Here is a 575,327-nt window from a genome sequence, read left to right on the forward strand (position 1 = left end):
AGACCTCGTGCGACCTCCAGAATCCAAAGCTTTGCCTCAGGGCACTCGACAGAGAGAGATGTTAGGGTCTCTTCACCACCAGCTATGCCACCACCACCAGCTTGGGATTTAGAAGTTTGGCCTCAATCTTCAAGAAAGCGGATGAACTTATAAAAATGACTGAAGAGGAAGGATCCGGATGGAGAAAGGGACACCAAGGCGTCCAAATGGGGTGGCCTTGGCTCCCTGGAACTTCATGAAAGGAAGAAGGAAGGCTGAACTTCAATCTTACTTAGGGGGATTCTTGGCTCAAGGTAAAAAAGCACCAATCTGGTCGGCAGAACAAGCTTCCATAGCCTCCTGAAAAGGTTCAGGGTCATATCACCTCACTTCATTTGGTTCACGCTGTGATGGTACGCTTTGCATTTCTTTGCAACCCACATTGAATAATAGTTTGGTGGGGGTTAATGTGGCCGCATATGGCACGTAAAGGGATTTCCAATCAATCCCCAGAGATTCTGCAATAGAATGTCAATAAAAGTATAAGTCTATGGCAAGACACCCCCAAGTCGTGGCCATTTCTGACCCTTTTCCATGAGCATCACCCCGCTGCACTGCGGGATGTGCCGGTGTACGTTCATTCCAGCCGAATCGCTCGTGCTCCGCCTGGAATTTGGAAGAGGGAGACGGAGACCGACAAAGGGTATTGGATGGGGACAGGTGCTCAGTCCGGCTGAGTGCTCAGCAGAAAGGACAGCACTCGGTGTATGGACCTGGGTAAGACGCGAGACTGCTGCCGCCGTCCCTCAAATCCTCGTAGCCTCTGAAGCCAAAAAGTTAGAGGAGGAACAGGGAGTGTGATGGCTGTAGTTGGGGTGAAGCTCTTCTTCCTCCTCCCTTCTTCTTCTGTGCCTGCTGCTCTGGTCCACCAAGGCTGGGTCGGGAAGGAGACAAATGCCGGCCCGCTCTCCCGCCATCGCGGCGATCCCCTTTCACGCCTTGGCCCCACCCGTGCACTGGGGTGGACCGGAAATCCAACGACACTGACTTCTTGGAGTATAAATATCGATGCCCGTGCGGCAGGCGGGAAGCCCTACCCTGTGATGTCAGCGCCCGATTTCTTTCGGAACAGCTCCACGTTAACTAGTATTCCGCACAGGGGCGCAGCCTGCCAGCAAATATTTACGTATAGATGTAGAGGCGCAGACTACAGTGAATGACAGAAAATCTGATTTTTGATTCCTCTGAAAGATTTCCCGTGGCCAACTAAATTATTTACAATCTACGAAATGAGTAAAACTAATCCTACTATGACCAGATCCGGCTATCCAGCATCTCATTATACGTGAGCTAGAAGCAGTAAGGTAGTCATAGCTTGGGTATTACTGTTACTGTGGAATTTGTCAAGCGCTTACTATGTGTCCGGGGCTGTTCTAAGTGCTGGGGTACACACGGGTTAATCGGGTTGAACACCGTCCCTTGTTCCGCATGGGGCTCCCATTCTAAGAAGGGCGAACGGGTATTGAATCCCCATTTTACAGTTGGGGAAACTGAGGCCCAGAGAAGTGCAGTGACTCACCCAAGGTCGCACAGCAAATAATTGGCAGAGTCGGGATTAAACCTCAAGCCCTGTTTCTCTCAAGCCCTGGTTCTTTCCACTAGGCCACTCTGCTTCTCACGTTCTACGGGAAACCCAGGCTGGAAGCATCGTTCAAGGCTGGGAATGCGTTGGCCTCACTGACTCTGGTCATGTAGTTTCGCTGCAGCCACTGGGAACTCTTGTAGCTGGTCTCGGAGGAGTGGATGGTGTCAGCGAGGAGGGGCTGGGAAGAGAAACCACGAGCCCACCTGGCTCCATGGGGCTCTGGAGGGTGCTGGGGGCTCCGGGAAGGAACATCAAGAAGGGCAAGCGTTGAGTAAGCGCTCAATAAATATCATGGATAAAAATGAAATTAACCATCACCAAAACCCAACCATCTGAAGGAATTGAAAATGTTTTACCCTGCTTAAATGAGAGGGGAAACATGGGAGGACTTGAAAAAGTCAATCACCAGGAGATGCAGGAGACTTCCGGAAAGATTCCCGAAACAAAGGCACATCTGCTTTCTGACGGACAGCCCTCGCTGCTTTCTGCCATTCCTTCTAATGGAAGCTCCGGCCCGGGTGGCTCGGCTTCCGGCTACCCGGCCCAGACGAGCCCAGGGCTCGATTCCCGCCTGGGTCCTCGAAAGGGTTTTGTTTTCGGCTTTTTTTTTTTTTTTTGGTTTCTTGTGAAATATAAAAAGACAAGTTTTGAGGGCTAGCCGAGTAGCCCCACTTCCAAACCGCCCACGTAGGCTTGCGTAAACCCTGCGGTGGGCGAGGAGGACCGGAAGGCCGTTTCCAACCGAGACCACCGAGCTTCGGGGTTCGCCTCCAGGCAAGGAGTGTGATTGTCCCGGGTCGCTGAGAACCCACGCGCCATCGTCCCCCCACCCCACGGTCCCGAAGGGGAGAGGTGACGTCCATAAGTCCGCCTCAGTGCAGAGAAGAATTCCGGTCCAGCCCGTTCACAAGTTAGTGTCGTCCTCCTCCCTGAAGTCTCCCACCAAGAGCGAATGTTTGTCGGGTTCGCTGAGGACGATGCTGCTCAGCGACCGCTTATCCGAGAGCAGCGAGTTGATGGAGGCGCGGCTGTAATTGACAATCCGGTCCAGCACGCCCAGGTTGGGGGCGTCTCTCGAGGCGTCGTCGATCCCGACGTGAACGCTGATTTCCGAGGGGCTCTTCTGTCCCAGTTGGCGGTGGGCTCGCAGTTCGTAGTTTTCATACGTTGGTTTCCTGTAACTGGAGGCAATCGACGACGCGGTTTAGTTGGAGAGAGTGAAATGCGGGCGAAACGGATCAGGGCAACAGATTTGTGTTTCGTCAGAGGGAAGACGTTAATAAAAATTGTAAATTAAATGCCTCGTGGAGTAGCCACAAAATTTCACCCCCCACCCGCTGCCTCTCCCCTTGAATTAAAAATATAGAAGTCCTTTCTCAGTGCTTTTGGAGAAAGGTGGAGAACCTAAAAGATAATAAAAATAACAATAACAATAAAACTACTGGTATTTGTTAAGCACTTACTATGTTCCAAGCACTATACTAAGCACTGAAGGAGACACAAGATCATCAGATTAGACATAGTTCCTGTCCCATGTGGGGCTCACAATCTTAGAAGGAAGGAGAATAGGTACTGAATCATTATTTTTCAGATAAGGATACCGAGGCACACGGTAAATGACTCGCCCAAAGTCACGCAGCAGGGAATCGGTGACGTTGGGATTAGAATCTAGGTGTTCCGACTCCCAGGCCCGTGCTCTTTCCGCTACTCCCCGCTGCTTTAAATTTCAGGGCTTTCTACCATTCCAAGCCAACTATACCTCCAGTAAAATCTGTTCGTCGAGTAAACTGCTAAAACTTTGAGGTTCCTAGACAACAAAGTGGCCAGCGGCCAAGTTCAAACCGGGCAAAAATCAGTCTCATTTCCGAAGATTAAGCCCCTAAATGCATACTAATGATTTAGATGGGCTCAGCTCCCTGGCTTTGGCAATCACAGAGTCTGCTGCAATGCTCCCGGGCCGAAATCTGTTTCTGGCCACAGTGACTGGGATTTTGGACTAGGGGATTATATTCTCCGGCGAGGCGTCAAATTGGCTGATATGGGGTGGGGAGGGGAGTGCGGACGTGGGTGAGAGGTGGGGTTTGCCTGATTAATGGTTGCTGCCAGACAGTACGGGCAGTCCTGTGCCTCTCCCTTCACTCTCCCTGGACTCTAAGAACTACTATGCCACACCCCAGGGAGACGGTGGTGGAGATAGGGTTGGCACCTGACCCGGTTTTGCCAGGATAATTCACTTTCGGGGGGGGGCAGACCAGAAAAATATGTAGAACTTCCTGGAATTTTCAGGGGTCCATTTTTTCTTTGTCAGCTCCCTTAGGCACATTTATCGGGGAGAACCACAGCCAAGTGGGTGATAACCTTGGGGGGTGGCCCTGGGTGGGAGCTGGCAACTGGTGGTAGAATTCAGAGACACTAAAGGAGGAGAAGCAGCCTGGCCAAACGGATAGAGCTCAGGCCTGGGAGTCAGAAGGCCCAGGGTTCGAACCCGGGCCCCGCCACTTGTCTGCTGTGGGACCTTGGGCAAGTCGCTTCATTTACCTGGGCTTCAGTTACCTCATCTGTAAAATGGGGATGAAGACTATGAGCCCCACGTGGGACACAGTCCTACCTAATTTGCTTGTATCCACCCCAATGCTTAGTTTGGTGCCTGACACTTAGTAAGTGCTTAACAAATATCACAACTATTATTATTAATAAAATAATCTGTGATGGGAGAGGTGGTTGGTAGTAGAATCCTTACTCCCCATAGTCCCTGTTCTCCAGTGTCCCCGCTGGGAGGAATTTGTTTCAGCTGTGGAAGAGGAGCCTGAGAGACTATTTTTAGAAGAAATGACTCTGGCATTTTGTGTCAGTGGTAGAAGCGGGGGTGGGTGGGGACTGAGATGGAAGCCTGAAGCGCTATTCCAGTCCGGTGGGTGAGCTGATGGCAAGTTCCAGGGCGGGTTCTGGTTCCCTTTGGCTGGGAACTTTGCCCACAGTGACATGGGGCTCCCTCCGTCTGTGGGTTTGGTGCCAAGAGCTGGTTCTGTCTGGTCTCGCCTGTCTCGCCGCCAACCCCTCGCCCACATCCTGCCTCCGGCCCGGAGCACCCTCCCCCCTCAAATCCAACAGAGAGTTACTTTCCCCCACCACCCTTTCAAAGCCCTACCGAGGGCACATCTCCTCAGGAAGCCTCCCCTAAGACGCCCGCCTTTCTTCTTTTCCCACTCCTTTTTGCACACCCCCTGACTTGCTCCCTTTGTCCGTCCCCCAGCTTACGCTCAGAGGAGTTACGTAATGTACATATCTGTAACTCATTTATCTGTACTGATGTCCATCTTCCCCATCTAGACTGTAAGCTCACTGTGGGCGGGAAATGAGTCTGTTTATTGTTGTATTGTACTCTCCCAAGCACTTGGTACAGTGCTCTGCACACAGTAAACACCCAATAAATACAACTGAATGAATGAGCCAAAGGAATTTTCTTTTAAAAACACGTTTTCCATCCAGGAAGAAAGAAAACACCCCTCTCGCAAACACCCGGGATATCTCTCCATCCTCATCCTCCTCCGCCAAAAACCACACGCTTTTCTTCCTGGGTCCCCTGGGCATACAAAGACCCTCACCCGCTGCCAGGTATTTCCTCAGAAGCTCATTGTGGGCAGGAATGCGTCTGTCTGTTAATAATAATAATAATAATGTTGGTATTTGTTAAGCGCTTACTATGTGCCGAGCACTGTTCTAAGCGCTGGGGTAGACACAGGGAAATCAGGTTGTCCCACGTGGGGCTCACAGTCTTAATCCCCATTTTACAGATGAGGTAACTGAGGCACCGAGAAGTTAAGTGACTTGCCCAAAGTCACACAGCTGACAAGTGGCCGAGCCGGGATTCAAACCCATGACCTCTGACTCCAAAGCCCGTGCTCTTTCCACTGAGCCATGCTGCTTCTCTGTTATTATATTGTACTTTCCAAGTGCTTGGTACAGTGCTGTACACACAGTAAGAGCTCAATAAATACGACTGAATGAATTGGCCAGCCCAAAGAGGCGCAGTCAGGCTGGAGGAGAACACCCTGAGATTTGCTGAGTTCTTTCAAGATCTCCTTGGTTTTAGATGACTAGCCAGACCTAATAATAATAACAATAATAATAATAATAATTGTGGTGTTTGTTGAGTGCTTACTATGCACCAGGCACTGTACTAACTACTGAGTGGGTACAAGTAAATCGGGTTGGACAAAGTCCCTGTCCCATGTGGGGTCAGTCTCAGTCACGATTTTCCAGATGAGATAACTGAGGTACAGAGAAGTGACTTGCCCAAGGTCACACAGCAGATAAGTGACAGAGCCGGGATCGGAACCCATGACCTTCTGACTCCCAGAACCGAGAGACTAAGGGAAGACCGGGAGGAGCGGGGAGGAAAGAAGGCTGGGGCAGGATTGTCTCTGAGGCTCAAAATCAGATTCCTACCCTGTCCTCCGCCTCTCAGAAGCCCCCCGACTCCCACTGCTCACATCCTACCTGTCATTTCCCACAAAGCTCCATGATCTCCCCAGCCCAGTGGATACCCCGCTAATAGGGATGGTGGGGTTAAGGTTCTCCTGGGTCAGAGACTGAATACGCACACGTGGGGGGCGGCGGGGAGAAACCTCGTTCACTTACAGTTTAAGCAGCAGGGACGAGAGCACAACGGAAACGGAAGAAGCGGCCATGGCGGCTGACCCCATCCAGGGCTGCAAAACCAAGCCGACTGGCATAAAGACACCTAGGAAACAAACCATCCTCGATGACTACGAGTCAAGCAACATCGGCACCATCGCAGACAGCACGGAAAAGCTTGGCGTTCTCTTTCACTCAACGTGGCCTCGTAAAGAGAATAGCCTCAATCCATCAGTAGCATCGACTGAGCGCTTACTGCGTGCAGATCACTGTACTAAGGGCTTGGGAGGGTACAACAGGGCAGAGTCGGTAGACAGTTGGTAGCCTGTTGACCTGGTTCCTTGCACACGTTTTTCCACCCTAGCCGGGAACCTTAGATGGGACTAAGAGTGAGAAAGTAACACAGACGATAGCATGTGGAGATAGAGGGGAGGAAAGGAGAGGAAAAAGAAGAAAGAGAAAGCATGAGAGGGCAGGTGGGTGTGAAAATGGGTTTGTGCCTGTGTGGGTGGGTGATGGGGCGACTGAGTGTATCTCACCTTGGGCAGGTCTACCGTATCAAGAATGAAGGACACGGCCCCATTCTTGAGGGTCTTTAGTCCTTCCTCTCGACTTTCACGGTGGATTTAGGCCTCTCAGTATCTACCACCCACACGACCGAACCCGAGAACCCCGGGATTCACTCATACCCCGAAGAGTCACGTACCGGCAGCTATCGGGACCCCGACCAGATTGTAAATCAGGGCAAAGATGAAATTGATTCGGATCCTTCTGACCGTCTTCCTTGACAGGTCGATGCTTGCCACGACGTCCAGAAGGTCATTCTGCAGGGGGAAGAGTTCACAGGACATCAGTGAGGGGAATGTGACTGGGGGGTGGTGGGGGGAACTGACTCAATTTAATTCAATCGTATTTATTGAGTGCTTACTGTGTGCAGAGCACTGTACTAAGCGCTTGGAAAGAATACTATAGCAATAAGGAGACACTGTCCCTGCCCACAACTGGCCCACAGTCTAGTGGGAACTGATAACATCTCAGCGATTGCCTGAAGCAGGCGGGGACAGGCAAGGGTCACCCCCCCCAATTAAAGCCTCCCTCCCAATATATGCCAGACCATCACTCTCCCCACCTTCAAAACCTTATTGATTCACACGCTACTGGGTATGTGCATATGGAAAATTCAGGATTGAATCTCTGAGGCCTCTTGAAATTAAAGGCTCAGGTTTGGCCCCCCAATTTGGGCTCTGGGATTTTTATCAGGTGGGGGAAAATGGGGTACACTGCGGCCTTAGCTCGACTCCCTGCCTCCAGGAGGCCAAACTAGTCAACCCTGAAGCCAGCCCGCGAGTCTATCATTTAGAGACTCCCTGGAAGCCAGTCGGGTAGAAGGGAATGTCAGGTAGAATGTCAGCTCATTGTGGGTAGGGAATGTGTCTGTTATATTGTTATTCTGTACTCTCCCAAGCACTTAGTAAAGTGCTCCGTACACAGTAAGCACGTAGCTTAGTGGACAGATCATAGGCCTGGGAGTCAGACGGTCCAATCCCGGCTCCTTCACTTGTCGGCTTTGTGGACTTGGGTACTTCACTTCTCTGTGCCTCAGTTCCCTCATCTGGGAAATGAGGATTAAGACTGCGAGCCCCTTGTGGGGCAGGGACTGTGTCCAACCCCATTTGCTTGTTTCCACCCCAGTGCTAATACAGTGCCCGGCACATAGTAAGTGCTTAACAAATACCACCATTATTATCATTACTACTGTTAATAATAAATAATGAATACAATTGACTGACTGCCTGAAAGAAGAGATGTTGACCTGGAGCCCTTGATAGCTCTTGGGCCGCCGCCGCTGGCCTGTGGGGGGGGGGGGGGGTGCCCTTCCCCCGAAACCCACAGGATCCAACCCGGGACTCACCCTGATTAAGACCACGTCGGCAGCTTCGATGGCCACGTCCGTGCCGGTGCCAATGGCGATCCCGACGTTGGCCATCGCCAGAGCTGGGGAATCATTGATTCCGTCTCCCACCATGGCTACTTGTTTCCCCTCCTCCTGCAGCTGCTTCACCTTGGCCACCTTGTGGGATGGAAGGACTTCGGCAAACACTTTGGTTATGCCAACCTGCCCGGGGTGGAGCGAAAGACAAAATGGTCACACAAGCTCTCCCGGAGGCAACCCTCCCAAAATAGACTTTGAAACATCTAATCCCACACTCCAAAGACCCCGCCTGCCAGCTCCGTTCATATGCATCGGGCTTCCTTGAAGCAGCGTGGCCTAGTGGATGGAGAACAGGCCTGGGAGTCAGAGGTTGTGGGTTCTAATCCCGGCTCTGCCACTTGTCTGCTGTGTGCCCTCGGGCAAGTCACTTCACATCTCTGGGCCTCAGTGACCTCTTCTGTAAAATGGTGATTGAGGTTGTGAGCTTCCCCATGGGACAGGGACTGCGGACAACTTGATTTACTTGTAGCCACCCCAGTGCTTAGTACAGTGCCTGGAACATAGTAAGTACTTAATAAATACCACAATTATTATTATTCCTCCCTACCCCGGGTCCCCACTGAAGGCTGGGCTTGATGACCTATTTTCCGATACTCTGGGCATAGGACAACAGGGGCAGGGGAGAGCAATCCAGCCCTTCCCCATCTCAGCAAGACAAAAGGCCATACATCTAAATAATGGGCGAGAAGCAGTGTGGCCTAGTGGAAAGAAAACGGGCCCGGGGGGTCAGAGGACCTAGGTTCTAATCCCGGTTCCACCACCATTATTGCTGGGTGATTTTGGGCAAGACACTTGGCTTCCCTGGGCCTCAGTTACCTCCTGTGTAAAACGGGTGTTCCGTGGGCCCCACGTGGGACATGGACTGTATCCAACCAGATAAGGTTTGTATAAAAATGATAATACTTATGGTATTTATTAAGCGCTTACTATGTGTGAGGCACTATACTAAACCCTGGGGCGGATACAAGCAAATCGGGTTGGATACGGTCCCTGTCCCATGTGACACTCACAGTCTCAATCCCCATTTTACAAATGAGGTAACAGAGGCCCAGAGAAGTGAAATGACTTCCCTAAATTCACACAGCAGGCCGACTTGTTCATTCCAAGCGCTTAGTACAGTGCCCTGCACATAGTAAGCGCTCAATAAATACTATTGAATGAATGAATGAAAGTGGCGAAGCCAAGATTAGAATCCTTGACCTTCTGCTACTCCAGCGCTTAGGACAGCGCCTAGCATACAGAAGGTGCTTAACAAATACCTTTAAGGGAAAAAATAATAATGGATCCAACCTCCCACCCGTAAAAACCCCAGGCACAAAGGAAGAGGGGGCTTACCTGGGAAGCTATAGATCGGGCTGTCTTGCTGTTGTCGCCAGTCATCAGAACCACTTCTAAGCCCATGGATTTGAGCGTGTGGACGGCCAGCTCCGCTTCGGGTTTCACCGTGTCAGCAATGGCTATCAGCCCACACAAGGTGCCTGAAACGAGGGTCAGAGAAGAGCGCGCTTGGGACATTTGGTGCTTCTGAGGTCTCAAGTTAGTAGCGCCGCTGTGGGACGAAGAGCACGTACCCTCAATAAATAGCGTCCCCCCTCCACACGATTGAACCCTCCCTTCATTTCTCACTCTCGGGGTTTATTGAGCACCCAGTGGGGGCACAGTATCGTATGCAGCCGTTGCAAATAGGGAAGGGAAGGACAAGAGTCTGGCCCGGTCCTCGAGGAATTGGTAGTCTAGAGGATTACCATCCTGGGGGGCAGAAAGACCTGGGTCCTAATCCCAGCTCTGCCACATGTCTGCTGGGTGACCTCGGGCCAGTCGCCTCACCTCTCTGGGCGTCACTTCCCTCATCTCTAAAATGGGGATTAGGACCGTGAGCCCTCTGTGGGACAGGGACTGGGGTCCAACCTGATTACCTTGTATCTACCCCAGCGCTTAGAACAGTACTTGGACCATAGTAAATGCTGAGCAAGTACCACCGTCTAGTGGACGAAGAAAAGACCTCGGAGGGTGGGGTGAAAGGGTAAGCTCACAGGACAGGAAATGGCGAAGGATGAAGATGAAAAAAATCGGGTAAAGAATCACTCCTCCTCCTGCCTACGGAAAGGTGCCGAGCAGCTGCTTTCAGGGCAATATAAATAGCTCTTTATCAAAAGCTCCATATAAAGAACTTTCTACATTGGGAAAAAGGGCTGATGGAGCTATGCGGGTTAAACAGTGTGGGGCTTTAAAGAACTGGGGGGTCAGGACCGGGTCTAATTACCATTCATTCTTTCAATCGTATTTATTGAGCACTTACTGTGTGCAAAGCACTGTCCTAAGCGCTTGGGAGAGTGCAATACAGCAACACAGACACATTCCCCCACAGCACTTACGTACATATCCGTAAGTTTCTTTTTTTGTATTGATGGCTCCCCAGCCCCTGCCACACTCTAGTCTGTAAGCCCAGTGTGGGCATGGAATGTGATTGTTTATTGCTGTATTGTACTCTCCCAAGTGCTTAGTACAGTGCTCTGCACACAGTAAGTGCTCAATAAACATGATTGAATGAATGAGCTCTGTGCATTCTCTCCGGTGCTTAGTGTGGAGCTCGGCACATAGTAAACGCGTAACAAATACTATTCCTACTAATGAGTCCTAGACTGAAGGGATCTATAAGAAGATACTGATTCCATCTCACTGAGAATTTATAGAATGTTTATATGGGACTCCGAGACCTAACCGAAGATGATTTACAGAGCTTCATTTCACCGACATCCCTCCCGGCCAAAAGGTTTCCCCTATCGAGGCCCGGGTTCTAGAAGGAGATGAGGGGCGGATTCAATCCAACTGTATCACTTGAACCTTTTGATCGAGGACTATTTGGGCTTCGCAAGACCAATCTCTTCCGTTGCTCTGCCAAGACGAGGTGATCTGACGTTGCTCCTCGTGCATCCGAGAGGCCAAACGCTCAGAATATCGTCTAAAGACGAGGGCCGGGGATGCCAGCTCTCCGGGTGCCCTGCCCGAGCCAACGGCCGAGGGCCAACTTACCATCGATTGCCACCAGGATCGCCGTCCGCCCTTTCCTCTCGTGCTCAATCATCGCGCTGTCCACCTCGTTCTTGACCACGAGGCCATTCCTGTTCATCCACTCTCGGTTCCCAATGAGGACCGTGAACTTCTGAGGATGCAGGGAAGCTAGGAGACAATAACGATAATGATTATTATTATTGTTATGGTATTTATGAAGCGCTTACTATGTGCGAGGCACTGTATTAAGTCCTGGGGTGGATACAAGCAAATTGAGTTGGACACAGCCCCTGTCCCATGTGGGGCTCACAGTCTCAATCCCCCTTTTACAGATGAGAAAACTGAGGCCCAGAGAAGGGAAGTAACTTGCCCAAGGTCACAAAGCAGACAAGTGGCAGAGTCAGGATGAGAACCCATGACCTTCTGACTCCCAGGCCCATGCTCTAGCCACTACGTGGTTTTGGCACGGTGGATGTGGTTTGAACAGCCTACTTTTGCTCACGTTTAAGCAACAAACCCATTATGGTTTGCATTCAGTTATGAGGATGATGATAACGGCTCTTGGTAAGCACTTACCATGTGCCAAGCACTGTATTAAATACTGAGGTAGATACAAGATAATTAGGCTGGACACGGTCCTTGCCTCTCTTGGAGCTCACAGTCTAAGGGGAAGGAGAACAGGTTCTGAATCCCGATTCCATAGATGAGAACGCTAATGCCCAAAGAAGGGAAGAGTCTTGCCCAAGATCACAGAGGAGGCTAGAAGCAGAGGCACAATTAGAACTCAGCTCCTCTGATTCCCAGGCACATGCTCTTTCCACTAATAACTGTGGTATTTTTTAAGTGCTTTCTATGCGCCAAGCACTGTAAGAATCACTGGGGAAGATACAGGATAATCAGGTCCCACACGGGGCTCACGGTCAAAGTACGAGAGAGACCAGGAATTGAATCCCCATTTTGCAGATGAGGGAACTGAGGTTCAGAGAAGTGCAGTGACTTGCTCCAGGTCACACAGCAGGTCAGTGGCAGGGCCAGGATTGGAACCCAAGTCCTGACTCCCAGGACTCTTTCTACTAGTCCAGGCTGCTTCAGAATTATTGCTTTGGAATGGCCATTTGACAGAAAAACTAGCCTAATGTCAAATGCTGGGAGACAATAATGGGGAGGAGGAGAATGAGGTTAGTAGGGAGGCTCAACAAGCAGAGACAGTCAGATAAAGGCAGTTCCCCTTCCTCAATTACTCCTGGAGGTTCCCTCCGAGGCCCTACAGTTGTCTGGGAAATGATCTCTAGCGTCTTGTCGTAGTATTAATGAATGACAGAGTCGCTGGAACTTGTCTGAGGTTCTGAAGGAAGCCAGGCCTGGGATCTCTGGTTTTCTTCCCCAGACAGCCCCACAGCACTCACGTACATTTCTGAAATTTATCTATTTATATTCATGTTTATCACCCCCTCTACATTGTGAGCTCGCTGTGGGCAGGAAACGTGTCTACCAACTTTGCTACGTTGTTCTCTGCCACGCGCTTAGCATGGTGCTCCGTAAACCATAAGCGCTCAATAAATAAGCGCTCGATTGATTGATTGAGAGCCACATCCTAGGCCCCGCCCCACTGGCCCCCAAGCTGTCTGCTCTGAGGGAAGCTGAAAAGATGGAGGCCCCGACTAAGCCTTCCTTTCCTCTTCTCCCTCCTTCTGTCCGTTTTGCTAATTTATTTTTTATATGAATTTCTGTCTCCCCCTCTAGACTGTAAGCTCACTGTGAGCAAGGAATATGTCTCATATTGTACTCTCCCAAATGCTTAGTACAGTACTTTGCATACAGTTAAGCGTTCAATAAATACGACTGAAAGGATGAACGAATGAGTGTACTCTCCCAAAAGCTCAGTACGGTTCTCTGACACGGTAAGGACTTAATAAACACGACTGACTGACCACCCGAAGCCGCAAAAATCGATTTTTGCTCCCGGCCTCAACTCTGAAGATGGAAAAGTCTGCCGCCTGCCCGACCCTCACAGATGGTACCGAAAAACACGATGAGGACATACAGAGCGGCGGGGCGTCAATGATCAAGGAGGACGGGGACGGCTGCTCCGGGCTGGCATCGATCTGCACGAGGGATGCGTTCTTTAAGTTCTTCTCCTCGATCTTCCAGTTGCTCTTGGTCAGCAGGGCTTCGATGTTGGAAACTTTACAACTTATGCCGCAGCCTGGAACCACCTGAAAATCTGTGCAGGTGCCCAGGGTCTCGGTCCCCAACTCCTGATAAGTTACCAAAAAACAAACCAACACTGAATGTCTCCCTGCGGCATGAGGAACGTAGATATTCGCCTCGCCGCGGACACTTTCAAACTTGATTACCAACCACGTGTCTGTCACGGTTGCACTTCGGCCGGGATGAATGAGGTAAGAGTCAAATGCCTCGATTGAGGCTGAACCATTAGTCAGAAGGAGATAAGGGAAGAGATTCCACAGCTTCTGACTCAGACACGGACTCTGGTACCCCCGGGAAATTCCAGAGACTCAATGCAGGCCTCCTCCCTGTTACACGGAGGACAACCACCAGCTAATTCGTCATAATAAATTCACCCGGGATCAGCACGGATAAGATCGTTACGGGCAGGGAATGCGTCTGTTTAGTGTTCTATTGCACTCTTCCAAGCGCTTAGTACACTGCGCCGCACACAGTAAGCACTCAATAAACACGACAATGAAAACAGAAAAACACTTTTTTCGTTAATGGTATTTGTTAAGTGCTTACTGTATGCCAGGTACTTCCTAAGCGCGGGGGTAGATCCAGAGTAATCATGTTGGACACAGTCCTTGTTCCACATGGGACTCACACTTTTAATCCCCACTTTACGGATGAGGTAACCGAGGCCCAGAGATGTGAAGTGACTTGCCCAAAGTCACAAAGCTGATAAGTGGTGGGGCCAGGATTAGAACCCAAGTCCTTATGACGCCCAGGACTCTGATTAGAGCGGTCCCTGGAACGTGGTGGCCACCCAATTCTGATCTGGCAAGGATATGGGGCGACCCCTTCCATCTCCTCCCTCGGGCCTCTGCTTCCCCTCATGAATATAATCTGAGTCACGAATAGTGGGAAGACGAGAATACATAGAAAAATCTAGAAACGACAACTACTAGAGTCCTCTAGACTGTAAGCTTGTTTTGGGCAGGGGATGTCCGATTACTGTCCTCTCCCAAGCGTTTAGTACAGTGCTCGGCACCCAGTAAGTGCTCAATAAATACGACTGAACGAATATTAGAAAGGTGAGAACGCTTGGTCTTAAAAAAACCGTCAGAAGAGTCGGCATTGCTTCCATCAGCTTATGCAAATTGTAGGCCTAAACAACTCGAGTGGGTGCGATCTGCCCATTTCACAATCCAGGCTGGTCCCTGGGCAGAGCCCAAACTGGCCCATGGGTTGTTAACGAGTAATAATCATAATAATTATGGTATTTGTTAAGCACTTACTATGTTCCAGGCACTGTTCTAAGCGTTGGGGTAGATAGAAGGTAATCAGGTTGTCCCACGTGGGGCTCCCAGTCTTAAACCCCATTGTACAGAGGAGATCACTGAGGCCCAGAGAAGTGGAATGACTGTCCCAAGGTCACCCAGCAGACGAGTGGCGGGGCCGGGATTAGAACCCACGACTTCTGACTGCCAAGCCCGGGCTCTTGGCACGCTAAACAGGCGACGGTTGTACCTGCTTGCAGTACTTGGTTACCGCAGCCCCGAGAGGGTGTTCGCTGTTGCTTTCTGCCGTTCCCACTATGGCCAGGATCTTGTTGCGGGACATCCTGTTACTTTCCACTAAAACCTTCACGTGATTCACAACGGGGGTCCCGTGGGTTATGGTGCCGGTTTTATCAAACACCACCACTTTGACCTGTAAGAGAGCGAAAAGAATAAAACGCACAAATTTGCGGCGGGCTTTTTCGGTAGTGTCTCCCCGCGTGAGACTGTGAGGTCGTGGTGGGCAGGGAATGCGCCTGTTTATTGTTGTACTGTCCTCTCCCAAGCGCCGAGGACAGTGCTCTGCACACAGTAAGTGCTCAAATACAACTAAATGGCAGAACTAGATAAGATTTCCGCATTCTGTGGAACAAATCGCTGCTGCTGTGGCTGGTTTCGGGGAGGGGAGGAAACGGGACGAAAGGCGAAGTCGGGAGACGGAGTAGCGCTCGGGAACAGGCTCGGGAAGAAGAGAACTGCGCGGTGAAAGGCGTGGCCTGGTGGACGGGGCTGGGGATCTGAAGGTCATGGGTTCCAATCCCGGCTCCACCGCTAGTCTGAAGTGTAACCTTGGGCAAGTCACTTCACTTCTCTATGCTTCAGTGACCTCATCTGTAAAATGGGGATTAAGAGTGGGAGCCCCACGTGGGACAGGGACTGTGTCCAACCCGATTTGCTTGTATTCCCCCTCACGGCGCTTAGTACAGTGCCTGGAACAGAGTAAGCGCTTAACCAATACCACAGTTATTAGTCTTACCTTATGGGCCATCTCCAGGGGCTCTCCACCTTTGATCAGGATGCCGTTCTGAGCCCCTACCCCGGTGCCTACCATCACAGCCGTCGGGGTGGCTAAGCCCAGGGAACAAGGGCAGGCAATACACAAGACTGTGATAGATGCTTGGAAGGCAAACCGGATGATCACCTCGGTCCGGGAGATGCTTGTGTTGTAGCCCTTTGGAAGACAGAGGGGCACAGGGTTGGTAAATTCATTCAATCGTATTTACTGAGCGCTTACTGTGTGCAAAGCAATGTACTAAACGCTTGGGAGAGTCCAAAATAACAATATAACAGACACATTCCCTGTCTACAATGAGCTCACCATTTAGATGGGGAGAAGACATTAATAATCATAAATTATATTTATGTGGAAAGTGGAAAGAGCCCGGGCCGAGCCTATGCCTGGGGGTCAGAGGATGTGGGTTCTAATCCTGGCTCTGACACACATCTGCTGTGTGACCTTGGGCAAGGTGCTTCACTTCCCTGGGCCTCAGTAACCTTATCTGGAAAATGGGGATTAAGACTGTGAGTCCCACATGGGACAGGGACTGTGTCCAAGCCGATTAGCATGTATCCACCCCAGACCTTGGAAGCGCTTAACAAATACCACAGTGATTACTATTATTCATCCTTGAACGACGCAATGAGCCCCCAAATCTCCCCGCGCCCCAGATTACTCCCTGGCGGTGTCAGATATTTTATGAGGAGCATTCGCCGCATCCGACCCCAGCAGCGGGTGTCCAGAGTGGGTACTCAGCACATAGTCTGCTGGTCTGGAGGAGTAAATGGGCAGCCCAGAGAGCCTCACTTACTAGTAAGGAGTCGCCTGAGATCCCGGGAGGCTTGGGCTCAATTGTTTCACAAAAACGGAGCCAGTTTTAGAGCCCCAATTGGACCGGAACCTCCAATTTCACTATAGGGTGAGGATTATGGGCTGCTGTTTCTGGTTAGGAAAATCTGAGACTGATTATATGCATTCCGTCCCCCGCTAGAGGAATCGAGATCTGCCATCAATATATGTGAGGAAGAGGAGGGGTGTTTTAGTGAGCTGGGGTGGGATCTGTGGGCAAAAAAACGGATAAGAAAGCTGCTCAAACCGAGGGTTCATAGATGGCAAGGGCCCATCTTCTTGAGATGCCGAGCCGATGAGCCCAAGGAAGGATTTGGGCCTGTTCGGAAACGGTGACTGCCTCATCTGTAGAGAAGACTTGAGTGGATTTTCCCCAAATCCCATTAGTCTCAGCAAGGTGAACGGAGTGTTGCTGCTGGCTAAGTGAGAGGAAGAGGGGCTTAAGTGGATAAAGCCCGGGCCTGGGAGTCAGAAGGACTCGAGTTCTAATCCTAGCTCCACCATGTCTCCTGTGTGATCTTGGACAAGTCAATTCACTTCTCTGGGCCTCAGTTACCTCATCTGTAAAATGAGGATTAACAGTGGGAGCCCCATGTGGGAGAGGGACTGTGTCCAACCTGATTAACTTGTATCTACCCCAGTGCTTAGAACGGTGCTTGGCACATATTAAGCACTTAATGAGCATCATTATTATTATTATTATAATAGTTCAGCAAGCCGGGGCACTCACATGTGGGAAAGAGGGCTTTTAAGGAAATTCTGGAAGATCTTTGAGGGTAGGAAACATGTTTACCAAATCTATTGGATTATACTCTCCCAAGCACTTAATGAAATGGTCTGCACATACTAAGCGCTCAATAAATACCACCGCTTGATCGAAATCTCTTCAACAACTCTGCCACCTGAGGAAAAACCCATTTAAAAAAATCCACTTCTCAAAATACCAACATAACCAGGGAATCTTCCGAGTTCCTGGGGGCGGTAACCAGGCTCTGGGGCTGCTTGGAGCAGAAGTCTTCTTATTCATTTTAATCTCACAAAAGTCCATCTCCTGGGCTTAACATATAGCTGGTGTGATGTACAGTTGGACTATAATTTGGGGGTCACATAAGTGGCCCAGCTTGGGAGACTTTCTCTGAAGGGAGTTTGGCTCCCTGACTAGCAAGAGACTCGTTACGTACTTAACCTCTTTTTTCCACCCAAACTTGTAGGACTCGGGACTGTCATAAGACCAGGTATTTACAGGGCAGGAAGGGGCTTCGAGAGATCCATCTGTCTGCCGACCGAAAAACCGACGACACCGGAAACGTCCCTAACGTTGAAAAGTACGGGCCCTGTTTTAGGAAGAAGAGAAGACTTGTGCCCAAAATACTGTCAATGCTTGGCAAGTCACTTACGGGGAAGTAGTTTTCCACGATTTCAAAATTCACAAATCCAATCACAATCCAGACCAGGAGGGTAATGATGGAAATGGTGACGATGAAAGGAACAAAGTAGCCGCTGAGTTTGTCTGCAAACTGCTGGATGGGAGCCTGTAATGGAGAAAGGGAAGAGATGACACCTTCCCTTTGAGTCTGTCTTTCTCCTGAGGAAGGAGATGATGCCAATCCCTGCAGGGGTAAGGACAAGCAGTAGAGGAAGGACCCAGTGTCATCTCCCTCCGTAGGCTTTCCCAAAACTGTCCCTAACTTTTGGGGGGGGGCTGTATGCCCACGGAGATTTTACCAGGGGTAGTACAGAAGAACACAGTCTAGTGGAAAGAGCATGGGAGCCTTGAGTTCTAGTGCCAGCTTTGCCGCTGACCGGCTGGGTGACCTTGGGCAAGCCACTCTGGCCTCAGCTTCCTCATCCAGAAAATAATAATGTTGGCATTTGTTAAGCTATTGATGCCTATTTGTTTTATTCTGTTGCCTGTCTCCCACTTCTAGACTGTGACCTGTTGTTGGGTAGGGATTGTCTCTATCTGTTGCCGAACTGTACTTTACAAGAGCTTAGTACAGTGCTCAATAAATAAGATTGAATGGATGAATGAATGAAGCACTTACTATGTGCCAGGCACTGTGCTAAGCGCTGGGGTGGATATGAGCAAATCGGATTTGGCACAGAAAATGGGGATTTGAGAAGCCTGATGGGGCAGGGATTGGGTCTGATGTGATTACCTTGCGTCAACCCCATTGCTTAGCACAAGTACTTGTGCTTATGAAATGCCCTAAATATTCTTATCACGGCAGAGTTGCTCTACGTCTCAAGCCATCTCTCGCAGGTGACAGAGGGGTAGGCAACTCTGCCCGCTCTGCCCAACTCGGGAAGATGTCCCCTGCACCATCTAGCGACCCTGGGCCCAGAATCGAAACCAGACAGGGTCAGAGGGAAGCTCTGCAGTCCTACGCTTAATATGGCAGAGAATGAATCTCTCGATTCCCTTACCCCCTCCTACCTCACCTCGCTGCTCTCCCACTACAATCCAGCTCACACACTTGGCTCCTCTAATGCGCACCTTCTCACTGTGCCTCCGTCTTGCCACTGATCCCTCAGCCACGTCCTGCCTCTGGCCTTCCCTTCGTCTTCACACCTGACAACGATCGCTCTCCCCACCTTCGAAAGCCTTCTCCTCCAAGAGAAGGAGAAACTCCATTTTATATTCAAGTTTCTTCTCCTCCAAGAGGCCTTCCCTGACTAAGCCCTCATTTCCTCTTTTCCCAACCCCTTCTGCATCGCCCTTATTCGCTCCCTTTATTCACCCCCACCATACTTATGTACAAGTCCGTATTTTATTTACCAATGCCGGTCTTTCCCTCTAGACTGTAAGCTCATCGTGGGCACGGAACGTGTCGCCCGACTCTTTTATTCTGTACTCTCCCAAGTGCTCAGGACAGCGCTCTGCACACAGTAAGCGCTCAATAAATACAGTTGGTTGATGGATTGAGAATGGCAAAGGGACATCACCGATCAAGAATAAGTACCCACTCTTCTGAAACCTGCAATCCAGTGGAATAGGAGAGCGTAGACGTTCTCAGTTCTGAGCAGATGTCTTTCGCCTTGCTCGAGGGTGCGGGGGAGTGGAGTTTACCTTTGATGTCTGAGCCTCCTCCACGAGTTTGACGATTTGGGAGAGGGTAGTGTCTGCTCCGACGTGGGTGGCCCGGATGAGCAAAGACCCATTCTGGTTGATGGACCCGGCAATCACCGTGCTGCCGGGCTTCTTGGTCACCGGCATGGCTTCCCCTGGAAAAACAGTGGGACGCAGCTTAGCGGGGGGGCTGGGGATCTCCAAGAGGCCTTCCCAGACTAAGCCCCACTTTCCCTCATCTCCCACTCCCTTCTGCATCACCCTGACTTGCTCCCTTCGCTCTTCCCCCCTCCCAACCCCAAAGCACTTATATTCATATCTGTCATTTCATTTATTTGTATTGATGTCTGCCCACCTCTAGACTGTATGCTTGTTGTGGGCAGGGAATGTCACTGTTTATTGTTGTATTGTACTTTCCTAAGCGCTTAGTAAGCGCACACAGTAAGCGGCTCAATAAATACGAGTGAATGAATAAAGGAATGACGCTGGGTCTCTTTCTGGGGGGGGCATGGGTATCACACAAAGGCAGAATGCCAAGCTGGGACTTCCAAGCCCCGACGGAATAACGAAGATAGAGCCCCAAGACTGAAATAATCCCAAAGAATGTCTAGTTCAGAGAGACTCCATAATAATAATAATGATGATATTTGTTAAGCGCTATGTGCCGACCACTGTACTCAGCGCTGGGGTGGAGACAAGCAAATTGGGTTGGACACAATCCCCGTCCCACGTGGGGCTCTCAGTCTCAATCCCCATTTTACAGACGAGGTAACTGAGGCACGGAGAAGTGAGCTGCCTAAGGTCACACGGCAGACAAGTGGCGGAGCCAGGATTTAAACCCATGACCTTCTGACTCCCAGGCTCGTGCTCTACCTACTACACCACGCTGCTTCCCATGGTGGCCACAATCACTTGTCTACCTAGTACTAGGAGTCATAGTATTTACTGAGCGCTTACTGTGTGCGGTGCACTGTACTAAGCGCTGGGAAAGAGTACCCAGTGGGACACGGACCCTTTACCTAGGTGCCTGCTACCCCACTGGAGAAGCAGCTCTAGTGGATAGAGCACGGGCCTGGTGGTCAGAAGGACCTGGGTTCTAATCCCAGTTCCTCCACTTGTCTGTTGTATGACCTTGGGCCAGTCACTTCACTCCTCTGCACCTCAGTTTCTGCATCTGTAAAAAAAGGGGTGAACCCTATGTGGGACAGGGACTGTGTCCAACCCGATTATCTTGCACCTGACCCGACCACTGTTCTATGCAGAGTGCCTAGGACATCGTAAGCACTTAAATACCACCATTATTATTATTCTTCTGAGAGTCCCACACCTCACTCGATGACCCACGGTCAACAGAGTCGCAGGTAGAGTGGGTGGCAGCGGACGCCCATCACATCAGATGCCGACATGGCGATTCCAGGGAATTCCTTTTTTTCCCAGTTCACCCATCATCCCGCAGCTTCAGACAAATGGGAATGGGAATCTTCCCGCTACTTCACTCCAGGACACCCTTATTTTTCATTCATTCATTCAATCATATTTACTGAGCGTTTACTGCGTGGAAAGCACTGTACTAAGCGCTTGGGAGATTACAGTGCAACAAAAGAGACATCCCCGGCCCACAACGAGCTCACAGTCAAGAGGGGGAGACAGACATTAATAGACGTAAATAAATACCTGTGATGAGGGACTCGTCGACCATCGAATGGCCTTCGATAACCCGCCCGTCCACGGGAAATTTGCCTCCTGGGACGACTCGGACAATGTCCCCGCGCTGCACGAGTTCCACATCCACCTGTTCTTCACTGGAGAATGGGTAGAACGGAAAGCGTTACTGACGTACATCCGCTCGGCCATTTCTCCTTCCTTGCCCCGCCCCCCCCCCCGGGGTAAAGCGTCCCAAACCGCAGCTAAGAGAGGAGCAAAGCCAGCGTCACCTATTAGGGACAATATTTACGAGAGGCTTCCTTAAGCCCCCCCCCAAAAAAAACAAATGGATTTTGGAGCAAATTAAGCCACAGCGGTCTTTGGAAGGCCAATTGACTCGACATGGATTAGCATATTTTGGATCAGGAGGACTAATTCTCTGGAGAAGACACTAATGCTTGGAAAAGTCCAGGGAAAACGTGGAAGAGGCAGACCAGCAGCTAGATGGATAGAGACCATAACAACGCTAACAGAAGAACCGTTAGAAAGGTTGTGGATTATGGCAGGGAAAAGGACGTTCTGGAGAAACTATATCCGTGGAGTTGCTATGAATCAGAAGCGACTCAATGGCACTTAATAATAATCCTTAATTCACCTCCAGTTTGTCTAAATACAATGTCATGAAGCTAAAGGAAAAAAACTGGAACCTTAGATGGGAGAATTACATCAAATACCTCAGGAGGACATTTTCTGAGTCCAGGGTTACAATAGTTGCTTCGGTAGCTTGGAGTGATATCAATTTTGCCAAAGCCTCTGACGTTTTACCCTTAAAAACACAGCAAATGAACACACTGCTTAATGCCAAGACTGAGAGCGGAAAAAAATATTCCCCAATTTGAGAGAGAGAAAAGAAGTTTCACCTGCCAAATTCCTCCCTGTAATAAACTGTCTCTTCCAAGACAGCTTGAGGAATGAAAATACAGAACCCTCTGGGAACTTTTGCTAAAGATTTGAGTTCTACAACAGTGAAGGTGAACAATGGGAAATGGAAATTCCTCAACTGCCTTTTTTTAAAAAAAAATTAAAAAATAAAGAAGCTTCCTTCAATCTGAAGAAAATTCAACATTTCTTGCATTCTACAAACCTCCCATGTCATTTCCCAGCAAAGATGTGGTAACACTGGTGACAGAAGATTTCAGTCACCTTAGCGACCCTGATTAAAACCCCATCACCCCACACACACGCAAAAAAAATTGCCCCCAGTCTCTGTGTGGAAAAGTGCCAGAGCATGGGCCTGGGAATCAGGTCATGGGTTCAAATCCTGGCTTCTCCACTTCTCTCCTGCGTGATCTTGGACAAGTCACTTCACTTCTCGGTGCCTCAGTTATCTCATCTATAAAATGGGGATGGAGACTGGAAGCCCCGCACTGGACAGGGACTGTGCCCAACCCGATTTACTTGTATCCACCCCGGCGCTCAGTACAGCACCTGGCACATAGCAAACGCTTAACAAAGACCACAGTTATTATCATTCCAAGCCGACAGTCCCTGGAGCAGCTGAATCTGCAGGATGTCCTTACCTTGGCCACATGTTCCAGCCATCGGCCGAGGGCAATGAACACGAAGAGCATGGGGGGAGTGTCGAAGAAGGTAACGGGGTTCACCTTGGCTCTCTCGGCCATGGCCACGAGGAGGATGACGAAAGAGTAGACGAAAGCGATGGTGGTGGCTAGCACGATCAGCACGTCCATGTTGGCCGTCTTATGCTTCAGCGCTTTGTACGCTTGGATGTAGAAGTACCAGCCGCCGAAAAACTGCCAAGGGCAAAAGAACCGCTGCCGTTTTCTATCGGAACATTTTCATTCATTCAATCGCATTTATTGAGCGCTTACTGTGTGCAGTGCACTGTACTGAGCGCTTGGCAGGGGACGGTGTAACAAACCGACCCAATCCCTGCCCACAATAAGCTTACAATCTAGAGGGGGACTCAAATCGGGGGTTCATGACATGAAGCCAATCCCTTCTTTCGCTGGCACCCGTACTTTTATTGTTCTTCCCAACACCTGGGTATCCGCCACTTGTCTGCTGTGTGACCCTGGGCAAGTCACTTCACTGGGCCTCAGTTACCACATCTGCAAAATGGGAATCGAGGCTGTGAGCCCCACGAAGGGCAGGGAGTGTGTCCACCCTGGTTTTCTTGTATCCACCCCAGCGCTTCGTACAGCACTTGGCACCTAGTAAGAGCTCAACGAATACCATAATTATTCTTATCATGACTATTGCTGTTACCATTCCTCTAGACTGTAAGCTCGTTGAGGGCAGGGACTGTCCGTTTACTGTTCTCTCCCCAACGCTTAGTACGTTGCTCTGCACACAGTAAGCACTCAATAAATACAACTGACTGACTCTCCCTACCGGTTCCACCTCTTGGCCCCGGTCAGCTGGAGGAGACAGAGGTGGAAGAGAACACTGACGTCACCTCTCCTCTCGGGTTTTACCTGAACCCTAGGGCTGAGCATGAGTAGGCCACAGTTGCGGCCATCGCCACCCCTGGGGAAAACGGAACCAGGTCGCTTGGGTAGCCATGGTAGCCGCGGCTGTGGCCAGCAGATCCTCACGGGCTCCCAGGTCAGGGAGAGAAGAACACCTCGCATCCAGCTTTGCTGGAGGAGGGCCAATCGACCGATCAATCAACGGTATTTATTGAGCGCTTACTGTGTGCAGGTAAGAGGCAGAGCGGGATTAGAACCCAAGTCTCCCAATTTGCAGGCCGGGGCTCTTTTTCGCTCGGCCCGCCGCTTCCCAGTGGTTGTTGCGGTAAATAGAATTACTAACCACCTGTCACTGACCTGGACAGGAATGCACAATAAAAGGGACAGCAAATTCATGAGGGACAATCCCGGCAGGATCTGGCGCTCCAGAAACATGGAAGACTGGTAGTCGGCCATTTCTTCCTGGGTCAGGTTACGATGTTGGTGATGATAGTCAGCAAGGTGATGATCCATGGCCATCATATAAATCATCAGCCCCATCACAGGAACACAGAAAAACAGGCTCACAAGGAAGGATCTCCTCCACCTTACGTCAGAGAAAGAAACAGGAACAGGGAAAATTTGGTGTGTGGAACGCTGATCCTTACTCAAACCCCGTACGATCCATAGGGACAAAGACTGCGGAAGCAAACCCACCCAGGGAAAAATATAGGATAACATTAAATTCACAAGGGAGAGGATTCAAGCAGTGCTAAATGCGGAATTTTTTTTAAAAAAAGTAACAGGACAGAGCACTTACTGTCTTATTTCTCGTTTGTGGTCCAGGTGGCTAGCTGATCGATCCTTCTTGACTAAACAAGCTTCAAAGCCCAGGTTCTGTGGAAGTCAGGGGAAAAAAAAAGGTAAGGTTGCATAAAACACATGCTTTTAAAGGAAAGTCTTATCCCGGGCATTGTCCTGCAACATATGACGCTTTTCTTTCATCTCAGAAATTGATATTTCCTCCTATACACTTTGAGGAGAAATCCCATTGACAGGAAGGCCTAACCACAAGGACAAATCTTGAACTTTCCTCGGAAAAGATTCAATTTCAAACTAGGACAGTCAATAAAGGTAAAAATGTCTCCAACGCTGGCTCTTTTGCCCATCATAATCAGGTCCTGGCCATTTTTTAGGCCTTCAATGTTCCTCTAGACTGAAAACTCTTCAGAGAAGCAGCGAGGCTCTGAGAAGCAGCGTGGCTCAGTGGAAAGAACACGGGCTTGCGAATCAAAGGTCAAGGGTTCGAATCCCGGCTCTGTCACTTGTCAGCTGTGTGACTGTGGGCAAGTCACTTCACTTCTCTGTGCCTCAGTTCCCTCATCTGTAAAATGGGGATGAAGACTGTGAGCCTCACGTGGGACATCCTGATTACCCTGGATCTACCCCAGCGCTTAGAACAGTGCTCTGTACATAGTAAGCGCTTGACAAATACCAACATTATTATTAAAACTTGCTGCAGGCAGGGAACATCTCTACCAACTCTTGTTATATCATACTCTCCCAAATGCTTAGTACGGTGCTCCACACATAATTACTAGCATTTGTTAAGCGCTGACTATGTGCCACGCACTGTTCTAAGCACTGGAGTAGAATCAAGGTAATCAGAGTGTCCCACGTGGGACTCACAGTCTTCATCCCCACTTTCCAGATGAGACAACTGAGGCCCAGAGAGTGAAGTGGATTGCCCACGGTCACACAGCAGATAAGTGGCGGAGCCGGGATCAGAACCCACGTCCTCTGACTTCCAAGCCCGGGCTCTTTCCGCTACACCGCGCTGCTTCAGGGGAGATCCCTGGGGTGGACGCGAAGGACGACGGCAGCAGCAGAAACAAGAAAAACGAGGCGTCACGACTCACCTCTATCGTCCGGATGATGTCTCGAGGACCCACGATTTCTGGATCGTACTTGACGTGGGCTTTGTTGGTGGCTAGGGCCACGGAGCTGTAGAGGATTCCGCGGGTTTTCATCAGCGTGGACTCTATCTTGTGTACACACGAGGCACAAGTCATTCCTCTCACCTGGGAAAGAGAAGCGTTCCTTTGAGATCAGGGCCACCCATTCCTCTTTTTTCAGTCCTCTTGCCAAGAAGGTCAGTTATTTCACTGTGAAAGTCAACTCTGAAAAACCCACAGCCCAGGACTGACTTTGGTCCCGACGGTGTCTTGGGACCAGCAGATGGCGCCGTTCCTTCATTTCATTCAATCCTATTTATTGAGCGCCTACTGTGTGCAGAGCACTGTACTAAGCGCCTGGGAAAGCATAATGCAGCAATAAAGAGGGACAATCCCTGCCCACGACGAGCTCACAGTCTGGGGTGGGAGAGAGCAATACAAACACATTAATATTAATAAAAATTAAATATGTACATAAGTGTTGTGGGGCGGGGGGGGGGGGAGAACAAAGAGAGCAAGTCAGGGTGGCACAGAAGGGAGTGGGAGATGAGGAAAAGTAGGGCTTAGGGAGGGCCTCTTGGAGGAGGTGTGCCTTCAGTAAGACTTTTTTGGGGGGTAAACAAGTCATTTAATCATTTAATCCTGCTCTCCCTCCTGCTCACACTCTGAGCCCCCCATGGGCCAGGGACTGTGTCCAGTCTGATCAATCCATCACTGGCATTTATGGAGCACTTACTATATGCTGAGCGTTTGGGAGAGTACAACAGAATTGTGTTTGCCCCTGGAGCAAGTCGCTTCACTTCTCGGTTCAGTGGGAATTGAGACTGTGAGCCCCTTGTGGGACAAGGACAGTGTCCAACCTGATTACCTTGTAGCTACCCCAGCGCTTAAAACAGTGCTTGGCATATAGTAAGTGCTTAATAAATACCATAATCAGAAGACATATTTTAAGCCCACAGCAAGCTCATTCAATCGAAGGTATTGAGTGCTTACTTTGTGCAGAGCACTAAGTGCTTGGGAGAGGGCAATACAACATTCCCCGTCCACAACGAGCTTACAGCTTGAGGGATTGTCGGGGGAACGGGACAGGGACGGAGACAGGCATAAATATATATAAATTACTGATATGTACCCTAAGTGCTGAGAGGCCGAGAGGGGGGAATTAATGAAGGGAGCAAGTCAGGGTGATGCAGAAGGGAGTGGGAGAGGAGGAAAGGAAGGCTTAGCCAGGGAAGGCCTCTTGGAGGAGATGGGCTTATAAAAAGGCTTTGAAGGGGAGGGAAGAGTGACTGTCTGTTGGATATGAGGAGGGAGGGCAGTCCAGGCCAGAGGCAGGACGTGGGTGAGAGGTCGGTGACAAGGTGGTCAAGATTGAGACATAGTGAGAAAGTTGGCATTGGAAGAGTCAAGTGTTTGGGCTGGATTGTAGTAGGAGAGTAGTGAGGTGAGGTAGGAGGGAGAAAGGTGCTTACAGTCTAGAAGGGGATTAACTTGTACCTATCCCAGCATTTCCAACAGTGTTTGACACAGAGTAAGCACTTAAGAGAATACCATAATAACATAAAGTGCAGAGTACTGTACTAAGCGCTTGGGAAAGTACAATAGAATTAGCAGACATGTTCCAAGCCCAGAACAAGTTTACAGTTTCGGGGGGATTAACTTGTATCTACCTCAGCGTTTAGGACAGTATTTGACACTTGGTAAGCGCTTAACAGAATGCCATAATAATGTAATGTGCAGAGCGCTGTACTAAGCACTTAGGAGAATATACTACAACAGAATTAGGAGACGTGTTCCAAGCCCATAACATGCTTACAGTCTAGAGGGTGATTAATATGTATCTATCCCAGCATTTGACCCACAGTAAGCACTTAACAAAATACCATAATGATTAATCTGCAATTTCTGAGCAACCTCGTTTCCGTAACCCCAGTGGAGACACGACTCCTGCTCAACCTACACCTTCCTGTCAGTCCTTGGTCCTTAATCGCCATCCGCAGCAACCAGAAGCAGTGTGGCCTAGTGGATAGAGCTCGGGCCTGGGAGTCAGAAGGACCCGGGTTCTAATCCCAGCTCCGCCACTGTGCCGTGTGACCTTGGGTAAGTCACTTCTCTATGCCTCGGTTACCTCAACTGTAACACGGAGATTAGGACTGTCCCATGTAGGACAGGGACTGCATCCAACCTGATTAATTTGTATCTATCCCAGTGCTCAGTACGGTGCCTGGCACAGAGAAGGCGCTTTGCAAATACCATAAACAAACAAACCTCAGCCTTCAACACTCAACCTATGTGTGAGGAGAGCAAAACGCTTTCTCAGTGGCATCAGCCCACTATGGGTCGTTGTTTAAAATAAAATTTGCACGGTCGAATTAGGAGAACTGAAGCAGTGAGGCCTGGTGACAAGAGCACGGACTGAGAGACAGAGGACCTCGGTTTTAATCCCGGCTCCACCACTTGTCAGCTGTGTGACTTTGGGCAAGACACTTCAATTCTCTGCGCCTAAGTGACCTCATCTACAAAAGTGGAATTAAGACCGTGAGCCTCGTGTAGGAAAGGGACTGTGTCCAACCCGATTATCTTGTATCCACCCCAGTGCTTAGTACTACAGGGCTGGCACATAGTAAGCGCTTAAATACCACTTAAAAAAAAAAGTTCAGCCAATCAATCATACTCAAAAAAAAGGGCGTCGATCCTATTTTAAAGACACCAGAAAAAGACTGGCTATAATTCCCTCGGAAACACACTCCAAAGGAATTTTCTAAATGTAGCTTACACTCCCTTCCTCTTTTGTCCTAACCTTTACCACCCTGTTATTACCTGCCAGTTTGAAGACGTTCTTCCCCAAATTGAGTAATCCCACCTCAGATTTCTCCCTTAGGTTACTCCAACTTCTACTTACCATAAGTTCCAGAATGCCGTCCCCTTCTCCGGCGTTTTCCATGACCGTGGCTCCAAATCCCAGCTCTCGGATGAATTCTGCTATGACTGGAGGCTGCACGACAGCAGGGTTGTATCTCACTTCGGCTTTCCCCGCCATCAGGGCCACAAGAACCGAATAAATTCCTAGGAACGGACAGCAGGGATCGGGATAAAGAAAGCTAACAGTCAGTCAATCACGGTCAATCAATCAACGGTACTTATTGAGGGCTTCCTGTGGGCAGTGCACTCTACTAAGCGCTTGGGAGAGAATGATACAATGGGGTTAGCAGAGACGCTCCGTGCCCATGAGAAGCTTACGGTCTACTTGTCCGCTGTGTGACCTTGGGCAAGTCACTTCGCTCCTCTGGGCCTCTGTTTCCTCATCTGTAAAATGGGGATTGAAACTGTGAGCCCCACGTGGGACAGGGACTTGCTTGTATCCACCCCCGCACTTAGTACAGTGCCTAGCACATAGTAAGTGCTTACCAAATACCATAATTAGAAGGGGAGACAGGCATTAAAAGAAATTTCAGATGTCTGTAAGCCCGTCATTGGGCAGGGACTGTCTCTATCTGTTGCCAATTTGTACATTCCAAGCGCTCAGTCCAGTGCTCTGCACATAGTAAGCACTCAATAAATACTATTGAATGAAAGAGCTGAGGGGTAGTTATTAAGTGCTTAAAAGGGTACAGATCCGAGGGTTTAGGTGCAGAAGAGAGAGCAAGTACCGGCAAAAGAGGATTTAGTCAAAGAAGACCTCTTGGAGGTGTCATTTTAATAAGGCATTGAAGGTGGGGAGAGTGGTGGTCTGGAGAATGAAAAGGGGGGAGCAGGTTCCAGTTCAGAGGTAGGGTGTTCACATTAAGAGAACTGAAAGCACTCCCAACCTAGAAATCCAAGAGCTTGGTTTGGTTTCACCGATGCCACCACACGTATCCATTCATTTACTCAATGGTATTGAGTGTCAGCACCTACTGTGTGCAAAGCTCTCTATCAGGTTCTTGAAAGGGTATGTTGAAAATTAATCAATCAATGGCTTTCTTTTTTTTTAATATGTGCTCTTCGGAAAAATAGCGCCCCTCCTCCAAGGTGATTCCCCAATTAGAGGATAATGCCACCTCCGTATCAAACAAAAACTCCTCACCATTGGCTTTAGAGCACACCACCACCTTGCTTCCTCCTGCCTCACCTAGCTTCTCTCCTTCTACAGCCCAGCCCGCACACTTTGCTCCTCTGGTGCTAACCTTCTCACTGTGTCTCCATCACGTCTGTCTCACCACCGACCCCTCGCCCATGTCTTGCCTCTGGCCTGGAACACCTTCCCTAATCAAATCCGACAGACAATGACTCTCTCCCGCTTCAAAGCTTTATTGAAGACCTATCTCCTCCAAGAAGCCTTCCCAGACCAAGCCCTACTTTTCCTCATCTCCCACTCCCTTCTGCTTCGCTCTTCCCTCTCATCCCCACAGCATGTATTTATATATCTGTAATTAATTTATCTGCTTTTTTTAACATTTGTCTCCCCCCTAGACTCCGAGCTCGTTGTGGGCTGAATGTGTATTTTGTTATATTGTACTCTCTCGAGAGCCTAGTACAGTGCTTTGAACATAGTAAACACTCAATACATACGATTGATTGAATAAATGAATGAGTTGATTCTAGAGCCGCTCTACCTGCACTCCCTTATCCCCACCAGTCAGACTTCTGCTCTCCCCCCTTATTCAAGGCCCATCTCCTCCAAGAAGCCTTCCCAGACTAAGCTCTCCTTTCCACTTCTCCCACTTCCTTCTGCATCACCCCGACTTGCTCCTTTTATTCATCACTGCTCCCAACCCTACAGGACTTATGTACATATCTGTCATTTACTTCTTCCTATTAATGCCCGTCTCCCCCTCTAGACGGTACGCTCGTTGTGGACAGGGAATGTGTCTTATTGTGCTTTTGTCCTCTCTCAAGTGCTCAGTACAGTGCTTTGCACATAGTAAGTGCTCAATAAGTACAACTGAATGAATGAATGCTGCGGCGGTGGATGCTGCGGAGGAGTGCAGTCCTCTGGCAAGTGGAGATCGATTTAAAGCTCGAGTGATCACAGCCTAGTGCCCGTCTAGAGCCACGGCTCAGTAGATAGTTGCCTTGGGAGCCACCGCGGTCTTGTTCTCTGATAATTAGCAAGCAACTTTCTGGGACTCCTGCTGGGCTTCTATACCTTGCGGAGTACCACAGTAACTCTTCAAACAATCAGTTCCCCTGCTTGAAGTGACAGAACTAGAACTCAGATCATTCAATCATTTATTCAATCGTATTTACTGAGTGCTTACTGTGTGCAAAGCACGGTACTAAGAGCTTGGGAGAGTACACTCTATTAACAGACACATTTCCTGACCATAGCGAGCTCACAGTCTAGAGGGGCAGACAGACATTAATGTGAATAAATTAATAAATAAATTAGAGATATATACAGATATATTCATATGTGCTGGGGGACGGGAGGGAGGATGAATAAAGGAGCAGGTAAGAGCTGCACAGAAGGGAGCAGGAGAAGAGGAGAGGGGCCTTCGTCAATCGATCAGTGATAGAGGAGCAGCGTGGCTCAGTGGAAAGAGCACGGGCTTTGGAGTCAGAGGTCATGAGTTCGAATCCCAGCTCTGCCACTTGTCAGCTGTGTGACTGTGGGCAAGTCACTTAACTTCTCTGTGCCTCAGTTACCTCATCTGTAAAATGGGGATTAAGAGTGTGAGCCCCACGTGGGACATCCTGATTCCCCTGTATCTACCCCAGCGCTTAGAACAGTGCTCGGCACATTGTAAGCGCTTAACAAATACCAACATTATTATTATTATTTATTGAATGCTTACTGTGTGCAGAGGATTGTACTAAGCACGGGAGAGTTGGAGACCCAGATCTCCAGCTTCCTTGTTCTATTTTTCTCCCTGTCACAGGTCTCACAGACTGTGAACCCCTGGAGAGGCAGGGTCTGTGTCTAACTCCTACCACTTTCCCGGTGCTTAGCTTCTGCTCTGCACACAATATGCCCTTCATAAATATTATTACAACTACTACCCTTACGAAATACATCTTCCATGTTTCCTGCCTAATTATTAAGTCCAAGAGGGCTAAAGGAACGTAATCAAAACAGAGGCAATAGCAACTTTGGCGAGAAATAGTCGAGACCTCCTTAATAATTATGGTATTCGTTAAGCACATACTATATATCAGGTACTGTACTAAGCGCTGGGGTAGATACAGGCGAATCGGGTTGAACACTGTCCCTGTCCCATTTGAGGCACACCGTCTCAATCCCCATTTTATAGATGAGGTAACTGAGGGACAGAGAAGTATGACTTGCCCGAGGTCACATAGCAGACAAGCGGTGGAGTCGGTATTAGAACTCATGATCTTAGTAGTAACGAACGGATGGGTCAATAGAGCGGGGTTGAGGGAGAGGAGGAGAGAAACAAAAGGTTTAGTTTTACATTTTTAAACTAATATGGAAAAGGTCTGCATGTCCTAACTTTTCTACCAAGGGTTTATGCTGGTGGCAGGGTCGGTTACCCTGCTAGTACAAACTGAGCAGAGAATGCAGAAAGATAAGACAGAATGCAGAAAAGACTTCTGGAAAGGGGGTAGGGAGAGCGAGAAGAGGGGTGAAGGACTAGCAAATCCCAGAAACCCAAGAGGTTGAGTTTGCTTTCATTCGGGGATCTTAATTTTCAAGCGAGAAGCAGTGTGCCCTAGTGGATAGAGCCCAGGCCTGGGAGTCCGAAGGACCTCGTTTCTAATCCCGGCTCCGCTACTTGTCTGCTGTGGGACCTTGCACAAGTGACTTCACTCCTAGGTGCCTCAGTTCCCTCATCTGTAAAATGGGGATTAAGACCGTGAGCTCCATGTGGGACAGGGACTGTATCCAACGTGACTAGCTTGTATCTGCCCCAGCACTTAGTACAGTGCCTGGCATATAGTAAGTGTTTAATACCATAAAAAGGTGCTTCACTCGGGATTTCACACCCTCTAACGAGGTCTTCTCTGGAGGAGGAGGACAATGAAGCAGTTCACTGAGGCTGAGACAATATACGCTTATGAACAAGGCTCTGCCGGAAACCAGGGGCTGACAAGTTGCCCTCCACGAAAACATTAAGAAATAAACCCCTAATACTGCCAGATAGGAAAATTACTCAGGCAGCAGGAAAAAGTCAACTCAAGGGGATTACCAATTAAAAATAAAATCATCCAAATGGAACAGAGAACAAAAAGATTCCACAAAGCCTTTTCTGTGGCCCAGAAATAAAACACTGCTATATGGGATTCGCCCCCACAACTACATGAGAGGATAAGATCCAGACTGTCCAGGTGATTCCTTTTCAGGACACGCCTACCAGACACTGCACTCAAGCCAGCCCCAGGGGTCCTGAAATCGGTCCCACTCTACTATTCTATTAAAACACTTTTCTAAAGCAGAAATGCCCAAGGTAGTTAGGCTGAAAAATAATCTTTCCAACGCCTACATTTTCACATTATTAAACCTCATTAAAATACTGCTCCCATGGCCAAAATGATGAAGACGTAGGAGAGTGTAATGAGATTTGAGACACTATTCAATCTGATACGGACTCACTGTGCAGAGTCATCAGAGACTGGCAGATTAGGGTGAAAACCCCCAATTCATGCTCATCTTTTTTTGTTTCTCATGGTATTTGTTAAGCACTAGGTGCCAGGTACTGTACTACACGCTGAGGTAGATGCGAGCTAATCAGGTTGGACACAGTCCATGTCCCACATGGGGCTCACAGTAATAATTCCCATTTTACAGATGAGATAACTGGGATATCTGACAAATGAGGTAAGGTCACGCAGCAGACAAGCGGTGGAGTCATCTTGCTTTAAAAAAGCCAGATGAAGCTCTCCATCTGAAAACGAATAAACATCGACTGAACATTAATGTTACCAGGTTCTGGAGAGAATAAACGGGATCGCTTATGCTGCCGTTGTGCCTTCCCAGACGGTTTAATCAAAATTACTCGGGCCTGTTTCTAAAACACGATTAAAGGAGAGAGGGGAAATTTGCTAGAGGGAAACAGAGACAGCTTCAGGGAATGCTGACAGAATGGACAACTGGATGGTGTAGTCAGATCTTGACCGAACTTGCCTTGGACCCAGTGGGGCAAACTGGTTAAGGTTTAAGGGTTGCCCCTCCCTCTGGGAAGCATGCTGGGAAGCAGTATGGCCTTGTAGAAAGAGCATGGACCTGGCTTCTAATCCTGGGTCTGCCATTTGCTTGCTGTGTAACCTTGGATAAGTCACTCAGTTCCCTCGACAGTTAAATGGAGATTTAACACCTGTTCTCGTTCCTTCTTGGACTGTGAACCCCCATGTGGGACAGGGACACGGTCCGGCTTGATTTTCCCATATCCGCCCAAGTACTTAGAACACTGATTGACACATAATATGGGCTTAATACAATAATAACAATGCTGATGATGATTACTGGGGAGCCGGGCATTTTAGGGGCACACAGCTTCAGGTCTGACCAGTATTTCTCTTTTCCCAGCAGCACTTCCGCTTGGGCAAAAGCACATTATAGGGGAGTGGGGTGGGTTGGGGGACAAGGAAGGGGGAGGAAGAGATGGAGATGCCTGGATTTGGGGGTCAGGGGAGAGAAGAGGTCAATGGCAATGCTCCTCTGGGGTCAGAGGAGGCCAAGTGACCTCTTGGCCAGCCACTGGGTCCAGATCAGTTACCCTCTCACCCAACTCTCCCTTCAGGCTCCAGTTCAATTTATAGCCGAGCCCTGGGAGACCAGGAACCACTCCAGAAAGGTCAAACGGTCCTAAAGGATCGCAAGACACCCAGCAGGTTTGGGCTCGGCCTCTCTCACCTTCTTCTCTTCTCAGGTTTCTCTCAATGTTGGCGACGCAGGAAGCACAGGTCATGCCGGTGACCTGGATGTAACACTTGGATGGTGTCGTCCCCTCCTCCTTCTCCCGGACTGGAGTTGTCGTTTTGGAGAAGGGCTCGGGGCTCGAGGGTAGAAGAGGAAGGTCCAGGGAAGGCTGGGTGATGACCACCACAGGCTCCATCATTTCTGGAAGAAGAAAGAAAGAGAGTATTGGTGCGGTCCTGGGGGTGGATGGATTTTACTGAAGGATCGGGCCCTTCGATCAATCGATCAATTGGATTTACTGAGCACTTCCTGTCTATTTTGTTTTAGAGGAGCAGCATGGCGTAGAGAATAGAGCACGGGCCTGGGAATCGGAAAGTCATGGGTTCTAATCCTGCCTTCACCACTTGTCTGCTGTGGGGCCTTGGGCAAATCACTTTCTTTTCAGTTACCTCACCTGCAAAATGGGGATTAAGGCTGTGAGCCCCACATGGGCCAGGGACTGTGTCCAACACTATTTGCTCGTATCCACCCCAGGGCTTACTTCAGAGTCTGGCATATAGAAAGCACTTAAATGTCATAATTATCATCATTATTATTATTTCATAGTACCTGTTCAGCACTTAACCTGTGCCAGGTTTGTACTAAGCACCAAGGTAGAAATGAGAAAATCAGGTAGGACATGATCCATGTCCCGCATGGAGCTCACAGCTTTACTCCCTATTGTACAGAGGACATCAGGCCCAGACGTCTTGTACCTAGTGGGATTGTAATTACCTGGTTTTAAAACCAACAGGAATCAGCTGAATGACAGAAAGTTTCCTCATCTTTAAAACCCTCCTAAAATCTTATCTCTTCCAGGAAGCCTTCCCTGACTAACCTCTAAACTCCCCACCATATTCTCCCTTCAATCTATCAATCTAATTGCATTTATTGAACCCTAACTGTGTGCAGAGTACTGTTTTGAGCACTGGTTTTACAGAAAATAGGGATCAGTTGAGTGAGGGAATTTTGCCATCTTTAAAGCCCTTTTAAAATCTTATCTTCTTCAGGAAGCCTTCCCTGACTAACCTCTCAACAGCCCGCTCTATCCTCCCTTCTATCAGTCAATCAAAACGTATTTATTGAGCGCCTGTGTGCAGAGCATTGTACTAAACGCTTGGGAGAATACACAATAACAGGGTTGGTAGACCCAAAACGATCCATTTAGACATAAATAGCCTTGGCTAGCAGGCTGGAATCAGTCCACAACCTGAATCCTATTGAAATGCCCAGGGCAAGGAAGTCATTTGGGATGATGGAGTCTTTTATCACACCTAGCGATTCTTCTTCCCAGTGCATATTTGGGACCTGTGCTAGAAGAATCCACGATGAGGCTTAATAATAATAATGATAGAGGCATTTGTTAAAGCACTTACTATGTGCAAGGCACTGTACTGGGGTGGATATATGCAAACTAGGTTGGATACAGTCTCTGTCCCACATGGGACTCCCCGTCTCACTCCCCATTTTATAGGTGAGGTAACTGAGAAGAAAGTGACTTGCCCAAGGTCACAGAGCAGACAAGTGGCAGACGCTGGATTAGAAGCCATGACCTTCTGACTCCCAGGCCCGTGCTCTATCCACTCCACCAAGCTGCTGCTGCTTGCAGCAGTCCAATGCTGAGACCCTCGCTGGGGACCTGTGCTGAACCCAGTCAGTACTTCCCAGGGCCGGGGTGAGGGCAGGAGTGGTGGGGTTCCCTTCCTTGGGCTACGAGGACCCAATTAGAAAGCCAAAAACTTGCTCCAAAGGCAGGGGCAAGCAACAGAGGGATGGATGGAAAAGGAAAGCAGTTTGATCCAGTGGAAAGAACCCGGGCCTTAGAATCAAAGGACCTGGGTTCTAACCCTGGCTCCATCATATGTCTGCTTTGGGACCTTGGGCAAGTTCTCGGTGCCTCAGTTTCCTCATCTATAAAATGGGGATTAAGATTCTGAACCCCATGTGAATCAGGGACTGTGTCCAACCTGATTAGCTTCTATCTCCCCCAGAGCTTGACACATAGTAAACATTGAACCATTTTAAGTTTCTGTCAAATTTCCACTCTCTTTGTGAATCAGGGACTGTGTCCAACCTGATTAGCTTTTATCTCCCCCAGAGCTTTACACACAGTAAACACTGAACCATTTTTAGTTTCTGCCAAATTTCTACTCTCTCTTTCCTTCTTGACAGGGCTAACTCCATGTCATGAGCTTGGAGATTTCCTACTCTAGTGAGGAGATGGGGAGCACGCGAGCGCTTAGAGCAATTTCTGGCACATAGTAAGCACTTAACAAATACCATCATTATTATTAATATAGTTATGGGAGCAGGTTTTTTTTTTAAATGGTATTTGTTAAGCACTTATTATGTCAAACACTCTTCTAACTGCTTGGGAAGGTACAAGTTGAGTCAGACACAGTTCCTGTGCTGCATGGGACTCGCAATCTAAGTAGGAAGGAGGACAGCTATACCCATCTTACAGTTGAAGAAACTGAGGCACAGAGAAGTGAAGTGACTTACCCAAGGTCACACAGCAAAGAATTGGCAGCAGCAGGATTAGAACCCAGATTCTTCTGACTTCCAGGCCTGTGTTCTATCCACTAGGCCATGCTGCTCCTCAGTATTCATGTATAATCCCTCTCCTGGCCACCAAATCAACAAGGACCGCTTAGAGGAAGTCATCTTGGCAAATCCTTGGCCATCCATATGACTCTTTCCCTCTTAAAAGCCTTATTGAAGGCCATCTCCCCCAAGAAGCCTTCCCTGACTAAGCCCTCCTTTCCTCTTCTCCCACTCCCTTCTGCGTCACCTTGACTTGCACCCTTTATTTATTCCGCCTCCGGGCCCCACGGCACTGATGTGTATATCCGTAATTTTATTTATTTCTCCTAATGTCTGTCTCCCCCTCTAGGCTGTAAATTCATGTGGGCAGGGAACGTGACTTGTTTAGTACAGTGCTCTGCACACGGTAAGCGCTCATATACTCATATGACTGACCTACTAGTATGAACTACCTTCTTTCTAGGGCCTAAATCACTTCACCCGTGTGGTTGGAAAATCTACCCCATTAGACCTTTCAGGCCTAGACCACTAGACCAGAATTCTCCAGGATAACGGATGGTACATTTGCAGTATGCTAACCAAGCTGGTGTCCAACTGGGCTGAAAGGTTTAAAGCCATAACAGTTTTCTAGCCCAAGTGCATCTGTTTCATTCAGTCATTTAAACCTAACCTTACATGTCACTTCCCCTTTGGAGGAACCACTCTAGATTAACTAAACATCTCAAAAGCAAAAGAGTTTGTACAGGCAAATCTCTAGGCTGTAAAGATCGTCTCTAGACTGTAAGCACGTCGTGGGCCAGGGACTGTGTCTACCAACTCTATTATATTGTACTCTCTCAGGCGCTTAATACTGTGCTCTGTACACAGTGGCATTTAATAAATAATAATTTTGGTGTCTGTTAAGTGCTTACTATGTGCCACGCACTGTTCCTAGCACTGGGAGAGATATAAGGTCATCAGTTTGTCCCACGTGGGGCTCACAGTCTTCATCCCCATCTTCCGGATGAGGTCACTGAGGCACAGAGAAGTGAAGGGGCTTGCACAAGGTCATGGAGCGGACAAGTGGGGGAGCAGAGATTAGAACCCACACCCTCTGACTCCCAACCCCGTGTTCGGGATGCTAAACCACGGGATTTCTCAAATACCACTCTGAATGATTGATCTCAAGCCTTCCCTTGGATTAACAATACTCCAATTTCATGACTTCAAATCCCATGGGTAAACTGGAGCTAATATTCTCTGGCCAGTGTTCCCACCCTTCTATCTCTTTGAAACCATCCATTTAGACCCTACCCCCTTCTGCAAACTACCTCCGCATGACCCCTAAATGCCACCCCATAAAACAGGGATCCTTGCAATCAGGCATAAGCAAGAGCCACATAAGAAAGATGGAAGTAAGACCTTCTAATAGCCACGTAGGTGAGTCAAGTGGTTATTTTCTTTAATTATCTCTATCACTGGCTGTAAAATGCTTTACCCACACCCATTTGAGCTGCGAAGGGATAGAGAGTTTTCTACCCTTGGGCAAAGAAGTAATTAAGGAGCTCCCAAACCCAAGTCTACCGTGCTGAGTTTTGAAGTGGGAGAGATGATAATCATCAATGTAATGGAAGGGCAATGTATGGATATTAAGACAGCAGAGAGAATAAAGAAGGGGAATGTATGGATATTTAGAAAGCAGAGAGAAATAAAGAAAAAACAAAATAAACAAAAAGTTACATGATTATAGACAGCTCCAATCTTCTTCCTGTGGTCGTTACTAGACCAAGCTTCTTTACTATGCTAATAATTCTTTCTCTTTTCTCTTTTCAAAAAATGGGTAGTTGTCGCTTGCTTACTATGTACCATGCACTATATTAAGCACTAACAATTCTCTTTTCTTTTTGTAAAAAATGGTATTTGTCACTTGCTTACTATGTGCCAGGCACTGTAATAAGCACTGGGGTAGATTCAAGCTAATCAGGTTGAACAGTTCCTGTTCCAGATGGGGCTCACAATCTGAACTGTGAGCCTCACGTGGGACAACCTGATTACCCTGTATCTACCCCAGCACTTAGAACAGTGCTCTGCACATAGTAAGCGCTTAACAAATACCAACATTATTATTAATCCCCATTTCACAGATGAGGTTACTGAAGCCCAGAGAAGGGAAGTGACTTTCCCAAGGTTACGCAGCAGGTAGTTATAGACAGCTCAACCTGAAGCCCTGACAACCAGGCCCAGGCTCTTTCCACTAGGCCAAACTGCCTTCTTCTGTCAGTTCTAATTGCATTTCCCCAGAGAAAATCTACCCCCAGGGCTCAAGTGGCTCTAAAATAGGACGAAGAGAGCAAACATGGAATTGTTCAGACCACCCAGTTCCCCCCGCCCAGGACACAAGGGTACCCACCAAACTTAGAAGGAAATACTTGGTCATGCTGACCGTGGTAGACATGGGAATTGTACCCTCGGGAAGCTGTAGAGGCAGAAAATGTCTAGGAGAATTTGTATAAATTCACAATAGAGCAGTCTATAATTGGTTTACTAGAGGGAAAATTACAAATGTGGAGGGGAAGGTTAGGGATTTGTCAAAACAATAATAATTATGGTACTGGTTAAGTGCTTACTATGTGCCAGACACTCTACTAAGTGCTGGGGTGGATACCAGCACATCGGGTTGACACAGTCCTTGTCCCACATAGGGTTCACAGCCTTCATCCCCATTTTACAGATGAGGTATCCGAGGCACAGAGAAGTGATGTGACTTGCCCGAGGACACACAGTGGACAAGTGGCAAAGGAGGAATAGAATCTGTGACCTTCTGACTCAAGTGCCCGTGCTCTATCCACTTCGCCATGCTGCTTCTCTAACAAGGAAGGCATCCAATACAGGGTCCCTTTAAGCATCTACTCTTATAGCCCAAACCTGAGGCTGCGAGAGAGGAGTAGGAGGAGGGAGAGTACTAGGGTCTAATCCAATAATGCCATTTCTTGTGTTTTTGTGACAGAATACAACACTCAAATCAGCTGGCCTGATCAGCCCTACCCAGAGGAAAAAGGTACCTGGCGGTGGATTGCCGTTGACCTGCTGTGATTCCTTTTTTATTCATATGTTCAATCGTATTTATTGAGTGCTAACTGTGCTTTTTTCTATGTCAGTGCTGAATGAGGGAGAAAGGGGGTCATCGCCATCCCCCGACTCTCTCCCTTGTAGGAATCGTGGAGACGGATCACGATGGTCGCGTCTGGGCAGCCCAAGTGAAGGACAGAATTAGATGGTCGCTTTCCTTCTGAGAGAGAACCCAACCCAGTGATGGAGATGGCAACATGGAATGTGGGGCCGGGATTACCTGGCAGGCCGGTCTATATGAGCCAATAGGTTTCTTCAGCCGGCTGGACAAATCCCAACCATTGTTTGCAAACGACTTTATGCCCTTGGGAAGCTGTGCAACTTTTCATTTGCATTAAAAGCGAGGCATTGCATCAGGTATTTTGGGAGTCTCAACTTCTAGTCAGGTTCCGCCGGGTCTGAAGTCTTTTTGTTCAGTCCCAATCAAAATAATTAGAGTTTCAGTCCGTTCGCAGGGGAAAAATGATCTTTGAATAAGGTTGCAGTGTGCGCTCATAGGTCACAGGCTGAGATTTAGTTCCAGGGAAGGAAAATAATAATATTATCATCAATAATAATAATGATGATACTTAGGCACCTCCTACGTATTATGTGCGGGGTAGATTACAAGATAATCACATCCCACATGGGGTTCACAGTCTAAATAAGAGGGAGAATAGTCATCAAATCTCCACTGTGCAACTGAGGGACTTGAGACACAGAGAAGTGAAGTGACTTGCTGGCAGCCAGGCCTATGGAGCAGAACTGAGAGGACAAGAGTGACTCCATTTTAGTGAGTCCAGGACTTCCTTCCATTTTATGATCCCCTCCAGTTTGTGAAATTGTCGACCCCCAGACAAGAAAGATAACCACAACATTCTTTTGACTCCCATGTCAAGCATCCGTGATCACTTCATGTCATTAACCCCTGACTGCAGCTGCAAACTGTCAACTGCACATCTGCTTATCTCCGGGAAATAGGAACTGAAACCAGGAACTGATGGCGAACTCCCCCATTCCTCCCTTCCTCACTAATTGGCTGCATGCTTCAATAAAGGCAATGTTCTGAAGGAGGCTCGGGGCTACACGCCACTCGTATCCCACTGGGATGAACGGACGTGTAGCCACTTTCCTCCTTTCTGTGCTATCCTGATTCCTGTCTCTGAGTCTTTCTATCTATATCACCACCTGGGGTAATCGAACCCTATGATCGGAATTGCCGATCTTCACTCTGACACTTTCAGGTTATTTTTCGAGGACACGCAAATCCAAGTAAAGTCACCTGAAGGAATCTGAACGACAGAAGAGAAAACTACCTGACAGGGAAGCATCAAATCCCATGTCCTCTATTACTTCTCGCAAAGTCTCTGGAGACGTAAGCACGGGATCGAATTCCACAACCCCGTTGTGATCGGCCAGCGAGATACGTATGGACCTCACGCCGGGCTTCTTCGATACGACCCCTTCGATCGACTGCACGCAAGAATTGCACGTCATGCCGCCAATGTAGATCACGGTTTCTTGAGTCAGCGGTTGACCGGTGCTGTTCAAAGCACCCTGGTCGTGGGAAGGGCTAGATGGAGTGTTGAGGTCGGAGGTGTTTTCGCGGGCAAGGCTGACTCTGAACTGCCCCGGGGAGACGGCTTCTATAGCTTTTCTCAGCGCGCCTGGGGCGATCAGATTGGGATTGTACTTCACCACGGCGCACTTGTTCTCCAGGGAGACTACGGCGCTGTGCACTGAGGGGAGAGCGGAGAGGCTGCCTTCGATATTCAACACGCACGACTTGCAGTGCATGCCCTCTACGACGAAGGTGGAGGAGTCGCTTGAGTACGAGGTGGTTTTCTGGGGGCTGCCGCTCCCCGAGGGTTTGACCTGTGTGTTCTTCAGGCGCTCCACGTCGATAGCGCCCAGTTGGAGGTATTTGGGGTGTTTTCGGATGGAGGCTGGAAAACCTGCTGCTTCGATCTGCTTTGTGATCTCCTCTGCCGTAATCAGATGTGGCTGGTACACCACTGTGGCTTCTTGGCTGTCCAGGGAGACTAGTGGACCGGGTTAAAAAAAAAAAGGCATATTATTACGTGGGTTTTTTGGGTCTGGTATTCGAAAATAAATCGTCAGCCGTAACGATGCCCATGAGCAACAGATTTTGCACATCCTGCTTTTCCCCTGTTATCTCTCCTTGCCACCCACTCTTAGAACATCCTTGAGTGCTCAAAAAACAGGACAGGAATAGGAAGAGGCGGCCCTGTTTATCCATCGTATTTATTGAGTGCGTGCTATGCGCAGAGTGCTTGGGAGAGTACAATATGACAAAACTAGCAGATGTGTTCTCTGCCCATAACAAGCTTACAGTCTAGAGGGGGAGGCAGACGTTATTATGAATAAGTAATTTGCAATATATCATTTAAGATATCGCCTGCTCTTATAGTTCCCGGAGCCTTCTAAAAGTCCCAAATCTATTCCCCATCTATCTCTGGCACCTCCTCCCCTGAAATGGGGTTCCAGGCTATCTGAACCTTGTTCTCAGTAATTCATTCCGGAGGTCACTGTGCAAACCAACGGCATACCCCACACCCACTGGGGCCACCCTCACTATCTGATACGACCCAGAGAAAACCAATAAAGAAATGGTTAAGAGACAAACGGCCCATCTGGGGACCCTCAAGGAAGCTTTTTCTTCGGTTAGGAACCGGGGACAAATTAAACGCAGTTTACCATCCGGAGAAAGTTAACATCGATAGAAGGACGCTGAGTGAATAATCAGTTCCTATTTTCCCACAGTATTTCTGCTTATCCCTGACCTGCAACAATCCCCAAGGCTGTTCTACATGCAGGAACATCACAGCAGGCATCTGGCCTTTAATCCGGTCCACAAACGTTTTCTAATCAGCCACATGGCCAGTGGGCTCTTAAGCAGTTAAAAACAAGCTCACAAAAAATCCCAAGGCGATTTCTTATTTACTGAGTCCTTACTATGGGCAGAGCACTATGCTAAGCGTTAGGAAGAGTATAATACAATTAGCGGACACGTTCCCTGCCCATAAGGAGCATCTGAAGGACAACTAACGTAACTGGAGTCAGTATCACAGTTGTCTGAAAGGTGATTTTCCCAGCTAAGTAAGAATGTACTGGAAGGTGCTACCTGTTTCTGTAAAAAGCTTGGGGAAGAGAGGAGGTCGAGATGTCTGCTGACTATGACGAGATTTTGGAGATATCTGTGGACCCCAAAGTGTCCATGTGGACTGTAAATTCATTGTGGGTGGGGAACGTGTCCGTTTATCTTTGCAATGTACTCTCCCAAGCGCTTAGTACAGTGCTCTGTCCACAGTAAGCGCTCAATAAATACAATCCAATGAGTCCCTCGCAGCCCCGGACAGTAGAGATCGTCGGCAGACGATATCTGGCCTTGGGAGAGGCGAAACCGTTACCTTTAATCCGCTGAACACCGTGCAATTTGCCAATTTTTCCTTCAATGGTGCTGGTGCACGAGTGGCAGGTCATCCCCTCCACCTTGATCTTCAGCATGATTTCGCCCACCTGGGGCGAGTTGGAGTCCTCTGCCTTTCTTTCCGGCGTCCCGACGTCTAAACTGACACCCGGAAGTGACCGGGTAATCTGATGGGCACTCGTGACCGAAGGGATCAGCGTCACCACCGCCGTCCTCTGCTGGGGGGAGATTTTTGCGTCCGTCACGCCCCTGGTCTCGAGCAGCGAGCGATGGAGTTGTTCCCACGGTGGAGCCGCCGGGGCGGTGACAGTCAGAAACACGGTGTCCGTGACGACGGGGACGGGGTTGGGGTCAGGGAGGGAAGCGTCGAATCCCATGTCGTCGATGGCTTCTCTTAGGGATTCCGGGCTCTGTAACTTGGGGTCGTAGATGATGGTGGCGCTTTTCCCCTCCAAGGAAACCTTCCGGGAGAAAAATGTAAAAGTCAGTTCAGTAATAGTATTAATTATGGTATTTAGAGAAGCGGTGCGGCTTAGGGGAAAGAACACAGGCTTGGGAGTCAGAAGACGTGGGTTCTAATCCCAGCTCCACCACTTATCAGCTGTGTTACTTCAGGCAAGTCGCTTCACTTCTCTGGGCCTCAGTGACCTCATCTGTAAAATGGGGATGAAGACTGTGAGCCCCAAGAGGGACAACATTATTACCTTGTATCTTATCCAGAGTTTGGCACATAGTAAGCACTTAACAAATGCCATCAACAGTATTATTATTATTACTATTTGTTCAGCGCTCAGGCACTGTATTAAACGCTGGGTTGGATACAAGCAAATTGAGTTGGATACGGTTCCTGTCCCACATGAGGCTCACAGTCTCAATCCCCATTTTCCAGATGAGGTAAGTGAAGCCCAGAGGAGTGAAATGACTTGCCCACTTGTCACACAGCAGACAAGTGGCGGAGCTGGGATTAGAACCCCTGACCTGCTGACTCCCAGGCCCGTGCTCTATCCACTACGCCATGAGGCTTCTTTAGGGTCCCAAAGCCAAGGATAAAAAAGGATATTAAATCACGACTTCTTTGACGAGACGTGGAGAATCCTGGAAAGAAATTTATTTCCCCCCGCATATTGGGAGCTCAGCCTGAAAAACTACAGTGAGGAATGAATGAAAGAATGTCTGCAGTGACACCAAAAAGAAGGAGGGAGGACAGGGTTTGGGTGGCAAGATGAGGAGTTCTAACTCTGAATGGGATGGGGTAGGCTGTAAAACATAAACAGGCGTTACACTTAATCTTAAAAATCAGAAACTTCAATTAAGTTACCTTTATTGGCAGGGCCAAGTGTGGAAAAGCCTTGCCAAAGTCAACATATTAGATATGTGGCCAGAAAAGCAAGTTTCCTGCCTAGGTAGGAATGGCACTGGTCAGATTACTTAGTTGCATATTTGGTATTCTTATTTCCTATATCTGAACTATTCCTAGGATAACAAGCCATTATCTCAAATGCTTCTCTTTTCTCCCCGCACTAGAAAAATGTCCTCTTATCTCCCAGTGGAGAGTCTGTAAAAAGATAGAAAGGAATAAGAAAATCAATAATTGTGGTATTTGTTTAGCGCTGGGATAGATAGGAGATAATCAGGTACCACAAAGGCTCACAGGTTAACTACTTTTTTCATGGTATTTATTAAGCACTTACTATGTGACAGGCAATGTACTAAGCACTGGGGAAGAAATAAAAGCTAATCGGGCTGGAAACAGTCCATGTCCCATATGAGGCTCACGGTCTTAATCTCCATTTTACAGATTAGGTAATTGAGGTCCAGGAAAGTTAAGTGATTGCCCAAGGCCAAACAACAACCCCAGTCCTTCTGACTCCCAGACCCGCGCTCTGTCGCTGCTTCTCGATCAATCCCCTTCGGCCTCATTTCCAGGTTCTCCTCTTTCACACTGGCTGTGAAGTTCACTGGTGAAGTTTCTCCTGGATACCTCTGTGATTTCCGAGTCGATCGGAGAGCCTCGGTTGGCCCCGATCTGGCAGGGGTCCTTCCTAAAGCAGTCAGATATCCTCTGTGCTTCAACCTCATCACCTGTGAAGCCAGCAGTCTGCCCACTAAGGAGAATGGCTTTTGAACGGCCCTGAAATTCAGAAGGTAAGCTGAATTCCCTCTCCCTTCCCTCCAACTCCCTCCCCTAATCGAGAGTCAAACGTACAGTCCTGCAGCAGACTGTGAGGGAAGGGAAAAAGCCCGTGTTCAACACCCACCTGTGCATTCTTTCCCAACTCTTACCACTGTGCTCTACCCACAAAGGGCTTCAAAAATATTATTTCTACTCCTACCTTATCTGGATTCCCCAGGCTGTGCCCGGCCTAGAATTCGTGTTCCACTTATTATAATTTTAGATCCTTTGCTCCACTATCTCCTTTGGCCACATGTAATCTTTTATTTCCAAATTATAAACATTGGAGAAATACGTGGGAAACTACCCAGGACTCAATCTCCTTCCGCCCAAAGGAAAATATTCCCTCTGTAGGGAGTTCCGTTTGTGTTCTCAGTCAAATTGCGTCTTTGGCTTACCTTGGCTTCCTCTTGCCCGTAGGGAGGGAAGGGAAGGGATTATACAGCGTGTGAATTGTTCTGCCTGCTGCTGGTGGATCTTCCTTATTGAGGAGTTAACTACGTTGTGGGCAATAAGCTCATCTGTTTCTCTACCAAGATATTGGATGGCCTACTAATTAAAGAGAAGCCCATATAAAATACTCATGGGAGACCATTTTTATCAAAAGTGGACATATTATACTTACCCTATGCGGTAGGGTAGATAGGAAGTAGACACAGAGGTTGGGGGCCACTAATCTCTGAGACAGTTTGCTGACATAAAACAGAAGGGTTTCAACTCCTTCTTTCTAACTCCATGACAGAAGAGTAAGGGATTTGGTAGAATTTCAACCAAGTCGGTTTTCTTTTGCTGTGTGTGATTGCTTTTTTTTAAATAGTAGTTGCTACGTGTTTATTATGTGTTAAACATAGAATCTATCGCTGGGATAGATACAAGTCAATTAGGTTGGACAGCTTAGTACAGGGCTCAGTAAATACGACTGATAAAATACAATTGATGGACATGAGACTATGAGACATGGGGCTCATAGTCTAAGTAAGAGGGAGAACTGGAGATCTGAGGCACAGAGAAATTAAGGGACTTGCCCAAGGTCACACAGCAAAGATCGGCCAAGCCAGGATTATAACCCAGTTCCTATGACTACCAGGCCTGTGGTCTTTCCACTAGACCATGCTGCTTCAAGAAAGCTTGCATAAAATATCTCTACAGTTTACCTACACATATCCAGCCTCTACGTATACAGTCGAGAAGCAGCCTGGCCTCGGAAAAAGACACCGGCTTGGGAGGTGGAGGTCCTGGATTCTAATTCCGCTTCTGACACGAGCCTGCTGAGGGGCCTTGGACAAATCACTTACCTTCACTGTGCCCCAGTTTCCTCATCTGTAAAATGGGGATTCGATACCTGTTCTTCCTCCCGATAATGATAGTAATAATGATGGCATTTACTAAGCGCTTGGTATGTGTCAAGCACTGTTCTAAGTCCTGAAGTAGATACAAGCTAATCAGGTTGGACACAGTCCCTATCCCACTTAAGGCTCAGAGTCTCAATCCACATTTTACAGATGAGGTAACTGAGGCACAGAGAAGTTAAGTGACTTGCCCAAGGACACACAGCAAACAAGTGGCGGAGCTGGAATTAGAACTCATCCTTTTGACTCATAGGCCCGGGTTCTATCCACCAGGCCCTGCTGCTTCTCTTAATTAGACTGTGAGCCCCCTGCCCTCCCCATTTATATCAAACAGTGACTCTCCCCACTTCAAAGTCTTATTGAAGGCACATCTCCTCCAAGAGGCCTTCCCTGACTAGGCCCCCCTTTCCTCTTCTCCCACTCCCTTCTGTATCACCTTGACCTGCTCCCTTTTATTAATACCCGCTCCCAGCCCCACAGCACTCACATCCATATCGATAATTTATTTCTTTCTATGAATGTCTGTGCCCGACTTTAGATTATAAACTTGTGTGGGCTGGGAAAGTGTCTGTTGAACTGCACTCTCCCGAGTGCTCTGCACAGAGTAAGTGCTCAACAAATATGATTGACTGAGGGACATGAATACCTTCTATCTACCCCAGCACCTAATACAGTGCTTGGCACACAGTATGCAATCTACAAATACCACTTTATCATCATCGTAGTTATCATTACAGCCTGGGTCATCTCTTCAGATAGAAGTGATTATTTCTGCTGTGAGGTTGTCCTTCCTCATTTTCCTCTCTTCTCTGGTCCTCTCTCTGCCCGCAGCCACCCCCTAAATTGCTTACACCAGGATTCACCTGCCCCTTGCCTTCATCGGAGTTGGGTCCCAGACCAAAAGATTCATAAATTGATCTTTCAAGTCTGTAGAGTTTGCCCTTTGAGCTGAATTGACATTTCCTTTTTCTAGAATGGCTGGGTTCCCCACCCTCTAACTGACAAAGCTATTAGATAAAAGTTTCTGTTTCCCAGAATTTACTCACTTCTATGTGTTCAAGGAAAACTCTAGCAGAATGCCGCGATTAGGAGACTGATTAAACTAGATGAGTTCGAACCCACTTCCACTGCAATAAATGCAATCGGGTGAACCCTAAATCACCCCTCCGATAAGACACATATATCCTAAATCATTTACGACGCCCAAGACTTTTCATAACATGGGAAGTCACCCACTACATTCCGTTCTACTTTCGTTAATGTGTTCATCAAAGCGACTCGGTGACAGTCCGATCTAGTCAAGCTTTAGGGTTCAAAAGAAAATGCTGCAAATTGAAGGACAAGTGAGCATTCTCAACAGACATTCATCCTCTGACAAGTCTTGACCTGTGCTGTTACTGGAAGAGCCACATTCCAGTCTGAGGAGATGCAAGACTCTGACTACGACAAAGGCACAACTGTGTCGTGAAGCCCGAAAAAACAAATTTCTCCTTAAATAAGAGGAGAAATTTTCTGTGGGCTTCTTGCTCTGGCTCAGACCTTTATGTCGGGATAGGCTATAATAATATCTTGTGAACGCCCGTCCTTAATAACAATAATAATGATAATTATGGTATTTGTTAAGCATTTACTATGTGCCAGGCACTGTACTAAGCGCCGAGGCACTGTATTTAACTTGATAGGTGGGTGGCCGGAAGAATCAGTCCCACAGAACTTCAAATACGATGATGATGACGATCTCTCCCAGTATATAACCAAGGATGAGCCTCTAAACTAGTCACGAACATTTGGGGTGCAAAGAAATTGATCGTCATGCCAGTGGGTTGCCCTGTCTCTGCCAGTCATGGTCCTGCAGCGCAGAGTGTACAAGAAGAGAGTACAGGGCAGGGTGTAGCACATTATGAAGTGGATGCAAGAATTTTATGTCAGTCCATCGCATTTAGTGAGGGCTTACTGCGTGCAGAGCACTGGACTAAGCACTGGGGAGAATACCGATACAACACTATAACAGACATGTTCCCTGCCCACAACGAGCTTAGAGTCTAGAATCCTTATGGGGTCAAAGCGACCCTGGCATTGTGACGAAGCCGTGCTCAAGTGCCCCAGACCTGGCCTGCCTCGGTTGCCAGTGTATCTGCCTTGGAGAAGCTGGGCTCATGGTTACCTACCCTACAGTGTTGGTTTTTTTTAGGACCCCCGGTGGGATTGTGAACTGTGAGAGACGTCTCAGGGGTATTCTTTGGCTAGGAACTTTCACACCTAATGGCCCAGCTTAGTACAGTGCTCTGCCACACTGATTGATAGCCCCTCACAAGCATCCACCCTACCACGTTTTTGCCTGTTTTGTTTTGTTGTCTGTCTCCCCCTTTTAGACTGTGAGCCCCTTGTTGGGTAGGGATTGTCTCTGTTGCCGAATTGTACATTCCAAGCGCTTAGTACAGTGCTCTGCACACAGTAAGCGCTCAATGAACGTGATTGAATGAACGAATGAATGTTTTAGGTTATAGAGGCTATAGAGAAGAAAGCTGTGCAAACCCTGGGGGGCGGGGGGCCATGAGAGAAGAATCACCCCAAATTATTTAGCTCGGGGCTGGGGGCCGGGGCGGGCCGGGGAGGCAGTGTGGCCTAATGGGAAAAGCACGGGCTTGGGAGTCAGATGTCGTGGGTTCTAATCCCGGCTCCTCCACTTGTCTGCTCTGTGACCTCGGGCAAGTCATTTCACTTCTCTGGGCCTCAGTTCCCTCATCTGTAAAATGGGGGTGAAGAGTGTGAGCCTCATGTGGGACGGGGACTGTGTTCAACCTGAATACCTTGTATTTAACCCAGCGCTTAGAACAGTGCGTGGCACACAATAAGTGCTTAACAAGCACCGTAATTATTCTTAGTGGAAAGAGCCCGGGCTTGGGAATCAAAGGTTGTGGGTTCTAATTCCAGCTCTGCCACTTGTCAGCTGTGTGACTTTGGGCAAGTCACTTCACTTCTCTGTGCCTCGGTTCCCTCAACTGCAAAATGGGGATGAAGACTGTGAGCCCCATGTGGGACAACATGAGAACCTTGTATCTCCCCCAGCGCTTAGAACAGTGCTTGGCACATAGTAAGTGTTTAACAAATACCATTATTATTATTATTCTATCTCAATTGGCAACTTGGGGCAATGGCTTGAGTCCTCATGTCCATTTTGTTTTGGAGTTGTCCCTCCATGATCCTCTCCTCCTACCCATTCCCCCTCAAACACACGAATCCCCAGCCTCACTCTCTGTCTTCCTTCACGTCCACTAGTACCAAGGGGCCATGGGAAGCTCCCAGACAGGGGCAGAGACCACCGATGTGGCAAGCTATAATCCTCCAGGGAGCTTCAGTGGGGGTCTGGCAGGCAACCTTTCCATTTTTTTCCCCCATGGTATTTGTTAAGGGCTTACCATGTGCCAGGCACTGTACTAAGCGCTGGAGTGGATACAAGCAAATTGGGTTGGCCACAGTCCCTGTCCCTCATAGACCTCACGGTCTTAAGCTTCTCTATTTCACTGGGTTCTCTCGGTCACCACAGCACCCGCCCAGCTAGACCTTTTGCTCACACCCTGAAATGCCGACAATGACTCTCCCCGCTTTCAAAGGCTTTTTGAAAGCCCATCTCCTCCAAGAAGCCTTCCCCAACTAAGCCCTCCTTTCCTCTTCTCCCACTCCCTTCTGTGTCGCCTTGACTTGTTCCCTTTATTCATCCTCTATCCCAGCCCCACAGCACTTATGTCTGTATCTGTAATTTTATTTATATTAATGTCTGCCTCCCCTCTCTAGACTGTTAGCTCATTGTGGGCAGGGAGTGCATATGTTACAGTGTACTTTCCCCAATGCTTACTACAGTGCTGTGCACACAGTAAGCGCTTAATAAATATGATTGACTGACTAGATGATAAAGAAGCCTGTGCCTGCTTTGGAGGCTACTTGTAACCGCCCCTATGTCACCAGTGTTTCAGGCAGATTCAAGGGGATGGCAAGACCCTGAGCCAACGGTTGATGATGAGAAACCATTAAAAAAACAGAACTCCAAATTTTGGTGACGGAGCATAAGACATTAGCTTTTCATGTCATTTACCTCAAATTGGATTTGCTGTTCAATGGACAAAGGAAAAAAAAATCAAGCCCTTTTGATTTCTAAAAGGCCAAACCAATTCCTGAGAAAGGACAACACATTATCGTCCCATTTTATCTTTTCCCCGGGCAGAACACCACTGGTGTAATTAAATTGAACTCCTCATTCATCACTTTAAGCGCTATAGATATGGTTTCCCGATATCCACTTTGAGGCTTGGCTCAATCAACATCAAAGGTTTATTCACTTACAAAATAATTCCCTGTAATCACAGGCCCCGTGATTAAAAATCTACTTCAATTTTGGAAGTGAAAAGGAAAATAATTGCATTTAATTCCATGTGTTCCAGCATAAAGGTTATCTTGACTATCAGCTGTCTCCGAAAATGCATGGTTAAAGCCCATAAGCAGTCTTTGCCTTATCACTCTATTTAGTTGCTCTATTAGCCAAACTGAACACAAGGCGACATAGAATTTCACTCGGTAGAGTTTTCTTTTATCAAGAACTGTATCATATGTGAACTTTTCTCTCTACCTGCTTAACCTTTCAAAACCCACACTGTAAATCTGGCTTTATAATGACCATATAATAGTATCTCCCTTGTCTTTGGCAGTTTCTGAAACTATAATCTTACCATGACCAACCCGAAAACAGATTTAAAACAGTGATCTCTATGTTTTTGCAAACTGTAAATGCATATTTTTATTTGTTCCCCAAGGGCCTACTACAGGATTCTGCATTTCGTAGATGCTGAAGCCGAATCCTTGTGACAAGGATTGTCACACAATCCTGTGTGACCTTGGGGAAGTCACTTAACTTCTCTCTGCCTCAGTTGCCTCATTTGTAATATGGGGATTCGATAACTGTTCTCGCTCTTACTTAGACGGCGAGCCCCATGTAGGGCAGAGACCGTGTCCGACTTGATAACCTTGTATCTGCCCCAACATTCTGTACAATCTTTGGCCCATGACGATGCTTAACAAGTACCATGACTTTGATATTTAGGGATTGTGTATATCAACTCCATTGTACTCTCCCAATCATTTATTACAGCCATCTGGGTCTAAATGAGCACTTTCAAAGTACCACTGATGGATTGATTTGAGAGTAACCTGGGTTTGTCTGTCTATCACACCAAAAAGACAAGGTCAACATCTAAACATCTTTGGAAAAAAAGGTAGCTAGCTTATCCAAATGTCTGCGAGAATCTGAATAACAATATGCATTACTTGTGTGGTGCATCATGAAGTCCTTTAAATTATTTTTTATATGGGTGGTTTTGGAACGAACCACCTCGTTGATATACTTCCCGAGAATCATTTCTGATGGTTTTATTTCAAAGCTTAGAACGTCCTATAAATTGTTTAACCGTCCCATATTTTGAAGGATCTGTTGTTGGGCAGGGATTGTCTCTATTTGTTGCCCAATTGTACATTCCAAGCGCTTAGTACAGTGCTCTGCACATAGTAAGCGCTCAATAAATACGATTGAATGAATGAATTACATCAGGGTCCTGAGCACCCATCTTGACATAAAAAAAAAAGAATTTTCCATCACCAGTGATTCACTTGGCTGGGGAATCTGACTTGCTATGGCATATTTTTGCTGTCCATGTCGAAGCCTAGTCTTCTGAAAGGAAAAAAAAATCCTTGGGCCCTGGTCTCTAAGAAGAGAAAACATTTTTACTGTACTACTGCCAAGAGCAGGTCCACAACTGTATAATTTGTGTAATCCTGTTCCATTTCCTGGCATCTAACACCAAATGTGTTCGATCAAACGAGGATTTAATTAGTTTCATTTGATTTAAAAAAAAAAAAATCAAGGCCAGGTGTTAGCCTTAATATTCATTACTCTCTTTAAGAAAAATAACAACCAGCCAACCTTTCGAGAAGGTGGGTGGCAACAGAGAAACTGCCCAAACCCTGGAGAACTGTTTCTTACAAACCAAATTACATTCATTCAGTAGCATTTATTGAGTGCTTACTATGTGCAGAACACTGTACTAAGCACTTGAAATGTACAATTTGGCAACAGATAGACACAATCCCTGCCCAATGATGGGCTCACAGTCTAATGTCTGGACGCACGGAGCTAATTGGCTAAAGGAAATAACACATCCCCGGGAAGCTGAAATAGAATTAATTTCATTCCATGTCATCTGTAAAAATATACAACCCCCCAACTTCTGTGACTTGTCCCCTCCTCTTGTGGCCTGACAAAGGGCAGTAGGATTTTGGGGGGACAAAGAGGGGCAGGTAGAGCTGTACTGTACTACTAATAATTAATAATAATAATAATGGTATTTTTTAAGCACTATGTACCAGGCACTCCAGCACTTAGAACAGTGCTTGGCACATAGTAAGCGCTTAACTAATACCATCATTATTATTATTCTAAGTGCTAGGGTGAATACTACAGCACGGCCTAGTGGCAAGAACATAGGCTTTGGAATCAGAGGATGTGGGTTCTAATCCCAGCTCCGCCACTTACTCATTTACTCATTCAATAGTATTTATTGAGCACTTACTATGTGCAAAGCACTGTACTAAGCACTTGGAACGTACAATTAGGCAACAGATAGATACAATCCCTGCCCAATGACGGGCTCACAGTCTAAACACTTATCTGCTGTGGGACCTTGGGCTGGTCACTTAACTTTTCTATGAGTCACAGTCCCATATCTGAAAAATAAGGATTAAGACTGTGAACCCCTTGTGGGACTCTAACATCATTGTGGGCAGGGAATGTGTCTGCTTATTCCATTGCACTCTCTTAAGTGCTTAGTACAGTGCTCTGCACACAGTAAGCGCTCAATAAATATCATCAACTGACTGACACGGACTGTGACTCTGATTTTCTTGTTTCTATCCAGTGCTTAGAACAGTGACTGGCACACAATAAGCCCTTAACTAATACTTGTTTTGTTGTCTGTCTCCCCCTTTTAGACTGTGAGCCTGTTGTTGGGTAGGAATTGTCTCTATCTGTTGCCGAGCTGTACTTTCCAAGCGCTTAGGACAGTGCTCTGCACACAGTAAGTGCTCAATGAATACGACTGAATGAATGCATAACACCAAAAAAGATAAATAAATTTTAAAAAAAGACCAGGCTACAACTGACTGGATTGTGCTACTGCTATGTGGGAGATGCTTCCTTCCCCAGCGCTATCGGGTCAGCGACTGGCTTGGCTCTGTCTTAGACGCAGCGACGTGCACAAACACCATGAAGCATTACCCAAGGCCTCCATCTTTGCACAAGAGCAGAAACCACCAGATCCTCTTTCCGTAAAGTGTGTCTCACTGCTATGTCGACGGTACGTCAACGGAGAGGCACCGTGGCATAGTGGACAGAGCCCAGGCCTGGGAGTCAGGGGGTCACGGGTTCTATTCCCGATTCCGCCGTTTGTCCGCTGTGAGACCCTGGGCAAGTCACCTCACTTCTCCGGGCCTCATCTGGAAAATGGGGATGGAGACTGTGAGCCCCACGTGGGACAGGGAATGCATCCAACCCGATTTGCTTGTATCCCCTCCCCTGTGCTTAGTGCAGCGCGTGGCACACAGTAAGCGCTGCACAAATACCACAATTATTACCAGTCACATCCGAGGGTTTTGGAGATTAAAAAGTGCTCCGCACAGATTAAGTGCTCAATAAATACCATGGATTGATTCAACCAGGGGTGACGAAACTGCTCTGGCGAACCAACGTGGCCCCTTCACCTGCTGGGAAAAATCTGGGGGACGTAAGGTTCGCGCCTGGTTTTTTTCACGGAGGTGGCTGCCGTTTGCAGTTACCTAAGGTCTGCCGGTGGCAGAGGCCCGGCCGAAGGCTGAGGAAGGGAGAGCTGTGGTACCTGCTCCGGCTCCCTCTCATTCTTTGCTGCCACTCTAAATCACTCCCCGACTCCCAGGTACCTGCTTGCTGTTCTCGTTAAAAAGGAATTTCAACCAGAATATAGACGGCACCACCATCCCTCCTGTCTCACAAGCCCTAACCTTAGCTCAATCCTTGACTCAGCTCTCTGCCACCATATTCAATCTGACACTAAATCCTGTCTATTCAACCTTCACAATCTTGCTAGGATCTGCCTTTTCCTCTCCATCCAGACTGTTACCACGTTCATCCAAGCACTTATCCTGCCTTGATTATTGTATCATCCTCCTTGCTGACACTGCTGACCTTGTCTCTCCCCACTCCTGTCCGCACTTCACTCTGCTGCATGGATCGTTTTTCTACAACAACGTTCAGCCCAAGTTTCCCCACTCCTCGAGAACCGCCAGTGGTTGTCCATCCACCTCCGTATCAAACAGAAACTTCTCACCATTGGCTTTAAAGCAGTCAATCACCATGGCCCCTCCTATCTCACCTCGCTACTCTCCTACTACAACCCAGCCCGCACACTTCACTCCTCTAATGCCAACCTACTCACTGTACCTCCATCTCGCCTTTCTCGCTGCCAATCTCTCGCCCACGTCCTGCCACTGGCCTGAAACACCCTCCCCCTTCATATCCGACAGATTATTTCTCTCCCCACCTTCAAAGCCTATTGAAGGCACATCTTCTCCAAGAGGCCTTCCCTGACTAAGCTCCCATTTTCCTCTTCAACTCCTTTCTGCGTTGCCCTTGAACTTGGATTTTCCTCCCTTTTCTCACCCCTCCCTCAGCCCCACAGCACTTATGTACATATCCCTTCCTCCCCTCCCTTCCTCCTCTCTCGCCCCGCTCCGGTCTATTCTTCACTCCGCTGCCCGGCTCATCTTCCCGCAGAAACGATCTGGGCATGTCACTCCCCTTCTTAAACAACTCCAGTGGTTGCCTATCGACCTCCGCTCCAAACAAAAACTCCTCACTCTAGGCTTCAAGGCTCTCCATCACCTTGCCCCTTCCTACCTCTCCTCCCTTCTCTCTTTCTACCGCCCACCCCGCACCCTCCGCTCCTCCGCTGCCCACCTCCTCACCATCCCTTGGTCTCACCTATCCCGCCGTCGACCCCCGGGTCACGTCCTCCCGCGGTCCTGGAACGCCCTCCCTCCTCACCTCCGCCAAACTGATTCTCTTTCCCTCTTCAAAACCCTACTTAAAAATCACCTCCTCCAAAAGGCGTTCCCAGACTGAGCTCCTCTTCCCCCTCTACTCCCTCTGCCATCCCCCCTTTACCTCTCCGCAGCTAAAGCCTCATTTTCCCCTTTTCCCTCTGCTCCTCCACCTCTCCCTTCCCATCCCCACAGCACTGTACTCGTCCGCTCAACTGTATATATTTTCGTTACCCTATTTATTTTGTTAATGAATTGTACAGCGCCTTGATTCTATTTAGTTGCCATCGGTTTTTACGAGATGTTCTTCCCCTTGACGCTGTTTATTGCCATTGTTCTCGTCTGTCCGTCTCCCCCGATTAGACTGTAAGCCCGTCAAACGGCAGGGACTGTCTCTATCTGTTGCCGACTTGTTCATCCCAAACGCTTAGTACAGTGCTCTGCACATAGTAAGCGCTCAATAAATACTATTGAATGAATGAATGAATATCCGTAATTTATGTCTCTAGACTGTAAACTCATTGTAGGCAGGGAACGTGCCTACCAACACTGTTATATTGTCCTCTCCCAAGCGCTATTTTAGTACAGTGCTCTGCACATGAGCTCTCAATAAATAAGATTGATTGATGATCATATTTTGCTTCAGCTGCAGCTCTTGGCCATATTTTGTCGGTTTGCAGCTCTTTGGTTCTGGTGGCTCGGCCACCTCTACAGTCAATCGTATTTATTGAGCGCTTACTGTGTGCAAAGCACTGTATTAAGTGCTTGGAAGAGTACAATTTAACAATAAACAGACATATTCCCTGCCCACAATGAGCTCACTGTCTAGAGGGGGAGACACCATTAATATGCATAAATACATAAATAAATTACAGATTATATATAAGTGCCACAGGGCTGGGAGAGGGGAATGAAGGAAGGGAGCAAATCAGGGAGACACAGAAGAGTTAGGGCAACGAGGCTAGATTATACCAATGCCGCGACGATCCTGTGAAATAGGAAATGTCACCCCTTTACCAACTGGGAAAACCAAGCTCAGACAATTGGCTCAAGGTCCCACAAAGTCGGTGCCAAAGTCAATGAGAGATTCTGGGAGTCCAGACTGAATCCTGGGCTTAATCACGAAGCCACAATCCTTTGAACTCTCTTCCAAACAAGTAAAAACGGGGGGGGGGGCTTAAGTAGAGCCAAACACCCACCGTGAATCCTCCTAGCTTTGATATCTGCTTTAGGGGCTGCAACCTTTTCAATTACAAAACAGCCCGGGAGGAGGAGGAGGAAAAGAGACTGATTAACTTCAATTAAACATGGAACCTGTTTGTTTCAATAAATGGAGCCTTTGGAGTCAGGGGAGAAATTCCTTCCGACTGAAAAAAATGATGATCCATATGGCCACAAAGGGAAACGTCGCCAAGGACACAAATTTTCTTAATGGCGCTCAGTTCTTCACGGATGTGCTGGTGACAAACACATGATTCAGGGGTGCTCAAACGATTCCTTCCTGTCGGAGACGCGACCCTGGGGACACTGTGAGGAAGGGCCAAAATCAGCCCCGACATCTGGTCCACAGCATGGTGTGGTGGACAGAGCAAGGGCTTGGAGTCAGAAGGTCATGGGTTCTAATCCCAGCTCTGCCATTTGTCTGCTGTGTGACCCGGAGCCAGTCACTTCACTTCTCTGGGCCTCAGTTACCTCATCTGTAAAATGGGGAGTGAAACTTTGAGCCCCATGTGGGACAGCAGCTGTTGTCCAACTGATTTACTGGATTCTACCTTGGCGATTAGTACAGTGCCTGGCACATAGTAAGCGTTTAATATCACAGTTATTATTATTAAGCGGAGAGAAAAGGCCGGCTGGAATAGTCAGGCACCCAGGTGTCAGCTCGTCATAAGATCAATTGAGTTCATTTGCTCTCTAATAATAATAATAACAATAATAATGGTGGCATTTGTTAAGTGCTTACTATGTGCCAGGCACTGTACTAAGCACTGGGGTAGATACAAGCTAACTACACAGGGCTCACAGTCTTAATCCCCATTTTCCAGATGGAGGAACTGAGGTCCAGAGAAGTGAAGTGACCTGCTCAAGGTCACACGGCAGTCATGTGGTGGAGCTGGGATTAGAACCCAGGTCCTTCTGACTGCCAGGCCTGTGCTCCATCTGCTAAACCACACTGCTTCTCTAATCCCCAAGCTGATCCCAAACCAGGACGTCTGAAGGAAAACAAAAGCCCTGCTGCTCCCGGGCCCGACCGCTCGGAGCAGTGTGGCTCAGTGGAAAGAGCATGGGCTGGGGAGTCAGAGATCATGGGTTCAAATCCAGGCTCCGCCGCTCGTCAGCTCTGTGACTTTGGGCAAGTCACTTAACTTCTCCGTGCCTCAGTTTCCTCATCTGCAAAAATGGGGATTAAGACTGTGAACCCCACGTGGGACAACCTGAGACCCTGTATCTCCCCCCAGCGCTTAGAACAGTGCTTGGCACACAGTAAGCGCTTAACAAATGCCATCATTATTATTTAGAGAACTTGGCTCTGTGAAGACGACTCGTGAGGGGGTACCACGCCCGGGGAGGGCCCCTCGGCACAATAAGGAAGGGCGTCTGCTTCCATCTTTATGGGCTACTTGGTGTTGTGCTTTGAAATTACAGACGTCATTAGCAGCGCCGCCCGCCACCTCGCTGAAGGAAGACGGAACGAAGCACCTGCTTTATGGCCAAGGAAGTCACGCCGCTGAGGATGAGGGCACGGGCCTGGGAGTCAGAAGGACCTGGGTTCTAATCCCCGCTCTGCCACTTATTTGCTGTGACTTCGGGCAAGTCACTTCACTTCTCTGTGCCTCCATTCCCTCATCTGTAAAATGGGAATTAAAATGGGAATTAATGCGGGACAAGGACTGTGTCCAACCTGATTAGCTTGTATCTACCCCAGCGTTTTCTAAAGTGTCTGCACATAGTAAGCATTAAATAGCATAGGAAAAGGAGACCTCAGATGCCGTGACAAGTCGGCAAACGCCTTAGGATTCGATTCCAGAGTCTATAGTGATAATAATTGTATTTGTTGAGTGCTTACTATGTACCAGGCACTACACACTATGCACTGGGGTGGATATAAGCAAATCTGCCCCTGTCCCACATGGAGCTCGCAGGCTCAATCCCCATTTTCCAGCTAAGGTAACTAGAGTGAAATGACTTGCCCAAAGGCACTCAGTGGGAGAGAGGTGGAGCCGGGATTAGAACCTACGACCTTCTGACCCAGGCCCGCGCTCTATCCACTACGCCATGCTGCTTTTCTAGTTTGTGACTTCCCGCCCTCGTCATTAGGCCTACAGAGGGATGCCCTCCCCTCCGATATTATCTCATCAGCCCCCGTCACCTGTCTCCTGGGGACCCTGTGCTCACTGTTGACCTGCCTGTACAAAAAGGAAAAAAAAAGAAGCTCGGTGGACAAAAGGATCCAGTTTGGAGAGACATCTCCACCTGCGAGCTTAGAGAGAAGGGACCTGAGGTGCTCTCAAGAAGCCTCCCTGGCTGGCACATGCCTGCAACTGATTTCTTCCCTGGTCCCACTCCACCCGCTACTTGGGGAAAAACCGGCTCCTCACTTGTGTCCAGTGTCCATTCAACCAGTTCCTACCTCTCATTTTTTCCTAGGCACACACCTGCTGTTCAATTCAGCAACCTGGGAGAAAAGCAGCCCTCTGCAGAGAGAACTAACCCTCACATGTCTTGGCTGGGTGACGGAGTATTCCCCTGGAGGAAGGAGGAGGTGTGGGAAATTAGGGCCCTCTGGGAAATTTCAAGTCAATCTCAGGGATTTCTGCTGGAAGAGATGATTCTTGAGCAGGAAACGACCCCAAGGAGACAATTTCTAGAACTGACTTTGAATTTAGGAAGTTTGAAAAAAAATAAAATAGAAAAGCAACAGCACGGCCTAATGGAAAGAGCCCCGGTCTGGGAGTCGGAAGGACACGGGTTCTAATCCCGTCTGCGATGTGACCTTGGGCAAGTCACTTCACTTGGCCTCAGTTAACTCATCTGTAAAATGGAGATTGAGACTGTTTGGGACAGGAACTGTATCCAACCCGATTTGTTGGTATCCACCTCAGTGCCTAGAACAGTGCCTGGCACATGGTAAGCGCTTAACAAATACCATTATCTAATTTATTTTCTATTCCCAGCTCTGCCACTTGTCTGCTACGTGATCTTGGGTAAGTCACTTCACTTCCCTGGGCCTTAGTTACCTCATCTGTTAAATGGAGACTGAGACTGTGAACCCCCTGTGGGACAGGGATCGTGTCCAACCTGATTCATTATATCCACCTAGCGCTTAGAACAGTGCTTGACAAATAGTAAGCACTTAACAAATACCATTATTATTATTATTATTATTATTATTATTACAGGGCAACACAGATCCCCTTCAGCTTAGCTCACCTCTGCCTGAGAGCAACCAAATGCAGCCTCTGAATCAGCCCCACTTCTGATCTCTTGGAGAGAAACCGCCACCCTTCCCGATGCTCTCCTGAAAGTTTAACCTTCCAGCAGCACTTCCTTCCCTCTTATGGGTGCGCTACTATCTAAGAAAGACAAGTTCCCCTCTCTGTTCATTACTGTTTCGTTGGCCACTGGTCTTATTCTGGGACAACAAACGGTCTGAGGAGCAGGTGCAGTTCTGGTCGACTGCCCCAGCAAGGGAAGGCTGTAAAATGGAAGGTTCAACTGAGGGGGGAAGAAATCCGCCCCCATTAACACCTGAGCTCTTCTTTTACAAGAGGACACCCTAATAAATAATAATAACGGCATTTACACTTTTGCAGGGTGGCCTAATGGAAAGAGCAAAGGCCTGGGAATCAGAGGACCTGGATTCTCATCTGCCACTTGCCTGCCGCCTGGCACCGGGCAAGTCACTTCACTTTTGTGCCTCATCTGTAAAATGGGGAGTAAATCCTCCTCCCTCAGTTTAGACTGGGAGCCTCATTTGGGACAGGGACTGGTCCAATTTGATATCTTACTGCCTTCTACCTTCACTGTGAGTTCACTGTAGAAGGCACCGCCCTCTTTCTTGTCTCACAAGCCCGTAACCTTAAATCCTCTCCCTCATTCAACCCACATATTCAATCCTAAATCCTGGTGGTCCCACTTTCACAACATCGCTAGAATCTGCCTTTTCCTCTCCAACCAAACTGCTGCCTCGTCAGTACAATCACTCCTCCTATCTCTCCTGGATCATTGCACCAGCCTCCTTGTTGACCTCCCAGCCTCTTGTTTCTCCCCATTCCAGTTCATATTTACTCTGCTGCCCGGATCATTTTTCTACAGAAAATGTCCAAGACAAGTCACCCCGCTCCTCAAAAAACTCCAGTGGTTGCCCATCCACCTCTGTATCCAACAAAAGCTCCGCACCACTGTCTTTAAGACACTCTATCGCCTTGCTCCCTCCTACCTCACCTTGCTACTCTCTTTCTACAACCCAGCCCACACACTTTGCTCCTTCAGTGCCAAACTTCTTCACTTGCCTTGATCTTGCCTATTTCGCCACCGACCTCTAGCCCACATCCTGCCTCTGGCCTGGAACACCCTCCCTCTTCAAATCCAATAGACAATAACTCTCCCCACCTTCAAAGCCTTAATGAAGGGCCATCTCCTCCAAGAAGCCCTCCCAGATTAAGCCCCCCCTTTCCTCTTCTCCCACTCCCTTCTGCGTCACCCTGACTTGCTTCCCTTATTCTTCCCCCATCCCAGCCCCACAGCACTTATGTACATATCTGTCATTTCTTTATTCGTATTGTTGCCTGTCTCTCCCTTTCTAGACTGTAAGCTTCTTGTGGGCAGGGAATGTGTCTGTTTATTGTCGCATTGTACTTTCCCAAGTGTTTAGTACAGTGGTCGACACAGGGTAAGCCCTCAATAAATACAACTGAATTAACGAGTGAATGACAGGGACGGCGTCCACCCTGATAATCCCAGTGTTTGGCCCATAGTAAGTACTGTAAACTCCCTCTGGACTGTAAGGTCATTTTGGGCAGAAACTTGTCTAATAATTCTGTTGTATTGTACTCTCCCACGAGCTTCGTACAGTATTCTGCGTCTAGTCGGCGCTCAATAGATACCATTACTATTATATAACCCAGAGCTTAGTATAGAGTCAGTCAAACGTATTTATGCAGAACACTGTACTAAGCTCTTGGGACACTACGACGTAACAACACAACAGTACACAGAGCCTGGCACACGGTGAGATCTTCAAATGAAAAGAAAAACAATAACAGCTACAACAACAATTTAAAAAAAAAACCCACTTCCACTCCAAATGCTGTAAAACCAAAGGTCCTCCTTCCCCAGTCACCAAGCAAGGTTCGCATGCGACAGTTTCTAATAATGATAATAACTGTGAAATTTGTTAAGCGCTTACTGTTTGCCAGGCACTGTGGATACGAGCAAATCAGGTTGGGCACAGTCCCCCATCTGAAAGGGGCTCACAGTCTCAATCCCCATTTTCCAGATGAGGTAACTGAGGCCCAGAGAAATGACTTGCCCAAGGTAGCCCAGCAGACAGGTGGTGGAGCCGGGATTAGAACCCACCACCTTCTGACTCCCAGGCCCGTGCTCTACCCAGTACACCACTCTGCTTCTCGGGTCCCCCTGGGTCCTCGGTCACCTGAATCGGGGCTCTCCGGCATCGGAGGCGGCTACTTACTTGGATGCAGTGCACCCCGTTGGCTTGGCCGACCCGCTGCTCGATGGCTTGAACGCAGGAACCGCAGGTCATCCCCTGCACGGCCACGGTGATCTTCCTCACGTCCATCCCTGTGCTCGTTCCGCTCCCGTCTTCAGGTTCCTGCGAGGATGCCATAAGAGAAGTTAAATCAGTGTCGTAAACACGAACAGAGCCGGTTCCCGGACGGCCCGAAAACGTCCGATCTTTCCTCAGGATGACCGCTCGACCGTAAGCTCGCGGTGGGCGGGGAATGCGTCTGTTCATTGTTCTACTGTACTCTCCCGAGCGCTTGATACAGCGCCCCGCACACAGTAAGTGCTCAGTAAATACGACTGACTGATCGCCCAGGAAAGCCATGAGGATTCTTTCTTAGTTCCCCCACCGTGAATCACTACTCCCTCCTGGTGAGTCGGCAAATGACTGTGCCCAAATAGCAGGGGTAGCAAGTAATAATAGCATTTATTTAGTGCTTACTGTATGCAGAGCCCTGCACTGAGCACTGTAGAGAAGCAGCGTGGCTTAGTGGCTAGCGCATGGGCTTGGGACTCAGAGGTCATGGGTTCTAATCCCGGCTCTGCCACTTGTCAGCTCTGTGACTCTGGGCAAGTCACTTCACTTCTTGTGCCTCAGAGACCTCATTTGTAAAATGGGGATTAAGATTGTGAGCCCCATCTGGGACAAGCTGATAACCTTGTATCTCCCCCAGCGCTTAGAACAGTGTTTGGCACATAGTTAGTGCTTTAAAAATACCATCATCATTATTATTATTATATTGCAGAGCGATGGGAAAGAGTACACAGGCGGGAATGAGATGCGGACCCTGTCTCTCGAAGGACTCGAAGTCTGCACTAAAGACGAGCTCACGAACAAGTCCCGACAATGTCAGAATGAATTCATTCAATAGTATTTATTGAGCGCTTACTATGTGCAGAGCACTGTATTAAGCGCTTGGAATGTACAATTCGGCAACAGATAGTGACAATCCCTGCCCAATAACGGACTCACAGTCTAATGAATACAGCAAGAAATAAAAATCACCAAAAGTTATCTCCTCGGTTTGCTTAGTCTCGAAAAATTTTCAATCCTCAGTGGGGAAAAAATTGTTTGTGTGCCCACCTCGTCACCCGCCCTTCACACGGTTATTCTAAGGAGTCAAACTGTCCCTCTTGGAATCTCTTCCATCCAACCACCCGATCGCTAAAATCACCCAGTAAAATGAGCCGGGATACAGACCTGGGTATATCTATCGTAGTGGAAGGAAAAGAAACCTCAAATTGACCAAGGAAGAAGCAGGTTCCTACAGATCCCTTGTTTACAAACCATTGTGCAACCACCAAGGCCCATTGGAATCGGGCCTGAGAAATGATTCAGGAAAAATAATAGGCTTCTCTTTTTTTTCCCCCTGCTATGTTTGGAGGCAACTCTTAGAGGGACCCTACCTTACTCATGCTGGCATCTCTTTTTTTTTATTATGTGATTCTTAACCTGGAGGGTACTAATTAAAGCAGATTTTTCACACTTATAAGAGAAATTACGTTGGGAGGAAAGGGTTAGCTGGATGCAAAATTATGCAAGTTCTTGGCAAAGAGTTCAGTAATGAGCTTGAAATAAAGGATGAGGCGAATTTAGAAGCTAAACAAAGAAGGTCAAACAGTAACTTGGGAAAAATTCTCTTATATGTTATTTTCTAAGACAACATCCATGTGGTATATATACACACAATGTCAAGGCAAGGAGCATGCTCGAGTCCAGTAGCTCAAGAATATCGTTGTAGAACTAGGAATAGAAGTGGCGTTCTTTATTCAGCTAGGTGCTCGGAAAAGTACAAAAGATGCACAAAAACCGCCAACCCCTCACCTACGTGATGCCTCTGACCTGGAACACCCTCCCTCCTCAAATCCGCCAGACAATTACTCTCCTTCCCCGCAGAGCCTTATTGAAGGCACATCTCCTCCAGGAGGCCTTCCCCGACTAAGCCCCTCCGTTCCTCTTCTCCCACTCCCTTCTGCGTCACCCCGCCGTGCTCCCTTTATTCAGTCCTCCCGCCCCCAGCCCCACACCACTTTAATCCATATCTGTAATTCTTCATTTATTTATATTAACGCCTGTCTCCCCCTCTGACTATAAGCTCGTTGTGGGCAAGGAATGTGTCTGCTTGTTGCATAGTACTCTCCCAAGTGCTTAGTGCAGTGGTCTGCGCACAGTAAGCGCCCAAGAAATACAACTGAATGAATGAAAATGCGATCCTGCCCACGAGGAGCTCCCGCTCTAATGCAGGAGACACGGCCGAAAATATTTGAAAACAAATACAAACAAAACAAACAAACAGGCAAGTGGCAGGCCAATCTATGGGTTACTCGATTAGGGGTGGTGGAATTTAAGAGGGGAATTTCAGTTCAGCTTTGAACTTGGGGAGAACTGTGGCTGAACTTTCGGGTTTGAGGGAGAGGAAGTTTCAGGCCCAGGTAGTGCCTGGTATTTATTGCAGGGCACTGTACTAAAAACACTTGGGAGAGTACAACAGCGAACAAGCACATTTCCTGCCTACATCGAGCACAGCATGAGGGAAGGGGCGGAGGGAGGCGAGTCGGGAAACAGGTGATCTCGGGAGGAATGAAGAGATTGATTCGGTGAGTCGGGGGTGGAGGGAGTGGAGATGCTAGATGGGAAGAAGTGGTGGAGTGCCTTAAAGCTAATTATATGGAGTTGGTTTGATAAAGAGGGAAATGGAAAGTTACTGGAGGTTTCTAAGGAGGGATGGCGTGCTCAGTGATGCTTCAAGATGATCCCCGTTCTACCACTTGTCTGCTGTGTGTCCTTGGGCAAGGCACTTCTCTGTTCCTCAGTTACCTCATCTGCAAAATGGGGATTAAGACTGTGCATCCCCTGCAGGACAGGGACTGTGTCCAACCCCAATTGCTGGTACCCACCCCAGCCCTTAGCATTATCATCATTATGGTATCTGTTTAAGGGCTTATTATGTGCCGGGCACTGTTTGTTCTAAGCACTGAGATAGATACAAATTAATCAGGTTGGACATAGTCCTACTCCCACGTGGGGCTCACAGTCTTAATTTCTCTTTTACAGATGAGGTCACTGAGGTACAGGGGAGTGAAGTGACTTGTCCAAGGTCACCAAGCAGACTAGTGGTAGAGATGGAATTAGAACCCATGACCTGCCGACTCCAGGCTTCTGCTCTACCCACTATGCTATGCTGCATCATATCAAAGTGAGTATCAAAGTGCTGAAGGGGTACAGAGCCAAGTGCATAGGAAAGACAGAGGGGAGGGAGGGCAGTACTCTCCCAAGCACTTAGTACAGTGCTCTGCACATGGTAAGTGCTCAATAAATACAGCTGAAAGAATGAAGAGGAAATGAGAGCTTAATCTGGGATGCTTCTCTTGGAGGATGTGATTTCAGGATGGTTTTGAAGTTGGGGAGAGCGGTGGATTGATAGATGTGAAAGGGGAGGAAATTAGAGCCGAGAGAGGATGTGGGTAAAAAGTCGGTGGTGAGATAGACTAGATCGAGGAATGAAAAGATTAGGGTGGCGTTAGAGAAGCAGAGTGTATGCGTTAGGCTGCAGTAGGTGATCAAAGAGGAAATGGCTGATTGAGTGACTTAAAACCTCACCGGTAAGGTCTGGGGACTCTTCAAGAGAAGAATCACAATGAGGCTAACGACGTAGGCTACTATTTAAGAACCAGAAGGGTTAGGGCCATCTGTGGGAATGAAAGTAATGTTCTCTCTCCCCGAACCTAAGAGAGATAATGTAGCCACTCTGTTTCCATTACACGGCTTCTGAACAGTAACATTCACCGGGGCTTGAAATCTGCAGCTCAAATAAAGATGACCATCTCCTGACTGACCAACCGGTAAACGCTAGCTGTCCCCGTAAAATCCCGGAATAGATATCAAATGAGCGTATCCCTCCACAGTCTCTGCATTCGAGTTTCGAGACTAGAAGATCCAGCCTTTGCTCTCTGCCGTTGGCAGGCCAGTTTTCCAGTTCCCAAGCAATGCTTTCCTACCGAAAGGAACCACACTTGGGTTTCAGAACTATCTTAGCAACAGAGAAGGATCACTTGACTCTTGTGCTTCCTACCCGATTCCGACGCTAGTGTCTCAAAAACGATTGCAGAAGTGGAACACGAGACACAGCATGGCCAACAACTGGTTGCTCAACATTGCCTCTGCCTCCTGACGGAAGAAAAACCAAAGGGGATACTTACAAAGGGTCAACTAACTTTAAGCAATGAGCTTTGTGGCGATCTAGAAGAGGTTTTTCTTCCACCCCCCACCTCGGTACCATCAGTGATTTTCCCATTAAAAGCAACGGGGAGGGAGGACAGTCTAGGGATGGGTGGAAATAAAAGCCAACAACTCTGGGAACAGTGAAATTAAAACCAAAATGAAACGTCTGACTAGCTAGTCATTGAACGAGCAAGCACTGAGTGAGCCCGTAGTAGCACTCCTGTTTTGTTCAAGAGATCGAAATTTTTCACCTGTTTAAACACCAAACTGGTTGATCTATGCAACTGGTCATCTTCTGTAAAATAGTAATAATAATAATAATGGTATTTGTTAGGCTCTTACTTTGTGCCAAGCAAATTTCTAAGCGATGGAGTAGATAGAAGATAATCAGGTTGGACACGGTCCCTGTCCCACCTGGGGCTTACAGTCTTAATCCTCATTTTACAGATGATTTAACTGAGGTGCTAACTAGAGGACTAATTCTCTGGAGAAAAGACTAATGCTAGGAAAAGTCCAGGGAAAACTTCAGAGAGGCAGATCGGAAGCTAGAGGGACAGAAATCGTACAATGATAAGGGAAGACCGTTAGCAAGGTTACGGATTATGGCAGAAGATAGGACGGTCTGGAGAAAATATATAGAGTCGCGATGAATCGGAAATGACATGGCAGCGCTTGATAATAATAACTGAAGCAGAGAGTAGTGAAGTGACTTGCCCGAGGTCACACAGCAGAACCCAAGTGCTCTAACTCCTAAGCCCGTGCTCTAGCCGCTAGATCATGCTGCTTCCCATAGGTACCTGTTAACTCCTTACTATGGGTCAAGCACTGTTCTAAGCACTGGGACAGATACAAGTTAATCAGACACAATCCCTGCCCCATATGGGGCTCACAGTCTAAAACGGAGGGAGGGAACAGAGTGAATCCCCATTTTACAGATTAGGGAACTGAGGCTCAGTGGTTATTCATAGGAAGAGCAAATGGGACCAAGATTGGAGCGATACACAAGGCGCTTGTTTGACTCACTTGCATTTTAAAATCACCACTAAGTGCAAAATGGTAAAGAAAACAAAACCAGACAGTTCTCCTTAATCTCACTTTCTCCCCTTAGCCCTCTGTTCCATCATCTGTTCTCACTGGATGGGAACAATTGTTTTCTGTAGTTAGCATTAGGGCAGAGTCTCGAGTTTACTGCGCAGAAGGAGGAAATGGTAAACCACTTCCATATTTTTACCAATAAAACCCTCTGGACCCACTACCAGAACGACTGCAGGTGGAAAGTGGGGCGTTCTGGGAGAGAGGTGTCTGTTGTGTCGCTATGGGTCACAACTCCAGGGCATGAGACAAGACAAGTTAGCATTATTATGCAAACAGAGGAAGGGATTTCAGGTGGCACACCTGGGCCAGGTGAATGATTTCCATGAAAATTCCTCTTTTCATGCCGATAACCCTAAAAACCAAAATAAGAGATCGGGGGAAGGGCTTTTGGCATGGTAACAAAGGTGAAGAGGAGGCAGTGTGACCTAATGGAAAGAGCAAAGGGCTGGAGGATCAGGAGATGGGTTCTGATCCAGGCTCTGCCACTCCTCTGCTGGGGGATCTTGGGCAAGCCACTTAACCTCTCTGAGCCTGGCTTTCCTCTGCATAATGGGGCGAGAAACCTGCCTACCTTCTTTCTTAATCAGTATTTAAGTGCTTACTATATATCAGCATGGCTCTAAGCGCAGGTTGGACACGATCCCTGTCCCCCACGGGGCTCACAGTCTTAATCCCTATTGTACACATGCGGTAGCTGAGGCACAGAGAAATTATGTGACTTCTCCAAGTGGCGGAGGCAGGATTAGAACCCAGGTCCTTCTGACTCTGCTCTATCACTGTGTGCACAGCGCTGAACTAAGGAGAGTGCAATACAACAGAGGGGATAGATATGTTCCCTGCCCACCCTGAGAGTCTTAGTTCATGAACCCCAGCTGAGAAGGGGCTGTTTCTATTCCACTTCTCGCGCATCCATCCCAGGGCATAACACCATAGTAAGCACATAAATGCCATAAAAATAAAGGGAAGGAAAATGTTTGAAAGGGGAAGGGGCAGAGCCGAAGTTCCTGGTCTAACTCGCTATCTTAATTCTATTCGCCCACATTTGCAGGACACTTCTGCTGAGCGGCACCGTGGAAAAGAAGAAGTTAGGGCGTTCACTCTCTGTGGGTTTGCAGACCGTCCTCCAAAAGTCAGACCAACTTTGGAAAGGAGCCTGAAACGGCACTCGCAAAGTACACTGAGAAGCAACTGTCATCGCTTAACCGAGGTAATACGATAAAAAAACCACTCTGCACTTTAATTTGCTGAATATGATTAAGAGCAAGTGAGCTGTTGGTAAGCAAAGGAACAAGTTAGTTAACTAGGTGGAATGAACGGACCACCTGTTTTGTTTGCCCAGAAAACAACAATGGCATTTGTTAAGCTTTTACTATGTGCCAAGCACTGTTCTAAGCCCGAAGGAAGATACAAGAGAATCAGATCAAACACGGTCCCTGTCACAAAAAGAACTCAAAAATCTAAGTATTCATTCATTCAACAGTATTTATTGAGCGCTTACTATGTGCAGAGCACTGTACTAAGCGCTTGGAATGAACAAGTCGGCAACAGATAGAGACAGTCCCTGCCGTTTGACGGGCTTACGGTCTAATCGGTGGAGGCGGACAGACAAGAACAATGGCAATAAATAGAGTCAAGGGGAAGAACATCTCGTAAAAACAATGGCAACTAAATAGAATAGAAAGGAGGGGGGACCAGGGATTGAATCTTCATTTTACAGGTGAGGGAACTGAGGCACAAAAAAGTGAAGAGACTTGCCCTAGGTCACACGGCTGACAAGTGATGATGCTGATGATGGCATTTGTTAAGCGCTTACTATGTGCCAAGCACTGTTCTAAGCGCTGGGGCGATACAAGGTGATCAGGTCGAACCACGTGGGGCTCACAGTCTTCATTCCCATTCTACAGATGAGGGAACTGAGGCACAGAGAAGTGAAGTGACTTGCCCAAAGTCACACAGCTGACAAGCGGCAGAGCCTGGATTAGAACTCATGACCTCTGACTCCCTAGGATTAGAACCCAGGTCCTTCTGACTCCCAGACCTGTGCTCTAAGCCACGCTGCTTCTCAAATGTTCTCAAAGGAACTTCATTAGGGTACAGATACAAATGTCAAGTTTGGACTTGCAGGCTTGTTATGAGCAAGAGCATGTCTGCTAATTCTGCTGTATTGTACTCTCCCAAGAGTTTAGTACAGTGCTCTGCACATAACAAGCGCTCAGTAAATACCACTGATTGACTGCATCCACACAGGTTATATCCAAAACTTCTGTTGGTTAAGGGGCACTTAAAAAAAAAAAAAAAGGTATTTGTTGAGTGCTTACTTCAGTTCCCTGCACTGTACTAAATGCTGAGATAGATCCAACTAATGAGGTTGGACACAGTCCATAGCGTGGCTCAGTGGAAAGAGCCTGGGCTTCGGAGTCAGAGTCCATGGGTTCGAATCCCGGCTCTGCCACTTGTCAGCTGTGTGACTGTGGGCAGGTCACTTCACTTCTCTGTGCCTCAGTTACCTCATCTGTAAAATGGGGATTAACTGTGAGCCTCACGTGGGACAACCTGATTCCCCTGTATCTACCCCAGCGCTTAGAACAGTGCTCGGCACATAGTGAGCGCTTAACAAATACCAACATTATTACAACCTGATTCCCCTGTATCTACCCCAGTGCTTAGAACAGTTCTCTGCACATAGTAAGCGCTTAAATACCAACATTATTATTACATTGAGCTCCCAATATTAATCCCCATTTTATGATGAAGTGGCACAGAGAAGTGACTTGTCCAAGGTCCCTCTACACTGTAAGTTCATCATGGGCAGGGAATGTGTCTGTAATATTGTTATATTACCCAGTCCCAAGTGCTTAGCATAGTGCTCTGTACAGAGTAAGCACTCACTAAATATGAATGAGACTGACATAGCAGACAAATGGCAGAGCCAGGATTAGAACCCAGGTCTTTCTGATTCCCTGGCCCGTGCTCTCTTCACAAGGCCACACTACGTTTCCTTCAGCTAAAGGGCCTGGTCTGTCTTTCCCTTGTTTCAGAGAACAGAAAAGCGGGTTAAGAAAGAGTTTTAACATGTAAAGCTTTGCCTTTTTGGGGTTGCGACTGTTTCTCCAGGCAGGGGAGGGCAAACAAACGCCTCAGAGGCCCTTCAGCAGAATCCAACTGATCCACTCTGGTCAGAAAAATAATAATTCTGGTATTTGTGAAGCGGTATGTGCCAGGCACTGTGCTAAGTGCTGGGGTGGATACAAGCAAATCGGGTCCCTGTCCCACAGAGTGCTCACAGTCTCAATCCCCATTTTACAGATGAGGGAACTGAGGCCCAGAGAAGTCGTCAGCTGCTTCCCTGGATCGTAACTTTATCTAGACTGTACGGTCCTTGTGAGCAGGGAACATGTCTAACAACTCTGTTTTGTTGTACTGTCAAGCGATTGAAGCGGTGTGGCCTAGTGCATAGGACACGGGCCTGAGACTCAGGACCCGGGTTCTAATCCCGGCTCAGCCACTTGTCTGCTTTGTGACCTTGGGCAGGCCACTTCACTTCTCTGTGCCTCAGTTACCTCATTTGTAGAGTGGGGACTAAGACTGTGAGCCCCATGTGGGACACGGACTGTGTCCAACCTGATAACTTTGTATCACACAGTGCCCGTCACATACTGAAAGCCCATCGATTAGACTGTAAACCCGTTAAAGGGCAGAGACCGTCTCTATCTGTTACCGATTTGTACATTCCAAGCGCTTAGTACAGTGCTCTGCACAGAGTAAGCGCTCAATAAATACTATTGAATGAATAGTAAATGCTTCAGAAATACCACTAAAAAAAAATCAAATGAAAACAGTACTCTACACCGAGTAAGGACTCAGTTATTATTACTGTTTACAATATAACAATAACTGTGGTATTTGTTAATCACTTACTATGTGCCAGGCACTGTATTAAGCACTAGGGTGAATACAAGCAAATCGGGTTGGACAAAGTCCCTGTCCCATGAGGGGCTCACAGTCTCAATCCCCATTTTACAGATGAGGTAACTGAGGCCCGGAGAACTGAAATGACTTGCCCAGGGCCACAGAGCAGACAAGTGGTAGAGCTGGAATTGGAACCCATGACCTGTTGCGGGCAGGGAATGTCCCATCGTACTCTCCCAAGTGCTTAGTGTAGTGTTCTGCACAGTAGTGTAGTGTCGTGTAGTGTTCTGCACAGTAAGCGTTCAATAAATCCGATGGAATCGAATGACCTTCTGACACCCATTCTCCTGTTACCAGTGGTCCAGGGGGCACCTGGTCACACGACAAGCCAGCTGCAGAATAATCGCAGCACTGCACCCGCCCTGAATCGGGGTCAGTCCAGGGTGGATCATCTGGTCGACTTTGGGGCCTCAACCAAAGGGGAGGGATGAAGACTGTTTACACCAGCGGGAGAGGAATTTCCTCTGTGGAGAGATTATCTCATTTCCCTGCATGCTGTCGGAAAAAGAAAGGATGAACGCTTGGTTGGGCTGGAGATAACGGCGGGGTGGGGAGGATGGGGAAATGGGGAAGCATTTGGGAGTTTGGATTTTTCTAGCTGTAAAAAGGCAGGAGCCTTTGCTGTAAAGGGGTGCGCCCACCAAATTATGCTGGGATGGGGTCCCGGGCATACGAGAAGCAGCGTGGCTTAGTGGAAAGAGCACAACCTTGGGAGTCAGAGGTCGTGGGTCCTAATCCCGGCTCTGCCACTCAGCTGCGTAACTTTGGGCAAATCACTTCACTTCTCCAGGCCTCAGTTACCTCATCTGTAAAATGGGGATTGATTCTGTGAGCCTTACGTGGAACAACCTGATGACCTTGTATCTCCTCCAGCGCCTAGAACAGTGCTTGGCACACAGTAAGCGCTTAACAAATACCATCATTATTATTCTTATTATTATTCACTTCTCTGGGCCTCAGTTCCCTCATCGGTAAAATGGGCATTAAGAATGGGAGCCCTATGTGGGACAGGGATTGTGTTAACCCGATTATCTCGTATCTACCCCAGCACTTAGAACAGTGCACAGCACTGAGCAAGCACTTAACAAATACCATAATTCTTAATTATTACTATCATCATCATGTGGGTCCAGCAAGGGCTTTAGGAAAAGAGGATCGTCTATCTTGTCACCGACCTCTCGCCCACATCCTACCTCTGGCCTGGAACACCCTCCCTCCTCATATCAGATAATTGCTCTCCCCAACTTCAAAACCTTATTGAAGGTCCACCTCACCTCCTCCAGAAAGCCCTCCCTGACTAAGCCCTCCTCTCCTCTTCTCCCCCTCGCTTCTGTGCCTCTCTTACTTGCTCCTTCATTCATCCTCCAGCCCATCCCCGCAGCCCATATGTTTACATCTGTAATTTATTTATCCATTTCTTTATATTAATGTCTGTCTTCCCCTCTACTGAGAGCTTGTTGCAGGCATGAATGTGTCCATTTGTTGTTATACTGTACTCTTTCAAGTGCTTACTACAATGCCTTGTACGTGGTAAGCATTCGAAAAATATGATTAAATGGATCTGCCGAAAGCTGTGGTCTTGGTCTGTGGTCCCCTAGACTGTAAGCTTGTCGTGGGGAGAGAATGTGTCTGTTTATTATTGTATTGTACTCTCCCAAGTGCTCAGTACAGTGTTTCGCACACGGTAAGCGCTCAATAAATATGAGTGAATAAATAACGTTTCCTGGCAGGATGGTACTGTTACCCCTAAAGGATCAGTGGTACCATCTCCCTCTATCTACACCTCAGCGTGCATTCTTCCAGGCGGTAATGCCCCTGTGCCACACTCCAGAGGAGCTCTGACCCGGGTCCATTTCCAAACCTGGAAATAATAATGATGATGGTATTTGTTAAGTGCTTAGTATGCGCCAGGCACTGTAATAATAATAATTATGGTATTTGTTAAGCACTACGTGTCAAGCACTGTTCTAAACACTGCGTGGTAATCAGGTTGACCCACGTGGGGCTCAGGCTTAATCCCCCACTTACAGATGAGGTGACTGAGGCATGAAAAGTGAAATGACTTGCCCAAGGTCACACCGCAGACAAGAGGTGGAGTCAGGATTGGAACCAACTTCCTCGGATTCCCAGTCCTGTGCTTTATCCACTATGCCACGCTGCTTCTCTAATGGTGTCGGGAAGAACTGTGGGCTGTTTTTTTTTAATTATGGTATTTGCTTACTATGTGCCAGGCACTGTTCTAGGCACTGGGGTAGCTACAGGGTAACTAGGTTGGACATAGTCCCTGTCCCACACGGGGCTCACAGTCTTAATCCCCATTTTACAGATGAGGGAACTGAGGCACAGCGGCAAATGCGATCCGAGTCGGCAGGCACAGCCAGGTTTCCCAGGAGAAAGGACTTAGAAAAGCTCTCCAGATGGAGCCCCGGACTGGAGGAAGCCCCTTTTCATTCATTCGTTCGTATTTATTGAGCGCTATGTGCAGAGCGCTGTACTAAGCGCTTGGGAGAGGACAATACAACAATAAACAGACACATTCCCTGCCCACACGAGCTTACCTTTCTGCTCCCATTGGCAAAAAAAATAAATAAAAATGGAATCTTCATCCTGGACCCTTAGGGGAATGTCCAGAGCTTCTCATCTACTTGAGAAAACAAATCTTTTCTGGGCAGAGGAGAATTCTCATTCCAAATTCCAGGATCTCCTCAATCTGGAGGCTTTCCTCACAGAGGGCTCCGACAAACTATGGCGATTTAGAAAGCAGCGTGGCTTAGTGGATAGGGCCCGGGCCTGGGAGTCAGAAGGACTTGGGTTCTAATCGTGGCTCTGCCACATTCAATTCAATCATATTTACTGAACGCTTACTGTGTCCATAGCAGTGTGCTAAGCACTTGGAAGAATATAAGAGAACAAACACACACACACATTCTTGCCCACAGTGAGCTCAGAATCTAGTGGGGACAGAGACATCAATATAAATAGATAAAGAAATAAATAACAGATATATACATATGTGCTGTGGGGATGGGAGGGAGGATGAAGGAGCAAGTAAGAGCGGTGCGGAAAGGAGTGGGAGGAGAGGAGAGGAGGGCTGAGTCAGGGAAGGCTTCTTGGAGGTGCCTTCAATTAAGTTTTAAAGTGGGGGAGAGTCATTGTGTGTCTGATATGAGGAGGAAGGGCGTTCCAGGCCAGAGGAAGGATGTGGGCGAGAGGTCAACAGTGAGACAGAAGAGATCGAAGTACATTTTTGCCATATGTCTGCTGTTTGACCTTGGGCAAGTCACTTTACTTCTGTGGGCTCCAGTCACCTCAACCGTAAAATGGGGATAAGAGTGTGAGCCCCATGCGGGATAGGCAGTGTCTCCAATCTTATTAACTTATATCATCCCCAGTGTTTAGAAAAGTGCTTAGCACATAGTAAGCGCTTAAAGAGTACCATACTTATTTAAGAGGATTCCTTTCCGCCTCTTTCGCCAATGCACGGCTTCGGGAAAAAAGGGGATCATTTCACTAATATCGTCCAGTTTGCCGTTGGTCCGTTTGCCGTTTGAAGTCTTGGTGAAAGGGGAGTATTGGCAACTCATCGTGAGAAGTTGGAGGTGAAAATCTGCATCTCCTCATCCACGTTCAAGGAGTGAAGGCTAAGGATGCCTTGTCCTCAATTCCCCCCTGCCTCCTTCTTACTCCCCCCAGTTTGCTTTGGTATTCAAGAACAAAGAAAGAAAATCACTTCACTCATTTCCTTTATAAAGGTGTTACAAGGTTTACCCTCAAACCTGGTTAAAATATGAAATCCCTATTGAAGACAGCTGGATTTTCCAAACTGGCTCTTTTGAGGATCGAAGAATTTCGGTTCTTGCCAACGATGTGTTGGGGAAAACCATCCCCCTCCCCTCACCAATCACTCCTGTATTTTTTTTTCAGATTCGCTCAGGGTTGCGGTTGGAAACTGTAGACTGTAACAGTTCTTGCCATCACCCTGGAGATGAACATTTTCTTCCATGATTTCCCTCTCAATCGCAACCATCCAAAGGTGTCGAACACAAGATAGCTTGAGAGATCCGTTTCACCCACTTCAGTTTATAAACCAATCTGTTTCCCTTGAAGGAAATTTCGGGGCTGTAATAATCTAGGTGGCCAAGGACTTTGAATTATTGATATTTCTACAATTACGACTAAGCGTGGTTACCATAGATTAAGAGTCAGCACTCCTCTTTAACACATTTTTGCGGGAGAGGGCTGGAAAAAATTGCAAAGGAAAACCTACTGTGACTTAAAGACGTTTCTGTCTTCAAACTCCTTGGCTCTAATTTCCAAGGAGACGATTGATGACATAAAATATATAATTGAAGAATTAATGCCCTTCAACGCAATCGCAAGAGGGGTTCAGTACATTCTCTCTGATTAGTCCAAGAGTTACTATCTGGGCTGGACAGACCAATAAAGATAAGAGTAGCTCTGTGGCTTTCTTTGTAGGCAAAAAGGAAATGATATACAGAGAACTTGGGTGTAAATTGCCTGAGGGGCCAAAAGGGAAATGTTGTGTTTGTCTAAGTTTTGGAACCCAAACTGACATGCAGGGAGGGAGGGCGGAAAGGGAGCAGTGCAGTGGAAATGTTTGGAGAGTACTTGACTGAATGAAGGCATACAACTGCAGTTACCAAAACCCGATATTTATTTTTGGAGGAGACAGAGACCTTTTTTCCCCTCCATCTCAATCCTCCTTTGTAGAAAGAGAGTTTCTATCAAATACGAACCAGCTCTGTGGGTTTCTTGAATTGCTCGCATTTCTAGGGCAGAAATACGATTTAGCTCCTTGAATGCCCAAATCCCTGGACGGTGATTGCACACTAGAAGTTGTGAGGCATTTGAATATGTTTTCAGGGAAAAGAGATTGTCTTCCCACCGTCAATTATGATGGTATCCTAGTAGAAATTTGCTACCCAAGGGGCTAGCAACAATCTTGTCCTATAGTAAGACAGTGAGTAATAGGGGTTCCAAAAAAGTTTGCTCTCCTTATGATGAAGATGATCAGATTTCGGGGAGCAGCTTGGCCTAGTGAAAAGAGCACGAGCCTAGGAGTAAAAGGATTCAAATTCAAATTCCACCTCGACTACCTGCTTGCTGCGTGACTTTGGGTAAGTCACTTCTCTGTGCCTCAGTTTCCTCATCTGTAAATGGGGATTCTCCCTTTTACATAGATAAGGACTGCCACATGGGTCAGGCCTGATTACCATATCTACCACAACGCTCGGCACAAAGTGTTTAACAAATGCCACAATTATTATCATTTATTATTAGCGCCAGACAGAGGGGCCACAGAATCATGGCAGGAAGAGAGGGAGTCGGTGATTGAGAGGGAGAATGGGATCAAAAGCAGACAATATCCCATTAAGTAGCGTTAACAGTAAGCGTTTAAGGGACACCATAATTATTATTATTAGACGGGAAAGAGAAAGTCAGAGAGGTGGACTGGGAAAGGAGATAGAATTGGATGTAGGGCGGGCCCACAAAAATTGGGGTGCTCTGAAAGGTGAAAGGGAGGAGGGAGAGAGGGGGGAGGGAGTGAGAAGAAGGAAAAGAAGACAGAGGTGAAGATAGGCAGAGAGGAAGGGGAGAGCTGATAGTAATAATAATAATAATAATGACAACTATGGCATTGGTTAAGCACTATTCTAAGCACTGGAGTGAATACAAGCAAATCAGGTTGGTCACAGTCCCTGTCCCACATTGGGCTCACAGTCTCAATCCCCATTTGACAGAAGAGGTAACTGAGGTACGGAGAAGTGAAGTGACTTGCCCAACAGCAACACAGCAGACAAGTGACGCAGCCGGAATTAGAACTCATGAGCTTCTGAGTCCCAGGCCCGTGCTCTATCCACTATACCATGCTATGATCCATCACTAATCCCTGTCAGCAGGAGCCGCAGCCCTGAGGTGGGAATTGTACTCCTGTCCCAACTCAGGCAGTCATGGGAATTCCCACTGAAGCCACAACAATAATAATAATAAAAAATTACGGTGTTAAGTGCTGTGTCAAAAACAATACCAAATATTGCGGTAGACCCAAGATAATCAGGGTAGACACTGTCCCCATCCCATGTGGGTTTCACAATCTAAGGGGTAGAATGAGAACAGATATTTAATCTCCGCCTCTCCCTCTTTAACATAAGAGGAGACTGAGGCATATGGGCTCCTAGTCTAATTAGGAGGGAGAACGGGTATCGTATCCCCATTTGGCAAATGTGAAAACTGAAGCCCAGAGAAATTGCTCTGTGGTCGCAGAGCAAGCGGAACCAGGATTAGAACCCAACTCCTCTCGCATCCAGGCCTGTGCTGTTTGGTTTTCAGCCCTCCTGCCCTTTCCTGAAGATATCTCAACCTGGTCAATTTCTCCCCCGTTTAGCAGCAGGCTCACCTGACAATGAAATTCTAGGGGAATCCTGTACTGTGTGCTGAGTGGGAAAGAAAAATGAAAGGGGGCTGGAGGGAAGGAGAAAGACCCTCAAGGTCTGTGCTGAAATTTGGGGCTTCTCAATAATAGAGGTGGTTTCTCCCCAGACACAGGTGATGCCTCTGCAATCTGCCAAGAGGATGTGAGAGTCAGTCCATTGTATTTATTGGGTGCTTACTATGCGCAGAGCACTGTAAGAGTTTGGGAGAGTACAATATAACAGTAAACAGACACCTTCCCTGTCCACAGCGAGTTTACAGTCTAGAGGGGGAGACGGACATTAACAGAAAGAAGTAAATTACAGATATGTACAAACATGCTCTGGGGCTGGGAGGGGAGATGAATAGAAGGAGCAAGTCAGGATGATGCAGAAAGGAGTGGGAGAAGGGGAAAGGAGGGCTTAGTCAGGGAAGGCCTCTTGGAGGAGATGTGCTTTCAACATGCCTTTGAAGGTGGGGAGAGGAACTGTCTGTCGGCTTTGATGGGGGAGAGCGATACCACTGATCCACCACTTGTCAAACAACAGTGCTTGACACACAGTTAAGCACCCAACAAATACCATAATCATCTACTCGAGCAAGGAATAGGGCACAACAGCTTGCATCGTTTGAGGAAGTTATTAATACAGTTTTCCATAGCTCACATACTGATCTGTTTCATCCATTAGATGGAAAATTACCCCATGCAGACCTTTCATGGAAACCCAACATTCTGTGAAAAAAAAGCCAATTTAGGTCCAAAGGACTAAGCCTGTGTTTGTTACTAAACATTTCGCAGGGCCCACACTGAATGCTTTCATGGCAATAAAGCTGATTAGCACACTAAAACCATTCATTTTCTCACCGGTTCATGCAGTTACACAATGAAGTATTTATTGCACCTGTTCTGCCTAGTGATTCCAATGTCAATCTTTTATTTTTTTAAATGGTACTTTAATGTTAAGCACTTACTATGCGCCAGTCACTGTCCTAAGTGCTGAGGTATTCATTCATTCAATTCATTCAATAGTATTTATTGAGCGCTTACTATGTGCAGAGCACTGTACTAAGCGCTTGGGATGAACAGGTCGGCAACAGATAGAGACAGTCCCTGCCGTTTGACGGGCTTACAGTCTAATCGGGGGAGACGGACAGACAAGAACAATGGCACTAAACAGCGTCAAGGGGAAGAACATCTCGTAAAAACAATGGCAACTAAATAGAATCAAGGCGATGTACAATTCATTAACAAAATAAATAGGGTAACGAAAATATATACAGTTGAGCGGACGAGTACAGTGCTGTGGGGATGGGAAGGGAGAGGTGGAGGAGCAGAGGGAAAAGGGGAAAATGAGGCTTTAGCTGCGGAGAGGTAAAGGGGGGATGGCAGAGGGAGTAGAGGGGGAAGAGGTAGATTCCAGCTAATCAGATTCTCCCCCTCTAGATTGTGATCTTGTGTGGGAAGGAAATGTGTCTACCAATTCTATTGCACTGTACTCTCCCAAGTGCTTAGTACAGTGTTCTGCACACATTAAGTGCTCATTAAATGCTCAGTGCTGGGCTGGATACAAGATAACTGAGTTGGTCACAGTCCCCGTCCCACACGGGGCTCACAGTCTTCATCCACATTTCACAGATGAAGTGACTGAGGCACAGAGAAGTGAAGTGACTTGCCCAAAGTCAGAAGGTAGACAAGTGGCAGAGCCAGGATTAGAAACCAGGTCCTCCTGACTCCCTAGGCCGTGCTGCTTCTCTGACCAGAGGGAGGTGGACAAGGACAACACTGTACACCTTTAGACTGTATTCTCATTGAGGGCAGGGAATGTGTCTGTTATATTCTTATAATGTATTCTATGCGCTTAGCACAGTGCTCTGCACACAGTAAGTGCTCAGTAAATACGATTGACTGATTGCGAGATGTCAGTGAAGTGAGCGCCCACCTTCCCTTACACCCCCGAAAAGGGATTCCGTGGGTGCTGCAAAAAAATATTATTAGTTGTTAAGCACTTAAGGGAAGCAGCATGGCATATGGATAGAGCACAGGCCGGGGTCTCAGAGGGTCATGGGTTCTAATCCCAGCTCTGACACTTGTCTACTGTGTGATCTTGGGCAAGTCATTTCACTTCTCTGGGCCTCACTCACCTCATCTGTAAAATGGGGATTGAGAGTGTGAGCCCCATGTGGGACAGGGACTGTGTCCAACCTAATTTGCTTGTATCTACCCCAGCGCTTAGGAGAGTGCCTGGCACATAGTTAGCGCTTAAATACTATAACTATCATTATTACTTGATGGGAGAAAGAGAGAGAGAAGAGAGAGATGGAAAGAGACGGAAAGACAGAGATGGAAAGAGAGGGAGAAAGGGAGATGGAGAGCGACAGAGAGATGGAGAGCGACAGAGAGATGAAGAGCGACAGAGAGATGAAGAGCGACAGAGAGATGGAGAGCGACAGAGAGATGGAGAGCGACAGAGAGATGGAGAGAGAGACAGGGAAAGAACGAGAGACAGAGAGAGGGAGAGGGAGAGAGAGGAGAGAGAGAAAGGGAAAGAAGAAGAGATGAAAGAGAGAGAGATAGAAAGATAGAAGGAGAATGTGTGTATGTACGTGTGTGTATATGGCTGAAAGTATTGCAAAAGAATGCAAAACAGTATTTTGAGGAAATCTGAATCGCTCCCCATTTCAAACTGTATGCTGTTGCTAGTTACCACTTGAAACAGTGGAATTGAGTCCATTAATGTGGTGCTGAAGGAGCTGGAAAAACCCATCAACTCATTTCAAAGAGCCAATGGTTCAGCTGAATCCTCCTGATGCTAACTCATCGCTAAAATGGAATTTGAGTTCAAAGTAGAAAGTACACTTTCACGATCACCCGATTATTGCTGATTCTAAGAAATTGGTGTTCAGAACCTCCAAGGGGTGACTTTGCCTGGTTGTGTTCGGCGGCAGTTTGGAGTGCGTCCAGATTTAGAGAAAGGAAATGTTGGACTAGAACTCTAAGGGAGGATAGGAGTCGGAGGTCATGGGTTCTAATCCCCACTCCATCACCTGTCAGCTGCATGATTTTGGGCAAGCCACTTAACTTCTCTGTGCCTCAGTTACCTCATCTGTAGAATGGGGATGAAGACTGTGAGCCCCACGCAGGACAACCTGATTACCTGGTATCCATCCCAACACTTAGAACAGTGCTTGGCACAAAGTACCAATTACCATCATTATTATACTGGACTCTCCCAAGCGCTCTGTACAGTGCTCTGCACACAATAAGTGCTCATTAAATATGACTGAATTAATGACCTCCTTATAGCTTAGGGCTTTCTAAGGCATTGGAACTTTTTCTTAGGCAAGGAGCTTAGAGCCCTCTAGATTGTAAACTCCTTGGGGGCAGGCACTGTATCTATCAATTTTATTGTATCCATCCACGCCTCAGTCCAGTGTTCTTCCCCCAATAAGCACTGAAATACTAAATAGGGAAACAGCGTTGCCTAGTGTAACGAGCTCAGGCCTGGGAGTCAGAGGGCCTGGTTTCTAATCCTGACCCTGCCACTTATGTGCTGTGTGACCTTGGGCAAGTCACCTCTCAGTGCCTCAGTTTTTTCAACTGTAAGATAGGGATTCACGTCCTGTTCTCTCTCCTACTTCAACTGGGAACCCCATGTGGGACAGGGGCCGTGCCCAAACCTATTAACTTGTCTCTGCCCCGGCGCTTAGCACAAGGCTGGACACATAGTAAGCGCATAACAAATACCATAAATAAAATAATCGTCAAATACCATTGACTGACAGGAGACAGGCTTTAATTACAGAAAATTAGCATGCTATGGAACGCATTTCGCCTGTCTTCAAAAAAAGGAAAACACTGGGGTGCTTTTATCGGTCTATTGGTCATGAGAAAGATGCAGGTCTCCGGTGATTAAGCAAACCTCCAAATTCCTTCAACAGTATTTATTGAGCGCTTACTATGTGCAGAGCACTGTACTAAGCGCTTGAAATGTAATGGTTCTCAATTTTATGGTGGTACTTTGGTCCTTCTAATCTGGAAATAGCAATGATACAGCCAAGCCCAGAGAGGCCAGGATTCTGACTGGATTTGCCCTCCTTGCATCTGAACCTATCTCCACAGACATAACAGGAGACCAGAGAGGGAGGGAATGGATTAAGAGAGATAAAGGAGGAGGAGAATGAAGGCACTCATCAGACTGGGGAAGGAAAGCAAAAAGAAAAAAAATAAAGAAGATTGGGTAGATGTGTTTAGAGAGGACTGTTCATGGAAAATGGAAAAGGGAATAGATTAGGATTTAAAAACGCACGGTTTTGTGTGTTTTTGTTTTTATGGTATTGGTTAAGCGCTTACTATGTGCCCGGCACTGTAAAGAGCACTGGGGTAGATACAAGCTGATCAGGTTGGACACAGTCCCTGTCCCACACGGGGCTCACAATCCTCATCCTATGCTTGAATACAGCTATAGCTACACACATTTTTGGATGGACACACAAACACACTTCCCTGATTAACCCTCATCCTCCTTGTCACGTCATCTTATTAGTCACCTTAGTACTCATGCGTAACACCTGCCTATCTATGGCAGTTTTTGCTCTTTAGTCTAGGCACGTAATCTTTTCCCTTCAGAATGGTTGGCGATTTGGGTCTGAACGTCCTCAGACGAAAAACTCCTCGCGGGTAGGGACTCCATCTTTACTTCAACTGGAACCTCTTGAGGTCTCACCCTGTCAAGTGTTCTACCCGTAGCTGTAGGAACTGATAAATGCTATCGATAACGTTCACGTTAAAGGGTCGACTTAACCCAAAAAGGTTTCTGGGCCACTCTGAAAAGCTAGGATAAAATGGGGAGGCAGAACGTGATTACAGACCCTCAAAAATCTAGTTGTTTTAAATCAGGTTAGAGGATGGATATGCACTCAGAAGAAGGGAAAAAGGTCAGGCCACAGATTCTGGGGGCTCTAGACTCACTTTCCTGGAGAGCACGGAGCAATCCTTTCTATGAGCACACGCCCTTTGTTATCAATCATTTATTTCTCTCTTGATGATCTTGAAGGCTAGCCTTATCAGGACAGAGAAGAGGATAAAGTCCAAAGATTTCCAAGGATAAAAACATGACAGAGCGGATCTTCCTTTGTTACACTATGATGGCTGTATCAGAGGAAATGCGGGGAGGAGGGATTCCGATTAAAAAGAACAAAAAACAAAAAGAAGGTGGGAAGGGGGGGAACGAAGAAGAAAAGAAATCACAACCATTGTGCATCTCCCCAGTCCACACTGCTTAGCTATTTATCTCACAGATTTTCCCCCTTCGCCAAATGCCCAAAGTGGGAATATCTAAGTATATTCCCAAATGACAACCCAAAGAGCCGATCAGCAGCGGTCAAAGTCTCACTGCCCTTCCTGGGAAAGGGTTATCCCAAAGTGTTTATCTCCCTGCTCTTTGGAGGGAATGGATTTCCGGGACCGACCTCACTGTCTGAATTGGTACAGCTGTGTTATTTCCTAGACTGATTCTGAAAGTTAACAACCCGCTTGCCTCATCCATCTCAGTTCCAGTTCCCCTTTTCACAACCTCTGAGGTACATTCTGGCCCCTGCTCCGGCCCTTGGTTCGAAACCCGCCAGCCACAGATGACCACCCCCCCGGACATTCTTCACCTTAGCAATTCCCCCCACCAAAGGCGGCTGTAATAATAATAATAATGGACTAAGCGCTGAGGTGGATACAAACAAATCGGGTCGGACACAGTCCCTGTCCCACACGGGGCTCACAGTCTCAATCCCCATTTTACAGATGAGGCAACTATGGCCCAGAGAAGTGAAGTCATTTGCCCGAGGTCACACAGCAGATGTGGCGGAGTTGGAATTAGAACCCACGGCCTTCTGCCTCCCAGGCCCGTGCTCTACGCCATGCTGCTTCAGTAAATTAAAACCTGATCAACCTAGAGGGAGAACTCAGCTCCCAACTTCATTTTTATTAATAGCAAAATCCCCGCTTTGAATCGGATTATAAATTTCATTAAGGCTCAGGGAAGTTGCCTGAAATTACCCAACTGGGAAAGCCACTATTTAGCCACTGTCCAGATCAAATCAGAGGGAAAAGGATTCACCTCATTTTAAGCTGGTAGACTGGAGCTTGGTTTGCAAACACCAATTACTGATTACTTCAGAATCTCACTACATTGTGCCTGTTTGCTTAGGTGTAGCTTGACAGCTTCTCCAAAGGATCTTGGGTTTCGCGATAGATCGCTATCGACTCTCGAGTATGTCTTTGGGGGAAAGCAGACTAACCCCGTCTTGAAGTCACCTTTGGTGAGAATGGAAGGAAAAGTCCTAAAAGTAGTGTGCTCTACAATGAGCACAACCTGGAAGGTTGTTCTGGGCAGGGAATGTGTCTTTTTATTCTTGTATTTTCCCAAGCACTTAGTACAGTGTTTTGCACACAGTAAGTGCTCAGTAAGTATGACTGAATGAACAGAGGTGCAAATAGTCTCCATGTGGGTTACAATGACAAATTTTTCCAATTTCCACCCTCAAATCACCCTCATTCTGTTAAAGATAAAAAATGTGAAGCTGGTTAAGCCAAGAAGCTGGCGGATGGGGTGCGGGGAGGATCAGTCAATCAATGGTATTTATTGAATGCTTACTATGTGCAGATCCACTGTACTAAGCACTTAGGAGAGCCCAGTACAACAAAATTAGCAGACACATTCCCTGCCCAAAATGAGGGGAGTGAAAAATGATGCATCAAAGACAGACCCCAGCAATTTGTAACAGGATTAACTGCAATTTCAGAGCTATGGGCAGAGAATGTGTCTGTTAACTGTTACAATGCATTAATTCAATTCATTCACTTGTATTTATTGAGCATTTACTCTGTGCAGAGCGCCGTACTAAGCGCTTCGGAGAGTACGACAGAACAGTATAACAGAAACATTCCCCGCCCACAACGAGCTTACATTCTGTGGCCCAATGAACATGGGACGGGCTGCGCCTCTCATTCATTCCATCGTATTTCATTTATTCAGTCAGAGTTATTGAGGGCTTACTGGGTGCAGAGCACTGTGCTTAGCGCTCGGGAGAGTACGACAGAATATAACAGACGCATTCCCTGCCCACAACGAGCTTACAGTCTGTGACCTTGTAAACACGGAAAGAGGTGAGTCTCATCTGCCGAGGTTCTTGATGAGACCAACCCGACAAACCCTAGAACTTGGCTGTTCAACTGCCTCCCGGTTACATTTCTAATTCCAAGAGGTCTCCCGCTCAACCCTCTGAGCTCACTGTGGGCAGGAATGTGTCTGTTGCTATATCGTACTCTCTCGAGCACTTAGTACCGTGCTCTGCACACAGTAAGTCCTCAAAAAATACGACTGAATGACTGAAAGAGGTCCATGACTCAATGAGGGGCCACTTGAAAATAAGACTTGAATGCCGTTTCTTTTCTCATTCTCAGCGGAGTATACAAAGAGAAGCTGGAGTCCTTGTGATAACCAACACTTTCTTTTCTTTTGGAGCCTCACGCCAAGCAAAGGCAAGAATTTGTTTCTAACGCGTGATTTCCAACTGCAGGTACGAAGAGGGGGAAAATACCTCTGAGATCAGAATTTGACCCCTGGCATTTAGATAGCAGGGCTTTAATGATATAAAATAGATAGCAGGGCTTTAATAAGACAAGTCACCACATCAGCTGAGGCGGGGCTCATTTCCAAATACCTTTCCCTCACCTCCGCCCCAAACCCTCTATCAGATCCTGATGAGTTGATGCTTTTAAACGATCTTATCCTTGCAGTGGGTGAAGCAATGAGAATTACACCGACAGCCAAGCCCTATTTGTAATGTCAAGTAATTTCTCATCGTGGTCAAACGTCGACATCATCCCAAGGCTAAAGAGAGCTAATTAATCCTGGTGTATTACCTCGCTGGAACTAGTTCGGAAAAGCGCATTTTACTTCAAGAAAATCTGAGGCAAACTCGATTATCCCTGCGAGAGAAGCAGTCGCTAGTCATGCTTAAGAAATCAAACCAGAATACCGTGGTTTGAAGTTAGAGCTACCCCATGGAAAAAGGGATGTGGTATGAAGAGAACGCAATTCCCTGGATCATCCACTCACCAGCGTGGGAATCGTCTGACGATTTACAAATAAAAACGATAGCAATCAGTGATACTGAGCGCTTCCTGGGGTCAGAACACTGTACTAAGCGCTTGGAGCAGGACAACACAATAGAGAAGCAGTGTGGTCTAGGAGAGAGAGCACGGGCATGGGAGTAAGAGGACCGGATTTCTAATCCCAGCTCCGGCACTGGGCTGCGTGTGGCCTCAGATGGGTTACTTCACTTCTCTGAGCCTCAGTTTCCACAGGTGGACAATGGGGATTAAATCTTCCTCCCTCCTGGGCTGTGAGCCCCATATCGGCCTGGCCTAGTGGATACAGCACGGGCCTGGGAGTCAGGAGGTCATGGGTTCTAATCCCTCGTCTGCTGTGTGAGTTTAGGCAAATCACTTAAATTCTCTGTGCCTCAGTTCCCTCATCTGCAAAACTGGGATTAAGACTGAGCCCCGTGTGGGACAGGGACTGCGTCCAACCCGATTACCTTGTATCTACCCCGGCGCTTAGAACAGTGCCCGGCACGTAGTAAGCGCTTTAAATACCATAATTATATGGGTCAGGGACTAATGTCCAATTTACTTAACTTGCATCTCCTCCAGCACTTAGGACAGTGCTAGACACCTACTAAGCACTTAATAAATGCACCACCCAAAAATACAATAGTTGGTAGACATCATCCCTGCCCGGCGAGGAGTTTCCAGTTTACGTGATGCAGCTGTGGTTCCTGCAGTAGGTAATTTCATCAGCGACATCGTCATCCCAAGTACGGCATTTACTACTGAGCAATTCTGTGAGTATTCCCAAAAGCCGGGATACAGGTTAGGCCCCAGAAATCGGGCAACAAAACCCCCTCGGAGCCTTGGCTGCTTTGTGGCCCCCTGACTAAATGCCCTCGGGACACTGGAGGTCAAGCCTATCACCACCCTGAGCATTTGATGGGATGTTGAGCCTCCCCGGCTTTGGAATTGGCCGTTCCTTTCTGTCAACTGGGGGGGAGGGTGGGGGGAAAAGAGGGTTCCTCATATTTTTTTCCGGTCTCTCGTTCTCTGGAAAGAGCTCATCGGTGGTTCGGGGGAAGTTGTCCAGGGGTAATTACAACTGGTGCTTCTTTTATAATCAAATCACCCACCTGCTAAAAACAACTGCGGCCGCGCTGAAGAATGCGGGATGGCTTATTTGTCTTCATTAATAAACAGCCCTTTAAGATTCTTAATAATAATAATAATAATAGCTCCCTTCTTTCACCCCTCCCTCAGCCCCACAGCACTTGCCTACATATCCATAATTTACTTATATTGTCTGCCCCCGCTGTCTAGACTGTGAGCTCATTGTGGGCAGGGACTGTGTCAACCAACGCTCTTAAAGTGTCCTCTCCCAAACGCTTAGTAAAGTGCTCTGCACATGGTAAGTGCTCGGTAAATACCACTGATTTATTACTGGACTGAAAAAAATAATAAAAAAATAATGTGAGAAGGGCTTTCACAGAGTCTTTCCTGGTGAAGAGAGTAGACTGTGAGCCTGTCAAAGGGCAGGGACTGTCTCTGTTACCGATTTGTCCATTCCAAGCGCTCAGTACAGTGCTCTGCACATAGTAAGCGCTCAATAAAAACTATTGAATGAATGAAAGAAAAGCTCAAGGTCACAGGAATAACAAATAGCTCAGGTTTGCAGGCCAACCACGCTGGGAACAAGCGGTTCTCCTTTCTTTCGAGGGACGCTGTATTGGGCAAGCCAACAGACTGGAAGACATCCTGGCTCAGTGGAAAGACCTAGGGCCCGCGAGTCAGAGGACCTGGGTTTTAATCTCACCCAATCCGTGTCCCATCTGGGGCTCACAGTCTTAATCAGCGTGGCTCAGTGGAAAGAGCCCGAGCTTGGGAGTCAGCGGTCACGGGTTCGAATCTTGGCTCCACCACTTGTCAGCTGTGTGACCGTGGGCAAGTCACTTCACTTCTCTGGGCCTCAGTTCCCTCATCTGTCAAATGGGGATTAACTGTGAGCCTCACGTGGGACAACTCGATTATCCTGTATCTACCCCAGCGCTTAGAACAGTGCTCTGCACATAGTGAGCGCTGAACAAATACCAGCATTATTATTATTAATCTCCATTTTAACCGATGAGCTGACTGAGGCCCAGAGAAGTGAAGCGACTTACCCAAGGTCACCCGGCAGGCAAGTGGCGGGGCTGGGATTCGAACTCGGGGCCTCACCCCCCAGGCCCAGGCTCTTTCCATGCGGCCACACCGCTTCCCCGCCAGCAAGCCGGCTCTGGATGCAGTTATCGCGGTTTCTCAGGGGCCAGAAATAGCTCCATTTCGGTTCGTCTCAACCGCAAAAAGATTACAACCGTGGAGCACCACTCCCTCTTGACCAAAGACGGCAGATCCGATGGTTAGGAGATGGAATTAGGAGTTACCCGCACACCTTCTAGCCTCATCCTTCCGTGTCCGTTTACCTTCGGCAAATATTCACCTCTCATAACCCCCTTCCGCCGTTTGCAGATTCATTCGTATTTATGGGTGCTGACCGTGTGCGGAGCATTGTACTAAGCGCTTGGGAGAGTACACTCCAGTAGAAGCAGCGTGGCTCAGTGGAAAGAGCCCGGGCTTGGGAGCCAGAGGTCATGGGAAGAAGCAGGAATAGTAGGAAAAGGAGGGCAGGGGGATCAAGAAAATAGAGAAGCAGCACGGCATAATAATAATGATGGTATTTGCTAATAATAATAATAATGTTGGTATTTGTTAAGCGCTTACTATGTGCAGAGCACTGTTCTAAGCGCTGGGGGTAATCAGGTTGTCCCATGTGAGGCTCACAGTTAATCCCCATTTTACAGATGAGGTCACTGAGGCACAGAGAAGTGAACTGACTTGCTCACAGCCACACAGCTGACAAGTGGCGGAGCCGGAATTCGAACCCACGACCCTTGACTCCCAAGCTCGAGTTCTTTCCCCTGAGCCACGCTGCTGCTCTGCTGCTGCTGAGCTACTTCTCTGAGCGTAAGTTAAGCGCTTACTACGTGCAAAGCGCTGTTATGACAACCTCACAACCCTGTATCTACCTCAGCGCTTAGAACAGTGCTCTGCACGTCATAAGCGCTTAACAAATACCGACATTATTATTATTGTCACCGACCATCTCAAGGTCAAATGCTATCCCGTGACCTCCTGAGCCAGCGGGCGCAACTGGGAAGTGAGGGTGGGATAATGCTCCGACAAAACTGCCGGACAAAAAGCCGGGAATCCAGAAGGTGCCCCTCGCCCCCTTGCCAATCAAATTAGCTACGGGGGGAGGGGGAGGGCAGAGAGTGGATAAACTGAGGCTGGAAGCTGGAACGGCCTAGGAATAAAGGTGATAAATACCTGACCGTCTGGGCAGAGGATCGAGACTTGCGGCGGCCGGCCTCAGGTCGCCTCCGTCCAGAGCGTGAGAAGGCCGCTCTGCCTGCAGCGAGGAGCGAGGAGGGATGGGGGAGCGACCCGTCCTGCTCAACGCCAGGGGGATGTAACGTTTAAGTGGATTTAAGGCCTAAGCGCATTCCTCCCGAGCGGGACGTGATCACGGTGGGAGGCAGCCGCCTCACCGAGCGCGAGTAGCACGTGAGTGGATTTAACGTTTAATTCGAATCCTCCCACTCGGGAGCTAACTACCTCACAGAGTGTGAGTAGCACAAAAGTGAATTTAAAGTCTAAGTGGACACCTCCCGAGTGGGACGTGAACAGGGTGGGAGCTCGGATTTAAGGCCTAAGTGGATTCCTCCCGAGTGGGACGTGAACAAGGTGGGAGCTAATTACCTCACCCGAGTGTGAGTAGCACATAAGTGGATTTAACACCTAAGCGGACACCACCCGAGTGGGACGTGAACACGGTGGGAGCTTGGATTTAAGGCCTAAGTGGATCCTCCCGAGTGGGACGTGAACATGGTGGGAGCTAACTACCTCACCCGAGTGTGAGCAGCACATAAGTGGATTTAACACCTAAGCGGACATCTCCCGAGTGGGACGTGAACACGGTGGGAGCTTGGATTTAAGGCCTGAGTGGACACCTCCCGAGTGGGACGTGAACACGGTGGGAGCTTGGATTTAAGGCCTAAGTGGACTCCTCCCGAGTGGGACGTGAACATGGTGGGAGCTAACCACCTCCCCGAGTGAGAGTAGCACAAAAGTGGATTTAAGGCCTAAGCGGACACCTCCCGAGTGGGACGTGAACACGGTGGGAGTTTGGATTTAAGGCCCAAGCGGATTCCTCCCGCGTGGGGAGGGCACCGCGTGCGAGCAAACCGTAAATCGATTCCACCTGGGTGGGCCTGGGTGTTCTGCCAGGCACGAGGAACACGCAAGCATATTCCTCCCGTCAGGGAAGCGCTAATATCACCACACAAGTATATTCCTCCCGTTAGGGAAACTGCAACTCCACCCATACTCCCATTCCTCCCCAAAGGGAGTTCAATACGTTGCGTCACAATAATCAAATAATTCAATTCCCTTCACGGAATAAATTTTATAGAAACTCGGGCTTTCCGTCCCCGGTCTCTCTCTCACCGGGCCCATTCCGAACGAACCCCTCCCCGGCGACGGGTGACACCACCCCAGCGCTTAGTACAGTGCCTGGCGCATAGTAAGGGCTCAAACAAAAAACGCGACGACTATTATCTGGACTTAATTTTAGTGTCTCTCCCACCACACCCCAGTATAACCTCATTGAGGGCGGAAATTTACATCCACCAACTCTACCGCAACGTACTCGCCCAACCGCTTCCGTTCACTGCTCCGCTCACAGTAGGAGCCCAATAAATACCGCTGATTGATCCGCTCAATCGGTGATTGATCCGCTCGATCGCATCGACCCCCTACCGGATTAGATCCGTAATTCAACCCTTTGAGCGGGGCCCTCGGGGATCGGGGAGGGGGATGCGAGCCCTGGCAAGACCACCCTGGAAAACGACAACGTGCATTCACTTCGATCCTATGTACTGAGCGCTTCCTCCGTGCGGAGCACTGGGCTAAGCGCTTGGAAAGGACAATACGGCCATAAGTGCCCACAGTGGGCTCACAGTCTAGATAAGCAGCGTGGCTCAGTGGCAAGGCACAGGCTTTGGAGTCAGAGGTCATGGGTTCGAATCCCGGCTCTGCCCCGTCAGCTGCGTGACTGCGGGCGAGTCACTTCACTTCTCTGGGCCTCAGTGACCTCATCTGGAAAATGGGGATTAAGACTGTGAAGCCCCACGTGGGACAACCTGATTCCCCTGTGTCTCCCCCGGCGCTTAGAACAGTGCTCGGCACATAGGAAGCGCTTAACAAATACCGACATTATCATTATTATTATTATAACGGCACAGGGATGGCCTGAAGGAGGTGGGGACAGGCGAGGGTCACCCCTCCCCAATTAAAGCCACCCCCTCCCCACTATCCGCCAGGCCGTCACCCTCCCCACCTCCGAAACCTTATTAAGGTCACGTCTCCTCCAGGAAGCCCTCCCCGATTACGCCCTCCTCCCCCTCGACTCCCTCTCCCTTCTCCGTCACCCCCCGGACTTGGATCTGCACCCTCTCGACCGTCAGCTCGTTGTGTCTGTGTATTGGTATACTGCGCTCTCCCCAGCGCTTAGGACAGCGCTCTGCACGCAGTAAGCGCTCAATAAATACGACCCAACGAATGAATACGTTTTGAGTCCCTGGTAGTCACCCTCACATTTAAGGATCTATCTGAAATTGATTTAATCAATTGACGACTACAATTTCTTCCCTTGCAGAGGGTCTGTCTCCCCCGCTCTAGTCTGTCACCTCCTCCCGGGCGGGAAACGTCATTCGCTCGTTATGTACTGAGCGCTTACTGTGTGCAAAGCACTGTACTAAGCGCTTGGGAGACTACAGTATAAGAGACAGGCACATTGCTGCCCACAGCGAGCTCACAGCCTTGAGGGGGAGGGAAGGTGTCCAACTCGCTTAGAGCGCACGTTCCCAAGTGCTTAACGCAGTGCTCCGCACCCAGTAGGCGCTCACTTGGACCAGTGCTTGGCCCAGAGTAAGCGCTTAACAAATACCATCGTTACGATTATCGATAAATAAAATCGAATGACTGAATTTACCTCACCCCCTATAGACGGCAAACTGGGCAGGGATCAGGTTTAGCGGCTGTGATGACGTTTACCGGCTGTTACAATGCACTCAGGACAGCGCTAAGCGCTTAGTACAGTGTCTTGCACGTAGGAAGCGCTCAACAGATACGACTGGGTCAGTGAACTCCCCCAAGCAGTCAGTACAGTGCCCGGCACCCAGAAAGAGCTCACTAAATGCCACCGATAGATCCGATAAGTCCTATCTACCCCAGGCCCGGGGGGTGGTCAGAAGGTCGTGGGTTCTAATCCCGACTCCGCCGCCTGTCTGCCGTGTGACTTTAGGCAAGTCACTTCACTTCTCTGTCCCTCAGGGGAGCCCCATGCGCTCAGAACAGTGCCCGGCGCTTAGAAAAGTGCTTTGCACATAGTAATAATAATAATAATGTTGGTATTTGTTAAGCGCTTACTATGTGCCGAGCACTGTTCTAAGCGCTGGGGTAGACATAGGGGAATCAGGTTGTCCCACATGGGGCTCACAGTCTTAATCCCCATTTTACAGATGAGGGAACTGAGGCACAGAGAAGTGAAGTGACTTGCCCACAGTCACACAGCCGACAAGTGGCAGAGCTGGGATTCGAACTCATGAGCCCTGACTCCAAAGCCCGTGCTCTTTCCACTGAGCCACGCTGCTTCTCCAAATAGCATCACTATTACGCGGGAGAGGGACCGATTGGGTTGTCTTCCCCCTCGCCACCGGCGCTTAGTACAGTGCCTGGCACATAGTAAGCACTTCCCAAATACCACAATCATTATTACCACCTCCTAAGTAAATGGAGATTGAGACTGTGAGCCCCACGCGGGGCAGAGGACTGTGTCCAACCCGATTAGCTTGTGTCCCCTTGCAGCGCTTAGTACAGTGCCTGCCCCATAGTAAGCGCTTCTCAAACCCCAGGATTATCAGGATTATGATTTCCTCACCTATAAATGGGGATGAAGAGCGGGAGCCCCACACGGGGCAGGGGACTGCCACCAACCCGAGTAGCTTGTGTCTCCTTGCAGCGCTTAGTACAGTGCCTGCCCCAGAGTAAGCGCTCCTCAAACCCCAGAATTATTATGATTACGATCCCATCTCATCTGTAAGTGAGGATGAGGATGGGGAGCCCCACATGGGGCAGGTGTCCAACCCGAGTAGCTTGTGTCTCCTCGCAGCGCTTAGTACAGTGCCTGCCCCATAGTAAGCGCTTCTCAACCCCCAGAATTATTATGATTGTGATCCCATCTCATCTGCAAATGAGGATGAAGAGAGGGAGCCCCACCCGGGGCAGGGGACGGCGGCCAACCCGAGTGTAGCTAGTGTCCCCTTGCGGCGCTTAGTACACTGCCTGCCCTATAGTCAGCGCTTCCCGAACCCCAGAATTATGACTGTGATCATCTCATCTGCAAATGAGGCCGAGGAGCGGGAGCCCCACATGGGGCAGGTGTCCAACCCGAGTAGCTTGGGTCCCCTCGCAGCGCTCAGTACAGTGCCTGCCCCCTAGTAAGCGCTTGGGTCCCCTCGCAGCGCTCAGTACAGTGCCTGCCCCCTAGTAAGCGCCTCTCAACCCCCAGAATTCTGATGATCATCTCCGCTGCAAATGAGGATGAGGCTGGGGAGCCCCACACGGGGCAGGGGACCCTGTCCAACCCGATCGGCTAGTGTCCCCTTGCAGCGCTCAGTACACTGCCTGCTCCATCGTAAGCGCCTCTCAACCCCCAGAATTCTGATGATCATCTCCGCTGCAAATGAGGATGAGGCTGGGGAGCCCCACACGGGGCAGGGGCAGGGGCAAGCTTGGGTCCCCTTGCAGCGCTCAGTACAGTCCCTGCTCCGTAGTAAGCGCTTCTCAACCGCCCCCCCCCCCCAGACTGATCATGCCTCTGGGGAGGGGAAGGGGGAGGGGGAGGGGGACTCACCCGGGCCCGGAGCGGCTCCCGACAGGGACGACAGTCGCGACAGGTCCCGACAGCGGCGCTGTCGGCGACAGGGAGGGCGGCGCGCGGCCGCCACGGGCCCTAAGACGGCGGCGGCGGCGGCGGCGGCGGCGCGCCCCAGGCCCCGCCCCCTTCGCCCCGCCCCCCACTTCCGGGAGGGCCCCCGGACCGGAAGTGGCTCGCGCTCGGGCGCGCGGGGGGAGGGGGGGAGCGCGCGCGCGCGCGCGGCGGTCACGTGAGAGGGGAGGCGACGACCCCCGCCACGTGACCCTCCCCCCCCAGCCGCGGCCTCCGTCGCCCCCTAGCGCTCCGACCGGGGAACCACACCCAGCGGCCTCCGGCCTCCCATCCGTCCCTCCTCCAGTCACGATGATGATGTTGGTATTAGTTACTTAGTTAATTAATTGATGTTGGTATTTGTTAAGCGCTTCCTCTGTGCAGGGCGCTGTTCTAAGCGCTGGGGGGAGGGACAGGGGCATCAGGTTGTCCCTCGTGAGGCTCCCAGTCTTCATCCCCATTAGACAGATGAGGGAACTGAGGCCCAGAGAAGTTAGTAATGTTGGTATCTGTTAAGCGCTTCCTAGGTGCAGAGCACTGTTCTAAGCGCTGGGGGAGAGACGGGGGCATCAGGTTGTCCCACGGGAGGCTCCCAGTCTTCATCCCCGTTGGACAGATGAGGGAACTGAGGCACAGAGAAGTTAATAATGTTGGTATCTGTTAAGCCCTTCCTAGGTGCAGAGCACTGTTCTAAGCACTGGGGTAGACACAGGGTCATCAGGTTGTCCCACGCGAGGCTCCCAGTCTTCAGCCCCATTTGACAGATGAGAGAACTGAGGCCCAGAGAAGTAAAGTGACTCACCCACAGTCACACAGCAGACTGGGATTCGAACCCATGACCTCCGACTCCCAAGCCCAGGCTCTTGCCACTGAGCCACGCTTCCTATGTGCAGAGCGCTGTTCTAAGCGCTGGGGGGGATACAGGGTCATCAGGTGGTCCCACGTGGGGCTCACGGTCTTCATCCCCATTTGACAGATGAGGGAACTGAGCCCCAGAGAAGTGACTTGCCCACGGTCACACGGCTGACCAGCAGCGGCGGACTGCATCCTATTGACTGAGCGATTCCTGCGTGCACAGCACTGTGCTAAGTGCTCGGCACTGGGCAGCACAGAGAGCCAACCCCGGCCCGACAGCAGGCTCGCCCTCTAAAAGCAGGGGGAGACAGACAAGCAAAACCAAGCAAGTCGACAGACGGGGGTCAATATCATCACAATAAACAGAACACTCATTTAAAAAAAGTTGGTATTTGTTAAGTGCTTACTATAATAATAATGTTGGCATTTGTTAAGCGCTTACTATGTGCAGAGCACTGTTCTAAGCGATGGGGTAATCAGGTTGCCCCATGTGAGCCTCACAAGCTTAATCCCCATTTTCCAGATGAGCTGAGGCACAGAGAAGTGAAGCGACTTGCCCACAATCACACAGCTGACGAGTGGCGGAGCCGGAATTTGAACCCATGACCTCTGACTCCCACGCCCGTCCTCTTTCCACTGAGCCACGTCGCTTCTCTGTGCAAACGGAAGATCCTTCGGACACCCAGGCCCGACCTCTATTCACTAGGCCACATTGTTTCTCAAAACGTACGGATCATTCAAGTTTAGTGAGTGCTTACTGTGCGCTGAGCACTGTACTAAACGCCTGGGACAGTCCAGGACACGAAGACGACCGAGATGGTAGACACGTTCCCTGCCCACAGCGAACGTCTTGAGTGGCCTTGCTGTGGGTGTTAGCGAGCAAAGGGTCTCTAATAATAAAATACAATGTTGGTTTTTAAGTGCTTACTATTTTACCAAGCATTGTTCTAAACACCGGGGTAGATACGAGGTCATCAAGCTGTCCCACATAGGGCTCCCAGCCTTCATCCCCATTTTACAGATGAGGGAACTGAGGCTCAGAGAAGCGACTTGCCCGAAGTCACCCAGCTGACAAGCGGCGGAACTGGGATTAGAACCCATGACCTCTGGCTCCCAAGCTCGGCGTGGGAGTGGATAGAGGATGGGCTTTTAGGTCATTGGTTCTAATCCCGGCTCCACCACTTATAATAATGATATTGATGGTATTTGTTAAGCTTGTGCTATGTGCCAAGCACTGTTCTAAGCACTGGGGTAGATAGAAGGGCATCAGTTGTCCCACTTTGGGCTCCCAGTCTTAACCCCCATTTTACAGATAACTGAGGCACAGAGAGGTGACTTGCCCCAAGTCACGCAGCTGACGAGTGGCAGAGCCGGGATTAGAACCCATGACCTGACTCCCAAGCCCGGGTGATTTCCACTGAGCCGCATCACTTATCTGCTGTGTGACCCTGTGACCCACAGCACTAAACGCCGTAGTGCCTTGAGCAGTGTAGGCACTCAAAGAGAACCAGGGAATGATTTCTTTGATTCCCCTCGCCCACAATTAAAAGGGAAAATGTTTAGGGTTTTCGCGGTCCCCGGAGCTTTACCGAGCGTGGTGAGGATCGTGCGAAAATTTCCTTATCTCACTTTGGACTCCGAGGGCGACCACCGAAAGTTCTTTAGGAAATCCGAACACGTCGCTGCCGACTTCGGAATACTTTTCTCAGGGTCGAGTAAAGAGGAATTCAATGAAAGGTTTCCAGTGTACTTTATTACATCAGGAGCGCCATCCCAACCAAGGGCGACTAGGGGCCTTCGCTTGGCCTAAGCGTTCAAAACAGTTCCCAACTGTGTCGGCGGTCGTGAGGAGGAATCCTTTATCCTTTACTGATTTCTCCATTCTTTGGGGGTGACTCTGCCAACAGGGGACAGATTCCATTCGATTCCAATCTGCGTTACCGTCTGTAAAAATAAAAACGCCGTCCGTTAAAGAAGAACGTGAACAGGTCCACCTTGCTTCCCTAAAGGGAGCCCACGTGAGCTCGTTTCCCCCTGGCCTTTTGTGGGAACGTCTGGGGCGGAGGCTTCTGGAAAATGGAGATGAAGTCTGTGAGCCCCACGTGGGACAACCTGATGACCTTGTATCCCCTGCGAGCGCTTAGAACAGTGCTCGGCACATAGTGAGCGCTTAAATACGAACATTATTATTATTTGGAAACCCGCAACAAGAGGTCCTGGGGTCTTTCAGCCTGGTGACTAAAGACCAACCCCTGCCCAGTGGTGCTCTGGACTCACACTGCCATAGACCCCACTTTCGGTACAGTATAATCCCGGTGAGTCGGCCGTCCCTCGGCCAGGCTCCTTAATTTAATTGTGGTATTTGTCAGGCGCTCATTATGTGCCAGGCACTGTACTAAGCGCCGGGGTGGAGACGAGCCAACTGGGTCCCCGACCCACGTGGGGCTCACGGTCTCAATCCCCGTCTTACAGTCGAGGAAACGGAGGCCCGCGGGAGCCAAGTGACTTGGCCGAGGTCACGCGGGAGACGCGTGGCGGGGCCGGGATTAGAACCCGGGTCTTTCGGATTCCCGGGCCCATGATCCGTCCACCAGGCCCACGCTGCTTCTCCACTTGACCGGACTGAAGTCCTTCCATTTTTCCAGAACGCCTTGCTTCCCATTCCACTTTCGAGTTGGTTCCATTTCTCCCCCACCCTTTCGGTTCTGAAGTCACTGCTTAATTATTATTCCCTGCCTTGTTTAATTATGAAAAACGGTAACGGCTCCAAGTAAGAATCTCTTCTGGGTTCCGGTGTTTTAGGGCAGCCCGCTTCGCAGAGGGAACGAGGGTCCTCCAAACAGAAACGGTTATTCATCAGTAACTCTACTCTTTTTAAAGTACCGAAGTCGAGAAGCAGCCCGGCCCAGTGGACAGAGCCCGGGCCTGGGGGTCAGAAAGAGCTGAGTTCTAATCCCGCCTCTGACACTTGTCTGCTGTGGATGTCGGGCATGTCGCTTCACTTTTCTGTGCCTCAGTGACCTCATCTGTGAAATGGGGATTAAGACCGCGAGCCCCACGTGGCACAGGGACTGCGCCCAACCCGATTCGAACAGTGCTTAGTACAGTGCCTAGCACATAGTGAACACTTAATACCACAATTATTATTCTTATTATTAATAAATAAGGTTCTATTTCTCTATTTTACATTCCTAAAAATCTGGCTTTTCGGTACTAAGAAAGTCCAGCTAAGGTTACACTCCCCTGCTGGTTGTTATGGCTTTAGAGTGGAGACCGACAGCATTATCCCACAGAGGGTTACGTAAAAATGACGATAATTTACAATGAATTAAGAGGGGCTATTTTCCATTCCCAGTTGCCCTCAGCAATCACTTCCAACTGCAGATTTCTTGGGACATCCGACCCGGCCGAATGAAAAACCAAGCGGTACGCGGGATTTCAATCTGGCTTATCAACACAGCCGATGTTGCAAAGGGGGAACTGTATTCCATTCAGTTCTTCCCGAATGCGGGCTTTCGGATTTGGAATGAGGGAATGCTGACGGGACTAGGGAACGAGCAGGATAGAATGCAATGCCATGCAGAAGAAAAGGTTGGGACATATACATGGACCCGCCTAGAATCACCTGACTTGTTTTACTCTTAAAACAAAAAAATCCCACTGGATCTGGCCAAGTAGACCCTTCCCACCCGATAAAATAAAGAGGCCCGGCAAGTGGAGAGATGTGAAAATCGTCCAGCCTTAAGGGGAAGTGGCGTAGGCCGACCGACACGACGTTACTTACATATCCCCACGCGGAAGCACAGAATATCGCTCCTCCAAGCAAGATAACAGTACCATATTTATCGTGAAAATCTGGTTCCCGTTTCCGGTGGATCTGCCTCGCGGCCGTTTGCTGAATGCTGCGAGCTAAACAAACAAAAAATTCCCCAGAGAAAACAAAAAAACACCAAGTCTCTGGTGAACTCTGACATACGCCGAGGAATGGTGACAAAATGCACATTAAATTTAGACTCCGCTTGCGTCCCGACATTCACGTAAGAGGCACCGAAGTTCGGTTCATTTTTAAAAATCTATCGCAATCTCATCTGTTGTGGCTTTAAATTACATTAAATCACTTAAATTAAAGTAGGGTGGGATGAATTTCTAGTCCCTTAACTGAAGTTCCAAAGGAATTATCTTTTTCTTTTCCACCTAGGGCAGAATTCACAAGAGCTAAAGGAAAACCGAAAAATTTATTCCCTCCCATATCTTCCTGTTTTGTCTTCATTTGGAGATTTTTCTTCCACAGGCAAAAAAACCTTTCACAAGTGCTATCCTTATCGGAGGCCCGGCTCCCTGACTAATAGCCTTCCCTGACTAATCCCTCCTTTCCTCTTCTCCCACTCCCTTCTGCGTCCCCCCGACTTGTTCCCTTTATTCATCCTCCCTCCCAGCCCCACAGCACTTATGTACATATCTATAATTTACCTGTAATTTATTTATTTATTCATATTAATGTCTGTCTCCCTTCTGGTCTAGAAACTCATTGTGGGCAGGGGTTCAGATTATTTTTATATTGACCAAAAAAACTCTGCAAATCCACTACCAGAACGATGGCAGACGGTGGTGGGACGTTCTGGGAGAGACGTGTCCGTGGCGTCGCTACGGGTCGGAGACGACTAAGACGAGACTCTCCCCAGCATTCGGTACAGTGCTCTGCACACAGTAAGTGCTCGATAAAATATGATCGAGTGAGTCCTAGTCCTCTTTGGGGCACGGTCTTAGTCCGGGGAGATTTCACCTAGGGAATTACTGTGTTATTCGTGAGAACAACGATTAAAAATCCAGGTGTTCGAAGGTGATCAAGACGCTGTTTTATAATGCTGGTATTCGTTAAGCGCTTACCATGTGCCAGAACACTGTCGTAAGCGCTGGGGGAGATAAAGGGTCATCAGGTTGTCCCACTTGAGGATCACAGTCTTCATCCCCATTTTACAGAGGAGGTAACGGAGGCACAGAGAACTGACTTGCCCGAGGTCACACATCAGATAAGTGGTGGAGTCGGGATTAGAACCCACATCTTTTGGCCTCCCGGGCCCGCGCTCTATCCATTAGGCCACGGATAATAGTAATAATAATAATTACGGTATTTGTTAAGCGCCTACTATGTGCCAAGCACTCCGGGTGCAGAGTTTTCCGCCTCCAGCTTCTCCGGCTCCTTCTTGTCCAGTTCCTCCGCCCACATCACAATTGCCACGAGAGAAAGCAACGTGGCCCTCAGTGCTGCTGACCCGAGAGGGGGAGACCACCGGGAAGCAGCGCGGCCTAGAGGACGGAGCCGGGGCCTGGGAGTCGGAAGGACCTGGGTTCTAATCCCGGCTCCGTCCCTTGTCTGCTGTGACACCTCCAGCAGGTCACCTGGCTTCTCTGGGCCTCAGTTTCCTCATCTGTAAAAACGGGATTGAGATCATGAGCCTCACGTGGGGCAGGGACTGTATCCAATCTGCTTTTCCCGGGTCCACCCCGGCGTTTAAGTCCAGTGCCCGGCACGCAGTAAGCGCCCGACAAATGCCACGATGATTAAGGCTTGATTTTGGGTTACCCCTTTAAACGCAGTGGGCGGGAACCCCACTCTGAGGGGGGAGAAGGGAGGGCTCCTTTGGAAAATTACTGCTAAGGATACGGGAAGGCTGGTGTTCGTGACCAGATCGCAAGCTCCTTGATAATAATAATAATGTTGGTATTTGTTAAGCGCTTACTATGTGCAGAGCGCTGTTCTAAGCGCTGGGGTAGACACCGGGGAATCAGGTTGTCCCATGTGAGGCTCACAGTTAATCCCCATTTTACAGATGAGGGAACTGAGGCACAGAGAAGTGAAGTGAGACCCCGCCCACTGACTCTTCCGTACCCTCTCAAGCGCTTAGTGCCCTCCGTAAAAATACCGCCGAGGATAATTTTCCAGAATTCCTGCTTTCCCCCCATTTCTGCGAAGCAGGGGAGGGCGGTAAACCACGGAGGATTTAGACTGCAAGCCCCGCCGGGGCGGGGAGCACGTACGGCTACCGACCCTTGTCATTCGTATTTATTGAACGCTTACTGTGTGCAGAGCACTGGACTAAACGCTTGGAAGGAACAATTCGGCAACAGATAGAGACGATCCCTGCTCAACAACGGGCTCACGGTCTAAACGGGGGAGACAGACGACGAAACGAAACAAGCAGACGGGCAGCAATGCCATCAGGATTAATAGAATCATAGATACATCATGAATAAAATAGAGCAATAAATATACAAGTGCTGTGGGGAGGGGAAGCTGAGGGAAAGGGAGGGCTCGGTCTGGGAAGGCCTCCCGGAGGAGGTGGGCTCTCAGCAGGGCTTTAAAGAGGGGAAGAGAGTTATCGTGATTGGGAAAACATGATGTTATTAAAAAAAAATCAAGTTACAGGATTTCGACTCTCATTACCCCATCCAACCCAGTGTCCCGGGCCCAGTCTGCATCACAGAGAGTTGAAGAATGGCCGTGGAAATGACCCCCCGACCCCTGAACCGACAGGCCCCAAAGGGGAGACCAGTGGCCATACGGGGTTGGGAGGCCGAGGGGCCGGTGATCCGCACTGCTCCGGCCCCCGTCCTCCCGGAGCCGGGATCGAGGTCATTAAGGGCAGGGAAGGTTGGGCCCGGACAGTTTATAAACCAGGCCCGGTGGCAAGGCGGGAGTCAGAAGGTCCGGATTCGAATCCCGGCCCTGACCCCTGCCCACTGAGTGACCGTGGGCGAGTCCCTTGACTTCTCCGTGCCTCGGTTTCCTCATCCGTATAAAATCCCTCTTCTCCCTCCCTCTGGGAGTCCCGTATGGGGCGGGGACCGTATCTGACTCGATTCTATTTAACCCTGTCGCTTGGCACATAGTAAGCGTTGAGCTAACAGCAGGGGCCTCGATTATAATTATAATGAACATTATTATTGTGATTATTATTAGGGCTGTCCGGTGGCCCCCACGGCAGCCCTTCCTCACGTAAACCCACGACGGGGACAGAAGAAGCAGCGTGGCTTAGCGGAGAGAGCAACGGGTCTGGGAGTCAGAGGATTTGGGTTCTAATCCCGACTCCGCCACTTGTCTGCTGTGTGACCTTGGGCGAGTCACTTCTCTGTGGCTCAGTTCCCTCCTCTGGAAAGTGGGGATGAAGACTGTGAGCCCCACGTGAGACAACCTGATGACCTTACATCTCCCCCAGGGCTTAGAATTGTGCTTGGCACATAGTACGCGCTTAACAGATACCATCATCATCATTATTATTATTATAGTATTTCCCCCTCCAGACTGCAAGGTCACTGTGGGCAGGAAACGTGTCTACCATCTCTGTCCTATCGTGCTCTCCCAAGCGCTTAGTACAGTGCTCTGCCCGCAGCAGGCACTCAATAAATACCATTGTTGGATGGAGGATCATTCATTCGTTCATTCAGTCGTATTTGAGCGCTTACTGTGGGCAGAGCACTGTACTAAGCGCTTGGAATGGACAATTCGGCCGGATGACCTTGAGTGAGGGGTGGGCGGGCGGGAGAGAAACACTCTGCGAGCCTGGGAGCCCCGTGAGGGACAGGGACCGTGCCCAACCTGATGAACTTGCATCACGATAATAACCGCGGTATTCGTTAAGCGCTTACTACGTGTCAGGCACCGTACTTGGGACTGGGGTGGATACAAGCAAATGAGGTTGGACCCAGTCCCTGCCCCACGTGGGGCTCACAGTCTCAACTCTCATTTTACAGAGGAGGCCACTGAGGCACCGAGAATAATAATTTACTCACAATGCTGAAGCGCTTACTATGTGCCAGGCACAAGTAAAACGGTCACGTAGCAGACAAGGGGCAAATCCGGGATTAGAATCCATGACCTTCTGCCTTCCGGGACCGCGCTCTCGCCAGAAGCCGTGCTGCTTCTCTTGCATCTACCCCAGCCCTTAGAACAGGGCTTGGCACATAGCACTTAACAAGCCCCATTATTATTACTTCCTATCTTTGAAACGGACAGAGATATATTATATATATAATATATATTTATAATACATGTAATAATTATATATATATATAAAGCAGATAAAGTGCTTAATATAGTGCCGTGCACAGATTAAGCGCTCAGTAAGGTTGAATGAATGAAGGAGGGGCCCCCAGTGACCTCGGGCAAGTCTTTTCCCTTCCCCGTGTCTGTTTCCTCATCTGCAAAATGGGGTTTCGACACCCGTTCTCCCACCTAGACCGTGAGCCCCAGATGGGACCTGATGACCTTCTATCCCCACCCCGAAAAGGGAAGCAGGATGGCCTAGTGGCTAGAGCCTGGGACCCAGAGGGTCATGGGTTCTAAACCGGCCCCTGCCACCTGTCTGCTGGGTGACCTTGGACAGGTCACTTGCACTTCTCCGGGCCTCAGCCCTGTACAGAACGGGGATGAAGACTGTGAACCCCAAGGGGGCCAGGGACTGTGTCCAACCTCATTACCTTCTATTAATCATAATAATAACGTGGGTACTTCTTAAGCGCTTACCATGTGCGCCAAGCACTGTTCTAAGCGCTGGGGGACACACAAGGTCATCAGGTTGTCCCCCGGGGGGCTCACAGTCTTCATCCCCCATTTTACAGACGAGGGCGCTGAGGCCCAGTGAAGTGAGGTGCCCAAGGTCACACAGCTGACAAGCGGCGGGAGCCGGGATTAGAACCCATGACCTTCTCACTCATTCATTCCGTCCTATTTACTGAGCGTTTACTAGGTGCAGAGCACTGGACTAAGCGCTTGGGGTGGACAATTGGGCAACAGATAGAGACCATACCTGTCCAACGACGGGCTCCCAACCCCAGCGCTTAGAACAGTGCCGGGCACATAGTAGGCCCTTAATAGGGGCTATTATTATTATTTTTGTTACTATTAAAACAAGGCTGGGCACACAGTAAGCCCTTAATAAGTGCCATTATCATCATTTTTGTTACTATTAATACAGTGCTGGGCACATAAGCCCTTAATAGGTGCCATTATTATATTATTATTTTTGTTACTAATAATACAGTGATGGGCACATAATTAGCCCTTAAGTGCCATTATTACTATTAATACAGTGCTGGGCCCACAACAAGCCCTTAACAGGAACCATTATGATTATTTTTGTTACCATTAATACAGTGTTTGGCACACAATAAGCCCTTAATAGGTGCCCTTATTATTATATTATTATTTTCATTATGAATGCAGTGCTGGGCACATAGTAAGCCCTAAATAGGCGCTCTTATTATTATATTATTATTTTCATTGCTATTAATACAGTACTGGGCACATAGTAAGCCCTAAATAGGCGCTCTTATTATTATATTATTATTTTCATTGCTATTAATACAGTGCTGGGCACATAGTAAGCCCTTAATAGGTGCCATTATTACTATAGCATCATTTTTGTTAGTATAAATACAGTGCTGGGCACATAGCCCTAAATATGTGCCATTATTAGTAAATTATCATTTTTGTTAGTATTAATACAGTGTTGGGCACACAGTAAGCCCTAAATAGGTGCCATTATTACTAAATTATCATTTTTGTTAGTATTAATACAGTGCTGGGCACACAGTAAGCCCTTAATAGGTGCCATTATTACTATATTATCCTTTTTGCTAGCATTAATACAGTGCTGGGCACACAGTAAGCCCTTAATAGGTGCCATTATTACTAAATTATCATTTTTGCTAGTATTAATACAGTGCCGGGCACACAGTAAGCCCTTAATAGGTGCCATTAATACTAAATTATCATTTTTGCTAGCATTAATACAGTGCTGGGCACACAGTAAGCCCTTAATAGGTGCCATTATTACTATATTATCATTTTTGCTAGTATTAATACAGTGCTGGGCACACAGTAAGCCCTTAATAGGTGCCATTATTACTAAATTATCATTTTTGCTAGCATTAATACAGTGCTGGGCACACAGTAAGCCCTTAATAGGTGCCATTATTACTATATTATCATTTTTGCTAGCATTAATACAGTGCTGGGCACACAGTAAACCCTTAATAGGTGCCATTATTACTATATTATCATTTTTGTTAGCATTAATACAGTGCTGGGCACACAGTAAGCCCTTAATAGGTGCCATTATTACTATATTATCATTTTTGTTAGCATTAATACAGTGCTGGGCACACAGTAAGCCCTTAATAGGTGCCATTATTACTATATTATCATTTTTGTTAGTATTAATACAGTGCCGGGCACACAGTAAGCCCTTAATAGGTGCCATTATTACTATATTATCATTTTTGCTAGCATTAATACAGTGCTGGGCACACAGTAAGCCCTTAATAGGTGCCATTATTACTATATTATCCTTTTTGCTAGCATTAATACAGTGCTGGGCACACAGTAAGCCCTTAATAGGTGCCATTATTACTAAATTATCATTTTTGTTAGCATTAATACAGTGCTGGGCACACAGTAAGCCCTTAATAGGTGCCATTATTACTATATTATCCTTTTTGCTAGCATTAATACAGTGCTGGGCACACACAGTAAGCCCTTTACAGGAACCATTATTATTATTTTTACTATTAATAGGGTGTTGGGCAGACAGTAAGGCCTGAATAAGTGCCATTATTATGATTTTGGTTACTACGAAGACAGGGCTGGGCACACAGGAGCCCATCAGCAGTATTATTTCTGTTATTCTAAGGTGGGAAGCGGAAGCTGCCAAGGAGCCAGTCCTGGGAGGCGAAGAGGAGCAGGGGAAATGGGGAAAAAGTGGTTCATCCTTCCTCTGCCCCAGCAGGCCAAGTTCCCCAGGCCTCACTTACCCGTCAGGCGGCTCAGAGCTCCCCTGGCCACGGCAAACATGGCAGCGAGGACGGAGACGGCCGGCTTTCGATGGCGCGGGGCCTGTCTCCCTTACCCTTGCCAGGGGCCCTGAAAAACAAAATGGCGGGGCCGAGGAGGGAGGCGCCTTGCCCGGCCCCGACAGGAAACCAGATCTCGCGAGAGCCGAGGCGTTCTCGGGGGGAGTGGGGTTTCCACGGAGGGCGGAGGGAGCACACTGCCCATGCGCCGAAGGAAAAGCCATCTCGCGAGATGCGTCACGCCCTCCGGGAGAGGGCGGGGGCCGCACGGGCCGCTGGGAAATGTAGTACGTGGGGTCCCGCGGAGGGCGCACATTGCCCATGCGCGGAGGGAAAAGCAGTCTCGCGAGATGCGTGACGTCCTCCGGGAGAGGGCGGGGGGCCGCATGGGCCGCTGGGAAATGTAGTACGAGGAGGCCCACGGCGGGCGGAGGGGCACACTGCCCATGCGCGAAGGAGAGAACAGTCTCGCGAGATGCGTGACGTCCTCCGGGAGAGGGCGGGGGGGTCGCACGGGCCGCTGGGAAATGTAGTTCGGGGAGTCCCGGGTGGGTAGAAGAGCGCTTAGTAGAGGGGCGAACCCTTGGGAGGTGGGCTCGGGGCGTTTTGGGGGTGCAGGGGCGGCAGCATGTTCGGTTTCAGGGGTCTAAGTTGGTTTTAGAGGGTGGAAGGAAGGACTGGCAAGGCCGCGCGTTCGGTTGATTAGAGGGCTGGAAGAAGGCGCTGCCGAAGTGTCAGGATGGCCGAGTGGTCTAAGGCGCCAGACTCAAGGCGGCGAGAGTCCCTTCCCCTTGCGGGTCTTCTGGTCTCCGCATGGAGGCGTGGGTTCGAATCCCACTTCTGACACAACTTTTTAAAAAAATTTTAATCGTCCATAATTTAATTTTTTAATTTAACCTCCTTCCTGAAAGATAAATGTTTATGACTCCGTTTCCCCCCCGACTCAAAAAAGAAAAAAGAAGGCATTTGTTAAGCGCTTACTAGGGGCCAGCCACTGTACCACTTTGTATTCCCCCCCCAGCGCTTAGAACAGTCCTTTGCACAAAGTAAGCGCTTAACAAATACCATCATCATCAATAGTATTATTATTACTAAGCGCTGGGGTGGATCCAAGCAAACAGGGTTGGACTCAGTCCCTGTCCCACGTGTCTCCATCCCCATTTTGTCTGCTGTGTGCCCTTGGGCAAGTCACTTAACTTCCCTGGGGCTCAGTTACCTCATCTGTAAAATGGGGCTGGAGACTGTGAGCCCCACTGTGAGTCCGACCCGATGTGTTTGTATCCACCCCAGCGCTTAGTACAGGACTGTGTCCCACCCCATTTGCTCAATTACAGTGCCTGGCACATCGTCAGTGCTTAACAAATGCCATAATTATTATTATTTGACAAATAACAGAGGCACAAATAATAATAATTGTGGTATTAAGTCCTATGTGCCCAGCACCGTTCTAGATCCTGGGTGATCAGATCGTCCGACTTGGGGCACAAAAGTCTCAAAGCCCATTTTACAGAGGAGGTCACTGAGGCCCAGAGAAGTGAAGTGACTTGCCCAAGGTCACCCAGCAGACAAGTGGCAGAGTTAGGATTAGAACACATGACCTTGTGACTCCCAGGCCTGTGATCTACCCCTAGGCCACGCCGCTTCTCCCAATAGACACTCTTCATGCATTCAATCGTATTTATTGAGCGCTCACTGTGTGCAGAGCACTGTCCTAAGCGCTTGGAATGCGCTACACTGCATATTCCGGTTTTAAATGCAGTAAGATGATATTCGTGAATGCTTTCTTTTGAGGGTGGCACAGGAAGGGAGGGATGGCGGTTTTTCTCTAACGCACAGTTATTCTGCAACGCGTCGTGGTGATGTCAAAACCATACATCTCCCTAACAAGGACGGGTGAAAATTTCCAGCTTTTGCAGGGAAGACCTTTTGATTTCTTTGTACATTTCTTGATCAACTGCATATCTGTAACATCGTGATCTCAACACGTTAATGTTGAGAGTAAGTACTGATAATTCATTCAACCGTATTTATGGAGCGCTTACTGTGTGCAGAGCACTGTACTAAGCGCTTGGAAAGTAAAATTCGGCAACAGATAGAGACCATCCCCGCCCAACAACGGGCTCACAGTCTAATAATAATAATGGTTCTTGTTAAGCACTCACTATGTGCCAAGCACGGTTCGAAGCACAGGAGTAGTACGGATTAATCAGGTTGGGCACAGTTCCTGCCCCCCGCCGAACTCACGCTCTTAATCCCCATTTTTTACAGATGAGGAAACTGAGGCAGAGAGATGTGAAGTGACCTGCCCAAGGTCACACAGGAGACATGTGGCAGAGCAGGAATTAGAACCCATGACCTTCTGACTCCCAGACCCGTGCTCTATCTCCTACGCCATGCTGCTTCCAGTGAGTAACTGTAATAATAATTATGGTACTTGTTAAGCACTTACTATGTGCCAAGCACTGTTCTAAGCACAGGGGTAGATAATAATAATAATACCGGTATTGGTTAGCGCTTCCTATGTGCTAAGCGCTGGAGCAGAGACAAGGTAATCAGTTTGTCCCACGTGAGGCTCACAGTCTTAATCCCCATTTTACAGATGAGGTCACTGAGGCCCAGAGAAGTGAAGTGACTTGCCCCAAGTCACCCAGCTGACAAGTGGCAGAGTCAGGATTAGAACCCACCACCTCTGACTCCCAAGACTGTGTTCTTGCCACTAAACCACGCTGCTTCTCTGCAAGTAGTTCAAGTTACTTAGAGACAAATTAACCTGGTTGGACACAGTCCCTGTCCCCCACGGGGCTCACGCTCTTATCCCCATTTTCCAGATGAGGTCACTGAGGCAGAGAGAAGTGAAGTGACTTGCCCCAAGTCACCCAGCTGACAGGTGGCAGAGCCAGGATTAGAACCCACCACCTCTGACTCCCACGCCCGGGCTCTTGCCACTAAACCACGCTGCTTCTCTGAAAGTAGTACAAGTTACTTAGATACAAATTAACCAGGTTGGACGCAGTCCCTGTCCCCCACGGGGCTCACACCCTTATCCCCATTTTCCAGATGAGGTCACTGAGGCCCAGAGAAGTGAAGTGACTTGCCCAAGGCCACACAGCGGGCATGTTGTAGAGTTGGAACCCAGGTCCTTCTGACTCCCAGGCCCGTGCTCTAGCCACTAAGCCGGGAGCCCTCTGTGGGACAGGAACCGTGTCCAACCCAATTAGTGTCTACCCAGCGTTGAGTACAGTGCCAGGCACATAGTAAGCGCTTCCTAAATAACACAGTTATTATGGCAGATGGATGTTGGATGGAGAGCACATTTCCCAACCTCTATGTTTGGCGTCTGCAACTATCATCCACAGGGATGCGGCGAGCAGACCCAAGAACTTGCTCAATTTAAGCTGCTCTGCAAAGAACATACCAATTTCACAGGAGGCTCTCCATAGTGTTTTTGCAATCCCATTAAAATACGAATTATTTTTCCATTCCTTTGAGCCATTTTTAAGGTTGCAGAGCGTCTAGGAGGGCGACTTCGGTTAACGCCCGAACGTTGCCGGTCCCACTCGGTTGAAAAAGCCTTCCTGGAAGAGATTTTGGAAACGATATGTAAGTGCATTCGATGTGACAGGCACCGTACTAAGTGCTGGAGTCTTGGCGATGCCCTTCCTGCCCTGTGATCTTAAGTAATAATAATAATGTTGGTACTTGTTAAGCGCTTACTATGTGCAGAGCACTGTTCTATGCGCTGGGAGAGATAATAATAATAATACTGTTGGTATTTGTTAAGTGCTTACTATGTGCAGAGCACTGTTCTAAGCGCTGGGAGAGATACAGGCTAATCAGGTTGTCCCACGTGAGGCTCACAGTTAATCCCCATTTTACAGATGAGGGAACTGAGGCACAGAGAAGTCAAGTGACTCGCCCACAGTCACACAGCTGACAGGTGGCAGAGTCGGGATTCGCACCCATGACCTCTGGCTCCTACGCCCAGGCTCTTTCCACTGAGCCCCGCCGCTTCTCTAAGTGGCTACCCGCCCTCTTTATTTATTTGGAATGGTCAAATCTTACGCTGGAAATTCCCTCTAATTCCCTACCAACAGATCCCTTGATGCTAGAGAAACAGCATGGCTCAGTGGAAAGAGCCCAGCCTTGGAAGTCCGAGGTCATGGGTTCGAATTGCGGCTCTGCCCCCTGTCAGCTGTGTGACTGTGGGCAAGTCACTTCACTTCTCAGGGCCTCAGTTCCCTCATCTGTAAAAGGGGGATGAAGACTGTGAGCCTCATGTGGGACAACCTGATTACTCTGTATCTACCCCGGCGCTTAGAACAGTGCTCTGCACATAGTAAGCGCTTAACAAATACTAACAGTATTATTATTATGCTACCCATCCTAGCTAGCTGTTTTTTTGCTGTTGGCTTTTTTAAAATGTATTTTAGTAAGTACTTACTATGTCCCAGGCACTGTACTAAGCACTGGGGTAGAGACGAGTTCATCAGGAAGCAGCATGGCTTAGTGGACAGAGCGTGGGCCTGGGAGTCAGAAGGATCTGGGTTCTAATTCCAGTCCCTGTCCCAACTCATGTGTGTTTATATCTATGATTCTATTTATTTATATTGATACTATTCATTCCTTCATCCAATCGTATTTATTGAGCGCTTACTGTGTGCAGAGCACTGTCCTAAGCGCTTGGAAGGTACAATTCGGCAACAGATAGAGACCAACCCTGCCCAGTGAGAAGCAGCAGCGTGGCTCAGTGTGGAAAGAGCTTGGAGTCAGAGGTCGTGGGTTCAAATCCCCACTCTGGCGCTTGTCAGCTGGGTGACTTGGGGCAAGTCACTTCCCTTCTCTGTGCCTCGGTGACCTCATCTGTAAAATGGGGATTAAGCGGAGACTCTCTTGAAGAAAAGCAACGGCCATACCGTCTCCTATTCATTTATTCAATAGTATTTATTTATTTATTATTTAGTATTTATTCAATAGTATTTATTGAGCGCTTACTATGTGCAGAGCAAGTGAAGTGACTTGCCCACAGTCACACAGCTGACAAGTGGCAGCTTGATAATAATAAATGATAATAATAGCAATAATAGAATCAAGGTGATGTACATCTCATTAACAAAATAAATAGGGTAATGAAAATATATACAGTGGAGCAGATATATACAGTCTCCTATATCCCGACTCTGCCACTTGTCAGCTGTGTGACTGTGGGCAAGTCCCTTCACTTCTCTGGGCCTCAGTTCCCTCATCTGTCAAATGGGGATGAAGATTGGGAGCCTCACGTGGGACCACCTGATGACCCCGTATCTCCCCCAGCTCTTAGAACAGTGCTCTGCACATAGTAAGCGCTTAACAAATATTAACCTTATTATTCTTCTTCACTTCTCTGTGCCTCAGTTCCCTCATCTGTAAAATGGGAATGAAGCCTGTGAGCCTCACATGGGACAACCTGATGCCCCCGTCTCTCCCCCAGCGCTTAGAACAGTGCTCTGCACATAGGAAGCGCTCAACAAATACCAACATTATTATTCTTCTTCACTTCTCTGGGCCTCAGTTCCCTCATCTGTCAAATGGGGATGAAGATTGGGAGCCTCACGTGGGACCACCTGATGACCCCGTATCTCCCCCAGCGCTTAGAACAGTGCTCTGCACATAGTAAGCGCTTAACAAATATTAACCTTATTATTCTTCTTCACTTCTCTGTGCCTCAGTTCCCTCATCTGTAAAATGGGAATGAAGCCTGTGAGCCTCACATGGGACAACCTGATGCCCCCGTCTCTCCCCCAGCGCTTAGAACAGTGCTCTGCACATAGGAAGCGCTCAACAAATACCAACATTATTATTCTTCTTCACTTCTCTGGGCCTCAGTTCCCTCATCTGTCAAATGGGGATGAAGATTGGGAGCCTCACGTGGGACCACCTGATGACCCCGTATCTCCCCCAGCGCTTAGAACAGTGCTCTGCACATAGTAAGCGCTTAACAAATATTAACCTTATTATTCTTCTTCACTTCTCTGTGCCTCAGTTCCCTCATCTGTAAAATGGGAATGAAGCCTGTGAGCCTCACATGGGACAACCTGATGCCCCCGTCTCTCCCCCAGCGCTTAGAACAGTGCTCTGCACATAGGAAGCGCTCAACAAATACCAACATTATTATTCTTCTTCACTTCTCTGGGCCTCAGTTCCCTCATCTGTCAAATGGGGATGAAGATTGGGAGCCTCACGTGGGACCACCTGATGACCCCGTATCTCCCCCAGCGCTTAGAACAGTGCTCTGCACATAGTAAGCGCTTAACAAATATTAACCTTATTATTCTTCTTCACTTCTCTGGGCCTCAGTTCCCTCATCTGTCAAATGGGGATGAAGACTGGGAGCCTCACGTGGGACCACCTGATGACCCCGTATCTCCCCCAGCGCTTAGAACAGTGCTCTGCACATAGTAAGCGCTTAACAAATATTAACCTTATTATTCTTCTTCACTTCTCTGTGCCTCAGTTCCCTCATCTGTAAAATGGGAATGAAGCCTGTGAGCCTCACATGGGACAACCTGATGCCCCCGTCTCTCCCCCAGCGCTTAGAACAGTGCTCTGCACATAGGAAGCGCTCAACAAATACCAACATTATTATTCTTCTTCACTTCTCTGGGCCTCAGTTCCCTCACCTGTAAAATGGGGATGAAGACTGTGCGCCTCACATGGGACCACCTGATGACCCCAGATCTCCCCCAGCGCTTAGAACAGTGCTCTGCACATAGGAAGCACTTAACAAATACCAACATTATTATTATTATTTTCAGGGTATGATTTCTGTGTATTGTGTTGTTAATAGGGGTGGGGAAAACCAGCAGGCCACGTGCCCACACTGCGAAGAGCGCGAGGGCGGGGGGGGGGGCGGAGGCGCCCGCCGTCCAAACTGACCAATGAGGAGGCACCAGCTCGCCCTCCCCTGATTGGCCACCGGGAGGCCGGGGGCGACCAATGGGAAGCCGCGGGCCGTCGGGGCGGGGTCGGCGAGGGCCAATGAGCGACGGGGGCGGGGCTCGCGCCGCGTCCTCGCGCCCCGCCCTCGCGCCCCGTCCTCGCGCCCCGCCCTCCACTTCCGGCCCGGGCGAAAGTTGGGTTCTGAGGAGAAGGGGGGGGAGGGGCGGCCAAGATGGCGGCGGTGAGGGGCCTCTTGGGGGGCTTGGTGGCTCTTCTCCTGTTGCTGCTGGGGGCCGCGCCCTCCGAGGCCCAGCGCAAGAAGGAGGTGAGGAAGAGGGGCCGGGGGGCGGGGGGGAAGAGTCCGAGGTCGTGGGTTCGAATCCCGCCCCCGCCACGTTATCTGCTGGGTCGCACTGTGGGCAAGTCGCTTCTCTGCCTCAGTGACCTCATCTGGAAAATGGGGAGGAAGACGGTAGGCCCCCTGGGGGACAGTCTGGTAACCCTGTGTCTACCTCAGCGCTTAGAGCAGTGCTCGGCACATAGTAAGCGCCTAGCCGATACCGTCGTTATTATTATTAGTAAGTGCTGGGGCGGACACAAGTTAAGTAGGCTGTATACAGCCCCTGCCCTACATTCATTCATTCAATAACAATAATGTTGGTATCTGTTAAGCGCCTCCTAGGTGCAGAGCGCTGTTCTAAGCGCTGGGGGAGATCCAGGGGCATCAGGTTGCCCTACGTGAGGCTCCCAGTCTTCATCCCCATTTTACAGATGAGGGAACTGAGGCCCAGAGAAGTGAAGAAGAATAATGTTGGGATTTGTTAAGCGCTTCCTAGGTGCAGAGCACTGTTTTAAGCGCTGGGGGAGACACAGGGTCATCAGGTGGTCCCACGTGAGGCTCCCAGTCTTCATCCCCATTTTACAGATGAGGGAACTGAGGCCCAGAGAAGTGAAGAAGAATAATAATGTTGGGATTTGTTGAGCGCTTCCTATGTGCAGAGCACTGTTCTAAGCGCTGGGGGAGAGACGGGGGCATCAGGTTGTCCCATGTGAGGCTCACAGGCTTCATTCCCATTTTACAGATGAGGGAACTGAGGCACAGAGAAGTGAAGAAGAATAATAAGGTTAATATTTGTTAAGCGCTTACTATGTGCAGAGCACTGTTCTAAGCGCTGGGGGAGATACGGGGTCATCAGGTGGTCCCACGTGAGGCTCCCAGTCTTCATCCCCATTTTACAGAGGAGGAAACTGAGGCCCAGAGAAATGAAGAATAATAATGTTGGGATTTGTTAAGCGCTTCCTAGGTGCAGAGCACTGTTCTAAGCGCAGGGAGAGATCCGGGGTCATCAGGTTGTCCCACATGAGGCTCACGGTCTTCATCCCCATTTTACAGATGAGGTCACTGAGGCCCAGAGAAGTGAAATGACTTGCCCACAGTCACACTGCTGACAGGCGGCAGAGGCGGAATTCGAACCCATGACCTCTGACTCCCACGCCCAGGCTCTTTCCACTGAGCCCCGCTGCTTCTCTAATAATAATAATAATGATGTTGGTATTTGTTAAGCGCTTACTATGTGCAGAACACTGTTCTAAGCGCTGGGGGAGATACGGGGTCATCAGTTGTCCCACGTGAGGCTCACAATCTTCATCCCCATTTTCCAGGTGAGGGAACTGAGGCCCAGAGAAGGGAAGGGACTTGCCCACAGTCACACAGCTGACAGGTGGCAGAGCCGGGATTCGAACCCATGACCTCTGACTCCCAAACCCGGGCTCTTTCCACTGAGCCACGCTGCTTAGTATTTATTGAGTGCTTACTATGTGCAGAGCACTGTACTAAGCGCTTGGAATGGACAAATCAGTAACAGAGACAGTCCCTGCCCTTGGAGGGGTTTACAGTCTAATGGGGGGAGACGGACAGACAAGAACAATAGCAATAAATGGGGCTCACAGTCTTAATCCCCATTTTGCAGGTGAAGCAACTGAGACACAGATAAGTTATCCAAGGTCAAACAGCAGGCCAGTGCCAGAATCAGGATTAGAACCCGGGTCCTTTAACTCCCAGACCTGTTCCATGCTGCTTTTTGGACATACCTTTGAGCCTGGTGCCCCCACATTCCCTGGAGTTGGGGTGAGGGCCAGGAGCAGAAAAATCCTTTAGGGACGGCAGCCAAAGTTCTCTTGCAAGCTACAGTTGAAGAAAGTGGTTTTAATACTTGGGATTCAGTGCATTCGTAGAGGGAACGATCTGTCTGAAGGCCAGGGATCGTTTCTACCAACTGTTATTTGGTTACACTGTACTTTGCCAAGCGTTCAGTACAGTGTTCTGCCCCACATAAGCATTCTTATTTAAGCATTATAAGCAAATAAGCATTATAAGATCGATTGAGTAAAAGATCCAAGACAGGGAGAAGCTAATTTTCTAGAGAAAGAATCCTTCTGCTTTCAAAATGAGTTCTCTCCTGTTCAACATTCTCAGTGGCCCGATAAACTCAGAGATGGGAATAATAATAATAATGTTGGTATTTGTTAAGCGCTTACTATGTGCAGAGCCCTGTTCTAAGCGCTGGGGTAGATCCAGGGTCATCAGGTTGTCCCCTGTGAGGCTCACAGTCTTCATCCCCATTTTACAGATGAGGTCACTGAGGCCCAGAGAATAATAATAATTATGGCATTTGTTAAGCGCTTAATTATGTGCCAGGCACTGTACTAAGCGCCGGGGTGGATACAAGCAGATCGGGTTGGATGCAGTCCCTGTCCCACGTGGGGCTCACAGTTTCAATCCCCATTTTCCAGATGAGGTCACTGAGGCCCAAAGAAGCCAAGTGACTTGCCCACAGTCACACAGCTGACAAGTGGTGGAGCCGGAATTCGAGCCCATGACCTCTGACTCCCAAGCCCAGTCTCTTTCCCCTGAGCCACGCTGCTTCTCTATTCATGCTATTCATTCAGTCGTATTTACTGAGCGCTTACTGTGTGCAGAGCACTCTACTAAGCGCTTGGATTGTGCAGTTCGCCTACAGATGGGGACAGTCGCTCCCCAACAACGGACTCAGGGCTTTCTGTGTTCCAGGCACTATTCTAAGCACCGGGATAGATAGAGAGTCATCAGGTTGGACACAATCCGTATCCCGCACGGGGCTCTCGGTGTTATTCCCTATTTAACGGTGAGTTCAGAGAGGCCAGAGAGGTGAAATGACTTGCTCAAGGGCACACAGCAGATAAGTGGCGGAGCTGGAATTAGAACCCAGCTCCTTCCGAGGCCCAAGCCCGGCGTCAGACACTGGTTTTCTGTTTCTTTTTGTGGGCATTTAGTGGAAGGAATCCGATGGGAAGCAGTTGTGAGCGGAGGTGCTTTTCTAGAGTGAGGTATTTTCTTATCACCTACGCTCCCTGAATTTAACACCAGCCGGTGACTTCTCGTCCATCCCGTGAGTCTCAGATTCACTTTCAGGCTCCGGTGCTCGTCGGTTATTTGTCGGTTCCAGGTTGAGAGCTCTCTGGACTTCCCCTTGATTGATACTTTGTGGTTAGAGGAGTGAAACAAGCTAGCCCACAAGGAAAGGACATTCAATCTACCTCTTTTAACCGTTACTAAATATACATCCTGAAAAAGGCTACCGGCTTACCTGATGTGAAAATGCTCGGGTGTGGATCACTTTCATCTGAGCAGACGGTTTGAGAGTCACATTAGGCCGAGAAGCCGTGCGGACTAGGGGAACGGGCACGGGCCTGGGAGTCAGAGGACCTGGGTTCTAAACTCTGTTCTGCCACTTGCCAGCGGTGTAAATCTTGAATTCTCCTTGTCTCTGTTTCCTCATCTGTAAAATGGGGCTTTAATACCTGTTCTCCCTCTTACTTAAACGGAGAGTCCCAAGTGGGACAGGGCCAGCGACTGATTAAATCTCTATTTACCCCCCCCCCCCCCATTTAATACAGTGTTGGCCTTTAGTAATAATAATTGGGGTATTTGTTAAGTGTTTTCTATGTGCCAGGCATTGAACTGAGTGCTGGGGTGGATACAAGCAAATCAGGGTGGACACGGTCCCTGTCCCTTATGGGGCTCCCAGGCTTAATCCTCATTTTACAGATGAGGTAACTGAGGCCCAGAGAACTGAAGTGAGTTGCCCAAGGTCACACGGCAGACAGGCGGCAGAGCCGGGGTTTAGAACCCAGGCCCTTATGACTCCCAGGCCCATGCTCTGTCCACTGTGCCACACCGCTTCCCAAGCCCTTAATAAATACGACCATTATTATTATTAGACTAGAAAAAGTTGTGTAAGGAAATTAGAGATGATTTTGCTAATTGTTAAGCACTTATTATGTCGGTGAAGCGTATTTATTGAGTGCTTACTGTGTGCAGAACACTGCACTGAGCACTTGGGAGAATACAATATAATAATAATCATGATGGTATTTGTTAAGCACTTACTATGTGCCAAGCGCCGAGGGAGATACAGGTAATCAGGTGGTCCCACGTGGGGCTCACATTCTTAATCCCCGTTTTCCAGATGAGGTAACTGAGGCACAGAGAAGTGAAGTGATTTGCCCAAGGTCACATAGCTGACAAGTGGCAGAGCCGGGATTAGAACCCGTGACCTCTGACCCCCAAGCCCAGGCTCTTTCCACTAAGCCCCGCCGCTTCTCAAGCAGCCTCTGCAACCTCTGCATTTTAGCCAGTCTGAGGGGTTTTTAGAGTCGGGGGTTGGGGGAAATGTGGACTGTTCGGTCTCTAGTTGAGCAGACAGAAGAATATATTGGAAATAATGGTCAGTTTAAGCAGAGACATTCTTGGAGCACCGGGAATCCTCTGGACCCAGAGCGATTAAAACCTTGGAAGAGGCCAGTAGGACAAGTTGGGGAATCTTTAGCTTTGGAAAACCCTTAAGCAGAGTGGCTATAATAATACTAATATAATAAGAATAGTAATGTTGGTATTTGTTAAGCGCTTACTATGTGCACTGTCCTAAGCTCCAGGCAAGTCACTTCACTTCTCTGGGCCTCAGTTGGGTCACTTCACTTCTCTGGGCCTCAGTTACTTCATCTGTAAAGTGGGGATTTAAGACTGCAAGCCCCAGGTGGGACAGCTCCAACCTGATTAGCATGAATCTATCTCAGTGCTTAGAAAGTGCCTGACTATGTACTAAACGCTTAACAAATACCGTCGTTATTTTTAGCACAGTACAAAGCACTTTGGAAAGTACAATTCAGTAGAGTCGGTAGTTAGGAGCCCCAACCTCCAGGAGCTTTACAGTCTACAAGGGGGGAATTCTCGTCTGCCACGTAGGCATATTTCCATCGATGCGAGCCGAGGCCGTGTGATCAGGACGAGAATGTTTTCTAACTCGTCGTCCAGAAAGTCTATCTCCAGCCCCAACAGTTCCTTCTTTGAAGTATAGGAGTGTTTCGGGAAGTTCTTGCCTTTCTATTTCCCTTCCCTCTTGTGTTCTTTGCCACTTAGAAAAGCCACCTTCCTCTAAGCAGTCCATCCTTCAAAAATTAAATTTAAATTAATCAAAAAATTTAAAAAATCTGGTTGTAACTCTTTGTTCGTGGGCAGTCGTGCCAGTAAAGACTGTAGCTGTTTGGGAAGAGGAACCAAACACATTCTTCTACCCGTAACGGGTCAGTATTTGTTGAGCACTTGGCCCTCACCTGATACTACTTGTGGTCAGTCTTTGCCCGTAAAGCAGAATCTAGGGAAGGGCAGTGTTCGCAGACGTATCCAGTAACAAGTTTCCTTGAATAGGTTCTCAGTGAGAGACGAGTTTCCTTTTCAAACTCACTGGCAGAACCAGATCCGAGTAAGACGTTATTTATGAATTCATGTCCGGTGTCCTTTAGAAGACAGGTCACCCCACGTAACCAGTCTGTCACCCAAACCCGCCGGTCTCACCTCCATAACATCGCCGAGATCCGCCCTTTCCTCTCCCTTTAAACCGCTACCACGTTAGTACCATCTCTCATCCTATGCCAACTGGATGACTTCGTCAGCCTCCTTTCTGATCTCCCGACCTCCTGCCTTTTCCCACTTCAGTCTATACTTCGCTGCCCGGATTATCTCTGCAGAAACCCTCTGGGCTTGTCATCCCCCTCCTCAGAAATCTCCCGTTGTTGCCCATCAACCTTCACATGAAGCAGAAACTCCTCACTCCCGGCTTCATAGCTCTCCATCCCCTAATCCCCTTCTACCTCACGTCCCTTCTCTCCTTCTACCGCCCACCCAGTACACTCCGCTCCTCTGCCGCTCACCTCCTCACTGGGCCTCGTTCTCGCCCGTCCCGCCGTCGACCCCTGGCCACGTCCTCCCGATTTGCTGGAATGCCCTCCCTCCTCAAACTAGCTCTCTTCCCCCTTCAAAGTCCTACTGAGAGCTCACCTCCTCCAGGAGACCTTCCCAGACTGAGCCCCCTCCTTTTTCCTCTGCTCCTCCTCCCCATTGCCCCGTCTCCCTCTCCTCTGCCCCTTTCCTGCCCCACAGCACTTGTGTATACATGTACATATTTATTATTCTATTCATTTTATTACTGATGCGTATATATATGTGTATATACATATATATGTGTATATATAATTCTGTTTATACTGATGCAATTGATGTCTGTCTATTTCTTTTGTTGTCTGTGACTGAGACACAGTCCATTGTTGGGTAGAGATTGTCTCTATCTGTTGCCAAATGTACTTTCCAAGCGTTTAGTAAAGGGCTCTGTACACAGTAAACGCTCAGTAAATACAGTTGAATGAACTAGAAAGATTGTTCTACACCTTGCAACTTCCAGGATGTCCCGGGGGCGGGAGGGGATTGCGGGAAGGTGGCCGGCCAACCCAGAAGAGGCCGGGGTCGTGGCTGTTAGCCACCGGGCAGTAGGGGCTGGGGGAGTGGAGGAAAGGAGGGGGCATCCACCACATCACCGCCGTGGCCGTGAGCACAGGTCAGGCCGACTTCCAGGAGATGAAACCGGTGCCAAAAATCCACGACTGGCAAGGGACTACTGTTAGTATCCTGAAGGAATAGGTCTGAATCCTGGGGAATTTTTCCCTCAGATAAGAGTGGAAAAGGCCCAGCTAGGAACCCCCTGGGGTCTGGCCAAATTTGAGCTCATAATAATAATAATGGTGGTGTTTAAGTGCTTCCTGGGTGCCAGGCACTGTACTAAGTGCCGGGGTAGATACAAGCAAATCGATTTGGACACAGTCCCTGTCCCACGTGGGGCTCACAGTCTCAATCCCCATTTTACAGATGAGCTAACTGAGGCCCAGAGAAGTAAAGTGACAGTCCCAGTCTTTCCTTCCTGAAAGAACACTTGAGCTGTCCCATAATGTTTTGTTGAGTTGTACTTTCCCAAGCACTTAGGACAGGGCTCTGGACACAGTGAGCGCTCAATAAATACAATGGAATGAATAATGTTCCCAGAACTCCGTCTGACATCTCGTTTTGGTTCCGTGAAGTTGCAAGCTGGTATTGGTACGAAAAAGGATCTCTTTGGGTTTTACAGATGGTGTTGTCTGAAAAAGTTAGCCAGCTCATGGAATGGACCAACAAAAGGGCTGTAATTCGAATGAACGGAGACAAATTTCGCCGCCTCGTTAAGGCCCCGCCGAGGAACTACTCCGTCATCGTGATGTTCACGGCTCTTCAGCCTCACAGACAATGTGTCGTGTGCAAGTAAGGATATTTCACTCTTTTTGAGAAATCAAGCTTACCCTGTCACTTCCTGCAGAATCACTTTTCTGCCTTGAGCTCACGGTGTCTTGACCCTTTCAGCCACAACATTCTCTTATGAGCGTGGATCAAAGAATAATAATTATGGTTTTCGTTAGGCGCGTACTCTGTGCCAGGCACTGTTCTGAGTGATGGGGTGGGTACAGGCAAATCGGGTTGGACCCAGTCCCTGCCCCACGTGGGGCTCACAGTCTCAATCCCCCTTTTACAGACGAGGGAACTGAGGCACACAGAAGTGAAGTGACATGCCCGAGGTCACGCCGCAGACAAGTGGCGGAGCTGGTTTTAGAACCCTGATCTTCTGATTCCCAGGGCCGTGCGCTATCCGCTACGCCGTGCTGCTTCTGAAGACCCGCCTGCAATTTTTTTAATATATAAGCATAATAGCAAAGTCCATTATCAATGCATCGAGCTGTCTCTCCCTTAAGCATATGTTGTGTGCCCTTCAAAATGACTCCCCTGTCCTTGAATGTCGTAAGTGAACTTGTGTCTCCCAGAGTTATTTTTCTGCTTGGGTTTTCACAGAATTGCGTTTCTGTTTTCCCAGACAGGCAGATGAGGAGTACCAGATTTTAGCCCACTCCTGGAGATTTTCCAGCGCGTTTACCAACAAGATCTTTTTCGCCATGGTGGATTTCGACGAAGGGTCGGATGTATTTCAGCTGGTAAGATCCTTTCTTCCTGAGAAGACATACCCGAGGGGAGGGAGCTAGCACTCAAGAAAACCATATTCCACTTGGATCTGTGACATTTGGGCATTTGATATTCACCCCACCGTCAACCCCACAGACCTTATGTACGTATCTCTAAATGATCTATTACGACTTAATAATTTATATCAACATCTGTCCCCCTGCCCTGGACTGTAACCTCAGTCAAACGTGTTTATTGAGTGCTTACTGCGTGCCGGGCAGCCGTACTAAGCGCTGGGGAGAGTCCGACGTAATATAACAGACACGTTCCTTGCAAGCTTAGAGTCTTGAGGGGGAGACGGACATTAATATAAATAAATTGGGGATACGTATGTAGATGCTGTGGGGCTGACACGGGTGAATAAAGGAAGCAAATCCAATTGCAGGGATGATGGAGAAGGGACTGGGAGAGGAGGAATTGAGTGGGAAAAGAGGAACAGGCTCTGCCTAAGACTAATCGGTTCTCCGCGTTCTGCAGTACTGTGTGAGACGCAGCCCGGATGCGGAGTAGAGGGGAGAAAGAGTTGGGGCAGGACAGGGAGTACGCCTGCCAACTCTGTAGTATTCCACTCTCCTAAATACTTAGTTCGGTGCTCTGCACTTAGTAAATGCTCAATAAATATCATTGATGATAACGATGAGGGTTTATAGGGAAGCAGCACGGCCTTGCAAAAAGAACCCGGGCCTGGGAGTCAGAAGGACTGGGTTCTAATCCCGGCTCTGCCACTTATCCGCCGTATGACCTCGGGCAGGTCACTCGGCTGTGCCTCGATGACCTGATCTGAAAAATGGGGATTAAGCCTGTGAGCCCCACGTGGGTCAGGGACTGTGTCCAACTCGATTGGCTCGTATCCACCCCAGCGCTTAGTCCAGTGCCTGGCACATAATAAGCGCTTAACCGAAAGAAAAGAAAAAAAAAAAAAGGTGATTCAAATGAAAAAAAGATCTCGATTCAGAGGCAGCATTATGAGTCAAAACTGGGTGAGGTCCAGTACAGTACGCAATTCAGTGAGGAAGGAAAAATGAACCTCACTCAGGAGGTTGGTAGAACTATCAATTGATCAACGGTATTTATTGAGCACTTACTGTGTGCGGAGCATTGTACTAAGCGTCTTGGAGAGGACAATATAATAGAGTAATGACAATTATGGTGTTTGTTAAGCATGTACTGTGTCCTAAGTGCTAGGGTGGATTCAAGTTAGTAGGTTGGACACAGTCCCAGGCCCACGTAGGGCTCACACTCCTAATCCCCATTTTACAGTTGAGGTAACTGAGGCACAGAGAAGTGAAGTGACCTGCTTAGGGTCACACAGTACACGTGTGGTGGAGCCGGAATTAGAACCCATGACCTCCTGACTCCCAGGCCCGTGCTCTATCCACTAGGCCACGTTGCTTCAGGTCGACACTATCCCTCCCCATAAGGAGTGGACAGTCCTAGCTTGTGCGAGCTCGGAGGAGCATAGAGAACAACACCGTGAAAAAACCAAGTAGTGGAACAATTTATAAAAACTAGCATGACACGGTGCTTGGGCGCATTATTAATTATTATTGTGGCACTTGTTAAGCGCTTACTTTGTGCCAAGCACTGTTCTTAAGAGCTAGGATAGTTACACGTTAATTGGGTTGGACACAGTCCCTGTCCCACATGGTGCTCATGCTCTTAATCCCCATTTTAGAGATGAGGTAACTGAGGCCCAGAGAAGCCAAACGAGTTGCCCAAGGTCCCACAGCAGAAACGTGGCGGAGCTGGAATTAAAACCCAGGTCCTTTAGACTCCCAAGCCTGTGCTCTCTCCATTAAGTCACGCTGCCTCTACTTTTTTACTCGATTACCAGGTTGGGACTGTTTAGAAAACTTGGAGAGCCCCCAAGTTTAACCTCTACATTAAGCACATGCTCTGCCTAGGAATAATCGGTTCTCCGCCTTCCGTGGTACCGTGTGAGAAGCAGCAGGGCCGATGGCTAGAGCCCGGGCCTGGGAGTCAGAAGATCATGGATTCTAATCCCACCTCCGCCACTTGTCTGCTGGGTGACGTTGGGCAAGTCACCTCACTTCTCTGGGCCTCAGTTACCTCGTCTGTAAAATGGGAATCGAGACTGAACGTCACGTGGGACAGGGACTGCGTCCAACCCGATGTGCTTGTATCCACTATCTGCCCCAGCACTTAGTACAGTGCCTTGCACGTAATTATCGTTATTATTATTACCCTGTGTTGGGGAAGATTCGGAGTCTAGTGAGAACCCCGGGTCCAACGTCAGAGCGACGCGAGCCTTTGGAAGAACAATTCCTAATTCCACTATTGAATTCTATCCAAAGCTCATAGTGAAAGCATCGCTTTATGGCAGAAGCGAATCGGTTTAAAAGCTTCATTTCAGGTGAAAGAATTAGTTTTGAGGTCACTGTGCTTTAGCTGCCAAAGATCTCAATTCCACCCAAATGAAAATAAGCAACTTGCTCATAGCTCACGGCACAGCCACATCCTGCTCGTTTTTCTACCTCTGAAGACTCCCGCAAAGGCTTTTGCCTAGGGGAAGAGGAGTGAAACGAACATAGGATCTTCGTGCCGTCCCCTGAAAGCCAGTTTGGGCTTTATCAGACATCAAAGGAAGTGGTTCCCGGAGCTCATCGAGAACCATTTTCCTCTTTCTTCAGAGTTCAAGTGTGAGATTATCCTCGTTGATCACATTTTATTTTTTTTGACCAGTACCCTTCACTGGGCTGAAAATACCGTAGCATGTAGAGCTGGTTTTTCTGCCACCCAGCACACTCTTGGGGTGGGGAGATTGGGGGAGATGATTCCAGATGAAGGGGCTGATGTGGGGAGCGGGGGACATACACCCCCCCCCCCCCAAAAGGAAGGGTCTCAACCACTCTCGTTACCACCTAAAAATCCTTACAGCTCCAAGGTATTCTTTTTTTTTTTTCCCCACCTCCAAAAGATTTGAGCAGCAAGATGCTTACAGGAAAAGATAGAGGAGGCTTGAGAAATGTTTTGTGCTTGAGCTCTCCCACTGCCAAGCACTTGGAGGAAATAAGCCCTGCATTTTTCCCAGGTTCTAGGTCACATTCTATATTATCATGCTGTCTTCTGGGCCTATTTAAGTATATTAATAGCGTTAGGGAGCCGGTTTTTAATTAGACAGCTCCGTAGGTACCCGCTCCATGGAGGCCTTGACACTCTAATAATTATAGTATTTACTCAGCGCTTACTCTATGCTAGGCACTGTACTAAGTGCTGGGGTGGAAACAGGCAAATTACTCAAAGGGCGATGCAATTTACCTCACCTCCCTCCTATAGGATGGAGGAAGGGAAGCATGTTCATTCATTCATTCAGTTTTATTTATTGATTTATTTATTGTATTTATTGAGGACTTATTGGGTGCAGAGCACTGTACTAAGCACTGGGAAGAGTACTGGGGAAGCAGCATGGCTCAGTGGAAAGAGCCCGGGCTTGGGAGTCAGAGGTCATGGGATCTAATCCCGGCTCCACCACTTGTCAGCTGTGTGACTTGGGGCAAGTCACTTAACTTCTCTGTGCCTCAGTTCCCTCATATGTAAAATGGGGATGAAGACTATGAGCTCCACGTGGGACAACCTGATCACCTTGTATCCCCCCAGTGCTTATAATAGTGCTTGGCAAATAGTAAGCGCTTAATAAATACCATCATTATTATTATTATTATTATTATTACAATATAACAGTAAACAGACACATTCCCTGCTCACAACGAGCTTACAGTCTAGAGCATAACTAACTAGCACACGTCCCGTCCCACCCTCAGACTGTAATCAGGTTGTCCCATGAGGGGCTCGCGGTCTTCATCCCCATTTTACAGATGAGGTCACTGAGGCCCAGAGAAGTGAAGTGAATTGCCCCCAGTCACCCAGCAGACAGGTGGCGGAGCCGGAATTCGAACCCATGACCTCTGACTCCCAAGCCCGGGGTATTTCTGCTAAGCCACGCTGCTTCTCTTACTTATGTATATTAATGTCTGTGTCCCCCTATAGACTGCGAGCTCATGGTAGACAGGGTGTCTACGAAGTCTGTTGTATTTTCCCTTCCCAGGCACTTAATACAGTATTGTGCACACAGTAAGCACCCATTAAGTACCGCTGACTGATGGATGTTTTTCTTGTAGCCTGGGAGAAAAGAACTATTCAAGCTCCCTTTATTCATCCCCTCTCCCGGCCCCGTAACACTTACGTATATATCTGTAATTTATTTCTTTATATCAATGTCCATCTCCCCCTCTAGACTGAGGGAATGTGTCTGTTATATCGTGATATTGTCCTGTCCCAAGCACCTAGTACAGTGCTCTGCACATAGTAAGCACTCGATAAACCACCGAGTGACGTTCAACCTGATGTTTTCAGCAACTAAACAATGCGAGCGTCATTTTGAATACTCTTCCCCGATGCTTTCTGCGTCGTGCTAAGACTGTCTTTTTATGTTTTCTACATTGCAGCTAAACATGAATTCAGCCCCGACGTTCATCAACTTCCCAGCTAAAGGGAAACCCAAGCGAGGGGACACCTACGAGCTGCAGGTGCGGGGCTTTGCCGCGGAGCAGCTGGCCCGCTGGATAGCCGACCGGACGGACGTCAACGTGAGTCGCTCACTCTCGTGACGGTGATCCCGATATCTCGCCTCCGACCCCTCGCTCACATCCTGTCTCTTGCCTGGGACGCCCTCCCTCCTCATATCTGACAGGCAATCACACTCTCCCCCCGGCCCCGGCACTTCAAAGCCGTATCGAAGGCCCATCTCCTCCAAGAGGCCTTCCCTGATTAAGCCCTCCTTTCCTCTTCTCCCTCTCCCTTCTGCGTCGCCCTGACTCGCTCCCTTTATTCATCCCCCGCTCCCAGCGCCGCAGCATTTATGAACATACCTGTGATTTATTGACTTGCATTAATGTCTGTCTCCCCCTCCCCCTTAAGATTAAGACTCCGGAACGGGTTGCTAGGGAAAAATCCAAAGATGTTGATTCCGGCTCCGTCTTGCGGTCTGAAAGGCGGGGAAAGGTCAGCCGCACGCACCAGAAAAGAAACGAGGTCGAAAATGGAGCAAAACCAATCATTTAGTAACAACGGAAGGGGCAGAATTTTGTGGCCCGAGAGGCACAGCTGTGCTTGGTTCCAACCAACAGAACCACCCCGACGTTCGAAGGAGAGAGAGGGTTTTCGGTTCTAGTGGGGGAGATCTTCTCTGGTGATGGAGTGCGGGGAAGGAGAGGGTCATCTTGCTCCTCTGCCGCTCCGATAGTTTTGGAAGTCGGCTTTTGGCTCCTGAAGAAAGCGAGACGAAAGCATGAGGGGGTTGTTTCGTAGTGAGAATGATTTCAGTCAACCAGTGGAATCTATTGAGCTCTTACCATGTGCAGAGCACTGCACTAAGCCCTTGGGAGAGTGCAATATAACAATAAACCGACTCATTCCCTGCCCACAGCGAGCTTACAGTGTAGAGAATTACTCCCGGTATTCATGGTTTTGTTTTGTAATGATGTTTTTAACGCCTGCTGTTCAGCTAGAATCATTTATATCGTATATTTTATTTTATATTGTGTTTTATATCTTTTGTTCACTCAGATCAGAGTAATTAGGCCTCCAAATTACGCCGGTCCCCTCATGTTGGGAATCCTTTTGATTGTCATCGGCGGGCTCGTGTATCTTCGGAGAAGCAATCTGGATTTTCTCGCTAACAAAAATGGATGGGCCTTTTTAGCCTTGGTAAGTGATTATTTCTTTTTTTGTTAATTGGGTGCTGCTTTGAACATCAGCTATTACGGTATGCCCTCAGGCATCTTTAAATTTGTGGAAAAAACCATCATACCACAGGGTATTGATAGTTTGTTTTCTCTCCTTAAATTTGTGTGGTACAGTAAATTCTCACTCAGGTCTTCTGGGGTCGTGGATGTGACAGCGAGCGCTTAGTACAGTGCTCTGCACACAATAAATGCTCAATAAATACGATTGAATGAGATACAGTGGCTTTGTGACACTAAAGTTTGACCATTCAGTCCTTGACTCCAAACAGGGTGATTGATCTCTCTGCAGCATAGTCGATGGCTTTGTGAATATCAATGTCCCACCAATAATAATAGCGATAATTTGTGGCATTTGATAAGCGCTTCCAATGTGCCAGGAAGGCCTATGTGCTGGCGCTGGGGTAGATGATCAGGTCAGACCCAGTCCCTGTCCCTATCTTAATCCCCATTTTACAGATGAGGTAACTGAGGCACAGAGAAGTGAAGCGACTTGCCCGAGGTCACCCAGCAGACAAGAGGCGAAGCTGGAAGTAGAACTCAGGTCCCGTGACTCCCAACCCCATGCTCTTTCCACTAGGACTGCTCCCCACTGGCTTGTAACCGGGCGCCTCGCAGACTGCCTTTACATCGCCTCAAATTCCAGAGCCCAAACGGGATATTCCACTGCTGGGGTGGAATTTGGATCCCAGTTGGGCCTTTGGAGTGGACTCTTAGCTCCGATTGATCCAACACGCCCTGCAGGTCCAGGAAATAGAGAGAGAGAGAGTTCTGGAAGCCAACAGCCATGCTTTTGGGAGATCTCACTGATTGAACCCAAGGCCTACGTTGTCAGAAATATTGGCTGTCTTTCCTGGAACGTTTGAACCTCAAAAACCCAACCTGCCTCTTTTCCATGAAGAAGGTGATATATAATAATTTTGGTATTTGTTAAGTGCTTACTATGTGCTGAGCACTGTTCTGAGCACTAGAGTAGATACAAGGTCATCAGGTTGTCCCATGTGAGGTTCATAGTTAATCTCCATTTTACAGATGAGGGAACTGAGGCACCGAGAAGTTAAGTGATTTGCCCAAGGTCACGCAGCTGACAAGTGGCAAAGCTGGGATTAGAACCCACGACCTCTGACTCCTAAGCCCGGGCTCTTTCCACTGAGCCATGCTGCTTCTCACATGCTAAGAGCACCTACTTGGTGGCGTTTTACTACATTTTGTGTACATTTAATGTATGTAATCTATAATTGCTACATTGATTCTACAGTGACAGTGAGCTAACAGAACACTCATTTTCTTTAGGACCTCGTTCTGGGGAAAAATAAGAATTCCTCTCCCCCAATCCATCTCAAAGATCTAAAGGACGTTTTTATCATGCAGACATTTTGTTTGAAGCCATAAGTATTTCACTTGGACTTTGTATCTTCTTCCTAGTGCTTTGTGTTCGTAATGACATCCGGCCAAATGTGGAATCATATAAGAGGACCTCCGTATGCTCATAAGAATCCCCATACAGGACAAGTGGTAAGGAAAGACAGGGTGTCTGGTGAGCATCGCTCGCCCCCAAATGATCCGCCAGCGGTTTCGGTGTTCCTCTCGCCCAGTCACGAATAGAAATCGTTCATCCTCCCGCCGCTTCCCATCAGAGAAAGAATTGCCACCCGATGCCCCTAGGTTGCTGTATCTGGAACTTTTAGGGCTTTTCCATGCAACTCAAGCCACAGAGGGTTAAATGGTTCCCCCCTGCCCACAGTCTAACATCTTGAGGGCTCCCTTGTGAAAATGAAATTCTCCCCAAATATGTAAGAATTTAAATGTGTGTTCTTTGAAAGTGTTGTTTTTTTTTAAATATCAACAGTGTGACAAATACTGATGAACAATGGGCTTTCAATTGTAGCTCCTGGGGTTTTTCTAAATAGCATTTACCTCTTATAGTTCACTCTTTAATGGCTTTGTAGCTTCTCAGACATCTATTTCCTTGGTTAGTCCTTCCAATATTGCGCCCCCCCCCCCCCCCCCCCAAATATTGATTCTGTTATGACTCTCAAGTTGAATATGTGCTTAAAGGTCCCTTTCCCTTTAAAAACAATTTAACTTTTGGTCATTTTGTTTTTCAGAATTATATCCATGGAAGCAGCCAAGCCCAGTTTGTAGTTGAGACGCACATTGTTCTGCTGTTCAGTATCCTTCCTAGAGCGAACCGACATTATCCTTTCACCCACCCCCCCCCCATTCCTATTGCTCCCAGCTGATATACTTTAACATTTCAGGGCCACCACTCTGTGTTGAACTGGAATCTCGTCCTCCACAGCCCCCCCCCCCCCATTAGGAGACAAAGTTTGCAGGGTGATTTTTGGGGTTGTGCGTCGGCTTGACACTCCAGTGGTTGAATGTTGTTTAGCTTACTCTGGTTATTATTGTCCTTACTTGGGAAATGGTGCTTCTGATGATTTTAAAGTTCCCATTTATGGCGGGGTGGGGGAAAAAAAGATGCTTGGTCCAAAAGCTTTGCTTCATTAAGAACCTAGCTAGGTGTGGGGAATGTCATTTTTGTGGTTTTGAAGGTAACCTTGCTCTCTTTGTTTGAGAGACTCCAGATATTTTTTTTATGGTATTTGTTAAGCGCCAGGCACCGTACTAAGTACTAGGGTAGATACAAGCTAATCAGGTTGGAACCAATCTATGTCCCACATGAGCAAACAGACTTAATCCTCACTTTACAGTTGAGGTAACTGAGGCACAGAGATAGTAAGTGACTTGGCCAAGGTTACATAGTAGACAGAGTCGAGATTAGGACCCTGTTCCTTCTGACTCCCAGGCACAAGAATTTACAGTGAGGAGGAAGAATTGTTTAAATCAGTTGATAGTATCTGAGCACCCACTGTGAACAAAGCATTACACCCGGGGCTTGGGAGGGCTTTGCTCGTGGTCCCTGGCCTCCAGTTGCTTCCTGCCCGGTGGAGACGTAGCAGAGTATGGCCAGCTGGGCTGGCGCTGGCTGATGGGCAGGGTCCCTGCAATAATAATAATGATAATTGTATTTGTTAAGTGCTTACTGTGTGCTGGGCACTGTACTCAGCGCTGGGGTGGATGCAAGCAAGTCCCTGTCCCTACTCTCAATCCCCATTTTACAGGTGAGGGAACTGAGGCACAGAAAGTTGAAGTGACTTGCCCGCGGTCCCCCAGCAGACAGGCGGTGGATCCGGGATTAAAACTCATGACCTCCTGACTCCCAGGCCCGGGCTCTATCTACTGTGCCGTGTTGCTTCTCATTTGCTTCTCTGCAAATGTGTGCTCTGGAATCAACTCTCCCTGGGAAGCAAAGAGCAGATGGGTTTTGTTTTCCCAAAAACCAGCCCCCAAGACATTACCGTACTATCTGGGAATTGATAATTTACCCTAGAAAACAGAGATATGACCCCACAGAATCATCAAGTGCTTAAGAACAAGTGCTCCGTTCAGCTGCTCAAATACAATTGAATGAATGAATCTGGCATCCTTCCTCCAGAGATACTTTATTGTCTTTCCCCCCGGTACCCAAAATATTTCTTCTGGCCCCTTTTTGATTTCCCAATTTCAGCTCCAGTGGTAATAGTAATAATTGCGGTATTTAAGCATTTCCTATGTGCCAGGCACTGTGCTAAGTACCTGGGTGGAGTGGATGCAAGCAAATCAGGTCGGGCCCAGTCCCTCCACCATTTTATCCATTTCCTCTGGGTGATAGGCCCAGAGGAGGGAAGTGACTTGTGCAAGGTCACCCAGCAGACAAGTGGCGGAGCTGGGATTAGAACTCATGACCTTTTGACTCCCAGGCCCAGACTTTATCAACTTCACCATGCTGCTTCTGCCAGGTCTCTACCCAACAGCTGGTTTGGGCGTCTTGGTGGTGTCCGTTCCCTTTGCATGCCCCAGCCGGCTAAGGCGGTAGAAGACCATCTTTGTTCTAGGATTCTAGTCTGCGACGCTGTTCCGACATTTGAAGGCCCATCTCCTCCAAGAGGCCTTCCGACGCTAAACCCCACTTTTCCACATCTCTCACTCCCTTCTGGGTCACCTGACTTGCTTCCTTTGCTCTTCCTCCCTCCTGTCCTCATGGCATTCATGTCTATATCTGTCATTTTATTTATATGGATGTTTGTCTCCCGCCCCCACCCCATAATGATGGTATTTGCTTACTATGTGCCAGTCACCGTTCTAAACTCTGGGATAGATACAAGAAAATCGGGTTGGGCAAAGTCCCTGTCCCACATAGGGTTTACAGTCTTAATCCCCATTTTGTAGATGAGGGAACCGAGGCCCAGAGACGCAAAGAGACTTTCGCAAGGTCACACAGCAGACTCGTGGCAGAGCCGGAATTAGAACCCATGACCTGACTCCCAGGCCCGTGCTCTCTACTAGGCCGTGCTGCTTCTCTAGGCTGTAAGCTCATTGTGGGCAGGGAATGTCACAGTTTATTGTTGCATTGTACTTTCCCGAGTGCTTCGAACAGTGCTCTGCACACAGTAAGTGCTCAATAAATCTGATTGAATGAATCAATGAATGCCGATTCTAGCCTGTAAAAGACCCAACAGTGCAAGCTTATCGATCCCGAGTTCATTTTCTTGGAGTGCCACCTGGGATGCCGAGGGCTATTTCCCGCTAACTCTATCTATTCAATCTCTTTTAATTGGGACAGAATTAAAACTGAAAGCCTGGCTAGTAAAAAGCCGATAATGCTTGAGTCTCTTCAAACTAGTTTTTAGTTCGGAAGAAGACCAATATTATTTTTATACCTTCATGTTTAATATTTCAGGAACAGAGGCCATTCCCAGGGAAACAGCGTGGCCTAGCGGATTGAGCCCGGGCCGGGGAATCAGAAGAAGCTGGGCTCTAATTCCGGCTCCGCCACTTGTCTGCTGTGTGACCTGGGGCAAGTCACTTCACTTCTCTGCGCCTCACTTACCTCATCTCCAAAATGGGGATTAAGCCTGCAAGTCCCATTTGGGACAGGGACTGTGTCCAACCTGATCATCTTATATCTACCCCAGATCTTAGTACAGTGCCTGGCACATAGTAAGCGCTTAAATACCATTAGAAAAAATAGCTAAGCGGAGTTTGCATTTGCATTTTGTTTTTCATCTCTTCTCCCATTTCTGTGACCCTCGCCATCAGTCTTTCTTGCCTTCTGTCCATGTTCCTTATTCTCTATTCTCCTTTTCTCCCTCCCTCTATTTCTTCTCCTTCACCTCTCTAAAGTCCCACCGTTCGTCGCCACCACCGGGGAGCCTCTACCCCTCTCCTTTCTGTGCATACCTCCTGCAGGGCCCGAATTCTCCAACTTTTGCCTTCCTTCCCGGCGTGCCAGTCTCAGGTAGCACGTCAGGCTAGGCCAAGTGGGACACACCCGGGTTAGTAGCGGGCAGGGTCTTTCTTAAGTACCTGCTGTGGGCAAAATCCCTGGGTGAGAACCGGGGACAGTGACCCAGTTTGAAAATTTGACACAGTTCCCGACTCCCTAGGGTCTCACAGTCTGAGTCACCGGGGATGGTCACCGGGGTGGTGGTGGTCAATGATCTATATTTGTGTTTCCCTCCAAATTCGCAGCCCCACGATGATGTCGTCGGTGTTTGACCCACACTTCTATCCAAACTGAAAACGTTCTTTGAATACAGTCCCCCATCATTACTGACTGACAAATCATCAGTCAATCGGTGGTATTTACTGAGTGCCGGTGGTGCACAGAGTACTGTATTAAGCTCTTAGCGTAAGACCAAAGAGTTGGTAGAGTGCCCACAGTGAGGAAAGGGAGATGTTAAGACCGTGGTGTTGCCCTTGGAAAAGAATTAGGTCCAGTTTTTCCAGTGTGACTGTCATGAAGCTACTAAGTGCTGGGTTGTGGGCCGAACTGCACTCATCTGAAATATTAATTCATTCAGTTGTATTTATTGAGCGCTTACTCTCTGCAGAGCACTGTACTAAGTGCTTGGGAGAGTACAATACAACAATAAACAGACACGTTCCCTGCCCCCAGCAACCTTACAGTCTGGGGCGGGCCGGGAGGAGACAGGCATTAATACAAATAAATTACAGATATGTATTTAAGTGCTATGGGGCTGGGAAGGGGGGAAGAACAAAAGGAGCAAATCAGGGAAGGGAGTAGGAGAAGAGGAAAGGAGGGCTTAGTCTGGAAAGGCCGCTTGGAAGAGGTTTGCCTTCAATGTGGCTTTGAAGGGGCAGAGTGATCGTCACTGGATAGGATTCCTGATGTCAGAAGGTTCGTGTTTCCCTTGTAGTGGCCTGAAAAATTAAGCGCTTAAGGATTCACCACTCCCCTGAGCCCTTATGTACATTTCGGCACTTAGAACGGTGCTTGGCACATAGTAAGTAAGACCAAAGAGTTGGTAGAGTGCCCACAGTGAGGAAAGGGAGATGTTAAGACCGTTGGTGTTGCCCTTGGAAAAGAATTAGGTCCAGTTTTTCCAAGTACCATAATTATTATTATCTCTTCATATTCGGTTACTTCAGGGTAGCTGTAATTTATTTTTCTGCCCGTCTCCCCCACTAGTTTATAAGCTCCTTGAGGGCTAGAATCATGTCTACTAATTCTTTTGTCCTCTCCCAAGTGCTCAGTGCAGCGCTCTGTGCCAAGTAGGCCTTTAATAAATACCATGGATTGATTCAAAATAATTCAGTCCTTTTTTCCGCAGACACCCCTGCCCCACAACACACCTCTCCCTCCCTCATTCCTTGGTGGCCAGTTTTTTCGCTTTAGGTAGATTACCGTAATCTTGGCTGTCAGTGACTCTTAAGCTGTTTCCTCTCAGCCATGTGTTCATCTTATGGCCAGGCAGAATTGCTGCATTGACAAAAGAAGCATCATCTTGACCAAATCTCAAATTGGCCTCTGCTCACACAGTACGGACTTTGGCTTCAGGGTGGTAAATATTCCTGGTGATTATACCAGTAGTAATGGGTGAGCACTGCCAAGCAAGATAATCAAGTTGGACACAGTCCCTGGCCCACCCGGAGCTCACGATCATAATCCCCATTTTACAGAGCAGGTAAAAGACCCGGCGAGGTCGTGACTTGCGCAAAGTCACACAGCAGGCAAGTGGCGGAGTCAGGATTAGAATCCGGGTCTTTCTGACTCCCACGCCCGGGATCCATCCTCTAGGCCACGCTGCTGCTGTGGATGCTCTGACTTGTATTTTTATAGGAACTCCTTCTGGCTTTTACATTTTACAGGACTACTGTGTGGCTTCATTAAAACAAAACAGGGTTAACTCCTTCCGTAAACTCTTCCAACAAAAATGTCACTTATTTCCTTGGTGGCCTAATTACACTCTCTGCTGTTGGTTAATTTTATAAAAGTGTTTTAAAATTCTTGCCCTGCTTCCAGCCAGCATGTGACTTCCTCCCCTGCCTCAATTAGTACCCTTTTGTTCTCTACCGTACCCACCTCCGTATCCAAATTCTGATTTGGAATTTGAAAATATCAAGGCCTCCCCCGCCCCCCAAGATTCTTTTGCCTTCTTTGTTTTCCCTTGGTGGAGTACTTGTATTCCAGCTATGCCCTCCCTCCCCACCTCAGGTGCATCACAGCTCTCCCCACATTCAAAGTCTCCTTAAAATTCCTTCCAACAAACTTTTACTGATTAATTTCCCACCACCTTTAGGGACATCATCCTTTCAGCCAACTCTAGCACTGATGAACTTATTCACACACCTTAGCACTCGGACGTATGTTTCTACTTAGTTTATTCTGTCCGTTCTAGGTGTTAATATTTTACATTTGTCTCCCTCGTCAGGGTGATATCTTGGGATGTGTAGCCTTCAAGCACTGGATTTTTCCCCTACCTTCAGCCCAACATATCCATAATATTTTAATGTCTGTCTTCAAGCACTGGATTTTTACCCTACCTTCAGCCCAACATATCCATAGTATTTTAATGTCTGTCTTCCTCTCTAGATGGTAAGCTCGTTGTGGGCCGGGAATGTACCTGCCAACTCGTGCTCTACCAAGCATTTAGTACAGTGTTCAGTACATAGTGAGCCCTCAATAAATACCACAGATGAGATTAGAGAAGCAGTGTGGCTCAGTGGAAAGAGCACGGGCTTGGGAGTCAGAGGTCATGAGTTCGAATCTCTGCTCTGCCACTTGTCAGCTGTGTGACTGTGGGCAAGTCACTTGACTTCTCTGTGCCTCAGTTCCCTCATCTGTAAAATGGGGATTAACTGTGAGCCTCACGTGGGACAACCTGATTACCCTGTATCTCTCCCAGCGCTTAGAACAGTGCTCGGCACATAGTAAGCGCTTAGCAAATACCAACATTATTATTGTTCTTCTGTACTCCTAAAGCATCGAGTACAGTGCGCTAAATGGGTGCTCAGGAAATTCTCCTCTGATGGTGCCACAGTGGATCCATCTGTCTAAATAATTATACTCTGTATTTTATCTCCCTCCAGCGTTTGAGTTTACAGTTCACTCTATAGACCATTCTCTTTATAATAGTCATCCTTATAACATCTTTGTTGTTGGAAAGGAGGAATTTCTATTAGAATCTCAATTCTAAAGTGGAACCCTTGGATGTTCGAGTGGCAGAATCGAGGTTGAAGTTGAAATGGCCACATTTGGGGAGGGGGAAAGTCTCAGCTGAAGGAGGAAATGGTGAACTGTTTTAGGAATCTGCTTGCAGTGGGCTGCATGTTCCCAGTTGCCCTTCTTTGGGGCCTGAGTTACAGAGGATATTTTTAGAGCATGAAGGAAGTAAGCAGAAAGATAAGGGCAAATCGGGTCAAGGTATAATGGACATTTAATTTCCTAATCTTAATTTTCACTTTTACCGTAAAAGCGAATAAGAACTTGCCTAGCTGTGAAGGAAAGATTGCTGATAACTCTATTCTTACTGTATTGAGAAGCAGCATGGCTTAGTGAAAAGAGCACAGGTTTGGGAGTTAGAGGATGTGAGTTTTAATCCCGGCTCCTCTGCTCGTCTGTTGTGTGGCCTTGGGCAAGCCACTTAACTTCTCTGTGCCTCAGCTACCTTATCCGTGAAATGGGTATTAAGATTGTGAGCCCCACGTGAGACAAACAGATTACCTTGTATCTACCCCAGTGCTTAGAACAGTGCTTGGCACGTAGTAAGCGCTTCACCAATATCATAATTGTCATCATCGTTGTTATTATTACTAGCCAGAGACTTCCTTGGGGAAGACTAGATTGGCCCAGTTCATAGGAACTGCTTGATTATCTGTGTTTATCTGCAAAGTTTGCTGATGGTGTTAAAGGTGTAAATATTCCCTCGTTCCGAATCTCTCCTTAACCAACTTTCAAAGATGTCGGTGTTACTTTAGGGATGATATTTCTGCACGAAGCGGCTACATCTGCTATGGACATAGGAAAACGAAAGAGTAAGCCGAGTAACCTTGCGTTTCTCAGAATTAAATGACTTGCCTTGGATTGACGCTATATTTTTGTCAGTTGAATTTAGCCTTGGCTCATATATGGTATTCAGGAAGAGCTTTAATCTTTTCATAATAGTCAAAGGGCAAAGAAATGAAGTTATTTGGACGTCATAGAACTTGGTTTGTGTCTGAGTTGTTGATCCACAGGTCATTTCGCTGTAAACTTCAAGAATTCAGAGCCTACTAATTTGGAAACTGCAATGATTTGAAGTGGAATTTAGTTGTACAGTACTGTAAAGGGTTCCTAGTGTAACTATTGTAAAAAAAACAACCAGAGAAAATGGCCACTGCAGCAAAGGAGGCATGAATAAGAAAGGTCCCTAATTATAATAATAATAATGATTGTGGTCTTTAAACGCTCTGTGCCCAGCCTCTTACTAAGCGCTGGGATAGATGAAAGGTTATGGTGTCCGTCCCCTGTCCCACATGGGCTCGTAGTTGAAAAGGGTAGAAGAACAAGTTATTGACTTGTTCTGAAATCTCTATAAGTAGTTTTTTTAATTTTTTTTTTTTTAAAAAAACAGCCGGTACGATGTCAGTGGCCCAAGTACTTAGTAGGCATATTAAACACTGCCCGGGATTTCAAAAACCTTGTGATTTTCTCCATAGTACCACATCTGATTTTGCCTTTTGTTTCAATTATTTATTCATGTATATTAATGCCTGCCCCCCCCCCCCCCCAGCAAACTGTGAGCTCACTGGGGGCAGGGAAACTGTTTATTGTTATATACAGTATATATTGTTATATTGTACAGTAAGAGTGCTCAATAAATACGACCGAATGAATGAACTAACTTTTTGTTTCTTTACAGTAATGGGCGTGGTTGGTATCGGGCTCGTAGTCATATTCTTCAGTTGGTTGCTCTCTGTCTTCAGATCTAAGTACCACGGCTATCCATACAGGTACGACTTGTGCTTATTAATCCTTAGCTCCAAACCCCGGGGACCACAACAGTTACTCTGGTCCTAGTGCGTTGTTTGTTTTTCTCTGATTATTCCACGTTTCGGGAACCAGATTCCTTCTGCGGTGACTCATTGCTTACGTAAGCTTTTCGATTAACGGGATCCAGGAAATCTGATCGCTTTCCTTCATGCAAAAATTAATCGTAATTAGTAGTAGTTTTTGAGTGAGTAGCATTTGGGACTTTCCCCTCTGTAAGGAACTCTCTCTAGGGAACGGATAAACAGTAGAGGAGAGTGATTTATAATTTCTGGATTTGGTGAATAGGCATTCTTTTTTACCCAAAGCATTGTAGACTTAGCCCACCTGTAACATGGGTGCGTTCTTGTGAAATAATAATGATGATGATAACTATGGTATTTGTTAAGCTCTTACTTTGTGCCAGTCCCTGTACTTAGCACTAGGGTAGATATAAGATAGTCGGGTTGGACACGGTCTCTCTCCCATTGTCTTAATTTCCGTTTTACAGATGAGGTAACTAAGTCATAGAGAAATCAAGTGATTTGTCCAGTGTCTTCCAGAAGACAAGTGGCGGAGCCGGGATTAAAACCAGGCTCTATCACGAGGCTACGCTGCTTCTCCGTTAATGGCCTCTGTTAATGAGATATTAGACCTGTCAGGATAAAATGTTTTCGTCTCCTGCCATCCTGTTGAGCCCGTGTTACATCGATGGGCTCGCTGTGTGTCCGGCACCGCAACGCATGGTTCCGCTGTCTTCCGTTCCCACATTGCCCTGCAACCCGGCGGTCGGGAGTCGTCGGAAAAATGTTCCCTGATTGTGCCCGGTGGATTCCAGTTTAAAATGTGTAGTGAATGCCCCGTCCTCCGGAAGAGTTGTTGGAGAGGCGTAAAACCATAGAAATGCAGGAACCTCCATCAGCTGTTATTATTGAGGATGGAAGATCCGGCTTTATTTTCCAGTGCCGACCCACCCATTCATTGTATGGCACCCATTCAAGATGGTATTGAAAGTGCTTTCTACGTGCCAGGCGTTGTTCTGAGGCTGCGGCAGATACAAACTAATCAGGCTGGACACAGCGCCTGCCCCCTATGGGGCTCACAGCCTTAATCCCCATTTTACAGTCGAAGGAACTGAGGTAGAGAGGAGCTGAGCGACTTGCCCAAGGTCACACAGCAGACAAGTGGCGGAGCGGGGATTAGACCCCGGGTCCTCCTGACTCCCAAGTCTGTGCTCACAAGCTGCTCGCCCGCCTGGTTTCTTGGAACCAGGAATGCCTGGCTTCCTGCAGAACATCGAGCATCATTAAATGGAGCCATTTTCTCCAACTTTCTATTGTTTTCCCACCTCATGGTCATTTCTCCACGGCACATCTGAAATTTATTTATGTTAAAATCTGCAGCCTGCTGTAGACCGTAAGCTCATTGTGAGTAGGGAATGTGTCTACCAACTCTGTTGTACTGCACTCTTCCAAGCTCTGAGTACAATAAATAGAATCGATTGGTTTGCTTTTAAGGGTTGAAGGGACATTCTGAAGTCTTGAAATTAGTGTCCCTCCCACCCTTGTGGTTCCTAACTTCTCTCATTCTCCGTCTTCCCGTTTCGGTAGCGTACCCTCGGCTGAGGCTTCCTCCCCTAAAGCAGACTGACTTAGAGTTACCCCCTCCACCTGCGCTGCCTCGACGATGACCTCAGCTTTCGCTATTGAATTCTGGAGTTTTAAATCGATTCCCACAAGCTCTCGAGCCCTCTTCGATTTGCTCGCGAGCATTAGTAACCTCCCACAGGACCCACAGAGGCTAATGTGGATATGTCTGTGTGTTTCAGCTTTCTAATGAGTTAAACCAGATTCCAGAGGCGCCCAGACCCTGAAGCACAGCATCTTGGAAAATGTGTGTGTGTTTTGGAACAGAAGAGCTCCGACTTGTGTGGTTCAACCTACCCCTCTCACAGAGGATAGCGACAGTTAAGCATTGAACCAAAGAAGATGCGTATGGCCATATTGTCAACCAGCAACCCGCTGTCCACTCTGAATCCGTGGAGTATTAAGATGCATCCCTCCGCTTCCATTTTCCATCTCCTCCCCCTCCTCGCAAGCGACACAGAATGTTCAACTTGGTGAAAATCTGAATAGAAATGGATCGCTGATATCCTTAGAATACGTCTTTAAAGCTAATTAGGAGATGCTTAAACTTTCTCCTGTTCACCCTTGGGTCCCCTGATGCAATATTTTTTCCACTCCAGGATGAGAGGCTCTCGTGCTGAATCCTCTTTCCCCACCCCTGGAAACTGCAGGGATTTTTGCTAGATTTCCAGTCAGCTTCCCCATCCTTTCAAGGTTGTCGATGTCCTTAAACATCTCCGCTTCAGACGGAAAAAAACAGATGGACAGTGGGCAATCTTGCAGGCAGCTCAGGTTCTGAAAGCACACTTTTGATATTTAGAGACCAAGGTTCTCTACTGATCTTTCTTCTTAAGCTCTTGGACAAAAAAACTACAGTGCCATTCTACTCTGTAGCTAGAATCATAAAGTCTTCCCAAGGCATAGAACTGTGTTTTTCTTAAGTGGGTTTGACTGGCCACATATGTATTTAGAAAGCTTCCCGATAAATTCCTTTTCTCCCCGTTCTTTTTTGTTGGAAGGTTGCTTCTTCACAGTTTGGGAATATAATGGAGGGTTGCTTTCCTCCTGACCGGCCCTCAGGAGGAGGCGTGAGAGGGCTTGAGTTGGCTGGAGTCCCCCAGCTGGAAATATTCCCGTCTCAAACCTCTGTAGCCCAGGAGAAGCTGAAGCAGTCAGGACCAACTTAGTTGCTCCTGGTTGGGTCTTGGTGGGCTTAAACACACATGCAGAAACAAGTTGGATCCCAAAATGTGTGGTTCATTTAAGTTATTGCTTAGCAGCTCTCTTTGCTCACTTAGGGAGCAAGGGTAGAAAACCCTAGGGTTTTTGCTCTGTCCTCACTTTTTTTTTTTCCGGCCGTGGAAATGCCACAAATGAGAGCCGACTCAGTTATGCTAAAAGAAAGCAATGTCCAAATATACTTTTTTTTTCTTTTGGCCTTTCTGCTCTCCCTTGAGGATTTGATTTCCGTAATATGGAAGTTTAACTTTCTCCGTGGTCGGGGAAAGTCACCCACAAATGCAGGTAGTTTATACGAGGGAGAAGGAACCTGTTTTCCTATTCAAAAAGGTAAAAAAAAAATCCAAAAAACCCTCGATTTTGTAGAAAAAGCAGTGACCACAGTGCCTCCTCTTTCACCGCGTCTTGCCTTCTGCCGCCTACTGTCTTTAACCTCCACCTAATGGAGAGTTGTCCTGAATCGAATCTTGGGGAAGGAGATGGGTGTGGCGGCCCCAGGTTGGAACGTCGACCGATTTTTCTCTTCGCCATCAGTAAGGGTGCCTCCTTCTCGTCGCCGTTTGCTCCCGTCTCAGCTTCCGGGCAGGATTCCCAAAGGCGAATCGTGTAAGACGCCTGCCGGCCTGGGCGAAACCGACGCCTCTGCATCCGTTCGGCTGGGGATGTTTTGCCGTAAAGAATAAGACGGCGAGAACTTTCTCTCTTGTTTCGGCTTCTTCATCTCGAAGTCTTCTTTCATACGGAGGAGGGGCAGCCTTTAAGCTGAACAGTCTGTGAAAAATAGATCCTGCCACCTGGAAAACAGCGTGTTATTTTTATGCAACTTTTGAAGTGAAGTGCCTTAACTAGACTAATGTACTTTTCCATCCGTGATTTGATTGTCACCTGTTGAGGGTTTTTTTTTTTAAATAATCAATACTGTTCCGAGTGACCAACTCTAGCGGTAGAGAGAATTGATTTCTGGACAACTTTTCAATAAACTGTTTTTCAGTCTGAATCATAAGCTTAATGTGGTTGGTTGTTTTTTTTTAATGGTCTAAAGTGAGAACACGGCAGTGAGAAATTCAGCCTTAAGGTTGTGGAATTTTCCAGGTTTGAAATTTGAAATTCTAATCAGTAACTTGCTCGTCATTTAACTGCGGTGAACATATTGGTTTACAAGCTACCGTTTCCTAGTCAAGTCGTACCCAAAAAACAGCTGGGAAATCAGTTCTCCGTCTTCTCCCCTCCGTTCCATCCCAATTACTTTTCCAACATAATGTGATTACTTTAATATATCCTAGAAATGTAAGCCAGTGTGGCATCAGTGAAAAAAAAAAGGCTTGGGCCAGGGAGTCAGAGTACCTGGGTTCTAACCCTGGCTCCACCACTTGCCCGCTGTGTGACCTTGTACAAGTCACAACTTCTCTGTGCTTCAGTTTCATCCACTGTAAAATGGGGATTCGATGCCTGTTCTCCCTTCTACTTAAACTGTGAACCTCACGTAGGACAAGGGAGTGTGTCCGACCTAAGCGACTCGTATCTACCCCAGAGCTTGAGGCGTAGAAAGCACTTAACAAATAATACAATCACTGTTATTACTATGACATTATTATTATTATTATCCCCATAGAACAGTTCCAGTCTTGAAAGTCATGGTGATGGTGGTTTTAATAATAATCGTAATAACTGTGGTATTTAAGCGCTCCTTATGCCATGCTCTGTACTAACCGCTGGGATAGGTACGAGATCATCAGGTCGGACAAAGGTCCACGGTGAAGTGAGAGGGGAGAAAAGGAATTCCCATTTTACAGGGGAGGAAACTGAGGCATATACAAGCAACTGGATAGGTCGGGTCACAGCAGCAAGGGGCAGAGGTGGGATTTAGTTGGAGGTGACCACGTGGGCTTATTGTTATAATGTACTCTCCCAAGTGCTTAGTACAGTGCACAGAGTAAGCGCTCAATAAAATATGATTGAATGGATGAACTGATCTGGGAGGAACACTGTGGGTCCGCAAGATGCATAATGAATTGGTTCTCGTTCCCTTCCTTGCTCCACACCGCTCTTAGTCCCTTCCTTTACCTCCCTTCCTGATTTTCTGGGCAATGATGAGACAAAGGAGAGGTAACGGTTGAGAATAAAGACAAGGGGGGGGCAGAATGGAGACAAGCTTCAGGAAGAAGAGATGGGGGAGAAATGTGACCAGGATTGATTGAATTAACGATCCCCACTCTCAACACAACTGGGAATAATTATATTTGTTAAGCGCTCACTATGTGTAAAGCACTCTTCTAAGCACTGGGGAAGATTCACGACGATCAGGTCGGACTGGATCTCTGTCCCGCACGGGGCTCACGATGTAGGAGGGGAAACAGGTTAGTGAATCCCCATTTTAGAGATGAGGGGAGTGAGGCCCTGAGAAGTGAAGTGACTTGCCCGAGGTCCACAGCAGGCACGTGGCGGAGCTGGGATTAGAACCCGGGTCTTCTGACTCCCCAGGCCCGTGATCGCAGGACAGAACTTGGACCGGACATCGATTAGACTGTGAGCCCATCAGTGGGCAGGGACTGTCTATCTGTTGCTGAGTTGTCCATTCCGAGCGCTTAGTACAGTGCTCTGCACAGAGTAAGCGCTCAACAAATACTATTGAATGAGTGAATCGGGGAGCGGGAGAGAGTGAGAAGAACTCGGGATAAGCGCGGACTGTCGACAGTTTGTCCACAGAGACATTTCCCACGTCGGCGGGAGCGGAACTCCGGTATTCCCAGGAGGCCGCGGCGTCTGGCGATCTCACCCCAGGCAGACGGAGCTGAAGTTCCGGGACTGTCCCGACCAGGTGAACCCTTGACCTAGATTCTGGCGGTGAATATTGATATTGATGAATCTGTTGAGAATTTTGCGACCAGGCATTGAAATGTGTTGATGAGCAACTCTTTGATGTTTGAATTTTTTGACAATCTGTTCCCTAGCAAATGGGGTCTATTCTATAGCCTCGTTTCTCAAACTGTGCATCGGGAAGCAGCGTGGCCTAACGGATAGTGCACGGGCCTGGGATTCAGAAGGACCTGGTTTCTAATCCAGCTTCTCTACTTGCCTGCGGTGTGACCTTGGGCAAGTCACTTCACTTCTCTCTGCCTCAGTTACCTCATCTGTAAAGTGGGGATTGAGACTGTGAGCCCCGTGTGGCTTGATGAACTTGTATCTACCCTAGCGTTTAGAACAGTGCTTGGCACATAGTAAATGCTTAACAAGTACCATTATTATTGTTATTCTCTGTACTTCAGTTTCCTCATCTGTAAAATGGGAATTAAGATCGTGATCCCCACTGTGGGACAGGGTCCGCATTCAACCCGAATTGCTTGTATCCACCCCAGGGCTTAGTACAGTGCCTGGCACATAGTAAGCGCTTCTAGACTGCGAGCCCATTGTTGGGTAGGGATTGTCTCTATCTGTTGCCAAATTTCACCTTCCAAGTGCTTAGTACAGTGTTCTGCACACAGTAAGCGCTCGATAAATACGATTGAATGAATGAACGAAATATCACCATTATTATTATTACTATTTTTAACACTCCCGGAGGGGAGCCCGAAGCACCCCTTAAGGGCAGCGGCAAAAAACAGGAACGGGGTTAACTCGGCCTCCACCTTCTGGGTCCATCCCCTCCTCACCGCCCCCTCAGCCTAAAAATCTGCTGCAATGCCAAGAAGGCAACAAATGAACACCTTTTTTAGGGTGGGCAAAGTGGAGCTTGCGGGTAGAAAAGTTGGAAAACCAGGCCTCAAAGAAAGGCGATGTACAAAGTGATTGCGGACGCAAAGAAGCAATGTGGCCTAGTGGATAGAGCCCGGGTCTGGGAGCCCGAAGGCTCTGGGTCCTAATCCCGGCTCTGCCACTTGTCTGCTGGGTGACCTTGGGCAAGTCACTTTGCTTCTCTGTCCCTCAGTTACCTCATCTGTAAAAATGGGATTAAGACTGTAGAGTCCCATATGGGACAGGGACTGCAACCGATCTGATTACCTTATATCTACTCCAGTGATTAGAACAGTGTTTGGCACCTAGTAAACACTTAACAAATGCTAATGTTATTATTGTTATTATATTGGTTTACAGAAAAGTCCAGCAAGAGGAAGAAGATACAGATTTTCCCCGGAGAGCTTCACTGTGAGAAGGTAATGTGAAATACGTTAAAACAACCTAAAAGCAAATCTGATGATCGTCAAATTAATCTGCATTTCCATCCCCTGCTTGGCTTCTGTTTCAACGTGAGTGAAATACCGATTTCAGGTTTTGGTCAACTGCCCACGAAATCTGGCACCGCCATGTGTAGCAGAACTTTATTACGGTTGGATATGGTTTTTATAAAGGCATCGTTGAAAAGAGAAAACGTTCAAGGAATCTGGGAATTGCTTCTCAGTTAATCTGTTTAGAGCCGAGGAGGGGAGGTTGGAATGTCGACTTAGCCTTTCTTCAAACCCGTGTTCTTGCTTTTTCGCTTTTAATAATCCCGGGTAGAGTTTCCAAACGCACCAGAGTAGCAGGCCCAGAAATTCCCACCTAATTCCCTTTGGCTGGGAGGAGCCTGTCTGGACTCCAGGCTTCTATTGTCCTCTGCCAAGCGCTCAGTGCAGGGTTCTGCACACGGTCAGGGCTCAACAGATACGACTGATTTGTAAGGATAAGCAGCTTGGCATAGTAGATAGAGCCCGGCCCTGGGAGTCAGAAGGTCATGGGTTCTAATCCTAGCTCCGCCACTTGTCTGCTGTGTGACCTTGAGCAATTTGCTTCACTTCTCTGTGCCTCAGTTATCTCATCTGTAAAATGGGGATTGAGACTGTGAGCCCCACATGGGACAAGGGACTCTGTCCAACCTGATTTGCTTGTATCCACCCCAGTGCTTAGTACGGTGAACCAGCGTGGCTTAGTGGAAAGAGCGCGGCTTGGGAGTCAGAGGTCACGGGTTCTAATCCCGGCTCCGCCGCTAGTCAGCTGTGTGACCTTGGGCAAGTCACTTAACTTCTCTGTGCCTCAGTTACCTCATCTGTCAAATGGGGATTAAAAAACTGTGAGCCCCACGTGGGACAACCTGATCACCTTGTATCCCCCAGTGCTTAGAACAGTGCTTTGCACATAGTAAGCGCTTAACAAATACCACAATTTATTTTATTTTACAGTGCCTGGCACATAGTAAGCACTTAACAAATATCATTATTATTATTATCATAAAGGGGTTAAGTTTATGATCCACCTCACAAAAATGTGTTCTTCCTCTGTCCCACAAAGATCCCAGTGTTTAGGTGAATCTGGACTTTCTCCATTTAGGAACCCATTTTACTAGCCTGCCTATCTACTCCCTCTGGTTATGATTAAAAAAAAAAATAGATCACATAGTAGAGAGAAGAGTTAAACGCTCAGCTGCTTAATCCACCTAGTAAAGCCCCAAGGGGGAATCTCTCCTTGTTTACCATTCTAGCTGAATTTGTCGCCCCACGTTCAGGATTTTGGAAAGACTTGCTACTTCTTCTCTCGGAGAACCTCGGCCCGAAACAGGCACCCAGAGGAATTTAGAAAGCCGTTTACGCCTGCAGATTAAAGAATATCAAGACAGGCCAGGCAGAGCCTCAGAAGGGATAGAGAGCGAGAAGGGGAGGAACGAAATGGACCCGTGACCTGAGAAAGATGGATGGTGCTGAAACCCTATCCTCCCACCCTCTCTCAGGTTGCCAGGTAGGTTTCAGAAATATCAGAGCGACCGTTGGCAATCCGGCCCCCGAGGCAAGAGTAAGTACATATTGAATAAACCAAGTGATTTTCTTGATGGATTTGGGCAACTTGCCACCTTCCCTAGAGGGGCACAACTGGTAATCTGAGACGAGTGTTCTAAAGTCCCCGCCTGAATAGATGACTGATCCTTCGTGTTCTGAACGCTCAGTCTATATTATCTCCGCCTATTTTAACCGCCAGTGAAAGAAGAAAAAAATGCCTACCGGCCAGCTCGTGGAAAAGGTCTACCAACTCCGTTGTATTGTACTCACACGCTTAGTACAGTGTTCTGAGCAAAGTAGGCGCTCAATAAATACCACTGGTTGGTTGGTTGGTTGGAATGTGACTGAGAGTATTTTAAGTACTGGGGCGTTCTAGGTCCAGATTTAGGGCAGTGGCATTAAGCACATCAGTTTAACATCACCGGACCCCATTTGTACAGAGGAAGTAATGCTGACTTTCAGGTTGGTAATTAAATGGCCTCTGACAGGGAGGAATGAAAACGATGGGTTTGAAAGTTTTAAAATGTAAAAAAGTAATATAATTGTGGGGGTATTAAGCGTGTACTGTGCACCGTACTCAGCACTGGGGTAGATAAGAGATAAGGAGGTCGATAACAGTCAGATAACAATCCCTATCCGAGAAGGGGTGCACCGTCTAATTTGGATGGAGAACCGATAATCTCATTTAACAAAGACTTGCCCAAGGTCACAAAGAAGGCAAGAAATATGAAGAAAAGTGCCCTTTTTTAATTGAATGTTATTACTTCCATGCACTTCTTCACTGCTTTGCCCATTCCTCTCATGAAGGAATACTGGGAGGCAGATTACTTACCCCGACTCTGCCCCTTTGTCTGCTGTGTGACCTTGGGCAAGTCACTGCACTCCTCCGGGCCTCCATTCCCTCATCTGTAAAATGGGGATTGAGACCGTGAGCCCCAAGTGGGACAGGAATGGTGTCCAACTCGATTTACTTATATCCACCCCAGTGCTTAGTACAGTGCCCGGCACTTAGTAAGTGCTTAACGAATCCCACCATTATTAATGTTGTTGTTATTGTTAAAGCGAGGCACTCTGGGCCCAGTACAATAAGGTATTATGCCCCCCAAAGAAAAAGATCCAGAAGAAAAAACAGCCCAGTATGACCGTAAACCTCCCCGATTTGGAATTCAGCACCTTTCAAAGTCATGCTGTGCCCACGTAATGTGTTTAAATGGGGGAAAGCCACATTATTGACTGGAATGTAGGTCAAGTGGGCTGGAAAAGTCAGCACATCTTATTCTGTTGATCACAAACCCATAGTAGAGAAGGAGCATGGCCTAATGGAAAGAGCAGTCAAGGACCTGGGTTCCAAACCCAGCTTTACTTCTGGATCTCAGTTACCTCATCTGTTAAATGGGGCTTAAGAGTGTGAGCCCCATTTGAGACATGTATGTTGTCCAACCCGATTAGCTTTCATCTACTCCAGCACTTAGTACCGTGCCTGGCACATACTAAGTGCTTAACAGAGGCCATTTTTTTTTTTAAAAAAAAGGGTGATAGTGCAAAGGAAATGAACAGTGGCCTGATTAGAAAGTGCAGACAACCAGGCAGGTAAAAGGGATGGACACGTTAATGAGAGTTATCCATCTAAATTTCAGACCAATGATGTTTTAGTTAAAGTGAATAGGAGAAGGGGGCTGGTCTTGAGTTCTTTGTTTTACAAGGGAGTGAATGTGAGGTAGTCAGAAAATCTCAATTTTCTGGAGATGAAAATTTGCATTAACCAATGAAGCAAAATAGGATTCCTCATCTTCCCTCCCAAACCCTATCCTCCCCCTCATTTTGCCATCACTGTCGACGGCACCACCATCTTTCCTGCCGCACAAGCCCATAACCTTGGCGTTATCCTAGACTCCTCTCTCTCATTCAACCCTCATATTCAATCTATCACAAAATTCTCTTGGCGAACCCTTCACAACCTCGCTAAAATCCGTGCTTTCCTCTCCATCCAAAATGCTAACCGCAATCCAAGCACCCACTTAAACTCTCCCACCTTTGTTACTGTATCAGCCTCCTTGCTGGTCTCCCAGCCTCCGTCTCTCTCCGCTCCATACTTCTCTCTGCTATCCTCCTCATTTTTCTACAAAAACATTCAGTCCGCATTCCCCCACTCCTCAAGGGCTTCCAGTGGTTGCCCGTCCACCTCCGCATCCAACAGAAACTCCTCACCGTCGGCTTAAAAGCCGTCCCTCACCTCGCCCCAGCCTACCTCACCCGGCTGCTCTCCTGCCCCAACCCAGCCCGCACAATTTGCTCCTCTAATGCCCACCTTCTCACCGTAGCTCGATCTCTTCTCTCTCGCCGCTGACCCCTTGCCTCCGCCCTGCCTCTGGCCCGGAACGCCCTTTCTCTTCATAGCCGACACACACGGTTCCTCTCCCCACCTTCAAAGCCCCGTTGGAGGCCCGTCTCCTCCGAGAGGCCTTCCCTGACTAAACCCCCTTCTCCTCTTCTCCCACTCCCTTCGATATCACCCTGACTTGCTCCCTTTCTTCTTCTCCCCTCCCAGTCCCCACCTAGCTGTAATTTATTTATATCAATGTCTGTCTCCCCCTCTGTGGGTTCACTGAGGGCAGGGAATGTGTCTAACCCCTCTGTTATGTTGTTGTACTCTTCTGAGTGCTTGAGTACAGAGCTCTGCACCCAGGTAAGCCCTCGGTGAATACGACTGACTGAAATGTTCTCCCCAGTTTGAGCACAGTTCAGCTGGTACTAATTTGTGCTGTAGTTTGATCAAACGGGCACACTTATGGTGAAATTCAGGCTCATCCAACAGGTTTTTCCAGAACGTCGAGGACGATGATGCTGTAGTCTCTCTTCACCTTTGTTCAGATTCTAATTAAAAACGTTCCCCGATTGGTCTCTCGTTGTTATATACGTGGTTGTGGTGGAATTCTCTTAAATTATAGACATCCAACCATTTTGGGTGTTCATCGAATCGTGATTCATCATGCTTTTTCTGAGGTAAGAATTTAAACGGTAGCAGTTACTCTTCGGCCTTTCTTTCCTTCCCCAGCCAAATATGGCATATAGCCCATGGTGCTAAGCAACTACTTTTTTTCTCCCTCCCCTACCCCCAAGAACAGTAGATGAGTGTAAAATGTTAAGAGGATTTCATATTTTAGACATTTAAGTTCTCAATCCATTTTGTTTTTCATCCCATCATTAATTGGCTTCTAAGAAGGAAACATTATGTCTGGCTTGGGGTGCTGAGCTGAGCCAGCTTTGCCTGCTAATGTACCTTGTCTGCTTCTCCTGGTGTTTTATAAAAGGAGAGGAAGGCTTTCTTAAATATACCTTTCCTGTTTAAAAACCTGGAGAAAAGACATTTAAAGAGCCATGTTACCCTTCCTCCGTCTCTGAGGCGGTCAGGGGACTGGTCGAATACTTTTTTTTCTTTAAAAAATAAATCATTAAAGTATTTAAATCTACGTCTTACTGGGCAAGCTGCAGGTAGTTTACCTTGTCTTCTATCATTACCCCGTCACCTGATCCGAGAATTACACTCCAGGGGCCAAGGGCCCCGTGAGACTGCTTCCCTTGACTCACCGTGTTATTTGTCTGGAGAAGAATGTAAATGGGGTATCCTGAGCGTTGGGGCTCTGACAACAATCCAAGGGAAGGAGGTGGATGTATTTTATTACTCGTCATGGAAGACATTAATACCGTGGAGCAGCGGGCTTAAGATGATGGTAATAATAATAATAATGTTGGTATTTGTTAAGCGCTTAATATGTGCAGAGCACTGTTCTAAACGCTGGGGTAGATACAGGGTAATCGGGTTGTCCCACGTGAGGCTCACAGTCTTCATCCCCATTTTACAGATGAGGTAACTGAGGCACAGAGAAGTGAAGTGACTTGCCCACAGCCACACAGCTGACAAGTGGCAGAGCCGGGATTCGAACCCATGACCTCTGACTCCCAAGCCCGGGCTCTTTCCACTGAGCCACACTGCTTCTCAGCATGGTGGTGAGAATTGGGAAATTCTGGTGGTGTTATTGGGGAATCCCAAAATGCACGTGACGGTGATCTTTTACTCTTTTATGGTATCTGTCAAGTGCTTGCTATGTGGAGACTCTGTACTGAGCGCTGGAGGAGATAACAGGCTAATCAAGTTGGACACAATCCATATCCCACATGGGGCTCACAGTCTTCATCCCCATTTTACAGATGAGGTCACTCCATAGGCAAATACAGACTCTAAGCCGGGTGTGGGCAGGGATTCTCTCTCTTTATTGCTGAATTGTACTTTGCAGGTGTTTAGTACAAGGCTCTGCACACAGGAAGCGCTCAATAAATACGACCGAATGAATGAACGAGGCCCAGAGGAGCAAAGGGACCTGCCTAAGGTCACACAGCAGATAAATGGCAGAATCAGGATTAGAACCCAAGCCCTTGGGATCTCGTCAGTTAAAAACGGATTCAACCACCGGGAGTTTGTAAGTAAAAGACGGTAGACGACAGAGGTTCTGGGGTCAACGTCCAGAGCCTTTGCAATGTCATTTGGTAGTATTAAGCACTTACCCTGTGCAGAGCACTGTACTAAATCTTATGGGAGTACAGTGGAGCGAGTAGACACAGTCCTATCCTCAAGGATCTTACAGTTTAGCAGGTAGAGACACTAATATAAATTACAGGCAAAATGAAGAAGGAAAAGGGGATACGTACTTAAGTTAACGCTTAGGAGTGCTCTGTACCTAAGTGGTCAATACAAATCATTGATTTGATTGATTAGGAGGATATATAAATAGAGGCTATGGGAGGTGGAGTACATAAATGGTCAGGTGGTGTAGAAGGAGGATCTAATCTAGAGAGATGAGAAATTAATAAGCTCATCGAGGGTAGTGATTGTGTCTGTTAAATTCATTCAATAGTATTTATTGAGCGCTTACTCTGTGCAGAGCACTGTACTAAGCGCCTGGAATGTACAAATCGGCAACAGATAGAGACAGTCCCTGCCCATTGACGGGCTTACAGTCTAATGAATTGCCAAATTTTACTCTTCCGAGCGCCTTAGTACAGTGCTCTGCACACAGGCAGCGCTCAGTAAATACGATCGACTGTCTGACTAATTGAGGAAGGCCGCCCGGGGGAGATGTGATTTCAGGAGGGCTTTGAAGATGGGGAATGCTGTGGATCTGTTGGATTTAAAGAGGGAGTTCCAGGGAGGGGAAAGGATGTGGCCAAGAGATTGGCGGCGGGAGAGACAAGAGAAATCGGCAGTGGATCGAGAGGAGCAAAGAGTGCGAGCCGGGGTGCGGTGGGAGAAAAGGGAGGGTAAGGAAGGAGAGAGAATGGAGTGCCTTGAAGCCAATGGTTAGGAGTTTCTGCTTGACATGGAGAGGAAGTGGTAACAGTTGGAGGCTTATGAGGTATGGAAAGGTGGGTCAGATGATGTTTTCAAAAAATAATCCTCTGCAGCAGAACGAAGCATGGGGTGGTGAGAGGAACGGGCTGAGACCAGGAAGATCAGTGAGGGATGTGGTAAGTTTGGACGTGAGCCTTAAAACCAGAGGGACCAGAGGCCTCGATCGTGTGGTGGATGTTTGGATGGAGGGATGGGTGGATTCTGAAAATATGGAGGAAAAAACTACAGGACACATGGCCAACTTCATCAAAAGGGGAGAAGAGTGAACGCTATAAGGCTCCGATCTCCTTTAGGCGATCACTTGGGGCTGAAAATGAAATCAAGACCGTGGTTCTCTCAGGCTCTAAAAACACGACCATGGTCACTGGTTGTCCTCAGTTCTCAAAGAGTGGATTTTCCAATTTGATCTTTTCCCTCACGTGTGGCTAACAGTATGGCCAGGAGCGGCATTTCTGGAAATAATAGATAATAATATGTAGAAATTCTCAAAGAACTATTATGGGAGCTCAAAGCCCACCATGAACATTTCTGACTATACGGTAGGGAAAGTTGTGAAAGGCAGAAAGTCAACAAAGGAGGAAAAAAATTCACAGTTAGGGAGATAAAAATTGAGGATAAAATTTGGGCCTCAGGGCAGGGGAGATGGATGAACTATTGAATGGTTGAAAAGGTGGAAAAAAGATTATATGAAGTGAGTAGAAACCCACGTCCAGCTCTTCGTCTGAGTTGGTTATAACGGGATTCAAAATGACGATTGGTTTTCTCAAAGGTCTAAGGTGCCCAATAGCAGCTTTAACTGTGACCGCGATAAAGGCTTGGGTTTCTAAGGTCCTTGTTTAGTACAGTGCCAGGCACATAGTAAGTGATTAGCAAATACTATAAAAAAAGAAAATCTTTGATGGCAGGTAGCCGGCCCTGTGTAGTTTGTTTTTTCTTTCTTTCCCATGCTGTCACTTGGGTCAGACTGAAAAAATAAGCCAGTCAGAGGCTAGATGCCTAACCACTAATTGAGGGTTTGTGTCACATTTTATTTCCCAAATTTCCTGCTTTACTACCATCTCCGAGAATAAAACTAATCCAAAAATTGCAGTGGAGTTGAAGGAGAAAAATAAGAAATGGTATACTAGCCCTTCATTAATGCCCACTTACAAACGTCTTTTGCATCCTGTGAGCCAGTAACAACTCTCACTTAGCGGCCAGGTACCTAAGCTTTTGCAGCGAACAAAAGCAGAAAGGGCATCGGGCAAACTTCTGCACCTAAAAGCACGAAGTTCCCATTTTCTTCATCTCTACGACCTAGAACTTCCTCATTTGGTCACTCTTAATGTTCACGTCCAAATTTTAGCTGGCTTAGAATGAGTCTTTCAGATGCCATGAGGAAGAGATTCACATTTGAAAGAGGCCAAATCTCTGATTTGGCCCACGGCTGGGCCCAAGGGTGTGCCGGGAGTTGGGAGCGAGGTGAAAGAAAGTAGGGAGATGAGTGGGAGAGAGGGGAGGGGATTCAGGTCAGGGTTAGGGTGTCGAAAGGCGGTTATGACGTAGTGCTCGGGGCTGGGAGTCAGAAGGTCGTGGGTTCTAATCCTGGCTCTGCCACTTGTCTGCTGTGGGGCCCTGGGTGAGCCACTTCACTTCTCCTTGCCTCAGTTCCCTCACCTGTAAAATGGAGATTAAGACTGTGAGCCCTCTGCAGGACGGGGGCTATGTCCAACCCCCTTTGCTTGTCTCCACCCCAGCGCTTAGTACAGTGCCTGGCACAGAGTAGGCACCTACCAAATACCGTAATAATAGTAATAATAATAATTATTCTATCACTATCCCCACCCCCTTCACTGTCCCTCCTTGGAGTGGAGAAGGATGGCCACTCACAAACTGATGCCACCCTGTATCTGGGGAGCAGTGGGGTCTTTAGGGAATCAATCAGTTGTATTTATTAAGCGCTTACTGTGTGCAGAGGACTGTACTAAGCGCTTGGGAAAGTACAGTACAGCAATAAAGAGTGATAATCCCTGCCCCAAATGAGCTCCCAGTCTAGAGAGGGGGGAGAGAGAGAGACACCAATACAAGTAAACAGACATCAATATAAATAAATAAAATTACAGAAATATATATTCAATCGTATTTATTGAGCGCTTACTGTGTGCAGAGCACTGTACTAAGCACTTGGAAAGTACAATAAAGCAATAAAGAGAGCCATTCCCTGCCCACAACAGGCTGACAGTCTAGAGGCGGGAGACTGACAATACAATAGGCATCAAGATAAATAAATAGAATTACAGATATATACATAAGTGCTGTGGGGCAGGGAGGAGAGGGGGAGAGCAAAGGAAGCACGTCAGGGTGACAAAGAAGGGAGTGGGAGAGGAGGAAGAATGGAGCTTTAGTCTGGGAAGGCCTCTTGGAGGAGATGTGCGTTCACTAAGGCTTTGAAGAGGGGAAAATCAGCGCTTAGAACAGTCCTTGGCACATAGTAAGCACTTAACAAATACACCAGGAAAAATGGGGCTTAGGGAAGGCCTTCTGGAGGAGATGTGCCTTCAGTAAGCCCTTGAAGGGGGGGAAATCAGTGCTTAGAACAGCGCTTGGTACATAGTAAGTGCTTAACAAATACCATAGGATAAGTGGGGCTTAGGGAAAACCTCTTGGAGATGTGCCTTCAGTAAGGCTTTGAAGGGGGCGGGGGGGAGAATAAGCGCTTAGAACAGTGCTCGGCACATAGTAAGCACTTATCAAATACCATAGGAAAAATGGGGCTTAGTCAGGGAAGGCCTCTTGGAGGAGATGTGCCTTCGGTAAGCCTTTGAAGTGGGGGGGGGGGTGGAGTCAGTGCTTAGAACACATAGTAAGCGCTTAAATACTATAAGATAAGTGGGGCTTAGTCAGAGAAGGCCTCTTGCAGGAGATGGGCCTTTAGTAAGGCTCTGAAGGGGAGGAATCAGTGCTTAGAACAGTGCTTGGCACATAATGAGTGCTTAAAAATACCAGGGGAAAAGTGGGGCTTAGTCAAGGAAGGTCTCTTGGAGGAGATGGGCCTTTGGTAAACCTTTGTAGGCGGGGGGAATCGGTGTTTAGAACAGTGCTTGGCACATAGTAAGCCCTTAAATACTATAGGAAAAGTGGGGCTGTCAGGGAAGGCCTCTTGGAGGAGATGTGCCTTTAGTAAGGCTCTGAAGTGGAGGAATTAGTGCTTAGAACAGTGCTTGGCACATAGTAGGTGCTTAAAAATACCATGGGAAAAGCGGGGCTTAGTCAGGGAAGACCTCTTGGAGGAGATGGGCCTTCAGTAAGGCTTTGAAGGGGGGGAGGAAATCAGTGCTTAGAACAGTGCTTGACACACAGCAAGCCCCTAAATACTATGAGAAGCAGCGTGGCTCAGTGGAAAGAGCCCGGGCTTGGGAGTCGGAGGTCGTGAGTTTGAATCCCGGCTCTGCCACTTGTCAGCTGTGTGACTGTGGGCAAGTCACTTCACTTCTCTGTGCCTCAGTTCCCTCATCTGGAAAATAGGGATGAAGACCGTGAGCCTCACGTGGGACAACCTGATTACCTTGTGTCCCCCCCCCCACCCAAAGCGCTTAGAACAGTGCTCTGCACATAGTAAGCACTTAACAAATGTTATTATTATAATATTATTATTATTATTATTATAGGAAAAGTGGGGCTTAGTCAGGGAAGACCTCTTGAAGGAGATGTGTGTTCAGTAAGGCTTTGAAGGGGAGGAATCGGTGCTTAGCACAGTGCTTGGCACATAGTAAGCCCTTAAATAATATAGGAAAAGTGGGGCTTAGTCAGGGAAGACCTCTTGGAAGAGATGGGCCTTTAGTAAGGCTTTGAAGTGGAGGAATCAGTGCTTAGAACAGTGCTTGGCACATAGTGAGTGCTTAAAAATACCAGGGGAAAAGTGGGACTTGGGGAAAACCTCTTGGAGGAGATGGGCCTTCAGTAAGGCTTTGAAGGGTGGGAGGGGAGGAAATCAGTGCTTAGAACAGTGCTTGGAACATAGCAAGTGCCTAAATATTATAGGAAAAGTGGGGCTTAGTCAGGGAAGACCTCTTGGAGGAGATGTGTGTTCAGTAAGGCTTTGAAGGGGAGGAATCGGTGCTTAGCACAGTGCTTGGCACATAGTAAGCCCTTAAATACTATAGGAAAAGTGGGGCTTAGTCAGGGAAGACCTCTTGGAAGAGATGGGCCTTTAGTAAGGCTTTGAAGTGGAGGAATCAGTGCTTAGAACAGTGCTTGGCACATAGTGAGTGCTTAAAAATACCAGGGGAAAAGTGGGACTTGGGGAAAACCTCTTGGAGGAGATGGGCCTTCAGTAAGGCTTTGAAGGGTGGGAGGGGAGGAAATCAGTGCTTAGAACAGTGCTTGGAACATAGCAAGTGCCTAAATATTAGAGGAAAAGTGGGGCTTAGTCAGGGAAGACCTCTTGGAGGAGATGTGTGTTCAGTAAGGCTTTGAAGGGGAGGAATCGGTGCTTAGCACAGTGCTTGGCACATAGTAAGCCCTTAAATACTATAGGAAAAGTGGGGCTTAGTCAGGGAAGACCTCTTGGAAGAGATGGGCCTTTAGTAAGGCTTTGAAGTGGAGGAATCAGTGCTTAGAACAGTGCTTGGCACATAGTGAGTGCTTAAAAATACCAGGGGAAAAGTGGGACTTGGGGAAAACCTCTTGGAGGAGATGGGCCTTCAGTAAGGCTTTGAAGGGTGGGAGGGGAGGAAATCAGTGCTTAGAACAGTGCTTGGAACATAGCAAGTGCCTAAATATTATAGGAAAAGTGGGGCTTAGTCAGGGAAGACCTCTTGGAGGAGATGTGTGTGCAATAAGGCTTTGAAGGGGAGGAATCAGTGCTTAGCACAGTGCTTGGCACATAGCAAGTGCCTAAATATTAGAGGAAAAGTGGGGCTTAGTCAGGGAAGACCTCTTGGAGGAGATGTGTGTTCACTAAGGCTTTGAAGGGGAAGGATCAGTGCTTAGAACAGTGCTTGGCACATAGCAAGTGCCTAAATATTAGAGGAAAAGTGGGTCTTAGTCAGGGAAGACCTCTTGGAGGAAATGTGTGGGCAGTAAGGCTTTGAAGGGGAGGAATCGGTGCTTAGCACAGTGCTTGGCACATAGCAAGGGCCTAAATATTATTATAATAATATTATAATAGGAAAAGTGGGGCTTAGTCAGGGAAGACCTCTTGGAGGAGATGTGTGTTCACTAAGGCTTTGAAAGGGAAGAATCAGTGCTTAGCACAGTGCTTGGTACGTAGTGAGTGCTTAAATACTACAGAGAAGCAGCGTGGCTCAGTGGAAAGAGCACGGGCTTTGGAGTCAGAGGTCATGGGTTCGAATCCCGGCTCGGCCACTTGCCAGCTGTGTGACTTTGGGCAAGTCACTTCACTTCTCGGTGCCTCAGTTCCCTCATCTGTAAAATGGGGATGCAGACTGTGAGCCCCACGTGGGACAACCTGATTCCCCTGTGTCTACCCCAGCGCTTAGAACAGTGCTCGGCACATAGGAAGCGCTTAACAAATACCAACATTATTATTACAGGAAAAGTGGGTCTTAGGGAAGACCTCTTGGAAGGGCTGGGGGGGGGGGGAAGTCAGTGCTCAGGCCAGTGCCGGGCACACAGCAGGCGCTCGAGAGGTACCCTCGGAATCGACTCGCCGAAGGGCCGGGCCCTGGCGTCACGGGGCTGACGTCAGCCGACGTCACGACGCCGCCCGGGCCAATCAGGGGCCGAGCGGGGCGCGCCCCCACCCCCCCTCCCCCCGCGCGCCGGGGCGGGGCGCGCGCCGCGTGACGTCACCCGCCCTAGCAACAGGCCCCCAGGAAGGTGAATCCCGGCGGCCAATGGGCGTCGGCGCCGGGCCGGGCGGCGGCCAATGGGCGTCGGCGCCGGGCCGGGCGGCGGCCAATGGGCGTCCGCGGGGGCCGAAGAGGGAGGACGCGCCAATTCCCCGGCCGGAGCGGCGGCGGCCCGACAAAATGGCGGCGGCGGCGGCGGCGGCGCTGCCGCTTTGTTTGCGCGGCTCCCGCGGCGGCGGCGGCGGCGGCGGCGGCCTGTGAGCGCGGGGGGCGGGACCGGCCGGCGGCGAAGGAGGCCCTTCTCCTCAGCTCGGCGGCGCCGACGGCGAGGCGGAGACATGACCGCGGAGCCCATGAGGTGAGGCGCGCCGCCGCCGCCACCGCCGCCGCGCTGCTGCCGGAGCTTGGGGATGGCGCGGCCCGCATGGGCGGCCCCCGTTTTCCCTCAGCGCCCCCTCCATTTGGGCGCGGCCCGGGCCCGCTTCCCGCGGGCCGCGTTGGGGCCTCACCTGTCCTCCCTCCCTCCCTCCCTCCCTCTTCCTCCTCGCTGACATTTTCTTTTCCCTTTCCCAGAGGCCTCCGGGGCAGAATGGCCTCCTCCCCTCGGCCCCGCCGCCCCCCCCAGGACCGGCCGGAGAGCAGAGCCCTAACGGCTCCCCCGCGCCGCCGCCCTCCACCTGCCGGGCGCTGCCCTAAGCGCCGGGCGCCGCTCCCGTCCCCGTCCCCGTCCCCGTCCCCGTCCCCGCGCTGCTGGGGAAGCCACTCCCGGCGCTGGGGCCGCCCGGGCCTAGCCAGGGAGCGCCTCCCTCGTGCGGTTGGGGGGGGGGGGGGCTGCGCTAAACGCTCGGCCCGGGACACCCGTCCTCATCATTATAGTGTTGGGCAAGACCTTACTCTGTGCCCAACGCTGTTGTAAGCGCCGGGCCCCGTTTTAAGGCCGGGTTCACCCGGGCCGAGCGATTGAGCGCCTCCCTCGTGCGGGGGGGGCGGCGCTGAGCACTCGCCAAAGGACACCAGTACTCATAATAACGATGGTATTTGGTAAGCGCTTACTGTGTGCCCAACGCTGTGCTAAGCGCTGGGCACCGCGCTAATAATAATGATGTTGGTGTTGGAAAGCACTTACTATATGGCAAGCACTGTGCCAAGCGCCGGGCCTAGCCAGGGGGGCTGCGCTGAGCACTCGCCACAGGACACCGATGATCATCATTTTGGTATTTGGTAAGCGCTTATTTGGTGCCAGGCACTATTCCAAGCGCTGGGCACTGTTCTAATAATAATGATGTTGGTGTTTGTAAAGCGCTTACTAAGTGCCAAGCACCGTTCCCAGCGCTGGGTCCACCCGGGCCTAGCGATTGAGCCCCTCCGTGCGAGGGACTGCGCTGAGCACTCGGCCCGAGACACCGATAATAATAATAATGAGGGTATTTGGTAAGCGCTTACTGTGTGCCAGACGCTGTTCTAATAATAACAATTATGTTGGTGTTTGTAAAGCACTTACTATGTGCCAAGCATTGTTCCAAGCGCCAGGCCGAGCCAGGGAGCATCTCCCTCGTGCAGGGGGCTGCGCTGAGCACTCGCCACAGGACACCGATAATAATAATAATAATGGTATCCGTAAAGCACTTATTCTGTGCCAAGCACTGTTCCAAACGCTGGGTCCCCCCCCGGCCCTAGCGGTTGAGCGCGACCCTCGTGCGGGGGACGGCGCTGAGCACTCGCCACAGGACACCGATGATAATCATTTTGGCATTTGGTAAGCGCTTACTTGGTGCCAGGCACTATTCTAAGCGCTGGGCACTGTTCTAATAATAATGGTGTTGGTGTTTGTAAAGCACTTACTTTGTGCCGAGCACCGTTCCCGGCGCTGGGTCCACCCGGGCCTAGCCGTGGAGGGCCTCCCTCGTGCGGGGGGCTGCGCTGAGCACTCGGCCCGGGACACCGATAATAATAATTATAGTGTTTGGTAAGACCTTACTATGTGCCCAGCACTGTTCTAAACACTGGGCACTGTTCTAAGTCTGGGTCCACCCGGGCCTACCGATGGAGCGCAACCCTCGTGCGGGGCACTGCGCTGAGCACTCGCCGAAGGACACCGATAATAATAATGATGGTATTTGGTAAGCGCTTACCTTGTGCCAGGCACTGTTCTAAGCACTGGGCACTCTTCTAATAATAATAATAATGTTGGTACGTTTAAAGTGCCTACTATATGCCAAGCACTGTTCCAAGCGCCGGGTCCACCCAGGCCTAGCAATTGAGCGCAACCCTCGTGCGGGGGACTGCGCTGAACACTCGCCAAAGGACACCAGTAATAATAATTATGGTATTTGGTAAGCACTTTGTGCCAGGCACTGTTCTAAGCGCTGGGCACTGTTCTAATGATAATAATAATAATGAAAATGTTGGTATCTGTTAAGCCTTTATGTGCCAAGCACTGTTCTAAGCGCTGGGTCCACCCGGGCCTAGCGATTGAGCGCGTCCCTCGTGCGGGGGACTGCGCTTAGGGCTCGGCAGAGGACACCAGTCATACTAATGATGGTATTTGGTAAGCGCTTACTCTGTGCCAGGCACTGTTTTATGCGCTGGGCACTGCTCTAAGCGCTGGGTCCACCCAGGTCTAGCCATTGAGCGCCTCCTTGGTGCGGGGCACCGTGCTGAGCACTCGGCCAAGGACACCAATAATAATAATGATGGTATCTGTGAGGCGCTTACCGTGTGCCAGCCAAGCAACAGAGACACGTTCCCTGCCCACGACGGGCTTACGGTCGCATTGGGAAAAAGGGCACCCGGCCGAGTTGCTTCGGACTGAGGGGTTTTGCGCGGGATCGAGGGGTTGGAGGTCGCTGTGGGTAGGGAGTGCATTGGACCTTGTGGGGTCCTCTCCCAAGCGCTCGGGGCAGTGCTTTGCACACAGGAAGCGCCCAATAAACACGATCGGTAATAACGAAACCCAACGTGGAGACGAATGGGATTTTCGAGGGTTGGGCCAAGGCCTCGGTCGTAGTTTCTCGGCTTGGACACGATGGGCGGACCTAGGGCCTAGGGAAGGGTGGAAACCTTGGGCTGCGGTGGTCAGGTGGTATCAAAGGCGGAGGAAGATGGCAGTTGGTGAAGGATGGGGTGGTTTTTTGTTTGTTTTTTGCCATCAGCCCTGCAGGGTCGGGGAAGGTTTTGGTGGTCCCATAATCTGCCGCTGCGATGTCAAAAACGACGATACGTCTCATTCGGTGCTCTGAAAGCCCCGAGGTGGGCAGTTGAAAGGTGTTACTGTACTCTCCCAAGCAGTTGGTACAGTGCCGGGCACACAGTGAGCACTTAGTAATAATAATGACATTTAAGTGCTAACTATGTGCCCAGCGGTGTTCCAAGCCCTGGGGTAGATACAGGGTTATCAGGTTGTCCTTCGTGGGGCTCACAGTCTTCATCCCCGCTTTACAGATGAGGTCACTGAGGGCATATAGAAGTGAAGGGCCTTGCCCAAAGTCACACAGCTGACAAGGGGTGGATCCGGGATTAGAACCCGTGACCGGTGACTCCCAAGCCCGTGCCCTTGCCACTAAGCCACGCTGCTTCTAGTAAATGTGATTAATTGACGTAGTGGCTTCTGCGTGTGGCAGAGGATTATTGAAAAGCGGCGGGGCCCGGTGGAAAGAGCGTGGACCTGGTGGTAGTCCCAGACCTGCCGCTTGCCCGGTGGGCGACCTTGGGTGTGTCATCTCGCCGCTCTGCGGCCCGGTTTTCCTGACGGTAAAATTGGGGGTTCGGTACCCGTGGACCCGGATGGGACTCGGTCTTGTATCTCCCCCGATGCTTAGAACAGCGTTCGGCACACTTCGGTAAGGGCTTCACCAAGACCGACTGTTTATTTAGCAAGCAAGTCACCACAAGGTGAGTGGTTCCCAGGCCCTCTGTCCGGTGGCCTCCTGGCTTTGCCGCCAGATCCCGCTGGTCTGTCCAGCACGTCTTCCCGATCCTCCCGCTCGACCCAAACAGCTGCCACCTTGGCGTGCAAGCTCTGGCCCCGGGAATCAGACTCCATGCCGGTATCCCTCCCTTCCATCTTTCCAACTGGTGCCGCACGGACCGTCATCCTCAAGTTTACTCCACCTTCATCGCTCCAGTCCTCAGCACCTTCCAGGGGTTTGTCGGGTCCCCTTGGGTTTAATTTATATTAACGTCTGTTTCCCCCACCGTAAACCCGTTAGGGGCCGGGAAATGCACCTGTTGTTTGTATCGTCCTCTCCCAAGCGCTTAGTACAGTGCGCTGCACACAGTGAGTGCTCAGTAAATGCGACAGTGAATGAATGAAACAAACCTCCCAACTGGCCTCAACGCTGTCCCAGCTGGCCTCACCTTAGCTTTCTTTTGGCTTTACCCACCGTTCCCCAACTTGCTCTCTTGTTCCTTGCTCTTGACTCTCCCATCTCAGGGTCCTCGCTCACTGTTTCCTTGGCCCGGAGCTCCCTCCCACCTCACATCGGACAGATCACGGCTCCCCCCCGCGCTCAGCTCCCACTCAAAATAATCATAATAACAATTATGGTATTTAAGCGCTTACTATGTGCCTGGCACTTTACTAAGCGCCGCGGTGGATACAAGCAGATCGGGTTGGACCCAGTCCCCGTCCCGCATAGGGCTCACGGTCTTACAGCCCATTTTACAGCTGAGGTCACCGGGGCACAGAGAAGTCAAGTGACCTGCCTAAGGTCACCCAGCGGACGAGTGGCGGAGCCGGGATTAGAACCCACGACCTTCTGACGCCCAGGCCCGGGCTCCATCCACTCTGCCACGCCGCTTCGCAAGTGTACGGTGCCGCCGAGTTGGTAGACATGTTTCCTGCCCACACCGAGCTTAGGTTCTAGAGAGTCGTTTGTCAAGTAAATATCGATAATGGTACTTGGTGAAAGAATCATCTCAGCAGTTCCTTTAGCACTGACATACTCCCCGGATAGAGTAGGGTGCCGTGAGTGTTTATGGAAACCGACCTACTTCTCTTATCTCCAGTGGTAGGTTGTGAGCTCCCTAAAATAAGAACCACAGGGGCCAACTTTTCATTCTGAGCCGGGCGGGCCGAATTTTAGGATTTTAGGGAGGGTGGGCCTTGGGATAGGATCGGCTTTAAAGAGCTAGTCGTCCAGAAAGCCACCCTTTTGGGTCTCGGATCCCGGTAGGGAATTCTCGGCTCGTGCTTCCCAAGGCTGGGAAGCTCAAAAAGCCGTGTGTGTGTGGGGGGCGGCGGGTGGCTGTCGTCCCCTAGACTTGTGTGGAGCGGGCACTTTGGACTCGGAGCCGAGGAGTTACTCTTCAGCGGTTCAGTCTGTCCCGGTTTTACTACGCCAAGAGGACGGAGCTGTGCGTGACGCGAGGTCCTAAAATAGTCACATGAGGGCGACGGCTAATGATAAACAACAACAACAAAAATTCAACCCGTCAAGAGTCGGCGTAGTGTAGTTGCTTCAGTCAGTCGCGTCGAGAGATGGATGAAAACTACCACTTGACCACCCGGAGAGGTGCAGAAATTCAGCCTACCTGAATTCCCTCAAGAAGAGACAACCTGCAGATTTCAGTATCGAAAGTTGACCACTATTCCAGCTCTCTCTCCTCCCCCCGGCCCCAGTGTCGTTCCCACTCCCCCCCTGCGCCGGTTCCTTTCCCATCGATGCCCGCTGGCAGAATTTCAGCAGATCCCCTGCCAGTCATAGTCTTTATTGAGCGCCTACCGTGTGCAAAGCACTCAACTAAGCTCTTGGGAGAGTATAATAACTGCGGTGCTTGTTAAGCCCTTGCTCCGTGCAAGGAACGACACGAAATGCCGGGGTAGATACAGGATAATCGGACACAGACCCTGTTTCACATGAGCCTCATAGTCTAAGGGGAAGAGAGAACAGGTAGATGAGGAAACCGAGGCGCAGATATTAAGTGATTGCCTCAAGGTCACACAGCAGGCAAGTGGCAGAGTCGGGATTAGAATCTAAGTCCCCTTACTCCCTCAAGGAGCTTGCTGTCTAGGGGAGGAGACAGCCACTAAAACATGACAATCAGGAGGAAATAAAAGGCTAAACAGATCTGTACAGAAATGCCGTGGCGGGGTTTTAAACACATAGATGGCCCGGGACTGCTGAAACGGCGCTTGGCAACATAACATCGGGAACTTAGAAATCAATCGAGGAAGGCCACCTAGACGAGGTATGATTTCAAACTAGCTTTGAATCAGTCGTACTTACTGAGCCCTCACTTTACGCAGAGCACTGTACCGCTTGGTAGAATACAACAGAATTCAAAACAGTAGACACACTTCCTGCCCACAATGAGCTTACTGTCCAGAGGACGACTAGGAGAGCGCTAGTCTGCTGGTCAGGAAAAAAAAAATCGTATTTACTGAGCACTTATTGCACGCAGAGCACTGTCTTAAGCGTTTGGAAAGTTCAATTCGGTAAGAGAGACAGACAATCCCTATCCAACAATGGGCCGGCAGAGAGTTCTAGGCTGAAGGGGAGGCGGGGACGAGAGGAACAAAAGAAAGTACAGTGAGTAGGTCAGCTTTGAAATAATAATAATAATTATGGTACTTGTTAAGAAAGGAGGGCGAAAGGTGTCAGAGTGCCCGAAAGCCAATGGTTAGGAGCTGATGGAGAGCGGAATTGGTAACGATTGGAAGTTTTCGAGGGGTGGGATGTGTCGAAGGGTGTTTTGAAATTTGCACCGGAGAGATTAGAGACTGGAGTCTTAGAGGTCATTTTAGGAGTCGAAGATAGATGAGCCAGGCTGTCATCAACATCCGATGTACTGTCCCAAGCGCTTAGATCGGTGCTGTGCACATAGTGAGTGCTCCTAAATACCACTGATCAGTGGTATTTTTTGAGCACTGACTGTGTGCAGAGCACTGTGCTAAGCTCTTTGGGCGAGTACAGCGCGGCAGGGTTTCTAATCACGCTCCCTGCCCACGATGACCTCAAAGGCTCGAGGGCTGTGACAGACGCCTGGACCGGCGTAGCAGCCTTTTGGAAGGAGAGAAAGTTGTGGGTGCTGGAAAAGTGGAGGAAAAACCAACAGGGTTGGGGATGGTGGGGGCGTCTAGGCGGAGATGTCCTGGAGGCTGGAGGAAATGTGAGACATTGATTTCATCTATCTTGCCTCTGAACTCTTGCCTCCGTCCTGCCTCTGGTCTGGAACGCCCTCCCTCTTCATATCTGACGGAAAAGCCCTCCCCCCCCCCCAGCCTTATTGAAGGCACGCCTCCTCCAGGAGGCCTTCCCCGACTGAGCCCTCACTACCTCTTCTCCCACTCCCTTTGCGTTGCCCTGATTTGCTCACTTTATTAATCCCCCCGCACAGCCCCACAGCACTTATGTACATGCTCGTAATATATTTCTATTAAAGTCTGCCTCCCCCTCTAGACTGTACACTTTTATGGGCAGGGAGTGTGTCAGTTTTGTTGTTGTATAGTAATAATAATAATAATGGTATTTAAGTGCTTACTATGTCCCAGCACTGTACTCAGCGCTGTGGTGGATGCAGGCAACCCCGGCTGGACACAGTCACACTCCCCAAGCCAGCGAGTGTGAATTGAGATGGGCCTCGAGGCCGAGGAGGGGGAGGCGGAGGATCAGCCGGCCAAAGAGACCCAGAGACCCAGAGGGATCGTAAGAGGAGAATCCCCAGAGGCGATAACCGAGTCAGAGCGACCGAGGTTAGAGAACCGAGGTTAGAGATAACGTTTCCCGTAGCCACCCAGCGCCCAAGGCCTATAGAGAGTATAAACTCGGAAAGAGGGGGAGGGAGCCTCTTGGCTAATTCTCTTGGATTGTCCTCTCCCAAGTGCTCAGCGCAGGGCTCTGCACATAATAAGCACCCAACAAATGCCATTGATCTATTGGAGGCGGCGCATGTCTGCCCAGAAGTCCCGGAGGATTAGGAGGGAACAGCCCGTTGATGCCGTTGCTTAGCTCGCTCCGCTCTGGGCTGCTCATTTCCCTTGAGTCCTGTTGCTTCCACACTGGTACCGGCTCCCAGACAGCCCCCTCTAGCCACCCTGTCCCTACCCGTTTTTTCATCCGTGCGTCTTATTTATTGAGCATTTACAATGTGCAGAGCATTGTACTAAGCACTGGGATAGAAGAAGAAGACGTATGCTATTTGTTAAGCGCTTACCATGTGCGGGACCCTGTACTAAACGCTGGAGCGGAGGCAAGCAAATCGGGTTGGACCCAGCCCCGGGCCCACGTGGGGCTCACAGTCTCAAGTGCCCATTTTTCCGAGGAGGTAACTGAGGCCCAGAGAAGTGAAGCGACTTGCCCAAGTCACACAGTAGACCACTGGCGAAGGCGGGATTAGAACTCATGACCTTCTGACTCCCAGGCCCGTTCTTCTCTGTCCACTACACCAGATAGGTCATCAGCTTGGAACCAGTCCCTGGTACTTGCTCAGCACTTACTGTGTGCCAAGCCTTGTACTGGGCCAGAGAAGCAGTGTGGCTCAGTGGAAAGAGCACGGGCTTTGGAGTCCGAGGTCATGGGTTCGAATGCCGGCTCCACCACTTGTCAGCTGTGTGACTGTGGGCAAGTCACTTAACTTCTCTGTGCCTCAGTTACCTCATCTGTAAAATGGGGATTAAGACTGTGAGCCCCACGTGAGACAACCTGATTCCCTTGTGTCTACCCCAGCGCTTAGAACAGTGCTCTGCACATATTAAGCGCTTAACAAATACCAACATTATTACTTAGCACTGGGGTAGATAGAAGATAATCAGGTAGGACCCAGTCCCTGTCCCGCACGGAGCTCCCGGTTTAAGTCGGAGGGACTAGGATTTCATCACCATTTTACAGATGAAGGGACCGAGGCCCAGAGAAGGGAAGTGACGCGGCCCAAGTCGCACAGCAGAGAAATCGGCGGAGCCGGGATTAGAACCCTGGTCCTCTGACCCTCGGGCCTGGGCTCTTCCTGAGTTGTCCCTACGATTAGGCATTCAGGAAGCAGCCCGGCCTAGCAGATGGAGCACGGGCCTGGGAGCCTGAAGGACTGAATTCTAATCCCTGCTCTGCCACTTGTCTGCCCTTGACCTTGGGCAAGTCCCTCCACTTCCCCATACGTCACTGAACTCCTCTGTAAAATGGGGGTTAAGACCAAGAGCCCTGTGTGGGACTTTGTCCAACACGGGCTTGTATCTTCCCCAGTGCTCGGTACAGTGCCTGGCACATAGAAGGCGCTTAACAAATACCATCTATAAAGAAAAATGGAAGAATCACCACCTCAGGGGATTGGGTCTTGGGTCGGGGGCCTAAGGTACCCTGACCTTCAAAGGACCCAGTTGCTCCTTGTAGTCTCACAGAGGTCCCAGGAGCTTAATGCTGCCAGGGAGAGGTTTAGGGACTAATCTACTACACTGATAAGTCATTTGGCTCCTTAAGCTTCCCTTCCCCCTTCAGAGGGGACTGCACAGACCCAGCTGATTTTTCCCGCCCGACTCCCCCACCCCATTGGGAACTTTAGTAACCTCAGGGACCTTAAGCGCTTACCTCAGTGCTCTGCCCGCAGAAAGCGCTTAGTAAGTACGATTGTATGAACGAACGGCCTGGTGATTTTCCGGAGCACTGCCGTCCCCTCGGGCCTGCTTCCCAGAAGTCCTGCCCTTCCACCTTGCGCCCCGGCACCTGCAGCAGCTTTTCCTTTTCCACTCCTCTCCCTTTGAGGGGTAGGTTCCGCATCCGTCGTTCCCCCGCTTTTATTTTACTTTACGGAAACAGTGCTCTACCAGGGTTGGGAGCGGGATCTCCGGGCACGGAGGAGCAGGACAGAGTGTAGTCAAAGTAAAAGCAAAGTGGGCACTGTGAGAAACTCCTGGGGACAGGATCCTGAAGAATGCTCTAGCCGGTTGCCTAAATGTGCTCCCAAACTGCATCGTGCCATGCTTAATTGTAATAGTATAAGAAGGCACCTGGTCTCCCCCCGAATGTGGCCTTTCTCCATGGTTTTGACTAGAGTAGCTTTCTAGTCAAATCACTCTCTAGGGGGAAAGTGGCCTGACTTAGTGGATGGAGCCCGGGCCTGGAAGTCAGAAGGACTTGGGTTCTAATCCTGGCTCCGCCACTTGTCTGCTGTGTGACCTGGGGCAAGTCACTGGAGTTCTCTAGGCCACAGTTCCCTCATCTGTAAAATGGAGATTAAGACTGTGAGCCCCAAGTGGAACAGGGCCTGCATGCAACCTGATTAGCTTGCGTCTACCCCAGCTCTTAGGACAGTGTGTGGTACATAGTAAGCGCTTAACAAATCATCATTTTAATATTATTATTATTCTTTGAGAGTAGGGCGGGTTCATTTGGCCAGAGCACGAGTCCATCTGGGGACAGGGTCCCGCCATATCGGCTGAAATGGCTTGCGCCTGGGGATGCAGGGTGGGATGCTTTTGAGTGCTTGTGTGTTCATGTGCGTTCTTTGCCACAGGGTCAGACAGCACACCTGCCGCGTCTTCGGAGAATGGGCTGTGCTATAGTAGCACTTTTTAATTTTTCCAAACCTCGCCTACATTCTCTATCTCCTTTTGCAGTCTCAACATCCCTAGGAGGTCCGGAGAGGCCGATATTTTCCCCGGCTTTACAGCTGAGGAAGCAGCACGGAGAGAGAGATGAAGCAGTGTGGCTAAGGTCACTCAGAGGCCAGTGTCCGAGCAGGGAGTGGAGCTCAGGATTCCTGCCTCGCAGAGCCCGTTCTCTTTATTGCTGTTCAGGCTTAGCATGTGCTAAGCGCTGTGGCTGGTGCAGGCTAAGAGGTGGTGACCTGGACCCTGTCCCACAAAGGATTCACAATTGAAGGTCGGGGAGCGGGTAGCATATGAGAACCTACCTGCGTGGCCCAGTGGATGGAGCACAAGCCTGGGAGTCTGGAAGATCTGGGTTCTGATCTCCGCTCTGCTGATTGTCTGCTGCGTGGCTTTGGGCACGTCTCTGGGCCTCAGTTTCCTCATCTGTAAAATGGGGATTAAGACTGTGTGTGCCCTATTTGGGACGGGGACTGTGTCCTACCTGATTAGCTCGTGTCTACCCCAGGACCTCGAGCAATGGCTGGGCAAATAGTAAGTGGTCAGTGAATACCATTTAAAAAAAACAAACACCAAAAAACCAAAACTCATTGAAGGCGACTGTGAAAATGGAAGGTGAGGTAAGATGCAGCAGTACTTGATGAGGGTAGTCTTCCTCACCACCATAGGCAACTTTTCCTAGGTAACTGCAGCCGCAGGAGGCTCAGTGTTTGGAAGGATGGACAAGCGCTTAGTACAGTGATTTGTACACGATAAGCACTCAGTTTCATTGAATGATTGAAAAGCTGGAAAGGGGAAGATTTCCCTGGCCACTGAGTGGCGAGGAAACTCCCGTTGGGAGGGTCCCGGGGAGCCCCAGCTCCCGTCCCCCCTCCCGTCTGGTGAGGGCCGAGTGAGGAGCAGAAAGGTCGCTCCGGCCGTTGAGCAGCCCCTGATGGTGAGGAGGCTTCGGCTGGGACACTCATAGGTCCCGTGGCACCCCCTCATGGACTTGCATTGAGGGATTGTTTCCCATTCCTTCCCCCCTTTATGGTATTTAAGTGCTTACTATTTTCCAGGCATCGTGCAAAGCACTGGGATAGATACAAGGTAATCAGGTTGGGCACAGTCCCTGTCCCACGTGGGACTCACAGTCTTCACCCCCATTTTACAGATGAGGTAACTGCGACCCTGAGAAGTGAAGTGCCTGATGTCACACAGCAGACAGGTGAAGGAGCCGGGATTAGAACCCAAGTCCTTCTTACTCTCAGGCCTGTGGTCTTTCTACCCCAGCGTTTAATACAAGACGGGAAGCAGCGTGGCTTAGGGGAAAGAGCCCGGGCTTGGGAGTCAGAGGATGTGAGTTCTAATCCCGGCTGCGCCGCTTGTCTGCAGTGTGACCCTGGGCAAGCCCCTTAACTTCTCTGTGCCTCAGTTACCTCATCTGTAATACGGGGATTAGAACTGTGAGCCCCACGTGGGACAGGGACTGTGCTCAATCTGATTACCTCGTGTCTACCCCAGCGCTAGAACAGTGTTCGGCACATAGTGAGCACTTAACAAATACCATAATTAGGAAGCAGCATGGCTTAGTGGAAAGAGCATGGGCTTGGGAGTCAGCGGTTGTGGGTTCTAATCCTGGCTCTGCCACTTGTCAGCTGTGTGACCTTGGGCAAGTCACTTCACTTCTCTGGGCCTCAGTTACCTCATCGGTAAAATGGGAATTGGGACTGTGAGCCCCACATGGGACAACCTGATTACCTCGTCTCTACCCCTGTGCTTAGAACAGTGCTTGGCACATAGTAAGCACTTAACAAATACCATCATCATTATTATTATTATTACTACAATGACTGGCACATGGCAAGCCCTTAACAAGTACCAGCAAGGGAACAAAAAACCAAAAATCTCTCCACACCTCTTGGTATGGTTCCCCTTGTACAGTGAGCATCCTAAAGCAGACTTAGTTCCAAGGGCTCTGCCCATTATTTCACCTTAAGTTAGTGTCGTTGTATTAAGCTGGAAGGGATGTAGCCCGAATGTCAAAGGTGAGTCTTCTGGGTTGTGGAAGTGACCCCCTGGTGCGTGATTTTGGAGAGGAAGTTCATCCTTTCAGCAATGAGACTGCCTTCAGAGGGATCTGATTCATTGGTTGCCAGCACCGGTGCTTTCTGCTTCCAGAGAGAGAACTGAAGTGGGGGAGTTTTTCTGAGAATTAAGTTCCGAGGTGCTAAACGTCTGCGTAAGGGCAACCGTCGGATTTTTGGGTCGGTTTGTTTCCCGCAAACTGCATCTTAAGTCACGACGGAAGTAGGAACCCGTTTTCTCCTAAACGGGGGATTGATTCCCGAATACCCTGTTTGTTCCCGAAATGAGCAATCAGTCAGTTGTATTTATTGAGTGCTGACTCTGTACAGAGTGCTAGGGCGGTACAGCGTAACAGAGTTGATAGGCACGTTCTCTTGAGCGTAACGTAAATTACGGATATGTACTTAAGTGATGTAGGGCTGAGGGAGGGGTAGATCTGCTTGGAGCGCAGATCCAAGCGCAAGAAGGGAGTGGGATTAGAGGAATTGAGGGCATTGTTGGGAAAGGCCTCTGGAAGGAGATGTGCTTTTAATCAGGTTTTGAAGATGAGGAGAGTGATGGTCTGTCAGGTATGAAGAGGGAGGGCATTCCAGGCCAGAGGTCGGTGGTGAGGTTGGGTACAGTGAGTAGGTTGGCATTAGAGGTTCGAAGTGGGCCGGCTGGTTTGAAGTAGGAAATCAAGGAGGTAAAGTAGGAGGGAGCGAGGGGATTGAGTGTTTTTTAAAGCTGGTGCTAACAAGTTTCTCTTTGATGTGGAGGTGGTTGGGCAACCACTGGAGGTTTTTAAGAAAGGGGGAAACTTGGATTGAACGGTTCTGTAGAAAAACAATCCAGGCAGCAGAGTGAAGTGTGGACTTGAGTGGGGCGAGACAGGAGGTCAGCAAGGAGACGGACACAGTTATCGAGGTGGGAGAGGATAAGTGCTTGGATTAGCGTGGCAGCAGTTTGGATGGAGAGGAAAGGGCAGTGTTTTAGAATCAGTGACAGATTGAATATGTGGGTTGAATGAGAGAGAGGAGTCGAGGGTAGCACCAAGGTTATGGGCTTGTGAGACAAGGAGGATGGTGATGCCGTCTACAGTGATGGGAAAGTCACAGGGAGGACAGGGTTTGGGTGGAAAGATACAGAACTCCCATTTTGGGCAGAGTAATATGCCTGCCTTGATGAATTTTTCCTCTCGGGAGGTTTGGTGGTCATAGGTTTCAACTTTTCACTGTGCATCTGGGGGAGAGAGGGGCAAAGGGATTTTCAGAGCGAGAGAAGACAGGCTTCCAAGGATCGTCAGATTAGAAAGTCACTACTTTGGGCCTCTTCTTCCCTGTTTGGAAACTCAGGCGTCGTCAGAGGCCGGGAACGAGCCAAAGTGAGAAAGCCGTGGGGGAGGTTATCTCTATGGAGTGGGCTTCGGTGTCCACGATAAGGTTTCCGTGGACTCGCGCGTCTGGCGAGTTTAAACCCCCTTTGCCTGTCTCTCCACTTCAGACTCATCCCCTCTTTAACGTTCCCGTCACAGTTTAAAATAATGACTCCTTCATTCCTCCACGGTTCTCGTAAGCTTACGCCCTTCCACTCCCAACTGCCCATAAGCCGGCCAGTGCGTAAAGGACACCGATGTGGTATTCATTAGGTGCCAAGCCTCGTACTTAACGCTGGGATAGAATCAGGTCAGACACAGTTCCTGTTCCACTTGAGGCTTGCCTCCTAAGTAGGAGGGTGAGAACAGGTATTTCATCCCCATTTTATAGGTAGGGAAAGTGAGGCCCAGAGAAGTGAAGTGGTACTTGTTCAGCGCTTACTATGTGTCAACTGTTTTAAACACTGGGGTAGACAGAGGTTAATCAGGTTGGACACAGTTCCTGTCCCACATGGGTTCACACTCTTAGTCCACCTTTTCAGACGAGGCATCCGAGGCCCAGAAAAGCGAATCGTCTTTCCCCAAGCTACACAGCAGGCAAGTGGCAGAGCCGGCATTGGAACCCAGATCCCTCGACTCCCAGGGATCTGCTGAGCCTAGAGCTGCAAAGTCGAAACCATGCAGGGGGAGGAAGGAGAAGCTGAAGAAGGGTGTAAATTTAGAAGCACCTAAGTGCTGCTCATCCATAGCTTGAAACGTCTTAAGGACTGTCTGTATTTTCCCCACAAAAATTTGAGGTAGGGCTACCGAAGGCTCTGTGAATAATTCACCATTAGTCTCTTTATAATGTGATTTCAGCAACCCAAAATGGTGTATCAGTGTTTGGGGTCTCCAGAAGGGAAAGCCCGAGCTCGGTCAGTTCCTAACTCAGTTGCCTTTCCGAAGACCCGTGCCGCGGCCCCGGGGGCGAGAGCGAGGACGAGCCTCCCGGCCTCTGCGTTGAAAGTTAATGCCTTCGGTTGGTTTAAACCGTTCCAGATGACCTTTGGATTAAACAAATTCTCTTTGTAAAATTCCGGGAAATGGTGGTTGTAATCTTTTGCTCCATTGAGTTGTCGTTGATTGGCTAAGCAGGTTTGTGATTAAAAATGCGACTCTCGCGTTCAGTCGGTTTGTTGAGCTGAGCGTCTGCTACGGGCCCTGAGGTGTACTGAGCGCTTGGGAGACTACCCTGTGGGTGACAGACCGATCCCCCCCGTTCTTGGGGCGTTTACGATCCTGTGCGGAGAGTACATTACCCATAGGAAGGAAGATCAAATGCACAGCTGGAGAGGTGACTAAACAAGTGCTTAGGTAGAATAGAGAAACTGATTTCTGACCAAGGGCTTTGGGTGATTGGTGAGTATGTAAATGCAGGGATGACATTTGGAAGGATTATGCGTGTGACTGGGAGGGGAGACACTGAAGCAGGGAGCTCCTCCTGGAAGAGGCGAAAATAAGCTGGTTTTGACACCCGTCAACTCTTAAACCCAGGCCGTTAACAACAAATGACTTTCAGAAATATCGTGAATGGCATTTCCAAATTACACAGGGCACAGTAGGTAGAGCACGGGCCTGGGAATCAGAAGGTCATGGGTTCTAATCCCAGCTCTGCCCCTTGTCTGCTGTGTGACCTGGGGCAAGCCACTTCCCTTCGTTGAGCCTCAGTTACTTCATCAGTTACTCCATCTGGAATTGAGACTGTGAGCCCCATGGGGAACGGGGATGGTGTCCAACCCCATTTACTTGTATCCACCCCAGCGCTTTGTACAGTGCCTGACACATAGAAAGCACTTAAATACCATTATTATGCTCTGGTTTACCTGGACAGCACCCAGGTCTCAGGTTTATGGAGGTTTATAGCCCTAACTCCCGTTGGTGCCCACAGAGCAGCCCTTCGTTAGGGTTCAGATGCATGTGTTCACCCTCCCCTGTGACTCTGCCTGTCAATCGATCAATCATATTTATTGAGCGCTTTATGCAGAACACTGTACTAAGCACCTGGGAGAGTAATAATAAGAAGTATGGTATTCGTTAAGTGCTTCTACGTGCCAAGCCCTGTTCTAAGTGCTGGAAAATATAGTATTTGTTAAGCACTTAATATGTGCCGGGCACTGTATTAAGCGCAGGGGTGAATATAGGCAGATTGGGTTGGATACAGTCCCTGACCCATGTGGGGGTCACAGTCAATCCCCATTTAGAGATGAGGTTGCTGAGGCACAGAGAAGTTAGGTGACTTGCCCACAGCTGGCAAGTGGCAGAGCCAGGAATCGAACCCATGACCTCTGACTCCCAAGCCCGGGCTCTTTGCACTGAGCCACGCTGCTTGGCTGCCTCTCAGTGGGGATGCCCCAGGTGGCCCTTCAGCCCAGCCCCAACGAGCAGGGCCTTGACTAGGATCCGGACTACAGCCCGAGGCTGCCGATACCCAGAGCCGGGCTCTACGAATACAGTATTGTAGCTACGCTACCGCATCGCTAATCGCTGGCGGATACAGTGCTGAATAATTTTGAGCAAAACAAGGCATCTGAGCACGGCTCAGGAACCAAACCCCCATCTATAACATCGTTCCTTTGCGCAGATTAGTTCCGACTTTCGGATGCAATTTTCCGGAACTAGTTGTCCGAGGACTGCCGGGAATGAAAAATTGATGGGCGCTGCTTTAGTTTCAGAAAGGGTTGCCGTTTGCTTTGAGGGAAGAGAATGCCTTGTCGCTTAAGGTTTCGAATAAAGAAATGGGCCTCTTCCCTCTTCTGTAGGTCTTCCTACCGCGAGATTCATCTCAACTTCTCTTCTTGGGTGGGTCTTGGTGTCCGGATGGAGGGGCGGTTCCCAACACCTGGACGTTTACTTTGAATTTCTCCCCTTTCCGGTTGTTGGGGGGCACAATCAGCAAGCGGAGGCTGTCGACTAATTCATATTCCCTGTTCCCTCCTGAATTAGAGGGAGAGTTATCACGCTCGTGCCAAATCAGAACCGGTTTCCGTGTGTTCGTGGGACTTTGTCATTAATGTTACCAGAGATTCTTTTCCCAGCCATATTTGGGGGGAAAATGCCCACTCTATATCTTTTTCAAAGGGAGGTTAATGGGGCAGGAACCGTGGGTTAGAATTGTCATCCATCCGGGATAAAGTTAGCATCTCCTTGCAAGCATTCAAATGCTCGCCTTGTTTTTATTGGAAGATACTATCTTTTTCGGAATAATAATTCATATTTGTTATTGGATATTGGTTTAATTTGTTAGTAGCTGCCAAGTGCCCTACTGCTATTAATAATAATTGTGGTATTAGTTTAGTGCTTACCATGTGCCAAGCAGAGGGGTAGATACAGGATAATTAGGTCCCACGTAGAGCCAAATTGTACTCTCCAAAATTAGCACAGAGTGCTGCATACAGTCGGCACCCAGTAAATAGCATTGATTGATTGACCGACACGGTGTAGTGGATAGAGAATGGACCTGGGAGTCAGAAGGTCATGGGTTCTAATCCCGGCTCTGCCACTTGTCTGCCATGTGACCTGGAGCAAGTCACTTCACTTCTCTGGGCCTCAGTTCGCTCATCTGTAGAAAGGGGATTGAGTCTGTGAGCTCCACAGGGGCAGGGACTGTGTCCACCTCAATTTGCTTGTATCCACCCAAGTGCATAGTACGGTGCCCGACACATAGTAAGCACTGAACAATTATTATAATTATTATTAATCCGTGCAATAACCTTGGACAAGTCACCTCGTTTCTCTGTACCTTGTAAAATGGGGATTAAATGTCCCTTCCAGGAGAGCCTGGGAGCTGTGAGTGGGTCAAGGACTGTGCTGCACTTGGTTACTTTGTCTCTAGCCCAGTGCTTAGTACAGTGCAGAGCAAATAGCACTTTAACAAATACCATTAAAAATTAAGTGCCTTCTATATGCCGCACACCTGTATAAGTTTATATTGCAGAGGTAATCAGACAGTAATATAAAAAAATTACGGATATGGGTAAGCGCCATGGGGTTGAGGGAGGGGTGAATCAAGAGAGCAAATTCAAGAGAAGCAGCAGCATCTAGTGGATAATGCACCAGGAGTCCAAAGGACCTGGGTTCTAATCCTGGCTCTGCCACTTGTCTACTATGTGACCTCAGGCCAGTCAATTTCTCTGTGCCTGTTACCTCGTCTGTAAAATGGGGATTGAGACTTTGAGCCCCACGTGGGACACGGACTGTGCTCCACCTGCGTGGCTTGTATCCACACCAGCGCTTAGTACAGTGCCTGGCACATAATAAGCGCTTAAGTGCCAGTATTATTATTGGGTGCAAGGGCGACACAGAAAGGAGTGGGAAAAGAGCAAATGCGGGCTTTGTCCGGGAAGGCCTCTTGGAGGAGACGTGCTTTCAGTGAGGCTTATCTGTCGGATTAGAAGAGGGAGGGCGTTCCCGGGTTTCCTGACTCCCAGTGGAGAGTAGCAGGTAGCCATTTGAAATCATTGGTTACTCACTGAATTGAAGCAGGGGGACCTAGTGGGAAGAGCCCGGGCCTGGGCGTCAGAGGACCCGAGTTCTAACCTCCGCTCCACTACTTCTCTGCCGTGTTGTGTGACCTTGGGTAAACCACGTCACTTCTCCCTGCCTCAGTTCCCTCATCTGCACAGTGGGGATTCAAAACCTCTTCTCGCTCCGCCTTAGACCCCGAGCCCCATGAGGGACTGGATTATCTTGTGATAAGGCCCCTGATCCCATCCCGACCCCAGCTCAGGACATGTTAGCCCTGAGAAAGGCTGACACCTCGTGCTTGATTCTGACAAGGCCGGAGAGCCCGTTCAACATTGACATTCCTTCATTCAGTTGTATTTATTGAGCACTTACTGTGTGCAGAACACCGAACTAAGCGCTTGGATTGTACAATTCGGCAACAGAGACAACCCCTGCCCAACAACGAGCTTACAGTCACTGGTTTAGAGGTATCTCCCCCAATGGAACAGAAAATCCGAGGTGTCCTTACAGAAGATGATGATGTTAATAGTAATAATAATAATTGTGGTATTTAAGCACGTGGACCCCCTTCCCCAGGGGTCTTGGTTACGTGGCACTCAGGTTGGACACAGATCGTGTCCCACATGGCGCTCACAGTCTTAATCCTCATTTGACAGATGAGGGAACTGAGGCACACGGTGCAGTGGATAGACTAAGGCCCCGGGAGTCAGAAGGTCAGGGGATCTGATACCAGCTCCACCACTCGTCTGCCGTGTGACCTTGGGCAAGTCACTTTACTTCTCTGTGCCTCAGTTACCTCGTCTGTAAAGCGGGGATTGAGTCTGTGAGCCCCACGTTAGGCAGGGATTGTGCCCAACCCGATTTGCTTGTATCCACACCAGCGCTCAGTACGGTGCCTGGCGCATAGTAAGTGCTCGATAAATACGACTGAATGAATAACTGCCCTCCCAACAGCCCGTCAGCCTGTTTTTTTAATTCATTCATTCATTCAATAGTATTTATTGAGCGCTTACTATGTGCAGAGCACTGTGCTAAGCGCTTGGAATGAACAAGTCGGCAACAGAGACAGTGACCCGGAAGCAGAGCGGTGTACTAAGGGCCTGGAGGAGGGCGATCCAACAATCCCCACCCACAAGGAGCTTGCAGTTTAGCGGGGGGCACTGCTATAAAAATTAATCCGTCCCTTCGACGGTAAGCTCGTTGCGGGCAGGGAATGTATCCGTCGATTGCGGTACTCTCCCAAGCGCTTAGTACAGTGCCCTGCATACAGTAAGCGCTCGGTAAATTTGATCGAATGAATGAGTCATCACCGACCGTGACAGCGGCAGAGTAGAAAATTGCGGACGTGGTGAGGAGGGTGCCTCAAGTGTTTGGCGGGCACAGAGCCAAACGCGTAGGTATCGCAGAGGGGAGGGTCAATAGGATGGGGCCTGTTGGTCTGCCCCGCTGCTCCGGGGCACCCACCCAGTCCCGCCACTTTGCTGTGTGACCTCGAGCAAGTCACTTCCCTTTTCGGTGCCTCTGCTGCCCCGTCTGTCAAATGGGAACGTGAGCCCCATGTGGGACAGGGACTGTGTCCAACCCGATTAGCCCCTGTCTTCCCCAGCGCTTAGTTGGGTGCTCGAAAGATACTGTGAGCCCTACGTGGGACAACCTGATTAGCTTGTATCTACCCCAGCGCTTAGAGCAGTGCTTGGCAAATAGTAAGCGCTTACCAAGTACCTTAATTATAGAGAAGCAGTGTGGCTTAGTGGAAAGAGCCTGGGCTTGGGAGTCAGAGGTCGTGGGTTCTAATCCCGGCTCCACCGCTTGTCTGCTGTGTGACCTTGGGCAAGTCACTTAACATCTCTGTGCCTCCATTACGTCATCTGCAAAAATGGGGATTAAAGAATGTGAGCCCCACGTGGGACAGTCTGATTATCCTGTATCTTCCCCAGCGCTTAGAACAGTACTCTGCACAGAGTAAGCGCTTAACAAATACCATAATTATTATTATTATTATTATGATTATCTAGATCTCCTCTACCAGCAGAGAGGCTGGAAATGATGCGGAGAACAGGGCTTGAGGGAGAGTCCATCCCATCTGGTGTGCCGCCCCATTTGAGAGAACGGGCTTTTACCACCCAGCGGCCTATATTTTCTCTTAGCCGTTCTTCGGTGGGGACGCGATGACCTTGTGGCCGCCCCGTCTACCCTTGAATGAGACTCGATTCTTTTTCGGTCCTTCCAGGTCTTCGAGCAGTGCTGCTCTCTAATTGCCTAGAAGGTAGAACCTGATTGCTCACTGATTTGTTTTGGGGTTTTTTTTTGTTGTTTCTTTTTGTTAATTGTATTCACACTAAACTCTTCCTGAACTCATTATTTGGGTCTGCCGAAGCGGTCCTTGGTTTTCAAAATAAAACGGAGAGGATTTGATTATCAGACTTGAGATTCATCTCGATGAGCATTAGTGCCCTTGACTCCTGCCTCTGGGATTCCATGAGTGGCTTTTTCGGTTTAGGCAAGAGTACCTTGGCTTGTGGTGGCTTTAGATGTGAGATGCTCCCTCTCTGTTCTCTCTCCTGGAGATCCACCTTGCTCTTCATCAGAGGAGTGGAATAACACTTAGGGTGCATAAGAGGATTTTGAAGAAATGATTACCCGCATTTTCAATTGAGGTTATAAGGATTTACTTGGGAGACAGTGTTTAGAATGACACGGTGGAATGTATATCCAGTTGTGCAGCTACTAAATCGCAGGAGTGGTGTTTCTTTGCTGAAACATTCCCTCAGTCTTGACTAATTGAGGTCTGAAAACAAAACTACCTCACCTTGCCAAAGTTCTACTACACCCAGCCCGCACATTTCGCTTCTCTAACGCTGTCCTTCTCACTGTACCTCTGTCTCGCCGCCGCCGACCTCTCGTCCACGTCCTGCCTCTGGCCTGGAACGCCCTACCTCCTCATATCTGACAGATGATTACCGTCCCTTCTTCAAAGCCTTATTGTGAAGGCACATCTCGTCCAAGAGACCTTCCCTAAGCCCTCCTTTCCTCTTCTCCCACTCCCTTCTGCATCACCCTGACTTGCTCCCTTTATTAATTCCCTCCTCTCAGCCCCACAGCACTTAAGTCCCTATCTGTCATTTATTTATATTAATGTCTGTCTACCCCTCTAGACCGTAAACTCCTTGTGCAGGGATTACGTCTGTTGATAGTTATAATGTATTCTTCCAAGTGCTTGGAGTGCTGTGCACACAGTAAGCGCTCAATAGATATGATCGAATGAATGAATGAACTGTGCAACGGTAAGGCATTTTGGCGTTCTCCCAGTTTGGGAGCTTGGCACATGGCAAATTGTTGGCCGGTGCTTCTCTTTCAGCCTGGAAAAGTGGGGAGTAGAGAGGTCCTCGGGGGGCTTCCAGGAGGTTTCCACTACTCCAGGTACCCCAGAGTGGTAGTTGGGGGGGGCTCTCCTCAGTCCTCACAGATTCCTCCTCTCGGTGGTTGTGGGTTGGCTCTCGAGGATACTCCAAGGAGCTGATCAAAGCCAGGGGGATTTGGGTGCCCCTGGCCAGAAATTGGCGGTATCAAAATTGTGGAAGGGCGGACTGGATGCTTTTCAGCTGAGCCTCGAAGAGAAGAGTTGGACATCTCAGGGCGAGTCACCTAGCTTCCCCTGTGCCTCAGTTTTGTCATCCATCAGATGGGGATTCGTTACCTGATCTCCCTTTTCACGCTGAGGAGCAGCTTGGCTTAGTTGATAGAGCATGAGCCTGGGAGTCAGAAGGACCTGGGTTCTAATTCCGGCTCCGCCACATATCTGCCAGGTGACGGCGTGGGCAAGTCACTTCACTTCTCTGGGACTCAGGTACCTCATCTGTAAATCGGAGTATGCGACCGTGAGCCCCATGTGGGGCAACCTGATTACCTTGTATGTACCCCAGTGCTCAGAACAGTGCTTGGCACATAGTAAGCGGTGAACAGGTGCGGTGATTATCAATTATCATCTCCTTCCCCATTAGACAGTGAGCCTTGTTTGCAACAGGAACTGTCTCCAACTTGATTACCTGGAGTCTACCCCTGTGCGTAGTTTAGGGCTCAGCATATAGTAAGTACTTAACAAATTCCCCGATAATAATGGTAATAATTGTTACTATCTTGACCCTAGAGCAAAGGAACCCCAGAAGGCAAGCATGCTGCATCTTACTAGGGGGGCTATTCCTTAGCATTTAGATTCAGACAAATAAACAGGAATAAAATAGGAAAGGCCAGGTTGTGGTGCAGCTGGGTCCGATAGCCATGCTTGGCTGGTCCCTCCCAGCCTCCCTCACATGCTTAGAGAAGGGATCTGCCCCAGGATGAGTTGGCACGCCGAAGAAGAACCTGCGGGCCCTGTTACCACCTGGGGAGTAGTGGATAGAGCACGGGCTTGGGAGTCAGAAGGTCATGGGTTTTAATCCCGGCTCCGCCACTTGTCTGCCGCCTGGTCTCGTGTGAGTCACTTCTTCTCTCAGTGACCTCATCTGTAGAATGGGGATTGAGACTGTTGAGCCCCATGTGGGACAGGGACTGTTTCCTACCCGATTTGCTTGTTTCCACCCCAGTGCCTAGTACAGTGATTGGCACAGAGTAAGCGCTTAACAAATGCCACAGTTTGTTATTATTACTGGTGGGCCTGACCAGCACCCTGGTTATGTCTCTGGAGACCCCGTAGTGCTATAGCGGGCCACCCATTTGGCTCTTCTTTTCGTTGACGGTGACCAATAGTAACGGTGGTATCGAAAAGCCTCAGGATCCACTACCAGCACGATCGCAGATGGGGAGCGGGGCGTTCTGGGAGAGAGGAATGTGTCCGTGTTGTCGCTGTGGGTCGGAAACGGCTTGGCGGCCTAAGACAAGACAGTCGTTAGGCGCTTTCTATGGGTGAAGCACCGTACTAATCTCCAGGAGAGATACAAAATCGTCCCAGGTTGGACCCCGTCCCTGTCCCAGGTGGGGCTCGCAGTCCAGGAAGGAGAGAGAACAGGTATCGAATCCCCATTTTACAGGAGAGGAACCCGAGACGTGGAAAGGTGAAGTGACTTGCAGAGAAGAAGTGTGGTCCAGTGGATAGAGCACGGGCCTGGGAGTCAGAAAAGACCCCCACCTCCGCCACTTGTAGGCTGGATGACCTTGGACAAGTCACTTCTCTCTACCTCGGTTACTTCATCTGCAAAATGGAGATTAAGACTGTAAGGCCTGTGTGGGACAGGGAATGTGTCCAACCTGATTAACTTGTACCTATTCCAGTGCTTACTACAGTGCCTGGCACATAGTAAGCACTTACTGAATCTGTTGTTATCTTATGCTGTCGAGTCGGGTCTGACCCACAGCGACGCCAGGGATGTATCACTCCCAGAACACCCCGCCTCTGTCTGCCATCGTTCCGGTAGTGGATTCTGAGAGTTTCCTTGGTCAAAATCCGGAAGCGGTTTACCGTGGCCTCTTTCCGTGCGGTAAACCTGAGGCTCCGCCCTCGACTCTCTCCTACACCTCTGGTGCCCAGCCCAGTACCATTAAAAAAAATGTTCTATTCTTCCCGGGCTCAGCTTTCACTAGTCCTTTTTACCCTCCCTGTGCTTCTGTTCAGTGGCTTTGGGCAGGAAGGGCAGAGCGAATGTTTGGAGTTCCTTAGTGAGGCCCTGTCCCAAACAGTGAGAGAGAAGCAGCCTGGGGAGAAACAGCAGCCACAGACCCATGAGTGTAAAGCAGGAGGCAGCGGGAAAGGAGGAGTCTTTTGAACGGTGTCTTGGGGTTCTCGGGGGACGAGGAGGTAGATAAGGAGACAGTGGCAGGTTCCACAAGTTGGTGAATGCATAGGCTGAGCGGAGGACAGTTGCTATTTGAACAGGAGGCAAATTGCTGTTTGGGAAAAGGGCTTTTCAGCCCCCCACCCACCTTCTGCCAACTGGGATAGGGACTTCCTGCCAAGAGGGCTATTTTGAATACAGAGGATAGTTTTATCCGTCAGTCAGTGGTATCTCTGCATGGCTTACCACCTGGGAATGTACACTGATTATAATAATAACAGCGTGTGGACTAATCGGGAGTAGAACCCAGGCCCTTCTGACACCCCTGGCCTGTGCTCTTTCCACTAGACCTTGCTGCTGCTCTGCAACGGAGATGGTAGGCCCAATCCCGGCCCTCAAGGAGTTTACAATCCAACAGGAGAAACAGACATTAAGCAGCATGGCTTAGTGGATAGAGCTCGGGTCTGGGAGTCAGAAGGACCTGGGTTCTAATCCTGGCTCCGCCACGTGTCTGGTGTGTGACCGTAGGCAAGCCACTTCACATCTCTGGGACTCAGTTTCCTCATCTGGAAAATGGGGATTAAGAGTGTGAGCCCCATGGGGGACAGGGACTCTGTCCAACGTGACGAACCGGTGTCTGCCCGAGTGCTTACAACAGTACTTGGCACAGAGTAAGTGCTTAGCGTGTATCATGGTAATAATAATAACGTTAAAATCCATTACAGGTAGGGGAAGCAGCAGAGTTTAAGGTTAGGTACAGGCTTATAGGTAGTGCTTACAGTTTTATTGGCACATTAAAATCTCCTTGGATTAATTGACATTGTAGGTTATTGGTAGTTAGCTTTAAATAAGAACCAAAAGGCTGTTGCCACGACGTATTGATTTTTGTTGCTCTTGACTCGTCAAAATATGGGCAGCCGTTTGGATTTTCCTCCCTTTGCGCCTTAAAGCCGTAATCCTCACTGCCGAGGTTATTTCTGTGTTTTTGTCAAGTTCTTCCTTTTTGGAGAGAGTAAAATGTTTCTGGCTTTACCAGCTATTTCCATTGTCTAGGACAGCTACATGATTTTTATCTCATTTTTTATCCTTTAAAGTAAATCTACCAGTTCTCTAGGCTTTTCTTCTGGTATATGAGGTCACATCTCCAAAAGGCCTTCCCCGATTAAATCCTCCTTTCCCTGGCGCCCTTTCCCTTTTGCATCGCCTGTCCTGTGGGCATTGGATATTCAGCCCACCCTCAACCCCACAGCACTTAGGGGTGTAATCTATAAATTATAGATTATAAATTATTCATTTATGTTAGTGTTTGTCTCCCCATCTTTATTGTAGGCTCCTTATGGACTGGGAATGTGTCCATCCACTTTATTGCATTGTACTGTCCCAAGCAAGGAGTACAGTGTTCTGCACACAGTAAGCACGTGATACCGTTGATAGTGATGATATACTCTTCTTTACTTACCATTGTTGTCATCATTAAAACAACACCGACAACCCACCAGGTTCTAATATTTGCTAGCATTCTGGTGTTTGTGTGACTTTGAATGTATGAATACAATACACGTTCACCAGTTTGTATTCAGCAATTTTTTTGTGGGGGCGGGCAGCGACTCCTTCCTTCTTCATCCTTCCTCCTTTTTAAAAGAGTTGATTATTAGTCTGAAAACTTAGAGAAAACTTGGGTATTGGTGTTCTTTCCTATAAACCACAGCTTTTTTTACAAAAATGTATTATGCACTTACCATGTAAGTTCCAGCACTGTTCTAAGTGCTGAAAAAGATAATAATTATGGAATTAAGTGCTTACTATGTGCCAGGCACTCCTCTAAGCACTGGGATAGATACAAGATAATGGGATGGGACACAGTCCTTGCCCCACACAAGGCTCACAGTTCTGTGCTCTATCTCCTAGGCCATGTTGCTTCCCTGCAAGTTAAGATACAAGTTAAGCGTGTCCCACCTGGGGCTCACAGTCTTACTCCCCCTTTTACAGATGAGATAACTGAGGCACGGAGAAGTTAGGTGTCTTGCTCAAGGTCACATAGCAGACAGGTGCCAGGGCCAGTGAGGCATTGCCAAGCTGGATTCCAGGACCCCCATCCCTTCCTCGCCCCCCCGTCCCCCCCGTGGGAGACACTGAGCAACCAGGCCCTGTTGACCAGAGAGATTGGGTGGCCACAGCCACAATGGCCAAATACTAGATTAGGAGGCAGAAGTGCCCAAACTTTTTTTTTCCTGGTATTTTTTACATGTTTACTAGGAGTCAGCCATTATATTAAGCCCTGGGGTAGATGTAAGCTAATCAGGCTGGACACACTCCGTGTCTCATGTGGCGCTCTAAGTCCCCATTTTGCAGGTGAGGGAACTGAAACCCAGAGAAGTGAAGTGACTTGCCCAGAGTCACACAGCAGACAGATGGTGGAGCCAGGATCAGAACCCAGGTCCTTCTGACTCCCAGGCCCGTGCTCTATTCACTAGGCCACGATGCAACTTAATAATAGTAATAATAATAATAATGGTATTTGTTAAGCACTTATTAAGTGCCAAGTACTTCATTCAACTGTATTTATGAGCGCTGTGTTCAGGGCATTGTACTAAGCGCTTGGAAAGTACAATACAGGATTAAAGAGAGACAATCCCTGCCCACAATGGGTTTACAGTTTTGAGGTTGGGTGTTGAGGGGGAGACACAGGCATCAAAACAAGTAAATAGGCATTAATATAAATATAATTATAGATATATACATATACACATAAGTGCTGTGGGGCGGGCAGTGGGGGAAGAGCAAAGGGAGTGAATCGAGGTGGTGCAGAAGCGAGGGGGAGCCAAGGAAAAGGGAGCTTACTCTGGGGAGGCCTCTTGGAGGAGATGTGCTTTCAGTAGGGCTTTGACGTGGGGAAGAGTCATTGTTTGGCTGATTTGAGGAGGGAGGGCGTTCCAGTCCAGAGGTAGGATGTAGGCCAGGGGTCCGCAGAGAGACAGGCAAGATGGAGGCAGAGTGAGAAGATTAGCAATAGAGAAGTGGAGTGTGCGGGCCGGGATGTAGAAGGGGAGGAGGGAGGTGAGGTAGGAGGGGGTGAGGTGATGGAAAGCTTTGAAGCCGATAGTGAGGAGTTTTTGGTTGATATGGAGGTTGATAGGCAACCACGGGAGATTATCGAGGAGGGAGGCTGATACGCCCTGAACGTTTCTGTAGGAAGATAATCCGAGCAGCGGAGTGAAGTATGGACTAAGTGGGGAGAGGCAGGAGGTTGGGAGACAAGAAAGGAGGCTGATTCATTCATTCATTCATTCATTCAATAGTATTTATTGAGCGCTTACTATGTGCAGAGCACTGTACTAAGCGCTTGGAATGAACAAGTTGGCAACAGAGAGAGACAATCCCTGCCCATCGACGGGCTCACAGTCTAATCGGGGGAGACAGACAGACAAGAACAATGGCAATAAATAGAGTCAAGGGGAAGAACATCTCCTAAAAACAATGGCAACTAAATAGGCTGATGCAGTAATCCAGTCAGAATAGGACGAGAGGCTGTACTAAGCACTGGCGTGGATGCAAACAAATCGAGTTGGACGCAGGCCCTGTCCCAAAAGGGTGTCAATACTTATTTTAGATATGGTAACTGAGGCACAGAATAGTGAAGTGACTTGCCCCAGGTCACCCAGCAGACAAGTGGTGGAGCTGGGCTTAGAACCCATAACCTTCTGACTCCCACGCCCGGGCTCTAGTCACTATGCCATGCTGCTTCTAACCTTGCTCTCAGTTTCATATCATCTAACCCCTTGTTCCGTTTGACTGGCGTAGTTCCTGAATGAGCCTAATAGGTTACAAAGCCTCAGCTTGGGCCTTAGCAATTAAAAGAGGCTTAAGCAGACTCGCAGAGTGTATTTATTTGTAACGGAGGCCATGCGTAATAGCTCAGATCTGAAGAAACGAAACCAAAAACTATTTTACCGTAGCGTTCGGTCAGATACTACTTTGCACAGAATAAATTGGGCAAAAGAAGAGAGAAATGATATGACTTTTGTAGGTTGGGGGTATTTATAGATTTCAAAATGAGGTCATAAAAGCCGAAAACTGGCACAGTAAAATCTGCCTAGCCTATTATTTACGCTCTATCTCCCCTTTGCCTCCTATCTAAATTATTATAGTGGCCGTCTCCTTGGTTAAAGGGTCAGTCGGCTCCTTGAAGGTATGGATCGTGTCTTCTAACTATTGTACTCTCAAGTGCCGTGCATATGATAAGTGCTCAATAAATACATCCATGCAATACAACAAACACTTGTAAAACACAGAGTATAGAGATAACACATTTTTCTTGCATTCCCTTATCAATGCACACCGCTTTCCGAGAGAGATCATGTGTTTTCACTGAACACTTTGGCTAGAGCGCAATGCTAGAGTTTGGGAATGTTTTCCTGAGAAAGTGGGCCCGTCTGATGTGGTTTCAGGAGAAATAGCAGAGCAGAGTCCTGGTGACCTGGATGACTCCAGAAGGTTTTTCCCCACAGCAGAAGAGCCTGGAGGTGGGGAGCGGGAATTGAGCCATCATCTTCTATCAATTGCAGTCTCTAGTTTATCCCTGCTCAATTTCCATTTATTAGGTGTATATTCTCCCATTTACAGTTTGAGCCCTTTATGGTAGGGGTACCCTGACTGATCTGCCCCAGGACTTAGCCCAGTGTTGAGCACATATTAAGCACTCGGTACATACAGTAAGGAACTACAAGAGCAGAGCTAATCTCTGATTTGATCGGAGAATCCAACAAGGAGGTCCAAACGGTCCTCATTCATTCAGTCGTATTTATTGAGTGCTTACTGTGTGCAGACTACTGTACTAAGCGCTTGGAAAGTACAATTAGGCAACAGCCCTACCCAACAGCGGGCTCACATTCTGGTTAATGTGGAGCTTTTTGCGTCGTCATCTTTCATAGATCTTTAGCCTTGCCGAGCAATGAAGAGACATAGTGCTATCGTTCAGATGTACAGAACCTCTTCATTCAGTATTTATAGAACGCTTACTGTATGCAAAGCACTGTAGTAAAGGCTTGGGAGAGTACTGTATAGTAATAGACACATTCCTTGTCCACAGAGTTCACAGTCTAACAACTCAGTGTATATAGCTATATGATTCTATTTATCTTAATGATATTTCTGCCAGACTACTTGTTTGGTTTTGTTCTGTTCTGCTGTCTGTCTCCCCTGTTTAGGCTGTGAGCCCGTTGTCCGGCAAGGATTGTCTCTATCTCTTGCCAAATTGTACATTCCATGCGCCTAGTACAGTGTTCTGCACATAGTGCTCAATAAAATACGACTGAACGAATGAATGTAGTGGAATTACCGGTATCTCTTAGTGGCTGCAAGTTTTTAATAGGAGAAATAATGTTTCCCAATAAATTTAAGCACAGCGTGGTGTATTTAGTTTTAATTGCAAGAAAGGGAATTGCCTTTTTGTCCACTCAGGAGATAAAAATGTCACCACCTTTTTAAGGTTAATTTCTTCCTTGAGCATGCAGATTTTCAGAGGATTCCTTTTTCTGTCCCATACTCCATCTCACTCCTGCACCCCAAAAACTTCAAGTAGCTCCCAGTTGCAGTTTGCAGTAGATTTCAGCTCTTAATTGTGGGGTGCACAATGCAGCCAGGACTTTGGGTCCCCTCCTTGGTCATTTCAGTCACACCTGCTCCTCTAGGTGAATTTCAGTGATGTCTTTGAGTAGGAAGGACAATGTTCCCTTCCTTTCTCTTTCTCTCTCTCTCCTCCCCATTCTGTTGTTGAAGACTTTTCAAGTGCTTATTTATCTATAGAGATATGTAATCTCTCTCTTTTTAATGGTATTTAATAAAGTACTACTACTAACTCATATACTGTACTGAGTACTGGGGTAGATACAGACAAATCCAGTTGGACATAGCCCACGTCAATCATATTTATTGAGCGTTTACTGTGTGCAGAGCACCGGGCTAAACGCTGGGGAGAGTACAACATAGCAATGTAACAGACACATTCTCTGCCCAGAATGACAGACATTAATATAAATAAATAAATTATGAATGTATACATTAGTGCCGTGGGGCTGAGTGGGTGTTGAGGAAATGGAGCAAGTTAGGGCGACACAAAAGGGAGTGGGAAAAGAGGAAATGAGGGCTTAGTCAGGGAAGGCCTCTGGGAAGAGATGTGCCTTTAAAAAGGCTTTGAAGTGGGGGAGAGAGTGTGGGGGAGAGTAATTGTCTGTCAGATATGAGGAGGTAGGGCGTTCCAGGCCGGAGGCAGGACATGGACTGGAGGTCGGCAGCGAGATAGATCAGATTGAGGTACGGTGAGTAGGTTGGCAGAGGAGCGAAGCGTGCGGGCTGGGTTGTAGTTGGAGGGTAGCGAGGGGAGGTAGGAGGTGGCAGGGTGATTGACGGCTTTTAAGCTGATAGTAAGGAGTTTCTGTTTGATGTGGAGGTGGAAGGGCAACCACTGGAGGTTCCTGAGTGGGGAAACATGGACTGAATGTTGTTGGGAAAAAATAAAGTCCCACATGGGGTTCACAGTCTTTAATTTTATAGATGAAGTAACTGAAGCAGAGAGATGTGAAGAGGCTCGCCCAAGGTCACACAGTAGATCTGCGGTGGAGCCAGGATTAGAATTCAGGTCCTTCTGATTCCCGGGCTCATGACCTGTCCGCTAGGCCACGTTGCTTCTCTTGAGAAGCAGCGTTGCTCGGTGGAAAGAGCCCGGGCTTGGGGAGTCAGAGGTCATGGGTTCTAATCCCGGCTCTGCCGCTTGTCAGTTGTGTGACCTTGGGCAAGTCACTTCACTTCTCTGAGCCTCAGTTACCTCATCTGGAAAATGGGGATGAAGACTGTGAGCCCTACGTGGGACAACCCGATTACCTTGTGTCTACCCCAGCACTTAGAACAGTGCCTGGCACATAGTAAGCACTTAACCAATACCAACATTATTTATTTTATTATTTGTATTTATATATATTTAGGTATATACATATACTCTTAATAAGTCTTCAAGGTCCAACCAGCTGGCGTCTTCCTACCTTAGGAATCATTTTTCCGGGGGTTATCCCAGCACCGCCCAAACTGATAATGTCCTCCCCGTCCCTCGTATTTGATCCTCCACGTGCCGTTTGTATCGTTCACAGCGCCCTTCGGGTTCACCGAACTTCATTTCCCCGCTTCCTCCTCGCTTTCAAATCTCACGAAAAAACTCCCCCTCCCCTCACTTGCACTGATTGCTAGTTCCCTTGTTCCCTCACTGCTGCTGAAGCGTAGATAGCTGAGAGCAGAGGTTAAATAAATACGCTTACTTTTAGTTTGAATTTTTAAGCCCGTCGAACCTTTAGAAGTAGCTGCAGACATCCTGTATAGTAATGGACATTGTTTTGAATTTTTTTTTTTTAACAGTGAAAGCAAATTGAATACATTGGTGCAGAAGCTTCATGACTTCCTGGCACATTCGTCAGAAGAATCTGAAGACGCGAATTCTCCTCCAAGGCTGACTGTGAGCAAAAGTCAAGGTAATAGAGAAAATCAGTCCTGGGTGCTGTAGCTTCTGCCTTCTGAGTGGCTTCTAGCGAAGGAATGGAATTTTCCATGGATGAATTCGGGGTTCTTTAAGACAAGTTTCCTTTCCTACCCAGATTTCTTTCCTTAAGTAACCATTTTCCGTTTGCTTCAGCGGTATCGTTTTGTGAATCTGAAATGGTAGTGTTGGGTGTGCTGTTTGAAGATTTCAGGTAATTTGTGTGTCCATTTAGGAGCCGTTCCTATCTTAGAACTCTGTTACTGTACTGTCCCGTGAGCTTGGTATGTGCAGAGCGTATATTTAGCGCTCAGTAAATTCGACTGATAGATTACATAATAGCGCAGGCACTATTTAATAAACATAACAAAGGGCCGATGGCCAGCTTCGAACCTGTGAATAAAAAGGCCCCACAAAGCCAACTCCTTTGAAGGGGGTGGGGCAGTACAGCATTCCATAAGCAGAAGCTCCTCAGATAATGTTTTACCTCTTAGCCCGTGAGCTCCAAAAAGAATGTCTCAAGTTGTGGGAAAATGTCCAGCCCGGATGGTTTTATTCTAGAAAGAGATGAAAAGAGACCGTAACCTTCTGTAGACTGTAAACTCCTGGTGGGAGGGGGAACTTTTTGACCGGCTGTTTTGTATCGGACTCTCCCGAGTGCTTAGTACAGTGCTCTGCACAGAGTAAGCACTCAATATGGATCATTGGTTAATTGATCCAGCTGTTTCTTGGTCTTTGGCTGTGTAAACAATCTTCCTCATCCCTTAGTGTTTTTTTAATTGTAGAAAAACTCAATTTCAGAAAGCCTTCTTGGGTCAGATTGCAGGGTTCACTCACTTTAGAATTCCATCTCGGGCAGTGGCAACGAAGGATGGAGGAGTGGTGTGATGGTTGTTCTTGGTATGGGTGTTACTGATGAGGGATGCAGCCATCTAATACCCAGAATATATCCTATGATAATAATAATCAGGGTATCAAGTGCTTACTTTTTATCAAGCACTGTGTCGAGCACTGGAAGCGACACAAGAAAGTCAGATAAGACTTATCTGCTACAGGCCTTTCCTGAATTAATCCAAAATCTTCTGGAACCTATTGATATTTTTCACCTGCACAGCTTTCTAAGGGTAGCAGGTTCTTACTCCCGAAAGTGTAAAAAAGGAAAAAAAAAAGTTTTTCCTTTCACACGGGGCAGTATGTTGGGTTTTTGTTGTTGTTGTTTTTTGGAAATTTTCCGCCCAGTGTCTCAAAAGAATATTTCTTATCTGTCCTTGATGTCTTGGCAACATTGGTAGTCACATTTACCAAACCAGGCGTGGAAGGTTGCAGGCTACCAGAATGCCAGGTTGATTGCTTTCTGACCCAAATAGTGCAGGTTAGAGAATTCACAGGTTATTAATGCAGTGGATTGCTGAAACTAATAGGTGGCTTGAAAATAGCTTGGGAAATGGCCGTTCCTCTTTGGTAAATATCTGTAGGCATTTATATTCCCGAGGGAAGGGCAGGCTGGTAAAAACAAATCAATTTGTGCACGGAAAAATGGATCACGCTACTTATTTGCAAGATTGCCTGAAAGAAAAAAGCCGCTAAAGCAGACAGTATAGAAGGGGTGGCTTGTATTCCACTCAGAATGCCTGTGATAGGAAGAAATGGGCTGGGAGAAAACAGCGAAAGAAGTTGATAGGAGTTGTCAAAGTATGGCAAAAGTCTCTTTAAGGGAGGATATTGCAAACTACAGTCAGCCCATCAATCGTATTTATTGAGCACTTAGCCGGGTGCAGAGCACTGTACTAAGCTCTTGGGACAATACACAATCCCTATTGAGGGGTCAAAAAACTTTCCTATTCACCCATTGGCCTGAAGACAGAAATTGGAAACTAATTATGTGTGAAGTTTTGTTTGCGATCGTAAACATCTTCTCTCAGTGATCATTTCTCTTGCTGCCGTTTCGGAGCATTTTCCTGTACCTGTGGCGGTCTTTCCTACCTTGAGCCTATGTTAGTTTTCATCTCTCCATTTGTTAGCTTTCTTTTGACTAGGGGCAAGAGAGATTCAGTTGTTACTCTGCTTCATGTTATCTTCCCTAAGAATCACCTGCCTCCTCCCTGTGTCAGCCTCTCTGTGGCAAGAGGAAGGTGATCGTAAAGTCTCCGGTCACTGTTGTTTATCATCCAAGAGTTTGAAAGATCAGGGCCAGGAGGGTCTGTTCTATTTATTGATAGGATTAATTTTTATGGAATCTCCGGTATTTACTTTTGGAAAGCACTAATTTGGCCTTTTTACCTTCTCCTAGATAAAAGCAGTGGGTCTGGAGACAGCCTGAGTCCAATGGAAAACAGCAAGGAAGAGGTAAGCCCAAGTAACGAGGTCACTAAAATGTTTGCATTGTTTTTGATGTTCCAAATCACCCATTTCAGGGTTACCAATCCCATCACATTCCAAGGAATGGTTTGTTCACCAACTCACGAATTCATTCATTCAGTCGTATCTATTGAGCGCTTACCGTGTGCAGAATGGTTACATTTGATCGGTTTTGCCACAGTGCTTGTTTCCAGTACACTTTTTGGATAAATAGAGCGGTATAGAGCTGTTGAAGCGTTCTTCCCAGAAGACACGTTAGGCTGCCTCTAACGCGATGCGGTGGTGGGAGACATGGCTCCGGGCCTGCTCTTGGAGTAGGTCATGTCATGAGTCCTAGAACACGGCGTTCTTCAGGAGTACAACCCCTTCATTAAAGTTGAACCGGCCAAACGCGTATAGGGTTATTAACCTTTTTTAGTCCTCTTTTTATAATGCCCTCTCATGGATTTCCTTTGTGATTGTAGCTTCCAGTGAAGGCAGTGCTCGCGGACCGAAAGCCGTCCGTTAACTACGATATTAACTCTGTGAGGCTGTGCTGGGGTGGGAATTGGATTAAACAACATCCATCTTGACATCCCCCTCGCCCCCGAGCTTCTGTGGAATCATTCAGTGGTCCTCTCTCTCCCTTCATGTTGGACAGACCACCACTCTCCCTACCTTCAGAGCCTTATTAAGGTCCCGTCTTCTCCAGGAGGCCTTTCCCTAATAAGCCCTCTTTTCCCTGGCTCCCTCTCCCTTCTCTGTTGCCTCTGCCTTGGATCTGTCCCCTTAAGCATCTAATGTTCACCACCCCGAGCACTTAATGTACATATCTGCAATTTATTTATTATAGGGTCCGTCTCCCCGCTCCAGACTGTGAACTCGTTGTGGGCGGGAATGTGTCTTTTGTTACATTGTACTCTCCCAAGTGTTTAGTACAGTGCTTTACACGCAGTAAGCGCTCAATACCATTTAGTGAGTGATTGAAGAGCTCTATTCCGCCCTATCCATCCAAAAAGCGTAATGGAAACAAGCATTATGGCGAAACGGATTGCCTGTAACCATTCATGAGTTGGAGGGCCGGGAACGTGTCCACCAACGCTGTTGAATTGTAGTCTCCCAAGCGCTCAGTACGGTACTCTGCACACAGCGCTCAGTGTGTTTGATTGAATGGTATTCACTGAGCACTTTCCTATGTGCAGAGCAGTGTAATAAGTAATTGGGGGAGTAGAATGCAACGGAGTTGGTAGAAGTGATCCCTGCCCAGCAAGAGCTTGCGATGTTCAGGAGGATAATAATTATTGTTAAGCGTTAACTATGTGCCAAGCACTCTTCTAAGTGTCGGGGTTCATACAGGTTAATCGGGTTGGACGCAGTCCATGTCCCACGTGGAGCTCTCAGTCTTAATCCCCATTTTACTGGTGAGGGACCTGAGGCCCAGAGAAGTGAAGTGACTTGCCCGAGGTCACACAGCAGACAAGCGGTGCAGTGGGGATTAGAACCCAGGTCCTCATGACTCCCACTAAGCCACAGGAGCCGGGAGGGAGCTGGCCCTGAGGAGCTTCTGGGAGGAGCATCAGAGAGGCCGGGGGAGAGAGACGGAGAGACTGACAGAGCCGAGCTCCCCTTGGCTGAGAGGTTCACTGGGCTTCCTGCCTTCTGTTAATAACGATGGTATTTGTGAAGCACTTACTATGTGCCAAGCACTGTTCTAAGCACTGGGGTAGATACAAGATGATCAGGTTGTCCCACGTGGGGCTCACAGTCCTAATCCCCATTTTATGGACGAGGTAACTGAGGCATAGAGAAGTGAAATGACTATTCTGCCAAATTCCCTCAGAGTGACCTTCTACTGGCCTCTCCCACCACCCTGACCTGCACCTTCTCTCCCAATACCACTCACTTTCTTTTAGCAGTAATAATAATTATTATTGTTTTAATGGGGGCTCAGCGAGGAACTAGTGAAGAATGTATGCTGGAAGACCGTCACATTATCATTCTGTTTTATTATCGTTCTTCCAAGCGCTGAGCTCGCTAATAGCATGGATTGATCGTTCTATTAGATGTCTTTTCTCAGATTGATTGTTCTATTAGACGTCTTTTCCCAGATGCATTCCGCAGCCGTCTTGAAGTTGCGCTCACCTCTTTCTTATGCGGTGTTACGAAATTTGCTTTCTGTCCGCATTGAATACACTTGCAAAGGAGAAGGTTAAAAGCCTTACTGCAAGTTCATCGTTATTATTGCCATTGTTGTGGTACTTGTTAAGCCCTCACTATGTGTCGAACACTGTTCTCAGAGCTGGGGGTAGAAGCAAGTCACATGTGGGGCTCACAGTCTTAAGTAGGAGGGGGAGTAGGCTAGATGAAATAGTTGAGAATTGCTATTTTTTCCAGTTTCCCAAAGAGTATAACAATATTAATTTTCCGACCACTCTAGCATAGTGGAAACACATTATGGCAAAACTGATTATATGTAATCATTCATGAGTTGGTGGCCAGGAATGGCCATGAAAAATAATCCATAGTATTATGTTCTTGTATCTGGTAATTGTCCTAGCAGTACTTTAGTAGAAGAAGTATCTTAATAATATACTAGCAGTATCTTAATAGAAGAAGGATATTCTTCAATTGAGAGCCAAGACCTGTAAACTATTTAGAAGGCAAAAAATAATCAAGATTCAATGGTTTCTGCTGCTGCCTGGCTTCTTTTAGTCTAGCATGTATAGTCTTGCTATGTCCTCAATAGAAGCAAGGCACTTTTATTTTTGCCATTGCTCTGACAAGGTATTTGGGTAAATACTTTACGGACTTTTGAACCAGACTCTGGGTTTTAGTTGGGACCTTAAGTATAGGATGAAAGTCCTTGGGGGAGCAGGGAAGCCTAGTGGAAAGAGCACGGGCCTGGGAATCAGAACCGGTGTCCTTTTCCTCGCTCAGCTGGTTGCCTGCTACATGATTTTGGACAAGTCGCTTAACTTCTCAGGGCCTTAGTACGTCATCTGTGAAATGGGAATAAAGCTGTGAGCCCCATGTGGGACAGGGACTGTGTCCAACTTGGTCAGCTTGTATCTACCCCAGTGTTTAGTATAGTGCCTGGCCCAAAGTAAGGGCTTAACAGATACTATATATATATTTTTTAAAAACAAACCCAAAAAACCCCAAAACCAAATGCCATAAAAGGAAAAAAAATGTGGCCACAATCAGGGCATTTGGTTGTGGACAAGTGGGAGTAAAAGAGTAAATTTGTAAATCAGAAGCTGGGTGGTTTCAGAATTAGGAATTTAAGGAACTAGCACCCATAGTTTAGGACAGAGAGTAACTTCTCTGGTGTGCTTAGTTGCCTTGGGCAAGTCACGTCAGCTTCATTTACCTCATCTGTAGAATGGGGATTAAGGTTGCGAGCCCTATATGAGACAGAGACGGTGTCCAACCTGATTAGTTTGGATCTACGCTTGCGATTACTTTAGTGCTTGATGCATAGTAAACACTTACCATAAAAAAAAAAAAAGAAAAAACAGTGAAGTCTTGGGAGGGCAAGAGTTCGCTGGGGGCCTCACCCGCTAATCTCTTGCGCACTTTGAGATCTCAAACCTGGGAGATGGGTGGGAAAATCCAGAACATCGGCCGGGGAGCAAACTGCAGTGATGGCTTTTTGGGGGAACCAGCCACTCAGAACGAGGCCAGTCCAGTCGTGAGCACTTGTCCCGGGGCATTCCCTGCGTAAGGGTGTCTGAGGTTTGGGTCTCTTGAGCAGGGCCTGCTTGGGGGGGGTCCCAAAACTGCTCCAATCATCACATCACAGCTTGTCACCGAGGGACAGATCCTAAAATACGCCCACATTCCCAAAGGGTCTCCATTTTAGGGATGAACAGTTCTGGCTCTATTAATGAAAGTGACCAAAACAGATTAATCTTGGCTCTGAAGGTAGCGGGGTTATAATTAAAAAAGAACCAAAACCAACAAACACTATATATACGCACACACATAGGCCATCCCCCCCCTCTAGATTTTAAGTTCCTTACGGGCGGGGAACATGTCTGCTGATTGTGTTGTACACTCCCAATGGCTTAGTACAGTGCTCTGCGCATAGTAAGCGCTCAAATACCGTTGATGGTTTTTTAAATTATTATTGCCCAGAGTAGTAAAGGGATCACATGCGTACGAAGGAAGAGATATGGTCACATTGACATTTGCATTTCTTTCTCACGTTTAGGGCAATAGCTCTTCAGAAAGATCCAAATCTCTCGGATCATCACGTTCTAAAAGGTTAGTCGGTGTTGAAGGGAAAAAAAGGTTGGTTCAGTTGAAAAATCTGTGAATGTATATAAGGAACCTCGCTTTGGTGCGGGAGCATTGTTTTCCGAAACGGTTGTCATTTGAAAGTCCCGGATGGGTCGAATTTTTTTTGTTTGTTTTGTTTCTGTCTTTTTGAGACTCTTCCTGCCCCTTTTTTCCTTACAGGAAGCCTACAGTTGTAACAAAATATATTGGATCCGATGATGAACAGACGCTAGATGAAAAGATAAATGAAGATGCTTCAAATGAAAACTCGGAAAACGATCTTGCTATGCAAAGTTTGCCTAAAGGTAGTATGTGCCTTATTTCTATGGCTATTTGAAACGGTTATTATCCGGACCAAAAATCTTGATGTGATTATCGTATTCCGTGATTTTTATTACAAAAGATGCCTAGGTCTCCTTTATGACTATCAGAAATGGCCAAAGTGATTTCTCTTCAGTATTTCAATACAGTAGTTGCAGATATAACTGACTAAAAGCCTGCTATCGTGCAGGCCCCATAAAGAAGTAAAGAGGTATCAGTCGCTTCCAGATATTTTATTCTAGTTAACAGGTTCGGGTTGATGTAGGTCCTCAGTCCCTTGGCTTGAAATTCCGGGCCTCGCCCAAGCCGACCTGCATGGAGCTACATCCGGATCCGGGGACCTGTACCCTACCCCACCATCAGGACCCTTTTGGTCAGTTCCCGATGGAGCAGATCTGACTTCTGGGAGGGCGGGAAGGGGGAGTAGTATGCATGATGTGTGTGTTGGGAAAGCGGGGCTTTGGGAGATACTGCCGTTTCCCTTTTGGGTGGGAATTCAACACTAGTCCTGAGCAAGTCCAAGTGAAAGACCAAGAGCCAGGGCAACGCGAGCGAAAGCAGTAATAGCAGAGACCTTCCTCAGCACACGATCCCGAGAACTCCGTGCATTTCTCCCCAGGGAGCCTTCCATTCTGAGTCCGGACAGTTCGGTGATGACAGGGTGACATCATCTTCATCGTCACCCTTCTTCTCCCCAACAGCAACCTTTATCGACCGTGCAGTCTTTGTAAAGTACTCAACTAGGTGGTTGGAGACAGGCAACGGAAGTTAAAGCTAGGGTCTTGAGGCGCTTACAGTTGTGTGGAGGAGTCTTCAGATGGCAGCGGCCGTGGCAGGCGGTGGTCCTAGGGTCCCTGGCAAGCCACCTCCCTGTTGCTGCGTAAAGCGATGCCGTTTTAAAGGGCCGGCGAGGCGCAGGCAGTCAGAGGTCGACAGCAGAGGGGATGACGAACCTGGCTCACACCAAAATCCTCTCAGTCGCTTTCCCAGCGAGGATGCTGGGTTCCGGAGCACTGCCCACGATCAAGTTGTTCCATTTAAATCTAGGAGGGAGCTTTCTCTCTTCAAACCACTCGAACCTCTTTGTTCAGTCACACTTACCCCCTTGCCCACATCCCCATAATACACAGGGCTGACAGTAAGCTAGGCACGGGAGCTTGGGTTCCCAATGCTCACTCCTAGAGCTTGAAATTCTGGGAGGGGCTGGAACTCTACCTTCTACTCTAGGGAGGCCGATGGAAAAGATTTCTGGTGAATGGTCTGGAAAATGAGGATTTTGGTTACCGTGGAGGTTCCCAAGGGGCCAGCCTCCCAGGATCAAAAAGCCGTAGTTTGGCATTCAGACTTCCAAAAGTTGTAGGACCTTCTCCTTCCGTCTTATTCTAGGAAACTGGACCCAGGAAACGTTCAGTAACGTAGCGTAGGTGTTCCAAGACGACGGTACCCACCAGGGAAACCCGAGGGCTGACTTTTTCCATCCCAGATCTTCTCTGAAGAAAGATGACGGTGCCCCTTGTGGCGCTGCTCTCTGCAGGCATGGCATTCTAACAGACCTGTTCCAAAGACCCTCAAGGCAGCTAGCTTCGGGACTCGTATCGAGGCCTGAGGGACCCAGAAGACTGATGAGTAGAAAACGTTGGCTACCATTGACTGTATTGGGAAGTAGGTGAGAGTCGGAGTGGATCCAGCCTTCGACTGGCTCTTAGCCAGCACTTTGGTGTCTGGATTGGGCATTCTGCAGATTCTGGAGAGACCAGAAGCCTACCGTTAGCCTGGCAGCTCAATTTTCATAGTAGATGTTCAGACTGTCTTGATGGAGGAGAATTAGGTCAAGGACAAACTTTAAAGAGGATAATCAGTGATGCGTTCATTCATTCAGAAGTTTTTAGTGAAGGCCTACTGTGTGCAGAGCGCTACTGGAAGCGCTGGGGAAAGATCCAATAAAAATAAAGGATCGCTTGTGAGTCCTTTGGGGAATTTCAGGTTTACGGGTCTTGGGGAAATAGAAGCATTCCAAGATCACAGGCCATGAGCTTTTTAGGGTAGCGGTGGCAAGACAGATTGAGGGGAAGAGACCGGCAGGCTAGCAAGCCCCTCCCCCAGACCCGACATCAACCTCCAGACTATGAAACCAAGAGCAGGGGATGTGAAAGGATGACCCGTGCAAGATTCCCCATTTAGTCCATGCCTCGAAACCAAAGCCGGCCTGCTACGGTGGATTCTGGAAGACCATCTCTAGCTAAGCCTCTCCAAGCCTCCAGATGTCCTCAGAAAATATATACCTTTAAAACCTAGTGGGTGGAGAGGAATCGAGTGAACCAGCCGCCGGTCTTGCGGCTCATGAGAGGGTATAGAGTCGCCCAGTGGGAAATTGGAGTTTCCCAAGGGCCAGTCAACCAATCAGTGGTATTTATTCAGTGCCTAAGTACAAAGAGCTGTACTGAGTGCTGGAGGAAGTTCAGTAGACGGAAGACCTAACCTTCCCCATCTACAGAGTAGAGTTTAATGGGTGAGATAGAAAAAGTTATGTACAAGTAGTTGAAAGGGAAGGAAAAAACATAGATATAACAGTTCGGAAGCATTAGAAGAAAATTATATGCCAAGATGTGAAAGTACTGAGGATTAGACATGAAATAGAAAGGCCGTTGGCTTGACCTGACTTTGGCTGTAGTGAATTCCCTGAGCAAGACTTCTTGGAAGAGGTGGCGATTTTAGGAAGACCTGGAAGATGGGGAGATGTGTGCCTGGCGTATTTCAAGTGGGAGGGCCGTCCAGCCAGGTAGTGTGACGTGAGCAGAGCGTAGGAAATGGGAGAGTCCAGAGCGTCGTCGGGGTAGGAAGCGAGTGTGGGGAGAGTGAAGAGTGGAGCTTCGAAAGAGCCGGGGAGAAGAGCTGGTCGGTTATGACGGGCGAGTGTTGGTGAGGGGAGAGCTGTCCCAAGATAGCGATCCAGGCAGCGGGGTGGAGTGTAGGCTAAAGGGAGGAGAGATCGAAAGCAATAGTCGATCTGTGACTTGACAGGAGCTTGAACCAGAGTGGTAGCTGTTTGTGCAGAGAGGAAGGGACAGGTGGAGGAAGATGTCGACCCCTGAAAGATAACCAGGCGTTGCCGATCAAGGTGGAAGATTTCCGGGGCAGGAAGGATAGCGGCTTTTTTGCCCAGAGATTTGAAAGGTCGGAGGGGAGACGAGAAGTTGGATTTGAAGTACTGCGACACCTCCCCTTGGCGGGGTCCCGGAGGTTAGGGGAATGTGTTCGGCTTGAGCTTTTGCGTTCCCCGTTTATCGACCGAAGCTTTTCGGGTGAAAAATCCTTCTTCCAGTGGCGGGGAGGGACTTTGAACCGCAGAACAGGTAGTATGCTGGCCCTGCGATTGGTTCACCTTTTCCGAAGACTTGCCCAACGGGGCATATGCCGGCAGAGGGTAATGATGGATTTTCACGTTTGTTTTCTAAGCCATAGTAAGCGCTTAAATACCTCGGTTATTATTAAGACAGGGAGTGATGAAGGATCCCAAATCTGGATATCAGCCTATCATCTGCTGAGTGGGAAGATCCCGATTCCTTAGACTTCCCAAGTAGCTCTTAAAATTCACTGACCCTGGTCAAATGGCCAAACTTTCAGAGGGAACAGTAACAAGCAGGCTCGGCAGCGGAGTCTCACTGCGGCGGGCGAGGTCATCGCCACTGCATCTGGGACCGGGCATCTTAGCCTCCCGGCCTCGCCTTCCTCCTTTGCCCAACAGTTCTGCCCGGAAAGTCTCCAAGGGTCAAGCTTACTTGAGGTGGCCCATCCCACAGCCCCCTTCTTCGGCTGACTGTCCACATCCAGTTGGATGTGGATGTATGTGGACATGGATCAAGCGTCCACTTGACTGTCCCGAAAGCATTGAAGTCTTCCATCGCCATCTGGCATGGCGCTTGTCTTTGGAGAGATTTAGGGGGCCGACCCGCATTGTAAGTTACGGGAGGTACAGAAACGTGTCAGATCATAGCAGCCCACCCACCCCCGTAGCCAAACGAGAACGGGCCCCTCCACTCTGGTCGTGAGCTCGGCCTTCTCCCCGTTGGCACGTACCTTCCAGCGCGGTTAGAAAAAGGAGACCACCGTCTTGCAGTGGTGGCCCCAGAGACTCAGAGAAACCGTCCTTCTTGGCTGTAGTCACTACAGAGGTAGAACCTCTTCCTAACAGGCTTGTCCCGGGGCTCATCCTACACATTACAGCACGAGGTCACTGTCTTGGGAGAACCTAGATTGCAGATGAGCACTCGGAGTCTGGGTTGGTAGGTTAATCAGGGCTCCATTCTTTGCACGAGGATTATTCACCTTTTGGCATTCTCTGATTTTTACGGCAAATCTGCTTTCCCTCAGATCATCTTAAATTTGAATCCCCAGCCGTGGCTCCTTCTGTGCTCCATCGATGAGAGCCACTTTCCCCTGAGCCTAGAGTAGTTGAAGGTAAAGCCTCGTTGGTTGTATTTAAAATGAGAAAGGCAAGACCCCGAAAAGATTAGTCTTCTTAGGTTTCATAATCTTTGACCCATAAAATATTTTGTCATCAGGAAGTTGTACTGTTTGCAGATCCACGCCCCTGTGCAGACTAAAGGTTAAAAGAAAAATTAGCATTGTAAAAGAAATTCCTCTTCCCCCTTCCCCTCACAAATCCTAACCAGTGGTGTTTTGTGGGGTTTGTTGTAAGCAATAGTTAGTCTTACTTGTACTTAATCTAAAACTGAACCTTAAGTGATTTTTAAAATTTTAACTTAGTAGGCATTTTATAGTAGCGATTATTAATTGTATTTATTAAGCCCTTTACTGGGTACCAGATATTCTGCTAGATGCTGGAGGAGATACAGATTAATCAGATTTGACACAGTGCCTGCCCCAAAAGGGCCTTACAATCTGAGGTAGGGAGAGCAGATATTTTTTTCCACATTTTATAGTTGAAAAAATTGAGGCTCAGAAAGGTTAAGTGACTTGCTCAAGGTCACACAACAGGTCAGTAGCAGAGTTAAGTGGCAGATCCCAGGCTTTCCCATCTCCTGGTCTTTCCTTCTCTCTTAACTATCGACAAACATCCTGCCTAGAAAATCCCAAGTGAGAAACGACCAACAGTGGCCAGGGAGGGGAGGATTGTGTAGCTTTTAAGTCGCGTTGAAGTGCAGTAAGTAACGAAAGACGGTAACGGAGCTGTATCCCTAAAGTTTTCCGATTCTATTCTTCAAGCCTCCTGAATTGAGTTGGATCCAGGGACCAAAAGTACAACGCTAAAGTATGGAGTTTTTCCCACCATTTCTTTTCACAACTAGAGACGCATGAAATGCCAGTTGCCATGAGTTGGGAGAGACCAGGAAAGGGCTCATTTTGTTTTTAAATCTGCATTGATCGTAATCATCTGTAGAAGCTGCGTTGGTAACACTGAAGAGCAGAAGCTTTCCGTTCCCAGAATAAATGCAGCTCATCGATCTCATGACAGGCCACACTCTGCTTCCTCCACCCCCTGCCCATATCGTTTCGGCTTCATCTTCCTCTGAGATCCTGATGTCATCTAGTCGGGCCGAGAGAGTAGTTCTGTTTTTAAGTTCTCACTCCCTAGCCCCTGGGTTGAGACTCTGAGAAGGGTACCGAGCGACCCTCACGGTGTTTTCCGATCATATAGGACCTCCCCACCCCGCCCAAAGTTCTTTCGGAACTGGGGTTGAGTCTGTCGAGTCGTTTCCCCTTATCCTGAACAACCAAGTCTTCTCCAAGACTTCACTCTGGTGGTGAACTAGACTCTCGGGGGACCCAGGGATAGGCCCTCTGCATTGCCGACAGTCCCCTGTGCCGTCGAAATATGTCTTTGTCACAAGGTGGAAAGAGGGGAAGATGCAGGTGGCGTACGGAAAATGTTGACTTTATCTGACCTGAAGTCTTGCGCATCCCTCGCACATGTGAAGTGTGTAATGGTTTTCAATTTTTAAATGAAATCATTCTAGGTACAGTGGTTGTACAACCAGAGCCAGTCCTGAATGAAGACAAAGATGATTTTAAGGGGCCTGAATTTAGAAGCAGAAGTAAAATGAAAACTGAAACTCTCAAAAAGCGAGGAGGTAAATACAGTTTAAAATACTGAAAACCTGAGTTGAAATTGTTTTTTGACCACATTTGGGAAATACCTCCACTCTTCTACCTTTTGTCATTTGAAAGCAGGACTTGAAAGTAATTTCCACTGCTCCCCATGTTCCGGAACGCAACGATTTAAATGTCATCTTTGGTAAAAATATGTTTGCCTTCACTGGCTTGTGGGGTACCTCCTGAGATCTGAACCCATCCCTGTCCCACATTTGAACCTTACAGTTCTATAAGCCAGCTAGATTAGTAGCTGCCCTTTGGAAAAAGATTTCAGGACAAGCACTCAGTCCTCCTTGTGCCCTACGGCTTGCTCACCGTAAGGATGTGTGCTTTTCTTTGGCTCAGATTGAGTAAGCCGGTTGGGGCGGCCTGGGCTGATGGGTAGTTGTTTTCTCGAACCCGTTAAGCCTGGGTACATTTCTACCTACCCTGGCGTTGATTTGGTGATGGAAGGGCAGACAGAAAGTCCAGCCGTTGTTTTAAATTGTTCTCCCGTAATACTTTCCAAAAAGAGCCTGTCATTTGGGTGCTGCGGATGAACTGGAGGTTCATTTCTTCGAAGGATGAAGTAGAAGTTTTCTCTCTCCCTCTGTCTTCCCAGTATAGGCAGGCACATTTAAAAATAGAAATATCAAAGTAGCATCTCAGGAAAGTAGCCAATCTTTTCCCTTTCATGGTAGGTGACATACTGTAACCACGAAATTCAGCCTTTTGTTTTTCCATAGAAAGTGTTACGGATTTCTTTTGAAATTTGTAGCCTTAGTGACTTCTTCTGCGCGGCCGGGGGGGAGAGGAGTTCAGTTTGGTGGTGTTCGATTGAGCTCTCTTGGGAAAATTATCCTTTTAAAGTTAACCTCTTGAGTCAAGATCCATGACCATGTCCGGTTTTGCATCTTCTAAAGCAGGAGTGGGCAATTACTTTGGTCTGTGGATTTACGACATTTTTGTAGGTGACCGCAGTATGGGCAGCTAGGAAAGGACAGCATGGGGTTTGTACTTAGGAGGCTCAATGTCTTCTCCCAAAGCTAAAGACTGAGAAATCAATTCCTGACACCCCCCCCCCCCCACGTAGGAGGGGTTACCACCAGCATCCCGAACTTGTTTGGAACAAGGGAGGGGCTGCCTTGGGCAGACACTTCCTGGCTCAGCACCTCTGGGCTGAGTTTGGGCCTACCCTATTTGAAGTGCAGTGTGTAGCTCTGTTCTTTAGATAGCTGAGTTTTGAAATAGAGTGTGGTAATAAGCCAAATCATTTGATGATTATGATGCTCGGAGTCCTCCCTGAAGCTTGTCCAGTTCAACAGCTTACAAGAATTGGCACCATTGACCGCGATTGCCAGATCTCATGCAGGAAACAGTTACACTAGACCGGAGCATCGTAAAAGGAACTGCATAGTTCAGGGTTGCCTAAAAAGGAGTGCAGTGTTTCTTGCTTGATTTGATTACTTGGGCATTCGCTAAGGATTTAAAATGTGCCGAACACTCCACTAAGTGCTGGAAAATTTTCAGGGAAACCGAGGCAGGTGATCTGGCTCACAGGAAGCTCACAATCTACTACTCATAGTAGTAATAGTGACAGTAAGAGAGGTAATATTTAGAAAGCACTTAGTGGGTGCAGAGCACTCTTCAGAGCGCTGGGAAAGAAAGCAAAGGTGGGAATTAGACCTGGCCCCTGGCCCTCCAGGGGCTATCAGTCTAGGATGAAAGAAGAATTCCCCCTCCCCATGAAAGGAGTCACAAAAGCGAGAGTGCAGAGCAGTAACGATTAAACAAAAGCTTCAATTCCCCAAGGCAAGTGTGTTCTAAGGCAGACATCCCCCCTCACCCTCTCTCCACTTGGAACGGAACCCCCTGGTTGGAAATGAGGGCATATCGCCGGGGCGTTTGAAATAGAACGGTGAGACTGAGCCTGAGACAATTCAGTCCTCCCGTCCGCAGCCACTGCCGCCCCATAGGGCCGGTTCCCCGGGAATTTGGGAGAGCGGAGAAGAGAAAAGGCCATTCGCAGGGGCTGCTGGGAGAGCCTCGGTGATGCTTCCTTTAACCCGTCACTCCGGAGGTACTCGGCTGTCACGGCTGCCAGACGTCTAGTTCTGGGACCGGACGAGGGTACACTCGCTAGAGAAGCGGGGGAATGGGGACCGGGGAAACCGTAGCGCCCAGTGAAAAGGCAAACGTCGGAAAGAAATCCTAGGCTCACCCGTCAGAGGTGTCCGGCTCCAGTAGGAACTCTGTGGGTGCCGCCCTACCAGATTGCTTCCACTGTGTTCCGAGTAAAGATTCTCCAGGAGTGAAAAGAAGTTGGGTCTTTATGCTCTTTTTGTGTCCAGGGCTTTTTTGTTTTTAGAACCATCAACGAACAAGGAGGGGCCACTTGTAATGATGGTGCCTTTTTTTTTTTTTTTTTTAGTGTTTTAATTGTGAAGGGAGGCGAGGAGAGGCAGGAAAGTTTGAATAGGCACTGTAATTCCTTTTCCATTGAAGGCCACCGGGCTGAAAAATAGCCTTTGAACATTACCACTACCTTGGTTTCAACTGCTGATCTGAACACCCCATCACACAGTTTGGCTCACATAATTTGGCCACACAGATGTGGCTGATTTTCTTGTCCTAAACCCAGCTTCAATTCTGTTGTGATTTTATTTTATTGATTTCCCATTGGAAGTTGCAGGTAGGAAACTGGTTTGTTTTTTTTGATGATAGCCTAGTAGAAAAATTTATTTTTAGAAAAACTAAATGCATTCTTTCATGTATTAAACGTTAAACCCCCCCCCCCCCCCAGAACGTTAGCTTTGTGAAGTTGTTAATAGAAAGGATTCTCTCCCATCTCTGCTACTTCCACTTAGTCATGGAAGCCGTTCCCTTTGATGATTAATAGGGCCGTAACAAAAGCAGACATTAGAAGTTAAAATCAATTAATGCGGTCTTCCCATTATAAAATCGCAGTCCTCCTTTAATGGGTGAACATTAAAATAATGGGATTTCCTAATTTCTCAGTTTAACCCTACGAAACAGTGTAACTAAACTCTGTAGCTGTAAACATAAGATCAAGTAACTGAACCTATATACCCAAGGTAAATCCAATAAAATATCAAGACACCAAAAAGAAGAGAACGGGTAGATGGTGCTATATATTATTCCACCTGCTCAGGCCAGCTAGAGACAAAAACTCCTGACCATCAGGGAGCTTTACACAAACAGTGAGTTGCGGAATCCTCTTCAGAAGCCCCAGGAAGATCTGCAGGGGTCCTCTAGGTCGAAGGCCTCCAGAGGTGGGGGAAACTTCCTGAAGCTTGAGGAAGAGGCATCAGCAGGAAAAGCAAACTGACTCACAAGTTGGAGGTGAGCCGAGCTGGAGCTGCTAGGTAGAGTGAGGCAAAATACTCCACCCGAGCTGCAACGCCATCTCTCTCCCTCCCCACCTAGGGTAGTCCAAGTATTGTGAATCCTTTCTCAGTTGGCCAAGATTGCCCCGGTGTGGGGTAGACAAGGGGTGAGCTTTTTGGTCAGCGGTTGAGGCGCTTGGGTAACGCAGCTTATCCTGTAGGAAAGGATTGTGAGAAAATACATCCCCAAGCGAAACGATAATCCACTAGTTGGGATGTTCAGCATTATGAATAAAGACCAATTCAATTGCTTTCCAGGAACATATAAAATAGAATCAAATGTTTTCAAGAAGACTGAGCAAATAAACAATTATGCAGTGTCTTAGGGGTAGTACTCACGTGGCTGAAGAAAATTCCATATTGTAATGGATCTGAATGTGTTGTTTTTTTTTTAAAAAAATAAACCCTCTGAACTGGAAGCTTCACATTTTATGTTCGAATCATTGAAGTATATTTGTGAATGACGGTCACCCCTTTGTTCTAGAAGAAGGGCTGCATGGAATTGTAAGCTGCACAGCTTGTGGACAGCAGGTGAACCATTTTCAAAAAGATTCCATTTATAGACATCCTACACTGAAAGTTCTTATTTGTAAGGTATGTAATCGATATGTTGATAATCTTTGGTTCCTCTGATGAAAGATCAGTAGTATTCACGAAATAACTTTCTTTATGGTAAGAGTGCCTTTGCGGGGCTGGCTAGAGAGATGGTATTATTATTACCGTTATCATTATTATTATTACTTATAATTTGGTATTTTCTTAGGCACTTACTCTGTGTCAAGTACTGATTTAAGCGCTGGGGTAGATCAATCAGTGGTGTTTATTGAGTGCTCAGTGTGCAGAGCAACTGTATTAAATGCCTGGGAGAATACAACAGAGTTGGTAAACATAGTTCCTCCTCACAACCAGCTTAGTGTCTTAGCACAAGATAATTAGGTCAGCCTGTCCCATATGTGAGTCTAAATAGGAGGGAGTAGGATTGAATTCTCATTTTACAGATGTGGAAACCGAGGCACAGAGCAGTTAAGGGACATGCCCATGGGCAACAGATAACTACTGGATTAGAATCTAAGTTCTCTGACTCCCAAGCCCACTGGTCTTTCCAGTAGGTCACGCTACTTCCTCTGTTTTGGATCGAGGACATGACCCTACGGGACAAATACTGGATTCAATTTATGGGTATTCCTTGACCATTTTACCCTCTTTTAGAGAAGTGGACTCCATTAATTCTATGCGCCACCAAAAATAATACTCATTGATGCAGACCGGAACTCCATCTGGGATATGATTCTCCATTCATTTAGTGGGACACATGATAAATTAGAATTTTGCATTTAATAAAGTGTGGCTTCCCTCTCCTCGTCCCTTCTGTTACTCTACTGTGATGACAAGATATCAGTTCTGGCAAAAAGCTTAATCTGAAAAATGGAAGTATTGATGAAAAAGAGTGCACCTTTTTGAAACAGCTCATCATAGCAAATTATAAGTATTGAGCCCTTCTTTCGTATGGTGGAATCCTCTTTCTCTTGCCAGAGAGATTTCGTGTTTTAAAATTTAACAAGTGTTTTACTTGGGAGGAAAGAAAGAGTGTGATTTAACTAACAAAACTCTTTCCTGAGGATGGATGTTAGCCTAAATTTCACCCTTCAGTTTGAGAGACTTAACTGAATTCCTTCTTTAGTGGATGACTATACCTTAGAATATATTTCCTTTAACCAGTGATTTATTTTTTGTTACTAAGAATAGAAAACTACATACAGGCAGTGGGTGAACTAAACTTCCTGAGCATCTTTCCATGTTTGTTTTTTTTCTTTTGTTTCCCATGGTTTTGTGCTATATAATTTTTAGTCATTCATTTTCACCAGCCAGTTTGTTCTTCATGATAGGTGTAATCTTGAAGAACCTTGTGTAAAAATTACTTTGTGCAAAACCATTTCTCCCGATACCAACTTCATCTGTGCTGACCTGCGGATTTTTGTGCTGGGTCTAAACAGACACAGGCGGTGGGAATGGAATGTTTTTCAATCCAGGTTTTCAATCCAAATTCCATAATGAAAGTACGTCTTTTAGTGGAACTAACCGTACCTAACAGGTGGTCCAGTAGTATCTCGATTTATTGTGGGAGAATCAATCAGTGGTACTCAATGAGCGCTTACTATATGCAGAGCACTGCACTAAACCCTGCCCTCCAGCACTTTACAACCTAGAGGAGGAATTTACAATCTAGTGGAGGTAAAGTAATAACCAGCCAGAAGTATGCACAGATCTTAATATTTTGCCCTTTCAAACTCCCAAAGTTATGCTTAGACACCATGGATGCCTCTCTCTCTAAATTAAAGGCCCCACATGAGTTAGGTTCGGCTTCTTTTAGAGGCTTTGTATTTCATGTCACTAAATGACAATTTCTGTAATGTTTGTGTTGGCCACACTTAACTCGTGTTCCAGGATTGAGTAGTATGTAAGAACAACTGGATTTTAGGCATTCGATTGCCTCGTACTTTGATTTAGAAATCGAAAGAGAAAGCAGAACTAAAACATGAGTTTACTAGTAATTGTGGTGTTTAAGCACTTATGTATCAAGCACTTTACTAAACGCCGAGGTCGGCAGATGATAATCAGGTTCCACATGGAGCTCCCAATCTGAGCAGGAAGGACAACAGGTATTGAATCCCCATTTTGCAGATGAGGAAACTGAGGCCCAGAGAACTTGTGCGAGTTAGCCGAGGTCACACAGCAAGCAATCGGCGGAGCCGGGATTAGCGTCCAGGACCTCTGACTCCCAGACCTGGGCTCCTTCCATTAGGCCATAATGAGTCCCATGTGGGACAACCTGATTACCTTGTATCTTCCCCAGCGCTTAGAAGAGTGCTTGGCACATAGTAAGCGCTTAAATACCAACATTATTATTATTGTTCTATAAGACTAAAGGGATCCTGAACTTCCAGGATGCAGTACCATAGTAGCTTCTAGGTTTTTTCCAGTGTTCTTTGAGTGTAAACTCATTATGGGCAGGGAATGTGTCTGTTATATTGTATTCTCCAAGCATGTAGTACAGTGCTCTCTACACAGTAAATGCTAAATAAATATGATTGACTATTTATTGTGTTCAGAGGACTGTACTAGATGTTTTGAAACACAGAATGAGTTTCAAGGAACAAATTGGCATTTATTTTTCTGTTGATAGACTGTAAGGGCAGACTCAGAGGAGCTAATGAAATACAGGCATATTCTACTTTGTGATGGGAGAGATTCCTGATCTCAGTTGGGGACCTGATAGTCACCCCATCCTCAGCCTCATAGTACTTCTGTATGGCCCGCAATTTATTTATAGTAATGTCTGTCTCCCCCTCTAGACCAAATTTGTTGTGGGCAGGGAATGTGTCTACCAATTCAAAGCGATTAGAACAGTGCTCTGCACACAGTAAGTGCTCAGTAAATACGATTGAACTCTTTTGTATTGTGCTCTGCCACAGTAAGTGCTCAGTAAATACCACTGACTGCTTCACTGATTGATCTCACTGAAGAACTGTGAGATAATCCGTATATCTGCATCTGTATGACGAGCAATGTGGTCCAGTGGATAGAGCATGGGCCTGGGAGTCAGAAAGCCCTGGTTTCTAGTCCTGTCCCCACCACTTGCCTGCTTTGTGACCTTGGGCAAGTGAGTTAACTTCTTAGTGACTCAGTTCCCTCATCTGTAAAATGGGGATTAAGTCTGTGCACCCCATGTGGGACATGGACTGTTTCCAATCTGATTAGCTTGTATTTACCTCATGCTTGGAAAATGCCTGGCACATGGTAAGCGCTCAACAAATACCATAAAAACATATGTAATAAGATTATTCATACAGCCATTTTCACTGTTTTTTTTTAAAAAACTCATTTTCTGTACATGATTTGGTTAGATTGTGTGTAAGAACGGGGACATTGTTACCGTAATGTGTTGGGGAAATTAAGACGGGACTCTTGTAGAATTGTCGTTTAAAGCAGATCCAGGAACCTGGGGAAAGTCTGTTTTTAGGCCTTCATTGGCATTAGGGGACCAATCACAAATATTTAACTCTCAGTGTTTCTAGGAAACTGATTTTAGGATAAGCAAATTGGTTTCAGTGAGGTGCTGATGAGGATTGATAACTGAACTGCAATAGTTCACTTCAAATTTTGTCTTCCTCAACCTTAAATTTTTCCAGTAAGAGAGAAAACAGTTGAAATAGTACATTATTTCCCATGGATGCAGTTCTTGAGGCCACATAATTTTGGTTTTACCGAGGGCCTTGCAGAAATGTAACTTCCATGGTGGAGGAAGTAGGCCTATACATACAATGTGAAACCTCAAATTAAACTCCTCTGGTGCCAGCACTTTGTTTAACTTTTTAAAATTTGTAGCAAATTGAAAATGGCCACATTTATACAGATTATGTATTATATGAACACATAACACATATATTCACACACGTTTGGAAATAGCCTCATCTATACAGCTTTGTAATGAGTATATGTGTTATGTTATATGTTCATATAGTCATCACAAAGCTGTGTAGATGGGGCTATTTCCATGTGTGTGTGTGTATAGGAACACACAGAGGGTGTTGTGAATTTTAATTAATTTGGACTCCAACTATTTCAGAATTCCTGATAATTCGATACTTCACCCCTGCTTCTCGGACAATGTGGCCATGCCTTTAATCAGATGTGTGGTTTCTATATGCTCGTATTACTGCTAGCAAGTGAAAAACATAATTGGCTTGAAGACATAATTGGTTTTATCCTGCTTTAAGAAAGCAAACCTCAATCACGTGATTGTTGAGGGGAGAAACAGTTCTACTTCTTGGCAGAGCTCTTCCTGTAAAAGCTGTCTGATTGGGAAGATTTAAAGGGACAATTTTACCGACAAATTTAGACAGGAGGAGTATAAAATGAAACCTGTTTCACTCCATACTTGAATCACACTGGTGATATGACGAAAGGGCATTTCTTTAAATCCATTCATTTTTCTTCTGCTGTATAGGCCGTCTTTGTCCCATCCTCTCCCAAACCCATCTAAATATTGGGGGTTAATTGGATCGAGTTTTAAGTAGCAAAATCCCAGTATTCACTTTGACTTCAGTTTGATGGGAGATAGGGCATAAACTATGTATTGAAGGACAAAAAAGGCTGTTTTTAGCAATCAGTGTGGAAGTGCCTCATTCAGACATCAGAACATCAGACTTGAGTTTCACACTCTTCCTCTTTATTTTTCTTGTCGAACTCCTAAAGAAGGGAGGAGGTTTTAGAAGATGAGCAACAGGAGGAGAAAACGTAACATGTTGCTCAGAAAAATCCACTCTCCAGATCACCACCAGCAAAACTGTTTCAGGGTCAATGTGCTTTTTCCTCAATTTTTTTTTTTCTTTGAAAATCGTAAGAATTCCCAAGAGTAATATTGATAGGAAACAATTAAGGACATTTTTTTTTGTAGTAGTGTCAGAACGTTGCCTTAAAAGCAGTGACTAACAGTAGGACAGATTCTTAGCTCTTTTTCCTTTTTGGTTTTTTTTTTCTCATTTCAAGACAAAGGGGCCAAAATTTCAATGAATGGTTTTTGGGTAATTTAATTATTAGCCTTAATACAGTTTGAAGTGTATACAACTGGAAAGGTGTAATCAGGAATTAGTGTTCCTAAAATGAAAAGAAACACGACCTCCATAATGCCCTGTAATTTCATTTTGCTTTCAGCCTGCTGTTTAGACACATCAAGGCTTATATTGCTAGATGCGTTTTTTGTCTTTCAGTGTTGTTTTTTTTAGGATAATATCTTTTCCTGTCACTTTCTTGAGGTAGTTGGTTAGTACTGCCTTTGTTACATTACTGTGTAAAACCTCTATTGTTTGTCTAATTTTTGGAGTAAGTAGCATTCCACCTTGATTTGAGATGGAGAAGAATAGGCTATCATAACTTAATGGTTTTATAAGCCTTTCCTTTGTGAATGTTATAATCACATAAATGATACTAATTAGAAAAAATATTAATTTGTTTTGATAGAATTGCTACAAATATTACATGAGTGATGACATTAGCCGTGATTCTGATGGAATGGATGAACAGTGTAGGTAGGTATAGGAAGACAGCGTTAACGATACTCATCGATTCTTGCTTCATTAACCAGTACGGACACCTGTTCTGTAATTATGAATTATCCTTTTAATGAACTCTCTCAGCCCACACCTCTGTTAAGTGTAAAGCTGGTGACGTATCTATACCGAATCAGTTCTAAACTCTGTCCCGTTGGTGTTTCATACGAAATGCATCGCTGACTAGCAAACTGAATGTTCTGAGCGTCAAGCCGTCCTCTCGCTTCATTGAGAATAACGTTGTACCTTTTCGACATTTCAGATGGTGCGCGGAAGGTGGAAACTTGATTTGTTGCGACTTCTGCCATAATGCCTTCTGCAAAAAATGCATATTGCGTAACCTGGGCCGAAAAGAGCTGTCGGCCATAATGGATGAAAACAACCAATGGTATTGCTACATTTGCCACCCAGAGCCTTTACTGGACTTGGTCACTGCCTGTGACAGCGTGTTTGAGAATTTAGAACAGTTATTGCAGCAGAGCAAAAAGAAGATGAAAGTTGAAAACGAAAAGAGTAATAAAATCTATGATGCGCACAAATTCTCTCCAAAGAAAAATAATGCAAATTGTAATGGAGAAGAAAAAAAATTCAACGATTCTTACTCTGGCTCCATAACTTACTCTTACACAGCACTCGTGGTGCCAAAAGACATGCTTAAAAAGGCAAAAAAACTGATCGAAACCACAGCGAATATGAACTCTAGTTTTGTAAAGTTTTTGAAGCAAGCGGCCGATAATTCGGAATTGAACTCAAACGTGAAACTCCGCCAGCTGAAAGCGTTTAAATCCGTTTTGAGTGACATCAAGAAGGCGCACCTGGCGTTGGAAGATGGTCTAAATTTGGAGATTCAGGCTTTGGATGTTCAAAGCAAGGAGAAAAGTACCAAAGAGCGTGAAACCGAAAATACTAAACCAGAAACTGAAGCAAAAAAGGTAGAGAAAAACCACTGTGAGTCAGAAGACAAGAGCACGCCCAAGTTACACGAGAAACCGTCGGAAAAGGCTCATCCTGAGACCACGGATCGGAGTGCTCCGGGAGGGCCCAAAGCGGGAAGCAAGAGCACCAGTCGCGAAGACAGGAAATCGAATTCAAACGAAGAGCCGCAGTATGAGCCAGCCAACACTTCGGAGGCCTTAGACATGGACATTGTGTCTGTCCCTTCTTCAGTCCCCGAAGACATCTTCGAGAATCTGGAGTCGGCTATGGAAGTCCAGAGTGCCGCAGATTTTCAGGGCGACGGCGGTAGCGGAACGGAACGCGTCACAGAGAGCCCGACAAAATCCAACGCGGCTTCCAGAGACAGCAGAGGCAGTATCAAGTTAAAAGCCACGGCAAAAGTAACGAAAGAACTGTATGTTAAATTAACTCCCGTTTCCCTCTCTGATTCCCCAGTCAAAGCCACCGAATGTCAGGATGTGTCGCAAGAAAAGGAAGATGACCAGAATCCTGCTGCTACTCCCAAGTCCGAGAACGGCGCGCCGGGAAAAGAAAGCCATAGCACTGATGACGAGCCTTCAGTTGAGAATGACGTTCCCTGTTTGGTGGAGGAACCTGACCTCAGGAGGTCCCCACGGGTCAAGACCACTCCGTTAAGGCGGCAGGCCGAAAACAATCCAGTGACATCCAACTCTGAAGAGGAAGGCCACGATGCGTACAACGAGAAACGTAAACGGAAGCCCCCCGGGCAGGTAAAGAAAAAGGACAAACGCGGTTCTTCGGAGGTCGCGATGGGTAGCCCTAAACCGAACAAGCAGCCTAGATCCAAACCGCTAGAAGCTGTGGATCAGAGTTCAGATTCCGACGAGATGCCCGCCGTCCTCAAGGAGGTGGCCATGATGAGTCACAGTTCCTCCGACACCGATGCCCACGAAACCCAGGGGAGGGTTGAGAAGGCCACTTCGGGCGACCCAAAGAGCGAGGCCCTGAAAAGCGACAAAGGAAAGCGAAAAAGGAAAAGCTCCACCTCCGGTTCGGATTTTGACGTCCAGAAGGGGCCGGCAACGAAAAACTCCACAACTGCTAAGAAGAAACGGCAGAACCATTCAGATTCCTCCAATTATGACTCGGAGCTAGAAAGAGAGATCAAAAGCATGAGCAAAATCCGGCCTGCCAAAAAATCCAAGAAGAAGTGCCCCACGAAAGAGAGTTTGGATTCTTCTGAAGAAGAAAAGCAAAGCAAAAAAGGGGCAGGTAAGCGAGAGAGGAAGAGAAATTCCAAGAACGAGCAGGACGAATCGTCATCCGACGGCGCTGAGGTTCGAGAGAGAGAAAAGAGCTCCGGCTTTTCCGACGGCACGGATGACAAAGGGAAGCCAAACGCAGAGTTAAGGGTGTCGAGATCCAAGAAGCAGCAACAGGGTGATTCGTCTGACGATTCCGGCAAATGGGCCGGAGAGAAAGAGGGGAGCTGCAATTCCCCTCGAGGGAAAAAAGAAGGAAGCAAAGAAAAGCAGAGCCTCCGGCCCCCCAGCCGTAAGGAGGCACGCGATGGGTCATCCGATGAGGCTGAAGAGCCACCCCACCAAAACGAGGGGAGCGGTGACTCTTCTGAAGACAAAAAGAAGCAGAAGGACGAAGGAATCGAAGTGAAAGAAAGCTCGAGGAGGAAAAGCAGCAGGAGGGAGCAGGACGGATCGTCGTCAGACAACGCCGAGAAGTTCCCGGGGAAAGAAGAGAACTGCCATTCTCCGGAAGACCAAGTGTCGTCCGGGAAGGGCACCCCTGAGATGGAAACGAAAAGCAGGAAGTTGAGAGAGAGGACCTCTAAAAAAAAAGATAAGTTATTGGATGACGCCGACAGGTCATCAGAGCAAGTGGAGAGCTGCGATTCTTCGGAAGACAGAAAGAACTCCACGGGGCCGTCCGTTAAAGAAGCCACAAGGGGGAAGGCCAACGAGAGGAGTTCTAAGAAGGGGGAGGACAGTTCATCTTCTGACGCGGAGAAGTCCCCAATAAAAGAAGACAGTTGTGACTACTCTGACGAGACGAGAAGAAAAAGACTAGAATCCAGGGAGAGAAGAAAGCAGAATGTCGGTCGGAACTCCAAAGAATTGCCCGGCGGCTCGTCAGCATCTTCCGAACCCGACGAGATTTGTTCCGAAGACGAGAGGAAGCGGAGGGAAAAAAAAAACGCAGCCAAGAATGCCAAAAAGGGAAGCACGAAAGAGGAGAAGAGAAATTCCAGAAAGCAGCAAGACATCACTTCCTCCTCTTCCGAAGAAATGGGCGACGATGACCAGAACTCAGCAGGCGAGGGAAGCAGTGATGAGCAGAAAATTAAGCCAGTGACTGAGAACTTAATCCTGTCCTCAAATGTTGGATTTTGCCAGTCTTCAGGTGTGCAAAAAAAGATAGTTAAACAATGTTTTTACAGTCTTGCTTTGCCGCCGGCATTCATCGGCGTGTGTAACGATACCTATCGGTGGTGTTTATCGAGGGCTTACTATGTGCGGAGCACTGTGCTAAGCGGTTGGGAGAGCACAATACAGTAGAGTTGGGCAGATGTGTTCCCTGCCACATGGACAAGGGAGGTAGTAAGGGATAATCGCTCATCCTTTTCTTCTTAGGGTTTTTTTTTTTTTAAAGAAAAATGCAGGGGTCATTTCCGACCCATAAGCGACTCCTTTTCTTTAGTTGGCCATGGTTCTTCTTTTCCCATTACCGCCACTTTTAGAAAACACTCGAGCCACTTTTGCCCTATATGGCTTGGAAATCCAATGAGCCGGGGATTCCACTGTGCTTTGGCTCTGTTCGACTCGTGCCGAATCGCTTCTGTCTGTGGGGCGAATACCTGGCAGGAACTGGTACGGAAAAACAGACAGGCCGCCAGCAGGCCCGATTGAGACGAGCGTTGTAATGGAGATGGGTATCGAGTGATGATTTAATAACATGGCATGTGAAGGTTTAACTACTTTGCTATGCACATGCGTTTTTTCAAATCGGTCAGATTATCTTTGTGTTCCATGAAATCCTCCGAATTAATTTCAGTTAGCTACGTTGACACCTGTTGCCTCAGTCCATCATCAAGCTGTTGATGAGTAGAGCAGATGTTTCTGCCTAAAACTTCATTTCTTTGACCAGTTCCTTAAAGCAGCTGGGCTTCAGTCCCTTGCCCTGGTAAAGAAGCTGTCCTGAAGCAATTCTGATTAAACCATTTTGTGTTTTAGGTAGACGTATTTTGAGAACGTGGGGCATATTCGAGAGTTAGGATGAATCTGGTGTAGAGTTTTTATTCCGAAATGTTCACTGCCTAGATTGCAGTAACTAGATTGCTAAATTACGTAGATTGCTGCCTAGAGAAGCAGCGTGGCCCCCTGGCTAGAGAACGGTCCCGGGAGGCAGAAGGACCTGGCTTCTAATGCCGGCTCCCCCACTTCTCTGCTCTGTGTGACTTTGGACAAGTCCCTGAAGTTCTCAAGGACTCGGTTCCCTCATCTGTAAAAGTGGGGATCGAGACCGTCCACCCCATCGCTTAGTAAAGTGCCTGGCACATAGTAAGTGCTTAACAGATGCCAGAGGTGCCACAGCAAATATTCCCCGTCCTCTGTAACTTCTCCGCTTGAGGATTTCCAACTTTAGTCCATGTAAATTGATTAATTTTAGAGGGCGGAATTCTCCCTTTTTTCCTTTGACACAGAGTCTTGTTTTCCCAGCAGATCCAGTGATGGAAACTAGATGTTAGGTTGCCGCTTTTCAGTTGTTATCCACGTGGGTCACTGGCTGGGTTCACAGTGAGCAGCATGTATTCGGTTATGTGCTGAGAACATGTCATAGAACACTGGAAATCGCTTCACGTCACGGCATAATAAGATTTCTGCTGAAAATCTCCCAAATCAGATTTTATTTACAGCTGTTCTTTGAACTTTTATTGCGCTCTGCCCTTGCAGAGCTGGTTTTCGAGCTCATTTTTATGATTGCCCCAAATAAGCGCATTGTTTTATACAAAAGATTCCAAGATGTGATGAAACTGTTTATTCCTTTAAGTAACGAGCAATTGTTTGGAAGACCGAGATAAAAATGGCAAAACTTAAAGCCCATTAATGCCTGGCACCGTTTAAGAAACAAATGGCTAATGGAGCATAAATGGAAAACTCTTGGGCCCCGTTTTGGGAAAGAATTAGGAAGGGAGGTTTGGTGCATGGTATTTCAAAGATGGTACAGATGAAAGATCTAGATCGAGGACTGTAACTTGTCGAGTAGGAATCTCCAATATTTTCAGGACTGATAGGTTTGGGGGCCAGGTGGGGGTAGGTGGGGGAGTCTGGCACCCCCTCCCTCTCCTCCAGCTCCATGGGGAGACATTTTGCTTGCTTTCAAGGTCGGCGTCAGCCTGAATCTTGCCTTCCCCATCCTCTCCCAGCTGTTTTGCTTTGGTGATGCCTCTCTTTGGGTAACGGGGGTACTCGGGGAGGCCGGAATAGTGGCAGAAAGCAAGAACAAAAGAGAAACTGCAAGCTTTATCTTCACCGCTACAGACCCATAATTCATTTCAGCCACTTCTCCCCTCCACCCCACCCCACCCCTTCTTCGATTGTCTTTGGCTGGTTAAGGCAACCGAAGGTGTCGTCGTTGCCTGGCACGCTACCAGGGGTGAAGAAGAATCGGTCATTGATACCATTCAAAAACGCATTCTCCAAGGGTCGGGGCCATGTCGGATCATAATGCGGAAGGGTCTGCAGATCAGTCGGCCCGGAGAGTTCTCGGCCTCTGAGTGCAGTGAGATCGGGTTGAAAGCTATTCAATCAACCGATCCATCAGCGATCTTTATCGAACACTTACTGTGCGCAGAGTACCGTGCTATGCGCTTGGGAAACTGGTATTGATATCTGCAGTACCGCAGAGTTGGTAGACGTGATCCTTGCTGTCACGAAGCTTACGGTATCCCTAGGTGGAGTTCTCTTTGTCCCGTTTCATCACCTTCTAGTCTCCTCCCCCTAGAGAAGGACTCTGTTGACTAGACCGGCAGCTGGAAGGAGCAAGCCTGACCTTATCTCCCTGATCACAGCGGGACAAAATGGTTGGCTGTCCTCTGACAAGTCTCCCCCAAACCGAGGCTCTTAAGACATAGGAACAGGTGGAAGAGTATCCGATTCTCAGAGGCAGAGGCTCGTTCCACTATCCTAGCCCAGAACAGGATCATTCCCGGGCCAGTCTTCTCCTCTCTGCCCTCCAGCCCCGTGACGTGAGCTCCTTTGAACCTGCCACTCACGTGTGGAGCACGTCGGAGGTCGATTCCTGAGTCCTTTCCCTCTCCTCCTCACTCTCCCTGTGCACGGTCTAGAGGATGGTATTGGTGTTGGATTGGTATTGCCACTTTGGCTTAGCAAGATCAATCAGTGGGATTTATTGAGTGATTACTATGTGCAAAGCGCCGTGCTGACAGCTTGGGAGAATACTTTGCAACAGAAATAGAGGACTCGTTCCCTGCTCATTATGACTTACATTGGCGTACGTTGCCACTTTGGCTTACAACTCCTGGCCTCTGCCCACGTTGGGCAAGCAGTTACCCTTCTTCCTTGTCCTTTGCCCCCACCCCGAGGATAGATATTAAGGTTCCGCTTTGGCGCTCCGGAGTTCTGGGTTTAAGCCAGGCGTTCCCTCTGCAAGTTCATCATCTTCTCTCTGTTCTGGCCTTCTCCCTCCTGACTCTTTCAGTACCTCCCTCCGCGGGGACCCCACCAGAAAGAAATCAGAAATGAACTCAGAAATGATCAAATCAGGCTCAAGGTGATGGATTCCCCCAAGCTGCAGCCCCCACCTTCAGGGTGGAATTCCCCAAAACCGTATCCACTCAACCCGGGTTCTGCCAGGATCTGGGGATCGCTCAGAAGGGTAGGAAGAGAAGGTTTGAAGGAAATGGTGGAGAGCCTGCCCTGGGTGCCAAGTGCCCCCAGCTCGACTATGTAGTGTGACACCGACATCCTCAAACATTTCTTTAATGGTATTTAAGTGCTCACTATGTGCCAGGCACTGGACTAAGCACTGGGGTAGATATAAGTTAATCGGTCAGACACAGTCCCCGTCCACACGGGGATCCCGGTCTTAATCCCCATTTTACAGATGAGGTTACTGAGGGACAGAGTTAAATGACTTGCCCAAGGTCCCACAGCAGGCAAGTAGCAGAGCCGGAGCTGAGGACCTCTTGCTTCCAGGCTCCTGTTCTCCCCATTAGGCCTTCCGGCTTCCGGCCTCTCTCCAGTCCATTGTTTGGATCCAACTCTTGAAGAGGCCGGGAAACCTAGTTGGTACAGCCACATTTCCAGTCACGGGACCAGAACTTGCAAATTCAGGACAAGCCAGCGGGCACCTTTGCCCACCCTGCCTTGGTGCCGTGGCTCACATCTCTGAGCCCGACCCACAGAGGGAAGAGTAGCCTCCCAGCCTGTTTCCAGCAGAGTAGACGAAAACCAGCTGGGGATTCCTGGTCAGTGAGAAAAGCAAGAGTTATCGAGAGTGCCTAACCAAGTTCACACCAAGAGTGGTGCAGGGAGTTCTCCGTAGAATGCTGCATTTTTCCATAAAGCCCTGGCCGGGCCACCTCTGGCTCATTTCTTTTCCAGTTCCAAGTCCGTCATTTGTATTTACTGAGCGCTTACTGTGTGCAGAGCACTGCTCCGAGGGCCTGGGAGAAACGGCCCATTCCTTGCCCACAACAAGCATCCCGTCTAGAGGACTTACAGTCTAAAGTCTGAGATCAGGCGGTTGTCTTCCATCATCCTGGCCCGTCCGCTTGGACAAACGAGTCCTGGGGCATCTATTTATACACGGCAGCCAATTAAGCTGTGAAACAAATGCGGTCTCTACAATGAAACTCGGAGAGGTTGTATCTTCAGCATATTTTTGCCAGCCGACCTTACTCCTTCCTCAGTTCTGAGCTTCAGAGTCTGGCACGTTATGATCAGAAATGGCACCCGCCCTTCCTCTTGACAGGAGTCAGCTGATCGCATCCCATTTGGTCTTGGGTTGCCAATTCCCCCCCACCCCCCTTTTCTTTTCTTTTTCCTCCTAGAAGAGCAGAATAAAATTTATTTTTGTTGGAAAATTCAGTTTAACTTTGCAAGGTGTGGTTCTGAAAAAAAAATATTGTGATATATACACTGTTTTCCATTGGGCCAATGGATGATTTCTCTCCTTTAAATGTGCCTCAACTTTTCTTTTTTAAGGAGATGAAGCAGAGACTAAATCGGTGCCTGTCACCATGGATGATGATGATGATGACGATGATCCTGAGAATAGGTATGATTCCATCCGTAAGGACTTTAAAAAGATTATAACACCCCCTAGGCGTGGGCGCATACAAGAACAACGGAACAGCAAGCAGGGTGTCAAAACCAGGACTGCCTGCCTTGTAAAGACTTGCTCACAGGCTTCCCGCAAGTTGGAAGGAAAGGCCAGAAAACAGGGGCCAAAACTCAGAAACACAAAGCGCAAATAAATCTTTAGAAGCATTTACACCCCTTGCAGAGGGTGCGTTATAAATGCATCGCAGCACTGTCGGTTTTATGTTCCCATGTAAACTGTGGCCACTTTTCTGAGAGAGAGATTTAATCCCGGGCAGGCAGAAAACTTGTTCATGATCAATTGTGAATCCAGATGACATAAATAGATATTGGAGACCGGTGAGACCGGTATCGCCCTCCTTTCGTAGTCGGTCTCTCACGCTACCCTGGTGGATCTGGTCATTGAAATCTCCTCCCGTTGGTTAGGGAACCCGAAAATGGAGGAACTCGAAGGGTCGTAAAAGGAGATCCTTTTCAAGACAGGTTTAAACTCACCTCCATTTAAATTCCCTAATACGGTGCTTTAACCCGAATGGTTTTCTGAGAGGCCGAAGATGGATTAGCCGTTGTTTTTAAACTCCTTCCCATCCTGTGCGTTCAGCGTTGGCTTTCAGCTGAAGCGCACGTTGATTTGGGAGACACAGTGACCTGTGAAATGTCAGCATTTATGCCAGTGCATGAGCTGACCCAGTCAAGGGGCATACCGGGACAAACATTTAATGGTGGTTCCTAATCTGTAAAGGTGGAGTTATTCGTTTGACTCTCTTGAGCAACATTTTTAAATTTTATTTCAGAAGCTCACTCTTTGAAGTTAGTAAACGTCGTGGGGTTAGCTGTACTGTAATTGTGTTTCGCCAACACTAATGTTGTCTGTTTTTCTGCTCCAATGTCTTTACTTCACGTAATCGCTGGTAACAAAGAAATTCACAGCCTCGCCCTTTATTTCCACTGGGTTCGTGGCGTTTAACGTGGTGGCTAAATAGCATTCAGCGGGATGGGAGGTTAAGTGCTTTTCGTTGCCGTTCACCGGTAGGTTGAGATTGTGCAAAGAGGTGAAGTCGGTGCTTCACATTTAGGTCTGCGCCTTACAGAGTGAGAGTTTTCTCTATGGGAAACTTATTTTAAATACAGACTGTGAAAACACAGCCACCAGTTCTGTTTGGCAAAATACCGAGAGGCATTTTATTGAAGTAAGATCAAAATCTTATTTTTTTAATCTTGATTAGAGCTAGAAATCCACCTATAGGGGGGTCACAGTGTGGGATCACTGAAACACTTGCAGTCGTGATTTAGTAACAGTTGGGCTTTCTCTATACTCTCCATCTATGAAGAACACCCAGAGAAAGTCTCTGTCACACATTTCTCTCAAAGAAACCTTTTACTACAAATGACAAAACTGACAGCGATGTTATTTACTACTCAAAGATGAGTATTTTCTTAGTCCAGTTCATCCTTGGTTCATAAGCCTTAATTTAGGGGAGGTGGCCAGCAGAATGCCATGAGGGAGCTTTTTTAAATCTGCAGTTGAGTTTGAACTAACACAATATGAATCGCAATTTCAACTCTGAAATATCCGGAGACTTTCTCTCTGGGAAGGTAGGGCATTTTATTGGTAAATCTTGCCTACAGCTCCATGGTGTACATAGAACTGAAAATGGTGCCACTGACCCGCTACAACATTTCACAATTTTATAACGAGAATTTCCAGTGGGATTTTAAGGTAGATTTTTTTCAGCGATGCAAGAGTAACAGTCTTTTGAGGTCCCCGGCAAGAAAGTTGCTTCGTTTTTACCAGGCCAAAGAGGGAGATTTAATAGCCAGGGTTTATTTAGGGTGTACGTACTGGATCGCACAGTTCACACTAGGCAGCTCATTTGATTACATTTGAATGTGCACTAAATGATTCTGAAAGTTTGCATCCAGGGCATGATCAAATCCTGGAATTCTATTTGCTAGCTTGCATTTTGTGATTGGGTCATAATATGACAGACGGTATGCTGTATGCTCTTTTATTACTTTGTGTATCTGTTTTGTTTCATTTTGATTTCTGCTTCTACCTTCTTAGTAGTACTGTAATTTGCTTGCAGTGTTCTTGTTTATTAAAGAGGTAAATAGTGTATTAATGCAGTATGCTTCTGAGTATTTGTTGGTTGAAATAAATCTTTGTAAAACATTTTTCTCGTTCAAGCATTTAATTTGAATTGTAATGCATCCTTTATCGAAGGGTTGAATGCTGAGGTTTTTGGTTTTGTTTTGCTTTAAATGGTACTTGTCAAGCGCCTAACTGTGTGCCAGGCACTGTACGCAGCGCTGGGGCAGATACGAGCTGATCAGGGTGGACACGGTCCACGTCCCACATGGGGCTCCCGGTCGTAATTCCCGTTTTACAGGGGAGGTAACTGAGACACAGAGAAGGTAAGCGGCTTGCCCGGAGTCACACAGCGGACAAAGTGTCGGAGCCGGTGTTAGAACCCAGGTCCTTCTGACCGTCCCTCCCCTCCTCCGGACCCCTGGTCTATCCGTCAGGCCTCGGGGTTGTTGGAAGAAGAGTCAGTTCAGTTGGTAGGCAATTTGGTGCTTGGTGAAAGAAGGCACTGTAACCGAAGCAAGTCCGACAATTTATATGTAGGCTTTTAAATTGAATTAAGGCAGTTAAATGTTTTGCGGGTATATTACATTTCTGTTATAGGAATTTTTTTTTTACCATCCTTAGGCCTTAGAACACATGTAATTATTTCCTGAATATATTCATGGATATAAATAGATGCATATATTTTAATAAAACGAATAGCACTCACTATTCCCTCCCTACTTAACCTTTCGATTTTTGGATTTTAGCCTCCAAGTTGAATTTGTAACTTTGGACATCCTATGTGTGTTTACAAAATAACAGCGATGGTACTGGTTGATGTTTACAATCCTACATTCCCTCATCTGGAGAGCATTCTCTGCCGTTGTAACGGGCTTATTCTTGTCTTGCGATTAGAAGACGAGTATTTTCCTGTTGGCACAACTGATCAACTCCTTGCTCTTTTTAGGTCAGATTTTGTGCTTTCGATCAAGCAGATGATAATGCCAATCCAACTTCACCAATGTTGTTTACATTGTGATTTGTCCTAGAGCATTCAAGGCACCCAATCGCTTTTAGAACAGTTCATTTGAAATTGATTGGAGTTTTCATTTGCTTTCCTGTCCCTGCTCAAAACTCTGCCCCGATCAGTGTAAATCCTCTTTTAATGTTGGAGGATTTCTCACTATTCAATAATGGATCCAATTACCCAGGATAGGCATGTCTCGCTCGCAACTGTTGACAAGTACATTAAAATCCCGTAAGGTCTTTTACAGATTTCCATGGAGAATGGTTTGAGATGAGACCAGATTTTGTTTTTCAGGCCAGCGTAAGCATAACTTAGTACAGTTTAGTTCCGAGCTACATATTCAGAAGGGTAAAAGATGCTCGTTCCGGCAAGGATCAATAAGTATTTAGCGGGATTAAGGCCGGAATTTAAAATTGTCCAGCAATATGGAAGGTCAGAATTCGGCGATGGTAGGCCGGTGTTCACCTAAATGTAAAAAAAAAGTTGTTGAAGCATTATATGTTGCGCTTAGGTCTTCTACCAGTATGAGAAATATTAGAAATTCGATTTTGGTGGACCTAGACTACGGCGCATCATATGGGAGTTCCATTGATGAGTATCTTGCCAAAACCAGCAACTGGCTAAAAGTGTTAGTGCTGTCCTTTGTTTTTATATGATGATGATGATGATTTTGTAACATAAGATGAGCCACCTACGGGAGCTGGCCCAGAGCCCTTCCACGACATTTTCTCCTCCACCCCTTCAATGTAAGGAGCCTACTTTCTCTCTGTGGCCGTTAGGAGAACCCCAGAGTCCCCAGTGAGTGAGCGGGATCACCGGCAGTAGGACCAGAGGCTTATGATTCCCAAATCTACGCTTGTACCTAGTAGATGACACAGCCTTCTTGTGAACAGAGCCCTTGCAGACGATCGCGTCCTTCCCCCCGCTAGCTTCGGCGGTTTACGCGGGGGTTTTTTCGGTGCGTGCCGTCTTTTGGCATGAGGAACCTCTGCCGATGATTGCATCATGCCCAGCGACTCCAGAATAAGTTTGGGAGGAAATCTGTAGCCCCTGGATTTTGTGTACGTTAACTAAGAAATTCTGCTGAATGCGTATTTGGTTTCAGCACAGCTTACGGCCAAAAGCGCAATGAAATTTCCCCGAAATGCCGGTATTCATCCCTGCTACACAATTCCTGACTGTGCGATAATTTAAGCCTTTGGCTAATTTCTTGTCAATGAATATGCCACATTATGGTCATTTTCATCTCTTTCCAATTCATCTTGGCCTCCTCCCTGGAAAGTTGATTTGCGTATTTCCACAATGGTTTCCGTCATTTAATTTTCTTAGCACAACTCACTTTTGCCTCTATCTAGTTAAATGAGATTTTTAAAAGTGCCGGATACTTTGTGAGAGTGGCAAAAATGGTGCTATTTAATAGTTCTCTGAGATTGGACTGGTAAGTATTGTTTATCTGTTGACTCAAAGTACTGTGGATTTGAAAATATTCCCCCATATGATCTTAAATGCGCATACCCTTTCTCCGATGTTATAATTTGTTTCATGTGTTGTCACCTTGAGGTTCCAAAGTGAAATAGCGGATTTGGTAAATGTGTATCCATCCTTGTTTTAATTCTCAGATTTGAACATTTGTTAATTTGTGTGATCCTTCTTAACCTGATTGAGGCACAGCTTTTGCCTCAAAGGTCAATGTAATTTTGAGCTCTAGAGAATTACTCTGAGATATTAATTTGTTCCCTTTTATCGGAGATAATTTTGTTTGGCTCGGCAAGTGTCCTAATCTAACTGTGGGTACTCAGTGTGAGAGACATTTCTCTTTAATGCTGATTTCATTCTGAGATTTATTTTTAGTCATTTCTCATTCACTTTCCTGTTGCCTTCTCCAAAAAGAAAAACAGCTCTCGCAGTCAACGCTGCTTTGTAAAACAGGTGGTTTAAAATGGCTTTAAACCATGACTGAATTGATTAACTATCTAATGAGGAACTTCTAGCCCCAGTCAAACATTCTCTGTTAGTATCTCAGACTTTCCACCCTTCGTGCCACAGATTTACTATAATCAATAGTGATGCACATTCCTCCTATCTTGCCAGATTTTTCTTTCCCTAACAAAAACACTCCTGTAAATAGAGGAGGAACATCGAGCCCTTCAAATTTTGAAAATGTGTTAATATCATCTGGGGGCGAAGGAGGGGAGAGAACCTGCCCCGGCTTGGAATTAAAAGTGGAATATTTGTAAGCGTGGAAAAATGGAAGAATTCTGAAGCGTGGAAAAGTTGGCCAAGTTTTGCCGGGGGAATCCAACTTGCCTGCTGGAAAAGTGGATCAAGCTAAATAAAAATTCATTTCCCAGTCCAGCTTAACATAGTTGTCCAGTGCAAAGAAATGAAGTACAAGGAAGCATTTCTAGGGATAAGTCTTTTTAATATAAGTGAATCGGAGGTCACTGCTTGGCTTTATGCATTTTAGCCCGAACCTTTGGTAGAAATGTTATTGTCCTGAGTACAGCTACTTGCATCAACAAATTTGAAATCATCTAGTTATTGAGATAGTGACCATAAGGTGGTTAGGGTTGCATGTGTAGCATGACATGGATTAAAGAGCGTATCCTATATTTGAGTTTTGAAGGTAGGGTATGGATTTTTAAAGTTAAAATAGGCTTTGGAAATGAAGTCTCAATTTGGAGGGGAAAAAATGAGATTTACACTCATGGGTTTTGTTTTACCTTGGATTCAGATGCAACTTCAGGTGTGGCATGTGTTTACTTGGTAAAATTACTCCTTTTTGGTGTTGGCCAGTTACACATGCGATTCAGTAAACTACCAAATTTACGGCTTATTTGGAATACGTGGCAAAATTAAGACAACCCGGCCTCATTCAGGGTTTTGGACTCCAACGTCATTCCAAAACGTCGGAATAGATGAACACCCAACCGTGTGCTCTTGATTGGTTCCCTGAAAATGGATTGTTAAATCAAAGAATACCGAGTGAGGTATAGTTTCCCATAGTGCTATCATGTGGACCCCAGAGCCAAAGAGTTGACCTATAGGATATAAATATATTTCCAAACAGTCTGGATGACTATTGTTACATGATCAAAGGGCAAGTGTAAAAATGTCCCAATGATAATGGATATTGAATTAGTGGTTTTTTTCAAGTATGCATGTGTAAATATTTAATTCTAAAGGGTACTTTTCACGTGTTGTTCAGCAAAAAGATACTTTGTACTGACAGAGTAAAAGTCTGTTAGTAGTGCCCAACAGAGCCCTGTTGAAATGGACAAAATGGCGAGCCAAAAGAGCGAAGGGATGGTGTTCGAGCCAAGGTAAATTCTGCTTGCACTGTAAAGCTAGAGCGTTTTCACAAAGTGAGAGAGTACTAAACAAAATACGGGCAATAATAATAGTAAATGATCAGTAAAGATAATACTGTTAAGTACTATGCCGAGGTAGATACAAGATAATCATTTGGGACCCGATCCCTGTCCCACCCGAGTCTCACAACCCAAGTGGGAAGGAAGGAGAAATGGTAATTATGTAATCCCCACTGTACAGATGAGGAAACTAAGGCAGGGAGAAAGTTAAATGACTGGCTTAAAATCACACTGTGGGGCATCCCTGAATTCAACTGTTGGTTATTAGCGGAGGATGTTACAGTGGAATGAGAAGGAGCAGGATCCCCGAGAACGAAAGACCACCTGACCAGAGTGTCAAATTAAAAAAAAAAAATGGCATCCGTTAAGTGCTTACTATGTGCCAAGCACTGTTGTAAGTACTGGGGCAGATAGGTAATCGGGTCAGACACAGTTCCTGTCCCACATGGGGCTCACAGTCTTAATCCCCATTTTACATGCTGCACTAGACCATGCAGTTTAACTATTGTGGAAATGGACCGAAAAGATATGTCAACTATGACAGAAATCAGGTGGATTCCTATTTAAGCCCGTTTTGGCCATGAAAATGTTTTGACAGAATCAGAATAAGTTGGTTTTATTTTGGGGGGGTGTTTAGTCTTTAAAAAGTATTTCAGGGGTGTGGGAGGCAAGGACAAGAGAAGCCAAGTTGAATTGGTTGAAACTAAAAATCCATACCCTATTCATAAGTGATGTCTAAAATATATTTTTCCCCCAACTTGAACGGTATGGGAAGATAACACTCGTCTTGGAAGCCCTTAATTTTTTTTCTTACAGTGGAGTTCGGATTTGAGTCTGATTTCATTGTTTAGCCAATGTTGATGTATGATATTCCAGACTGTATATTTTAACATGTATTTTGAGACTTTACTATTTTATACCTTAAGGTGCATGCAAATAGTTACATTTTATATGTTTAAAGGGTTTGGGGGAGAGTTTGAATGAAAAGATATGAAAGAGAATGATGAAGTATTTTCTGGTTTTGCAAGCTCCAGGGCAAGACAAGACAGCTTAACCTAAAATTTTAATATTTCCACAGCGATTCTTTGGTTACATCCGGCCCGCTTTAAAGTGGGACACGTAAAAGGCCGAGGGAAAAGGAATGAAAAGGATTTAGGGTTTATCTGAGCAAGTCCCATTGTGATGGGTTCATTTTGCGATTGTGTTCTCAGGCTGATAGGGCCATTTCTCATATCCTTCGAAACCCAGATTTAGAAGTTTGACCTGGGCCGCCTTATTTCTAAATATGTGCATTTTTGCCGTTTTACTGGGTTTGGCAGCTTCTCTAAAAGGCAGCTGGTGCAATAGATTACTTTCTTTTGTTTTCTATTCCCGTGCGAACCGTTTTGAAATTTCAGTAACTCGGCATCCAAGACTGCCGTAATTTCATTTTAGTAGACGATAGTCACTCCTTTAACTTCCGGGCGACCCCAGAAACACTGGTAGCGATCTTGGATTTACCGGCTTGACCTAAATTGCTCGTCGGCTTCGGCTCCGTTTGCCACAGTTCCTTCAAACTGTGCTCTGCCACATTTGATTTGGGTGTAAGGTGTGGTAAGGCATTCGTTGAGACGCCGTTTGCTTGGCGTCTGTGGCTGAGTACCCGCTCTTCCCGCCAGTTCTGATTTATTGATCATATTTCGGATCTTTGCTGTTTATGGTTTAGATTGTATTTCATTCAGTCAGCCGAATTTATCGAGAGCTTGCTGTGTGTGGCGCACACAGTACAATATAACACACGTTTCCTGCCCACAATGAGCTTACAGTCTGCCCCTTCTTTCCTTTCTATTTCCTCCCGCACTGCCCAGGTTTTGGGCCAGACTGGCATAGCCTTTGCCTTTAATGTTTTTCCAATAGCACGCCTCCTCCAAGAGGCCTTTCCCAACTAAACCCTCACTTCCTCTTCTCCCACTCCTATCTGTGTTACCTAAAAACTTAGATTTCCACCACTTTTTCACCCCTCCCTGAGCCCCACAGCACTTACGTATGCATCCACAATAATTTATGTTTGTCTCCCCTTCTAGACTGTCACCTTGTTGTGCTCAGGTAGTGAGTCTACCATCTCTTTTATATTGTACTCTCCTAAGTGCTTGCTTCAGTGCTCTGCACACAGTAAACACTCAGTAAGATTGATAGAGTTGCAGCTTAAAAGTTGGGATGCTAAGCGTGATCTGAAGTAAGTGATCTAGAACGAGCCAGAGAATGTTCTTGGTTTCCCGGATAACTTCTCCTTTCTTCAAGAAAGGAAACTTGAAGCAGTCTAAACATCAGCCATACTTTCGCTACGTTCACTAGCCCAAATCTAGTTTGAGATCTTCAGAATGATGCTTTGCTGGAGACAGCTGCCTTTCAAAGGATGTCTTTGGGTCTCTGAGACTCGCAATAGTCAATGAAGAAGAACGTCCTAAAGTGTCTTGTTGCCGAGTTGTGGGAAGAACACTTCTCTTCCCCAAGAAAAGCAGAATTTAGCTATTTCAAGTTTAGTTGCATTTCAGCAGGTTGGTCGGCTTAGAGGTTCCGGGCCTGACTGGGCTTCATAAAAAGGCTCCGTGACTGCCCTCGGAATCTTATTTGGCCGTCCCATCTGAGCTCTCGATGTTGGGAGAGTGATCTTATTCCATGTGTCTAGTATCTTCAGAGCTCCTCGTCGGTCAAGGATCGATTCGGCAGTGAAGTGAAAGGCTGAGGGCAAACTCAAAGCACTGCTCTACCGACAGGGCTAGGGACTGTCCAGTCATCTTCACAGAAAAGGAAAAGTCACCCATCCCAAAGAATATCCTTTTCTCGCCTCTAAGGAGAGGCCCGATATGGTTCCATTTATCACAAAGTCGAAGGCCTCAGATTTGGTATGATCGAATTCTTCAGGAGCCAGTGGTGCTGTTCACCCATTTTGCTCTCAGTTCATTAGTTGGCCTAGAACTGAGGCCTGGCTTCAATTTCTTGGTTGGCCCTGACCGTTCTCCTTGGAAGCGGCATTTTATCTTGTGAGGCCATATTGTTGGAAAATCCTGATTTTCATGGGAGAGTGGAAGAATATCATAGCTTAAGCTGTCTGGCTAGCACACGTCAGCCAAAATAGAACATTAAGTCTTTCTGATTATCATTTCTTTTGGAGAAAAAGGCTTCAGGTCAATGAGATCAGATCAAATAATAGGGCAGGTAGTGGGTCCCATCATATTTTAAAGCCGGAAATCCTTCTGGCGTTCACTGGACTCTTCCCTCTTACTTCATCAGAGTGGCCGATTTTCTGTGCTTTTGAGAAAAAGGAAAGAAAGTAACATCCTTCCATTGTGGAGGGAAGGGGTCCAGGAGGAGAGAGGTTGTTATCAGAGAGGGCAAGGAATTCTGGTGCCCTGCAAGCAGTGCGAGATGTGAAAATATTGGGCAGCGGCATCCCCAGAGGAGAGGTTTTGGAAAGTGGTATTCTGGAAGCCCAGCCACAGGAGCCTGTGAAAAGCTTCCCTTCTGATTCTCTCCCCCTCCTCACCTTTAATTATGGTATTTGTTAAGCACTCACTATGTGCCAGGCACTGTACTAAGCACTGGGGTGGATACAAGCCAATCACCTTGAGCACATTCCCTGTGTCCCACGTGGGGCTCCCAGCCTCAACCCCCATTTTACAGAGGAGGTAACTGAGGCACAGAGAAGGGAAGTGACTTGCCCGGCAGACAAACGTCGGAGCTGGGATTAGAACCCATGGCCCCCAGGCCCGGGCTCTATCCACTGTACCACGTGATTTTTAGGCACTGGAGTGGGAAGACTATCTCAGCAGTTGGTGGTTTTCCTCTGGAATATTGCGGGATATCCATTCCATTCCTGAGGTTGGATCCCAGAGGGTCTTCCTGAAGAGAAAACAAGTTTTTGGTGATTGGTTTAGCTATAAGGAGATGACTGTTCCATCACTGGCCAAGTTGATTTGAGATCAGGCATATGAAGTTCCTTCTCTTTCCCCCGAAGCTCAGAATCAGAAGTTCAGCTCGGGAACCGACAGGCAGTTTGGGCATCAGTAGGACTGTAGGTACCCCAAAAGGTTTCAAATAACTAATCCAGGCTCGTTAGGGATGATATCACAAGCCAAGTGATGGTAAGACGCATGGATTTGACGCATGGATTTTCTCTCGGTCCCCTCAGTCACTTTGGTTCACATCGATTATGGCAACGGACAATGAATATCAAGATTAATCTCTTCCGAAGAGCTAGCCACGGAACAAAAATTAAGGATACTTTAACTCTGTAGTCGTACTAAAAGGTACGGATTTCCAGCTGGAAGGTGAGAAAGCAGGCTCCAAATCTCGGGACCAAACAAAGTCAAGTTACCGCCAGCCTTAAACCCAGTTTTTAATAACTGGCCTGAAAAAGATGGAGCTCTGATCCCGACCGAGCTTCGGCAGATAATGTCTGGCTGATTATGTGGAATCAGTTCATTCTCCGCCTCTCATCTCATTTGGAGTTTTCCACTCGTCTCAGTTTTTGAAGTTTAGAGCGAGATTACGGGCAGTTCTAGAACTCGGGTTATTTTCCTTAAAACTAGCGTTATGGTACTCATGTTTTGGTCAGTGCCACATGCTCGCACACAACTGTTTCGTCTAGCACCACATCACATTCTGTGGGGAGAGACGCGTGTTGTGAGAAAGACGTCTCTCAATTCTGCCATCGTGTGCTGTCAAACACGTAGTGAAAACTGGCATTATTTAAAAACTGACCAGCGTACTACTGTTTGACCACAGTGCGGATTTTCAGTGCGTGATTTGGCTAAAATGCGATAAAGGGAGTAGGGAATTCTGTTTTGATAACAGAGGCTTGATTGGGCTTGGCATATCGCATGATATTAGGAACTCCTAGTGTGTGTCTGCGGGGCATTAGAACGGATGAGTACTTTAATGCGAGCTTCCCTTAATGCAAGATTTTTACAAGAATGTAACCCTTGTGTTACATGAGAATTGGATGTATGTTGACATTGATATTTTGGGGGAGTGATGTGTTGGTTTTGCAGGAATTCATCCAACGGATGTGCTAGTTTGTGGCTCTTCACTTGGCTGATGCAGACTCTTCCTTGAGTGTCCGGACCTTTTTGTATGCGTTTAATGTTTCGCGAGTTTTACGTTACTTCAGCTGCCCGTTGTTCATCTGAGTAGCCAAGTTGCTTATTTTTCTGAACAGAATTATGTTTAGAAGAGCATGAACTTTGGTTTTGGTGCTCAGAATCAAGTATTCTCCCCCGCAAGTATTGGTTGCTATCTGTGAGAATTTTCTGGTTTTGAAGGAATGGAAATCTATTGCACCAGCTACCTACGGAGAAGGAAAAATTATTTACTTGTAATTTGTGTTCTCTAAAGATGTGTGTAATAGCACTCATCTCTCTTACCCTCTGTGCTCTACTATTCTTGATTGGTTCAACAAATTTGCAATTTGAAGCACATCAGGATTGATGGTCGCTGATTTCTTGAACACAGAAGAGAAAGGTATGTACTTTGAACAGATGAACAGACTGATGAACAGAATTGATGGGTAAGAAGAGTTTTAATCCATAAATTCCAAACCGTCTAAATTTAGGGCACAATATGGTGGTCTATTACCCATATCCTTTCAGAGAACATAATAATATGAGGAATTAAATAATTCAGAAATAACACAAGAAAATTCCAAATTTCTGTAAAAAATTACCAATAGAATTTGGCCCAAAACGCAGCGTTTTAATAAGCCACAAATTTTCAGAGTCCTTACTGCTAGCCTGATATTTGTTTTTGTCGAGGCACAAGTTCAGACTGAATTGTATGTTCTTCAAGGATGTCTTTATTTTCAGCCACGCTTCTTTCTGTTTGCTCATATGTAGCTTATATCTTACCCTGGTTTTTGAGATTGAGAATCTTTTTAAGGATGAGATTGGACATAAAGTGTGTTCTGAACACAGGATCCATGAGTGGTTTTTTGTTGTTTTTGTTTTATTTCAAAGAATCGCTAAGAAGATGCTGTTGGAAGAAATCAAAGCTAATCTTTCGTCAGATGAAGATGGATCGTCCGATGAGGAACCCGAAGAAGAGAAAAAGAGAACTGGAAAACAAAATGAAGGGCATTCAGGAGATGATGGTAGGTGCCTTGATTTGGTGAACGAAAAGAGAAATGAACCATTTTCTCAAAGCAGTGTTTTTCTTTTATTTGATTAAAATATTTAAGATTTAGGAGACATTTGCCATCAGATGTTTTAGCATGTCTTCTTACAGAAATAATGCCACCTTTTGGTTTCAGTGGTTATCTGAGAGCGTCAACCATGCTCTCGTTTCATTTATTCATTCAGTTTATTGAGCGCTTACTCTGTGCAGAGCAATGTACTAAGCAATTGAGAGAGTACAATGCCACAATGCACATCCCCTGCCCACAACAAACTTACAGTCTAGAGGCGGGGAGACAGACATCAGTGCAGATAACTACATTACGGATATGTATATAAGTGCAGTGGGGCTGGGAGGGGGGAAGAACAAAGGGAGCAAGTTAGGGCAATGCGGAAGAGAGTGGGAAAAGAGGAAAGGAAGGGAAAAGAGGAAAGTTTCTTGTATGGAATCATTCATTTTGGCAACTTTGCAAATAAATGGATTTGCTTAGAAACTGTAATCAGCACTAAAGAATGAACTGCTAAATTTTGGGGCTGGATTATTATTAACCCTGATTATTATTATTGTTTTTATTGTTTTTGTTAAGCACTCACTATGTGCCGAGCACTGTTGTAAGAGCTGTGGGGTTAATCAGGTTGGACACAGTCCCTGTCGCACATGGGGCTCACACTCTTAAGCCCCATTTTATAGATGAGGTAACTGAGGCCCAGAGAAGTTAATTTTGACTTGCCCAAGGTCAAACAACAGGCAGACGGCAGAGGCGGGACTAGAACCCAGGTCCCAGGCCTGTGCTCTGTCCACTCAGCCACGCTGCTTGTCATTCAGAAGTGATTCAGCAGTTACAGGGCAAATATCGACTTTCCGGCTTATCTGTGCAATTTTAGACGGTATCATAGAGAAAATAAACTTGTATGTCTTCTGTTAACTCTGTCCTTTCAGAGGAGAATGATGCGGAAGACAATTCTGAATCAGACTCGGACTCTGAAGAATCTAAGAAGCCGAGATATCGACACAGATTGCTGAGACACAAATTGTCCATGAGCGATGGAGAGTCAGGAGAGGAGAAGAAGGCGAAGCCTAAAGAAACCAAGGAAACCAAACGCAGAAGTCGGAGAAAAGGTATGAAATATAGATGCCGAAGAATTTAAGAGAATGAAATGACAGAACAATTGAACAACACGGCTTAGATGTTGACAAGGCTTTTCTCTTTCTGTGGTATCTCCTGGCAGTTCCCGTTTTTCTCGTAGTTGACCACCTTGTGTATATTCTCCTCGTGTATATTTTCCATTCAGTAGTGATTAAAGATGTGCTGGAAGTGAGGCTGTGCAGTTCCATTATTGCACTGGCCTGCTTTTAGGCCTGTGTAAATACTTAAAATTAGGAAAGGAGCCCAAATCTTGTGAACTACTGGGTTTTCACGTGGCAGATCTGTGTGTTTGTGTATATGTGTGCGCGCACACGTGCAGGCATTCTTCAGTGACAGTGTCTTCCTAACCACAGGTGCTGTTCAGTAGATGCTTTGTATGGGTTGTGGCTATTTGCCCATTTGGACTTTAGTCTGATGCTGAAGTTGGCGGGGGGGGAGGGGTGCGTTCTGAAATTTATTCCTTTTGCCACCTCCAAAAACTAAATTTGCAATTTGAAACTTTTTGTCCACCCCAGTTGAAAATCCCGTTTCTCCGAATTCGAATGTCTCTCCTCAGTTTAGGAGTGTAAATTATGCATCGTACCAAAGAAATGTTCTCCGTGGATCGACCGGGAATCGGTTGAATTGTAATTTTTTGTCATTTCCTTTTGCTATCCTATTTTAGCAGTCTTCTTTTTATAAAGCAGATGTTTGTTATGCACTTTGGTTTTTTTTTTCAACCCGAGTGGAGAATATTCTCCCATTTGAATGTTTTGTGTGCAACAGTCCCGTGTACCAGTATTCGTTCGGATGGGAAATTGTTGGTTCACAGTGTCCTGTTGAAAGGAATTTTGTGAACAGCTCTCTCGGGGCAGGATCCTCCCGTACTCGGACTCCCACATTCCTTGATTACAGCGGCCTTCGGGGGACGATGGCTTATCTAGGCTGCAGAAAGGGGTTCTTTGTCTTCCCTCCTTGTGAGGTGGACATTCGATACATTTCACGTAGCTTGGCACTGAGCCATCCAGTGAAAGATGCTAGTCGCCCCACCTCCCGGCAAAATCACAAGTAAATACAGAGGGGAAAGAAGCCCTACACCAAGAACGAAGCAGTGGCCCATCACTTCTTGCCCAGGGCCAACCAGTTCTGTGGCAGTCGGCAGGTGAAGCTGAGCCTGGAGAACATGTATTACAGTGGTGATGCCACTTGGTCATTTTTCTTTTTCTGTGTTGTGGTTTTTCATAGCAAAGGAAGCAGCCATGGCCTAGTAGAAGGAGAACAGGCCTGGATTCTAATCCTGGCTCCACCCATTGTCTGTTTGGTGACCACGGGCAAGTCACTTAACTTCTCCGGACCTCAGTTACCTCACCCCGGAAAACCGGGCTTGAGCCCCATGTGGGACAGGGATCGGATCCAACCCGATTACTTTGTACCCACCCCAGCGCTTAGTACCCCTCCTGGCACAAAATTAAAGTGCTTAACAAATACCATTAAAAAAAAAAATCCGTATTGTGACTGCTGAGTATTCTGAGAATATAACAGATCCAGCTGCTAATCTCGTCTCGCCTACTCAGCAAACAGAACAGCTGCAGAATCTGATTCTTTCCACTCAAGAACAAACAGAACAAATCCAGAATGTCAATATAGTGGAAGCCCTAATGGATGCTCTCCAGTCTGAACGACGGCACGGCATCACATTCTCAAAAGCAGCCCCTTTGAGCGTCTTCGAGCTCCTCAAATTATGACAGAAGAATTTGGTTTAATAATAACAATGTTGGTATTTGTTAAGCGCTTACTATGTGCAGAGCACTGTTCTGAGTGCTGAGGGAGATACAGGGTAATCAGGTTGTCCCACATGAGGCTCACAGTCTTCATCCCCATTTTACAGATGAGGTAACTGAGGCCCAGAGAAGTGAAGTGACTTGCCCACAGTCACACAGCTGACAAGTGGCCGAGCCGGGATTCGAACCCATGACCTCTGACTCCCAAGCCCGGGCTCTTTCCACTGAGCCATGCTGCTTCTCTATATAACTGCCCAGCTCCCCCCAGACAGCTGAGTCAGATGCCCGGGGGGCAGTATCATTCCCAGCTTAGTAGGGAACCAGACCAACTCATTTAGGGAAGAGCAGAGTCCAACTGAGTAGATTCCCGATTCCTGATGCCCTCTAGACTGTCAACCCATTGTGGGCAGGGTCTGTGTCCGTTCTCTTGTTATATTGCCCTCTACCAAGCGTTTAGTACAGTGCTCTGCACACAGTAAGCACTCAATAAATGCAATTGACTGACTGATCCTCCTGGTCCCTCCTCCATACTCTAGATTGTTAGCTCGTTGGACGCGGGGAACAGGTATCCCAACCCTGTTGCGTTTTATTCTCCACCTCTCTGTGCCTCAGTTACCTCATCTGTGAAATGGGGATTGAGATTGTGAGCCCCATGTAGGGCAAGGACGGTCTACAACCCGATTTGCTTGTATCCACTCCAGCGCTTAGTAAAGTGTCTGGCACCTAGTAAGCACTTACCAAATACCACAGTTATTATTATTACTCTTTCAAGTGTTTAGTCCAGCACTCTGCACCTAGTAAGAACTTCATAAATACATTGATGATGATGATTTGAGTCAACCAGGTGTCCTATGCTCTTCAAATTCGGAATCAAGTTTTCTGAAGGGTGGGAGGGGCATTGTGCGCATCCTGAAAAATGCATTTTTTGAATGTCAGTTATATTTATTTAGAGCTTATTGTGTGCAGATCACGGTACTAAGCGCCTAGGAGAGTTCACTGTACCAATAAATGGACACATTTCCTGCCCACAGTGAGCTTACTGTCTAGAGGGGGAGACAGACATTAATATAATAGATGGATGAAGTGCTTTTCAGGAAGTAGAGTATTGTTTGTAGCATCTTTTATTAAGTATCTCAACTTGAATTTAACCTTTTTAACTATAGTGATGAGTGCTTTTCACTTTTTTTTCTCATGCGGTTTGCTGAGGGAAGCAATTATGACTTTTCAAGACAACTTGAAATTCATGTCGCTTAATGATCAGTTGTAGAATATCCCCTATATTAAACCCAATTGCCGTATATTATCAGTTTAACTTTTTAAATGGAGTCTGTTTAACCTTTTAGTTTGACCATTCTATTAGCCTTATAGATTATGAGTCTTTTGAGGGACAGGGTCTCTATCTAATTTGCTCCTGTATGCTCTCTCCCAGCGCTTAGTACAGTGCTCTGCACACATTAAGCACTTATTTATTACTACTACTTACCACCCTAAAGAAAGCAAGGTAACCTTAATAGCATCGAACTGTCAGGTTGAGTAATAAGTCTTTTACATCTTTTGGAAATGCTAGAAAGGAGAACTACTCTCAGAGAAACGCTCGTATCATTATTATTATTATTCATGCTATTCTGTGTAAATCATAAAGTAAAAACCGAAATTAACACTCTGGGAGTTTTGAGAGAGAAGCTCAAATATTACCCACATCTTAACCTTTAATGATGCCCTATCCCCTCCAGTTATGTATGTGCGTTTATAGTTTTAGACCTCAGAAATCCATTCCTTATTGATGTGCAGCTCTCACAGCCTCTACGTCTAATTACCACCAGTGAAAAATCAAGTGTTTGTGTGAGAGTCGGGGAGGGCGCGGCTGGGGAGGAGGGGTGATGTTTGGGTCTGAAAGTCATCCTGGGTTATGTGGCTATCCCGGCCTAGCTGTAGAGTACGTAGTAGTATCTAGGTAAAAACCCTGGCACGACTGCCGTGAAGACGGTAGTAAATTTCGAATCCGCTGCTCTGCTTCTCCCTGGGCTTCCAATAGAAGCGAGAATTCTGGGGAGCCCAGCAGGAATCAAGAGCAGCAGACGCTGGCAGGAATACAAACTTGGCGCCAAAGAGATGAAACCCGCTACCGCTGTGTCCTGTGTAGGTACGGGCCTTGTGTCATCTTAAGATGCCGTTCGCCATCTGAGAAGTCAGGACCATATAGAAGACAAGAATCTTTAAAATGAGCTAAAGCTGAGAGATAAGGTAGAACGCCGTGAGCAGTCTTACCTTATTGGCAGACGGGATAATTTAAGGTTTTACTCTTTCCCCCAGTGAGCAGCGAAGATTCGGGTGATTCGGACTTCCAAGAATCTGGAGTCAGCGAAGAAGTTAGTGAGTCTGAAGATGAACAGCGGCCCAGAACGAGGTATGCATTTTGCCTGTTCGAGTGTTTTCCATTTCCTACCGAGGTAAAATTTCAGGAACTGCAACGCAGCCGCAGCGAATTAGAGAAGAGATGATTTCAGCTCACCTGCTTGCTGCCATCAAAAAGCAGAGTTAATGCCTTCGAGTTTCTAATTCCGTAGGAAAGCGGTTGGGAGAGAGAGGACGCGAAAGATAAAATGGTTTCGATGTCTTATAAATAACATTAATGACAATGGCACTTACTAAGCACTTACTATGTGCCAGGCAATGAACTAAGCACTGGGGTGGATACAAGCAAATATGCGACGGGTTGATTTCTTCCATTGATCTCTTCTATGAGACTTCACTATTTTCTGTTCTTTGGAAACTAGTTACAGCCACTCCTGTCCAATTTTAAACTGCCTGCCCCGTTCTCAGGATGCTGTTTTTGCTTAGATGTATCGATTTTTGCGTCTTTCCGTGGGTCCCGTGGGTGGATTTTTCGTACTGCGCAACCGTCAACATTCATGCAGTGTATTTAAACAGGGTTGGGCGAAGTCTGTCGTGCTAGTTGATTGGTGGTGAACAAAGCTTCGGCCCTTGATGGCTCCTGATGCAGTTGGCGAAACTTGCAGGCTCTATTGGAGTCATTTCTAGTTCCCTAACTTATTACTTATCAGCGGGCATCTGATAGGACAATGAAAGGCAGGCTGCAGGGGGAGAAACGAGCAAAGAAATCTGCACGGAAAAGAAATGTCTTCAACTCCAAGTGGCCACCGCGTACGCTTTCTGTACAGTGACAGAATCTTCGACTTCGCTGCAGGCCTGGAGTCCATTTTGTCTCCTGTACGCAGGGCTCTTTGTAACCAGGTTGGCTCTTTCAAACGGGCCCCGGGTTTTTCCCGGGAAGGAGTCCAAGCGAGGTCTCCTAGATAATCAGCAATGAAAATAAGCACTGTACTATGAAACGACCGTGTATCCGCCGTCACTCTTGGAGGACGTGTCTAAATTTAGGCCTCTTGCCAGTCAGCGTGTAATCTGCGCTATTATGCTCCAGTGTGTGGATCTCCTAAGTATCTTTCCATTTCTCAGATCTGCGAAGAAAGCAGAATTGGAAGAAAACCAACGGAGCTATAAGCAAAAGAAGAAAAGGCGGCGTATTAAAGTTCAGGAGGACTCTTCAAGTGAAAACAAGGTAGTGTCTGCATAAGCATATTTAGGGGTACTGTTTGGTGATCGGGTTTTGTCTTCACCGAATGCTAGGATGCAGGATTTTTTTTAGGCCCATCTTATCCAGCTTTTCCCTCCTAACTTGTCGGACAGCTGCCGATGGTTTAGACAGCTATATTTCAAAGGGACCGCATCACAGTAAGGGCTGCTGGGGTGTTCTAAGACTGCCCCAGATCCAATCAGCAAGGGTTCCCCAACACTTCAGAGGCCGGTTCTTTTCAAAGGAATGGTTTCTGACCACCCGATCTTCCCCGCACATCCGTGTGGTCTTTTTTCGGGAAGTCAAAGCTCACTCTCCACGAACGCTACTTAAACCGCAGGCAGGGATTTGGGCGGGATCCCCGTCGCAGATGGTAGCGACGTCTCGGTCTGGGCCCGGAGAATTTTTGGCCTCGAGAACCCACGCGAAGGTATCGAGCCCAGTATCAAGGTCTTTACACCATCACTCGCAAGCGCTTGACACCCCCCACACTTCTCCCATAATGTTCCCGTCAAGCCTAGTCGGGGCAGCAGGTGCACAGATGAGCAGGTTGGCCTGCACAGCGCTTAGTGCACGCAGGAGTTCTATGGGCAACACCCCTTCGTGACTAGAGGGCCCGCGGCATAGTGCCAATGCCGGTCCATAGGGCTAGCAGATCAGACAGTGGTCAGTCCTATTTACTGAGTGCAGAACCCTGTCCTGAGCGCTTGGCAGAGTGCAATATTACAGACACATTCCCTGCCGACAACTAGCTTACGCCAGGGGAGCCGTCTCGATGGGTCCGTCGGTCTTTCAGCCACCGGTAACCGGCTGTTTTCAGCATCGTTGTTGAGCGAGGTGTCCCAGGTGGCTCATTGCTGCTGAGGAGGTAGCCCCAGGAGGCAACCCCCCTCTTTCTGGCTGTTTTGCCCTTCCACCCCAAGAAGGTTTGGTGTGGGTGTCAGAGGTGGGGACAGAGACGGTAAAAAGGAGGAAATGAGTAGTGGCTTAGAAATGCGAGTATGTCTGGGTAAAGTGCTCATGTAACTTATAATTTAACGTATTTCCGCTAAAAAAGAATGGTTTTCTTTGTAATGGGGGATTTTGAAAAACACTATTTTGCTACCACATTACGGTGCGAGGTTTTGGTTTCGATTCTGTTTGCAGTCAAAGCTGCATCTTCGGATGCGATATAAACCATTGTGTATCCGTGTTCAGAAAACCCCCTTTTCTTGTGTGTCGCCTTACACGTCCGCTGTCCTCTGTGGGAAAAGAAGGGGGAGAGCAAAGAGAGAGGTCTCTGCTCAAGAACGCCCTTTCTTCTTGACCGTGCTTCCTGTCTTGCCTTTCTCCTTTCTCCCCTGTATACTTCTCCCAAGAAGTTGCTGGAAGAGAGGGCAGAGATTTTAGTCCCCTTTCCTGGTTTCTATCATTTAGTGTCTGAGTTTCTCTGAATCTCTTCTCTGTCCAAACCCAACTGGGTACGTCTCACTGCAAGACTAGTAAAGGAAAATGGTTGACATTTCAGGAGTTGGGGGAGAAATGCAAGGAGGGTGATTCACCGAAACAGGAGACCAGTGACAGGCAAACAGAGATGTGAAAGAAAGAGGAATGAAGGATATTTTTCCATTCTGAAGCGTCCGATTTGAGGCATATCGATCAATCCGGGGTCATGTTACTTTCAGATTGATGTAGTTTCATGCTCCTGCTGTTTTCTTGGAAGTGTATAGCAATTTGATTCTAATCACAGTTAAGGTAGTGACAGAATGTTTCATAGCAAATGTTCGTGTCAGTAACTTTTAAGATGTCCTTATTTCCTGGTTTGGATTGAGTAGGAAAGGACCATCTCCATGGAACAGGCAAATAATTGCAAAAGAAAACAGCTTCATTCAGTAAGAAGTCCTGGTTAAGTGTTTTCACCGTTTACTTTTGATGTAGTTGTGACTTTTAAGCATTTTCATTTTAACAGAGTAATTCGGAAGAAGAGGATGAAAATGATGATTCAAAATCTCCTGGTAAGGGGAGGAAGAAAATTCGAAAGATTCTTAAAGATGATAAACTAAGGACAGAAACCCAGAACGCCCTGAAAGAGGAGGAAGAGAGGAGAAAACGAATTGCCGAACGAGAACGAGAGAGAGAAAAATTAAGAGAGGTAATTGGTGGTTTGTTTAACTTCTCTTTTGTTGGATACATTTCTGCCAAGGCCAGGTATAGAAATTACTCTTTTTATTTTTTTAATGGTATTTGTTAAGCGCTTACTATGTGCCAGGCACTGTAATAAGCGCTGAGGTCGATATCAGCTAATCAAGTGGACATAGTCCATGTCCCACAAGGGGCTCAATATAAATATCCGTTTTACAGATGAAGTAACAGAGGTCCCTTGGATGGCCAAATGACTCGACGTAGATTAGCGTATTTTGGACACATAATCAGGAGGACTGATTCTCTGGAGAAGACACTAGTGCTAGGAAAGGTCCAGGGATTAGGTGGAAGAGGCAGATCGGCAGCTAGAAGGATAGGGATCATAACGATTATGGCAGAGGACAGGACGTTCTGGAGAAAGTACATCCATGGAGTCGCTGTGAATCGGAAACGACTCGACTGCACTTAATAGCAGAGGTCCAGAAGAGTGACTTGCTCCAGGTCACACAGCAGACAAGACAAGGAACTGGGATTAGAACCCAGGTCCTCTGCTTCCCAAGCCTGTTAGCTATCCACTAGCCCACACTGCCTTTCCTCATAGGTGTATGTGTGTATACTTTTATATATATATATATGTAAATATATACATGCACACACACACACACATATATATTTATATAATTTATAACTCAGACTTTATCAGGGTGACTGGCCAAATGTCAGCAATCTCTGGACACTTCAAAACATTCCCATTAGAAGGAACTGATCTGAAAAAGAATAGGATGCCATATCTTCTCTTAGGCATATAAAAAAATGTAGCCCTTACGATTCCCGGGAAGCTTGCAAAGCTCTCATTTCCTCTCCTTACCGACCGTTAAAACCTTTAGATTAAAGGGGCACGTACAGAAATAGTTTTAGTGACTATTAACTACGAGAGGCGCTTTTCTACAGTATGTACAAGAGGAAAGCAAACCACGCCCTAGGTTTTTGGTGAATCGAGCACGGAACAATGAAACCGATAGCCTTTTTGTCGACCGTCGGTGACGTGACGTGGAAACACGTTTTTCCGCCGCTTGCATTATAATTGGCATCGGTATTTCAGTTTAATCAAATGGTCCTCCATTTAGTTCCTTTATATTAATAAACCTTGCGCGCTCGCGGAGTAGAAAGGCGCGATTGAGATGAAAGACCACGGATGCACGGAAAGTCATGTGACCGGGCAGGATTTGTAAACATTTGAGAGAGAGAGGCTAAGTCTTGAGACATCTGCTGACTGTTTCTTGAACTGCAGGTGGACTCTCTTTTTTAGAGTTTTTGGGCTTAATTCTAATTTTAATTAATTTGGGGGGGGGGGGGGTGTGGATCAAGGACGTTGACGTGCACGAAAAGGCGGGAAAAAGTCTGTAATCTGACTAGGCCATGTCCACTGGATGGCTTACGAACAGATGAGTGGAGATAGAAGGGACCGTTGTCTAGAAGCGGCTGAATCCACCTTTCCTCTGGGTGAAATCATTTCTCATCTTCTTCCTCAGTGTGGATTTTGGCTCGATGTCCTTCTGTCTGTTGGTTGCTATCCATTTAGCAGTTAAAGAGTGGCTCAGAAGTGACGAGAAGCAGCGTTGCTTGGTGGGTAGAGCCCGGGCCCGGGAGTCAGAAGGACCTGGTTTCTAATCCCGGCTCCGCCGCGTGTCTGCCGTGTGACCTTGGGCAAATCACTTCACTTCTCTGGTCCTCAGTTCCCTCGTCTGGAAAATGGGACTTAAGACTGGGAGCCTCATGTGGGGCATTAATAATAATGATTGTGGTATTTGTTAAGCGCTTACCGCCTGCCAAGACCTGCACTGAGCACTGGGCTGGGTACAAACAAATCAGTTTGGAGCTACCCCAGCGCTTAGAACAGTGTTTGCCACATAGTAAGCACTTAATGAGTACCACAATTATCCTTTTTGTTATTACTGTTGTTGTTATTACTAAACTTTGGCAGGAAGAGACGAACAGTTGAATAAGCTGCATCAACAGGGACTTAAATGGAGAGACACAGTTTGGGATCCCAGAGTCGCTTGGTTCCATTCCATCATTCAAGTTTGCGGGGGTGCCTAAACCGGGCCTACCCCAATGCCGTTTCCAGCACACAGCCTCTGCAGTGCTTTAGGCCTTCAAACTGTTGACAGCACCTAGCGATCAGTGTTAGGGACGTGAATTCCTCTGAATCGTGTGCTCTCCTGCCAAGCACCCGCCGAGGAGCGAAGACCCAAACCCACTAGGGAGGGTGGTTTGTATTTGCTTTTTGACACAGACATTCTTCTCCTTTTTTTTTAAAAAAAAAAAAAAATACCCAAGTCCAAACATCCCAGTCCACCCTCATCCCACTGGGCAGTGTCGTCCCGTTGGTTTTTACCAAGACGAGTCATTCCCTAGGGTGGCACGGACCAGCCTTTGCTGTGTCTTCTGCTTTCGTCTCAAAATATTTCTCCTCCAGTGCTTCGCGTGCAGTCTTTCACGTTCTGTCAGTTCTAGGCGCAGGTGTCTACAGGCACTCCCATGCCCATGTGAAACTTGATCCCAGTTTAATAGACTAGTCTGCTCCCAGTTTCACAAAGGGATCTTCAGTTCTAGGTACTGAGACCACATTTGAGGCCCCAGTTCTTCCTGACAGATTCATTGTATTTACTAAGCACTTTCTCTGTGCCCAGCCCTCTGCCAAGTGCTGAGATAGATATAAAACATTCAAGTCAGGCACACTCCCGGTCCCAGATGAGGGCCCGCAGACTGATCGGGGAGTTTATCCCGTTTTACAGATGCGGAAAATGGAGACGTAGAGACGGTAAGCGACCTGCCCCGGGTCACGCAGCAGGCAAGGAGTGGGACCGGGAATAGAATTCGGGTTCCGCAACTCCCAGAAAGGCCTGGGCTCTTTCTGCTACAGCATGCAGCCTCCCTGCTGCTATGAAAATCTGTTTCCAAAAATGAGAACCCGAACTCTGTAATAATAATAATAATGTTGGTATTTGTTAAGCGCTTACTATGTGCCGAGCACTGTTCTAAGCGCTGGGGTAGACACAGGGGAATCGGGTTGTCCCACGTGGGGCTCACAGTCTTAATCCCCATTTTACAGATGAGGTAACTGAGGCACTGAGAAGTTGAGTGACTTGCCCAAAGTCACACAGCTGACAAGTGGCCGAGCCGGGATTCGAACCCATGACCTCTGACTCCAAAGCCCGTGCTCTTTCCACTGAGCCAGGAGATAATTGAATGCAAGGGGTGGCCCCCACATTAGAATCAGTCAGTCGTATATATTGAGCACTTACTGTGTGCAGAGAACTGTATTAAGCCCTTGGGAGAGTACAGTATAACAATAAACAGACACGTTTCCAGGAACTTACAGCCTAGAGGGGGAGACGGACGTCGATGTAAATAAATAAATTACAGATACATACCTAAGTGCTGCGGGGCGGAGGACGGAGTGACTCGAGTGTGGAATCCAAATGCAAGGGTGATGCGGAAGGAAACGGGAAAGGAGGAAATGAAGGCTTAATCAGGGAGGGCCTCTTGGAGGAGATGCGACTTTTGGACTCCTGGAGGAGATTAGGATTCTTATTGTGAAGCAAGCACTCTGGAGTAGAGCGGGCATATGTTAAAATAATAATGATGATAATGATGGTATTTAAGTGCTTACTAAGACCTGGGCATGGGGATACAAGGTAATCAGGTTGTCCCATGTGGGGCTCACACTCTTAATCCCCATTTTACAGATGAGGTGACTGAGGCACAGAGGAGTGAAGTGACTTGCCCAAAGTCACACAGCTGACAAATGGTGGAGCCGGGATTAGAACCCATGACCTCCGACTCCCTAGCCCGGGCTTTTTCCACTGAGCCACGCTGCTTCTAGATGTAGATGTAGGTGCTTAAGAAGTAGAAACAGCTCTTTTCCCCTCAGTAGTTATCGGGTAATAGTCCTTACCATGTTGTCGGCCTGTCTGTCCCAGCAGGAAGAAAGTACTTTCAGTGTGACTACTGATAACTTTCCACTTTACCTGCAGGTAATAGAAATTGAGGATGCCTCACCTGTAAAATGTCCAATAACAACCAAATTAGTGTTGGACGAAGATGAAGAAACTAAAGAACCTTTAGTACAGGTTCATAGAAACATGGTCACCAAATTGAAACCCCATCAAGTCGATGGTAAGAAACCGACGTTATGGTTGATTCCGTTGTAATTTAGATCCACTCTCTCATCCGTTCCCCCCCAACAAGAAGGGATTCACTCTAGAAGACGGAGCTTGAGTAGTTTAACAGTCATCTCTGGGTAGATGGAAGGGATTAGAACTCTTCGCTTTCAGAAGGATGAAAATGAGGAGTGCGGTAATTGAGGTCTACAAAGTCCTGATGTATACGGAACCACAGAATTGTTTAGAAGTCTCACTTCACACGGGGTCGGTCCCCGTTGAGGTGTAAAGTTGGTAGGTTCCAAAGAAATGGAAACATTTGTTTACTGGGGATGTGATGAGCATATGGGATTTGTTCGCGGAGGAAAGTGGTTATGCAGAAAATAGAAAATGTAGGCTTGGCCTGCATAAATTCATCAGTCGTAATTCCAAAATTGGGTGTGGAAGCGGCAAAATTAAGATGATAATGATTTCAAAGAGGGAGGTCACTGTTGAGACAGTTATGTGGGTGGATGGACTGGTCCACAGTCAGTCAGTGGGATTTATTGAGCACGAGTGCCCAGAACTGTACTAAACGTGTGGGAGAGTACAGTAATCTGACACAATCCCTTCCCTCAGAGCTGACGAACCAGCGAGGGAGACAGACATTATAACAGATTATAAGCAGAAGCAACTGAGTGTGAAGACCTGTCCATAAGTGCTTTAGAGAGGCTTTGTAGGTTTAACTACCTATGTGCCTAGAGGATACAATTTGAACATTGCAGTTCTTGTCTTAAGATAAAGCGTATTTTTTCCTACATTGTTTGCCTCCCGATTTCTGATTGGCTAAGTCTGTGTGAAAAGCAAATAGCTTTTGAGAAATTTTGGGTTTTTTGGTTGTTTTTTTTTAACATTTTTTTATGTTACTGTATGCCTAATTAGAAAATGAGAACCTCTTTTCTTATCCATCCACCGGTATTTCTCAGAGAACTTTTTCGATGCTCTTTTCAGGCGTTCAGTTTATGTGGGATTGTTGTTGTGAATCTGTGAGAAAAACAAAGAAGTCCACAGGCTCGGGATGCATCCTTGCCCATTGTATGGGTCTTGGCAAGACATTACAGGTAAGAAGGGAGGAAAATCAAGGTAAACTGAGCACCTGGGATTGGGTTTAATGTATCTTGCCCGTTCCCTCAACTGATATTTTGAGTGTCTGCTCTGGAAATGGATCGTGCAGTTGACATACACTCTCCCGTCTCTGAAACGTCTGCGATACGCCTTGAGTTTTCTCCTTAGATTGTCGCTGTAATAGAGAGCCGATGTTACTTTTGTTATTTCGCAATGCTGTGACCAGTTGATATCAGGACTCTAATGAAATGAAAGAGTAACAGGTTTCCGCCATGCCGTATTCCACTTTTTAGCTTTGCATGTGTTTCTTAGCTGTCAAGAATGAGGATTGTGTCCAGGAACGGGTGCCCTATTAACTTGGACGTGTTACAAGGCAAAGAATACAGTGTGGGTATTCCTTTTAGGTGGTGAGTTTTCTTCATACAGTTTTGTTGTGCGACAAACTGGATTTCAGCACGGCCCTGGTGGTATGTCCCCTCAACACCGCCTTGAACTGGATGAATGAATTCGAGAAGTGGCAGGATGGATTAGAAGATGATGAGAAGCTTGAGGTATTCATTCATTCATTCAGTCGTATTTATCGAGCGCTTACTGTGTGCAGAGCACTGTATTAAGCACTTGGGAGAGGACAATATAACATGTATCGGGTATCATAGGTCCCTCCTCTCTCTGTAGGGAATCGTGAAAAAGCAAACCTCCTTGCTAAGTGTTGGTGCGGAACATTTCAATTCGGGAGGACGCACGGTAAAAGCCGGTGGCGTTGGTTTTCTGTTGAAGAATACTGAGTCTTTTTTCTTCACCCAAAAGGTCTCCGAATTAGCAACTGTGAAGCGTCCTCAAGAGAGAAGCTACATGCTCCAGAGGTGGCAGGAAGATGGAGGCGTCATGATCATCGGCTACGAGATGTACCGCAATCTCGCTCAAGGAAGGAATGTGAAGAGTAGAAAGCTGAAGGAAATATTTAACAAAGCTCTGGTGGATCCAGGTACAGTCATGATTTTCTTGGAAATAACCCCCCGCCCCCCCCCACCACATAAGTTGGTTCCTGCATTTTTATTGGTTTACTTAATGCCATATTTCTCCAAAACTCAGATGGGTTTGGGGGACTTTTTCAGGACCAAAAACAAAAGTGAGTACTTGCTCACTCACTCTCTCTGTCTCCCTCTCCCTCTCTTTCTTTGTCCCCACCCATGTATGTGTCACCCTTTTTGTGATTATGTGTTTTTCTCTGTCCCTCTCTCCTTCTCTATCATGCCCCCCCCCCCCAATATATATCTCTCTCTCTTTGTCTGTCTGTCTCTCTCTCTCTGTATCCAATATATGGGAAAGGGTAAAGAGAGAGAAGTGGCTAGTAAGAGATTTAGGGTCAGGACAAAAACATGGGGGTAAATTGACTATAGAGGAATTAAACCTTTCCCATTTTGAAGTATCCCACTGTAGGAAAAGCAAGAAAAGGGGTCAGCTTTTTTTTGGATTGTTAACTCATAAGTCAAGCACTCTTCTAAGCACTTCTTAATCAGGTTTTGGTTTGGATTGTGTGGATATATCGTGCTGGATTAGTGTATAGAATTGAAATGATGTATTTTTGATTTTCATTTTTCACAAGAGCTTAGTCCTTACTTTGAATTTCTCGAGAAATTCAATTCCCAAAAGAGTCTCCCAGTGCCCTCTTATCCCTATTCTTTCTGTATCCAAATTGGATAGCTGTTTTACTGGCTCCCAGCAGTTTGGAGGGAAGGGCAAAGTTACATTCACCTTCAGCTATCCACGACGTTTGTAACACCCGGTGCGGCTGGCTTCTTGGGACCCATTCATCTGGACTCGGTTTTTAGCTGCCACAGGGTTGGGGTTTTAGTTACAGGTGCAGTTTAGCTTAGCGTTTACCACCGATTTCATCCAGTTGAGCACGATCGGTTTATGTGGAACATTCAGCGGCATGCCAGTGAGCCTGTTGGAGTGATTGTTCATTCTCTTGCACTATTTCAGCCATAGATGTCCGACAGCCATCCTGATTATTGTCAATTTAGGAAGTTAAGGTGTTGCTCAGTATTCTCCTTCGATAGCTTTACCATTGTCCAAGTCTCGGGAGAAACTTCCCCGCTCTTGCAAATTTTCTGTTCTCTGAGTGGATGCAGCGTGAAAGTGATACGATGACCGTTGACTTATTCCAATAGCCTTCTCTGGCCCCATCTCATCATTTCTGGTTTTGGAGGAAGCTGGAATTTTTTGGTGTCCTTTTTCTCTTCTGTAAATGCTTCTCCTTCCACTTTCAACATAGATATTGCTATATCTTTCCCCTCTTTCGTGGTATTCCGGTTGAGCCGTTACCAAGGTGACCCCTTAAAACTGTTTATCTTTTCAGGATTTAGCTGTGCCGAGTAGCCCGTTAATCCCCTCCATTCATTAAATCATTAAGAATCCTTGGAAGAGTTTTTCTGACACTATCCATTGCATTTCTATCCACTCTCTTCAGGATTAACACGGACTTGGTACAATCTAGAACGTCAAGGCTTCTCGGGGGTCTATTTACATTTATATTCGCACACAAGTATGACTAGATCTTGAACATACTTTAACATATTTATTTTTTTGAATCGATGTCACCAATTTATTGTAGGTTGAATTTCATCCCATCGTAGTATTTTAACCAAGGGACATAATCTACTTGAATTTACTTCTTTTTTTTTTTTAGTTTGACGGGAATCCTTTCCTCAAGTGAGAGAGTATTATTCAGTATGAGAAGCAGTTTTTTTCATGGACTACTAAATACAGTATTTGTGAAATTATTTAAGATATCATACCAAATTTAGCTTCTTCAAACTGAGTGAAATAGTTACCGTAAAAAGGTCTGCGGTTAGTTTTAGTGTTGGCGGGCTTTTAAGAACCGTGAGCCAGTGAAGTATTATAGCCGCAGCTGTTTTCCTTCGCCACAGTACCTTGAAATCATTTAAAGGGAACTTCTTTATGCATTTAGCCCAAGCTTCAGCCAAAGCAGGGAGAGTAAAATGTTCATGTCATAAGAAGGATTTCACGTTGCCGAACTGGACTTTCCAAGCGCTTAGTAGAGTGCTGTGCACACAGTAAGCGTTCAGTAAATACGCTTGAATGAGGGAATTATTCCCTTTTCTTTGTCCCACTTCCTGTCCCGATCTCAACCGGGTGGCTGGAAATTATTTACATTGAAGGCAAAGTCGGTTTTTTGGCATTTCCGCATGGTTCTGCTCAACAAGCTTGTATACAAAAACCAATGCCTCCCTACAAACGAGTTGGTGTGATTTAATTTTAGGATTGAGGAGAAGTCCCTAAAATCGAGGGAGATCAGTCCAGAACCGTTAGCGGGTTCAGGCAAACACCCAAGGTGGTGAGATGCAGTGGGGAGGCCACTTTGCAGATGTGTGACTGCCTGCCTTCGGGAGTAATAGGCCCAGCAGATCAGGGCTCTTGGAGAATCTGTTGCAGATGTGAGTTTCGGGCTTCTCCGTTGTTTTTGTTTTTGGTTGGTATTTGTCAAGCGCTAACTATGTGCGAGGCACTGTTCTACACACTGGGGTAGATCCAAGCGAATCGGGTAGGACCCAGTCCCTGTCCCACGTGTGACCCACAGTCTCAATCCCCGGTTTATAGGTGAGGTAATTGAGGTCCTGAAAAGCACAGTGACTTGCCCAGGGTCCCACAGCAGACAAGTGGCGGAGCCAGGATTAGAACCCAGGACCTCGGACTCCGTAGCCCCCGCTCTTTCTCTTCCACTGAGGCACGCCGCTTCTCACGCTGCTCGTAATAGTAGTCAGAGTCCGCCCCGGTCACTGACCGTTCACCGAAGCACCCGGAAGGAGTTGGGAAGGGCAGATTTCACACCGGAGTCTGTTTCGAGGCCCGAGAGGTTGGTAGAGGGAGTCGCCGGTGCTCATATGCCGGAAGCTGGGGACGGGGATGAAGCTCGTTGCGGGCAGGGAGTGTGTCTGTTTATGGTTATACTGTACTTTCCCCAGCGCTTAGAACGGTGCTCTGCACAGAGTAAGTGCTCAATAAAGAGAAGCAGCATGGCCTAGTGGCAGGAGCAGGGGCTTGGGAGTCAGAGGACGTGGGTTCTAATCCCAGCTCTGCACTTGTCTGCTGTGTGACCTTGGGCAAGTCGCTTCACTTCCCTGTGCCTCAGTTATCTCAACTGTAAAATGGGGATTAAGACCGTGAGCCCCATGTGGGACAACCTGATTACCTTATATCTACCTCAGCACTTAGAACAGCGCTTGGCACATAGTAAGCGCTTAACAAATACCACCATTTTCTTTTTCCTCACTCAGAGCAGGCGATCCCAAGCGTTCCCTTTGAAGGCGTCGGTCGCCCTCCGAGGCGATGGCTCTTCCTCGGATTGTTGCCGACTTGTTCATTCCAAGCGCTTAGTACGGTGCTCTGCACATAGTAAGCGCTCAATAAATACTAATGAATGAATGAATACGTTTCTCGCTTTAGCTTTTGATGGGAAGTACTCTTGAACATTCAGCAGCCTTTTCGGAAAAGGGTTCTGATAATACTCAGCTTCTCTTTGGCCTGCTTCTCATGGTTGTTGCCTCCAGGTACGGAGAAGCAACGTGGCTTAGTGGATAGAGTGTGGACCTGAGAGCCCGAAGGACCTGGGTTCTAATCCCGCCGCCGCCATTTGTCTGCCGGTTGTCTAAAATTGAAATCCTCCCCTTCCTCCCCACATCCACCCCTCCTCCTCCACTTGCTGGCTTTGTGACTTTGGGCAAGCCATTTCCCTTCTCCGGGCCTCCGTTTCCTTATCTTTCAAACGGGGGGGGGGGGGGGGTGCAATCCTTGTCGTCCTTGCCCCTCAGAACCCCGTGTGGGACGGGGGCTGTGTCCAATCTGCTTATATTGGAAGAATATACAGGTGGCATGAGATATGCCAGTGGAAAGAGGCTTTGGAGTCAGAGGTCGTGGGTTCGAATGCCGGCTCGGCCACTTGTCAGCTGTGTGACTTTGGGCAAGTCACTTAACTTCTCGGTGCCTCAGTTACCTCATCTGTAAAATGGGGATTAAGACTGTGAGCCCCACGTGGGACAACCTGATTCCCCTGTGTCTACCCCAGCGCTTAGAACAGTGCTCGGCACATAGTAAGCGCTTAACAAATAACATCATTATATGCGCCTTGCCCCTCAGACAGTGAATTGTACTTTTATTGAGCGCTAACTGTGCAGAACACTGTACTAAGCTCTTGGGAGCTTACAGTCTAAAGGGGGAGACGGACATTCATATAAATAAATTGAGTCCCCCTCAAGGCGCTCAGTCTCTTACTAGAGACGGACCCGTCGGGAACAAAGAAGAAATAAAACGTTAAAGCGGCCTGTGAAACACGGACAAAGCCGTAATACATGGAATAGAAACAGAAGTCAGTAGAGGGCTGTGATTAGAGAAGAATTTCAGGCTCCTCGTGACTTCAGAGCCCACGGCACATCTGTAGCCACTGCAGCTGGCTGTGTCGTAGTAGGAAATCAGAGAAGTGAGGGAGGAGAGAGGGCAGAGTGAGTTTCGGTTTGGTACCGCAGTGGATGGGTGACCGTTCGAGGTTCTTGAGGAATGGAGAAATATGGACTGAGCGGTTTTGTAGAAATGATCCGAGAGCATAGTGGGGTAGTATCTGGAGAGAGGAGAGCCAGGAGGCCGATGTAGTACTCAGGGCGGGACGGGATAAGTATCTGGATCCTCGTGGGGTCAGTTTGGGACGAGAGGAAAGGGTGAATTTTAGCAATGTCGTGAAGGTAGGTTGAATGAGAGAGGCGGCCGGTATAAGGCCAAGTTCATGAGCTTGTGAGGCAGGGAGGATGGTGGCTGTCTGCAGCGATGGGAAAGTCGGGTGTGAGGAGGACAGGCCTGCTGGGTTCTTGGCAAGTAGCTCTTTGATGTGTGAGTCATTCTCATCCCTCCACCCCAGATGGTGTTGGCCCCATGCCAATCAATTAGTCAATCGATCAGCGGTATTTATTGAGCGTTTACTGCACGCAGAACGCTCTACTAAGCACTTGGGAATGTCCTGAATATACTTTTACGAGTTATTCCCTTTTACGACAGAGTTCGTAGAGAACTCTCTTTGCCTCTGACCCTGGAACGCTCTCCTTACATTAGATTCCATGCTTTCCCTCCTCTGATCTGCCATCCTCCCTCTCCCTTCTTATTTTGACTGAGGTCCCGAATCGTAATTAGGTCTGGAGAAATGAAATAGCTTCCCAAATCAGGGCGGGAGTGGCAGTGGGTTGACTTGTATCAGCAGCTGGAGTGTGACAACCCAGTTAAATCGTTACTGTCTCGCGTTCCTTCCGCTGTGTTTGAGACTCAGAAACAGTGGACTGAGTCCTCTGTGGGTTCTGCAAACTGGAAAAAAGATTAGGAATCCACACCTGAAGTCAGGAACCCCACACAAGTGAACCGTGAACATCTGTACCAATAAATTAGCCTAAAGCTTACCTTATTCTGCACCTGTATTTTTTGTGGGAATAGATTTCATGCTCTTTTAACTACAGTGATGAAAGGCAATTCGAAAATCTGTCTAGTAACCTAGAACTGATTTTAGTCACTCCTTTAATAAGCTCTCATATAGGTTCAGTTTTACCGTTCTTGATGGTTGTTAATAAATGGGAGTTGGGGGGATTTTTATTTTGAAAGCATGATAAGCAGAATACCGAAACGCTGGATTTAATCTTATTGATAAGTCAGTTTTTTTTTTCCATTTTGAGCTCCATCGCATGTCATTAGAAGTGGTAATGTGCTGTACAGCATTTAAAAGGATACACCTTACATCTTCCGCGTAATTAAAATTATGCACCTTTCTTAATTTTGGGAAATACATTGGTGTTTTCTTTTAACAAAATTTTGAGTTGCGTAATTCCAACCAGCAGCGTAAACTCATTTTCTAAATGAAAAGGTAAATTGGTGAAGGTAAAGTTATTTTCTGCACAATAGAGGGAAACCTGGTGAAATTGCTAAGAACGGAATGTTTAAGTAGGGAGTAGGAGAGAAAATCTGTAGCAGTTAGTTGTTTCCTACTGGATTGAATTCTTGGGACGTTCAGAACAAACCAGTGACACTCCCTGCTCTTCTGGAATTTTCCACTCCAAAGGGCGGAAGCACCTAAAAGCACTTACAAACAGTAATAAAAATAATTCAACCTATAACTGAGTGAGCAGGGAGTGTGAGCAGGACTCGTCCAGTCCAGTGAGTTGGGGAATAGCGAGTGGAAAACAGATATAAAAGTTGGGATGAGCCGGCTGAAAGCCGTGTTATTCATCTTCCCTTCTCGGTCTCTCTAACCCCATAACTCTCCTGGCACGGGATACTTTTGGGGGACCTGGGGGTGGGGGTAATCCGACAGGAAGAGCAGCGGCACTGGGTTTTTAAAAGCGCGGAATCTGTGCGTCCCGTACCCAGCGAGTTCTTTCACCGCGGTCCGGTGGCCCAAGCGTGACTGCGTGAATAGGGGCAGTGGATGCCAGGGGATTTCCTCATTCGAATTCTAGCAAAGAGCTGAATTTACATTACAGATCGGTGAAGGGCACCCAGCCCGGAAAGGCCCTCTCTCTTACTCCTCAGTAGTATGGGGCCACATTTCATTGGGGAAACTGCGTTGTACTTCGATGGCTTGGATTGTCATACCTCTGTGAGTCAGGATTCTGGCAGTAAAGCTGACTTCCAGTAAAAGGCTGTTAGAGAATTATGCATTGGCCTACTGCTGGGATTGTAAATCAGAAAACCGGGGCCTCTGGGAGCCCTTTTAATTTTAAAAAGTGGCAAAACTGGAATTTGAGCCATAATTTAATTACATGCGGCTGGTCGAATTGAACACTACTAGGGTAATCGTATGGTCCTGAGTCCACCATAAGTTTCTGTGGGAAAGGGAGGGGGAGGGGAGAAGTTTAGCCAAAGTTTATGGGTGGAGGAAGAGTGTGAGAAGTGATTTCATTAATGAATTAACTCTGCTATGTGAAGTAATAACAGCTCTTGCACAGGGCAGCAAATGATTTCCCAAAATGCTTTGCGAAACCTGATAAAATGCCCTTGGGTTTATTGATAGCAATAGCGAGAACACAATCCAGAATTACTCACATATTGCATCGGCACTACAACAGCTAATTAAAATTCCGTCACTGTTGTTAACTTGGAAACCACCACATACTTCGTATTTATGTAAACTCTTTCTCCTCTTGGGTTCCGCCTATGCGATGGAAGAGAATTTATACACCACCGCTGTCGATTCGGGGAGACAGACTGTTGTCAGATTGACGAAACGCGATTTGAGAGCTTGGGGAATGTAATTTTTGAAGGCGAGGTAAAACGTTTTCCAGGAGAACTAGGATCGGTTGGATCCCCGAGAGATCCAACCAAGATAGGCGCGTATTTGCCCCTGAAAGTCGCAGGTGTCCAAGAATGCGCTTTTTGGCGGTTCTTCGGTGAGACTTAGCTCGGTGGCTTTGCCAAGAGTGGCTGAAGCCCAAAACGGGAGGGTGAGGGAGAGAAAGCGGGGAAGAGCGAGGGGGAAAGACAGATGAAGAATCTTGTGATTTTTGCAGCTATCATCTTAGAAATCCAGAAGCGGCATGCTAATTAAATACTTCCCCGCATACGAGTAACATCTGCTCCAAAGCAAGTCCCCTAAAGTTAGAGAAGCCGGCAGTGTCGTCGCAAGTTGCGTTTTGTGCAGCGTGATGATCGATAGATTTGAGAAGCCAGATCTTTCCCCCGCCCATAAAACCTGAAGAAGGGGTGAATACATTTCAGCGGAGAAATCGTAGCACCGTCACCGGCCAATTGTTGGTCGAGTAAGCTGAATTTAAAATGGAGCTTTGCATCAAAGACTACGTCAGAGGGGCGGCTTTTATGATACGGTGCTGTAGTAATAAAGACTTGCCAGAATCTCCCCTGAATGTTATCAACTGACAGTTGGTCAAAGCAATTATTTTGACTTCTTCATCGTGGGACACAGATGACTCGAGGTTCTGAGGGAGTTAAGACCAGCTGCCTGTCATAAACCTACAGATGTGCCCCCTGTAAGCCTCGATGCCTTTTACCAGGATTCCCATTAAAAGCCTTTTAATGTGCCAGCCAATTAAACGAGCCAACACCGACCGCTTGGGAAAAGCTGTTGCGCCCTCGGTCGTTTGGGTGCAGTGGAGACGGGCGTAGATGTCGCTAATTAGACCGGACGGACCCGACGAGCCTCGGCCCGGTCGCGTCTTCCCCGACGAGACGTCGAGGCCGAAGCGCGAGGGTCGCGGCTGGCCGCGGAACATTCGAGCGAGGGTCAGCGGCCGTGGTGTCACGGCTCTCTTAGCCCGGCGTGCTGGATAGATCCCGGGCCTGGGAGTCGGAAGGTCGTGGGTTCTAATCCCAGCTCTGCCCCTTGTCTGCTGGGTGACCCTGGACAAGTCACTTCACTTCTCCGGGCCTCAGTTACCTCATCTCGAAAATGGGGGTTGAGGCCGTGAGCCCCATGTGGGGCAGGGACCGTGTCCAACCCGATTTGCTCGTATCCACCCCTGTGCTCAGTACAGTGTCTGGCGCACAATAAGCGCTTATCAAATACCACAGTTATTACGATTTCTGTTTTGTATGTTGCTCCCTGCAGACCGCTTTTGTCCTCAAAAATCATTAACTAGTCATTGGTTTCTGAAATAATAACGATCAGTGGCATTTGGTAAGTGTTTAATAATAATAATAATGTTGGTATTTGTTAAGCGCTTACTATGTGCCGAGCACTGTTCTAAGCGCTGGGGTAGACATAGGGGAATCAGGTTGTCCCACGTGGGGCTCACAGTCTTAATCCCCATTTTACAGATGAGGGAACTGAGGCACAGAGAAGTTAAGTGACTTGCCCACAGTCACACAGCCGACAAGTGGCAGAGCTGGGATTCGAACTCATGAGCCCTGACTCCAAAGCCCATGCTCTTTCCACTGAGCCACGCTGCTTCTCATATGCAGGGTTGGGGACAGCCCCCGTCCCACGTGGGGCTCACGGTCTTAATCCTCATTTTGCAGTTGAGGTAATTGAGGCCCAGAGCGCCCAAGTGACTTGCCCAAGGTCACCCAGCAGACAAGTGGTGAAGCCAGGATCAGAAGCCTCGTCCTTCTGACTCCCAGGTCCGGGTTCCAATTACTAGGGCACGCTGCTTCTCTAAATTTGACGAGTTGGCTGGTGATGAATGAAAGGTTACCCAAGGAACTTTAAAAGGGTAACAAGAAAGGCTCTGACCCAGTCAGGAGGTTACCAAGGCATCTTGAGAGGATTTGGGATGCGATGAGCCCCAGACTCATTCGCAAATGCAGGTAAGAAAGCTTTTAGCGAAGGAGAAAATTCCCCATTGGCATCCTCGGGGTCAAGCGTCAGCTGGCCATAAAATGAGCACAGTTTCTGTGTTCACGGGATTGCCTTGGAATTCTGCGGCGTGATTGGTTGAGGTCGCTGGTTTTGTCAATCTCCTAGAAATGTATTCATTGACGCAGCCAGAAGTCGCTTATCTCTCCTGAACAAGTCTCATTTCCCTAATGAGCGAAAAATGTATTGCGCTTTGGGGGAATTTCAGCCTCAAGTCAGTCTCGATGTGTCACTCTCCTTTAGTTTGTAGTTGTCCATAAAGACGCTCCTAGAAGACATACGCGGCTGGGATGCTGTGCCGGCTGACGAAATCTCCGCGTGTGGAGCAAGTGAGATTCTGGCACTGGCGCCACGAGCGGGCCGTGAATAATAAATATTTGTAAACGGAAAGATGTTTTTGTTTGTGATGGGAGCTTCTACCGACTGCAGAAACGATTAAGGAATTACCGGTGACTACCCACAGGAAAATATGCACAATGTTGCTGAAGGGGATTATCTGTTCTCATGAAGCACATGGTGTTCAGAATTAGGAGGCCATTAAATTCTGTAGTTTATGAATCAGACTTCAGTTTTCCACCAAATCCTTGGGAATGGTGTGATGGGAGTGTCGAGTCTGGCAATGGAATAGACTTGCCCTGAGCATTTAAAAATGAACTGGAAGAGAAACTAGCTGTGTGAAGTTCTGGCTAAGCTACGGCTGGTTCTTTTGGCAGTCGATCTTGAACCGATCTGCCGTACCAGTGGGAGCTTTAGAACGCACGAAGGCAGCAGAATCCCAGCATTTATCGCTCCTTGTTATTATTCTTATCTCTTTGGAGCACAGGAATTAGGGCGTAGGTCATTCAAGGACAGAATTCCAGTAACTGACCGACGTTTCTCCGGCTACCGTGATCCGCCTCTTATCTTTCAGTGTGGGTCGACAGTGTGAGAAGCAGCGTGGTTCAGTGGAAAGAGCCCGCGCTTGGGAGTCAGAGGTCATGGGTTCTGGGCTCCGCCGCTTGTCACTTGTGGGACTTTGGGCAAGTCACTTCACTTCTCTGTGCCTCAGTTCCCTCATCTGTAAAATGGGGATGAAGACTGTGAGCCCAACGTGGGAAAACCTGATTACCTCGTATCTACCCCAGCGATTAGAACAGTGCTTGGCACATAGTAAGTGCTTAACAAATACCAATATTATTATTATTATTAATTCATGCAGGCAGAATAAGATAAAAATGGAATCATAGGAGGATAGACATTTCGGTTCTGGTAATGACCGAGGTCTGAAAAGCACAGATTACGGACAGGTGTTCTGAAAAAGAGTAACCACTAGAGAGATTTCCTTGAGTACTGCAGCGGCAGACTTCAGTTATCCGTCCTTTCAGTGGCACTGGGGATGGGATCCTGTCTCCACGAAAGTGTAGGCCGGAGCACCTTGGGAAAGGCAAGGGATTTCTGTAATCCCGAGCTCCCCTGGAATTTTGCTCTGCCCTTCCAGTTGGGTGGGAAGCAAGGAGATAGTGGGTGAGCGGGCTGGCCAAGACTCTAAGATGCTTGTGGGCAGGGAACAGGCTACCAACTCTGTTATATTGTACCCTCCCAAGCGCCGAGTACAGTGTTCCTCCCACAGAAAGCGCTCAATAAATACCATTGATCGATGGATCGATCGCTTATCTGCTGCCTCGTCAGGAGCTGTGGCCAATCAGTTGTCGATGGTGTTCGTGATGGTGCTTGGCGTGTGCAGAGAGCTGTGTTTTAAACGCTTGGGAGAGTCCAGTTCATGAGAGTTGGTAGACATTGATCCCGGCCCATAAGGAGTCTACAGTTAGGGGCAAGGGTAATAATGACGATGATGCTATTTGTTAAGCGCTTACCATCCGCCAAGCACTGTTCTGGGTAATCACAGGGTAATCAGGTTGTCCCACGTGGGGCTCAGAGTCTTCATCCTCACTTTACAGATGAGGTAACTTGAGGCAGAGAGAAGTTAAGTGACAAGTGGCAGAGTCAGGATTAGAACCCACGACCTCTGACTCCCAAGCTTGGGCTCTGAAGAGAGTTGAAGGATATGGGCATTAGTTAATCGTATTTATTGAGAGCTTACAGTGTGCAGAACGTTGGACTAATCGCTTGGGAGAGTTCAATAAACAGACACGTTCCCTGCCCACAATGAGTCGGGCGTGAGGGGGCTGGGCAGAAGAGACAGTAATATAAAGGAATAGTTATGTGCATAAGTTGTGTGGGGTTGGGGGTGAATAAAGGGAGCAAGTCAGCATGTGGGTGAGAGGTCGGGGGGGTGAGGTAGACGGGATCTACGTACCGTGAGAAAGAGGAACGAAGCGTGGGGGCTGGAGGAGAGCAGCGAGGTGAGGTAGGAGGGGGCAAGGTGATTGATCGCTTTAAAGCCAATGCTGAGGAGTTCCTGTTTGGTAAGTGCAGTAGACACAAGGGAATCAGGTTGTCCCACGTGGGGCTCACAGTCTCAATCCCCATTTTACAGACGAGGTCGCTGAGGCACCGAGAAGTTAAGTGACTTGCCCAAAGTCACACAGCTGACAAATGGCCGAGCCGGGATTTGAACCCATGACCTCCGACTCCAGAGCCCGTGCTCTTTCCGCTGAGCCACGCTGCTTCTCAATGAAATGGGCGATTCCAGTTTTACTGTAGATTATGCTCTAGCAAAGTTCCCGCGTCTCTGACCGTAGATGTTTTGGCCATTTCTGCCGAAGCAATATGGGTTTGGGTAGTCGTCGGTCCTGTGAGTGGAAAATCCATTTCCTTTGGGATTATTGGGGAAGTTTCAGCTAGAAGAATTGGAATTCCAAGAATAGAAAAAAATAAAGTAGCTCTCGGAAAATTCGCAGAGGATTGATAATCCTTTTTCCTCTCGAAAAGTACTTGAAACCAAACGATATCAGGGAGCCGATCAAAAAGAATATTGCAATTGAGTCAAAAGGACGAAGATGGTTCACTGCTTACGTGATACTGGTTCAGTATTGGAAGTTCTCTAGCCTTTATTGAGGAGTTTGAATGAGGGCTTTTTCTGTGAGATTTAGAAAGCAGTCCATTAGGGGATCGGAAAGTTTGTAAGGGAACATTGGTTCTAGAAATAAAGGGATTTCATATAGAACGTTCACATATAAGAATTTCCGCTATTGAAGGAATTATTTCTCCTTTTGGTTGATGTTAATGTCTTGGATGAAGGCTAACTGTAATTTTAACCTCAGAGATTTAAAAACCTTTGAAGCCAAGATATAATTATCCAGACGTAAATTATAGCTGTACTTTACTTGTAGTTCTTTACTGATAATTAAGTTCCAAATCATTTCAGAGAAATTACATGGTTTGAAATTTGTTTGTTCCAAATCAGACCAAAAATAGAAAAAATTCTCAACCAGAAAAAAGTTGGGGCACCTTTCTTCCACAAAATTTCCAACTGTTGCCCTCATTAAAAGCCATCTCATACCTGGCTAAATTTTTTTATTATTATTATTATTATTATTATTATTTTTACCAAAAGATGGCAGTGTAACCCATTTTTAAATAGTTGCTTATAATCATTTTGATAAAAAGAAACTATTTAAGGAACAACAGTAGCGATTTAAAAGAATATCTAAAGTTGTTCCTGCTCTCCATAAAGCAGAATAATAATAATAATAATGATATTTGTTAAGCGCTATGTGCCGAGCACTGTTCTAAGCACTGGGGTAGATACAAGGTCGTCAAGTTGCGCCAAGTGGGGATCACAGTCTCAATCCCCATTTTCCAGGTGAAGGAACTGAGGCCCGGAGAAGTGAAGTGACTTGCCCAAAGTCACACAGCGGACGAGTGGCAGAGGCGGGTTTAGAACCCATGATTTCTGACTCTTGCCACTAAGCCACGCTGCTTCCCAGGGCATACCTCTTGAAAATCCATGCTGCCGAATAAACTCTTAAAGTCTCAGTCTTGTTTTTTCTGTTTGTCTCGAAGCCTTGTACACTGACTTAGTACTCGAGCTATGGTTCACGGGTGTGTCTAATAGGGCATCTCAACATTTCCAAGAACTCTAATGGTAAAGCAAAATTCATTTTTTCTTATAGGCCCAGACTTTGTTGTTTGTGACGAAGGCCATATTCTAAAAAACGAAGCTTCGGCTGTTTCTAAAGCCATGAATTCCATACGATCAAGAAGGAGGATTATTTTAACTGGAACACCACTACAGAATAACTTAATAGAATGTAAGTAAATACTTCTCTAACATTGTAATGTAGCTTCTAACTCCTCAACTGGCTTGTATCGAATTTCATTATTTGGGGAGAATTTGTATTTTTGATGCTAATTACATTATTGAGAAGCATCTTATACTTCCAAACAACATTAAGATCATTTAGAGTGAAATGGCCTGTTTTTTTTTTCTTATGCACAATTTATTGAGTGTTTAACGGGAAATGATCTGGGTCACGTGACCCATCCCAACACTTACGTATAAAGAGTATTCGTAAGTCGAATGCGTCATCTTTTTGTCAGGGAATCAGCCCCTAAGCAGTCAACTGTTTTTTATTTGCGCTTGTATTACTGGAGGTCTTTTCTTCTCTCCTAGATCACTGCATGGTTAATTTTATTAAGGAAAATTTGCTTGGTTCAATTAAGGAATTCAGGAATCGATTTATTAACCCCATTCAAAATGGTCAGTGCGCCGATTCAACCATGGTGGACGTCAGAGTGATGAAAAAGCGTGCCCATATTCTGTATGAGATGTTGGCTGGATGCGTTCAGGTACTATTACGTCACTCAAGTGTTGATGTGTTAGAACGATGTAGCAGTCCAGCAATCTTCTGGGATTATTTGAGAAATCAAAACTGCCTTATGTTTGTGTTTTCCTTGTGGCTGTTGCAAAAACAAACAAAACCTCACCCTGTTTGTGACGCTTACTTCTGGGAAACTTTTCACGATGCATATATGAGTTCAGTGGAAATTAGAAGTCCTGAAGTGTTTGTTTTTCTCAAAAGTCAGTCAGCCTCACCTTGGGGGCTTGCATTTGAGTCGTGAGTGGAGAAACAATGTTGTGTGCTTTTTTTTGGGTGGGGGAGGGATTCCAGTGCTGACATGCCTTGCGTTTTTAAGGAAGTTGTTTAATTTTGATTTGTCGATTTCCTCACTCTGAAAGATGGTATCCCTTCCTAAGAGTATTTGAAAGGCATGCTGTGTGAGCAGATGGGAAAATGCATTTATAGGTAAATGTTCAGTTAAAGAGGTTCATATAGTTTTCCTCCTTTATAACCAAATATTGAAACATTTGCCAAGACAACTGTAACCATGTTTTTCATAGAGAAGCAGCGTGGCTTAACAGGAAGAGCCGGGGGCTCGGGAATCAGAGGATGTGGGTTCTAATCCCGGCTCCGCCACTTGTCTGCTGGGTGACCTCGGGCAAGTCACTTCACTTCCCTTGGGCCTTAGTTCCCTCATCTGTAAAATGGGGATTGAGACTGTGAGCCCCATGTGGGACAACCTGATTACCTTGTATCTACCCCAGCGCGTAGTTATTTCAGGGTCTGCTGCCTTTATTTTAAAGGGATCTAGGTTCTTACCGATAAAAAATCACTTCAGATTGGCATTCGGTAGCTAGCACTGAGAATTCTTTTCCCATAGGAGGAGTCCTGAAAATGGCTGAAGTATATTCTTGGGTAATCGAGAGACATGTTGGAGTGATCATTTGTTTTGATTCAAAATAGGAGTGGTGTCAGAGCCTTTATAAACCACCTTTCTCAGCTTTGCTTAGTCAGTATGGACCCTTAGAATGGAGGTCTTTGGTCTTTTTTCTTCCTTTGGAGAGGAATACCCAATCATGAAAATCCTTAAATCAAACTAGTTATTTTCCAGCCCTATTTGTCCATGCCGACAGTTTGGTGTCAAGGAGTCACTACCAGAGGTGTTGAAGGGACGTGGATTTAGTCCAGAAAAAAGAAGAAACCTGGCAAAGACCCAGCATGCCACGGACTTGGGTGGAAAGCAGTAAGAGCAGCATTCGACAAGAGACTCTCGGATGTGACCTTTTCACTACCCAACATCATTTTATGTGGGGAGGACCTGAGCCTTTTAGAGATAGCAGCGAACCAAACTCGTCTCTGACCTTTCGTATTATTGGCACGACTCCTGAAAATATTTTCCTGCGTTAGTGCCCCTTCTCCTCAAAGCATTGTACTTCAGGGAGATTCGGGTGGAAGCCGAGCAGGGGTTTTGACCTACCCAGTAATGTAAATAACTTCCTGCCGATTTTACTCTCTTCTTCATTCGCAGAGGAAAGATTACACCGCATTAACAAAGTTTTTGCCACCAAAACATGAGTATGTGCTAGCTGTCAGGATGACGTCAATTCAGTGCAAGCTTTATCAGTACTACCTGGACCACTTAACAGGTAGGCAACTGAAATACTTCTGTTGTTGGTCTCTCGGTAGTAGGCTGTAACTTCCTCTTGCCACAGGGGTGGCATTTTTTGCAATTTTAATTTTCCAACCGTTTTCCCATGCTACAAAGATTTGCGTAGAATACGTGGGCTTATAAAATGGCCGGTTCATCACTTCCAATTCCAAAACGGTAATACTCTCCACTGAACTCACCTCTGCACCTAACTAGGCTCCGGTTAACGTAAACCTGGTGTCTCGTAAGCACGGGGGAAGGATAAAAAGGTAAACACCCAGGCCTCGGGTAAGAGGAAGAGAAGAAGAATGAATGTGGCTGTTGTTCGGGGCGGAAAAAGAGAGCACTCATTACTGTGGAAGAAGTTTTTTGGGTTTTTTTAATAGTACTAGTTAAAAAACCCAAGAGAAAGGCATCAGAGGTACATTTGGGCCCTGAAAAACGGCAATTATAAAATTAAAAAAAAAAATAAATCTTCCCGGAAAGATGGGCCATACTGGCTTTTGACAGTTCTCTCCGTAAGACAGACTAGAAATATTTGGTATTGCCATGCCAAGCCTGAAGCAGCGAGGCCTATTGGAAGGAGCCCAGGTCTAGGAGTTGGGAGTTCTGGGTTCTAATCCCTGCTCCATCAGTTGCCTGCAGCGGGACCTTGGACAAGTTCTGTGCTCCAGTGTCTCCATCTGTGAAATAACATACCTGTGCTCCCACCCGCTTCGATGCCGAACCCCTTGTGGGACAGGGATTGTGTCTGATCTGATCGTATTCTTCTCTCCCCCAGTGCTTGGCACATAAGCGCTTAGCAAGCACAATGATTATTAAGATTATTGGCATACTGGGTCTGTCTAGGGGGCAGTTGATTTAGGCTTGGAAGATTTATGTCTTTTCTATCTTCTCAGGCTTAACTAAACCATATTTGTCATTTCGTCTCCTGCCTCTACATTAGATTGTTAGTTTCTCAGAGGCAGAAATCATGCCTCTTCACTTTTCCCCAAGTACCCATGTGGCGGGGGCGGGAGGGCGGGAGAGAAGGCACACCAATAAATTCTGGGCCTGTCGAGTGGACTTGAGCTTCTTCTCACTCCTACCCTGCTCTCCCACTAATAACCGTGGTGTCAGAGCAGAGCTGTAGCCAACGGGAAAGAGTCCAGAGTGTCTAATAGTAATAATACTTGTGGTATTTAATTGTTTACTATGTGTCTAGCACTGTGTGAGGTATTGGGGTAGATACAAGACAATCAGGGTGGATACCGTTTCTGTCCCCCATGGGACTCAGAGTCTAAGCGGGAGGGAGCAGGGTGGAGTCCCCGTTTAACAGATTCATTCGGTTGTATTTATCGAGCGCTTGCGGTGAGCGGAGCACTGGGATAAGCGCTAGGGAAAGTACAACCCAACAATAAACAGTGACATTCCCTGCCCACACGATGAACTTAGAGTCCAGGGGTGGGTAATTGAAGCAAAGACAAGTGTAAATGACTGGCCCAAGGTCACACCAGTAGGCTGAGCCATTGGTCAAACGGGCCTGTGTTGGGAGTCCCAGGGGAGGTCGCCAGGTGTCTGCCACCTGTTAAGTGCCAGATGTTGCCGGTATTAGACCATAAAATGCCGTGTGGGTCCCTTTCAGAAAGGAAACCAAAAAAAATCACATCCAGATCTCCAACGCCCCGCGATTTGATTTCTTATGTGTGTGTGCTTCCTGGCTGCAAATTTTCTCATGTATCTTTGACCAAGAATCTTAACCGGCGGCATTTTTTTTTCTTCATTTTCAATTATTTAGAAGACGTTTGTTATGATGATCTGGAGAACTTTGTCATTAAACATTTGAAGCTTGGTACTAAGGGATAGTATAACCATGTAGACACTTTAATGGGATTGTTTACGGGACTAGTTTTCTTTGACTGAACAGCAATCTGAAGTTTTCAGGAACAAGATGATGTCATTAAGCCAATTCTATCTTGCATCAAATTGATTTATAGCAGATGCTGAATTGGACATGAAAGGCATCGTGCTGTCTTAATTTCTTTGCTTTTAGTTTTGTAGTTCGGGATGTCTTAGATAAGTTGCCAACTGCCTTTTTTTCAAGTAGTACGCGGGGGCATTGTCTGCCGTATTAGCCGATACCAAAACGTTAACGTTTAGATGTGTCTGCAACTACTCACTAGCTCAAGAGGAGTCAAGTGTTTAAAAATTTAGGAAAAAAAAAAATCCAAGCCTCAAATTATTTTGTGACTGCAGTTAAGAGGAGTAAAACTTCTAAAGCAGTAATAACTATGCCTTGTAAACTCTGGAAGGTATGCTTGTTACATCTTCATCTGGTGCCATGAATCTTTCTGACTGTAAGGTACCTTTTTTTTTTAAGTGAATACAACCTTTATTTTCCTTAAAATAAAACAACTACAATCAAACAGCTCTTTTGAAGCAGCTTCTCCCAGTGCCAAGATGCTTATTAAAGGTTATTCTCTCTTGATTCCCGTAGGTAGACCCTGGGGTTATTTCTCTGCTTTTAAAATAAATGGTGAAATAATTAAAAACCATCCCCATCTACCTCACTAGAATCTTATCAGAATTATCTACGAAGCTCAAGATTCAAATTTAAAATAAGTCCATTATGATATAGTTTAAATATTTTTTTTTCCTTTCAAATTCAGCAGTTTCCTTAAGTTCCTAGGAAACTCTTTTCCATTCGTTATTAACACTCCAATTTAGACTGTAAGCTCTATGTGGGACAGGGACTGTGTCCAACCTGATTAACTGGCGCCTATCCCCAGCGTTTAGAGCAGTGCTTGATGCATAGTAAGCGCTGGTGATGTTTTGTTTTTTCTTTTTTGCTAGTTTTGCTCTGTATTTAAAATATCATTTTATAGTTGCTAGGTTTGTTAAATGTGTCAAAAATGTCAGCTGCCCCCCTAAATATGAATCAGCCTGCATAAATTGATCAGGGTCATTTTCTGTTCCTCCTGTTGTTTCCCATATCATTGGGGCAAAAAATGTATAGGAGTTTGAATACTTAACCCCTTTTTTTTAAAAGAGCCATAGATCACTTCATTGGCTAACTTTCCTGAGAGGTGAAAGAGTTATCTCAAAGTTATTGTATGGAATATCTGACTTAATTTTTCTTCTGCCTATGTCTGGAATGTTACTTGCAGCGAACACTCTGTCCCCAATTCCTTGTTCAGTTAGCCAAACGCAACTGAAGTACTCCTCCCCAAAATTCGATATTCAAAGATTTAAAGAGAACAAAAGAGATTGGAGGGGTAGCTTTTTCAGATAAAATTTCAGTGTCAGTTATCGGAGGCAATATTTCAGTTAAGAAAGGAGCTAAGGGATTAAAAAAAATTCAGATCCACCTGAACTCTGCAATGCGATACGACTCCTGGCAAATGTGTGGGAATGGAGTTTTAAACGAAAGCAATTAAATGGGGCTTGAATTACTTTATCCCTCACTCACTTTATCCTGGGATCCTTTAAAGATAGGCAGTTACTCCATAAACAGTTGTCCACATTCCTAAAATTCACGGGACCTTACTTATCATCATCAACCTCGGTACGATTTCTCGGTTCAGAGCGCCGTCTTAAGCACTCTGGGGACTCCCAAAGAAGGATGGGGACGTGATCCGAGCCCCGGGAGAGTTGAGAGTCTAGCGGAAAAGACAAGCGGAAGTAAATGGATGCATACCCAGTAATTGTGGATATGAGGGAAGGTCTGTATACAGTTGCATAAGTCTGAAAGGTTTTACTTGTCCGTTTTGGAAGAGGGCGTTCATTACACTTGAAAGCATCAACGGGCGACAGCTTCGGCTCTCAGCTCTTCGTATTCCAGAAGAGTTACTGAATAATCCTTTGAACTAGAAAGTGCCTTTCCAGAAGTTTTTGACGGATTCATTCGTGAGCCAACCCTCTTCCCCGGGGTGTCAGGATGGAAATGAAGGGAATCTTTCCGTGCTACCAATATAAATAAAAGTAGAAGATGCATTGATGTTTTCTGAGAGCCATTAGAGTAAGCCTTCTGAGGTGTACAAGACGCATTTAGTGTGTGCCTATTAGAAAGGTAAATATCTGCAGACAAGACTGCAGCCAAATATCTTGGTATGGTTTCGAACGGGATTTTTTTCTTGGACTGTGTTAAAACAGAATCTTGGGGTTGAGAAAATCAGGTTTAAAATGCCAAGCTATAGAATTTCTCTTGTGAAGGTACACCGGAGAAGCCTTACAGAAAGTTTTTTATTTTATATTTTATGTATATTTTTTTCCTTTTGTAACTTGTTCTGATTCTGGAGGTTTCCTAAAAGCAGTTCAGAGACTGATTTTTCAAAACGGGTGGGCCAAGCTCTAAGGTATTTTCTTTTAAGAATTCCTCTCCCCACCTCCCCCAGTTTGGGCATTTGCTTATGGGGGCCTCAATTTTATTGACTAAATAGTCACATACAGATGTAATCCTGCTTTATCTTAGCAGGTTGGGTTTATTTCATTAGCGTCTCATTTTATGTTAAGCTTTTAGTACTTCATTTTATGATAGCTTTTTAATACTTAACCACAAGAGAACATGGGTTCTGACGTGATAGGTAAGGAATTTTGTTTTTAGATACCCATATTAGAAGAATATCTTTAAGCCTTTTTTTAATAGCAACTTGCACCCTAGATTTTGGATTCCTCTCCCCGTCCTTCGACATACCCCCTGTAGAAAGAAGGTAGCAACTACATTTACTTCTAGTTTCCCATGTAGACGGCAAACTTGGAAGTCTACTAAAGCCAAGATGGAGGCTTTACTTGGAAATGTCATCTTAAATTAGTAAGGGTCACATAATTATCACAGCTTTGATTTTATCTTCCTTTAATACAAATACCTTTTAGGGAAAATAATTGGCACCATATTTAGCGTTCGGCGTTATTTTTAAAATTTTCTGGAGGGGACTTAGATGGAAAACTCCGGGTTCATTTAACGGCATATTATTTTCTTCTAAAATGGCCTGTGGAAAGAGGACTGCATTGATATTTTGGCTCTGAAGGTAAGATCTGGTATAACAGGCCATCGCTTGGAAGCGTTAAATTTTAACGATTGGAAAAAGTAGTATATCAGAAGCACATATTTTAAACATTTAACTTTAGTGCAGATTTACGTCCGTGTTGGCGTTGAGTCCACTTCGGTGTCTACTCTAATTTTGTCAGCAGTTTGAAGTCGTAAAACTCAAGGCGAGTCAAAGAGGGCACTTGGAATTAGAGATGCACTACCAGGAGAGGAATACATTGGTGGCATGGAATTAAGCGTTTCAACGTCAAACTCTAACCCAGTACCTTCATCCTCAGGTGTAGGTTGCAGTAGCGAAGGGGGAAGGGGCAAAGCAGGAGCGAAACTCTTCCAGGATTTCCAGATGTTGAGCAGAATCTGGACTCACCCTTGGTGTTTGCAGCTGGACTATATTAGCAAAGAAAACAAGGTAAATCAGATCTATTGAAATACACCTATTTCTTCCCCCATTGAAAACTTTCCAAATAACTGAGGTCCAATGCAAGAAACATTTAATAATTGCATCAGCGGAAAGTTCTTTTGACCCATTCAGTCCGATCGGATGGTATTTATTGAGCACTATGTGCAGAGCACTACAGTGAGAACTTGGGAGAGTATGAAATAAAAACGAACGGAGACGATCCCTGCCCATAATGAGCTTACTGTCTAGAGAGGGAGACATTAAATAAATAAATGTGAGATATGTATGTAAGTGCTGAGGGGCTGGAAGGGGGGGGGGGGGGATAAATAAAGGGAGCAAGTCAGGGCAACGCAGAAGTGTGTCGAGGGAGGAGGAAAGGAAGGCTTAGGAAGTGAGCCTGAAATAAGGTTTTGAAACAGGTGGGGGATAGGGTAATTGTCAGATATGAGATGGGAGGACGTTCCCAGCCAGAGGTGGGATGTGGGTGAGGGATCGGCGGTTAGATAGAAGAGATTGAGGTACAGTGAGAAGGTTGGCGTTAGAGGAGCAAAGTGTGCGGGCTGGGTTGTAATAGGAGAATAAGGAAGCGAGGTAGGAGGGGGCAAAGGTGATTGACTGCTTAGAAGCCAGTGGTGAGGAGTTTCTGTTTGATGTGGACGTGGCTGGGCAACCACTGGAGATGTCTGACGAGTGGGGAACCGTGTCCCGAATGACGCTCAGTCATTTTACCTGCCGCTTCACTTCAGGTTGGAACGCCCGTCTGTGGCTGTTTGGACATTAAGAAAGACACTTTGAAATGGTGGAAGAGTGTTCATTGCCACGAATTTGTTTTTCAGGGCTATTTTGATGAAGACAGTTTGGATGAATTCATAGCTTCAGATTCCGACGAGACCTCAATGAGCTTAAGCTCCGACGATTATGCTAAGTAAGTTGAACTTTTCTCGGTGGACCGGTGGATCTGACCTAAAATCGGTTATAAGTTTGTTTTCTTTTGACATAAGTGCGGTAGATGTCAAGCGATAAGAGTCACGACGTGTTTTTCAGTCACTGGAAATGCGGGTAGATTGCCTCGATTGCCTGACCATCTGATGTTTTCCAGGAAAAAAAAATCCAAGGGGAAAAAAGGAAAAAAAGACAGCAGCTCCAGTGGCAGCGGCAGCGATAACGACGTCGAAGTGATAAAAGTCTGGAACTCAAGATCTCGAGGAGGAGGGGAAGGGAACGTGGATGAACCCTCAAATAACCCCACGGCCTCCGTAAAGCAAGAGGAAAGTGAGTCTGACGCCGAGGTCGATTTTACTGTGACGTACTATTCGTGCAGAGAAACAGCCTAATGGTTGGACTTCGGGTCCGGGAATCAGAAGGGCCTAATTCCGGCTCCGCCACTTGCCTGCTCAGTGACCTCGGGCAGATCGCTTTTCTGGCCCTCGGTTTCCTCAGTTGTCAAATGGGGATGAAGACTGTGCGCCCCATGTGGGACAGGGACTGTGTCCAGCCTGATTACCTTGTATCTCCCCCAGAGCTTAGTACAGTGTCTATAGGCGCTTAACAAACACCACTGAAAAAAGGAAAGAGAAAGGAAAAAAAAAGCTCTGTTGCCTGAGCCGTGTAGGGCACCGTCGCTCAATTCCCAGTGACACCGTCTGCTCTAAAGGAGTGGGATTAATCCCGCCAGAGCCTGGGAACTATGGTCATCATGTGCTCCTCAATAAAATCCACTTCTAACCTATGAGGGTGAATAGCACTCTCGTGCTATAGATATTGACACTACCTTATAGTAGAATTGATTAAAACACAGAAAGCGAGAGCCCACAGTTGGGATATGCCTCCCATCTTACCACGGTTCAGGGACGTGTCAGGAACCTCAGGGTTGCGAGTAGAAACAGCAGCCAAGTGCTGCCTTCATTATCCCATCTGGTTTGTGAATTAAACATCGAGCAAGCAGGTGGCAGTAACGGAGCTAGAATATAACGGTCCCACTGAGATGAAATTGCACGTAAAAGCGGGTCTGCCGACGGGACTTGAAATAGCGGCAGTTCTCTTTAATCTAGTAGAGCAGCAGCTTTCTGTTTGAGTTGACTGCAGTCGGCTTGCCGTTGAAGCGTCTCTCTCATCCCCTTCCCCGGGGTCGTCCTATAAGGCTCGGTGCGGGACCTCTTGGTCCGCTCCCTCGGTACCCACTCTCGAACCCATCCGCTTGCCCGACTCCAGGCCCCGTCTCTATGCGAGTGACTCGGAAATCTACCTCTCGTCCTGATGCGTCCCCCGCTCTTCGGTCCTTCGTCTCACCCGGCCCCTAGGATCGTCCATACGGGTGGCCTGTTCGCGTCCCAGACTCAGCATGTCCAAACCGAACTTCTCGCCTCTTCCCCGAAACCACGTCTCTTCTCTTCATCTGTCTCGAGGCCGACCGCTCGCCCACGTCCCGCCTCTGGCATGAAATACTCTCCCTCCTTGTATCCCAGGCCCATGCTCTAGCCATTAAGTCATGGCAAGGGGACCACCTTTTTGCACGAATCCATGCCAAACGTAGATTCAGAGGTGAACTTCATCATCAGGGGCATCTTCCTCACACCTACATGTGGAGGATGTAGGTGGTGATAGACAAGAATGCTATGATCAGGTCTGCGTCCATAAGCACCTACTTGGTGCAGAAGGGCTGAGGTGCTCGTTGGACGCCTTACGTCCCAAGGAAGGGAAGAGTGAATCGTGGAAGGCCACCTGGAGAAGGTGCTTTTATCAGAGTGGCTTTGAAGGTAGGCGAAGGTGTGGCCTGGGGAATTTGAAGGGGGCGAGGAGGAGGGTAGAGAGCAAAAAGACCGAGGCGGGAGAAATGAAAATGAGGCACAGGGGTATCGTGTAGTTTGAGGGGAAGTGTATGAGCTGAGGCAGAGTGGGGAAAGAGAATGGCTAAGTAAGGGGCGTGTACCTTGAATTCAAAGTTTGTCAGAGGAATCGTAAGGAGAATGTGTGTCAGAGGTGTTTAAGGAGTGGGGAGATGTGCAGCGTGACATCGAAAAGTGATCCAGACATCAGGAAGAAGGGTGGGTTGTTGAGGGGAGACACGGGAGGCGGAAATAACCGCGTGAAATAACCGCGTGGAGCCTGAATCACACATCCTGCCTCGTACTCATTAAATGCTTACTAAGCACTGGGAGAGATAAAGGATAATCAGATCAGACACAGTCCCAGCCCCACGTGAGGCAGTCTGAGTCAGAAGGAGGAAGATTTAATCCCCGTTTTACAGACCGAGGTCCCTGAAGCACAGAGTTAAGCAACTTGCCCGAGGTCACACCGCAGGCAAGTGGCGAAGCCGGGAGTAAAACCCAGGTCCCCCTGACTCGCGGGACCATGCTCTTTCCACTAGGCCATGCTGCTTCTCAATACCTGGGTATTAAAAGTGTCTGAATTAGGGTGGTGATCCTTTGGATGGAAGGGAATGGATAGAACTAGGAAATACTGTGGAGGAAAAACCCATAGGCTTTAGCGACAGCCTGCATGTGGGAATTGAAAGAGAGGGAATGTTATTCCGGAAATTAAAACCATAACTACTGAGAACAACTATTTTACATTTTCTCTTTATTTTTGCGGGTGAGAGGGGGGTTTTTTTTTAAAAAAAAAATAGCATTTTTCCTTTTTGGGGTAATGCAAATTGTCAGTGGATTCTTGAACTTCTCACCTTGCTTGAAATAAAAGCAGCACAGCGAGTATGTCGTCGCAGCGGAACATTTTCTGCTTTTGATCATAATTTGCTGACAGAAAACTGAGCTCCTACCATATTCCCACATTAAAACTACAAAGTGAACATGTTTGCAACTCACTGTTCCTTAAGATATAGGTAAAATGAATACAGTTTGCCAGTAGACCTGGTCGTTATCACCTTTTGGTTTCATAAGCATGAACAGAACTGCATATTTTATCAGTTTATGCTTTCCTTTGGATTGGGCAAACCACCTGGAGCCAAACTTCAGTTTGATATCTAGCTAGTTTTCCTTGTGTAGATGTGTAGATCTCAAGCAGCTTTGCTCCAGAATATGACACCAAAAATCCCGTTAACAAATGAAAAGCTTGCTCTAATCTTGAACACGACAGGCTGTCCAGTAGAGAGGCAGCATGGCGTAGTGGATGGAGCAGGGGTCTGGGAGTCCGAAGGTCATGGGTTCTAATCCTGGCTCTGCCACTTGTCTTCTGTGTGGCCTCGGTCAAATCAATTCTCTGGGTCTCAGTTACCTCACCTGTAAAATGGGGATTAAGACTGTGAACCCTGTGTGGGACAGGGAGTATGTCCAGCCCGATTTGCTTGTATCCACCCCAGTGCTTAGTACACTGCCTGGCACACAGTGAGCGCTTAATATGTTCCATAATTATTATGACTATTATTACAGAGCTAGATAGGCAGTGGGAAAAGGGGGCATCTCAAGAGAAAAAAAAAAACCAGGCTCTGTTGGCCTCCAGCGATGACAAACCTAGGAATTAGGGCTGCTGATTGGTCAGCATCAGATTTTATTCACTAATATTTCTCAGAGCGGTGTGCTTTTGCAGTGCACTTCCTTTGTGGTGGTATTGTCTTGGACCTTGAGCCGTGAGCACATGTTCTGTCAGAGATTGCGGTGCCTGGGTAGGGATGATGAGTGGTTGCTTATAATTAGGTAACTTTCTTTGGTCACAGTATTTACTGAGGCCTTTTAGCTGTGCGTCAAACCCTGGGCTCAGTGCTGTGGTAGGTACAAGGTAATTAAATTGGACACAGTCCCTGCTCCACACTAGCATCGAGAAACAGGGGTCATATTGCCATTTTACCATTTATTTTAGTGTCTCCCCTATCATATCGTACGTTGCTTGAGGCTAGTGATGAGAAGCAGCGTGGCTCAGTGGAAAGAGCACGGGCTTTGGAGTCAGAGGTCATGGGTTCAAATCCCGGCTCGGCCACTTGTCAGCTGTGTGACTTTGGGCAAGTCACTTCACTTCTCAGTGCCTCAGTTACCTCATCTGTAAAATGGGGATTATGACTGTGAGCCCCACGTGGGACAACCTGATTCCCCTGTGTCTACCCCAGCGCTTAGAACAGTGCTCGGCACATAGTAAGCGCTTAACAAATACCAACATTATTATTATCATTAGTGATCGCATGTCTTGCCTGGACGTATAGCACAGTGGTCTAGACATGATACAGATGATACAGATGGGGCAGTTGAGGCCCAGAGAGGTGAAGCGACTCTCCCCGGTGACAGAGCTGGGATTATAGAACCCCAGGCCCCAGGCCTCCTGTTTCCCAAGCCCCACACTCTTTCCACTAGGCTGTACCCCGTCGTGAGATTTGTGTCAGTCAAACTAATTACAGGCGGTAACTTAATTATTCCCTCCCTAATCCAAACCAGACTTAGAAAGCCTTTTTACTGGACCCATTGTAATGTAGGATGAGCAGCGTGATGCAGAACAGGACTTTCCAATCCCCATTTGACCGAGTTCCTGTGTGATCTATTTCCATCTTATTTTTGTGTGTGTGTGTGTGTGTGTGTGTCTTCCCTACCAGATTGTAAACTCCTTAGGTATACTGATTCTCTTGTCCGCTCCCAAGGGCGTGGAGAAGTGCTCTGCACACAGGCCTTCAAGTGCTGTTGAAATACCCATCGATTGATTTGGGGATCCTTTCTTGAGTAGAATGCGTTTGCTGTGTGACCTTGGGCAGGTTCCTTAACTTCTGTACCTGTTACCTCATCTGCAAAATGGGGATTAAGACTGGAGTCCCAGGGCCTTGTATCTACCCCAGTGCTCGGCACATAGTGAGCGCTCAACAAATATCGTATCAATATTTTTTTAAAAAACCCATGAAACTCAGTGATTTTTCTAGTGGTGCTCGGAGTTGGGTTTGGTCGTTGAACAGACACTAAATAACCATGGACTGTATGTGTCCCTTCTACGAAAGTGATGAAAGGGGGATGGCCCCGGACCGATTCTTTGAGTTCAGCTCTCATCCTTCCTTCTCGCAGGTCCCTGAGAAGACCTGGGAGGTTTGCAAGCAGGGCTGAAAAGATCCAAAATACGGGCTTTCCTGGCCTCGTAGCTCTTCAAAGTCCGTCCTCTCACAGTCCTTGTAAACCCTGGAGCATCTCCTCACTCTTCTCACCCCTGTGCTCAAAAATGAAAAGTTGGCACTTGGGCCCAAAACAAGGGCACCCCAGATACTGAATTCAGTAAAGAAGGTCTTATTCTGATAGGCAGAACGAGGATGGTTGATGGTTAAGCGGGTTCCCGAACAGCAGTTTTCCACCGCAGTGCAGAAACTTAGCTCTCCACAATCCAAACTTTCTTTCCCCTGGCTAGCCTGGTTCCTCTCGTCCACGAATAAATCCAAATTCTGCTCATACCTGCCTGTCTGGGGCAGCAAATTCTACAAGCTTACCCTCTGCTGTGGGAAGACAGGGATCAAGTTGGTTATTTTTAACTGCCCATTCTTCAGTCTCTTGTTCTGGTTGAGGGACATTTGGGAGCAGTTATTCTGGGTCTAAGAAATGCAAACCAATTGAGCATTCAGGGTTATCACAGATGATAACAGCAATAATAATGATAATAATTACAGCATTTGTTAAACGCTTACCTTTGCCTAGCACTCATCTAAGCACTGGGGCAGATACAGGATATTCGGGATAGACAAAATCCCTGTCCTACATAGGGCTCACAATCTTAATCCCCATTTTATAAATGAGGGAACTGAGGCTCAGAGAGGTTGTGACTTGCCCAAGGTCACACAGCAGACAAGTGGCGGAGCCGGGATTAGTACCCAGGGCCTTCTGACTCCCAGGCCCATGCTCTGTCCACTCGGCCACGCTGTCATCCTGTCAAACAGAGCCCCCATCCCACGTAGCGCTCACCATGTAAGAGATAGTTGGAGCAGATGAGGAAACGGGCATAATTTAATTTTGGCCTTGCATTTACCATTTATGATTTTGGAAGCTTCGAATGTCCCCTCTCTGCCTGCATATTTCATATTACCAGATGAAGAAGTCTCACTTTCATCAGAAGCTTCCCCATTCTCCGGTCACCTTGGTTGCCCTTCTCTGTTTTGTCTTCAGCTGTATTCTGTCGATCAATCAGTGGTATTTTTTGAACGCTTACTTTGTGCAGACCACTGTAAAAGTGCTTGTCGGGGAATACAGTACCAAAGACTTGGTGGACACATTCCCGAACGTAGAGTCTAGAGGAGTTTTATTGAGTGCTTTCTCCAGCCCCGCAACACTTACGTACGTATCTGTAACCTATTTATATTAATATTTGCTCCCCATTTAGACCGTAAGCTTGTTGTGGGCAGGGAATGTATCTGTTTATTGTTGTTATTGTCCTCTCCCAAGTGCTTAGTACAGTGTTCTGCTCACAGTAAGTGCTCAATAAATACGACTGACTGACTGCTTTTATTACCAAAGGACCTTACGTTACTCATTTTATTTTATCCCTCACAACATCCTTGCGAGGTAGGATCGGGTATTATTTTCCCCATTTTACAAATGGGGGAAAGGAAGGTATGGGGCAGTAAGGTAACTTGCCCTAGATCACACAGTCGACAAGTGACAGAGCCAGGATTTGCACCCGCGATCTTCTGACTCCCAGGGCTGTGGCTCTTCCATTAGGCCACACTGCCTCCCAGTCCATTGCTTCGCAGCTATCCCAGATGTACCTTTCCTTCTTCAGATTTGACGATCTGTTTAAAGCGCAGGGTAATTTTTGCTTTCTTAGGTAAACCCACTTCCTCTTCCAACCCGGGCAGTCCAGCCCCAGATTGGTACAAAGACTTCGTTACCGATGCTGATGCGGAAGTATTGGAGCATTCTGGAAAAATGGTACTTCTCTTCGAAATTCTGCGGATGGCAGAGGAACTTGGGGATAAAGTGTAAGTTGTTAGTTTATTTTGTTAGAATTTTTTTTTTTGCTTAACTGTTTTCATGCAGGTAACTGTTGAGCTTGATTTAACATTGTTTCTCTCTAATGGTTTTTTCTTCAACTGGATCCAATATATTTTATTGGCGCTCTCTAACTAAAGTAATTGGCTTCTGGAGAGAGATCCCCAGATTTCACAGGTATCTGGCAGAGAGGTTGTGCGAAGCCACATTTTATTTTAACGAGAGTGGTAATCTCACAGGCACTGCGGGGGCTTTAGGCCCAGGGCGGGCAAGTAATTTTTCTGCTGGGACTCATTCACTGGACTCATTCACTGGCCACAGAAGCCCCTCGCCTGTCTGGGACCACGTGCCGACGTACCTGGACGGCGGGGTCTCGGTACATAAATGTTTCCTCAAGTCTCCTGTCGGAGGAGTTTGCCCATTAATCTGGGAATCTCATTATTTGCCGCTGCTGCGATCCAAGCGGGGAAGGAGGAGGAGGAGAGACAGGCACGTAGGATAAGGCGAACTGACGGTTCAGATGCCCCACAGCAGGAAAATAAAACTAGATGAAATCTAAGGGCGTTCACAGCAAGAAACAGAGCAGGACTCTAATTCAGTCCTTGGACATCCCCCTGCTCAAGCTAAACCATCTTGGGTAAAAGAGGTGCGACAGCTCTCCCGGCTTTCTAAATTTGGAGATGGTGAAGTAGAAGGTCCTCTCTCAGGACCGCACCTGGAGAATTTCCAGTCCTCTACCCATCTAGGCTTCGGGAGGGAGGGTAAAGCAGAGGCCTGTCCATTCCATTCCTAGCTTGGCCAGTGGCTAGAGAGTGGAAGGCCTTCTGCTACAAGTCAAAACTCACCCGTGTTGGCCGGCGCCGGCAGGGGAGAGAGTCGAGGGAGGAGATTCGAGTTTACTGTGCCGAAGAAGGCGATGGTAAACCACTTGCGTATTTTTACCAAGAAAACTCTATGGATACACTACCGAACGATGACAGGTGGAGGTGGGGCGTTCTGGGAGGGATGTGTCCTTGAAGTCGCTATGGGTTGGAGACGACTCGACAGCGTAAGACAAGACAGGTAAGAAGTGGAAGGCCGGCAGGGGCTGCTCATACTTTGATCCCTCCTGTTTTCTTCTCGACTTCCTTCCTCCTCTCCTTTCCTTACTGGAGTCGAGTGATGAGGAGGTCATTTCCACTTTTTTTTTTCCCGATTAAAGCCCTCTTCTAGTATTGTAATTACACCTGTCTACATCTTTTATTTGGGTAGTGAATCTGGGACCGAGTAAAAGTTCTAAAAAAAAATCAGACAGGTGGATTTTTCTTTTGTTGTTGAAAATTAGGACTAGTTTTAGGAAACTCTTATGCTACTGCTTTATCTTTTATTTTTTTTTTCCTTCTTTTCCAGGCTTGTTTTTAGCCAATCTCTCATATCATTGGACTTGATTGAAGATTTTCTTGAGCTGGCTAGTAGGGAGAAGTCGGATGATACAGATAAGCCTCTTATTTATAAAGGTGAGTTAGCATTTCTATGCTGTGCCTTGGAAAAATGATTTTTGGTATCCACATTTTAATGGTTGTCAGTATTGGAATTCAGTGATCATGTTTGCCTCATTTCTCTGTCTCCCCTAGAATAGTATTGTTCCCCGGAGAGTAACTTAACAGTGCTTGTTGGATTCTGGGTACTTGGAAGTTCACTGATAGCTTTATTTGGAAACATTAACACAAAGATTCCCGAAACTATGGGGACCATTGACACAAAATTTAGTGATGCCATTTATATATTTATCATTTTTACATTCCCCTTGGATCCTAACATCATTAAATGGGAATTATTGCTGAACTCCAGAAGCGTACTTAGCACTCAGCTGTAGAGAGGCAGTTTTGATCCCTTCTCCGTAGAATTAGTGAAGCACTTCCCTCGCAGGAGCCCATATTCAGTGTCAGGGAGAGAACTAATGGACTCAGAACCAAACCCTGCTCAGATAATAATAATTACGGTATTTGTTAAGCGCTTACTATGTGCCAGGCACTCTTTAAGCGCCAGGGTGGGTAGAAGCAAATCGGTTGGACCCAGTCCCACGTGGGGCTCTCAGTCTCAATCCCCATTTTATGGATGAGGTAACTGAGGCACAGAGCAGTAAAGCAACTTGCCCAGTGTCACACAGCAGACAAGTGAGAGAGCCGGGATTAGAACCCAAGAGATGAAGTGCATGCTCTGAGCGGGAAGGGGCACAGAGGATATGGTCAGAAGTTCAAATGAACCAGAACCCGAGGGAAAAACAAACCGGATGAAATGGAACAGCTTTAATAGCAAAAAGTCATAGCAGTTAATTTCCAATCTCTGGACATCAGCCACCTCAAGGCAAAATCTCGTGCAAAAGACTGCTTATACCTTGTCGTGGGCAGCGGACGTGTCTGTTTATTGTTACATTGTACTTTCCCAGTGCTTAGTACAGTGCTTTGCACACAATAAGCGCTCAATAAATGCAACCGGAATGGACATTCCCAACCTTCTCAACGTTGGGCTGGTAGTCTACGTTCACTCTTCTCTCCTGGGTTGGGGAGAAGGGAGATGCTATCCTCCCTTGATAGTCTGGTTAGGAAAGTTTGGATCGTATTTAACTTGGGTTACAAAGGGCATAACTTGAGGTTCGTGGCTGACGAAGACCCCCGAAAGAAGCTTACTGGCCATCCTCTACACTGTAAGGTCATGCGGAAAGGCAGCGTGTCCGTTTATTGTTGTATTGTACTCTCCCAAGCAAAGCACTGTAGTAAACACTTAGTAAATGCGATTGACCGTTCCCTGCAGCCCTTTGCAGTTAGAAATCGCATCCACCCCTCCCACCAGGAAGCCTTTGGAGCATGACTTGGAGATAGAAAGGCTACAGACAGCCAAGCAAGCAGTTTATCCTCCAAACCTTACAGCTCCTCATAACTCCGACAGAGTCAGTCAGTCAGTGGTATTTGATGAGCGCTTACTGCGTAGCGTAGAAAAGGGTCATGCAGCAACATTAGGGAGCTCAAGTGACCAGTGATGGGGTGATGGGGGAAGAACTAAAGTGATTGAAACTGTATGATCCAGGCTCTCTTTTTCTTTACCAGATCCACCCCCTCTGTATTAAAGTGTGCATGGAGGTATTTGAGAGAAACAGGGAAAGAATTCATTTTCAAAGCCTGTATGTTCATGAATTTACACCTCTGTAAGCAATTGGCGTATTCAAAAGAACTGATTTTTCTGTTCTTGACTACAAGGTCACTCCCTTCAAATTCTAACCTTTTGCTTAGTTTCTTCCCGGATTTAGAGTTTTAAGAAATTACCGAGTCAGTGGTCACAACTCTTTTTGTGTGATCTTTAGTTTCTTTTTTTTTTTTTTTTTCATTTTGTTTTGTTGTTAATCTCATTAACCCACATTTTTCAGATATTTTGTTTTGCACTCAGCTCCGGGCTTTTATTGCAGATCACTTACAGGTCTCAAATATTTTGAAGATTATTCAAAGCACCTGCAGTGACTTCATGTGATTTTTTTTTTTAAGTGTTCCTTGTTTTATGATGTTCAGCGTGGTCCTTGATTTTTGTTAAAAAGTTCCACCCTTGGTGGTGGGTGTGGCATTCTTCTGACATGAGAGAACACGTAAATTCCACTAATTCACCGGTACTTCCTACGCAACTGCTCTGACTTTAATTGATGGCACAGTGGGGTTCATTTTGTGTAACTAAGCCTTGACCTTCAGGGAAAATGAAAGGGTCGTTATAAAGCGAAAGAGAAAAATCTGCTTCTATCAGCTGTATTTTTTTTTCCACATCTGGCAAGAAGTAGCTGTAACTCAGAACCTAATTAAACTCAAACAGCTGTTCTAAATTTAAACCCGGCAATGATTAGACCTTGACTTTTTTTTGAAATGCCCCTTTCAAGCATTCACTTAAGCGTTCCAATTTGTACAAGAGGTCTGTAGCGATAGTAATTCGAAACAGGCAAACCGTAAAGATCAATTAGAAAATTAGGGTTACTGGTATCGTGCCTAAAGGTTAAATGTAGTTCCTTTTTAGAATTAACGTGGGCAACGAGGTCGGACGAGAAACCCGACGGATGATTCAGCCGCAGATCTACTGGGGCATCGAGCGGTGTGAGGAGACAGTGAAAGCAAAACACGTTTAAAAAGCTGACTGAAAATCACGGTCGCTTACATTTAAAGTTCTTCCGAGGGTAAATTTGAATCAGACTTATATGTTTCATATTGACCTAAATTACCTTGAGAATAACCATCTGCCATTCAGATTTGTTGGATTGATTAGGGAATTTTCCCAGGGAAGGGGTTACTGTCACATTTCAGGCCCCGGTCAGGCCGCTCGACTGGTACGGCTGTATGTCCGGGGAGGTTTCCCACAGATTTGGTGGCGACAGTGGTGTCTGTTTGCGTTCGGGTAGACGGACGGAGCGCTCGAGAACAGACCCCGTCGGCTGTCCTGAAGCGGACACGGGCCGGAGCAGGTGTGGCTTTCGAATGAGATCTGCCCGCCGCAGAATTCCTTTTCTGCTCGGTGGCCGCCCGGGACAGGTCTCGCGGAGGGCCTCGGTCCGGAGGCCGGCGAGAGCCCCGGGCATGGTGGATGTTTCCGAAGGCAATCCCACACTGTGCCCCGTGGCACCCTGCTGCCAGTATGCTCACCTGTGCCCACGCTTTGAACTTCCCTCTGGAGTTCATATTCTCTATTTAGTCCGGCTTTTTGTCTGGGGAACATTTTGCTCTCGGATTCCCCTCCCTTCCTTCTTGACCCAGAGGGGTAACTGGAAAGAATAGTAGCAGCGACTCGGAACTATAAAGTGGAAAGACTTCTTGTAGAACCGTGGTACTCCCGTTCATTCGTTCATTCAGTTGTATTTATGAAGCGCTTACTGTGCGCAGAGCACTGTACTAAGCCTATGGGAAAGTACAATACAGCAATAAACAGTGACAATCACTGCCCGCAACGAGCTCATGGGAATAATAATAATAACTGTGGTATTTAAGTGCTTATTATATAGTAACCACTGGGGATGGATACAAGAAAATCAGGTTAGACATAGTCCCTGTCCCACGTGGGGCTCACAGTCTTGATCCCCATTTTACAGATGAGGTAACTGAAGGCACAGAGTAGGTGAAGTAACTTGCCCAAGGTCACACAGCCGACAAGTGGCAGAGCCGGGATGAGAACCCACAACCGTCTGACTCCCAGGCCCGTGCTCATCATGCCGTACTGCTTCTCGTGTATAAGGCCCGTAGATAATTGGGCCTTTAAAGCTAATCGTCCTTTAAAAGGAATCGCCCTTACTACCCTTTGGTTCTAATAGCTCCACGCTGAGCTTGGATTATGGAGAGCCATGCTGTTTTCGAACACCAGCAGAACAAAAGAAGCAGGTCTCCGTTTGTGCACTTTCCACTTCGGAGCCAGAACGGGGAGGTCCGAAGAGACAAACCTGATGTGTGCTAATCAGGAGGCGTGCGGTCAAACCTTAAAATCCACCGCTTTGCCGTAAAATCCGGTGGTTTCTGCCCAATATGGAGAATTATCAGAAAACCGCGCTGTTTCTCGGTCGCTGACTGTGGTGCTCGGCTTAAAGCAGAGCAGACTACGTTTGGGAGTTGGCGCCCCCGTCTCTTATCCTATAAAATATGGTGGCCAGTATGGAGTCACTTAGCTGTCCCTAGGTGAGAACCGCTATGAAATGATCCATTTAGAACCCACGACTCTAATGCCAGAGATTTTAAGAGGAGGAGAAGGTAGAGTAGATAAGGGAGTGCTGAAGGATGGTGAGATGGAAGGGAAGATCTGTTGTGTTCTCCTCTCCCAAGCACTCCAGAGAGTGCTCCGCACACAGTAATCGCTCACTAAATACCGTGAATTGATGGACTGATTGTATTCGGGGCATGAATGTGAAGTCAGCCTTGGGAATTTGAGCACTCCAAGGAGAAATAGAAAGCAATTATAACAGTAATGATGGTATTTGTTAAGCGCTTAATATATGCCAAGCCCTGTTCTAAGTGCTGCGGTAGATACAAGGTAATCAGGTTGTCCCCCTTGGGGCTCAAAGTCTTAATCCCCATTTTACAGATGAGGTAACTTGGGCACAGATAATTCAAGTGACTCGCCCAAAGGCACATAGCTGATAAACAAGCGTCTCTGAACCGATGTAGTAACATTCAGAGGGGAGGATATGTCTGATATATTGGGAGTATCGGTGTAAGGTGGAAAAGAGATTTTGTTCCCCTTCCCCTCGTGCTCCTTGATTGTTTTGTAGCATCTCCCTTCTAATTCAGGGGTGTTTTTATAGATCTAGAAGAAATATTTAACCCCAGGATACTGGTATAATGCCAGCCGTAGGCCAAGTTCCACCTCACCGCCAAAAGGTCGATGCGACTTGTCACGATATTAAATGTACGTCTGAAGTCGAAACAGCTCCATTATCAACTGAACAATGGCCGCGAATTGGGAACATCTGCCGACATTGAGTATTTCTAGTAAAGGGATGCCGGTTCTTTGGTTTTGTTAGGCGGTAATGCTGAGGTTGCTAATGGTTGGAAAGAATGCTACTAGGAATGAGCGGGGGAGATGAGATAAAAGCACATTCTTGAAGCCTTTGCAACTCATCCGTGCAACTTTGCAACTCATGCAACTCAGTGCAAACTTTGCAACTCATCAGTGATCTCGGCTAGCCAGGGCTCGTGAGTAGATTCTTTACCAAACCAGGCTGTAGGCTTTGGAAATCTCGGACAGGCAGCAGATCCTAATGGAAAAAGACCTGAAAGTTTTTGGAAAAGATGCCAGTCCTAACTTAATCTGTAATTTGAAGTTCCACCCGATGTGGTATTTAATAATTGTCAGAGACGGTAGGCACTTACTGTGGGCCAGACACTGTACTAAGTCCTGAGGTAGCGTCAAGATAATCAGGATGGACACTGGCCCTCCCCAGCATGGGACTTGGAGTGTAAGTAGGAGGGAGAACAGATGTGTAATGGTAACTGAAGCAGAACAGAGAAGCAGCATGGCCCAGTGGATAGAGCATGGGCCTGGGAAGCAGAAGGATCTGGGTTCTAATCCTGCCTCCACCGCTTGCCTGCTTTGTGACCTTAGGCAACTCTTTTAACTTCTGGGCTTCAATGTGTAAGATGAGGATTAATACTCTGAACCAATGTGGGACATGGACCACATCCAGCCTGATTAGCTGTGCCTGGCACATAGGAAGTGCTTAAGTACCATAATGATATTTAATATTTAATTTATATTTTATATTAATGGCATTAATGGTAATTCCTATTAAGAAACACGATTGCAAAAAATAACCAAAGGGAGATTTTGGTAAATATTCCTCTCACAAAGCTGCCACTGATTCTTTTTAAACAGAGGGGTAACGAATGCATAGTAACGTCAGATCTGAAGGAAGGGCAATGACAGGGGGTTGGGGGAGAAGGGGAAAGAAGGAATCAGGATAAACTGTTGCATTTTAGAAGCAGTATGGCTTAGTGGAAAGAGCCCGAGTTTGGGAGTCAGAGGTCATGGATTCCGCCATTTATCAGCTGTGTGACTTTGGGCAACTCACTTCACTTCTCTGTGCCTCAGTTACCTCATCTTTAAATGGGGATTAAGACTGTGGGCCCCAAATGGGACAACCTGATGACCTTGTGTCTACCCCAGCGCTTAGAACGGTGCTTGGCACATAGTAAGTGCTTAAAAAATGCCATTATTATGATGATGATGTGAAGCATTTTGGGATTTCAGGGGCACCAAAGACAGCACCCTCACACTGTCAGTTACCCTGTAGGTGGACTCGAGACTCAGCAACATCAGTGGTATTTATTGAGCGGTTACCATGTGGGGGTGTACTGTACTAGGCGCTTGGGAGAATCGAATTCATCAGATTATTAAAAACGTTTTCTGCTCACAATCAGCTTGCAGTCTAGAATCTTGCTCCATACATTGTTCACGTGTCACACTGTGTGGTCATGTATGTTTAAACTGTTTTTCCTCATGGGCCTAAAGGGCATCCTATGACTGTAAACCATGTGACCGTATTTTATGTGTCTGCTGAATTTCCAGGTGAAGGGAAATGGTTTCGAAACATCGATTACTATCGTTTAGATGGCTCCACCACTGCCCAGTCAAGAAAGAAATGGGCCGAAGAGTTCAACGATGAAACTAACGTGAGGTAAGGGATGATTTTTCTCCGTGGAAAGTCTCGTTTGATGCTCTGTTCTGCGGGCTCCCTTTAGACCGTCACGGTCGCGGTGATAGGGTGCCTCCGTTTGAAGAAGCGTAACCAAGATGATTTAAACGGTTGGAAAATGAACTGGCGAGAAAAGGTCAAAGGAAGCAGGGTTGTCGAGTCACGAGGAAAGAAGACTTAATAGCCACCTTCCAGTCTCCGAAGGGTTCTCGTTTGAGACGGGGTCAGCCAGCGGTTCTCTGTATCGTCAGAGGGCAGAACTTGAGGATTGTCGTCTAAAAGCTTCCCACCCGGTTGGTTTATCCACTGGTATCTAATAATAATAATAATTACGATATTTGTTAAGCGCTTATTGTCCTTGGCGGTCGATGCCCTAACTGAAGCTCTTCCACGTTGGCCTAGGAGTGTCACAAGCCAAGGGCCCCTTGATGGATTCGGCGTTGGAGGGAATTTGTCTGGTCTTAGTCACATCCAGACAGCCATTGTGTTTTGAAGCGTGTGTGTTTACGTTTTCTCTGTTATAAAGGAAGACGGGTCTTGATGTGGACCTTGTCACTGATTTTAAATCTGAGGGGATTGTTTGAAACCCCGGTTAATACTTTTCAGACTAGACTTGAAGATGCCAGCCTGAGAAAATTAAAGATAAAAAGAGGCTACAAAATAGCTTTTCATAACAATTGAGGTATTTAACCCTGAAAGATTTATTTAAACCTCTCCCCCACCTCCCCCCCACCCAAAAAAGCAGTAGTTGAGTTTGGGCTTGCGAACGATAATGGGTGGTTTGCCCTTAATGAGGTGAAATGTATTTGATGTTTGGGTTTGGAGTGTTCTTTGGGGGCTGCTCTTTTTTGATTTGGGGGAAAACACCTAACGAGACTTATCATTTTGTTAAAGGTTTCCTATTGAGTTTGTTGATTATAGGGTTTGCTCTCTGCCACATGACTTATCCTTTGATGTGGCTGCTAGCCATCTCTTGCACATGTTGAGTAAACTTTGTAAATTCAGAATATAACGAATGGAGTCATTCTGGAGCAGCCTTGGTCTATAAACCTGACCACAAGCGTGTCCTACCAAACTCAAATTACTGCAAGAGCTCAAAATGAGCTCAAAATTGAAGTAGAAGATGAAAAGTGTAGTGTTTTATTCATTTGTTCTTGTTGCAGTTAGGTGTTTTTTTTTCTTTTTCCAGCAGTTCATAACGCGATTGGTTCTCTATGGTGTATGTTCTCTTGGACTCATTTTAGTTCAGAACTCAAACATCCTAGTTCACTATGTGTATAGTCAGGGCTCTAGTGAAGAGAGAAGTATTTTCATTATTCCCTTGTTTTCGGAGAATGATAAAAACATTCAAAAGTAGGGCTTCGCCTGGGTGAAGTGATCTTCCTTCTCAATACAGGGTTTGAGCTTTCCAGATAACTGTGTAAAACCCTTCCAATTGTGTTCCTCTACTCATGCCTTATCAAAAGCTTCCCTGAAGTGTTGAAATTCATTGTTCATTTCTCTCCCTCTGTGACCCTGGTTAATAAATGGTCAGTCCCCACCTCCATAACAACTCGTATATATCCCCTGCCCAAAAAGCTAACTGTTTTGGTCCTAGGGGTCGTATTTTTGGGGGTCTGGTCATTCCTGCTACTCTCCCGTGCGTCATTTTTTCCCCAGTTATGTTGCCGAGAACTAGACCCCTGTGCCCCGGTTGGAGGGTTGAATTTTAACGTGAGTTTTGGGGCGAGTTTTGGCAAAATTCCACCCAGCTTTTACCTCGAGGCGCTTCAGGAATGCAGTTTCCTTTCCCAGTAAATAAAAAAAAAAGCTTTTTATATTCGGACAATAAAAATGTAGCTTTTTTTTAAAAAAAAAACAAAACCCCAGCATTATTGATGACACGATCTTTAATTGAGGCACGGTGTCCTTGCATTTCGAAGCAACTGAAAGGAGAACCAACTTTCAGGAGTCAGCCCCCGGAAACTATAGCCTTACGAGGCCAGAACTGACTAACTGGGGTGACGGGACTGTGCCCAGGGAGTCGAACACATACAGTAGAGGTAGAAATACTGTAAATTGCATCCACAGTGCTTCACGGCCTGTTTCTGATAGCTCGAAGCCACTCTATCTGATCTACTCAAGAGCAAGAGGTTTTGCTTTCTATAATTCGGCTTGTTTTCCTTTTGGACGAAAAGGTGGGTAGCCGCTGGGGTCAGGACTGAAGCAGCCTCTTCAAACAAGGGGATCATCTGGCAACCAGAGGCGGGAGAAGTAGGGTGTTGTCGAGGAAAGGAGCGACGGGAGTCTCGGGGGCCCGTGTGCTACCTTCTCTCCCCGGTACTCTGTGCCTCCGTCTCCATGAGAGGTCCCCGGGAGGGTAAGCGCCACCCACCCTGGGGACTCCCTTCTGAACCCGGAGGGAAAAGGCAGAGCCCGGACCCAGGGATAAGAGGGAGGAGCAGGATGACCCAGGGATAAGAGGGAGGAGCAGGATTTAGACTCTGTTTACGGGGCACTGGCAAGCCCCCTTACGTCCCAACAGCCAGGCCAGGACCAGTCACTGGCAGGCTTGGGGAGGGCAGCGTGGCGTTCCCAGCTGCGGAGAGCAAAGCCCACTTGTTCCCAGAGGTTTCGCTCACCCCCCAGAGATGAGGGGCGCCTTTCTTCCCCTGGGAGGATCCGGGCGGGGGTGAGGGAGGGGCTACGCCGCTGTTGCCGATTGTGCCCACCTGCGTAGACACTGCCCTCACCTCTCTGGGGTAAGAAGGTGGGAGGGGCGGGGGAAAAAGACTGACCCATCCCTTCCCTCCTGCTTATCCTTTACCCTCCTCCTCTCCTTTCTCCTCCCTTCCCTTTCCCCTTCCCCACCTCTCCATTACCCCGCGGTCTCATGTCCTTTTTCCTCCTCTCCCTCTTACCCGCTCCCTCTCCCTTCCTACATCACTCCTCCCTCTGCCTTCTACACCCGCAGCCCCAGCCGTCGCCCCAAAGGATCCGCTGGGCACAATGACGTAATCGCATCGCTCCGGGCGGAGCATGACATCATAACACCCCTTGGGGCGGGGGCTCGTAAATCGTACCATCGGCCCTCTGCGCGCTAACCGCTCAAATTTCACCACGCTCGGGTCTTCCGCTTAAGGACGCTGCCAACCCCGGGATCTTCAACTACCCTCTGGGAGGAAAGCCTTTTATGCAGGCACATGCGGTTGTAGACGCGTGTATGCATTCAACCACTAAACTTGCCTTCTCTCTCTCTCCAGGCTTTCCTCTCTTAGCCAGAATGCCGCCCATTCCCTCACCAACTCTTGTGATCCATTTTGGGGCCTAATTTCCAGATGGGTTCCCGTCAGCGGGTGGCAAGTCGATCTCCAGGGGCTTCAGGTCTTTTCAAAGACGCTCACTCGGGCGGAGTTCCACTTCCGGCTAAATATTCATTCACTCAGTCATATTTATTGAGCGCTTGCTGTTTGCAGAGTACTGTACTGAGCACTTGGGAGAGTACAGTTCAACAATAAACAGATACATTCCCTACCCACAACGAGCTTACAGTCTAATGTTGGAAAATAAGGAGCTCCACTTTCTAAAGCCTTCCCTGTTTGTTTTTTTTCCTTCTTTGTGTTTTTTTCCAGGGGCCGGTTGTTCATCATTTCAACCAAAGCAGGATCTCTTGGCATTAACCTAGTAGCTGCTAATCGTGTGATCATCTTTGACGCCTCTTGGAATCCATCCTACGATATCCAGAGTATATTCAGGGTTTATCGCTTTGGACAAAATAAACCTGTGTACGTGTACAGATTCTTAGCTCAGGTGGGTTCAAAGCGCATGTTTTCTGACAGACCATCCGGAGGGACGGCGAGAGGTGGCAGGGGGAAAAGAAAGGATGTCCACGTGAAGATAAATGGCACTGTACAGCCAGAACCCAAAGACAAAAATAGGATTCTCTAGTATTAATAATTTCGATATTAGTTAAGTGCTTACTGTGTGCCGGGCACCGTGCCAAGCGCTGGGGTAAATACTAGCAAATTGGGTTGAATACAGACACAGAGTCTCAGTAACATTTGACTATTTGATGAGTTGAATATGGAACAGTTTCCCCACTGCCCATTTCTTTTTAGATGAAGATAGTTTAAGTGCAGCTCAGTATTTTGGGGAAGAATTCTCAAGAGCGATATGGTTTCTCTTGGCTGTGTTAAAAAGGTTTATCTGGAGCCTTTCACTTACATTCAGATTTCTTCTGAGGCCAAGGTCAAACCGCTTTTGCTACTTTTAGCTCCAGGAGAAATCTCTCCGTAAACCCAAGAGTCGATGACTGGGATGAAATGGTTAACTTGATCCCAGGGGTTCACAGCATCCAGAAACCTGGGCTTCTGAAAAGTTCTGCCAATTTTTCCTGTATATGACCAGGCAGCTTTCTGCCTGGGAATTTGCACAACCAGATAAGTTTAGGAAAAGGTGGTCAAAGAGGCAAACCCGTAGCATTGTGCGGCTGCAGGTTTTCAGGTTGGAGGTCGCCCCGTCCCTTGAGTCGAGTGCTCTGGGCAGTAGATTTCTCCCGGCTCCACCCTGCATCTGGTCAGAGAGGAGGGGCACCTGAATGCCTTGTATTTCCTCCACCCCATACTTTTTTTTTGATGAGGACTAGTGGAATCCGGAGACCTGGGTTCTAGTCCACGTTCTCTTCGGAACCAGCGAGGTGGGCCATATCCACACATGCACTTGTCAGCGAGCGACCCACCCCTGCCCACTTTTACCCCCTGCTTGGTCTCCGTACCCTAGCGGGAACGTGAGTGACAAGGGTCAGAGGATGTTTCTACGATCCATGGTTTCTAGGATCGGTTCCTCTGTGCCCACTTCTTGGCCTCGTAGCCTCAGGACTGAGGCCAGGCTGCCGCTCCCAATCAGAGACGCCTCTGCCCCCATCCAACGAGCCTGATGGGTTCGAATCCCGGCTCGGCCACTTGTCAGCTGTGTGACTTTGGGCAAGTCACTTAACTTCTCGGTGCCTCAGTTACCTCATCTGTAAAATGGGGATTAAGACTGTGAGCCCCACATGGGACAACCTGAATGCCCTGTGTCTACCCCAGCACTTAGAACAGTGCTCGGCACATAGTAAGCGCTTAACAAATACCAACTTATATTATTATATCTAACTGCCACATATTGGCAAAGCACGGTGGGACTAGCCTGTTGTTTGTTTGTTTTTTATGGTATTCGTTAAGCACTTCCCGTGTGCCAGGCACTGTTCTAAGCACTGCTGTAGATACAAGTTAATCAGGTTGGACCCAGTCCCTGTCCCACATGGGGCGCACAGTCTTCATCCCCATTTCACGGAGGCAAAGAGAAATGAAGTAGCTTACCTAAGGTCACACAGCTGACAAATGTCAGAGCCGGGATTAGAACCTTGGTCCTTCTGACTCCCAGGCCTGGGCCGTATCCACTAGGCCAGCCTGTTTTATGACGCTGTCGATTTATAAATCTCCCCGAAGACGTGAGCCCCCAAACGAGGCAGAGCAGCATGGTCAGTGAAATTTGGCATTCCTAAATAAAAAGCAGGGTCCTGAAGTAAAGCTGAAACCGATCCCAGGGTCTGGAGTTCTCATCCACGCCAAACATCTCGATGATGATGTTGGTGGTGCTAATAGCTCTGGGATTTAAGTGCTTTCTATGTGCCAGGCACTTGCCCTGAGCCTTGGGGTAGCATCAGGGTAATTGAGATGGGCAGAGTCTCTGGCCCACGTGGGCTCAACCTAAGTAGAAGGGAGAAGAGGCATTTCCAGTGGTGGGTTCGGTGGAATGTTTTGCAGCGTGGCATTGTATCTTCTCCCTTAGGGAACCATGGAAGATAAAATCTACGACCGGCAAGTAACGAAGCAGTCCCTGTCATTCCGCGTTGTTGACCAGCAGCAGGTGGAGCGCCATTTTACCATGAATGAGCTCACCGAGCTCTATACTTTTGAGCCAGATTTGTTGGATGATCCCAATTCGGAAAAGAAGAAGAAGAGAGATACCCCCATGCTACCCAAGGTAAGCGTGATCCTCGAAGTAGTCACGAGGAAACGCGGCGCCGGTGTGTTGGGATGAAATGATGAAAATTCCAGTCCTATGCCTAGGACCCTGGGTTGGGAGAATTTTCTGAGACGATAATATCCAGTCTCCACCCGAGATGTCTGCTCGAGTCATTGGAAAGAGCACAAGGACTGAGACATCTAAAGCTGGGTTGGGGGGGAGGGGGGCATCCATTCATTCAATTCAGTCTCATTAATTGAGCGCTTACTTTATGTAGAACACTGTACTAAGCACTTGGGAGAGTACAGTTCAACAATGAACAGATAATGTTCCCTGCCCGCAATGAGCTTACAGTCTAGGGGCAAGGAGAATCGTTGCTGAATTGTACTTTCTAAGGGCTCAGTACAGTGCTCTGCACACAGTAAGTGCTCAATAAATAAGATTGAATGAATGAGACGGATATCAATACAAATAAATTCCAGATATGTACGTAAGTGCTGTGGGGAAGGGAGGGGGGGAAGAGCAAAGGGAGCAGATCAGGGCGACGTAGAAGGCGGTGGGAGAAGAGGAAAGGTGGGACTTAGTCTGGGAAGGCCTGTTGGAGGAGATGGGCCTTCAATAAGACTTTTAAGTCGGGAAGAGTAATTGTGGCCAAGATGTCGTCCACTTCCCCCAAGAGAGACTGTTGTTACCTGAACTACCCCAGTTCTGGATATCACAAGCGTCCTTTTTTTCCTGTCCTCTCCATCCCCCTGCTGAGCAGTATTTTATTTGGTATTGGCCAGAGTTCATCAATTTGAGTTCCAGTCGCTTTTCAGATAGGAGGCTAGAACTTTCAGAGAGTATCCGGATTTAAAGAAATCAAGGAAAACCTATAATTGTCTCTAATAAACCCCCAGTAGAGGGCAGGCATAATTCTAATATCATTCCTTAGCGAGCGTCTTCCATTGTGAGGAAGATAAGCATTAAAAAAATAAAATGGCATAGCGACTTTAATCATTTACAGAGCATTTGGGAGTATGTGAAAGGAAGACTTCTTTGTTGTTTTTTATACTAATTACTGCACCTTGAAATGTTTTTTGCAAATGTCCTGTGGTACTCCCTTCTAGCTATGTGTTCTCATTTTAGAAATAGGGCATGATTTATTTGGTTAAAATAAATTTTAACCAAATTTTATACTAATTTATACTAATTACTGCACCTTGAAATGTTTTTTGCAAATGTCCTGTGATACCCCCTTCTAGCTATGTGTGTTCATTGTAGAAATAGGGCATGATTTATTTGGTTAGTTACTTTGATGCTCTCTGCATTCAGGTGTACATATGAAAATTTGTTCCTCTTGTTGTCTTTTGTCACAGTGAATTGAATTCAAGCCCTTAGCTATTTACGGTCTTGGAACATAGGCATTCTCTTCCTCATGCCAAAGTTCAAAAGCCATGTAACTGACCAAAAAGCAAATGCCCGTCTTATCTTGAATTGTCTGCCAACTGAGCTCTTTTTCCTTGGTGGCTTAAAGTAGAATACGAGAGCATGTTAAGGTAGCCTGTTGGTATTAATTGACTTCCGTAGGTGATATTTTGAGTCAGGAAAACTCTGTTTGCTAGTATGTAGCTGTTGAATAAAACACCTTTCCGTGTTTCAGTTAAAGGGTTTGAAGTTGCGTTTACGAGGTAGCAGGTTGAACGTGATCACAATCCTTTTTCTTTTGCGGAACGTGGAGGACGAAATGTATTTTTGTTTCTCATTCTTCAGTGAGTCCTCGTTTTGGTAATATGGATTCTTAGAGTAAGACTGACGTTTAAACTTTAAACCGCAGTTTTTGGAATGGTTCTGCAGGATCCCTTTCTTTTCAGGCTGAATTTGACCAGACCACCTACAATGCCTTTGCAGCTGTCAGGGGGATTTAGAAAGTGTTAGCTTAGAGCACAGACTCTATATAGCAAAGTCCCTTTAAAATACTTGAAAATAAATTCGAACAAGTGGATGTAAGCCCTTCTCGTAGAATGAGCCGTTTAATAGCAAAAGGTCACAGACTTTTCTTGACGGTGGAAGATTAGTTAACTTTCTTCCAATTAAAAAGAAAAGAAAAACCTCAAATAATTCCTTTTGGAATTAATTTGAATTGTGAAAACTTGCATTAGAAGTATTCTTTGGACTCTCTTTGCTTGTTACTCTGAATTATCATTGTATCAGGGGCGTCGATAACTTTAGAATAGTTTCGCCTTCAGTGGGCTCTAAGACGTTGTAAACCCAGTTCAAAACCAGTTCGCTGCAGGAAAATGAACTCTTTTTAACAAAACAGGTACACATTCTTTTACATTTCTCCGACGGAACGATAAATGCGATTCGCCCCGTTGTATCAATCCACAGTTTGCTCTAAGCAGTTAAAGAGTGAATTTAAAGTGGGTTGGGGGCTAGAGGGAGGGAGGAAAGAGCTGTCTACTATTGCTTCGGGAAATGACGTATGTGTGTCCAGTTTGCACACCAGAAAGGGATTATTGCCTTTTCAGAAGTATCTGTAGCCGATACTAATTCTGAATTCAGGATCGGTATCCACGGTTTGGAGCCCCTTCTCTTGGGCAGGGCATTGCACTATCACCTTGGGGAATGGACAGAAACATGCAAGTAATGACCGCTGCCCTCCAGGAGCTGACGAAATAAACAGGAGACGATAGTCGTAAGGCATCAAGCGGCAGAAATGTGAATTCATCCAAATTTCCCATCATAGCAAATGATCATTTTTACTCAGGCCCAAGCGCTCTTCAAAAAGATTACGAAAAACACATCAGAGTTGTATGTGTATTTAGAGCGGCTTTTAGCCTGAAGGTCATACTGATACATTTTCTCGAAAGTTCCCTACAGGGACTGTGTCTACCGACCATGCATTGGTACGATGGAATAAATACGATTGACCGAATTGTGTTCCCCCAAGTGTTTAGTATCGTGCCCTGAACACAGTAACCACTAAATAAACTGCTCTGATCGCCCGATCGAGTGTTCGGGTTGGTTTCAGGACGATAACGTTAATTGAGAGCCCAACCTTGAGAGTCTTTCAAAATCAGTACTCTGCAGTGTGGCGCCTTTATTTCATGATTCTGTCTCTCTCCCCAGTCTAACTCCCTGTTCTTTTCAGAGAACTTGTGTTGCAGTTTGGGTTTGGTATGCACAAGGCAGACCACATTGAACTGGACACTGAGTACATAATATCGGTATCTTCTATTTGGGTTTCTACTCCGTTATAAAGAGAAATATTTTTCGACGAAGGTCTTCATACTTAGTCTTCACAATGGGCAAAGAAAAAAATTCCGTGATACATGGTCATGATCGTTAGATGTTTTGTCCGATTCACAATTTTTTCCTGGGTTTTGTTTCTGTTTTTGTTTTAAAGAAAGGATTAGGACTTCAAGTACCAGCTGAAAGTGCTCTGATTATTTTTCCCCCTGTGAAAAGTGACCTGTTCTAAAATAGCGTGCCTGAGATGGTCACTTCCTTAGGCTGCGTCTTTGGCAGTGGTAGTTGGATGGGAAAAATAGACACCAGCAAGCCATTATCCAAAGTGAGAGAAGCCATAGAATTGAAGTTGAGATAGCCAGAGCTAATTCTGTTGGGGTATTTTGGATGGTACCCTATGATTTTGTTCAGTCAACAGAGTTTGGGAATTTTTGTTTTCGAGAGACGTGTTAACTCTTTCAGATAAACAGGCCACATGATTGCCAGGAGCGGGGACAAGTCAGCAATGTGTTAAACAGTGCCATAAATGAGTGGTTTAAGAAATGGTAAAATGGTAAAAGTTCCATTCTAGATGGATCTCTAACTGTGCTTTTAAATTTCTATTTGTTTATGGCAGGCCCTCTCTAGGCAAAGGATTTGCCTGGGCCAGATGGGATGGAGATAGAGGGCCTCTTCCCCGATTAACAGTAATAATAATAATAATGATGGTATTTATTAAGAGCTTACTATGCGTCTTGCACTGTTCTAAGCACTGGGGTAGCTATAAGCCAATCAGGTCGGCCACAGTCCCCTGTCCCACGTGGGGCTCACAGTCTTCACCCCCGTTTTACAGATGAGGTAACTGAGGCCCAGAGAAGGGAAACGACTGGCCCAAGGTCACAAAGCCGACAAGGGGCGGAGCCGGGATAAGAACCCAGGTCTTTCTGACTCCCAGGGCCGTGCTCAGTCCGCTAGCCCAGGCCGATTGATTTGTCCTGGAGTCGTGAGCTTTCCAGCTTACGTGTTCATCCACTTGGATTTCACAACGCATGGGCAGGCACAGGCCCGGAGGGCCCAGTCTTTCCCTTGGCATACTAACCCGATGTCCAAGTCCTGTTAGGAGAAAAAGCAGTTGCGAGTATCACAGTTCTTCAGTCCATACTTAGAAAAGTGTGTGCCGTAGATCTGCCGAATTTAAGGAACATTAACTTAAACCATATTTTAACCCTAACTTCTGAGACCCAGAACTTTTTTTATCTAGGTTCCATTCATTGACCTTTCTGTGTACCTTGAAACCTGGAGGGTGTCGGACTCTATATGCCTGCCCATTGTGGAAACCATTTTTTTTAAGTGGTATTTATTTCAAAATAAATCCCAGAAGTTCAAGCAGAGTGGATTTCTGTGGGGAGGTTAATGCTTTTCCTTTTCCCCAATACCCAAAGATGAGAAAAGATCTGTACAGTCTCTTTAGAGCAATTGTATGTAGTCACTTACCTCAGTGAGCAGAGTGTGGGAATTGCCAGGGTCAAAATAACAAATATTCCTTAAATTCACTTGGTATGCATAGTTCAGTGTGTTTATATGAACCATGAATCCTGCAAAGGAAGATGTCATTTTACAGTTAGGCCTCCAAACTGTTGGTACCAAGATTAATGGAACTGGGAAGCAGTAGTGGAAAGAGCATGGGCCTGGGAGTCTGGGCACCTGGGTTCTAATTCTGGCTCCACCCCTTGCCTGCTCTGTGACCTTGGGCTGATCACTCAACTTCTTGATGCCTCGGTTCCCTCATCTGCAAAATGGGGATTCAAAGCGCGTTCCCCCTCCTTTGTGGACTGTGAGCCCCGTGTGGGACCTGATTATCATGTGTGTACCCCAGTGCTTCATACAGTACAGGACATCATAGAAAACGTTTAACAAATATTACAATAATTTTTTCTCATCATTCATTTTTAATAAACAACACCAGGCCCAGTTTTTTCATGGTTCCCATTATCTGAGGTGCTGTCTTCTCTGGCTTTCAGATGACAAAGTCTTGGAAAAGTCAGTTTTCCACTGCATTGATGTCATTCATTTCTTACCCTCGTTCCGTATACCTTTCTCGTTCTCTGCATTTGCGGACGTATTCGTTCATACTTCCTCGTTAACCTCTTCCTTTGTCGGAGTTGAGCTCTCTGTCTCTGCTTTTCCCAAGCAGTCCCTCACCCCTTGCCCAGACTGATTTAGGATTTGAAAGGGCCATTGGGGTGGCTGTGTGGTTGTCAGATTCTGAGCCTTGGGGAGCCCGAAACTCTGCTCTCTGAGCCACAGAGATCCTTCTGCTCTTTTGGTTTGATTTTTGAGTCCATCCCTGGCGTTGGCTTTTATGTTGGTTTTGGGGTGGTCTCGTTTCTTGTATGTCTGTCTCCAGTCCCCACCCCTTCCTTCTTCCCTCTTTCTTAGCTTGTGACCCCTTGGTGGGCCAGCGATCGTGTCTAATTCTCACCCATATATCCATTCAATCATATTTACTGAGCACTTGCTGCGTGCAGAGCACTGTACTAAGTACTGTATTGAACAAGAATGAAGAGATACGTTCCCTGCCCACGACAAGCTTACAGTTTTGTGTTTTTTACCAGTGCTTAGTACAGTGTTTTACAATACACACTACTACTATGGTGTTGATTCTTAATGTGCCTATTTGCCCCTGCTTTGATTTCTCTCGTGATGAATTTGGCTTTCAGTTCCTCTGTTGGCTAAAATAGAAATTAATTTGCATCCCTTCTCGACTGAGAACGATTTTTTCTTTTCTAAGATTGTCTTCCTTGTCAGTTCTTAGAGCACATCCTTGGCTACAGCGATTGTCAGGGGCTGCCTTCCACTACCTGTCCCCTTTTTCTGTTTCACCTAGTCATTGCAGTCTCTCTCGGTTCCTTTTCCTTCCCTATTTCTGAATTAGATGGCCTTCTCTGCGTCGGTAATTCTTTAGTCAGTTGGTCGGAGTTCAATTTTATTGTCCCCGGTTTCTGTCTTTCTGATCATCTTGCGAGCCCACCTCGAATGGAGGGGCTGCCCTGTTCACCGTGGTCTGTTAACCTGCATGACACTCCTGTGAGATTCAGGGTGAAATTAGCTCCGTCTCATAGGCCTTTACACTAGAACAGAGTGTCCAAGAACGCCCATCCCCAACCCCCGGACCCGAGCGTGGGGAAGAAACGGGATAAGAGTTCAAAAGCCAGCCGCGTAATTCCTCCGGCTCCCTTACCCGCCTCTCCCTGAACAATTGCGTTTTGGTTCTTAAGTCCCCGAATTGCGCTTTCTTGAAATAATAGCCCGCTGCTGCTGTGCTTCCTGAACGTCAGGGTACCGATTTCACAAATGCCACACGTCCCCGGGTCCTTCCGTTTTTTTCTTTCTGGTTTCAGTTTGGTGCTTTTCAAACCCATCAAATGAGTTTTGCTTCCAAAATCTTGGTGTCCTGCCAGCACGGCTTGACTAGCCCAGCCCGACGGGCTGGCTTCTCGAAGTTTAGGCCTCGTCGCGGTTCACGTTTCTGTAAATTCGGTTGGGAAAGCACCTTCTGTAGGAATGACACTTACGAATTACCCGGCGGTCAGAGGAAAAATCTCAGGCCGGGTCGTATTCCATCATATGATTAAATGGAGGGGGTGGGTTTCTTTTAAGTCTGGCAACCTCTATTAGAGAAACAAAGGGCAGTAAATCAAGCACAAACATTTTTTTTTACCGACATTCCTCCCCTCCAGTTCTACACTACCTGTGCCTTTTCAGCTGTGGGCTGCTAGTCAGTAATTACAAGGAGAATAAAATAGGGATTGAAATTGAAGTGAGGCTTACTTTTGCTTTTTTCCCCTTCCAGGTTTTAAGTACAAATTTTTCTTGCCCGTCTTCAGGCCCTCTATTCAGGCCTTTATACCTCAAAGCAGAGCTTCCAGAACAAAGATGCCATTGTGCAGGTTGATTACCCTGCAGGCGCATCTCTAATTCTGAGCCCTCAGTTGCCCCCTCACCTCCAGCCGATCATCAGATGGGAGATAATAATAATAATGGTATTTTGTTAAGGGCTTACTGTGTGCCTGGCACTGTGGTAGATACAGGGTAATCAGGTCAACCCATGCAGGGCTCCCAGTCTTAATCCCCCTTTTAATAATAATAATGTTGGTATTTGTTAAGCGCTTACTATGTGCAGAGCACTGTTCTAAGCACTGGGGTAGACACGGGAATCAGGTTGTCCCATGTGGGGCTCACAGTCTTAATCCCCATTTTACGGATGAGGTAACTGAGGCACAGAGAAGTTAAGTGATTTGTCCACAGTCACATAGCTGACAAGAGGCAGAGCCGGGATTCGAACCCCATGACCTCTGACCCCCAAGCCCAGGCTCTTTCCACTAAGCCACGCCGCTTCTCATAAGCGACTTCTGTCAGCCACCTTCCCGAATCGTCATCGTGCGGGCACCTGTTGACAGGAAGTAGGTTGGGTCTAAAGGCGATGTGCGTAAGAGAAGCAGCAGGGTGGAGTGGATTGAGCAAGGGCTCCGGAGTCAGAAGGTCACGGGTTCAGATCCCGGCTCTGCATCGGCTGCTGCCTCACCCGGGGCGAGTCACTTGCATGGTTTAGCGGCTAGAGCACGGGCCTGGGAGTCAGAAGGTCACGGGTTCTAGTCCCGGCTCTGCCCCGTGTCTCCTGGATGACCTTGGGCGAGTCACTTCACTTCTCTGGGCCTCAGTTACCTCATCTGTCAACTGGGGTTTAAGACTGTGAGTCCCCATATGGGGCAGGGACTGTGTCCAATGCAAGTTGCTTGTGTCCACCCCAGCGCTCTAGTACAGTCCCTGGCACATAGTAAGCTAACAAATACCTTGATTATTATCGTTAGAGGCAATCCTCTCTCATGAACTATTATTTTCGTGGTTCGTTGGGTGAGGTAGCGCAGAGGGGTGCAGGCAATAAATTTGTTGTATTATTTTTGTTTTTGTGCACACCCGGAGCCTTGAAGCTTATTGATGGCCTCCCTGGTGATAAAAAAATAAAAATAAAAAATAAATCATGGTATTTGTTAAGCGCTTACTATGTGCCAAGCACTGTTCTAAGCGCAGGGGTAGATACAGGATCATCAGGTTGTCCTACGGGAGGCTCACAGTCTTCATCCCCATTTTACAGATGAGGGAACTGAGGCCCAGAGAAGTGAAGTGACTTGCCCACAGTCACACAGCTGACAAGTGGCAGAGCTGGGGTTCGAACCCATGACCTCTGACTCCCAAGCCCGGGCTCTTGCCACTGAGCCACTCTGCTTCTGTACCAATCAGTGCTTAAGCGATTTCTGTGGGCAGAGCACCGTTCTAAGCGCTTGGGAAAATAGAACGCGACAGAGTTGGGAGACACGATCCCTGCTTCCAAGGAGCTTACAGTCTCAGGGAAGAGGGGCCAAACTACACTAGGCGGTGAAGTCTAGTGGACAGAGCACAGGCCTGGGAGTCAGATGGTCATGGGTTCTAATCCCCGCTCTGCCACTTGTCCGCTCCGTGACCTTGGGCTAGTCCCTTCACTTCTCTGTGCCACAGTCACCTCCCCTGTAAAATGGGGATTGAGATTGGGAGCCCTTTGTGGGACAGGGACTGTGTCCAACCCAGTTAGCTTGTGTCTACCCCAGCGCTTAGTACCGTGGTCGGCACAGAGTAAGCACTTAACAGATACCACAGTTATCATTATTATGGTTATCTATGCCATTGCTTAGTACAGTGCTTGGCACATAGTAAGCACCTAACAAATACCACAGTTGTTGTTGTTGTTATTTTTATCATCAACCCCAGCGCTTAATACAGTGCTTGGCACATAGTAAGCACTTAGCAAGTACCACAATTATCATTATTATTATTATCTACCCCAGCGCTTAGTACAGTGCTTGGCACATAGCGCCTAACAAATACTACAATCATTATAATTATTATAATACTACAGTCACTCAGTCCATGGTAATCGCTGAGTTCCTACTGTGTGCCGAGCACTGTTCTGAGCCCTCGGGGGAGTACGGTGCAGGAGAATTGGTAGCAGATGCTCCGAGCCGTCCTCAAGAAGCTTACAGTCTACATCAGTAGGTTCGGAAGACTAGGGCTCATGGCAGCGGAACGAGAGCCCCAGACGGAGTTTTTAAGACCTCGTCGGGTTCTCGCGCCTCCGGACCCCACCGTACGAGTGTTTTAGGTGCCATCTGAGGAGAGTTGTAAGCATGCCCCTCGCCCCCCAGGTGAAGGGCTTAAGGGAGAGGCAAGAACATCTGAAGCGGGGCTTCCTTTTCATGTCTTCCGTGCTCCTCCACTCAGAATCCCAGAGAAGTCCCTGGGCCAAGGCTTAAAATGAGGGCCATCCGGGCAAGAGCTTAAAAAAAAACCTTCCACCAAGCCGGCGGCCGGAGCGGTTTCTTCCTAGCCAGCCAAGTGAAATACCACCCACCGCTACGTCAAGTTGAGGAGAACACCTTATCCGCCCTCTGCCTCTGCTCCCAGGAGAATTAGCTGGCGTGGGGTTGGATCACCAGGGAGCTGTGGAATTAGGAGTGGAAAGGGGAAGAGGAAAAAGATTTGGGGAAATTTCAGCTAAGCGTGAGCTTCCTAACCTAAGCGTTCGGGCTCACTGAAGTGAAGCCGTCAGCTTCTCTAGAGGTTTTGAAACCGGGACTTAGACCGAAAGGCCGAAGTTGAGGAACTAGGGAAGCAGCGTGGACTAATGGCTAGAGCATTGGCCCGGAAGTCAGAAGGACCTGGGTTCTAATCCCGGCTCCACCAAGCGGCGAGCCTCTTCACTGAGCCTCAGTTACCTCATCTGTCAAATGGGGGTTAAGACTCAGAACCCCATGTGGGACAGGGACTTTGTCCAACCTGATTAGCTTGCATCTACCCCAGCGCTCAGTACAGTGCCTGGCACATAGTAAGTGCTTAACAAATACCATTAAAAAAAAAAAAAAGCCTCCCCAGACCTCTGCCAGAGCCTTGATTCAGTTGAATAGAGGAGAACCGAGAATACAGGTGAAAATGTCGGATGAATTTAGGAAGTGCGTTCTGAAATGTTTTTTGAAACGGGTACTCGACCTAGGGGGAAGCACCTGGGAGGTCGGCGAGATCGGACCCCCGAAAATGGTCCGTTGATTGACGAGGGTAATCTAGGACCAAGGGCTGGAGTAGCTCGTCGCCTGGGATTTGCGGGCGCCAGGCCGTCGCCAACCCGAAAGTGGGCCAAACCCGATGTGGTCCAAAACTCCCGGCGGAAGGGCTTTAGGGCCCACGGCAAGTCTCCCCGCAACTGTCACGCACACCCGCTCACCCCGACTGCCGTGCCACCTCCACAACACATCCCCCCTTACTTCCCGGAATCCCTCCTGCCGCCCAGGGCCACATTTTGGACCCTTGGCAGTCTCTACGTGACGTAGGTGGTCTCTCGAACGCTCTCGTCCACTTGCCTCAAAAAGTCTGTGAGGCTGTGGAAGAACCCAAAGAAAGCGGTCCGTGCTAGGAAACGGCCCGAAGCCCGATTCTGTGACGCAAGGAGACCCCCGACCCCTCCGGAGGTGGATCGCTTAACCGTGTCCCCGTAGCTCCCTGAGGGTAGGGTCCCTGGCCTCATGCGTAGGCAGAGTGTAGCGTGTGGCGGCGGCCCCGAGTCGATTATAACCGGCGATGACGTGGCGGTTGGGTGCGCGGTCAAATTCTGAAATAGATCGCAAGGAGCGAACCGGACGGAAGCCAGGTCTGACCCCAGGCTAGAGGTCCTCGGAGGCTTTTCCCTCCTCTCCTTTCCCAGGAAGGCATTACTAACAGATGTGCCGGGTTATTTGGTCAGAGATCCAAAACTATTGTAAACAACGAGAAAGCTACCGAATCCACTAACGGCCGTACGTCAGCGTCTCGTAGTTTGCCGTTTCTCCGTGGGCTCTGACACCCTAGAAAGGTGTTTTTCTTCTCCTCTGCCAAATTAAAAGTTAAGTTCAAGGGGAAATGATCGGATGAGAAATTTCACAAAGAAAAGACGTAGACAAAGACAAAGAAGTTTGTCCTGAGTTTTCTGAAGGAAAATTGTTGAAGGAGGTTACCGAATTTTCTTATTTTTAATGCTTTGGCAAATTGTCTGGTTTCTCATCGTTTGGGGACGTGGAAGAGCATTGTTAACAATAATGATGATGATGATGATGGTGTTTGTTAACTGCTTACTATGTGCCAAGCACTGTTCTAAGCACTGGGGTAGATACAGAGTAATCAGGTTGTCCCACGTGGGGCTCACAGTCTTAGTCCCCTTTTTACAGATGAGCTAACTGAGGCACAGAGAAGTTAAGTAACTTGACCAAAGTCGCACAGCTGACAAGTGGCGGAGCAGGGATTAGAACCTACCCCCTCTGACTCCCAAGCCCGGGCTCTTTCCACTAAGCGTCATGTTGAGATTTATTATGCTCCACCAAGCACTCACTACGGTGTTCCGCACACAGTACGTGCTCAGTAAATACCATTGATGATGAAATGGATTTTAAAACCCTTGATTTTGATCTGGCCTCCAAATAATAAATTAGTATCATCATGATTACTATAATAATAATTGTGGTATTTGAGTGCTTACTAATGTTACAAGCACTGTACTAAGAGCTGTGATAGTCGAGGATCTAGTACAGTGCTCAGCATACAGTCAGCATTCAGTAAATACCATTGATCGATGTGATAGATACAAGATAATCACGTCAGATCCTGTCCCACTTAGGGCTCACAGTCTAAAGGGGAGAGAGAAACAAGTATCGAATGCCCATTTTACAAGTGAGAAAACGGAGGCAGCGAAAGCAGAGAAGGGCAGTCACTTGCCCAAAGACCCACAGCGGGCAAAGGGCAGTGCCAGGATTGGAACCCAGGTCTTCTGACTCTCTGACTGGGCTCTTTCCCCTAGGCCACAGTGGTTTCCCTGTTGCCTATCTTTTCAAAGCCACCTCTCCTCGAGTAGTTTCACATTTTTAACTTAAAACTGCCAGACAGCTGGTGGTGTTGGGTTCCAGTTTCTCTTCCCTTTCACTTTTATGTAGCGGTTAAATGGCTGAGCTGGGAATGTAATAGTGGGTGTGAAACCCGACAGTTCCATCCTGAAGATTGTGTCGGGCAGATTAAATTCCAGTTCTAGTTGAATACCAACTTTTATCCTGGTTGTGACCTCATGAGAGTCACTCGTCTCTTGATGTTTTATTGCTTTGTTGTTTCATCTTTCCTTTATGTTTGTGTGTGTTGTCGCCACCACACTCTGGTAGTCTTAGATTGGGAGCCCCTGAGGGGCAGGGACCGTGTCTAATTCCCACCTCTGTAATCTTTCCCAACACTCAGTACAGTGCTCAGCACACAGTAGACCCTTCAGAAGGATTATCACTACCCCTATCAGTCGGGTGAAATCAAGAATCACGGTCACAACCTAGCAGATGATTGTGAAAAGTGGCAAATGGTTGCAGATTTTAAAAAACTTTTTAGAAATACTGGGGCCCCTCCTCCCCTGCCCCCCACCCCCTCTACCCCCAGAATCAGCTTCACGTCTCAAATCTTACTTTCAAGGTTGCATTTTGATACTAATTAGATGAGAATTTTTCTCTGTGTTGCCAAATATTTTTAACTTCGAAGTAAATTAATCCAAATGGCTGAAAATGTTTAATTTGCCACTAAATCTGCTCCACTAATTGAATTACTCATCTTTTCAAAGCAAGGACATTAAAGAGTATTAACTGAAAAGTAGATCTTGCTTTTCTCAGCTTTCAAGCTTCATCACTTACTCAATACTGTGCAAAATAAAAGTTTAGACAAAGAAAAGCAAACATACACATTTGGAGGTAATTTAAACCACATTTTGATGGCCGGGCTGGCCAAGTGAGTGTGGATTATATTCCAGTATTGTTTGCAATAATAATGTTACCATAGCAACTGACACATGCATATTGCAAAGGGGAAAAAAAAAAGGAAAAAACCCCACTTTTCCACATATGGTGCATGTTGCTATATTGTGCTAAAAGTTGGCATCGGGTTAATTTAATTTCTGTATCTTCTTCTGGACTTCTTCCCCACTCTCCCCCATATGTATTCTAACATATCTCGTTTCCAGGGCCGTTCCCCCTCCGTAATCCGATTACCGGATTGTTCGTGGACAATTTAATTTCCGCCCACCGGCACCTAAAAGAGGACAAATTGATTGCCCTTTTGTGTAGGTGAAATCTTGTCGCCTTTACTTTGCTTTGAGAGGTAGGTTTAGGGGTTTTACTTACGCTGGCAATAGCTACGATTCTTATTTAGCAGCAAAAACTCTATCACGTGGAAGCGAAAAGCCTCCGTGGCCAAGAAGGCCGGCCTCTCTGGGCTGTTTATTCGGGCCCCATTTCGGTCGTGGATATCAACTTGCTCGGTCACCCTGGGCAAGTGGCTGGCTCTCCTGTCTTTTTTCCTGATCCGTGAATAGAGCCGACTCCATCCCCCGTTGCCGGAATGCTCAGCTTCTGTGGGGGCCGGCCTGGGAAACCTATTGAAACGTGGCAGAGGAATAGGGCTGTGGGAGGCGCGTCTTACTGGGCAGCCAGGGTCGTGGTTGAGAGGGAAGAGAAAGTGGTATTCTGAGACCCGAGGGCTTGGTGAGGTGCCGGTTTTAGCCGGGCTGGGCCCTAAAACGAGGCTACGGCTTTCCTCTGAGGAGAGCCCGTATCAGGAAGTTCCCTGAAACTGGGGACACGACGCAGATACACACACCCGCACCCACATTTCCACGCCTACGCTCTCTCCCTCCCTCCCTCCCTCTCAAGGCTACGGGTTTCCTCTAAGGAGACCCTGTGTCAGGGGGTTTATAAGTTCCCTGAAACTAGGGACCACACACACAAATACACCCCCAAAGAGAGGCAGACATTCTAGGGAGCCTCCCAGCCCTCCGAGGCCTTGCAGATTGCGAGTGAACCCCCGAAACCAGTCCGCTAAAGCTGCAATGCGAGATCTCTCTCTAGACCATAGGAGAAGAGCACAGAGATGCACAGCCTGGCTCGTGCCAGATAGCGGACGGAGCCCGGCTAGATCATGCGCCCCACTTTTCTCCCCCACCTAAAGATGCCTGGGCTCATACTCTTGTTGGACGTGTTGGGTCACGTTGATGCCAGGCTACCTAGGTCCCCGGAGTTGCCTTGATCACGCCTTCCTGTATCACAGCCGGCTGAATCTTTGGGGAGCTCTTCCCCCTGGCTCAAGCGGTTTGTATCTCCTCCCATCTTGAGGATGCCTCTTCAAGAAGTTAATAGGTCATTAAAATTGCTGCACTTTTATAACCAAAGAGCCGAAGGGGAATCCCGGGCACTGCCTCAATATTCAGTGAGGGGGACTCGCGCGGGGGTCAGGGGGGAGCCCTGTTCTCCGCAGTCTTCCTGATGGCCACAAAGAAGAGGATTTTCTCCAAGTCAAATCGCTGGGCTTGGACTAGGAGTCAGATCCCATGATCCTCAGGGAGAGTTTCTGGCTAGAAGTCAGGCAGATCGGTTTCTCCAAGAGGCAGCAGAAGAATTAAGCTGACGGCCAAATTGAGACCACGTATTTATTTCTAGGTTTAAAAAAAAAAATACGGAAGGATGGATGGCAGTTTTTAGATGATGTAATTCTTTATGGGAAACTTCCCCCCTTATGAGAATTGTATCAGGTCTTCTGGATGTCAGTCTGTTGCGAGAACAGTACTAGAAATCATTAGCTTTCATCATTCCGTCTCTTGCTCGTTGGAAGCAAACAACCCCTCTAGGAAGAATACCTAGAAGCATTGCTTGGGATGGATGGATGGATGGTTAGATGAATGAATGCATGCTAGAGTTGTGAGCATTACCTAGACTTAGTTTTCTCTACCCGAAGTTATCCTTGGGATAGCCTCCTTTTCTGCGTTTTGCACCCATGAGGAGAGGGTAAGAGGGTAGATGGATGAAGAAGGCCTTGGGCCAAAAGATTGTTCAGTCAGCCATTTAGAAATTACAACCCCTTAAAATTTTAACTGGATATATTCCAGAAGCAGTCTTCCCCCCATCTTGTTTTGTGTAGCTTTTAGGAAGAGTACGCCCACCTATTCAAATCAGTCAGTCCCTGGTATTTATTGAGCACTTACTGGGTGCAATGCAATGTACTAAGCGCTTGGGAGAATTCCATAAAATAGAGTTGGTAGAGTTGGAGTTGGAGTCCTAGACTTAGTCCTAGTCCTAGAGTTGGAGTCCCCGACCTCCTTTGCGTAACTTGATAAAGTTGAGAGACGTTTGGTGGAATCCCTGAAACCCCGACTTCGCCGTCGCACGATAGGCAGTTACTTTGGCGACCCATTAAATTAGTTTTGGAGAGTGTAGCGATGTCATTCAAAAGAACCAAGTGCCTTCTGGATGGGAGCAGTGATTGCCTGGTAGATTTTTCGACAAAAATCATCCCGTTTCTGTTTTTTGACCATCGAACGTAAAGTTATCCACCGCCTTTCCTCCCATTGTCGAAACTATTGGTGATGCTTTCGGGTAGAACAGTGCCCCTCGAAATGGGCTCCAGAAGCCACGCCCGCAGCCAACCCCAAACACAGGGACTCCTGGTTCCAGGTGATCCACTCCTGATCCCAGTTGGAATAGGTTCCGGCCCATCGGTATAACGGCTCATTAAAATGATGCACCGTTATAACCGAGGTGCTGTCCGTGGTGCAGAGCGTTACACTGTGCACTGGGCAGTGTTCCCCCCAGTAGAGTTGGCAGACGGCGTTCCCCACCGTCCTCGACTGTGGTCTGACTTGACTGTGGCACGATAGGCAGTACTTTGGCGGCTCCCTGAATTAGTTTTGGAGACTAGCAGTGTCAGCAGTGTTTGTCCAGTGAGCTCTGTATGACCGTCTCACAAAAAACGGGGAGACGGCAAAGGAAGCCTGTTGGCAACAGTATCTGTAATGTTGAGGCCTGAACAACTTTGGCTAGAGTCCGTAGTCTCGGTGGCATTTTACGAGCACTTACTGCGTGCAGAGAACTAAGTGTCTCAAGAGCTTACAGCTGAGTTAAATACCAAACAATCAGTGGTATTTTGAGTGCTCACTACGTGCAGAGCACCGTACTAAGCGCTTGGGAGAGCGCAATCCGATAGAATTAGTAGACACATTCCCTGCCCCTAACAAGCGTACAGTCTAGAGCGGGAGACAAATGTTAATATAAATGAATGATTTATAATATATAGTCTTACTATAGCATAGTTTATTTTGTTAAGTAATAATTTAAAGATATGTACATCGTGCTGTGGGGTTGGGGGTGGAAATCAAATCAGATGCCCAAAGGTCACAGGTCCAAGTGCACAGACACATCTCTGTCCCCAATCTAGCGGGGGAGATGGACACTAAAATGAATTATAGATAGTATAAAGATCAGTACATAGGGACTGTGGGGCTGGGGGCGGAGCGAGCATCTAGGGGGAACCAACGCAAAGGAAATGGAAGGGAGGGAAAAATCGGATGGGGCGATGAAAGATCAGTCAGGGAAGGCTTCCTGCAGGAGGTATCCCGAGTAGGGCTTTGAAGATGAGAAGAGTAGTCGGTGGATGGTGAAGGGGGAGTCAGCCAGTCAGTCCATAATATTTATTGAGCGCTTACTGTGTGCAGGGCACTGTACTAAGCATTTGGGAGAGTACAATGTAACAGTAAACACAATCCCTGCCCACAACAAGCTTACAGTCTAGAGGGGGAGACAGACATTAATATAAAGAAATAAATTACAGATATGTACATAAACCAGTGTATTTAGTGAACACTTACTGGGTGTAGAGCACCCTGCTGAGTGCTTGGGAAAGTTCAGTCGGGACATGTCGGTAGACACGTTCCCTGCCCACAAAGAGCATACAGTCTAGAGAGTTCCCGGCGGGAAGGAGGGAGGGGGTGAGCACCAGGTTGATGGTGAGAGAGAGAACAGACGGAGCTAAATGAGTTGGCGTTGCGCATAGAGCGGTGATTCACAAACGTTGTGGTCACTACCTTGGGTACAACAGTGGAAACATTTGAGAGGGATGAAAAATAGCAAAATACACTCCAAAATTTATCTGTGGAAAGACTGGGTATTAGTCTCCCATTGTGCACTAGGTATTGAACCTCCCTCAGCCCCATAGCTCTTAGGTCCGCATCCATAATTTATTCATTTACATTAATGCCTGTCTCCGCCTCGAGACTAAGCTGGTTGTGGGCAGGGAGCGTGTCTACCCATCCGTATGGATTATACTTTCCCAGGCACTTAGTACAGTGTGCTGCACACAGTAAGCACTCAGTTATAATAATAGTAATTGTGCTATTTGTTAAGTGCTTACGTTATGCCCAGGCTCTCTACTAAGTGCTAGGGTGGGTACAAGCAAATCGGGTTGGACAAGTCCCTGTCCCCCGTGGGGCTCACAGCCTCAATCCCCATTTTACAGATGAGGTAACTGAGACAGAGAAAGGTAAAGTGACTTGCCCAAGGTCACACTGACAAGCGGCAGAGCCGGGATGAGAACTCACGAGCTTCCGATTCTCGGGCCCGCGCTCTTCTCGGTTCATCGTTTCCTTGATTAGAAAGGAAGCTTCGCATGCCGAAACGGCAGGCGGTCGCCTGACTTGGAGAATATTTGGGGGTATTGCAAATTGAAATCTGAAATCTGGCACGGGTTGAGGGGTGCATTTAGGGACGCCAGGGAAGAACTCCCCATTCCAAGAGTCGACTGACGCCCCTGGCCCATCAACTGCGTCTCCCAACAGGACACCATCCTTGCGGAATTACTGCAGATACATAAAGAACACATAGTGGGCTACCATGAACACGACTCTCTTTTGGACCACAAAGAGGAAGAAGAGTTGACGGAGGAGGAGAGGAAGGCAGCGTGGGCCGAGTACGAAGCAGAAAAGAAGGTAAGCGTGGCCGGCCATTTAGGAGACGGACTTTGACAACAGGAACAAGGGATCAGGGATCTGAGCTCGATTGTTCTTTCGCCCCCACCACCTCCCCCCGAGAGTAATCGGGTAGGGTTCCTGGCACCGGTGTAGTATAACAGCAGTGGCGATTAACGGGAGGTCAGAAGGTTAGCAGTGGTGACGTGAACCCCGAAAACCACAGCTCGGGGTGGAGGATCAGTCCATCAGTCCCAGAATGGCTGAAACATGGAGCGGTTTTCCATCGAGTGAGAGGAGTGGCTTCCTTTCTGCACCCTCCCAGCCCTCCAGAAAATGCTGAGCAGGAAACCCTCACAGAACAGAGAGAAATCATTGTGGAGAGTAGCCCGGGAGGGGTCAGATTGGTTTCTTTAAACCCCACAGCCATTTCAAATATCAAACCGATGTCCACGAAGGGATTTCAGCGGAACCTCCCCCGTTAAACACTCTTTTCGAACTCTCCATCGATCTGTGGCCTCGGGCTTCTGGGAACGCCCTCCTCCCCCGCCGGTGCGACCGATGTGTAGGAACCGAGCAGACAGATGGCAGAGAAAGCTCAGTCTGATGGGAAGTTTCAGAAAATGAGATGGTGGTTTATGGGTTAATGCCTTCTAGGTAATAGGATCTCAGTTTCGGGCGTAGAAGAGGTTTTGTTTGTGAGTGGGTGTTGAGAATTTCTTGGAACCGAGAAGGCCGTAAGTCCGCCCCCGGTCAAAATGGGGTTGTAGCATGTCAAGTTAGGGAGCGCTCAATGTGTAAAGCTGATTTTTTGTTTGTTTGCTTGTTTTTTAAGGGCCTGACCATGCGTTTCAACATGCCGACCGGGACCAATTTGCCCCCTGTCAATTTCAACTCTCAGACTCCTTATCTTCCTTTCAATTTGGGGGCCCTGTCAGCAATGAGTAATCAACAGCTGGAGGTAGGTGGGAAAGAACCGAAGGGGTCGGTTCGAATCTGAAGTTGTGTGCCCGGAGGCATGGTATCAATTAGAAACCGAAGCTTCTCAAGGCTGTTTTTAAGGGCTCCTCGAGCAGACCTTCCCCAGGTAGGAATAGCGCATCCTCTCAGAGTTTCCCTCTGAAAAATGCAAAAAAACCCAAAAACTTTCTGATCCATAAGTGTTTTCATTAAATGGAAATTCAAATAAAAATTATGGTACTTATTAAGCTCTTAGTATGTGGCAGGCACTGTTCTAAGTGCTGGGGTAGTTAAAAGCAAATCAGGTAGGACCCAGTCCCTGACCCACATGGGGCTCACGCTTTTATCCCCCATTTTACAGATGAGGTAACTGAGGCCCAGAAACGTGAAGCGACTTGCCCAGGGTCACACAGTAGACACGTGGCAGAGTGAGGGTTAGAGCCCAGGTCCTTCCGACTCCCCGGCCCTTGCTGTCTGCGTGGGATTGTACTTAAATTGTAGGATGTGCCGGAGAAGGCTTTAAATTGGGGATGATTTTAAATAAAACCGACGAGCACCTCCTGTCCTGTACTCTGGGATTCGTGTACATGCATTTGTGTTCTGGGACAGGCGTAGGTACTCCATTAAGGAAATAATAGTGCCGTGATGTCAGGAAACACCAGGAAATGGCCCGTATCCGTAAAATTCTTTTAGGCACAAAACAACGAATGGCACTTGAAGGTCATCGTTTCAATTCTAAAGATCAGTGCTGGGATGTTTCGTTTTCTGTTTCCAACCTCTGCGTTGGCTAGAGAAGCAGCGTGGCTCACTGGAAAGAGCACGGGCTTTGGAGTCAGAGGTCATGGGTTCGAACCCCAGCTCTGCCACTTGTCAGCTGTGTGACTTTGGGCAAGTCACTTAACTTCTCGGTGCCTCAGTTCCCTCATCTGTAAAATGGGGATTAAGACTGTGAGCCCCACGTGGGACAACCTGATTCCCCTGTGTCTACCCCAGAGCTTAGAACAGTGCTCGGCACATAGTAAGCGCTTAACAAATACCAACATTATTATTAGAGTGAATTTTCTTTCCTATGCTAGCTCGCCCCTTCTGTGTATTTTCAATTTTATAAGTCGCAGAAGTCAAGTTCTTTTACACCGGGGAGGGGACGGGCCTGTGAGTTTGAGGAGAGATGAGCGTGTTGGCTTTTCACCTAGTCTCTCATAAAGCATTTCCTGCTCCCCTTCCAGGACCTCATTAATCAAGGGAGAGAGAAAGTTGTGGAAGCCACAAACAGTGTGACGGCAGTGAGGATCCAGCCCATCGAGGACATCATTTCAACGATAGTGAGTTACCGGGAGCCCTCCCTCGTTTCCCCGGCCCCTTCCTAGCCAGATTTTGGAAGGGACGGGACCCCGGGGGAGTGGGGAGGGACGGTGTTCTGTGATTCCGCTCTCTTCGCACAGCGAGGGTGGGGGGCTCGTCAGTTCCTCCCTTAGGGAGAGCTTATTAAGTAAGCGAAGCGGACTGGGGAAGAGATGCATATGGGGTAGAATCTTGTAATCCCTGCATCTGAGATGGAAATTTTTTGGCAGCAGTTAAGGGAAATGGCTGGTTCCTGGCGAGGACATATTGACGTGGAAATTCTTCTCCCAGAAATAACTGCACACCGTTTCCCTATTATCGATTTATTTATGTTAATTTTTCTTTGACTTGCCACGCCAGTCCCTCCACACTGATCTGCTTCACATCGCTATCTTAATCCGGGTTCGAAAAGAGGGTTCTTTTCAGTGCTTCTCTTTCTAATCCTTGCGAAGAGCGGCAATTTGAACTGAAGTCATGTAAAACCCAGGGACTCTGGCAAACGCTGGATATCTTGAGGCACCTTAATTGTTCTTGCGATTCCACGGTAATGAGTAATAAGTAGCATTCTTTCCATTTAGTGGAAGGAAAATATGAATCTGACAGAAGACCAAGTGCAGGCTTTGGCACTGAGTAGACAAGCCAGCCAGGAGCTCGACGTGAAACGCAGAGAAGCAATCTACACTGACGTGTTGACAAAACAGCAGATGGTAAGAGTTTTGAGTGGGTTTAAGATGCAGGTCCTTTCCCTTGGACCGATGCCAGTAGGTAGGTGGAGAAGAGAGAGAGAATATGTGTGAGAGAGAGACATGACTGTGGTGGTGACTAGCTTCTCAGAGGTTCTCGACTCCTCTGAAGGGAAGAAGTAGTTAAGACTTTACCTTTGGCTAAAAATGCTTTCGCCGAATGCTCGTTACTGAGTGCCAACCCTCGGGAGACTCGGTCGAGAGCTTTCCTTTTGTCAGAAAGCCAAAGCCGAGGTCTACGTTGGGTTTTCTGAAATCTCCCCGTAGGACGTGTTGAGTGCTCACCGCTTGCAGAGCAGCGTACCGAGCGATAGGCATAAGGAAAAATTAAGCCACAGCGGCCCGGCCGTTCCCAGCGACTGAAGACACTCTGCGCGTAGCAGGTGTCCCCAGCTCGTGGACAGAGTTGCCACGGAGTCGAGGGAAGCCGACCCGCTTCGTATAGCGTCGGTCTTTGTCAGCGTGTTCCGGGGCCAGGAGAGAGCCCGGCTCCGGGAGGTCACCGCTCCCGGCCCTGGGGTCTGAACCCCGGTGGATCCGGAGACGGCCTAGGTGACCTAAGGAGCCGGTGCCCGGATTTGAGTTTTCTTGGGAAAACCGAGACCTTCTCGGGGCGGAAGTCGTCTGCCACCCGAAGTGGTCTCTCCTTCGGAGTCGGTCGCAGGAAACGGTTTCCCGCTCACCGACGAGCGAGTTTTTCCCGGGGATTTTCCCGGGGATGACGGAGAAAGGCAGAGACCGGGCGGAAAAGCTCTGTAACTGATAATACTTGGGAGGGATCTCCCGGGGGCGCCCCGCTTGCAGGGTGACCGACTTCCACGCTGCTCCAGTACAATAGTCGAATCATTAAGAGAACTGGGCCCGGGTGGCGTTACTAACTGGTTTCTCCACTAATCAGTTGACGAATGTCATCGAACCAGCGATGGCGGATAAGAGCGAGGCCTTTTCCTTTCGGCGGGTGGTCGCCCTCTCCCGCTCCCCCCCCCCACAACCGAACAAATCGATTTTGAACTCAAAACCCGATACCTGCTGCCTCGAAACGGGTCTGGCCCTTCTAACGGCTCCCTACTCTCCGTTCACAGTTAATCAGTTGCGTTCAGAGGATCCTTATGAACAGAAGACTCCAGCAGCAGTACAATCAGCAGCAGCAGCAACAAATGTCCTATCAGCAAGCCGCCCTCAGTCACCTCATGATGCCAAAGCCTCCCAGTTTAATCATGAACCCCTCCAACTACCAGCAGATTGATATGAGAGGAATGTATCAGTCGGTGGCCGGAGGCTTGCAGCCCCCTCCCCTCCAGCGGGCCCCACCCCCAATGAGAGGCAAAAATCCGGGACCTTCCCAAGGGAAATCGATGTGATTTTGCACTACAAGCAATGGAAGATCTTTTATTTTTTTAGGAATCAATGGCTCTCCAGAACTCAACTGTAGAAATAGTCTGCCCACCCCCCCACACTGCCCCCGACACCCCCCACCCCCTTCCCACACCACGCGCTCCGCGGTAGCTTTTGGGATTTTCTTTCGACAGGGACACGCCATTCCCCCCCCTCCATTCCCCACCTCGGGGACGTTGCCTAGAACCTTCTTACACATGGCGAGGGCGGGAGAGATTGCCAATCGTTTTCAGTGAAAACAAGTCCTTCCGTAACAGTAGCAGCTCCGCGCTCCCCACCTTTTCTCCTCCTCCCCCCTCCCCGCCCACCCCAGTTTCCCCCTCTAGACTCGACTCCCCCGCCTGCTTCTCGCAAAGCCTTCAGACCGTCACCAGATTGAGGCGCTTAGGAAAGAATACAGATTTCCACATTTCTGTCGGTCGCCTGTCACGCGCACACAGCTGAGTTCTTACTTAGACTTGATTCCTCAAATTACGGAACACTTTTGTACTTTAACCCATTTCTTGAAATTAAAGGGAGAGAAATGGTCAACTGTCCACTCCACCGAAGTGTGAAAGGGGGGGCTCCTCGGACAGCACCTGTGCCGACCGGAGAGGTAGGAGCTGAAGGGTGGTGCAGACACGCACGCACGCACACACACACACACACACACACACACACACATACACTCGTACTCAACAGCCCACTGAAGTACCGGGGCCCTGAGCTTCCCGAGGAATCCCGTGTCGCCCTCGACCTCGTGCCCACGGCCTTATGGACGGCGTCGAAGGAGTCCCATCTCCTCCTCCCCCGCCCCCAGACGTCGGCGCTTTCCCAAGCGGGGAGGGGGCCGCGGTTCGCCGGCGTGGGCCGGGCTTCATCCCGTTGCCGGCAAGGGGGTGAAGGCGGCAGGGGCGGTCCTCGGGGACTCGCCAAGGTGGAAACGCCGTTGCCGAGGTTAGAGGGGCCGCGGCGGGGGTGGGCTTTACCCCGTTTCCAGGGCAGGCGGTATCGGGAGGTCAGTCCTGTTAGAGGTGAGGCTTTCTGGCTCCCGGCCTCCGCCCCCTGCATTTTCTTCCGAACACGAATCCACCACCAGAAGAGTGAGTACCTCGGTGAGTTTCAGGCCGGGGGGCCATCCTTCTGCCGGAAAGCTTCCTCCCTGCTTCGGCTGGGGGGGCGGTGAGTAAGTTCTCCGGACTTGCGGTCCGGTTTGGTGAAGCGTCTCTCCTTTGCATACGATTTGGTCGATGGAGTCTCCGGAGGACCAGGTTCGGCCGGTTGCGGAAGCCGACTCAGAGCGACGGGAAGCTCTCTGAGACGACGTGGCAACGGGGAGCGGAAAGAGCTCGGGAATGCGGGAGAAATGGGACAGCTTGGCCGGGCGATCCGTCCCCAGGTATCGCTGGCCTCGTGTGAGTGGCTGGCCTCGGCTAAACCTCTTCTGGGCTCTAGAATCACTATCAGAGGATTTTGTTTTCTCTCTCCGTCGGACTAGCGTTTTGGAATCGGGAAAAAAAAGGCACCCGGCGTGAGGTACTCTGTTTTCGGTGAAGCTTTCGGTTTTGGTTCGCTCTCTAGAGTCGGCGCCGTCTGGTGCGAGATCGAGGAGCCGGGTCGTGGCCGTGAATTTCTCCCGCTCAACCGTCTCGGTAGACCCGGGGCCCGTGGTGGCGGAGGGGCGGGGTTGTCATTCTCCCCGACGGAGCCCCCGTGAAGAGAGAACGTGGGGCAGAGGGTGCCGGGCTAGGTCCGAGTGCAAGTTTGGACACTCCCGCCGGTCGTCTGTTAATCCCGAGCTCTAGAACTGGGGTGGGTGAGCGGAGGAAGCGGGGAGCAGGCGCGGATTCACTTTAGAAGGGAACGACAGATCGAGGCAGACGCTGGAAGGATGCGGGTTCCGGGCGGCCGTCTCCGTTTACCCCCGGGCGTCCCGACGGCGGGACGCGACTCTTCAGCACGGGCCGGTAATCCGCTCGAGGGTTTTAGATGTGGAAGTTGGAGGCAACGCTGTAAAAGATGCATTTTTTTTTCCCCACCCCGGATGAAACTCCGGAATAACGGCTAGGAAGACGAATTGGAAACCGGAAACGAAACTTGGACCACTTTGCATACACTCTTCACTTGACATTTTAGCTGCATAATATGTGCTTTGAGTATAACATCGAGCTTTAACCAATATTTAAGGACAAAATGACATCACTAAGGTAAAGAGTCTCATTTTTCTATTTGTTTTAGATGTTTTAACTAGTTGCAATGGCTTAAGAAAATGATGATTAAAATTGTTGCTTGTAATACAACCTTGCCTGCTCAATTCTCCACATTTTGTAACCTGTTTATTCCTTTGGATGTAAAGCGTTTTTGCTTAGTATCGTGATATTGTATATGTTTTGTCCCAGTTGTATAGTAACGATTCAGTCCATCAAACCAGCTTTGGCTGCTGAAATCATACAGCTGTGAAGACTTGCCTTTGTTTCTGTTAGACGGCTTTTCAGTTCTGTATTCAATATCTTAAGTACTGTAGAAAAGATGTCAACTCTTCCTATAAGGCTGTTTTGTAATATATAAGGACTGGAATTGTGTTTTTAAAGAAAAGCATTCAAGTATGACAATATACTATCTGTGTTTTCACCATTCAAAGTGCTGTTTAGTAGTTGAAACTTAAAACTATTTAATATCATTTAATAAAGTGACCAAAATACAGAACGTCCCCTGTACTGCCTCTTCGGCCTCCTCTAGGTCCGCGAGCCGGGCCCGACGGACAGATGGGAAGTTGGGGGTTTGTCTCGCCTCACTGCTGCTCCTTCTTGTCTTTCTAGAAAAACCCCCAAACCTGCCTTAGTTGTTGGAATGTTTCCGTGATGCGAGGCCAAGTAAATTGGCAGCTGAGGAGCGGCGGGGACCCGCCTGGCGGCCAGAGCCCGGGCTTTGAGGAGTCCTAAGGACCTGGGTTCCGATCCCGGCTCCGCCGCTTCCCTGCCGCGGGACCTCGGGCGCTTCACGTCTCTGGCCCTCGGTTGCCTCGTCTGTAAAATGTTCGATGCCCGGTCACCCTCGTACTCGGGCTCTGAGCCCCGTGTGGGGGACAAGGACCGTCTCCGACGTGATCGCCTCGTGCCCGGTCCCGAGCGTGACGCGGAGTAAGCACTTAACGCACGCCGCAAATAGCATGTCACAATATGGTAGTGTTAATCGCTTACTGGCTGCAGAGCTCTGTACCGAGTACTGAGAGAGAGTGATGATAATTATGGTATTTGTTGAGCGCTTCCTCTGTGCCAAGCACTAGATTAAGCGCTGGGGTGGAGACGGGCAGATCGGATTGGACCCAGTCCCTGTCCCGCATGGGGCTCAGTCTTAATCTCCATTTTACAGAACCGGGGGCCAGAGAATTGAAGTGGCTTGCCCAAGGTCACCCTCTGACTCTCAGGCCCGTGTCGTAGCCACTGGGCCAAAAGTACACGGGCGAGAGGAGAGACAGTCCGTGGCCCCGGGTGGGGCTCCCACTCCGCCCCTCGGCTGGAGCTGGGCAAAGAGGGGAGCCCCGTGGGGACGGGCCTACCAGGTCAGAGAGGCCAGAGCGAACCACAAGGAATCGGAAAAGGGAACAACAAAACGGCGGCTTGGATCTTGTCGGCCAGCGTGTAGGATCTTGGAAAAAGGGAATGTGAGAGGCCCTGGCGGCGTCCTCCTGATTGCTTGGTGATAGGCCTGTTGCGGTTTCCTTCTCGCCCTTGGTCTCGCCTCACATATCCCCGGAGAGGACCCCTTAGCCCCGTCTCAGAAGACGCACCTCCGCTCCGGACAGCTGTCCACCTGTAAGTCTTCGTTTTTATCGTTCCGCTTAATCGCGTCCCAACCTGCCTGTCGCCCCGTTGACGGTGAAGCGAGGCGGGTCGAATTCCCTCTTTCCTCAAGCCCACCTTTCCGAATGTTTTGTCGTCTGTGTTTTCCAGCGGCCGTTCACTCGGTGGTTTGTATCGAGCGCTTACCACGGGGCAGAGCGTTGTACTGAGCGCGTGGGAGACCTTGGTACGGTAGGGTTGGTCGGCGTGATCCCCGCCCTCGGGCTTCATCCACCGATCAATCGTAGAGCAGTTACTGCGTGCAGAGCACTGTGCTGAATGCTTGGCAGAGTCCAGTACGATAGAGTTTACACTCTAGCGGGAATTTACAGACAGTCCAATATTCTTTCCCAAGACCCCTCTGTTTTCTGGGCCGTTCTCTCTGCCCTTAATCTTTTTAATCCCCAACCCGGACCCTTCCGAAGTGCTTGGGGATCCCGATTCCGCCACACTTCTGGAAAATTGATCTTTACCGTCACACAACAATAGAAGATGGGATTTTTACCCTTGGAGTTTTCAGTCTAGTCGGGGAGACAGGCAGACAGTGGAAACAGAGGAGAAAAGAGATACAACCGATCTAAACTCTCACTTTCCCCACTCCAATTCAGCAGCGAGTGAGACCGAGAAAGGGGTTCTCAAAAGTCGCACTGCAGCGTGGAACAGAATTAGAACTCGCAGCTTCAGACCAGATGTTTCTCCCACCGAGGTGGGCCTCTTTTTTTTTAATGAGGAATTCTTATATACGTCCAGAAAGGAAGAGATGATGGGCGTTTTAATGACAAAACATTGAGTTGCCCCCTTGTAACAGATTCCAATTAAGACTTCCTCGGATTTTGAAACCTCCCTCCTCTCTGGTTAAGAGGCAGCCGCGAGGCCGTGTTCCTTCCTGCCGTGGGGATTCGTCGACGAGAACGGAAAGAACCCGTTTTAAAATCCACAGCAGGCAGAATCCCGCTGCCTCCGTGAAGCAGATTAGATTCAGGAGCCCGCAGGCAAAATCCGAATGTGGCAAGTCCTACCTGTTGTTGCTGGACCAGGTGGTGTATGGCGGAGGTAGGCACTTTCTGTTCTGATTTATTTTTCTTCCAGTGATATCCGTCAAGCACCGTACTAAGCGCTGGGATAAATACAAGCTGATCAGGTTGGACACAGTCCCTGTCCCACATTTTACAGATGAAGTAATTGAAGGCACAGAGAAATAAAGGGACTTGCCGTGGTCATAGAGCAGACAAGTGGCTGAGCGGGATTAGAACTCCTCCTTAATAATGTTGGTATTAAGCGCTTACTATGTGCCGAGCACTGTTCTAAGCGCTGGGGTAGATACAGGGTAATCAGGTTGTCCCACGTGAGGCTCACAGTTAATCCCCATTTAACAGATGAGGTCACTGAGGCACTGAGAAGTGAAGTGACTTGCCCACAGTCACCCAGCTGACAAGTGGCAGAGCCGGAATTCGAACTCATGACCTCTGACTTCCAAGCCCGGGCTCTTTCCACTGAGCCACGCTGCTCCTCTGATTGCCACATTGTCTTGTCCTCTCCCAAGCGCTTAATACCATGCTCTGCGTACAGTAAGCGCTCAGTAAGTCCATCCATCCAATTGCATTTATTGAGCGTGTGTGCAGAGCACCGTACTATACTTGGGAGAGCACAGCAGAGTTGGTAGGCAAGTTCCCCACCCGCAATAAGTTTACAGTCCACACTTAGAACCACTGTGTTGTCTGAGCGTTTACCATGGGCCTAAATGCAAGGCGATCTGATATTTCTACTCCTACCTGGTGTGTGTTTTAATTCTCTTGATATTTACACCGTAACCCTGGCATCATCCTCCCCTCCTTTTTCTCTCTCAGCCTCCATCTTCAATCCGTTACCAGTCCCGTCGGCCTTTCGCCCATAACCCTTCCGGAATCCACTCCACCCGGACAGCCACCGCACTTGTCCCGAACCTCGTCCTGCCCACGACTCCCCATTCCTCTTGGCATCCAACAGAAACCCATACACGCTGGCTTCAAGACTCTCTCGCTCAGACCTCTTCCCTTCCCTCCGCCCCCCTCTGCCACAACCCACACGTTTCATTTCTCCGTAAGCCTTCCTCCTTACCGGGCCTCCTTCTCGACTCTCTCTCCGCCGTCACCTTTCTCACACTCTTCCTCTCCCCGTCTCGAACGCTTCTGAAATCACTTCTCCTCCGGCAGGCCTTCCCCAATTCATCTTCCCTACTGCAGCTTCTGCTTCCTCCTAACTGAAATGGATTTGGATGTCTGTCTCCCCCTCTCGATTCTAAGCTCCTTGAGGGCATCTGCCAATTCCGTTGTCCTCTCCCACGAGTCAGCACCCACTACTGTTATTAGTCATCTCTTTATCCAGCCATCTCCTTGCTTTCAAAAGTGGAAGCATTTTTCTCTGTCCTGCTCCCACCCTAAGACGATAAGCTACTCGCGTCTCCTATTTCTGTCCTTCTCTCCCAAGCGCTCAGTACAGTTCTCTCTCCACTCCTAGCGGGCCTGCAACACAAACCGGGATGGGTTGGCTCCCGGAGGCTCCCCATTTGCTTGCATCGACCCCAGCGCTAAGTACAGTGGGTGGCACGGAGTAAGCGCTTCACGATACCACAATTAAAGGCCAGGCGCTGGGGAAGCCCAGTGGAAATAGCTCCTGGTTCCTGACTGCTGTGGCACCTCGGTCAAGTCACTTCCGTTCTCTGGGCTTCAGTTCCCTCGTCTGTGAAATGAAGGTCAAGACCTCGAGCCGCCTAAGGGATAGGGACCGGGTCCAACCCGATCGCCTCGTGTCCACCCCGGTGCTTAGTACGGTGCTTGGCACGTAGGGAGCCCTTAAGAAATGCCCTCGTCATCGAGGAGCTCACAGTCTCAGCTGGGGGGAGGCCCAGAGAAAAGAGGTGGCTGAAACGGAGAGCAGTGGGTAGAGGGAGTCCTGCCACAGTCACCGGGTCTTGACTGCGACCGGGTTTTTGCACGGTGGCCGTTCCCCGTGGCCACGGGACGTGGCGGGGGGGTGGGGGAGGACTCTCCAGCCCAGGGAAAGGAAGACCCGGACCCCGCAAGGACGTTGCGCACGTCGCCCTCCCAGGTGACGATTCTCCTCCCGAGTCCGCTGCTACTCTGACCCTGCCTCGGCGCCGTGCTGGCTGGTAAGAGTGTGGACAGCCGAAGCCGGGTGCGGGCTCGAGAGGTCGGACGTGTGGGGAGCGGGGTGGAATCGCTCACGACGGGGGAGGTTGGAGAGGGCTCTTCCAAAAGCGATGGGCGTCCGGGGGGGCAACCGGCTCCTCCCAGCATCCCCTGGGGCAGAGACAGAGCCTTGCGCTGGAGCCATCGGGTCTGACCCACGTCTTTCAGTCCTCCCAAGGTAAGACAACCACCAGGGTTGCCTGGTGGGGGGGGGGGGGGGGGGGGCGGCTGTGACTCAGAGACACGAGAGAGAGGATGAGGGTGATGCCCAAAGAGAACGAGGGAGAAAGCGAGAGAAATGAGACAGCATCACAGATACCTACAGATAGATAGAGTTGGAAACAAGACAAAGGCAGGCAGCCCAGAGGGTCAGAGACAGGAAGCAGGGTGAAAGCCGGAGAGAAACAGGAAACGGAATCGGAGAGGAGAGACGAGGCCTGGAGAGAGAGACAAGACCAAGATAGAACCAGATGACAGAGACTTGAGAGATAAGGGAAAGGCAAAGACATAAGTGAAACAAATAGGTGAGAGAAAAAGGCAGATGACAAATATGGAATGAGAAATGAGACAAACAGGGACATGAGAGAGAAATGAGATACACAAAGGGAGAGACAGATGACCGGGGCGCGGGGGGAGACAGAGACGGGAGACAGAATCAGGGATGATCAGAGGAGAGATAGAATGAGGAGAATGAGAAATACCTGAGATACACAAGACCAACCTCTCTGTCTCACTCTGTCTCCCCATCTGCCTTTACTTCTTTCCACATCTTTGTGTGTCTATTTTTTATGTCTCTCTTTCCATTCTCACGCTGCATCTTTCTGCCTCTATCCATCTATCTCTACCTGTCTCTTTTCTCTTTCTCTCACCATCGCCATTCCTTTGTCTTTATCTTTTCTCATCTGTCTCTTCCTATATCTCTCTACTCTCTTCCCATCTCCACCTCTATACCTGCCTCTATCCGTTTCTCTTTCTCTGTTTTCTTCTTTCTCTGTTTCGTTGTCTCTCTCTCCCCATCTCCCTGTCTATCTTTTGGTATCTAATGTATCCCTTTGTCTTTATGTCTCTATTTCTTCCCATCTCCGTCTCCCTCTTTGGCTCTCTATAGTTCTGCCTCTGCATCTCTGGCTCTAGTATCATTTTCTGCATCTCTTCCTGTCCATCTTTTACTCTACTATCTGTTTCTATCTGCCCATCTCTGTCTCTTCCTCTCATTGAGATAGAGACGGCATCTCTCTTCTCAGCTCCATGCCTTTACTTGTCTCCCCCCGCCCCAGCCATGTACAAATACGGAGAGGGAAAGACTGAACAGAGATGATGAGATAGAAATAGTAATGGGAATAGAGAGACTGAAATAGGGACAGGGATACCGAAAGAGAGAAAGTGACAGGGTGTGATAAAAGGAGAGAGGCAAATAGAGAAGAAAAAGGGGGCGGAGATAGCAATACAAAAACGGGAGAGAGAAGAAGAGATGGGCAGAAAGGGACATAATAATAATAATGATGGTATTTAAGCACTTACTTTGTGCCACGCACTGTTCTAAACTCTGGGGGAGGTACAAGGTAATGAGGTTGCCCCACGTGGGGCTCAGTCTTAATCCCCACTTTACAGATGAGGTAACAGGTGCAGAGAAGTTAATCGGCTTGCCCACAGTCACACAGCTGATAATGGTATTTGTTAAGTGCTTACTATGTGCAAAGCACAAAGCGGCGGCGGCGCCAGGATTAGAGCCCACAACCTCTGACTCCCAAGCCCGTGCTCTTTCCACTACGCCACGCTGCTTCTCTTTCTATACATATGTATAGAAAGACTAAAGAGAGAGGGACAGAAAGAGACATAGATTGTGAGAGAAGTAGAAAAACGCAAAGACGTCAGAGACAGATTATCTCTCTAGCTGTTCCTCAGACAGAAATACAGTGCTGGGAAGCTTCAGAGCTATAGCCAGGAAAAGAGCTGGATATCAGGTTAGCGAGAGATGGGGAGAAAGGCAGATACCAAGAGAGTTGGAGAAACCGACAGACGTATGTTTAGATAGAGAAAGAGATAGGTTGAGAGAAAAGCATAGAGAGATTAGAGTGATATTAGGGAGAGATGGGGACACGGAGGGAGAGGTACTGATAGAGACTGGAAGAAGGGACAGAGAAGGGAATAGAAACAGGAAAAGAAAGACATATAGGAGGCAAAATAAGACAGATGGGAAGAGATGGAGAGCAAGAGAGAGATACATAAAGGGAAACAGATTGAGAGAGAGAAAGAGGTGTGGAATAAGTATAGAATGAGGCAGAAAGACAGACAAGGTAGAGACAGGTAGAGGGAGAGAAAAATATACAGAAAGTGAGACAAAAGTGGAAAAACACAAAGATGAGAAACACTGGAAGACAGGTATAGGCAGAATAAACACAGAAGTAGAGACAGAAAGTGATTAGAGCAAGTGATATATATACAGTGATATATAGAGTGATATGGGAAGATGTGGGATATGAGATGGGAAGAGGGGCAGAAACAAAAAGAGGAACAGAAAAAGGAAGACGTAGAGAGAGACACTGATGGGAAGAGAGAAAAGCAGAGATTATAGAGAGAGGTAATAGGGAAAAGGAGGGAGAGATACTGATAGAGACAGGAAGGAGTTGGAGAGAGGGCCAGATGGGAAGAGACAGTGAGTGATAGGTACATAAAGGGAGAGACAAACAAGTAAAGAAAGAGACGGACACAGGAAAATAGAGAAGAAAGAAGGAAAAAGGCAGAGAAAGCGTAGAGATATAGAGAGATACAGAAAAGAAAGAGACATGGAGATCAAGATGAGAAGAGACAGGAAAAAATGATGAAGTATAGAGTAAGTACAGAAAGCAAGACAAGGAGGCAGATGAGAGAGAGAGAGAGAAATAGGGTCAGAAAAAGATAAAGACAAGCAGAGAAACAATATTAGAGATAGATGGGGAGAGAGGCAGAGGGAGAGACAAAGATATAAGAGACAGGAATAAAGAGACAGATGGGAAGAGAAACAGAAAGAGACAAAGATAGGAAGACAGGCAGATTTAAAAAGTACATACAATCAGTGGTATTTGAGTACTTACTATGTACTGTACTAAGTGCTTGAAAAAGGATGATTACCCAATTGCAATAGGGGGAGGAAATATGCCCAGGCCATTTTTCTAAAGAGAAAAAAGTTCAGTCCATGCATCTCCCTTCCACAAGAACCTCCAATGGTTGCCAATCCACCTCTGCCTCAAACAGAAACTCCTCCCCGGGGGGCTATAAAGCAGTCCATCAGCTGGCCCCCTCCTACCTTGCCTCACTGCTCTCCAACCCAGCCCACTCACTTGATTCCTCGGTGCCAACCCTCTCACTATACCTCCATCTCTTCTATCTCGCCACCAACCCCTCACCCACATCCTGCCTCTGGCCTACAACAAACCTCTCTCCTCATATCCAACAGACAATGGCTCTCCCCTCCTTCAAAGCCTTATACAGGTCACATCTCCCCCAAGAAGCCTCAGATCAAGCCTTCTTTTCCCTGTTTCGCTCTGGGGGGTATACACGCTCGCGTCCGTGACCTTTGGGCATTTGAATACCCCCAATCCTACAGCACTGAGGTATATATCTTTATACCTGATAAATTATTTATATTTGTCTGTCTCCTACTCCAGACCATAAGATCGTCATGGGCAGGGAAAGTGTCTTTTAATTCTGTCATACTCTCCCAAGGGCTAAGTACAATGCTCTGCACATAGTAAGTACTCAAATACCATGGATTGATAGACAGTACAACAGTGTGGGCAGATATGTTCCCTACCCACAGTGATCTTTCAGTCTAGAGGATCATATAGTGAGATATTAGTGAGAGAGATGGGAGAAGACAGAAGTAGGTAGGGAGACCAAGGGAGAGAGAGAGAGAAAAACAAGTAAGGGTCAGAGACAGAACATAAGAGACGGATGGGAAGAGTAAGAAGCAGAGGGAGACAACGCTAGGGAAGAGAGACTTGAAGAAATGTAGAAGGAGAGACAGAGGGGTAGACACACTGAAACACTCAGAGGTATAGGCATAGATGGGAAGACACATATGGAGAGAGAAAGACCAACAGAGATTGTCTTTTTCTGACTCCTGAGACAAAAAGAAAAAGACATATATGAACAGAAAGAGACAGAGATGGGAAGCGAAACCCAGAGGGAAAGAGACAAAGAGGTATAAAAGATAGAGAATAAGATCCACAGGGTGAAATGGAGAGATAGGAGAGATAGGAAGACAAGTGGAAAGAGACATAACAAAAGAAGACAAACAGAATGAGACATATGAATAGAAAGAGAGAGATGGGAAGAGATATACAGAGGTAGGAGGGAAGACAGCAAGAGACATGTAGAGTGACAGGGATATAGATAAACACCTCTATACAGAGAGAGGAGAGAAAAAAGATAGGAGAAAGAGAGAAACATAGAGACTGGGATAGAGAGAAGCAGTGAGAGGAAGAGACAGAAAGGCTGTCTTCCTTTCAGACAGAAACAGACATATAGAAAGAGACAGATGGGAAGAGATACAGAGGGAGAGACAAAGAGATTATATGGAGACAGACCTAGAGAGAGGGAAACAGGGAGAGACAGACAGGAAGAAGAGCAGAGCAAGAGCTATAGAGGCAGATAAAAGGATATTAGATATAGACAGATATCTTTCTCCAATCTCTGTCGTGCCATATATTTCTAAAGAGACAAAGAGATATAAAAGGGGCAGAGAGACAGAAACTGACAGATTTTGTCTCTGTCTCTTAGGCAGAAAAAGATGTATAGAAAGAGAGGGATGGGAAGTGAAAGAGAAAGAAAGGAATAGGGAGAGACAAAAAGACAGAAAAGGGGAGATATAGAGATGAAGAAACTGAAACAGAAAAGACATGTAGAGAAAGACAAATGGGAAGAGCAAGAGGGAGAGGTAGAGTGAAATATATAGAGGCAGAAAGGGATATATTTATTTAGACAAAGGGATAGGAAACTGGTAGAGAGAGAGAAGAGATATAGAGACAAACAGCTAGATAGGAGAAAGATAGTCACAGAAAGGGATACCTAGAGAGACGGAAGACAGAGATGAGAAGACCGAAACAGAAAAAGGCATACATATAAAAAGACAGGAAGAGCAAAGATTAAAGAGAGAGTACTAGAGAAACAGCGAGAGGCAGAAAGAGATATATATATAGAGAGACAAGGGCATAGGATAAAGGTAGAGCGAGACTAAAGAAAGGCATACTTATGTAAACCTAAGTGTATATATATAGAAATATAGAGATAGGAAGAGATGGACAGATGAAGACGGGAGATGGGAAGAAAGATTAGAGAGAGAAAAAAGATAATGGGAAGAAACAAAAAGACAAGTATAGAGACACAGGAAGAGACAGGGGAAAAAAAGGTAGAGACAAAAAAACAGAGATATGGAATGAGTGAGACAAAGGGATCTAGAAAGTGAAAAAGAAGACAGAGAGAGAGAGAGAGAGAGAGAAGAAAAAGAAGATCAAGACAGAATGAGAGACTGAGGCAGAGACTGTAAACTGGATGTGGGCAGGGAATCTGTCTACCTACTCTGATGTATTGTACTCTCCTAATTGTTTAGTACAGTGCTCTGCACACAGTAAGGGCTAAGTACCATTGATAGATTAAGAGACAGAAAGTAAGATACACAGATAGGGGAAGAGATAGAGACCAACAGAAAGAGATACAGAGGGAACACAGAGATAAACAGAAAAACAGGCAGAATGAGACAGAGACAAAAAGGTAGATTAAAGAAAGTAAGATAGATCAAGAGATGTGAGGCTAGAGAGAGAGCGATAAAGAGATAGAATGGACAGAGACAGGGAGACAAAAACAAAGATGAGACAGATGGGATGAGAGACAGAGAGATGAGGGAGAGAGAGAGAGAGAGAACCCCGTGTGTGTGTGTGTGTGTGTGTGGGACAAGGACTGTGTCCACCCTGATAAACTTTTATCTCCCCCAGCGTTTAGAACAGTGATTGACAATAGAAAGCACTTAAACACCATAGAAAGAGACAGGTAGACAGGTAGAACAAAGACACAGAGATACATAAAGATATCTAAAAAGATTAACAGGTAGAGAAATAGAGAACAGGAGGGAGAGGGAGATTGAAACCCAAGTCAGACCTTTCTCCATCAATCAGTAGTATTTATTGAGCACTGTGCTAAAGCTCTCTCTATCTTCCTGTTAGAGAACGATAGAGACATGGAGACTGAGAGGGGCAGAGATAGGGAGATGGTCAGTCTCTCCCTGTCTTTCAAAGACAGGGAGATTGAAAGAGAAGAGAGTCAGAGAGGGAAGGAGACATATGGACAGGCAGGTAGAGAGACTGTCTCTACCGGGCAGAGAGACAGTCTCCCTTCCTGTCTTCATCCTTCTCTCACTCAGTTTCTCTCTCTGGCAGAGGGAGGCAGGCGGGTAGAGAGATTGGCTCTCTACCTGGCTAAGACAGAGAAATGGGAAGAGCTAGAGACAGTGTAGGGGGAAGACAGATTTCTCTACCTCCTCCCTTTCTGTCTCTGGCTCTCCGAAACACACAGACGGCCAGAAAGAGACAGAATGAGAGATACAGAGGGAATTGGGTAGAGCGTCAGATACTGGAGGAAAGATATACAGAAGCCCTAGAGACAGGCACGTAGATCGTCTCCTCCTATCCCTGTCTATCTCTCTACCTGCCTCAGAGAGAGAGGAAAGAGAGATAGAGACAAGTAGAGAGACTGTCTCTATCTCTGTCTCAAAGGAAGAGAGAGATAGAAACTAAAATAGAGAGAGCTGGAGATAGGAAGAGACAGAGAGAGAAGGGGAAAGAGGTAGACAGACACAAAGAGATAGGCAGGCTTAATAAGAGACTCTCCTTCACTACCCATTTCTGTTTATAACACTCTCTCTTTTGGTCTCTATCTTCATCTCTCTTCCTGCCCCTCTCTCTCTGGCAGGGAGACAGAGAGATAGGAAAAGACACCGAGATTTGCAGACAGAGAGAGAGATGGTAGAGACAGAGATTGTCCATCTCTCTTCACTTCTTCCTGTTCCCTTCTCTGTCTCCGAATGTCTCTCTACCGGCCTCAGAGGGAGTCAGAAAAAGATATTCACAGACAGGGCTAGCAACTGAGAGAGAGACGCCCAGACACAGGGAGAGGGACAGGAAGAGGGATACAGGGAGCCAGACACACTAAAGTGATATAGAAAGACAGAAAGGGGGTGGCGCAGAGAGACAAGGGAGGGACAGAAACCCAGAAATAGCAGAGATGGGGAGAGAGGAAGAGAGACAGACAGGCACCCACGGAAAGAGACGCATTTGAGCGTGGGACTGAGGAGGAAAGGAGAGCCATCCAAGCAGACTCACTGTCTCGCCCCACCTCGCAGGCTCCCGGTCAGCCCTCTTGATCGACAGATCTGTTGAAATCGCAAGCCGGAGCAGGGTCACGTGACGGGTCCAGCCCCTCCACCCCCCAACACAAGTTCAGTGCTCCGTGTAAGAGCTGAAGAGGTGTCAGGAGCCCCGGGAGTGGCCTTCAACGGTCCTTTTGGTCATCCTGGTTCTCTCCTGGAAAGACAGGATAAGGGGCTTGCCACGTGGGGGGCATTTATTGCCACCAGGGGCCAGCCGGGCCGACCTCTGCAAGCCCAGAGGGCCGAGGTCGGTAACTAACCCACCGCCTCCTCGTCAGCTGGAGGGAGACGAGAGAGAGACAGGTAGAGGGGGAGAAAAAGAGACAAGTAGAAAAACACAATGAGGAGACAGAGATGGGGAGACAGATACAGGCAGAAAAAAACAAAAAGAAATAGAAAATAGAAAGCGAATAGAGACAGAAAGTGATAGATATTTGTAGAGAGAGCGCGATGTGGGATACGAGATGGGAAGAGAGGCCACAAGACCACAAGAGACAAACGGGAAAAGACGACGTACACAAAGACACACGGATGGAAAGAGAGAAGTACAGAGAGAGGTGGTAGGGAGATGCATGGGAAGAAAGGGACAGACAAGTAAATCGGCAAACCAAGGGAGAATTACAGCTAGATACAGGAAGGACGAAGAGACAGGGGAGATAGTGAGCGACAGAAAGAGATAATAATAATGTTGATGATGGCATTTATTGATCACTCGGTATGTGTCGAGCACTGTTCTGAGTTCTAATAATAATAATAATAATTATGGTGTTTGTTAAGCAGTTACTATGTGCCAAGCACTGTTCTAAGCGTCGGGGTAGATACAAGCTAATAATAATTATGGTATTTGCTAAGTACTTACTTTATGCCAAGTACCGTTCTAAGCGCCGGTGTAGATGCAAGCTAATAATAATAATAATTATGGTATTTGTTAAGCACTTACTATATGTCCAGTACTGTTCTAAGCACCAATGTAGATAAAAGCTAATAACGATAATAATTATGGCATTTGTTAAGCACTATGTGCCAAGCACTGTTCTAAGCACCGGGGTAGATACAAGCTAATAATAATAATGTTATCTGTTAGGCACTTACTATGTGCCAAGCACTGTTCTAAGTGCCGGGGTAGATATAAGCTAAATCAGGTTGGACACGGTCTCTGTCCCACATGGGGCTCACAGTCTTAACCCCCATTTTACAGATGAGGTAAGTGAGGCCCAGAGAAGTAAAGTGACTTGCCCGAGATCACACAGCAGACAAGTGGCGGAGCCGGGATTAGAACTCAGGTCCTTCTGACTCCCAGGTCGGTGCTCTATTCAAAAAACGATACATAAAGGGAGAGACAAAGATAGGAGAGAGAGAGGATCAAGGAACCGGTTCAGAGGAAGGCGCCGGGGACGGGGAGGAGTGGGAAACGCCATGACGTGACCAAGTGAGAGACGCGGGAGAGACACCTCTGCACCCACCAGGCCGCTGGGGCCGACTCGAATCCCTGGTTTCCTGAGGGGGATGGAAGGGGCGCCTCCCCCCGCCCCCCCAAAACACACGCACACACACACCCCCAGCAGATCCACCTCGTGCTCCCAGTCCGTGACCTCCCCCCGGGACGGGAACCAGCCACACGCTCACCGTATAAAGACAATTTTATTGCCGATAACGCTCTTAAAACTCATTTTTCTTCTTCTCCCGTTTCAGTAGGACCTCTTCTCCTTCCCGACGAAAATCCGGTCAGAGCATCTCTCGTTAAAAATAAAATTATTTCTCAAAATAAATAAATATATAAAATAAATAGCATATACATTTCATAAATAGTTTCTGTCCTTATGCACGGCCTCCGTGCTTAAAATCCGCACGGCGGTCGGGGTCTGTCGGGGGCGCTCCGGCCTCTTCGTTTTCCCACTGTCGCGTGTCCTGGGGGGTGGGGGGTCGGGGAGGGGAGTCTCCGCCCGTCAGGTGGCCAGGCGGGCCCGGCGGTGGGGAGAGATTATACGTGGGTCTCCCGGGGCCTCCCCCGGCCGCGCCGGGCCTCGAGCCGAGAGCGAGGGCGAGTCGGACGGGAAGGGCGGGCATCACCTATAGTGGAACAGATCTCTGAACATGGAGGGCATCTTGGCCGGGTCCACGGGGCGGGGCAGGAAGTGGGTGAATTTCTGGTGCCTCTTGGTCCGGTAGCCTTCGCGGGGCGAGCCGTCCTTGTTCAGGGCCACGTAATATTGCCGCTCCGAATCCGAGTGTTTGTACAGGGTGGAGGCGTACGTGTTGTACCAGTTTTCTTCAAACTGCTCCCGGAAAACGCACTCGCGGGTCAGCTTCTTCTGCGTGGACACACAGAGAGGGAGAGGGGGGTCAGACCTCCGCCCAGTGGCCTGGCCTGGACTCCCCACGAGTCGGTCGGACCAGCCGCCCGCTTGCGGGACTGTGCCTCTTTTGCTTGGATTGACAGTGACAATGTGAAGCGCTTACTCTGTGCCAAGCACCGTTCCAAGCCCCGAGGTAGATACAAGTTAATCAGGTCGGACACAGTCCCTGTCCCACATGGGGCTCACCCTCTCAACCCCATTTGACAGATGAAGTAACCGAGGCTAAGAGAAGGGACGTGACTCACCCCAGGTCACACAGCGGACACGCGGCAGAGCCGGGATTAGAACCCGCTCCCTCTGACTCCCGGGCCCGCGCCCTATCCACTAAGTCACGCTGCTCCTCTTAAGAGGAAGCAGGTCTTGGGAATTGGGCCTAAGGTGAAAATGGCAGTTAGGAGAAATGGGCATTGGGATAGTCAGAGTCCATTTCCGGCTGTTACCTAATGAGTACTGTCAATATCCCGTTCAAAGTCATGGAGGATCGCCAGACCAGGGGTTTCGGGGGGAAGAGGGTTGCCGGCGGGGGGGAGAGGCGACTTGTGTGCGTTGCCCACCTACAGGTCTGCCCGTTATCCGAAAAGCTCACTGTGGGCAGCAAGTGTGTCTCTTTATTGTCGTACCGTACTGTCCCGAGTGCTTAGTTCAATGCTCCGCACCCTGTAACCATTCCATAAATACGACAATGAATGAATGATCGACAGGATCATTCTCTCTCCAGGCAGAGCCAGGGGGGCTTTCCTGCTCAGAGGCCTCCAAACAATCCAGAGTATCTACTGAGTGCCTACTGGGTCCACAGCAAGGCACTAAGCCCTGCGGAGAGTACGGGAAAATTATCCGATGGGATCCCTGCCCTCAAAGTGGGGGACATGAACCCAAAAGAAAACTTACACCCAGAAGAAAGAAGGGCTTAAATCATAGGGCGTATTAATCCATCTGTATAATGAGCCAAGATGTGGGGGGGAGGGCAGAGTGGTCCAAGGGAGGACGAGGCCTGGGGAGAAGGAAGACTCATGAGGGAAGGGCTGCGGGAGGAGACGGGATGGGATTGCAGAAAGGCTTTGAAGATTGGAGAGCTGGAAGTCTGGCAGGTGGGAAGGGGAAAGGAGTTCCAAGCAGAAGAAAGGGATAGAGCGAGGGGTCGGAGAGGAGAGAGGCCAGAAGGCCCAGGGAGCTGGGTCAGAATGGAGACTGCAAGACAGAGTGGAAAGGGAGAAGAGAAGGGAAGCAGTGTGGCCTATGTGGAAAGAGCCCAGGCATGAGAGTTACAAGACCTGGGTTCTAATCCCAGTTCTGTCGCCTACCTGCTGTGTGATCCTGGGCAAGTCACTTAACTTCCCTGGGCTTCGGTTCAATGGGGACTCAATGCCAGTTCTCCTTCCTACTTAGAACGTGAGCCCCACGTGGGACCTGATTAGAGAAGCAGCATGGCGTAGCGGATAGAGCAGGGGCTTGGGAGTCAGAGGGTCACGGGTTCTAATCCCTGCTCTGTCACTTGTCTCTTGGGTGACGTCGGGCAGGTCAGTTCACTTCTCTGGGCCTCAGTGACCTCATCTGTCATGGGGGACAGGGACCGTGTCCAACCCCATTTGCTTGTATCCACCCCAGTGCTTCATACGGTGGCTGGCATATAGTAATACCACTTAATACCACCATTATTATTTTATATAGTGATAAAAATAACAGTAATGATGGTATTTATTAAGCACTTACTACACTGCCCTGCACATAGTAAGCCCTTAACAAATACCACAATTATTATTATTACATGCCAAGCACTGTTGTACGTGCTGGGGTAGATTCAAGGTAATCAGGTTGTCCCACGAGGGGCTCGCAGCCTGAATCCCCATTTTACAGATGAGGGAACTGAGGTACAGAGAAGTTAAGTGATTTGCCCGAAGTCACCCAGATGATAAGTGGCAGAGATGAGATTAGAACCCACGTCCTCTGACTCCCAAGCCCGTGCTCTTTCCACTAAGCCCTGCTGCTTCATAATAATGTTGGTATTTGTTAAGCGCTTACTATGTGCAGAGCACTGTTCTAAGCGCTGGGGTAGATACAGGGTAATCAGGTTGTCCCACATGAGGCTCACCGTCTTCATCCCCATTTTACAGATGAGGGACCTGAGGCACAGAGCAGTTACGTGACTTGCCCACAGTCACACAGCTGACAAGTGGCAGAGCCGGAATTCGAATCCATGAACTCTGACTCCCAACAGATGAGGGAATAGAGGCATCTTAATCATATCTATCCCAGCTCTTAATACAGTGCTTGGCACATAGTAAGTGCTTAACAAATATCATAATTATTATTCTTAGTAGTAAGAGAGTCAATAGGTATGAGAAAGAGAGCTAATGGGGTACTTTAAAGCCAAGAGTCAGGAGTTTCTGTTTGCTACAGAGACAATCTTGGAGGTCTCTGAGGCTGGGAGAGACGTGTGCAGAACATCAGTGTTCCAAGAAATCGAGTGAAATATGGACCAGGGGAGGGGAAAGACTGGAGTCAGGGAGGAGGTTGCTACAGTAGCCAAACTAAAAACGGCAGAGCCCCTGGAGCAGAGTGACGGCCACTGGACTGGAATGTCCAACAGTTTTCCCAAGTCACTGTGCCCCATTAATCAATCGTATTTACTGAGCGCTTACTGTGTGCGGAGCACTGAACTAAGCCCTTGGGAGAGTCCAAAAGAACAATATAACAGACACATTCCCCGCCCACAGTGAGCTTCAGGCTCGATACCAAACATCCGTTCTCTTGATGCACAGATCCACAACTTCAACTCCGCCCCCTCCGCCGAACGCCACTCCCTCGCTCCCCTGCCCCTCTGACCTTCCGACCCGCTGCCCTGGATCACCTCCACTATCCGTTTCCTCCGCTCTTGTGCACGAGCACTGTAGAAATCCAGACATCCGACCAACCTCGCCCACCTCAAACATCCTCGCCCGCTATATAACTCATCCCCCTCCTCCACCTGACATTACTTCTCCATCTCAGTGATTCCCCTGCTCGCTGCCCACACTGGAATTTTAACTCCCTGACCCCATCTTCTGCCCCCGATGACCTGGCCACATACTTCTTCGATAAAATAGAAACTATCCGGCGTGATCTCCCTAAAATCTCCCCTGCTCCTTTCCAATCCCTCCCTCATCCTACTCCTTCAAATCTCCCATCTTTCCAAGCAACATCTCTAGAGATCTCCCCCTCCTCTCAAATTCCACCCCCTCTTGCCTGTGCTTCCGACCCCATCCCGGCACATCTTATTAAAACACTTAGCCCACCGACCTCAACTTCAAAGACTCAGTCTCCACAGAATCCTTCCCCGTTGCTTTCATAAGTGCCCTTGTAAACCCTATCTTAAAAAAACCCTCCCTGGCTCCCTCCAACTCTCCCCCCTCCCCCCAGTCATTTCTTTCCATACTCCTTGAGCAAATTTACGTGATGCCCCCATTTCTTCCCCTCCAATCTTCTCCTCGACCCCCTGCAATCTGGCTTCCATCCCCTGCGCTCCGTAGAAATAGCCCTCTCCGAGGACATCTTTTTGCCAATTCCGACGGCCTCCACTTCTCCCTTATCCTCCTCGACCTCTAAGTTGCTTTCGACACTGCGGACCATGCCCTTCTCCTGGAAACTATCCAACCTTGGCATCGCTGACACCCTCCTCTCCCGGTTCTCCTCCGATCTCTCTGGCCGCTCCTCCTCAATCTCTTTGGCGGGCTCCTCATCTGCTTCCCACCTGCTCTCTGTGGGAATCCCTCAAGATTCAGTTCTGGGTCCCCTTTTTTTTTCCCCCATCTATACCCACTCCCTCAGAAAACTCATTCGCTCCCACGGTGATAAACTCCCCTCCCCTGATTCCCAAGTCTACCTTGCTGCCCATGACCCCTCTCTCCTTCTCTGCAAGTTTTGCATTTCCTTCTGCCTTTAGGACATCTCTCCTTGGATGGCCTGCTGACACCTCAAACCTAAGATGCCCAAAACAGAGCTCCTCATCTTCCAAAGCAAACTTTTTCCGTCCCATGCCTTTCCCGTGACTGTAGACGGCACTACCATCCTCCCTGTCTCACAATTCGGTGAAGTTGGCATTATCCTCAACTCATCTCTCTCGATTCAACCTGCACATTCAGTCTGTCACCAAATCCTGTCGATTTTACCACCTTCACGACATTTTTTTAATGGCATTCTATAACCACTTACTATGTGCCAGGCACTGTACTAAGCACTGGGGTAGATACAAGATAGACAGGTCCAACACAGTCCCTGACCCACATGAGGCTCATAGTCTTAATTCCTGTTTTAAAGATGAGGGAACTGAGGCCTAGGGAAGTTAAGTGAGTTGCCCAAAGTCACTGAGCAGACAAGTGCTAGATCCAGGATTAGAACCCAGGACCTCCTAACTCCAGGGCCCATGTTCTATCCACTAGTCCAGGGTGCTTCTCTAGAATTCACCCTTTCCTCTCCACCCAAATTGCCACCATGCTGATCCAAGGGCTTACCATATTCCTACCTTGATTAGAGCATGATAATAATAATAGTAAGCACTTAAATACCATAATTATTATCTGCCAGGCACTGTTCTAAGCGCTGGGTGGATACGAGCAAATCCCTGTCCCACGTGGGGCTCACAGTCTCAATCCCCATTTTACAGATGAGGTAACTGAGGCACAGAGAAGTAAAGTCACTTGTCCAAGGTCACACAGCAGACAAGTGGCGGAGCCGGGTTTAGAACCCATGACCTTCCGACTCCCAGGCCTGTGCTCTATCCACTATGCCGGCCTCCTTGGTGACCTCCCTGCCTCAAGTCACTCCCCACTTCAGTCTGTACTTTACTCTGCTGCCTAAATCATTTTTCTAAAAAAAAAAAAAGTTCAGTCCACATTTTCCAGCTTCTCAAAAACCTCCCCAACAGAAATTCTTTACCCCTGGCTTTAAGGTGTTCAATCAGCTCTCCCCCTCCTACCTTAACTCACCCCCTTCTACATCCCTGGCTGCACACTTGGCAATCTACTCACCATACCTCAGGCTCACCTTCCTCGCTGCCAAACCCCTTGCCCACACCCTCCCGCCGGCCTCAACTCCCTGCCCCTTAATATCCAACAGACCGCCGCTCTCCTCGCTTCAAAGGCCTCCTAAAATCACATCGTTTAGACTGTGAGCCCGTCACTGGGGAGGGATTGTCTCTATCTGCTGCCGAATTGTACATTCCAAGCGTTTAGTACAGTGCTCCGTGCATAGTAAGCACTCAATAAATACTATTGAAGGAGAATCTCCAAGAAGCCCTCTCTGTCTTAACCCTCATTCTGCATCGCCTATGCGCTAGCAGCTCAGCGCTTATGCCCATATCCTTATACTATGCTTTTTCCCTTATCCGTAAATCGATTCGGCGCTTAGAACAGTGCTTGGCACATAGTGAACGCTTAACAGGTACCGTTATTATTATTTAATGTCCGTCTTCCCCACTAGACTCTAAGTTCCTCGTGGGCAGGGATCATATCCTCCAACTCTATTGCACTGTACTCCCCAGCTGTTTAGTACAGTGCCCTGCATACTATAAGCGCTCAATAAATATCATTTGTTGAAGAAGAGCAGGGTGACCGCAACAGAGTCTTATGGGACATTCAAGGGAAGAGTGTGAGAAAGAACAGCCAGAAAGGTCAGAGGAAAACCAGGAGAGGAGGAGAGGGTGGATTAGTGCGTCCATTAGGCTTGGTGAGAAGCAGGGTGGCCTAGTGGATAGACCGAGGGCCTGGGATTCAGAAGGACCTGAGTTCTAATTCCTGCCCTGCCACCTGTCTGCCTTATAACCTTAGGCCAGTCACTTCACTTCTTTGTGCCTCCGTGACCTCACCTGTAAAATGGGGATTAAGACCGTGAGCTCCACGTGGGACCCGGACTGTGTCCAACCTATTAGCGTGTATCTACCCCCAGCAATTAGAACAGTGCCTGGCACTTAGGAATGGCTTAATGAATACCATAAAAAAGGGAAACAAAACTAAAACGCCCCCAAAAAGGTGACCTTGGAAGGAGAGTGGAGTCAGTGGGGTTGAAAGGGGTGGAGGCCAGATTCCAGCAGGTTGAGAAGGGCCCAGGAGGTCGAAAAGGGGAGGAAGTGGAGGCAGTGAGTGTGTATAACCCATTCCAGGAGTTTGGACAGGAAGGGAAGGAGGCAAACGAGGCCAGAGCTGCATGGGGCAGTGGGATCCAGAGAAATCTTCTGTAGGAAGGGGGAGACACCTTTGCAGGTGGAGGGAAAGGAACTGCCAGCAAGTGAATAACAGATTCAAAGGAGAGATTTCTTGTTTCACAATCCCCAGGGAGAGAGACACCAATCCAGGAAGAAGCAGGGGACCTGGCTTCCAATCCTACCTCGGCCACCTGCCTGCTGTGTGATCTTGGGCAAGTCACTTTGCTTTCCTTTGCCTGCCTCCCCTCATCTCTAAAATGGGGATCAAAATACCTGCTCTCCCTCCCACTTAGACTCTCAGCCCCGTGTGGGTCAGGGACTGTCCGCTCTGACCTAATGGCCTCGAACCTACCCCAGCGCTTAGAACAATATAGTGCTTGGCACAGTTATTATTAGTATTGCTCAATCTCCCCGCCAGTCTAACCAAACTCCCTCTCGCTGTAACTGAAGCCACTGGCCTGGACCAGCCACGCCAGGCAGAATTCTGGGTGTCTCCACCCCTCGACATGCCATTCTCCCCACCCCCACCCACTCCACCCTCTAGGGACTCTCTTGCCAGCACCCACAGGTCAGTCTCTATTTATTAATTTATTTCTATTAATTGTATTATTGAGTGCAAAGCACCCTACTTACCGCTTGGGAGAGTACTACAAACACATTCCCTGCCCACAGTGAGCTCACAGTCTAGAGGGAGAGACAGACTATATAAATAAATATAAATAAAATGCATATAAATAAATAAATCTAGACTGGAAGCTCGTCGTGGGTCGGGAACGTGTCTACTGGCTCTGTTGTAGTGTATTCTCCTGAGCGCTTAGTACGGTGGTCGGCACATAGTAAGCGCTCAATAAATAGCATCGATTGCTATATCCACTGAGGTACGTGGATATAAAAAAAGTCATGTAGAAGCCATTTGACTTCCCCACGCCTCAGTTAGCTTATCTGTAAAATGGGGATTAAGAGTTTGAGCCCATGTGGGGCAGGGACTGTGTCCAACCTGATTAGTTTGTATGGACCCCAGAACTTAGTACAGTGTTTGACACATAGTAAGCGCTTAACAAATTACCATTAAGTGAGTATGACCCTTCCCCTTCCATCCCAGTGCTGCTGTTCAGCTGTATTATCAATTACTCCTTCCCATAGATCATTTATTTTAGTGTCTCTTCTGCTAGATTAGAAACTCCTAGAGGGCAGAGACCGTATTTACTCTCACTCTCCCAAGAACTTAGAACAGTACAAAGCAGGTGCTCAATAAGTGCTCTTGAGAGCAGGGGAACAGCAATGAAGCAGTACGGCTTAGTGGAAATAGGACAGGCTTGGAAGTCAGGGCACCTGGGTTCTACCCCCTGCTCTGCCTTATACCTAATGTGAGATCGCGGGCAAGTCATTTAATTTTTCTGTGCCACGGTTCCTTCATCTGTAAAATGGGATGAAATCCCTGCTCTCTTTCTCTCTCTCTCTGTGAGCCCCATGTAGGGCAGGGACTGTGTCCAACCTAATTATCTTGAATCTACTTCAGTGCTTGGCACATGGTAAGTGCTTAACCTTCCTCCCTAATCGGTATCTCACTCTGCTGTCTGATCGTTTTTCTGAAAAAAACTTTCAGGCCGTTATTTCCCCACTCCTCAAGAACCTCCAGTGGTTGCCCATCCACCTCTGCATCAAACAGAAACTCCTCCCCATGGGCTATTAAGGCATTCTATCAGCTCTCCTCCTCCTCCCTAACCCTGCTCATCTCTTACAACCCAGAGCAGCAGTGTGGCCTACTGGAAAGAGCACGGGTCTGGGAGTCAGAGGGTCATGGGTTCTAATCCCAACTCTGCCACTGTCTGCTGTGTGACCCTGGGCAAGGCACTTCACTTCTCTGGGCCTCAGTTCCCTCATCTGGAAAACGGGGATTAAGACTGTGAGTCCCATTTGGGACGACCTGACTACCTTGTATCTCCCCCGGTGTTTAGAACAGTGCTTGGCACATAGGAAGCACTTAACAAATACCATAATAATAATAATGATCCTGGCTTCGCCACTTGTATACTTTGATATATATAGTGTCCTAAGTGCTTACTATAGTGGTCTGCATACAGTAAGTGCTCAATAAATGAGATTGCCGCGTGACCTTGGGCGAGTCACTTCTCTGTGCCTCAGTTGCCTCATCTGTAAAATGGGAATTAAACCTTTGAGCCCCATGTGGGACCCGAACTGAGTTCAACCTGATTATTTTGTATCTACCTCAGTCGTTATTGCCATCGTTCTTGTCTGTCCGTCTCCCCCGATTAGACTGTAAGCCCGTCAAAGGGCAGGGACTGTCTCTGTCTGTTACCGATTTGTACATTCCAAGCGCTTAGTACAGTGCTCTGCACATAGTAAGCGCTCAATAAATACTATTGAATACAGTGCCTGTCACCCGGCAGGTTAAGGGTTATGGTATTTGGTAAACGTTTACCGACTCACACATTCCACTCCTCTAACCCCAACTACTCTCTGTAACCTGATCTCATCTATCCCGCCATCCACCTCTTGCCCACAAAACTCATTGTGGGCAGGGAATGTGTCTATCATTATACTGTCCTCTCCCAAGCGCTTAATTCAGTGCTCTGCACACAGTAAGCGCTCAATAAATGTAACAATGAATGAACGACCCTCAGGACATTCGATGTTCACCCCACCTCCACAGCACTAGTGTACACATCTTTCAATTATATATCATAAATTACTGCCTCCCCCTCTAGACTGTAAGGTCGTTATGGGCAGGAACATGTCTGCTAATTCTGTTAGATTGTACTCTCCCAAGCGATTAATACAGTAAGTACTGAGCACGTAGTAAGCGCTCAATAAATACCATTGATTGATCAATCGATTGATGCTCCTGGCGGACCCTTAAGGCTCTGGTACTGATTCACGGCTAGAGGGATCTTATCTTCTCACCCAAGCCTGCCCTTCCCCTGACTTTCCCATCACTGTAGACAACACCACGATCCTCCATGCCTCACAAGCCCAGAACCCTGGCATTATCCTGAACTCATCTCTCTTTCAGCCCGCACATTCTAGGTGTCACTATTATATCCTGTCAGTTCTACCTTCACGACAATGCTAAAATCTGCCCTTTCCTCTCCATCCAAACGTCTACCGCGCTGCCTTGAATACTGGCCTCCCGGCCTCCCGTCTCTCCCCGCTCTAGTTCATACTTGGCTCTGCTGCCCGGATCATTTTTCTACAAAATCCTTCAGTCCACATTTCCCCACTCCTCAGAAGCCTCCGACGATTGCTCACCCAATTCTGCATTCAACAGAAACTCCTCACCTTTGGCTTTAAGGCGCTCCGTCAACTCTCTCCTTCCTTCCTCACTTCGCTCATCTACTACAATCCAATCCATACACTTTGCTCCTCTAATGCCGACCTACTCACTGTACCTGGATCTCTTCTATCTCATCGCTGCCGTCCCCTTGCCCCCTTCTTCCCTCCTTCATATCTGACAGTCCCCCATTCTTCCCACCTTCAAAACCTTCCTAAAAAATCACATCTCCTCCGAGAGGCTTCGCCTGACTCAGCCCTCACCTCAGCCCACTCTCCCCTGTCTTCACTCATTCATTCAGTCAATCCTATTTACTGAGCACTCACTGTGTGCAGAGCACTGTACTAAGTGCTTGGGAAAGTACAGTATAATAATTATCGCCTATGCAATTGGCTAGTACCCCTTAAGCACTCTACCCCATCCCCACAGCACTTATATCCATATCCTTATATTCTAGTTCCCCTATTTATAATTTATTTTAATGGCCTGCTTCCCCACGTAGCCTTTTAGCTCCTCACGGGCAGGGATCGTGCCTGCAAACTCTACTGCGTGGCTTAGTGGAAAGAGCCCGGGCTTGGGAGTCAGAGGTCATGGATTCTAATCCCGGCTCTGCCACTTGTCTGCTGTGTGACTTTGGGCTAGTCACTTAACTTCTCTGTCCCTCAGTTACCTCATCTGTAAAATGGGGATTAAGACTGTGAGCCCCATGTGGGACAACTTGGAGACCTTGTATCTACCCCAGGGCTTAGAACAGTGCTTGGCACATAGTAAGTGCTTAACAAATACCATCATTATTATTATTATTGTATTGTAGTTTCCCAAGAGCTCAGTCCAATGCTCTGCATAGAGTAAGCGCTCGGTAAATACCACCATTCGATCAACTGAATCAAGCCTGTTCGACAGTAACCAGGGGGCCGAGGGTGGACACTGGTGACTCTTTCTCTGGGGGCTACGATGGAATTGGTGGAGAACTGCCTCGAGGAAGAGGTACTCTCCTGTAACGATCCTTTGGTGTTTGGTCCCACGGCTTCAGCTACCCCCTCTATGAGGATGACTCATAATCACAACAAAAACCGTGGTATTTGGTAAGCACATACTCTGTGCTAAATGCTGGGGGAGATACGGCCGGAACAGTCTCTGTCCCACACGGGGCCCACAGACTAAGGGAGAGGGAGAAAGGGCATTTCATCCCCATTTTTCAAATGAGGAAACTGAGGCCCAGGGAAGTTAAGTGTCTTGCCCATAGGCAAGTGGCAAGGCTGGGATTAGAGCTTCCCAGTCCCCGGCAGGTTCCACTAGGCCATCCTACTTCCCAAATCTATCTGTCTAGCCCTGGTCCCTCATCTTTTTTCAATCCCACCCTCCCTCTTCATATCCAACAATGACTCTCCCCACTTTCAAAGCCTTCCTGAAGGTACACCTCCTCCAAAAGGCCTTCCCTGACAAAGCCCTCCTTTCCTCTTCTCCCATTCCCTTCTGCATCGCCTTGACTTGCTCCCTTTAGTCACCGCCCCCCCCAACCCCACAGCACTTTATGTCCATAGCTGTCATTTTATTTATTCATATTAATGTTTCTCCCCCTCTAGACCCGTAAGCTCGATATGGGCAGGGAATGTGACTGTTGTATTATACTGTCCCAAGTATTCAGTACACACGGTGAGCGCTCAATAAATATGTCTGAACGACCCTCTCGTCTCCGGGACGACCGGGAAACCCCCTCCCCCACCAGCTCCAGCCCCTCAAACTCTAAAACGGAACTACTCACCTTTCTTTGTCGACCCACTGTTCCTCCTAACTTTTCCATCTCCTCCCTTGGCCCGGAAGCCAGCAACCTTGGTGTCACCCTGTACCGCTCGCTCTCCTCCAATTCTCACATTCCACCTTGGGCCAAAATCCCGCCAGCCCTTCCTCCACAACATTTCTCAGACCCTCCCTTTGCCCTCCACCCACACAGCCGCCGCCCGGGGCTGAACTCTGCTCCGGTCTCAGTTACGCTGCTGGTCAAGCTGCCGGCTGGACTCTCCCCCTCTAATCCAAGCTACCCGGGGTTGCCCCAATCATCTTCGCTAAGAGCTGTTCGGCCCACATCTCTCTACTCCTCAAAAACTTCCACTGGTTTCCTACAGTTTTTTCTCCCCCCCCCTTTTTTTTTTTTTAAAAAAATGGTATCTCCTAAACGCTTGTTATGTGCCAGGCACTGTTCTAAATGCTTGGGAGAGTAGATATGAGCTCATCGGGTTAGACACAGTTCACGTCCCCACCTGGGGCTCACATTCTTAATCCCCGTTTTACCGATGAGGGAACTGAGGCCAAGCAAAGTAACTTGCCCAAGGTCACCCAGTAGACAGTGGTGGAGTCAGGATTAAAACTCAGGTCCTTCTGACCCCCAGACCCGTGCTCTTTCTACTAGACCACACTGCTTCTCTCCCCATCAAACAAAAACTTACCATTATAGCTCTCTCCCAACTCTCCCCATTCTACGGATCTCTCTTCCCAGGCTACTCGCCAGCTCACTCCACTGGCTCCTAACAAGCAAACCGGTGTCTTGCTCTCAAATTCCCCATCTCCATCCCCTCATTCACACCATTTCCCCAAACTCCCTCCCTTCCCCAACGCGAAAGACCCCCATTTCCCCACATTTAAGGCCCTTCTAAAATCTCGCCACCTGTGTGAGACTGATCTCATGCCTACCTCCGTGTTTAGTGCTTAGCCCAGAATGAGCGCTTAAAACCACAATTAATAGAGGATTTTGGAAAGACAGCTGCCTCATTTTGCCATTTCGTCTCTCACCCGAGTGAGGGGGAAAGTAACCGTCATCCCACACACTTGATCCTGATGGGGTTTGGTTTGGAAAATCACGGTTTAGGTGCTCTCTCCTCACTCCAGTTCATTCCCACCTCAAAGTGTCTTGTCCTACCCAAGATGGGCTTTTTATGGCATTTGTTAAGCACTTACTACATTGTGGGCAGGGAATGTGTGTTTACTGTTATACTGCATTCTCCAAAGCACTTAGTACAATGCTTTGCACCCAGTAGACAATAAATATCATTGAATGAATATGTCGAAAACTGTTCTAAGCTCTGAGGTAGGCACAGGTTAATTAGGAGGGACCCGGTCCCTGTCCCGCATTAGGGCTCACAGTCTAAGAGGGAGAACAGATATTTAATCCCCATTTTTCAGTTGAGGAACTGAGACACAGAGTAGCAGCGTGGCCTAGAGAATACAGCATGGGCCTGGAAGTCAGAGGTACCTGGGTTCTAATCCCGGGTCTGCCACCTGCCTGCTTTGTGACCATGGGCAAGGCACTTCACTTATCTGTGCCTTGGTTCCCTCATCTGTAAAATGGGGATTAAGACTGTAAACCCCATGTGGGCCATGGATTCTGCCCAACCTGATTAGCTTGTATCTATCCTAGTGCTTAATACAGTGCCCGGCACATAGTAAGCGCTTAACAATACCATAAAAAAAATCACTTGCCCAAGGTCACACAATAAGCAATTTGCAGACTTCTAATTAGAACCCAGGACTTCTGACTCCCCAGCCCATGCTATTTCCACTAGGCCAGGCTGCTTCTCTTGGGTGCAGTAGATACTGACATTTTCCCTCGTGTTTTCGCGTGAACTCCACCACTGCCATAGGAGTAGTACTGACAAGCACGAGCGAGGTACAAAGCACTGCCCTAAGCTCTAGGAGAGAACTAGTCGGATGAGGTAAGAATCTGGTCCCCTCCGCACCAGAGGCTCTCACTCTGCTGGTCTCTCTGAACTCCTTCTGGGCAGGGATTGCACCTACTAACTGGACTCTCCCAAGTGCTCAGTACAGTCCTCAGCACGCTGCAAGCTTTTAAGGATAAATACCCCGGATTGATTCTTTGTGTCCAGTCCCTCCCTTCCCCAGATGCTACGTACACGGTTGCAAAGTAGTAATAAATTTTCCCTTTTCCTCCTGAAGCCCTGTCTTCTTTCCCTACTACCAGCAGGGAATGTTTCCATTCCACAGGTGTTACACCTTGTTCTGTCATGCCTTGCATTTCTAATTTATTAAGCTCCTCTTTTAATTTTTTCCTTTCCAGTGAAGTCTTCATTCCTTTCCGTACCAATTCCCAGAATGTAATCTTTCTACAGCTCAATTCATAACGGCCCCGCGCCTTCAAATACCTCTGCCTATCTGTCTCCGGTGTTCAGACTACCTTCTTCTGGCACCCTACCCACTTCTAATTGGCCCAAGAGTGCGAAATGTTTGTAATTCCAAAACGACCACACCATTAGCTGCAATAAATCGTATAATTTCCTCCTTGCGTTTAAATGGAATGAAATAAGATTTCCAGGATGTGATCCGAGCTTTACTTCTGAACATTTGAATAATTGGGTTTAATTTTTAACCTGCAGTAAATCTTGAGCTGTAAAAATTTTACTTGCGCACCTATGACTCGCAAAAACCCGCTTTATAATTTTGCAAAAAACATTTCTCTATAAAGAACCTTCAGTCCACAGCTCCCCACTCCTCTAGAACCTGCCATGGTTGCCTATCAAAGAGTAACTCCCGACTGTGGTTTTCAGGCCCTCACATCGGCTCTCTCCCTCCTACGCACCCTTGTTGATCTCCTGCGGTGTAACTCGGCCCTCGCACTTCGCTTCCCCTAACTTCAATAATAATAACGGTATTTGTTAAGCGCTATGTGCCAAGCACGCAATCTTGCCTGACTCGTCACCGACCCTTGCTCGTGTCCTCCCTATAGCCAGGGAGTCATAGCCCGGAACTCCCTCCCCCTTCATATCCGATGGGCCACCGCTCTCTTCAAAGCCATCCTAAAACATCACACTTCCTCCAAGAGGTCCTCCCTGACTAACACTTCATTTGCCTCCCCGCTATGTCTCCCTTCTGGCTTGTCTATGTACATAGGTCTGTCCCCCACTTAAGCGCTTTGATACCATGTCCTTTTACCCTGCCGGTTCCCCAACCATAATTTTTTTCTTTTTTATCCATCTCCCCAACTAGACTGTAAGCTCCTTTGAGGGAGGGTATTGTATTTATCAACTCTATTGCGTCGGACTCTCCCAAGTGCTTAGTACTATGCTTGGGGATTAAGACTGAGAGCCCCATGTGGGACAGGGACTGTGTCCAACCTGTTAGCTTGTGTCTATTCCAGCGCTTAGTTCACGGCGTAGTGGATAGAGCACGGGCCTGGGAGCCACAAGGTCATGGGTTCTAAACCTGGCTCCGCCACCTGTCGGCTGACTAACCTTGGGCAAGTCACTTAATCCTCTGGGCCTCAGTGACCCCATCTGTAAAATGGGGATTAAGACTGTGAGCCCCACGTGGGATAGGGACTGTGTCCAACCCGATTTGCTGGAATCCACCCCAGCTCTTAATACAGTGGCTGGCACATAATAAGAATTTAAACACCACAATTATTTTTACTCTTACTGTTCTGTGGGCCTCAGTTACCTCATCTATAAGAGGGGGATGAAGACTGTGTGACCCATGTGGGACGGGGACTGTGTGCAAGCTGATTATCTTGTTTCTACCCCAGTGTTTAGTACAGTGCCTGGCACATAGTAAGCACTTAATGAATACCATTAAAAGAAAAATCTGGATGGGCACGCCCGCGGCCTGCTGGAAGAGCATCCATAGACATAGGGCATGTGGGGTGCATACATTCGATGTGGATGCATTTGTGGGGTCCCTACCCCGGACCCTCACGTGGGCGAAGGGAGGGGGCGTTTGTGGCAGCGCCGGGGGAGAGCACTTGGACCCCCTTTCACTCACCGACCCATACAGCTCGCCTCGCTCGTTCATCCCGAGGTAGAGGCTGGAATCCACGCCTCGGATGCTGATCAGGCCCACTGCCAGGCTGATGAACTCCAGGATTCCTGTAAGCCCAAAGCAGAGCGAGAGCGTCAGCGCCGAGGAAAGGAACTCGAGGACCAGGACCTCCCGGCCTGTCCTCCTCTCCCAAGCGCTCGGTACAGTGCTCTCTACACAGTAAACGCTCAATAAACACGACGGGGCCAGCGCCGTCCATTGTGGGAAATCCCGTGTTAGCAAACTAGGGAGTCCTTGATGGCGCACAGAGCCTCCAGGAGTCAGGTCTCCTGAGCCTGGAATCCAGGATGGGGGAATCATGCCTGGCTGTGTGACTGTGGGAAAGTCACTTCCCTTTTCTGGACCCCAGTCCCCTTTGGGCAAAAGGGCCAGAACCTCGTGCCCTTCAGGCCGGGGAGGGCGTGAGATAGACAAGGGCGGCAGCAGGCCCGTCTCTCCCACTCTGCCCACACTGGATGGGTGGAGAGGAGCAGTGCCAGCATGGGGAGGGGGCAGAGCTGATTGAGCACTTGTCGGTCCAGAGGCTGGCCCCATATAGCCCCAGGCCGCTGCCTGGCTGAGGATGACCACTGAGGGGCAAGCGGAAATGGGGTGCCCGGTCAAGGGGCGGGGGGATCTGGGCCGTCGTCTGAGGGGGCTGGGACATGCCAGGCGGCTCTCCCCGGCACTGATGCCCGACTGCCAGCCCCTGCTCTGACCACTGGCCCTTTAGCCACCATCCCTCTGACCACCATCCCCCGCTCTGACCATCGGCCCTCTGGCCACCATCCCCTGCTCCGACCACTGCCCCATCCACCCGCCGGCCCCTGCTCTGACCACCGGCTCTCCCGCTGCCAACCTCTGCTCTGATCACCAGCCAACCGGCCACCAGACCCTGCTCGACCACCGTCCTCTGCCCACCAACCCCCGCTCCGACCGTGTCCCCTCCCACCCAAGTGTGAGAACGACAGGTCAAACCCAAACAAAACACTTCCGCCCCCCGGCAGGACCCCCGCAGAAGCCTTTCTACAAGCCAGAAACCTCGGGGGGGGGGGGTATCTCTCCAGCACTTAGTACTAGGATTGTGGGGGGAAGAGTGATGCCAACTGTGGGGGTTGAAGGGGCATGAATGTTTGGGCAATGACCTCCAGCAGGGTTTGAGTAGCTGTGGGAATGAGCGATCCAGGCCAGAACATTGGTGGAAAAGTTAGGGGCGTCTCTTTGCTCACATCCTTCGCTTGGGATTCTGTCTCCTCAGCTCTCTCCCAAAGATATTGCCCCATCCCACCTTCAAAGCCCTCCTAAAAACCACCTCCAAGAGGCCTTCCCCCACTCATCTCCACCTTCCAGGTCACGTCCTCCCAATGGCCACCCCAGAGCCACATCTTGGTCCGCCTAACTCAGCCCACCTCCTGCTCATTCTCTCCCTCTTAAACCCGGCACCTCCCTCCTTTTGGAGTAATTATGGGACTTGTTAAGTGCTTGCTAAGTGCCAAGCACTGTTCTAAGAACTGGGGTAGATGGGGGGGGGGGGGGAGTAACGGCAGTGCACAGTTTGGTGGACTGTACAGATGAGGAGAGGCAGTCAATCAATCGAGGGTATTTATTGAACGCTTATTATGTGCAGAACGTCTTACTAAGCACTTGGGAGAGCGCAGCACAGGAGAATTAGCAGATGTGGTGAAGAGGGGGGTGGGTCCTTGTGGAGAAATGAGGATGAGCAGAGAGTTTAGAGGACTGTAAGCTCCCCCCGGGGGGTGAGCCAGTCTACCGCCTCATATTATCATCTTCTCTCGGGCACTTACTACCAGGATTTACGGGAAAGGGTAATGCCAACTATGGGAGCTGGCGGGGGGGGGGGGGGGCATGAATGTAGGAAAATGTCCCCCAAAAGGGACGGGTGAGGAATGAGCTTCTGCCTTCTTCCCTTTATTCCCACACAGCCTATGGAGCGAGCCCACAGAAGGCAGTGCTGCCTAATGGGTAGTGCACAGGCCTGGGAGTCCCAAGGACCTGGGTTCTAATCCGTTTAGACTGTGAGGCCGTCCCGTTTAGACTGTGAGCCCATTATTGGGCAGGGATTGTCTCTATCTGTTGCCGAATTGTACATTCCAAGCGCTCAGTACAGTCCTCTGCACATAGTAAGTGCTCAGTAAATACTATTGAATGAATGAATCCAGGCTCCACCACTTGTCTGCCGGGTGACCTTGGGCAAGTGGTTTCACCTCTTTGTGCCTCAGTTCCTTCATCTGTAAAGTGGGGATTAAGCCTGGGGGCCTCCTGTGGGACAGGGACTGCATCCAACCAGATTAGCTTGTATCTACCCCAGTGCTCGGAGAGGCAGCGTGGCTCAGTGGAAAGAGCACGGGCTTTGGAGTCAGGGCTCATGAGTTCGAATCCCAGCTCTGCCACTTGTCGGCTGTGTGACTGTGGGCAAGTCACTTCACTTCTCTGCGCCTCAGTTCCCTCATCTGTAAAATGGGGATTAAGACTGTGAGCCCCACGTGGGACAACCTGATTCCCCTATGTCTACCTCAGCGCTTAGAACAGTGCTCGGCACATAGTAAGCGCTTAACAAATACCAACATTATTATTATTATTGCTTAGAACAGTGGTTAATGGTTAAGCACACATTAAGTGCTTAACCGACACCCGGTTATTAATACAGAACACACAGGAGTAATAACGAGAAGCAGCGTGGCTCAGGGCAAAGAGCACGGGCTTGGGAGTCAGAGGTCATGGGTTCGAATCCCAGCTCTGCCACTCATCAGCTGTGTGACTGTGGGCAAGTCACTTAACTTCTCTGGGCCTCAGTTACCTCATCTGTAAAATGGGGATTAAGACTGTGAGCCTCATGTGGGACAACCTGATTAGCCTGTATACCCCAGCGCTTAGAACAGTGCTCTGCACATAGTAAGCACTTAAATACCAACATTATTATAACTGTGGTATTTTTAAAGCACTTATTATATGCCAAGCCCTGTACTTACAGGGCAGCGGGGCTTAGTGGAAAGAGCACGAGCTTGGGAGTCAGAGGACATGGGTTCTAATTCCAGGCTCCGCCACTTGTCTGCTGTGCGACCTTGGGCAAGCCACTTAACTTCACCGTGCCTCAGTTACCTCATTTGTAAAATAGGGATTAAAACCGTGAGCCCCATCTTGGGACAACCTGATTACCTGATTACCTGATTACTCCAGCGCTTCGAACAGTGCTCGGCACATAGTAAGTGGCTTAAATACCATAATTATTATTACGGTTCACGGTGATTAGTTTCTGGCATATTTTTTTTTTAAAGTATCCGTTAAGCACTTACTATGTGCCAGGCACTGTTCTAAGCGCTAAAGAAATATGATTTAAAAAAAAAACAAACAGTGGTTAATGCATAATAGTATTTTTAACCACGTTTAGAATGGGTGGACAACCTCTCTATACTCTTTCTTCGCTCATGGTCCAATTTCCAGGTTTCTTATTCAGAGATGTTGATTTTGGGGGTCGAAGGGGTTGCAGAATGATTAGCAACTCCCAGCTCACTGATATTTAGTAGGGCTCAATTAAATGCTATTGATTGACTGAGAAGCAGCACAGCCTAGTGGAAACAGCATAGAGCTGGGAGTCAAAGGTTCTGGGTTCTAATCACAGCCTGCTGGTGACCTTGGGCAACTCGCTTTGCTTCTCTGGGCCTCAGTTTCCTTCTCTGTAAAATGGGGTTTCATTACGTGTTCTCCCTCCTACCTAGACCGCGAGCCCCGCGTGTGACAGGGATAAAGTTGATACAAGATACTCAAGCCGGACACAGTTTTATACATGGGGCTCAGTCTCAGTAGGAAGGAGAATGGGAAGCAGGTCTCCATTTTGACAGATGAAGAAACTAAGGCCCAGAGAAGTGAAGTGAATTGTCCAACGTCTCACAGCAGTCGAGAGGCGGAGTCGTACCTCAAACCCAGGTCCTTTGACTCAGTGGCCCGTGTTCTTTTCGCTAGTCCCGGATCTCCCCCATCCCCAGGACCCGTACTCCCTCTTTTTTAAAAAATGGTATTTATAAAACGCTATGTTTCAGGCACTGTGCTAAACTCTGGGTTGGATACGAGCTAATCAAGTCGGACACAGTCCCTGTCCCAGATGAGGGCTCAGTCTTAAGCCCAATTTTACGGATGAGGTCACTGAGGCTCAGAGACGTGAAGCAACTTGCCCAAGGTCACCCAGCAGACAAGTGGCAGACCCGGGATTAGAACTCAAGTCCTTCTGACTCCAAGGCCCGGGCACTGTCCACTAGGCCACACTGCTTCTCTTCTATTCGCTCTCCTCAGGCTGGCACCCGGCTATCGACTCTTGGCTCCTCCACAGCTCAAATCCCTCACTCGGGACTCTGCCTCCTCGGCTCTCTCCCAAAGACGTTGCCCCATCCCACCTTCAAAGCCCTCCTAAAAACCTCCTCCAAGAGGCCTTCCCTGACTCATCTCCACCTTCCAGGTCACGTCCTCCCATCGGCCACATCTCGGTATGCCTAACTCATTCTACCTCCTGCCCATTCTCTCTTTCTTAAACCCCGCATGCCCCTCCTTTTGGAGTAATTATGGGACTTGTTAAGCGCTTACTATGTGCCAAGCACTGTTCTAAGAGCTGGGGACGATACAAGTCAATCAGGTCGGACACAGTCCCTGTCCCATGTGGGACTCACAGTCTTAATCCCCATTTTACAGGTCAGGTAGCTGAGGCCCAGAGAAATGAAGTAACTTGCCCAGGGTCACATGGTAGGCAAGTGGCAGAGCCAGAATTAGAACCCCGGTCCTTCTGACTCCCGGGCCCGTGCTCTATCCTCTAGTGGCTGATGGTATTTTTTAAGCGCTTACTGTGTGTCAGGCACCGTTCTAAGCTTTTGGGTAGATATAAGCAACCTATAAAATAAAATAAAATAAATGATCGCATTTAAGCGCTTACTACGTGCAAAGCACTGTTCTAAGCGCTGGAGAGGATACTGGGTGATCAGGTTGTCCCACACGGGGCTCACAGTCTTCATCCCCATTTTACAGATGAGGTAACTGAGGCACAGAGAAGTGACTTGCCCAAAGTCACACAGCCGACAAGCAGCTGAGCCAGGATTTGAACCCATGACCTCTGACTCCCAAGCCCATGCTCTTTCCACTGAGCCACGCTGATTCTCTAGAGCCCGGGCCTGGGAGTCAGAAGGTCATGGGTTCTAATCCTAACTTTGCCATTTGTCTGCCATTTGCCACCTTGGACAAGTCACTTGGTAAAATGGGGATTGAGACTGTGAGCCCCGCACGGGACGGGGACTGACTGTGTCTGACCTGATTTGCTTGTATCGACCCCAGTGCTTAGAACAGTGCCTGGCACACAGTAAGTGCTTAATAATAATGTTGGTATCTGTTAAGCGCTTACTATGTGCCGAGCACTGTTCTAAGCGCTGGGGTAGACATAGGGGAATCAGGTTGTCCCACGTGGGGCTCACAGTTTTCATCCCCATTTTACAGATGAGGGAACTGAGGCACAGAGAAGTTAAGTGACTTGCCCACAGTCACACAGCCGACAAGTGGCAGAGCTGGGATTCGAACTCATGAGCCCTGACTCCAAAGCCCGTGCTCTTTCCACTGAGCCACGCTGCTTCTCCAAAACAAATACCACAATAATTATTACAGGATTTTGGTGTTCGACACAGTCCTCGTCCCAAACAGGGCTCACAGTCTTAATCCCCATTTTACCGATGAGGGAACTGAGCCGAAAAGAAGCAAAGTGACTTGCCCAGGGTCCCACAGCAGACAAGTGGCAGATCTGGGATTAGAACCCAGATCCTTCCGACTCCCAGGTGTGGCTGTGGGGCAGTGGTCTGAGACAGGTAACCGGGGACAGGTGCCGGTGGTAGTTATGGGAGTGGGGGACCGGTGGTTTTCGGGCTCGAGGCTCTCGCTTTCATTGGGGCTGCTGGACTCAGAGACGGGGCGTCACCATGCCAGGGGTGATGCTCACAGCCCAGGCCGCATAGGGGACGACTGGCTCCCGCGGCTTAATAATAATTAATAACTGTGGTATCTGTTAAGCGTTTCCTATGTGTGAGACACTACTAAGCTCTGGGGTGAAAACAAAGTAACTGGGTTGGACCCAGTCCCCGTCCCACATAGGGCTCACCGTCTTAATCCCCGTTTTACCCATGAGGAAAGTGAGGCCCAGAGCAGTGAAGTGACCTGCCGGAGGTCGCTCAGCAGACACGCGGCGGAGTCGGGATTGGAACCCAGGTCCTCCTGACTCTTGGGCCTTTGCTCTACCCACTAATCCACACTGCTTCATCTGGGACCCCATGAGCCAATCACAGAGATTGCCTAGCCCCGTAAAATCCACTTGTCTGCTGTCTGACCTCGGGCAAGCCGCTTCACTTCTCTGGGCCTCAATGCCCACATCTGTAAAAGGGGGATTAAGACTGTGAGCCCCATGGTTGGGGCATGGTGGGGGGAGAGGAAGGGACTGTGTCCCTCCTGATGAACTTGTATCTACCCCAGCGCTTAGAACAGTGCTGGGCACACAGTAGGAGTTTAACAAGTACCATAATTATCATTATGAGGCAGACCTCGAGCTTCCCAGATTGCCGGGAAGGAAGCGGAGAGCTCGGCGGCGAGCAACCTGCCGGCGCCCCCGTCCCTCGGAGGCCCCCCGGTCAGTCTGCCCGGCCAGCGGCAGCCCCCCCCGCCCCACTCCTCCCTGCCCCCTCCCCATTTCACTACTACTACTAATAATGTTGGTATTTGTTAAGCGCTTACTATGTGCCGAGCACTGTTCTAAGCGCTGGGGTAGACACAGGGGAATCAGGTTGTCCCACGTGGGGCTCACAGTCCTAATCCCCATTTTACAGATGAGGTAACTGAGGCACCGAGAAGTTAAGTGACTTGCCCAAAGTCACACAGCTGACAAGTGGCCGAGCCGGGATTTGAACTCATGACCTCTGACTCCAAAGCCCGTGCTCTTTCCACTGAGCCACGCTGCTTCTCACTTTACTGTGCTCGGGTGCATTTTTCCAGCCTGACACAGGCCTTCCTTGGGGTCCGCCTGTCCGTCCTGGGCTGGGCCGGTCTGATCCCACATCCGATTTTCCAGGTTCTGCCTAGAGGAGCCCCCGGCCGCCCCCCAACTCTCTGCCTTTTATGGCCAGCGGCCCGCCGGGCCCTGCTGGGAGGAGGCCGCACCGGGCCGGGCCCTACCGTCGCCGGGTGCTTGAGGGGGACCAGGAATTTGGGGGGACGTGGGGGTGGCTCCCATGGCTGCACCTGCAGGAGGACTTAGCAGCGAGGAGAGTAGGAAATTGAAAATAAAGTGTCCACATTGCTGGGGAGTGAGCGCATTTGTTTGGGAAGCGTAACGAGCTCCACCACGCGGGGCCATGGTTCCCATTAGCCGATAATTAGTTCTGCATGTCGGAGGGGCGGCAGGGGGGCTTTGAACCGCCTGCGGAGCCCGTTGCGCAGAGTCGGAGCCCCGGCCCAGGAGACACCTGTTGCCAGGAGCTGACGAGCGGTGCGGCCGAATGGGTGGCGCAGGGGACCGGGAGCCAACAACACCTGGGTCCCAATCCCGCCTCCACCTTCTGCCTGCCGTGTGACCCTGGGCAAGTCGCTTCGCCAAGGCTCGGTGATCTCATCTGGAAAATGGGGATGGAGGCTGGGAGCCCCACGCGGGGCGACCTCATTAGTCTGTATCTACTCCAGTGCTTGGAAGAGTGCTTGGCCCAGCGTAAGCGCTTGACAAATAGCATCGTCAGAGCTGGGGTTGGGCTGAGGTAGGGTCAAGTCTGGAATTGGGGCTGGGACCCCCCCTCCCCGTGAGCAGAAGGGACCTAACTGGACTTTGGGTTTGGGGGTGCCAGGGGCCCTGGTTCTCCAAACCCGAACCCCAAAACACAAACACACACACACAGAATGCCTATGAATCGTCTAGTTTCTGGATACACAATTCAGTGCCCCTCAGTCACACATGCACAATTCAGTGACCTACACCAGTGTCCAATAGGCAACTCTCAGTGACCCATGGCCACGCTAGCATCAAATACACAACTTGCGACCCCCCCCGTCCTCGCAACTAAACCAGGATACACAACTCAGCATGGCGAGAAGCATACAGAGAAGCATACAGAGAAGCAGCGTGGCGCAGTGGAAAGAGCACGGGCTTTGGAGTCAGGGCTCATGAGTTCGAATCCCAGCTCTGCCACTCGTCAGCTGTGTGACTGTGGGCAAGTCACTTAACTTCTCTGTGCCTCAGTTCCCTCATCTGTAAAATGGGGATTAAGACTGTGAGCCCCACGTGGGACAACCTGCTTCCCCTGTGTCTACCCCAGCGCTTAGAACAGTGCTCTGCACATAGTAAGCGCTTAACAAATACCAACATTATTAACTCACAGTGTCCCTCGGCCACACGATGGTCAGATAGATGCACAACCCAGTGACCCACCGCCATATTAGGGTCAAATATACAGCTTGCAGTGACCCACGTCCAAATGAGAGTCTGATACGCAACTCACTGGAGCCCATGTCCACACAAGAGTCAGATATGCAACTCACAGGGGCCCATGTCCACACTAGAGTCAGATGCGCAACTCACAGAGACCCACGGCCACACTAGTGTCAGATACTGGACTTGCCCTGACCCTGGATACGCGAGTGTCGGATATCCGATATGTAGTGACCCCAGACATAAAAGCATCCCGTACCCGACTCACACTGTCCCAAAGACACACAAGTTTCAGGTACCCGACTCAGTGTCCCACGGACACACAAATACACGAGTCACGGTGACCCAAGGTTACAGCAGCGTTAGAAACACACCTCACAGATACACAAACGCCATATACATGACTCACAGTGACCCACAGATACAAAAGTGTCAACTCCACAACTCCCAGTAATAGACCAGCCACACCACATGGGTAGCAGCGGGCCACCCAGACACACGACTCACGGTGAACCATAGCTACGAGTGTCGGCTACACAACTCCCAGTAATACCCAATTCACATCACCTGGGGAGCCGTGGGTCACCACATCAGATACACAACTCACAGAGTTGCACTATTCATTCATTCAATCGTATTTACTGAGCGCTTACTATGCACAGAGCACTGTACTACGCGTTTGGAAAGCACAATTTGGCAACAGCTAGAGACAGTCCCTACCCAACAACAGGCTCATAGTCTAGAAGCGGGGGAGACACACAACAAAACAAGTAGACAGGCAGCAACAGCATCAATATAAATGAGTAGAATTATAGATACATACACATCATTAATAGATAAATAACGAGGATCTAGGGATCTCCAAATGCCCACGATTTGGAGATCTATGGCTATACAAGGGTCAATCCAATCGTATTTATTGAACACTTACTGTAATAAGCGCTTGGAAGGTACAATACAGCAGAGATCCGCCCACTCAGGAACGCATGACTACTCGAAGGACTCCCCCACGCATGTCTGGCCTGGAATGCCCTCCCTCCTCACATTTGACAAACTAGCCCACTTCCCCCCCTTCAAAGCCCTCCTGAAAGCTCACCTCCTCCAAGAGGCCTTCCCAGGCTGAGCCCCCTTTTCCTCTGCTTCTCCTCCCCTCCCCGTCACCCCGTCCCCCTCCCACTGCTCTACTCCCTCCCCACCCCACAACACTTGGGTATATATTTATTATATTAATGATGTGTATAGATTTATAATTCTACTGATGCCTGTCCACTTGTCTTGGTGCCTGTCTCCTCCCTTCTGTGAGCTGGTTGGGGGCAGGGATTGTCTAGAGAAGCAGCGTGGCTCAGTGGAAAGAGCCCGGGCTTGGGAGTCGGAGGTCGTGGGTTCTAATCCCAGCTCTGCCACTTGTCTGCTTTGGGGCCCTGGGCAAGTCACTTCGCTTCTCTGTGCCTCAGTTACCTCATCTGTAAAATGTAAAATCATCTGTTCTAATCCCGCCGCTTGCAAGCTGGGTGTCTTTGGGCAAGTCACTTCACTGGGGCTCAGTGACCTCATCTGTCAAAGGGGCTGAAAACCCACGTGAGACCACCTGATCACCTCGGATCCCCCCCCCCGGCGCTCAGAACAGTGCTTGGCACAGAGTAGGCACTTAAGTACCACCCCTCTTGTACTTACCCCAGTGCTTAGAACGGTGCTTGGCACAGAATAAGCGCTTAACAAGTACCACTCTTCTTGTATTTATCCCAGCGCTTAGAACGGTGCTTGGCACAGAGTAAGCGCTTAGCAAGTACCACTCCTCTTGAATGTACCCCAGCGCTTAGAACGGTGCTTGGCACAGAGTAAGCACTTAAGGACCATCCTTCTTGTATTTTTCCTCAGCGCTCGGAACGGTGCTTGGTACAGAGTAAGTGCTTAACAAGTACCACCCTTCTTGTACTTACCCCAGCGTTTAGAACAGTGCTTGGCATAAACTAAGCGCTTAACAAGTAGCACCCTTCTGGTACTTACCCCAGCGCTTAGAACAGTGCTTGGCAAAGAGTAAGGCCTTAACAAGTACCACCCTTCTTGTACTTACCCCAGCGCTTAGAACGGTGCTTGGCACGGAGTAAGGCCTTAGCAAGTACCACCCTTCTTGAATTTACCCCAGCGCTTAGAACAGTGCTTGGCACAGAGTAAGCACTTAAGGACCACCCTTCTTGTACTTACCCCAGCGTTTAGAACAGTGCTTGGCATAAACTAAGCGCTTAACAAGTAGCACCCTTCTGGTACTTACCCCAGCGCTTAGAACAGTGCTTGGCAAAGAGTAAGGCCTTACCAAGTACCACCCTTCTTGAATTTACCCCAGCGCTTAGAACGCTGCAGGGCACACCTTAACAGATACCATCATCCTTATTATTGATTATGATTATGATGGTAGCAGGGATCCTCCCACGCCAAATCCTCCTGAGGCCCAAGGGCGTCGACGAGGGTGGCGGCTGGGGGTGTGTGGGGTGCAGAGTGTGGGGCGCAGGGTGTGGGGCGCAGGGTGTGCCCCCCAGGCCCGCCCGGCTCACCGAAGCGGCTGTGGTCGTGTCTGGTGCCGTGGACGGTCCCGTTGGGGAAGATCTCCAGGTGGAAGCCGGTGCGGCAATAGAGCTGGCGCCTGCGGAGGATGCCCTTCAGGTGGGCGAAGTCGGTGGGCGAGCCCCGCTGCAGTTTGCCCTCGATCTGGCCCAGCCTCTCGTTGAGGAAGCCCGGAGAGTCGGCGAAGGGCGCGCTGCCCGGGGGCCAGGGAGCCGACCACCCGGCCGCCTCCCCCTCCAGCCCGCCCCACAGGCCCCCGACCTCGCCCATGCTCCCCGGCTGGCTCTGGGGGAGAGGCAGCCCACCCCCACCCCCCTGAAAAAACCTGGCTGGATCGGGGGTAGAGGACGGGCAGCTGCAGGGGGACTCCAAAAAACCTCCCCCCCCACCACCAGATCCAAAGAAAAGCCCCCCCCAAAAGACTTGGGGAGAGGATGGGCAGCTGCAGGGTGACTCCAAAAAAAGCCCCCCACCACCACCAGATCCAAAGAAAAAACCTCCAAAACCAAAAAGCTGGGGTAGAGGACGGGCAGCTGCAGGGTGACTCCAAAAAAGGCCCCCCCACCCCACCAGGTCCAAAGAAAAACCCCCCCAAACCAAAAAGCTGGGGTAGAGGACAAGCAGCTGCAGGGTGACTCCAAAAAAAGCCACCCCCCCACCAGATCCAAAGAACCCCCCCCCCAAAACCAAAAAGCTTGGGTAGAGCTGGGATAGAGGATGGGCAGCTGCAGGGTGACTCCAACCCCCTCCCCCCACCAGATCCAAAGAAACCCCCCCCAAACCAAAAAGCTTGGGTAGATCTGGGGTACAGGACAGGCAGCTGCAGGGTGACTCCAAAAAAAGCCCCCCCCACCAGGTCCAAAGAACCCCCCCCCAAAAAAAACTTGGGTAGAGCTGGGGTAGAGGACAGGCAGCTGAAGCGTGACTCCAAAACCACCCCTCCACCCCCAAATCCAGCAAAAAAAACCAAACCCAAAAACCCTGGGTGAGTTTGGAAAAAGGGCAGGCAGCTGCAGGTTGACTCCAAAAAAATCCCCCCCCAATGCAGCAACAAAAAACCCAAAAAACTTGGGTAGATGTGGGGTAAAGGACAAGCAGCTGCAGGTTGACTCCAAAAAAATCCCCCTCCACACCCCCAAATCCAGCAACTCTCCCCCCCAAAAAATCTGGGTGGATGTGGGAAAAGGGCAGCCAGATGCAGGTTGACTCCAAAAAACCCCTCCACCAAACCCAGCAAAAAACCAAACCCAAAAAACCCTGCGTGGATCTGGGAAAAGGACAGCCAGCTGCAGGTTTCCTCCAACCCCTCCCCCCAGCCAAAACCCAGCAAAAAAAAAAAAAAACAAAAAAACCAAATTGGGTGAATCTGGGGCCAGGACAGCCAGATGCAGGTTGACTCCAAAAAAATCCACCCCCCACACACCAAATCCAGCAAAAAAAAAAAAAACCACCAAAAAAACTTGGGTGGATCTGGGATAAAGGACAGACAGCTGCAGGTTTCCTCCAAAAAAAAAAAACCTCCCCCCACCCAGCAAAAAACCAAACCAAAAAAACCTGTGTGGATCTGGGTACAGGTCTGCCAGCTGCAGGTTGACTCCAAAAAACAAAATAATCAACCCAAAGAACCCTACCAAGCCCAGCAAAAAACCCAACCCCCAAAACTTGCGTGAATGAGGGAAAAGGTCAGGCAGCAGCAGGGTGACTCCAAAAGCCCCCCTCAAAAAAAAATCCGGCAAAATAACCCCCAAAACTTGAGTGGATCAGGGAAAAGGACAGCCAGCTGCAGGTTGATTCCAAAAAAAAAAAAACCAAACACCCCACCAAACCCAGCAAAAAACCAAACCAAAAAAATCCAGTCTAAAACAAAAAGCCCAAAAACTTGAGAGGATGAGAGAAAAGGCCAGCCAGCTGCAGGTTGATTTTCCCCCCCGAAAATCCTACCGAAGCTCCCCCAAAACCCAAAGAAACCTGGGTGGATTTGGGAAAAGGAGAGGCAGCTGCAGGTTTCCTCCCCCACACCAAAGCAAACGAAGCCCCCCCAAACCCCCAACCCACCAGGACCACAGCCCCGGTGAAATCTAGACGTGATTTCTCCCAGCTCTCTCTTGGGGAGCTGAAATTGATGCTCTCCTGGTTTTTCAGTCACTTCCCAGCGCCGAGAGGTGTTGCCGCTTCCAACGCCTGACCTTGTTCTGATGAAAAGTGGAGTTTTTCAGCGAAAAACACGGCATCGATCTCCTCTTGCCCTTCATTTCTGGATCTGTCCAGCTATCAGCTGAAAAACCTCACTTTATATACGTGCCAGCTCCCCTTACATTGACATATCGGATATTTAAATCCAAGCCACACCTTTCTGGCATCCCCTCTGAGACTGGTGTTCTTTTCTCTCTCTTTTTTTCCCCTTTTTTTCCTCCCCCCTCTTCTCGAATCCATTTGGCTTTGGAGAGACTGGGGGGGGGGGGGGAGTGAGAGACATGCTTCACTCCCTCTTTTATTATGAAAAAAGGAAAAAAAAAATGGCAGGAAAAAGCTACACATGGCAGTGGAGCAGAACGGCTTGGGGCAGGTCCCGGTTAGGCTGCTGATGAAATAACGTTGCGTCTACGACTTGCAGAGCACCGACTTGCGGGGGGGCTGTCTGTCTGCCTGTCCCCCCACCAAAAGCCCCCCACCCCCAAACTCGAGGACCTCCCCTCCCCCGCCCAGTAGGAAAAGTGGGGTGGAACTGGTAGGCCGCAGAAGGCAGATGGCTTTTTTGGGAGTGGGAAAAGGGGGGTATCTTTTTTTGGGGGGGAGTCCAAAGCCCACCCCCATCAACTACCCCTCCCCCAATTCCCCCCCTCCTCTCCCAGCAAGGGGGGTGGGCAAGAGGCCGGACCCAAGCCCCCCTGACCTTTACCCCAGGGGCCTGGGCGTATTTTTTGCCCATCCCTTCCACCCCCAGGGAGTGGGAGTCGGGGGGCTTTTGGGGTGGCGGATGGGAGGAGGACCTAAAGCGACCTTCTTGAAAATTGCTGCCGGGCGGTCTTCCCGGCGGGGGGTCTGGCTTTCTAAGGGTCGGGGCTGGGTTTTGAGGGGGGGATTTTCGTGCAGGCTGGTTTGCGCCGCCCTCGCCCCCACCTTGCCGGGAGTGTTTCCTTGCAAACAGGTGTTTCCTCGCTGCGGCCCCCGGACACCCAATCTGCAGCAGCTGCTGCTGCCGCCGGGGCACGGGGGGCCCGGGGGGCCCGGGGGGAGGGACCCGGGGGGAGGGACACATGGGGAGGGGCACGAGGGGGGGGGCAGGGAGGGCGCACGAGAACTTGACCCCCGGCCCACCGCGCTTCCCCCTCCCGCCGGCAGGGGGCGGGGCGGGGCCCGGGCCGGTGGCCGCCGGCAGCGTCCGCTAGGGGGCGCTGTTGCTCGCCGCTTGGTGCACGAAGCCGGGCCGAGACCCCTTCCCTCTCTCCCCCTCCCTCTTTTCCTCATTTTCCTTCCCTCTCCCCTCTCTCTCCCTCCTTCTTCTCCCTCCCTCTCTCTTTCTCCCCCTTCCTTCCTCCCCCTCCCTTTCCCCCACCCTCTTTCTCCCCTCCCTCCCTTTTCCCCCACCCTCTTTCTCCCCTCCCTCCCTTTTCCCCCACCCTCTTTCTCCCCTCCCTCCCTTTTCCCCCACCCTCTTTCTCCCCTCCCTCCCTTTTCCCCCACCCTCTTTCTCCCCTCTCTTCCTTTCCCCCCACTCTCTTTCTCCCCTTCCCTCCTTTTCCCCCACCCTCTTTCTCCCCTTCCCCCCTTTTCCCCCACCCTCTTTCTCCCCTTCCCCCCTTTTCCCCCACCCTCTTTCTCCCCTTCCCCCCTTTTCCCCCACCCTCTTTCTCCCCTTCCCTCCTTTTCCCCCACCCTCTTTCTCCCCCTCCCTCCTCTTTCTCCCCCTCCCTCCTCTTTCTCCCCCTCCCTCCTCTTTCTCCCCCTCTTTTCCCCCTCTCCCTTTTTCCCCCTCCCCCTCCCTTTCCCCCCTCCCTCTTTCTCCCCCTCCCTCTTTCTCTTTACGAGGTAATTGGGTTGAGCGCAGTTCCTGTCCCACGTGGAGCTCACAGTCTCCATCACCATTTTACAGACGAGGCGACTGAGCCACAAAGAAGCAAAGTGACCTGCCCAAGATCACAAGGCAGGCAAGTAGCAGAGCCGCAATTAGAACCCACGTCCTCTGACTCCCAGGCCCAGGCCGTTTCCACTCGGCATTGCTGTTTGTGCATAGAGTCGGAGCTCAGCACAGTGCCCTGCACAAACGCAAGTACAGGGGCCGGGACTCGGGAATCACTCAGTATGGATTCACTGCACCCCAGTAAACGTTCAGCACAGAGCCCTTCCTGCCCTTAGCAGGGGCCCAGAACAGCCCTGCAAATGCAGTACAGAGCCTGGCACAGAGTAAGCGCTTAACAGATAGCATTATTATTATTATTGGCCTCAGGAAATGCCAGTGGTGATAAGGAGGTATTCAGAAAGACCATCTCCTGGTCTGAGGTCAGCAACACCGGAGTTCCACAGCTTTTTGAAACCCTCCTTGGCCCTCCCCGGCATGCGGGACCACATCGTTGGGGGGCTATTTATTACCCAGCCTCAGAAGGTGATAACTGCTTTCACTCTGCCAGTTCTTGCATCTGCAGGTTGGTCTCCACACCTCTTCCTCCCCGCTCCCGGTTGCCTGTCTCGTGAAACCTCTCATTTCGGGGCGATGGCAGCCACGGTTGGTTTTCTGGAGTTTCTCGAGCCGCAGAACGTCTGCCTGCTGGGGTATTATCGGGGATCTGTTCCCGATCAATTTAGAGCAGCTGCTTTGCATCATATTCTCGGGTTCCTATTTTTCTCGCAGTGCTAATCCGTTCACTAATTTGCAAGGAAAGACTCGCTTTTGAAGTGCAAATTTGGCAAGGTTTGGGGGTCTGGTGGTTTAAACTACAGCTGCCGTGACCCTGCTAGCCCCATTCCTGATTTCAGTTTCTTAGCTAGCCAACAAGTATCCTATTTATCATTTATATCGTCTAATGATAGCCATAACTGTGGTACTTGTTAAGTGCTTACTAGGCGCCGTTCACTGTACTGAGCGCTGGGGTGGTTACAAGACATTCTCCACCTCTAGCCTTATTGAAGGCCCATCTCCTCCAAGAGGCCTTCCCAGACTAAGCCCCGCTTTTCCTCATCTCCCTTCTGCGTACAGCGCTCTTTCTCCCCTTGCTCTTCCCCCCTCCCAGCCCCACAGCACTTAGATACCTATCTGTCATTTTATTTATTTGTGTTGATGTCTTTCTCCCCTTCCCTTAGACTGAAAGCTTGTTGTGGGCAGGAAATGTCACCGTTTATTGTTGTATTTTCCCAAGCTCTTAGTTGCAGTGCTCTGCACACAGTAAGCGTGCAATAATAATAATAAGTGCTTACTATGTGCAGAGCACTGTTCTAAGCGCTGAGGTAGATACAGGGTAATCGGGTTGTCCCACGTGAGGCTCACAGTTAATCCCCATTTTACAGATAAGGTAACCGAGGCACAGAGAAGTTAAGTGACTTGCCCACAGTCACACAGCTAATGCGTGGCAGAGACGAATTCGAACCCATGACCTCTGACTCCGAAGCCCAGGCTCTTCCCACTGAGCCACGCTGCTATCGAATGAATGAATAAGCTAGTTGGGAGCAGGGAATGTATCTGTTGTTGTTTTGTACTCTTCCAAGCGATTAGTACAGTCCTCTGAACCCAGTAACCGCTCAATAAGTATGATTGAATGAATGAATGAAAGCTATCATCTGCACCTCTGGCCACTTTCTCTCCAAGACCTAGTAGCTCTTGGACTGTGAAGCTATGTTTCTGATGGAGAGACCTTCCCTCCTGCTAGCTTAACCTTCGCCGTCCATCGGGCTGAGCAGTGCATTTTTTTTTTTATGGTACTGAAGCGCTTACTATGTTTCAAACCCTCTTCTAAAACCTGGCGTAGCTTCAAATTAATTGTCAGACACTGTCCCAGATGGGGCTTACAGTCTAAGGAGGAGGGAGAACAGGTATTGAAACCCGTTTTACAGATGAGGGAACTGAGGCGCAGAGAAGTTAAGTGACTTGCCCATGGTCACACAGCAAGCAATTGGCAGAATGGGGATTAAAACCCAGGTCCTCTGACTCCCAGGCCCGTGCTCTATGCACTAGGCTATGTACGTGACTTAGTGACCTAAAACCCATCCTGGCCTGCTGACACAGGTGGCATATTGATTTACTCGAAAAGTAGTCCTCTCAGCTGGGCAACTGGATGACGACTCGATTGATCAATCACATTTCTTCTCGTGTGCTTGAAACGCATCCCTTGCCAGCAAGCTCCCCACATTCCAGCAGTGGGGGAAATCTGAACACTAAAGCACGACCCTAGGAAGGGACGTGGAAGTTCTCGAAACCAAGGAGAAATTAGTCACTTTTACGTTTCCGGGGGTATTATTCACTTCAGATGGAAAAATAAAACTTGGTCTTGAGTCCTGAAACTAATTACACACAGGAGGATACGTATGATCATCAATGGTATTTGAGCACTTACTGTGTACTGAGGCTGTGTTAACCCGTCAGGCCGACGGCAGCATGGATCCCAGATGTCAATATTCATTCAATCGTATTTATTGAATGCTCACTGTGTGCAGAGCACTGTACTAAGCGCTTGGAATGTACAATTCGGCAACCGATAGAGACAATCCCCACCCAACAATGGACTCACAGTCTAAAGAAAGAGATCAAGGAAAAGGCTCCTCTGCCCCAGACCAGGGCCAACCGGTATAGAGGAGCACAGAACTCTCTAAAGTACGAGGCCTATATTCACCCTAAGTGCTCAATAAATACTATTGAATGAATGAATGGATAAAAAAGCCGAGTTCCCCACCTTAGATTAACTTTCAAAGTTTTATGACCTAGAACTGGACATCCTAACCCCACTCAACCCAATAAAAGTTTTAGGTCAACTCTCAGATGCACGTTGGTAATACTGGAAATGAGAATTATTGCAGGCAAATCTGACCCGAGAATGATTTGGAGGTTGGAAAAAACGGTCGTTCGCTGTGCGTGTGGAGGTGAACAGGGACAACCCTCTGATTGCTGAGGGAACTTGGAAGAAAAGGATTTTCTCTCTTGCCACCAAGCTGTCCCCCAGGGTCGGCGGCTACTGCCCCCGACCCCAGTTTGCCCGAGAGATCCTAGATCCCTGTGGGCCACGGCTGACACACACCAAAGAGATGAAGTCCCACGTCACGCACGCTTCTGCCAGAGAGAGGCTTCTGTTGGTAGTGGGGAATGTAAGAACAAGGAGAGAGCTGCCATCTTTTCTCATGGCCCGTGCCTAGACAGAAAGCAGATATAGTAGGTACCTCAAAGGAGTGGACCGCACCGTTTTCCTGCAGCTCTGCAGCGGGTCAGGCGGAAGCTTGCCTGCCGTCCGGAGGGCCGACTGAAAGCGTGAGGCCTCGGTGGGGTTAGCCAAGGGACCCAGAGCCCGGCCGGGTCGGTCAGAGCGGAGGCTCTGAAGGGGCCGGGGAGAGGGACGATCGTCCAGAAGCCGGCCGCTTGGGACGACGCCAGGGTAGAGACCGAGCGTTTTCAAAGGGCCGGCTCGGATTCCCCGATTTGAACGGGAGCGGCCGTCGGTAAAGACGCGAGCCCGCTTGTGCATACCCATCTGGGGTGGAGCAATGGTCCACGATCTCGGCCCGACAGACGGGGCAGTCCGATCCTGAAAACAATCTCTGAGATGATCCTTAAATGGAGCTGAGTGTACAACCAGAGGCCTCAGAGAAAGGCGGGCGTGGAAAACGGCAACCAAGTGTCTGGACTAAGCTCATCTCTAAAGTGTAAGCTCATTGTGGGCAGAGAATGTGTCTATTGTAATATTGTTCTCTTCCAAGCAGTTAGTACAACTTTCTGCATGGAATAAGTGCTCAATAAATACAATTGAATGAATGAATCAATCATATTTTATTGAGCTCTTACTTTGTGCAGAGCACTGTACTCAGTTCTTGAGAGAGTACAATACAACAGAATTAGCAGTCATGTCACTTGCACGTAACGAGCATCAGGGGAAACATCATGGCGTAGTGGATAGAACACGGGCCTGGGAGTCAGAAGGTTGTGGGTTCTAATTCTGACTCTGCCACATGTCTGCTGGGTGACCCTGGGCATGCCACTTCACTTCTCTGTGCCTCAGTTACTTCATCTGTAAAATGGGGATTGAGACTGTGAGCCCCATGTGGGACGGGGACTGTGTCCAGCCCTGTTGGCCCAGTGCTTAGTACAGTGCCTGGCACACAGTAAGTGCTTAACAAATACTACAATTATTATTAGGCGCTTTGTACAATGCTTTGCAAACAGTAAGTGCTCTATAGATACGATTAAATGAATGAACAAGCTAACACTCTAGATTCAGAGGGTCATTGGTTATTAGTCCACCTTCTTTAAGTGGACAAGTCATCTGTCAGATCAGCTTTCAGTTGTGCAAATCCATGTTTTGCCAGTGGGCTTGCTTGCAGCTTGCAGTGGGCAGGGAACACGCCTACTAATTCTCTTATACTGTGCTCACCCAAGAGCTTAGTACAGAGCTCAATAAATACCGTTGATTGATTAACCCTCTGCCACCCAGTATGAGCCCTCTAGATCTGAACTGGCCCATTTTATAATCCCAAATATAAACTGGATGCCTCCTTTATCCGTGATGTGTTGAATTCTTTTCCCTTGTAGGAAGCCAGAGAGCGCGAAGCCCTGCGCCTTGCCCTGAGTGTCTTTAATAATATGGTCTGTAATGTCCACATTATTATTATTATGGTATTTGTGGAGCGCTTACTATGTGCCAGGCACTGAACTAAGTGCTGGGGTGGGTACAAGCCAATCGGGTTGGACCCCGTCCCTGTCTCGCATGGGACTCATAGTCTTCACCCCCTGTTTTACAGATGAGGTAACTGAGGCATAGAGAAGTGAAGTGACTTGCCCAAGGTCACCCAGCAGACAGGTGGCGGGGCTGGGATTAGAACCCATGGCCTTCTGACTCCCAGGCCGGGGCTCTATCCCCGGTCCACGCTGCTTTCCAGCGCTTACTATGTTACTTACTGAGCGCTGTCACTGTTCTGGAGAGGTGGAAGGGGAGAAAAGGAGGGAAAGAAGGCAGCCCCTCAGGGGCAACCTGAACTGCCTATTGGGTGACAGGTGGACCAAGCTGGGTCAGCCCGGGCAGAACTGGATGTTTCAAGTCCTCCCTGTTTCTCTCCACCACCCCCAGTCTTCCTCTCTGGACAGGGACCACCCAGGGCTTTCAAACACACCCATGTCTCCCGTATCCTAAAGAAAATAAATGTTGGTATTTGTTAAGCGTTTACTATGTGCAGAGCACTGTTCTAAGCACTGGGGTAAACACAGGGGAATCAGGTAGTCCCACGTGGGGCTCACAGTCTTAATCCCCATTTTACAGAGGAGGAAACTTGAGGCACAGAGAAGTTAAGTGACTTGCCCACAGTCATCCTAAAAATACTCTTTCTTGATCCCACAGCTCCCTCCAGTTATCGCCCCGTCTCCCTCCTACCAATCCTCCCCAAACTCCTTGAGCGAGTTGTCTACATATGCTGTGTCAAATTCCTCTCCTCGTCCCCCTCTAATCTGGTTTCCGTCCCCTTCACTCCACAGAAACCGCCCTCTCAAAGGTCACCAGTGATCTCCTTCTTGCCAAAGCCAACGACCTCTACTCCATCCTAATCCTCATTGACCTCTTAGCTGCCTTCGACACCGTGGACCACCCCTTTCTTCTGGAAACGTTATCCAACCTCGGCTTCATTGACACCGTCAGCTCCTGGTTCTCCTTCTATCTCTCTGGCCGTTCATCGTCAGTCTCCTTTGAGGGCTCCTCCTCTGCCTTCCACCCCCTAACTGGCGGGGGGGTCCCTCAAGATTCAGTTCTGGTCCCCCTTCTATTCTCCCTCTACATCGCTCCCTTGGAGAACTCATTTGCTCCCGTGGCCTTAACTACCACGTCTATGTCGATGATTCCCAAATCTCCATCTCCACAGCCCTGATCTCTCTCCTTCTCTGTAGTTTCACATCTTCTCCTGCCTTCAAGACATCTCTACTTGGGTGTCCTGCCGTCACCTCAAAACATAACATGTCAAAAATGGAGCTCCTTATCTTCCCACCCAATCCCTGTCCTTCCCCTGATTTTTCCATCACTATAGACAGAACCACCATCCTTCCTGTCTCACAAGCCCATTAATCTTGGCATTATCCTTGACTCCTCTCTCTTATTCAATCCACGTATTCAATCTATCACCTAACCCTGTCGGTTCCACCTTCAATTACTTCACCTGGAAAATGGGAATTATGACTGTGAACCCCATGTGAGACAGGGACTGTGTCCAACCTGATTACCTTGTATCTACCCCGGCGCTTAGAACAGTGCTTGACACATACTAAGTGCTAAACACCAATTCCCCAAGGAGAGTTCCTTGGCTTAGATAGTGTCGGTCAGTCAGCCGATCGTATTTATTGAGCGTTTGCTGTGTGCAGAGCACTGTACTAAGCGCTTGGGGGAGTATGACATAATAGTATAATAATAGTAATATAATAATAAGAATTATGGTATTTAAGCGCTTACTATGTGCCGAGCACTGTTCTAAGCGCTGGGGTAGATAGAAGGTTATCAGGTTGTCCCACGTGGGGCTCACAGTCTTAATCCCCATTTTACAGATGAGGTAACTGAGGGCACAGAGAAATGCAGCGACTTGCTCCAAGTGATGGATCCGGGATTAGAACCCATGACCTCTGACTCCCAAGCCCGTGCTCCTTCCACTAAGGCACGCTGCTTCTCACTCAGACACAGTGTTTGACCATCCAGGCAGGTCTGGCAGAGTTTCCTTCCTTGTTGATTGTTCTGTATAACTTGGAGTCCCTCACTCCAGCGATGCTTGACCATAATAATATTCCTGATCCTAATTGTCGTAATAATAGTAGTAACGACGATGATGGTATTTGTTAAGCACTTACTACGTGCCAGGCTACTAAGCACTGGAGTGGATATAAGCAAATGGAGTTGGACACGGTGTCTGTCCCTCGTGGGGCTCACTGTCTCAAACCCCGTTTTACAGATGAGATAACCGAGGCACCGAGAAGTGATGTGACTTGCTCCTTCTGACTCCTGGGGCCGTGAACTATCCACTAGGCCGCACTGCTTCTCCATCAACGCACAGCCGATCCTTTGTCCCCTCGCCTGTCCTTGTGGCTTATAAGTCAACCTTACTCCTTGTTCGGAGGCCAGCTGCCGGTCCGGGCCAGAGTTCCTTTGAGAAGCCAGCCTGATCTTCTCCTCTGATAACCCTGCCTGTCTCCTTGGCTTGCTCCGCATCACGTAGGGCTTCTGGCACCAGCAGCGGGCCGGACTCCAGGAGAGCTGGCTGCCATTTCCGAGCCCTTCTCTGAACTTGCTCTGCGCCCCGGGCTCGCCCGCTCCTGCTCTGGGCCCCTGTGGTCCCTGCGGCTGGTGAGGAGAGGTGGGGGGCAGCCAATCCGTTGGGCACCTGCGTTACCAGGGTCCCGCTCTCCCCTGTCCCTCTGAGGGAGTCCCCCTGGCGACCTCTTTAAAGTCCACTCTGCCTTTTGGACCCCTCAGCTTCACCCATGGCCTAGAAGGACCTGGGTTCTAATCCCGTCTCCGCCGCTTGTCTGCTGGGTGACCTCGGGCGAGTCACTTCCCTTTTCTGGGCCTTGGTTACCTCATCTGTAAAATGGGGATTAAGACTGCGAGCCCCGTGTGGGACAGGGACTGGGTCCAACCCGATTTGCTGGCATCCACCCCAGCGCTTAGTACAGTGCCTGTCAAATCGTAAGCGCTTAACGTACTCCACAATTATTACGGTCCAGCTTGGAGCGGGAGTGCCCCTTGGCCATATCCCGGGTTTGCCGTGGGGGTGAAGACGTCACCGCGGTAGTTGTTAAACGCTTATTATGTACCAAGCACTGTACTAAACGCCGGGGCAGATGCAGGGTAATCCGAGCGGACCCAATCCCTGCCTCTCCCAAGGCTCCCGTTCTAAGGGAGAGGGAGAAGAGGTTTGGAATCTCCATTTTACAGATGAGGAAACGGAAGCCCAGGGAAGGGAATTGACTTACCCAAGGTCACACGGCAGGCAAGTGAGTGGCGGAGCTGGGATTAGGATCCAGATTCCCTGCCTCGCGGCCGGCTCTAACCGCTAGTCCGCGTGGCTCCGTCCAGATGCTGGGTCTGGGGCCCGGAGCAGGGAGGGAGGGAGGGGTAGGAGGCGGAGGAGAGCTTCCCTGGGGGGCGAGCGCTCAAAGGTCTGACCGTTTTGGGGAGAGGAGGGCCCAGCCCGGCCTGAAAGGCCTCACGGCCCTTCCAAGGAATTGCTCAGCTCTCTGGGTGTGCTGCTGTCCTGAGTCACTATTTGGGAGGCGATTGTGTTTTTATATCCTCAACGCAGGGTGTTGCCACAATATTCATCATTATTATGGTTGAAAACAAATAAACTCATCCCGCAGTTATGACATATCTGTTTCTTGGCTTTTCCTTTTTAGTGTTTGCTGAAAGGCATTGTCTTTTCGGGCGAGCGCCTGAGCTTGTCTTGGGCTTAACCCTCTCTCGCTGTCAATGCCTCTGGCAAGAGAGGTGGAGGCAGCGTGGCCCAGTGGAGAGAGCCTGGGCCTGGGAGTCAGAGGTCCTGCGTTCCAGTTCCGGCTCTGCCACTCCTGCTGTGTGAACTTGGGTGAGTCACTTTGCTTTGTTGTGCCTCAGTTGCCCTCTCCTGCACTGGGGATTCGATACTAGTTCTCCCTCCCCCTTAGACTGCAAGCCCCATGTGGGACAGGGACTGTATCCAACCTGATTTAACTTTTATATGCCCCAGTGCTTAGAACATTGCTTGGCACTTACTTAAGTACCATTATTGCGATTGTCATGATTATTACTACAAGGATCCTAGAAACCCTAGAAATCCTAGAACCCTAGAAACTCTAGAAATCTAGAAACCCAGAAAATTCTCTGAGCCCCAGGCACCTCATCTGTAGAAGGGGGATTAGGCATTTGAGCCCCATGAGGGACATGGACTGTGTTCATCCTGATTAGCTTGTGTTTACCCCAGCGCTTAGAACAGTGATTGGCACCTAGTAAGCTCTTTACAAACACCATTAAAAAACAAACAAAAAAATACCAGTTATTATTACTATGGCAATAAGATGCAGAGGAGCAACACTGAGGTAAGGAGGAGCAAAGTGATAGAGTGGCCTAGCGGAAGGAGCACTGGCCTGGGAGTCAGAGGACCTGGGTTCAAATCCCGGCTCTGCCAACTGTTCCGCCAATTACTTGCTTTGTGATCGTGGGCAAGTCACTTAACTTGCAAGTCACTTCTCTGTGCCTGTTTCTTCAACAGTAAAATGGGGATTCAATACCTGCTTTCCCTCCTACTTAAGAGTGTGGGCTCTAATTGACTTACCATAAGATGAACAAGCAACAGTCAGTCGTTTATTGAGGACTTACTGTGTGCAGAACACTGTACTTAGCACTTGGAAGAGTACAGTGTAACAATATAACAGACACATCCCCTGTCCACAATGAGCTTACAAACAAACCATAGGTCAAGCAGTGGCCATGTGGCCAAGTCGGGGTGTGAATGCTCTTCCTCTAATAATAACTGTGGTGTTTGTTAGGCACTTATTATGTGCCAGGCACTGTACTAAGCGCTGGGGTGGGTATGAATCAGGTGGGACTGAATCTCATCCCATATGGGGCTTAGGCTTTTAATCCCCATTTTACAGATGAGGGAACTGAGGCAGAGAGGAAGTAAAGCGATTTGCCCAAGGTCACTCAGCAGACAAGTGGTGGAGCCGGGATTAGAACCCAGGTCCTTCCGACTCCCAGGCCTGTGCTCTATCCGCTAGTCCGCGCTGCTTCTGACTCCCAGCCCTGGCTCTTGTCACCTGGACCCCAAATGCCGTGGGTTTAGAGCAAATGACACCTGACTAGGTTCTGGATGAGGCCCAGTGAGACCAGCCCCCCGGATCCCCATCCTAGAAGCAGCATTCCCGGGTCAGCATTATCCCGGCTAATCCCAGCCGCTAAACCGGACCTGAGATCTGTCGGGGGCTCGGAAATCTGCCGAGGCCCGGCCCGAGGCTGGAGGTGTTAACCTCTTCTGCGGGGAGAGGAAATTGGTGGTTAAAAGTACCTCGGGTACCATTAAATCTGAACGAAAGCGAGACTTGTGGCCTGGATATCTGAGCCGGGAGGGCTTTCTCAAGGGCAGGGTGGAGCAAAGCGGGCAGCTGTGTGCAGAGGCTGTGGGGGAGGGGAGGTGGGCTGATCTCCGGGGGCCTGTTCTGGGGGTCAGGGCATGGCCCACCCTCTTTGGGGAAAGGCGTGGACCTCACCACATAAGCCCTCAGAGGGTATGGGGATGTTCTGTCTGGAGGGCCTCTCCCTCAGTGGTGGAGCTAAAAAAATAGCCCACATTGCAGCAGGACACAATTGAGTCAGACGTCGAGAAAAACCTACCGGTGGCCATTCTCGGCGGGACTCTGTGGACCTGGAGGAGTGATACTCGGTCATTCATTCATTCAGTTGTATTTAGTGAGCGCTTACTGTGTGCAGAGCATTGTACTGAGTGCTTGGGAGAGCACAATACAATAATAACCAGACGCATTCCCTGCCCGCAGTGTGGAGTTCCAGATATGTTCATGGATCAGAAGGTTTGGTTTTTCCCTAGGGAGTGCCCTCGGGCTAAATGTCAAACACTTTCCTTGGGTTGAAGAGTGAAACTATGGCTAAGTGGAAAGAGCAGGGGCCTAGGGGTCAGAAGGACTTGGGTTCTAATGTTGTCTCCACCACATGTTTGCTTTGTGACCTTGGGCGAGTCACTTCACTTCTCTGGGCCTCAGTTTCCTCGTCTGCAAAATGGGGATTAGGAGTGTGAGTGGGATAAGGACTGTGCCCAACCCGATTAACATATCTACCCCAGTGCTTAGAACAGTGCTTGGCACATCGTAGGTGCTTAACAAGTACTATAATTATTATTATTATGTTGGTTGGTTCTGACCATTCCTAGACTATAAGCTCGTTGTCTAGACTGTAAGCCTGTTGTGAACAGGGGACTGTCTGCCAGATCTGTTGTATAGTTTGAGTGCTTTAGTACAGTGCTCTGCTTATAGTAAGTGCCCAATAAATACTACCGATTGCTTGATTGATTTCTTTTCCAGCGGATGGGTGAATCTCGCTCCCTAATAATAGCAACAACAATCGTATTTATTGAGCGCTTACTGTGTGCCGAGCACTGTACTAAATGTTTGGGAGAGTACAATACTATACAGTACAATAATAATAATAAGAGTATTTGTTAAGCACTTACTACACCGTCCCTGTCCCACATGGGGCTCACTGTCTAAATCCCCATTTTATAGATGAGAAGACCAAGGAATCGATAAGTGATCTGTGGCAGAACCAGGATTAGAGTCCAGGTCCTCTGAGTCCCAAGCCCTTGCTCTTTCCATCAGGGCCTCTGGCGGCTGAGGGAGGGTGGTCTGAGAACCCAAGACCACCCCCAGGCAGGCTCAGGGTATTCCCAGAGCTCCTGAAGGGAGGACTGGACATCCTATGCCCTTGTGGGACGAGAAGTTTCAGGCCTTCTCTTGCGCAGAGGCAGAGGGCTGGACCAGATGACCCCTGTCGCTCTCAGTGTCTGTGCACACAGGCATCAGGACTGCTGTTTGGGTTAGGACCCCCCTGGCTCGTAGAAACCCAGCTCGGCCCCTGAAAGGCAGGCTGACCTTGGGAAGCGCCATTATGCTCAGAATCAGCTTGTCAACGCTCGCTCGGATCCAATCTCGGTGCTTCTGGGAACCGGCTGCCGGGCAGGTAGATAGGGCGGCGGGTTCAAAGGAAGCGTGTCTTGGCCTTATCCAACACGTCCGGGGACTGACAGGCCAGAGGGGCTCATTCACAAAACTGCCTCTCTCAGGTAGCAGTTACCACAGCAGTCTCTGAGATCCTCTGGGGCGGGAGTCGGCGGGGAGGGAGGGAGAGGAAGAAGGATGGAGTGGGGTTTGCTTCGAATAAGAGTTTTTGGCAGTTTGTCTGGCGAGGCCCCGCTTCTGGGTTCAAAAATCTCCACCAGAACAGGCAAACGGCTCAAAATGGAGAAGTGTCTTGGGTTGGGAGTTCGGGGGGGGCCTGGATTCGTTCATTCAATCGTATTCATTCATTCAATCAATAATAATAATAATAATGTTGGTATTTGTTAAGCGCTTACTATGTGCAGAGCACTGTTCTAAGCGCTGGGGTAGACACAGGGGAATCAGGTTGTCCCACGTGGGGCTCACAGTCTTAATCCCCATTTTACAGATGAGGGAACTGAGGCACAGAGAAGTTAAGTGACTTGCCCACAGTCACACAGCTGACAAGTGGCAGAGCTGGGATTCGAACTCATGAGCCCTGACTCCAAAGCCCGTGCTCTTTCCACTGCGCCACGCTGCTTCTCTAGCACTTACTAGTGCTAATCAATCTAATCTAATCAAGCACTTACTATGTGCAGAGCACTGTACTAGGTATTTGTACAATATAACAATAGACACATTCCCTGCCTGCAACGAGCTTATAGTCTAGAGGGGGAGACAGGGATTGTCTCTTTCTGTTGCTGAATTGTATTTTCCAAGTGCTTAGTAGAGTGCTCTGCACACAGTAACACTCAATAAATACGATTGAATGAATGAAGGAATAGATATAAATAAATGACAGATATGTACAGAAGTGCTGTGGGGCTGGGGCAGGGGATGGGTAAAGGGGGAAAGGCAGGGAAGGGTGACGTGGAGGGGATTTGGAGAAAAGGAAATGATGGCTTAGTCTGGGAAGGCCTCTTGGAGGAGATGGCTATGACGTGGGGGAGAGGAATTGTCTGTCAGATCTGAGGAGGTAGGGCATTTCAGTCGCCTCCCTGCTGCGTGACCTTGGGCCAGACTGTAAACCTTGCAGGGCCTCATGTTCTTCACCGGTAAAATGGAGAATTGATACCTGTTTTCTCTTCCCCTTAGACTGTGGCAGCCCTGGGTGGAGTAGAACTGTGTCTTACCCAATTATTTTGTATCTACCTCATTACTTTAGTACAGTGATTAGCAAGAAATAGTAAGCGTTAAACACCACAATCATTGTCATTAAAATACAAAGATATCGGGATATTTTTGGAAGCGCGGGCTATTTCCTCCACCCTTCTAGTCAAAGATGTCCATTCCCCTCGCGTATACTCTCTGCAAACCTTTTTCCCCCATTACTTGCGGTTGTAGGGTCGGGGGAGGGTGAAAAATTGAAATCAACAGATGCTCGCCAAACTTCACTTCTCGCTCTTTTCCATTTTTTAAACCATAGATGCCTGCGGAAACGTAGACCGCTTTGGGTTTTCACCTCTTTTCATTTCCACCCTCCCACCCTCTCAGATGGGGTCAAAGGTCAGCCAGGCGGCCCGTGGACAAACCGCACAGAGCTGGGAGGCCGACCGGAGTGCTAGGGGCTCCCTCGTCTCGGAGGACCGAGCCGGCGGCCCAAAAGATGTCGCTCCCCTAATTTCAGGCTGCCCGGTTTACCGCTGCCTCTGTCTGGGGGGGTGGATTTCCCTCGCTAGCTGGAAACATCTGCTCTGGTGACATTGGGTATTCACCAGGACCCGTCCAATACGCATATTCCCGGCCCTAACCGGACCTGGATAGGGACAGTGCCGTGGTGGCTGCGTGACCCCGAACGGCTGGCGGTTTCCTGGAAGTCTGGTGAGGAAGACTCTTTCCGTTTGAGCCAAAATATAGGCTTCCTTCCAGAAACCTCCCCTTCAAGATGGTGGCCACATGGCTTAGTGAGAAGTAGTGCGACTTAGTAGAAAGAGCACGGGCTTGGGAGTCAGAGGATGTGAGTTATAATCCCGCCTCCGCCATTCGTCTGCTGAACTAATGGGTCTTTGGTCGCCTTATGTTCTCATTATCTTTAAGCACCCATTGCTAATGGGGTCAATCAATCATATTTATTGAGTGTTTACCATATGTGGAGCACTGTAGTAAGCACTTAGGAGAGTACAATATAACAGACACATTCCCTGTCCTCAACGATCTAGATGGAGAGACAGATGTTAACATAAATAAATTAGAAGTCTGTTTGTAAGTGCTGTGGGGCTGGAAGAGAGGATGAATAAAGGGAGCATGTCAGGGTAATGCAGAAGGTAGTGGAAGAAAAGGAAAAGAAGACTTAGTCAGGGAAGACCTCTTGGATATGTGCCTTTAATAAGGTTTTAAAGTGGGAGAGAGTAATTATCTGTCAGAAATGAAGAGGGAGGGCGTTCCAAACCAGACTCGGGATGTGGATGATAGTTCAGTGGTGAGATAGATGAGATCGAGGTACATTGAATAGGTTGGCATTAGAAGAGCAAAATGTGCAGGCTGGGTTGTAGTAGGAGAGCGGTGAGGTGAGGTAGGAGGGGGCAAGGTGATGGAGAACTTCAGAGCCAGTGGTGAGGAGTTTCTGTTTGATGCGGAGGTGGATGGGCAACCACTGGAAGTTCTTGAGGAGTGGGGAAGCATGGACTGAACGTTTTGGTAGAAAAATGATCCGGGCAGCAGAGTGAAGTACAGACTGGAGTGGGGAGAGACAGGAGGCAGGGCGGTCAGGGAGGAGGATGATAAAGAAATCAATCCCCTCCCCATTCCCCCTGCTCCCTCCCACTGCTCTTCCCTCTTCCCCTCCCCATAGCACTTAAGCGCTTAACAAATACCAACATTATTATTATTAATGATGTGTATATATCTATGATTCTGTTTATCTTGATGGTATTGACGCCTGACTACTTGTTTTGTTCTGTTGTCCGTCTCCCCTGTTTAGACTGTGAGCCCGTTGTTGGGCAGGGATTGTCTCTATCTGTTGCCGAATTGTACATTTCAAGTGCTTAGTACAGTGCTCTGCACATAGTAAGCGCTCAATAAATACGATTGAATGAACGAATGAAAAGGCAGGAGAGGATAAGTTGCTTAGATTACCATGGATGGAGAAGAAAAGACAGATTTTAGCAATGTTGTGAAGGCTGAATCGACAGGATTTAGTGATAGATTGAATAGGTGAGTTGAATGAGAGAGCAGAGTCAAGGAAATGTCAAGATTTGTGAAACAGGAAGGGTGGTGGTGCTGTTTACGGTGAGGGGAAAGTCAGGGGAAGGGCCAGGTTTGGGTGGGAAGAGAAGGAGTTCTGTTTTTGACATGTTAAATTTGAGGTGACAACAGGACTTCTAAGTAGAGATGTCTTGAAGGCAGGAGGAGATGCAAAACTGCAGAGAGGGAGAGAGATCAAGGCTAGAAATGGAGATTTGGGAATCATCTGCATAGAGGTGGTAATTGAAGCCAAGGGGTTGAATGAATGCAGTCACTGGATTTTTGCTCACTCATAATGCTCAAGGGTGCTCAAGATAAGAGTTCCCATTTCTTTTATCACCGAGCCATTGCCATCTATATAATGAAATAGTGATGACAAGCCACTCACAGCCCAAATGAATAGGCCTCCTAGAATCAGCGTTGCCCTGGATAATCGCGAGTCTAAAGTTCTAACCCTGGAATTTTAATGAGAACACAGAGGATGGAGGGGTCCAGACCTACAAAATGTGCATATATGCGGGTCTCCAAACCCTGCCCTCATCCTTGGGCTGGGTTTACACGGCGGATCCCGGCTAGCAAGCTCTGCTTTGGAGAAGGTAGGCTACCCAGGCAGGGATGAGATCTCTTCCCAGGGACCTGGGTTGAAGCCCAAACCTTTCTGAGGAGGAAGAAGTGAAGTAAAAGGAGAAGGAAGAGGAGAAAGAGGAAATGAAGGAAGGAGGGGAGGAGGAGGAGGGAGACCACGGTTTGTCCCTCTGCTTCATCCACAGCCCCACTCCATGCTATGCCACAGGTGAAGTCTCATTTATTCAATCGTATTTGCTGAGCGCTTACTGTGTGCACAGCACTGTGCTAATCTCTTAACCCATCCCTCCCCCACTCCAGAAGCGCCACCCGTTTGCCTGACATCCCTGGAATTTATCCAACCTGCTGGGCATCCCGGCTTTGGAGGTCCCGGCCAGCATCTTCCAATCCATCAGGGGAAAGTATTTACTGAACACCTGCTGTGCGCAGAGCCCTGTACTAAGCTCTTGGGAGAGGATGGTAGAATTAGAAGACACGGTCCCTGCCCTCCAGGTTTGTCCCTTGAGGGGCTGGTTTCCCGGGGCTGGGGGGGTGGGGGAGAGGGTGCTGCGGGCCGGCTTCTGTTCCCACCCTCACCCTTGCCCCCTTGGATCCCTTGAGTGGGGGCAGCCTCCGCCCCGCCGGCCTGCGTTTATTATTGTAGGGTTTTCCGCCAATGGTTTCATGTAGACGCTCCGTAGCCCCTGCCAGAGCCCGGCCTGCATTCCGAACCCTTCCCACCGAGGGCTTCATATCCTCTCCGAGTGCGTCAGATAAAAGGCGATCAAAAACAGCTCCTTAAACCTGCCTGCAGCAAATACCAGACAGATTTTTCGGGTCGGGTTATTTTTTTTTTTTCCATCCCCCTGGATGCCGGGAGTCGGCCTTCAGACGTTGCCACGGATTCTTTGGGGATCCATATCTTTTAACATCCATCAGGCGGGAGTGCCTGAAAGGCAACGCTCGGGCGTGTTTATAGAAATAAAATCGCCCGGGCCTCTCCGCCGCTCCCGACATAACACGGCTAGACGGTGTGTTGTGCATTCAGAAACCCCATCTGGCGGGCCGCTGAACCTAATCCGCCCGCCCGAAAACCATCTTCTCGGAAAGCCGGCCGGTCTGGCCGGGATCGAGAGGAAACTCCGGAATCAAACCAGGCCCGCATGGGGGCGGGGAGAGGGTTTGCTGCAAGTTTTGCGAAAGGCCCCACGAATCAAAGGGAGCAAACCTCGCCGCCTTCCAGATCTTTCCCAATTCCTGGAAAACGTTAGCACGACCGGGTCATGCCCCGGATCACGGAGGGGAGGTGGTGGCCTTTTCAGGGGGCTTGGGGCCTGGCCGGACTGGAAGTCTGCTGAACCTGGCCGGGGCTCAGCCCCGGTAGAAAAAGAAGTCCCTGAATGGCCGTCCTGGTTAGGAAAATGGTTCTGTGGCTGCAGGCCTCAGTTGTCTCTTGAATGCCAGCAGCTGGAGCCAGAATCTGAGCTCCGAAGGGAGGACCAGTGTGGCGAGCGGTCACGGACTGGTATAGACAGACCCCTCTTAAGAGACCTCCTTCTAGGAGCCTGGGGACCCTCTTCCTCCTCCACACAGCTGCTTGCTTCAGTCCAGCCAGTGTGGCCCAGTCCAGCCAGCTCTTCCCAATCTGGAGGATCTGCCTCAGTTCAGCCAGTCTGGCTCAATCCAGCCAGCTTGCTCTGCACACATTCATTCAATCGTATTTACTGAGTGCTTACTGAGTGCAGATCACTGTACATTATTATTATGAGTATTATTAATAATCATATTTATTGAGTGCTTAGTGTGTGCAAAGCATCGTACTAAGCACTTGAGGGAGTACAATAAAACATCAGCCACATTCCCTGCCCACGAGCTCACCCCAGTCATCCACACACACCCTCATCACCCTCCCTTAGAGATGGAAGCTGAGCTCCCGATTCCTTCTCTCCATGGGAATCAGTTGCTCTGTGTCCTCACTGAAGGGGCAACAGTCCTGATCGCCGGGAAGTTTGGGGAGACGCCTCTGGGAGGGGAAATGAGCCGGTCCCTCTCTTCCTGTCGTTGGGACCCCTTGGACAACAACCTCTGAATGGCTCTGATCTGGGATTGAAAGCTCCAGCCTGACCATCCTCCCAAGCGCCGCCTCCACCTAGGCCAGAGCTTGGTTTCTGAGGTGAAAGAGTTGCTCCCGTCCTCCTTCCTCCCACCACAGCCATTCATTCAATCGTATTTATTAATAATTGGGTAATAATTGGGAATTCGTTAAGTGCTTACTATGCACCAGGCACTGTACTAAGTGCTGGGGTGGGTACGAGCGAATCGGGTTGGGGCATCTGTCCCGCATGGGGCTCTCAGTCTTAATCCTCATTTTCCAGATGAGGTAACTGAGGCCCTGAGGAGTGAAATGACTTGCCCAAGGCCACCCAACAGATTGTTCTGATGCCTGTCTCCCCCCTTCTAGACTGTGAGCCCGTTGTAGGCAGGGACTGCCTCTATTTGTTGCTGAATTATCCAAGCTCTTAGTACAGTGCTCTGCACACAGTAAGCACTCAGTAAATATGATTGACTGAATGAATGAAGTGGCGGAGTCGGGATTAGAACCCATGGCCTTCTGACTCTCAGGCCCGAGCTCATAATGAGCATTTACTTGTGTGCAGTGCACTGTGCTGAGCGCTTGGGAGAGTACATTATAATAGAACAGAACCGTTACCTGCCCACAATGACTTTACGGTCCACAGGGGAGACAGATGTTAATAGAAATAAACAACGGAAACGCTCCTGAGCTGGGCAGCGGTGTCACGGAAGAGAGGCGAGGGCAGGGACTCACTGAATGCGCTGAAGGAGCCGTGGTCAACCACTTTAGGTTTTTGACCAAGAAAACTCTGTGGAGCTACTACCAGAGTGATGGCAGATGGAGAACTGGGGGTCCTGGGAGAGACGTGTCTGTGGCGTCGCTATGGGTCGGACCCGACTCGACGGCATAAGACAACAACAACAACATGGACCCAAGTGCTATGGAGTGCTTGGACCACAGCAGGGTTGCGGGCCACCCGCCCGCAGAGAGGTCAATACTTGACTGCAATTTTATTTCTTATTTTGATTTATATGTAATTTATATTATATTGAGAGAGTATTCAGACAAGTAGCGTGGTCCAGTGGAAAGAACCCGGGCTTGGGAGTCAGAGGTTGTGGGTTCTAATCCCACCTCCGCCACTTGTCTGTTCTGTGACTTTGGGCTAGTCACTTCACTTCTCTGGGCCTCAGTTCCCTCATCTGTCAAATGGGGATGAAGACTGTGAGCCCACGTAGGACAACCCGATTACCTCGTATCTCCCCCAGCGCTTAGAACAGTGCTCGGCACATAAGCTCCTAACAAATACCATCATCATTATTATTATTATTAAGTTGTACTGATGTCTGTCTGCCCCTCAGACTCAGAGCTCCTTGTGGACAGGGATTGTCACTCTTTATTACTGGAGTGTAGTTTCCTAAGCGCTGTGGACATGGTAAGTGCTCAATGGTCGAACACTTAGTACAGGGCTCTGCACCCAGGAAGTGCTCAATAAGTACGATTGAATGAATGAAATATGGTTGAATGAATGAACGAGGGGCGCGTGCCCGGCTGAGGGGAGGAGAGGTGCGCGCCCGGCTGAGGCGGTGAGGCGCGAGCCCGGCTGCAGGGCACGTGACCGCCTGGATGAGGGGCGCGTGCCTGGCGGCGGGGGCGCGGATGTTGCCTCAGGGGTGGTCCAGCAGGACTCACTGCATGCCCTGCGTGATGCTGGGCTTCCCGCTCAAAGGCCGTCGAGGCCCAGTTCCAGTCAGGAGGCAGCTTTCTGGGCCCTCCTTGTGTCGAGCTCGAGGCCGGGGTCTTCTGAAGACCCTCTCCTGAATGATTCCTGGGCCATTTTGTTTATCCAACTGTGTTCAGAGCTCAACCCTGCAAGGCGAGCGGATGAGAACGCCAGAAGTGCAGCTCGTTGAACTTTCCATAAGCCCTTTGTGCCCTCCTCTGAGTGGAAATTGAGATTGGAGAAGCCCAAAGGCTTCCACCGAATCCTTGGTCTGGAAGGAGAATCCCTCTGTGCCCAGCTCTGAGTTGAAATGGAGACTGGAGGAGCCCAAAGGCTTCCACTGAATCCTTGGTCTGGAAGAAAAATCCCTCTGCCCAGCTCTGAGTCGAAATCGAGACTGGAGTAGTCCAAAGGTTTCCACTGAATCCTTGGGCTGGAAGGAGAATCCCCAAAAGTCTTCTAGTCCAGCCCCCACCTTAGGGTGGCAGGATCCCACCAAGTCACCCCAGGCAAGTAGTGTCTTCAATCTCCTTTGCTAGCCTGAGTGGGTATTCAATCCCTTGGAAGTTATTTCTTGTGTCTTCCCTATGTCTGTCGTGCTGCAGCTAAACCTTGTTCAGCCACATGTGGCTATGAAGACTGGTAGCCCAGGTCCTCCCTACAGCCCGCTGACTCTTTATTGGCTTGAGCTGGGCATAGATTGAGTAGGGAGGAATTCTCCATGCTGGATGGATTCTAGAAAAGATGAGGGCAAGATTGCAAGGCAGAACAAGTTCCTGGAGAAGGGCAAGGCAGAACAAGTTCCTGGAGAAGGACTGTTTTAACTTTCAATCAGTAGTATTTGTTTATTCAGTAATATTTGTTAAGGGCTTATTATGTGTTAGGCACGGTAATAATAATGATAATAATGTGGTATTTAAGCACTTACTATGTGCTGGGCACTGTACGAAGCGGTGGGGTAGATGCAGGATACTTTGGTTGGACACTGTCCCTGTCCCACATAGAGCTCACAGTCTTAATCCCCATTTTACAGGTGAGGTCACTGAGGCCTAGAGAAGTAAAGTGACTTGCCCAAGGTCATACACAGCAGTCAAGTGGTGGAACCGGGATTAGAAGCCAGGTCCTTCTGACTTCCAGGCTTGTGCTCTGTCTGTCCACTTGGCCATGCGGCTCCCCACTGAACTAAGTGTTGGGATAGATCCAAGAGTATCGGGTTGGACACAGTATTCTTCCCAACACGGCTCACAGTTTTAATCCCCATTTTACAGATGAGGTAACTGAGGCACAGAGAAGTTAAAGGTCACACAGCAGACAAGTGGCAGAGGTTGGATTAGGGCTCAGGTTTTCTGACTCCCAGCCCCGGGTTCCTTCCACAGGACCATGCTGCTTCTCTTTATTGTCTGCGTATTATGTGCAGAGCACTGTACTAAGTGTTCGGGAGAGTTCCCTGCCCTCAAGGAGCTTACAATTTAGTGCAGGAGATAGCAAAATAAATTACAAGGAGAAGAAGAAGAGAGTATAAGGCTATGAACATAAGTGCTGTAGGACTGGGGGTGGGATGAATATCAAAGTGCTGAAGAAGTATTCATTCACTCGTAATTATTGAGCGCTTACATTGTCCAATCCAAGTGCCTAGGTGATGCAGAAGGAAGGGGGAATAGTCTGGGGCAAGGAGGAGTTAGTCTGGGAAGGCTTCCTGGAGGAGATGTGATATTTGGTTTTGAAGATGGGGAGAGTGGTGGGTCTGTCAGATATGGAGAGGGAGGGAGTTTTCCGGTTGACACAGAGGGCATAAACAAGGGGTCAGCAGTGAGAGAGAAAGGAGAGCAAGAAGCAGTAAGTAAATTGGTATTTGAAGAGCAAAGTGTACCCACGTGTGGGAGAAGAGTGAGGTTCAAGTTGGAAAGATGCTGCCCATTAAGCGCTTAATATATGTCAAGTACTGCTCTGAGCGCAGGGGTAGATACAAGCTAATCAGGTTGGACACAGTCCCTGTCCCACGTGGGGCTCACAGTCTTCATCCCCATTTTCCAGAGGAGGAAACTGAGGCCCAGAGAAGTGGTGACGTCCAAGGTCCCACAGCGGACAACTGGCAGAGCCAGGATTAGAACTCAGGTCTTTATGACTCTCAGACCCCTGCTCTATCCACTAAGCCATACTGCTAGAGTGCCTGAAAGCCAGAGGTGAGGATTTTATTCAGATACTAGCCCATGAAACTGGAGGAAACAAGGGACCTTTCTGGTTTCATTATTAAGAAACCTTTCCCAGCCTCTATTTACTTATCTCTGAGAGAGACGTCCCACCCTCAACTGAATGAACTAGTGTGCTATGGGAGAACACTGTACTGAGTGCTCTCAGGGGGTCGAGCACTGTCCTGGCCTCCCTGGGTGGGCAGAGTACAAAGCTGCGTGCTTGGAGGACTGGCAGAGTAAGTAAAAGATCCAGTTCTTGCCCCCAAGTAACAGTAATGGTCTTGACCTTCATTACTAGGAGCGTACAGTGTTTATCGGTAGTATTTACTGAGCGCTTACTTTACGAAGTGCTCGGGAGAGTACAGTAGTATAGAGTTGGTAGTCACGATCCCTGCCCTCAAAGGAGTCGATGGTCTACTGGAGGAGACAGACATTACCATAAATAACAGCGGAAGCAGGAGAGTCTGAGGTTATGAGCGTTCTCCCGGACAGAAGAGGAATTCTACTGTGTCTTCCGAAATAGATTCATTTTCCTAGCACTCTCTCTTCTTATCTTTTATCACTTGTCTTCCCACGATGAGTGGAAGAGGCGGGGTCGGAGTGAGCTGACAGAAAGGAAACTAAGGTCCAGAGAGCTGAATCCACTTGCTCAAAGCCCCACAGCGCAACGGGGCCAGAGTCAGCGGGATTAGACGCCACAACTTTCTGTCTTGCAGTTCCCCGAGTCTTTGAGAGCCCTCCACACCCTTCCCCCCGATCCCCGCGGGGAAGCCCCCAAACCAGCTGGCCAAGAGGGCAGTTCTGGTGCGCCGCTTCTTGAATCGAGATTAGACCTGGCCACGGGGTTTGGGGGGAGATCTCCGGACCCCAGAGTGGTTGGCAGGTAAATGATGTAAACGCAGCACCCGCCTCAGAGCCCAAGCGCGGGGCAAGGTTAACTCGGAGGATAGTGCCGACGTGAACCCGTGGCCACCCAAGAGCGGCCTTCAGGGCAAGTGCTCCCCACCCCCAGGCCCGAGCGGGCAGAGAGCAGCTGGCGACTCCAATTATTTATCTTTATCCAGTTCCCCGAGGCGCAAAATTCAATCCAAGGTAACGGAGAATCAAAGGATTAGGACCCAGAGGCCGGGATCCTGATGAATGAGATGATGGGGGAGACGTTAACCAGAGCAACAGCTGTAATGGAAGGGGAGCCAGAAACAAGCAGGCTGGTTGATTTATGGCGGCCGCCGGGCGCGGAAGCGGGCAGGCACGAGGTGGTACCACCGCCCCACCCTCGCTCTCCCTGCCGGGGAGACGGAGCTCGGGCCGGGGGCCGACCTCATCCCCGGGCGAGGCGGGAGCCGGGCGGGTGGGCTTATCCTCACCTCACCCCTCACCCTCTGTCTTTTCATGAAAACCCGACGGGGCCGGGTTTGTTTTTTGTTTTTTTTAAGCAATCACCCCGGTTTCATCACCCCGGTGGTGGAGGGGGGCTGAGGGAGTGAAGTCGGCCTTTGGCCGGTTAGAAATAAACAGTTCCCGGTCAGTCAGTCCTGTTTATTGAACGCTTACTGTGTGCAAACAGCACTGTACTAAGTACTTGGGTGAGCAAAATACAACAAAATAACTAATATATTCCTTGCCCAGAATGAGCTTACTGTCTAGTGGAGGAACTTATGCCGATTCCATCATTGGTGGTGGCAGGTGAGGAAGAGGCGGACTGGGTTAGCCAGTGGTGGTATTTGTTAAGCGCTTACTATGTGCCGAGCACTGTTCTAAGCGCCGGGGTAGAAATGGGAATCAGGTTGTCCCACATGGGGCTCACAGTCTTTATCCCCATTTTACAGATGAGGTAACTGAGGCACCGAGAAGTGAAGTGACTTGCCCAAAGTCATACAGCTGACAAGTGGCAGAGCCGGGGTTCGAACCCATGACCTCTGACTCCAAAGCCCGTGCTCTTTTCCACTGAGCCACGCTGCTTCTCTGCCTTAGAGGCAGCGTGGTCTAGTGGTTAGAGCACAGGCCTAGGAGTCAGAAGAACCTGGCTTCTAATCCCGGCTCTGCCACTTGTCTGTTGTGGACCTTGGGCAAGTCATTTAACTTCTTTGTGCCTGAGTTACCTCAATTGTAAAATGGGGTTAATAATAATAATAATAATAATAATCATATTTGTTAAGCACTTACTGTGTGCCAGGCACTGTTCTAAGCACTGGCATAGATACAAGATATTTGGGTTCGGTTGGTGAGCCCACATAGGGCTCACAGTCTTAATCCCCATTTTGCAGATGAGGGAGCTGAGGCCCAGAGAAGTGACTTGCCCAAGGCCTCCCAGCAGTCAAGCGGCAGAGCTGGAATTAGAACCCATGACTTTCTAACTCCTAGGCCCCTGCTTTATCCACCAGACTGCTTCTCTAAGACTGTGCTTCTCAAGTATTAAGATTGGGTCCAACCCGATTACCTCACATCTATCCCACCACTTAGAACAGTGCCTGGAACATAATAAGCTCCTAACAAATACCACTATTATTATTATTATTATTAGAACTCAACACTTCCTCCCCTCCCCCCCACTCTAACTGTCCAGGATCGCGGTGAGGGTGGGCAGGATCGGGGGGGTCCCACTCCTCCTGGGTGAATCCATCCTTCTTCACTTCCGCTAGCCTGGCTGAGGAGAGAGAGGTCCGGGTTCAATGACCACGTTGCCACTTTGCTCACCTAGGGTAGGGGTTGTGTCTGAACATTGTTGGATTCCACTCTCCCAAGTGCTTAGTAGCGTGCTCTGCACACAGTAAATGCTCAATAAATGCGATTGAATAAATGAATGGGTGGAAAGCCACAGGAGTAAGTTATACAGGGTATTTCCTGAGCATCACAGACGGCGGTGTGCTGTTCTAAGCACTCGAGCTACCTGATTAGAAGCCAAAGACACGTCTGCCCACAAGGAGCTGTCGAGAGGAAGCGCCTAGCACAGTGTCCTGCACACTGTGCCCATAAATACCACTGGTTGATGAAGGGCAAGCTGGAAAGGAGAGCTGCTTGTATGCCTCCCAGTGCTTAGTACAGTGCCTGGCACGTAGTAAGTGATGAACAAATACCACAGTTATTATTATCATTATTATTAATAGTATAATGAAGATCACCTTATCTGATTTTCTTCCAGATTGTCTGGCTTTCAGCTAGTCTGGCGCCTGTCTTATAGAATGTGACAGAGTTGCCTAATGGAAAGAGCCAGGGGTCCAAGAGTCAGGAGCCTAAGATACCAATCCCAGCTTCACCATTGGCCTGCTGTGTGACCTTGGGCAAGTAAGTCGTTTCATTTTTCTGCTCCTCAGTTTGTTCATCGGTAAAATCAGTCAGTCGTATTTACTGAGTGCTTACTGTCTGCAGACCACTGTTGTACTATTACATTTGTTAAGAGAAGCAGCGTGGCTCAGTGGAAAAAGCATGGGCTTTGGAGTCAGGGCTCATGAGTTCGAATCCCAGCTCTGCCACTTGTCGGCCGTGTGACTGTGGGCAAGTCACTTAACTTCTCTGTGCCTCAGTTCCCTCATCTGTAAAATGGGGATTAAGACTGTAAGCCCCACGTGGGACAACCTGATTCCCCTATGTCTACCCCAGCGCTTAGAACAGTGCTCGGCACATAGTAAGCGCTTAACAAATACCAACATTATTATTTGTTCCGAATCCCCAGGCAATTTTCAGGTTTTTACTAGTACTAGTAAAATGGGATTCAATAACCTGTCCTCCCTCCCCCTAAGATTGTGAGCCTCACGTGTTTGATAGGGGCTGTGTCCGATCTGATAAACCTGGGTGGAATGTCAAAAATAGTTGAATGTACAATTGAATAGATATATATTCCTAAAATATAAATAGAGAATTCCTTTTCCTCTTTCTCACCCTCCTCCTCCTTTTCATTCATTTTCATTAGAGAAGCGGCATGGCCTAGTGGATAGAGTACAGGCCTGGAAGTCAGAAGGTCCTGGGTCTGCCACTTGTCTGCTGTGTGACCTTGGGCAAGTCACTTAATTTCTCTGTGCCCCAGTTACCTCACCTGTAAGACTGTGATCCCCATGTGGGCCAGGGACTGTGTTCAACCCAATTAGCTTTTATCCCCCCCAGCACTTACAACAGTGCTTGAATAATCCTTTAGTAATCCTGCTTCACTTCCCCTGTTTTTTTTTCTTTCTCCTCCCCCATCCTGCAGTGTGATTATTTAACCGCTGCCCTCCCGGTGAGCGGAAAGGGGAAGAAGAGTAAACTCAAACTGGACAGTTTTGCTCCATGTGAAACCCATAAACGACAAGTTAAAATGAGATTTTTGGATTATCTGTGGCTTTCCATCTTTTGAGCTCTTTATAACCCCCACGACCACCCAGAAGAGTAGTCTGCATTCCTTTCTCTCTCTTCCTTTCTCTCTCGACCCTTAGATTACTGGCCTGGGATTCAGACTCCCACCTGGGAAGGCCTTCTAGTCCAGCCCCCTGCTTCCAAGCAGGACTTGGATTAAACCAAAGTGGGCAGGTGAGGGTTGATTCCATTTTTTAAAACACTCAGGAGAAGGAGGTTACCCAATCGTCGTATAAATTCACTCTGAAGAAATTCTTCCCTACATTTCTATCTTAATGCCTGGGGTTGAAGAATTATCTTCTGTAATAGCCAAGTGCTAACCTATTTTAGACTGCAGAACATAGCCTCCTCCAAGCTAAATAGTTGGAGTGCCTTACAGCGTTTGTCGAACATCCGCTGGGTGGAATTACCTGTGCCTTTGAGTCTATACCTTCTAAATACATCGTTACTCACTCCACACCACAGCACCTACGTCTTTCTACTCTACTCCTTCCTTTATCTGTAACTGATTTTAATGGCTATTTTCCCTGCTAGACTGCAAGCTCCTCAAGGGCGGAGATTGTCTCGTCTAAGTCTACTATACTCTGTCAAATGCTTAGTCCATTCCTTTGCTCATAGCGAGGACTCAATAAATCCCAGTGCCCGAACTAAACACTTGGGAGGAACATGGAGTCAGTCATTGGTATTTATTGAGCACTTACTGTGTGTAGAGCACTGTGCTGAGCACTTGGGAGAGTACACTGTAACAGAGTTGGTAGACACGATCCTTGCCCACAGTGAGCTTACAGTTCAGAGTGGGGAGACAGACATTAATATAAATAAATGATGGATTTGGACATAGGTGCTGTGGGACTGGGGGGCGGGGGGAATAAAGTGGGCCAATCCAAGTGAAGGGGCGACGCAGAAGGGAGTGGGAGAAGAAGTGAGGGCTTAGTCATGGAAGGCCTCTTGGAGGAGGTGTGCCTTCAAGAAGACTTTAAAGGAGAGGAGAGTAATTGTCTGTCTGATACGAAAAGGGAGGGCGTTCCAGGCCAGAGACAGGATGTAGGCAAGAGGTCGACGGCGAGGCAGACGAGATCGAGGTACAGTGAGAAGGTTGGCATTAGAGAAGCGAAGTGTGCAGGCTGGGTTGTAGTAGGAGAGGCCAGGTGAATTAGGCTGGGGCAAGGTGATGGATGGCTTTTCAGCCGATGGTGAGGAATTTTTGTTTGATGTGGAGGTGGATGGGCAACCAACCACTGGAGATCCTTTAGAGTGGGGAAACTTGGCCTGCATGTTTTTGTGGAAAAATGATCCGGGCAGCCGATGATAAGGAGTTACCCTTTGATGTGGAGGTGGATGGGCAACCACTGGAGGTTCTTGAGGAGTGGGGAAACGTGGACTGAACGTTTCTGAAGGAAAATGATCCAGCCAGCAGAGTGAAGTTTGGACTGGAGTGGGGAGAGGCAGGAGGCGGGGAGGTCAGCAAGGAGGCTGATAAAGTAATCAAGGTGGGTAGGATAGGTACTTGGATTAACACTGTAGCAGTTTGGATCGAGAAGAAAGGGCTGATTTTAGTGATGTCTTGAAGGTTGAACGAACATGATATAGTGACAGATTGAATATGTGGGTGGAATGAGAGAGATGAGTTGACAGTGCCGAGGTTACGGGCTAGTGTGGCTGGAAAGATGGTGGTGTCTACAGCGAAGGGAAGGTCATGGTGAAGACAGAGTTTGGGTGGGAAGATAAGGCCCTCTGTTTCTGATGTGTTAAGTTTGAGGTGTTGCGGTGAATAACCAGGTAGAGGTGGCCTTAAAGCAGGAGGAAATGCCAGACTGCAGAGAGGGAGAGAGATCAGGGCCGGGGATGTAGAGTTGGGAATCATCCACATGGAGATGGTATTTGAAGCCATGGGAGCGAATGAGTTCTCCCAGGGAGTAAGTATAGATGGAGAGTAGAAGGCGACCCGGAGCTGAACCTTGAGGGACCCCCAGAGTTAGTCGGTGAGAGGCCCGCGAAAGAGACTGAACGGCCAGAGAGATAGGAGGAGAACCAGTAAAGGACAGCGTCTGCAAATCCATAGAGGTGACACGTTCCATGCCCACCAACGGGCTTGCGTGCTAATGGGGGAGACAGACCTAAAAATATTTACAGAGCGATCGCATTAAGTAATGGAATGCATATAATAATCATCATAATAATTATGGACTCGTTAAGCACTTACTATGTGCCAGGCACTGTTCTAAGCATAAGTGCTAAGGATGGGTAGAGATGAGTACATAAGTATTAGAGGTGGTTGGCGGATTTACGTGGCTTGGGACGTAGGGTTTAATCGGTGAAGGCTTGTTGGAAGAGTTAGGACTGTGGACTCGTAGGCAGGGAACTTGACTGCCAACTCTGTTCTGTGGTTATAAGGTACTCTCCCGAGCGCTTAGTACAGTGTTCTGCTCATAGTAAGCTCTCAGTAAATATCATCGATTGGGATTGCAAGAAGGCTCTAATGCCCTGTTACACTGAGTTCTGCTTTCCAAACCTTTCCCACTGAGTGGGGAAAGCCTCTAACCGTATCCAAGACCTGGACAATGACTGGGAGAATGAATCGGTCAGTCAGTCGAGGATATTTATGGAGCCCTTGCTGTGGGCCTAGCTCTGTACTAAGAGCTTGGGAGAGGACGATTCAGGAAAGTTGGTAGCCAGGATCCCTGCCCTTGAGGAGCTGACGGACTGGTGGATGGGATCAACTCTTACCTGTATGCTCCTCCTTGCCTTTAAGCATCTTGGTGCCATTCTTGTGATGCCCTTGGCCCCTCCTTAGGTGGGAAACAGCATGGCCTAGTAAGAGTAGTAATAATTATGGTATTTGTTCAGCGCTTACCGTGTGCTGAGCACTATACTAAGCACTGAGGTAGAGAGAAGGTAATCAGGCTGTTCCACGTGGGGCTCACGGTCTTAACCCCCGTTTTACAGATGAAGTAACTGAGACACAGAGAAGCGAAGTGACTTGTTCAAAGTCACACAGCTGACAAGTGGCAGAGCCGAGATTAGAACCCATGACCTCTGACTCCCAAGCCCGAGCTCTTTCCACTAAGTCACACTGCTTCTCATATCCTTAAGCCCTTGACCCTGGGAGTCAGAAGGATCTGAGTTCTACCGGCTCTGCTGCTCGTCTGCTCGTCTGTGACCTGGGGCAGTAGAACCCGGGCCTGGAAGTCAGAAGGTCATGGGTTCTAATCCCGGCTCCGCCACTTTGCTGTGTGGCCTTGGGCAAGTCACTTCACTTCTCTGGGCCTCAGTTCCCTCATCTGTAAAATGGGGATTGAGACTGGGAGCCCCCCATGGGACGGAGACTGTGTCCATCCCAATTTGCTTGTATTCTCCCCCAGCGCTTAAAACAGTGCCTGGCACATAGTTAGTTCTAAACAAGTACCATTAGTATTATTATTACTATTATTACCTGTTGTCCCCCCCACTTTAGGTTGCGAGCCCCAAGAGGGGCAGGGGCTGCATCCGACTGGATAATCTTGCACCTGCCCCAGTGCTTAGTGCAGGGTTTGGCACATAGTAAGCGATTAACGGATACCATTGTTACTGTTATTAATATTAATTGGAAGACACGATCCCTGTCCCCAAGAGCTTAACATCTAGGTGGGGAGGCAGAGGGGATGAAGACAATGGTGAGGTCGGTGTGCGGATGAGTGTTTAAGTCTATAGATCAATCTGGACTGTGGATGGTTGTGAGCACGCAAGTGGGTGGTGGTTAGGAGGGTATGACCCAGAGAGGAGAAGATTAATCCTGGAGGTGGCCCACCACTGTAAATGGTGAGAGAACTGAGGCCCAGAAAGGTGAAATGACCTGCCCAAGGTCACCCAGCAGGCAAGCGGTGAAGCTGGGCATAGAATTTGCATGGTGAGACGGGTGCGTGGACCTATCTTGGCATTCGACTCAATCAGGCCACGGCACCAATCTCTCACTCTCCACTCTCTGGGCCCCCGTCGGGGCTGCGATCGGGGGAGGCGGTAAGGCCCAGTGGAGGAGTGCCCATCTGGCAGGCGGAGGACCCGGGTTCGAGCCGAGCTCTGCCGCCGGCCTGCTGATAGATCTTGGGCAAGTCACGTAACCTCTCTGGACCTCAGTTTCCCCATATGTAAAATGGGGAATCAAAACGACCTCCCTCCTCCTTAGGCCATGAGCGCCAGGTGGGACAGGGACTGTGTCTGACCTGATTATCTTCATTCATTTAGTCAAATTTATTGAGCACTTACTGTGTGCAGAGCACTGTATTAAGCACTTGGGAAGTACAGTTTAGCAACAAATAAAGACAATCCCTGCCCACAACGGGCTCACAGTCTTGGATCTTTTCTAATGCTTAGAACGAAGTAAGCACATCACAAGTCCTGCAGTAATTTTTGTTATATTCGTTACTGTACAACAGCAAGCTCTCACTAAGCAACTCCCTTCTCCTTGCCCACCCATTTCCTGCCCCTAATTCAGTGAGAAGCAGCTTGGCCTCATGGGCTGGGAGTCAGAAGGACCCGGGTTCTAATCCCGGCTCCGCCACTCGTCTGCTGTGTGACCTTGGGCCTCGTCTGCTGCGCTTCTCTGGGCCTCGGGTTCCTCATCTGCAAAAAAAATGGGGATGGAGACTGGGAGCCCTACGTGGGGCGGGGACCGCGTCCAACCCTATTATCTTATATCTCCCTCAGCGCTTAGTACAGTGCCTGGAACAGAGTAAGCGCTTAACAAATACCGCAGTTATTACCAGAAACCATCCCCTTTATCCGGCTCTGGGGTCCAGTAGCTCCCCTGGGCTAGAACTGCAGCCCCACCCCTACCCAGCTGCCCGTTGATGAGTAAGCGCTTAACAAATACCATTAATATTATTATTGTTACGAACCACAGTGCATCCTTGCAGTGTATCCAGGGGATGGAGGATCCTCTGGGCTGAACTGACCAGGTCGCCCCTTTCTTCTTCTCCCACTCCCTTCTGCATCGCCCTGATTTGCTCCCTTTATTCATCCCCCCTCCCAGTCCCACAGCACTTACGTCCATATCTGTCATTTATTTAATTCTACTCATGTCTGTCTCCCCCTCTAGACTCATTGTGGGCAGGGAATGTGTCTGTTTATCGTTGTACTCTCCCAAGTGCTTAGTACAGTTCTCCACACACACTCAGCGCTCAAGAAGTAGGATCGAAGGAACAAATGAGCCACTGGGATTCCTAGAAGAGGTTGGGGCAAGATTGGAAACGGGATCAAGTGATGGATTTTGCAGCTGTAAGTTGAGGGTGAGGCTGCCAAGAGGGCTTTGAGGTCTTCCCCTGGCTGGAACTCTTTAAATTCTTCCAAGCGCAGCGGGAGCGGGGCCATTTTATCTCTAGATGCAGCACGAGCAGAAACCCCAGATCCTTTCCAGAGGCGCGGAAAGTCATGTCTCGCATCTAGGGCCGCGGAGACGGCGGTGTTGTTTGTGAGGGGGGTCCCAGACTGGACCATCTCCGGTCCCTCCTCTCCCCACGCCTTCCAGGACCAGAAATGGGGAGAGGAGGCACCCCTGGGTTTGCCCTCGGCTGGAGCGGTTTCATCGCAAGTTAAGAGGAAGGAGTCGTGCCGGTGTCGACAACGAAACATCTGTGTGTCCCCCTGAGTGGGCGGGCGGGAGAGGTTGGAGGGGCCTCCCCCGAGGGGAGGGGTCGAGGGCCAGTAGACAGGCCGATTGCTCAAGGGCGTCCCTGGAGATTACCCAGAAGGTCCGGAAAGGAGCCGGCCCATCCCTGTCAGACTGGGGCCTGGTCCACCAGTCGATGTCATCCTGGGAGCAAAGTTGGGGTGGGGAAGAGCAGATCCCCGGGACACCCAGGACTTTTGGTATTTATGGCGCCCTTTCCGTTGCCAAGGAGCTTCCCAGTCGATGGTGTGTGTTGCCAAGGAGCTTCACAGTCGGATATCTATGTCACCTTGTAGGGTCACATTGGGTTTTGCCGGTGGTTCGCTCGGCGCTTCTGGAAGGCCCCTACACCCAGGGCACAGTGGGTACCGCTCTAGGCTTCGAGTGTTGGAATACCGACACGGACCCGGTCCTCTGATGCGAGTCAGGCCCAGGCGCAACCCTGGAAGCGGATGGGTGTCGGGTCCTGTGGAAATTTCAGAAATGGATTGTCGGGGAAGAGGAACCTTCCCGGTGGAGCGGCAGGGCGATGGGGAAGGTGGAAAAGTGGCAGGAGTGTAATCCGGTGGAGGCGAATTGGGGGAACAGTTGACAGAAGGTGGATTGACCGCCTGGAGAGGAGAAGGTGTTTTGGGGGCTATAGCGTCCTTGAGCAGACACATCCTGGTCAGAGAGGAAGAGCTGAGACAGAGGAGGGCATGGGAGAGGAGAGGTGGGAGAGGAGAGGTGAGTGGTGGCTGTCCCATCAATCACTGGAATTCACTGTGTGCAGAGCACTGGACTCGGTACTTGGGAGAAACCAATACAGTAGAGTGTCATCAATGCCGACAAAAAGTTTGCAGTCTTGAAGTTAGGTGTTAAAATAAATGACAGATAGGGGAAACAGCCAGGTGTTAAGAATATAGACTCGGGTATTAAAATAATAGTAATGTTTGTATTTGTTAAGTACTTACTATGTGCCAAGCACTGTTCTAAGCGCTGGGGTAGATACAAGGCAATACTATAAAATAGTATTTTATTCATCCCGCCTCCCAGTACACTATAAAAATATAACAGTCACATTCCCTGTCCACAGGAAGCTTGCAGTCCAGAGGGGGAGACTGACGTCAATATAAATAGAATTATAAATAAATCACAGATATATACATATGTGCTGTGGGGATGGGAGGGAGGATAAATGAAGGAGCAAGTCAGGGCGGTGTAGGAGTGGGAGAAGAGGAGACGAGAACTTAATCAGGGAAGGATTCTTGGAGGAGATCCTTCCTGGGGCTTGTCACTGTCACGGACGGCAGAACCAGCCCCAAGCCCCGCCTGTGGCGTCCGGGAAACCAACCTCCTCTCAGGCCCTGGGACTCCGGAGACGCTCAGACTGGAGCCATGCCCGACCCTGGATCGGGGATGAGGGCTCCGGATCTGGGTCAGGAGGACGGCCGCCATCACCCCATTGGAGAAGCAAAACCGTTCACGTGCCACTTCCCGGGAGGAAAAATGCCAGGCTCTATCCCGACTTGGTAGAAGGGAAAGCCCTGAGATCCCTGTGATGCCTCTGAAAATGGCCCAACCTTCCAGCTTTCCCCCTCAGTGGTATTTACTGCGCGCTCAGCATGGCGTAGAGGATGGAGCACGGGCCTGGGAGTCAGAGGGTCACGGGTTCAAATCCTGACTCCACCACTTGTCTGCCGGGTGGCCTTGAGCAAGTCACTTCACTTCTCTGTGCCTCAGTTCCCTCGACTGTAAATGGGAATTAAGACTGTGAGCCCCACATGGTACAGGGACTGTGTCCAACCCGATTTGCTTGGCACATAGTAAGGGCTTAACAGATACCACAATTATTATTATTGCGTGCAGAACACTGGACTAAGCACTTAGGAGAAGCCAGTGCAATAGAGTTATCAGCTATGTCCCTGGCCCACATCTAACTTACGGTCTAGAGGAGCTTACACTCCAACCCGTATGTCCAGTCTACTGAACCCCAGGGGATGTGGCTTCTTTATCTTGGAGGGGGGAGGAGTGTGTGGGGTGCGTGTGTGTTTGTGTATTTTGGGTGTATGTCTTTGTGTGTGTCTTTATCTTGTGTGTGTTTGTGTGCCTGCCTATTCTGTGCAGAATCCTAGGTCCTGGAAGCCCTAGAGACCCTGAAAACTCCATCTCCCATTCTCCTGCCGCCACGAGGCACAGGCCCACAAAGATCACCATCCCCTCTTTCAGTCAGTGTCGAGTTTTAGGCTGCCCTCTCCCCAGCAGCCTCCAAAATCCCTGCCTGGGTTTCCAGCCCACGGGTGACCATGAGCCGCCTCGCCGCGTTCCCCTCTCCGCTCTTGGCCAGCCCGTCTCCCATTTACACTTGTTAGGTTTTCACCTTTCATCTGGTTTCAGCCAGTTTTATTCCAGACGAAGTTTAGCTGGGGCCCTAATCCCAAGTGTTCCCTGCTGAGGCTCCCAAACACCTCTGATTCCACTCATCAAGCAGGGCTTCCAGCTCAGTCTGCAGCCATGACCTCGCTCTAGTTGGGAGTGGCACATAATAATTGTGAAATGCATACTGTGTGCCGAACACTGTACTGAGCACTGGGCAAGCCAGTCAGGTCAGACACAGTCCCTGACCCATGTAGGGCTCCCTCTCTAAATAGGAGGGAGAACAGGCACTGGATCCCCGTTATATAGATGAGGAAACTGAGGCCCAGAAAAGTGAAGTGCCCCAAAGTCACAGAGCGGGCGAGCAGGGTGAGAACCCGGATCTTCTGATTCCCAGGCCTGGGCACTTCCCACTAGGACCCGCTGCTTCTCGGCGGGCACTCCCTCAGTGGACTCTTCTCAGGTGGGGTGACCAAAACGGGGTGGGGGCAGGGAGGGGAGCACTGTATTGAGCACTTAAGTGAGTATCACAGAGTCAGTAAGGTTCGATGGGGAGACAGAAGTGACCAATAAGGGAAGCAGCTGAGTCTAGGGATACAGGCCTTGGTGCTGTGGGGCTTGGGGAGGGTGAGGTGGGGGTGACTAGTGCTTAAGAGGTAGAGAGGGGAGGTTAAACAGGGAAGGTGTCCTTGAAGAGATGATTTTATTATAATAATAATAATGATAATTGTGGTATTTAAGTGCTTACTCTGTGCCAGGCACCGTGTTAAGCATTGGGATGGATACAAGCAAATAATAATAATTATGGTATTTGTTAAGCACTTAACTATGTGCCAGGCACTGTACTAAACGCTGGGGTGGATACAAGCAGTTTGGGTTGGACACAGTCCCTGTCCCGTGTGCGGCTCACAGTCTCAATCTCCATTTAACAGATGAGGTAACTGAGGCCCAGAGAAGTGAAGTGACTTCCCCAAGTTCACACAGCAGACAAGTGGCAGAGCCGGAATTAGAACCCATGACCTTCTGACTCCCAGGACTCACGGGTCCATCCACCGTGCCATGCTGCTTCCATTTTAGTAGGTGCATAGGTGACAAAGAAGGGAGGTTAAGTAGGGAGGGGAGAGGGAAGGTTAGTCAGGGAAGGCTTCCTGGAAGAGATGGTTTTAGTAGGGTTCTGAAGGTTAGAAAGAGATAGAAAGACCCAGACAACACCTCTACCCCGAAAGTGTGTGGGTGTGCATGTGGGCACGTGCGTGTGAGTATTATGTGTTTTTCTTAGGATTGGCTTCCCGGCAAATTCCGAGAATGTGAGGAGCCAGCATCTGATCCCAGACATCCCTTTCCCTCCGCCCTCCATCCCCCCACAGCTGCCCCTCCACCTCCGCCGGCCAAGGCAGGTGTGCCGAGGACCCTCCGGGCGCCCAGACCGGCCAGGCCCCGGTGGGGGTGGGCGAGCCCGTCGGCAGAGGCGGTGGGAGGAGAGGGCGGGCCCGGCCGGCTGCGGGGAGCAGGCCTGGCGTTCTGCGCCGTCGAGCGTTCTAAAAATAAACGGGCAACGCGGGAACAATCGCTCCAGGTTCCTTCCCTCCTTGTCTCTGCAGACGGGTTCTCGTAAATTTTAATGGGCTGGAATTCCTTGAAAGAGCTCGGCGGTGAGCCACGAACCTTTCTCCAGCAGGCTCGGGCCCTTGGGGAACACTGGACGCTGCAGAGGGAGAAAAGATTGATTTTCGCAGACGGAGCGTGGCCGCCACAGGCAGGAATAGGCACAATCAGTAGCCCCGGGCTCAAGGCTCGTGGTGTAGCCGTCTCCGGCTCGATCCCGTTTGGCTCCGAGTTGCCCCGGGTCTCCGGCCATGCAGAGGCCACGGCGGGCATGGCATGGGGGATAGAGCGCGGGCCTGGAAGTCAGAAGGTCAGGGCTTCTAATCCCAGCTCCGCCACTTGTCTGCTGTATGACCTCGGGTGAGTCATTCACTTCTCTGGGCCTCAGTGACCTCATCTGTAAAACGGGGATTGAGACTGTGAGCGCCCCGTGGGACAGAGACTGTATCCAGCCCGATTTGTCTGTAGACACCCCAGCATTTAGTGCAGTACCTGGCACCTAGTAGTGCTTAATAAATATATTAATTATTATTATCATTATTATTACCGAGGGTCCGAGGGAGCCCCAGAGAAGCAGACTTTAAAACTTTGGATCCAGAGGGTGAGGGGTTGGTGGTGTGGCAGAGATTCCCTGAGCACAGCCCTGTTAGGCATGTCCGTCAGTCAATAAATTGTATTTACTGAGTGCCTGCTGTTGGCAGAGCACTGTACTAAGCACTTGGGAGAGAACAGTATAACAATAGATATATCCCCTGCCCACAATGAGCTTAAGTCTAGAAGGGGAGACAGACATTAATATAAAGAAATAAATTACAGACCTGTACATAAGTGGTGTGGGGCCAGGAAGGGGGATACACAGAGGGAGAAAGTCAGGGCAACCCAGAAGGGAGTAGGAGAAAAGGATAGGAAGGTTTAGTCTGGGAAGGCCTCTTGGAGGAGTTGGGCCTTCAATAAGGCTTTGAAGGGAGGAAATAAGGCTCTGAAAGGGGATGAGGTTGAAGGGACAGAGCGACTAAGGCAAGGCGCGAGTCGCCAAAGCCCAGCCAGGGCCACTTCCTGTCTGTGGTTCACCGGACTTTCTGGTTTTGCGTCATGGCCCTCGGATGATTCGCTGGGTGTCCATGAGTGTGGGGATGCTAGGTGATGCATCCCTACTGGACAGTCTGTTGGTTTCTGGATCTTCTACCTTCCTAGTTGGGGAATGGGACATTGTCCTCCCACCCCTCCCTTCCAGCACCCCTTACTTCTCTCCCACTTCTCCCTACCTCAGTAGTCCCAAACGTACGTTAATTAATGTGACCTTTCTGCCCTTTCCTCTCCAACCAAACTGCTGCCACGGTAATACGGTCACTCATTTCATCCCACCTGGATTACTGTATCAGCCTCCTTACTGACCTCCCATCCTCCTGTCTCTCTCCACTCCAGTCCATACTACACTCTGCTGCCTGGATCATTTGTCTACAAAAATGTTCAGTCCACGTTTCCCTACTCTTCAAATAATAATAATAATAATGTTGGTATTTGTTAAGCGCTTACTATGTGCAGAGCACTGTTCTTTAAGCGCTGGGGTAGACACAGGGGAATCAGGTTGTCCCACGTGGGCTCACAGTCTTAATCCTCATTTTACAGATGAGGTAACTAAGGCACAGAGAAGTTAAGTGACTCGCCCACAGTCACACAACTGACAAGTGGCAGAGCTGAGATTCGAATCCATGACCTCTGACTCCAAAGCCCGTGCTCTTTCCACTGAGCCACGCTGCTTCTCTATGGTTGCCTATCCACCTCTTCATCAAACAAAAACTCCTCATCAAGGGCTTTAAAGCAGACAATCACCTTGCCCCCACCTAACTCACCTCAATCTTCCCTTACTCCAACCCTGCCCACACCCTTCACTCCTCTAATGCCAACCTTCTAATGCCCCCATCTCATCTATCTCGCCCGGGTCGTGCCTCTGGCCTGGAATCCTCTCCCTCCTCATATCTGACAGATAATTACTCCCTTCCTTCAAAGTCTTATTGGAGGCCCATCTTCTCCAAGAAGCCTTGCGTGACAAAGCCCCCCCCCCCACCCTTTCCTCTTTTCCCACTCCCTTCTGCGTCTCCCTGACTTGCTCCCTTTATTCATCCCCCTCCCAGACCTGTGGCACTTGTGCACATATCTGTCATTTATTTATTTATATTAATATCTGTCTCCCCACCCCTAGAGTGTAAGTGCATTGTGGGCAGGGAATATGTCATTTATTGTTATAGTGTCCTATCCCAAGCACTTAGTACATTGTTCTGCACATGGTAAGTGCTCAGTAAATTTGAATGAATGAATGAATGACCTCTTTGGACCTCAGTCCCCTCAAAGTCTGCACACGTTCTCTCTCTGTCTCTCTCTGTCTCTTTCTCTCTCTCCCCCCTCTCCATTCCTCTCTGCCTCTCCTTCAGTTTTTCCCAGTTTCTTCCTGACTCTCTCTCCATTTCTCTCCATCTCACTCTGTTTCTCCTTGTCTCTGTCTTTCTCTCCCTCAGTTTCTGTCTCCTTTGGTTTCTCCATCTGTCTCAGTTTCTCTGTCTATCCCTCAGTTTCTCCATCTGTCTTCCTCAGTTTCTCTGCCTTCTTCAATTTCTCCATTTCTCCCTCAGTTTCTCCATTTCTCTCTCAGTTTCTCTGTCTCTCCCTCAGTTTCTCTGTCTTCCTCAGTTTCTCTGTCTCTCAGTTTCTCGGTCTCCTTCAGTTTCTCTCTCAGTTTCCCTCAGTTTTTCTGTCTCCCTCAGTTTCTCTGCATCCTTCCATTTCTCTGTCTCCCTCAGTTTCTCCATCTCTCAGTTTCTCTGTCTTTCTCAGTTTCTCTGTTTGTCTCTCTCAGTTTCTAGGTTTCCTTCAGTTTCTCCGCCTGTCTCAGCTTCTCTGTCTCAGTTTCTTTCCCTCAGTTGTTTTGTCTGTCTCCCTCAGTTTCTCTGTCTCTCCCTCAGTTTCTCTGTCTTCCTCAATTTCTCTGTTTGTCTCTCTCAGTTTCTCGGTCTCCTTCAGTTTCTCTGTCTCAGTTTCTCTCCCTCAGTTTTTCTGTCTGTCTCCCTCAGTTTCTTGGACTCCTTTGGTTTCTCCATCTGTCTCCCTCTGTTTCTCTGTCTCAGTTTCTCCGGCTCAGTTTTCTCTCCCTCAGTTTCTCTCTCTGTCTCAGTTTTTCTGTATCTCCCTCAGTTTCTCTGTTTCAGTTTTTCTGTCTCTCCCTCAGTTTCTCTGTCTCCCTCCATTTCTCTGTTTCCCTCAGTTTCTCTGTCTTGGTTTCTCTGTCTCAGTTTTCTCTCCCTCAGTTTCTCTGTCTTCCTCAGTTTCTCTGTTTCAGTTTCTCGTCTCCCGCAGTGTCTTGGTCTCCCTCAGTGTCTCAGTTTCCCTCAGTGTCTCAGTCTCCCTGAGTTTCTCGTCTGTCACCTTCAGTTTCTTCATCTGTCTCCCTCAGTTTCTCTCTCTGCTTGGTTCTGCTTCCATTTCTGGATTAAGGAGACTGAGGGGACTGCTGAGCCTCTTTAGCCAGTAGTGGCCTTTTTACCTTGAAGCAGGCAGACCCTGAAGTCAGGGCTGGATGGGTCAGTGGTAGGGGCCAGGTGGGTCACTGGTCGGGGCCCCGGCCTCCAGTGATCCTGCCCTAGTCGGCCCCTGCCGGGAGGGCCGTGATAGGGAAAGGCAGAAGAGTCTGGAACATCTGCCCCAAGGAAAACCCCTGTGATCGGGGACCAAGGCCCAGTGCTCAGTGCTTGGGAGTTCCCCACTGTCTGTCCCATCCCTTTCCCCGGCGAACACCGCAGCCGAGGAGCCCATGCCGAAGCCGCAGATGTTGGGAGTCTCGAGTTTAGTGGTTTTGGCCTGTGGCCAACGCTTTTACCTATCTTTTCAGCTATTTATACGGCTTTATTTCTCCAGCTGCATGCACTCTCTGATGCTGCCCCAACTCCAGACCAGCCCCAGACTCTCCCCAGACCAGCTCCAGACTTGCCCTGGACCTGTCCAGACCTATCCTAGGCCTGCCTCAGACAGGGCCCAGACCTAACCCAGACCAGCCCCAGTCCTAGACCTGTTTCCTACCCTAGACCTGCACCAGACCTGTCCCAGACTCCCCCTCTGACCTGCCCCAGACCTACCACTGCCCTAGACTTGCCCCAGACCCACCTCAGCCCCACCCCAGACCTGCCCCCTGCCCAGACCTGCCCCAGACCAGTCCCAAACCGCCCCTCCCGACCTGCCCCAGACCTACCACAGTCCCAGATCTGCACCAGATCTGCCCCACATCAGCTGCAGCCCCAGATCTGCCCCAAATCTGCCCTGGCCTCAGAACTGCCCCAGCCCCAGCCCCAGATCTGCTCCAGACCAGCCCCAGCCTCACCCCAAACAAGCCCCAGACCAGCCCCAAACCTGAGCCCACCCATGCCCCGGACCTGCCTGGGAATTACCCGGATCCTGTCCCAGCCCAGCCCCGGCCCCGCCTCACCAGATGGTGCTGGGGGAGGCAGCTATTTTTCCTGGAATGAGCAGTCAAGGTGAGCATGGAGCAGGAAGCTTCCTCTGCTCTAGACTGTAAGCCCGTTATGGGCAGGGAACATGTCTGCTAATTCTCTTGTAACGTCCTCTCCCAAACACTTACAACAGTGCTCTGCACATAGTAAGCGCTCAGTACATACCGTGGATTGATTGACTGGATCATCTTGGCAGGGGGACTAGCTTCAGTGTGCCCTCTGGGTGGCTTGGGGGTGCTGCTTGGCAGGGGGTGGGGGCTTCACTGGACGTTGGGGGGACGGGGCTGGGAGCTGCCCTGCCATGACTTACCGGCTCCAAAATGGAAGTCTCAGGCTCAATCAGTACAGTGCTTTGCACACAGTAAAGGCTCAGTAAATATGATGGAATGAATCAGTCGTATTTATTGAGTGCAGAGCACTGACTCTTCAAAATCACAATAATAACAATAATTATAAGAATGGTATTTGTTAAGCATTTACTATGGGCCAGGCACTGTACTGAGCCCTGGGATGAATCCAAGCAAATCAGGTCGGGCACAGTCCCTGAGCCAAGTGGGGCTCACAGTCTCAAACCCCATTTTACAGATGAGGTAACTGAGGCTCAGAGAAGTGAAGTGACTTGCCCAAGGTCACACAGCAGACAAGTGCAGGGCTGGGATTAGAACCCATGACCTCCTGACTCCCAAGCTTGTGCTCTACCCACTGTACCAGGCAAAGTGTGTGTGCTTGTGTCCATCCGTCCCAGGAGAAGCAACATGGTGTAGCGGATAGTGCACGGGCCTGGGAGTCAGAAGGACCTGGGTTCTAAAGCTAGCTAGAGTGGGATTCTTGGGGGGAATCTAATAACTAATGATAACTGTGATATTTGTTAAGTGCTTACTATCTGCCAGGCACTGTTCTAAGCGCTGGAGTGGATGCGAGCAAATCCCTGTCCCACGTGGGGCTCAGTCTCAATCCCCATTTGCCAGATGAGGGAACTGAGGCCCAGAGAAGTGAAGTGACTTGCACAGGGTCACCCAGCCGGCAAGTGGCGGAGCTGAGATCAGAACCCATGACCTTCTGACTCCCGGACCTGTGCTCTATCCACTACGCCACGCCGCTCCTCCTGCCCGCAGGTTATGGTAAAATCCTTCAGCTAGCTTCGGGGCTGGTGCAGACTTTTAATTATTTCAAGCACCAGCCAAGTTGGGCTCATAGTAAAAGTGTCAGGAGATTACCGGGAGGTTTGCTTGCGTTGGGGCCATAAATCTTATTCACCTCGCCTCCATCTCAGCCCTTAATTCACTGGAGTATAAAATTCCATTTTCACCAGGTCTTAGTTCACTTAATCATAATTAAACGTCCACGGAGAGCAATAACTCCCGAAGGCCCTTGCTTTGATGTGACACAAATAACAAACTCTGTTGGTGATGGGGAGGGAGTTCTCCTTGGCTCATAAGCCCGCCCCTGAATCTGCGGAGGGTATAATGTTCTCTTTCTTGCCGAGGGGGAGTGTTGCTTTGGTTTACCTGAAGCGGTGGAGTTTTGGAGTTTTGTCACCCTGTCCTGGGGCTTCTCCTGAGGGTCTTGCCTAGTCGGTAGCGCACGGGCCTCGGCGTCCCACGAGAGGCTCACGGTCTTGATCCCCATTTTAGAGATGAGGTAACTAAGGCACCGAGAAGTTTAGTGTCTTGCCCAAAGTCACACAGCTGACAGGTGGTGGAGCCGGGATTAGAACCCATGACCTCTGACTCCCAAGCCCGGGCTCTTTCCACTGAGCCACGCTGCTTCTCTGCGGCGTGGAGTAGGGGGAGGGAGGGAGAAGGAAGAAGGGAGGGAAGTAGGAGGGAATAGGATTAAAATAGTGGCATTAATATATTTCTCTTGAGTCAGAGAAGGTCCATCAATCAATCAATTGTATTTATTGAGCACTTACTGAGTGCAGAGCACTGTACTAAGCACTAGGGTAGTTACCAAGTAATCAGGTCGGACACAGTCCGTGTCCCACATGAGGCTCAGAGATCCCCGCTTGACAGATGAGGGAATGGAGGCCCAGAGAAGTGAAGTGACTTGCCCAAGGTCACCCAGCAGACAAGCTACACAGCTGGGACTAGAACAAGATCCTCTGAGACTTCTAAACCTGTACCAGGGTACACTTGACCTGACAGGTCTAGAAAATTGTTCGGAACTGCTTTGTTTTGCTGTCTCCCCCTTTTAGACTGTGATCCCATCATTGGGCAGGGATTGTCTCTATCTGTTGCCGATTTGTACATTCCAAGCGCTTAGTACAGTGCTCTGCACACAGTAAGCGCTCAATACCATTGAATGAATGATTATTGGGCTGAGCTGTCTAGATAATTTGCGGTCTTGGGCCTGGAGTAGGAGTTGGGGGGTGGGTTGGGGTAAGAGTCCGCCGGGTGTGTCTTTGATCCGGCCCCCTCCCCAGAACAGGAGGAGACCAGCCCATGAGTGGAGCTCTGCGGCCTCCCCTCTCAGCCCCGCATTTCTGAAACGTTTGCATCTCCTGACCCTTTCCTCCCCTCCCAGGGTGACCCATCCTGGTGCTCTGGAAAACCGGGTCCCAAGACGCATAGAACCACAGCGTGCCCACATCCCACCTCTGGCCTGGAGCTCCCTCCCTCCTCAAATCCGCCAAACAATCACTCGTCCCCCCCACCAATGCCCTACCCAAGGCTCACCTCCTCCAAGAGGCCTTCCCTGACTATGCCCCCCTTTCCTCAGCTCCACCCCCTCGACTCGCTCCTTTTGCTCTCCCCACTCCCTGCCCCACAGGACATATATATATGTGCATATCTATAATTCTCATGAGTTCTCATGAGTTCGAATCCCAGCTCTGCCACTTGTCGGCTGTGTGACTGTGGGCAAGTCACTTAACTTCTCTGTGCCTCAGTTCCCTCATCTGTAAAATGGGGATTAAGACTGTGAGCCCTACGTGGGACAACCTGATTCCCCTATGTCTACCCCAGCGCTTAGAACAGTGCTCAGCACATAGTAAGCGCTTAACAAATACCAACATTATTATTATTATTATTAATTCTATTTATATTTATTCCTGTTGATGTCTGTCTCCCCCCAGCCAGACCGTGAGTCCACTGTGGGCAGGGATTGTCTCTCTTAATTGCTGTACTGTTCTTTCTAAGCTCTCAGTATGGTGCTCTGCACACAGCGCTCAGTAAATACAACTGAATGAGTGAATGTCCCCCAGATGCCCCTTTGGCGATGCTTCCGGGTGGCCCGTATCAGGACCTGAGACCTTGCAGAATGCAGGGCAAATGCGTCAAGAGCTCATCAGTTGCCATAAAGGAAGGGACGTGATAAGAGGGGAGAGGAGGGAGCAGGCTGAAGCCAGGGACTCCTTGGCCAGAGAGGCCTTGCTACATCGAGTCTCCCAAATGGGTGCGCATCAGTTAATCATATTTATTGAGCGCTAACTGCATGCAGAGCACCATACCGAGCGCTTGGAGAGCACAGTAGAACAGTAGAACAGACACATTCCCTCTCCACAATGAGCTTACACGCTAGAAGGGGAGAGAGAAGTTGGTAGAAAGAAAGAAATGACAGAGATGGACGTAAGTGCTGTGGGGTTGAGGTGGGGGATGAATAGAGGGAGCAAGTCAGGGCGATGCAGGCGAGAGTGGAAGAAGAGGAAAGGAGGGCTTATTCGGGGAAAGCTTTTGGAGGAGATGGGCTTTCAGTAAGGCTTGGAAGAAGGGAGAGTCATTGTCGGGGGTGTGTGTGTTTGAGGGGGTGTGAGCGTGGGCAGGGGTGTGCAGGTTTAAGTGTATGTGTGCATGGGAGTTTGTGGTCCAGGGTGTATACGTGTTTGTGTATGTTCAAGTGGGACGTAAACTCTAGACTCTAAACTCCTCCCCTTCTAAGCTGTGAGCTTTTCTTTCTAATGGTATTTGTTAAGCGCTTACTAGGTGTCAAATGCTCTTCTAAGCGCTGGGGTCGGCAAAGGTTAATTAGGTCAGGTACTTAATTAGGTCAGGTACAGTCCCTGTCCCCCATGGGGCTCACAGTCTGAGTAGGAGGGAGGAGAGGTGTTTAATCCCCATCTTAGAGTTGAGGAGACTGAGATACAGAAAAGCGGAGTGACTTGTCGAAGGTCACACGGCAAGCAGTCGGCAGAGCGATTGGCAGAGCTGGGGTTAGAACCCAGGTCCTCCGACTCCCAGGCCTGTGCTGTTTCCATAGGCCACGCTGTTTCCGTGCTCCTTGCGGACGGAAAAAACGTGTCTACCAACTCTTGTTATGCCGTACTCTCCCAAGCGCTTAGAACAGTGCTCTGTACATAGTAAGTGCTCAATAAATGCAGTTGATTGGCGAGCTGCAGCCTGATGTGGGCATCCTGTTCAGACAAGGCGCAGATCCGTGCACATGAGGGTGGCCACTCACAGCCCTCAAGAATCGCAGGCAGCTTGAAAACAACAGGCAATGTTGTGGTTTTAATAATAACAGTAATCATAATGATAAGAATAATAATTGTGATGTTTGTTAAGCGTTTACTATGTGCCAGACACTATGCTAAGCGCAGGGGAGGATCCAAACAAATCGGGTTGGACAGGGTCCTTGTCCCCTGTGGGGCTCACAGTCTCAATCCCCATTTCCCGGATGAGGTCACTGAGGCCCAGAGAAGAGGAGTGATTTGCCCAAGGTCACAGAGCAGACAAGTGGCGGAGCCAGAATTAGAACCCATGACCTCCTCACCTCCAGGCCACTACATCATGCTGCTTCTCCATAGTAACGATGCTCTTTGGGAGCCCATCGGGTGTGCCATACCCTCTTCTAAGCACTCGGGGAAGTTCACCGGACACTCACAGGCACGTTCCCCACCTTTTACTCCAAGGCAGGAGACAAGATATTAAATCTATTTCCAAACAGTGTATTCACTGCTCTGGGACTTCGGGCAAACTGCTTCACTTCTCTGGGCCTCAGTGTCCTCATCTAGCAAATGGGTATTCATTACCTGCTCTTCCTTCTTTTGACTCCGAACCCCAGTGTGGAAGGGGGACTGATGAACTTGTATCTACCCCAGAGCTTAGCACAGCGTTTGACCCACAGTAAGTGCTTAACATTACTAATCGTGGTATTTGTTAAGGGCTTACTATGTGCCAAGCACTGTACTAAGCACTAGGGAAGGTAGAGACAAGTTAAGTGGTCGGACGGCGTCTCGAAAGGGGAGGGAGAACAGGCATTGGATCCCCATTTTACAGGTGACTGAGACATAGAGAAGATAAGTATAAATTCGTTGTGGGCAGGGAATGTCTGTTTATTGTCATACTCTCCCAAGTGTTTCGTACAGTGCCCCGCACACAGTAAGCGCTCAATAAATATGATTGTTTGATGACTGATTTATAAGTGACTTGCCCAAGGACACACAACAGGCGAGTGGCAGAGCCGAGAATAGAACTCAGGTCCTCTGACTTGTGGGCTCGATCTCACCGGACCCATTACGTAGGCCGTAGACCGTAAGCTCGTCGCGGGTGGGGAATGTACCTGTTTATTGTTATATTATTCTCTTCCCAAGCGCTTAGTGCAATGCTCTGCACACAGTAAGCGCTCAGTAAATACGATTGAATGAATTAATTAATAGGACGTTCACGTGACATAAATACGTAGTAAAGACGTGGGCTAAAATCCCTCAGCAGGTGACAAAAGTGACCTTACTTTGTGTGGGGGTAGGGTGGCTCCTTTGACTTTCCTAATTGCCTCAGAGCTCAATCAGTCAACAGTATTGATTGAGCACTTGCTGTGTGCAGAGCACTGTACTAACCGTCTGGAGAGGACGATACAACAGACTGGGTAGACAGGAGTCCTGCCCTCAAGGAGCTGACAGTCTGGTGGACTGTAGGTGGATCCGGCCCTTAGTTTCCAAAGTGGGTACTCAGGTGGGGCTTCAGCTGCGGATCCCCGTCTCATCCGTGAGGCCCCAGCCCGCCCTCGCACCGATGATCCGGAGGACCCTGGGGAGGACCGGGCCGATTACTTCTCCGTAGAAACGACTCCATTACTTACTACGATGCCTGGCGCTTAGTACAGCGCGCTTAATAAATAGCATAATTATTATCGTTCACCCACACTTAAGTGGAGTCTTAAGAAGCCCAGCCGGCAGGCGAACTAGGTAGCCGGTGTTGGGTTTGAAGAGTTAATTTTAATACCAGCAGATGGTGCTAAAATGTCCACTTCCCCCCCCCCCACCCCCTTTTAAAACAAACATCTCGAATTTCCTTAAAATCATAAACTGTCAGGGAAAGATAAATGGAGAGGCATTAAGCAGTTGCCCCAGAAAGTTCATTCAAGGGTGAGTCACGTGAGCTTCGCCTTCAGAGCGGCAGAATCCGGGGAGTGGTCGGATGCAGCACCCCGCTTCCAGGAACCGCCAGTCTGTCCCACCGGCTCTCCCTCCTAATAATAATAATAATGATAATGATGGTATTTGTTAAGCGCTGTTCCAAGAGCTGGGGGAGATAGAAGGTAATCGGGTGGGCCCACGTGGGGGCTCACAGTCTTAATCCCCGTTTTGCAGATGAGGTAACTGAGGCCCAGAGAAGTGAAGTGACTTGCCCAAAGTCACACAGCTGAGAAGCAGCAGAGCGGGAATTAGAACCCTCGACCTCTGACCCCCAAGCCCGGGCTCCTTCCGCTAAACCAAGCTGCTTCTCAGTAAAGGGCGGAGGTATTTGGAGGGGCTTTGGTGACGTGGCCTAGTGGGTAGAACACAGGCCTGGGAGTCAGAAGGATCTGGGTTTTTCATTCATTCATTCATTTTTCCGATCGTATTTGTTGAGCGCTTACCATGTGCAGAACATGGTACTAAGCGCTTGGGAGTGTACAACACAACAATAAACAGGCACATTCCCTGCCCACAGCGAGCTTACAGTCTAGAGGGGGAGGCAGACATTACTATTCTAATCCCAGCTCGGCCGCTTATCTGCTGTGAGATCGGGGGCAAGTCGCTTCCCTTCCCTGTGCCTCACTATCCTCATCCGTAAAATGAGGATGAAGACTGTGAGGCCCATGTGAGAGAGGGACTCTACCCTTCTTGATTACCTTTTATCTACCCCAGTGTTTAGAACAGTGGTAGCCACATAGTAAGCGCTCAACAATACCGAAAGCCCGTTGCGGGCAGGAATCATCTCTCTTTATTGCCGTATTGTACTTTCCAAGAGCTTAGTACAGCGCTGTGCACACAGTAAGTGCTCAATAAGTACGACTGAATGAATGAAAGAGAAGTGGCGTGGTCTAGTGGCAAGAACACAGGCTTGGGAGTCAGAGGACGTGGGTTCTAATCCCAGATCTGCCACCTGTCTGCTCTGTGACTTTGGGCAAGTCACTTCACTTCTCTATACCTCAGTTACTCCATCTGTAAAATGGGGATGAAGACTGTGAGCCCCACATGGGACAACCTGATTACCTTCTATCTGCCCAAGTGCTTAGAACAGTGCTTGGCACATAGTGAGGGCTTAATAAATGCCATAATTATTATTATTATCATTATTATTATTATTACCATCATCACTGCCCAGCCAACTGGGCACATTACCTGCTCACGACGAGTCTAGAGGCGAGGTTCGGGTCCTCCCCCCGATCCCTCATCCCTCCACGTGCTTACAAGCCCCCTTGGCTGCCGGTCCCCAGCTAGACTCCCTCCTTGGGCTTAGTCCAGTGCTCTGCACACAGTAAACGCTCAATCGGTGCCATAGGTGGATGAGGACATCAGGGTATCTCGGTTGGCAGCCTGGAGAGGCCGAGGGAGGGGTGGATTCAGAGGTCACCTGCCGCTCCTCACATTCATTCAATCAGTCGTATTTATTGAGTGCTTCCTATGTGCAGAGCACTGGACTAAGCGCTTGGGAGAGGACAGTGCGACATTAAGAGTGACATTCCCTGCCCACGACGAGCTCAGTCTAGAGGCGGGGAGACAGACATGAAGAGAAATAAATTACAGGTAGGGACAGAGGTGCTGGGGGGCTGGGAGGGGGGAAGAACAAACACCAACCCATAATAATAATAATATTAATAATGGTGGTATTTGTTAAGCGCTTACTATGTGCAAAGTACTGTTCTAAGCATTGTGGAGGGGGGGGATAAATACTACTCTGTATTGCTGAGGGCAGGGCACTGTCCTGAGCTCTTGGAAATAACAACAATAAGACAAAACATATTCCCTGCCCATAAGGAACTTATAATAATTGTGACATTTGGTAAACGCTTACCGGTTGCTGAGCACTGGAGTAGATACAAGTTAATCAAGTAGGATACAGTCCCTGTACAACATGGGGCTCACCATCTTAGGGGGAGGGAGGAGAAGTACTAAATTCCTATTTTACAGATGAGGAAACCGAGGCCCAGGGTCATGAAGCATCTTACTCATTCAGATAGTAGGCAAGGCGCGGAGCCAGGATTAGAACCCAGGGCCTCCAACTCCCAGGCCTCTGCTCTTTCCCCTAGGCCACACTGCTGCTCAGGGGAGACAGACGTAAATAAATTGAATGTTTGGCTAAAATGCGTCCATACGTGCCTGTGCTGAGGATGAGCGCAATTGAGGCGGCCATTGGGTTGATGTGACTCAAAGTCAGTCAATCAGTGGTATTTATTGGGTGCTTACCGTGTGCAGAGCACTGTACTAAGCGCTTGAGAAGTACAATTCAGCAACAAATGGAGACAATCCCTGCCCACAGTGGGCTCACAGTCTAGAACTCACACTGCTTATGTCCATATCTCTAATTTCTTTCTTTCTATTAATGTCTGTTTCCCCCTCTAGACTGTAAGCTCGTTGTGGGCAGGGAATGTGTCCATTTATTGTTATATTGTCCTTTCCCAAGAGCTTAGCACAGTACTCTGCACACAGTAAGCACCCCTTAAAGACGATCGACTGATGATAAACTAGGGAAGGCTCATAGGAGGGGGGTGGAGTTTTAGGAGCACGCTTAGTACAGTGCAGAGTGTGAGTCCCCAGTAAATACCACTGACGGACTGATTGACAGGGGACCCACGCCGGGCATGGGTCAGAAGAGAAAGAAATAAAGAGAGAGGCTCTTAACTAGGGGAAATTTGAAAGGAATTTTGTAGCTCCCCTACCGCTAAGCAAACTACCCGACCTCCCGGCCGAATCATCGACCACCACTGGTGCTGGAGGAGGGAGGCCTTAAAGGCCACAAATTCTGGGGGGCCCCGGAGTGGTTCGGGGAGGGTGTAATCATACCATTAAATGGTGTCCCCCGCTCCGGCATTTCCTTAAATATTAGGTGGGTTGCATCACCAGAAACAACTAAAGCTCTCCTGCGAGGGGAAACCAAGTTCCCACCGAGGCCCCGGGGTGGCCGGAGGGAATTGCCTCTCCACCCTTGCACCAGAGGGAGATCTGCCCCACCCCGTGGGCACATACGTGTGAGTGGCATGGTTAGGTAATAATAATAATAATTATGGTATTTCTTAAGCTCTTATTATGTGCCAGGCACTGTTCTAAGTGCTGATGTAGATAGAAGGTAATTGGGTCAGACATTCTGTCCCATGTGGGGTTCACAGTCTCAATCCCCATTTTGCATTTCCCTCGTGGGACAACCTGACTACCTTGTATCTACCCCAGCACTTAGAACAGTGCCTGGCACATAGTAAGTGCTTAACAAGTACCATAAAAAAAAGAGCAGAGCTAGTTCGTGGAGGCAGGAGATTTCAGTTGTATTTATTGAGCGCTTACTGTGTCCAAAGTACTGTACTAAGGCTCACATCACTTTTCTCAGCCTCATTTCCCTCATGTGGAAAATGGGGATTAAGACTAGGAGCCCTATGTGGAACAGGTACTGCATCCAACTCGATTTGCTTGTATCCACCCCAGCGCTTAGCACAGTACCTGGAACATAGTAAGCTCTTAAATGCCACAATCATTATTATTATTATTAGAGCACATTTGGTTCAAATGAGAAGCAGCATGGCCTAGTGGATAGAGCACGGTCCTGAGAGTCTGAAGGACCTGGGTTCTAATCCTGGCTCCGCCATTGGTCTGCCGCTTGACCTTGGGTAAGTCACTGCACTTCTCTTTGCCTCAGTTCCCTCATCTGTAAAATAGGGATTAAGACTATGGGCCTCACATGGGACATGGACTGTGTCCAGCCTAATTAACTTGTATCTACCCCAGTGCTTAGAACAGTGCCAGAACATAGTAAGCGCTTGACAAATACCATTTAAAAAAAATCCTAAAGCATCAAATTCGTGGAGGGTCACAGCTTTCGATTGCCGGTATTTATTGAGCGCTTTCTCTGTGCGGAATACTGTACTGTGTGTTTGGGGGGCCAGGGGAGTTGGCTCAGTTTCATTTCCAAGCTCCAAAAATTAGGACCAGGCAGTTTTACTTGTAATTTTGTGGCATCTGCTCAGTGCTCACTAGGCGCCAAGCACTGTGACCAAGCGGTGGGAGAGATACAAGACAGTCAGGTGAGAGGCAGTCCGACCTAACTGAATGTGAATCCCGGCTGAGGTTCAGGTGGAGAAATTGGGTGGCTTTAGAGGACAGGACAGTGACCCTTCCTTTTCCTTCGTAGCCCTCAGGTGGCAATTGAAAGCCCAGATGGCAGCTCGGGGAAGGATGGAGGCCCGAGGGACCAGGCAGACCAGCCTGGCCCGGGCAAAAAACCAGAAGGCGTCAAGAGTCAAAATGGCCACGTCACAAAGAGCGGCGTCAGCGGCTTCTGCTGTGCTCGTGATGGGGGTGAGTCATCGTTATAATCAATGTATTTATTGAGCGTTTACTGTATGTACACAGAGAACTGAACTAAATGCTCGAGAGAGTAATAATAATAGTAATAATGGTATTTGTTAAGCACTTTTTCTGTGTCAAGCTCTGTTCCAAGTGCTGAGGTAGATACAAGGTAAGCAGGTCGGACACAGTTCCTGACCCACATTCATTCATTCAGTTGTATTTATTGAGCACTTACTGTGGACAGAGCACTGTACTAAATGCTTGGGAAAGTACAATACAATAATAGTCACATTCCCTTCCCACAACGAGCTCACAGTCTAGAGTGGGGGAAACAGACATCAATACAAATAAATAAAATGACAGATATGGATATAAGTGCTGTGGGGCTGGGAGGGGGGAAGAGCAATAAGTCAGGGTGACGCAGAAGGGAGTGGGAGATGGGGAAAAGCGGGGCTTAGTCTGGGATGGTCTCTTGGAGATGGAGATAGGCCTTCAATAAGGTTTCGAAGGAGGGGAAGAGACACTGTCTGTCGGATTTGAGGGAGGAGGGAGGCATTCCAGGCAGAGGCAGGACATGGACGCGATGTCGATGGCGAGACAGGTGAGATGGAAGCACAGTGAGAAGGTTAGCACTAGAGGCATGGAGTGTGCGGGCTGGGTTGTAGATGGAGAGAAGAGAGGTGAGGTAGGAGGGGGTGAGGTGACGGAGTGTTTTAAAGCCAATGGAGTGGAGTTTTTGTTTGATAAGGAGGTGGATGGGCAACCATTGGAGTTTTTTGAGGTATCGGGTGATGAGTCCAGAGGGTTTTTGTAGAAAAATGATCCGGGCAGTAGAGCGAAATATGGACTAGAGTGGGGAGAGGTAGGAGGCCGGAAGATCAGCAAGGAGGCCAAAGCAGTGATCCAGGCGGGATAGGATGAGTGACTGTATTAACGTGGTAGCGGTATGGATGGAAAGGATAGGGCGGGTCATAGTGATGTTGTGAAGGTGGGATTTGGTGATGGAATATGTCTGTGGGTTGAACAAGAGAGCGGAGCCAAGGAATACGCCAAGGTATAACGGTAACGTTACGGGCTTGTGAGACGGGAAGGCTGGTGGTGCCGTCTACAGTGACGGGAAAGTCAGGAGGAGGACAGGGTTTGGGTGGGAAGATGAGGAGCTCTGTTTTAGACATGTTAAGTTTGAGGTGACAGGAGGACATCCTAGTAGAGTCATCTTAAGGCTCCCAGATTTAATCCCCGTTGTACAGACGAGGGAACTGGAAGTGAAGTGACTTGCCTAAGATCACACAGCAGGCCAGTGGCGGAGCCGGAATTAGAACCCCTGACCTTCTGACTCCCAGGCCCGTGCTCTAACCACTCCGCTATGCTGCTTCTCTAGAAGTAGTAAAGTACAGTGCTTGGCACATAGTAAGCGCTGAACCAAATCCATGGTTATTGGTACCCAGAGGCCTGGGCAGGGGTGGCTGCTGCAGGGTGGGGGCCCTGATGCCAGGCTGCCCCTGGGAGAGGCACGGGTGGGGAGAGGTTGGCAGCGAGATTGTGCAGGCTGGGTTGGTCGGGGCGGCGGCAGCTTCTGGATCATTCAGTCAGTCACATTTATCATTCATTCAGTCGTATTGAGCGCTGACTGTGTGCAGAACACTGTACTAAGCGCTTGGGAGAGCACAATACAACAATAAACAGAACTGACCGGTTGTAGCCTAGGTTAGCTGACTTCATTGGGTCAGACCCCCTGCTTATTTTGAAACCTAAATGAATCTACTTCACCAATATCTTTTATTATTAATAATAATGATTATTATTATTATGGAATTTGTAAAGCACTTACTGTGTACCAGGCACCGTACTAAGCACTAGGGTGGATAGAAGCAACTCAGGTTGGACACAATCCCCGTCCCCCATGGGGTTCACAGTCTCAATGCCCATTTTACAGATGAGGTTAAAGAGGCCCAGAGAAGTAAAGTGACTTGCCCATGGTCACAAAGCAGAGAAGTGGCCGAGCAGGGATTAGAACCTTCCGACTCCCAGGCCCGTGCTCGACCCAGTGCACCCTGCTGCTTCTCACTTGAGCTTGCATCCCGCCGGAGGGGTCTTCTGCAAAAGAGACTCCTGAAAGTCACAGCAGGCAAGTGGAGCTGGGAAGAGAACCCAGGTCCTCTGACTCCCAGTCCCAGTCTATTCCCACCAGGCTTATCGAGCGCTTACTCTGTGCAGAACACTGTACTAACCACTTGGGAGTGTACGGTTCAACAATATAACAGATGCATTCCCCGCCCACAGTCTAGCCTGGGATTCCAGAGGTCGAGAACGGGGTGGAGAGGCGGAGAGCAGAGAGCAGCCGGAGTGAAGCGTACTTGCTCTTGAGAGGCGTGGGTGGTGCAAATTTGGAATTGTTCCCCAAATTCCTCAGCATTCCAGATGGAGGAAGAGCCACACACTGCACCTGGAAGGTGCCAGGGACAAGATAGGCTAAAGGAAGCAGTTCTTCACTCCGCGGTGAGCGAGCGCATGGATTGTTCCCACAGGAAGCTCTGCGGCCAGAAATAGCATGGGCAAGGGAGGCTTGGACAGATCTAGGGATGAGTGTCCATGCTGGGTCACTGGAGGGAGAATTGGGGATGGAGAAGGGGGAATTATTGGAACTGGGTGGTCCATGCTTACTATGTGCCAAGCACTGTTCTAAGCACTGGGGTAGATACAAGTTAATCAGGTTGTCCCATGCGGAGCTCACGGTCTTAATCCCCATTTTACAGATGAGGTAACTGAGGCCCAGAGAAGTGAAGTGACTTGTCCAAGGTCACATAGCAGACAAGTGGCGGAGCCGGAATTAGAACCCATGACCTTCCGACTCCCAGGCCCGTGCTCCCACAAATCCGCCACGATCACTCCATCTTTCCCCATTACGCTGCTGCCCAGCCCAGGTGAATCGACTTTGAGGCTTTGGCTTAGACCTTGCCGTTCTGGGTAACCCTATATGGCAGAGCTCTAAGCTTCATCAGCATACACAAACTCTCCTGCCACAATAAGGGGTCGATTCAGAGGCGAGTTATTCTCCTAGAAGATTCTCAGGAGAATAGGCTCCTTATTTTCCCTTTGCTACCTTCCCTTCTGCTTGCTGGCAGTTTCAAGGTGCTCTGCTCATTTTCCCCGGGAGCTCAGCGTGGGAATCAAGGAGCTACTTGGGCAAGACATGAAAAAGATTCTGCAGATGGCACAGGCCTTGCCAGCCTGATAGGTTGCCGGCCTCTTTGATGGGCTGGATGCCATCTGAAAGGCACATACCTGCTGAGGCTTGCCAAGGTCAGGTGGATTCTCCTCCTCTCCCCGCCCCAAACCTGAACCTTCCAGGCACCTTCTGCCCTTTGGGAGACCCTCACCCTCTCTGCACCATTTACCTGCCTGGAGGCAGGGGGCCGGACTGGTCGAGCCCTCAAGGTATCCTCTGGCGTAAAAGTCGCTTCCTCAGGGCAAACTCCCTTCCTTCTCCCCCGCCACCCCTGAACCAGGTCCCAAGGGAAGAAATCCACCTCTCCCATTCCTCAGTTCAGCTCTCCTGCCTGGATTAAATTTGTTCCTCTGAAGAAACAGAAAGGGTTTTGTTAGAGAATCCGGGGCCGGGGAACTCAACAGATCTGCCACCGGACCAGGCCAGGGCCATGGGCCCAGCTGGGTTAGGAACTGGGAGGGCTGTAAACTTGTGGGCAGAGAATGTTTCTGTCCTTTTGTGGAATTATACTCTCCCAAGTGCTCAGTACAGTGCTTTTCACACAGTAAGTGCTCACTAAATCCGATTGACAAGAGAAAAGCGAGGAGACCGTGGGCTCTGGAGGACTAGAGCAAAAACCAACAAATGTGATTCCTGAAATAAGTGCCAGCTATAAAACAAAAATAAAATCCCTGTACTCCTTCCCGCTTAAATAGTGAGCGCCTTGTGAGGCATGGACCAGGGCCAGTTTGATTATAATAATAATTATTATGATATTTTTCAAGCCCTTACTATGTGCCAGACACTGTTCAAAGCGCTGGGATGGATACAAGCAAGTGTGGGATGGATACAAGCAAATCTGGTTGGACACAGTCCCTGTCTCACCTGGCGCTCACACTCTTAATCCCCATTTAATACAGATGAGGGAACTGAGGCCCAGAGAAGTGAACTGACTTGCCCAAGGTCACACACAGACAAGTGGCGGAACCGGAGAACAGTGCTCTGCACATAGTAAGCGCTTAAAAAATACCAACATTATTAATTAGTACCCATGACCTTCTGACTCCCAGGCCCATGCTCTAACCACTAGACCTTAGTGCGGTATTAGGACCATGTTTGGCAAATAGTAAGCGCTTGACAACTATCGTTTATTCATTTATTCAATCGGTCGTATTTATTAAGCACGTACTGTGTGCAGAGCACTGTAGTAAGCTTTTGGGAGAGATCAATCCAACAATAAACAGTAACAATCCCTGCCCCCAATGAGCTCACAGTCTAGACTTGGGGGAGACAGACATCATTACAAATAAATAAAATGACCTGATCAGTACCTAAGTGCTGTGGGGCTGGCGGGGGTTGGGAGAGCAAAGGGAGCAAATCAGGGCGACGCAGAAGGGAGTGGGAGATGAGGAAAAGTGGAGCTTAGTCTGGAAGGGTCTCATGGAGGAGTTGGGGCTTCAATAAGACTTTCACCCGGGCCACTGCTGTTAGTGCCGCCCGTAAGCTCACGGCGGGCAGGGGCTGTGTCTGTTTATTGTTGTATTATGCTCACCCAGGGGCTGAGTAAAGAGCTCTGCACACAGTGAGCCCTCAATAAATAGGATTGACTGACCGGCCTGGGTGGGCAGTGGCTGAGGACGGGGAGGAGTGGCTCTCCCCTACCCCCAGGATCCCCTCGGTGATGAGGAAACGTGCCAGTGGCCATCAAAGGAACTGGTCGAGGTAGAGTTCATTCATTCATGGTTGTATTTCTTGAGCGCTTACTATGTGCAGAGCACTGTACTGGGCACATGGGTGAGGAGTCCCAGCCTCCTTCCCGGCCAGAGGCCGTGGCTGTCCCGGGAGGGTGAGGAACTACAAAGGACTCCCCTGACCGCCTTGCCCTGAGAAAGGAATTCCACCAATGCAGAGAAAATGCAGCACTGAAGGGGTGAGAACGGGATCTGTCAGCGCTGGGCGGCTGGGCCCGCCATTCCCATAGGAAAGCCGAGCTCCGCATCGGCCCGTGAGGGAAGGGGAGGGGGCGGGAGGAGAGCCAGGATTCCCAGCACCGGATGGGAACCAAGGCCCAGCCGGGCCGGGCCAGACCCACGCCCCCTGCACGTCGCATAGAAGCGGCGTGGCCTAGTGGATAGAGCACAGGCCTGGCAGTCAGAAGGACCTGGGTTCTAATTCCGGCTCTGCCACTTGCCTGCTGTGGGATCTTGAGCAAGTCACTTCACTTCTCTGGGCCTCAGTGACCTCATCCGGAAAACGGGGATTAAGACTGTGAGCCCCCTGGGGGACAGGGACTAGGTCTGATCTGATTAGCTCAGTGCCTGGCACATAATAAGCGCTTAACAAGTACCATAAAAAAAAGACCAGAGTCAGGCTCTTGGAGGCAGATTTCATTGTCATATTTATTGAGTGCTTACTGTGTGCAAAGCACTGTACTAAGCACTTCAGATTTCCAAGGAGCACTCTCCCCATTGTTGGGGGACAGCAGGGTGGGCCTAGAGGGGGTCAGTGGCTTTCCGGACCGGGAATCACCTGAGATGAGACACATTCATTCCCTCCCCTTCCCCTGCCCTCCCCTGCCCCCAGCATCTCCATGCCCTGTTGTGGATCCCGCTCTGGGCTTTCTTTAGTGAAAGAAGAAGACATTTTTTATTCTATTAATTTTATCAATGATGTGTATATATCTATAATTCTATTCATTTTGGTGCTATTGATGCCTATCTACTTGTTTTGTTTTGTTGCCTGTCTCCCCTTTCTAAACTGTGAGCCTGTTATTGGGCAGGGACTGTCTCTATCTGTTGCTGAATTGTACTTTCCAATCATTTAGTACAGTGCTCTGCACACAGTAAGCACTCAGTAAATACAATTGAATGAATTAATGAATGGAAAAGGGAAAAAATGAGGCAGGCGGGGGGCTCATAACATGGAGATGCATGGCCTAGTGGATAGAGCACAAGCTTGCGAGTCAGAAGGTCAGGGGTTCTAATCCCAGCTCCGCCACTTGTCTGCTGTGTGACCTGGGGCAAGGCACTTCACTTCTCTGGGCCTCAGTGACCTCATCTGGAAAATGGGGATTGAGACTGTGAGCCCCTCATGGGACAGGGACTGTGTCCAACCTCATTTGCTTGTATCCACCCCAGTCCCAAGTACGGTGCCTGGCACTTAACAAGCACTTAACAAATACCACAGTTATTATTATTATTGTTATCATTAGCAATAAATCGACCAAAGGCATTTGATTGCCTGTTGGGAGCGGAGCACTGTGCTACATACTCAGTAGAGAACAATACAATGGATTGGTATTTCTATTTATATTGATACTATTGATGCCTGTTTTCTTGTTTTGTTGTCTGTCTCCCCCCTTTTAGACTGTGAGCAGGGACTGTCTCTATTTGTTGCTGAATTGTACTCTCCCAGCGCTTAGTACAGTGCTCTGCGCACAGTGAGTGCTCGATAAAATACGATTGAATGAGTGAATGAATGATTGGTAGACACAGTCCCTGTCCTCAGGAGTTTGCAGTCTAGAGAGGAGCGTAAACTGCAACCTTCTTGAAGGCAGGAACTTTATGTCTCTAATAATAATGATAATAATAACGGTATTCATTCATTCAGTCAGTCGTTCTTATTAAGCACTTAAGAGTGCTTTGCACATAGTGCTTAACAAATGCCATCAGTATTATTACTATTCTTGTGTGCAAAGCACTGTACTAAGCCCCTGGAAGAGTACATTATAACGACAGACCCATTCCCTGCCCACATACAAGCTCACAGTCTAATGGGGAGGCAGACATTAATATACACAAATTAATAAATAAATAAATTACAGATATATACAAACGCGCTGTGGGGATGGGAGGGAGGGTGAATGAAAGGAGCGAGTCAGGGTGAGGCAGAAAGGAGTGGGAGAAGAGGAAAGGGGGGCGTAGTCTGGGAAGGTCTCTGGGAGGAGATGGACCTCCAATAAGACTTTGAAAGGGGGAGAGGAATTGTGTGTGGGATTTGAGGAGAGAGGGCATTCCAGGCTAGAGGCAGGACGTGGGCCAGGGGTCGGCGGCGAGACAGGCGAGATTGGGGCGCAGTGAGAAGGTTGGCATTAGGGGAGCGAAGTGCGCGGGCTGGGTTGGAGTAGGAGAGTAGTGAGGTGGGGTAGGAGGGGGCCAGGTGATGGACGGCTTTAAAGTCCATGATGAGGAGTTTTTGTTTGACGTGGAGGTGGATGGGCAACTGCTGCAGGTTCTTGAGGAGTGGGGAAGTGTGGACTGAACGTTTTTGAAGGAAAATGATCCAGGCAGCAGAGCGAAGTACGGACTGGAGCGGGGAGAGCCGGGAGGCAGGGAGGTCAGCGAGGAGGCTGATGCAGTAATCAAGGCGGGATAGGGTGAGTGCTTGCATTAATGTGGTAGCAGTTTGGATGGAGGGGAAAAGGCGGATTGTGGTATTGCTGGAACAGTCGACAATTCTTCCTCTCCTGATTTTTTCACATACTCTTTATTGTAATTTATATTAATGTCCGTGTCCCCCTCTAGACTGTAAGCTCCTTGTGGACAGGGAATGTGTCTGATTTCTTTGGGCCTCGGTTACCTCATCTGAAAAATGGGAACTAAAAGTGTGAGCCCCACATGGGGCTACCTGATTATCCTGTATCTTCCCCAGTGCTTAGAACTGTGCTTGGCATATAGTAAGCACTTAACAACTACCATCATTATTATTGTTATTATAGAACCCTGGTGCTCAGAACAGTGCTTGACCCGTGGTAAGGGCTGACCGGATACGATAAAGTCACTTCTCTGTGCCTCAGTTACCTCATCTGTAAAATGGGGATTAAGACTGTGAGCCCCAGGTGGGACAACCTATATCAAACCCAGAGCTTAGAACAGTGCTTGGCACATAGTAAGCACTTAACAAATACCACCATCATTATTATTATTAGACTAATACTCATACTAATAGCGATAAAACCAGGAAGGAGAACACGGCATCGAGGAGGGAAAAGCCGCCACCAGAGAGAAAACAGCAGGTCCAGACGAGTGGATGAAAGGTGGAGGAAGGGACTTAATTACCCGGGGTTGGAAGGGGAGGGCGAGAGGTCGATTCCTGGGCTCATCGAGACCTGAGGTCGCTGAGCTGTACCAGATTTCACAGTGAAACCTCAGCCGGACACTCTATAGCCTTTTAAAAAGCCCTTCTCCATAAAACCCGTGAACTCTGACAGCTATTCATTCATTCAGTCGTATTTCTTGAGGGCTTGCTGGGCGCCGAGCACTGTACTAAGCGCTTGGAGAGTACAACTCAGCCACAAAGAGAGACGATCCCGGCCCACACCGGGTTCACAGTCTAGAAGGGGAGAGACAGACAAAAACAAGGAAACGGGCATCAGTAGCATTGATATAAATAAATAGAATTAGAGAGCTATGTCACATCAGAACAACTAAAACAGGCGTTACTAGAAATAAATAGAATTATAGATATGTACACGAGTGCTTTGGGGGGGGTACAGCAAAGGGAGCTAATCCTAGGCTAATGGAACAACCTGATTAACCTGTATCTACCTCAGTGCTTAGAACAGTGCTTGGCACATATAAGTGCTTAACAAATACCATGATTATTATTATTATTATTATCGAACCCCGGTGCTCAGAACAGGGTTGACCCCTGGTAAGGGCTGACCAGATACCATACTGCCGATACTAATACTCAAAATAATAGCAATAAAGCCAGAAAGGAGGAAGCAGCGTCGAGGAGGGAAAAGCCGCCACCAGAAAGAAAACAGCAGGTCCACATGAGGGGATGAAAGCCAGAGGAAGGGAGGGAGGGTGGTCGAATCCTCATTTGGTCTCCCCCACCTTTAAAACCCTATCAAAATCCCACCTCCTCTAAGAGGCCTTCCTCGCCTAAGCCCTCTTTTCCCCAATTTCCTCTCCCTTCTGCGTCGCCCTCATTCTTGGATCTGCACCCTTTAAGCACCTGGTAGTCAACCTACCCCCAGCCCCAAAGCTCTTGTGCATATCCGGAATTTATTTTAATGTCTACTCCCTTCTAGACCATGAGCTCATGGTGTGCAGGGAAAGTATCTGCCAGCTCTCTTGTATTGTCCTTTCCCAAGTGCTTAGTGCATTCAATAAGCACTCAATAAATACAATAATAATTATGGTATTTGTTAAGGGCTTCCTATGTGCCAAGCACTGTTCTAAGTGCTGGGGCAGAGACAAAGTCATCAGATTGTCCCACGTGGGGCTCACAGTCTTAATCCCCGTTTTACAGATGAGGTGACTGAGGCACAGAGAAGTGAAGTGGCTTGACCAAAGTCACACAGCTGACAAGTGGCGGAGCCGGGATTAGAACTCACATTCTCTGACTCCCAAGCCCAGTCTCTTTCCACAAAGCCATGCTGATTGATTGTCATCCTACCCTCATCCCTGGGCACTTTATGTACATAATTCATTTTAATTTATTCAATCAGTTGCATTTATTGGGCACTTACTGTGTGCAAAGCACTCTACTAAGCACCTGGGAGAGGACAGTATAACAACAGACACATTCCTGCCCATAACGGTTTTAAGTCTGCTCTTCCTCTAGACTGTAAGGTCATTGTGAGTAGGAAATGTGTCTACCAGTTCTCTTGTATTTATTATTAATAATAATAATGATAATGATATTTGTTAAGCATTTACTATGTGCCAAGCATTGTTCTCAGCACTGGGGTAGATATAAGGTAATCAGGTTGTCCCACGTGGGGCTCGCAGTCTTAATCCCCATTTTCCAGATGAAGTAATTGAGGCCCAGAGAAGTGATTTGCCCAATGTCACACAGCAGACCAAGCACTTAGTACAGTGCTTTACACACAGTAAACACTTAATAAATACGATTGTCTGATTGTCATCCCGCCCTCTGCCCCTCAGCACATATGTACATATCTGTAATTTATTTAATAACTGTCTGCCCCTCTAGACTATTAGCTCATTGTGGGCAGAGAACGTGTGGGCCCCCTTTGTTAGACTAAACTAGCCCAAGTGCTTAGTACAGTGCTCTGCACACGATAAGCACTCAGTAAATACAACTGATCGATTGAATTATTGAGTCACGGGTCCCAGGAGTGGGGTGTTGAGTCCTGGCGTGGGCAAGGGCGACACGACCTCTGGGCTCTCGTCCCCCCTCCACCACCAGCCTGCTGTGTGAACGCTAGCCCGTCACATAATAATAATAATAACTGTGGGGTTTATTAAGGGCATATTGTGGGCTAAGCCCTGGCGTCTTGTCTTACACTGTCGAGTCGTCTACGACCCATAGCGACTCCATGGACGCATCTCTCCCAGAACTCCTCACCTCCATCAGCCATCATTCCGGTAGTGGATCCGGAGAGTTTTCTTGGTCAAAATCCAGAAGTGGTTGATCATCGCTGCCTTCCGCGCGGTAAACTCGAGTCTCCACCCTCGATTCTCTCCCGTGCCGCTGCTGCCCAGCAGGGTTGAGTTTTGACTTGTGGCAGATGGCCTTCCACTCGCTAGCCACTGGCCAAGCTAGGGATGGAATGGACAGGCCTCTGCTTGACTCTCCCTCCCGTAGCCGAGACCGGTAGAGGCCTGGAAACTCCCCAGGTGCTGAGAGGGGAAGCCCTGGATTAGAAGCAGGATAATCAGAAAATCTCCCTGTCATCTCTGTGACTCCATGTCCTCACCTGTTAAACGAGGGGAAAAAGAGGATCAAAAGATTGGGCCCAGTCAGTCAGTCCATAGATGGTATTTACTGAGTGCCTACTAGGTGCAAAGCACTGTACTAAACAGTTGGGAGGGTACAGTACAACAGAATTAGCAGACACCTTCACTGCCCACAACGAGCTTACGGCCCTCTCTGACTGAGTCCTCGTCCGTAAAAAGGGGGGCCACCAAGTTCCCCGCTAGTTCCCACCTCTCAGGGGTGTGCTGAGCAAGCAGTGTGAGGATCAGAATTATACAAATTATACAGAATTATACAAAATACAGAATTATACAAAAGCCAGGGAGTATTCTTCCACTTCAGTTGTTCCATAGATCAATGGCATTTATTTAAGCATTTACAAAGTGCAGAATTCTTGCCTGCTTGAGCAATCAGTCAATCGATGGTATTTATTGAGCGTATTCTATGTGCAGTGCACTGTATTAAGCGCTTGGGAGAGTACAACAGAATTAGACACCTTCCCTGCCCGTAACGAGCAAGTCACCGATGGCAGGTGGGCTCTGTGCCACAGGCCCTGGGTAACAATTTATTCATGGATGTGTAGTAGAGAATATCACTTCTGTAATATTAAGCGCTGACTGTATACCGAGCACTGTTCTAAGCACTGGGGGTGATTCAAGATTATCAGGTTAGACACAGTGCCTGTCCCCCATGGGGCTCACAGTCTAGGTAGGAGGGAATAGGATTTAATCCCCATTTTACAGATGAGGAAACCAAGGCACAGTGAAGTGAAACGACTCGCCCTAGGTCTCTCATCAGACCAGCGGCAGAGCCGGGATTAGAACCCAGGTCCTCTGACTCCCAGGCCCGTGCTCCTTCCACTAGGCCAGGGTGCTCTTTGTTGGTTGGGTGACCTTAAGCAGGGTCTCATTACCGTCCCGCTAGAAGGCCGGGGAAATTCCTGGGATGCCAGGTGGGTGTGGAGGAGCTCCTGGAGATTGGTCATGTCATTCGTGACATCGGGGCAGGGGCAGGGGCTGGAGAAGAGCAAAAAATTCAGCTGACGCTATTGGCCATGGCAGCCTCCCAAACATTTGTTGCGATAATCCATCTGCGGAGGAGGGTCGGCTAGGAACGTTTCTTCACAGGGGGCTTTGCATTGGTGAAATTTTTCTACCTATCCTCTGGGAACTTCCTGTCCCCGCCTCTTTAAAGCAGGGGTGATAAAGCTTGGCCCCACCCTGCCGAACAAAACGAAGCCGGAAGGCTTTGATGGGTGACCTCTTAATAGGCCGTAGATGACAATAATTACAATTGTGGTATTTGTTAAGCACTTACTGTGGGCCAAGCACTGAACTAAGCGCTGGGGCGGATGGAAGCAGATCAGGTTGGACCCAGTCCCCGTCCCCCGTGAGGCTCACAGTCTCAATCCCCATTTGACAGACGAGGGAAATGAGGTACGGAGAAGTAAAGCGACTTGCCCAAGGTCACGCAGCAGACATCTGGCAGAGGTGGGTTTAGAACCCATGACCTTCTGACTCCCAGGCTCATGCTCCATCCACTAGGCCATTGTTGATGAAAGGGACCACTTGAGTATTGAGCAGCCCAGCAATGGGGGGAGGATACGGGATCCCAGATTCTTGCCCATCCTGGGCATGCTGGGGGGTCTGTAATAATAATCGTGGCATTTGTTTAAGCACTTACTATGTGCCAGGCACTGTACTAAGCGCGAGGGTGGATACAAGCAAATCGGGCTGGACCCATTCCCTGTCCCACATGGGACTCACAGTCTTAATCCCCCTTTTACTGATGAGGGAACTGAGACACAGCAAAGTGAAGCCACTTGCCCCAGGCCACACAGGAGGTAAGTGACAACAGGATTAGAACGCATGACCTTCTGACTCCCAGGCCCAGGCTCTTTCCTTTATGCCATGCTGCTTTCCTTCCAGCTGGGTGGCTCAGGGCAAAGGCGGAGAGGAGGGAAACTCTCCCTCAAGGGGTCCTTCCACTTCTGGCCGGGACCACCTGGATGCACGGCGCTTGACACCCGTGGGGCTTGGCACCCGTGGGGCTGGGCCATCCTGGCGGAAGGATCCTCCGAGAGGCTTCTCTGGGGGCAGAGCTTCATGATAATAATAATAATAATAATAATAATTTTGTATTGGTTGAGTGCTTACTGTGTGCCAGGCACTGTACTAAGCACTGGGAGGGAATACAAGCAAATTGGGTTGGACATTGTCTCCATCCCACGTGGGGCTCACAGTCTCAATCCCCATTTTACAGATGAGGGAACTGAAGCCCAGAGAAGTAAAGTGACTTGCCCGTGAGATTTCCCGAGGCCGGAGACTGAGTGCGCTGGGCTTTCGGCTCCCACTCATCACCTCCCCGACGGACCGGGGACGTCCTCCCGCCCCCGGCGACCCCCTCCATCCGTCTCTCGGTGTCAGGAGCGAATGACACAGTTATCAGGAGATAGCTGGGCCGGGGGAACTTGAGCCACTCCGTCTCTCCCCAGGGGAACCTGGAGAGTTTCTGCAGCAGAAGTGACACTTCACAGCGATTAGAAGAAGCCGCTAGGCTCCCATTCATGTCCCGCGGCCTGCTGGTCAGCCACTGGTCCCCGAGGTCACCCTCGGGCCCGGTCCCGTGAACGAAGCAGAACTAGCCTCATTCCACCTTCACACTCAGCAAGAAAGGTTTCAACCTGTAGACTCCAATATTGGTGGCCACTGGAGCTCTGGGCAAGTCACTAAACTTCTCTGTGCCTCAGTTACCTCATCAGTACAATGGGGATTAACTGCGAGCCTCACGTGGGACAACCTGATTACCCGATATCTACCCCAGGGCTTAGAACAGTGCTCTGCACATAGTAAGTGCTTAACAAATACCAACATTATTATTATTATTAGCTCAGTCAATCAGTCAGTCGGTCATATTTATTGAGCTCTTACTACGTGCAGAAGACTGTACTAAGTGCGTGGGAACGTACAGTAAATAACAGATTTGGTGGATATGTTTCTTGCCCTCAGGGAACTTTCAGTCTAGAGAGGGAGACAGGCATTATTCAGGTGATTTCTGGCTTCCGGAGGGTCCTTCTCTACCCGACTCAGCCCGATTTGCTCGTATCCACTTCCGCGCTTAGTACAGAGGCTGGCACATAGTAAGTGCTAAACAGATATTATTGATAAGGGGCATAACAGTCTAGAGAACTGCTGCATTCTACTTGGAGGCAGGTGAAGAGCCCCAGCAATGACTCCCGGAGTCCGGGCAAAAATGACAGGTGAACTGGTGGTGAAAATGAAAATGGTGTCGAGGGGCATGATGAGGCGGGGCTGAAACTGGGATCCAATCAGTTGGGCCATCCATCAGCCTCGGAAGGATCCTCCGAGAGGCTTCTCTGGGGGCAGAGCTTCATAATAATAATAATAATCATTTTGTATTGGTTGAATGCTTACTATGTGCCAGGCACTGTACTAAGCACTGGGAGGGAATACAAGCAAATTGGGTTGGACACTGTCCCCATCCCTCGTGGGGCTTACAGTCTCAATCCCTATTTTACATGTGAGGGAACTGAGGCCCAGAGAAGTAAAGTGACTTGCCCAAGATCACACAGCAGATATGTGGCGGAGCCGGGATTAGAACCCATGACTTCCTGACTCCCAGGCCCGGGTTCTACCCACTAGGCCACGCTACTTCTCTCCACCTTGGGGTGGAACAGAGGCAGACAGGCAGCTGCATCTGATGAGTTGGGGAGGACTCCTTGTTCCGGGAAGACAGCGGAGGCAGGGGAATGGACTTGGTGACCTCTGGAGGGCTTCTCGTTGGGTGCGGGCAGGGCACGTGTCTGTTTACTGTGGTGTGTTCTCCCAAGCGCTTAGTACAGTGCCCTTCACACAGTAAGCACTCAATAAATAGATTGAAAAAACGAATGGAGAGCTCCATCCTGCTTGGTCCTTCTGTCGTCCCCCCGTTTTCATTCCACCTTCACGCTCAGCAGGCAAAGTTTCCAGTCTGGGTGGCCACTAGACCTCAAACAGTCAGTCAGTCGTATTTATTGAGCTCTTACTGTGTGCAGAGCACTGTACTAAGCGCGTGGGAGCGTACAGTATAACAGAGTCGGTAGAGACATTTTCTGTCCACAAGGAGCTTACAGTGTGGAGAGGGAGACGGGCATTAATGTAAAAAAATATATTATCCATTTATTCAGTCATATTTATTCAGCGCTTACTATGTGCAGAGCACTGTACTAAGCACTTAGGGATATGTACATAAGTGCTGTGGGGCTGAGGGTGGTGTGAAGAAAGTTTGCAAGGGCAGCTCAGGGGAGAATGGGAGAAGAGGAAACGAGGCCTTAGTCAGGGAACGCATCTAGGAGGAGATGAGCTTTCGGCATCTCCCTCTAGACCAGCAGCGAGATGGGAAGAGACCCTAACAACGATAACGGAAGATCCATTAGAAAGCTTGCGGATTATGGCAGAGGACAGGACGTTCTGGAGAAAGTGTATCCATGGAGTTGCTATTGATCGGAAACGACTCGACGGCACTTAATAATCTAGACTGTAAGCTCGTTGTGGGAAGGGAACGTGTCTGCCAACTCTTATACTGTAGTCTCATAAGTACTTAGTATGGTGTTCTGAACACGGTAAGTGCTCTGTAAATACGACTGATTGATTGACTGATTGATTGAATAAGGTTTTGAAGGAGGAGCGGGTCTGTTGACTATGAAGGGGGAAGGTGTTCCAGGCCAGAGGCAGGATGAGGGCAAGAGGTTGGTGTGAGGTAGATGAGATCGAGGTTCAGTGAATAGGTTGGCATTAACAGTAGTGAAATGTGTGGGCTGGATTGTTGTAGAAAATCAGAGAGGTAAGATAGGAGAGGACAAGGTGATCGCATGCTTTAAAGTTGACGGTAAGAATCTTCCCTCGGATGCGGAGGTAGAAGGGCAGCCATCAGAAGTTCTCGAGGAGAGGGGAAAAATGGACTGAGTGGTTTTGCAGAAAAACGATCCGGGTAGCAGAGTGAAGTGTGGACTGGAGTGGGGAGATACAGGAGGCGGGGAGGTCAGCAAAGAGGCTGATGCAGTGGTCGAGGCGGGATAGGATGAACGTTTGGATCAACACGGTAGCAGTTTGGATGGAGAGGAAAGGGCCGAGCGATGGATGTCGTGAAGCTTGAACCGGGAGGATTTGGTGACAGGTTGAGTATGTGAATTAAATGAGAGTGATGAGTTGAAAATGCCATCCTGGTTACGGGCTCGTGAGACAGAAATATGGTGGGGTTGTTTACAGTGATGGCAAAGTCACAGGGAGGGCAGGGTTTGGGTGGGAAGATGAATGCCGTTTTGGACGTGTTAAGCTTGAGGTGTCGGCGGGACGTCCAGGTAGAGATGGACTGAAGGCAGGAGGAAATACGAGGCTGCAGAGAGAGAGAGACATCAGGGGAGGAGGTGTAGATTTGGGAATCATCCGCTTTGAGATGGCAGTTGAAGCCATGGGAAGGAATGAGTTCTCCAAGGGAGTGGTTAGAGAGGGATTCCCCAGTTAGGGAGGCAGAAGAAGGAGCCCACGAAAGAGACTGAGAATGAGCGGCCAGAGAGATAGAAGGAGAACCAGGAGAGTGAAGTCGAGGTTGGATAACATTTCCGAGAGAGGGGCGGTCGAGTGTCCAAGGCAGCTGAGAGGTCGAGGAGGATTTGGATAGGCCGTTGTCTTCCTCTCAGGGTGGCACCTGGAGAGTTTCCAGTCTCGACTATGGGAGGGAGAGTCAAGCAGAGACCTGTCCCTTCCATTCCTAGCTCGGGCAGTGGCTAGCGAGCGGAAGGCAGTCGGCTGCAAGTCAAAACTCACATGTGCTGGGCATCGGCGGCACGGGAGAGAGTCGAGGGCAGAGACTCGAGATTACTGCGTGGAAGGAGGCGATGGTCAACCGCTTCTGGATTTTGACCAAGAAAACTCTGTGGATCCGATATCGGAACGATGGCAGATGGAGGCAGGGCGTTCTGGGAGAGATGTGTCCGTGGCGTCGCTGTGGGTCAGACGCGACTCGATGGCCTGAGACAAGACAAGAGGCCGTTGGATTTGGCAAGAAGATCACTGATGACCTTCGAGAGGGCGGTTTCTGTGGAGTGGAGGTCAAGGGAAGAATTGGAGGAGAGGAAGCGGAGGCAGCAGGTATAGACATCTCTCTCAAGGAGTTTGGAAAGAAATGGTAGGAGGGAGATAGGGGTGGGGACTGGACAGAGAAAGATGAAGAGACTCCAGCCTCTTTCCCCTGCATGTTCTCCGCTGCGCCAACTTGCACCTTGGCTTCTACTCAAAGGACCCAGCTCCACCAGCCGCCACCACTACGGTCAGTCAGTCAGTCAATCGTATATATTGAGCCCTTACTGTGTGCAGAGCACTGTACTAAGCGCTTGGGAGAAAATAGAGCAGACACATTCCCTGCCCTCAACGAGCTTGCCGTCTAGGGGCGATTAGATCTCCCCTCCCGCCCCACAGCATGGATGCCAAGGTTTGTTTCTTGAGGCCCAGAGAGGGAAGGTGAATTGCCCAGGTTGCCCAGAAGGAAAACAATAGTAATGAGTGTGGAACTCGTTAATGTTTGCTAGGTGCCAAGCCCTGTACTAAGCCTTGAGGTAGATCTAATACCAGCAGGTCAGACCCAGTCCCTGCCCTACACGAGACTCACAGTCTAAGGGAAAGGGACGGTTGCTATGTTATCCCCATTTTATAGATGAGGGAACTGAGGCCCAGGGAAGCGAAGTGACTTTCCCAAGGTCACACAGCAGACAAGTGATGGAGCCAGGATTAAAACCCAGGTCCTCCCTGCTCCCAGCCCTGTGCTGTAGTTGTCTTTCATGAACTAGGAAGTTGTAGAGTGTTTCAATCGTATTTAGACTGTAAGCTCATTGCAGGCAGGGAATGTCACTGTTGATTGTTGTTTCGTACTTCCCAAGTGCTTAGTACAATGCTTTGCACACAGTAAGTGCTCAATAATAATAATGTTGGTATTTGTTAAGCGCTTACTATGTGCCGAGCACTGTTCTAAGCGCTGGGGTAGATACAGGGTAATCAGGTTGTCCCACATGAGGCTCACAGTCTTAATCCCCGTTTTACAGATGAGGTAACTGAGGCACAGAGAAGTTAAGTGACTTGCCCACAGTCACACAGCTTACAAGGGGCAGAGCCGGGCTAAATAAATACGACTGGATGAAGGAACGAATGTATTGAGCACTTAGTCTGCGTGCACTAAGTGCTTGGGAGAGTACAGTATAACAGAGTCGGTAAGCGCGTTCCCTGTCCACAACCGAGCTTAGAGTCTAGAGAGGGGAGACAGGCATTAATATCACTGAATACATAGTAAAGAAATGAATGGATTACATAATTCAGTAAATACATCAGAATGTATTTGTCATTTCCTGGGAGGCCAAGGAGGGCAGGGTCGAGACTCCCCACTTTGTCAGCCGAAGCCCAGAGGGTTTAAGTGATTTCCCCAGGGTCACCCAGCATAGCAGAGCATCCGGGATGGGAATTCAAGGCGTCCCTGGCCTCTGGATTCCCCCTGTGATTTGGGCGGGAAGGCATGGACCGGGAGCCCCCTGGTGGATTCAGCTCAGCTCCACAGATCAGCAAATGGAGGGAAGGACGGCACAAAGGAGAAGTCTCTTTAATAATAATAATAGTAATTATTAATAGTCATGTATTATAGATGATTATTATGGTATTTGTTAAGTGCTTACTGGGTGCCAAGTACTGTTCTAGGCGCTGGAGTAGCTACAAGGTAATCAGGTGGTCCCACTTGGGGCTCACGGTCTTAAACCCCATTTTCCAGATGAGGTCACTAAGGCCCAGAGAAGTGAAGTGACTTCCCCAAGGCCACCCAACGGAGAAGAGGCAGAACCGGGATTGAAACCCACGGCCTCTGACTCCCAAGTCTGGGCTCTTGCCACTAGGCCGTACTGTCATGCTGTCTTCAGCGATGAACCTGTGGCTAGCCTATCCATCAAACAATCAGTCAGTAATGGTATTTGTTGAGCGCTTACTGTGTGCAGAGCACTGTACTAAGCATCTGGGAGAGGGCAGTACAATAGAGTTGGTAGATAAGTTCCCTGCCTAAAAGGAGCTTCCAGTCTACAGCAGTCTGGGCTCGTGCTGCCCTCTGCCCTCTGTCCCTCCCAGGGGTCTGCTTTAAGCAATTAATACTAATAATAACAATAATTGTGGTATTTATTAAGCTCCTACTGTGTGACAGGCTCTGGGATGGAACAAGCAAATCAGGTTGGACACAATCCCTGTCTCACATAGGCCTCACAGCCTCAATCCCCATTTTACGGTACAATTGAGGCCCAGAGAAGTGAGAAGCGGTGTGGCTCAGTGGAAAGAGCACGGGCTTGGGAGCCAGAGGTCATGGGTTCTAATCCAGGCTCCGCAACCTATCAGCTCTGTGACTTTGGACCAGCGTGGCTCAGTGGAAAAGAGCCTGGGCTTCGGAGTCAGAGGTCATGGGTTCGACTCCCGGCTCTGCCACTTAGCTGTGTGACTGTGGGCAAGTCACTTAACTTCTCTGTGCCTCAGTTCCCTCATCTGTAAAATGGGGATTAACTGTGAGCCTCACGTGGGACAACCTGATTACCCTGTATCTACCCCAGCGCTTAGAACAGTGCTCTTCACATAGTAATCGCTTAACAGATGTCAACATTATTATTCTCTGTGCTTCAGTTCCCTCATCTGTAAAATGGGGATTGAGACTGTGAGCCCCACGTGGGACAACCTGATTTCCTGGGAGCTACCCCAGCGCTTAGAACAGTGCTTGGCATATAGTCAACGCTTAACAAATACCCTCATTAATTAATTAAGTGAAGCGACAAGCCCAAGGACACACAGCAGAATCCACGACCTTCCGACTCCCAGGCCCGGGCCCTAAGAATTCAGCGCGCCGTTTCTCAGCCTGCCCGTCGGGCCGTGTTTTCCAGTCTCGGTCTGGGTAGAGTTTTCCCCGAATGACCCGTCTTCCCCTCGGCTTGTCTTCCACGTGTCCATCGGAGTATGTTGCTGAGCACTGACTGCATCTCCGGACATCCAGATGCTCCGGAAGTCAGGTCTCGGCAGGGGCCAGAGGCGATGTCTTTATGGATGGAAAAAGTTGGTTTTCCATTCTATCAGTAACCTCCCCGGGAGATGATTTGGGGATTGGGGATTTAGGGATCGAATGGCTTGGAAAATCCTGGCAGGGGCCGGGCCTCTTCCCGAGGAGATTTCAGACGGATTCTCGTTCGTGAGATCAGATCTGCTCCGGGGCTGCCGGCCATGGGGGGGAGGGGGCGGGTGGGAGCCGAGCTCGAGGGGTGGGGGGGAGTCAGAGGGCAATCAATTCTCTGTTCTTTAAGTGTCTCCTTGTCAGTCATAAATAGTTATAATAGTCATAATTGTGGTATTTGTTCAGCTCTGACTGTATGCCAGGAACCGGGGTAGATACAAGGTCATCTGTCCCTGTCCCAGTCTAAAGCAGAGGGAGAGCAGGTATTCTAATCCCATTTTACAGGTGAGAGAACTGAGGCCCGGAGAAGGGGAAAGTGACTTGCCCGGAGTCACCCAGTATGCGGGTGGTAGGGCCGGGATGAGAACCCCGGGACGCTTGACTCCCCGGCCCACAGCCCTCTCCTCTGGGCCACACCGCTTCTCATGTTCTTCTGGGCTGAAACCTACATTAATCTATCAACTCGGGCGTCTCCTCTCTGTGTTCATGACTGGGAAGTTGGGACCTCTCTGCTATGTACGCTGTTATTTTCACCTTCCTCAGCACTCATATATAATTTTCTCTCTCTCTCCCTCCCTCCCTCCTTCCTTCTTCCCTCCTTCCCTCCCTCCCCCTTCTTTCCCTCCCTCCTTTCTTCCCTTCTTCTTTCCTTTCTCCCACCTTCCCTTTCTTCCTCCCACCCACCCTTCCTCCCTTCTTTCCTCCCTCCCTCCCTCCCTTCCTTCCTTCCTTCCTTCCTCCCCTCTCTCGCTCCCTCCCTCCCTTGCTCCCTTCCTTCCTTCCTCTCTTTTTTTCTTTCTCCTTTCTCTTTCTCCTTTCTCTCTTTCTTTCTCCCTCTCTTTTTTTTTTTTTTGGTATTTGTTAAGCACTTACTATGCTTACACAGTCCATGTCCCCCTTGGGGCTCACAGTCCTAATCCCCATTTTATTTTGATCCACCTAGTTGGTCCTCTATTTTTCGTTTGTCTCCCCGGTTAAGGTGGAAGTCAGCAGGGATCATGCCGTTTCGATATTCCGTACTTCCCAAACGCCTAGTATAGTCCACTGAGCCTAGTGACTGCTTAGTACACGCTACTATTACAACTTCTACTATTACCATTACGGGAGCACAGGCCTAGGAGCCTGTCTTCGGTTCTTATCCCAGGTCCGCCACTTGCTGTGTGACCTTGGCCAAGTCACTTCACTTTTCTGGGCCTCAGTTACCTCATCTGGAAAATGGGGATTAAGACTGTGAGGCCCCCCCGTGGGACAGGGACTGCGTCCAACCTGATTAGCTTGTATCTACCCCAGTGCTTAGAACATTGCTTGGCGCATAATAAGTGCTTAACCAATACCACAATTATGGATAGACAGATGGATGGTGAAGCAGTATGGCCTAGTGGAAAGAGCACGGGCCTGGGAGTCAGCGGGCCTGGGTTCTAACAGTGTGTCTGCTGTGTGAACTTGGGCAGGTCATTTACCTTCTCTGGGCCTAAGTGATCTCATCTGCAAAATGGGGGTTCAGTCCTCCCTCCTACATAGATCGTAAACCTCATGTGGGACAGAGACTGTGTCCGGCTTAATTAACTCGGATCTTCCCCAGTGCTCAGAACAGTGTTTGGCACATAGTAAGGACAAAATAAGTCCCGTAATTATTATTGCTATTATGTCAGATGGGTGGGTGAGGGTGAATGGATGACTGGATGGATTGATGTTGGATGAATGAATGGTTGGCTGGATGGCTGTTGGATGGATGAATGAGCGGTCAGACCGCGGATCGCGTAAACTCTTCCTCGGACCCAATTTTAAGGGTCACAGGTTGGTTCGGCCATCCTGGCTGTGAACCCTGCGAGTAATAATGATGGCATTTGTTAAGGGCTTACTATGGGCCAAGCCCTGTTCTAAGCACTGGGGTAGATACAGGGTAATAAGGTTGGGCACAGTCCCTGTCCCACGTGAGGCTCACAGTTTTAATCTCCATTTTCCAGATAAGGAAACTGAGGCCCAGAGAAGTGAAGCGACTTGCCCAAGGTCACGCAGCAGCTAATTGGTGGAGCCGGGATTACAATCCACATCCTCTGACTCCCAGTAATAGTGATGGTATTTGTTAAGTGCTTACTATGTGCCAAGCACTGCTGTAAGCGCTGGGGTAGATACAGGGTGATCAGGTTGTCCCACGTGGGGTTCACAGACTTTATCCCCATTTTACTGATGAGGAAACTGAGACACAGAGAAGAAGAGGCGTTCCCTCTTCATATCCGACAGGCGATCACTCTCCCTGCCTTCAAAGCCAAATGGAGGTTAAGACTGTGAGCCCCATGTGGGACAACCTGATTCCCCTATGTCTACCCCAGCGCTTAGAACAGTGATCGGCACATAGTAAGCGCTTAACAAATACCAACATTATTATTATTAAGGCACATCTCTTCCAAGAAACCTTCCGTGACCAAGCCCTTTTTTTCCCTTTTCTTCCACTTCCATGTCATCCTGACTCGCTCTTTTTATTCATCCCACTTCCCAGCCCCACAGCACTTATACCCATATCTGTAATTTATTTATTTCTCTTAATGTCTGACTTCCCCTCTAGACTTTATGCTTGTAGTGGGCAGGAAATGTGTCTGTTATATTTTCCTTTCCAAGCACCTATATAGTCCAGTGCTCTGTACGTAGTAAATGCTCAATAAATAGAACTTAGAACTCAGGTCCTCTGGCTCCTAAGCCTGTGCTCTTTCCACTAGGCCACACTTGTCTTCATTACTTTCTGTGAACCACCCCCGGGGACAACCTGCTTAACTTGTATCTACTCTGGTGCTTAGAACTTTGCTTGGCCATAGTAAGTGCTTAACAGATACCACCTTTATTATTATTATTGTTAAATTCAACTGATTGGTTGATTGAAAAGGAGGATCTGGATTATCTGTGGATTTCAGTGATCCGCTTTCCACCATTTTGATCTGAACCCCCTTGGTTCCGGGGAATTGACCCCTTAATCCCAACCAAATTTTCCTTTGGTCCTCAATTTCCAACCTAAATAAAATAAAATAAATGGTGGTATCTGTTAAGTGCTTACTATGTGCAAAGCACTGTTCTAAGCGCTGGGGGATACAAGGTAATCAGGTTGTCCCACGTGGGGCTCACAGTTTTAATCCTCATTTTACAGATGAGGTATGGCTGGGGCTCAGATTGGGGCGGGACCTTTCAGGACTGGATCCTTAGCCCAGTGGCCGGGAATTGGACGTCTGGGAGACGGCGGCAGGGGGAGGGGGTCCGTTGACATTGGGGCCAGGGGGAGGGATGGATCTAGATGGATCACATCATTATATTGTATTCTCCCAAGTGTTTAGTACGGTGCTCTGAGCACAGTAAGCGCTCAATAAAATGACTGAACAAATTAAATGAATCAAGAAGTAGAAAAGAGAACAGAGCCAGGCACCGATGCAACAACCTCTACAAGAAGAATTCTTCTTGGGGGCAGAAGGCGGGAGGGATTGTTGGCCACATTTCCATTCGGCGGCCTCGCCTCTCACCTTCTAGACTCTAAACTCATTATGGGCAGGGAATGCGTCTGTTATGTTGTTGTATTGTACTCCCCCAAGCGCCTAGTACAGCGTTCTGCCTACAGTAAGAGCTCAGTAAATACAATTGACTGACTGATTCTCACCGTCGGTATTGCTGTCTCAGGCCCATTGGACAGATGTTTCTCTCTCTCGCCTCTCTTGATTTCTCTCTTATCTTTATCCCTCTCTCTATATATAAAGATCTGGATTATCTGTGGATTCCCCCTTCTGAAAGAGGAATGAGGGAATGGGATAATAATAATAACGATGGCATTTGTTAAGTGCTTACTATGTGCCAAGCACCGTTCTGAGCGCTGGGGGGGATACAAGGTAATCAGGTTGTCCCACAGAGGGATCTCAGTCTTAATCCCCATTTTACAGATGAGGGAAGTGAGGCCCAGAGAAGTGAAGTGACTTGCCCAAAGTCACCCAGGGGACAAGTGGCGGAGCTGGGATTAGAACCCATGACCTCAGCCTCCCAAGCCCGTGCTCTTTCCACAGAGCCACGCTGCTTCTCTTGGCTCCCGCGCAAAGCGCGAGCTCGAGGCTCGAAGCCTACACGCCAGTCCCAGCTGGAAAGGCAAATCAGAGATAGGAGCAGAATCGGTCGAAGAGTGAATCGGGGACCAGCGCCTGGCTCCTTCCTACCCTATCCCACGTGAGCGTCTGCTAAATGAAAACAAAATCCAGGGTGAATAACCCCCGCCAACAACAAGACCTAATAAATAATTAGAGCAGGGTTGGGGTTTGCTGGCGGGATGGGCAGGAGTCATTTCTGAACAAACAAGGTCTTAATTTATGTCTCGCGGAGCGAGATTGGAAGCCGGACACACATTCCGCTCGCAGAGCGTTTCCGAGAGGCCTGGCCAAATGAGTTTCCTCCGTGTGGCCGAGGGGTTGGGGGAGGAACCTCGACGGGGTAGGGGGGCAAGCGAGGGGCTCCAGAGGTGGTCCCCGAGGATTTGGAAGTTCCTTGGTCACTTTGTCCGGCTGAAAACCTGTGCACCGGGCTGATAACTCTCTCTCTCTCACACACGCATAATAATATTTGTTAAGCACGTACTTAATACTGTGTACTAAGAGAAACAGTTTCGCTTCATGGAAGGAGGCCGGGCCTGGGAGTCAGGGGACGTGGGTTCTAATCCCGGCTCCTCCACTGGTCCACTGTGTGACGTTGGGCAAGCCACTTCACTTCCCTGTGCCTCAGTTCCCTCATCTGGAAAATGGGGATAAAGACTGTGAGTCCCACGTGGGACAATCTGATGACCTTGTATCTACCCCAGCGCTTAGAACAGCGCTTGGCACATAGTAAGCACTTCACAAATATATTTATTATTATTATGTGGGGTACTGGGGTACGTGCAAGATCATCAGGTTGGATGCAGTCCCTGTCCCTCATAGGGCTCCCAGTCTCAGTCGGACTCAATCCCCATTTTACAGATTGAGGCCCGGAGAAGATCAATGACTTGTCCAAGGCCACAAGGCAGGCACGAGGGAGAGTCAGGATTAGAGCCAGGCTTTCTCCGCTAGGTCACACGGCTCTCCTCCCTCCTCTGCCACCTCAGACGATTTGACCCTCCGGGAGAGGAGGATAGTGCCCGCCGAGGCCGCTCAGAGGGGTAGACTCCCCGTTGGCTGGGGCAGGGTTTTCCTTTGCCCGCTTTGACCCACCATCAGAGCGGCGGTCTTTGCCGACTGATTTCCCATCACCGGGGGAAGGTGGCAGGACACTAGAGGTCTGAAAGTCGGCTGTGGGCCGGAGCCAAATGGCATTCTGGAATTTCCTCAGCGAACACTTCCTGCTACTGGGTTGCCTCCCCTACCTGTGGATGATTTTCAGGTCTTACTAGGTCGTAAGCCCCTTGAGGGTGGGGGTCAGGGCTACTAACTCGATTGTTTTGGACTCTCCCGAGCGCTAAGGACAGTGCTCTGCACACAGTTAGTGTTCAGCAAATACCACTGAATCTTCTTGCTAGGCCTGGCAGGCTTGTGTGGTGCCGATGAGGGACCTTGGGCAAGTCATTTCACTCCTCCAGCCTCAAGTTTCCTCATCTGTAAAACGGGGATTCGATACCTGCTCTCCCTGGTAGTTTTAGGCACTTATTATGTGCCAGGCACCAAGTGCCCACTTGTTAGCTGTGTGACTGTGGGCAAGTCACTTAACTTCTCTGGGCTTCAGTTACCTCACCTCTGTAATGTGGATTAAGACTCTAAACCCCATTTGGGACATGCACCAACCCCCTTACTTTGTAAGTACCCCAGCACTTAGTGCCTGGCACATAATAAGCGCTTACGATGTGCAGAGCACTGTTCTAAGCACTGGGGTAGATACGGGGCCATCAGGTTGTCCCATGTGAGGCTCACAGTCTTAATCCCCATTTTACAGAAGAAGTAACAGAGGCACATCGTAAGCACTTAAAAACCAACATTTTTACATCATTATTACTTTCGAGGTGAGGCAGCTGAGCCGCAGCAGTGAAGTGACTCGACCAAGGTCACTCGGCAGAGCCGGGATTAGAACCCCTGACTCTCCCGGGCCCAGACTGCACCAGTCCACGTCTGCTCTCCGACCCCGCAAATCCTCTTCCACCCTCTTAGTCCCCCCCCCAACCCTTCCCGGGTGGTTTCGGCCTCCACCCGCGTGAAGGCAGAGGGGTGGCCCGGTTGACCTCTTGCCGCCCCTCCCGACCTGGGGATTCTGCGAATGGGGCTGTGGGAACCGTGCCTCGGAGAGGGGAAGCTGCTGGGAGTTATACCAGGGGTTTCCAGCTGTGCATTCCACTCCCCCGTTCTCCCTAGATTCCCGGCTCCGGCTCCAGGCTCCGGCACAGAGGGCCTGGCTCTGTTTTGGTTCCCTGACCAGTGACACCTGTTTTTCCGCATTAGCGTGCGGAATATTATTTGAAGAATTCATACCAGAGGATGTTTTCGCGGGGGCCCCCAGAGCTATTTAATTGTGTTCCTTATCTACTGTTTACAGCAGCAAAAACTGCCAGGGCTCCGAGAATCCCATTTATCCCATTTCTGACACCTGGAATTTTGAATGGTTGCTCTCATGAAAGGGATGGATCGGAGGGCGGAGAGAGAGAGGCGGGGAGAGGGCTTGTTTTGATTTTTATTTTGAGTGGTTGGAACGCCGCAGTGGGAAGGTCTTAGAGATGCGGGCCGGCGGAGGGGAGAGTTGAGGTTGGAGGAGAAAATCGTCTCATGCCTTCCGGAGACCCAACGTTCGTTCACTGGGTCGTATTTATTGAGTGCTTTCTGTGTGCAGAGCACTGTACTAAGCGCTCGGAGAGTACTATATAACAATAAACAGACACATTCCCCACCCACAAGACTGCAGAGTCTAGAAGGGTGGGTAGCAGAACGTGTCAGACGTCCATCTTTCCACCGGCCTGTCCTCACTCCTGGGACAGAGCCATGTGGGCGCGAGGGGTGACCTAACATTGATATATATTAAGCGCTTACTATGTGCGAAGCACTGTTCTAAGCGCTGGGAGGGTACAAGGTGATCAGGTTGTCCCATGTGGGGCTCACAGTTAATCCCCATTTTACAGATGAGGTAACTGAGGCACAGAGAAGTGAAGTGACTGGCCCAAAGTCACCCAGCTGACAAGCGGCGGAGCTGGGATTAGAACCCATGACCTCTGACTCCCAAGCCTGGGCTCTTTCCACTGAGACACGCTGCCTCTCAACCTAGTGGGGCTGGGAGTCAGGAGGACCTGGATTCTAATCCCGACCCGCCTCTTGCCCTTGGGCAAGTCACTTCACTTCTCTGGGCCTCATTTCCGTCAGCTGTTAAATGGGGATCGAGACCGTGAGCCCCACGTGGGACAGGGACTGCGTCCAACCCCATTTGCTTGTATCCACCCCAGCGCTTAGTATAGCGCCTTGGCATATAGTAAGCGCTTAACAAACACCACAATTATTGAGGGGTGGGAAGAGGAGGGGGAGATGGGGAGGCGGAGAAGCGGGATGGGGGATGAGGAGGGGTGATGCCAAGTCGGGCTGAGAAGTAGTGGGGACCTTTTGGAAAGCACGGGGCCGGGAATCAGGACACCCTGGTTCTAATCTCTGCTCCACCTCTCTTTTGCTGTGTGACCTCGGGCTGGTCACTTCACCTCCCTGGACCTCAGTTTGCTCATCTGTGAAATGGGGATTCAACACCTGTTCTCTCTCCCCCTTGTACTGTGAGCCCCATGTGGGTCAGGGAGGGAGAATGACCTGATTAACTTCTATCTATCCCAGTGCTGGGCTCATAGTAGAGAAGCGGCGGGGTCTAGCGGGTAGAGCCCGGGAGTCAGAAGGTCAAGGGTTCTAATCCCGCTCCGCCATTTGTCTGCTGCGTGATCTTGGGCAAGTCGCTTTGCTTCTCTGGGCCTCGGTTTTCTCTTCTGTAAACTGGGGATTCATGGGAGCCTCATGTGGGACAGGGACTGTGTCCAACCCGATTTGCTTGTATTCACCCCAGTGCTTAGTAAAGCGTCCCGCAAACAGTGAGCGCTTAACAAATACCATAATTATTAATAAGAGCTTAACACTTTCCACAGTTACAGTTATTGGGTGGCAGGGGCTGGTTGGCCAGACACGAATTGACTAGCGGGAGGGTACTGTTCTAACAAACAGTGTCCCTTCCCCCTCCTCAGACCAGAACATTTTTTGGGGGGGGTGGGTGGTCCCCCAGGCAGCCGCGGGGTATTAGTGGGGTTGGTTTCCCTATTGGATGGATCTGGGGGCTGGGTTCGGTCCGTCTGGAAGCGAACGGATCAGGAAATCTGGTCTCCGGTGATTAGGGCGTGGGCCGGATCCCTGCCCTCCGATAGGATGCGGGGTCGGGCCGGGGTCACGATCCCCACATCGGAGCGCATCGCCGAGGCCGGCCGGGGGCGGTCGGCCTGGGCCCCGCTCAAATTCCTAACCGGAGCCAAATAAGGGCATCTGTTTCCTGGGAAGTGAGTCTGGACCCCGACATGGCCCCCGACCGGGAGGGGAGCGTGGTGGGGAATGGGGGGGACCAGCTGGGGCAGTTTTGCGATTGCATCATCCCTGTCCCCCATTCCCAGGCTTCCGTCCTCCCTGGCGGCCTGCCTCAACCCCCTCTCCTGTCCGCCGATCCGCCGAGCCAGAGCCTCCAAGCACCAGATAGGGCAGCGTGGCCTAGTGGGTAGAGGACGAACCTGGGAGTCAGAAGGTCATGGGTTCTAAGCCCGACTCCGCCACCTGTCTGCCCTGGGACCTTGGTCAAGTCGCTTCGCTTCTCTGGGCCTCCGTTCCCTCAGCTGTAAAATGGGGATTAAGACCTTGAACCCCACGTGGATTGCTTGTGTCCCTCCTAGCACTTAGTAGAGTACCCGGCACATAGTAAGCGCTTAAAAAATACCAGAAGCGTTATTATTCTTATTGTCACAGCCCCTGCGCTTCGCCCCGACCCCCTGCCTTAGTAATTCAGCCCCAGGAAGCCCGCCGAGAGGAGTTATCCAACCTGGTCCGCGTCTCGTCACACGTCCTGCCCGATTTCCATTAATCCGTCGCCCGCTTTCTTTTCAGGCCCGATGCCGGGGCCCGATGCCAGGGCCCGATGCCAGGGCTAGTCTTTAAGGCTGGGAGCGCCCTCTCCTGACTCCGTCAGAGCTGGAGGGCAGATAGTGGAGGCCTAGACTGGCAGCGACCTCAACCACCTCCTCCCCGACCAAATCACCGGATGGATCTTAAACCCATCCACCCACCGCCAGTCTCCTCCACTAGGCCCGGAGCCCAAAACGAAATAGCTTCTGGGCTGTTTTCAGAGAAAACAAGTCCTGGGGGAAAAAAAAACCCAACAAGACAGCAGGTGAATGACAGAAATAGAAACAGCGGGGGAAACGGGGAAATCAGAAGGCCTAATACTGGCTCCTCCATTTGCCGGCCGCGTGACCTTGGGCAATTCACTTAACCTCCCTGAGCCTCGGTGTCCTACCCCGTAAAATGGGAATAAACTGTCTTTCCTCTGTCCCTCTTAAGCCTTGCGTGGGGCGGGAACTGTGTTGGATCTGATTATTTTGTATCTGCCCCAGTGACTAAACCAGTTCTTGGGCACAGAGTAAGCCATTAAAACGTTAATATTGTTATCATCGTCATCGTTATTTTTACTGTTGTGGAGCGGTCTCTCTCTGGGGAGAGATATTATATTGTAAGAGTGATTATATGATTATAAACCATTGGGCGGATCAGAGTTCCTTCCAAGAGAGCAGAATGAGGACAAAAGGGGAAACGATGTCTTTTCCGAGTGGGCAGCAGAGGTGCGGCTCGTCACTTACCCGTGAAGACAGACCCTGATTTTACAGACTTTCCAGAGCCATTTCAGAAAAATACCATTACGTGACTTACCCAAAGTCAGACAGCAGGCAAGTGGCAGGACCGGGATTAAAATCCAAGTCTCCTGACTCCCAGGTCCAGGTTCTTTCCACTAGGTCGCCTCACTTCTACCATAATGGTAATGATAGAATAGAAGAGAATCGTATATGATATAACAGTGATAATAATGATCATTATTACATGCAGGTCCCTATTTTATACCTCCTTGGCAATGATAATAATGATCATTATTACATGCAGGTCCCTATTTTATACCTCCTTGGCAATGATAATAATGATCATTATTACATGCAGGTCCCTATTTTATACCTCCTTGGTATCCTCTCTGATTCAAACTGGTTGGACTCCTCTAACCAGGCTGGATCCCGTTGGATCTGTGCTCGGGTTTGACCTGCAGCGTTCTGGGACTTTAAAAAAAAACACAAAATGGCATTGTAAAGTGCTTACTATGTGCCAGACGCTGTCCTGAGCGCCGAGGTAGATCCGAGGCAATCAGATTGGACACAGTCCATTTCCCACATGGAGTTCACAGTATTAATCCCCGATTTACGGAAGAGGCCCAGAGGAGTGAAGTGATTTGCTCAAGGTCGCACAGAAGGTGGGTGGTGGAGCTGGGATTAGAAACCAGGTCCTTCTGACTCCCAGGTCTGTACTCTATTAATAATAATGATGATAATGATAATAATTGTGGTATTTTTGAAGTGCACACTCTGTGCCGGACACTGCACTAAACGCTGGGATGGATCAAAGCAAATCAGGGTGGACACAGTCCCTGTCCCATGTGGGACTCACAGTCTTAACCCCCATTTTCCAGATGAGGTAACCGAGGCCCGGAGAAGGGAAGTGACTTGCCCAAGGTCACAGAGCAGTCAAGTGGCAGAGTTAGAATTAGAACCCACGACCTTCTGACTCCCAGGGCCGGGCTCTCGTCACTACGCCATGCTGCTCTCACACAAACCCACCCACCCCACGTGACTGTCCTCGGAGTTCAAAGGTGACACTACAGATGAGGAAATTTTTCAGCGTGTGGCTGAATTTAAGGACTCCAACAATGCTCTTTAGTGTCACTAGCCGGTCCAGGACTCTCCGTCCCCGACGCCGGCATCGGGGGCCACGCGATGGTTGCCCCTTTTTGGACCCCCAACTTCTATCACCCAGTCATGGCTGAATCCCTCCAGGTCTTTCCGCAATCTACTCCTTTCCCCAGCTTTGCCTTCGACTAACACGCCGTGGAAATCTCGCCCATGAAGGGATTTACCTAAAGCCTTCTGGGACCCGGTGATAAACGTGGCAGCTTCCGGCGGTGCCGGATTCCCACGTGCTTCCCACCTGTCGGTGTCCGTCTGGAATTTACCGCCTCCGGGCTTCCTGCTGTGGCGGAATTTGTCGAGCAGCAATTCGGCGCTCGCCCTGTCCACCGTCCTTTGAAACGCCCGATTGCGCGGGCACTCGGTCTTCGGGCTTTGCTGACTGGAGTCCCGCATAGAGAAGCTAATCCTCGGCGAAGAAGCAGAGTGACTTGTCCAAGGTCACACTGCAGGCAAGTGCAGGGTTAGAACGCAGTGTCTCTAACTTCCAGGCCTGTGCTCTTTCCACTAGGCCTCGGTACTTCAGGGCAGGCTCTTTTTTTGTCCACCAACTGCTAGACACAAGGCCAGGCAGGAAGAGTTCCCCAGCTCAAGGAGCAGCTGGAAAATGATCCCTGTCTCCCCTCATCCCCACCCCACCCCACCTGCACCCCCTACCCCCATCCTCCTGCCTCCCCCGCCCCAGGCAGGTGGGCAGAAGCTTGGTCCCCGGTTGGTAACAGAGGTGCGTAAGACCCTGCAATGGCCATCTGTCCCGCAGGGAGTAGATGATGATGGTATTTAAGCGCTCACTCTGTGTCAAGCACTGTTCTAAGCGCTGGGGTAGATACAAGCTAATCAGGATGGGCACAGTCCCTAACCCACACGGGGCTCACAATCTTAATCCCCATTTTGCAGATGGGGGAAGTGAGGCACAGAGAAGATAATCATAATAATAATAATCGTGGGGTTAAGTGCTGTGTGCCAGGCGCTGTACTAAGCACTGGGGTAGATGCAAGGTAATTGGATTGGAGCCCACCTGGGGCTCACGGTCTTAGTCCCCATTTTGCAGATGGGGGAACTGAGGCACAGAGAAGTGCCTCGTAATAATATATAATAATTATATTTCATAATAATAGTAATAATAATGATGGTATTTGTTAAGGGCTTACTGTGTGTCAAGCACTGTTCTAAATGCTGGGATAGATGCAAGCTAACCAGGTTGGACACAGTCGGCAGGGACTGTCTCTATCTGTTGCCGACTTGTTCATCCCAAGCGCTTAGTACAGTGCTCTGCACATAGTAAGCGCTCAATAAATACTATTGAATGAATGAACATGGGGCTCACAGTCTTCCTCCCCATTCCATTGTTTAGAACAGCGCTTGGCACACGGTAAGCATGCCATCATTACCATCATTACATTATTACATCATTACATGTATTACATGTATTACAATTACATCATTACAAATACCATCATTATTATTATTATTTTACAGATGAGGGAACTGAGGTCCATGGAAGTGAAGTGACTAATCACTCTTATTATTATTAATACTACTTATTATTAAATGAATGGATGAACTAGGGTTACGGCGGGGGAAAGGAGGAGGAGGAGGAAGTTGATGGGGGCCTGGGAGAATGGCAGGTGGTGATAGTTTATTCATTAAGGTTTCCTAGGGCACAGTAAGAGAAGGGTGAATACAGGAGAATGCAGGTAAGGGTGGATAAATCATTCAGACTTTTAGGGTGCGGTGGGAGGGGGAGATGAAACACTTTGGGGTAATTAATTTTCATTAAGACTGCCAGAGGGGCAAGAGTAGGATAAAGCAGAAGAAGGATCAACCGGGAAAGTCCTCTAGGAGGAGATGTCCTCTAGGAGAAGCGGCGTGGCTTAGTGGAAAGAGCCCGGGCTTGGGTGTCAGAGGCCGCGGGTTCTAATCCTGACTCCGCCTCTCGTCAGCTGTGTGACTTGGGGCAAGTCACTTAACTTCTCCTTGCCTCAGTTGTTAGCTCATCTGTAAAATGGCGAATAAGACTGTGAGCCCATGTGGGACAACCTGATTGCCTTGTATCTACCCCAGCGCTTAGAACAGTGCTTACGACGAAGTGCTTAACCAATACCATTGTTATTATTATTATGTGATTTTTATTAATAATGATGGGATTTGTGAGCGCTCACTATGTGCCAAGCATTGTTCTAAGCACTGGGGTAGATGGGGAGGTCTGAGCAACGAGTCGGCCAATTCATGGTATTTATTGAGCACTTATTGGGTCCAGAGCACTGTATTAAGTGCTTGGGAGATTCTAATGCAACACAAGTGGTAGATATAACAATTCTGGTATTTCTTAAGCGCTTACTGTGTGCCAGGCACTGTACTAAGCCCTGGGATGAATACAACTAATTCGGGCTGGACACAGCCCCTGCCCCACATGGGGCTCAGTCTCAATCCCTATTTTCCAGATGAGGTAACTGAGGCCCAGAGAAGTGAAGCTACTTGCCCCAGGTCACTCAACGGACAAGTGGGGATAGGGTCTCTGCTCGTTGTGGGCAGGGAGCGTGTCGGTTTATTGTTATATTGCACTCTCCCAAGCGCTCAGGACAGCGTTTTGCATGCAGTAAGAGCTCGATAAATATGATTGAACTTAGACTCTAGAATGGGGAAACAAGAGGTCGGGAATGAGAAAGAAAAGAAGGGGGGACGGGGGCAAATTGGCTCTAGAGGAGCGAAGAGGGAGAGAAGAAAGGCCAGGAGTTTCCCTGTGATGTGGAGAGAGATGGGGAAATTTCACTGGAGATTTTTGAAGCGCGGGGAGATGTGCGCAGAACAATTATGGTACGTAAGTGCCAAGGATGTCTGGTGGAGCCGAGATTAGAACCCAGGTCCTCCTGACTCTCAGGCCCGGTCTCTATCCACCAGGCCACACTGCCTTCCTTCAGCCCGTAAGCTCCCTGTGGGCAGGGAATGTTTTCATTCATTCAGTCATATTTACCGAGTGCTTACCGCGTGCAGAGCACTGTCCTAAGCACCGGGGAGAGCATGCGCTAACAATAAGCAGATACATTCCCTGCCCACGACGAGCGCAACTGTTTACCATTCTGTTGTGCTCTCCCCAGTGCTTAGTTTAATGCTTCACGCACATGAAATGCTCAGTAACTTCCCCTCTTCAAAGTCCAACTGAGAGCTCACCTCCTCCAGGAGGCCTTCCCAGACTGAGCCCTCCCTTTCCCTCTGCACCTCCTCCCCTTCCCATCGCCCTGTCTCCCTCCCTCTGCTCTACCCCCTTCCCCTCCCCACAGCACTTGTATATTTTTGTACATGTTTATTGCTCTGTTGATTTTATTAATGATGTGCATTCATCTATGGTTCTATTTATCTATTTCGATGGTAGTGATGCCTGTCTACTTGGTTTGTTCTGTTGCCTGTCACCCCCTTCTACACTGCCAGCCCGTTGTTGGATAGGGGTTGTCTCTATCTGTTGCCGAATTGTACTTCTCAAGCGCTCAGTCCAGTGATCTGCACACAGGAAGCGCCCAATAAATACTGTTGAATGAATGAAAGAAATAGGATGGACCGATGGACTTGAGGGCGACCTCCAAGGGGAGGTCAGCCCGTGGCTTCGAAAGCTTCCCGGCCACGCTTGCCCGCCTTGGAGATTCGGGCCCTGCCCATTGCACAAGGCCCCAAAGGCCTGCGATGATGCTTTCAACAGGCCGGGCGAGCGGGAACATTCCTCACCAGACCGTCGATAAATCAAATCGAGGGGTGGCGGGGGACAAAAGAAAGAATCCATTTCGGAGGGGCCATTGCGTCAACCCGAATTATTTAAAGTTCAGCGTGGCCGCGGGTATAAAACCCCTCCGGAGAACCAGAGAGAGACCATGCCAAGCGACATTTTTAAGAGGCCCGGTCACTTGCTTCTATTAATAATCCCTAATCTCGAGGCTGGAAGTACTTACGATCTCCATATTTTGGGGACGATTGGCCGACTTCTTTATGTACCAGAAAAAAAAATAAAAGGGATGGGGGGGTGGGGGAGACAAAAAAAGCCGAGAGCGGAGAGGAAACCGTCTGTTGTTGCAGAAATGTAAAAGTAAGATTTCTGGCAGGACTCTCTGATGATGTCAGCCCGGAGAATGTGCTAAAGTCTGTTATTTTACGGACGGAGCTGATTTCTCAAGGCAGGCGGGGCCCAGGCCACTTAGCGACTCTCTTAACTTCGGCCAACTCCGATCTGTACTTTTTTCCACCTCGTTTGGCAGTAATAAACCGTGCACGCTTTTAAGCCGGGGAAACTGGAGAGTCTGATAGACCTGCCTCTCCTCCTCTCCCCTCCACCGCCCCCCCAGACCCTCCCCTTCCCCAGCTCATCCTAGAGGGAACCTCTCCTTATCAGTGTCCCGCTGAAATCGGGAGGGCTCGGTGTAATAATCGTAATAATCGACCGCAAGTATTTAAAGAGTGCTTACTATGTACAGAGCAGTATAATAATGATAATGCAGTGACTTACCCAAGTCACACAGCAGACGAATGGCAGAGCCGCGATTAGAACCCATGAACTTCTGAAGCCCGGGTCTGTGCTCTATCCATTTCACCGGACGCTTACAATCCAACAGAGTTAGCAGATACGTTCCCTGCGCGTAACGAGTTTAGAGTCTAGAAGGGTATCCTCTGTCACCCATTTTCTTCACCTGTAAGATAATAATAGTGTCTGTTCAGGGCCTTACAATGTGCCAAGCACTGTGATATAATAATTGGGGCATTTGTTAATCGCTTACTATGGGCCAGGCACTGTACTAAGCGATGGGGTGGATACAAGCAAATCAGGTTGGACACAGTCCCTGTCCCAGGTGGGGCTCACGGTCTCAATCCCGTGTTTTCCAGATGAGGCAATGGAGGCCCAGAGAAGTGACTTGCCAAAGGTCACACAGCAGACAAGTGGCAGAGCGAGATTAGAACCCATGACCACCTGCCTCCCAAGTCCACTACACTGTGCTACATCTCCCACTGTAGTAAGCTCTGGGATCGATGCAAATTAATCAGCAGTCCCTGTCGCTCGGGGAGCTCACGGTCTAAGGGGGAGGGAGAACAGGTATCGAATCTCCATTTAACAGTTACTGAGGCGCTGTAAAGTGACTGTGCATATCTTTAAATCATTTCTATTAATGACCGTCTCCCTCTCTAGACTGTAAGCTCCTTTCGGGTAGAGAAGGTGTCCACCAACTTTGTTGTATTTATTCTCCCAAGTGCTCAGTACAGTGTTCTGCACACAGTAAGCACTCAATAAATACCATTGATTGATAAGTGAAGTGACTTACCCAAGGTCACATGGTAGGTGGGGTAGGGATCATCTGACTCCCAGCCTCTTTCCAGGAGGCCAGGCTGCCTCTGGGGCTACACTGCCAATTGTTTTATTGGGTGTTGAGCAGTGGATAATAAGGATAATTAGATCAGAGACAGGTTCTCTCTGTTCTGATTTTTGGGTTTTGTTTGTTTGAATATGGTATTTGTTAAACTCTTACTATGTGCCAGGCACCGTTCGGGTAAATACAAGATAATTAAGTCGGACATGGGATACTGGACAACGTCCCACATGGGGCTCACAGTCTTATTCCCCATTTTACAGCCGAGGTAACCGAGGCCCAGAGAAGCGACTTGCCCCGGGTCCCACAGCAGACGTGGTGGAGCCGGGATTAGAACCCAGGTCCTTCTGACTCCCAGGCCCTGCTCTGTCCACTATGCCATGCTGCTTCTCTGGGATGACAGCAACCAATCAGCAAGGAGCAGCTTCTGCCGTGAGTATCATTATTATTATTATTATTGTTGTTGTTGTTGTATTTAAGCGCTAAACTCTGTTCTAAGCTCCAGTTTAGATACAAGCTAATAAGGTCAGACAGAGCCCTTGTTTTACATGGGGCTCATCGCCCAAGGAGAAAGGGAGAACAGGTATTGAATTCCCATTTTACAGATTAAGAAACTGAGACCCAGAGCAAGTAAGTGCATTGCCCCAGGTCACACAGCAGAGAAAGTGGTGGAGCTAGAATTAGAACCCAGATCCTCTGGCTTCTAGGCCTGGGCTCTTTCCAGAGGCCGCAACTGCCTCCTCAGCGTCTTCGTCCCCTCCTCTAGACCGGAAACTCGTTTTGGGCAGAGAATGTGTCCGCTTATTGTTGTTTTGTCCTCTCCCAAGCGCTTAGTGCAGCGCTCTGTGCACAGTAAGCGCTCAGTAAATCCGATTGGGTGACCGACTCTGTGGTCGGCGGTTATCGGTAGCCACTTTTCTTACTTGGCTGAGCTCTTGTGCCCGACGCCGACGGGAAGAATCCTAAATCAGGGCCACGGACACATCTCTCCCAGAACACCCCGCCTCCGTCTGCCACCGTTCCGTTTGGTAAACTCGAGTCTCCGCCCTCGACTCTCTCCCGTGCCACTGCCGCCCAGCACGGATGAGTTTTGAGTTGTAGCAGATGGCCTTCTGCTCGCTAGCCACTGCCCGAGCTAGGGATGGAATGGACAGGCCTCGGCTCGACTCTCCCTCCGGTAGCCGAGACTGGCAGAGGACTGGAAACTCTCCAGGTGCCGTCCTGAGAGGATATCATGTGGTTCGGTTTGGAGGAAATCTCGTCCCGGGGAACACCTCAGTACATCTGCCCGTAGCCGTCCCTAATGGATTTTAGTGCCTCTGTATCCCCATCTCGTCTATAATCTCCTTGCAGGCGGGGTGAGCTTGGTGTAGCAGGAATGTGTCCGTCTGTTGTCATATTGGACTCTCCCGAGTGCCTAGTACAGTGCTTTGCACACAGTAAGCGCTCCGTAAATATAATTGAATGAATACACCGACTCCACTGTAGTATACTCTCCCAGGTCAGTGCTCTGCACAGAGTGAGCGCTCAAGTAGTACCACTGATTGAATGATTGGTTGACTGCAGGGACCAGCAGCGCAGTTGGAAGACGAGAAGCAGCGTGGCCCAGTGGATAGAGCGCGGGCCTGGGAGCCAGAAGGACCTGGGTTCTAATCCCGGCTCCGCCCCTTGCCTGCTGTGTGACCTTGGGCAAGTCACTTTATTTCTCCAGGCCTCATCTGTTAAATGGGGATTGAGAGGGTGAATCCCATGGGGGACAGGGACTGCGTCCTACCCGATTTGCTCGTATCCACCCCAGCGCCTAGTACAGTGTCTGGCACATAGTAAGTGCTTACCAAATACTACAGTTATTTTTGTTATTCCGGCTCCTCGTCCTCCATTTCCATCCCTTCCTCCTCATCCTGTTTGTGTGTCCCTGTTACCGAGAAACAGAAAGAGCAGGGACCCCGGCGGCAGAGGACCTGGGTTCTAATTCCGGCTCCTCCACGGACCTGCTGGGTGGCCTTGGGCAAGTCACAGCACTTCTGTGGTCCTCTATTTCCTGGTTGGTAAAATGGGGGGGAGGACAGGGTTTGGATGGGAAGACTAGGAGATCCGTTTTAGACGTGTTGTTTGAGGCAGTGGCAGGATGTCCAAGGAGAGATTTCTTGAAGGCAGAAATTGCAGAGAGGAAGAGAGAGGCGCAGATTTGGGAAACATCCACCTAGAGGTGGTAGTTGAAGCCCTGGGAGCGAATGAGTTCTCCAAGGGAATGAGTGTAGATGGAGAATAGAAGGGGACCAGGACTGAACCTCGAGGGACCCCCACGGTTAGGGGGTGGGAGGCAGGGGAGGAGCCCGCGAAGGAGACTGAGAATGAGCGGCCAGAGAGATAGGAGGAGAACCGGGAGAGACAGCATCAGTGAAGCCGGGTTAGATAGTGTTTTCAGTAGAAGGGGGTGGTCAACGGTGTTGACGGCAGCTGAGAGGTCGAAGAGGATTAGGATGGAGTAGAGGCCGTTGGATTTGGCAAAAAGGAAATCGCCGATGACCTTTGAGAGGGCGGCTTCTGTGGAGTGAAGGGGACGGAAGCCAGACGGGGGGGATCAAAGAGAGAATTGGAGGAGAGGACCTTGAGATAGCAGGTGTAGACAACTCGCTCGAGGAGTTTGGGGAGGAATGGTAAGTGGGAGATGGGGCGATAGCCAAAGGGAGCCATGGGGTCAAGGGAGGGTTTTGTTAGGATAGGGAAGGCATGGGGGTGTTTGAAGTGGGGAAGAAGCCATTGGAGAGTGAACAGTTGAAAATGATGGTCAGGGAGGGAAGAAGGGAGGGGGCCAATGTTTTGATAAAGTGCAAAGGGATGGGATTGGATGCTCAGGTGGAGAGGGTGGATTTTGAGAGAAGGCAGGAGATCTCCTCTTGAGATCCTGCCGGGAAAGATGGGAGAGTTAAGGGAGGGACTGAAGAAGAACAGGGGAGATTTTAGGGAGATCACGTCTGACAGTTTCAATTTTCTCAATAAAGTAGGTAGCCAGGTCATTAGGGGCAAGTGATGGCAGAGGCAGGGGGACAGGAGGTTTGAAGAGGGAGTTAAATATTTAGAACATCTGGAGAGGACAATGGGCATGGGTATCAGTAGGATGGAAAAATAATGTTGCCAGAGAGAGAAAAATTAAAACACGCCAGGATGAACCTGTAAGCTCGTCTCTGGACCGTGAGTTCGTTGTGGGCAGGGAATGTGTCTTCTTATATTATACTCTCCTAAGCACTTAGTACAGGGCTTTGCACATAGCGAGCGCTCAGTAAATACGATCGAATGAATGAATGAACTTGAGAAGGAGGAGGTCAGCTCGATGTCTGGATTTCCACCAGCAGCGCTCCAGAGCTCGTGCGCTGGAGCGAAGGATACGGATTGTGGAGGCGATCCAGGGCTAGGGGCTAGCGGTACGAGATGGACGAAGGGACGGGGGAGCGAGAGAGTTGCGTTCAGTAGAGAGGGTGGTGTTGAGGGCGTCAACTTGGTCCTCAAGAGAAGAGAGTGTGGGAACGGAGGCATGATGAGTTGAGAAAGTGGGATGGGGTCAAAATATTGGAGTTCTTTAGGGGGGAACAGGACAGATTTACAGGGAGAGGGGGTGATCCTTTCCTCTTGCAAAATGGCAGCCAACCTTCTCTCCCCCAGCTCCACGTTGATGCCCAATTAGGACCCCAAAGCACCCCTGCCCACTGGGGTCAACGGCCGGCCTGGAGAACAGACTTGTGCCTATGAGACTGTGCCAGTGTCCCAGGCCCGCAGATCTGAAGAATACCTAATGGGGATCCAGTGTAATTGATAAACCCCAACGTCCCCTCCCCGACACCCCTACCCACCTCCAGCTGCGCCACAGGACACACAAGCTGGAGAATCGCCCGCCGGGATCCCTCCTGCTACAGCCCAGCCCGCACACTTCAGTCCTCTATCGCTAACCTTCTCACTCCACCTCCGTCTCGTCTATCTCGCCGCCGACCTCTCGCCCACGTCCTGCCCCTGGCCTGGAACGCCCTCCCTCCTCTTATCCGACAGACGACTACTCTCCCCACCTTCAAAACCTCATTAAAAGCCCATCTCCTCCAAGAGGTCTTCCCTGACGAAGCCCTCATTTCCTTTTCTCCCACTTCCTTCTACGTCACCCCAGTTCGCTCCCTTTATCCACCCCATCCTTAGCCCCACAGCACTTAGGTACATATCCGTAATTTATTTATCGATATTAATGTCCGTCTCCCTGTCTATACTGTATGCTTGTGGTGGGCAGGGAACATTTCTGTTGTATTGCTGTATTGTACTTTCCCTAATGCTTAGTATAGTATTCTGCACAGAGTAAGTGCTCAATAAAGAAGCAGCGTGGCTCAGTGGAAAGAGCCCGGGCTTGGGAGTCAGAGGTCCCACTGAGCTCCTCATCTTCCCTCCCAAACCCGGTCCTCTCCCAGACTTCTCTATCACCGTGGATGGCACGACCATCCTTCCCGTCTCTCAGGCCCGCAATCTCGGTGTCATCCTTGACTCGTCTCTCTCGTTCACCCCACGCATCCTATCCGTTACCGAGACCTGCCGGTTTCACCTCTACAATATCGCCAAGATCCGCCCTTTCCTCTCCACCCGAACGGCTACCTTACCGCTACGGGCTCTCGTTATATCCCGGCTAGACTACTGTGTCAGCCTTCTCCCTGACCTCCCTTCCTCCTCTCTCGCCCCGCTCCGGTCTATTCTTCACTCCGCTGCCCGGCTCATCTTCCCGCAGAAACGATCTGGGCATGTCACTCCCCTTCTTAAACAACTCCAGTGGTTGCCTATCGACCTCCGCTCCAAACAAAAACTCCTCACTCTAGGCTTCGAGGCTCTACGTCACCTCGCCCCTTCCTACCTCTCCTCCCTTCTCTCTTTCTACCGCCCGCCCCGCACGCTCCGCTCCTCCGCCGCCCACCTCCTCACCGTCCCTCGGTCTCGCCTATCCCGCCATCGACCCCCGGGTCACGTCCTCCCGCGGTCCCGGAACACCCTCCCTCCTCACCTCCGCCAAACTGATTCTCTTCCCCTCTTCAAAACCCTACTTAAAACTCACCTCCTCCAAGAGGCCTTCCCAGACTGAGCTCCCTTCTCCCTCTACTCCCTCTACCACCCCCCTTCACCTCTCCACAGCTAAACCCTCTTTTCCCCCCTTTCCCTCTGCTCCTCCTCCTCTCCCTTCCCCTCCCCACAGCACTGTACTCGTCCGCTCAACTGTATATATTTCCATTACCCTATTTATTTTGTTAATGAATTGTACATCGCCTCGATTCTATTTAGTTGCCATTGTTTTTACGAGATGTTCTTCCCCTTGCCATTGTTCTCGTCTGTCCATCTCCCCCGATTAGACCGTAAGCCCGTCAAACGGCAGGGACTGTCTCTATCTGTTGCCGACTTGTTCATCCCAAGTGCTTAGTACAGTGCTCTGCACATAGTAAGCGCTCAATAAATACTACTGAATGAATGAAAAGTCATGGGTTCGAATTCCGGCTCTGCCACTTGTCAGCTGTGTGACTGTGGGCAAGTCACTTCACTTCTCTGGGCCTCAGTAACCTCATCTGTAAAATGGGGATTAACTGTGAGCCTCCTCTGGGGCAACCTGATTACCCTGTATCTACCCCAGCGCTTAGAACAGTGCTCTGCACATAGTAAGCGCTTAACAAATACCAACATTATCATTATTATTAAATACAATTGATTAGGCTCTAGTAGTTCACACAATGTAAAGCTGTCCAGACTTTTTTTTGATGGTATTTAAGCGCTTACTATGTGCCAGTCACTGTTTTAAGTGCTGGGAGAGATACAAGGTAATACTAATGATGGTATTTGTTAAGCACTTATTATGTGCCAAGCACTGACCAGGTTGGACACAGTCTCTGTCCTTCGTGGGGCTCACAGTCCTCATCCCCATTTTACAGATGAGGGAACTGAGGCACAGAGAAGAGAAATGACCTGCCCAAGGACACATAGCCAACAAGTGGCAGAGTCTGGATTAGAACCCAGGTCCTTCTGACTCCCCGGCCCGTGCTTTATCCTCTAGGCCGTGTTTCTTCATTAATGGTCTCCGCTGCTCCTTAGCAAAAGGAATTGACTCCACCTCAGCTGGAAAATATTCCTGCACCTGCAACGACCTCGGGAGAACTCCACCCCAGCCTGTCACGGAGCAAGGTGTCCCAGGCAGGCGGCCAGGGTTTTTTCCGAGCCCCAGGTCCAGGGATCCTGAGTCTCATGGGGATGGTTTCTGGGCCCCGGGGATGTGGCTGGCGACAGAAGTTGGGGTGAGATGGGACGGCGGAATGGGAATCCACGGGACCGGCTCCCCCAGACTTGGCTTTCCCAGCGTTTACTCACCTTGCCGGAGTAAATGGCTCTTTCCAAGTGCATAGTACAGTGCTCGGCACACAGTAAGCGCTCGGTGCATACCACGGATTGATTTCTGAAAGGGTCTCACCCTTCCCATCCCTAGATCCTGAGCATGGGCGGGCTGGAACTCGGAAACTTGTGTTCCCGGTCCGGCTTTAACCATGGTGATTCGCAGCAAGATTGTGGGCCAGCCAGGTACCCTCTCTGGGATTTCATTCCCCCGCTATAAAATGCAGAGAATTCCCCGCCTCCCCTCTTTCCCAAGATGTGACTCCAGAAACCTGCTGCAATTGCTTCCAAACTCCACGGGGAGATTATTTGAGCTTGTTCATTCCTTCAATCGTATTTATTGAGCGCTTACTTTGTATAGAACACTGTATTAAGCACTTGGAAAGTACAATTCAGCAACAAATAGAGACAGTCCCTGACCACAAAGCGTTCTTGTCTTTTCTTCCGTGGCCGGAAGCCTCGCTCAGGACAGTTTTGAAAATCCGCCCTCCCCTCTCCCCCTGTGCTAGAGGGAAACCTCCTCCCCACGCATCTGTACTCTTTCTTCACAGAAACATCATAATAATAACGATGATATTTGTTAAGCGCTTACTATGTGCCAAACACTGTACTAAGTGCTGGGGTAGATCCGAGGTAATGAAGTTGTCCTTTATGGGGCTCACAGTCTTAATCCCCATTTTACAGATGAGGGAATTGAGGGCCAGAGAAGTGAAGTGACTTGTCCAAAGTCACACAGCTGATAAGTGGCAGAGCCGGGATTAGAACTCGTGACTTCTGACTCCCAAGCCCGAGGCAGCCCATCTTTTGACCCCCATCCCACTGTTTTCAACTTATCATGCCCCATTTATCTTACATACCCCAACCGCCTTCCCTTGATGACCAAACCGATGCTCTCGAAACCACGTCTCTATTGAACTCAACTCACTGGCTCTCCTATCCCAGGCCCTAGCTCTATCCACTAGGCCACACGGCTTCTCACGTCTCAGACGTTTGGAAATTTCCCCACCTCCTGGGGTGCTCTTTCCACTAGGCCGTGCCGCTTTCCAATTTCGAGGGCCGGTAAGTAGGCATTTCCTCCCAGCTTGGCTTCACCCGCCTTGAGCTATTTCAGAGGATCGCGCGTCAAAGAAAATGAACCTGAGCATCCCCAAAACGTAGCCCGAAATCCGAAGCGCGGCAGCGGGGTGCTGGCTCCCGGGTTCCGGTTTTGTCGGGCCGGCGGGAATTTTTGTGGGCAGTTTCAGAGAAACGGTCCGATGTTCCAGAGTTGGGATGGTCTCGGCTGGGGGCCCGTGCTCACCACAGATGCTCGGATGCCCCCGTCCGGGCTCCGTCGGGCCCGGTTTGGGCCCCGCGGCATTCCCGGACCTGTACTGCGGAGTTCCCGGCAGACTGGTGACTCCAACCCCCATCCTTCTTCCTCTCTTACCCCTTGATCTCCCAAGAGGGAAGATCATCTGATCTTGAGGAAGGGTCCCAGTCCCCGGGACGCGATCGGCCGAAAGGGACCGAGTCTCCGACTGCCGACCCCTGGACGGAGAGGCGCTGGTCAGGGCCGGGCCCCGCCATCTGTCCTTCCGCCCTGCCCACCTGCTGGTCGCCGGAGCTGTTTCCAAGGCCCCCGGCCTGGCTCCGGGCGGGGTCGCGGGATGCTCGTGTCTCCCCACGGTGGAATTATTCATCCTTCGCTGTTGGATGACCCCAGAAACTTTGTGTTTCCCAGGGTCGGACACCAGGGGCGGGCAGCTTCAGGGCCAAGACTTTCCCGTTTTTCCAAATTTTCTCTCTCTCGCACACTTTTTATCTTCTCCCCCCTCTCTCCTCTTGGACCCTGGAACTGGGTGGAATTTTCCTTCCCTGCTATTCGTCTTGGCTGGGATCCCCTGAACTGGGATGGCCTCACCGGAGGAGCCCGTCCCCAAAGAGAGAGGAAAGGCACCACATGAATGGAGTCAGGCATCCCAGGAGTCAGGAGTCCCTGGCACCTGCCCCTCCATCCCCCAGCGACCCCCCGTTGCCTCGCCGTGGACTTGTTGGGGCTCCGATCCTGATGCAGCCACGGGCTGGACCTAGAGGTCCGGACGGAGGGGTCTAATCCTGGCTTTGCTGCTCGTCTGCTGGGTGGCCTTGGGCTAGTCACTTCACTGGGCCTCAGTTCCCTTATCTGGAAAATGGGGATGAAGACTGTGAGCCTTACATGGAACAGGGAGTGTGTCCAACCTAATTATCTTGTTTCTACCCTAGTGCTTAGAACGGTGCTTGGCACATAGTAAGTGAATAACAAGTACCATTATTATTATTATTATTATTATCCCTGCCCTCCTTCCCCTTTAGACCGTGGAGCCATGGGTGGGACAGATTATTGTATCGTATTTACCCCAGTGCTGGGCACCTAGTAAGCACTTAAGCTCGTTCTAGGCAGGGAATGGGTCTGCTAATTCTGTTGTATTGTGCTCTCCCAAGTGCTTAGTCCAGTGTTCTGCACACAGTAAGTGCTCAATAAATACGATTGAATGATTGAAAGAATGAATGCTAATTCTGTTTATTGTGCTCTCCCAAGCGCCTAGTCCAGTGCTCTGCACACAGAAAGTGCTCCGTCAGTAAGACGGAATGATTGAATGAATGGAGGCTAATTCTGTTGTATTGTGCTCTCCCAAGCGTTTAGTACAGTTCTCTGCACACAGTAAGCACTCAATAAATACAGTTAAATTATTGAATGAATGAATGCTAATTCTGTGGTATCGTGCTTCCCCAAGCATTTAGTACAGTGCTCAGCACACAGCAAGCTCTCATTAGTACAGTTGACTGACTCTCCCCAGCTCCACGCTGCTTCTCTTTTCACAGTGCTTAAAACAGTGCTTGGCACATAGTAACAGTTTAACGAATACCATAATTATTATAATTACTAGCCGGGAGAAATCTGATCCCTGAGAAGATTAGCGTTTTAAGGTGGCCGGTGACCTAAAGAAAAGGGGATTTGGGGAGGAGGGCGAGGGGTGGGGTTTCTGAGATCCCGCAGATTATAGGCGCATTCTTGGAGGGGAACCAAAGCTATGAAAACTTTTAAAACCCCCATTACCCTCCACTCGCGTATCCCCGTTGCCGGAGGTTAGACTTCAGCTTCCGGTCCCCTCCGGCCGGGGCCGTGACCTGCCGATCCTTGCCACCCCATAACCGAAGGTTACTGCCATCCTCAGAGCCGGCTCGCCAGCCGGGGGGAAATGAAACCCTTCTGCCTCCCCCTGCAGCTAAGCCGTAGCCCTCCGCTTACCTTCCACACTCCCTCGTTCTCAAAACCACTCTCTGGGAGGTCAAATCCATCCCACGTCAAAGTCAGGTAAAGTCGCAGGCTGCTCGGCCTCCAGCGAAGAATCGGGCTGATTCGTGGGGGCGGGCACGAGGCTTGGAGGGAAAGTCGATGCATGTATCTTTATTAATAATAATGATAATGGGTATTTGTTAAGCACTTACTATGTGCCAAACACTGTTCTAAGCCCTGGGGTAGATACAAGGTCATCAGGTTGTCCCACGTGGTGTTCCCAGTCTTCACCCCCATTTGACAGATTAGGGAACTGAGGCACAGCGAAGTTAAGTGACTCCCCCAAAGTCATACAGCAGACAAGTGGCAGAGCCGGGATTATAACCCAGGACCTCCGTCTCCCAAGCCCGGGCTCTTGCCACTGAACCACACTGCTCTTCATTAATCATATATTAGAAATTGCAGATTTAGTCAAATTAATGTCCCTGATAGCTCGTTATGGGCAGGGAACGTGTCTACTAACTCTGTTGTATTGTGGCCTTCCAAGCGTTTAGTACAGTGCTTCCGCACATAGTAAGCACTCAATAAATGCCATCGACTGACCGATTGGCTGATCCATTGGACGGCGTGGAGCACTGTGCCATTGGACAAAGCAGTTTGTGGTGGGATGGTGCGAGAATTCTAAAATCCTTGCTCTGACCCGGGTCCGGCCTGATGGGCTTCCCCTTTTTTCTTTAATTTTTCTATAGTATTTGTTAAGTGCTGACAATATACGAGGCCCTGTACCAAGTGCTGGCCTAGATACAGGCTGATTAGGTTGGACACAGTCCCTGTCCCACATAGGGCTCATGGTCTTAATCCCCCATTTTACAGTTGGGGTAACTGAGGCCCAGAGAAGTGAAGTGGCTTGCTCAAGGTCACACGCAGACAAGTGGCGGAGCTGGGATTAGAAGCCAGGTCCTTCTGACCCCCAGACCTGTGCTTTCTCCGTTAGGCCACAGTGTTTTCCACACTGCTTTTCAAGATTTCCTCATCCTTGAGGGTTTTTTTTTCCGACCCAGGCCTTAGAAGAGCGCTTGCACATAGAAGGCTCTGGGCAAATGCCAGCACCTGCAAGGGATGTGGGCCAGGGTTGACGTGAACTTGCCTAAAGCCTTATAGGTGAAAGATTTAAGAGTTGGTCGTCCATCTCCCGTCAGTCAGTCGGTCAATCCATCGTATTTATTGAGCGCTTCCTGTGTGCAGAGCACTGTACTAAGCCCTCGGGAGAGTGTTGGTAGATACGTTCCCTGCCCACAACGAGCTCAAGTCTCACGGTGCCCGGGGCCGAGGTCAGGGACGGAGCCCTCGGTCTTAGATCCTGGGTCGGGGGCTCGGCTCACTTAGTAATAATAATAGTAATTTTGCTATTCGTTAAGTGTTTACTATGTGCCATGCTCTGTACTGAACGCTGGGGCGGATATAAGCGAATCCCTGTCCCATATGGGACTCTCTGTCTCGATCCTCATTTTACAGATGAGGTAACTGAGGCGCAGAGAAGTAAAGTGACTTGCCCAAGGTCACTCAACAGACAGGTGGCGGAGCTGGGATTAGATTAGAACCCAAGGCCTTCTACCTCCCGGGCTGTGCACACAGTAAGCGCTCAATAAATACAATCGAATAGATGAATGAATAACATCTGTCTCCTCCTCTAGACCGTAAGCTCATTGTGGGCAGGAAATAGTGTCTGTTATATTGTATCGTCCTCTCCCATGTGCTTAGTACAGTGCTCTGCGCACAGTAAGCGCTCAGTAAATCCCATCGACTGACTGACTTGGGACGGGGGCCTGGGTCCAAGCCTCCTGAGCCAGCTCAAGGCGCAGCTCCTCAGCCATCTGGCTGGCCCAGAGCCACTGAGATTTTATCGTGGATGTGTGGGTGCGCTAAAAAACAACAACAACGAAAAGGGGGGGGGCTTTAAACACCCAGTTACGGCCCCTGCACCGCCCCTAATTTCCCCCCCGTTTAATAGCTCTGGCTCTCCGCATTAAAAATAAAATCTCCGGAGCGCCTAGAGGATTCCGGCTAATCGGCCCAGGGAGTGTAGTTGTGAAAAACCAGGTCGTGGATGCTTCCCTCCCCATCCCGCCGCCTCCAGGGTTCACCCACAAGATGAGCGGGGGGCTGCATCCTCAGGCCCCGGGGGGCTCCGTCTTCAGCCCCGACCCTGCCAAGCCCGGGGTCCCACCGGGTCGTCTCCGAGCAGCGCAGCCGGGGACGGCATTTACCTCCCACCCACCAACAAAAACCTCACTGTCATCGGCTTCTCTCGCGACTCCTAGTTGATGATAATGATACTGGTTTGTGTTATTAATAAGAATAATTTTGTTAATGAGGTGTGTATCTCCTTGATTCTATTTATCTTGATGATGTTGTCTTGTTCTGTTTTGCTTTGCTGACTCTGTCCCCCGATTAGGCTGCGAGCCCGTCACTGGGCAGGGATGGTCTCTATCTGTTGCCGAATTGTATGTTCCAAGCGCTTAGCACAGTGCTCTGCGCATAGTAAGCGCTCAATAAATGCTATTGAATGAATGTATGAATAATAATGATAACGGTACTTGTTAAGCGCTTACTATGTCTCAAGCACCAGGACATGCGGAGGCTGGCTCATTCACTGATTCATTCAATCATATTTATTGAGCGCTTACTGTGTGCAGAGCACTGTACTTAAGCGCTTGGAAAGTTCAATTCGGCAACAGAGACAATCCCTTCCTGAGCTTCTGACTCCCAGGCCCATGTTCTAGCCACTAAGCCACACTACTTCTCCAAGCGCTTACTATGTGCTAAGCACAGGTGTAGATGCAAGATCATCAGGTCGGACTCAGCCTCTGCCCCCGCATGGAGCTCACAGCCTAAGGGGGAGGGAGAACAGGTATCGAAACCCCATTTTAGAGATGAGGAAACTGAGGCCCAGAGAAGTGAAGCGACTTGCCCGAGGCCACACAGCAGACAAGTGATGGAGCCAAGATTAGAATCCAGGTCCCCTGACTCCCAGGCCCGTGTTCTTTCCACTAAGCCACACCGACTGTCTAGGGAAGCAACATGGCCTAGTGGATAGAGCATGGGCCTGGAGTTACAAGGACCTGGGTTCTAATCCTGACTCCACCACTTGTCTGCTGGGTGACCTTGGGCAAGTCACTTCACTTTTCTGGGCCTCAGTTACCTCTTCCGGAAAATGGGGATTAAGACTGTGAGTCCCATGTGGGACAGGGACTGTGTCCAACTGAGTAGATTTTACCTACCCCTGCGCTTAGGACAGTGCTCGCCACCTAGTTGTCTTAACAAATGCCATCATTATTATTATTACTATTATTTCCCTACTTCGTCTTCCCTTACATGTCTATTCTGGCTCAATCATGGTTATTTCCCCTCTCCATTTCAGCATGAACAGCTTCTGTGCACAGAGTGTTTTACAAAATGCCTGGGGGGGGGTCCAATAGAATTAGTGGGCAAGATTAGCCGAACCTTACACTCTATTAGGAAAGACAGTCGCTAAAAATACCTAACATTCAGTCACTCATTCAGTCAGGCCTACTTATTTTGAGTGCTTATTGTGTGCAGAGCGCTGTAGTGAGCAGTTGGAAGAGTTCAATTCTCCTAAGAAATGGGGAAGAAGAAAAAGAGCTTACGTGTGTGAGTTAGTGGTTAAGCAATGGGGGGTGTAAGATAAGCGTTCTGGGATGATGAGAATGCTTGAGGGCTTAAGTGCCTTAGAAGTGCTGAAGTGGCTCGGGTTGATGTAAACTGTGAAGGTGAGAGGTTAATCAGGGAAGGCCTCCTGGAGAAGATGTGATTTCAGAAGGGGTTTGAAGACGGAGAGCGTGTCAGAGCGCCATTTCTGTCAGAGATAATAATAATAATAATGTTGGCATTTGTTAAACGATTACTATGTGCAGAGCACTGTTCTAAGCTCTGGGGGAGGTCCAGGGTAATCAGGTTGTCCCACGTGAGGCTCACAGTTAATCCCCATTTTACAGATGAGGTAACTGAGGCACAGAGAAGTGAAGTGACTCGCCCACAGTCACACAGCTGACAAGTGGCAGAGCCGGGAATCGAACTCATCACCTCTGACTCCGAAACCCAGGCTCTTTCCACTGAGTCACGCTGCTTCCCGAGATGAAGCCCCGTGGGAGATCCAGGCTGTCGGGGACAGCGTCGGCAAGAAGGAGGAGGCAGAAAGATGAGAAGGAGGCACAGTGAGAGATTATCAATCCATCAATCAACGGTATTGATCGAGCACATACTGAGGGCAAGCAGAGCGACTGGGAGAGCCCGATACAATCAGTGAGCAATTCAGTGAGTATTAATAATACAATTATTAATACGATGTAATACAATTGTATTTCAGGGAGGATTAATAATACAATTCTTCAAGGCTCTACATCACCTTCCCCTTCCTACCTCTCCTCCCTTCTCTCTTTCTACCGCCCACCCCACACGCTCCGCTCCTCCGCCGCCCACCTCCTCACCGTCCCTCGGTCTCGCCTATCCCGCCGTCGACCCCTGGGCCACGTCCTCCCGCGGTCCCGGAATGCCCTCCCTCCTCACCTCCGCCAAACTGATTCTCTTCCCCTCTTCAAAACCCTACTTAAAACTCACCTCCTCCAAGAGGCCTTCCCAGACTGAGCTCCTCTTCTCCCTCTACTCCCTCTACCACCCCCCTTCACCTCTCCACAGCTAAACCCTCTTTTCCCCCTTTCCCTCTGCTCCTCCCCCTCTCCCTTCCCATCCCCTCAGCACTGTACTCGTCCGCTCAACTGTATATATTTCCATTACCCTATTTATTTTGTTAATGAATTGTACATTGCCTTGATTCTATTTAGTCGCCATTGTTTTTACGAGATGTCCTTCCCCTTGACTCTCTTTATTGCCATTGTTCTTGTCTGTCCGTCTCCCCCGATTAGACCGTAAGCCCGTCGAATGGCAGGGACTGTCTCTATCTGTTGCCGACTTGTTCATTCCAAGCGCTTAGTACAGAGCTCTGCACATAGTAAGCGCTCAATAAATACTATTGAATGAATGAATGAATATTAATAATACAATTATTAATACGATGTAATACAATTGTATTTCAGTAAGTAATACAGTGGTAGCTTGAGAGGCCTTCCCTGACTAAGCCCCCCTTTCCTCTGCTCCCACTCTCTTCTGCGTCGCCCTGACTTGCTCCCTTTGTTCATTTATTCATTCAGTCGTATTTATCGAGCACTTACTGTGCGCAGGACACTGTACTAAGCACTTGGGAAAGTACAGTGCAACAATAAATAGTGACATTCCCTGTCCACAGTGAGCTCACACTCCAGAGGGGTCATATTTATTGAGTGCATACTATGTACAGAGCACTGTGCTTACTAAGCGCTTGGGAGAGCACAAAAGAATTAGCATTCATTCATTAAACCGCATTTCATTCATTCAGTCATATTTATTGAGCTCCTACTGTGTGCAGAGCACTGTACTAAGCGCTTGGAAAGTGTAATTCGGCACCAAATCTTCGTCACTCTCCCTTCCTGTCTCTCCCTTCCTCCCCAAAGCGCTCTTATTTATTTTTTCTCTTTTGCTTGTTTGCCTTTTTTTTTTTTTCCCCATTTTTCTCTCCCTCAGCATGACCTCAGAATTCAGGTATTATCTGAATTCCTGGCGGAGGCACCGTTAGGTGGGAAGGGGATTCTGGGCAGCCCCGGGCTCTGGGTAGCCGGAGGAAATATAAAATTAATTAGCAACATAATTTAAGTCTTTACCTGCCTCGTAAAAGGGGGTTGAGTGTTTGTACTAGTAAGAGGTTTCTGGCCTCGGTCCAGCTGGCCTCTTTTAAGAGCGCCGTGAGTTTGAAAGTAATATATTGCGTAAAGTAGTTTTTTTTTTTTATTAACGGCCCCCGCTCTCCCGCAAGGACCGCTCGAAGGGGTACAAGAGATAAGCGGGGTCCCAAGGGACAAAAACTGGATGTTGCCCTTCGGCGGATGCCTCTGAGGAAACAGAGACAATCGATCAGTGGTGTTTATTAATAACGATAATAATAATGGTATTTGTTAAGCGCTTGCTGTGTGCCAAGCTCTGTTCTAAGTGCTGGGGTTATCAGCAAGGTTGTCCCACGTGGGACTCACAGTCTTAGTGTCATTTTAATCTGTAAAATCACAGAGGAGGCCACTGAGGCCCAGAGAAGTGAAGTGACTCGCCCAAAGTCACACAGTGGACTAGGGGCAGAGCCGGGATTAGAACCCATGACCTCCAACTCCCGAGCCCGGGCTCTTGCCACTAAACCACGCTGCTTCTCTTTATTGAGCACTTACTGTGGGCAGAGCACTGTACTGAGCATCTGGGAGAAGGCACTGCAGGGAAACAGAAAGGCAGCACAACAGTGGATGCTTGGCCCATCCGTGTTGCTTAAAAATAAGGCCGAAAGCGCTGTGGCCAGGGATTACAGTACAGTACAGTACAGATCCCAGAGTACAGTATAACAATGAACAGTCACAGTCCCTGCCCACAACGAGTTTACAGTCTAGAGGGGGAGACCGACGTGAATATAAAAATAAATGGCAGTTACGCACATAAGTGCCTTGGGGCTGGGAGGGGGAATGAATAAAGGGAGCGAGCCGGGGCGACGTAGAGGGGAGTGGGTAGAGTTGAACGACACGAATTGGAAAATCAGAGAGGTTATCCTCGACCCCATCAGCCTAGTGGATAGAGAACTGGCCTGGGAGTCAGAAGGACCTGGGTTCTAATCCCAGCTCTGACGCTTGTGTGTTGTGTGACCTAGGGCAAGTCACGTCACCTCTCTGTGCCTCAGTTCTCTCATCTGTCAAATGGGATTAAGACTGTGAGCCCTATATGGGACAGGGACTGTGTCCAACCCAATTAGCTAGTATCTTCCCCAGTGCTTATTTCACTTCCTGGCATATAGTAAGTGCTTAACAAATATCGCTATTATTTTAATTACCTGAAAAGCAGTGGAAAGCTGGATAGAACCTTCAGTTCTACCTTCACAACATCCCTGAAATCCACCTCTTCCTTTCCATCCCAACTACCACCACATTAATGCAAGCACTTATCCTATTCCCACCTTGTTATTTCATCAGCCTCCTCGCTGACCTCCCAGCCTCCTCCCTCTCCCCACTCCAATCCATACTACACTCTGCTGCCCGGATCATTTTCCTACAAAAACATTCAATCCATACACACCCCCACTCCTCCAGAACCTCCAGGGGTTGCCCATCCATCTCCTCATCAAACAAAAACTCCTCACCATCAACTTTAAAGCTCTCCATCACCTCGCCCCCGCCTACCTCACCCCGCTATTCTCATCCTACAACCCAGCCCGCACACTTCGCTCCTTCTCATTGGGCCTCCACCTCGCCTGTCTCACCGCCGACCCCTAGCCCGTGTCCTGCCTCTGGCCTGGAACGCCGTCCCTGCCCAAATCCACCAGACAGTTACTCTCCCCGTCTTCAAAGCCTTATTGAAGGCCCATCTCCTCCAAGAGGCCTTCCCTGACTAAGCCCCACTTTTCCTCGTCTCCCACCCCCTTCTGCGTCCCCCGACTCACTCCCTTTGCTCTTCCCCCCTCCCAGCCCCATAACACATATCCATAGCTGTAATTTTATTTATTCGTATCGATGTCTGTCTCCGCCACTCTTGACTATAAACCCATTGTGGCCAGGGATTGTCTCTATTTATTGCTGTGTTGTGCTTTCCGAGCCCTTAGTACAGTGCTCTGCACACAGTGAGCGCTCAATAAATACAATTGAATGAATGAAGGAAGGAAGTCAGAGGTGAATCCCGGCCTTGCCTGCCTGGGGGTCCAGCCGTCAGACCCCCATACACACAACTTTAGGCCAAGACCCTGGTTGCCCTGGAGGGCGTTGACAGCCTAGGGGCTATTACCTTATTATCAGCTCGTAAATGGACTTTCCCAGCCATGTGGTGAAAGCCAGCCACTTCCTCCCGCCTCCCGGCCCTCCCGCCCCATTGTGGAGGAAGCCCCCAACATCCCGGAGGTGGTCTGTGCCGGACCTCTCGAGTAGGGTGCTCCAGCCCCCGATTTGATCTACACCCGGCATAGATCCTGGATCCTTGGGGATCCAGGGATTGGGAACGGCCAAGGGCCGGCATGGATCTCCTCCCCACAGAGAGCTGGACCTCCATTCGAAGGCCGGGTGGCTACTCCTCCACACGGAGCATCGTGGGGAAAAGCCGTTCCTTCTACCAGACCCTTGCTAAGGCTCAGTGGAGATTTAGTCACCAGGAGCCCTGGAGCAGTGGTCACACTTACTGAGAAGGAAGAATGACTGTTATTATGGTATATATTAAGTACTTACTGTGTGCTAAACAATGGAATAGACACAAGGTTATACAGGGATAGATACAGGGTCACCATCTCTGCCCCACCCAGGCCTCACGAACTATCTTATCCCCAATTTACGGATGAGGAAGAGGTGAAGTGACTTGCCCAGGGTCACGCAGCAGACCAGTGACATCTTCCATTAGGCCACACTGCCTCCAACCAATAATTCCCATTCGTCCCCTCTTCTGCCCCAGAAGGAGCCTTCCTCCCTGCGCTCGGCTTCCCCAGGGTCTCCAGGCCGACCGCTCCCCCAAAACGCGATTTCTCGTGGTGCCGCCCTGAGGGAAGGAGAGGCGTATTCTTTCTTTAAAGCCTAGAGACGGAAGACACGGTGCTTTGCACCGGGGAAGTGCTCAATAAATATGATTGAATGAATGAAGAGACCTCAAGAGGTCACTGCAGCATGGCCTACTGGCAAGAGCATGGGCTTGGGAGTCTGAGGTCATGGGTTCTATTTCCGGCTCCTCCACTTGTCAGCTGGGTGAATTTGGGCAAGCTACTTCATTTCTCTGCGCCTCAGTTACCTCATCTATAAAATGAGGATTAAGACTGTGAGCCCCACGTGGGACAGTCTGATTACCTTATATCTACCCCAGTGCTTAGAACAGTGCTTGGCACATAGTACAATCATTATTATCACTGATGATAATAATAACAATTGCGTTAACAATTGTTAAGCGCTTACGATGTGCGAGGCACTGTGCTGAGCTCCGGGGTAGATACAAGCAAATCGGGTTGGACACCATCCATGTTCCACTTGGAGCTCACAGTCTCAATCCCCATTTTACAGGTGAGGGAATTGAGGCCCAGGGAAGTGAAAGGGTTTGCCTGAGGTCGCACAGCAGACAAGTGGCAGAGCCGGGATCAGAACCCAGGGCCTTCTGACTCCCAGGCCTGGGCTCTAACCAGTGGGCATTGCTGCCTCTCATTAGACTTGTGCTTCGGTACCCGTGGTAGAGCCAGGCAATTCAATTATCTCCCAGCGGGCTAGGGCAGCCGTGACTCAGTCGTCCAGAATTCCCATTCCCTAAGCAGGAGATTTCTCCCAATAAGAGAGGATTATGGTGCATTTGGAAAAAGGCCCTGAGCGTTAGTACAGGTAAGAAGACCAGCTGAAGCAGCAGGGCCTGGTGGAAAGAGCCCAGGTCTGGGCGTCACAGGACCTGGGTTCTAATCCCAGCTCTGCTGCTCACCTGCTGTGGGACCTTGGCCAAATCTCTTCCCTGAGCCTCAGTTTCCTCCCTGTCAATCCCTGACTTGCTCCCTTTGTTCATCCCCCCTCCCAGCACTTATGTCCATCTCCATAATTTATTTCTTTGTATGAATGTCTCTTTCCCCCTCTAGGCCGTGAGCTCGTTGTGGGCAGGCAGTGTGCCAGTTTACTTTTGTATCGTACTCCCCCCGGTGCTTAGTACAGTGCTCCGCACAGAGTAAGCGCTCAGTAAATACTATTGAATAAATGAGTGAAGGAATGAAGGAATCCCCGTTCCCTCTCCTGCTGAGTCCAACGTGGACTGGGACGGGGTCTGACCTGAATATCTTGGATTTAGCCCAGCGCTTAGCAGAGTGCCTGGAAATCAATCGGTGGTGTTTATTAAGCACTTACTGTGCTTAATAAACCTCAGTGATGATGATTATTATTATTTTAACATCGTGAATGAATTGTGCAACCTTTAAAGAGGGGAAAAGGAGATCGTTTAGGCTGCAAGCCCACTGTGGGCAGGGATTCTCTCTCTTTATTACCGAATTGTACTTTCCAAGCGTTTAGTACAGTGCTCTGCACACAGTAAGGGCTCAATAAGTACGATTGAATGAATAAGATGGAATCGGGTCTCTCTGCTTTTCTCCATCTCTGGCTCTTAGTCTTGCTTCCCCCTTCTCCCTCCGCCCTGTTTCTGTCCTTCTTCCACCCTCCCTGTCTTCCTTTTTGCTAAGAGCTGGGAGTGATCAGGATTTGATCCTTCGCCATGAGACCTTGGGAGAGACACTTCACGGCTCTGTGCCTCAGTTCCCTCCTCTATAAAATGGGGATTCAAGGTGAGACCTTGGGAGAGACACTTCACGGCTCTGTGCCTCAGTTCCCTCCTCTGTAAAATGGTGATTAAGGGTGAGACCTTGAGAGAGACACTTCATGCCTCCGTGCCTCAGTTCTCTCATCTGTAAAATGGGGATTAAGGCCGTGAGCCTCATGTGGGATAGTGACTGTGTCCAACCCAATTTGCTTGTATCCATCCCAGTGCTTAGAGCAGTGAGCAACAGTCAGCACTTCAAAAATACCATTAAAAAATGACTTTGGCCAAGGTTACCCTGCAGCCCAGTGGCTGAGCTGGAACTAGAGGCCGGGTCTTTCAATTCACAGCTGCTCCCTGCCTCTCCGTGAGCAAGGATGGCACCCTATTTTTCCCTGTGCTCCTCAAGAGACAAGCACAGTGCTCCACCCAAGGTCCGTGCTCAGTCAGCCTGTGTAATGAGCACGGTATTGGTTAAGGGCTCGCTAAGCACTGTACTAAGCACTGGGGAAGATGCAGTGTATGTAGGGCAGGCACATACCCTTTCCTGACAGTCCATGAGGGAGAGAGAATGGGTATTTGACTCCATTTTACAGATGAGGAAACTGAGGCCCAGAGAAGTGAAATGATTTGCCCCAGGTCACGAAACAGGCAAGTGGCAGAGCTGGGATGAGAACTCAGTTCTTCTGCAGCGTGGCCTAATGGATAGAGCATGGGCCTGTAAGTCATTCATTCGGTTGTATTTATTGAGCGCCCACTATGCTTACTACGTGTGCTTGGAAAGTACAATTCAGCAATAGAGAGAGACAATCCCTGCCCACAACAGTCTCACAGTTTAGAAGGGGGGAGACAGAACAAGTAAACAGGCATCAATAATAATGTTGGTATTTGTTAAGCGCTTACTATGTGCAGAGCACTGTTCTAAGCGCTGGGGGAGATACAGGGTAATCGGGTTGTCCCACGTGAGGCTCACAGTTAATCCCCATTTTACAGATGAGGGAACTGAGGCACAGAGAAGTTAAGTGACATGCCCACAGTCACACAGCTGACAAGTAGCAGAGCCGGGATTCGAACCCATGAACTCTGACTCCCAAGCCCAGGCTCTTTCCACTGAGCCACGCTGCTTCTTATATAGCAGTACAGTGCTCTGCACACAGCAATAGCAGTACAGTGCTCTGCACACAGTAAGCACTAAATAAATACTATTGAATGAATGAATCAATATAAATAAATAGAATTATAGATATACAGAAGGTCATGGATTCTAAATCCGCCTCCACCACTTGTCTGCTGTGTGTCTGTGTCTAACCGTGCCTAAGTTATCTCATCTGTAAAATGGGGATTGAGACTGTGAGCCCCACATGGGACAGGGACTATGTCTAACCTGACTTGCTTGTATCCACCCCGGCACTCAGTACAGTGCCTGGCACATAGTAAGCGCTTCACAAATACCATAATTATTATTATTCTGACTCCCAAGTCTGTACCCTTTTCACTAGGCCACACTCTGTCCCGGTCCTGTTGAGGAGGATTTGAGGTTAAACTTTTTGAGGCCCGTGCTTTCTGCTTCTAAGGTACAGGTCCCTGCACACAGGAGGTGCTCAGTAAGTTTGCAGGATGATGATCGATGTTGATAGCCCTGCAAGAAGAGCTATGAAACAAGAGAAATATGAGAGGAATGAAAGAGCAGCGAGGATGTGATTCCAGTCTTCCCAACAAACAAATTCCTGTTGTGAAACAGGACTCCAGATTGCCCAGCTGTAGATCAGGCACTTCAGATGAAGCAAAAACGTTTTTCTTGACGTAATAATTGTGGTCGAACACTTACTCCATGCCAAGCCCTGGGGTAGATTCATTCAGTCAGTCGTATTTATTGAGCACTTACTGTGTGTGGAGTCCTGTACTAAGCGCTTGGGAGAGGAATGAACAGACGCATTCCCTGCCCACAGTGAGTTTACGGTCTAGAGGAAATATAACCAGGTCAGACACAATCCCCGTCCCCATCCAGGGTTCTGAGTAAGAGGGAGAACAGGGATTTAATCCCTATTTTACAGGTGAAGATACTGAAGGACGAAGTGAAATAAGTCACCCAAGGTCACCCAGCAGGCCAGAGGCCGAGCTGAGATTAATAGTAATTACGGTACTTATCAAGTGTTTACTATGCGCCAGGCACTGTACTAAGCGCTGGGGTGGATGCAAGCAAATCGGACTGGACACAGTCCCTGTCCCACGTGGGGCTCACAGTCTCGATCCCCATTTTTCAGATGAGGGAACTGAGGCCCAGAGAAGCAAAGTGACTCGCCTACGGTCACACAGCAGACAAGTGGCAGAGCCGGGATTAGAACCCATCCCAGGCCCGGGCTCTTTCCACCAGGCTTCCAAGTCACGTCTGGTTCAGTAGGTCTCCCCGGGGCTGGCGGGAGCGGGGACCCGGTCCGTTTGGGCTAACACCCTTCTGCTCCCTCTAGCCACAAAATGGCCGGCCGCCCCCTCTCTCTACCAGTCGGACCTGCCGGGAGGCTCTCGAGCCGGAGGACTGCGTTTCCTACAGATGCTCGAACACCGGGACAGGATGTTTACCGTGCGCTGTACATGTTCGTTATTCCCTGGCAGCGCCAAGTGGAAAATACTCTTAGCATTAAGTAAAGGCAGCGAAATTATAACATTTTAATAGGTCTCAACCTACTGCAGTGACACCCTTTTAAAGCTTTGATCTGATTTCAAACACCAGAGGCCAATTTTTTTTCCTATTATGTCTGCTAAATGACTCCAGGGCTTGGCTTTCTCGAGCTCTCCCATCACCGGTGGGGACTTGGGACTAAAACCCGGTGGCAGAGGAAGGGACCCCCGGATTTACCTTGCGGTTTCCCTGGCGACCCGGGAACCAGCTGGGGGAAGCTTTGCCCGCCACCCTCCACCCCCCCGAATCTCAGAGCCGGGCCAGGAATCTGTCCCAGAAGCTTTTTATTTTTGGAGAGAGAAGGAGACATAATGAGATCCGGCACCTTTATAGGAAACTGCCAAACTGGATCTGGAATTCAGAAACCCAGAAGTCACATGAACCGGGAAAGTACCCAGCAGACCTTCTGTGAGAATCAGACAGAGAGTCTCCCCGGGGAGCCAGCTACTCCGTGAAAGCTTTCGTCGGCAGAGAACACCGTCCAGCTGTTCTCCAACTCCACCGAGGGCTGGAACGAGACAGCCGGGGCACCGACTTCAGCGGGAAGGGATTCGGCCGCAGCAGAGAGAATTCCTTGGCGGGATGAGGTCCCAGGGAGGTTGGGAAGCCTTTGAAAAGAGAGACTGGATCCTCACCTGACTGGGTTGGTCTAAAGGTCAACCCGGCTGACGGCAGGGGGAGGCACGAGTTGACCTCTTGGGGATCCTTAGACGATTCCCCGGCTAATAATTGTGAATCCGCGTCCCCGTGTGGGACGGGTACGGTGTTCAACCTGCTTATCTTGCGTGCTCCCCAGCATGTAGTGCAGTCCCTGGCACCTAGTGATTACGGTATTTGTTAAGCACTTACTATGTGCCAGGCACCTTACTGAACGCTGGGTTAGATACAGGCAAATCAGGTTGGACGCAGTCCCCATCCCATCCCCATCCCACAATTGCAATCCCCTGATTGAGCGAGACGGGCACAGGAGGGCACAAGACTCTGTGATCTCCTTTTCCCAAACAGTGGCAAAGGAATGATGGGCTGCCCAAATTATAAGCTCTGGGAAGAGCCAGCTCGCTCCATCCCCGTGCTGTTCCGGAACAGAAATGGATGGTTTGGAAGGCCCGAAGGGCTTGGGAAAGGAGGAGCGGGGAATTGGACTGGGGGACGAAGTCCATCTCTGGTTCCTCACCTCACACGCACCCTATGCACGAGATACATAGACCCAAGAGCGGGAATAATAACAATGATGATGATGGTATTTGTTAAGTGGTTACTATGTGCCAAGCGCTGTTCTAAGCGCTTAAGTAGATACAGGTTGTCAGGTTGTCCCACGTGGGGCTCACAGTCTCAACCACCATTTTACAGATGAGGTAACTGAGGCACCGAGAAGTGAAGTGACTTGCCCAGAGTGACAGAGCAGGCAAGTGGAGGAGCCAGAATTAGAACCCATGACCCTCTGACTCCTAGGCCCATGCTCTTTCCACTATGCCATGCTGCTTCCCCGAGAAGAGGGAAGAAGAGAAGCTTCCCCTCCACCCGCTAGTAGGAGATGAAGAGGCGGTGTAGGTTTCCGGATTTCCTGGGAAGAAATGGGACAATTGGCAGTTTCCCCCCCCCGGGGCTTTAGGAAGCTTGTTGTGGGCAGGGAATGGATCTGTTTATTGTTATTTTGAACTCTCCCTAGCACTTAGTACGGTGATGGTTTTTGTTAAGCACTTAGTTTGAGCTGAGCACTGTTCCAAGCTCTGGGGTAGATAGAAGATTATCAATTTGGACGCAGTCCCTGTCCCACGTGAGGCTCAGCTCACAGTTTTAATCTCCATTTTACAGATGAAGGAAACTGAGGCACAGAGAAGTGAAGTGACTGGTCCAAGGTCACACAACCTGGATTAGAACCCAAGTCCCTTTGGCTCCCAGGCCACTAGCCATGCTGCTTCTCCACTAATAATTATAATAACTGTGGTTTTTGTTAGGTACCCCTCTCAGGGTCGCACCTGAAGAGTTTCCAATAGTCTTCCAGACTCGACCACGGGAGGGAGAGTCAAGCAGAGGCCCGTCCATTCCATTCCTACCTTGGGCAGTGGCTAGCGAGCGGAAGGCCATCTGCCACAAGTCAAAACTCACCCGTGCTGGGCATCGGCGGCAAGGGAGAGAGTCGAGGGCGGGGACTCAAGTTGACTGCGTGGAAGGACGCATGGTAAACCGCTTCTGGATTTTGACTAAGAAAACTCTCTGGATCCACTACCGGAACGATTGCAGATGGAGTTGGGGCATTCCGGGAGAGATGTGTCCATGGCCTCCCTATGGGTTGGAGATGACTCGACAGCTAATGACAAGATTTGTTAGGTGTTTACTGTGTGCCAGACACTGTACTAAGCACTGGGAGGGGATATAAGCAAATCGGGTCGGACACAGTCCCCGTCCCACGTGGGGCTCACAGTCTCAATCCTCATTTTACAGATGAAAGAACTGAGGAACTGAGAGAAGTGAAGTGACTTCCCCGAGGTGCCAGAGCAGACAAGTGGAGGAGCCGGGATTGAAAACATTCTACACACAGTAAGTGCTCAATAAAGACTGACTCCTGCCCACTGGAAGCTCACGAGGGGCAAGGCCCCGCTTCAGTCCCTTAACTGTGACGGTAACTCACTTTCCAGCACTTAGAAGAGTGCTTAGCACATAATAAGCGCTTAACAAATGCCATTATTATTATTTAAGGCTCTGGGTCTTATCCTTGGGTTGGAGCCTGCTCAGTCTATGCGTTAAGCCCCACAGTCTTCTGGGTCTTTCGGAGTCATCCGGGCTCCGAAGTTGGGCTTTAATCCCACACTTTCCCGCTCCACCTCCTGTTTGGCCCGTGATCACAGAGGTTCCCCGTCATGGCCATTTTCCTCCCCAGTCAGTTGTCCCTAGTTTCTGCCTGGAAGCGGGAGGTGGACCGGAGAGCATTCTGGCCCTGAGGAACTTTGGACTCTTTAAAATCTTTCCGTCAGAGTAGCCGTACTACCTGCTGTGTGTCCTTGGGCAAGTCAATCAATTGATGGTATTTATTGAGCATTTACTATGTACTAAGGATGTGGGAGATTACCTCACAACAGAGTTGGTTAACACGTTCCCTGCCCAGCAGAAGCTCATAGCGTATAGGGGGAATGAGACATTAAAATAAATTAATGTGCGTAAGTATTGTGGGTCTAAGGGTGGGGTGAATATCAGGTGCTTAAAGGGGCACAGAAGGGAGAGGGCGTAATAATAATAATTATTATGGTATTAAGCGCTTATTGTGTGTACTAAGAGCTGGGGTGGATGCAAGCAAATCGGATCGGACACAGTCCCTGCCCACTGTGGGGCTCATGGTCTCCATCCCCATTTTACAGATGAGGTCACTGCGGCCCAGAGAAGTGAATTGACTTGCCCAAAGTCACCCAGCAGACAAGCAACAAGAGCTGGGATTGGAACCCGGGTTCTTCTGACTCCCAGGCCTGGGCTCTATCCACTAGTCCATGCTGCTTCCCTATGATATATGTTAGATTGTTGTGTTGTATTCTCCCAGGTGCTTAGTACAGTGCCCTGCACACAGAAAGTGCTCAGTAAATACGATCGACCGATCGATTGGTTTTAATCCAGGGTTGTAGTTCTTGCTTTCCCCCTGCCTTCCCACTCCCTCCCCACGATGGCTGCTGGCCAGGCTGGGCCCTGTTGGCCTTGGGACTAAGGTGTGTGGGAAACATCAGTAAAATTGGTGGAGACTTCTTCCAGCCTCCATCCCGCACCATGAGAGTCCCCTTAAAGCAAAGAAAGCCCGAATAACCCTTCCATTGCTCCTCATCAACTCCATCCCTCACATGCCCAGGGTCAAGCTCTCAATGACTGCTCTGGCTCTGCTCCAAACTTTGTCGACAACCAAAAAAAGACCTAAATCCCGGGGCCTTCAGGCTGATTGTGATGGCGAGAGGTCAAACGGGTCTCCCCCCGAGGTTCAACTCAAGCAGGCCAGGCAACGAGACGCTGTCCTGTTTGGAAACTCGTCCGGAGGAGGGACACAGCTTTCCTTGCCCATTTATATCATTTTAATCGCATTTGTTAAGTGCTTATTACGTGCCAGGTACCGTTCTAAGCACAGAGGTAGATACAAGGTAATCTGGTTGGACACAGCCCCTGTCCCACATGGGGCTCACAGTCTTTGTCCCCATTTTACAGATGAGGGAACTGAGGCAAAAAGAATAATAATAATGATGGTATTTGTAAAGCTCTTACTATGTGCCAGGGCCTGTTCTAAGCGCTGGGGTAGATACAAGGTAATCCGGTTGGACAAGTCCCTGTCCCCAATGGGGCTCCCAGTCTTCATCCCCATTTTACCGATGAGGGCACTGAGGCCCAGAGAAGTGAAGTGACTTGCCAAGGTCACACAGCAGACTAGTGGCAGAGCCAGGATTAGACCCCAGGTACTTCTGACTTCCATGTGATTTATCCATTAGGCCAGACTCGATTTGCCTTTGCTCGAAAGAATATCAGCCTCACTCAACCTCCCTGAAACTGTTCCTATCATGGCCGATATTCCAGCTCACCACCCCATCTCCTCTCCCGAACCCCCAAGGCCTCCGGGCTAAGGTGGGAAGCACCGACCACTTCGCCCACGTGGAGATTCCCATTTCCGGCTCCGGGGCAGACAGTGCCATCACTGTCATTTTCCCAGGGCCTCCCCACCATGATCCAATTTGGCGATTAAGCAATCTTGGGGTGGCCCTTACCCCTGCTATCTATCCGTGGCATTTACTGAGCACTTTCCGCATTGGGTGAGTACTGTTCTAAGCCCTTGCGGCGGCTCCAGCCTCGACGCCCCCCCCCCCCCCCCCCCCCCCCCCCCCGGCTGTACGGGTTGACGTGATAGAAGTTAAAACCGGCTCTGCCACTCGTCTGCTGCGTGACCTGGGCAAGTCGTTTTGCTTCTCGGTACCTCACTTACCTCATCTTGGTTCCTCTTGGCTGTGAGCAACAGAGAAAGCCCGTACAACTGACCGGCACTGACGATTCCCGAAACCTTTTAGCCCTCAGCACTCCGCTCCTCTCCCCGGAACCGCCTACCCCCAGGGGGAGGGAACCAAACTCGGTTAATAATAATGGTATTTGCTAAGCGCTTACTATGTGCCAGACACTGTCCTAACTGCTGGGGTGGATACAAGCACATCAGATTGGACACAGTCCCTGTCCCACATGGGGCTCACAGTCTCAGTGTCTATTTGACAGCTGAGGTAAGTCAGGAAATTTCCACACGGAGTCCATTTTGACTTCCGTTCCCTGGGACGTGGATTTCCAGGTTGTTGGATTTTGGGGGGCCGCAGGGGAATGGTCACTGTGTCATCGGGCTTTTCATTCATTCATTCGGTGGGATTTATTGAGCGCTTACCTCGTGCAAAGCACTGTACTAAACATCTGGGAGAGTACCAGGCAAATACCCCAACTCTCCCAACCCGTGTTCTCAGCTTCTCCCCTTTGCTTTCCAAAATGGCGAAGAGAGGCTGGGGCCAGAAAGCCTGGAGCGGTTTGGGTCTTTCCAGCCTCTCCTCAGCCTCGGCCCAAGTCCCTCAGAGGCAGCAGTCCCCATCTCACCCAGCCCCCCGGGTCGGGAATCCGTGAGAGACCTTTCTTGAGAAGCAGCATTGCCTACCGGGTAGAGCACGGGCTTGGGAGTCAGAAGGTCATGGGTTCTAATCCTGACCCCCCCACACACACACTTTGCTGTGTGACCTAGAGCCACTCACTTCCCTTCTCTGGGCCTCATTTACCTCACCTGCAAAATGAAGACCGAGACTGTGAGCCCCATGTGGGGGACAGGGGACTGTGTCTTACCCGATTTGTCTGTAGCCACCCCAGCGCTTAGTACAGTGCCTGCCACATACTAAGCGCTTAACAAAGACTATAATTATTGTTATTGCTACTGAGGACCTTTCTTTCGTATCTTTAAATTATATATTCTAAATGACCTAGTCAATCATATGTACTGAACACCTACTGCATGCAGAGCACTGTAGTAATCACTTGGGAGAGTGCAATATAACAGTATTTATTCATATTAACACCTGTCTAGACTGTGAACGCGTTATGGGCGGGGAACGTGCCTGCTAATTCTGTTGTAATGGACTCTCCCAAGCGCTTAGTCCTCTCAGGGTCACACCAGAAGAGTTTCCAGGACTCTACCAGTTTTGTCTACAGGAGGGAGAGTCAAGCAGAGGCCTGTCCATTCCATTCCTAGCTTGGGCAGTGCCTAGCGAGCGGAAGGCAATCAGCTACTAGTCAAAACTCACCCGTGCTGGGCAGCGGCGGCACGGGAGAAAGTCGAGGTCAGTGACTCTTTTACCGCGCGGAAGGAGGCGATGGTAAAGCACTTCCATATCTTTACCAAGAAAATTCTCTGGATACACCATCAGAAGGATTGCAGATGGAGGCAGGGTGCTCTGGGAGAGATGTGTCTGTGGCGTCGCTATGGGTTGGACCCGACTCGACAGCATAAGACAACAGTAAAGTTGCTCAGTAAAGTGCTCTGCACGTAGTAAATGCTCAATAGTTGATTGATTGAATGAGGAGGGGCAGTATCTCTGAATCAGATGAGTAAGCCTGAACCTTACATGGCTATCAATCAGTCGATCGTATTTATTAAGCACCGTATTACGGGCTTGGGAGAGTACTGTATAACAGAGTTAGGAGATACGTTCCCTGCCCCCATCGAGCTAGAAACCAGCCCACAACTAATTCTCTCCCTTGGTCTCTGTCTCTCTCTCCATTCATTCATATCATATTTATTGAATGCCTACCAGGTGCAGAGCACTGTACTAAGCACTTGGGAGAATGCAATACTACAATGAGCAGACACATTCCCTGCCCACCACCAACTTACTGCCTCTCTCCCTCAGCCCTTCTTTGTCTCTCTCTGTCTCTGAGTGTCTCGCCCTGCCTCTCTCTGTCTCTGTGTCTTGTCTCTCTTTCTCCAGCTCTTCTGTCTCTTTCCATCTCTTTCCATCTCTCCCTGTCCTCTGTGTCTCTTACTCTCTCTCCCTGCATCTCTGTGTCTCCTCTGGCTGTGTCTCTCTGTCACTCTTTCCTCCGTCTCTGTCCATCACTAGCTCTCTTTCTCTTTTGCCAGGCATCGTGTCTCTCTGTGCCCTTTTTCAGTTACTCTGTCGATCCAGTTCTCCCGATTTCAGGCCGCCTGCATCTGTCACTCTCTTTCCTCTGAATCTCTCAGCCACTCTCTCCACTCTTTGTATCTCTGTCTCTCTCTGTGTCTCTCTTGACCTGTCTCTATCTCTTCGTCGCCCCTGTCTGCCTCTCTCTTTCTTTTTTCCCCTCCTCTCTTTCCCTCTCTCTGTCTTCTCACTATTTCGCTCTCTGTCCAGCCATCTCTGTCCCTCACATCTTTCTCTACATCTCTCTGTCTCTCCCCTCTGTGTCCCTCACTGTCTCTGTCTCTGCCCCCGCCCCCCGCCCCAGTTTTTTGGCTCTTTCTCTGTAGCAGGTGTGTTGGGAGATCAGTAGCACCGTCAAGTCACGAGCCTCCCTGCTCTAACTGTCAGACGTTGGGCGGGGGATAGAAATTTCCGAGCCTAGCTGCCCTGGTGGGAAAATGTCATTATTTTTCCCTTCTCCCAGATTTATAGGAAGCCCCGGTTCTGAATCCATGGGTATGTGGCAGGCCCCCAGCTGGGATCTCTGGCAATGGAAACCAGATGAGCTCAGTCGTAAAGATTGTTTAGGTTGAAACTGCCGCGGACCTGGGTGAAAAATCACTCGAGCCCCCTTGGGCACAATGGAAGCGGACGAGGGCGGGGGGAGGGGGCCGATGGGCTTAAGGGAAAGCGATTTGGGGTTTCGCTACTTCGAGCTCAAGTGTTAGGGCCGGGCCCAGCCAGGATCGTGGCCACAGTCGGAGGGTGACGTCTGCAATTTACCGAGCTCCCGGGGTTTCCCCGAGCAGGGTCCCCCCGCGCTCCCATCATAAATCACAGCTCGGAGATTATTAAAGGCCGAGCCTCGAGCGAGATGGGAGAAGGAGGAGGAGGCGGAGGAGGAGCACGGGATCCAGGTGCCCCGGCCTCCCGGCTCCTTCCTGGCCCTCTTTCTCGGAGCTGGGGGAGGAGGTTGCTGTCTTCCCAGCAAACTGTAAGCTTCTTAAGGGCGGGGACCTCATCTTTTGCCTCCATGTTTCTGGTGTAGTGGGTAGATCCCGGGCCTGTGGGTCAGAAGGTCATGGGTTCTAATCCAGGCTCCGCCACTCGTCCGCTGTGTGACCCTTGGGCAAGTCACTTCACCTCTTTGGCCCTCAGTGATCTCATCTGGAAAGTGGGGATTGAAACTGGGAGCCCCACGGGGGACAGGGACTGTGTCCAATCCGATTTGCTTGTATCCACCCCAGTGTTTAGTTCAGTGCCTGGCACAGAGCGCTTAACAAAGACCATAATTATTATTATTATTCTCTCCTGGTATCCCTGTACCATCCAGCACAGCAGGAGCATAATAGACGTCTAGACACTTGGGAAGTAAGAAATGAACAAGTGATGTGTTCCTTACTCTCGAGGAGCTGTTGCTCCAGTGGGGGAGAAAAGCCGAAACCTATTTAGGGGTCGAAAATACCAAGTAGGAACTCGGCGACGTACGTCGAAGAAGACTATGGCAGCCGAAGACACCGTCCTTATCCTCGAGAAGCCTGCGAGAGCTTGAGAATCTGGGGGAGACCCTGGCAGCCTCGGTTAGTGCTTGCTGCCAAAATGGTAATAATAATAGTTGTGGTATTTGATAGGGGCTTACTGTGTGCCAAACACTGTGGCAGATACGGTATATGTGAGTCAAACTCAGTACCTGTTCAGGCTCACAACCCAAGGGGGAGGGAAAAAAACGGTATTGGATGGATGAGGAAACGGAGGCCCGGAGAAGTGAAGTGACTTCATTTATTCAGTCGCATTTATAGAGCGCTTACTGTGTGCCGAGCGCTGTACTGAGCGCTTGGAAAGTAGTTCAGCAACAGATAGAGACAATCCCTGCCCATCAGTGGGCTCACACAGCAGGCTAGTGGTGGAGCCAGGATTAGAACCCAAGTCCTCTGACTCCCAGGCCCGTGCCCTTTCCACTAGGCCACGCTATTTCCTCAAGATCAGCGGGAAAATTGGTGGCAGCAGAGGGAAGTATAGGAGAATGGCCAACAGCTCAAGCAGTTCCACCGGAAGAGAGGGAAAGATGATAAAAAAAAAAACCCCAACCCTCTTCTCCCTCCCTTCCTCCCTCCCCTCTTCTCCTCCAAGTCCCTTTCTCCCCCTTCCCATTTCCCTCTTTTTTGTGGTATTTGTTAGGCCGTGTCAAATACTGTTCTAAGCGTGGGGGTTGATACAAGCTGATTAGGTCGGACGTGGGGCTCACAGTCTAAGAAGATGGGAGAGCAGGTATTTAATCCCCATTTTACGGTTGAGGAGACTTGCCCAAGGTCTCACGACGAGTACTTGGCAGAGTCGGGATTAGAACCCAGGTCCTCCTGACTCCCAGGCCCATGGTCCTTCCACTAGGCCACGCTGCTTCTCCCTTCTCTTTCCTCCGTCTCTCAGCCCCACCCCCTGTAAGCTCCGACCTCGCTTAGGTCAGCAGATTCTGGGCACCCCCTGCCCCGTTCTCCAAGCTGAGAGTCGACAGTGGCACCCCTCCCTCCCACCCTCAGGGCGGCTGGACGGGGAAGACCCCCTCTTGTCCCGCCCCCTCCGTCCCAGGACCGGCTCCGGCTCCCATGGCGCCAGAATTCAACTTCCCGACAGGCCCTGCCCTTCCCAAAGTGCTCTGCTGGGTTTTCCAAAAGCGGGGCCTGGGGAATCCCCACGGCACCCGGGGCCTGAGCGGAGACGGTGTCTGTATCTAGGTGTTTTGGGCGGGAAGGCCTGGTGTGAGGTGAACCCATGGTATCTAGAGGCTCCTGGGGAATTTCCGTGTAACCCTTCCTTCCGCTCCACCGGGGCAGCCTGTGATAAAATGGCCGATCCACCCGAGGATAGGACCAGAAAGAGGACAAAATCAAGCCGGGCAACCTTCAGGGGAGCAAGAATCGCATTTTACTGAGGGGGAAACAAAGTCCCAAGGCCTGGTGGGTTCATCTGCCTGCAGATTTTATGCAAATGAGATGCCAGGGCCCATCTAATCCTTCCCTGGGCCTGGACGTGGCCCTGGGGAAAATCCCGGCCCGGGCCTCGGCTCTAGACGGCTCCCAGATGGAGCCAGTTACGAAAGCAAAATCGTTTTCCGAGCTGGGGCTCTAATGCCTTATCGGCGACTCATGGAAAGAGATTTCCATCTCTGCCCCGACCCCGGGCTTGGATTCGGCCCCAAGGAGCCGTGGCTTCGGCCAAGGGGCAGGGGGCCAGGGCCCGGGCCCCACCCCTTCGCATTCCTCTGCTCCCCGCTGACCTCTTCCCTGAAGCGAGCAGACACTTCAAAGCGGCCCGCCCCCGCCCGGAGATGCCCAGGTGCCAACCCCGCCCGGCCCGGCCCGACACGCGAGAGATGCCCGGCCTGCCTGTCACGAGGCAAGCCCCCCGCCGGCCCAGCTCAGGGGCAACATCACGGGGGAGGGTGGACGGAGGGGGAGTAAGGGAAGCAGACCCGGGGGGGGGGGGGTGGCAGGGAGACCCGCCGCCCGAGCCAACGTTCCTGACATTTTCAATATTCCCGGCCAGACGATTTAAGGAGGCGGTCATGCGTCCGGGCGACAGCTTTCCCCGGCTCACACAGTCGTCCCTGGGCACACATGCTCACACATACACACGCACAGACACACACACACGCTCCCACACTAAGTCAGTGTCAGCACATTTCTTCCCCCTCCGACGGCTTCCAAACTCTCCTTCCAAAGTCCAGGGAAGAGAGCAGGCCGGGGTCATCCGCCGTGGGTCCCGATCCCCTCGGGGTGGGCGAATCCTCCTCATCGGCCTCTCCCTCCCTCTTGACCTCGACTACCAAGTCGGTTCACTCTCCCGAAGGCTTTGACAGTCCGCAGCACGGACCGGAGCCTCATTTGCGAAAATAGGAGCACTGCGGCATAATGGAAAGATGACTGATGGTATTTGTTAAGCGCTTACTATGTGTCAAGCGCTGTTCTAAGCGCTGGGGTAGATATAAGATAATCAAGTGGGACTGATTATCCCACCCCTGTCCCACATGGTGTTCACAATCTCAACCGCCAATTACAGATGACGTCTCTGAGGCACAGAGAAGTGAAGTGACTTGCCCAAGGTCACGCAGCTGACAAGTGGCGGAACTGGGATTAGAACCCAGATCCTTCTGACTTGCAGGGTCTACCCCCGAAGCCATGTTGCCTCCCATGACCCCGGGGCCTGGGAGTCAGAGGCCTTGAGTTCATGAGAAGCGGAGTGGCAAAGTGGAAAGAGCCCGGGCTTGGGAGTCAGAGGCCGTGGGTTCTAATCCCAGGTCCGCCACCACCCTGCTGGGTGACCTGGTGGAGGTCACTTCACTTCTCCGTGCCTCAGTTTCCTCATCTGTAAAATGGGGATTCCCTACCCGTTCCACTTCCTCCTTAGATCGTGAGCCCCATGAGGAGCAGGGATGGTGTCCAACCCAATTCTCTGGTGTCTACCACGTGGCTCTTGGCACACCGTAAGCATTTAACAAGTGCCACCATTATTAATAAGAGCCGCAAAAGTAATAATGATAAGCGCTCACTCTGTGCTGGGGCAGATACAAAATAATCAGGTCAGGCACAGTCTCTGTCCCACGTGGGGCTCACAGTCGAAGGGGGAGGGAGAACGGCTATCGAATGCCCATTTGGAAGATGGGGAAACCGAGGAGAGTGAAGTGACTTATCCCAAGTCACACAGAGAAAAATGCTAGTGTAGCTGGAGGAGGGTGTTGTGGGCAGGGAATGTATCCGCTAAGTAATAATAATAATGTTGGTATTTGTTAAGCGCTTACTGTGTGCAGAGCACTGTTCTAAGCGCTGGGGTAGATACAGGGTAATCAGGTTGTCCCACGTGAGGCTCACAGTTAATCCCCATTTTCCAGATGAGGTAACTGAGGCACAGAGAAGTGAAGTGACTTGCCCACAGTCACACAGCTGACAAGTGACAGAGCCGGGATTCAAACTCCTGAAATATGCTAAGTCTGTTGTATTGTGCTCTTCCAGGCGTTCAGTACAGTTCTCTGCCACATAATAAGCACTTAATAAATGCCAGTGATTGATTGATTAAAGAGCAATTCCTTTGGGATCTCCCGAGACTAAGCCTTTTGTTTCCCCGACCTCTGCGTCAACTATCCACTTGACTGTGCATCCCTTAAGCACTTGGTCACTCACCCCTTCCCCACAGTGCTTATGTAAACAGTCTTATACACTTTTATTTTTCTATTTTCATGTCTGTCTCCTCCTGTAGACTGCAAAGCTCGTTGAGGTCAGGGGTCATTTCTACCGACTCTTTTATATTGTACTTTACCAGGCAGTAACTGCTCAACAAATACCACTGTTTAAGCCGTTCTGCTTATGGTATTTGCTAACCGCTTACCGTGTGCCAGGCACTGTCCTAAGCGCTGCAGCGGACACAAATTAATGAGGTTGGACATAGTCCTTATCCCGCTTGAGGCTCACAGTCTTAACCCCCATTTTACAGATGAGGTCACTGAGGCAAGGGAAATGAAGTGACGTACCCCAGGTCACACAGCAGACAAGCTCATCGTAGGGCAGGGAATAATAGTAATAATAATAATGTACATTATTATTACTGTGGTATTTGTTAAGCACTTACTAAATTGTAAAGCCAGGCAGATAATAATAATGATAATGATGATGGTATTTCATTCATTCATTCACTGGTATTTATTGAGTGCTTACTATGTGCAGAGCACTGTACTAAGCGCTTGGAATGGACAATTCGGCAACAGATAGAGATCATCCCTGCCCAAGATGTTAAGCTCTTACTGTGTGCCAGGCACTGTGCTAAGCGCTGGGGTGGATATAAGCAAATCGAGGTGAACAAAGTCCATTCATTCAGTCGTATTTATTGAGCGCTTATTTTGTGCGGAGCACCGTACTGCTTGGAAAGTACAATTCGGCAACAGATAGAGACAATCCCTACCCAACAACGGGTTCACAGTCTAGAGGGGGTCCCTTTCTCACATGGGGCTAACAATCCCCATTTTACAGATGAAGTAACTGAGGCCTAGAGAAGTGAATCGACTTGCCCAAGGTCACCCAGCAGACAAGTGGCGGAGCCGGGATTAGAACCCATGACCTTCTTGATGCCCAAGCTCGATCCCCTCCACCATGAGCACCCGGTACCAGAGGGGGATGGGCCAGCTGAATACACCGGACGGTCAGATGGTGATCCGTACTCATTTGGCCATTAGTTTGGTACAGTTCCTCAAGGGCAGAAACTGCTATATGTTGGTCGGTCGGTCAGTCAGTCATTTGTATTTATTGAGTGACTATTCATGCATTCATTCATTCAATCATATTTATTGAGCGCTTACTGGGTGCAGAGCACTGTACTAAATGCTTGGGAGAGTACAACATCACAATAAACGCACACATTCCCTGCCCACAGTGAGTTTTCCATCTAGGGGAGGAGACAGACATTAATAGAAATAAATAAATTACGGAGATGGACGTCAGTGCTGTGGGGCTGGGAATGGGGGGGGATGAATAAAGGGAGAAAGAGTGACGCGGAAGGGAGTGGGAGAAGAGGAATGGGGTGAGCTTCGTCAGGGAAGACCTCCCGGAGGAGACGGGCCTTCAGGTATTAATATAAAGAAATTACAGAGGTGGAGGGTGTGTTGAATAAAGGGAACAAGTCAGTGTGAAGCAGAGGGAATGGGAGACGTGGAAAGGAAGAGCTTAGTCAGGGAAGGCCTCCAGGAGGAGATGGACCTTCAGGAAGGCTTAGAAGGTGGGGAGAGTAACTGTCCGTCGGATACGAGGAGGGAGGGCGATCCAGACCAGAGGCAGGACGTGGGCGAGTCTCCAATGCCCCATCTCCCTTCCCCGGGAGGCGCAGTTAATACTGGGGGTGAGGAGGATGACGATGAAGAAGAAGTAGTTCGGGCAAGGCGCTTCACTTCTCTGGGCTTCGTTTCCCTCATCTACAAAATGGGGATGCACTACCTGTTCTCCCTCCTACTCAGGCTGTGAGCCTCACGTAGCAGAGCGGCCTAGTGGATCGAGCACAGGCCTGGGACTCAGAAGTTCATTGCAGGCAGGTATCGTCACTCTTTATCGTTGTATTGTACTTCCCCCAGCGCTTCGTACAGTGCTCTGCACACAGTAAGCTCTTAATAAATACAACTGAATGAATGAATGATCTGGGTTCTAATCCTGTCTCTGCCCCTTGTCTCTATGTAGATTTAACTTGTCTGTGCCTCAGTTCCCTCATCTGCGAAATAAGGATTAAGACTGCAAGCCCCCATGTGGGACAGGGACTGTGTCCAACCTGATTAATTGGTGTCTACCCCAGTGCTTAGTACAGTGCCTGGCACGTAGTAAGTGCTTAGCAAATGCCCTAATAATAATTATGATAACGATAACGTGAGGCCTGATTACCTTGTATCTATCGCAGCGTTTAGTACAGTGCTCACATAGAGTAAGCACTTAACACTTAAGCTGTTAAAGGATGGATTTAGGTAAGACTCTGAGGAGACCCAGCTCCAGCCTATGTGACCTGGGCCAAGTCACTTCACCGTTCCGCGCCTCAGTTTCCTTATCTGCTGAATCATCATATTCTCTTAATCTCTGTCTCCCATCCCCCCTCTAGACTGGAAGTTCATTGTGGGCAGGGATTGTGTCTGTTTATTGTTATTTGGTACTCTCCCAAGCATTTAGCACAGCGTCTGCACACAGTAAGCGCTCAGTAAATACAACCGAATGAATGAATCGATCAGTCAATCATCAGTGGTATTTATTGAGCCCTCGTAGTACGTAGAGCACCATACTAAGCTCTCGGGAGAGTAGACACGTTCCCTGTCCACAGTGAGCTTGCAGCCAAATGGGAATAAAAGACCCGTTCCCCCTCCTACTTAGGCTTTAATGCCCCTGAGGGGTGGGGACTATGTCTGAGGAGCGTGGCTCAGTGGAAAGAGCACGGGCTTTGGAGTCAGGGCTCATGAGTTCGAATCCCAGCTCTGCCACTTGTCGGCTGTGTGACTGTGGGCAAGTCACTTAACTTCTCTGTGCCTCAGTTCCCTCATCTGTAAAATGGGGATTAAGACTGTGAGCCCCATGTGGGACAACCTGATTCCCCTATGTCTACCCCAGCGCTTAGAACAGTGCTCGGCACATAGTAAGCGCTTAACAAATACCAACATTATTATTATTATTACCTGATTATTTCATATCTGCCCCAGCGCTCGGTGACTAATAAATGCTTAAAAAAGCCCCAGTTATCACTTATGAAGTTGCCACAGACACAGCATGACATAGTGGCTAGAGCAAGTCAGAAAGCCATGGGTTCTATTCCCGGCTCCGCCACTTGTCTGCCGTGCGGCCTTGAACAAGTCGCTTCACTTCCCCGGGCCTCAGTTCCCTCATCTGGAAAATGGGGATTAAGACTGAGCCCCTTGTGGGACACAGCTTAGTATAGTGCTTAGTGCAGTGCCTGCCACAGAGTAAGCGCTTAACAATTACACCATCGTCATCTTCCGGCTACCTGGGCCCGGCCGCAACCTCAGACGTGGTTTTTGGTGTCTTTTCGACAAACTCCACTAGGCCGCAGGTCACCCGGCCCAGGACGACCCATCAGGTGGACGACAAAGCAGCCGGGGTGGGGGCGGGGAAGGGGTGGTCCACCGGAAGCTCCCACGGCTTCCCTCCGTTCTCCGAAGCGGCCCCCGACCCGTCTGAGCTCCCGGAGCCGGCCGGCTCTGTTCCGACTCCCCCCGGCCCGGCGTTGTAGCGCTGCCCACAGCCTCACCCTAATTCCAACCAGATGGAGGCGGATCGTGTCATAGTTGGAAAGGAACCAATCAAGCAAGGCAGGAGAGCGGCCGGGGGAGGCTGGGGGGGGGGGGGGGCGGTGGACCAGACCTCACTTGTTTGAACAAACTCTAAGAAAACATTTCTAAGGGGATATTCCAGAAAAACAGACTTCGCCAAGGCCTCGGAACAGATGTCGAGGCTCTCGGATCGAGTTGCTCCGCAGTTATTGTTACAGGAGGCCGATAGGTAGGGCGAAGTCAAACAGAGTTTAGAGTTACGCCGATCCCAGCCCCCCCCGCCCGGTCTCCCTTTAACAAGGGTTGGGGGTGGGAGGCCAGCTCGGAAGCCGAGCACCAAAGGAGAGCGAGTCAGGGGACAGGTGGCGTCCACAACGATCCAGCCGAGAATCGGGGCCGAGGCGGTGTGGACGCAGAAAATGGCAGTCCAGGAGTCCGGAGATCCCGTCCCGTCGCCTCCTCGCTGCGTTACCTCTCCCGGGTTGCTTCACCTGTCCGTTAATCAATAGTAATCGAGCGCCTACTTTGTGCTGAGCGCCGGACGGAAGGCTTGGGAGCATCTGGTAGAGTGGAAGGCGAGACCCCTGCCCTTAGAGAGAGTTGTCCAGTGGGGGAGACGGATGGAAAGTCACTTACAGATAGAAGAGAAGAAAAAAAAAATGGATGCAGAGATAATGATAATAATAATTATGGTACTTGTTAAACTCTTACATGCCAAGCACCATTCTAAGCACCGGGTAGATACAGGTTAATCAGGTCGGACAGAGTCCCTGTCTCTCGTGGGGCTCACGCTTTTATTCCCACTTTACAGAGGAGATATCTAAGGCACAGAGAAGTTTAAGTGACTTGCCCAAGGTCACCCAGCAGACATGTGACGGAGCAGGGATTGAACCCAGGTCCTTCTGACTCCCAGGCCACGGCACTATCCGCTAAGCCACACTGCTTCTCGCTAAGGCTCTAGACTGCAAGCTTGTTGTGGGAAGAAAATGTGTCTATTGTTGTATTGTACTCTCCCAAGTGCTTAGTACAGTGTTCTGCACATGGTAAGTGATCAATAAATATGATTGAATGAATAAGCCACACTGCTTCTCACTAAGCCACGCTTAGATGAGCGTGGCTTAGTGGAAAGAACACGGGCTTGGGATGTGGGTTCTACTCCCATCTCCACCACTTGTCTGCTGTGTGACCTTGGGCAACTCACTTAACTTCTCTATGCCTCAGTTTTACCTCGTCGGGAAAATGGGGATGAAAAGTGTGAGTCCCACGTGGGACAACCCGATCACCCTGTATCTACCTCAGTGCTTAGAACAGTGCTCGACACATAATAAAGCGCTTAACAAATGCCGTAATTATTATTATTATGAGCAGGTGCTTAAACAATAGGTTGGGTATGTCAGTATGAACAAAAGTTCAGTGCACAAATGTGTAATTGACCCAGGAAGGCTGTGATGGTTGAAGGGGACATCAGTCAGTCAGGCATATTTATTGAGCGCTTACTGTGTGCAGAGCCCGGTAGTAAGCGTCTGGAAGAGAACGATACATTTCCTGCCCATGATGAGCTGGTAGTCTAGAGAGGGAGACAGACAATTATATAAATAAATAAATTACAGATGCGTACATACGTGCTGTGAGCCTGGGAAAGGGGGGGGGGGATGAATAAAAGGAGAGGACGTGACCTGTGTTGATTTGAAATCACCCAGCGCAGGCCTCTTGGAGAAGATGGGCTTCCGAAAGGGCTTTGAAAGTGCGGGGAGATGTGGTCTTCCGGATGAGAAGGGCGTTTCAGGCGAGAGGAAGGTGTCAGAGGCTGGGGGAGGATCAGTGTCGGGAAAATCCAAATTAGATCAGGTGGCCAAGGGGTAGGGGTGGCCCACGGGGTTAAAGACGGCCAAGAGGTAGACGAAGATTAAGGCAGAGTGCCTCCATTTTAGATTTGGCAAGTTGGGGACGCGGGGGCAGTCGTTGGTGAATGGACCTTTGGAGAAAGAGGTTTCCATGGAGCCAAGGGAGCCGAAACCAGATTGTAGAGCATCCAAAGCGGGAGGAAGTGGAGGAGATGGGTTGATCCAGGGATAGGAAAGAGCTCAGGCCTGGGAGTCAAGAGGGCCTTGGGTTCTAATCCCGGATCCGCCACTTGTCGGATGTTTAACCTGAGGCCTCAGTTCCCTCATTGGCAAAATGGGGATTCAACACCGGTTCTCCCTCCTACTTAGATTGTGACCCCCCAGGTGGAACTTGATTATCTTGCTTTTACCCCAGCACGTAATACAGTGCTTGGTACACGGTAAGCGCTTAACAAATACCCCAATTATAAGAGCAGGAAGATGGGCTGATAGTCGGAATTGTACAGCGGAACGTAGGGAAGACATCAGCGGTTTGAAGGCAGACAGGAGCGAGGCATTAAGTGAGCAGTTGAAGATGACAGTCAGAGGGAAGAAGGTGGGTTGCAAGAGCTTTTACAGGTTGAGAGGAAATGGAGTCAGAAGCGTATATAGAAATGGGTAAATTTCAAAGGCAGGTGGCAGATCTCTTCCTCAGAGATGGCTGGGAAGGGTCGGAGAGAGAGTTTAAGGGAGGGATGGCGCTGGGGAGGTGTGGGGAAGATTCAGGGGAGCTCGTCCTGGCCGGTTTCAGTTTTGTCAACAAAGTAGAGGGCTTGAGGTGGGAGTTCAACTCTGGGGCTCGACGAGGCAAGAGACATAACATCTAACAGAAGGGAGGACAGAGTTGTATCAGGCGGGGATGTATTTGAGGTGGTCTGCAGGGAGTAGGGTGATTTGGGACAGCGCAGCTCTCTCCGGGACCAGGAGGTAGCTAGGAATGGGGTGGTATTCGGGGGTGGAGGTGGATGGGTACCCAGATCGATTTTCAGTTTCCCCTTTGTCAAAAAGCCTCTTCCCTCCCATCTGTGAGGAACTTTTTTTCCCACCAGGCAGACGTGGCACCTCTGAATCCCCCAGGGGATCAAGGTGGGTCCCAGTAATAATAAAAAGAATTTTGGTGTTTGTTAAGCGCTTACTGTGTGCCAGGCACAGTACTGAGCGTTGGGGTGGATACAAGCAAATCGAGTTGGGCACAGCCCCGGCCCACATGGGGCTCCTAGTCTCAGTCCCCATTGTCCAGATGAGGGAACTGAGGCACGGAGAAGTGACGTGACCTGCTCAAGGTCACACAGCAGACAAGCGGCAGAGCCGGGGTTAGAACCCTTGACCTTCCGACTCCCAGGCCCATGTTCTATCCACTACATCATGTTACTTCCTAGTGACCTTGGGGGCACCCACCCCACTTCCCCCTGACACCCCAGCATTTCTGGCTGGGACACCCTCCGTCTTCACAGCTTACAATTATTCTCCCCCCCTTCAAAACCTTATTGAAGGCTCATCTCCTCCAAGAGGCCTTCCCTGACTAAGCCCTCCTTTCCTCTCCTCCCTCTCCCTTCTGCGTCGCCCTGACTTGCTCCCTTTATTCATCCCCCCTCCCAGCCACGCAGCACTTATGAAAATATCCATCATTTATATCTTTATAATGATAATATTTGTTAAGTGCTTACTATATGTCAAGCACTGTTCTGAGTGCTGGGTTAGATCCAAACTAATCAGGTCGGACACAGTCCCTGTCCCACATGGGACTCACAGTCTTAATATATTAATGTCTGTCTCCCCTTCTAGACTAAACTCACTGCGGTCAGGGAATATGTCTGTTAGATTGTTAGATTGTACTCTCCCTAGTGCTTAGGACAGTGCTCCGCACACATTAAGCGTTCAGTAAATGTGATCGATGGATTGATGGATTGACCCCACAAAGACCACCGGCTGTCAGTTGGCGAGGATGTGCTTAAAGTTTCCACTACCCGCAGCCAGAAGCTGGATTCTGGGGGCCAGGGTCTGTCCGCATTGTGGAAGCCGAGACCCGGGAGAGGGGCAGGAAGGGCATTGCATGGGTTCGTTCATTCAATCAGTCGTATTTATTGAGTGCTTACTGGGTGCAGATCACTGTACTAAGCGCTTAGGAGAGTACAGTAAGAGGGGGAAGGTCAGGACCCTCCCCAGCCTCCGCCTCCCCCAGAGAATGGAACCTAGTGGGTAGAGCCCACCTGGGTTCTAATCCCGGCTCTGCCACGTGTCTGCTGTGTGACCTTGGGCAAGTCATTTCAGTTCTGTGTGCTTCAGTTGCCTCATCTGTAAAATGGGATTATTAATAATAATAATGATGATGATGATGATGATGATGGCATTTGTTAAGGGCTTACCATGTGCCAAGCACTGTTCTAAGAACTGGGGGGGATACAAGGTAATTAGGATGTCCCACATGAGGCTCACAATCTTAATACCCATTTTAAGAGCATGAGCCCCATGTGGGATAGGGACCATGTCCATCCTGATTAAGCTGTATCTAACCTAGCGCTTAGAACAGTGTTTGGCACATAGTAAGCACTTAACAAGTGTCGTAATTATTATTATTTCATCACTGCCTATGTTACTTGAACTCTGTCTTTGGATCCCTGCTGGCTGGGGGGAAAGGGAGCATGATCTAGTGGAAAGACAGGCGTAAGAGTCAGACAATCTAGAGTCTAATCCCAGCTCTGCCGCTTACCTGCTATGTGACCTTGGGGCAGTCATTTGACTTATCGGGGCCTCAGTTTCCTCATCTATAAAATGGAGATTCATTATCCGTTCTCCCTCCCCCTTAGACTGGGAACCCCATGTGGGAAAGGGCCTGGGTCCAATCTGGTTATATCAGATCCATCCCAATGTAAACTCGTTGTGGGCAGGGAATTCATTCATTCATTCAGTTGCATTTATTGAGCACTTACTGTGTGCAGAGCACTGCAGTAGGCGCTTGGGAAGTACAATTCGGCAAGATAGAGACACTCCCTACCCAACAACAGGCTCACAGTCTGGAAGGGGGAAGGCGGACAATAAAATGAAAGAAAAAAAAAGGGAATGTGACTGTTGTTGCACTGTACTGTCCTAAGTGCTTAGTACAGTTCTTGGCACACAGTAAGCGCTCAATAAGTACGAAAGAATGACTAAGTGCTTTAAGAACAACTGGGATTCTTCTTATTATTAATATTGGCGGGGCTGGTGCAGAGCAGGAATAAGGGAAGAGGAGGAGGAGAGAGTAGAAGCAGACTGCAGTGGGGCAGATGTGGGTTTGAGTAGGGGAGAACGGGGAGGGCCAAGGTCAACCTGGGAGTGATCGAGCCATGTCCCGTGTGAGCGGGGACCTGGGAGCTGAACGCAACGGTCCGATGAGCTCAAAACAGTGCCCTGCATACAGTAAGCGCTCAAAAAATAGCAGTGATGGATTGATGGGAGGAAGGGCGGGGGGCGGATCAGCAGACACCCCGGAGAGTCACACACGGCTCTGGGTGGGGGCAGATATCCATCCATATGATGTCATGAGCCCGAGGGCGGGCGGCCCCTCGCTCAGCATGAAGTAATGATGTCACGCAGAACCCGGGGGAGCCCAGCCAACGTATTTCCGGCCAAGTGTCTGGTGTCGGCCCGGAAACAGTGACGAGGCCGGAATTTTTAAATCCCTAGAAGTCCTTCAGAGCACCGAGTTTTCCCAAATTGCTTTATTAAGAGACGTCTTCAACGATCCCAATAATAATAATCATGGAATGGGTTAAGGGCGTACTCTGTGCCAGGCACTGTACTAAGCATGGGGATAGAACCAAGCAAATGGGGTTGGATGCAGTTCCTGTCCCACGTGGCGCTCACAGTCTCAATCCCCATTTTATAGATGAGGTAACCGAGGCCCAGAGAAGTAAAGCGACTCGCCCAAGGTCACACAGCAGACAAGTCGCGGAGCTGGGATTAGAACCCATGACCTTTGACTCGCAGGCCCATGCTCTATCCACAAGGCATGCTGCTTCTCGTGGCGAGAAAGATGAGAGAAGAATTAGGTGAGCGACTAAAGCCCTCCGTGGCCAGCTAGCTGAAGGTAGCTGTGGTATAATAATAATTACGGTATTTGTTAAGCGCTTATCGTGTACCAGGCACTGTATTAAGCGCTGGGGTGAACACAAGCAAATCCGGCTGGACTCAATCTGTGAGCCCACATGGGGCTCCCTGTCTCGATCCCCATTGTACACATGAGGGAACTGAGGCCCAGAAAAGTGAAGTGATTTGCCCAAAGTCACACAGCAGACAAGGGGTGGAGCCAGGATTAGAACCCATGACCTTCTGCCGCCCAGGTCTGGGCTCTAGCCACTAGGCCTTGCTGCTTCCCTAGAGAGGAAAGAGCCTGTTTATTTAGGTCTACCCAGTTACCTTTTCTAAGGAGAAGGGGAGGAAGCAGAAGTAATTTAGCTAAAAGCCTGGCTGTCCCCTCTCAGCCAAAGTAAATAAGCAGAGTGGTTCGATTATTAATCCGTGGAATCCCAGCTGGATAATTAGGGAGAACCAATCACCGGAGGACTTGGGAAGACGGAGGTAGGTTAGGAAAAATGGGCATCAAAGAGTCGGTCCAACAGTGTGCTAAGCGCTTGGGAGAGTAGGATGGAACAGGAGGCTTGTTCCCTGCCCACGAGGAGCCTACGGTCTAGAGGGAGAGACAGGCAGTAGCGTGGCTCAGTGGAAAGAGCACGGGCTTGGGAGTCAGAGGTCATGGGTTCGAATCCCGCCGCTGCCACTTGTCAGCTGCGTGACTGTGGGCAAGTCACTTCACTTCTCGGTGCCTCAGTTACCTCATATGCAAACTGGGGATGAAGACTGTGAGCCTCATGTGGGACCACCTGATGACCTTGTATCTACTCCAGTGCTTAGAACAGTGCTCTGCACATAGTAAGAGCTTAACAAATACCAACATTATTATTATCAGCTGTATATATTTTCATTACCCTATTTATTTTGTGAATGAGATGTACATCACCTTGATTCCATTTATTTGCTATTGTTTTAGTGAGATGTTCATCCCCTTGATTCTATTTATTGCTATTGTTTTTGTCTGTCTGTCTCGCCCGATTAGACCGTAAGCCCGTCAGAGGGCAGGGACTGTCCCTTTCTGTTACCGATTTGTACATTCCAAGCGCTTAGTACAGTGCTCTGCACATAGTAAGCGCTCAGTAAATACTATTGAATATAAATAAGTAAATTACAGATACGGACCTAAGTGTAATGGGACTGTGGGTGGGTGGAAATCCACGTGCAAGGGTGACAGAGAAGGGAGCTGGAGAAGAGAAACGGCTGTGAGCCCATTATTGGGCAGGGATTGTCTCTCTCTGTTGCCGAATTGTACATTCCAAGTGCTTAGTAGAGTGCTCTGCACATAGTAAGCGCTCAATAAATACTATTGAATGAATGAGAGCTTAGTCAGGAAAAACCTCGAGGAGGAGGAGGGTCCCGGGCTTCCTGGTAGAAAGGATTCTGTGCCAGGGACCCAGGCAGTAAACTCAGCTGTGGGGGGCCCCGGATAATCCGGGCTCTGTTAACTATTGTAGATCTGCTGACTTGGTTCTACTCGTCCTTCCCACCGGATCGCCAGCTCCTCAGTAATAATAATAATGAAATCAATAGCAATAACGACAACGATAATAATAAGAATTATACCTTGGATCCGTACAGCCCTTTCATTTTTTCCAAGGCATAACAGCTGTGGTATTTGTGAAGCGCTTTACTATGTGCCGGGCACTTTCCATCATTTACTTCGTTTTATCCTCGCATCGTTCCAGGGGACTAAAGGAGTCAGAAGGACCTGGGTTCTAATGCCGGTTCCACCACTTGTCTGCTGTGTGACCTGGGCAAGTCGCTTCACTTCTCTGTACCTCAGTTACCTCATTTGGAAAATAGGGATTAAGACTGTGAGTCCCTTGTGGGACAGGGACTCTGTCCAGACCGATTTGCTTGTATCCACCCCAGTGCTTAGTACGGTGCCTGGCATATAGTAAGGGCTTAACAAATACCATAGTTATTATTCTTTTATTATTATTATTATTATTAACAGAAACCCTAGCTCACCTGTTAAGCCACTCACCCTTTAGCAGGGAGGAAAGTGAAGGAAGCCTGTGGCCACCCAGGAAGCTCCCTCATTCAGCTGCATCCGGGGTAGAAGTATATCCTCATTTTTATTATCATTTTTAGTAGTAGTAATAATTAGTAACAGTAATAATCAGGATGGTAATAATGATGGTATTTGTTAAGCGCTTATTATGTGCCAGCCACTGTTCTAAGTGCTGGGGTAGATATGAGCTTAGCAGGTTGGACACAGTCCCTGTCCCACATGGGGCTCACAGATTTTACAGATGAGGGAACTGAGGTGCAGAGGAAGTGAAATGACTTGCTCAAGGTCACACAGCCGACAAGTGTTATAATTATTATATCATTGTATGGTGTCATTATATATTATTATATTATTAACATTGTTGTGTTTGGTAAGGGTTTACTTTGGGCCACAACTGCTGGGAGGTTTTCTGCCGCTCTTGTGAGACTGTGAGCTCTACGTGGGACAGGGACTGTGTCCAACCCGGTTTGCTTGTATCCACCTCAGTGCTTAGCACAGTGCCTGGCACATAATAAGCGCTTAACCGATACCACAGTTGTGAACTGTGGTATTCCAGAACGGGAGAGATCGGAAGGGAAATGCCATGTCGAGAAAGGGTAAGCGTGGAGGCCCCCGAGGAGGGGGCTGGGGGAGGCGTTGAAAGAAGCCAGCGGGTGAGGTAGAGCACTGGCTCTATAATTCTGTTTATTTCTCTCGATGCTATTGATGCCTCTTTACCTGTTTTGATCGCCATCTCCCCCCTTCTAGACTGTGAGCCCGTTGTTGGACAGGGTTTGTCTCTATCTGCTGCTGAATTGTATTTTCCAAGCAATCAGTACAGTGCTCTGCACACAGTAAGCGCTCAACCAATACGATTGAACAAATGAATGGGTCCGAGGAGCTCTCTGAAAGCGGTCCCTGGCCCGCCCCCATTTTACAGGTGAGGAAACCGAGGAGGGGGACCCCAGGGGCTTCTGAGGCAGGAGGGCCAAATAAAATAATAATAATAATATTAAAGTACTATTATACTACTACTATAATATTATAGTAATATTTATAATAGTATAAATAAAATAATAATAATAGTAGTATTTGTTAAGTACTTACTATGTGCCAGGCTCTCTACTAAGCGCTGGGGTGGATACAGGCGTATAGGGTTGGACACCGTCCCTGTTCCAAAAGAGGCTCACAGTCCCAATCCCCATTTTACAGAGGAGAGAACTGAGGCCCGGAGACATGAAGTGACTTGCCCAAGATCACACGGCAGGCAAGATTAGATGATGGCATTTGTTAAGCGCTTACTCTGTGCAAAGCACTGTTCTAAGCGCTGGGGGGATACAAGGTGATCAGGTTGTCCCATGTGGGGCTCACAGCCTTCATTCCCATTTTACAGATGAGGTAACTGAGGCACAGAGAAGTTAAGTGACTTGCCCAAAATCACACAGCTGACAAACGGCGGAGCCGGGATTAGAACCCATGACCTCTGACTCCCAACCCCGGGCTCTTTCCACTGAGCCACGCTGCTTCCCCTAATATGACTCCTTCATTCTAGTTCCTGGCATTCGGAGGACTCTACTAACCTCCTGCAAATTCCGGCAGTCTCACAGAGACCCCGGAAAATGAACCGGCACAGCCTAGTGGAGAGATCCAGGCCTGAGAGTCAGAAGGACCTGGGTTCTAATCCCGGCTCTCCCACTTATCTGCTGGGTGACCTTGGCCAAATCACTTCACTCTTCTGTTGCCTCAGTTCCCTCATCTGGAAAATGGGGATTAACACTGCGAGCCCCACGTGGATCCTGGACTGTGTCCAACCTGATTCTTTCGTATCTACCCCAGTGCTTAGAACAGTGCCTGGCGCATAGTAAGCGCTTAACAAATGCCATGAAAGAAAATCTTGCCCAGTAAACTGTAAAGCTCCTTGGAAGTAGAGACCGTCTTGGTCCTCTACTACACTGACTAGTTGAGAAGCAGCGTGGTCTAGTGGAAAGAGCACGGCTTTAGGACTCCGAGGACCTGGGTTCTAATTCCAGCTCTTCCACTTACCTGCTGGGTGACGTTGGACGAGTCACCCAGAGAAGCAGCGTGGCTCAGTGGAAAAAGCCCGGGTTTGGGAGTCAGAGGTCATGGGTTCGATTCCTGGCTCTGCCACTTGTCGGCTGGTGACTGTGGGCAAGTCACTTAACTTCTCTGTGCCTCAGTGACCTCATCTGTAAAATGGGGACTAAGACTGTGAGCCTCATGTGGGACAACCTGATTACTCTGTATCTCTTTCAGCGCTTTGAACAGTGCTCTGCACATAGCAAGCGCTTAACAAATACCAACATTATTATTACGTAATTTCTCTGGTCTTCAGTTTCCTCAACTGTAAAATGGGGATGAAATCTGTTCTCCTTTCTCCTTAGGCTAATAGCCATAATAAGCGCTGCCCAAGTATGAGAACAGAGCTTTGCACATAGTAAGCGCTTAACGAATACCATCATCATCATCATTATTATTATTACTATTATTATTGCCCGGGCTTCCTGCCAGAGCAAGAAGCCCCAGAAATAGTTCTCTGCCTCCTCCTAGCGGGGGGCTGCTTCCAACACGCTCTCTTCCCGGCCCCGAGTCATTCCTTCAATCCTATTTATTAAGCGCTTACTACATGCAGAGCACTGTACTAAGCGCTCGGGGTAGCACAATTCAAAAATAAACAGAGACGATCCCTGCCAGGTCCAAGCCCTAACCCCATCCCCGTCCCTTCTCCTTTCCCCCCGGCTCAACTCCTGCGTCTCTGCGAAGAGAGGACTGACATTTAGCCTTCTGGGGATCTTTGCTACTAAAGAGGCTAAGGGTAAGGGTTGGGAGAAGGGGAATTCTGCTCGTGGCTCTCATTTTTCGTAGAAGGGGTTGGAGCCCTCCTGTTTGACTACGAGGCACCGCTCTTGTTGAAAAGAAAGGGAGTTTTTTGGCTTTTTTTTTCCCCTCTGGGCTTGGGCCACTGTGAGCAGGGATTGTCCAGAGCCATGACTTTAGCCTGGCTTGGGCAGGGGGCATTTTGCCAGAGAGCTGCCAGAGAGAACCTGGGGTGTGATGAGGACAGGTGCTCCCCTCTCTGTCCGCTCTGACTCTCCAGCCGTGACTTCAAGGGGAGCCGGGGGACTCAACGTCCCTCTCCCCCCAACCTCGCCCCCTTCCATCCCCTCCTACCTCACCTCACTACTGTCCTACTCCGACCCACCTCTATTGCTAATCTTCGCACTGTACCTCGCTCTCGTCTGTCTCGCCGCCGACCCCTGGCTCATGTCCTGCCTCTGGCCTGGAACGCCCTCCCTCCTCAAATGCCTCAGAAAAGAACTCTCCCATTCTTCAAAGCCTTAATGAAGGCCCATCTCCTCCAAGAGGCCTTCCCTGACTAAACCCTCCTTTCCTTTTTTCCCACTCCCTTCTCCGTCGCCCTGACTTGCTCCCGTCATTCATCTCCCCCTCCCAGCCCCACAGCACTTCTGTCCATGGGAAGCAGTGTGGCCTAGTGGATAGAGCATGGGCCTGGGAGTCTGAAGGTCATGGGTTCTAATTCCGGCTCTGCCACTTGTCCGCTGTGTGGCCTTGGGCAAGTCACTTCACTTCTCCGGGCCGCACTGAGATGAGATGAGATTTTATCTCATCTGTAAAATGGGGATTGAGACTGTGAGCCCCACGTGGGATAGGGACTGTGTCCATCCCGATTTTTTTGAGTCCACCCCAGCTCTTAAGTATAGTGCTTGGCACTTGGGAGAGTACAATAAAACAGAGATGGTAATAATAATAATTATGATGATGATACCTGGTAAGTGCTTACTATGTGCCAAGCACTGTACTAAGAGCTGGGGTGGATACAAAAAAATCGGGTTGGACACAGTCTCTATCCCACGTAGGGTTCACAATCTCAATCCTCAATACAGTGCTCTGCACAGAGTAAACACTCAGTAAATACCACTGATTGATCGATTGGGGCAGGGGGAAGAATTCTAAATTGCATTTCGGAAAACAACGCTGTTGCTTGAAAGTAAAGCTTTTAAAAAAGAGAGGACTCCAAAACTCTTTGTTTCCAGAACAGTAAGGAGGCTCAGAAGGACGGGTTCTTTCTGAGGATGAGAAATGACCTCCCTCCCCCCACCCCCCAACGAAAATCAAGTGACCCCAGAGGGAGGTGCGGTCGTGGAAAGAAGGAGAGGGGCCGGACAAGGGTGAACGGGGCCACCGTTTTTGATAAAATCAACTCAACACATAGCATGGTGAAAAGTCATCAACAGAAGTCGTGGTGACTGAGTCCTTTTCAACCTGGGCCAACTTTTAATAGCATTTCTTGGCAACCTCGTGAAACCAGAGATGTCTCCAGTAGCCGGCGGGGACAGAGGGTGGTTTGAACCCATATTCACTTTCGAGATGGTCAACGGATTTCAGAGTCCCCCTCTCTGAGGGCCTCACCTGGATGCACTTGACCGGCCTGGCTGGTTGGGATTTGTTTCTGAATCTCCGGACTAAGGGACCCCTTGCTGTGCCCTTCTGGGCTGTTAGCTCTGCTCCCCCAAACCCTACTGAGTATTTTGGTGCAGTATATGGATAAGTGAAGAGGCCCCTCATTGTAATAATGATGATAATAATTATGGTATTTGTTAAGCGCTTACTATGTGCAGAGCACTGTTCTAAGCGCTGGGGTAGATACAGGCTAATCAGATTGTCCCAAGTGGAGCTCACATTTTTTAATCCCCATTTTTACAGATGAGGTAACTGAGGCCCAGAGAAGTGAGGTGACTTTCCCAAGGTCACACAGCAGACAAGTGGCGGGAGCCGGGATTAGAACCCATGACCTCTGACTCTGAAGCCCAGGCTCTTTCCACTAAGCCATGCTGCTTCTCTAATGATGATCAACAGTGCTCTGCACTCATTAAGCACTTGATAATTACGTTTGAATGAATGAATAATAATAATTATTACGATACTTACTACGTGCCAAGCACTGTCCTGAACACTGGCGTAGATACGAGTTAATCAGGTTGGACACCGTCCCCATCCCACAGTAAGCGCTCAATAAATACGTTCGAATGAATAATAATAATGGTGGTACTTCTTAAGCACTTCCTATGGGCCAAGCACTGTTCTAAGCACTGGGGTAGATAGAAGGTAATCTGGTCAGACAGTCCTTGTCCCGCATGGGGCTCACACTCTTAATCCCCATTTCACAGATGAGGTAACTGAGGGCCAGAGAAGTGAAGGGACTTACCCGAGGTCACACAGCAGACATGTGGCGGAGTTGGAATTGGAACCCAGGACTTTCTGACTCCCATGTCTGTGCTCTATCCACTAAATCCCTGGGTCCAACCTGATGATCAGTATCTTCCCCAGCATAGTGCGTGGCACATAGTAAGAGCTTAACAGATACCACAATGATTATGATTATGATCATTCATTCAATAGTATTTATTGAGCGCTTACTGTGTGCAGAGAACTGTACTAAGCGCTTGGATTATGATGGTGGTTGCTGTTATTACTCACTGGGCAAGAAGTTGTTCAGGATATAAGAAAAAAATTTATTTGCAGAAACCTGCAGTATGTAGAGGGTGTTGCCAGGGAGACCCAGAACCCCTATCTTTTCCTCTAGACTATAAGCTCGTTATGGACAGGGAGGCCTTCACTCCCTTCTGCATCGCCCTGACTTGCTCCCTTTATTCATCCCCCCTCCCAGCCCCACAACACTTATGTACATACCTGTCATTCATTTCTTTCTATTAATGTCTGTCTCTCCCTCTAGACTGTAAACTCACTGTGGGCAGGGAATATATCTGTTTATTTATAATGATAATGGTGTTTGTTAAGCGTTTACTATGTGCCAGGCACCATTCTAAGCGCTGGAGTGGATACAAGCAAATCGGGTTGGACGCAGTCCCCGTCCCACACAGGGCTCTCAGTCTCGATCCCCATTTTTCAGATGAGGTAACTGAGACCCGGAGAAGCAAAGTGACTTGTCCAAGGTTCCACAGCAGACACATGGCAGAACCAGGATTAGACCCCAGAACCTTCTGACTTCCAGGCCCGGGCTCTATCCTCTATACCATGCTGCTTATTGTTATGTGGTACTCTCCCCTGCACTTAGTACAGTGCTCTGCACACAGTAGACACTCAGTAAATAGGATTGACTGACCGACTGCAGGACTGGATCAGGAGTAAAGCTGGTGTTTATATTAAAGTGCCATAGCAGGGGAATTGACCCGTGAGAAAGTTTAATTTACCAGTGCTGGCCTTCTCCCCTCCCCAATCCTTTTTTTTAATCAAGGCAATTATCATCTCAAGAAGGGCTCTGTTTCCTTGTGTCTCCATGTAATCAGTTCTGCTCCAAGAAAGGGAGCAAGAAACTCTGAGAAAATAGCGACTGGAGCCCTTTTAAAGTTGCTGATTGCCAAACAGCTTTTAGTTTTCATTTGACCGGAGAGCTTCGGGCTTATGACCCAGACCGGGACATTTATCAACTCCATGTGAAAAGCAAGGAGAGGAATAGCGGTAATGAGAGAATGAATAACAAAATGATGAAAAATTGAAATGAGGACAAATCCAATCAAATACCAGTTCACTTGACGCTTGAGCCGCCTAACGGGACATTCACACGTAAACCTCGCGCAAAATAGCAGCGTAAGAAAATTAATTGCTGTAGTGAGAGGGGAATGAATAATAAAAATGATGAAAATTTTAAAAAAACCAATTCTGATATTTCCTTTAGGAAAAACTGGCATATGAAAAGCTCAGCTGATTAATAATTTCAAATGAAAAATATAGGCTCCCTTGTCTGTAATTTCTCAGGCGTGCTAGAAAAAGTCTGCCTGCGATGCCCTTAAAGTTTCAAGAGATGTAGTTTGTTTTCCAAACCCATCCCAAGCTATCGCAATTAAAAGTCAAAGGGGCGTAACAGAAATATAAGAGTGGTGGTTTATATTATTACAGCAAACTGTTGTAGTGTGAAAAATAGGTAAAAAGGTTTACATGTTAAAACAGTAAGAGGGCTTGGTGAATGTGAAATCTACTCTTTAAACGTCTATCGCTTAACAATGCACTGAAACACTAATCGCTCTCTCCGATTACAAAACCTCAACTCACCAATCGTTCGATACTCTGACCTTCTGTTGGAAGTGGAGACCACTCTTAAGAGGTCCCGCAATCACCAACTTTGACAAGGGTAACAGTGCCGCCGTTTTTAAAATTATTATAAATAATAATAACAGGGGAAATGATAATATATTATTAAGTCTTATTATTGATGATAATAATATTATTATAATAGGAATAATAATGATGATGACGAGGACGTTGATGACGATAAAGTTTTCACGGTATTTGTCAAGCGCTTACTCTGTGCCAGGCATTGTATTAAGCACTGGGGTAGATAAGAGCTAATCAGACTTGACAAAGTCCATGTCCCACATGGGGCTCACATTCTTAATCCCCGTTTTGCAGATGAGGAAACTGAGGCGTGAGAAATTAAGTGACTTGCCCAAGATCACCGAGCAGACAAGTGGCGGAGCTGGGATTAGAACCCTGATCCTCCCACTCCCGTGCTCTATCTGCTAGGTCAGGCTGCTTCTCATTCATTCATAAATTGTGGTTAAAGGAGTTGGGGTATTTGTTAAGCGCTAAATATGTGCCAAGCACTGTACTAAACACTAGGGTTGATAGAGGATAATCAAGTCAAATACAGTTTCTATCACATATGGGACTCACAGTCTAAGGGGGAGGAAGAACAGGTGTTTTATCCCCATTTTACAAATGAGGAAGAAACTAAGGCCCAGAGAAGCGAAGTGACGCGCCCAATGTCGCGCAGTAGACAAAGGACAGAGCTAGGATTAGAACCCAGGTCCTCTGATTCCCGGGCCCATGCTCTTTCCTCTAGGCCAAGCTGTTTTTCAGTCATATGGGAATTGCGGTAAAAGGAGTCGGGGAATTTAATCTGGAGAAGAGAAGGGATGCCTTATTAATGATATTCATGAAGGTATGGGGTTAGATAAAAATAATGATCATATTCATACTAATCATAATGGTATCTGTTGAATACTTACTGTGTGCTAAGACTATATTAAGCACTGGGGTAAGATACAAGATCAGAAGGATGCTGACCTCAGAGATAGAGACTTAAATTACGGTGAGAGAGATCCATGACTATTATTACTATCATCATTATTATTATGGTATTTGTTAAGCCCTTCTATGTGCCAGGCACTGGGGTGGATACAAGCAAATTGGGTTGGACACAGTCCCTGTCCCAGGCGAGGCTCGCAGCCTCAATCCCCATTTTCTAGATGAGGTAACTGAGGCCCAGAGAAGTGAAGTGAGTTGCCCAAGGTCACAGAGCAGACAAGTGGCGGGGCTTGGATTAGAACCCACGACCTGCTTTCTCAACTGTGCCATGCTGCATCAGGATGCTCTAGATGCAGGTTGCAGAGAGAGGTTGTGAAATCCTCAGCCCCTAAATATCTTTAATAAAAGCAAAACAGCCAACAGAAATGGGTGATTGAGGTGAGGGGATAACTGGACAAGTTGACCTCCTAAGGTCCCTTCACGGCGTCCATTTTAGAGAAGGAGAGTGGCCTGGTGGTTAGAGCATGGCCTGGGGAGTCAGAAGGACCTGCGTTCTAATCCCGGCTCTGCCACTTGTCTGCTGTGTGGCGGTGGGCAAGTCACTTTGCTTCTCTGTGCCTCAGTTACCTCATCTGTAATAATAATAAGAATGAAGATGGTATTTGTTAAGCGCTTAATATGTGCCAAGCACTGTTCTAAGTGCTGGGGGAGGTTACAAGGTAATCAGGTGGTCCCATGTGGGGCTCACAGTCTTAATCCCTGTTTTCCAGGTGAGGTCACTGAGGCACAGAGAAGTTAAGTGACTTGCCCAGAGTCACACAGCTGACAAGTGGCGGAGCTGAGATTAGAACCCATGACCTCTGACTCCCAAGCCCGGACTCTTTCCACTGAGCCACGCTGCTTCTCTGTAAAATGGAGATTTATAATAATAGCAATAATATTATTAAGCACTTATTTTGTGGCAAGCATTGTTCTAATCAATGGGATAGATACAAGTTAATCAGGAGGGACACAGTCCCTGTCCCACATGGGGCTCACACTCTTAATCTCCATTTTACGGATGAGGTCGCTGAGGCCCAGAGAAGTTAATGACTTGCCCAAGGTTACCCGGCAGACACGTGGCGAAGCTGGGATTCTAGACTGTGAACCCCGTGTGGGACAGAGACGATGTCCGGCCTGATTAGCTTGTATCTATCCCAGCACTTGGTACAGTTCCCTCATCTGGAATATGAGGATTGAGACTGTGAGCCCCACGTGGGACATGGACCGTGTCCAACCCAATTTGCGTGGATCCACCCCGGCGCTCAGAACAGTGCCCAGCACATAGTAAGCGCTTGACAAATACCATAATCATCCCTATTGTTATTACAGTGCCTAACACTTAGGAAGCGCTTCACAAATACCACAATTATGACTTTTAGCAACAGCATCACCAGTGATGGATTCAGAGGATCTCCCCTTAAACCTACTTCCCAAGAACGAGGTCTAGAAACCCTGGGTCCATTTTATCATCGGATTCCTCTCCCTGGGCGTTCAGTAAAGCTGTGAGACGATCTCAGTTTGAGTGTTTCTGAGCCGAGGGGCTCCGTAAACTGCGTAGGTCACGCCCACTGGGGGGACCAGTTTACGGCAGAGGAGTTTGAGGGGATTGCGAGGTAGATGACAGAGCGGAGGGGATAAATCACCGCGGATCCCGGCTCGCCCAAGCGTGTCATTCCTCAGCTAAGAAGGCTTCTGGCTAGCATCTTCCCCGAATCAATATTTATGGCCAGGTTCTAATCTCCCCGAAAGCAGACAGTTACTCTGGAGGCCCCGAAGGCCCCTCGACCCCAGAGGGAAGGGGAGGAGATGGAATAGGCCTAGACAGGGGGAAATCTCTCTCCCACTAAATCACCATTCCGTCCCACCACTGGGGTCGGGGCCGGGGGGAGGCCCACCCTGCCCGGATTCGATTCCACATTGCCTCTGGGTAGAACAACCGAGCGGGCCCGCTTCTCGGGTCCGGGTCCTTGGCGTTCTGCGGACGAGCTAGGCCAAACCGGGCAGCCCCCTGCCCCCCCGGAACGGGGGCCTTCCGCCTCACGTTTGGAGATCTGGCTGGGGTCCGTGACCTCTCGCCCGGGGAAGCAGAAGGCGGTGGGATTCGGTGAGCTCGGAGTGAGGATTGGGGTGGTTTTGGGGGCAAGACTGGAGGCAGCAGGCCAGCCCCCTTTGCCCTGCCCAGATTGGCTCCTGTGACCTGGGGAGCGATAAAGCATCCATGCTTGCATTTGACTGCCCAGAGCCCTCCTGACCCGAAACACCGAGCGCTTGAGACCGTTTTGTTTTTTTAAGATCGACGGCCAGGAAAAAAAAAAGTTTCCAATCCCAAGCAGCAAGACAATAGCCCCAGAAGGGTTGTTTGCCTTCCACCCCCTCTCCCCGGCCCTGCCAAATCTATCCTCTATCATAAAAACAGAGGCTTAGCATTATCCAAACCAGATTTCATGTCTTTGGGTGTCAGCGTCCTGCCTCTCCGGGGGGGAGGTTTAAAGTTGGGGTGCAGACGGGGCCCTCGCTGGCAGAGGCTGTGTCCTGAACCCCTTCCCGCCCCCTTCTCCTCTTCTGCCCCTCAGCTACACATGCACACCTCAGCATCGGCTCTTTCTTGGAACAGGAGGAGAGGAAGGGAATGCTGGGCCCCCTTCTTTCAAGCACCCGTTCTCTCTCTCTGGTGCGGGGAGGGTAGAGAGGAGTTACTCGATCAGTATACAAGCCTCTCAGGCTCTCCTGATGGTCAGAAACCAGTATTTTCCTCAGTCCAAAGCTGGGCCACCTTGGCTTGTGGCCAGGGCAGGAATCTGAAGTAAGTCAGGGGGTGATCATTTTTCAGAAAGGCATGTCGGCCTTCCGCGACGATCGACAGATATGTTAAATAAAAATTGCAGGTTTTCCACGCCCTTATATTTATTGAGCGCTTGCTGTGGGTAGAACATTGTACTAAGAACCCGGGGGAATGCAATATAACAATCAACGGATACACTTCCTGCCCACAGTGAGCTTACATCCTTGAGGGGGAGTCAGACAACAGAAATAAATAAATTGCAGATACGTACATAAGTGCTGTGGGGCTGGGAGAGGGGATGAATAAAGGGTGATGCAGAAGGGAGTGAGAAAAGAGGAAAGGAGGGCTTAGTCAAGGAAGGCCTTTTGGAGGAGGTGGGCCTTCAATAAGCCTTTGAAAGGGGGAGAGTATCTCCAGTGTGTGTTCATTCATTCAGTCATATTTATTGAGCGCTTACTGAGTGCAAAACACTGTACTAAGCACCTGTTCATGCAAGGCTGTGGCAGATTTTGACCACTTAGATATTTCACTTCAAAAAAAATAAATCACAGCATCTGATTATCTGATTTGCTTGCTATTTTGCATAGAATTAGCATGCTTTCTGTTTACAATTAACCACCTACCCATCCAAATCTACCCTTTTCCTCTCTCACTCCTGCTGTTCTGTTCACACTGGACATCATGTGTTGAACGATAATTTTTCAGAAAGACGTATCACTCTGTCACGGTGATCGACAGATACGATAAAATTAAAAAGTGGGACTGTCCAAGCCCTTGGCCCCATCCCTCTAAACTGCTGGAGGTTGTTGAGGAAAACTTCCCCCCTTCCTGGGGGTCTCCAGATTCCAAAAAGGTGGGTGGGTGGGAAGTGGGTTATGTGTTTGTGGGTTTATTTGTTAATAATAATATTGATGGTATTTGTTAAGCACTTACTATGTGTCAAGCACTGTTCCTAGGGCTGGGATAGGTACAGGGTCATCAGGTTGTCCCACGTGGGGCTGACAGTCTTCATCCCCATTTTACAGATGAAGCAGCTGAGGTGCAAAGAAGTTGTGATTTGCCCAAAGTCACACAGCTGATAAGTGGCATAGCCGGGATTAGAACCCATGACCTCTGACTCCCAAACCCGGGCTCTTGCCGCTAAGTTACGCCGCTTCCTATTTATTTGTTCTTGACTGATTCATCAGCCCCGGGGCTTCGTTTGTCATTTAATTTTTAGGCTTTCTTTTTACTACTGTGGTTGGTCAATTCATGCCTGTCGCTCTCCCGTAGTAGTCAATCAGCCAGTCAGTGGTATTTATTGAGCACTTACTGTGTGCAGAACACTGTACTAAACGCTCGGGACTGCACACTATAACAATCAACAGATACATTCCCTGCCCACAAGGAGCTTATGGTCTAGAGGGGGAGACGGGCATTAATATCAATCATTATAATATATAATTTAAAGATACGTACATAAGGCTGTGGGGTTGAGGGTGGGTGAATATCAGATGACTAAAGGTCACAGATCAGAGTGCACAGGCAATGCAGAAGGGAAAGGGGGCCACAGAAAATAATAATAATAATAATGTTGGTATTTGTTAAACATTTACCATGTGCAGAGCACTGTTCTAAGCGCTGGGGTAGATACAGGGGAATCAGGGTGTCCCACATCAGGTTCACAGTCTTAATCCCCATTTTACAGATGAGGGAACTGAGGCCCAGAGAAGTGAAGTGGCTTGCTCAAGGTCACACGGCAGACAAGTGGCAGAGCGGAGATTCGAACCCATGACCTCTGACTCCCAAGCCCGTGCTCTTTCCACTGAGCCACGCTGCTTCTCGGAAGGAGGGCGTGTGTTGCCCACTGAGAGGTTCTGAGGCGAATGGGAGAAGACAAACAGAACAAAGAATCTATTTCCTCTTTCTATTTTAGAATCCAGTCCCATATCAGTTCTCAGGTGATCCTTTATTTGGGCCCAGATAAAGTGTCTCTTGCCTTTGGGATCCCCTCCTTTCTCTTCCTCCTCCTCCTCCTCCTCCTCCTCCTCAATCAATGATATTTGAGTGCATACCATGTGCAAAGCATTGTATTAAGTACCTGGGGGGAGTGCAATATAACAAAGTTGGTAAACACGTTCTCTGCCCACAACGAGTTTACAGTCTAGAGGGGGAGACGGATATTAACATAAATGAAATTATGAATATGTATATAATCGCTATAGGGCTGAGGGAGGGGTGACTAAAGAGTGCCAGTCCTAGTGTAAGGGTGAGGGAGTAGGGGAAAGGAGGGCTTAGTTGGGGAAGTTCTCTTGGAGGAGATGTGCTTTTAATCAGTCCATAAATTAAGCATATGTACTGAGTGCTTACTGTGTGCAGAGCACTGTTTTAAGTGCTTGGGGGTGACTCCACCTGGTCAGGTCTGGAGGGGGTGGGGGGGGGGGGTTGACTTTGGGAGGGGTCCCCCGGCCTCATCGCCGCCACCCCACATCGCTCCCCCAGCCATGTCTCCACCCCATCGCTTGAGCCCGTTGTTGGGCAGGGATTGTCCCTATTTGTTGCTGAATTGTACTTTCCAAGCGCTTAGTACAGTGCACACAATAAGCGCTCAGTAAATATGATTGAATGAATGAAGGGCAAGTCTGTAGTATAGTGGATAGAGCACGGGCCTGGAGTCGGAAGGTCACGGGTTCTGATCCCGCCTCCGCCACGTGTCTGCTGCGTGACCTTGGGCAAGGGCCTTCTCTTCTCTGGGCCTCAGATCCCTCATCTGTAAAAAATGGATTTTAAGAGTGTGGGACAGGGACTGTGTCCAACCTGATTAACTTGTGTCTCCCCCCAGTGCTTAGAACAGTGTTGGGTGCATAGTAGCACTTAACAAGTACCATCATTATTATTAATAATAGCCTCTGTGCCTCATTTCCTTCATCTGGAAAATGGGGATTGAGACTGTGAGCCCCATGTGGCTCACATGGGCCCATGTGGCCCAGGCTCCAACCTGATTAGGTTGTCTCCACCCCAGCACTTAGAACAGTGCCTGGCACATAATACGCGCTTAATAAAAGCCATAAAAAAAACCCCAACTAACCACTTTTCCACTAAGGCCTGTCCCCAGACCCTGATGTCAAAAAGGGAGTCTGGGCTTGGGAGTCAGAAGGACCTGGGTTCTAATCCTGGCTCCGCCACTTGTCTGCTGTGTGACCTTGGGAAAGTCACTTCTCTTCTCTGGGCCTCAGTTCCCTCATCTGTAAAATGTGTCTTGCCCGAAGTCACACAGCTGACAGGCGGCAGAGCCAGGATTAGAACCCATAACCTCTGACTCCTGAGCCCGGGCTGATTAAGACTGCGAGCCCCACAGGGGAGAGGGACTGTGTCCAACCCGACTACCCTGTAGCTACCCCAGTGCTTAGTACAGTTCCTGGCACATAGTGTGAGCTTAACAAATACCATAATCATTATTGTTAATCTCCTTTTCACCATTTGCTGTATGACCTTGGGCAAGTCACCTCAGTTTCCTGGGCCTCTGTTCCCTCATGTGTAAAATGGGGATTAAGATGGTGAGCCCTGTGTGGGGAGGGGACTGTGTCCAACCCGATTACCTTGTATCTACCCCAGCGCTTCGTACAGTGCCTGGCACATAGTAAGTGCTTGACAAACACCACCGTTATTATCACTGTCACTGGCGTGAGAACCCAGGGCTCAGTTTCTCCCCCGCGCGACCGTCAGCCCGAGAGAAGTCCCCGAAGGCCGTCGACCGTCCCCGGAGTGAGGACCCAGGCGAGACCCTACCCACGAAGGAGGCAGGAGGAAGAGTCTTAGACGTCTCTCGGTGGGCAGACCAGGGTCGGAGGGGGTGGCGCGGAGAGGGGTGCTCTCTCCCGCCAGCGGCCCTTCGAAGCCCGACTCCCCCCGGGGCCTGAGGAAACGTTATCCGGCCCCATTCCTCGGAGTCACTTTTTCCGAAAGGTACATTGTAGTCATCCTCGGGCTGTGGCGTGGCGGCGAGATGAGTAACGCTTTGGAGCAGATGGCAGGGGACTCAAAACTCGGAGGAAACGGTACATTTTTTCCATTTTATGTCGAGCGGAGACGGTATTAAAAGAGAGACCAGAGAGAAAAAAGGAGCCCCCAAAATGCGTTTTCAATAACAGCGCCCGAGAGGACCTCAAGTTCGTTGGATCCCCTCTGGCCTTCAGTCATTCGATCGTATTTCCCGAGCGCTTACTCTGTGCAAAGCACTGTACTAAGCGCTTAGAGGGAGCGATAGCAGTTTTCTCCTTCACACCCTGGCTCCCGAGACCGAGTGCGGAAGAAATATTTCATTTCTTTATTTCATTTCTTTCTTTCTGTTAGTGTCTGTCTCCCCCGCTAGACTGTAAGCTCGTGGTGGGCAGAGAACGGATCTGTTATATTCAATCATATTTATTGAGTGCTTCCTGAGTGCAGACCACTGTACTGAGCGCTTAGGGGGAGCGATCATAGTTTTCTCCTTCACACCCTGGCTCCTGAGACCGAGCACGGAAGAAATATTTCATTTCTTTATTTCATTTCTTTCTTTCTGTTAGTGTCTGTCTCCCCCGCCAGACTGTGAGCTCGTCGTGGGCAGGGGATGGGTCTGTTATATTCAATTGTATTTATTGAGCTCTTCCTGTGTGCAGAGCACCGTACTAAGTGCTTTATATTGTACCCTCCCAAGCGCTTTGTCTGGTCCTCTGCACACAGGAAGCGCTCAATAAATATGACTGAATGAATTGAACGAATGAATGAAAGAAGGTGTTCTGCTAAGCTCAGTGTTTGATGCCTTTCCCCATGAAGGCAGGAACTGTTTGGAGGGGTTGAAGGTCGGGCCAGAGGCAGAGGGATGGCTGAACTGACCACCCGGGGGGGAATTACAATAGCAGCCATTTTTTTTTTTTAATGGTATTTGTCAAGCACTTACTATGTGCCAGGCACTGTTCTAAGCACTGGGTTAAATACTAGATAATCAGACTGGACACGATCCATGTCCCTCATGGGGCTTGCAGTCTTAATCCCCATTTTACAGATGAGGTATCTGAGTCCCAGAGAAGTGAAGTGACTTACCCAAGGTCACCCAGAAGACTATATATATATAGTCTATTCTATTCTAGATAATTCTGTTTATCTATTTTGGTGGTATTGATGCCTATCTCCTTGTTTTGTTTGTTGTCTGCCTCCCCTTCCAAACCGTGAGCCCGTTGTTGGGTAGGGATTGTCTCTATCTGTTGCCGAATTGTACTTTCCAAGCACTTAGTACAGTGCTCTGCACACAGTAAGCGCTCAATAAATACAGTGGAATGAATGAAGTGGCCAAAGTCGGGATTAGAACCTAGGTCCTGTTAATTCCCAGGCCCAGGCTCTCATCATTATTATTATTGTCATTTGTTCAGTCATCTTTTTGAGTGCTTACAGTGTGCAGAGCACTGTACTAAGCACTTGGGAGAGTACAATAGAACACTGTCATTGTTTTTGTTAAACACTTACTATGTGTCAAGCACTGTTCTAAGCGCTGAGGTTAATCAGGTCAGTTAATCAGTTAATCAGTTAATCAGTTAAAAAGTTAATCAGGTCAGACCCAGGGGCTCACAGTCAAAGTGGGAGTATTCAACCCCCATTGTACAGATGAGGAAACTGAGGCCCAGAGAAGCTAAACAACTTGCCCAGGGTCCCACAGGAGACAAGAGGCGGAGCCAGGATTGGACCCAAGTCCTCTGACTCCGGGGGGATGACACAGTAATAATAATAATGATGGTATTTGGTAAGTGCTTACTATGTGCCAAGCACTGTTCTATGCACTTGGGGAGATACAAGGTAATTCTCAACTCTCATGTGGGTTTTCGGCTTCACTACAGAAGGGCGGTTTCCAGAGGGCAAGGTTCTCCCCAAATACCACAGGGGCGACTGTCTGTGCATTCTTATGGATTCCCTATAATCACTAGTCAACGAATTGTATTTATTGAGTGCTTACTTTGTGCAGAGCACTGTACTAAACGCTGGGGAGAGTGCCATATGACAATAAGCAGACACATTCCCTGCCCGTAATGAGTTTATAGTCTAGAGGGGGAGACGGACATTAATAGAATTAACCCAATTTGCTCGTGTCCACCCCAGCGCTTAGTACAGTGCCTAGCACATAGTAAGCGCTTAACAAGTACCACAATTATTATTATAGAAAAAAACAAATGACAGATATGGACATAAGTACTGTGGAGCTGGGAGGGGGGACTTGGTTCAATTCATTCAATTCTATTTATTGAGCCCTTACTGTGTGCAGAGCACTGTACTAAGCACTGGGGAGAGCACACTACAACACTGAACTGACACATTCCCTGCCCACGACGACTGTGGTATTTGTTAAGTGCTTACTACGTGCCAGGCTCCGTAGTAAGCGTTGGAGAGAATACAGGCAAATTGGACAGCCCAGTCCCCGTCCCGCTTGGGGCTCACGGTCTTAATCCCCATTCTAAAGATGAAGGAACTGAGGCCCAGGGAAGTAAAATGACTTGCCCAAGGTCACGCGTGGGAGAGGCAGGATTCGAATCCATGACCTTGCGACTCCCAGGCTCCTTCTCTATCCACTAAGCCCTGCTGCTTCACTGGCAGGGATTTGCCTGTAACCTCCTTGTAGACATAGAGCATCTATTCTGCTTCAGTTCAACTTTGCCAATCGTTCAGCACAGTGCTTTTCTTTTCGGTAGGTGATCAGCAGGTAACATTTATTCAGCGCAGAGCGCTGAACTGTGCCAGGCACTTGGGAGCAGAAGGTGAAAGTAGAGAAAGTGAGCGGTGTGGCTCCGAGAAGCTTACCCCTCACGGTGGGAAGTAGCACGACGGAATACTGGGAGTCAGAAGGTCGTGGGTTCTAATCCCGGCTCTGCCACTTGTCTGCTGTGTGACTTTGGGCAAGTCACTTGGCTGCTCTGTGCCTTGGTTCCCTCATCTGGAAAATGGGGATGAAGACTGAGAGCCCCAAGTGGGACGGGGACTGTGTCTGACTCGATTATCTTGTACCCACCCCAGCCCTTAGAGGGGTGCGTGGCTCAGTGGAAAGAGCGCAGGCTTGGGAGTCAGAGGACTTGGGTTCTAATCCCGGCTCCTTCACTTGTCTGCTGTGTGACTTTGGGCAAGCCACTTGACTTCTCTGGGCCTCAGTTACCTCATCTGTCAAATGGGGATGAAGACTGTGAGCCCCAAGTGGGACAAACTGATTACCTTGTATCTACTCCAGTGCTTAGAACAGTGCTTGGCACATAGTAAGCGCTTAACAAATGCCATAATAATAATAGAAAGCAGGGCCTTCTGACTCCCAGGCCTGTGGTGTAGCCACTGAACCACCCTGCTCCCCCCGCCCCCGTCAACATGCCAGGCCCCTCCGCCCCAAATCGATCCCCCCAGAAGGGATGAATCTGGGAATCGGTGGTCCGACGGGGCCCCCTCGCCCCCAACTGCCCCCCGTCCTTGCCCCGGGCTTCCGGGTGAAGCGGTCGGTCCAGCCGTGGCTTCGTCGGTGGAAACTTCTTTTCCGAGGCCCGGAGGGACCTGGGAACGCGGTCAAACATCGTGCGCGCCGTTCCGATCCACGTGTGCCTTGGCAGGGCCGAGGCGCACGGGAGCGAGCCGAGGGGCCGGGGCCTTTGAAGTCGGCCGGGCGATGCGATATTATCCTTGGCTCCGGGAAGACTGGAAAATGCCGTCGGGCAAGTGCCTTCCTTCGGCTCGGTTCTCCTCGAGGCTGAGGGAGAGCACTTGTAGCGTGACATTCAACTATGAAACACCTCGTCCGGCTCAACTGCCGAGATGATGTTATTCCGTGAAACTGTCGCTGGGCTCTTCTCCCTCTCCTCCCCGGCTTCGCCCCGCGCGGCCTGGTGAGAGGCGGGTGGGCGAGGCACCCGGTCCTGGAGCTATCGTCGCCCAGCCCGCAGTTCTTCTCCGACACCTTAATGGTGTCGGCCTGAGAAGTGGTAATAATAATGTTGGTATTTGTTAAGCGCTTACTATGTGCAGAGCACTGTTCTAAGCGCTGGGGTAGATACAGGGTAATCAGGTTGTCCCACGTGGGGCTCACAGTCTTCATCCCCATTTTACAGATGAGATAACTGAGGGACAGAGAAGTGAAGTGACTTGCCCACAGTCACACAGCTGTCAAGTGGCAGTTCCGGGATTCGAACCCATGACCTCTGACTCCCAAGCCCGGACTCTTTCCACTGAGCCGTACTGCTTCTCTAATAATAATAATGATGATGGTATTTGTTAAGCGCTATGTGCCAAGCACCGTTCTCGGCACCGGGGTAGATGCGAGGTCATCAGGTTGTCCCACATGGGGCTCACGGGCTTCATCCCCATTTTCCAGATGAGGGAACTTAGGCACAGAGAAGTTAAGTGACTTCCCCAAGGTCACCCAACAGAGAAGTGGCGGAACCGGGAGAGTGTCGCCTAGTGGGCCTGGGAGCCAGAGGGTCTGAGTTCTAATCCCAGTTCCACCGCTTACCTGCTGTGTGACCTTGGGCAAGTCACTTCACTTGAGAAACAGCGTGGCTTAGTGGTCAGAGCCCGGACCTGGGAGTCGGAAGGATGTGGGTTCTAATCCCGGCTCCGCCACGTCTGCTGCGTGACTTTGGGTGAGTCACTTCACTTCTCTGAGCTTCCGTTACCTCATCTGCAAAATGGGGATGAAGACTGTGAGCACCATGTGGGACAGGGACAGTGTCTTATTATTATGGCATTTGTTAAGCGCTTACTATGTGCCGATTATCTTGTACCTCCCCCAGCGCTTAGAACAGTGCTTGGCACATAGTAAGCGCTTTACAGTTTTAATCCCCATTTTACAGATGAGGGAACTGAGGCACAGAGAAGTGAAGTGACTTGCCCAAAGTCACCCAGCTGGCAAGCGGCGGAGCCGGACACTGACAAAAAGGGGCAGCCACCCCCCCAACCCCTCTCCTCGGTGATCTCTCTCTTCTCCCCCTCTTTACTGTAAACTCATTTTGGGCAGGGAATATGTCTTTTTGTTATATTGTACTCTCCCAAGTGCTTAGTACAGTGCTCTGCACACAGTAAGTGCTCATCGACTCACAGTGAGACTCATCGAGCCTCAGGAGTCTTGCCCATTTGGTAGAAGGCATCAAAGGAACTTTCCTAGAGTGGCACGGAGGAAGTAGTACAGCCCTCTTAGAAAAAAAGGTATTTGTTACGTATTTATTAAGAGCCAAGCACTATATTAAGCGCTGGAAGAGTGCTCGGCACGTAGTAAGCGCTTAACGAATACCATCATTATTATACTAGCTAATCGGGTTGGATGCAGTCCCTGTCCGACATAAGTCTCACACTCTTAATCCCGATTTTTACAGATAAGGTTACTGAGGCCCAGAGAATAATAAGGATGATGATGATGATGGTATTTGTTAAGCGCTTACTATGTGCCAAGCACTGTTCCAAGCGCTGGGGTGGATATAAGGTAATTGGGTTGTCCTCCGCCGGGCTCGCAGTCTTAATCCCCATTTCGCAGATGAGGGACCTGAGGCCCAGAGAAGCGAAGTGACTTGCCCAACGCCCCACAGCAGACAAGTGGAGGAGCGGGGATTAGAACCCAGATCCCCCTGACTCCCAGGCCCGGGCTCTAGCCACTAAGCCACGCTGCCTTTGAAAACGACCGTCTCTTCCACCTCCACCGGATGGGGCAGGAAGGGGCCAGGCGGGAGAGGCCAGGAGGCCGAGGAAATCCGGGGAACAACCCGGGGGGAGTGTAAACTCCTCTAGGCCCGGTCGTGTCTACATCAAACTACAGCCCGCGATGCTTGGCACATAGTAAACGCTTAGCAAATACCATGATTATTACTATTACTACTATTATTATTATTATTCTCTGCCCCACACAGCTGTTCCAAGTAGAGAGAGGTGCACAAGGGGTGAGAAAGCGGAGGAGGCGTGCTGTACCCCCTCTCCGGGTGGGCTTTGGGAGGATAGCCTGTGAGGAGACCACCCCCCCCCAGCCCCTCTCTGAGGGAAACTTTGGGATAAGCCCCCTCAGTCAGTCATTCAGTCGTATTTATTGAGCGCTCACTGTGTGCAGAGCACCGTATTAAGGACGGCACAACAATAAACCGACCCATTCCCTGCCCAAGGCGAGCTTACAGTCTAGAGGGGGAGGCTGACATCATCGATCTATCAATCGATTGTATTTCTTCGTTCATTCATTCGTCCGTTCAATCGTATTTATTGAGCACTTGCTGTGTGCAGAGCGCTGTGCTAAGCGCTTGGCAGCATATCCTGTCCTCCCCTAATCCTGGAAAATCCCTGATCCTCGAGGCTCAAGCCCCGTTGAGACTTGCAGGAGGAAACTTTAGCTGTCCTCCGGGGCTGGCACCGGGAACTCAGTTCAACAGGGAGGGGAAGTTAATTCGTGGCAGAGGAATTCTTGTCGCGTCTCAGCCGAAAGTGTATCCTTGTCCCGCGCCACGCCTAACTGCCCCTGCCCCCCTCTTCTGGGGCTGAGTGTTCCCCAGGGATGGGGGTGGTAGGTGCCAGGAAAGCGGGGCTATTGTCATGGGAGCGACCCATTCCCGTGGGCAGGGGTGGCAGTAGAGGACGTCCACCGTCGGGTTTCGCACCCAGGCCTGCCGCCCCCTCTCCGTTCCCGGTAACCTGGCCATCGCAAGCTCTCAGTAAGAACGAGGGGGAAACAAGTTACACCCTTGCCTGGGTGTACCACAGTTATTATTATTATCATTATTATTATCTAGCAACTCTGGGGTGAGTTCAGGGGAGGGAACCATTAAGAGGCCAGAGAGAAGCCCTCGACTCAGCAAAACAAAACCTTAAATGATGTGGCATAATAGAGAAGCAGCGTGGCTCACTGGAAAGAGCACGGGCTTTGGAGTGAGAGGTCATGGGTTCGAACCCCGGCTCTGCCACTTGCCAGCTGTGTGACTTTGGGCAAGTCACTTAACTTCTCGGTGCCTCAGTTTTCTCATCTGTAAAATGGGGATTAAGACTGTGAGCCCCACGTGGGACAACCTGATTCCCCTGTGTCTACCCCAGCGCTTAGAACAGTGCTCGGCACATAGTAAGCGCTTAACAAATACCAACATTATTATTATTATTAATAATGATAATAATAATCACTGTGGTACTTGCTAAGTGCTTACTATATACCAAACGTTGTAATCAATAAATCAATCAGTCGTCCTTATTGCGCACTTAGCCTGTGCACAGCACTGTGCTAAGTGCTTGGGAGAGTAGACTATCACAGAGTTGACAGACACATTCCCTGCCCAAAAGGAACTTACAGCCTAGAGGGGGAGACTAACACTATCAATCAGTCGATCAATTGTATTTATTTATTCATTCATTCAGTCAGTCATATTTATTGAGTGCTTACTACGTGCAGAGGACTGAACTAAGTGCTAGGAGAGTACAATACAGCAATAAACAGACACATTCCCTGCCCACAACAGGCTTACAGTGTAGAGCGGGGAAGGTAAATAAATAAATTACAGATGTGGACATAAGTGGTGTGGGGCTGGGAGGGGGGAAGAGCAAAGGGAGAGAGTCAGGGCGACGTGGAAGGGAGTGGGAGATGAGGAAGGGGACGCTTAGTCTGGGAAGGCCTCTTGGAGGAGATGGGCCTTCAATAAGGCTTTGAAGCGGGGGGAGGAATTGTGTGTGGGATTTGAGGAGGGAGGGCGTTCCAGGCCAGAGGCAGGACTTGGGCCAGGGCTCGGCGGCGAGACAGGCGAGATGGAGGCACAGTGAGAAGGTTGGCATTAGAGGAGAGAAGTCTGTGGGCTGGGTTGGAGTAGGAGAAAAGTGGTGAGGTAGGAGGGGGCAAGGTGACGGATGGCTTTATAGCCCTTGGTGAGGAGTTTTTGCCCATTGCGGAAGTGGATGGGCAACCACTGGAGTTTTTGAGAAGCGGGCTGTCGTGTCCCGAACGTTTCTGTCGGAAAACGATCCGAGCAGCAGAGTGAAGTACGGACCGGAGTGGGGAGAGACAGGAGGCAGGGAGTCCGCAAGGAGGCTGATATAGAGTAATCAAAGTGGGATAGGTTAACTGCTTGGACGAATGAGGAAGCAGTTGGGACGGGAGGCAGAGGAGGAGCCCGCGAAAGAGACGGAGAGTGAGCGGCCAGGCAGACAGGAGGAGAACCAGGAGAGGACGGTATCCGTGAAACTGGGGTTGGATAATGTTTCCGGGAGAAGGGGGGCGGTCGACAACGTCCAAGGCAGCTGAGAAGTCGAGGAGGATTAGGATGGGGCAGAGCCTGTTGGATCCGTCAGGAATTCGGATATGAAGAGGGAGGGCGTTCCAGGCCGGAGACGGATGTGGGCGAGAGGTCGGCAGCGGGATGGACAAGGTTGAGGTACAGTGAGTATGTTGCATTAGAGGAGCGAGGAGAGGGCTGGGTTGTAGGAGGATTATTGAGAGTCAGAAGACATGGGTTCTAATCCCGGCTCCGCCGTTTGTCCGCTGTGTGACCTTGGGCAAGCTGATTCACTTCTCTGGGCCTCCGATACCTCATCTGGAAAATGAGGATGAAGACTGCGAGCCCCACGTGGGGACGACCTGATTATCTTGTCTCTACCCCAGTGCTTAGAACAGGGCCTGGCACATAGTGAGCGCTTAACAAATACCGTCATTACTAATTATTATAGAAAACAATCACGTATCACACGGGGCTCGCATTGTAAGTAGGAAGGAGAACAGGTAATGAACCCCCATTTGACAGGTGAGGGAGCCGATGCCCAGAGAAGTTACACAGCAAGGTCACACGGCAGGCAAGTGGCAGAGCCGGGATCAGAACCCAGGTCCTCTGACTTCAAGACCTTTTTCCACCAATCCGCATAGTGGACTGTTGGCTGGTAGCAAGCAGCAGAGAATTTCTCCTGGGGGGCAGCGACTTGAAAAAGTGGGGGTAGAAAATCCCTGTTCTATCTCCGTCTTCTTCCGCCACCGCCAAGAACTGCTGTCAGACAGGTGTCTCAGAGGCCCGAGGGGAGACTTTGTGTGAGAGAAGGAGAGGAGAGTGTGGCCTAGTGGATGGAGCACCCACCTGGGAGTCAGAAGGACCTGGGTTCTAATCCCGGCTCCAACGCTTGTCTGCTGTGTGACCGTGGGCAAGTCGCTGCTCTTCTCTGGGCCTCAGTTTCCTCCTCTGTGAAATGGGGATTAAGAATGTGAGCACAGTGTTGGGCAGGGACTGTGTCCAGTCGGATTACCTTTTATCTACCCCAGTGCTTAGAAGAGTGCTCGGCACATAGTGAGCGCTTAACAAATACCACGGTTTTTATTATTATTATTACCTTGAGCAAGTCCCTTCACTTCTCTGGGCCTCAGTTACCTCATCTGTAAAATGGGGATAAGACTGTAAGACCCATGTGGGACAGGGAATGTGTCCAACCCATTACCTTATATCTACCGCAGCGCTTAGAAGAGTGCCTAGCACATAGTAAGCGCTTAACAAATACCTCAGTTACTACTGTTATTACCTTGGGCAAGTCATTTGACTTCTCCGGGCCTCGGTTACCTCGTTTGTAAAATGGGGGTTAAGACTGTGACCCCATGTGGATCAAGGGACCGTGTGCCTCCCAATTGCCTTGTATCCATCCAGCGCTTAATACAGTGCCTGACACGTAGCAAGAGCTTACCGAATAGCCCAATTACGATTATTATGGTTACCGAGAGCTGCCGCGGAAATGGCGGGCGCATGCCGTCCGCCGGACACCAATAAAACCCAACCACACGGTCCGCCCTCGAACCCCGGGCCAAAGTGTGAGGGAAGCAGAGGCGACACCACACCCCGGCCCCACACCCAGCCTACGGAGACGACGACCGGCCCGGCCCGGCCTCCGCAGGCGGGGCAGAGCCAGGAGGTGACCACCGGCCGTGTCCTCCGGCCCGGGGAGGGAGAGAGAAGAGAAAGAGCACCGACGTTGGGCCGGCTGCCCGTGGACACGGAGTGGTCGGCTTCATCAGAAACGCCGTGACCTTTAAATGTGGCAGCGGGGAGGCGGTAAGGGGGAGTTTACTACAGCAAAGGGACTCTGGCAAAGCCACGTGCAACCTCCGCTTCCAAGCCAGTCGACGCGTCCCCCTCCGCAGCGGGGCGTGATCCCGGCTTGGAAATCGCCGCTGGCTTTGAAAATGGCCCCCGGGGTCGGTGGCGTCTTGGGGCCCGGGGACGCGGGATCCAAATCGGAGAATTTCCAACTCGGAGCCTAGGCCCACCTCCCCACCCTGACCCAGGCACCCCCTTTCTTTCCCCTCTCCCTTCCCGGCCCAGAGACGCAAACACACCCCCACACACTCACACACACACCTTGACATCTGGGGCTTCGATGATTCATTCGGAGAGAGGCCTCGGCCCTAGCGTGGCGTGTTTTATGAAGAGGAGAGGCTGCCTCCTTTCTTTCCGATCCAGAATCCCCGTCTCGCTGCGCGTTCCCAGAAGGTGTCTTTTGGCGGGGAGTTTGCCGCTGCTGAGGAAAGGTCAAGCAGAGACATTGATGTAAGTCCTGTTTATGGCAAAGCCATGCGACGTCCAACCTCTGCAATGGAACAGAGTTATAAAGGAAGAATGTTTTCCTCGGGGGGCGGTACTCTTAGTCAAATGATGTTTTCTCACTTTTCCGGGCCCTAAACACAAACAGCGCCCGCAGGCCCACGTTAGGGGCGGAAGCGGTGTGGCCTAGGGGAAAGAGCACGGGCCTAGGCGTCAGAGGATCTGGGTTCTAATCTCGGCTCTGCTGCTTACCTGCTGTGTGATCTTGGGCCAGTCGTCGAACTTCCCTGGGCCTCAGTTCTGTCATCTGCCAAATGGGGATTCAATACCTGGTCTCTCTCCTACTTATTCTGTGAGCCCCATGTGAGACCTGATTATCCCATGCGTAGTTTAGTACTTGGCATATGGGAAGTGCTTAACAAATGCTGTTGTTATTATTATTATTATTATTATTATTAGCCCTGACCTGCTCCCTTTATTCATCCCCAGTTCAAAGGCTTATTAAAGGCACATCGCCTCCAAGAAGCCTTCCCTGACTAAGGCCTCCTCTCCTCTTCTCCCACTCCCTTCTGCACCGCTCTTACTTGCTCCTTCATTCATCCTCCTTCCCATCCCCGCAGCCCTATATATATAGCTGTAATTTATTTATATGTTTATTTATATTAATGTCCTTCTCCCCCTCTAGACTGTGAGCTCACTGTGGGCCAGAATACATCTGTTAGGGGAAGCAGCGTGGCTCGGTGGAAAGAGCCTGGGCTTCGGAGTCAGAGGTCATGGGTTCGACTCCCGGCTCTGCCGCTTGTCAGCTGAGCGACTGTGGGCAAGTCACTTCACTTCTCTGGGCCTCAGTTACCTCATCTGTAAAATGGGGATTAACTGTGAGCCTCACGTGGGACAACCTGATTACCCTGTATCTACCCCAGCGCTTAGAACAGTGCTCTGCACATAGTAAGTGCTTAACAAATACCAACATTATTATTATTATTATTATTATCTGTTGTTACATTTCACTCTTCCAAGCACTTAGTACAGTGCTTTGCACAGGGTAAATCTGAATTGATTGAATGAGTGAATAAATGAATGAATAAATCCGATTGAATGAATGAATGAATGACATAGACTGTGTCCAACCTGATTAGCTTGTATCTACCCCAGCGCTTAGTACGGTACTTTGCACACAATAAGTGCTTAACAAATATTTTTTTAAAAAGGAGAAAACCCTGCAGTTTGCTGTAGTATTTATTAAGCACTTTCTGTGTGCAGAGCACTGAATTAAGGGCTGGGGAAAAGAATATGGGTGGTAATGAGACACCTGAGAAGGATGCATTTTGCCAAACAATCCACTTGGTTTCACCCTCATCCCTCTACATAAGGCAGAGAAGCCAGCGTCCTCCTCAGTGGCCGTACAGGGAAACTGAGTCAGAGAAGAGTCAGGCTTCTCTGCGTAGGGAACTCTGCTCCACTGCTCAGCCACTTGGCAGCTGTGTGACTGTGGGCAAGTCACTTAACTTCTCTGTGCCTCAGCTACCTCATCTGTAAAATGGGGATTAAGACTGTGAGCCTCACATGGGACAACCTGATTACCCTGTATCCACCCCAGCACTTAGAACAGTGCTCTGTACATAGCGCTTAACAAATACCAGCATTATTATTACCAACTCTGTTAGAATCTCCCAACTGTCTAGTACAGTGCTCTGCACCCAGGAAGCGCTCACTAGATTCTAGCGATTGAGTGACAGGAAAACATCCCTGGCTTTCTTCCAGGTACTTATCCCCTGCTCCACTCCCATCCCTCCCCGGATATTCTGTGGCGAACTGAGAAGCAGGACGTCTTTTCCGCCGGCCTCTTATCCCTCTCTCTTGGATGAATCCTCTCTGGGCCTGGTAGGTTTCATTTGTCTGTCACGCCCTCGGAATGAGTGTGTTTGAGCCTGTTTATGTTTGTGTGTGTATCCTTTCTCCCCCACTTCGGGCCTTCTCCTTCCTCTGTGCTCTGTGAAAATGTGTGGGAGTGAGAGTGTGTGTATGTTCATTCAGCCGTATTTATTGAGCGCTTACTGTGTGCCGAACACAGTACTAAGCGCTTAGGTGTCGTTTGTCTTCCAGTCATGCTGCCAGACCTTAGACAGTCCAGAGCCAGTGCCCTCTGAGTGAGTGTGGGTGTGAGTGTTTGTGGGTATCCTTTCTTCCCCTCTTTGGGCCTGGTGGGCGCCCATGTGAACGGAGGCGTGATAATAATAACGATGATGGTATTTAATTTGTTCGCTCAGATGTAATAATAATAATTATGGTATCTGTTAAGCGCTTACTGTGTGCTTTGGGAGAATCCCAGAGGAAGAGCCAATATGGCCTCTGTCCTCCCGGGGCTGGTAGTTTGTCAGAGGGAGACGGAAGACACACTCACACCCTCCCACTCCTACTCCCACACGCTTTCACACAGCACACTGGCTGTTCATGAGAGGAGGGACAGAGGAAAGGGAATAATAATGATGGTATTTTATTAAGCACTTACTATGTGCAAGCACTGTTCTAGGCGCTGGGGGATACAAGGTGATCAGGTTGTCCCATGGGGGGCTCACAGTCTTCATCCCCATTTTACAGATGAGAGAACTGAGGCCCAGAGAAGTGAAGTGACTTGCCCAAAGTCACACAGCCGTATGTGGCGGAGCCGGGATTAGAACCAAAGACGCCCAACTCCCAAGCCCAGGCTCTTGCCACTGAGCCTCGCTGCTTCACTTTGGGCAAGAGAGGGCCCAAAGTGGGAAAGAAAGGATACAGACACACACAAAACACCCTAACACAGACACACACAAAACACACTAGCTGTTCCTGAGAGGAGAGACAAAGTGTGATAGAAAGGACACACAAACACACTCCGTCCCCCGCTACAAACTGGCCTGGGAGGAGAGGCAGAGGAAGGAGAAGGCTCAAAGTCGGGGAGACAGGATACCCACACACTCCAGGTACACATACACCTCCCGTGTTGGGTAATCCTGGGAGGAGAGAGGGTTCAGACCCTCCTCTCGAGGAGCTGGAATTCGAATTCTCTCCCACCTGTGCATTCTTTCCCAGCGCGTAATACAGTGCTCTGCAAACAGTACCTGCTTAATACGTATGATGCAGCGTGGCTCAGTGGAAAGAGCATGGGCTTTGGAGTCAGGGCTCATGAGTTCGAATCCCAGCTCTGCCACTTGTCAGCTGTGTGACTGTGGGCAAGTCACTTAACTTCTCTGTGCCTCAGTTCCCTCATCTGTAAAATGGGGATTAAGACTGTGAGCCCCACGTGGGACAAGCTGATTCCCCTCTGTCTATCCCAGCGCTTAGAACAGTGCTCGGCACATAGTAAGCGCTTAACAAATACCAACATTATTATTATTATGATGCTATTGATGGGGCCGACAGGGCAGACTGGAGTGACAAAAAAAAAAGGGGGGTCAGAGAGACACAGGTGAAAGAGAAGCAGCATGGCCTAGTGGAAAGAACACAGGCCTGGGAGTCAGAGGACTTGAGTTCAAGTCCCGGTTCCTCCATTCGTTTGCTGTGTGACTTTGGACGAATCACCTCAGTTCTCTGGTCCTCAGTTCTCGTCACCTGTAAAATGGGGAGTGAGCTTGTGAGCCCTATGTGGGACTACCCGGTGAACTTGTCTCTACCCCAGTGCTTAGAAGAGCGCTTGACACTCAGTAAGCGCTTAACAAATACCGCAATCATGATTATAAAAGCATGTAAAAATTAGATAGATGTGAGTCCAATGAGCAAATCTTCCAGAGATGACAAATCTCCCTTTTGGGTAACCTCATCTGTCTTCTAGTGTGGGCCAAACCCCGGTGGCCCGTTTTCAGCCGTGTTTATTGAGCGCTTATTGTATGCAAAGTACTGTACTAAGCACTTGGGAGAGTACAGTATAACCACAAATAGACACATTCCCTGCACGCAGCAAGCCCACAGTCTAGAGGGGGGAGATCTCCATTAATATAAATAAACATGAATGACAAATGATAAATCAAGGTAAACAGTGTGGCCTAGAGGAGAGAGCCCGGGCCTGGGAGTCAGAAGGACATGAGTTCTAATCCTGGCTCTGCCATTTGTCTGCTGTGTGACCTCGGTCTAGTCACTTCACTTCTCTGAGCCTCTGTTCCCTCCGTCTGTAAAATGGGGATGAAAACTGTGAGCCCAGTGTAGGGCAAGGACTGTGTCCAACTCAGTGACCTTGTATCTTAGTCCAGTGCCTGGCACATAGCAAGCGGTTAACAAATACCACAATTATCATTATTATATCATCATAAAGAATGCAAACCCAGCCTGAGTCTAGGGACCGCTCAGAACAGACCCACAGGGCTCTTCCTTCTGGGAAAACCAGAGAAGCCCTCCATGTGATGTAATTATACTTCCCCCTTAGAAGGTCAAAGATTCGGCTCATCTACCCCACACCCTCAACCCCACAGTTCTGACATACGTATCTCTAAATTACATATTCTACATTATTTATGTATATTAATGTCTGTCTCCGCCTCTAAGTGTAAGGTCAATGTGGGCAGGGAACATCTGTGCCAATTCTCTTGTAACGTACTCTCCCCAGGGCTCAGAACAGTGCTCTGCATACAGGAGGTGCTCAATACCCTCGATTGATCGATTGGTTGATTAATTGATCTCCATAATCTCCAGACGGGCACAGAGGTGAGAGCCCAGGGGCTCTGAGAACAAGGCTGCTTCCCGGTGTGGGTTGCTGGCTGGACAACAGATGAAGGCAGTGGGGATCGGGGAAGTAGGTTCGCATTCCCAGAAGTGATCTGGCAGCTGCACCTTCCGGGATGAAGGATTTTCCTAGAGGAGGGATGCCGGGGCCTCTCCCGGAGTCGGAAGCTGCCAGCTTCGCTGAAACGTCGCCAGTCACAGCTCCCGACGGGTGGATGGCTTTTGGGCTCCGAGGTCGGTTCTGTCATAATAATAGTCGTGGTATTCGTCACGTGCTTACTATGTGTGGAGCACTGCACTAAACACGGAGAAGAGATAAGAAAATCAGGGCAGGTCTCTGCCCAAGTTGGGGCTCACTGTCCAAGTAGGAAGGGAGACGGGTATCAATCCCCATTTTACAGATGAGGAAATCGAAGCACAGTGAAGATCGGCCAGTCTGTCGTATTTGTTGAGCACTTACTGTGTGCAGAGCACTGCACTAAGCGCTGGGGAGAGTACAATATAACAATAATACAGCCATTCCCTGCCCACAACGAGCTTACAGTCTAGAGGAGGAGACAGACATTAATAGAAAGAAGTGAATTACAGATCTGGATACAGATGCCGTGGGGCTGGGAGAGGGGATGAATAGAGGAGCGAGTCAAGGTGGTGCAGAGGGAGCTGAAAGGACAGGAGGGCTTAGTCAGGCCCGTGTTCTAGCCACTCGGCCCTGCTGCTTCCCTAGGGCAGCAGCCTAGTCCTCCTGTGAAGAAACCCATTTGGCAGAAGAAGGGATGAAGCTGTGAGCTCATTGAGAAGCAGCGTGGCCTAGTTGGTACAACACGGCCCAGAGAGTCAGAAGGACCTGGATTCTCGTCCCAGTTCCGCCTTTTGTCTGCCGTTGGACCTTAGGTAAGTCATTTAACTTCTCTGGGCCCCAGTTAGCTCATCTCTAAAATGGGGATTAAGGACGAGAGGCCCATTTGGGACAGGGACTGCATCCAGCCTGATGAGCTTGTGTCTATCCCGGCGCTTAGCGCAGTGCCTGGCACGGGGCAGGTGCTCAATAAATAGTGTAAAAAGTAGTGTCTACCTACCAACTCTGTAAGCACCCAGTCAATGCCACTGATTGATGAGGGAGACGGGCTGCATGGAAATGTATTGGCTAGTTCCTTCCAGTGGGAGAGATGGAAGCTTTAGACTGTAAGCTCATTGTAGGCAGGGAATGTGTCTGTTTACTGTTGGATTGTACTCTCCCAAGTGCTTAGTACAGTCCTCTGTACCCAGTAAGTGCTTAATAAATACCACTGAATGAATGAATGCATGAGATGGACCTGGGTTCTAATCTGCCTCCACCACTTGCCTGCTATGTGACCGAGGGCGAGTCACAGTTTCCTCATCTGGAAAATGGGGATTCAATCCCAGTTCTCCTTCCTTCTGAGACTGAGAGGCCCCATGTGGGACAGGGACTGCATCTGAGCCGATTGCTTGGCACACAGTAAACGCTTAGCAAATGCCTCAATTATTTTTATGACGCTGTCCGAGCAAGGAGCCGGGGCTCTGAGAGAGAAAGGCAAGGGACTGGCTAAGCGCCCCCTCTAGACTGTAAGCTCACTGTGGACAGGGGATGCGCCTGCTTATTGTTGTATTATACTCTCCCAAGCGCTTAGTAGAGTGCTCTGCACACCATAAGCACTCAATAAATGCCATTGAATGAACGAAAAGCAGTAAGCACTCAGTGAATGTGATTGAACAAATGAATGAATTAATAAACAGTTTAAGGGGTGAGGACGTGAGCCGGATTCCTTCCGGCGGACAGAAGGGGCCGAACTTTTTGTGGAAACCCCTGATGGCGGGGAGAGAAAGAAAGAGAGTCAGAAATCCCAGTCCCAGAAGCTGCAGGAGGAAGATGCGATGGGATGAGCTGTCCAGGCCGGGCTCCCCAAGGGGCAGCCCTGGAAGGGAGGAGACCCTGAGAAAGGGGAAGACGGGTGGACGGTCCCAGAGAATCCAACCAGGAGTAACGACATGCAATGAAGCGGAGGAAAAGTTGGGCCCCGGGGTCGGAAAATTGTTCGAACTCGGAGATGACTAAACCGTGGAATGGTCTCTCCCAGGAACGCAATGGGAACCTGTGGGGTTGAGTCATTTCAAATTGGACCGGACGAGAGGAAGAAAGTAGATCCGGCCTGGGCAGGGGGGACGGTGGAGGGCGAGGACCCGATCCGCTTTGGTCGTGAACATTTGTCCGGAGCTGCGGGGGGTGACCCCCGGGGATGGGCTTCTGCCCGGGACCCCCGTGATAAGAACTCATTGAAAGGGAGGAGGGTGAAGGGGAGAGATGGAGAGGCAGAGGTGGAGATGGAGATGGAAACAGAGGCAGAGGAAAATAGAGATGGAGCCGGAGAGAAAGAGAAAAGGGCGGATATTAAAATGATCATGAGATACAATCAATCAACCAGAAGCTAGGAGAAATAAGAGAGAAAAGGAGGGGGGAAGCTAAGTAATTTGAGGCAGAGAGAAAGGGAGACTGAGGCAGAGATTGAGAGGAATTCATTGCCTAGAGCTCTCTCTAGGCCAAAGGTTTCAGTCAGTAATAATAATTGTGGTATTTGTTAAGCGCTTACTATATGCCACACATTGTACTAAGCACTGGGTTGGGCACAGAGTCCCTGTCCCACGTGGGGCTCACAGTCTTAATCCCCAATTTACAGATGAGTAGCAAAGGCACAGAGAAGTGCTTGCCCACAGTCACAGAGCTGACAAGTGGCAGAGCTGGGATTCGAGCCCATGACCTCTGACTCCCAAGCCCGGGCTCTTTCCACTGAGCCAAGCTGCTTCTCTATCCACCCCAGTGCTTAATACAGTGCTTGGCACATAGTAAGCGCTTAACAAATACTATTATTACTATTATTATTATTATTTCAGTTGCCGTCCATTGCCCCGCAGGGGACTCTTTTTTGGCTTAGTGAGTTTCGAACTTGGTTTTCAGGGCTGCCCCCAGGATTATCGGCTGACCAGTTTCTAGGACTCCAGGGTCCCTCCGATCGGGCATACGGAGGTTTGTCTGGCTCTCACAGATGGTGGGAACTGGAAAGGAAGAGAAATGCTGCAAGAAAATGATTCTTTTCCCCATCAGTCGATCCATCGGTGGTATGTTTTGAATGCTTTCTGTGTGCAGGACGCTGTACTGAGCGCTCGAGAAACTACAACACAGTAGAGTTGGAAGCCACGATCGCCCATGCAAGGAGAGACGACACTGTCTCTGTTGCTGAATTGTACTTTCCAAGCGCTTAGTACAGTGCTCCGCACACACTAAGCGCTCAATAAATACAGTTGAATGAATGAATGAAAGTCAGTTACAGAGAGGGGGAAAAAAAAGAGGGCAGAAGCAGTGTGGCCTGGTGGATAGAGCCCAGGCCTGGGAGCCAGCAGGACCTGAGTTTTAATTCTGGTTACACCACGTGCCTGTTGTGTGACCTTGGGCAAGTCGCTTCATTTGGGGAAGCAGCATGGCAGAGTGCATAGAGTACGGGCCTGGGAGTCGGAAGGTCGTGGGTTCTAATCCTGCCTCCGCCACGTGTCTGCTGTGGCACCGTGGGCAAGTCACTTCACTACTCTGTGCCTCAGTTCTCTCACTTATAAATTGTGGATTGCATCTGTGAGCCCCACGTGGGACAGAGGCTATGTCCAACCTGATTTGCTGGTATCCACCCCACTGCTTAGTACAGTGCCTGGCCCATAGTAAGCGCTTAATAATAATAATGATGATGATGGTATTTGTTAAGTGCTTACTATGGGCCAGGCACTGCCCATAATATGCACTTAACAATAATAATAATGATGGTATTTGTGAAGCACTTATTAAGGATCAGGCACTGCAGTAATAATAATATTAAATAATAATAATGATGATGATGGTATTTGTTAAGCACTTACTATGGGCCAGGCACTGTTCTAAGCACTGGGATAGACACTAGGTTATCAGGTTGTCCCACACGAGGCTCACAATCTTAATCCCCATTTTGCAGATGGGGGAACTGAGGCCCAGAAAAGTGAAGTGACTTCCCCAAATTCAGTCAATCATATTTATTGGATGCTTACTGTGTGCAAAGCACTGTACTAAGCGCTTGGGAAAGTACAATCTGGTAACAGATAGAGATAATCCCTACCCAACAACGGGCTCACAGTCTAGAAGGGGGAGACGGACAACAGAACAAAACCAGTAGACAGGCATCCGTACAAGAAGCAGCGTGGCTCAGTGGAAAGAGCCTGGGCCTGGGAGGCAGAGGTCGTGGGTTCTAATTCCGGCTCTGCCGCTTGTCTGCTGTGTGACCTTGGGCAAGCCACTTAACTTCTCTGTACCTCAGTGACTGCATCTGTAAAATGAGGATTTAGATTGTGAGCCCCATGTGGGACAACAATTTAGACTGTGAGCCCGTCATTGGGCAGGGATTGTCTCTATCTGTTGTACATTCCAAGCGCTTAGTACAGTGCTCTGCACATAGTAAATGCTCAGTACATACTATTGAATGAACAACCTGATCACCATGTATCTATCCCAGCTTAGAACAGTGCTTAACAAATGCCATCATTATTAATACCATCAAAACAGATAAATAGAACCATAGATAATAATAATAATGTTGGTATTTGTTAAGCGCTTACTATGTGCACAGCACTGTTCTAAGCACTGGGGTAGATACAGGGTAGATAAATGCGCATCATTAATAAGATAAATCGAGCGATAAATATGTGCAAATATACGCAAGTGCCGTGGGGAGGGGAAAGGGGTAGAGCAGAGGGAGCGAGTCGGGGTGATGGGGAGGGGAGGAGGAGCAGAGGGAAAGGGAGGGCTCAGTCTGGGAAGGCCTCCTGGAGGAGGTGAGCTTTGAAGCGGGGCTTTGAAGGGGGGAAGAGAGTTAGTTTGGCGGCTGTGAGGAGGGAGGGCATTCCAGGGCAGAGGTGGGACGTGGGCCGGGGGTCGACGGCGGGCCGGGCGTGAACGAGGCCCAGTGAGGAGGTCAGCGGCTCGACCCTGGGTCTTTTCTGGCTCAGTGGAAATAGCTCGGGCTTGGGAGTCAGAGGTGATGGGTTCGAATCCCGGCTCTGCCACGTGTCAGCTGTGCGACTGTGGGCAAGTCACTTCACTTCTCTCTGCCTCAGTGACCTCATCTGTAAAATGGGGATCAAGACTGTGAGCCTCCCGTGGGACAACCCGATCACCCTGTATCTCCCTAGCGCTTAGAACAGTGCTCTGCACTAATCTGTAAGCGCTTAACAAATACCAACTTTTTTTTTTTCTGCCCTCTTTAAAATGAACTTTGCAACTCCACTACTGCCAAGGGTGGGGGGAAAAAATAGTCAAAATGGTCCTGTCACAGAGAGACAATCAGGGCCTGGAACAGAATCTTGCTGGTCCAGGGCACAATGGACGGACTTCACCGCCCCCTCCTGTTACAGCGGGGGACGTGCTCCTTCCTCCTGCCCACTTTATTATTAATAATAATACTAATAATAATACTAATAACTGTACGAAGTGCCCGAGAGAGTCGGCAGACACGTTCCCCACCCACGACGAGTTCACAGTCCAGAGGATGATCTAAGAATCAATGTGTGTGTGTTTGTGGACGCGCTTCAATTCAGTCAGTGGTATTTATTGAGCGCTTACTGCGTGCAGAGGACTGGACTAAGCGCTTATAATTCATTCATTCATTCAATAGTATTTATTGAGCGCTTACTATGTGCAGAGCACTGGACTAAGCGCTTGGAATGGACAATTCAGCAACGGATAGAGACCATCCCTGCCCAGTGATGGGCTCGCAGTCTAATTGGGGGAGTCAGACGGACAAAAACAAGACAACATCATCACAATAAATAGAATCAAGGGGATGTACACCTCATTAACAAAATAAATAGGGTAATAAAAATATAGACAAATGAGCACAGTGCTGAGGGGAAGGGAGAGGGGAAGGAGCAGAGGGAAAGGGGGCTTAGCTGACTGGAGGTGAAGGGGAGAAGGGGGAAGATATTTCTTAAGTATTTACTATTTGCCAGGCACTGTACGAATAGTAATAATAATAATAATAACGATGAGGGCATTTGTTAAACCCTTAACTATGTGCCATGCACTGTTCTAAGCGCTGGTGGAGGGGGGGATACAAGGTTATCTGGTTGCCCCCCGGGGGGCTCACAGGCTTAATCCCCATTTTACAGATGAGGGAACTGAGGCACAGAGAAGTGAAGTGACAGTTGTAGTATATATAATACAATAATGGTATCTGTTTAGCGCTTATTATGTGCCAGGCACTGCAGTGGTAATAATAATAATAATGATGGTATTTGTTAAGTGCTTACTATGTGCCGGGCACTGGAATAATAATAAAAATAAGAATAATGGTATTTATTCTACTTCTTATTGTTACTAAAGAATAATAGCATTTTAAAGCACTTACTATGTGCCAGAAACTGTAGCAATAATAATGATAATACTGCTATTTGTTAAGTGCTTACTATTTTCCAGGCTCTGTACGAATAGTAATAATAATGATGATGATGATGATGATATTTGTTAAGCGCTTACTATGTGCCAGGCACTCTAAACACTGGGGTGGCTACAGGCAAATTGGGTTGGACAGAGTCCCTGTCCCACGAGGGGCTCCCAGTCTCGATCCCCATTTCCCAGATGAGGTCACTGAGGCCCAGAGAAGTGAAGTGACTTGCCCAGGGTCGCACAACAGACAGGTGGCAGAGCCAGGAATAGAACCCAAGACCTTCTGACTCCCAGGCCCGGGTTCTATCCACTCAACTATGCTGCTTCTCTTTTATGTGCCAAGCATTGTTCTAAGCACTGGGGTAGTTAACTTACTACCAAAAACGTATCAAACTAATCAAACTTATAGTGTGCAGAGCACTTTAGAGGAGCGGCATGGCCTAGTGGCTAGAGCCCGGGCCTGGGAGTCAGAAGGTCCTGGGTTCTAATTCTGACTCTCCACCACTTCTGTGCTCTGTGACCTTGGGCAAGTCACTTCACTTCTCTGGGTCTCAATCTGTTAAAAATGGGGATGAAGAGTGTGAACCAGTGTGGGACAGGGACTGTGTTCAATCTGATTAACGTGTCTCTGTCCCAGCGCTTAGAATAGTGCTTGGCACATAGTTAAGCGCATAACAAGTACCAGAATTATTGTTATTACTAAGCATCTGGGAGAGTACAGTATAACAATAAATGGATACATTTCTCACCCACAATGAGCTTACAGTCTTGGCGAGGGCACGGGCCTGGTAGTCAGAAGGTCATGGGTTTTAATTCTTCTTATTATTACGATTGATCAAATGAATGAAATGCCATTATTATCATTATGATCAAATGGATGAATGAAATACCATTATTATTATTATTGAATGAATGAATGAGATGCCATTATTATCATTAGGATCGAATAGCCCATCACTGGGCAGGGACTGTCTCTATCTGTTGCCGAATTGTACATTCCAAGCGCTTCGCACAGTGCTTTGCACATAGTAAGCGCTCAATAAATACTATTGAATGAATGAATTACCTTTATTATTATTATTGAATGATTGAATGAAATGCCATTGTTATGATCATTATAGAATGAATGAAATGCCATTATCATCATCATTACGATCGAATGGAGGAGTGAAATACCCTTATTATGATGATTATTGAATGAGATGCCATTATTATCAATTCGATCGAGTGGAGGAATGAAGTACCCTTATTGTGATTACGATGATGATTATTCCGATTGATTGGGTGAAATAGCCTTCTTGTGATTATTAGGGTTGACGAATTCATTCATTCAAGAGTATTTATTGAGCGCTTACTATGTGCAGAGCACTGTACTAAGCGCTTGGAATGGACAAATCGCTAACAGAGACAGTCCCTGCCCTTTGACGGGCTTTCGATCCATCGATCATTCTGAAATTCAGCAAAGCTAAGTTTCTGGCTGAGTATTCGTATACGGAAACTTAACAACCAAATCTGGATTCAAATCGTTATTTCGGCTACATGGAAGCCTGCAGGTTGAGAACCCCTCAAAATGTGAAATCTTCCATGAAACCCATTACTGCAAATCAAAGAGAGGATTCGGGATGTGTGACATGACATTCTGGTTTATGATGCGTTTCATTCAAAACTCTTAAGCTAAAAATTTATTTCTGACCTAGCATACAGGTTGAATTAAATATAATTCGAAGAGTCATTACTTGATACATGGACGCTGCAAGATCCATAACAAAATATATTCCACTCATGAGCCTTCGCACTGGTCCCCCCCGGCCCAACTCATTGTGCTTTTACCAATCACAGGTTGAAAATCGTTCTGAAACCCGGAGACCCATGACAACCCCCACCTCTCCTCCCTTCCTCCAGGTTCCTTTTCTCAGAAATCCTGCTGGATGTTTTCTTTGTTTGCTTCCCCGTGTTGTTGCTTGATTTGGTGGATTTCCTTTTCTAGTTGGACAACAGTCCGCTCAATCTCGTAGTTTTTACTGACCAGGGATACCCAGGTTGACTGCATTTCTCGTAATGTAATAATGTTGGTATTTGTTAAGCGCTTACTACGTGCAGAGCACTGTTCTAAGCGTTGGGGTAGATACAGGGTCATCAGGTTGTCCCACGTGAGGCTCGCAGTTAATCCCCATTTTGCAGTTTAGAACCAGCAGTGAGCTGCATGTTCTTATGCTGCCAGTTTAGGTCTTGAATATGCTTCCTCCGTTTCTGCAGCTCCTTCTGGGCTTGTTCAATCATATGAACCAGGTTTTCGTTAAATACTTTCCAGGCACTGCAGCCATGCTGAGACCTAAGTTCCAGATTCTCTATCCTCACTGCCTGCTGCTCTAGCTGAGCCGTGGAGTTGTTCACACAGTGAAACGCCGTGATGCCGATGCTGATATTAGACCGTGAGCCCGTCATCGGGCCGGGATGTTCTCTATCTGTTGCCGAATTGTCCACTCCAAGCGCTTAGGACAGTGTTCTGCACCTAGTAAGCGCTCAATCAATACGATTGAATGATGCTGCCGATTGGGGTGGAAGGCAAGGCCTGAAATAGCACTATCGCTCCCCCCCCCGCGGCCGGCAGGTGGCGCTGCGGCGCCGGGAGGCAGCCGAAGCAGTCGAGCGCCGAGCGCGCATGCGCCCCCGCTCCGAGCCCGGCCAGCCGGGCGGGGCCGGACCCGCCGAGTCGAGCGCCGAGCGCAGCTGGGGAGGGAGGGAGGGAGGAAGATGGCCCCGTCGGGGGGCCGGCGCTGGGGCTGCCGCGGCTGCCGCCGGGCCCTGGCCTGGCTGCCCGTGCTGATCATCGGCCTCGTGGTGGGCTGGGCCTACTACGCCTACGTCTTCGAGCTGTGCGTTGGTGAGCAAGGCTGGGGCGCGGGAGGGAGGGAGGGAGGGGGAGGGCGGGGGTCGTCGTTCTCCTCAGCCCCGGCCACACGTGCGCCCTCAGCCCCGGCAACATCCGGGGATTTTCAGCGCGGGCAACATCCGGGGATTCTCGGCCCTTGGGCAGCGGCCTCCCCGCAGCCCCCAGAACATCCGGGGATTTTCAGCCTGGGCAACATCCGGGGATCCTCAGCCTGAGGTGGCCCCTCAGCCCAAGGACCAGCCATTCTCCCTCAGCCTTGTTCCCTCAGCCCAAGGACCAGCCATTCTCCCTCAGCCTTGTTCCCTCAGCCCAAGGACCAGCCATTCTCCCTCAGCCTTGTTCCCTCAGCCCAAGGACCAGCCATTCTCCCTCAGCCTTGTTCCCTCAGCCCAAGGACCAGCCATTCTCCCTCAGCCTTGTTCCCTCAGCCCAAGGACCAGCTATTCTCCCTCAGCCCAAGGACCAGCCATTCTCCCGCAGCCTTGTTCCCTCAGCCCAAGGACCAGCCATTCTCCCTCAGCCTTGTTCCCTCAGCCTTGTTCCCTCAGCCCAAGGACCAGCCATTCTCCCTCAGCCTTGTTCCCTCAGCCCAAGGACCAGCTATTCTCCCTCAGCCCAAGGACCAGCCATTCTCCCTCAGCCTTGTTCCCTCAGCCCAAGGACCAGCCATTCTCCCTCAGCCTTGTTCCCTCAGCCCAAGGACCAGCCATTCTCCCTCAGCCTTGTTCCCTCAGCCCAAGGACCAGCCATTCTCGCTCAGCCTTATCCTCTCAGCCCAAGGTCCAGCAGCCTGGGGTCTTTCAGTGTCCTCCCTGCCTAAAGTCCAGCCAGTGCCTCAGTTAATCCTCCCTTTCCACCCTTTTTTCTCCCACAGCAATACTCCTAATAGTGCTATCTGTTAAGCTCTTACTCTGTGCCAGGCACTGCGGTGGATATAAGCAAATGGGACCAAACACAGTCCTTGTCCCCCGTGGGGCTCGCAGTCCCAATCCCCATTTTCCAGATGAGAGAACTGAGGCCCTGAGAAGTGAAATGACTGGCCCAGGTATTGGTTAAAGCCATTTATCTACATTGCGTGTAGTGTACGTGATAATAATAATGGCGGGGGTAAATATCCCACAATCAGGTCAGCCAATCTCTGGGGTAGATATAATAATGTTGGTATATAATGTGGTAAATATACCACAATCAGGTCAGCCAATCCCTGGGGTAAATGTAATGTTGGTTTATAATGTGGTAAATATCCCACAATCAGGTCAGCCTTCAGCTTCTAAGTGCAATCAGTGCTTGGTATTTTTATTGAGCACCTGATATGTGCAGAGTATTGCATGCAGTGCAGGTGATTCATTCGATAGTATTTATTGAGCACTTACTATGTGCAGAGCACTGTACTATGCGCTTGGAATGGACGAATCTGCAACAGGTGATAAAATGAAAGTCAAAGACCTGGAATAACCATTAATTGCCGGATTGTGGAAAGGTAAATCAGTGAATCGCAGTGGGTGGGGAATGTGTCAGTTTTGTTACAGTCATTCCATCGTATTTGTTAAACCCTTACTGTGTGCAGAGCACTGTACTAAGCACTTAGGAAAGTGCAGTTCAACAATAAACAGTGACATTCCCTGTCCACATTGAGCTCACGCTCCCAAGTGTTCAGTACAGAGCACTCCGTAAATACGACTGAAAGGATGAATAAGTGAATGCTAATATGAATTCACAAGTGCTAAGAGAAGTGTATGAACGTAGGTTGTAAAGTGGACGTTCATATGACGTGATCCGGGATGGGGGAGATTTGTCGGGGAAGGCTTTCTGGAGGAGGTGTGCTTTCCGAAGATTCTGCAGTTGGGGGACACCTGAGATTTGGTAGATCTGCAGGGAGCGGGAGCTCCGGTCAGGAAGAAAAACGGAGCAAGAGGTCAGTAGCCGCAGAGAAGAGCGAGGGAGAGAGGCCCAGTAAGAAGGTGAGCTCAGCCTAATAGTAATAATAATGGTGGTATTTTTTAAGTGCTTACTATGTGCCAAGCACTGTTCTAAGCGCTGGGGTAGGTACAGGGTAATCAGGGTGTCCCACGTGGGGCTCACAGTCATAATCTCCATTTTGCAGATGAGGTAACTGAGGCACAGAGAAGTGAAGTGACTTGCCCAAAGTCACACAGCTATGTGGTGGAGCTAGGATGAGAACTCATGACCTCTGACTCCCAAGCCCTTTCCACTAAGCCATACCACTAAGCCCCATCGCCTTTAAGAACAGAATTAAGACTTGTACGAAATGCTTTCCTTTTGCCTCATCTGGAAGCGACCATCTAGGACCATTTAGAATTTTTCAATTTTGAGATTTAGGGGAACCGAAAGAATGTACAAACTCGGGAGAGTGCAAAGAAAGAGTTGTTCCTCTTTTTTTTTTAACGGTATTTGTTAAGCACTTACTATATGCCAGGCTCTGTACTCTGTACAAAGCGGTGGGGTAGAGTCAAACTAATCAGGCTGGTCACAGTCCCTGTCCCTCATGGGGCGCACAGTTTTAATTCCCATTTTTCAGATGAGGTGACTGAGGCTCAGAGAAGTAAAACGACCTGCCCAAAGTCGTACAACAGACAGATGGCGGAGGCAGAATTAGAACCCAGTTCTTTCTGACTTCCAGGCCCGTGCTCTATCCACTAGGATACGCTACTTCTCTAATTTGTAGTGCTTCTCTCTTTTATGATGACGAAAAAAGAACTTTAGTGGCTATGGAAAAGAAGTCTAGTCAAGGCTCAGATTCACAGGGTTAAATTGTGAAAGTCATTCATTCAGTCATATTTATTGTGTGCAAAGCATTGTACTAAGCGCTTGGGAGAATACAATATAATGACAAATGGACACGTTCCTGCCCATAATGAGCTAACAGTCTAGAGGGGGAGATAGACATTAGTATAAATAAATAGATAAATCACAGATATATACATAGGTGCTCTGGGGACGGGTGGGAAGATGAATAAAGGAGCAAATACGAGCAGTGCAGAAGGGAGTGGGAGAAGAGAGGAGGGCTTAGGGAAGGCTTCTTGGAAGAGGTGTGCTTTCAATAAGGTTTTGAAGTTGGGGAGAGCAATTATCAGTCTTATATGAGGAGGGAGGGCGTTTCAGGCCAGAGGTAGGATGTGGGCGAGAGGTCGGCGATGAGATGGAGGTACAGTGAGAAGGTTAATATTAGAGGAACGAAGTGTGTGGGTTGGGTTAGGGTAGGAGAGTAGTGAGGTGAGGTAATAATAATAATAATGTTGGTATTTGTTAAGCGCTTACTATGTGCAGAGCACTGTTCTAAGCGCTGGGGTAAATACAGGGTAATCAGGTTGTCCCACGCGAGGCTCACAGTTTATCCCCATTTTCCAGATGAGGTAACTGAGGCACAGAGAAGTTAAGTGACTTGCCCACAGTCACACAGCTGACCAAGTGGCTGAGCCGGGAGTCGAACTCATGACCTCTGACTCCGAAGCCCAGGCTCTTTCCACTGAGCCACGCTGTAGGAAGGGGCAACGTGTTGGACTGCTCTAAAGCCCGGTGAAGAGTTTGTGTCTGATGTGGAGGTGGCTGGGCAACGACGGGAGGTTCTTGAGGAGTGGGAAACGTGGTCTGAATGTTTTTGAAGGAAAAAGATCTGGGCAGCAGAGCCAAGTATGGACTGGAGCGGGGAGAGGCAGGAGGCAGGGAGGTCAGCAAGGAGGCTGATGTGATAATCCAGGCAGGAATAGGCTTGTATTAATGTGGGAGCAGTTTGGACAAAGAGGAAAGGGTGGATTTTGGCGATGTTGTGACGATAGAACGGACAGGATTTAGCCACGACTTGAAATGAGCGCTTGCCTCCCATTTGAAGGGCGTTACTGCAGAAGAGTAAAGGGAGGGTCCTGATCTCTAGAGGAAGAAGACCCTTCGCTCCCTCACCCCACCCCCAGTGCTATTTTCTCAACTGCCAACTTTTCTGTTTAAAGCCAGGATGGTGATTAGCAAGGCAGGACTGGTTTGTCACCCGAAGCTATACACGGGGGCAGAATTGATCTAGTTAGTCCCCAGATCAAACTGTTTGGGAGAGTTTCGATTCTTAGAGAAGGTGGGGAGGGGGTGAATGACAGAGTCTCTATTCAGTCAATCAAGAGTATTTACTGAGCACCTTGTGCTGAACACTTGAGAGAGTACCATAGAGTAAGGACATGATTCCTACCCTTAAGGAGTTTGCAGTTTAGCTGGGGAAAGGGGCAGTAAAATAAATAAAAGTGGGGGGAAGTAATTGAGTATTAAATATGTGCTAAAGGGCCACTGGGTCGGTGGGGGGAATGAGTGCCCATATGATTGTGAATGCTCTCCCCCCTTCCCCGCCCCACAGCACTTGTGTATATTTGTGCATATTTATTATTCTGTTTATTTTATGAACGATGTGTATATACCTATAATTCTATTTATTTTGTTGCCTTTGGTGCCTGTCTACTTGTTTTCTTTTGTTGTCTGTCTCCCCGCTCTAGACTGTGAGCCCGTTGTTGGGTAGGGATTGTCTCTATCTGTTGCCAAATTTTACCTTCCAAGAGCTTAGTACGGTGCTCTGCACCCAGTAAGCGCTCAACAAATACGATTGAATGAATGAATGATTGGGTGGCGTGAAAGTACTGAGGCAGCAAGATGGGAAGAATAGGGTTGTTGTTGTATTGTCCTCTCCCACGCGCTTAGTACAGTGCTTTGCACACAGTGAGCGCTCAATAAATACGATTGAACAAATGTATAGGGTAGGGGGAGAGGAGAGATTAGTCGGGAGGACCTCCTGGAGGCGGTGGGCCCTTTCAGAAGGGCTTTGAAGATAAGGAGAGCAGCAGTCGTCAGGTGGGAAGGGGGAGGAAGTTCCTGGGAGAGGGGAGGATGTGAGCAAGGTGGCTTCTCTGGAGAGAATGGGTGGGGCGGGGGTGTTTCCTCTCCTGTTTAACCTGAGATTAAGGAAGGGGGAGCATCTCTAACCTTGTGGGAGGAACCTGGAGAAATGGAAATCTGCAAACCAAGAAGCAGTGAACTATAATAATAATAATAATAATGATATTAAGCGCTTACTATGTGTCAAATACTGTTCTAAGTTGCTGGGGTACATAGATGCTAATGAGGTTAGACACAGTTCCTGACCCACATGGGGCTCACAGTCTCAGTCCCCATTTTCCAGATGAGGTAACCGAGGCCCAGAGAAATGAAGTAAATTGCCCAAGGTCACACAGCCAACTGGGGCAGAGACGGGATTAGACCCCAGGTCCTTCTGACTCCCAGGCCAGGGCTTTATCCACTAAGTCATGCTGCTTCCTAATGTATTTCCACAGCCTTGAAAGTTGTTCACTTGGACCTAGTCAAGCAGTCTCCCAAGTGCTTAATACAGTGTCCGCACATAGTAAAATTCCTCTGAGCTTTCTGACTCAATCTTTTCTCACCATCCCCCAGAGATCTTAGAGTGGGTGTTGGTTCCTCCACAGATCCTCACATTTTCAGCTGGTTACCTGCAGCTCACCTCCCGTCAGCGACGCTTCCGTTGGAAGAGTCCCCGGATGCCCCGGTTCTAACCTGGCTTTCTCCTCATTTTCCTTGAGGAGAACACCAGTTCCTCTACCTCTCCCTGAAAATGGGAGGATCACATAACAAGGGAGCGTCCCGAGGTTGAAAAAATAGAAGGAGAAAAGCCCCGGTCAAGGACTCTTGATGGGAACTTGAGTCATTTGACATCCCAGTGGCAAGCCGTGGCTGGAAGGATCCAAGAGGGCGTGTAATTGTACATCCAGTCCCGAATCCCACTGTAATCTTGGCTAGAGGCTTTACCCGTGGAATCGTGTAATGCATACTAACAAAAAAAAAGAGTCTAATAATGTGCCTATTCTTTAAAAATTTGGGTTGGGCCTGCAGTAGATTTCAATCTTAAATTAGCACATACGGCCAAAGTATTTTTACTCCTTGCCCCGCCCAGCAAAAGGAGTTATTAGGGAGGGAAATGAAGGTAGAAATGGCAGTCAAATACCACGGTCTTTTGGGAATGTACCCCTTAATTTTTTTCTCTTTAGAGGCCTACCGCTTCCAGCAGGTGAGATTGCCAGAAAATCTGCCCCCTTCTCATCTCTGCTCCTCCAAACAAATTGCCAATTGCCCCTCCTAATTTCTTTGAGGAGCCAAACAGTTGTCATTCCTACTCTCTAATGGGTCAAGAAGGGGACAGGATGTTGCTCTCCCGGACAGCTTGGCAGAAGCTCCTCGTCAGCTCCCATCAAGATCCTAGCTATCAGTGAGATGTGTGGAAGCGGGAGAGCACGGGTCGATGGAGTGGATTTAGGAAAGAGAAAGCTTCCCACCCGTGAGGAGAGAGAGCAAAAGGTGTCACACACAAGTCTGAGCACGCAGTACCTCTGCTCTCAGAACAAAGGATGAGCACTATTACCCATGAGGCAGGTTCCCAGTGCTCCACTTAGCACGGAGATTAGAAATGCCCGCTTGGGAATTTGGTTCAGAATCAGATGCCTAAGCACTACTAATTATTTTCCTCCCCCCGCCCCTCTTTTTTTTTTTCCCACAGTGACTGTGACCAACCCAATTGAAAAAGGTAAGATAAGTTCATACGCTGCTCTGACCAGGCCAAGCACCGTCTTCTCTCATTCGTTCGTTCACTCCCCCCTCTAGACTGCGAGCTCTTCGAGGGTAGGGACTGTCACTGTTTATTGTTGTACTATACGTTCCCAAGCGCTTAGTACAGTGCTCTGCACACGGGAAGTGTTCAATAAGTACATTCGAATGAATAAATTCTTTCATTAGCAGTCATTGAGAGCCTACTGCGTTTAGAGAAATGTGTTGGGGAGAGTGTGATGAAAGGGAATTTCAAAAGATCCAGCAACACAGAGGGGTGATTTGGTAAAAATGGAGGGCCAGAGTTGACAAGGAGGTTCAAATTTTGATAGCAGCGTGGAAATGGAAGGGCTAAGAAGTTACTAGCCGTACACTGACCCTAGGAGGGTCAAAAAACAGAAAACAAAGATGCTAGGGTTTTAGTAAACTTTAAAAGTCATACTATTTTGCCATTCAAAGGGTCCTGGGCCTCTTCTAGTACCTTTGTATTTACTGAGCCTTTTACAGTTTTCATCCCTGTTTTGACTCAGAAACAGCATGGCCTAGTGGATAGAGCACAGGCTTGGGAGTCAGAAGGTCCTGGGTTCTAATCTCGACTCCCCCACTTGTCTCCTTTGTGACTTTGGGCATCTGTAAAATGGGGATTGACACTGGGAGCCCCATGTGGGACACAGACTGTGTCCAAGCCAATTTGCTTGTACCATCCCAGCCTGTAGTACTGCGCCTGACACATGGTAACCGCTTAACAAATGCCACAATTATTATTATTGTTGTTTCTGTGTTCATTATAATTACTGTTCTTATTCTGAGGGTAATAAAAGCCCTGACTACTGTTAGCCGCATTTTACAAGTGACACAAAGTATCTCACAGCACATCACATCCTGGATTGAAGCTCAGAATTCCTTGGCCCTTTGGGAGAGTCTCACTAGACCAGGAGGGGAAATTCTGGCAAGACTTTGCTGCCAACAGATCCCTTCTCATTGCCTAAGGGAACAGGCATTAGGATCCAGGTGACCCCTTGCCACCAGCCAAACCCTTGCCCATCTCCATGATTTGCAGGCCATAGTGAAGACAGTTTCATCTTTACAAGTTATTATTATTATTATTACATTTGTTAAGCGCTTACTATGCTCCAGGCACTGTACTAAGCGCTGGGATGGCTACAAGCAAATCGGGTTGGACGTGGTCCCTGTCCCACATAGGACTCAGTCTCAATCCCCATTTTATAGACGAGGGAACTGAGGCCCAGAAAAGTGAAATGACATGCCCACGGTCACACAATAGATAAGTGGCAGAGCTGGGATTAGAACTCATGACCTTCGAACTCCCAGGCCAGTGCTTTATCCTCTATGTCATGCTGCTTCTCATATCATGCTTAAGAGCTGGGATAGATTCCTCTCCACAGCACTTGTGTATATTTGTATATATTATTTGTTACTCTATTTTATTAATGATGTGTGTATATCTATGATTCTATTTATTTTGATGGTATTGATGCCTGACTACTTGTTTTGCTGTGTGTCTCCCCCTTTTAGACTGTGAGCCTGTTGTTGGGCAGGGATTGTCTCTATCTGTTGCCAAATTGTACATTCCAAGTGCTTAGTCCAGTGCTCTGCACATGATAAGCGCTCAATAAATACGATTGAATGAATGAATTCGTAACAAGTTCGAATTGCCGATTCAGAAGAGACTGCCGCTGAGAACTGGGGAATTGGCTGACCGTAAAAGGGTGTTTAGATACTGGCGGATATTCATTCATTCAATCATATTTATTGAGCACTTACTGTGTGCAGAGCACGTTCTAAGCTCTTTGGAAAGTACAATTCAGCAACAAATAGAGGCAATCCCTGCCTAACAACGGGCTCCCGGGACATTGCCAAGGGAATTTGTGATCCCCTTCCTGGGGGCCGTGTGCGATTTAGGACATGTCCTCTTGACTGGAATGGTTTAGTTTCAGCCTTGCCCAGAGGCCAGGAGTTGCGCTAGATAACCTCTCGAAGCCTCACCCAATCCTCTAATTTTGTGTTTCAACCTGTTCTGTGCATCGAAAACAGAAATTCCACTTGTGGATGTCAGCTAAGTCATGGTCAAAATCCAAATAGGGAACACGTAATAACACACTGTCAGTGTTTAGGAAAAGAAACCTTTCTGAATTGCCCAGTGTGAAAGCCAAAAATCTCACATCTATTTTTTGTTAAGCGATTACTATGTGCCAGGCACTGGGGTAGATGCAAGGTAGTCAGGATGGACACAGTCCTTGTCTCACATAGGGCTCACAGTCTTAATCCCCATTTTACAGATGAGGGAACTGAGGCACAGGGAAGTTAAGTCACACAAAATCTTTTCCTCCCGGACCTTGGAGCCACCACTTCAGAAGCCTTCTATCCTTCTCTGGTGATGGGCTATCTCTTGTAAAATCCCATCATCGATCACTCTAATAAAGCGAGGAGGTGATTTCTGTAGCATCTTTCCTCCAAGGAACTCTTCTTCTTATGGTATTTAAGTGCTTGCTCTGTGTCGGGCACTGTACTAAGCGTTGGGGTAGATACAAGCTAATCAGATGGGACACAGTCCCACAGAGGGCTCACCGTTTTAATCCCCACTGTACAGAGGAGTAACCGAGGCCCAAAGAGATGAAGTGACTTGCCCAAGGTCACAAAGTAAACAAGTAGCGGAAGCGGGATTAGAGCTCCTTGATGTGATTCCCAGGCCCGTGCTCTATCCACCAAGTCATGCGGCTTCTCTAAACACCATATAGAGTAAGCCATCCCTGGATGGGCTCGAACAAACCTTTCATTAATAGCTGATTAAACAGGACGTTCACATCCCTCCCACTTTAAACTCGTTGTGGGCAAGGAATATGTCTTTTTTATCGTTGCACCGTCCCCTCCCGGTCGCTTAGTACAGCTAGCACGCAGTAAGCGCTCAATAATTATGACGGAATGAGTGAACCAACTGCATTCAGAGGTACCACACCGCGTGGTTTTTGCCTCGGCGATTGCCTGCCGTTGTTTGCCACTCTTCCCCCACAACCTCCTGGCTTCTGCAGATGGGAACTCGTGGCAGAGCCCTGGCTTTCATATGGTAATGGAGGCCCTGGTCGCTTCTGATGCCCACCCCCCCACCCCCAGGTCTGACCGCTGCCAGAGCAGCGGAGGGATCCCTGGCGACTGATGGCTTAAAAGAGACGTTTTCCCTTTTCCATTCCACGAGCAGTGGAGACTGTTCACCTGCCATTTGATATCTCCAGCGATAGAGAAATCTCCCTGGAACATCACACACAAAGAGAGAAACCCCATTGTTCTGCTGGGTACAGGATGGCCATTCCAGGTGCCAAGGAATTAATTAGAAAGAGATGTCTGTTGGAAAGAGAGAGAAAATAGGAGAGAACTTTGGCACGGTTGGGAGTCGCAGCTGAAAAGCATCATAATAATAGTGAGGCATTTGTTAAGAGTTTACCGCGTCCCAAGCGCTGGATGGGGTGGTTAGAAGGAAATGGGGTTGGACACAGTCCCTCTCCCATGTGGGGCTCACAGTCTTATTCCCCATGAGGGAATTGAAGCTCTGAGAAGCTCCTTGGGAAGTGAGTCGTCCAAGGTCATAGAACAGACAAGTGGCAGAGCCGGGATTAGAACCCAGGTCGTTTGACTCCCAGGCCCGTGCTCGATCCACTAGGCCACGCCGCTTCTCATGCCTCGCCCCCTAGACTGAGAGCTCATTGTGGGCAGGGATTGTCACTGTTCATTGTTGTATTTTCCCAAGCGCTTAGTACAGTGTGCTGCATACAGTAAGCACTTAATAAATACGAATGAGTGAATGCCGAGAAGCACAATGTAGTCATGACAAGGCAGCACTGTCCAAGACGGGAAACCTGTGTTGTGTTTCCAACTCCTGCCTTCGACTTTGGGGGTGTCTGGAGCGTGAGTTCCGCTGTCCCCCAGCCCCCCATCCCATCACTTTAGACTGTAAACTCGTCATGGACAGGGACTGGGTCTGTTTATTGTTCTATTGCACTCTCCTAAGCACTTAGTACAGCGCTTTGCACACATTAAGCACTCAATAAATATGATTGAACGAATCGCTTTTCCCCACAACGGCTTCTGGAAGGAAGGGTGTTTTCCTCCGAGGCTCTCTTGGGACCCACAGTTTGTCCTCCGTTCTTGCACTGCCTTCCCATCCCAGAATGAGCACATTCCTAATGATTCCAGACTCTCTGTTAGGAATGGGAAGGCTCATGGACAAGCAGCGTGGCCTAGCGGAAAGAGCACGGGCCCGAGAGTCGATAGGACCTGAGTTCTAATCCCGGCTCTTCCACTTTCACTCATTCAGTCGTGTTTATCGGATGCTTACCTTGTGCAGACCACTGAACTAAACGCTTGGGATGGAACGATATAACAATAAACAGACCCACTCCCTGCCCATACAAGTGTACAGTCTAGAGACTAGTCACTAGTCACCTGTCTACTGTGTCACCTTGGGCAGGTCATTTAACTTCTCTTGCCTGTTACCTCAGCTATAAAATGGGGACTAAGACCATAAGGCCCTTGTGGGACAGGAATTGTGTCCAACACAATTACCTTGTATCCACCTTAGTGCTTTGGACAGCGCCTGGCACTTAGTAGGTGCTTAATGAATACCAAAACTGTTGATGATGATGATGTTATTATTACTAGAATGATTTGTATTTTCTCATGAGGACTTTCTGCAGTCAGTTTGCAGTTAGCCAAGCATAACCATGACTATTTTTCTTTCAGCTATCTACCTCACCACATTCCACGCCATCTTTGTGCTTTTTGCCTGGACCTACTGGAAGTCTATTTTTACCCTGCCTAGCCAGCCAAACAAAAAGGTAAGACTTCCACCTGCTTCGTGAGCCCCTCAGTGCCGTTAGACCAAGAGATGAGAGAAATGGAGATTCCAGGGCAAGGCAACAGACCTGGTGCTTGGGGGACTTAAACTGCACCGAAAGAAGTTCCAGACAGGAGAGGTCATGAAATTCTGAAACGCTAGGGAGAATGTGGAATCCTGGTACCCGGAAGTCTCAAAGAATAAGATGAAACGATGTTTCCTGACCTTTTCCTTTCTGCCGGAGATCATTATGATAGTTATTGTTGTTCTTGTCATATTTCTTAAGCACTTCTATTCAGGCACTGTACTAAGCTCTGGGGTGGATACATGTGAATCGAGTTGGACACAGTCCCCGTCCCATGTGGGGCTCACAGTCTCAATCCCCGTTTTACAGATGAGGGAACTGGGGCCCAGAGAAGCGAAGTGACTTGCCCGAGGTCACAGAGCAGACAAATGGCAAAGCCAGGATTAGAACCCCTGCCCTTCTGACTCCCAGGCCCGGGCTCCATCCACTACTCCATGATCAACTTGGCGCTGCCACCTCCATCCCAGCCTGTCACTGATATTCATTCATTTAATTTTGATTCATGATTCAGTGATTCATGTTAAATTAGCTGTATTTATTGAGTGCTTACTATGTGCAGAGCACTGTACTAAGCGTGTGGAATATACAATTCAGCAGCACATGGAGACAATCCCTGCCCATACCTACCTTATCTTGGGGCCGGGCGGCGAGAGGGTGGGTCAAGACCAGCCTCCGTTTTCTGATTTTATTCCCGCTTATTGAGCACCTTGTAGGTGCCCACTACTATTCTGTTCTTTCCCTCCACGACACTGTAAGCCAAACCCGAATAATAATAAGAATGATAAGCAGCTGCCCTTGTGCTAAGCACCGGAATGGATACAAGCAAATCGAGTTGGACCCAGTCGTGTCCTACCTGGGGCTCACAGTCTCAATCCCCATTTTACAAATAAGGGAACTGAGGCCCAGAGAAGCAAAGTGAAGTGACGTGCCCAATGTCCCACAGCAGACAAGTGGCTGGGATTAGAAGCCATGACCGAATGTCAGCAGACTCCAAAACTTGAGTTCTCAGATCCCCACCAGAAAGGCCCGTATGATTCTTCCCCTCCGCCAACCTTAACAGAGGTTAAAAACTACCTTGAAATACCATGCCTTGAAATACCATGCCAGGGACTACAACCTTTTGTGATGGAAAAAGAAGGGAATTTTGAAAAACCCGTCCTACCTTTGTGCTGTTTGTCTTTAAACACTTCATTCCCCTCTGCTGGTGAAATGACTTTTTCAGCCAGCTTCACAGCTCTCCCTGCTATTGATTTCTTTGTCGTCTTAGCGCCCTGGGCTGTAATGAACAGCTAGGGGGTTGGGGGAGGCCTGTTCTTTAAACGCCCTGCTTTTGTGTGTAGATTCTGAATGTTTGGGGAAATGGGGGAGGGGAGGGGGGGGACTCTGAAGAAAAAAGGCATGGAAAAAAAGCATGATTGGATTTCAGAAAAGAAGTTCTAACTCTCCATACAGTTCCATTTAAGAATCAAAAATGATGAAGCGCTGCCAGGGGCTTCCATCCAGCGAGCTGGGTTTTAATAACAATAATAATTGTATTTATTAAGCGCTTACTAGGTGCCAGGCATAATAATAATAGTGGTATTTGCTAAGCGCTTACTATGTGCCAAGCACTGGGGCAGATGCGAGGTCATCAGGTTGTCCCACGTGGGGCTCACAGTCTTAATCCCCATTTTACAAATGAGGTAACTGAGGCCCAGAGAAGTGAAGTGACTTGCCTAGGGTCACACAGCAGACAAATGGCTAGGCTAGGCCGAACTAGAACTCATGACCTCATGACGCCCAGGCCTGTGCTCCAGTGACTACGCCATAGTGTTATGCTGCTAAGCACTTAGTACAATGCTCTGCACATAGTAGACGGTCAGTAAATACTATTGAATTGAATGTTTTTTTTCCATATTGTGAATTCGCCCGTGGCTCCGGAAGCTCAGCAGCCAGCAAGACAAGCCCTACATGTCTCGGCACCCCCAGGAACTGGATTTCCGTCCATATTCATTCATTCAGTTGTATTTATTGAGCGCTTACTATGTGCAGACCATTGTACTAAGCGCTTGGAATGTACCATTCGGCATCAGATAGAGACAATCCCTGCCCAATGATGGGCTCACAGTCTGACTGGGTCCCCTCACTTCTTGTTCAGCCACAATCATACCCTCCCCGAACCAAGCCCGACCACAGTCGACTTGATGCCAACTCCACTTTGAGAAGCAGCGCGGCCTAGAAGGCAGAGCACGGGCCTGGAAGTCCAGCGCTTAGAACAGTGCTGGGCACATAGTAAATGCTTAACAAACACCTTTATTATTATAAGGACCAGCCTCTAATCCCCTCTCCACCACGTGTCTGCTGTGCGACCTTGGCATTTCACTTCTACAGATGTTACCTCATCTGTAAAATGGGGATTAAGACTGTGAGCCCCAGGTGGGACGGGGACAGCGTCCAACCCGATTTACTTGTATCCACCTCGGCGTTTAGCACAGCGTCTGGCACACAGTAAGGACTTCACAAATAGCATTAAAGAAAACAAAAAACAGCTCCATTGATCTGCAGTCTGTGGTCTCATGGGACCACGAGGTTTCCCGAGTCTTGAGAGATTTCTGCTGTCCCCTCCTTGAGTCTGTCTCCCCTTTCCTCAGCCCTGCTGCTCCTCAAGATAGTTTTGGTTGATCTGGAGTCTGTTTTTTCCCCATAAGGGAAAACAGATGTTAAAACTCAAAGAGGAAGTTTTTGCTCTTCATTGCAGTTAACAAAAACCACAGGGTTCAGCTGCAGCAGGGAGATAGAGAGAAAGCTCTCTCTCCTCGGAGAGACAGAAAAAGAGGCTGGTAAACTGAGACCCCAGGAAGGTAAAGAGAGCCAAGAGCCATCACCTAAATAGCAAGGCTTTCAGAGCGGGGGTATGGTAACGAGATGGGCAGCTAGGGTTTGCAGAGCACCGAACTATAGGAAACATGCCAAAGAAGTTTACGATTTGATCCTTGCCCTTGACGGGCTTACAATCTGATGGGGGAAGATGGTAGACATAAACGGATGCCATGATTAATGATGAGAAAGCAACAGTCACCTCTGAATAAGTAATAAAATTAATGAGGGAAAAGGGTCAACATACAAGCGCTGAGCCTCCTGATGGGATGGCAGTGTGCTGGATCCAGGAAGGTGGGTGGATCGGTGAGGGGCCATCTCCTAGAGACTTTTTGGGAGAGTTTGCCCAAAGGGTAATAATGCTAATAATAATAATAGTGGTATTTGTTAAGCGCTCGCTATGTGCCAGGCAGTGTTCTAAGAGCTGGGGTAGGAACAAGCTAATCAGTTTGGACGTTGTCCACGTCTCACGTGGGACTCACCGTCTTAACCCCCGTTTTACAGCCGGGGTAACTGAGGCCCAAAGAAGTGAAGTGACTAGACCAAGGTCCCACAGCAGACAAGTGGTGGAGCTGGGATTAGAACCTTCTGACTCCCAAGGCCGGTGCTACTGTCCACTAGGTCATGCTGCCTGACATTTCATTGTTCTGCGAAATGCATCCTTTGACCGCAGACTGGAACTCTGTTAGAATTCTGTACAGCGGGACTGATCACTGGCCAGGCAGCTTTATTCAGAAAATCCTCAAAACGACAGTGAAGCGAGTCTTGCCTCTAGGTCCCCTGGGTTCTTCATGAATAATAATAATGGTGATATTCGTCAAGTGCTTACTATGTGCCAGGAACTGTGCTAATCGCTGGGATCGATACAAGCAATTTGGGTTGGTCCCAGATAGGGCTTACAGTCTTAATCCCCGTTTGACAGATGGGATCACTGAAGCACAGAGAAGTGAAGTGACTTGTCCAGGGTCACACATCAGACAAGTGGTGGAGGTGGGATTAGAATCCATGACCTTCTGACTTCCGGGCCCGTGAATGACATACCTGCCTACCTGCTTCATCCTGCACGCTTCTGTCCTTCTCCCTCACCTGTGGGCGAACAATTTAGACAATGGGATGAGTGACTGGCCAAGCCAATATAGTCCTGCTGTCAGCACAACTTTATTAAGTAGTTGAGTTATTTTTCCCCATCTCGCTCTCCCGAACCCGTCTCCTGGCTGTTTGTCTCTTAGGCAAAAACTCTTCCCGGTGTACTTCGCACCTGGACTAGGTAATTGGCATTTGTACGTGGACACATGTTTTTAAAAAGCTCCAAGTGTTCACCAGAGAACAATGCCTGACCTGCCTGTTGCTTCTGCTTTTAGTTCCACATGACGTATGCAGACAAGGAGCGCTATGAAAACGAAGAGAGACCAGAAGCCCAGAGGCAGATTCTTGCCGAAATGGCCAAGAAGCTACCGGTATATACGAGAACCGGGAGTGGAGGTTGGTCCGAAGAGAAGAGTTCAGAGGGGGAGGGAAGGGGAGAGGGAGGGCGGGAGGAAGAGGAGAGAGGCAGCCGAGGGGGTTTGTGGTGGAATTATTGGCACCTGCTGGCAATCCAGCCCCTCCCACTTAGACTAATCAGGAACAGCAGTGGCTTGTTACCTTAGAGCTTCTCGTGCCTGGAATAGGAGCTTCAGAAACAGCGGGACACCAAGATACAGTCAATTCCACCGTAATGCGCATTTTCAGTGGGCATTTCGGCTAGGAGTATCCTTAGGGCTTCAGAGACATCCTCCGGCCAGCACATAGTCTGAATAGCCGGTGCCGGAAGAAAGGGAAGCATGTGGAAGAGACCTTCAAGGGACGGTAAATTACCCCACTGCAGCTTCTCCTTAACGTGAGATCCGAGGAGAACCTACCACGCCAAAAACGGCTCCTCTAATCCCAACACGGCCAAGTAAGAGTGTTAACCGTAGCCTGGGTTAAGACCTGTCCTGCCCTCTTCTTGCTTGGTAGAATTCCAAGGCGTGTTTTTGGTATGGTTGGCGAGAATCAGACCGACTCATCGCACATTACTCTTCTGTCCTGCAGTCACTGGAGGTGACTAGTCAGCTCTTTTTCAGGCAATTTTCTGCTCGTTTTCAGTTTCAGGTTTAGTTGAAAACGAAGGACACCCATCTTTGTGTGGTCGTGGAGTAATTGAGGGATCTTTGAATCTAATGCTCCTCACTGCCTAGGAGAGGAGGTAGGCAGAGACTCAAGTCGGGAGATTGGCTTTGCCTCCAAGCGCTGGGACTGGAATGATTGGTGTATGAGTGATTCATGTTAAATTAGCTGTATCTATTGAGCGCTTACTATGTGCAGAGCACTGTACTTGAGAGAGTACAGTATAGCAGTAGGGAGACACATTCTCTGCCCACAGTGAGTTTACAGTTTAGAGGGGGAGACAGACAATAAAAATAAATTACTGATACTTAAGCGCTGTGGGACTGAAATGCGGTTTCGGATGGAGAAATGGGGCTTGCTGCTACTGGTTTTGTTTTTTAGCCATTGTATTTCTCATATCAAATTGCTCTTTCCAAGTTAGGGGAGTGTAGGCTCTAGGTGAGGATATAGATATAATTAGGATTGAGTTTTTTTAATCTAGTAATGTCACAAGTAATCAGTAGTAACTGTTACAGAACTGGGGGCCAGTTCCTAGCGAATGCCTGGCTCCCCATGTTCAAAAGCCTTCCTGAAGTCACATCTCCTCCAAGAGGCCTCTTCTGACTAAGCCCTCCTTTCTTATTCTACGCTCCCTTCTGCGTCACCCTGATTTGCTCCCTTTATTCACCCTCTTGCCCAGCTCTAGGGCACTTTTGTCCATATCTGTCATTTATTTATATTAATGTCTGCCTCCTCTAGTCTCTAAGCTCACTGTGGGCAGGGATTGTGTCTGTTATATTCTTATGTTGTGCTCTCCCGAGCGCTTAGTACTCTACTGTGCACACAGTAAGTGCTCAACAAATATGAGCGATTGATCATTAAGAGGGGTTAAAACCACTGTGGGATCTGAAGGGATGATGTCTAGTTTCCCTTTGCTGTTCCTCAATCTCCACATTGGTTTCAGCTGCTCTGACTAGCCAATGCATATCCTTTTTTTTTTTTTTAAACCTCATTCATTTTGGAATATTTTAGCTTAGAACAGCAAAATTAAGCAGGTTACTTTTCTCTCTTGCTTTTTATTTGATCAAGTAGCAGACTCTTTGGTCTGTCATCCAGGTCGTGTTGGTCTTTATTCGTCCCAGCACAATTTAAAGGACTGTCTGCCCACACCTTCTTGGCTTCATAGTTTTAATATCGGATTGGTCGATGCAGTAAATTCCAGAGTCATTAGCCACCATGTGATTATCATTGTATCAACGATAGAAATGATGTGCCAGTCCGGGAATATTGCTTAGCTACTGCCCGTTTTAGCTTTAGGAGTTTTATGGGTTTTAATCATCTAAGCCTAATCTAGACTCCGGGGGAGGTCTGGTTAATAGTTTATCGGATGACATTTTCTAGATGGAGAGGCTGAGCTAGAAAAGGATAAGAGATTTACCGGGTGTCCCGGAAGGAGGCAGAGCCCACTCGGGTTAGAAATCAAGAAGTATTGCTTCTTTATCCCATGTGTGGGCACCTAAAGGGCAATTTTGCCTGAGAGCATTTAAAAGCCTTTTCCAACAACAGAAAGACAATGCACCCCTCCCCAACCCCTAATCGCTCCACCACCACCATTTTATACCTATGTGAGCTGCCTTTTTTCCGATACCTTAGAAAAAAGTCGATCGGTTGTATTTATTGCACACTGTGTGCCGAGCACTGTACTAAGAACCTGAGAGAGTACAGTGCAGCAGTCGCATTCCCTGCCCACCGTGAGCTAACAGTCTAGAAGGGGAGACAGACATTAATATAAATAAATAAAATCACCATTATGTAAGTATGTGCCGTGGGGCTGGGATGGGGGATGAGTAAAGGGAGCAAATCAGGACAATATGAAAGGGAGTGGGAGGAGAGGAAAGGAGGTCTTAGGGAAGGCCTCTTGGAGGAGATAGATGTGACTTAAGGCTTTGAAGGCTGGAGGGGAGAGTAATTGTCTGTCGGATATGAAGAGGAAGGGCGTTCCAGGCCAGAAGCCGGATGTGGGCGAGAGGTCGGCGGTGAGCTAGATGAGATCGAGGTACATTGAGTAGGTTAGCCTTAGAGGAGCAAAGTGTGAGGGCTGGGTTGTAGAAGGAGAACAGCCAGGTGAGATAGGAAGGCTCAAGGTGATTGACTGCTTTAAAGCCGATGGTAAGGAGTTTCTGTTCGATGTAATAATAATAATAATAATGTTGGTATTTATTAAGCGCTTACTATGTGCCGAGCACTGTTCTAAGCGCTGGGGTAGACACAGGGGAATCAGGTTGTCCCACGTGGGGCTCACAGTCTTAATCCCCATTTTACAGATGAGGGAACTGAGGCACAGAGAAGTTAAGTGACTTGCCCACAGTCACACAGCCGACAAGTGGCAGAGCTGGGATTCGAACTCATGAGCCCTGACTCCAAAGCCCGTGCTCTTTCCACTGAGCCACGCTGCTTCTCCAAGTGGATGTGAAAGTGGATGGGCAACCCCTGGAGGGGAAAGGAAATGTGAACTGAACATTTCTGTAGAACAAATGACCCAGGTAGCAGAGTGAAGTATGGATTGGAGTGGGGAGAGCCAGGAGGCAGGGAGATCAGCAAAGAGGCCTTGCTACAGTCATCAAGGCAGGGCTGATACAGTAATCAAAACCCTGGAAGCCGGAGTTTCTCTCACCCGGACCAGCGTGCAGGGGAAAGTGGCCACCCGACAGACTCATAGCAAGGTGTGCGAACCCCGGGCCGGTCCCTGAGAGATACTAATCCCATCCCGTTTCTTTCAGCCGTGAGATTCTGTGACCGGTGTCAGCTCGTCAAACCGGACCGCTGCCATCACTGTTCCGTCTGTGCCACGTGAGTGACGGGAACATCTGGCCGAGGCCCCAACCCGCCCACCGCTGGTTGCCCAGGCAACCCAAGGCCAGTCCTCCCGGGTGCATGGGCGAGGCCCGACATATCCCTCATCTATTAGAAGCGGCCAGGCTGCTAAACCCCCATGGGGATCACGATTTTGCCCACGAAAAAATGTCAGGAGGGAGGAAAGAGGGGTGTGGGTCCCGTCCTCCTTCGGAAGCAAGGACCCCTGCCCTCAGGAATGCCCCCAAGAGCCATCCCTGGCCCTGTGCTTGCGGAAGTCCATCGCCTCCAGGTGAAGGGAGATTTTCCCAGCCTACACCTTTGATTTTCATTTACCCCGTTCATGGGGCGCGATAGCGAGAAGCCACTAAGAGTGACCTTAACTTCTCTGGGCCTTAGTCACCTCACAGAATGGGGATTAAGACTGAGAACCCCTCCGTGGGACGTGGACTGTGTCCAACCTGGTTACCATATATCTACCCCAGCGCTTAGAACAATGCCTGGCTCATAGTGAAGTGCTTAACAAATACCATTAAAAAAAAAAGAGAGAGAGAAATATAGAATGGGCCTTTTGAAATAAGCCACCGGCTCTCACCGTGCCATGCTCATGTATTCCTAACCCCCTCTGCTTAAGCAGCTCAGCTTCCACGGGGCTCATCCGCTGTTACCCCGGCTCTAACCCGGCCCTGTAAAGTGATCCGAGACCGAGTCCAAAGTCAATTCTCCGGAAACAGCTAAGGATACGGGGGTGCTGGGATGGCAGTAGTGGAAAGCATGGAGGGGGGAGATCCATCGCTATAGAGTCTGGGAATGCTTGCAGGGATCCGGGCCATCGTTCCTCCCTCACTGCTCATTGGCCTTCTTTAGCGGAGTCGAGCGTCATTTCCCACGGTCACCCTGTTCTCTCTCTGTCCCTCTCTCAGGTGTGTGTTAAAAATGGATCATCACTGCCCTTGGTAAGTCATCCCGAATAGCTAGCTCTCTCTCCTTTTAGTATCAAAGGCTCGGCTGTAATCTTCCTCCTCAGCGGGGCTTTTTTTCTAGTCAGAAAAGTCCCTGGCAGTTGTCCCCCTCTGGGATCACGTCTGACCATTAGGCGGTGGCCGGGTGGGTGGACGGCATCCCCTCTGCTAAGTCGGTTTCCTCGACGAGGCTCCGAACAACAGTAGGAAGGTGGTAAGGCCAGGGCAGGGCTTTTGACCAACTCCCCGCTCCATTTCCCAGCTTCTAGACCAGGGATTTGCCCTCCTCCTGTGACTGTGAGCATTTGTATTTAGAGAATGCCTCTCTGTTGTTCACCTTTCCACTGACAGAAGAACCCCATCGTTCTGCCAGTTGAAACAACACCACCGTTCCTCAGGAGAGAGGCTGCCTGCCCTGTTTCTGTCCTTTTTACTTGCACTTTCTTTAAAACCCAGATTCCACACCTCGGGATTGCACCTCTAATCTAGGTGGTGTTTTGTGCAAACTAGTCAATCGAGGTTAATGGTGGGGGGATCAAGGGAAAATGCTAAGGGGCTCCTTTTGTTCTCTGGCCAACATAGAAGTCACAGGTCTGACATGTTCTTTTTTGTAATGCAAAGAGAAAGGAAAGGGGAGACAATGGACTAAATCCTACTTCCAAATTCTTCCATTTCTCTATTCTCCGTGGGTCCTGCAAAATGTACAAATGGCAGAGACGGTGACAGAGAATAAGATCTATCTCCTCCCAGAAGTTTCCAGGCTCTCAGAGGATTCTGGAAAGTGTAGTCCTTTACGATCTTGGGCAGGGTATTCCCTAGGGAGGAGAGGGTTACAGGAATACATTTGTTTCGGTTCCTTCGCGTTACACTTGTTACTTGGGACCTGAATGTTTCCACCACAGTAACTCATTGTTCATTTTGTGGACTTGACGTGGTTTATAGGCAGAACGGTTTCCTGTAAAGGGTAGGGAGTGCCTTTCTGAAATATTATTTAAGAGCAGTGCCGATAGACTCCTATCGATTGAGTCCAGCAAGCGGCTGTGGTGTTGGAATATAAAGCGAGTCGTCCTTTGCTGTGAGAGAAATGACCCGTGTCAGTTCCGCCCCTCCCCGGCTTGATGCTGGGAAGTTTTGGCTCAGTTTCCCCCTCCTCTGTCTCCAAGAAGACAGGCCTAAAGAATCGCCACTGACAGAACCTCCCCGAACCGGGTGCTACTGCTGAGACGCTAGAGTGCATTATCAGCATCTGGAATCACGTTTGTCAGGGTCTGGGGCTGAAAGCCAACCCAGAATGAGAACTGAAATAAGGCAGAGACCTGAACTCTTGTGCCTCGTCTGCCCTTGTTTTGACATCTTTGCCCTCTAGTTGTTCCAGCAATCGGTCAATAATATTTATTAATTTTTTACTGGTACTTATTAAACTCGTGCTTATGCTAGGCACGTTTCTAAGCGCCGGGGTAGATACAGATCGATCAGGTTGGACACAGTCCCTGTCCCACGTGGGGCTCACAGTTTTAATCCCCATTTTTGGGATGAGGGAACTGAGTCACAGAGAAGTGAAGTGACCAGCCAAAGTCACACAATAGGCAAGAGGCAGAGTCGGGGTTAGAACCCAGGTCCTTCTGACTCTCAGATCCCTGCTTTAACCACTAGGCCACATTGCTTCTCTTGGGTATTTTCGCTGGGCAGAGCACCATATTAAGCAGCTGGGAGAGTACAGTAGGGTAAATTAAACACGGTCCCTACCCTCAAGGAACTTACAGTCCAGCTGGGGAGAGGGACCCTAAAATAAGTTTTAAGTAGAGAGGTGGGGCATTCTGGGACAGATGTGTCCATGGTGTCACACCAGACATGACAGCATAAGATGAGGCAAGCAACAGCATTTAACGATATGTACTTAAAGAGAAATAACTAAGAAACAGCATGATCTAGTGGAAAGAGCGCAGGTTGGGGAGTCAGAGAATTTAGGCTCTAATCCCAGCTCCACCACTTATTAATAATAATAGTCATAATTATGGTACTTGTTAGTTACTCTGTGCCGAGCACTGATCTAAGCACTGGAGTAGATACAAGTTAAGCAGGTTGGACACAGTCCCTGTCCCATATGGGGCTCACATTCTTAATCCCCCTTTTACAGATGAGGCAACTGAGGCCCAGAGAAGTGAAGTGGCTTGCCCAGGGTCACACAGCAGACAGGTGGCAGAGCCGGGATCAGAACCCAGGTGCTTCTGACTCCCAGCCCCGGGGTCTATACACCAAACCATGCAGCTTCTCTTAATGGTGACCTCAGGCAAGTGCGGTATAATAATGATGGTATTTGTTAAGTGCCCACTATGTGCCAAGCACTGTTCTAATCACTGGGGGAGATATAAGTTAATCAGGGTGTCCCACGTGGGGCTCACAGTCTTAATCCCCATTTTACAGATGAGGGAACTGAGGCGCAGAGAAGTTAAATGACTTGCCCAAAGTCACACAGCTGAAAAGTGACAGAGCCGGGAGATTAGAACGCAAGTTCTCTGACTCCCAAGCTCTTTCCACCACGACACGCTGCTTCTCTGGGCCTCAGTTTCCTCATCTGTAAAATGGACTGTAAATCCTACTGCCTCCTACTTAGACTGTGAGCCCCATGCGGAACAGGAACTGTGTCCAAACTGATAACCGTCTCTCTGCCCTTGTGCTCAGAGCAGTGCTCGGCCTGTAGTAAACACTTCACAAATGCCATAATTATTATTAATAGTGGTAGCCGGGAGGGGGAATATTTGTGTGCTTAGAGGCCAAGGACTCAACTTCCTAGGCAATGTGGTGGATGTGGGGGAAGGAGCACGGGGAGGTGGGCGATTACTCCGGAAAAACCTAGAGGAGGTGTGATTTTAGGAGGTCTGTGGAGATGGAGGCAGAGGGGGAATTGCAGCCTGGCGGATGTGAAGTGGGAGGGTGTCTCAGTCAGCGGAGAAGTTGACAGGCACTGGAATTGGGTCGGCGTTAGAGGAGCGAAGCGTGCGGGTTTGGGTTCCCGTGGGAAAAGAGCGAGAATAAATACGCAGTAGAGAAGTTCCCAAGTGCCCCACGGGACGCAAGCAGGGAAACGGGCTTGGCTCACGTACTTAATCAGAATGACCTGATTTCAATATAGACTTTGTGTTTTAGGGTGAACAACTGTGTCGGCTTTTCCAACTACAAATTCTTCCTTCAGTTCTTAGCCTACTCTGTGCTCTTCTGCCTGTACATAGCAACAACCGTCTTCCAATATTTCATCAAATACTGGACGGTAAGTTTTAGAACCTCGACATGCTCTGTCAGGACTCTGAGCTCGTTGTGGGCAGGGACCGTTTCTGTGTAGTGTACTCTCCCGAGCCCTTTCCACTAAGCCACGCTGCTTCTCGTATGGTATTTGGTAAGCGCTTACTCTGTGCCAAGCCCACAGTGAGCTTACAGTCCAGAGGGGGTGACAGACATGAGTAGAAAGACATAAATGACAGTTGTGGACACGTGCTGTGGGGCTGGGACGGGGGCGATGAGAGAAGGATCCGAGTCACTGCGGCACAGAAGAGAGAGTGAGAAAGGGGAAGGGGCTTAGTCAGGGAAGGCCTCCTGGAGGAGATACGCCTTCGAGAAGGGTTTGAAGCCGAGAGACAGGGTTCAGTGGAAAAGGTTCAGAGACAGCCCGGCCCGGAGGCAGGTGTCTGGACTTGATGGTTTTCAGGAGGGACGGATTTTGAATGGGTGGGAAATTAAGTACGCCAATCCCTGTCCCGATCACCGCCGGGCAGGGCTGCTGTTGGAAGCCAAATGATGTTTGGAGGCCGAGGGAATGCTCATAAGGGAAGAATTGAGTGGCAGATGGTGTGGGAAGCAGCACAGCCTAGGGCGAGAGCACAGGCCTGGGAGATGAAGGACCTGATTTGAATTCTGGCTCCGCCACTCGTCTGCTGTGTGATCTTGGACAAGTCGCTTCAGTTCTCTGGGCCTCACCTTATCTGTAAAACGGGAATTGAGACGGTGAGCGCCATGTGGGACAGGGACTGGGTCCCACCCGATTAGCCTGTATTTGCCCCAGCGCTCAGTACAGTGCCTGGTACATAGTAGACGCTTAATAAAATAGCATAAAAAGAAATTAGGTGGCAGATGGAGCGGGGACAGAAAGAGCTGGTCGTAGTCATATTTTAATGCAAGTCATGTTTCTGCAGGTCCCCAAAACTTTGCAGAGCTTCCATAGATCCCACAGGCGAGCCACTAACCAGAATGCCCATTTGGTCTTGCCCAGCTTCAAGGATTTTTGTCTTCTGTTTTGTCTTCCAATGTTTCCCTCGCAGGGGGAATTACCTAGTGTTCGCTCCAAGTTCCACGTCCTCTTTCTCCTCTTCGTGGCCTGCATGTTCTTCGTCAGCCTCATGATCCTCTTTGGGTACCACTGCTGGCTCGTCAGCAGGAACAGAACAACCTTGGGTAAGATCGGCCACTTCATCCGGGAGAGTCTTCCCCTTCCCTTTTCTTCCCCCACCCCTTCCCCGGTCCACGGCCCCAGGTGCAACTTAGGAGAGTCCAAGGTTTAAAAAGGAAGCTTCTGGTCAGTCCGAACCGATCGATCACAGCGCTTACTGTGAGCAGAGCACTGTGCTAAGCTCTTGGAAGGATGCAGAGTCGGGAGGCACGTTCCCTGCCCGCGACGAGCTGACAGTCTAGAGGGGGGGACAGGCGTTGATGTAAATAAAGTACGTAAGTGGTGTGGGGCTGAGGGAGGGATGAGGAAAAAGAGCAAATTCCAGCGCAAGGGTGATGCAGAAGGGAGTGGGAGAAGAGGAGATGAGGGCTTAGGGAAAGCTAAGGAAAAGCCTTCCGTTATCAGCGATGGGCAGTTGTACAGGTTTGATCCTCCTTCCTAGTGCCACCTCACTCTTCTTTGCAGCTGAGCCAGGTGAAAGTGGGATCTTAATATGTGGACCAGAGCTTTATAGTCTGGTGGAGTGGAGCGGGGAACCTTGGTCAGTTGTATTTATGGAGCACTTCCTGTGTGCAGAGCACTTTGGAGGGCTAGGAAGAGGGCCTGGCACACAGTAAGCACTTAACAAATACCATTATTCTTATAGAGAAAATTAGCTCATATCCCAAGCATATCATCAATCAGAGGGCAGTGTTTTCTGCCAGGCTTCTTTGCCAGCATTTCTCGCCAACCCCGGGGTAAATGCATGTTGAACAAGGATGGGCCCCGCCTCCATTTTCTCCAGAGCTCAGTGCACCCCTGGAACTCAGCTAGTGGGTAGTAACAGCATGGCATAGTGGATAGAGCACAGGCCTGTGGGGTCATAAGCTCGTGAGGTCTAATTACAACTCTACGGCTTGTTTGCTGGGTGACTTTGGGCAAGTCACTTTGCTTCTCTAAAGCCTCAGTTATCTCATCTGTAAAATGGGGATTGAGACTGAGCCGCACGTGGAACGGGGACTGTGTCCAACCTGCTCTGTTTATATCCACCCCAGCGCTTAGTACTGTGCCTGGCACCTAGTAAGTGCTTAACAAATCCCACAGTTAAGAGCCAGGCAAATGATCTATGGTCATTTGCCAACCCAAGTGAATATGGCGCCATTTCGTCGCTTGGGCCTAATGGTTGCCTCCTTGACCAGAAGTTCAGTTGCAAAGAGTTAATGGCAGAAAGCTTCCTGATAACGGACCGGCGAAAGCAAAGAACGCAGGGGCAAGAACCACGGGCTCCCAGAAAGCAGGCGGCGAGTACGTTCCTCTCCGATTTGGCGTCTGAGTCGAACTTCCCTGAACACCACCTTTGGGAGGATTGTCATTCACCCCGTGGCGTGAACGTGCCTGGGTACATCTCAGCTCCCCAGGACGGCCCGGACCGCGTCGGCTCAATTCACAAAGACTTTTTATAAAGAAAATCGCAGTGGCCCATCAGTCCTCCCCAGTTAGACTCATTTCAAGTTGTTTATACCAAGGGTAGAGATCCGGGCATTGTGGCCGAGGCTTCTCAAATGAGAAGGTCACAGATTTAGCCTAACGCCGGGCGTTTTAACAACTGAGTCTCTGTCCTCCCATCTGCCTGGCCCAGCAAACCCTGCATTTGCACCGTGGACTGCCACTCTGTCCCAGGGAAAGGATCTGCAATTTAATTGTGGTATCTGTGTTAAGCGCTTTCTATGTGCCAAGCCCCGTTCTAAGCACTGGTGTAGATATAAAGTAATCGGGTTGGACACAGTCCCTGTCCCACATGGGGCTCACAGTCTTGATCCCCATTTTGCAGGTGAGGGGACTGAGGCCCAGAGAAGTGAAGCGACTGGCCCAAGGTCACCCAGCAGACACGTGACAGAGCCGGGATTAGAACCCGCATCCGAGAGTCAGACAGTAAATACTGCCACTAGTCTGGTCCTGCCATAGAACCAAGTGCCAAATTCGCAGGGGGGTGGAGGCTCCTAAGAACGATAGAGTTGATGAGATCAGTTCGTAACATTTATTTATTCCTTTGTTTCCTTCTCTGCTTACTCGCTGTCTTTCTCTCTCGCACACCCACACACAATTCCCCCCTCCCATCTACCCTATTGCAGAAGCCTTCTCCACTCCAGTGTTTCTGAACGGACCAGACAAGAACGGCTTCAACCTCGGCTTCGCCAGGAACCTGCAGCAAGTGTTCGGGGAGGAAAAGAAACTCTGGTTACTTCCCATCGCATCCAGGTAAGCGACCCCAGGGCCAGGAGGGTGAAGGCGGAGGCGAGGCTGACCCAAGGCCCCCCGGGCAATTTATGGAAGCCCGAGGTTTCCCGTTTTCTCTTCAGAAGAGAAAGCAGGCACAGAGGAAAGGCGTAAAACCTCTGACTGGTCTTTCCAGGGCAGGTGCAGAGGTTGAGGCCGGGCAGGTGCAGAGGTTGAGGCCAGGCAGCAAGGTAACGTCGCGAAACCGGATTGGATTAATGCAAACTAGTCCGGGACAACGGGGGTTGGGTTGGGGATGGCTCCACTCCCCTAGGGACAAGTACCAAGAGGGGCGAGTTGAAGCCAAAGAGGAGGGGTCTCTGCTCTGCACCTCGTTGGGACTGGACGGGGTCAGGAGCAATCGCAGGAGCCAAAGGTTTTAGCCCATCAGAGAAGCAGCAGAGTGCAGTGAGTAGAGCACGAGCCTGAGCGTCAGGAGGTCATGGGTTCTAATGCTGCCCCCGCCACATGTCTGCTGTGTGACCTTGGGCAAGTCGCTTCTCTGGGCCTCAGTGACTATCTGTAAAACGGAGACCGCCAGCCCCACATGGGATGGACCGTGTCCGACTCGATCGGCTTGTATCCATCCCAGTGCCTGACGCATTGTAAGCGCTGAACAGATGCCACCCTCGTTGTTAAACTTCTCAAGTCGTCGGATGGGGCTGTAGTCAGCTAAAGGCCAAGCGGCCCGCTTCCCCACCCCAACCCTGCCTCCGGCTATCCTGTCGGGCTCCGATATTCATTCCTTCATTCATTCAGTTGTAGTTATTGAGCACTTACCATGTGCAGAGCACTGCACTATGCGCTTGGGAGAGGCCAGTAGAACAGTAAACAGACACATTCCCTAACCATAATGAGCTTACATGGCACCCAGGCGTCGGTTGGGAATTCTAGGCCTCGGGAGGAGCCTGAGCTAGGGACAGAGGGAAAGGAAGAGGAAGCTGGGGAGGCAGAGGAGGCTGGGATCAAGCAGAGAAGCAACGTGGCCCAGCAGGTACCACAGGCCTGGGAGTCGGAAAGACCTGGGTTCTTATCCCAGCTCCGCCACTTGGCTGCTTTGTGGCCTTGGGCAAGTTGCTTCACTTCTCTGGGTCTCAGTTCCCTCATCTGTACAATGGTTATTAAGACCGTGAGTCCTATGTGGGACAGGGACTGCGTCCAACCTGATTATCTTGTACCCCAGCGCTCAGAATGGTGCCTGGCATATAGTGCTTAACAAATACCATTATTATTATGAATATTATCATTGGAACAGGTGGACCAAAGGTCAGAAAGAGGGTCTGGCTGAAGAGGGAACAGGAAGAGGGCCTGAAGGAGCTACTGGAGAGAGGGTAGGAGAAGGGGTGGGTGCTGCCACACAGCACGTTTTCAAGGACTGCATCGCCCAGACGAAGGGTCTGAAGCCAACTTTTCCCCTCAGAGTCAAAAACGGAGACCACCCCGGCTCCTGTTCCTGATAATCTCCCCAGGAAAGAGCCAGGAAGTCAGGTGATGCCAGTAGAACGAGGTCAATTTCTCGCCCCTGCCCTCCACACTTGAATTTCTGGCAGACACCTCCCTCCAGATCTCCTCCGAGCCGCTGCCATCCAAGCAGAACAGATGAGGTCGAGTGCAGGAATCAACAGCGGGAAAACCCAGCTGCCCATTTTTAAACCAGGCACCATTGTCTTCTTTCACTCACCCGTGGCCGCTTAGCTCCACCCTACAGAATCACTGCTTTTTATCTGCCGGACCTTTCTCAGGAATTCAGAGTTCAAGCCATAAGAAAATGGGGTGTGTATTTGAATCCTCCTCCGCTTCCTCATCAGATAGTCTTGGCGAAGTTCCCAAGTTCATTCAATCGTATTAATTGAGTGCTTACTGCGTGCAGAGCACTGTTCTAAGCGCTTGGGAGAGGACAGTACACAAATAAAGAGACACATTCACTGTGGGGGGCAGGGGACTCACCACCATCATAGCAGCTGCTCCCGAGGAGCAGGTTGGCCAGGCCTGGTCCCGGCCCTTGAGGGAGGGGCGCGAGGGAACTGCCAAACGTCTAGGCCGCCCTGAAAGAAAGGTGACACAATGGCCAAAGCCCAGCCACGGCCGTTCCCGCCAGCACCCGGAGGGTTTTCCCACGACGGAAGAGCACCCCCCACCCCGCCTCGGCCGCGCTCACGCTCTGCTCCTCTCCCGCAGCCCCGGCGATGGACATTCCTTCCCTCTGAGGTCCGTCTGCGAGTCGCGCAACCCCTTGCTGGCCAATGGGGAGCAGTGGGGGGACAACTGTTCTGACGAAGACAGCCGAGGTAAGAGGGTTGTCTGACCCTACAAGTGACTGACTCCGGCTCCACAGTTACTCTCGGTGATAATGTATTCATCCCTTACTGTGTGTGGAGCACTGTACTAAGCGGTTGGGAGGTAGTTTTGGTTATCCCGAACCCTGCTCTTAAGGAGCTTGCCATCTAGTGCTTATGAGTATGCGTGCTGTTTTTATACGCGCCCTGGTCCTTCCTGGATTTCAGTCTATGTGCGAATGACCACTGTCCCAATTTATCAGTCGCTTTGAATTTTGTTGTCGTCATTATTATGCAGTAATAATAATGGTCTTCGTTAAGGGCTTGCTACGTGCCAGGCGATATACTAAGCGCCGGGGCAGTTACAAGCAAATCGGGTCGGACACAGTCCCTGCCCCCCGTGGGGCTCACAGTCTCAAACCCCATTTTACAGATGAGGGTACTGAGGCCTTGAGAAGTGAAGTGACTTCCCCAAGGTCACACAGCAGAGCTGGGATTAGAACCCAGGACCTTCTGACTCCCAGGCCCATGCTGTATTCGCTACGCCACGCCGGTTTTATTCCCAACTGTGTTAATCGCCGTTGAGTTGCCTGGCCTGTAGTTTCCTGGTCTGCTGGGCTAAAGGGCTTGATCGGGCCCATCCATCACGCCTCCTCTTTCCTCACTTTATCCCCGGGAAAAGGTGGTACCCTGGGCAGTATTCCTGGGGGAGAAGCAACACGGCCTAGTGCATAGAGCTCGGGCCTGGGAGTCAGAAGGACCTGGGTTCTAATTCTGGCTCCGCCACTTGTCTGCTGTGTGACCTTGGGCAAGTCACACGCTTCCCTGGGCCTCCGTTCCCTCATCTGGAAAATGGGGATAAAGAATGTGACCCCCATCTGGGGCAGGAACTGTGGCCAGCCTGATTAACTGTGTCCAACCCAGAGCTGAGAACAGTGCTTGGCACATAGTGAGCGCTGAACAAGTACGGCATAGTGGATAGAGCATGGGCCTTGGAGCCGGAAAGTCTTGGGTTCTAATCCCGGCTCTGCCACTTTTCTGCTGTGGAACCGTGAGCAAGTCACTTCACTTCTCTGGGCCTCTGGTACCTCATCTGTAAAATGGGGATTAAGACCGCGAGCCCCACTCGAGACAGGGACTGTTTCCGGTCCAATTTGCTTGTATAGACCTCAGCGCTTAGTTCATTGCCTGGCACATAGTCAAGGCTTAACAGATACCAGAATTATTATTATTAATTATTCTCCCTGAGGGTGGGCTCGCAACCCAGATGGATCGCTGCCCCTTGGGGGCGGGTCTGGGGGGGCCCTCTCGGTGTTCAGGACCCCCTCAGCCTGAGCAAGCCGAGCGCAAAACCACCCGTGGCTTCCATGGAGTTCTGCAGGCCCAAGGGAAAGACGCCGTCAATGATGGGTGCCGGAGGCCGGTTCCTGGGAACGTCCTTTCATTCCCACGGCATGAAGGACATTATCATTCACAGAGCATCTTAGGAAGCTTCCCCCCTCACGCCTCCCCCTTGCTCCATTAAGCCGCCTGATTCAGTGTACTCTGGGTCTCGCCACAGCCCCGGGGGGTGGAAGATAAAAACATCTGCGACGTAAATGATATTGCTTGTTAAACCCAGAGCCTCTCATTCTCCAGCCATCTCACTCCCTTTCAGAACGCGCGCAACACATAAAGTGCTCTAATAACTGAGCATCTGGATGGTGTCAGGTGTAATAACAGCCCAGCAGAGTCATTTTCCCACCAGCCGGGCCCCGAAAAGTTCCGTTACAAGCGGAAGACGTAGAGTCGTCATAAGGGCCGTTTAAGTTGACTAACGGCCAGCCGCGCGGACGGTGAAGCGGATAGTACCGATAGATAAAAATCATCTCCGCCTCGGGGCCGGCAGCGGTGGGAGGCGGGAGGCCGGGGCGGGCGGAAGACGCTTCAGGGAAGCCCCCCACCGAGGGGCGCCGGGTCGCCATGGCGTTTTCCTCACTTTCCCGTTCGTCCCCGCAGATTATCCGGAGGGCTCTTCGCTGACCATCGAGATGGAGACGTAGCCGGTGAGACGGGGCAGCCCCGAGGCAGGTAAGGAGTCCCCCGGGACCCGGCGCCGGAGAGGGAGAAGCCTCCCGGCCCCGCCACCCGAAGGCGGCACACGTCGGGCGCGTTCACCCGAGGCCAAGTGATGTGCCCCGTTTCCCCACGCGGAATTCTCATTCCCCACCAAGACACTCCTACGATTCCTGGGAACCCAGCATCCGGACCGTAGAACGACAGTCTATTCACTCTGTGCAGAGCGCTACTAATCACTTGGGAGAGTAGACTACGATAGAGTAGGGTAGACACGATCCCTGCCCTCAAAGCATTTGCAATCTACTCCCTCTCTCACTGGGAACTATAAGCCATATCTAAGCGAGTCTCAGCCCTCTGCCTGAATAATAATAACCGTTCACTCATTCATCCAATCAGTTGTATTTACTGAGTGCTTCCTGGGTGCAGAGCACTGTATTAAGCGCTCAGTATAACAATAAACAGACACATTCCCTGCCCACAACAAGCTTAGGGTCTAGGGGAGATATTTACATAAGTGCTTTGTGGCAGGGAGCGGACGTGAATTGAGAGGGCGATGCAGAAGGGAGTGGGAGAAGAAGAAAGGAGGGCTTAGTCAGGGAAGGCCTCTAGGAGGAGACGGGCCTTCCGTAAGGCTTTGAAGAGCGGGGAGAGGCATCGTCTGTTGGATTTGAGGAGGGAGGGAGTCCCAGGCCAGAGGCAGGATATGGACGGGGGATCGGCGGCGAGACAGATGAGATTGAGATACAGTGAGAGGGTTGGCATTAGAAGAGTGAAGTTCATGGGCTGGGTTGGAGTAGTAGAGTAGCAAGGTGAGGTAAGGGGGTGAGGTGATGGGCGGCTTTAAAGTCAATCGGAAAGAGTTTCTGTTTGACGCGGAGGCGGGTGGGCAACCACTGGTGATTCTAGAGGAGTGGGGAAACGTGGCCTGGACCTTTCTGTAGAATAAATGAGCCGGGCAGAAGGGTGAAGTACGGACTGGAGGGGGTGAGGCAGGGACTGGGAGTCTGGCAACGAGCTATTGCAATCATTGAGACGAGATAAGTGATTGGATTAACACAGTAGCAGTTTGGTTGGAGAGGAAAGGGAGGATTTTAGCGATGCCGTGAAGGTGGAACCAGCAGGAGTTAGTCACAGATTAAATATGTGGATTGAATGAGAGGATTCAAGATTGATGCCTAGGGACGGGCTTGTGAGACAGGAAGGATAATGGTGCTTTCTACAGAGATGGAAAAGTCAGGGGAGAACAGGGTCTGAGTGGGAAGATGAGTTCTGTTGTAGACGTGTTAAGCTTGAAGTGACGGCAGGACGTCCAAGTAGAGATGTGCGGGCAGGAGGAATGCGAGCCTGCAGAGGGGAGAGAGATCGGGGCTGGAGATGGAGATTTGGGGATCATCCGTGTGGATGTGGTAGTTGAAGCCTCGTGAGTGAATGAGTTCTCCAAGGAAGTGGGTGTAGATGGAGAATAGAAGAGGACCCAGAACTGAACCCTGAGGGACCCCCATGGTTAGGGGCTTGGGGGCAGAGGAGGAGCCCCCAAAGGTGACTGAGAGCGAACGTCCGTAGGGAGAGGAGAAGAACCAGGAGCGGACAGTGTCAGTGAACCCAAGGTTGGATAACGTTTCCAGGAGAAGGGGGTGGTCGACAGAAACGAAGGCAGCGAGAAGTTAAGGAGGTAGAGGCTGTTGGATTTGGCAAGAAGGAAAAACAATGAGAAGCAGCATGCTTGGCCTAGTGGGAGTCAGAGGACGTGGGTTCTAATCCTGGCTCCGCCAGTTGTCTCCTGTGAGATCTTGGGCAAGTCAGCGTCATTTCTCTGGGCCTCAGTTACCTTATCTGGAAAATGGGGATTAAGACTGGGAGCCCCAAGTGGGACAAGGACTCTGTCCAACCTGATTACCTCGTATCCACGCCGGTCCTTAGAGCAGGGCTTGGCACCTAGTAAACGCTTAACAAATACCATCATTATTATTACCATTGGTATTATTATTATTATCTACCTCAGCATTTTGTACAGTGCCTGGCACATAGTAAACGGTTAGCAAATACAATAACAATAATAGTTGTTATGCTTCTTCAAAGCTTACTACATGTCAAACACTGGTAGATGCAGAATAATCAGATGGGACCCAACCCCTCCAGATATTCATTCACATTTATTATGCGCTTATTGTGTGCAGAGCACTGTACTGAACGCTTGGGAAAGAACACTAATAATAATGTTGGTACAACAATCACCAGTGACAGGCCCTGCCAACAACGAGCTCACCCTGACCTCTCCTCCTCTGCAGCCTCACATTTCCTCCCGGCTTCGGGGACATCTCTACCTGGATGTCCCGCTGACACCTCGAGCTAAGCATTTCCCAAACAGAGCTCCTTATCTTCCCTCTCCTCCCCCCTGATTTTCTCATCACTGTAAGCAATACCACCACCTTCCCTATCTCAGAAGCCCGTAACTTTGTTATTATCCTCAACTCATCTTGCTCATGCAGTCAATCAGTAAACTCTATTTTTTATTTGTTCAATCATAAGTGCTTGGAAAGTACAATTCAGTAATAGATAGAGACAATCCCTGCCCACAATGTTTTTTTTGCGTGCTTAGTGTGTGCAGAGCACTGTACTAAGCACTTGGGAGAGTACAGTAGAATGGAGTTGATAGGCACGTTCCCTGCCCACAACAAGCTCACAATCTAGAGAGGAAGACAGGCATTGATTTAACTAAATTACAGATATGTGCATAAGTGCTGTGGGGCAGAGGGAGGGATGAATAAAGGGAACAAGTCAGGGGGATGCAGAAGGGAGTGGGAGACATGGAAAGAGGGGCTCAGGGAAGGCCTCTTGGAGGAGATGGGCCTTCAATAAGGGTTTGAAGGTGGAGAGAGCGATCGTCTGTCAGATATGAAGAAGGGGAGCGTTCCAGGCCAGAGGCCTGGGCGAGGTAGGCGAGGGGTTGGCAGAGAGATAGATGAGGTCGAAGTACAGTGAGCAGGTTGGCATCAGAGGAGCGAAGTGTACGGGCGGGGTTGGAGTAGGAGAGCAGTGAGGTGAGGTAGGAGGGGCCATGTTGATTGACCGCTTTAAAGCTGAGGGTAGGAGTTTCTGTTTGATGTGGAGGTGGATGGGCAACCACTGGAGGTCTTTGAGGAGCGGGCAAACATTCAACCCACATATTCAATCTGTCACCAGATCCTTTCAGTTCTCCCTTTACAACGTTACTCAAATTCGCCCTTTCCTCTCCTCCAAACTGCTGCCTTGTCAATCTGTGCACGTATTCTAGGCCACCTTGACTATCCATCAACCTCCTCACTGCCTCTGCCTGCGTCCTCCCTGCGTGCTCTTTCCAATTAGGCACGCTGCTTCTCCACACTTGATGTTCACCCCACAGCATTTATGTCCTTATCTATACTGTATTTATTTGTATCAATGTCTGTCTCCCCATCACGACTCTTAAGCTCCTTGAAGGCAGGGAACGAGTCTACCAACTCTGTTGTAATGTGCCCGTCCGAGTGCTCAGCACACAGTAAACATTCAGTAAATACCAGTGATTGGTAGATTGAGGAAGGGAGGGGTAACATGTTGAATCCCCACTTCAGAGATGAGGAAACAATAATAATAATAATAATTGTGGTATTTTTTAAATGCAAACTCTGTGCCAGACACTGTTCTAAGTGCTGTGGTAGGTAAAAAGTAATCAGGTTGGACACAGTTCCTGTCTCACATGGATCTCACAGTCTTAATCCCTATTTTACAGATGAGGGAACTGAAGCGCAAAGAAGTAAGGTGGTTTGCCCAGGGTGACACAGCAGACAAGTGGCGGAGCTGGGATTAGAACCCAGAGCCTGGGTCTCTATCCACTGGACCACGCTGCTTCTCTAGCAGAGAAGCGGAGCGACTGGCCAAAGATCTCATAGAACAAGTAAGGGACAGAGCCAGAACTACAATCTATCCATCGGTGGTATTTATTGAGCACTTACTGTGGGCAGAGCACTGGACGGAGGTGGAGGGGGGAGGTAGGCTGCGGGGAGAAGAGACGCGGGGAGACTTGGGGCACGTCATTTCACGTCTGTGCCTCAGTTACCTCATCTGTAAAATGGGGGATATGACGGTGAGCCCCACGTGGGACAACCTCATTACCTTGTATCTCCCCTAGCGCTCAGTACAGTGCTCGGCACCCAGTAAGCGCTTAACAAGTGCCATCATTATTAAAATAGGAGGGAGAACGGGTATTCATTCCCATTTTACAGTTGAGGACACCGAGGCCCAGAGAAGTTAAGAGATTTGCCCGTGGTCACAGAGCAGGCAAGCGGCAGAGCTGGGATTAGAACTCAGTTCCTCCGACTCCCAGGTCCCGGCTCTTTCCACTCGGCTACAGGTGTGACTTCCGTAAGACTTTGAAGGTGGGAAGAGTGGCGGTCTGGCGTACGTGAAGGGGGAGGGAGTTCCAAACCAGGGAAAGGATGTGGAAAGGGGGTCGGCGGTGAGATGGATGAGATCGAGGCACAGAACTGCTGCCAGAGGAGTGACGTGTGCGGGCTGCGTGGCGGTAGGAAAACAAGAGATAAGATAGGAGGGGGTGAGTGGAATGAGAGCTTTAAAGGCATTTCAGCGTGCGGTGCAAGTGAACGGGCCAAACCCCGGAGGTTCTTGAGCGGGGAGACGTGGACCGAACATTTTTTTTAGAAGAATGATCCGGGCAAGCAAAGCGAAGTGTAGACTGGAGTGGGGAGAGGCTGGAGGCAGGGAGGTGAGTGAGGAGGCTAATGCCGAGGTGGGATATCAGTGCTGGGATCAGCGTGGGAACCTGTTTGGATGGCAGGAAAAGGTGGATTTTAGCAACGTTGCGAAGGTGGGACCAACGGCGGAATGCGCGTGTCGAAGGAGAGGTGAGTCAAGGATCGATATTGCCAAGGTTACGGGCTCGTGAGATGGAGGGGAGAGTGGTGTTGTCTACAGTGATGGAGAGGACAGAGTTTTAGGTGGGAAGATGAGTCATCGAGGAGGCGGATGGAGCGGTTAAGGTGGGAAATGATGAGAGCTCGGATCAGTCCAGTAGTAGTTTGGATGGAGAGGAGACGATGGATTAAAAGGAAGAAGAAGAAGAACAGTGTTCTAAAGAAGCCGGGGCTCCCTACACTCGGGCTGGAGCTTACCACTAGGCTTCACTGCCTCCTTTGGGAATGAGCTGCTTAGCCAGAGGTTAGTTCTGCCCGATTCCGTCGGGTCTCCGGTGGCCCTTGATGGCCCTCCCCCACCCCGCAGCCGGGCAGCTTCTGCCTCGGCCGCCCAGGAGACTGCCGTCGTGCGGTTTGTCCGGGGCCGACCACCTGCCGCTCGTTGGGAAGCCATTTCCTGGGGAAGAAGTAAGTGGTACGCTCTGAAGAGCAGCCTAAAGCAAAGGAGGCATCTGCCAAGCGCTTAGTACAGTGCCCGCCCACAATAAGCATCCTCTGGTTGATGAGAGAAGGAATTCTAGTACCGGGAATGCTGTGTGGGCCTGGGGGCTCCCAGACTTTCACATTCCAGCATGGTCTAGTGGATAGAGCCCGGGCCTCGGAGTCACGAGGACCTGGGTTCTGATCCCAGCTCCGCTTCTCATCTGCTTTGTACCTTGGGCAAGTCACTTCACTGTGCCTCAGTTTCCTTATCTGTAAAAAAGGGACTAAGACTGAGCCCCATGAGGAACAGGGATTGCATCCAACCCGATTATCTTGTGTCTACCCCAGCGCTCATTACGGCGCCTAGCATATAGTAAGTGCTTAACAAGTACCACAAGTATTATTATTATTTGCATCATTATTCCTCCAGGCTTGGGAAGCAGAGTTGGGGCTTTCCTTTCTTCTCCCCTCCCTCCCTGCCTCCCACTCTGGCCTGTTTCCCCGTGCATTTTACCACAGACGGGCGGCCGGAGAAGAGAGTGGAGACTCCCCGGCAGTGGTTCTGGGTCGGAGACTCGGGGAATCACCAGTCCAAATGAGGTGTGAAAAATGGCCGTAGACACGTTTCCCAGCTGGCCCGGCCCCCCTGGGGCCACCAGTAGCCAACCTCTGGGCCGCCCTTGTTTGGGTTCGTGCGGAGGGAAGGGCCAGAGAACCCAAGGCACCGAGCGGCGGACTGACGTCTTCTCCCTCTCTGCCGCTCCAGGCTCCGCTCCGCCTTTCACCCGGGAACTCCTCGTCCTCGTCGTGGGGCTCGCCGGCCCCCGAGATCCGGGAGCGGCTGTCTTTGGAAACGAGGCTCCCCGGAGGGAATCCGGGCCGGATGGAAACCGTCCCCAGCCGGAGATACCTGCCATGCAGCTGTTTCGGGACTCAGGCCCGCGTCCTTTTTAAACGGGCCGACTCGTCTAGGTGGCTCGATAGCGACGATTCGGGGCGGTCTCCCCGCGTCTCTTCTCCCCGCGGCCTACCTCCCCCCTCCACCGCAGCGCAACGATGAAAGCGTCAGTGTAACGTAAACGCCTCCCTAGGCTCCTTCCGGCCACCCCGACTCCAGGTGACCTCCTCACAGCCTCCCATGGCTACGGACGGGCCGGGAAACCTAACTCTACAATGTGGGGGCAGAGAGGTGGGCTAGGAAGATGGGTAAAGGGGTAGGGGGCGGGGGCGTGGGTGTCAACCCGCATCTTTGATCAGATTTCCAAGTCAGCGTGGGACTGTCTACTCTCCTTACGGTTTTGTTCTGGCGAATGACCGGCTGACGGGTCAGGAGCGCTGATGCCTTTTTTCTTTCCGGGCAAGTTGGGGAGGCGGCCGCTTGCCGCCGTTAGCCTCTCGGTCTCTGGGACTCTGGCAGGCGCGTTCGGCCCCCGTCGCCAAGGCCGGATGGGGAATTAAGCCCCGAAGGGACGGAGTGCGGGGCAGGAGGACCTGTGGGAACCTGCCCAGGGGCTGCTCTTCTGACCGGCAGCGGGCTAGGGCCGGCGAGAGGGAGAGAGATCTCTCCCACCCGGCGGCCGCCCGGGAACCGGAGGCCCCGGAGAGTGGACGGCGGAAGCGCTCGGGGAGCCGACGACCTCGAGGTGGGCTCCGCTCCTCGCCCGACCCGTCTCCGTCCCCTTCGTGGGCCGCCCGGCCCCGAGGCAGCGGAAGCGCGTCGAGGCGGAGCGCGGGCTCCCGACATCCGATCGCGGGTTGGAAGTCGATTCTCGGGTTTTTGAATTTTTCGGCCCGCGGCCCCAAGCACGGCCGGGAGAATTTGCCCTCGGTGCGGGGGCCGAAATGGGGGAGCCCGGGGGGTCGGTTAATTTGTTTCTCGGAGAGACACGCGGAGGGCTTGCTGACATATGACCCCCGCCTCGCAGGTTACCGCTAAAGTGCCGAGCCCTGAGTGTTCGCCGGGATGGGCGAGCCCGGGCCTACCCGGGGAATTGAAGCGTAAAAACGCTCCTGAATTTCGTGGGGCTTTCTGGGAGCCGGCTCAGTCGGCGGCTTGTTTCGGGCCATCTGGGCCGGCGGTTGTGGTGCTATTCGATAAGAGCTTATTCAGAACCAAGCACCGGCCTAAACATCGGAGTAGATACCTAAGGCGATTAGATGACAGCCGCTCTCTGTCCCAGCTGGGGCTAAAGTCTAAGAAGGAGAACGGGAATTGAATCCGGTGAGGACTCTGAGGCCCAGAGAAGCAAAGTGACCTGTCCAAAATCACCCGGCGGGCAAGTGGCAGAGCGGTGATTAGAACCCAAGTTTCCTGACTTCCAGGCCTGTGCTCTCCCCGCTAGGCCCCCTCCCTACTTTTCCCTAAAAAGCGGTCAGTAAAGGTTACTCTTGAGGGTCTGGGTGATGACGATGAGGGTATTTAAGTGCTGTCTATGTGCCAAGCACTGTTTTAAGCGCTGGGGTAGATACAGGATAATCAGGTTGCCCCATGTGGGGCTCACAGTCTTCATCCCCATTTGACAGATGAGGTAACCGAGGCACCGAAAGGTGGGTCCTCCATAGGGTGTGGCACCTTGTCTTTAAAAAAAAAAAATATGACTCCGGGCCTCAGAGCTCTCTGGGGACCAGTGTGAACCTTCCCAGGTTCCCAGAAAGCCAAATCTGCCATTCCATCCCTGTCCCCCCCGAGAGAGGCAAGCCGCTTTCTCCTCTGCTGCCGCTCGCGCCGTCGGCCGCGGAGCTGCCTCCCCCGTGCCCGCCGTCGTGCCTGGGCCCCCAGCAAAGCTCAGGTCTGGCCGGGGTAGGGCGGTGGGGGGGTCTCTGAGATGTGGGGGTGTCGCCCCTCCCTCCCCCCCGGGACGAGAGCGAGTCGGGGAGGGAGATGGGCGCGGGCAAGGTCCGCGTCGGGCAGTGTCGCCGGGGCTCGGGGATGTGACCCGAGTTTCATCCGTCAGTGGTATCTGTCAGAGCGCTCGCCGTGCGCAGAGCACTGTACTGAGCGAGGCCTTCACGGCTTTCGCCCAGGGGCCGGTTTCTAGACTACAGCCCCAGCAGACCAGACTCTTTCCCAAGGTAGAAAGTTGGGACCGTCTTGGCAGGATGAATTTCGGGCCTCTCTTTCCCCAGCGGGGAAACGGGCAGGCTGGGTAAGAGCCAAAAGGCGTGTTAGGTTTCCTTCCGAGCCCCACGGGGCCGGAACTGGGACGAAGGCCGACAGCCCGCGGGAGTATTCACCAGGCAAGACGATGGTCCGTGACGGCAGTTGATCGTCCATTTGCTTTTTGCCAACGTCTTAGAACAGTGCTTGGCCCGCAGTAAGCGCTCCACCAGTGCCATCGTCGTCATTGTTACTTAGGAGCTCAAAGCACTTTACGGTCACTGTCGTGCAGCCCCACGGCCCGACGGGGAGTTAGCCCGAGGCGTGAGAGTAGTGGGAAACCCATCGCCGCTCAGGGATGGTGAGCTCGCCCAGCGCCACCCCGGGAGTGGCAGATGGCGGGGAGGGGGCGCTTCTCGGTCTGCACCGGTACAGAAAGGCACCTGGTTCTGTGGGGGTTCTTGGGTTTTTTTAATATATGTATTTTTTATGGTACTGGTTAAGCGCTTACTGTGTGCCAGGCTCTGTATTAAGCGCCGGAGTAGATACGAGCGAATCAGGTTGGACACGGTCCTCGTCCCCCATGGGGCTCACAGTCTTAATCCCTATTTTACAGATGAGGCGCAGAGAAGTGAAGTGATTTATCTCAGTGGCAGAGTGAGGATTAGAACCCGGATCCTTCCGACTCCCGGGCCCGCGGTGTCTCCGCTAGGCCGTGCTGCTTGGTCCGGGAAGCGTTCCCGGGGCCCCGGGTTACTGGCGTTATCAGCGGGGATGGCCGCCCTTCTTGTCTTTCCCAGGTCGGCCCTTTCTCGATTCCGGTGCAGCCCATCGGTGGTATTTATTGAGCTCCCGCCGTGTGCCGAGCGCTTTACTGAGCGCTTGCGGGAGTTGGAAGACGCGATCCCTGCCCTCGAGGAGTTTATGAGCTAGCGGATTATCCAATCCGGTGCTGGGATTCTCAGGACTCTTGGTTTTGTCAGATGTGACTTCATTTCCACCCCCCACACCTCCCCCTTTCTCTGGGGCGTCCGGTTGTGCACTCGGCTCCATTTGAGGATCATCTCAGAGATTGTTTTCAGGATCGAACTGCCCCGTGTAGCGGAACGGACGCCTTCCCCTCTGTCGGGCCGAGGTGGCGGACCCCTTGCTCCTCCCCAGATGGGCATCGCACAAGCGGGCTCGCGTCTTTACCGACGGCCGCTCCCGTTCAAATCGGGGAATCCGAGCCGGCCCTTTGAAAACGCTCGGTCTCTACCCTGGCGTCGTCCCAAGCG

At 48.9% G+C, this 575,327-nt stretch overlaps 6 protein-coding genes and 1 non-coding gene across 10 annotated transcripts; 4 read left to right on the forward strand and 3 right to left on the reverse strand.

The window, feature by feature from the left end:
- Positions 1-1,957: 1,957 nt before the first annotated feature.
- ATP7A (ATPase copper transporting alpha) lies at positions 1,958-95,005 on the reverse strand. Of its 3 annotated transcripts, none has more exons than XM_029067342.2 (23): positions 94,912-95,005; positions 63,023-63,163; positions 43,670-44,150; positions 41,555-42,280; positions 34,563-34,769; positions 28,671-28,834; positions 25,733-25,894; positions 24,634-24,710; positions 24,192-24,420; positions 22,923-23,156; positions 22,077-22,168; positions 21,373-21,500; positions 19,699-19,853; positions 18,026-18,160; positions 15,759-15,953; positions 14,973-15,155; positions 13,312-13,525; positions 11,289-11,435; positions 9,591-9,733; positions 8,175-8,378; positions 6,969-7,086; positions 6,266-6,368; positions 2,529-2,805 (listed from the first exon to the last, which is right to left on the reverse strand). In XM_029067342.2, the coding sequence occupies exons 2-23, from the start codon at positions 63,128-63,130 to the stop codon at positions 2,529-2,531; spliced, it is 4,482 nt and encodes a 1,493-aa protein (XP_028923175.1). In that variant the 5' UTR covers positions 63,131-63,163; positions 94,912-95,005. The 3 variants fall into 3 exon arrangements, with proteins under 3 accessions (XP_028923174.1, XP_028923175.1, XP_028923176.1); XM_029067343.2 differs by lacking the exon at positions 94,912-95,005 and adding an exon at positions 67,149-67,215; XM_029067341.2 differs by lacking the exon at positions 94,912-95,005 and having other exon boundaries at positions 1,958-2,805; positions 63,023-63,130.
- A 2,567-nt stretch (positions 95,006-97,572) lies between these two features.
- LOC100073487 (cytochrome c oxidase subunit 7B, mitochondrial) lies at positions 97,573-106,845 on the reverse strand. Its single transcript, XM_001506210.4, has 3 exons — positions 106,654-106,845; positions 99,626-99,750; positions 97,573-97,785 (listed from the first exon to the last, which is right to left on the reverse strand). The coding sequence occupies exons 1-3, from the start codon at positions 106,691-106,693 to the stop codon at positions 97,708-97,710; spliced, it is 243 nt and encodes an 80-aa protein (XP_001506260.2). The 5' UTR covers positions 106,694-106,845; the 3' UTR covers positions 97,573-97,707.
- A 580-nt stretch (positions 106,846-107,425) lies between these two features.
- TRNAL-CAA lies at positions 107,426-107,538 on the forward strand. Its single transcript has 2 exons — positions 107,426-107,463; positions 107,493-107,538. It is a non-coding gene; the product is annotated as a tRNA-Leu (tRNA).
- A 6,281-nt stretch (positions 107,539-113,819) lies between these two features.
- MAGT1 (magnesium transporter 1) lies at positions 113,820-142,003 on the forward strand. The gene is made up of 10 exons (XM_029067604.2): positions 113,820-113,932; positions 121,101-121,270; positions 121,875-121,992; positions 126,487-126,627; positions 127,607-127,747; positions 129,208-129,297; positions 129,891-129,954; positions 137,089-137,163; positions 138,030-138,120; positions 139,965-142,003. Exons 1-10 carry the CDS (start codon positions 113,840-113,842, stop codon positions 139,978-139,980), a joined length of 999 nt encoding a protein of 332 aa, XP_028923437.1. The 5' UTR covers positions 113,820-113,839; the 3' UTR covers positions 139,981-142,003.
- Positions 142,004-158,207: 16,204 nt separating this feature from the next.
- On the forward strand, positions 158,208-316,463 carry ATRX (ATRX chromatin remodeler). Of its 2 annotated transcripts, none has more exons than XM_029067289.1 (35): positions 158,208-158,301; positions 189,577-189,689; positions 191,985-192,040; positions 196,245-196,297; positions 196,493-196,617; positions 202,612-202,725; positions 206,618-206,727; positions 212,155-212,222; positions 212,506-215,579; positions 220,406-220,478; positions 232,985-233,118; positions 234,081-234,260; positions 238,362-238,455; positions 239,526-239,628; positions 241,592-241,774; positions 245,805-245,946; positions 246,921-247,030; positions 247,439-247,585; positions 247,842-248,019; positions 261,453-261,590; positions 261,953-262,128; positions 263,650-263,767; positions 269,074-269,204; positions 270,032-270,120; positions 270,295-270,467; positions 276,927-277,080; positions 278,480-278,586; positions 285,149-285,257; positions 288,887-289,064; positions 291,087-291,281; positions 309,214-309,363; positions 310,178-310,303; positions 311,529-311,624; positions 312,222-312,350; positions 313,469-316,463. In XM_029067289.1, exons 1-35 carry the CDS (start codon positions 158,282-158,284, stop codon positions 313,745-313,747), a joined length of 7,425 nt encoding a protein of 2,474 aa, XP_028923122.1. In that variant the 5' UTR covers positions 158,208-158,281; the 3' UTR covers positions 313,748-316,463. The 2 variants fall into 2 exon arrangements, with proteins under 2 accessions (XP_028923122.1, XP_028923124.1); XM_029067291.2 differs by having other exon boundaries at positions 206,621-206,727; positions 313,469-313,747.
- A 13,351-nt stretch (positions 316,464-329,814) lies between these two features.
- On the reverse strand, positions 329,815-357,105 carry FGF16 (fibroblast growth factor 16). Its single transcript, XM_029067709.1, has 3 exons — positions 356,826-357,105; positions 345,786-345,889; positions 329,815-330,504 (listed from the first exon to the last, which is right to left on the reverse strand). The coding sequence occupies exons 1-3, from the start codon at positions 357,103-357,105 to the stop codon at positions 330,259-330,261; spliced, it is 630 nt and encodes a 209-aa protein (XP_028923542.1). The 3' UTR covers positions 329,815-330,258.
- Positions 357,106-534,073: 176,968 nt separating this feature from the next.
- ZDHHC15 (zinc finger DHHC-type palmitoyltransferase 15) lies at positions 534,074-573,198 on the forward strand. Its single transcript, XM_029067968.1, has 12 exons — positions 534,074-534,203; positions 540,772-540,798; positions 545,574-545,668; positions 549,970-550,090; positions 553,516-553,585; positions 554,512-554,544; positions 557,698-557,818; positions 558,864-558,996; positions 561,103-561,229; positions 563,426-563,535; positions 565,522-565,593; positions 571,720-573,198. Exons 1-11 carry the CDS (start codon positions 534,074-534,076, stop codon positions 565,563-565,565), a joined length of 1,011 nt encoding a protein of 336 aa, XP_028923801.1. The 3' UTR covers positions 565,566-565,593; positions 571,720-573,198.
- The last annotated feature ends 2,129 nt before the right edge of the window (positions 573,199-575,327 follow it).

Source organism: Ornithorhynchus anatinus, chromosome 6, assembly GCF_004115215.2.
Source record: "Ornithorhynchus anatinus isolate Pmale09 chromosome 6, mOrnAna1.pri.v4, whole genome shotgun sequence".
NCBI classification, from domain to species: domain Eukaryota; kingdom Metazoa; phylum Chordata; class Mammalia; order Monotremata; family Ornithorhynchidae; genus Ornithorhynchus; species Ornithorhynchus anatinus.

Coding starts and splice junctions, on each gene's coding strand:
- ATP7A (XM_029067341.2), bottom strand. CDS start 63,130: ATGGACGTGAGGAAGATCACCGTGGCCGTGCAGGGGATGACCTGCGGT. Junction 22,169..22,922: donor GGCTGGAACATGTGGCCAAG/GTAAGGACATCC, acceptor TGTGTTTTTAAG/GGTAAAACGTCAGAGGCTTT. Junction 15,156..15,758: donor CCCTGGAGATGGCCCATAAG/GTAAGACTAATA, acceptor GCTCTCTTACAG/GTCAAAGTGGTGGTGTTTGA.
- LOC100073487 (XM_001506210.4), bottom strand. CDS start 106,693: ATGTTTGCCGTGGCCAGGGGAGCTCTGAGCCGCCTGACGG. Junction 99,751..106,653: donor AGCTCTGAGCCGCCTGACGG/GTAAGTGAGGCC, acceptor TTGTTTGTTTAG/CTCGCAGCATTCAGCAAACG. Junction 97,786..99,625: donor GTGCTTCCGCGTGGGGATAT/GTAAGTAACGTC, acceptor TTATTTTTACAG/ACGGTAACGCAGATTGGAAT.
- MAGT1 (XM_029067604.2), top strand. CDS start 113,840: ATGGCGGCGGTGAGGGGCCTCTTGGGGGGCTTGGTGGCTCTTCTCCTG. Junction 127,748..129,207: donor GATGGGCCTTTTTAGCCTTG/GTAAGTGATTAT, acceptor TCTTCTTCCTAG/TGCTTTGTGTTCGTAATGAC. Junction 129,298..129,890: donor ATCCCCATACAGGACAAGTG/GTAAGGAAAGAC, acceptor TTTGTTTTTCAG/AATTATATCCATGGAAGCAG.
- ATRX (XM_029067289.1), top strand. CDS start 158,282: ATGACCGCGGAGCCCATGAG. Junction 238,456..239,525: donor GAACAGCGGCCCAGAACGAG/GTATGCATTTTG, acceptor TCCATTTCTCAG/ATCTGCGAAGAAAGCAGAAT. Junction 269,205..270,031: donor ATATTAGCAAAGAAAACAAG/GTAAATCAGATC, acceptor TTTGTTTTTCAG/GGCTATTTTGATGAAGACAG.
- FGF16 (XM_029067709.1), bottom strand. CDS start 357,105: ATGGGCGAGGTCGGGGGCCTGTGGGGCGGGCTGGAGGGGGAGGCGGCC. Junction 345,890..356,825: donor ACACGACCACAGCCGCTTCG/GTGAGCCGGGCG, acceptor TTGGGCTTACAG/GAATCCTGGAGTTCATCAGC. Junction 330,505..345,785: donor GAGGCGAGCTGTATGGGTCG/GTGAGTGAAAGG, acceptor GTGTCCACGCAG/AAGAAGCTGACCCGCGAGTG.
- ZDHHC15 (XM_029067968.1), top strand. CDS start 534,074: ATGGCCCCGTCGGGGGGCCGGCGCTGGGGCTGCCGCGGCTGCCGCCGG. Junction 540,799..545,573: donor GACCAACCCAATTGAAAAAG/GTAAGATAAGTT, acceptor TTTTTCTTTCAG/CTATCTACCTCACCACATTC. Junction 558,997..561,102: donor CAGGAACAGAACAACCTTGG/GTAAGATCGGCC, acceptor ACCCTATTGCAG/AAGCCTTCTCCACTCCAGTG.